General features: G+C 40.6%; 4 protein-coding genes and 2 long non-coding RNA genes across 21 annotated transcripts; 3 read left to right on the top strand and 3 right to left on the bottom strand.

Moving 5' to 3' along the window:
* The first annotated feature begins 13,613 nt into the window (after nt 1-13,613).
* Nucleotides 13,614-84,316, top strand: GFOD1 (Gfo/Idh/MocA-like oxidoreductase domain containing 1). Its single transcript, XM_021536494.3, has 2 exons — nt 13,614-14,177; nt 76,859-84,316. The coding sequence occupies exons 1-2, from the start codon at nt 13,925-13,927 to the stop codon at nt 77,776-77,778; spliced, it is 1,173 nt and encodes a 390-aa protein (XP_021392169.1). The 5' UTR covers nt 13,614-13,924; the 3' UTR covers nt 77,779-84,316.
* Nucleotides 84,317-94,871: 10,555 nt separating this feature from the next.
* TBC1D7 (TBC1 domain family member 7) lies at nt 94,872-112,202 on the top strand. 3 transcript variants are annotated; one of them, XR_014952710.1, is made up of 9 exons: nt 94,872-95,002; nt 95,964-96,163; nt 96,624-96,744; nt 97,420-97,500; nt 100,281-100,468; nt 102,069-102,206; nt 103,798-103,943; nt 111,001-111,305; nt 111,943-112,202. XR_014952710.1 is itself a non-coding variant. In XM_021536495.3 (9 exons), exons 3-9 carry the CDS (start codon nt 96,633-96,635, stop codon nt 112,027-112,029), a joined length of 882 nt encoding a protein of 293 aa, XP_021392170.1. In that variant the 5' UTR covers nt 94,872-95,002; nt 95,964-96,163; nt 96,624-96,632; the 3' UTR covers nt 112,030-112,202. The 3 variants fall into 3 exon arrangements, 2 of the variants coding, with proteins under 2 accessions (XP_021392170.1, XP_085427625.1); XM_021536495.3 differs by having other exon boundaries at nt 111,001-111,130; XM_085571499.1 differs by lacking the exon at nt 94,872-95,002 and adding an exon at nt 95,074-95,202 and having other exon boundaries at nt 111,001-111,130.
* Nucleotides 112,203-117,221: 5,019 nt separating this feature from the next.
* On the bottom strand, nt 117,222-416,875 carry PHACTR1 (phosphatase and actin regulator 1). Of its 11 annotated transcripts, none has more exons than XM_021536496.4 (16): nt 416,091-416,875; nt 413,914-414,025; nt 402,688-402,834; nt 400,943-401,089; nt 235,502-235,666; nt 191,979-192,059; nt 185,126-185,305; nt 183,898-184,104; nt 173,607-173,937; nt 166,090-166,298; nt 164,247-164,403; nt 138,937-138,992; nt 134,096-134,157; nt 127,478-127,618; nt 124,144-124,220; nt 117,222-122,047 (listed from the first exon to the last, which is right to left on the bottom strand). In XM_021536496.4, exons 2-16 carry the CDS (start codon nt 413,972-413,974, stop codon nt 122,032-122,034), a joined length of 2,037 nt encoding a protein of 678 aa, XP_021392171.1. In that variant the 5' UTR covers nt 413,975-414,025; nt 416,091-416,875; the 3' UTR covers nt 117,222-122,031. The 11 variants fall into 11 exon arrangements, with proteins under 11 accessions (XP_021392171.1, XP_021392173.1, XP_021392172.1 ...); XM_021536498.4 differs by having other exon boundaries at nt 416,104-416,875; XM_021536497.4 differs by lacking the exon at nt 416,091-416,875 and adding an exon at nt 415,231-415,469.
* On the top strand, nt 398,549-408,299 carry LOC116183229 (uncharacterized). Its single transcript, XR_004147796.3, has 2 exons — nt 398,549-400,752; nt 401,609-408,299. It is a non-coding gene; the product is annotated as an uncharacterized LOC116183229 (long non-coding RNA).
* Nucleotides 416,876-433,991: 17,116 nt separating the features above from the next.
* Nucleotides 433,992-499,850, bottom strand: LOC146768282 (uncharacterized). 4 transcript variants are annotated; one of them, XR_014952714.1, is made up of 3 exons: nt 493,619-499,841; nt 452,668-473,134; nt 433,992-448,956 (listed from the first exon to the last, which is right to left on the bottom strand). It is a non-coding gene; the product is annotated as an uncharacterized LOC146768282 (long non-coding RNA). The 4 variants fall into 4 exon arrangements; XR_014952713.1 differs by having other exon boundaries at nt 449,361-473,134; nt 493,619-499,837; XR_014952712.1 differs by lacking the exon at nt 433,992-448,956 and having other exon boundaries at nt 450,695-460,659; nt 461,629-473,134; nt 493,619-499,843.
* Nucleotides 499,851-550,335: 50,485 nt separating this feature from the next.
* On the bottom strand, nt 550,336-554,398 carry EDN1 (endothelin 1). The gene is made up of 5 exons (XM_021536490.4): nt 554,180-554,398; nt 553,860-553,998; nt 552,743-552,901; nt 552,368-552,475; nt 550,336-551,620 (listed from the first exon to the last, which is right to left on the bottom strand). The coding sequence occupies exons 1-5, from the start codon at nt 554,241-554,243 to the stop codon at nt 551,482-551,484; spliced, it is 609 nt and encodes a 202-aa protein (XP_021392165.4). The 5' UTR covers nt 554,244-554,398; the 3' UTR covers nt 550,336-551,481.
* Nucleotides 554,399-576,716: the final 22,318 nt, after the last annotated feature.

The raw sequence follows: 576,716 nt of genomic DNA, 5'->3' as shown, positions 1-576,716 counted from the left end.
AAAAAAAACAGAGAAAGCTCTTTTTTGAAAATGATGAACAAATGCCATCTGTGTGACAAGTCTTACTCAAGAGCAGTGAATTGGGAGTCAGTCAGCAGCATTGAGAATGCCTTGGAAGCTTCTTGGTGCTAATGAAGATTTTTTCTGGGAATTAAGTCTTTAAAACTGTGCTTTTCTAACAGGTGTAGGAATGCAAAATTAATGCAGATGCAGTAACCACGGCTCAATGGAGAGGCTGTGGGCTGAAACTCAGAAGATCTGGTTTCTGTTTTGGGATGTTCTAATTGTGACATGGAAAAATGCTTTATGTTAGATTTAGGAAAGTTTAATATTTTTGACAATCACAAATTCAGTTTTATCCTTCTGTGCTCTCAACCTTTCTGTGCAGTTAGTTTTCCAATTATTGAATCTCCAGGGTTAAAGCTTTTAACCTCCAGTCTGGAAGCTACTAACAGTCTGCAAGATATCAGAAGGTGATTTGTGGTGTCATAGTTTAAAAACAAAATTAAAATATTGCCAAAGGCATCATGAACAGTCAGAATGGGTAAAATACAAATACTGAACATCCCTAGTTCTATTTGTCTACAAAGAGAAGCTGCTATGATAGTGTCTGCACAGAAGAGACTCTTGATTTTTTTCCTAGAAGATGTAAGTTGCTCTGGATTTGAGGAGCATCACTTTCAATGCATGCCTTTGTCACCATTATTCCCAAATTTGCATTTCTCAACCTGTTCTGCATTTGGAGTCAAAGTTCATCTCACATTCCCTGACAGCAAATCTGGAAGTGTTCCCTTTTATGCATGAACTCTGAAGCTAAGACATTAGTTCAAGTTGTAGAAGAGTCAAATTCAAACCCCTTATCTGCCCTGAGGGAATGTGAAATCCCATCTCTGACTTTTTGGAAAGTTGTTCTTGCATTCAGGCTCCCAGCAGCTCTCAATCTCTCCCTCCCACTTCCTAGGGAGTATTTCCATCCCTCCTAAATCAGGTATGACCTTGCAGCTCACAAGAGATGGCCCTTGTTTGTGAGGAGGTGGGCACACCTGAGGCCCAGTGTTTGCTCAAATTAAAAGCTCAGCACTTCAGTAACACGTTTGCTAATAATGCTCTAAAGAAAGGCAGAGCATGGAAATGGGGAGCCAAGCCATGAAGTGAACTGGGACAACCACTTATCAAAGTGATAAACAAGCATTTTTCATTTGGAGCCTTTATTGCAAGTGAAGAACGTGTATTTCCTGTATTTCAATTTCTTCATTTTAGCTTGGTCAACAACTTGTTTATTAGAACTGAGAAATTTATTATAGATTAAAAGATTTGTAAATTTATTTTTCCTACCCACCAGTCTTTGAATCAACTGAGACATCAGGACTATTAGAGATCTACTCATTCCAGGCTGTTTAAGCACTAGTTAGCAGTTATTTCATAAGCATCAGTTTTCTTTGTATGATAATATAGTCAATTTTAAATACAAAATGTGTTTTGACATCTTCTTCTTTCGTATTCAAATAATTTGATATGACTTTATTTGATAACAGAAAGCAATGCTGCCTTTTGGTATGTTATTATAGCCTAATTTCTATCCAAATTCAGCAATTCAGCATAACTACTAAGAAAAAAAATTGAATTACCTAGTAAGTACAAAACATAATTTATTATTTTCTAATACAATAAAAGGTAAACATTAAACATTTTAAAAGGAGAAGCATAAGCATTTGAATAAAAATGTCATCTGTTTCAGTATTTGAACATATACATATCACAGTTTGAGTTAGCAAAACAAGAAAGTCTGAAATACAGCAAAAGTCTTCAGGTGCTGTGGAAGGAATCTCAGTGGTCACCAGCTACTAAGCACGAACTGCTCTTTGGAAAAATGATTAAATACAAATTCAAAACAGGAATAAAATCTGATAACATTAGCTGAGTTCACTTGCTTTCTCCTTTAAGTGACAGTTAAAATAGATTGTTTAAATCCCCCACACATGAATCACTCCACCCAAGCTCATTTTTCACAACAGGAGGTAGAGCGTTTTCGTGCCTCTGCAGTGCAGAAGGAGGAGGAGGGCTGCAGGCTGCCACCCGTGTCCCTGCTGGCTGCCCTTTCGCGTCCCCTCCTCTTGCTCCTGGCCCTCCCTCACAAGCAGCTGCCAGAAAATGCACTTGTCTCACCTTGCTCTCTATTGCCTTTCCCAGGAGCAAGGCGCTTGTGTTTTCTGCCTGGCCTTTCACACATCTCTCCAAACACACATCTCTACGCCCTTGTCCTGTTTATGCTTTCCACACATCTCTGGTGATGGAGAGGTACCTCTGTAACCATCAGATAGGTCTGACCACAAATGCTTGAAGGAACATCAGATTTCCATGGAGAGGCAGGTCGCAACAGGTCAGGCTTCTAGGACATGCAGGAAACTAGGACCTACTGCATCTGAAGGGAGAAAACCACAGAGATGGGGTTTGGCATCCTGGGAAGACAGGAGATGAATAAAAGCAGCCTTGATACATTGGTTCACCCCAGGGAAAGAGGCTGTGTACTATGCTGCTCCTTACCTGGGATTTATCAATTTCTTTCTTCCTTCTGTCTGACTCTCAGAGTCACTCTGTCATTGCACATCCTGCCCACATTTTGTACTAAACCAGCCCAGCCCAAATGCAGCATAACTCCCCTGGATGCCTGTGGGAGACTTTCAAAATCCCACCAAACCACTTACTGCAATTATACCTCCTTCCAGGGACAGGAAGTGAGCTCTTGGGCATTTCCAAGGGCAGCCACGTCTTTCTGCTGGTATGTTGCTGTGCATGCAGGTTACCAAATTCCCTTATGTCAGCTGTTGCCTCTGAATTATTCCAAGACTGTTTGCCATTCCTTTTGGGTTGTGTTGTTTTGTTTTGGTTTTGTGTTGTTTTTGTTTGTTTTTTAAAATAAACATTCTGAGTGTAGTGTGCTGGCAGCCATCAATATTCAGATCAAATATCGCTGTATGATGTGCTGCCTGGGGGATAAAGAGAAACAGGAGATGACATTGGGTGCTGCTAAAACTTGCTATCTACTGCTTAGCTCCACTGTAAGTCTGATGGCAGAGAACTGAATCAAGGCAGGTTTGTCTGCCTTGACTGAAAGGCATAACTGCAGGATTCTAAAGCCTTGTGACTGTGCATATTTTGGGAGTTTAATGCAGACAAGAGCAGGATTTGCACCCACGTGAAACTGCTTTGAATCTAGGCTTAGGGCATTTTCTATGAGAAAAGACTTGATATTTCCTCCTCCTTAATTGTCATGAAAATGAGTCACAACTTAATTCTGGACCATTTTCTATGCCAGATGAACAGCACAGCGATTCTTTGTTCAGATATCTGAAATGATAAAAACAATGCAAGGATGAGAACACCAAATTTCAGTGCTTAAATCACAGAGATTCTCCTTCCCTCAGTTGGTATCTGAAATGTCTGCATTTTTTCAAGTGTGAAATTAATGAAAGAAAATGTGAGCATCTCTCCTTTTGAGATGAGCATGATTTCATTGCAAGTGCTTCATGCATGTTTTTGACTTGCCTTTGAGCCTTGCCCAATCACAAAGTTCACTACACTGGAAACTATTTCTCTGTGCAATCAAACCTGGTTAAGTCTAAAGTCTGAGTGTAAAGGCTCTAACCTGGATTTCTAAAATAATTTGTAAATGTGATTAACATGAGCCTAGCTCTTCATGGTAAATTATAAAAATTATGCATCTGACATAGATATTAACCTGAGCACTGCCAGTGATTGCATTGCTGCATTCAGCACTCTCCTTTGTCTTTTGTTAGAACAATAGGAGCACAGTCACACATTTGACAGTGTCCCACATAGGGTATATGTGGGACACAGCCTGATGTGTACTGCATTAGATTCATGATTCCATACTGTCCTTAATAAAGTTGCCCTACTTTCCCTGTTGCTGTGATTTTTCTGATATTAGAAGTGTTGAATGCTATCTTGAAGCATTATTAATATTAAAAAATATATATTTTCGTATTACTGATAGATCCTCATTCATCCACTTTTGGTCATTTGTCCTACACTGAAAGATGGTGTGTTCTTAAGCATTAGAAGATGTACACAGCTGCAACATTATCCTGTGCACTATAGGTGAGACACAGCACAACTGGAAGTTCCCTGCCTAGCCTTCACTTGGATGAGAAATTATGAAGTCCTTTCATGAGGGTTTATTTAATAAACCACAGTTGCTGCACCAGTTTCTAAAATGCTTAGTATCAATTTTATTCCTAATGATTAATGCTTGAAGCATGATGATGATATATATAGTTATCTGAGATATTAAAATACTTTTGAAGAAACATTCTTCTATTAAATAAAGTTCCTTTGAAGGACATATTTTAATTGCAAAATGAAGATTAAGCCTTGCTTAAATATTAACAGGTAATTCTGATGTGGAAATTTTATCTGTTTATCTTGAGTTGGGAATCAGTCTCTAGCAGCTGTGATTTCAAAGACCATTTCAAAAGTATAATCTCATTAAAATAGGTGCCTGGTTTCCTGCCTCAGTTTGCAGATTTCATGAGAGTCATTCTCTCCTATTCATTTTGACATTGGTGATTTAGGCCTGGATACTAGAAATCATTTTACCGTTGTGTTCATTTGGGCACACGAGGACAGGACCTGTTCTGAACGAGGCAGACACAGGGCAAGGCAGAAAGAGGAAGAGGAAGCAATTAAGCCTAATTTCAAGAAGGAAGTCTCCAGCTTCGAAAAAGCCAAGAAATACCTTTGGGTCTTAGGAGAGAGAGAATAAAAAAACCATCTGATGGTTTCTTTGTTAACAGGAAACCAGTGCTCCAAGTTTCTGATCCCCTGAAATACTTGGCAGTGTGCTCCTCTCACCCCATTGTGGATGGGGACCGAGGGACCCCAGGAATGGGCAGGCTTTCCTCCTCTGACCAGCAGACATTGCTGCTTTCCTAAGAATGACAACACTCGGCTTTTTCACTGCAGACATTGCAAAGGTTCAATATTTGCCTGGATTAAAAAAAGAACCTCCAGAAATAACACAAAGTAATGGATTTAATATTGCACATAAAGGAGAAATAACAAAGAGCCAGGAGCCTAGAAATTGGACTGGACTGAATTTACCCTTTGTGTAATTAAACAAGACATGATTGACCATTATTGATTTAATGAAGCAAGGTCACCAGGCAGGTAATGCAGGCCAGACTTCAACACAATAACATCAGTACAGCTGGCAAATCTAAGGCCTGAGATTTAACAGTTTAACAGTCTTAAAGAGCAAGATTTTAAGGGAGTAATACCTGTGCAGATGCACACCAATATCTGAAAGTGTCTGAAAGCAAACTGCACTAACCTTGCTTGTGCTACAGTCTTAGCATGAACCTAGATAATGGGTTTTCTCTATTTTATTTTCTCAATTCATAAAAAAGAAGGTTAATGAACTTGCATTTTATTTCAGATTAAAAATAATCACAGTACCAATCCACAGCTCTGATTCCTTGTGCCACAAATTGAAAATTGAAATGGAAACAAATGGCAAAGGATGCCTAGGATCATAGGATCATACTTCAGGCTGGCAGGGAGCTCAGTAGGTAATGCAGTAAGTACCACTGCCTTAGTACATTTGCCTTCCTAGCAGGGAAAGAGGAGGCTGGCATTTCATTGTGTCCAGGAAGATAACAAATCCAGACCTTTGGACGGATTATAGGAAAACTGCAAGTTTCAGTACTGAATATTATTTTAAAAATATATGTAAAGACCAGCAGCAGGACACAAGCCTTCATAAGATGAGAGCACTCTCCAGAGGCCATTAGCTGCATTAATCTGTTTCCAAGAAAAAGACTGGGATTCAGTATCAACACCTGGGATTAAGTATCTTTCTAGTATGCTCAGGATATGGGCTTGTTTCAGCAGATAGACAGACATTCCTTCCTACTCTGCCCGAATAACTGAGCTTTTGTTAAACAAAAGCAGCAGGTTTTCCATTGTGAAATGGAACTGATTTGTAGCACCCAGGAAGGCTGTACATATCTGCAGTATTTAGCATACCTGACAATTAAAAATTATTCATGCAACAGATATATTTTCCATTAAAACCTGTTCCATAGCTCTTCCCATTACGGTTTCTTGCAAGTCACATTTAAATCCCAACTACTTTCTGAGACAGGTCAGTTGAGGAGGAGGGAGGTGACTGATTCCAGCATGGAATGAATTACACTTGAGTTACACTCCTTGGCCACTTTTCTTAGAGCACAAGAGCTCTTTCTCCTGGTGTGTAGGAAATTGAGCAAGGCAGGCTGGAAAATGGCATGGCTGAGCACAGATCTGCTCCTAAAACTGAGGAGTAAGAAAGAAATGCACGGGCAGTGGAAGCAGTGCCAGGTGACCTGGTGGAAGAGTACAGGGATATGGTTTGAACGTGTAGGGATGGGGTCAGGAAAGCCAAGGCAAAGCTGGAACAGGACTTGACAAGGGGTGTGAAGAATAACGAGAAAGGATTCAATAAGTACTTAGGTCAGAAGATAAAGGCTGAGAAGAGTGTACCCCCCCTTAGAAGCAAGAGGGGTGAACTGGTGGCAAGTAATATGGAGAAGGCTGAGGTAGTCAATGAATTCTTTACCTCAGCCTTCACTGGCAGTCAAGCTTCCTGATCCTCTAGGTGGGTGTGGAGGAAGTGGAGTCCCTTCCACTATAAGCAAAGAGCAGATTCAGGATCACTTGATGAAGCTGAATAATCAAAAGTCTATGGGATTGGATGAAATGCATCCCAGGGTCCTGAGGGAACTGACTGCTGTCACTCTCCATCATATCTGAAAGGTCACAGCAGTCAGATGAAGTTCCTAGTAACTGGATAAAGACAAACATCGGTCCAATTTCTAAAAAGGTGAGAAGGGAGGATCTAGGAAACACCAGAGTGGTGACTCTCACCCCTGTGCATTGGAAGACCAAGGAGCAGATTCTCCTAGAAAATATGCTAAGGCATATGGTGTGGGTTCAGAGGAGGCTATAAAGGTAATGAGAAGGCTGGAGCACCTGTCCTGTGAAGACAAGACTCAGAGAGCTGGAGTTGGTCAGCCTGGAGAAGAGAAGGCTTCAGTGAGACCTCTTTGCAGCCTTCTGTTGCTTTAAGGGGTTTATAAAAAAGAGGGAGAGGGACTTTCTGCATAGGCAGGTAGCGACAGCAAAAGGAGCAATGGTTTTAAATTTAAAGAGGGCAGGTTTAGATTAAGTATCGGGAAGAAATTCTTCACTATTAGGGTGGTGAAGCACTGGAACATGTTACCCAGGGAAGCTGTGGCTTCCCCATCCCTGGAAGTGTTTGAGGCTGGGTTGGATGGGGCTTTGAGCAACATGATCAGTGGAAGGTGTTCTTGTCCATGGCAGGGGTGTTGGAACTAAATGTCCTTTAAGGTGCCTTCCAAGCCAAACCATTTTATGAATCCATGACCTCATGATAAAAGAGGACTTTCTAGGAAAATGAACCCTTTCAAATCCCACCCTGCATGGCCAGGCTTAGACATCTAGAAATCACAACACATGCTTGCTTTCATCCACTACTGCATGAATTATAAAGTGATGATTCTCTGCGATTTTCATCCCAAAGCAACATCTCAGATGTCCGGCAAGCAATGTGCAATGTAATATTGCTAAAGTAGTAACCACTTTGGCTGCATATTACAGCTATTTGCACAGCACTTAACAAGTGTGATATGACACAAGCTACTGCTTAGGCTCCAAACTGCTTTTCAGAATTAAGAATTTCTATATCACTCATTCCCACTGTTGTTTTCATTTCCCCAGTTAAGTACTAATATGACAATCCCCTTCCCCGTGGATCTACTTACATAGTTCAACAACCACAGATTTGCTAAGGTAGCTTAGGGAGCTTTAGCTATTGCTGCCCAGTCCGTAGAGTTTGTCCAGGGTCTCTGGAGGTCTGGAAGAAGCCCAGGCAGGGCAGTAAACTGACCAGGCACATAAAGTTAAATATGTTGTGGGCAGGAGTCAAACCTCTTTGCAGGCCCAGTAGCTGGGGCTGTGCTCTAGGTCTGTCTCAGGAGTGGCTGGTTTGCTGAAGGCAGGGATTTCATACGCAGGTACGTAGCATGCAACACACCTGATGATGCAGTGCTTGCACGTTTGCTGGCTCCTGCATCAGCCCATGTTTCTGTCAGAAGGGAATGACTGATGTGAGCTTTAAGCACCTACTACACCATCATGGGTCCTGGCTGCACCCATGTAGCTGTGTGTCTATTCCCTGCTTTCACCGGGTGATCCCATGTACACCCCTGCTAACAGGTTCTCCACCTGCTTCCTCGTGTTATTGAGCTGTGATAGACAGGAGCTTAGGAAAGCCAGCCAGACCAAACTGTAAATGTACAACACCTGAGTGTCCCATTTGAGGCGCCTAGCTGTCCTTGAGCACCCAAAGAGACCCAACAGAGAACAACAGGGAACACTGCACTCATTTTCTCTGAGCCTTAATTTCTCCACGTGTAAAGTGAGAATACATGCACTTGTCTTCATAGGATGCTGCAGATTATCAAAGATTGGAAATTGTGCTTGTTTAGGTCCTCCTCTGTGCCTTAGTGAACAGAGGAGCAATGCATTCACAACTAGCTTGTTAGTGATGTGGTTTCTTGTGGCTTCCTCACAGCCCAACCACACTTGGCATACACATCTTCTAAAGAAAGGCTCTGGAAAGTGGGAAAGAATAAATGTAAAAATCATACTTTGGAAAAGGTTCAGAGACTCCAGGCATGGTCACAATTCTCACTGATCAGAACAGAAGAGGGATGAATGTATTATGAACTCTTTGTTAGCAATGTGGTCTACTCTAGTTTATTCTGTTGCATGTTGGACCATTTAATACTACAACTGTTAAAGCCATTTCTGCCTTCAGAACTCAGAGCGGGAACTTTTGTGGATTCTCAGTGGAAATGCATTCAAAGAGACACTAAAACAAACTTGCTCTTCACAAGAACAAATTCCTGTCAGCTTGGAAAACTGCCAGCTGTGTGGCATTAGATGTAAAAAAGGACTTGAGCAACTCATCTCAGACATCCTTTCTCATGCTGCACATTAAGGCTGTGGATGAGTCAGTACAGCTGAGTAGAAGAACCAGACAGGTTTGAATCACCACTTTTTCCCAATCTCTGAAGCAATACTATTTCCATGCAAATAATTTCAACCTCAGAGTTATAAAAGAAGCCCAGTAGTGGTGATTACTAACCTCATACCCCAGAAGGAATTGACTGGTTAATGAAAATTCACAGCTGTTTCGTGTTTAAAGACACTGATCTATGTAAAAGGAAATGAGCTAATTAATCTTAAAATCCTGGAAATTGAGACGTATCTGAAGAGAAAGCAAGCTCCATTTCAGGGTTTCTCTGAAGCTATGTCTTATTCAACTCTTTCCCTTCTTGTTCAGAAGGATGTACAAGAGGTTCAAGAAACACAGCTGAGGAGTCTGACTTGATAAATGTTTAAAAATCTGAAAAAGAACAGATCTTTAAATACAGAGAAGTAAAAAAAAAAAAAAAAAAAAAAAAAAAAAAAAAAAAAGCAGTGTGTGTTCCTGGTGTTCCATCAGGTGGATCTTATATTGGTTTTGAGTTGAGCAGGCTCTGGAATGGAAAGCTCTGCAATACTTGGAAAGTAAATTGAGAATGTTTATTGACCAAGTGCTATGTGTATGTGTGAGACCACCAATTTTCTGCATTTTACATATGCTAACAGATAATGCTTATTTAATGCTTGATTGATTTTTTACACCTTTTATTTATCCTCTTACATCTAGTACTTTCAACCTAAAACTACCTTAATAATAATAAAACTAAATGCAAAAGATAGATAAAATATTTTTTAGGTAGTTAAGGAAGACAGTTTTGAATTTTTGCAAACAACTGTATGAGAATTCTGTAGAAGTGCATTTGAGCTGGGATTTCTCACAAAAAGTTGGCAATATACCTATTACAAACACTGTACAGTATAATGACCTGGAGCCACAAAACTCAGCTGAAATAAGTAAAAGAAATATAATTGTGACTGCCATATTTTATTATTTTCCTGCAGGATTCATTACAGAACTTAGAAACAGACAAAGGATCTATGAGACATTTATGGTTTTGCTTCTTTTTCTATGTGCAATTTTATTCTGATAACTTACTTCTGTTTCCAGAAGAAAAAATCAAGAGTGAACAAAATTACTGTCTCTGTGTGAGAAATCTCTGAAGGAACCTTAAGAACACAATGCTGATGCCCTTGACAAGACTGACATGCTTAGAAGTGTGAAGGTATGAGATACAGAGTAGGAGAGGCTTTGTATTTCAATACACTCAACCCAGGGAGCCTTGGTTCTGGTTAGACAGAACCTTCAAGGTGAGGCCCTTAGTTGTTGTCTTAATCTCTTTTGTTTTGCACAAAAAAAAAAAGTCTTGCCCAGATTTCTGATTTCAATTCAGAAGTAACTGGCAGCATCAGTGATGTGGATTTGAGCAAAGATTCTGTTTTCACTCACATTTGCAGCTGCCTACAGCATAGTGAGGACGTGGTCTGTATCCTGAAAAGCCAGTTGTCCTTCATTGTCTTCCCTCAGTCCTTCTGGGTGCTCATGAAGACAGGCAAGTGTTGCAATAGATGGCCCTATTTCACACAATTAATTGAGAAAGATTTGACTCTGCTTAATACAATCAGTATGTCCCCAAATATCCCTGCAAAAAATGAGGGGGAACACAGGGCTGCTGCAGATGTGATAATTCAGGTTGCTCACAGGTTGACTTGGCTGCTGGAGTGCTGAGGGCTAGGTGCCATCTGCATCTGCCCAGTTTAACTCTTCAAAGTTATGTTAACTTAAATCAAGAAAAGAAATTGAAAAGCAAAGCAAGGAAAAAATTCTTTCTAGGGAAATAGTGTGTGGGTGAGGATCTGTAGCAGCATCACTGGTGACCAAGGCAGGTGCAAGGAAAGCTGATTTATTGCAAAAATCAGGCCTTTTTAAGCAGCCAGACCTTTATCAGTTACATAGCTTTAAACCATAACAAACATAATTTAACCAACCAACACACACCAGGATGATTATATAACTTGTTTTAATATCTCTAATTCAGCTGAGTCTCTTTCCCACAGTCCTTTTTGATTTAGCCACAGTAACTGGCCTGAGCCATGATTTTACAAGGCTTTCCTTTTGTAAAGTTTTATTTATTGGCAACAACATGAACATAGCAGAATGTAATAATTTCATTGCCTAATGTAATAATTTCATTGGCTAGTCCTTAATTCCCAGTTTGAATGCATTACTGAATATTTCCCAAAACAAGGACCTTATATAGAACTTCATAAACTGCCTGGTGCCTATTAAAAGAAAAGCTATATATTGAATATGCACATAGCATCTACTTCTCTTCAACCATCACATATTTAGTCTGTTTCTGTAACCTAGCTATTTTTCTGATTTTTTTTTACTATGCACAGACAAGCAATTAAGACAGATATTCCAAACTGTCATTCTGGGAACAACCCCTAACAGCAGGTTTGAATGTTTGATGGAGAGCCCAAAAGCAATCTTTGTATTTTAAAGAAAGTAAATATTCCTGTGGTTCTCTGACAAATAGATGTGGATTGTATTTCGATTGTCAGAAGCTGAAGAGTATCCACCTCCTTCACTTCAGTGCGCTAATAGTGCATGGAAAGCAAAACATGTTCAACTTTCATCAAGCCTTTAAGTGTCTCTGCTTTTTGTAATAAAAAAGTGCTTGCTGTGAGACGGTGGCAGAAAAAAAACCACTCCACCTCTGTAAAGAGTATGAGAGAAGAGTGGTGGCTTCCAAGCCTAGTTTTTTCCAGCATTTGTGGATTATATTTCCAACATTGTCCCTGGCACATTTCCAGGAGTCTAATATAGGAAAATTTGTAATTTAATTTATCTTACACTTTCCTTTTTCCTTTACTTTCTCCCTTTCCTCCCTCTTCTCTTCCTTTCTCCTAGGAACTTGTTAAGAAGATAATATATGGAAAAATATCTTTATTCTTATCCTCTAATTGGAGGCAGAATGTTTTGTAGCTTTTCTTTTAAAGACTCAGATAGGCAGCAAGGTAACTGTGGCACTCACAAGAGCTGCTCTGCTCTCATGCCGGCTGATCTGTGCGCAGAGGCAGGGCAGAGATCCACCTCTGTGGGAACAAAGTCTGCACACACCTGTGTGAGGCCAATGGGCACCACAGTCCTCACCTGCTCCCAGGCCCACCTGGCAGCCTCCAGGTTGGCCAGGAGGGTGGCTCTGGAGGCCCAGCATTCAGCCCAGACAGGGCAAAGGTGGGATGAGCAGGAGCTGGCACAGGGCACCGTGCTGGAAGGTTTCCTCTCCTGGAAAGGCAGTTGTTACAAGGGCATGTAGTCATAGGACAAGGTTAAATTGAGAGAAGGTGGGGTTAGATTCGACATTAGGAAGAAATTTTGCACTATGAGACTGGTAAAGCACTGGAACAAGTTGCCCAGAGAAGTTGTGGCTGTCCCCTCTCTGGAGGTGTTTAAGGTCGGGTTGGATGAGGGTTTGAGCAACCTGATGTAGTGGAAGGTGTCCCTGCCAATGGAACTAGATGCTCTTTAAAGTCCTTTCCCACCGAAGCCAGTCATGATTTTATGATTCTATGATCCGATGTGTTGCAAGCTCCGTACCTGCTTATGAAATCCCTGGCACGCCTTCAGCAAACCTGGCATTCCAGAGACAGACCTAGAGCACAGCACCAAGTGTTGGGTCTGCAAAGAGGCATGATTCCTGCCCAAAAGAAATTTAACTTTATGTGCCTGGTCAGTTTACTGCCCTGCTTGGGCTTCTTCCAGGCCTCCAGAGACCCTGGACAAATGCTGTGGACTGAGCAACAGTAGCTAAAGCTTCCTAAGCCGCCTTAGCAAATCTGTGGTTTTTGAGCAATGTAAGTAGACCCATGGAGAAGGGGATTGTCATATTGATGCTTTGCTAGGAAAAAAAGGGAGAACCTATGTCCCAGTAAAGCTGAAGAGCCTTGATATTTCTAGGGGAAGTGAATCAACAACAGTCGAGTGTGGGATGGGTTGTGGAGATATTGGCTGGGCATCCCGGCCGAGTGGATGTGGTGGGAAGCGCAGGTGGTGGAGCTGGATTCCGACCCCGTGCACGGCACTTTTCGGGGTTCAGAGCAGCTCCCCCGTGCTCTGGGACATCTCCGTTCTGGAGGACCGTCCCAGGAGGAGACGGACCGCAGGGCGATGGACACGACCAACACACGCCAGTCTGCCGCTGTTGCTCTTCCTGGGGCGTGACTCCGATGACTCCCCATCACCACGGCTCCTCGGAGGTTCTCCGGTGGGGGAAGGAGGGAAGTCCCCGGAGATGCCCCGAAACCAACCCGCCAGGAGGACGGCAGACCCCGGCGGTGCCGCGGAGCGCACCTGTGGGCGATATCTGCCCCGCGTCCCCGCCTCCCGGGCGGCTCCGCGGCAGCTCCCGGCGCTCCCGCCGCTCCCAGGACGCGGCGCCGGTGCCGGCAGCGGGGCGGTGCCGGGGCGGGCGGCCGCCAATGGTGCGGCGGGGGCGGCGCGGGCGGTGCAGGAACACCCGGGAGGTGACAGCGACGCGCCGCCCTCCCGGCGGCGAGCGGGCGCCGGCGAACATGGCAGAGGAGCGGCGCTGAGCCCGCCGGGGAAGGGCGGTCGCCCCTGCGCGCCCGCGTCCGCCGAAGGGAGCGCAGCGCCGGCGCCTCCGGGGGCTCTGTGTGATGGTGGGGGCATGGCGGGGCAGCCGGCTGCCGCGGCGCTGCTGAGGCGGGGGGCGGCTGGTCCCGGCCCCGGCGGCGGCAGCAGCGGTATCGAGCGGGAGCTGCCTCCCTCTCCGCGCTGAGAGAAGGAGGGAGCGCCTCGCCTCGCCGTGCCACCCGCCTCGCCGCCGCCATGCTGCCCGGGGTGGGGGTGTTCGGCACCGGGCTGACGGCGCGGGTGATCGTGCCGCTGCTGAAGGCGGAGGGCTTCGCCGTGAAGGCGCTGTGGGGCCGCACGCCCGAGGAGGCGGAGGAGCTGGCCAAGGAGATGAGCGTCCCCTTCTACACCAGCCGCATCGACGAGGTGCTGCTGCACCAGGATGTCGACCTGGTCTGCGTCAACCTGCCGCCGCCGCTCACCCGGCAGGTCGCCGTCAAGACCCTGGGTGAGTGCGGGCGGCCGAGGGGCGACCCCGCCTCGGGCTCGGGGATTCGCGCTCGCTTCGGGATGAATGGAATTGAACCTCCCCCCTCAGCGCGGAGTTTTCCCTTCGCTTTACTCTGCAGCCCTCTTCCCCGTTCCCCGTGTCTCCGGAGAGGGGCTGGCCGAGCCGTGGGTGCAGGCCGAGGACCGGCGGGGCGCGGGGGATGGTGCTGCGGCAGCTCGGTGTGACATCCCGTATCCCCGGTCCCCGCCGGCGAGGTCCCTCCACACCGGGGACCCGCCCCTCCGGGATGCTCGGGCAAGCCGGGGCAGGACCGGGCCTGACACCGAGGGTGCGGGAGGAGAGAGCAGGTGTCATCCGTGGTGTGGTAAAAAGGAGAAAGTCTCGGTAAAAGGGAGGAAATGACCATCCCTCCCGCCGGTTCCCATCCGCGCCTGGCGGGGAGCGGGGATCCGAGCGTCGCGCCCGCGCTGCTCGGGAGCGCGGCTGTCCGCGCTGCCCCCGGGACCCCAGCTGCGAGCCAGGGAGGGAGGCAGGAAGCGGTGACAGCAGAGGAAACGCTTAGCGAAGCTCACGTACAAAGGGAAGGAGGGACTGAAAAAGTAGACATGCACTGTGGTGAGCTGCTCTGGTTTCAGGCGTGCAAGAGCGGGCCGCATCTCGCTTTCTCTTGTGTGAGCGCAAGTCTGGGCTTCACTCTTGCAGCTTCGGCATCTCTAGTCCTTGAACCCTGGCTTTCCCATGGATTTAAGTGGAAGCACCCTCGGCAGTAAAGAAATCTTAATTTGCCCTCTCAAACGTAGGTGACAGAAGGTGAAAATGAGAGGAAAAAGCTGTGATGTGTCGTCGCAGAGAGCGTGGAGGTTTATCAGCTGGGGCGATTGCTAATCGCTCTCGGCCTCATGAATGTGTGTGGTGTGTCGTAGTGTTAAATTGCTACTAGCATACTCATTAGAATTAGTCACCATTCAAATGCTACTAATATCGCAGCCAGCTAATTTGAAATTATGCAATTAAGGAAATTAAGTCAGTACCTGAAGAAAAAAAATCCTGCCTCAAGTACAGTGTGGGCATTTGTCTGGAATCTTTGCTCAGTGTTACTTTCTGTACTTGGAAATGCTTGGTTTTTTTGAGTCAGAACATTAGCTTCTCTTTTAAAATATGCTTGACTTTTTCCTGAAGATGCTACACTTACACCAGAAGCCTGACTTGCTAGCCAGAATGATACGTGAATGAACTTGTAATGTAGAAGTAATATCTCACAAAATGCATATAAAGGACAGTATAAGGTAACAAGGTTCCCCGTTTGACGCACATTAATTTGGTGACAATTGTGTCAGTTTTCCTGTGACACTCTTCCTCCAGGTGTTGCTCATGGAAGTGTCCCAGCTTGCATTGTGCTCTTAGAGGTAGAGTCCCACGAGATTTCAGGCAGACACAAGGCATGTGTTAGGAGAACACAATTTCTGAAATAATAAAGAAGCACAATTGGTGTGCTTTCCCTCAGAGGGCCAGATACATGTCTAGCATAATAAAGTGATAATGTTTTGTCCTTCTCTGAATATTTGCTGATTAAAGAAGGGAAAAAAAAAGCCTGTTCTCAAACACGAGTTGGATTTATGAATGGTTCTATGAATTGATGTAGCTGAGATGTTAATGGTAACTTGCTGATGCAATCTGCTAGCAACAAATCACAGCAGGAAAAAAGGTGTTTTCTCCCTGTTTATTAGAACATCACTATTCTTGGTTCCCTTTCCTTAACCTCTAGTTAAAGGGTTTCCTCCCTTTCCCCAGCAGGCGTTATTTGTATGTTGTAGGGGTAACAAAGTTTGTGTAAAAATGCATGGAATGGTCATTAAACGGGAACTAAATAGGTTATGAGATGATAATGTGCAACATCTGATAACTTTTTTATAGTGTTTTACTTAAAAGAAATACGTCTTGAACTACAAATAACTCCCCTCACAGTTATCTCAGAGGTGGATTTTCCTATTTTTTTTTTTAATAGAGACATTGGGTGTAAAACAATGAAAGTTCTTGCATGTTCGTATAGGTACAAACAGGGATCTAGAGCAGCAGTTCCCAAACTGCCGAGAGGAATATCTCTCTGCTGGCAGCTCTGTCTCCTGGTCCTGCTTGCCCTTCATGGCTTGGGAACTGCTGTGCCCTGGAGTGATTATTTTGTTTTAATCAATGGATTTTCTAGTTTGTGGGAGAGACTGCAATTAAGTGGGAGGTTCAAAAGTCTATGGTAAACAGGGGCAATGTTGTATACAAATGATGGAAAAACATTCCTTACTCTTGAAATTTCACACAAAAAATATTATGCAGCAGCTAGTGATAGGATATAGATGGGGATACGAGAGGTTTTACAGATGGAGATGTCAGGAGGTCTAAACATGAGGTCCTGCATTGCAGTAGAAGAGGTTGAGAAATCATGAGTTCCTTGTTAATAACCTGCATATCTGGCTTTTCTATTACAGAAAGAATGTCTGGCCTGGGAGGAGACAGGGACCAACTTTTCTTTGGTACTCATGTTTTATTTTAAATGGTCTTGTTTCCCAAAGCTGTGTTCTCATTTGGTGAAGTTCCATTATTAAAAAGTAAAAGCCCAAGGAAGCAGTTGGTGGTGTTTCCATCACCCATCTTCTGATTCTTTGCACTGTGAATTTGCAGCACATTAAGTCCCCTCTGGCCCATTCCTGATGCAGACTCCAGAGGTGAAGGTGGGGTGAAATAGGTGTCCCCACAGCTGTGTTTAACTCTGGCTACTCGGCAGGAAGGACTTGGTTGTTTTGTTTTCACTGATACACCTGACATGTAGATGAGTTGCTGCTTGAAAAGTGTTTTGGCACAGTGGCCCATCAACTGCTGTTCAAACAGAAACGTATGAATACATGCCCCAGCTGAGGAAGTCCCCAAACTGTGGCTTCCTGGCAGCTGTTGTGGGGAGAAAATGGGAGAGAAAAAGCTTCAAACTTGCCCTGTTAGCTTTTCTTCTATACCTCTGCTGCCCATTGCTATTAGAAACAGGTTCCTGGGCTGCCTCTGACTCTGCAGTAGTTTTTTTTAGGAGTAGGGTCAATGCTGGGCAAGCATTTGGAACCAACTGAAAAGTCAAGAGAGAATTGGAAAGCAGGCTGGTTTGATCAGTGACCATAAGCACAAATAAAACCCGTGGTGTTTTATGTACAATACGCTGATGGCTTCTGTCGCTTCTGGATAAAAGGAATCAAACTCCTTGTTTGCTTCTACAAAATGGGCCTGATTGACCCTTTCCCTTTCTTGCCCCTGGTCTGTCCTGCTCACTTACAGGCTCTTTTTATTATTGTTTTATATTTTCTCCCTGCAAATACAAATGCATAATACAAATCTGATGTCCTGACTGACTTGCTGCTTGGTGGTCAAGAAAGATCAGTGGGTCAATATTAAGGTAAGCAATGAGAATAATCTTGCTGTTGAATAGGGGTGGTTTCCCTTCCCACTGAACTGAAACACTCAGTGTGTTTGCTGGAAATTGTCCTCTTCTCCCCTCCCTGCATGCTTCAGTAGTACAGTTGTATCCCAAGCCTGATCAGGTAGGGGAGGTATGTTTGCATAGAAGAATGAAATATGTCACCTATTGAGTGCCTATTTGTGCCCAGCATCAGAAGAGCTGCTAGTAGAGACAGTATGTATGAGCCTCCACCTAGTTCAAAACTGTCAGCACATGACTTTTCTCAGTGTAATCCCTCCTCAGTCAATCAGATATGACATTCTTCAGATCCTGACTGAAACACTTGCTTTGTGAGACTGAGTAGCTGCCACATCAGGTGAAGTGATTTACTGTTTGTGGTTCTGAGAAGACCTTGGTGACATTTAATCTTGAAGGCAAAGATGTTTCTATGTGCCTAGTCCTGTTGGTGTTTGCGTCAAGTCAGCTTGGCTAAAGAGAACTTATTCTTGAGCTCCACATAAGTGTTTCTGGGGAGCAAATGTTTTGCTTTTGAGAAGACTCAAGTACTAGATGTTTAGCATATCTCTGGAGATGTTATCCTTGATTCTATTTACAGTTGTTTTGCTTACTCCCTCATCCCAAGTTAAGGACAGGAACACTGAGCTGTGTGTTGAGTATTTACTGCATGTGTTTGCAACCATGTCTGTGCAGTATTAGTTTTTAAAATGTTTATGTTGTAGTAGTGCATGGTGGGAGTCCATTCTGCCTGGGGACTACACAGAGTATGACTTTCCCAGCCCTCCAGAAGCTGCTCCTCTTAAGGAGCACTTAAAGCTTTTTTGCTGATTGGTGGTTCTTCTATACTTGATTGTGGTCATGAGGGAGCATCTTTATTTAGAGAGGAACATAAATAGTACTGCTCAGATCCTTACCTTCCCACCCCTTCACAGGAAGTACTGGCACCACCCAGGCATGCAGTATAGGCCTGCTGTCCAAAATGTGTTTGTGAGAGCTCCTTGTTACAGCACTGACAATATTATTGCTGCATCTTGCTCTGAGGTGGAAGGAACATCAAGCTGCAATGAAGTAATTTACAGATCTGTTCCAATCTCTAATTAATTTCTACATTCCTCTGCACCCATGCAAATCAGGCAGAAGGTAAGGTGGTAGCAGTGGATAAAACTCAGTCCAGAGTTTATAAAGCATTAGGATTATTGGGGAAGAGATGCCCTATTAAGGGAAAACATTATAATGACTATTTATTATTAATAGCAATGTAATTTCTGTCCTGTAACACTGAGTTTAAATTTGACCTAACAGCGGTGACTTTCAGCAGAACACGCTCCTGTACTTGGAAGGCAGATGACTTTGTGGCATATTAAATGTGAATTATGGTCATCTTACTGCAAAGAAGTAAGATGAAGTGCTGTCTGTCTTTAATCAGCAGAACGAGCAAAAGCTGTGATGCCTTTTTTTTTTTTTTTACATTTATTATAAAGGCAGTCCAGAGAGCCTGCTGGCAGTTGGCTGCATGTCATCTTTCTACTTGAGTGACAAAGGTATACCACAGAAAATGGCATCTAACTCTTCCATTGACCTTTTTCTCTCAGTATGGCAGACCTTTAATGCCAATGTGTTTCCTGTAAAATTCCTTCAGAGATCTTCGGCCTCTGAGACAGTTGAGGAAAAGACCACTGTTCAGGATTAAAAACAAAACTAATAAAAAACCAGAAAACCCCCCACCTCTTGTTTCATTCATGACCTTCAAATCAAATATGTGTTTTCAGCTTCTCCCAATTACTCTCTTCTGTGTGAAAGTAGCCACCAGTTCTGTTGTTACACTGGTAGGTGGGTTGGGAGCCCAGAATGGACCAGGCTTGGAATACTGGGGCACTGAGGTCATGCTGTGATGACACACTCAAATTTGCCTAGCCTGAAAAACAGCCAGTTGTGATGGAAGAGGTTGTTTGAAACAGTGCTAGATATGAAGATCCTACTGCGATCCTGTGTCCAGACAGGTCAGTGTGTGTTGCTGCATTTTTTCCCTACTTAAACAGAGTGCTTGGCCTTGGGGGTCCCAAGATGCTGTCTCCAGAGCAGTGTGGGCAACTGAAGTGGGTTGGGCTGAATCTCCTCAGGTTGCTGCAGGTGTAGCCTTGGCCCATTCAGCTGGAGGAGGGCAGATGTGGAAAGCAGCATCTCTCAAGTTTGGTAGGTTACCCTGTCACATTTCGCTGTGCACACAGGTGAGTTGGTTGAAATAAATGGCAGCCCAAGCCCTCAGGAACACCCCTTCTCCCTGTGATTTAAATGGCAAAATGTGCCAGAGCACAGATGCCCTTCTTCCATCTGCTTTACTGCTGGGGGCTTGGACCTTTGGCATGATGAGGTGAAGAAAATGAGAGCAATGGTGACCTCTGCCAGTGTTTGATTTGATCTGTCACGCTTTGTTAGGCAGAGCCCATAGTCAGGGGTGATACTTGGAAGAGAAATCTTCCTTTTAATATATGTGTCAGGGCTGCTGCTGTCTGTTTTTCTTTTTTTGGTGAACCTTTAATAGGTAAGTCCTTATGACCTTTATCATTTTAGTGTGCTTTGAACACTATTTTTGTGCTATTCTGCTCTTACATTGTGTTAACAGTGGTGGTAAGTGCAGCCTTTTTTTTCTTTACCATCTCTGGTGCTGGAAAATCTAATCTGTTCAAAGACTGGCACACACCAGGGCTGTGTCCAGCACAGGTCCTCCCAGGGCAACCTTGTCAGTGCTAACAATGACAAACCAGCACAATAATATAAAATTTGGTGTTGCAAACAGGTAAGAGCTAAGTAGCTCTCTGGGGCGTGGCTTCTGGTATGGCTGGGGAACACTTGACTAGTGTGAGTAAGTAAAAAAGGGCTGGAAGTAGTAAAATATCTCCCAGGAGTGAAGTGTCATTGGTGCTGAAGGTGTAGACATGCATGTCTATCCTTGTGGCAGTGCTAGTGAGGATCTTTTCTGTTTTTGACTTGATGGCACAGTTTGTATGGTGAATATCACATCAGCAATATCTTGTGCAGCTGGTTTTTTTTTTGTGTTAAAATGGCACATCTGTGCTGTTGCACAAACCGATGTGCCACATAGCTTGATTCTATGAGAAGATGAGAGAAGGTATTGATAAAAGGTGTGTTTATACTGCCAGAGCTATGCCCAGGCTAAGTATTGTAATTATTTAACCTGTAGAGTAAATTATTGTGCTCCACTAACATGGGAAACATTAGAAGACAGATTTTATTATTGTTGTTGTTGTTATTCTTTCTTACATTGCTTTGTGCCTTCATTCTTGACAGACAGTGGCCACTGTGATGCCTGCTGTGGTACTGAGCTGTCTGATCCCTCTGTGACTTTGTCTTGTTGCTTGGTTTTAGGGAGCTGAGTTGCTGAGTGTTCAGTGGTGCAGGTGGGTAAAAGGAAGGACTTACAAGCTGCTTCTGTTGTTCCAGATTCTGAAAGAATATTAAATAATAAAGGAAGAATATGTAGATAAATGCAGAGAAAGGAAAATATATTGAACAAATAAAATTACTAGATTTTCAAGCTTCCCATAGTTGCCTCTTTTCTCTCTTTTGTTTATTTTCTTTTTTTTTTCTTAAAGCCCTCTCATGCCTGAGATTGACAGTACATGACTGAGGTTTGCTATATGCTCCAGACATGGACAGGTGAGCACAACCCCTGATGGAGGCAGGGTAAAAGCTCTGCAAGATACTAAACACATTGTTCTATCTGCTTTTGTTTGAAAACTAGGTAAATTGTGTTGGAGCATATTGCAGCTTACTGTCCTTCATATGTGCAGTAGATTTTGCCCATTGTGCAATAAAGTGATGGCAGAGTACCAAGAGTGAAAATGAAGTTAAATTTCCAGGATGGCCAAGATGGGTGTTTTTCACAGGCCACTGCAGTGCAACAACTCCCTCCACTGTTAATATTTGTTTGCCACAGCACTATTTCTAGTGGCTATGAATTGTTCTTGTTGCTTCAAACCACTGAAGCAGAAGTGTTTACCATACTGCTTTTTGTTTATTTTCCGTGTAACAACTCTGAGCTCCTAAGAGTGAGCTGTCAGAGTCTTCAACTGCAAGATCAGCATAAATGCAGGTAACAAAACCACACTCCTTAGAAAAATTATTTCAGGTCTTAAGTCTTGCTTTAAACAAATTTATTTAAATGGCTATATAATTAAAGAGGGACAATCCCTTGTGTAGGTTTCCTAAATTGATTTAAGGCCAGGTCTGCACGATTTTTGTACCAGTATAATTTTGACTGCAAGGGGTATGATTTCTTTAATGCAATGATTGCTGTGTAGTCATAAGAATTCCAGCTGGTATGACTTGGCATGAGCATTGTTCTGCCACCACAGTGGCACCTGTCTGTGGTACAGGTTATTCCTGCTCCTGTGCAGGCATAAATGGTCAGTTGCATACATCTTTCACATGTTCAGCTGGCATTGGTGTATCCCTGTTACAGGTATAGTCCAACTCTAGGTTTATGGGTATGGCTGTGCTCTGCATAAAGATAGGTCATGGACACTGTGAGGAATTAATTTCAGAACTGTGAGTTTGGAGACCTTTGAACAGAAGTGTACAAAAGGTCTCCAGACTTCTGTGCTTGTTCAGGATCTGGCTATGCTGAAAATGTGGTGAGGAGCAGAGGAGGATGACCCTTGCTGCCCCGCACAGCTGACCATGACCACCTGTGTCAGACTCATCCACCTGGCAAGTGTAAGTGTAATTGATACACAGGTGTGACTCACAGAGTAACAGGAGTTATAGAGAATTGTGGAGGCTGAGAGTTTATCCCCTTTTCTTCTTTGGAAATAGACCATAGCATCCTTTGTTTTAGCATAGCCAGGGCCAATGATAAAAGTTTGGTTTTTATCAGGTCTAACTCCTGAGTATGAGCATAGTGAAGAGCACAGAAAATGAGAACATGGTGTGAGGAACTTGTTCGGTAGTAATGTAGGAGTAAACATAGTGATTTAACACAGGGAGTAAAATTGCTTCTGTCATTTGCTACTGTGCTAGAGTTTATCTCAGGGTGAAAACTGGTGCCTTCAATTCCATCACAGCAGCGGTCACAGCTTTAGTGAAGCAGATGGAAGTGAAAAAAAGGCAGCACCTTTGTTTTGCATTCTGATGTTTCCATGTCTTTTATCAGCAATAAGACCCTTGTTTTGGCACTTTCTTGCAGTGAATGTTTGGCTGTCTTCAGCTATTCCAACTAGTATTTTTTTGCCAGGAAATGCTTAGAAGGGAGGGCATGGTTGAATTAAATACTGTTTCTAGGGTACTAGGCTTCACATGGCTAATGAGAAGCTTTAATATAGAGAGCTTTTCAAAATCCAAATGGAGTCAAGCAAGGAGGGAGAACTATAAAATAATAATTACCCTCGCTGTGCTGGAGTGATGTTGCTTAAAAATGTGAAACCAAGGGCTGGGCTCAGTACTCCCAATTATTTCTCTTGATGTCTGAACATACAGTTTCATATATGTATAAAAATATTAAAAAAAACTATTAAAGTGAAAAATATATAAATTAAAAATTCCTGGAAGTCCCTCCCCTTCCTTCACTTCCTCAGCCCATAAAAGACAATGCAACTGTTAGTGTTTCATGTGGGGATAGGAAAGGGGAGAGAAAATAGCTGGGAGAACATCTGAAACAATTGCAGCTAAGCTTGTGTGCATCAAAGTAAATTCCAGAAATGTGCCTGAAAGTTGTATGTAAAATCTTTGATTCTGATTGTGCTTGCTCCACTGTAAATGCAATTAAAGCTCTACTGGATCAAAGGAAATAGTTGACATTATTGAGAGCACATTGGGGCCCAAAAGGAAAACAAGTTGTGCCTCAGGGAGAGGGGCCTGGCCTTGCAGATCTGTGTCCTCTCAGCAAAGACACCTCTGTCAATTTAGGAAGTGATGGATGGGAGTCTTGGGACACAATTCTGCAAACCTTTGATTACAAGTAGTCTTCTTGAAGACAAAAATCACCGATTCCTTATAGAGAATATTTGTAAGGCACAGTAATTCATGTAGGTAGGAATTTGCTTGCAGACTGCTTTTGTACCAGTTCATCAAAAAATCTGAAGATATAGCTATGTCTGTGCAATTCCATAGCTTGTTATAGTTGTGTTTCTATAGCATATTATGGCAGCATGTCTGCAGGAATGAAAAATAAGATGGAAAATATTTGGAGCAGAGATGCATAGATACCTTAGCCATAGCCTACAAAAATCTATCACTAAATGAGCGTGACAGAGCTTGCAGAAGTCTTTTGTGACTTGCTGCTTGCCTTGAAGGAACTTGACAGTTTAGTGCTGGGAAAGATGCTTTGTGGTTAAACAGTATGAGATGCTTTGATAAAGACTTTCTTCTCAGGCAGAGTGCTAAGGAATACTCCCTGAGACTAGTTTGTGGATTTACAGTGTTATTTGAATGCATGAGAAGGTGTCTTGAGTTTTAAATTCATGTTGCTGAAGAATTCTGTTTCAAAATCTGTGTTATGAGATGCTTGTTTTGCAGGGGTGACATCTTTACTAAATTAACTAAAGTATTTGTGGACATGGCCTGTGACTATTGGTGTAGCTTGAAAGAACCATGGACCTGAAATGTTACTCTGAATATAATTTTTACTCCACCACATAGCCATTAGGAAAATATGCTTTGACGCATTGTATGCCTGAAATGAGGAAATTGTGTTCACAAGCCATCTTGCTTCTGTCTCATGAATGCTGTTCTGTTCGCTTGTGAGATTTGATGCTGTCTAGCAGACTTATTTATGCCTTTGATTATAGTGCTGTCTCTCAACTTGTCATATAAATTTAGTTGTGATGGTACTATGGTTGTCGTTGTTTGAAATTACAGATTTGTTCACGTAGGCGAAGGTGATCCTTCACAAGGCCTGATGATGGGCACAGAGCAGCTGAGACCACATTTGCTTCCATCTGTGTGCAGAGGGACCTGACCCTTTACATGTCAGGCGGGGATAAAATTGTTCCACTATTCCCTTGTTGTGTGTTTGATGAGACTCCTATTTGCTCTGAGCAAGAGTGGTCTGATGAGAATTAAGCCTCAGAATTGCTGTCCTGAGCTTCCGTTCTCTGTAACACAGGTTGTGTGTTTTAATTAGATCACACTTACCTGCCTTCCTGAAGGTGGTTTCATCTTTCAGGATGTCCAAAACTACAGACCAGGCATGAGGGAGCACAGGGAAATGAAGAAACTGGCTGAAGTGTATGTGGAAGCTGGTGGCAGGGGCAGAAGGTGAAGCCTCTGAGGTCTGCTCCTCTCTTTCCCTGTGGGACCTGCTGCAGCTGAATGCTGTTGAGTGGATGGTAATCACAGGAAGCACATCTGAGCTGCTGGAGGAGGAGCAGTCGCTGTCACTCTGGTTGGAGCATTTCCCTGGATGGTTGTGCAGGGACTTTAAAACCAGGGTAGGAGGAAAGGACTGGGCAGAGTGCAGAGTAACCTGGTTCACAGTGGAGAATAACCTCTACTGCTACTCTTGTTGGTGTCCCCTTTTTAATGTATACAGGGCAGCTCATCAAGGAATTGCATGGACTGTTTGAGACACTGAATATTTTGTGGGTTGTTAATGTCTGTAATCAGCTTTCCAGTGTTAGAGCTTTATCTAACAGATGCTATAAAAAAAAATCTTACTATGAGCAGTGATGGCTCAGCAGCTGGGAGACTTGTGTATTTATTTTTAAAGAAGTGTGGAGTTTCTCTTTAGTATTTGTTATGGCACTCTGCACACTGGGAAACCCCTTTCTTTAGCAAAAGGGCAGGGCCTTTTTGGGCTGACTGGAGCAACTGCTGTTTTGGAAGATAGTAGCATACACATCTGTAATGCTGGTTGCAGATACAACCTCAAGCATCAGGTCAAGTTGATATGAGCAAGTTCAGATTTGCAGCTGCTGTTAGGAGTGCTTGAATGAAATATCAAAAAAGATCTGAAATTTCATGTCTGGGCATTTTTTCAACCTATAGGGTGATTGTGTATGGTCTCTTGCATTGTGCAGAATCATTTGATGGTGCTGTGTGAAAGTGAGTAGGGTGCTGGTAGTTGCTGGAGCTGCATGTACTATTCCCTGTGCTTACAGGGAATTTGCACTAGATGGAATTGCACTGTACAGAATCATGAATGATGTCTTTCTAGTAGATAGGAGTGTTAGTGCTTTTCAGCAAGGTGGTAAATAAATAAATAGGCATTAGAAAACATTTCCTTTCTTTGGTGCCTGACAGAAAGTTGTGGGATGATGCTCTAACTGCTAAATCATGTTTTGGCAAGTAATTTAAGGCTTTCTTGAAGAGTCTTAAATGTAATGCAACAAGTGAGTTATTAATTGGCCTTGTGTGCACTTTGGGTTAATGACAAAGCACTGGATTTTGAGGCTTTGGCTTACTTTGGGGAGGAATTACTTTTACATTTCTTGATTGGAAAGGATGCATCAAAGAATTAACAGCATAGGAGTACAGGAAACTGTTTTTTTTACTCCTAGAGAATATTAGTTTCACTTGCACTGCAGCTCTGGACCAGGATGATGGATAAATCTAGGTTTATTTAACTGTCTTTCTGGTTGTAGTATGTTAGCCTGCATTCCATGTGTATTATGTGGTGCTTGCAGCTAGGAAGTCTGTAGGAAACAAGCAAATCATATGGTTTATACTGTCATGATTGTAATGTGATATAGTCTTCATCCCTGTATGATAAATATCTAGAAAAAACTTCAGTTAGGATTGTGCTGTAGCAATAGGCTCCTGAAATTGCTGCAACTGTTGCTGCAGGAAAAAAACAAGAGTGTCACATTCTTACAGTCCTGCCATAAAATAAAATACATTAATTTGTAATTTATTAGTGTTCATGGAATATATATCTGTACTTATAAGATCAACTTAGTGGTTTGTCTTTTTCTCATTATCTCTTCTTTTATTCCCATTGTGGTCTGGCACCATAAAGCCTGTCAGGGCCTGAAACTAGTTTTAGGGAAATTTGTGTGGGTAGTTATGCTGCTTCAATTTTCTTGCAGCAAACAGTGGGGGTAGTTTCTTCATTGTGAAAAAAAAAGTTTAAAATATGGTCAGAGAGGAAGACAAGTCAGAAAATCAGTCTTGGACTGGGTCAAACTCTGTAATTTTGGTAGGAAAATTGTGTAGCATGAGCCTCTGTTCTGTTTTAGTGCAGCTGTACTGTCCTAATCTCTAAACCTGTCATTTGCAGGATTATAAGAGATTAATTGATGAGGACAATAGGTAGGATATTAATTAAAATGCCGTGGATGATGTGGGGAACATCAAGCTGTACGTGCTTTTAATAGAGTAATTGGCGAATATATAATCCAAAATGCCTGGAATTTTCAGTTTTTTGGATCTTGTTTCTTCTTTTGGATGCTCAACTAACTGTAAATTGCTTCACAGGGCACAAGATAGTGAAAATTCAGGTATTTATGGTCAAATGTTCATTTTAGTAGGATTAAAGTGATTTCAACTGGCCTGTTGCTTTTTAGACGTGGAAACCAGAAAAAAAGGCCTGTGTGGAGCAATCTGCGATTTACCTCTACATTTTCCAGGAGAATTTAATCTTGTTGATATCCCCCTATGCTCATGTAACTCAAATTCCTTCCCACAAAAATATGGATCCAGTCATTCTTTATTCCTCCTTGGGATTAGAGGTGGAGCAGGTGAAGAACATTGAGTAGTTGGGGATGGGACTCCTGTGTCTCTGGTTCTCAGATTTGCAGATCCTGTAGCCTTTGACACATCTGTGGCATTCCTTTTTTCCTGTTCTTACTACATCTCCCATGAGAAGTTTTACAATGATGGGAAAACTCTCACCTCTCTTGGTAGCTGCAGGTGTTGGAGCCCATTCATCTGAAGCACATCAACAGCAGGGACTGATCACAGACAGTGAAAGCTTGCAGAGCTCTTATTCCAGACTGCCTCAGTACTGCAGTGAGTGTTTTGGGTTAACATGTGGGAGAAGGGAGTTATTCACCTGGGCAGGGTCAGACCCCTGGACAGCTTGTCCCTCTCTCCATTTGTGTAAAGTAGTGGAATAGATGCAGTTGTCCTCTAGGCAGTGGGTTTGTTAGGCATCAGTGAAGAAGTGTCTGTCACTTGGTGGGAGGCTAACTGTGAAAATTCAAGTGGAATTGCATTCAAGGTCAAATGCTAAAAGCTTCACAGCCCTGAAGATCTCACTGTCTCTAAAATCTTTGGCCTTTCAAAATCTTCCAGATTTCGCCTCTGAGAGCTTGATCAGGAGTGCATCAGGCATGACTCTAATGGAACTTCCACATGCCTGAAGCCCAAAGGCTCGAAAGCCTTCTGATCTGCTATTGGCAAAAAGTCATCTGTTTGAAGTCTCTTTCTGTTTAGCGGTTGTTGTTTTGTCCAAAATTCCAAAGAAACTGGTCTTCTACTGAAAACAGCATTACAAGAGATGGAAAGCCAAACCCAGTTGCTTGCATTGTTTCAGCATTTCCGTGAGATTGAAAGTGGCCAGACCAAGTTGTTTTTCTTTACAAACAAATACTTTTTTTTTTTTTCTCTAGTGCAAAGCTTGTTTTATGGCTGATGCCTTTTTGCTGTGTTTTATCTCAGAGGAGTAAAAATCTGTAAATCCTGGGAGTGGGATAAAGAGAATGGAATTTGTGATGGAAATATCCGGTGGGCCGTGCTGCCATTGCTGTTTTAAATACAATCTGTTTTTTATACAACACAATACAATATTCTCTGATCTGACTAAAATTTGCAGCAGCAAATTTTAGTCAAATTATAGAATATTGTATTTCTTTCTGTGTGCCTGGCTTTCTAAATTTGATGGCCTGTGTTTGGCTTGTTACCTTTGTTTAGAAACAGTGCCAAAAAAAGAAGAGACTTACATGGGCTGTTGAGGTTAAAGTCCTGTATTAGCAGTAGAAACCACCTAAGTTTTCCTTCTGTCCCTTTTGCAGGAGACAGACACTTGCTGCAGGTTCCCTGAATGTCACAGCAACGTGGCAAGCCATGCCCAGCATTGTGGGAAGTGGTGAAAAGGCTTAGCAGTATTCTTTGGCATTTCTTGTCTTTGAAAACGCAGTGCTTGAAAACTTCAGATAACGTTTGCCTGGAAGAGGAGGATGTGTTTCAGTCAAATGATAAGAGGGGAGGGGCTGCTCTCAGGGCAGAGTGTGACATACCTCCCTTGTTAGAAACGGGGAAAATAGATGAAAACACAAAATAGCAAAGCACCCTGTCATGCTGACAAATTTGGCCTGAGGAAGCCAGCTGAATAAAGGCTGGCAGGGGAGGGGATAGGAGGGTGTTTGAGCAGGAGGAGCAAGTGTCAATGCAGCAGGCTGTGCTTCTGGAACTAGGGTTGCAAAAAATGGAAGGGGAAAGAGGGTGTGGCTCTTGTTACTTTCAAATTCCCTTGTCTGCCCTCCCTCTTGCCTGGGAGCTGTTCCCTGTCTCCCTCCCTTCCACTTCAGACTGCTTACCTGGAAAGGGTTGTGTACTTGTTGGTCCTAGGATGTGCTGCAGGGTCTCACATGGTGATGGTGGTGGTGGTGGTCCTCTGACAGTGAGATGCAGCTGGGAGGAGAGGGCTGGGGCAGGACCTGAAGCAAGGTTTGCATCACTCTGGGAAAGGGTAAACTGAGAGGGAGGAAGACATCATTGACTTCAATGAGAACTGTCACACATCTCCAACACAAAGATGCAGTGAATTAATGAACCTTCCCTGGAAGTGAAAATGCTAGCCCTACGCTTTGGTGGTGAAAAAGGTTAAACAAAGTGTGTTATCTTTACTTTCTTTTCTTCAAGCTGTCTTGAACTTTCCAGAGAAAGACTCTGTAAAGGCTCTTTCCCTGTGGAGATGAACTTCAAGACTCCTGAGTGGAGGAATAAAGCAACCTGTCTGGCACTGAAAACTCCCCACTGAGGTACCAAGAGCTATTCTGGTCAGGCAGAAAATGCTTTGGGCACCAAGTGCAGCAGGTTAGTGATAGCATCACTGTGATGGTGAAGGATGGAAAGTTAGCCTTCCTTTAGAAGATTAGGAAGGCAAAGAGAAGTCAGGCACAGTTAGAAATTCTTGTTTATTAAACAGAGGTGATGAATAGATGTTTCAGCATCAATAAGCCATGAGACATTTGATAAGAGCTTGTTGACTAATTCCAGAAGTTTTTGCCAAACGTGGTAAGGTCTGTTTGAAGTGATCTGGCATGTGTTTGTGTGCACCTCAGCCTCCCATACTGTTTGGTGTATGAGTTGTCTTCCTAAGATAATTGCTGAAATGTGCTGTAAGCAGATGGCCTGCTAGTGTCACCTAGCCTGACCTCAACCTGTGTGCAGAAAATGAGTTAAAAGTCTGTAAAAATTTTAACTTAGATTTATTTTTTTTTTTTTTTTGAGGAGAGCCTCCAGATCAATGCTTTTCTTCATGTTCTCGAAGGGTAACAGCACTGGTCCAAGCTCCATCAGAGCTTGCTCTTGGTTGCTCCTTTAGCTCTGTTTAGTGGTTCCCATGCAGGGTATTTCAGGTGTTCAGCAAGCATTACAGTTAGGTGGGCTCAAAATTACTTGCTCTTGTTTGAATAGAATTAAATGCCCCCATGATGCTGTTACCCCTGCAGCCTTCTTCACTGAGACACTTTCCTAGTGCATGCAGTATTGAGTATTCTCCAGGCAGCTCCAACCAGTGGCTTGTAGGCAAGAAATTGCCTATGGGTGTCTTCAGACTGATCTGTGGTTCAGTCCCGCCCAGTGTAGAGGGAGAGCAAACAAAGTGTTGTCCATTTCTCACTAGATTCACAGCCTGTACTGTAGTGGCACATTTTTAAACACTGGGCTTGGAAAGGGGGGCTAAGGGAGCTGTTACTGTGACTTGCTTGAATTGGCCCCATGAGCGACTCAGCCTTTTCCTAACATGGGTATGTCTACAGTATGCATGACTTTGTATAGTTGAGTTATGTTTTTCTCCTCCTGGCTCCTTTTTATGCAAGTTTTTCTCATGTGAAATATTTTGGATTAGATGAGGTTTACAAGGAGGAGCTAACATTACATTTCAAGGTTTGCTTCTGCTATTGCATTGGCATCCTGACATCATATCCTCTGGGGTCAAACCTCTGGGATAAGAGCCAGTATTTTAAAAGATTTTTTTTTGCAGAGTGGAGGAATATTTTGTAATTTTACCCCCTATGAGTTCGACCTCTCCCTCTTACACTGCTTGTTCATTATTTCAGATTCCACCTCTACAACAAGTAAGAAAAGACTCTGTTAGCCCTTTTTGTGATAATTCATGCTTAACCATCTGCTTAGGAGGCACTGATGATGCTGCATGCAGCTTGATCTCCTCCTGACTCGTTTCTGAATTGCTGGTACATCCCTGTATGCTGTTAAGCCATCTTTGAAGCTCGCTGTGTCACAGCAGCATACATGAGGGGTAAACCTACTGAAGTCAGCCAAGCGGTACCAGCGTGAAACTGGAGTGACCAGGAAATCATGTCTCCTTTCTTCCGGATTATGTATAGCAGAGAGGGGTGAAAGCTTCAAGTGAGCAGAGAAAATTTTAAAAGCAGCTTTTTGATTTCCCTACCAAAGAGTCTGGCCAAGTATGCTGAAAGTAATTCCGGAGACCACAGGCTGATTTAAAGTGGATCCCTGGAGTTGCATAAACAGACAATGCATTATTCATGAGGTAACTGAGCCTTTGCCCTGCTCCAGCAGACTGGGACAAGCAGAATTGTGCTTGCTTCCTTCACCTGGTTGACTGGTCCTCTGGGAAGGCTCTTTGCAGAGTGGAGTGGAGAGCAGAGAAGGCTGCTGATACAATTAGGTTGATTTGCACTGTGACTTAAGAGCAGTTATGGGAAGCCAATATGAATTCACTTACTACTTGTTAGTGCTGTGTTTGTCAGACAGCAGTCAATGGGGATCAGAAGTCTGGGGTGCAGGAGGGAAAGGCTGCCTAGGTACCAGTGTGTCTGTGTGCTAGCCCCATGGGCTCAAGCACATCATCCTTGTTCCTCCTGCACTCATTGGCAGAAAACAAAAATAACAGTAATGTTCATTAGAAGCTGTTGAATGCGGCCTCCTTCAGTGTATTTCAGAATAATAATCTTTTAGAAAACATACCTCACCCAGCAGGAATTCAGCAAATCCAATAACAGGCTTATGATGCTGGATCTGGCATGAGAGGTTTTGGCTCAGCTGACCATAAACTAACTGGAGAACAGGAGGGGCTGCCTTTGTTTGTACCCATAGCTATGATGTTCATGTGGGATGTGTTTGTGGGAGAGCTGGGTGTTGTGTGTGGTTTCTCCTTGAAGCATCTTGTCACAGGGAAGTAAAGTAGACACAGAAACATTGATTTGGAGTAGTTGAAGTGGCCACAGAAAAAGGAATCTGGTTGGTGGCTATTGCCCTTTTTCTTCATGCTGTTTGTCAATCTTGCAAGTTCCACATCTGGCTACTACCTTAGTATTTCTTTCCTCTCTGGTTTTATTCTAGGAACAATGCTAAAATGACATTTTGCCTTGCTCCCATCCTCCACTGCTTACTTTGCCATCTAAGCTCTGACCTCCACCAGTTGTAATATTAATGTGCCATGAGCAAAACGTACTAAAATACCGTGATCTGACAGGGAGCAGATGAATGTTGTCATTCGAATGTATTCTGCCAAGTTTTACTTAGTGTTATGGGTGTAGTGGTGGATATTTTAGCTAGTACAGATGTGCCATAATGTTCTTAGTCCTAAGACTGCACTCTCTTCTAATAGTCACAGGCCATTGGAAAAAAAAAAGGTTCCGAGAGAGGGCTGGGATAATCATGACATTCCATAATCATACTGGAAGAACAGGTCTTATGTCTTTGTAATATGCTGCTGTGGATTCATCATGAAAACAACCACTTAGGTTTGGGTTTGTCTTTGACAGACCAGCTCTCTTATTGTGTCATATGTTCATAGCCATTTGAGACAGATAAAACTGTTGAGGTCACCTAACTAATCTCCTGGACAGAGAAGAGTTTTCCCTACAGCATATTTTTGTGATATATCTAATCTTAGATATTTTCCTTTATGGGGATTCCATCACAATGATCTCTCTGCTGAAAGAGGTACTTTGTAGTCAGGCTATACTGTCATTTATTAATTTAATCACAATATTTCCATGTAACTCCAGTTTTTAATACCTTAATAAGTTCTTTTCAATCTTTGCTGTTCTGTTCTTTGAATTCACAGATACCTGTACTTCTACATTGATGTCATATTGTCTGTTGGTGTGATTGAGGAAATGACCTCAGTTCAAATGCCATTAAAATGGGTTGGGGGTTAGACCTCTATGGCAGAAAAGTTTGGAGCTAAATTATCCCCCAGATCGGTTTCCAACTGAAACCATATCCCAGTGGTGTAGTAAAAAGCAAAAATAATGCTGTGGTCACAGTCCATCTTCTGGTATGTGGTCAGATGACCCATAAGAGCATCTAAACTACTTAAGGCCTGTGGAATCAATGCTGAATGTGTAAGCAGTCACTGTTGTAGAGCTATCTGGATCAGAGAAGCATGCACAAGAAAATTGTGTTTTCCCAGACCTTTTGCAATGGCTGTTACTAAGTGGTTGTGTTTTCTCTCCGTGCCCCTACGAGTGGTCTGCAGGGTGTGGTTGGCGTGCTTTCACACTGCTCCGCTCTCTGTGGAGGCAGGGTGTTGGGTCTGATGTGCCCATGGATCACGACCGTGTCAGATAGGTGGGTAGACAGAGACTCTGATTTTTCTTTTTCAACTCTTCAGTGAGCAGCTCAGTCTATTCATTGCAAGCCTGCCAGCAGCTCTTGCCATTCAAGTGGGTGATGTTCTAGCAGCATTTCAGAGCTGGCAGAAAAGGGTGATGATGAGATGCAGCCAGTTAAAAAAACTGAGCATATGCTTTACAGGAACGTTTGTTCTGTATGCCTGAGCTGAAGATGGAATTTCACAGCATCAAGGCAGAACAGTCTCACAGGGGAAATGGTGGTCTTTTGGGAAGCTCACTTAAATATTAGATGGACTGAGATGACATGTCAGCTCTGCATTAAGAAGGTTGAGGATTTTGCTGCATCAGGAAATACAGAGGTGTACACAGCCTGCTGAGCACAGAGGTCTTGTTAGTGAACATGCTGTGGGTGTTACAGAAGCATAGCTGGAGTAGGTGGGATTACATTAAATGCTAATATGGTAGTATTAGACCCTGAGGATTTGTAGGTTCATACAAACTCCCCAGATTGTATTGGCACATTATAAAATACATGTAAAGTCGCAGCTGAGGGTGATACCTCATGATGGGAGAGGTTCCCTCAAAAGAGTTCCCCCTTCCATGCTGAGTTTTGAGGGACAGTTTTCTTTCAGGTGCTATGGAGAAACCAGTCTCCTAACATAATGAAGTTGGGTTACCCACCTCAAGTCAGTGTCCTCAGTCGTCTTCTCAGAAGAATGGCTGAGAGCTGCATGAGGATGGAAGCTGAAACCCCCATTCTCTTGGGCATTTGGCCCATTCTGGGTTGGATGCACTGGTGTGAATGCTGTGGGAGAAATTGTAGCTGCTCTTCTGTTCAGGAGCACATACAAGTCTCTGGAGATGTCAGTCTCATGCTTTCACCAGCTTTAAATTTACAGAATGATAAAATGAGATTGTTGTATTAAGAGACCCAGCTGTAATACATGAAGAATGTATGGCACATTAAACCTGTCTGGTTCATATAGAAACTCGTGTATAATTCACAGTTTTGGTAAATATGTCAGTTTAATGCTTCTCTGCACCGATCAGCAAAGCTCTGTCTCCCTTGGGTTAGTCAGACCTGACAGCTTCTGAAACTGGACCCTGAACTGTGTAACAAATGTGATGAACTCTGAATATTGCTGAATAACAACTAATTTCAAATTCAGAAAAAAAAAAAATCCTACAGTCAAAGCCGTTTATTGAAGTTCCTTATTGTCTCCTTAGGGCCATTTTAAGACTGCATCATTCTTATGATGGAGGAACCCTTTATTCTCTCAGTAGAGCAAGATTATACCAGCAGTAACCAAGCTTTGGTTATTCTTTCGTGGACACATTCCACCAGCATCAAGAAGTGTAACATAATGCAGTTGTTGGTCATCTTAGAGTTTTTCAGACACTTATTTGTAGTTTAATTCATACAGTATTTCCTTGCAGACTGTAGCTCCTGAATAAGAATCACTTGCTAACCCATGACAGAAATGTGCCATGCCACAAGGCTCTTGGTGACTGGGATGATGTGTGCCTACTTCTTATTAACTGAATTGCCTGTATTCTATGGATAAATTGAGTTGTGCTTTTGTAAAGCCTGTGAGAATGCATGATTTTGTGTGTTTGGTGCTTGCAGGCCCTCCTTTTAAGTGAGAGCACTGGTCTCTTAGGTAGTCCATAGTAACAATTTGGTTTAGTCACTCCTCCTTGGAAAAAAAGTCCAAAATGCACTATATGCATTATGAAAATAATGTTAAATAACAATGTGTTTTATTGTAGCTCAGTCAGAGATGCTCAGAATTTTAAGAGCTGTTGGATGGTAAATTGTTAAAACACATTGTTCTGTGGGATGCTAATGTAGCCTGGGCTGAAGCCAAAGTCTGTACAAGTCTAAATGACTTGGTTGTCCAGGGAATTAGCCTGCTTTGGACTGGGTCCTTTGGATGAGATTTTCAGAAGCAGTCAGCAATGCTCGACTCCATGACCCTAACTTCAGTGGGAGTGGAGAACCCAATGCAGAGTTTTCCTGCTGTTAAATCCTACTGGATTTAGCATCATCTTTGAGTGACTCAAAGGCAATAAAGAGAGGAAAAATAGTCTGCATTTTCAAGTCAGATACAGTATAAATTCTCTCAAGAGCTGGTTTTACAAGAGACTGTACAAGTTACGAAGCTTGCTTTACCAAATGGTCCATATGAGTTATTTTCCTGCACAGAGATGAATCAAACCTGGGACAGTGAAAGGTGTGAGTCTACATTGCTACAAAGCTTTTTGGTGGGACCTGAGACCCCTCTTCGGGAAATGTAATGTGTATCCATGTGAAGGGAGCTAGAGCAAGAGGCCTTAACATCTGGAAGCCCTCTCAGGGCACATCTTCAATTATTTTCCCGAGCTCTGGTTTCTTATCCTTTCATGCTGTCAGTTATCACATTCCAACAACTAGTGGAAGTTGTGTGGCTACCTTCCTACTCTGTTGAAGGGTGTCATGGTAATTTTTTATTCTTTCTTGAATTACTGTAACTCCTCTCTTTGGGAAACAAAACAAAACCTATCTATAACAAAAACAAGAGCAAGTCTTCCTGCAAATACAACAGCACAAAAGCTGGCTGCTCTTTCCCACTGAGGCTATCTGACCCAAGCAGCCTTTCCCCTATCACCTTCAAAGCCCTTCATTTAAGGGAAGGGAGTGATTACTAAATCATTAAGGATAGTGGCTATTTACTTTTGGAAACAATGGACTTGATGAACCACAAAAAGTAGCCTGATTTTTAGAAGTACGTTTGTCTTGGAGAAAACTAGCTGGATTTTGGGGTGGAAATACTACATTTTAATGAGGTGGTAAAAACTGACCTTTCGTTCTGAGCTAAATAACTTTTTTTTTTTAATCCTGAGGACTGATGTCCTCAAGCACGCACTGAAGCTTGGAAATGTCAGGCTGAAAAACACTACTAACATTTAAAGTAAAGAGCACAGAATTTAAAACTTTATAGTAATTACAAGTGATCAGAATTACCTGGCACCTTGGTAGGATTTCCTGGTTTTACCTTGTGTGCTTTTGCCTCTGTAAAAAACATACAAATTTGCTCTGTCTGCAGTAGCATTTTGCCATGTAATCATCAACATGTGGAAAACTGCTCCTATTTGGTAGAATCACAGAATGGTTTTTTTTAAATCTCAGCTAGTCCTACCCTCCTGCCATGGCAGGCACACATTCCACTCTCAGATTGCTCAAAACACCTACCTGGCCTCAAACACTGCCATTGATGGCATACCCAAATTTAGGTGTTTAGTCATGTCTGCTTAGGTTACAGTGTAATTAAAATGTGCTGAGGCAAGGGTAATAGAGAGGGTATTACTGAGCTAATTAGCATATGACTGTAAAATAAGGGATACTGCTGGATTTGCTTTGTGAGCTGGGTTGAATTACAGACTGGAGGTAGTGGTGGTGGGATAGAATTATTTTTCCTTCCAATTTTTATCATAGTCCTTCCAGTTCATGTCACTCTGGAGCTTCAAAGATGTGTGTTAAATACAGCCTGGGTTGAAACAGTGACTCCTGCTCTGTTGTAAGTAATTTTGGCATTTATATGGATTTACTTCTCACAGCATGTAGTCTTTGATTCAGTCCTGACTTGAAGAGTGGGAATAAATGCCACAGCAGACACAGCTGAAGAAAGTGTTTGGCCTTTTGGAAGAGATCCTGACAGGGTGCTTGGCAGTGGTATAGATATGTGTGGTAGAGACTTTAAATGCAGGTTCCTGCTGCTGTTCATGATGATTGCTATGAAATAAGCACTAGCAGCTGCATCTTAACCTAATGAAGCAATACTGTTAAGAGTCTGCACAATGGCAAGGAGATAAATAAGACAGGAAGATCAAAACTGGGAGAAAAAACTCAACTGAGTTTTGAGCTTATGTAGATGGTTCTTCATAGACAAGTGACTTGTGAAAGTGCCCCAAAGGTGGAGGTAATCAGAGTAACCCAGGTCATATGTGCATTTGATAAATGGTGCTTGCTGTACCTTTGGCTTTGGCAATTGAGGTTTGCAGGTTTAATTACTTTGCATTTTATGAAACCCGAAGCGGACTTCTGATGCTCATGCATGCTTTCTTCCTGTGGAGAGCTCCAGGCGCATTTCTTGTCAGGGTCAGAACAGATGTGCTATCATTGTCTTCTGCTGAGCCTCTACTTGGTTACACAAATCCTAGCAAATGATAAAATGTGAAATTTGTGAACAGTGTTTGAAGATAAATTCTACACCAATCCCAATATTGAGCTCTGTAGGGCAGCTTGTATTTGGATATTTTATTATTAGAGTCCTTGCTTATTCAAAGTTTTTGCATAAAATACCCAATGATTTCACTGGTAGAATATGAGGATATGAATCGTAGGCTACTACATTTCATCCTATGGTAAAAATGCTTTAAAATGCTCCTGTAATAAGTATATAAATATTTTAGAGTGGTTTTAAACTTAAGGGAATGTAATGAAGTGACCTCTGTGCTCTTAAGAATCAGACTCTATTATGTCTGAAGGGGATTGTTCTATTGGCATTTGATAATATGTTCCAATTTATAGGGAATCTGTTTTTCAGTGAGCATGGCAGTCTTTACTCTGTCAGCTGGCTGAACTTTTGGTATAGGGACAAGTTCATCATTCAGTGCTTGTAGCCTGAGCAAGTAAAGCTTCCCCACTTCTGCTGCTGTCTTTGCCATCCAGGAGACACATTAAAGACTTTGGCAGAGCTTCTTTTTAAGTTTTCTTTTCAGTTCAAGTGTAGATCAGTTCAGCATTCGTTGCCCTTTCTGCTATTGCTTAGATCAAGTAGCATTATGTGTTCCAGCTTGTCTTTGTACAGTGGATGAACTTTAGTCACATGTGTGGTGTCTCCCACATTCTAATGACCTTCAGCAACTAAATGCTTATTATTTCCTGGTTAAACACAAGAATTAGATGCTTAATAGCATGTATATTGGCAGTTTCATTTCACACATAGGTTCCTAAGGACTTCATGCTAAATGAAAGGAGTGATAAAGTACAATATAGCTAATTTGTCTGGCAAAAAAAGCATTTTTATAACAAAGTAGTAACTTTGTGATCTTTCTTTAGAAAATACAAATAAGTATGTGTATATAAAAAGGAGGAGCATCACCCTTTAATAATTGCATGTGGCTTTTGGGTAAATTTTAAGCTGTTTTACTGCAAATGCTTTGTTTTATTGGCAATGTGCAGTCATGGTGCTTAAAGGGGATCTAAGGTATATAGAAATATGTTTTTAGGCACAATAGGCACAACATCTTTTATCTGATGAACAGATGAAGTTTGGGGAAAACTCCAAGCTTTCAAGCACACAAATATTTGCATTGTGGGTTGGGATTTTTGTTGTTTTTGTATTTTGTGGGGTTTCTGAGTGTTACAGGAACCTTAGTGAGACAGACATGCTAAACTTCAGCAGACTTTCTGTTCTTTAGTTTAATTTTGCGTTCTGGCAGTGAACCGTACTAAAGCTCTTTCCACTTCACTGGTGCATGCCGGAAAAGTGTAACTAAGAGCTTATGTAGTTTTGAGCAGACACTGCAGTAAAATTCCCTTCTGACCCTTTTTGCCTTTCAGGCTTTTGCCAATCCTGCCGAGTCGCGTAAAATGCTGGATTAAAAATATCTTGCATAGTCAGAACTGGTTTATCCGTGCTTGGTTTGTATGTCTGGACAAGCAAAAGGTTCTCATTGGCGATTTGGATATGCTTTTTGCCATTGCCTCATTTTAGGGCCTTCTTGTACCATAGATTTGACCACATGTGAGTTTGGTTCCATCCCTTCAACACACAAAGAAGACCAGATTTTTTTCCGGCAAGAGACATGGCTTTCCTGTCTCAAACATTCCAGACCACAGCAGCTGTGGGCTCAGGCTTTCAAGTAAGGAAGGTGGAAGCACAACAAGAACAAAACCAGGGCGTGAGTTGTATTTTCCTGCCCTGGAAACTCCAAACTGCCCCCAGATATGAAGATGTCTAGTTGGTGCCCTGCATGCCCTAACCCAGCCAGGCTGATGATCAGCAGCAGTGAAGCTGCAGTAGCACAGACACCAGCACACCCTGTGCAAAGTCACCAGGCATCCTGTGGTCTGTGAAACTCCATGCTGCTGTGGTTTCATTGCTTTTACTGCTAGAGAAAATCTCACTCAAGTGTGTCAGCACGTGCAGCAGTCACACTGTGCTTGCAATGTAGACATGAGCTTGGAGAGCAGTGTCTGATGCTGTCTCCACTGGTGTAAGGGAAACACCAAGTGTGACTCCCGTGACTTGGAGGGGGACTTTTTTCAAGGGCATGTAGTGACAGAACAAGGGGTAGTGCTTTAAACTGAAAAAGGATGGGTTATTAGATATTAATAAGAACTTCTTTACTGTGAGTGTGATGAGGCACTGGAACAGGTTACCCAGAGAAGTTGTGGATGCCCCATCCCTTGAAGTGTTCAAGGGCCAGATTTGTTGGGGCTTTGAGCAACCAATGTAATGTAAGGTGGTGTAATGGAAGGTGTCCCTGCCCATGGCAGAGAGGTTGCAACTAAATGGTCTTTAAGGTCCTTTGCAACCCAAATTGTTCTATGACTCCAGAATGTGTTACAACATCTGACCTTCAAAATGGGGAAGAAACTTAAAATAAGGTATATCACAAGTAGGAATATCCATGTAGGCTTTCTTGATTATTCTCAGGGTAGTGATTCCATATGATGATATTGTATATTACTTTATAACTGACTGAATTGGATAAACTCAGGCTTGGCTTTCACTTGTTAAGCCATGCTGAAACCTGAAATAGTTACAAGAACAGAAACAGTAGTGCTGCAGCTGTTTAGTTATAAAGGTGGTTTACACCAGTGTAGTTTCTTCCTTTAAGAGGAATGGAATAAGCTATCCTATAATAAAACGTGATGCAAATAAAACTGTTTCTACAACAGACAATCTAGAGAATCTGTGAGTACTTGGGAAACATTTTAAGAATTAAACAAGGATTTAGACCAATTGTTTCCCAATTCTGTGGGTGGCTACTAAACTAAAATAGCACTTCTCATCTAAAATATCTATCTTACTTTATAATTCCAGATTTACATTCAAATAGCAAAAGTAGTGGTGTGTTTCGTTCACTTACTTCTATCACTTGACTGTTTTGGTACACAGAGTACTTGCATCCAGAGCAAGTGAAGATGCATGCGACCATATATTAGATCTGCACATGGAACATACATACAACATATTGTCATTTTACATGTTATAATACTATAGAACATATTTGGCGCATGAGCAAGACTGTACTGTGCTAGGCTTTGTATCAACATAGAGCAGAAAGCTGATGCTGTTTGATGAGCTTTCCATCTTTACAGAAATCAGTATAGATGGTACATAGGGGAGTGCAGAGAAGACAAGGGTATAATATGTTTCCGAGGCCAGAATGTTAGTTCTGACACAGAAAAGTTGACACAGAAAATAAAATGCCGGAGAGAAGCACTAGCAATGGGAAAGGCAGGATGAAGGAGAGCATGAAAAGATTTGTTGGAAAACCAGATATTTGGGAGATAGTGGAAGCCTTCAGAGAGTGATCAGAAGCAGGAATCAATGGCTCAGCAGTGAGGAATGATAGAAAGGGTGAGGGTAGGAGATGGGAAGGGTTGAAACCAAACATAAGTTTGATGCAAGAATGCATATCTAAGAGAGAGCTGGTGATAGTGGCAGGTTTGGGCTGTGATATTTACCAAAGCCATTTGGGTGGAAGAGAGCAAGCTTTTCCTTATCAGGACTGGAGGAAATTATGTTGGAGTTGCTGAGATGTTTGGTACTGGATGCCTGAGAAAGGAAGAACTGTACAAACACTGTGCAAAAAATACATTTAGGATGTGCTTTCTATTCCTCTGTGTTAACATAGGTGAAAATAAGATGTGACTTTAAAGTGTGTTTTCTGTTATTAACCACACTGCTTGCAGGTAGCTCTGTTTGGGAACAGCAGACCCATTTTTCTATTTAGCTTAACCCTTTTCAAGTAAAACTGCAGAGGCATTTTTCTGGTCTGGAAGAAAAGTATCCTCCCGCAGAGAACTGAGGAAATAAGGAGAGGCTATTAGGATAAGCTCTGTCTCAGCAAGAGCTTCAGCATAATCCAGATCTGTAGACATAAATGCAGTGCATATCCAAGCTGACAGCTAATGGTACAGGGATGAGCGGTGTTGTCCTCAGGCAAGAGGAGGCAAAATAAGCATTCCTTTTTACTGGGTTGTACTTGAGCTAAAGGCTAGATATTGTGGATGTGCTGTCCAAAAGACAGGCCAAGCATTTACAGAGTGCTGAAAGGGAGTAGCCTGGAAGTAGTCATACATTAGTGTGTCATCAGTTTGGATATAGTTGAAACTGCAGATAAAATTTTCCAGGGATAAGATGTAGAAAAGAAAATCCAGTCAGAGAATTGTATATAACAGGAACACAGAACATGGGAGAGAGTGTTGAGGAGAGCATGAGTAAAGCAGGAGAAATAAGGTTTGGACAGAATCATAAAATTATGTCCTGAGTGATTGCAATTGTATTAGTACTGTTGTAGTATTGTAAGGTCACAGTAGTGATGCTGAATGCTATATGGTTAATACTGCTGTAATGTTTGTGTGATAAGGAATATCAGCAATCAGTGGTTATATTAGCACTCTAATCTTGGCAAACAATTGAATTAACATCGTGTGTGAGAGTAATGAGACAAGAACCTTAAGCAGTGATTGATTGCTCAGTGCCTGTACTACTGCTCAGTTAGGGAAAACTGCAGGTTTTTTTTTTCAGATTCTGTGAAAGATTTCAGCTGCAATCAATGGGAATTTCTGCCCTCGAGAGCCAAGCAATGTAACACTCTTTTGTTATGCTGTGATTACATTAAATATTAAACTTTCCAAGAAATGAATAATCTGTTAGTCAAATATAAACTGTAAACATGCCATGAATTTGCTATTCTGTTTGTCTGTTCAATTCAAAGCAGGTGTAAAGCTCGTGCCATTTTGGTGGGACATTAGTTTGTACTCTGCTTCATCTCTGTGCTGGTACACAGAGCAGCGTGGTGTTTGGTGTAGTCCAGGTTATTACAGATATGGTTGAGTTCCAGAAAAAAAAAAAGGCTGGAGCAGAAACAGAGGATCATGTATAAGGAGAGTCTCATCTTAGATGAATCTGTGTTTTCTATTGGTTTTGCCTTGACTTTGCAAGAGTGATCAAGATCTGGTGTATACCCAGTGAAGAATGCTAGTGCCTGGTTGCCTTACTGCTGTTTCTAATGGGCTTGGTGTAATTCAGTGCCATCACTAGCACTTGGAAGGCATGACAATTTCATTCTTATTTTCCTTCCTATTTTTAATAACCTTTGCCCTATTCTTCCTCAGCCTGCTACGTCAGATTGGTTGTAGTCATAAGGGCTTCTGGCTATGTTCTCCGAGAAAGTTGTTTTAGTTCGGTTTCTAAAGGTAAAAAGAAAGACATTCAACAACTTCCCTATTTCTTTAATAGAGAAGTGTTCTCTTTTCTGACAGAACGGTTTGTGGTCCTTTCTGGAAACTTGCTTCTGGGAGCTTTTTCAGCAGCTGGCTCTCCTGTGCCTTTGTACATTTCACAGAAAATAATCCTAGTCAACTGCTTATCCCAGAAATTCCTGAGCTGTCAAGAAGCAGAAGCGATTGGCTTTGGGAAAGCAGTTATTGATCTGAAAAAGCAGAATAATTGCAACAAGCAGTAATTAGTGAAATCAGATTTCACTCTACATTAATTACCCTTGCACATTTATTACACTGCTGTTGTTGGCTCTTTCCCATGTATATTTTTCACTGGTCTCCCATTAATAAAGCAGTTTTAAATCCATTGGTAACAAGCTGGTCAAGTCATTAAATTTCAGTATCCATTCCTCAGTCTCGCTTTGCAGAGCCATGGTAATTTGTTTTGCCAAAACTTTTGCAAAACTTTGGCAGTGATTCCCACAGACTATGGCAGTGGTACCATGCCACATCCCGAGATTTTCTGAGTCATGTTAAGATTCAGGAAACAACCATATAAATAGAGCTCTCCAAATAGTACCTTTACATCATCATCATGTGTTTCCAGTCGGAGGATAAATACTTCCTCATTCCAGTGGTGATATCACTTTTCCAGATCCTCTGTAAAACTAAATATAGTCATAGAAAGTGTCTCTGCTCTTACCAACTTAAGTGGTTGAGTCATTTAGGACCCTGGAGAATTAGAGGACGTGCTGTGTCATGTATCACTGACAGTAGTACAGGGTAGCTTCATTGTCATTAGTAAAAAAGGGTGGGGGGGTGGTCTTGAAGCCAAAATCTAAGTCTGGAGGTCAGTGCTTCATTACGTACAGATTGGCTTTGCACAGTGATTCTGTTCGTCCATCACTTGATCCTTAGACTTACTGGATGCTGCCCATCAATGGGACTTCTGGGTACCCAACACTTGGAGGAAGCTGCAGATCCCCAGGGAGCTTCTTGGCACTTTGGGTAATCAAGAAAAGCTAAAGTTACAAGCTAAGCTCCCCTGGCAGTAGCATTCCCTTTGAAGGGACTAGTGAGGAAGAAGAGGCATCCTTTGGGCCTGATTTTGAGGATTGCTGAGCCCGTACAGTCATGTCATCACTCAAAACTCCTGAAGTAACTGTGCTGCAGGCTTCTGTGGTCAGCTCTCAAAATCAGAATCATCAAAATTGGTGGCCAGTCCTGAAAGTGTTGACTTCAGATGTTCTCTTTCACTTAAAAAGAGACACTGGGTGAATGGTATTACAGAGAGAATAAAACAAAATCTGATCAAGAATTTAGGCCCTATGCAAAAGTCAGTAGCTTAAATTAGGTCAAAAGAGCTAATGAAGGGTCATGTCAGTGAGCAAATCTCCTAACACTTAACTCTTCCAGGGTTATAACTGCTCATTCCCCTGTCACCTTCTCTTACTGACTGGTGGCATCATGCTAGCTCAGCATCAGAAGGCAAGCAGTACTCACTCTACATAGACATCTCTTCAAACTTAAGGGATGGTTCCCTTCCAACCTTTGGATGCAGAAATACAGAAAGAACAGGATTGTTCAGGGCTGCCATTTGCCAGGTGGCCAAGAGAGCTGCTAATCTGGAGAGACCAAAATTCTGCACGACTGACTGCCACCAAAGCCTGGGCCGGAAAGCCTTGCTTCACAATTTTAATTGAGAAAGAATGTGAGGACAGTTTTTCACTCCTAAAAGGGAGGAGAGGGTTAGAAAGGACTTCCAATTTGGGCACAAAATCATCAGTCTAAACTAATCAGCATGCTTGGTTTTGTGTTGATATCCGGAATGCTTTTCTGCTCTGCTGCCTCTTCACAAAAATACTGCTGTTTGAGGCACTTGGGGAAAAAAAAAGGCATGCCAGGTGAGCAAAAAGCATGTTTCCTTGTCATATGCTTTCCAAATAGGAATGCCAAGATCTCTCTTTGTATCTGGCTTTCCACAGATTTCTAAATGGCACTTAACTGCAGTATTTTTGGTGGCATTTTGAGGTAATTAAATCCTTCTTTGGAAAAGGAAGAAGTCATATGAAGCTTCAGGAAGAAGACTTGGGAGAAAAGTACAGCTCTGTATCCACCTGTATGCCTCAAAAGGAGCACCTTTTCACTCTAGCATGCCTTGCAGTCCTTTGAGACAGTGGATTCCAAGTGAAGGCAGAGGCCCCAGATGTGTCTGGGAGGAGTGGTTATCTGGGAGTCTAGCTGACATTTGGGACAGTGAGCTGGGCAGAGTGTGATATAACACCAAATACAAATCTTCTAATCAGAAGAATTGGAGAAAACCACTGCCTTAAGGCTTTTTTTTTTTTTTTTAATGTCAGAGGATTGTATTATTTTAATCATATGGTCAGATAATCTGAATTTACAGAAATGAAAGGCTGCTTGTGAAGCTCTGCTCCTTAGCTTGCAAGGACAAATATTTGTGGGACAGGCAACTTGCAGGTGCTGCTTAAGTCTTCAGAATCATGGAATTGTTTTGTTTGGAAAAGATGTTTTAAGATCATTGATCCCAACCATTAACTAAGCACTGCCAATTTCACTACTAAACTGTGTCCCTAAGTGCCATGGTTACAAATCTTAAAAAATTCCAGGGATGGTGACTCAACCATATCTGTGGACAGCTTGTCCCAGTGCTTGAAACCCTTTTGGTGAAGAAATTTTATCCTAATTTCCAGTCTAAACTTATCCTGAGGCAATTTGATGCCATTTTCTTGTGTCCTTTCTAGCAAGAACCTATGCATCCTGAAGGTACAATTTGTGCTTTGGTGATTTCCATCCAGTTTAAATCCCTGTTATAATTCATTTGAATCTGGCAAATACATGATAGGTAAAGCATATTTCTGATTTATCATGGCTTTTCTGTTCTCTGATTATTTGTTTTCCACACACAGTGGGGGCTCAATCACCAATTTCCTAAATGTTTTGGCTTTTCAGTGCTGAAGAGCAGCACAAAGAAATGCTGCCTGTGCTAGTTGAGCCAAGGGAGGGAGTTATACTCTTGCTGTCATTATGAAGAAGTTTGTAGGTGGTAATTTTCCAAACCAGAATTTGGCACTGTAAAACTAATATATGTTTTCCCTGGAACAAAAAGACTGTAGCTGCTACTGGGCATAGTGATTTGATCTCTCTGAGACCCAGCAGGAAGCAAGTTGGGAAAAAGCAAACAGCAATGTCTGCCTATAGTTTGCTCTTGCTTACAGAAGCTTCACCAGTGTTTGTGTTATCTGGGTATTGCAGGGAGAGTGTCCTTCTCCCCAGCCTTGGGGTCACTCTCCTTCTGTCAGCAGCCAGTCTTTGTGCTGCGTGAAGAGATTTACTTTGTGAGGCATCAGCTGAACACTTCAGGTGCAGAGAGGCTGGAAAGCTTCCTGTGAATTGCCAAGAAATACTCTGCTATGGGAACAACAGAGGGAAGTTGGTGTAAATTCAGCATTGATGTGTTCTGCTCAGTCTCATAGGGAAGAAATGTTTATTGTTTCCTTGCTGGTGCCCTTGCCCTCTGACCCAGGGAACGTCGTAACTGAGGGCTGCTGTGATGTCTGATCTGTGTCCAGAAGGGATTTGAGGAGGATGGCATTAATTTCTTCTATCTCATTAAGCTAAATCAGGCTGTGCTTACAGCTTTTGCATTTCAGCATGTGGCATTCCCCTGGTATGTACCTGCTCTGTTTCCAAGACGCCCTCATAAAAGGAGACAGCATCTAGCATGAACTTGGGGAACAAGTATTTAAGATTCTCATAGGTAGCCCTGTTTTTTTTGGTGTTTGTTTGGAAGCTTTTGTAGGATACAGGGACTGGCAGGATGTGGAAGCATATGATGTGGTCAGCCCAGGATTACGCTGTCTTTTTTAAAGTGTTTTAGCCTTGAGTGACATTAATTCTCTTGCCTCCCTTGGCTGTAAGGAGCAGGGAGTTTGCCACAGACTAGATTCAGGTCATTGATCTAAACAAGACTGTAGCATCCATGGGCACCTTTCAAGGCCAAAACAAGGGTATTTGAAGAGTGTAAATACATATATATACACATATGTATACACACACATACCTTCCTCTGAGAGTTTATGACTATATTGAGCATGGAGACAGGCCAGGAGGAAATTGTGAGTTAAACAAAAGTGCTTAAATTTTAATAAAGAAACAAATATCTTGATGCTGGAAGAAGGAAATTTCAGGAAACTTCCAGCTATTTTTGTGGCAGAGTTTTAGCATTGGAGCATTTTTGGGGCAGTGCATTTGAGAGAGTTTATGGAGTGGAGCACTACTAAACTGCCTGCCACCTCATATCTATGCAGGCAGTATGTGTTAAATCATCAGGAAATATCTTTTGCCTGTATTTCCAACTGGAGCAGCATCAGCATGAGCCCTGCATGCTTCCAGCAAGAGACTGCTGCATGCAAACCGCAGAAGAAAACAGCTAAAGAGCCCTTTTCTCCTTGCAGTTTTTGGGGAGAATCTTGATTTAGACAAAGGGAACAGCTAGTAGTGCCTGGAAGGATTAAGGCTTCCTGCTGAGATGTAAATCACTTTTGATTCTGTCTGGAAGATACATTCAGGGAACAGAAATAAATGACTGAAGAAGGCGTGGGATGGGAAGAGTAATTGGTGACAACCTTTACCTGGTATAGAAGAATAGTGGTCTGAAGGGAAGAAGTTTCTTGTCCTCTCTCTGAAGGGTTGTGATCTCCTTGCACTTAAGTTAGAAAGAACAAGTTAAAAGCCTTGCCCTTGCCTGGCATTTTTGGGTTACCAGGTATTATACATGTACTGTGTTAGCACACAGGAGTCCAGTGTGAACTGGATGTACCCTGTTAATATGGAACAAGAGAGTAGCTCCCTTGTCACATGGCTCACAGCCTTATTTGTCATGTTTCTGTGTTGTTTTTAAGATTACTTTCTTGTCAGTGGTGTTGTATGAAAACCCTTCGCAAAACATTGGCGAGACAAGCATGCAGTGGGCTGAGATGCAGAAACAGCAAATGGGAGGAACAATGATGGGATAACATTTTCTGGTTTTTCTTGCTTTCTTTTCCTCCTATCCTAAGTAGAGCACAAAATGTTTCAGCTATGGATGATGATGACAGTAGTGAGTCACCACTTCTTCAGGCAGATGTGGGAACTTTCCATATGATGGAATTTCTAAAAGCAGCTGTCCTGACAGGGGTCCAGGTGGAAGCTGCCAGCTGGGGCAGGGTATTTTTGCTAAGCATGAGCACATGTGATGCTGGTTTCCTGGACAGGCTGGGCTGCTGCTGTGTGGCCATTCCTAATCCTTAATGTAGTCAGTGCAGGTAGTACCATCAGTAAAGTCAGAGTAGCATGGGCTTATTCCACTCAGGTGGCAGGGAGTTGATCCATATCCAGGTCCCTAAGGAGACTTGTACCCTTGCTGCTCCCTGTGATGGAATGTGCTGGAACTTCTTCAGCTTATGATTCCAAAGCCTGCATGGAGGTGGCCCTGTGCAGTCCAATTACACTTTTGCTGTGTAGATAGGCCAAGAGGATGGGACCTGCACAGGAGGGTGCAAGGGGGGTGGTGGTGGTAGAAAGAGGCTACAGCAGCAGGAATGGGAGAGGGAGTGGAAAGCCTCTTTGTTGTTCTGACTCAGTAGGCAGAGTGAAACTAACTTGAGAACACCTGTGTTTGGTGCAGAGACCTCCCATGGATATATTTTGGAAACCCTGATGTTTTTCTATCTGGAGCAGAGTGAAAAAGGCTTTGAACTGTAAAAGTCCCCTGTCCCCTCTTTTCACTTTATTATCTTTTAATAGTTGGCTAATTTTTTTACTGACTATATGAAGCTAGAGTAGGTCTGGACTCCTTAGTGTAAAAGGACGAGCAATCCCAAGGAAGTCATTGGCAGTTTCCTGGTGTCCAAGGATTCTAAAGAGCTAATTGCAAAAGGTGTTTGTATATAAAATTGCTCTTGAAGGGAATGGCCTAATTCTTGTCACGTTTTGCCAGGGAAGGTGCAGTTGTGTGACCAAGGAGACAGTAAAGAAAAGGGACTTTACCTTGGATTTGTACTGTGCGTGCCAGACTTCTTGAAACATCAGTGCTTTACAAAAAAATCTTACTGTCTTTACAAGTGGAATTGAGCAGCCTGCGGGATGTTTTAGCTATGCAGCAAGTTACAAACTTTCCTAACTTCAGGGCAGGACTCTGTCCTGGTTTTAGGAATGTTCCCACAGAACAGCTGCTGGCTCCACTTTAAATAACCTTCTCTATTCCCTAAAATGAGATGTTTCTTTGTTCATTTTTATCACAACCCATGAAAAAAAGCTGCAAGTCAATAAACCATGGAGGATTAAGATGCTTCAGACTAGGATGAATCAGAATTTTCAAGTTTCATAGATCATGCTCTTTTCACTGATTCAGGAGTCTGTCTCATCCTTTCCTGAGGCTCAGGATTTGGCAGTAAAGTTTGTCATTGTGATCAGTGTTTCACATGAATGTTCATGTGACCAAATGACATGTGGAGCTGAAGTTTCAAGATGAAAAACTTAAGAAGTAAGACTCAAAGTGATTTCCCCTTCCCCCCTAATATTTAACTTTACTTGGTCTTTTGCAGACAACTAGAGTCTTGTTGATCTATTTCTGTGCCCCTAACAGTGTGCTAAAAGATTAGATGCAGGTGAAAGTTAGTTAGAATAAGAGAAGAGCCAACTAAATTCTTTCTGTCACTGGTGTCAGTCATCACTAGATAACCACTAAACGTAAAGTAGTCCCTTTAAAGGATGGAAAATGCTGGGTTCATACAGTGCATGTACAAAGGCTTTGCGTGATAGATAATCATTACAATAGAAAAGCAACAGTGATGGAGTCAGCAAGGGAGTGACCCCTCCCCATCCTCTGACATCTGTTGAAGTCCCATCTCAATGCCCTTCTGCTCTTTTTGTTCAGAGCATGTGAGCTCCAGGCCTGGCAGGCATGTTTGTCATTACTGTTTCCAGCATCACCCTGATGCTGCCTGCTGTGCCATGCAGAATGTGTGTTCCCATGAAGCTGGGCTGCCATGTGGGCTGCTCAGGGGTAGTGCTGAACTTTCACCAGGCTGCTGCACTATAAGCTGGTCTCTGTGCAGAGTAATAAAACCAAGCCTTGCTAGAGAAATGGACGATCTGGGATTCTTAGGGTAAAAGTAGGTTTGAAGAGGGAAGGGCATCAGCTTGCCAGGTTGATCCATGAAGGCAGTTAGAAGGATTCTTAATGCTGTGAAAAGTGAAATAACTACAAATATATGGTTCTATAAAATAGTGTTTATGCACCAGAGTAGTATTTCCTCTGGGACAGGGTAAAGGAAGAAAATGTTTACAGCCTTTCTGTTTAGTAGGCTTCATGAATTTTGGCTGCTGCCTCTTTTGGATGCTCATTCATTACCAGAGCCTGCTAGAGCACTCAGATCTGCAAGTGAAGCAATGGACACTGGAAATCAATCCCAAGTTAAGTCCCTGAAACTAGCAGTCGCCTAGCAATCAGGTGTAAAAGGATTTGAGAACACCCATTGGGTCACAGCAATGTTCATATCTGGACCTGGATTCTTCTTTATCAGAGCCCAGAAGATGTACTGATCAGGTAGAGCCTGTCCTATAACTGCAGGCTGCTCTCTTGGACATTCCTGCATCCACCATTGTTGTAATGGGGGTGTTAGGAGGAGCATTATTGCCTGTTCCCTGTACTGCTATTGTCCCTGGATTTATCTAATCCCTTTTTGAACCTGCTGATACTGTCTGCTGTGGCAGATGATCCAGGTCATCACTGTGGCAACAAATTCCAGAAATTCACTTTTGTCTCACCAGAAATGTATCTTCTTTTATTATTTTTAAATTATTTCCTGCTAGTTTCAGTGAATGCCTCCCACAGCTAATAATATTTAATTTAGTTTAAAACAGTTCTATAAGTACCTTATAAGTCCACAGAGTTCATAATTTTGTAAACCTTGATCATATTTCCCATCATACTTATCCTTTTTTAAGCTGAAGACTCATGGACTTCCTGTTCTCTCTTGGTAAAGCAGCTCATCTGTCTCCTTAAACATTGCAGTTGCCTGTGTATGTACCTTTTCTATGTCTGCTTTGTTTTTTAAATGCAGAAACCAGAAATGCCCCCAGTGCTCGGGATGCCTTTGTGCAGATTGAACTTGGAAGATGGCACCACAGACCAGCAGCATTCACTGCACACAAGAACCATTAGATGCCAGTTTGAAAATTCACTGCACACAGAGATGGGAAATATGTTTGTAAAACACTGTTACAAATGTTGTTGTTATTTTATATTTTATGTTAAGTGCTGTAAATATTCATGGCACTTCTCAGAAAAACAGAGGTAGGGAGGGTCGGAAGCACACAGCACTACGTCATGCTTTGTGAACAGAGTGGTTTACCACATAGTCCCAGCCCTGCACGCATTTCCAGCTGTAGTATTGCCAAGAACAATCACATGAATTTGCAGGAACTGTTCATGGCAGCAAGCAGCACTGTGGCCTCTGAACCCATGATGCCTGGGTGTGTAGGTGCATACATATGTGCATATATAGGCAAGGGTCTTTTTTAAGCCCTTTTTGTTTTCCAGTATAAATGTCAGTTCCTTAAAAATGCAAAGTGAAGGTTGGCTGAATTGTATAAAGAGACTACAGGAATTTCCCCTTTGTCTACATAACTGATAGCTGACTGAGGCAATATTTTACACAGTCTGTTTAGTAATGGATCTGAAGGTCCCTAAAAATCCTTACCCATATGGTCAAGCTTAAATCTGGGGATCTGTTTTTTAGGGAGATTTTTTTTTTTTTTTTGTCAAGCTATATTGTGTGGTTGTTGCCTGCACATGAAGGGTTAACCCTGAGGAGGTGACTGTGTATAGTGAGTGCATTTTTTGGCATTGTCCACTGCAACAGTGAAGGAACATCCCATGTTCTTGCTGTGTTATCAGCTTCATTTGATTTTTAACCATTTTATACTCTAAATGTTGTTTTTATGCTTTCAGTCTGGTTAGTTGTGTCTTGGTTTTGGTAGATGCTTTCTTGAAAGCCTTAGAGACCACTGCTCTTGTCAGAGATCAGCTGAGAAGTTTTACCTTATTGCTCCTTGCTCCAAGGATATTCATGGGTATATTAGGTTTGATTTACTAATGGACAGGGAGAAAACTGAAAGAAGCATTACTTGGTAGCTTTCACAGTCCTTTGTGCATAAGGTGAAGTGACAATATACATAAATTTGAATTTCATTTTCTGTGATGGTAGTGGGGAAACTAATTTACAGTCAGAATTTTGTCTACTAAGCTTCGTCTTACGAATCTGATTTCCAGTGTTTTAAAAAAACTCCAAAACATTTTCTAGTGTAAATATGGTTTACTTTGGCATCTCTTTCCTTCATTTTTCTGCCTTTTCCCACTTCATTATGAATTATAATCCATCCAAAAAGCTAGAATGGCTTTATGGTACAGCTGTACTCCACATATAAGCAGTTTGGCTGCCTTCCCAAAATGGCACATTTCAACCATGACTGCCATAATAGCTGCTAGCAAAGATTCTAACCATACTGATCTGTTTTCAGTCAGCTTCATTATATTTTTAAGTCAGGTCACATTCAAGAATATTCCTGGCCCCTGGCTACACAGTACAGTAACACTTCGAAATTTCATCTTTGGGATATCAGCTGTCATTTTTGAGTCATTGATAAATGTGTTTGATGGTACCTACCCAGTCCTTGGTGAAACATTCGCTCCTAGGACCATCTGCCCCTTTAATAGAGTTGTCATTTCAGCATCTCTTCAATTTCTGCAGCAGCTGCCCATTGATAATAAGTCAGATGTAGGGATGTCACAGAGGAGAACAGCAGGGCCTGACTGCAGTGCTGTTGTTGCCTTCAGCTCACTCTGCCAGAACATCATTTCCCCAATTAATGAAATCCCCGTTGCATGTTCTGCCTGCTCCATCCTTCAGATTTCTTGATCCATCTCCAAGCAGAGAGCCAAGTCATGCGGTAGCTCAGACCAGATGCCTTTTTCATGGCCTCCACTTACAGTGAGCATCTTTCTGTGCCTGCTGAGTTGTGTTTTTAGCTTGGCTCAGCTAACTCAAATTAAAACATTGGCAAAGATACGGGAAATTGCTGTTTCACATGGATTAGCATTTTTAAGTTCTTTTTTTAGGCTTGAACTTGAACTGATAATCTCTGTTTATTCTTAGACTTGCCAGACATCTGCTTTCCAGCTGTCCAAATGAGCATCCTACAGAACCCCTGTGAATCTGAGCTGTCCGGTTTGTAGCACCCCAACACTACTGAGCCCTGCAGTGACTCCCACAGGGCACAAGGGACTGGCACAAATGCTGTGTGCTTTGGGACACAGGCATCTTGTTCAGCCTGAGTGAAAAACCTGTGCTTTTAAAAAAGCACACAGGCCCAGTGTGAGTGACTTCTGACAGTGTTTCTCTTAAAAGTGTCCTCTGTTAGCAGGGACAAATGTGCCAGGTAAGGTGTTACGAAATAATGTGGTGTAGGAAAGGTCATGCCAATAGTTTGCCCATTACTCTGAGATCTGAGAGAAGCAAATTAACTTTTCTGTTTTGCTACTGATTTTCTGACTCCCTTTTTGGTGGAGGCTTGTCTTTATTAACTTCAGACAGTCTCTGTTTAGATGTCTGGTCTAAAAGTTACTTGCCTAGTGTTGGCTGGTTACCAAGAAGCTCTGTAAATGATAGAAAGACAGGCACTATCTTAAAATGTGTGCCTAAGTTAGTTAAGGTAAATGGCCTTTATGTCTGCTGGGAAGTCCCAGGTTATTATTTTAGACTAGATTCTTAACTTTGTGATGATAGAAAGGAGCAGAAATGAATCCAGGGCTTGTAGTCTCTTTGTGCCTCTTTTCACAGGCTGTAGAAGTCATTAATGATTATCTGGTGTTTCACAGGATGTTGTGGTTGCTAAAGATGAAAGTGCCCAGAGATTTTATAAGTAACTAAGTTACGCAAAAGGGAAATGTGCCCCTGTGTAGGTAGAGGTGACCTAAATGAAGTGACAGTGGCTTCTTACGAATGGGAAATTAAAAAAGAGGACTTTTATCCCCTTCCTAAATAGCTAGCTTTATGAAATGTATAAAGCCAAAAGCATAAGCAGCTTTTGTGGCAATCTTGGATCCATTTTCTGCTCCTCTACACTTGAAGTCTTTCATAGATTTACATATTTCTGTATATATACTGTCTGTCACAAATCCTCTGCCTTCACACAGGTGTTGGGAGTGAATGAATTCCTTCTTTTTTCTTTTTTTTTTTTTTTTCTTCTGTTCTTTCCCTTCTCTGATGTGAGTGCTGGTTTTGGGGACTAAGAGGATAAATTTCAACAGCAGTGTCTCTTGATTCTCTGATGGGTGATTTAGTTGCAGACAGACTCCAGATACCACTTTCTTTGGTTTCTCTTTTTCTTTCTGTTCTTCTGTACAGGCACATGGAAGGCTCTGAGGAGATCTGTACACATTGTTGGGTTGCTTTGCTGAGGACTTCTGTCTGCTCTTTGGGCCTTTGGCTCATTTTCCAGGTAGAAAAAGGATACAACAAAATTCCTTTTGTTGTTGGACAGGTCATTGTGTATCATAGAACAGACTGCTAGGCAGAAGTGCCACATTCTTCTGACCCTTTTTGCATTGCAATAGTCCTTCCTGTGAGAGAATCTCACACCCCGGCTTTCTGGAGTTTGTGAAAAAGATACTGATGTCTGTTTTTCTTGTGGGAGCATGGTCAAGTTCATTGTGCCCAGCTGTCAGGGGAGTCTCCCTGGCTGGAGCTGGCCACACAAGCAGAGGATGAGTTGCTCCATGGGACACCGAGCACTGGGTGCATTCTGCACAGGGGTGGGAATCGTGAGGCTCTCAGGCTTTGTATTTGGTTTCCCTCAGCCCACCAAGGGAGCAATGAAGATAGCCCACCAGGTGGTTTAGCTCAGTACCCACCACTGAAAGGAGTATGAAGGCATTACAGCTTGGGTTGCTTCATGGATTACTTGGTTTTTCCTTCTAGATCAGATTCATGTTGGTTTAGCAGAAACTGACCCACTAGAGCCAGATGCTGTATTCATTAACACCCCCTGAGGAACTGTTTGAAAACAAATTAACCAGTCTGTTTCTTTTAGTGTGAGATACAGTTTGTAAATTATGAACGGGTTTTTTACTCACATTAACCACTTTCATCACAAAAATTATTTTGTTAAAAATTTCCTGATTGGCTATAGAAGCTATCAAAGACTTTAGAAGACACACAAAGCCTTGCACAGCTCTAACCCCAGCAAGCATGATTCATGGCTAATAGGAACTGCTGAAAACATTTTCCCACTCCTTTGGGCCTGCACTTAGTGAGAAAACTGGGGAGTAAAGACTTAAATGCTTTTCCTTGGAAGCCTGCTATGCTGGCTTTCAGTTGTGATAGCAGTGCATCACTTCCCAGCAGGCAGTTTGCACATGGTGCTGTCCCTGATCCCCTCAGCAGGACTGCCTTCCTCGCCGTGAGCAGGAGATGTGGCACTCCTGGTGGTACATCCCCACCATGTGCTGCGTGATGGGAAGAGCCTTTTCCTTTGTAGGTGCACATTGTGCTGGTGTTGCAAGAGCTGCCTTTAGGGAGGCTGGCAGATGTGGCACTTGCACAGCTGGGGTTGTTTTGAAGCTGTGTGCAGTGCATGTGCCACATTTGTGGGTGTCTGACTGTCAGGTGTTTTGCACTTCTTCCTCCTCTAGGGAGCTGCCCCTTGCAAAACAAAACGCTGTGGCACGCCGGGTGAGTTGACACTTGGTGTGAGTTGGAGAAAGTCTGATGTTTTTTAACTTGTTCCTCTTTGCATCTCACTCAGACCCACACAAATTTACTTTGAGCTCCTTTTGTCATTAAAGTTGCAGATGATGACCTGGTCTGATCTGAGACTGTGCATCTGTACCTCCACTATGTTTACCCATTTCACTCCATTTCATTATAGCAGTGCTGAGTCTTTATCTGGGGCACGGAGCTGGTGGATGTGGACTCTGAGCCCTGAGATATGCTCCCATTTCTCTGACTGCATGCTCACAGATCTCACATTTTAGCATCTCTCCACAGATTGAAACCCTGTCTGGCCTACTGTGACCCTGTAATTGCATAAATCAACCCTAGCATTTGGCTTCTGATTGTCAATTTTTTGTGTTATTGTGTATTGTATTCTCAAAACTGTGATGTGTAAGGAGACAAGAGTTCTTGAAAGAGGATTTAGGTCAAGCTGAAAAAAACAGCTGTTAAATAGCATTGATTTTTTTTTTCATATATATAACTTTTTTAAGTCCTTCTTTAATATGTAGTGACACTTCTTCTTCTTTAGCTCAAGGGTCACCGTCTCATGTCAGCCATTGGTATGGGCTCCCTTGCCAGCATACAGAGGTTGCCAGTTGTTTCTTTCCACCTTACCAGGCTTTCCACTGTGTCTGTAAGCAGGGCTTGACTATTGTATCCAGATGATGTTCGAGCTCCCTGCAGCTAGACACTGCTCACTGACTTCCTCTAACAAGCTTTGCTGGCTGGGATACTCTTAAGCCCTTCTTGCATTACTGAGGATGGGTCAGGGAAAGGCCATATGTTGGCAGTTTTTGGTTTCCTGCTTATATATCTTCTCTGCTCGCTAGCTTGTATATTGCTCAGCTTCTCTGCAATCTGAATTTAAATTCCTTCCCTGTCAGAACAACTGTGTTTTCTAGCAAAGAGTGTCTTAGGGAGAAAAATATGGAGCACTGAACCTTTGAAACTTTCTCCTGCTGAAAGTAGTTTGCAGGTTGTTCACAAGCTGTTATAAAATGGGAGCTTAATCCTCCCTTCTGTAGTAGTCTGTTAATTTCTTTAGTCTCTGATTCATGTTTTCAATGGCTAAACCTTAGGGATCTGAATTAATAAAACTTTACTGAAAAATTCACCATAGAACTCAATAATAGACTCAGAAATGTTTTATCCTAAATATTCTCAATATATGGCAAAAACCCCAAAACAACAAAAATCAACAAAACACCCTAAAATAAACAAAACTACCTTCCCTCTCAAAAAAAAAAAAACCAACAAAACAACACACTCAAAAATCTTATAGGATATACTGTAAATTTATTTAATTGTAAATTGAAATGATTTCTAGGATCTATGCTTTCAAGATGTTATGTCTTGTCTCCAGTGTCAGTCACAGAAGTGGAATACAGTTTTTGCAGTGTAGACATCAGCTTCACTGGTTTTAATGGTCCAACATGAGATTTGCGTTCCATGTAGTTAAAACCTGCCTAGAAACCCAGCATGATATCAGTGATAATTTACTGGATGCCAAGAGAGGATTTAATTGCATGTATTGACAGGATCTGGCTTCCAAGACAAACCAGTATTTGAAGCACCTTCCCCAGGTGGGCTAGGCACACTTGGGTGCTCATCTGCCTCCTCTGGGCTTCTCAGACATTCAGGTGGCAGAGGGTCAAGCTGCCCTTTCTCAGTGCTCTGCTCACTAAAGCAGGGGAAAAGCTTTGTCCCCTTTCTACAGCCACTCACATTTGTATGCGCTGTATGTGGTCAGCGAAGGCTTTAGCCCGTCTCGACTGGCTGCACAGAGCTGTGCACAGCCAAAATTCACATTTGTATGCGTCAGATTTCTCCTTACTGTCACTTCTTTTGATCCCACATGTGATGTGACAGTAGAGAGGGGCAAATGGGGACAAGCAGTAATTGCAGAGGGAAGTGAAGAGAAGAAGGTGGGAGTGATTTTGTGTGGAAAATTAAATTAAGCCCTAGTGAGGCAAGTGGAGCAGGGTCTTGTCCAAGGTGGAAGAAGGCATCCCCTCCTGCTCCCCTGATTCTGTGACACTTGGGAATCATGTTTTTCCTAAGGACATTTTGAGCATGTTATGCAGGGGTGATCTTCCTTGTGAGCTTCAGTGGAAATGTCAGATGAGTTGCAGTGGGAAATGAATAGCCACAGAGGAGAGAGGTCTGCCCAGCTCCCTTTGCTAAAACTGCCTGATCCTTTTGAAATGTTTATAGGGAGACAAAGCCCAGCATGACAGACAGGATTTAATTGCATAATTCCTTTGGGGGAAACAAGAAGTGCTTCCAGTGCAGGTCCACTCCCTTAAAGGGACTGCAGATTAATGGCTGAGAAGCCTTAGCCGAACTCAGCCAGTGGGAAGTCATCTCTGGTCATTCAGGGAGGCAGTCAAAGTCATTTCAGTTTTAATTGGATATGGCAATTCCTCTTCCTTTCCTAGACAGCATCAGAGGCTCCTGCTCTTGCAGCCTGGCTGTGTTGGTGTTTTGTGGTTGACAGAGCTGGCACTCAGACCCCAGTGTCATCCGCATGTGTGGAAGCATTCCTGCAGCAAAGCCATGCCAGGGTGCCTGTGGCTGCCCTACTAATGTGATCACCCTTTTGTAATCCAGGTGTACCCCATGCTCCTCCTGCTTCTCTATGGCGAGATCTTTCCAGCCAGTTACAGCAACTGGAGGTGAATTGCACATGCCCTTCACAAAGGAGTTGGAGGTTGGTTTGCTGCCTTTGCTGTTTTGGCTCAGGAGACAGTGGAGTTCAGACTCTAACCAGTGTCACCAGCTATTAATGTCCCACTGCATGCTTCCACACCTGAGTGAATGAATGTGGTTTTCTTGGCAGAGGGGGAGAGGTCGGAGATGGAAAGTGTTTGTAGTATGCAAGGGAAGTACCTGCAGCTGCCGCCTTGGACAGTCGAAGGCATGCTCAGCACTCTGGAGTTTTGACATCCTCCTGGGAGTAGTGGGGTATGCTGGACTCACACCTATTAGGTACCTGACCAAAAAAGCTTGTCCTGTTGTACTTCTGGAGAGCAGGGATAGCAGTGCCTTCACCTGTGCACAAGAGCATCTCTGTATAAAGCTGGCTGGAGATGAGTAGGACACAGCCCTAGCAGAGACTTTTTCTGTAACCACAGTCAAGAAAATTAATTTTTTTTTTTAGGCAGAAACCACCAACATACATGCTTGAATATTCACTGTAGAGAAAGCAGTAACATTCTGATCTATTTTAGCTGGAGGGAATAAACCAGTCTGTCTAGCAATTAGAAAAGAAAGCTGAAAGATTCTGTGCTTTCATACAGCTAGAGGGAATTGGACAGCAGAGCTATGTGCTCTTTGTTTCTGCAGCCACCCTCTGTCCTCTGAATGGGATCCCCTCCAAAAACCCTGTGCTTGGCAGGACAGCACAAGCAAGTGAATTCAAAAAATCACAGAACTGTAAAATTTTGCCAAGCTAAGGTAGCAGCAACTTGGCTGTTTACATATCTGTATGGGAGTAGTCATTAATCACAGTGTGCATGAGGTTCATTTGCTTCCTCCTAGGAAGGGCTGTTTTCACACTAATAATTGCTCCCATATGAGAGCTGGAGGTGTGTTGCTCTGATCATGTCACTGTGAAAGGATGTGCTGGAAAGTTGAGCCTATGGTGAATACTTGCGGTGAATTACAGGTCTTGCTTGCATGCTTTAGGTTTTTTCAGTGACCAATGAATATGTCCGAGGCTTTTCGGGAGAAAAAATTCCTATTAGGTTACAGGTGTTATTGAACTTCTATTTTTCTCTAGTCAATCCTTTCTTCACTTTCTCTATCTTGTGTAGTATTGTCATCTTTTTTCCTAGCTTTGTACAATAATGTCAGAAATCAGAAAGCCTTTCTTGCCTTCTTCCCTTCTTTGGAATCAGTGTTTTATTGCCTACTCTCAGATTTTCTGGGCAGCTGACTCAACTAAGGCCCAGATGTGGATGAATAAAGGCGTGTTGCGGCCCGATACTTTGTCTGGATGTGTTCACTGCTTGCAGTGCCTGGAAGGGTTATTTGCATGGCAGTGAAAACTCCTCAGTAACATAGTGAACACTGGGAATGCGCACTGGAATTCACACACACTGGGACTGCTGGCTTTCTGGAAATGAAGGGGTGCACTAAAGTATTTTCTGACACAAAGCAGAAGAGCGAGAGATGAACTGGGATATGGCATCGCTTCCCTTCAGCACAATATTGTGAACAGGTGACCAGATTTCTGTGTTTTGTCAATTCTCTCTGTGGAAAGGACAATTTTAGATGAGCCAAACCAAAGATGTCAACAACAGAAGCTATGAACCATACAGTTGGAGAACAAAATATTCTCTGTAGACTTAGGAGGGCTAGTTTTGTTGCAAACAAACAGCACAGATTTTTTCAAAAGGATAACCCGACTGGGTGTGACTCAGAAGGGAACCATCCAAATTTCTGTGAAGCCCAGAAATTTTCCTTTCTGGTGTCACTGAGCCAACTGAAACCTGCTGTGTTGTGAAAACACTGGCATCAGCACAGGCGTGTGCTTTGTTCACCCTTGAATATTGTGGCATTAAAAATAATTTTTGTAAAGGAAAGCCACACCTATAGCATAACAGTATTGTTAAGGCTTGTCCAAGGTAAAGCAATTTGTATTGCTGTGATGACATTCCCTACAATTGGAAAACTCCTCTGTCAAATGTGCTGCAGCAGTGCAAAACAGCTTGCAAGCAGTGAGGCTGTTCCAGCATGTTGCCACATTTTATGTCCTGTCAGGCCTCAAGGACAAATACACAGTTTAAAAAAAGCACTTTTGAAGCTAAACATATTTGTAGTGAACAAAAACCTCACGTAAGGAATCTAAATATGCAGGCAGCTTACAAAATTCACGCAGGATTTTTGCAGCACATACAAGAAATCTTTAAAGACTGAGCAATCTGTTGTCTCCTGGTACTCTGGAGTTTTTGGAGATGTGAGCAGCTTGCTACAGCCTCTGCTGTAGCACTCCCCAACCCTGGCAGCAGGACACTTTCAGATCCAGTAAGTCATGTCTCTTCCAAGGCAGCAGTGCTGTGCCAAGGTACGTCAGCTGTATTTCCCTGTGGTAAAGACTCATCCAGCTACAGATAGATCACAAGATCTGTTTGACCTTGCCCATGCATTCTTAAATTGTCCTTAAGAAAATAGGAGGCCTGTGTGCAGATGCTTCCTCAAAGAAAGGGAAGGAAGGGGTATGTATGTTCTGCGTACATCTTGTGTCGACGACGTGCCCTTGGAAGGTAAGGGTTGTATTCAGTAGAACAGCTGAGGCGTCCCTGCCATGGGAAACTAACTTGGACTTGTTTGGGTGCTTCCCTTGCCTTCTGCCTCAGGGCAGATCCAGCTGTTGTGATGTCCTTGACAGAAACACACAGGAGTGTGGGACAATGCAGCGTTTGGTAGGACATGCTTACTGCTGCAATAGAAACACCTCTTCAGCACGTGCTGCTACTTGTAAAAAGTTTGCTTATAGGCTGAATAAACTTGGGAAACTAAAATACTCGTGATGAGGACAGCCTCTAGTGTAGGGTATGGTGATGTGAACATCTAGCATGTGCCTGGAGTTTGAGGCTGGCTGCTGGCCTCTGCTTTTGCCCTGGTTAGCGTGATGGAAGAGCCCTGAGGGGAGTCAGTGGTCTTGTCAAGAATGGTTCGGATGACAGTAATGCTTCATGACTGGCATCTGGAGGCAGGGTAAGCCTCTCATTTCACCCAGGCCACCACATTTTTGTCGGGCCTAACAACATGCAGTTGGCCACTGCTGAGAAGAATTTGGGCTTGGAGGAGGAACACATTACTGCAGCAGTTCCTCTGAGCCAGCGAGTGCCCTGCGGTGCTGCAGTTGGACCAGGCTTACCTCCCGAGAAATCACAAATAGTTGTTTTGGCATCCCCCTCTTGCTGCACTGAGTCATGGGGGTGAGTCTCTGTGGGCAGTGAGTTGCCTGTGGAGAAATTATCCTTTCCTAGATTTGGCACTCTGTTCATTTCCAGTTAGGTGGGGTAAATATTAACCCTTAGCTTAGTGCTCTGCAGGACTTGTATGACTGAGTAGCATCTTTCCATGTGGGCCTATTGCTGCTGATGGGTATAACCACAGCCAGGTAGTGTTCCTGCCGTGATTTTAGGGAGTGCTTTTGTCTCAGCACCCTCCTCATATTTCTCTACCTGTTGGAAAATGCCCCAGGAGGAATCTAGCCTAAAGCTGGTATTTTCCCCTGCGTGCAAGGCACCCATTGTCAAGTGTGTGAAAGCAGGAAAACAAGAACCTGGCAGTTTTGCTGCACAAAAAATCTCTGTCCTCAGGCAGTCAAACCAACACTCCTACAGCTGAGGTTTGGTGTTTTCACTTTCAGCTGAAGTTAAGATATTCCAGCAATCTTTGAAGAGCAAATATGGTGCTTTTATTTAAAGAAAAGAGTAAATCATGGCAAAATTGAATGGAAAAGCTAAAAGGATGGTGTAATTTCTGCAGATGCAGAAAGGTTACTAATGAGGAAGAGGTTAAATAGGTATGTAAGATTACTGCTTTTGCCACTTGGGCAATATCTGGAGAAATTGTGAATCCTCTTGACTCCCCTTTCCTCTGTCTTTGCAGTGTGAGGGTAATTGGCTTTGGCTTTGTCAAGTGCTTTGAGATCTGTCAGTGAACCATAAGTGACCAGTGGCAACTTTCAATAATACTGTGATTACCTATTAGTTATCCTTGTTCCTTCAAAGGAATAATCTGATTCCCAGTGTCTTCTGTGGTGAGTACAGGTACAAACTCATAGTTTAGTTGAAAGGAGGTAATGACACTGAAGAGTCAAAAAGCTCATCTCCCAAATGTCCTAGGGAGCATATTTTTTTTGGCATGGGAATTCCCAGTTCAAGTTTAAGTAGACTGGTGTCATAAATGAAAGGGAAAATAAGAGGGTGGTTTTAATAAATTTCCCTCATTCCTAAGCAGCAACAAGCAGATGGATTTGGAATCAACTCCTCGCCACATCAGACATGTGTGGCACCCTTCTGAAGCTGTTCAGGAGGATCTTCTCCAGTGGCCCATGAGTGTGTGATCCTTGGCTGGATTCCAGAGCAAGGCTCTTGTCCAAATCCACCCACACTTGTGTTCAGGTGTCTGACTGGAAATGTCATCCAGACTGAAGCACATGGCAAATAATGCAGAGCTCCCAAGGAATTGTCTGCCCTGCTTGGAAGTTAGCCGTGGTGCAAGATGTGGGATATGATGTTGTATATACAGAGTTGTAGTAGTGCAGCTTAGTGTGGTTGTACTGGAATAAAGATGACCTATTGAAATGAACCAAAAAAAACTATAACATGCTTTTAATCAGGAAAACTATGTGTGTACTTGGGGGTGGGGATAGTATATTTCTTAATGAATAGTTATGAAATTATAATGAACTCTGTGTAGATGGGGCATAAAAACCCAGAGAATTCCAAGATAACTTTTGGTCTGTACTTACCATGTGTCTTTTGGACTATTAAAACCCTGGGCTATATTAAATGATTTTAAATATACAAGCTTGTTACTGTGAAGCCACTTGAGATATTGTACAATGTGACTGCAGATCTATGCAAATGGGCATAATTTCCATTTGACATATGCACTGTAATTATTGAAAGCTTTTTTCCATATTTATTTCTCATGTCTGCTGTAGTTAATTCACTATCTCCTTTTAACACTGGCAATTATAATTATTTGCCAAGAGCAAATCCTTGCTAACAAAAATCCAGTTTTCTTTAGCCTGCGGCTTTTCCTTTGAATTCATGATGAGGTACTGTTAATCAGGGGAACCAGTGCTGGCCTCTGAGTATCCAGCAGGGCAGGAAAACACTATACTCAGAAAAAGAAATGCAATTAATTAGCCTAAGCTTCTTTGTAGCATCCCAACCCAACACCTCCTGGGTTGCCATGTTTGAGTGAAGAGGTGCTCTGTGAGATCAGTTAGCATCTCAACAGAACTTAAATTGAAAACTGTCTGTGCCCACTGTGAGATTTATCCTCACAAGTTCTTGCTCATTCTTCTCTTGTAGAGGCTACAGGTAGAAAATAACATTTATTCAGGGAAAACAGTGTTATTGGGTTGAAAAATAAGCTTTGTAGAGTTGTTTTGCATAGGAATCTGAGCCAAATCTGTGACTGAAAAATAGAGCAGCTGAAGAGCTTTGGGATTCTAGCTGCATACTGGTATTCAGAAATAAAGCAATTCTTATTATCTTGAAAATGCCTCGTCCTTTGCGCTCTCCTTTTCCTTGGAGATCAGTGTGTTATGTGGTTTCTGAAAGGAGACACAAGTGCAAGTGCTGTCTAAGAATTGCTGACCTACTTTATAGGTGTTTTATTCTTCACTGAATCAGATATGTACCTGCAACAGTATAGGTGGATAAAAATTACATTTCTTTCACCCACTGCAGCACAGATCAAGTGCAGGAGAGCTCTACCCTTGAAGTTTCTACCCCTGGAATATTACTTCAGGTTCTCCTGGGGCTTCAAAGGGTTGAGGTCCGAACATAGCTTTGCAGTGAGCTCAGAACAGCATAAGGTAAGGCAACCTGGGCTGCACTTCTGCCACAGCAGTAGGTGGGCACAGTGAGAGGAACTGCCCATGTTGACTTGTCTTTCCAGCCCAGGTATCCAGGATGCAGATGGTGAAACAAAGTGTGCTGTGAATAGGGGCTAATTTTCCATTGTGTGTTTGTGGAACACTTGGCACAAGAGGGTCCTGGGATTACAATGTAAATACAACAAAATCAGGCATTAAGGCTGATGAAGAACACAGCAGCTTGGGCTGCCATAGTTAACTATATCCAGCATAATGAACATAATGGGTAAATGTTGCAGTGTTGATCTGTTTTCCAGCAGTTTTTCAGTCGTGGGGAAAGGTTCCCAGTGTCCTTCAGAGCAAGTGGAATAGCATAATAAAATATGATTTCAGCTGCTACTGTGCCGTAGCTGCATCTTGTCTGGTGCACACTTAGCCAGTGTGAGTGTGAATGGCATTTTCCAAAAACCCTTTTGGGAGGGTTAGTTTGCAGATTGACTGCAGGCAGGACAATCTGGCATCCAGGCAGATTGCACCCGATGAGTTACTGCTCTCTGAGTCAGCTGGTTGGGCTGCTGCTGAGTCCTTGGCTCTTGTGTAAGCTCTGCAGCCTGGGGAGTAATTAATCAGACCTCCATCATTCTTATGGACCCAGGGCTGGAGCCAGGGAAGCATGATGTCAGCGTCTCACACAGTCAGAATTGCTGATTCATTTGATTAATTCTCGCTGCTGCTTTTCAGAATGGGTTTATGGCTCCTCTTCAGCGGCACTTAGTGCTCGCTGACAGGAATATAAAATACTACCCAGGAAAGTACACCAATTCTAAGATGACTGCCTTGAGGGGAGCACTTAATAATTTATTTAGAAGTTTCTCTAAGAACCTGAGAATCATAAAATACTGTTGGATGAGAAGTTAACAAAAGTACTGTTAGTTTAAACCCCCATTTGCTCATCATCTGTTGACTGTTCTATTGATCACATTGCTTGAAGAGCCAGACCAATGGCCAGTGTGACTGCTTTAATTCATGGGATTACAGTCGAAATAATTTTGCCTTCAAGTTTGCTGAGGCCTGATGCCAGCTCTCTGGAGAATTCTGTTATCAGAATTCTCACAACTTCAGAGTGGGAGTGGGGCTGGACTAAAGGAACCCAGCATGGTTATGGGTAGGGTAGAGCTGCACTACTCAACACTGACTCTGAGAAGTGGGGGTCCTGTATAAGAATGTATTTTGGAATGAAAGGATCCCAACAAAGGGATTTAATTTTGATCAGGATTTTGATTGAACTGGCTTGATTTTTCTTATGTAGGCCAGACTATCTTATTTTCTTAGCCTGTGTATTCTATGGACCTGATGTTGTTGGCAAGACATAAAAACCATCTCTGTCTGGGCAGAGGACTAACTAACTAACAGAGGACTGTGAAGAGGAAATCAGAAGCCTTGAAGAATCCATGCCGTGGGCTCACCTGTAAATAGACTTAGGCAAAGTCTTATGAGCTAGTCATGTGGGAGAATATTGTCCTGCTGCAAATCCACTGTTTTGTGTATGGTTTTGTAGTCTCCCTGGTCCTGGGGAAAGGGCACACCGGAAATGAACAGATGGGAAAGGCAGCCTCGAGCCCTCTGGGTGAGGTTGGGGAGGTTGGACCAGCTCCCTGGTTTTGTCGTGACAGTTTTTGTGGCACAGCTTTTCCTCTCTGCTGCAGCCTTTCCTGAGGGCAGAGCAGTCATGCCAGCCTCTCCAGCTCTGCTGCTGTGCCCCTCAGAGAGAAGAGAGGGGACCTGATGACACAATGAGTAGGAAACCACTGACAGAACATTCTCTCCAAGATGCATTGTGAACCCAGTGTTTGTCCATTCCTGCCTTACATGCTGGAAAATCCAATTCTGCTGCCACACACAACCTTATGGGCTCTAGTAGGGTTTGCCTAGTGATTACAAATAGATGTTTTCAACTTTCATAGCTGTGTATGTGAAAGAGAAAATGTGAGCACAGGGTGCACACAGGGACACACAGGGTGTTTGTACACTCACTACTGAATGAACAGAATGGCACTGCTCACCTCCACCTGCCATGTCCTTGTGTCTGTGTGTGTGTGAAAGGGACTCTCCTGCTCCTTGGCACGTGTCTGTGTCTATGTGCTTCTGTACTGAAGTCAAAATTTTGTTTGTGGGCACAATCTTCAAATGAACCCAGTTATGTTAGTGCATCCCAGTCCATAGCTGGGTGCTTTGGTATCTGTAGTCAATAAAGTATTTGGGAACATGAGTAATTATCTTAGAATTTATTTTAACCACTCATATCAGAAAATTAGGTCAAGTGCATGCTCCAGTCATCCAGCACTGCAGGGGTGACACACATTTTCTTCAGCACAGCAGTCCTTCAGACTTCACTGGGCAGGAAAAGAAGTAGAAATACCCCAGCTGAAAATATTGCAGAGATAAGATTAGGAAAAACATTTGCAGTATGGTGTGGGCTAAGTGGGTAGTGAAGCTGATGCTTCATACAATCATTACATAGAAGGGATCATACTGGCAACTTCAGTGCTTCTCCTGCAAAGAGCTTGCATGGCTGGATGTTTACTGAAGAAAATCCTGAAGTAAAGTGCAGGGGGAGTACTGATGCTGCTCTGCATAGTGATGCCATGGGAGATGCAGATAGGGATCTGACACTATTACTTGTAGGGCCAATGGTTTTTTTTTTTTTTTCAGTGTCCCTGTCACTTGGCTGGCGAAATGTAATTTTTCAATGTTTATAAAGCTTCATGAATCCTGTACAAATGAGTGCATTAACTACTCACCAGCATTAGTCTGATGTTTATCTTTTGTCAGTTTTTTATTTAGTACCAGATTACAGCTTGCTAGTTTTAATAGAGTAGAATGGGTAGGCAAGAAAAATATAAATAAAATTAACTCTAATTAACAGTCATAAACTTCTCTGGCTCTGGAAGCATAAACAATTCTGTGATGGAAAAGCAAGCTGAAAAAAAATTGAACTGCCTGATTTCCTAATCCTCCCAAAGCCTTTATAACAGCTGGGCATTTAGTTGTTGTCAGCCAACACAAAAAGAAACATATTTTAATACAGATAACAATGTCTCAGGAGAATAGAGATTGATCATAGACTGTGATTGCTCTGTGACTTATTTTCTGAAGAAAAGAAAGGTATTATAATATACTGGACTGATGGCATGCATTTTGCTCTAGAAGTTGAATAAAAGAAATTAGAGTAGTTGGAAGAAATAAATGACCAAACACAGAGATTTTCACTGAGTTTTTAACTTAGTCCTAAAACAATTAAAATCCCCTTGAAATCAGTGAGTGTTTGCTTGAATAAGGTCTAAGTAGAATGTCTGAAGGATTTTTCTCCTCAGCCTATCTGAATGCTTTTGATTTTCTTTTTTGTACAGGAAAGTACTCAGCAGGGATGTGATCATGCTGTTTTGATGGGGATTTGAAGATAAAAAAATCAAACAGAAATTTGGGAAAGCCAGCACGGTTTTTCCCATATGCTTTTTCCCAAGCACGTATGAGAGCATGGAAAGCATCCAAGTAGGGCTCAGGAAATGTAGTCTGAGCATGTTTCAGATGCCTGAACAGATAATCTCAAGCTGAGACCCCTGAAGCATTTCCCTGTGGTGTGCACAAGTAGTTGGTTTGTCAAGGTGTATTTGCACCTTCTCTAGATTTCCCAGCAGTTAAAGGTTCTTAAGTAGTTAAAAAATTACTAAGTACTTAATTTGTTTCAGGCTCCAGTGCTGTTATTTGCATAAGTGCCTTCATAGAAGAGATGCGAATGACATGCCAAGTGGGCTAAAAACAAGGAATCAAGCTCTAGTCCGTGTTAGGAACAGGTTAGAGAATTTTGCCTTGCAAAGTATGCTGGCATACACAGGAATTCAGCTCTTGCTTGACTTGCTCTGAAGCACACTGCCCATGGATTAAGTGATGCAGAAACTTTATAGTGCCAAATCAAAGGCCCCAGCTTGCCAAAGTAACAGAATAAACACTCAGAAATTTGTAAGGCCTTACTAGGAAAGTTACCTTCAAGTAGCACATACGGTCTTTGCAGAAGTTCTATATTGTGGAATCCTAGAATATCTCAAGTTGAAAGAGACCTCTAAGGAACACTGAGTCCAAATCCCTGCTCCTTGCAGGGATACTACCTGAAACTTTCCTATGAAGCAAATGTGAGTCCAGTGTCAAGCATGGAAGAAATGCATCTATTTCAAATGCCATGAACACTGCTACAGCAACATTTATATCTGCTGTAATATATGCACAGACATGGCCCCAGTCCATAACCTAATGATTACCTCCATGCAAATAAAATTAATGTAATATTAGTACATAATGAAAATTGATATAATCATTACAGTCTTCTCTCATTCTGATTAACTGTCCTGGTTCTGCTTAGATGGCACTTCCTTACCTGCAGACATCATTATAATATTTTTGGAGTCAGCAGGGGTCTTTTCCCAGCCTAGGCACCACACCTCAGGAGCTATTTACAAAAGAACCCAGCATAGCTTTTTTTCCTTTCTTTTTTTTTTTTTATTTCAAGACAAAGCAGTTCCTTGTTTTTCTGTTTGTTTGAAGGGGTTTACAGTCTGCTATCCCTGCTGCCATCACTGCTGTGAGCTCCCAGCTCATAGTAACCCTCTTACCTCTTGAGCCTGACTGCAGCTGTGGCACTGCACATGTGAGCTGCATGTGCCTCGTTAGCTGAGTGACACCTAAACTGTCCCTGGAGATGATGCTCGTATGTCACCAGCAGCAAGGTGCCCTTGCAGGTTTTCATCTCATCATGCATACAGTTGTTGCTTGAGTGAAGTTTGGTTTAGCCTGCGATTACAGGGCAGCCAAGGCAGAGATGCTCACATACAGCTTTTCTTCCCCAGTGTATTTGAATGTTTAAGTTTTGTTTTCAAAGGAGTTGGTCAAAAAAATAAGTTATATCAGTGAGATAAACCAGCCTAAAAACTGGAATAAGTGTGATGGACCAGAGCCATAAATGGACTGAGGCCTTGGTTTTAGGGGTGTACAGTTCAGGTATGTATGTTTTTACTGTAAAGATATTACTCATCTAATATTTGTGAAGTGCAATTTGTCCCAGTTGATTGTAAAATTTAACAGTGCATATGTTCTTTAACTTGGTAATATTCTGATGCAGAGGAAGAGGTGTAGGGTTTGTAAAATCTCTGTAAGCCATTGGTTTGCTGGGGCCAAATGAGCTGTTGCTCATCAACAGGGCAGTGTATTACTGTCTGTGTGCTGTCGCTGTCTGTTCCAGTTGCAAAGGAAAACATGTTCCTTCAGTCACTGTTATTTTCCTTCACACTTACAGCAGACTAGGAATACACACATGGCCTGTTAATACAAATCAGATCGTGAGCTGTGATTCACTATGTTGTAGTAAATTGATGTTTTGCAGCAGATATGCATATCTGTGATTAACAAAGATTGTCTTGGCCAATGTTAGAGCTGTGACTAAAGCCAATCTTGTTAGGCATTCATCATCCAGATTTATTTCCTTGTCAAAAGTTTTCTTAAATAAGGTTTCTTCGAAGAAACATTGTCAAGCCATCAATTTTCCTTGGCAGATGTACTGATTGAAATAAATGTATTGTTTCATGCCACTCAAGAATTGAATGACAGATCATGCACTGAATACAATAAATGTAACTATTATTTTTATTGTTACTATAATCATTACTGTATCACAAGATCGATGGCAGCAGCAGCATCTCATAAGAGCAGAGACACACCTACATACTAATAAAAATCCTCCTCCCATGTGAAAAGGTTTTCAAATCATCTGAGTGATTGGTTTTTTGAGACGGCCCAGACATCATTCCTCATTGCCCAGAATAGAGCAGCCTTTTATCCAGTTTTCCACTCTTCCTGCATATCTATTTTATGAGGGATTCAAAAGCTTTTAGCCACTGTGCAGTATGTGATTCACACATCTCCACATATAATTAATCAGAAAATAGTATCAGCCCCATAAAATAGCCTGCTCCAGTATTGCATTTCTCTAGGCTAATGTACTGTTGGGCAACAGCTTAATTCATAAATATATATTTTAACACAGATACTTTTTCTTAATAGTCCCTCCTTCGTGTTCGGTCTCTGGGTAGAAAAGAGTGCTGATTTTGTCTGAAATATATTTCTTTCTCCTCCATTGTTTGTTTCTTTTGCAGAAAAGATGCTATCAAGGCTTACAAAAAATTAGACTGAAGGTGATCCTTTTAGGATGAGCCTCCAAACAGTGGGGATGTTTCTGATACCATTAGGGCTGGCTGCACAGCTCCTGGAGTGGCAGGAGCACCTCTGGGTTTTCGCGACACCCCTTGCAGTGCCTTTCTTTCCACCATGGGAGTGTTTTTACTTCCAGCTCCCTCTCCTTTCCCTATCCTTGTTTTCACAGCCACCTTCCTGTTTTTCTCTGCTGGACTTCTGCTGATGCTTGCTCATCTGGAGTGACTCCAGTGTCCACCTTGGATTCTCTAGGGAGCCCCAGGAGGGAAGGAGGACTATGGACTTCACCTGGGTCCTTCTGATGCCATTTGCCAGTCTCTGTCCACTGCTCCAATATGCAGATGAGCTTTGTATTAATGAGCACAATATCCCTCCTGTCCTTACAGCAGTTTTGTGTCAACAGAGCCCAATGAAGGCAGCATTTTGCAGAGATGCCTGTTTGGAAGCTGTGCCTGGGGTCAGGGCATTGCCTGCTCCTGACAGACAGGGACCAAGGTAATCTTGTAGTCATCAACTGCATCTAAGGGAGGAAGGAAGCCTTTGCAGAGCTGTAGTAAAGAGAGGCTACTGCTCACCAAATAATACTGCAGTGATTGAAGAGCAAATCAGAGAATTGTGATTTATAGTGCCAGAGGTTTATGGCTCGCTGTGCATGTAGCAGGCTAAACTGGCTGTATCGTTGCTTATCTTTGAGCCACCCCAGCTATCAAAACTTAAAATGAGTGGCTGTATGAGCTTCTGGTTTTGAATTCATATCTGTGTACAATTTCCAAAGAGACGATCTCAGTTTTATGTGTCTCTCAGATCTGTTAGAAATAACAAATAGTACCAAATGGTTGGCTCTAGCTTCATACAAAAGGGACCATGTCTGTGGTTATCATGAAGACACTTTTGAAACAGAAAAAATAATGTCACCTTCTTTTAGGTCTGTGTGTCTCCTTTGTAGTCAATGGTTTAGCATGGTTACAGCTCAGATGTCTTAAACAGTCTTCTGGGTTTTCCAGGGAGTGATGAACTTGGAAAGAAAAGAGAACTTCATTATTAGCCTCTGATTTTTTTCAGACTGTTTAAATATTGGAATGAGTTGATAACTGAGAAAGTTTTTTACAGGTCCTGGCAAAATTAAGCTGCCAAATGTTGTATTTTTTGCAAATTCCAAATAAAGGGATAGAAGGGAATGGTTCAAATAACTGAGGATTTCCGAGGTCATTGTTGTGTAAAATAGACAGCTCTCCCTATTGACAGTTTGTATCAAAGATCAGTTTTGCTGTAGAGAGCTACAGGCTGGCTCCAGGTGCCTTATGTAGTTTCTTAGATGGTTTCTGTGCACAGTCCCAGAGTTGACAATGTGTATACATATGTGCAGAAGAACAAACTGCTGGGTATCAATTATTTAAATGAAAAGTAGTGTATTTTAATTTAGGTCATTTATTTTGATCATAGTTTTTCATAAACACCCAGGCAAAGGTCTTCCTCTGATTGTGCATAGGCTCCAAAGGCAGCAAGAGCAGCTGCAATGGTGAAAATCTGAGAAGAAAAACCTGTCCATATTTATTTTTTGTATGTTTATTAATGATAATGTGGATTGTTACCATTTGGAATATAGTTTTGTATTAGTTTCTTTTTTTTAAGTGTTTGAAAAACATATTATAATAAGTTTAAGTCATCCATTTGAAATAATCTGGTAAGTGTGCTCTTTTCACCACTCCAGTATTTTCTGAAAGCCTCAGACTATCCTTTCAATGTTGACAGTTCCTCTTTGCTTTTATAATGATTTTACTGCTTTTTTTTCCTGCTGACAAATTTAATTCAGTTCACCAAAACCTTATTTTTTATTTCCCTCTGTCTCACTTCCCCATTCAGACAAAGAGCAATAGGTAGAAATTGCTAACTAATGAATCTTTCTGGTGCCAGTGAAGGATTTGATTATATGCCCAGACTCCAAATAGAGCCCTTTTTGATTTTCTTGTGAATAGGAGGAAGAGAAAATATTGTATTGGGGCCTCATATTTTAATCAGAACAGATAGAGGACTAGTCTTACTTCAGTTCAGAGACAGACGCTTGTCTTTTAAATTAGTGAAGGTTTTTTTATGTGAAAATATTTGTCTCCTTATTTGAAACAATCAAAGCAGATGGGGAAAAAAGCTGACGTTGAAGGTTTCAGAATTGATGATGCCTGTGCTGGTTACAGCTGTTCTACCTTCCCTGCGTTGTGAGCCCAGGAGTTCTGCTTGTTTTCAGCTGTGCAGCACAGGGATGATACAGGGACAAAGAAACTTGGGCTGCTAGTAGCCAAAGAGCTTAAAAGGAGCTTCATCTGTAAAATGAAAATATGCAAATTCCAGGAAATTCAGAGTGGTTAAATTTTTACTGTAGCTCCTCACTTTTTCCCTGCACTTACATGGAAAAAAATGTAAATACACTACCCTGGACTGTATCTACTCACCTCTCACTTCTGGGCTTATATCCAATTCACAAGGACTTCCCTTTTTTAAAATGAAGACTGAGGATTGCAAATAAATCACATGGCTTCCTGACAGAATTAAATACTGTTTGGTGGGTGAAAAGCCATTAGAGCATGGTTATGATTTGACTTTCCAGCATAAACTGCTAGAGATCTTCACTTGAATGGTAGCACCAATGACAGCACAGACAATTTTTTTCTAATTGCTTGGCTACTTCTATAGAGTTGGTTAGACATCTGCTTCTTCAGAGAAGATCACTGTTCTTCAATAACCTTCTTCAAAAAATGCAGACTGGTACCAAAGGTGTTAAGGTTTGGCTTGGGGGTTGCACTTTACGAGCATTGGTAGGAGATGCATTCCCCACCTTCAGCTTTGGACTTGGGCTGGCCAGGAGCGAGTCTTCCCCAGTGCTGGCACCACTCTCTATCTAGAGCAGAGCCAAGCAGGGAGACCGGGGTGGAGCCCTCAGAAAGACTGATATGTATTTAAAATATTTGTCTTCATCATTTTACCTGAGAAGTCAAGAAATCAATGCTCATAAGTTGCCTGGTTGAGAACTGTAACAGCACTGTATACCAGATTTCTTGATGCAGGTGAAAGGGGTGTATGTTCTTTCATTGGATGAGATTTATCCAACTGTGTTGCTTATCAGCATGGACAGATATATTTCACTTTCCTGCTGAAACAAGCTAGCTGCATTTCCCTGCTTTTATGTAACTAATGAAGTTTTTGCTGTCAGTTGTGGTGAGATTTTCAAAGACCTGTGAAACAGCAAAACACGCTGGTAGAATGACAAACAGTAACAATTTCTTAGAGTAACTCATTTCTTAGAGTCTTGTCTAAAAGTGGAGAGGATTAGACCACAGACCCAAACTAGAGGAGAAAAGGGTCAGTTCCCAGAGAAGCCCCCCACAGCACCTGCAGTCAGAGCATGCCAATGTCTTTCCATGAGACTTAGTGTTGGGAAGGGAGATTTTCCTTGCACACTGCTCTCTGCTCTGCCTGATGCTGCTATAGAGAATGGTTCAAAGGGAGGGTGCCTTTTCTTCCTTCCCCTTTTGAGAAGGGAGTGGAGGGGAGAGAGCAGAAAAATGGTGTTTTGATCCGCTTTTTTCTTATTCTGGTCGCATAAACACACAAGAGTATTGCTCTAAATTAAATTAAGCAAACCTTTCATGTTCTCTCCCTACTTCCAGAAAGCTAATGTGGCTGTTTGCAGATTTGCAGCTATGGAGGAGACAAAGATCTGTAGTGCACACAGACTCAAGTGCTGAGCAGTGTTATGCTGAAAGAACTGCACAAGCTTTAATAGCATATAAAAGCTTTCTGGGCATCGAGCAAAAATCTGTTTAAATCCCTGACAGGGATGAGAGAACAGCACATATCAGCATATGCACAGAGACAGAAAGTCTCTCAGAATATTTGCATTTGTGATTTTCTGAAATTAGAAAGTTTCAGCCTTTCTAAAAAAATTGAAATGGTGGAAGGAGTAATTTTAAGACTTCAATTTCTCCCTATCCCCATATAAATATTTAGGGCTCTTCCCTTTCCTCTGCACATGTGCCTGATCCCAATGGCAATTTTCTTTAATGTATGGAATGTAAAAACCCACAGGCTTCTCTTTCATATTAATAATCATAATTTCATACTCAGATGTTGCCAATCCCAAGTATTCCTTGCCCCACACGGTGCAGGACTGACCCCCACCATGCATGGCTTGGCACACTCAGCAAAAAGATTGTCCCCAGGCTGCAGTTCCTCATGAACACAGATTCTTCTCCTAGCAAGCACATGTGTAGAGCTGCGTATGCAGTGCCTGGACAGACCTCAGATAAAATGTGGCAGGCGTCTGTGAGGCAGAATGATGCAAACTGAACTGGAGCAGAACGTGATTCTTTTGTGGATCAGTGGTGAGCAGGTCAGATAATGAGGTAGCATATATTGGTTCTTTGGGGGTAAAATTGCTATGTCAGAAAGGTTTGACTCTAGGGATGTTTTGTCTAAGATTTCCCTTACTTTGATAACTAATTTGCCAGACTAAAATCTCTATGCCAAGAGTCTGTGTAACTCAAGGACTATTACATTAGTGATTTGTATCAAGTGGCATAGCTGGACTACCAATTTTAGGATGTAGGGCAGGTGGATGAATGCTTTCTCCAGTATCAAACAGATGCAGCAAAAAATTATTCAGGGGCAGAAAAAGAAGTGCTATTAGTTGACATTATTGAAAATGTCAACTCAGGTACAATCTGTAAAAATGAGAGAGAAAAGTAAGAAGAGAAGACCATGGCCACTGAATAGAAGATTCTTGCCTAATTTAAGAGGAAAATGGGTGTGTCTTTACTTACCTGATTAAGGAAAAGGTAAATAGGAGTGAGCTGAAGAAAGATCTTTCCCTTCTTCTCTGTTAACTGGATATGACTGCCACTTCAGCAATGACAGCCCTCTCTCCCTCCAGTTTCAGCTACTCAAATAGCAGCAGACAAAGACTGGGAATAGGCAGTGTGGATAAGCTGGTTATTGAATGTTTGGACTGTGCCCCCCTTCTTCCAGTCAGGCTGTTAAATATTCATGTAAGTGGGCTCAGATAGATCCCTACCATCTGTCTATATTTATATGACTTCATCCAAACAGCTCCAAAACATGTGAAATTTTATACTCTTCAAAGAAAAAGGGATTTTTTAAATTACCTGAAGGGAACAAGAATGAAAATACCATGTGATTTAGCAAGTAACCACATTTATTCATCTGGACTCCATCAGCAAGGACCCAAATTCAGCTCTTTTAAGTGCCAGGCCCAGCTGTAGCCCAAGGCTCTCCAGGCAAAAGTCTTAGTGTCATAGTTTATATCCAAAGTCTTCCACAGCTCACCTGATATTGATCATTAAACATAAAAAAAAGTCTATATGCAACTAAGAAAGAAACTGGAGATTCTGTTGCTTATATGTGTGTATGGGTACAGAATGAAAGTATTTGAGGAGGAGAAATCAGTAGTGAGCCCATTTTTTAGTTTGAAGTGCATTCAGTTGCACACCTTGATGACCAGATAAAAGGGGACTGTCATGCAAGCTTCAGTAAACAGTGTGTGCCATATGGACAATTCCATGAGGGAACAGATTGTCACAGCTACATTTGACCTGTTTTAGAGCAATCCTGACTCTCCTTTGGCACCATGGATGCACTGCTGACATTTCAGCAGAACTGCCTCAAAAACACTTGAGTGCCGTTGTCAGAATAGTGGGCGTTTTATAAGTGAGAAGTAATTTCTTAATTTTAAATTAAGCAGCAAGCCCAGTACTTTTCTCCTCAGAGCCTCTTAAAACAGTCTGAGCAGGAAAGAGGAAGAGACAAGAGTACCGAAAAGCCAGGGTTTTCAGTGTACCTGTGTTAAGTTACTGAATACATGCACTTGTGTTATTCATACCCTTCGGGGATTTGAATCTGAACCTCAGATTCAGCTCACAGAAGCCCCTGCATGGAGACAGGTTGTCACAGAAGAGGCATCTGTGAGATGGCTGAGGTGGGTGATTGGTTTCATATCTGCTCCCAGAAGGGAGCTTACTATTTTCTATTCAGGCTCTCACCTTTGAGCTCTTTTTAGACAGGAGTGCTTTTTGAAAATAAAAAGAAGCACATTTACAGTGTGGTGCTTAAGAAATTCTTACATGTATTTTGGAAGCACTGCTGGAGTGGGTCTTTGTGTCTTGAAAACATTTCAGCATGGTGTTATTCTTTTAAGATCTTTCTCCTTTGCTTGGTCTTTAAGAATAGCCTTGAGGCTTTCAGCTTACTCCATTGATAAAACTTTATTGATGATTTTTTTTTTTCATTGTTTCAGGCATTGGGAAAAACGTCATCTGTGACCGAACGGCGACTCCCCTGGATGCCTTTAGGATGATGACTGCAGCTCATTATTACCCAAAGCTCATGAGCATCATGGGGAATGTTTTGCGCTTCCTGCCTGCTTTCGTGAAGATGAAGCAGCTGATCCAGGAGGGTTATGTGGGGGAGCTGCTGGTGTGCGAGGTGCAGGTCCACAGCGGGAGCCTGCTGGGCAAGAAATACAACTGGAGCTGTGATGACCTGATGGGAGGCGGAGGCTTGCACTCAGTTGGCACCTACATCATCGACCTGCTGACCTTCCTCACCAGCCAGAAGGCCGTGAAGGTGCACGGGTTGCTCAAGACCTTCGTGAAGCAGACAGACCACATCAAGGGCATCCGACAGATCACCAGCGACGATTTCTGTACATTTCAGATGGTCCTGGAAGGGGGCGTGTGCTGCACCGTGACGCTCAACTTCAACATCCCGGGGGAGTTCAAGCAGGACATCATCGTGGTGGGCTCGGCGGGACGGCTCATTGTGATGGGCACTGATCTCTATGGACAGAGCAACAGTTCTCCTCAGCGGGAGCTCCTGCTGAAGGACTCCACGCCAGTCAGCAACTCCTTGCTTCCGGAGAAAGCCTTCAGTGACATCCCATCCCCCTACCTGCGGGGCACCATTAAGATGGTCCAGGCTGTCCGGCAGGCCTTTGAGGACCAGGACGACAGGAGGACCTGGGATGGGAGGCCCCTTACGATGGCTGCCACTTTTGACGACTGTCTGTACGCCCTGTGTGTGGTGGACACCATTAAAAAGTCAAACCAGCTGGGGGAGTGGCAGAACATTTCAATCATGACTGAGGAGCCAGAACTGAGCCCGGCATACTTGATCAGCGAAGCCATGCGGAAGAGCAGGATGTCTCTGTACTGCTAGCTCCTAGGAATGAATAGGAAACAGATAGCTCTTGAAGGAGATGGTAATTCAGCCCCTGTGAAGGGCTTGGGTGTCTTAGCTGAGCATTACAGGAGAAGGAAATACAGTGTCTGCATCAATTAAATCTGTTGGCAGCTAAATGCCAAATTGATATGGTCCTTTGAAATGCCCAAAACAGACAGGAGACGTAAGAGCTGATAAACTTAACTGTTTTAATAACAGTAGCTGGCTGATTGCAAAGATATATCACGGACTTGTCCCCTGCTTGCAGGTGCTTTAGATTATCCAATTGTGTTTACTGTGAAAGGTTGGGAAGATCCTTTTAGATTTTCCTTGCCTACCAGAGGGCTGTGAAGGTACTGTCATGTCGTTAAATTTTCTGTAGTGTCTGACATGAATGGTTCCCACCATGACAGCTGACACCACCGTGCTGTATTACTACACCTCCAACCAACACACAGAATAACAGGACTTGATGTGAAAGTGTTGCAGGATTCAGAAAATCTTGGCAGCTCACTTTTCATGAAGCCTTTTAGGAGCTTCTCTGTGTTGGTTTAGTAGTTGTTTTTTGTTTTGTTTGATTTTGGTTTTTTGTGCTTTTTATTTTTTTTTTCCAAAGCACAATTAAATAGGAAAATGTGTAGCTTTTAAAACAAAGCAGTCCTCAACCACAGTGCATATGCCCAGGTATTTGGGGAGGGAGGGTCTTCTGTAAGCTTCTGGTAAGTGTCAGTATTATGGGTTTTCGGATTAAAATGGGTGGTGGAAAACCTTCATGGATGGCAGGTGGCACAACACAGTAATGATAATGGGGTTAATTATACAGCCGAACTCAGGCTACTCTTACAAAGCTATGCACAAAATTTCCTGTGTTTGGGACTGACTTTTGAGTGACTTCACCATGCATTTTGGTTTTAGGTGGGAAACAGTAAGAATATAAACCAAAACCATACGATGTTTAGATGAGCAATGTTCTTTTAAACCACTGTGAACTCACACTTGAGAGATGCACACCAACAAGTAATTTCACATCCCTCAACCCAGAAATGCTCATCTCCACCAAGTGGTGAGTGTGAGTGAAAAACAAAAGGGATGAAAAAATTTCTCATCTATTTACAAGATAAAAAAATTGCATAGGATCCCCAGCCTTCTCACCTCCTTAAAGTGGCCAGCTACTGTTACTGTATTAATCATTCCCTGTCACCATTGCAGGGGTGGATGAATGCTTTTGCTGTGTTTGTCCTGTTCTTGTTTTTAATATTTTAGATTTCAGTCTTGAAATAATTATTCTTTTCAGAATATCTTCTTGAAAGAATATAGTGAAAGGCACATGATTTATCCCAGTAAACAGGAATACTGTTTTTCTGTGTAAAGCTGCTCCAGTGTTGATGTGTTTACAGTGCTAGGTCTTCAGATGGTAAGAAAGTAGAACACAAGCATAATAGCACTAAATCATATTAAACTTGAGAAAAACCTTTTTAGGGTTTTTTGTTAATTTTGACTAGGGGAAGTAAGATAACATTGGGATGAGCAGTAAATCTAAAGAGAAAATATGTTTTTGAACAGGAGGGCAACAATAGTGTTGTTCATCTTATCTGGCTTTAGTCAGCTCAGAGACAGATGTCTTGTTCTGATCAGCAAGAACACTGCAGTCAATACAGAGAGAACTCTCCAAAGGCTGATTCATGTCACTCTAGGATTAATATAGAAAGAGGTGCCCACTGGAAATGCTTGTCTTCCTCCTTTTGCAGAGAATTTTGGCTTCTGAATTTTGATGTGGTTGAAGTTAGGAAACTTGACTCCCAGCCCAAAATTATTCATGTGTACTTAATATTTCAAGAACATATATATGACCTTTTGTTAAATAGTCCCCAAAGTGTAGTAGTGTGACTGATGAAGGAATAATGTAATACTTCAAAACCACACCCTAGGGGAGAATTGTTTCTATCCATGTTGTTCTGCCAGGTCCAGCAACTCTCTCTGAGGCTGTTTCTGCTAAAACCTAGGGTAAGGCTTCATCATTCCTTCTTGGAAGCAGCCCTTGACAAGTTTGGTTGTTTTTCTTTAAAATGTGTTTCTCTGAGTTCCAGATGTAGTATCTGTGCCAACAGGAATCTCCCATTGCAACTGTCAAGGTATATACCATGCTATCCAGTTCCTGCCCTGAAAAGCAAGTAACACAGAAGAGAGGATTTGATCAAGAAATCACCTGTCTCCTGAAAAACAGAATTACCCTCAAGGGGATCAAGAAAGTTTTCATACAGTGAAGCAAAACCCGTTTACTGAAAAGAGTGGCTAGTTCAAGTTATGAATGCAAGCCTGATGGATAATTAACCATGCCTAGTTAAACATCATCCCAAAGTGGAACCAAACATGGACCAAAATGTTTGTGAATCTTGCTTCTCAGTAGTTTGGTGATTGTGCTGGACTTGCTGTTCATGTCTTTGCCCTTCTTTATGGTTCACAAATGTTGGCCGTGTTTCCTCTCTGTGTTTTCTTCTTTGCCTTGTCTTTCTGGGTTTTGTGATGCCAGTTAGAATCCTTTCCCCTGCCCCTGCAGTGAACAGGTGAGACACAGTAAGGACAGTACTACTGAGCTCAAACTTTCTGCCCCAGACACAAGGTTTAGGTGACAGGCATCATCTATCCTCTGTGCAGGCCTACTGATGCAGCAGAAAGAAATTCCAATGCTTTGGTTACACAGACATCTGATGCTGCTGTTTCTACTGACTTGTAAATGGGTCAAATCTTGTACAGCTCCCTGTGCTGGCCCAGAGAGAGCAGGGGCAGGGTGGGACCTCCTCTTCTAATGGTAACAGAGATGCTACTTCTATGCTACCTAACTGGGATGACAGCAGGAGCTGCATGCATTCAGGATTGTATGGTAGTTTTTCCATTCTCTAAGGAGATGAAGGTGCTGCAGTGTCAACTGTAAACATACTAAACTTCCACCTGGCTTGGAGGAGGAAAGAATTGGTGTATTTATTGAATGTGTATTGTTATTCTGACAAATAGTTTCTTTATAGTCTGGGATTTTTCTTGGCAGCATCCAGCCTCTGCTCCTTTGGTACAGTTAAAAGTACATTAAATGTGCCCTAAGTAGCCTCTGGAGTTCAAGTTTGGTTTAGGAATTTGGGCAGCAGATAGCATAGATGTACTTGATTGAACTCAGAAGTGGTACAATCCCAGGAAACGTGTATTTGGAATTGCACTCTTAATGCTGTGCCACAAGGTTTAAGATGAATGCTGCTAAATTGATGCAGGTCTAGGAGCCAAACTGCAGCTACTGCTGGAGTTTACAATAGTCCCCAAATGAACTTGTTCATACACTAGATAAGAAATTTCATTCCTCTTTTCCAGGGCTGCTGTTGGAGAGGCTCTTCCCTTTGCCATCAACCCGTGCACTTAGGATACTAATCATTACAGTCTGTTGCCAAAGACAGAAAGAGCCAAAGGATGAGCTTTGCTGCTCTGCAGGGCTCTGTTCCAGTGCTGGGACAGTCAGCTGGGAGAGGGGGTCTTATTTCCCAGTGGAATTGCATTGGGATTCATAGCAGGGGTAGGACAACCCTGTGCTGTGTGACAGCAGGGCACAGCTGAACTCCGTAAATGTGCCCAAAGAGAAGGTGGCGATTGCAGCAGGGAGCAGCAGGGAGGTGTCTGCAGGCTGGTACTTCTGTGCCTGCCCTGCAGGGAGAATATGCTGGCGGTGTGGAGGGTGAGGGCTGCACTTCCTGAGGGTGACAGCAACTGCCCTGCTCCACCTCAGTGTGTGGGAGCCCGAGAATGGACCCTGCCCTTGGGGAAGCAGAATCTGTCCCATACTCCTGCTGGATATGCACATCCTCAGTGCTGATCTCAGTGGAGTCCTACATGGAAGTGTATGAACTCTGTAAGAGCTTGGGGTTTCCTGCATCTAATACCATGCATGTGTCAAATCCGTAGTACTTCAGCTGTGTAGTTAGAAAATACCAAGTAGAGATGATGGGACGTTACCATGCAGCCAGCACAGCAGAGAATCGGGCCACACCTTGGTCAGTTTTGGCTAGGATGGGCTGCTCTGGAGCTCATCCTTTGCATTGGCTGGAAGCACAAGAAGTCCCTGCCCAGCCAGCATTGGGCAGTCAGAAGCACTATCCACTTTGTACTTACTAAGTGTTCCCTTCTTTTCCATAACTTTCAAAAAAGTGACTGTACAAGTGAACAGCTCTCCTGGAAGTTCAGCCATTCAAAAAAAGGAGGCTTTTCTGCTGCATGTGGTCACAGCACAGGGGCAGTTCAATTTCTTTTTTAGGTTTGTGTCCATACAAATCTGGAATAGACCCAGACAATTTAAAATTACTTGCTGATTTACCAAGAAAAGGCATATTTTATATACTGGGTAAAGGTAAACATAGTAGCTTGATGTTGTTCTTGCAGCAATTCAGAAATGAGCGATGACAGAACTTCTTGTTGCTGGGTATTTTTGTATTTGAGTTTTATTGATGTCCTTCAGCATAAAATATAACTCATTATGAAGTCTATTCACTGCTCAGCTCTGTATTTACAAGCCAGAGTTCTGGCTTTGTGCAGATACTCCACACTGGTTTGGTGTTCCAGTGGCCCAGTGATGTACCCTTAGTATGTATGAAACTCAGTACTGGACTTTTGACCTCTGCAGAGATCTCTGGGTATCTGGAACTAATTGTGAAATGGCAGGATTATTCAGGACAGCAGTTTTTGTTGTTGAAGTTGTACTTGTGGGGAGCAAAGTTTGTAAATTTTAGAGGTGAAGTGTGACTGAATAATATTTGGCAGTCTTATCTGCTTTAAAATTTCCTCTTTCTTGAGCTGCTGGGTGAAGTCTGTCCAATAAAAATAATTTCCCCTTAACTGCCCACTTCCATTTGCTCATGAAAAGAAGAAATTCTTAAGTAAATGGGACTACACATAATGCTGCATTCATGAACTGATGTCAAAACCTCATGACTTAATGAGTGTATGAAGCCACAATCCAAACAAATAATGTCTTTTTTGAAGCTGCCAGATCGAGGCCTTGGGGTTGGGGAAAGAAGGGTATCAGCACAGGTCAGACTGAAATAGCTTTTATTCAGCATTTGAATAAAATGAATAAACAGAATGGTTATGGTCAATCCAAAACTGATCCCATATTTGCATAAGGGTATTTATTTGTATTTTTTTATTTTGGGTTTGAGTTCTATTTTTAAATAATGCTGTTTTGAATGTAAAGGTTTTAAAAATCTTTTATTATGTTTTGGCATGTGTGAAATTAATTGTTTGGGGGTGGGTGTGGTTTTTTTTTGTTTTGTTTTGTTGTTTTTGTTTTTTGTGGTTTTTTGTTTGTTTGGGTTTTTTGAAATGCATACTTTTAAAATCTCATCAATTTGGTTTAAGGACATTCAGTGAATTCAGCTGCCCTTGGGCAGGTTCAGCTCTGAACCTGGACCCTCATGGTATTTTACAGTGACCCCATTTTTCACATCTGAATTTGGCCTTCTGAGTTTCCTTTGTGTCTTCTTGTGGCAGTGGGAAAACTGATTCATTCCATGGAGTTGGCAACAGATCATCAAGACACTTTTTGCAGCAATGCCAGACATTGTCTTTAAAAGCACTTAACTCTATTGACTTGTTTACCTTGGTTATTTATGACCTTCCAGCCATGTGCTGTCCATTATTTGATTTCCTTTTTTTTATATCAGCCATTGAACTCACTTCCCTGCCCTCTCTGTTTCTTATTCCATTGCAAACCTGGAGGCGAGCCTCCCTTGTTACCCACTGAGCTCCTGCTCAGTCTGTGTTACACATGGCATACAGGGTGGCTAGCTACAACTTGAAATGACTTGTAACACAAGTCTATTACAGGATAGGTGAACACCACAACTGCTTGAGTACGGGGCATTCTGAGTGCCCAGCCAGGGCAGGAATCAAAGCTCCCTGCTATGCTGTTCTTCACGAGCAGCACTCACTGTTTCTCTCCCACTGGTTTGCTTTTATTTGATTTTGAAAATGAGAAAATGTTCAGTTTGTTGCTGTGTCAATATTAAGTATATATTTATTGTTTTTCAGACATACATACATATATATAAATGCTATATATATATAATGTCAACGCATGGACATATGTACAGTAGATATTTTAAAGAGCTATTTATCAAGAAAAGTAAGTGTTATAAGTAAACAGAGTTTATATTTTATATATTATGTAGATAGCAAAAAAAGAAAGTGGTTAAATTATACTAGAACTTTTGGGGGTGGGGTTGGAGAAATGGGCAAGGACTGGTTCTAGCATTTTAAACAGCCAAACTACTTTGTACGGAAGCTGCCTGCTGTGCCTCTCGGCTGCAACATCTGTTTGTTTCTTCTTTTAGAAGATGATGTGCATTGTTACTTTTACATTGCTTGGGGAATGTAGTTAGTTTATTCTCAGCCAACTGGTATGTGCTACTTAAAACATGGTTTCCTGCTGTTTTGCATATTTGCATTGATGGAGTAAAAGGATCTTAACTGGCAAATAAAGACATAAAAGGTTGTGATCCCAGCTGTCCGTGGTCTTTCCCCACACTTGCATTATGTGTGTGTGTAATAACTATCACCCCAGCCTGGTTTCTGGCCTGCCTGTTAAGTTCAGCATATCCGAGTAAAATACATGGGCTTTGTGCTTGGAGGTGGGAATTTTGATGGAGGGAGAGGAAGAATGAAGTTTAACACTTATTTAACACTTATATTGAAGATGTATTGTATGGCAAAGACTGAACTAGTACCTCTTGGGGAGGATGTGTCTCGAGGGGACAGCTGCTTTTTGTTGCCAAAGGATACAAGTAAGTCCAATGTCACAGCAAAACTGGGACATCCCCCCCTGCCGCCTGGAGGTCCTTTCTCCTGAATTTTCTCTTTCTTCTGGATCCTTTCACTCCTTTTTCCAGCACAGCCTGGAGATACTCTTCCTAACTGACCACTGGTATTACGGAGTGTTTTTGCCTTCCCAGTCCCCAGCTCCCTCCAGTGACTTCCCCATGCTTACCTCCATCCTTGCTCCCATCTGCTAAGAGTTGTCTGCTTATCTGGTGCTCCTTTTCTCCCCTGTATGTGGAAGTATCTGAAGTCTTGTAAGGATCCTCTTATTTCAGCCCCTCTGTTGCTGAATAAAACCTCACTTAGGTATGAAGTAGAAGAAATTCTGGGATCTGAGGGAAGATTTACTGCCTCTCTGATTGATGCGTAAAAAGGATAGAGCATTTCTAACGTTGCCTTTTAGAGCAGAGCACACAGAAAGATGCTGAATTCTGCTTGTGTCAGTACACACTTCATACCCAAGCACTATGAAAGTATGTCAATCTGAGGTACCTATCTGTGAAGGGATGGGAAATCATCATCAACTTAAAATGCACGCTACCCTCAGATCACATAAACTTTAAACTGAATTTTTTTCATATAATTTCATATATATAAAAATTTACGGGGTTGGTATATTTTATATAACATTTACAGTGTGGTGTCATCACAGAAATGTACCATGTTAGCAACTTCTAATGTTACCACTGCAATTATCATACTGATACTTATATGCACATAAAATATTCTTTATCAGTTTTAATACACATTATTTTTTTAGTCTGAAGAAAAGAAAAGCACAAGACAAGGAAGCATCAGTGCCCAGGTCTTCAGGAATTACAGTTTAATGTTTGCCTTGTCCTCATGAGTAAATGTAGTATAACCTTGCTCAGGTTTCCAGATCACCGTCCCCAGCCAATCAATTAGGCACTGAATTAGAATAGGGCCAAATTTCATGGTATATCCTTTCCCATCAACTTCAGTGTAAAACAAGGCCTACTTGTCCTTCAAAGGCTAAAATGTAGAAATCTCTGGAAAACAGCACCTGGGGGAGCAACAACTGTGAAGCAGTGCTGGAGGTACAGTGCGGTTATTAATAAAGCGTTCCAGCGCACAATATATAACTGTACAGGTAAGTGGAAATGCAAGAGTGACTATAAACATTCCACACTAATGAGGCTGCACAAGTGCTAAGATAAACATTTCCAAACCTGTGTCAGCACACTGAGACACTTAAGTGTAGATTTATGAACCCAAGTAAAAGTTCTGCTTTTAAAACAAACTGCAAAAACATAGGTGAAGGGGAAGACCTCTTGCCATTTTCCCTAGTTTTTGAAGAACCAAGGCTTCCACAGTTTACCCTGGCTTGTCCTGCTTTTTTCTGGAGCCCCGACTGATTAGCAGCTATGCAGTAAAAACAATGGGTGGCTTGTAGCCATAAATACTGATCAGAAGAATGTTAAATGCATTGCATTGTTCTCTTTGGCAATGAAAAGTTTGCTGGGGCAGGGGTTATTAAAACATGCTGCTGTGCCAAAGAGAAGACGCACTTAATGCCTTTGCTATTTATTCCTCTTTGTGAGGCCAGTGGAAAGCCTGTGTTTCAGAGTTGACACAGGTGATGCCCAGCACAACAGGACTTTACCCCAGCACAGCTCCAATGGGGTGACACAGCACAGCTTTTTCAAGGGCAGCCTTTCCTGGTTTGGAAGCTGGGAGAAGGTGCCTCTCTGCTCAGTCTGCTCAGGCTCATGTGCCTGTGCTGGTCGCAGCTGCAGTTGCCATGTTCAACATGGAAGGAGGAAATTTCCACCAGGCATCCCCAGCAGGCTGCCCTTGGAGTCACCAGACTTGTCACCTGTACCACAGCACTGGCCTAGTCCAAGCTAAAATTCACGTCCTGCACATAATGCCTTTTCTAATGCGTTTTCCCTTTGGGAGTGTTCCAACTACTGCACCACAAACCTTGGTATGCACCACATCTTTGCTTTAAAATTAATCATTGCAGCTCCACAAACAGTTCCTGAGGGGTGAGGCAGAGCTGCTGCCAAGCCCAGGGCACCACTCCTGCTTGTTCCTGCCTTCTCTAGGTACAGGCACAGGAGAATGTGTGTGGCCACCTGGTTAATGCAGTCATGGATTTAGCTGAAAACTAAAATTGTGAGGGTTTTATTAGGTTAGTTTTCAGGCAAAACAATTCCCTGGTCTGAGTCATTGTCAACAGAAATTTATGCCAAATCACTCTAATATCAGAATGTAAATAGAAACCAGTTCTGCTGACTGCCAGAAATGTGCTTTTTTTCATCAGATCAAAGAGTTGGTAGAGTAACTACAGAATAATAAACAGGTCCAAAAGAAAAGCTAATAGAGGAAAACAATTTTAAATTCTGTATGTCCCTACAAAAGGACTTGCATGTAAGCAAGTGTTTCTGAAGAGGCGCCTCCAGACATGGAAGTGGTGTATATACAGGTTCTAGAGAAATGTTTCACAGCCTTCTCCAGTCTGTTTTAATAACTCTGCCTTTCACAGTTAATCACATCTTGCAGACTAAAGGCTTTTGCAGATTATCAGATCCCATCCAGGCAATGACAACAGCCTCTGAATGGAACCAGTGTTGTCACTTGTGCAAATAAGTTTTACATGGTGTTGCAGCCAAACCTGGAAAAGACGAGACCCACTTTTCAGACTTTGAGAAGGCAGAGATAGTTGGAAATTGAAATGGTGCTTGACAGGCTTCTTTATTTTCCCAGTGCTATCCCTAAATTGCTAGATTTTATATTTTAACACTCCTTTTCGGTGGTGCTAGCTATGCATCTTATGGAAGTACCTGTGACGAAAAATGGCTTCCATCACTAGTTGTGACAAGCTCTCCAGCTCAAGAAGGAAGGTAATCAGAATGTCAGATAAAGTAATCAGAATTGGGATAAAAAGCAGATTCAGAAGAACCCAAAACTTTACTGGACTCTGATGATTGACTCTATTCTGTTAATTATTAGAAACATCCCAAGCATGATATCTGGCTTAGATCAATTTATATTTGTCTAGATCCTTTCTGTGACACTGTTAGCAAGTTAGCACACAGCAGACATGATTCCCACTAAGCAAACTGCTTGAAACCACCCTCTTTTTTTGTGATTATGAAATTAATAATGGGCATTTTGTGTCAATAGGTCTTAGTGCTTAGAGGGCAGGCCTCTGCTGCTGAGGATGCAGCTGAGTGTTGAAGACTGATTGGCAGAGGGAATGGATGCTGGGATTATGAAGCTTGTGTGTTAAGAAATGAATCTGTCTTTGTTGCAGTGTGAGGAAATGCAGGTATAAACTGTGCTCTTTCAGCAAAACATTTTTTGTTAAAATGAATTAGTTTTCCCATTCACTTTTCTATGCCTTTCACATGCAGTTCCATGACAGCGTAAACAACTTTCTGGGAGATGTCCTGCCCTTTTGGCTAACACCTGGAATTAATTCTTGTGTAGGCCTACTGTAGGACCAGGGCCTCTGTGAAGAAGAAAGAACTAAGTCACTTGCTGAATTGACAAAGCTCCCAGCTATCCAACCATGTTTGGCAAACTTTGTCTGTACTGCTTCACACATATGAAGTGCCTTATTAACAAATCCCCTCAAAATGAGCTCTTATGATTATTCCTATTTTGCAGCTGTGCAACTGGCAAGGTGAAGGCAGAAGTGAAACTGGTGAGATCACTCTCTAATGTTTTGGGGTTTTTTTACTTGTAGCTTCTAACTTGTTTTTAAGGCAGATTTTGGTAGTATTTTCCTCCTTTCATGGATGAAGTGGTCAGAACTATTTAGCTTTATAAAATGATTTTTATATTCTTTAGTGGGCAGATGGTGAGACACTGCCTTGGGTTGGGCAGAGAAGCCCCATCCCTGTCACTATTCAAGGCTAGGTTGGATGGGATATGGAGAAACCTGGCCTAATGTAAGGTGTCCCTGCCCATGGCAGGGAGGCTGGAATGAGATGACCTTTAAGGTCCCTTCCAACCTAAACTATTCTATGATTTTATGAGTTTAACTCTAGTACTGGAAGATTTGAAATTACAGTTAATATTTCTGTTTATAACAGGATCTCATTGGCTTCACAAAGAAAGTAGATATCATTACCTTCACCTTGTCTTTTGAAAATTAGAGATGAATGGCAACCCATGCTGCTCAAGGCCATGCAGAACAAGTCTACAACAGCCAGATCCACATCTTGATGCTTTAATTTCTAGTTCCCTTTAAATAGTTCTCAAACCTAATGTAATTCTCATTCATTATAATTAATATAATAAGTCATATATAATTAATGCCTAATATGCTGTTGCAGTTTGTGAATACCAAATAAGCTGGGGTTGGCTGCACAGTCTGTGTTCAAATTAATCTATTTAGAACAGTGCTAGCAGCACCAAAGCCTATACCAGCAGCTTCACAGCTATGTGAATACACGCTGTGCAGTTCCATCTTTGGAGAGGAAGGTGAGACTGCACTCTCCATGAATTGATTTTAAAACCAAGCTGATAAAATAGCACCAGATCTATGTGCTGACCAGAAAATCACTAGAATAACCAATCAGGTAGCACAAAGCTGCACTTCTGTTGTGTTTTGAGAAAGGATGTTACAGCCTGCACCCTATAGCTCACAATGCTCAGCTTGACAAGGATTTCTGGCCTCAAATGCTTCAGGGAACATTGCTTTCAGTTCTCAACTGCAAGTTCTCTATGATAATGGCTGCAAATCATTGTTTTTAGAAGCAGATAACAATCTTCCTGGTGTAATTCAGAAATTGGTGGGGTAAACTGTCCTGTGATTTTTACAACTTTGCATTAAAGCAGGATATTGACAGTACATCTAAACAACACAGGAATGCAGACCTAGAAGGCTGACAGAAAATGACCATCAGTAGAGAGGGGGAGACTATGTCCGGTCACAAAATGAACAGCCATTCACCATTCCAGCTTTACAGCTTGTCTTCATATATTAAAACAAGCCTGCAAACCATGACTGATATAATTTTGAGTAATTAATTAGTTGCTGCTCAATCCTTTATGGATGCACTAGCAAAGCCCTCTGAGCTTCACTGAGATCAAAAGACTGCTTGTGCACAGGACTGCCCTCCCCCTGGGCAGGCAGGCTCCTTAAAGAAAACGATTAAGTGACAAATTATTCTTTGGAGGTACAAGTGCTCTGTCTGCTGGGTTGCTTTGGTTGGATCCAGTCCTTTCACCCTTCCATCAGTGGTCCCAGTGAAGCTGCTGGGTTGGGCTCCTGCCTTTGAGCCTAGGCATCAGGATGAGGCTATGAATTCATTTCCTTCGCCGAACCTGCCGGCAGCTACTTGGGTGCTGTTCTCTGCACAGGTTGTTGCCGAGGAGGGTAGAAATGGGGTGCAAAGCTTAATCATAAAATATTTTGGGTTGGAAGAGACCTGTAAAGCTCATCTAGACCAATTCGCCTACAAAGAGCAGTGATATCTTCAACTAGAATAGGTAACGCACCCCATCCAACCTGACAATCAGTGTTTTCAGGGATGGGGCATGCACCACTCCTGTAATCAGGGATACTTGGTTGAGTGAGGAAAATAGAATCTAATCATCATATGCAGCTTGTTACCTTGAACTGGCTTTTGGGCACATTTGTGTCTTTGGTACAAAGAGAAAAATTGCAACAACTGAAACCCGTTCCTTATTTCTATTTAGTTTTGCATTTTGTTGCAGATACCCGCATACTTTTGTCTCGCCTTTAACCCTATATAGGGATCACAATAACTATACCTTATCCAAATAGCACAACTCTTCACTGGAATGCTCAAGATGTTTTATTTAATTTTCCCACTGTCCTTAAACTGACCAACCTTTGTCTCATTGTCGCCTCATTTTCTGTTCTCAATGAAAGAGTAACAAACCCGAGATAATGTTATTTGGAACTGTTTATTAGTTACTGTGTGGTGCCCCAAATGTTCCATGCTCACTGACAGCACAAAGCATGTGTTTGGTGCTATTTAAAAACTTGCAAGCCTTTTTCAGGCAAAAATGGCAATCTTAACGCAGCTACTAATCAGGTTGGTAGAAGAATAATTAGGGCAGGCACAGCTGAGGTTACACAACAAATCAAAGTTATGACTAGAATCCAGAAGATGTCATTCTAAAAGAATTGCTAACATAATCTTTAAAAATACCCTTTATATTTGGAGCAAGCAACAGAAGTTGGATATTTCCTTCATAACTGTCTTGCAGTTTCTGTGTATTTTTGCAGACAAAACCATGTCATCTCTGAAGTACACTTTCTTTAGTAGACTGAGAAAACACAGAAGTAGGACACATTTGAACTCAGATTTCCAAGTTCAGCCGCTCCTCTTGCTATTTTCAGCCCGGTAAGCCTTTTCCTTGCTGTCATGTGGGGATGCCTGCTCATGATTACAGGGACAGTGTTTGGTCTGCTTGGAGACAGACTTGCCTGTCTCTATGCTAAAATGAAAGGCTGAATTTCCCTTTGATGCCAAACAGCTTTATCATTTTTTACCTTGGAGTATTATATTTTTTCCATCTGACCTCAACAAGGAATTAAGATGTGAATATTAATAGTGCCAACATTTGCATTCTTCTCTCAGGTAGAATGTAAACAGCAGGGTGATGCTGTTTTGGCCAGGAAACAGGGCCAGGCTTTTCCACATCTGCCGATCTTCATAATGAAAAGGTTATGTGAATGTATAAGTAAATTGTCCTTTCCATTAACACAGCCCTACCCTCCATCTGGAAATATTAATTCTTCTGAAAAAACACGATATGATATCTTAGAAAAGCTGAAATGACGCAGCTTTCAACTTCTTTCCTGAACATCAGTCATTTCCTATTATGACAAGGGATGGTGCATTAGCAAGCTGGAATCACTGAATCTGATACACTGTGAAGATATTATCAGACAAGTGTCTTTTTTTTTTTTTTTTTTTTTTAAAACGTACATCTTCCACCAGTTTACAGCAAATGAAACCCACATGAAAACTTCACTTATTCTTTGTATGTTATGTCCTTGTGTCATAATGCCATACAAATATGGACCTCCATGTTGTAAAATTGACATTTCATTGCTTTGCATTTTCTCCTTTTTTTGAGAAATTCACATAACAAGGTGTGCTTCCGATCTGTAATTCTGATCCACTGATAGGTAAGTCACACAGGACAGACTGACTGACTGTCCAAGAGCAGCACATGGTTCACAGAAAATTAGTGCACCTTTAACAGCAAAAGCATTCATGAAGAAACACAGGCACAACACAGTTCATATTTTGCAATAAAATACATTAACAATTCCTCATGTGACCCTTTATGTCAGTGAGTAATTCACTTGAGCAATATAAAGATAGTACAAAATGCAAGTACAGTAATACGCATAGTCACAGATAAAAACAAGAGAAGCAGTATGCTAGCAGGGTACTAATTCATTTGGCTCTGCTATTTTAGATAATCCCAAGCCAATTCCAAACCTGCTTCCCTTTTATCTTTTATGTGTGCTACCTTTTCTGATGTTATTGCAGTTTAAAAGAATTAAATGTTTAGGTTATCATGATTTGGATAAAATCCTAGTTATGTATTATTGATTAATAATGTATTAATCAATTTTATTATAAGCACAGTCCTCTACTTGGCTGACTGACACTAGCAGCTATAAATGATTAAATTCTGCTTTCATTTTCAGTGGCAAGAAAGAGATTCTGTCAATAAGAATGAAGATACTTTATGTCCCTAGATATAGGAAAATAAGGTTATTATTCGGTTTATGAAAATATAAAATGTTTTAAATTAAATATTTAAGTCATGAGCCACTTGTATGCTTTACAACACTGAGTTACAGCATATAACTGAGTCACTTGGCAAGTGCAGGTGGATGTAGAAGGGCAGTTAAAAGGTAAAAAGGCTGTTAGAGTAAGAAAGTCCAACTCAAAAAATAGGTTAGTCATCTTTGGTTTGCTGTGGATGTGTCACCACATAATAATTGTTGTAGTCAATAGCAGTTCATGCCCAACCTACGCTTTTAATTTAATTTGTGTTTTGAAAAATCTCAAATTAAACTCTTTAACTCATTTCCCACTGACTTAAATATTTATGTAATATTTACAACTGATCTCACTATAACCTATTACATTAGAAAGAGGCACCATTAAGAAAAACTCTGTGTATAAGAAGCTTTCTATATATGGGGTTTAGAAACTATACTAGGGGAAGAACATTCATTTTCCTGTTTTTCAGGACAGGTGTTGATTTTATGCTGTATTTTTATGCAGCTAAATATTTCAGAACCTAATTTTGTTTAGGCATTTTTAGCAATGGCATACCATTCTGTTAACAATTTGTATCTCCTCTACTATAAATTAATGCTAAAATAAATTGTGTTAGCTTCAGGCTTCCTCAGAGCACCACTATGTAATAAGTCTTGACAAAGCCAGCAATGAATGATTGAAAATTACACGAGATTTAATTTCGGTAGCTGCTTCCTGAGCCGTGTGGTACTGGTTAGCTCCCAAGACCACCGAACAGCTCTCATCCCGAGACAAGTGCCATCTATCGAGAAAAGATGTATTTGAGCTGAGGAAGTCCCAAGTGACCAAACGTGGAACCAGCCTGCCACCTGCTGCTGAGCGGAATTATTTCAAGATCACAATTATTTCAAGGCTTTGTACTAGCGCAACAACAACAACAAAAAAAACATACTCCTGTGTGAGCTGGGTTTGACAAAAGCCTTGCCCATTCTGCAAGAGCGTGCTTCCTCCATGGCTACTTCGAAAGTGTGGGGCAAGATGAAAATAATGGGATGTTCTGTGCATTTGAAAATAGGCCCCATAAACTCAGCAGCTCCTTGTCTTCTCTCTCTGCCACTGGGGAGGCCACAGCTTGAGGGCTGTGCCCAGCTCTGGGACCATCAATTCAATAATTGATGCTGAGGTGCTGGAGCAGGTCCAGAGAAAGGCAACGAAGCTGGGAAGGCTCTGGAGCACAAGTCCTGTCAGGAGCAGCTGAGGGAGCTGGGAGTGTTTAGCCTGGAGAAAAGGAGGCTCAGGGGGGACCTGATCGCTCTCTACAACTCCCTGCAAGGAGGCTGTGGACTCCTAGGTGGGGGTCAGCCTCCTCTCCCGAGTGTCATGTTGGACATAAGGAAGAATTTCTTCACAGAAAGGGTGTCTAAACATTAGAATGGGCAGCCCAGAGAGGTGGTGGAGTGTCTGGAAGTGTTTTAGGAAAGGCTGAACTTGGCACTCTGGTTTGACAAGATGGTGTCTGGTCAAAGGTTGGACTCAATGATCTCAAAGGTCTTTTCCAACCAAACTGACTCTGTGATTCCAGCACTTCAAAATCCTGCTGCAGCTAGATGAGGCGCTCGATGGCCTTGACCAGGTTTCTGCTCCTGGAAAGGGGCTCGGAGCTGACATCTCCGCTCCTGCTGCGAGCAGCCGCCCGGTCTGTGCCACCGCACAGAGAGGCTGCCAGGGTCCCAGAGATAAACATCACAACAACTACCAAAGTACCCGAACCCCGAATCATAATCACACCACTAGTTTGACGTCCCTCAGTTTTGGCAACACAGGTTGATTTTGGAGGCTTTCAGCAGCGAGATGTAGATCCTTATTTGTTTTGAGGGGCGGGATATTTAGCACCCAGTACTCTGATCACAAACGCCTCGCCTCGTGATTCACTCGCTCACAAGCGAGTAAATCTCGGTTTTGCGAAGTGCAGTTCGCTTCCCATAGGTCTCTCTAAGTAACTCGTCCTCGGAGTCACCGCGAACGGGGCAAACGCGCCGAGCACACCCACTATTACAGCACACAACGCGGTGCAGCCCTCGGCGCGCCATGCGGGCAGCCGGCTCTGAGGATGGATGCTCTTTGAGGGCAGAGGGATCGAGCCGCGGGGTGGCGGGGGGAACAGGCGCGGTGCGTGATCAACCGGGTGACCCCGACAGGCTGCGGGACGCCCACGGCACAAACCGCGACCGCCGCACCGCGACCGCGCACCGCGACCGCGCACCGCGACCCCCGCACCGCGACCCCGCACCGCGACCGCGCACCGCGACCGCGCACCGCGACCGCGCACCGCGACCGCGCACCGCGACCGCGCACCGCGACCGCGCACCGCGACCGCGCACCGCGACCGCGCACCGCGACCGCGCACGGCCGCCCCGGCGCTCCGCCCGCCGCCGGGGCGGGGCGGGCCCGCGCATGCGCCGCGGCCGCTGCCCGAGGTGCCGGGCGGGGCGGGCCCGCGCATGCGCCGCGGCCGCTGCCCGAGGTGCCGGGCGGGGCAGCGCGGCGCGGCCCGGGCTGCCGGGAGAGTCGGTGCCGTGCTCAAATGTGCCCTTGTTTGCCTCCGGGGCTGTGACGGAGGCCGGGAATTGAGCCCCGAGGTAGGGCCGGGTGCGGGGAGCCTGCGCAGGGCCTGCGAGGGAAGGGAGCTGGGTCGGGGCAGAGCGCGGTGGCTCCGCACCCCGGGCCTGTGCGGCGCTGCTGGTGCTGCGCCTGGAGTGACACTTCAGGGACCGGGAAAGCCACTGGGGAGGCCGAAAATGCTGTAATTGCAGATAGCACGAGTTAACTGCACACTTCTGTACGGCACACTTCCAATGAGCTGGCTAAGGATTTGTTTTCCCGTTTTCTTTTTCCACTCTATTGAAGACCGGTGTAAAGATTGGAATACTAATCATTTGAAAATACAAATCCTAATTTGTGAAGGAGGAGACAAACTATCTTTCTCCTTTTACCACTGAGTAAATAAAATGTACTGCTATTATAGTGCTAGTTTGAATTTATTAAAATAATATTCCTGGCTAATAGGTCCTGCTTTTATTTTTCAAATTGTGATTAATGTTCCTGTTCTATGTCTCTCCTGTCATTTTCCCTCAAGCGGTCTGGGCTAGACGTGTGTTTGGTTGGTTTTTTATTTTTTTTTTTTTTTAATTATTTTTGTAAATAACACTTACTGAACCTAGCTCTTGAAAATTTGAACTTATAAATGCAAATCTGAAAATTTTCAAAAGTAGTTCAGTGTCTATTGCATCTGAAGTCTGCTTTTAGACATGGCTCCAATGTAAATAGTGAGCACTGTGATCAGTGGACCCTTAAATACACCATACATGAATATCACTGTCATTCTCTTAAGGATAGTGCAGGACTGGAATGTGTTGCAAGTAATATTTATTTATTTTTTCTTTGGTTTCGAAATAATATTTGGCCTATCTTGGAAATCACTAATTCAGTCACAGAGGAGAGAGAATTGATTGATAGAGAATTGAACTGAATTGAAATGTCATTTGCAGTTGTTATGACACACAAAGCACTTACTGGAATTTACCTTTTTTTCCACTACAGGGATGAGACATTTGTTTGGTTTTAGCACTGGAATAGCAAGCTGAAGGCTGTGGCTGTTACAGTAGCTGGTAACAACATGAACACTCAGTTTGTATCTACAATTTAAGAAGAAATTTACACACCCAGCCTTATTCTTCCCTGTCACCCCTGTGCTGCTGAGGCCAACTCTGGCTTGTCCTTGCTTCTGATTACCTTGGCTGGTGAGTAAGAAACCTAATAAATTTACTTACATGGGCAATAGTTCTACTTGAGTAGGGTTTTCATAGTCAGAATTTTGTCAGACTTGTAACTGTATTTTTTTACGTTGGTTTTGAAGTACAGGGTATGGCATAAAATACTTAAGTGCTTCTCCCACAATTTTTTAAAAAGCTTTTTGAAATTTAGCATAATTTACTATGTGAATAATTTTTAAAAATCCCTGGATTTTGTTTGTAAAGTTGGTATCTTTAGACCTTGTTTAGAATAAATTAAATTTATAACTGCTTATGCTAGTATGTGACCAAAAAAAAAATCTTTGAAGATTTTGATATTCTGTAGGGTTTATTAATACTGTAGAGACATAGGCAGTAAATTTATATCAGTGTGCAAAATTACTTGATCTTAAAGCAATAGGAATATATTCTTATAAGTCTTCAGAGGAATTTATTATTTCTCCATAAGGAATCCGTCATGGCTGATGACTCTCAGAGAAACTTCCGCTCAGTGTATTATGAAAAAGTGGGATTTCGTGGAGTTGAAGAAAAGAAGTCACTGGAAATTCTGTTAAAGGATGATCGTTTGGGCAAGTTGATTTCCCTATTTGCTCTATTTTTGGGTGGTTAGGGACTGGGGAGGGAGTAATAAAAAATGTTTGCCTACTGTGCTTAGTATTTATTTAAGTTTTGCATCTTTTACCAATAATACTTCAGTTAGTGCTAGCAGACCTTTGATTTTCAAAGACCTGGAAATCTGATTTTAAAAACTATTAAAGGTTTGTGAGCTTGCTTGTTTTTTTCTTTTTTCTTTCTCTCATTCTTTGTGTCCAGAAACAGAAAGATGGAATTGACAGCATGAGATGTTGCATTCTCAGATTAAAATTGCTTTCCCTAAAAATCTAACTTCAAAGCAATGAAGATGTTATTGCTGTTGGTCCCTGAGGAGTGCCACATCTCTGACAGAACAGAAAGATAAATGTTGTCCCTTTAAAAATGGCCTTAATTGTTTTGACAGTGCCGTGCTTTACAAAATGCCTATAAAATTGGTCCGGTTTCCTCCTGATGAAACCTGGATTGGTTTTACTGTAAGTCAGGCCAACATGAAAGCAGTGAAAACATTTTTTGATAATATGTGGTGAAATAGGGAATTTCAATCTGCAACTAGAGTTTGTCATATTTAGCTGGGTCAGAGATACAAACCTATTTATAACCATATTTAAATTTGTCCATATTTAATATTTTTTCTTTTAATTTCTTTACAGATATTGAGAAGCTTTGCACATTTAGTCAAAGGTTTCCTCTTCCATCCATGTATCGTATACTGGTGTGGAAAGTGCTTCTAGGTATGAATCGTAATATGGAATGTAGAATGTAGGAAGGTGCAATTTTTTTTTTTCTTTTTGTCTTTGAAGAAGTAATGACAGGATTATTCTGTATTACCTTGCCTACTGGTATATATTTAGCCTACTTTTGTGTACACCTTGGATGCACAATGGCAATTATAAAACAAGTTTTTGAGAACTTTGCTGAAACATGCCTAGGAGAGTGTGTTTCTGTATTTAACTTTCTAACACTATCCAAGTACATTTATGAAATGGATTTTAAATGTGGGTTATAAGAAGTCTTCGATATCTGATAAGATATTCAGTTGGGCTCCTGAAATAACAGACAGTTAAGATGAAGTAAAATTGTGATTAATTTTAAACTGGGTGAAGCATGGAATACACGTTTATTCTAAAGAGAGGCTTTGTGTTCTGCAGAATATTGGTTTCTTATGGTTTTGCTGCTGGTTTGAATTGTATTTGCCAATAGATATTGCCAAGAAGATACAAGGCTGAAGACAAGTTAATGGTATCCCCAAAAACTGTAAAAACCATAAATAGATTATATTTTCCCAGAAATGCACTAGTCGGATGACTAATTCAAAAGTACTAATGACTTTGCACTAACTGTCAAGTACGTTTGTTGACTAGATGAAGATAATGTCTACTTGAAGACATTGAAGGAGGGGTTTAAAAAAAAATCTTATTTTTTAAATTAATTGCTTCCCCTTCAAATTTTTTATGTTTTGAAAGTTGTGGCTTCATATTCCTGATTATGTGGATTTGTAAGCCTTTTTTTGGCAAAAGTAGTAAATTAACAGTGCACAGAAGGGGCAATATCTAATTACCAAGCTTGAAGTTCTTGGTGTTGAACTTATAGTGTAGTCCTACTTGATAAAAGGCTCTGCCATTAAAAATATTACTGTACCCTGGGCACTCGTGAAGTAGTCAACGTCCTTTAAAATATTAGTAGTGAGAAATACAGCATAGCAGTTTTGGACAAGCAACTCAGTACAGAATCCTTCAGCCAACATTATAATAGCAAAATACTTCTTTTTACAAAATTATGGCTCACTGCAGAGCCAGGTCTTGGGCTGTTCTAGATAAAGGATCTGTGAATCATATGATAACACAAAACATCTTCTGAATCAACTGCATGGAAAATTATACTGGTTCTAAAAAGTATATTTTAAACCCGGAGTAATTCATTTCACAGCATGAAGTTGTTTCAGGGGAGGTTTAGGTTGCATATCAGAATAAGGAGCGGTTTGGCACTGGAACAGGCTCCGCAGGAAGTGGTCACAGCACCAAGTCTGACAGAGTCCAAGGAGTGAACTCTGGTCTTAGGCACATGGTGTGATTTTTTGGAGTGGTCTTGTTAAGGGCCAGGAGGGGGACTCAATGGCCCTTATGGGTCCCTTCAAACTCATGATATTCTGATTTCAAGTATTTGTACTGTCATTTTATGGCATGCCTTGGGTGAACAGATGTTCAGGGACTTTCCTTACACTGCATTTCAGTGTTAACAGTTGTTAGAAAATCTGGTATTGAGAAGGGCAGTGCAAAATATCTCTCCCTAAATGGTCAGAACCGCAGCCATTTCTGGTGGGAGGTGTTATGTGACCTCTAAATAATGTTAATAATGAAAGAAAAGGAAGTCTGTCCTGTCAACAAAACTCTCTCAGACATGTACCAAGGCTTGCTGATGTCCCAGGTGACATAGTGTGTCAGCAATACCTCTGTTACCTTCCTGTTCAAGGATGAATCATGATGGTTTCCAGGCACCCCTCTGTTGTTTCAGCTTCATTTTGGCTGCCTAAGGTTGTCCTCTGTGTTTGAGGAGAGCAGTTGGCAGTATGTACATACAGTTATGATGTTGACTCTCTTTTGGCATATTGTGAAAAATGTCTTGCTTTCTTCCAGCTTTTGAAATGCAGACAGGTTTGCAGCTGGAAAAGAAAAGATAATTTTCTGTCTGATGTTCTTGTTCCTCAACTCGGCCATTTCATGATGCAACACTTGGCAGGAATATTTTTTTTCTTTAAATGAGAGGTAAAAGGAGCAGGTAGCTTGTTTCAGCTGACTTTTGAAGAATACTTTGTTCTCATGGGTTTCTACTCTGGGAAAGATTCTGCTTCTGTAGCCATAGGGAAATGGCATTGTTTTGCCTAGGTGTATGTATGTATGTCTTTATTTCTGTTGAAGTCTGTAACAGTTTTGTTATAAAAATCAGTGCATGGCAAGACTCTTGAGTAAGGGGAAGGACTAAGTTAAATGGTGTCTCTTCTGGAAATGCTGTGTAATTTTACTTAGATACTTCAAATTTTTTTTTTCTCCCAGAAAACTAGAAAAGATATTTGTGTTCTGCTAAGAAAATTACAAATGCTACTTTACAAGTGGCAATGTAGCATTCTTAAGTTTTAGTCTTTAATTTACTCAACTGATTGATTTTGGGTTTTGAATGTCATTTTAGGGAGAATTAATCTCTGGTACAGTGAGTAAAGACTTTTCTGGCAGTAAAGTAATTAATACTGCAGTGAACAGTGTTTTTTCATTAGTTAATTGCATGTATATATTTTCTGTAAGTTCACACAAAGTGTAGAATTTGAGAAAATGAGCAGCTAATGTATATAAAAATCATTCTACACTGACTTTTGTTTTCAAAATAAATGGAAACTGGGCACAAATATACAGCTAGTACTGTACTGAAAACTAGACAGGTATAAAAATTAACAATTTTTTCCTCCTTACAAATGTTTATATTTTGTTCTTTTATATTTTTAATTACTTTTTTTTTTCAGGAATTATTCCTCCTCACCACGAATCTCATGCTTTGGTGATGAAGTACCGGAAGGAGCAATACTGGGATATTCACCACGCTCTTCGTGTGATTCGGTTTATTAATGATTCTACCCCACAGGTTGATGTTTTTCTCCGCATACATCAACTGGAATCGGGAAAATTGCCTCGAAACGTAGCTTTTCCATTGGTCAGTGGTGATTTTAACAGTCTTTTAAATACAGTACTTTTTTGAACTTGAAACTGTAAACCAGTGAGAAACTGAACTGCAGGTCACCTCACAAATGCTTGTTGATAGACCAAGTAAGGTGAATGGAAAACAGAGAATTACTAGTATAAAATAAATAATTTTAATCAAAGTCCTTTTTTCTTTCCCCTAAGTACTTACATAAGATTTTATGCCTTAAGATCTCTTCTGTGCATTTTTCCTGCTAGGTTTCAAGACTTTTGTACTTCAGGGCGCATCGGTTTCTTTATAGCACTGACATGGAAATAATCTCATTGTAGCTCATAGGTTTTTATGTTCCTGGAACAAGGGTAATTCAGAGCCTGTACAAGCAACGATTTAATGCAAGTTTCAGCAAATATTTAAATTATTTGTTTTTAAATCTAGACTTCAGTGTACTGTTCTCCTTTTTTTCTTAGTCTGAACTGACCTGGGCTTCTGTTAGGTAATGCACATACTCTGCTGTTGACAGTGTACACCTATTTGGTTAAACAAGGCTGTGTTGTGATGATAAAAACAATATGTGGCTCTTTCTTTTTTCCGTGAAATAGGAGATGAGGAAAGGAGCCACAGAGCTTTCTAAGTATATTTCGACCTGTAGTTAATTTATTTGTATTCACTCTAGCCCAGCTTAATTTGTAATTTTTCATCTGTAATCACAAATTTTGACATAAATACTTAAAGAAAAGTTCAAAATAAAAAAAAGGTTCAAGTCAATATGGAAAAATCAGTAATATTTAGAATTGGAGGATTACCTGCAGCATTCTTTTGTCAGAGGAGGGAATGTTTTCATACCCTTACCATTGCCTAGGAATATGGCCATCCTACCCTGCAAATTTCCAGTAGTGAAATTTCCTTGATCTTGACATGTGATGCAGTGGGCTGAAAATTCCTCCCTTCTAGAGCAGCATTGCCTTCTGAGTGATGTTTTGTCAGTGCATCCCAGAGCTGCTCTCAGGACTGCAGTGAGGTTTCATAGTGATGGTGTTTAGCAGAGCCCCAGTCATTAGTCTTGTAACTAAGTCAGGTTTGTTTGGCTGCTGCAGAAAGCATTTGTTCTCTTTTCAGTGCTGTCACTGACCCCTTAAACTTATGAGAGGTTACACTTGATGGTAATGCAGGTGTTTTATTTTAGAGGCAGAGGGAGATAAAGAGATGTCAGATTGATCTAAATATTTTGAAATGTTTGAGTAACAAAAGGAGTGGAAGTCTGATGAGTGCTTTGTACATGTGAACACAGAGAGTTCAAGTAAGGATATGTGTGCATTGGAGCAGTCTGTGTGGCAGAGACATAATCCCAGTAGTATTTAGGACTCTCTGTACACTGAAGTTTGTTTTGGTTTCAAAAGTGAGAAAAGTCTTACTTGCTTTGTTTTAATAGATATCTGTCATCATCGTGCAGCTGCTGCCCAGTGTCTTGTTTAGGAACATCAGAACAGCTTTTTGTGTATGTTGATTCCTGGCTTTTTCCCCAAATGGCAGAGAAAAGGAATATAAGAATAATTTAAAACAGAATAGTCCAATACTTTTTAGTAGATATCACTTTTTTCTCTTTGTTTTTCAGGAACCTGAAGATGAAGTGTTTCTTGCTATTGCTAAAGCAATGGAGGAAATGGTAGAGGATCCTATAGAATGCTATTGGCTTGTCAGTTGCTTTGTGAATCAGCTGAACAGCAAGCACAAAGATTCATTACAACAGCTGGTAAGGAAAAGGATTTTTTTTTTCTTTTTGCAAGGAGAAGCATTCATGGAAAACATTAATATGGGGAGACAACTGGAGAATCAGAAGTGACACCCTTGGACTCTATTCCACCAGCTACTTTGAGAATAAGGGAGGAGTGCTTTCTGCATTGTGATTGTGCTGCCTGGTCTAATGTAACATTAAAAATTGGTTTTGTTTGCTATGTGGTAATTTTCAATTGCCTTTTTTGTCTAAAGATTACATTGTATCCAATTGAATTACATGTCTCATAAATTGGTCACTTCAGAATTTTCTTTAAACAATTAAAAATGTCAAAAGTGAAGAACATCTTCATGTACGTCTGCTACTTTCTAGGCTGCATCTCTGGCATTCATGTGCTGCTCATTGGATGATAGACAAAGCGCAGTTTTGCTTTATAAATGGAGCAGAGTACTTTGTCTTCAGAAAAACAGTATGTTGCAAATCAAATTATAATAAAAAGTGGGGTAGATTTTTGTAGCACTGTCAATTTAAATTCTATCGTAGAATATTAATTTTGAATTTCTGTCTTACTGTTTTATAAAATTAAAGTTTGATTTTAATATGTACTTATGAAAATGATAGAAGTTCTTGTAATTCATCAAATGGCCTTAACAGATAAGGAGCTTTTAGTTAACAATATCCTAAAAAGTAAAAATATCGAGTACATGAGCACCAGCAATTGCTGAATAGAAATTCCCTTCTCTTGTTAGTTATTTTGGAACTAAGAAATAATTTTTAAACCTATCTCCTGTTTCTGTGGATGGTACATTCAACTATACCAGTTGAAATGAGAAAGGATTATTTTTAAAGTGTGTGTTCGTGTGATGTCATGTAGAGAGTGCCAAGCATCTCCCTCCCTAATTTTTTTTTTGTAACACAATCAATGTGCCAAGACTCAGTAGGTGAGAATATTGGCAAAGGAAATGTTTTCTGCCTTTGACAGTTGAGGTCCTTAACAGTTTGCCTAACTATGACAAAGCATATAGGTAGTCAAAAATTCATGAAAATATATACTGCGTTACGTTAAAATTTAAAAAAGATGAGCAAATTATCCACATGTTTATGCCTTAAATACTTCAGGTTTTTAAACAATAAATCAGTGTCCAGCTTTTAATGGGTTGCACAGGGAATTGCTCTCAGATTTGATTTCTTGGATTTTGCTGCATTATGTGTAGATATTTTTTGATGTGTACTAAGGCGATTAGGTTTGAGGTGCATGAAACTCATTTTTACTTGTGAAGGTAGCAGTAATTAGTGCATGTTTAATCTCTGCATTGCTGGAAGCTCTGAGCACGTCCTTGCACTAGGGAATGCTGCATATCTTGGAAGTTCTGGTAGTGGTCAGCAATTTCAGGAAGCTGCGGTTGTTTCTTTGGTTAAGTACAGAATTAGTTAATTGCAAAAGTCAGTAACACCTGTATTTTGGAACAACTAAAACAATGAAGATACATTATTTTACTATGTTACATTGCTCCAGTTGAATTGTTAAGACAGTGCTTGTCTTACAGTGTGCATTAACTATGAAAGTATTCTGATCTGAGTTACCTAAAACTTTCTAATTCTTTCTCAGCCAAAAATGCTGGAGCAGTATTTGAACATTGAAGATAACAGACTACTGATGCATCTGAAGACATGTGCTGCAATGAGCAAACTCCCCTATGATCTTTGGTTTAAAAAGTGTTTTGCAGGATGTTTACCTGAGTCCAGTTTACAGAGGCAAGTTCTTTTTCTTTTCTTTCTGTTTGTAACTGCATAGTAATTTCAGCTTTCGGTCATCACTAGCAGGCAAAGAGCTTTCCATACTTTATCTTTAAGATTATGGTGTTAGCTTTGTTGCTAACTTGGGAATGATAAAATTAGAATGATAAAATTTGATTTAATTTCCCTTGTTACTGGTGCAAGATAATCAATCTCTGTATGATGGTTTTGCCCACTAAAAATAAAAAGAATGGAGCTAAGTATACCAGCTGATTCTGTAGGACACTTAGTGCTTCCAAACCCTCTGTCAGTGTTACATAGCTGGATGGTAGTCAGCTTTTGGGCTTTTTGACAAAAATCTGTATGTAGGGAGTGACTGTAATACTGTATTAGTGTTAGATGAAAAAGATTTTGGGAATGTGTATGGGTTTTTGCTGGGATAGAGTTATATTTCTTCAGAGTAGCTGGTATAGGGCTGTGTTTTGGAACACAGGGATGTTTTAGTTCCTGCAGTGCAGTGGTTACACAGCATCATCTGCTCCTCACCAGCAAGAACATGGCTGGGAGGAGGCACAGCCAGGACAGCTAGCTCCAGCTGAGCCAAGGGATATCCCATTCTGAGTGGAGTCATGCTCAGCAGTTAAGCTGAGGAGGAGGTTGGCAGGTAGGAGCATTTGCCTGGGGACTTGCTGGCCATCAGTCGGGGTAGTGGGCGACTATTCTCAGTTGCATCACATGTCTCAGGTTTTATTTTCCTCTTTGTTATGTTTTTCTTCTCTTCTTACACTTTTTAAAAATTATTACTTATTTTTAATTATGAAATTTTTTTTTCTCCACCCACAAATTTGTTTCTTTCTTACACCCTTCTAATTTTTCCCCCATCCCACAGGTGGAGGTAGTAGTTGAGTGGCTGTCTGCTGCTCAGTTGCTGGCTGGGGTTAAACCATGACAGAGTGTTTATTATAAAAAGTACTAGGGCAAGTTGAATTTTATAAAATTAATGCAATTATGGATTATATCAGGATTCTATGGTTACAAATAGGTTGTTGAGCTTTTAAAAAGGAAAAATTCTTGTGCATGACACTTCACTGAAGGGCTTTTGAAATGAAGTTAGTGTGATTTCCCTAATTCTGCTGCCTGAGAACTCTTAGAAAAGCAGGAAATTCAAGCTCAATGTAGAGAAACATCTTTCTGCATTGATAAGAGTTGCTGATAGCTGAACAGGATGTGGCACAGAGAAAACAATGGTGTCATATTCAGCTGTCTGAAAACTTTGAGAAGTAACAATGTTCAAGAGAAACTTTACTTAAAGGTAATTACAGGACTTAAATGGCTAGAATAGGAACCTAGTATGAAAACGGTGCTTTGTAAATTGCTTTGTAGAAAATGCTTTTATGGTGGTAAAATTTGTAATAATCTGAATAGTGGATGCAGTGTTTATCTGGGACTTCATGTTCCATGGAGGAAAGTGGAAAATGGCTGTTTAAAAAAAATGTTCTATTTACCTTTACAAGAATAAGAAGATTTTAGGGAACAAGCTGTAAAATTAGAAATCATGCTCTCTGCTCTTGTTGGACCATGGTCTTTGAGGTTCTGTAGGTTTTTTTGTTGCCAAGGGTTATGTTTGAGAGAAGCATACATTTTGTGAAGGATTGAAACATTTAGGTGCAACAAGGTTATTGTTACATGGCAAGTTCTTCTGATCAAGCACCTATAAGGCTACAGAATATTCTTGTCTGCTTGCTAATTGTGTATGATCTGGTGATTAAAAGTTTTTACTACTTCTGTGACAGCAGAAATTATGTAATCATGCACAGTATAGGATGTTTGTTACAGTTTAGAGCTTAGAGCTCATGTGATTCAATTTTGCTACTGGATCTTATGGCTGTAGACAAGAGCTAAGGGAGGAATTTGTATCAGAGGAGATTTGCTCTTGGAAGATGAAGGGTTTTTTTTAAAATTTCTGTTGAAAATTGAAACTTGTAAAAGGAAAAATCTAGATGAAGAATTTGGTCGAATATTTCATCTTGCACGAATATTTGGCTTCAATTGTCTACCATTTTGAATTAGTTTTATTTACATGAAATATTTTGTCTAGTCAGTATGCATCTTTAACATTTCCACATGCTGTTTTACCATACTGAGATAGAATATTTTGATTACCTGAAATTTGTTAATACTTTTTTCCCCCTGGAAAAGGTCAAAAAACTGGCTTTTTGTATCACACTGGAATAAAAACAAATTTCAGTGTAGGTACTTCTGATGGCAGAACAATCCCTTTTCCCAGCAGTTCTTGTGGGAACATGATGAAATTGCACTTTTTCTTGGCAGTTTAGGTTTGTGAATTATTCAGTTGTAATCATAACGGCCTTATTCGCTGAGGAAATGACATACTTCATGGGTGGTATGTGACAGATGAACTTAATTAATGCTTGGAGATTCAGTTTGGATTAGGATCTAGCAGCCCCAGTGCTTATCTGAAATGCATCCAAATGTCAGTGTTGAAACTGCTGAGGTTTGAAGGTCTCCAGTTCTCCCGTGAATTTTACTTACTTTCTTGTCAAGTGAGAGATTATCTGAACACAGTCTTTTATGATTTATTTTCACTTATGATTTAGCACTGCATTTCTTACAGAGGCTGCTTGCTTTCTGTGAACTGTAGTCTTCTCTGTCAAGCAGATAAATCTAAAATTCATGGGTTTGTTTGTTTTCTGAGGTGTACAAGACTTGTATGTGCTATGCAGAAATTTTACCTGATAATGGTGATGAGATGAAGTTGCACAATATCAGTACCTGACAGGCACTGGCACTCGGTATAAATACTGGTTTATAGCACACTTCAAGTTACACCATAGGTAAAATTTATGCATCAGTTTAATTTAAGTGGGCTTGGAAAATACATACAGACAGGTTTCACGTGGAAACCTTTGCTTTGAGCTTATGCAGTGTTTAATCTACTTGGCATATTATGTGATGAGCGTCTTAACAAACTTCTTAAAGGTGGCACATGGGTAAAAGGGAGGAGCAGACTGTTCCAGAGACTCTGTATCCCACCTGGAATATAGACAGGATGCTTTCTGGAATATGAACCAGCCTGTAAGCAGAGGTTTGAGAGGCACAGAAAGGTGTGCTTCTATCTGAGACAGGGAGAGAACTGGATCACATCATTATTTTCCTACTCATTGCCCTGTTTGATTTGTGCAGCAGCATATCTGCTTACCTCTTTGATAAGCCCATGTGTGGAAAGCTTTCCAATGGTGTTGTGATGGCCCTCAGCTGGAAGATCCCTGCTCTTAAACCTTGGGCTCCTGTTTGTGGCTTCATCTCTACAGGCAAAATGGCACTTTGGCTTCCAGTTTAATCTGGCACTGTCAGCCCAGATGATCCAGCAGAAGCAGTGCAGCTTTGCAGTTGTCATTGTGAATGAGCCTGACGTTTTTTATGGCCTAATGATGCCACTCATGTATCAGGCCCCTGCCTAATGTTGTTTGTACTCTGCACTGAAGGCTTGGCATTGGCTGGCTTGTGTTAGATTATTAGTCTCTGGCGACTTGCTAGTGGCAAAGTATTTGGTCATTCTCCTGAAATCTTATGACTTTCAAACTGGCACTACCTCATATATTAATATAATTCTGTAGTTGTACATCTGTGATTTCCATGCCCTGTATAAATTACATTTAGTTGTAAAAATGTAAGTTATTTGTTAATAGAAACAACAGAAATATGGAAAATGCCTTAATTTTACTGTGGAGCAGGAGGGCATGAGAATGTGCATGTGGGCTGCTACTACAGAGAAACTGAATTCAGTTTGCCTTTGTCTCACTGAGCTGCTTCTCAGGTTTGCAAATGAATGGGCAGAAGATCATGATAGATCAGGGTGAGATTTGTGTGAGCTTCATTGTGTCCCTCCATGCCCAGTTACCTCTGGAAGGACACCAGAACTGCAGGCAGAGGATAAAGCATTTGAATTTTTTAGATATCTCTTGCCTGGATGGCTGGAGGACCAGAGCCAGGAAATAAGGTTGAGTGTCTATACCCTGCAGCATAGGGAAAAACGGTGAGGTAAATGACAGTACATCAGAAAAAGAGAGAGCAGCAGTTCTGTGATGCCTCTTGTGTATTCCTGCACTGTAGTGTGGTGCAGGAACCTCAGAGAGTGCCTGGAGAATGCCATCCCTTCACACACAGGTGCACACAGAGTGTTGTATCTTGTCTATAGGAGAGGATCAGTGAAAAGTAAATGGTTTCATTTGCATAATCCTTGGCATGCTCTTTGCCTTTACAGCTTCCCATTTCTTTTTATTTTTCCTGTGCTTGTCAATACTGCTTTGCTCTTCAAGAAACACCTGCAAAAGTGTTCCTGTGGTTAATTGAACAGCTGTATTTTACAGAGGATGACAGTCACACAAAACAGTGAATTTCATTCAGAATATGTATTTCTTTTTCTTCATTCCTGTGTAGGGCTGTAGGCACAGTTTCATGATGTTTCTCTTATACTTTCCCCCTCTCCAGCAGTATCAAAGAACAGGTAAAAAGTTGCAGTAAAGTTGACCTTATATGATTGCTACGAAAAAAATGAAAGCATGGCACCTGTGTAAACGCAACGTATAAAGATTACTGTATTAGAAGAGGATCAGAAAATGTATTTCATTGAAACTGCTGTGGTTTTTTCCTACTTTTGGCAGTTTATGTTGTTGTTCCTGGCTCTGCTGGTACAGACAAGGTGCTGACTGTTCACCACAGTGTTGCACAATCATTCTCGATTACTGTCACTGGTTGAGAGGCACTGAGAGTAACAATAGCTGAAGTGTTAAGGGAAAAATATTGCAGCAGACACAGCTGGTTAGTGCTGACATCTCACTCAGTTTTCTGTGTATCATCTTCCAAAATTTGTTAAGACACTGGTGATTTAGATACTGCATCTGTTTTGCCATTGTTAAAACATTTGTATGGGAATCAGACTAAATAATGCAGGAAAACAATAAAGTGTTTTCTGAACATAGCACGTAACCTAGTGTAATTATGGAGACTGAAGTCAGAAGAATTGGAAGCAAAATAATGAAAGAAGACTGGGTATTTTATAAAAGGATTAGTAAATTTGTTTTCAAATTAACATGAGCTTTAATATGAAGTTTAATATTTTTTTTCCTGTTTTTGAGATCTGCCACTTGCAGTAATTTCACTCGCAATTATAGTTCTGATGCACATGGAACACACAGGGAAGTTTTTCTTGTGTTCTAAACAGATGTGTTTGTGTAGGAAAATGCTGTAGAAGTAAACAGGGGTGACCTCTATAGTGTGGAACAGAGCTGTTGTCTCAGTTCTCTCATATCCTTGCTTAAAGCTTCCTAGACCTGACTTCAACAGCAATGTAATATTTGCAGTGATCATTTGTCCTGGAATGCTTGAACCACAAATATAGCAGTAAGATTTTGATCTTGGATTGTGTGTTGCTCCTGTCCCTGTGGGGATTGTACTAATTATTTAATCATAGGAAGACAGGGAATTAAAACTAAATTGCAAAGGGGAAAGAAATTGGCTGTACTTTTTCTTTTCCCCTTATCTGTCCATGTGGGTTTTTTGTTTCTTCTACTTTCAGAACAGTCCTGAGGATCTACACATTTGTTTTTCTCCTTTCTTTGTTATAAGTTAAAATCTAGTGTTTGAGTTTGTGCCTGTTGCTTCAGATCCCTTCACCTGGCATGATTGGAAAGTGCCTGGATCCACTCTTTTTGCACTCTCCCTTCCAGTTTACGTTGATGAGATTCCCCAGATCCCTCTCTTCTCCAGGCTGAGCAGTCCAAGCTCTCTCACCTTTCCCCTCTCTTCATCACCTTAATTGCTCTTGGCTGGGCTCTCCCCTCTTTAATTCCTTCTGTAAAAGTGTGATCCTGTGCTTCAGCTCAGCTGTCAAAGTTCATGTCATGCCTGCGTTGTGCTCTCCTGGCTCTCTGGGCTGAAAGGCAAATTCTTCTGAGAGAGGTCATACAAAAGTTGAGTTGTCCCTGGAAGGAGTATACCCATAGATCTACATTTGTAGATGGGCTGCAGAAGATATTTTTCAGTTGCTGCTACTATATTCAGAAATTATGGAGCATAGTGTGTGATCTTTGTTCCTCCTTATTTTTATTTGGAAGGAGAAATACTTTGAAGAAGTGCCCAGAAGGAGCAAGAACTGTAATCCTTAGAAACTCTTTCTGACATAGCTCTTAAAATTCAAGAACTAAAAATAATGTGAGCCCTAAAAGCTGTCATCTGACAGACGGTTTCACACTGTTTTGTGCAATCTTTTATCTTGAGTCTCTTGAACTGGGCCTGAGAGGGAGCTGCTGGATGAAGGATGGTTTCAAATTGTTGCAAGCTAATAGTAGGTTTTGGTAGTGATGATCCATTTTAATATTCATCCAAGTTCTGTTGCTGAAGCCTTTGAAAACCTGCCCAAGGAGGTCCAGGTGTGATTTCACATGAGAGGTAGGAGTGCCTAGGTATTTCTGAGAATGTCTGTGCACAGTGAGATGAATTGGAAGACTTAGCAGTTGTTCCTTGTGCCTGATTTAAACAGGACTCTATCCTGCTGATCATATTTGTATCTCATACAGCAATGACCTGCTTGAGATGTAGTAGTTCAATATTACATCTCTTTGAATTTTTAGCAACTTAGCTGATTGAAGAGTATCTTTATTAGTCATGCTAATGGAGTTAATTCCTTTTTTCTTGTTGCACTAGGAAGAATTCTCATCTTTACCACATGCTCTGGTAGCTGTGTAGTCCGGTAGAGTAATTGTTACAGTCCAGGCTATTATGCCAAGATTTGCTTTTTGTACTTGAGCTTGTAAACAGTTAAATTTCTAAACAGCAACACACCATATCAGTACATTCCAATTGCTGCTTGCTATCCCTCTGCTCTGTACAGATTGAGGAGTTGATAAAATGATGTCTATTTATCCTGACCCAAATAATTCAATACATTGCTGTTGTTCAGAAAAGTATTCTGGATAGAGATGATTATACAAAGGCTGTTCTAGCAGAGAAATAAGCAGATAGTGTTTAGTGATTCCTTTTCACTTTCTTGTAGAGTTTGGGACAAAGTTATAAGTGGATCCTGCAAGATTCTTGTGTTTGTTGCTGTGGAGATATTATTAACCTTTAAAATGAAGATAATAGCACTGAATTCTGCAGAAAAGATCACACAGTTTTTGGAAAATGTAAGTACTCTAATTATGCTTTTTATTACCTTTTATAGCTTATAACTGTTTCAGCCTGAGTTGCTTGCCTGCTGCAGATGTACCAAAAGATATTACATTACTGAGAACAGTGTAACAGTACCAAGGAGAAGGGACTATGCTCAGCATTGAGTGCAATAACTTCTTCTATGAGGAGGTAAGGCTTCCGTAGAACTAAGTGATTTTTAGGCTTGGGGAATGTATTTATGTAAAGAATTAACATTTGTGATACTAAAGGGTTTTTCTGTGAAAGTGCAGGTCAGGTTAGCTTAATTTTTCTGGAGGCTTCTTAGAAGGGCTGGTTTCTGGCACCTTTTTTTACATCTTGCCTGAGTGCAGATTTGTAGACTAAATGTGTGTTTTCTGTTGATGTGAGGATGGGATCATGAACCTGACCCTGAACCTTCCTGACCCTGAATAGTAATGAGGCATCTCAGCAGGGCTGTAGGGTCTCAGTGTAACCCAGGTGAGTTATATGAGATACAGCTGTGGTCATGGATAGGCAGTGTGAGTCATGCCTGGTGTCAGGGATGTGTGAAGTGTGAGGTGTTCGACTGCTTACCAGCATTTTGGAAATAAAAACTTTTTGTCCAAAACCTGGATGTAATATGGTGTGTGCAGGACAGAGGGATGGTGGGATGAGAGGATAGGGAGATGGGATTCTACTTTTGTTTTCTTTTTTATAAAGAGATAAAATCTGGACTGGAAATCCAAAACTTTTATTTTAAAGAAAACAGAAAATAGAAGTGAAAATAGAGTGCTCTGACCAGGCACTTTGGCATGATCTTTTGCAGATTCCTCAGGACAACACCGATGCCATTGTCAGCAAAGCTGTGGATCTGTGGCGCACACACTGTGGTACTCCAGCACACTCAGTCTGAGAACTCTCTTGGCTTGTGACAGCTTGGGGAAAAAACCTAACTTTTGAAAAGACATTTTGCCAGCCTGTCTCCATCCTAGTGTGATGTGCTTTGTTAACCCTTTTGTGTAAAGATGCTGTTAAAGCATAGTGACCAATGTGTAAATATTTTTCAATAAAAACAGAGGTAATGGAGATACTTAGTGGTGGGGTGATGATGTCCAAAGTGTTACTTGTTCACCCAGCTACAGTATTTTGATTGCACAGTGTGCTCTCTTGCTTTTGCAGAAGTAAACCTAACTCAAAGCAAGGTAAGTAGATTTACTTGTGATATAAAAATGTTTCAGTATGCCATCTTGTACTTGATATTACAAGTAACTACTTGGAGGTATTTGTACAGTGAATTTACTGAATGTCAAACTGCTGGGTGGTGAACAAGCATGCTTTTGCTAGGAATGTAATTGTACTCTTTTAACACTGTGAAATTTCAGGTAAATGAAGCTTCCCAAATCTGAGGTACAGGACATCACAATGACCAGGGGTGAAATCCTTTTCTGAAGTGTTTTAAAATATTTTTTTTTTATCTGTCAGACAGCTCTCTATGGCTGTATCTCCTTTGTTCTTCATGGAAGATATTCTAGAGAAGTGGATCTGTGCAGGTATGGAGAAAATCAGTGGGATAAGCCAATATAATTCAGAATTATAGCCCAGTAATAACCAATGGCTCTGCTGAGTGCTTGGCTCAAAGCTGCTGTAATTTGATTCTTGCTTGGTTTAGATTTCAGAATTAATTCAATGTAGAATTGTAATTCATGGTGTAAGTAAAAGTAAAGTGATTAGCCATAGATAGAGATTTACTGGGGAACTGATTTTTTCCTTGCAAAAATATAAAATTCTATTTCTACCTCTTGCATAGTCCAGAGAATTGTACATAGGAATGTGTTGCTTAGCTGTTACTTGACTCATATTGGTGCTTAGTGTGCTGAGTGCCAAAGATGCTTGTTGCACTTGAGAAAGTGTGTTTAGCTTGCACTCAGTGTTGTGCAGACTTGAAATGCTTTAGAAGCTTTTGTTTTAAACTGGGTCAGGTTTATCTTGCAGCACATTAAATGGTGAAGCCTGGGACTTTGCTGGGGTTACCCCTAAAATCCTGGGGAGATGATCTCTGCTGGATGCTGAGACCTTGCAGTTGGTGCTGCTGGAATGCCCCAGTTCAGCCAGTTCAGGAAGAGTGTGTTTGCATCTGCTTTGGAGTCCATTGTTGTTCCTGTACTGTGGTGTAATCCATGGAGCTCACTTTGGATGGATGCATGTTTTCCTAGTGCAGGGTAAGGTGCACGGGAAAGACACAAGTTCTGTTAACAGCAGCCCTGCATCCTGTAACATGCAGTGCACAAGTGTTTCAAATAATGGCCACAGGTGCAGTCTGAGAGGTTGCCTGTGTGAAGGATTCCCCCTGGCTGCACAGCCAATTCACACCACCCCAAAGGAGCAGGGGCGTTACTGTGGCCTTCACACGGCAGATTACTTGGTCATTTAAAAACAAGCAGCGATGACACTGAAGGTGTTCAGCTGTTTCAGTCCTGAAAGGGAATCAATAACTCATATTCTGTGAAGAGAGGTGCACTGAATCAGGATTAGAAATGCCAGTCAGTGTTACTGCTTCCAGGCGTGCCAGTGAGTGTTCCTCCAATTACTGTTTGACTGAAGGCTCCAGAAGTCCTTTTTTTTTTTTTTTTAAAGAAGCCTTTCTTTATCATTAGGCAGGCCTGGAGCTGCACAGAAGAGAGACATCAACTTTTACAGAGCCTTAGAAAGGTTCCACAGAAGGTTTTACAGAACCTTAGAAAAGTTGGCAGGGACCTCTGGAGTCCACATGGTCTGATCCCCCTGCCCAAGCAGGGCCACCTAGAGCTGGTTGCCCATGACCATGCATGTCTGTGTGGCTTCTGACCATCATCAAGGAGAGGGAGTCTAATACCTCTTTGGGAAACATGTACTTGGTCATCCTCACAGTAAAAAGCTTTGTATTTCTACATAAACAACAGCAATTTTACTTAAGCATCCCATTTTATGTGGGATGGATCCCCAAATGCTGCTCCACTGTCATGTCCAGCTGAAGTTTTTGCATAGCTTTTTTAGTTGCACGTACCCAGAAGGATCAGGAGTGTTTCTTTATTGCAGAGGTCATTATTTATTGTGGGCTGTGCTGAAGAAGGCGCTATGCTGAAGAGAGTGCATGGTGGTTTAATGCCATGCTTCCTTAACTGCTGGTGAGAGGCATTTGTGTGTCTCATAATGGATCCACTCACAAATTTAAGCTGTGGATTTATGAAGGAATTAGTTTATGCAGAAGATACCCTGAATTCCCAGTAGACCAGAAGTATCAGTCAATTTTCAGTGATCGCTCAGTTGCTCATCACCCAGTGGAGCATAAAGCTTTAGCACACCACCCTGCTTCCCAAGGGAGCAGAATGGCACAATGGGAGCTTCCACTGTCCCCAGCATGCGATGGTCAGGGGAAAGTTCAGGCAAGGTACCTCTAATGTCCCAGCCTGGAGCAGAGTCCAGTGTTAGGGAAGCCTGGGTCTGTCCCTCCAGACATTGTCACCAGCCAGGGGTTGGTAGTGACCATTCTTGGATCTCTTGAACTAAACCAGTGCAGTAGTTGTGGTGTTCAACTTGCCACTTCTAATGGGAAGTCCAAGTTTGGTCATTTATCTACTATGGACTAGTAGTGCCTAACACAGAATGTTTTGAAGTTGCACATAGTTGAACCTCCCACTGAAACCTTTGGCTAAGTAAGGTGCTATTTGTTTTCTGCTAACCTCTATGACATCCAAAAGGAACACAAGAATTATCTGATGTTCATTTTTCCTGAGAATCTTGAAAATGAGGTATTTTTTCTTTATTTACATAATTTCTCCTTGAATGTCTGAGTATTTAGCTGCTTGCTGCATACTTGCTTGTTCATTTAGAAACCAACAAGTGTTAGGTTTTGTGTTTCCTTTATGCTTTTTTCCCCCAGAGATGGCACCAAAGCATTCACTTTGGACATTGGAGAGTAAAAGCTCTCCCCCTCAAGCTTCACCCTGCCAAATATCTTCATGGGCTTTGCAAACAAGAAAAATAAGCTTAATTTGATCAATTTCTCCCCTCAAGCCATACTTTCTCTCCAGAGGGGTTTAGAGTGGTGCTACATGTGTGTACTCTCCTGTGCTGCATGCGCCAGTTCTTTTCCAGCTGATGTCCAAATGTTATGGAAACTCCAGATAAGCAAAGTAATGACAGATGACAGAGGATGATGCTTGAAAAGTGATGAGTGATTTGGATTTTACTAAGGGCCCTGACTGCATGGAAAGGAAAGCAGGAGAGCATGGATACAAAAGTAGCTCCAGTATAGTCATTCAAAGGCTCATAAAGTAACAGTGATCCAGAGCAGCGTTCTGTGGACAGATCAGTTGTCATCTTCACATGGGACAGCTTCAGCCAAAGATGTGGCTTCTGAACGCCACAGCTCCTGTGGCACAAATTTACCTAAAAGCCAAGCTTTTGTTCATCCTGCCACTCAGGGAATAATTCTGTAGGCAGCTTTGTACCATTTGAAGGCACTGCTGGCCCATGTGGCCTGAGGGTGCTGCTGCACTTTGCCCTGACAGCTGCACCAGAAGCTCCCACTGCTCAGGAGTAGGGCAGCTGCTTTGTTCCACACAGACCAGGGCATGGCCATGCTGTTGTTTTTGGGCTTGGTTGTCTAGGAACCTTGATCTGAGGAGCAAGGGGGAGAAATGGAGGTGAGGAAGACAATGGCAAAGCAGCCCAGCCCTATGCTGGGCTACGAGCACTGAGCTCTCAGCCAAGCACTGCCAAGCAGGAGAGTGTGTTTGTGCAGGTGTGCCTGTTAAAAGGAGCATTGATTTTTTTCCAGGCTGCTCCGTTTCCTGCCTACAGATGGCATTGGATTGCAGTTTGATTACCAGTAATTACATGGAGTTCAATGAAGACACACACATCCCTTTACTTATTCTGGTTGTATGAAATGCTTCCATTAAAACATAACCCATCCCTTTTGTAGAGGTCTCAATGCAAGAGATTGGACTGTGATCTCACATTCCCTGTACAACATATTCTCACCAATAATTTTCTTGTTAAGGCTTCTTTTATTTTCTTTTCTATCTGTAAAGAAACCACTACATACTGCTGCTATGGAAGCCATGGCTCGATGGGAGGGAAGGGGATATTTAGTCACAACCTACAATTCTGATGATTTATCCACATCTCACAGGATAGCCACAAAACTCATTGTCTGTCAGAATGGAAAGACAAACACACACAAACAAGGTAGGTGAAAAGTTGCCCAGATGGAAGCAAACCAAAAAAAGCCCAATAGCAGAGTTTTGATCATGTGTTTACCTACCAGCAAGGGAAAGGAACATAAATTGGTCAGTTAAAGTAGATGAATCTTTAATTTTTGTGTAATTAGAAGCCTCTGTGTGTCAGGGAAGGGGAGCTGCTCCCAGCTGCCACTTAGAGTGACAATGCTGGGTGTCACTCATCTCCTTAGAGTCAGAATGTTTGCACCAACATTTCCAAACACTGAAGAGCCTCAGCAGAGCTGCCACCCTTGCAGGAGGCCAGTGAGCTGGTTTGAAGTTACGTAGTTATTCTTGTGAAAGCTTTTTCTCCTCTTTTCACTATGCAGAGGCTTCAGCTTGTCGCCCACTGAAGCTACTTGGGGAAGAAGGGTAACAAAAAATAGGAATACATGATATGGATGTGCAGGAATGGCTCTTCTGCTGAACAGCAGCAGCACTTGCTGGTGCTGCTTGGTGGCTGCACATTGACTCTGGCAGCTGGCCCAGACAGAGCACAGCCTGCACCAGCAGCATTGTGGTGACAGATGGGGTTTGGTTGTGGGATTTTTGGATGCCTGTGTGTGTCTAGTGCAGACTGTTGGATTTACTCTTCACTATGGGGGTGCCAGGTACCCCTTCAGCAGCTGAGGTACCACTTGTCCTTCTTTGCTGAGCTGCACCGGCCCAGCCACAGTGCTTGGGGCTCATCTGATCTGTCCCATCCATCTGCTCTGAGAAGTCTCCCTTTCCTGCTTTGCTCCCATGGAGGTGTGGGTGAGCCTGACTGGTATCCTTGACTACCTCCATGTGTTACATAGTCACTGGGACAGAGGGTGATAAAATACACAGGCACCAGAAAGCTTTTTTTAAATGAATTTTTTTTAAGAAACTGCATACATCAGAGACAAACAATAATTTAAATAGCATGCAGTTTCAGTATGTACAAAAACTAGGACATAGAGATCCAGTTTAATTTTTTCTAGTTATTTACACCATTTTCATACAGCCATAATCTGTTAAATTACAATACTGGAAGATCACGATTGACAGCCACCACATTCACTCCTATACAAAGACAATCTATATACATACACTTGGATATCAACTGGAAAATGCAACTGGTGCAGGAGTAACTGGGACACACAGGAACACAGGGTATGTGCCCGTCACCTCCTCTTTGTTTACAGAAGTTGTTCCAAGCTTGAGCAGACTGAACACCTGGGAAAAATAATTTGTCCCCTTTTTCTTTCCTGATTTTTTTATTAGCCTAGTCATCTCCCATGGCTATTTATACAAAGTTATTTGCAGGCACATTAGGGAGCCCCCATTCATGTATAACTATGGGTTTCCACCTTGCCCATCTATTTTTATGAGTGCAAGCTTCACTAGGCATGTTGGAAGTGCTCCCCCCTCTCTGAGTTTATAGTGTTTGCACTGCACATGTGGTGCTGTAGAAATAAGGAAGGGTGAATTTGGTGAGTAGTTGCAGTGATGACAGAATGCAGTGGTTACACATGTATTAGGATGAAATTTGTGTAATGGCCTCATGAAATGGTTTCAATTAACATAAAATAGCTAAAAGTCTATTATGTTCTTTGCCCCACCTCTTCCTTTTCTTCAGATAATGCCCATTGTGTTCACTAGGAATTGCCTAGACCCAAAAGTTGGCCTGAGCCCCTTCCCAGCAAACCTGCTGCCTGAAACTTCTTCAGCCTGCAAGTACCCAACCAGTGGGGTGTAGGGTGGGCAAAAGCCACAATGCCTATGTTCCCTCTGAGTCAGAATGGTGTCACCAGGTCCCTGCAACTCTCTGGGTGGTGAAGGTGTGCCACTATTGGGCTTCCTCATCATTGCTTTTCCCCATCAAGCCTTCTTGTCTAGATGTTTTGAAGCTGCTTTTTCAACCTCCACCACTGCCCCAGCCACCCTAGTCCCCATTTCTACTTCATTATTCTGCAGGCTGCTGAACAGATGTCAAAATACTTGCACACTTGAAGTATTCAGAATTTGGTAGATATAAAAAAAATGCTTCTATTCCTTGATTATTACATCTGGGAATGGATTACCTCTGGAACAGTAATTTTTGTGCCGTGTTGACTTTTCCAGTCTCTAAACCTGGTGTAATTTATTTATTACCACTATTAATCTCCTTCCAATCAGAACGAGGATGACTGTTAATACAGTCTTAGCAGGAATGCCATCATTATGTTCTACACATAATCCAGGTCAAAGGAGAGAAATCATGAAAGTTGTTTTTTTTCCTTTACTGCCAACAGAATCACAGCTCCTTTGCCATGATAGAGATGACTTTCACGGATCAGAAAACAATTCTCAATAAACCAGATTTATAAAAAAAGGGACCAGCAGTTTCCCAGTCTGTGTGCAACTTCCCAGGGATGCCAGAGGTGGGCGTGCACACTGAGGATGCAGTGCTGTGCTCAGGCCCTGAAGGAACAGTCCTGCTGTGGAATGCCTTGACAAAGGTTAACTTTGCAAACTACCCAGACCCACTGAAGCTAAAAGCAGATGAAGGGTCAGTTTGGTGATACTTATTGCAGTGCCAAACACCTTGTATGGCTTCTTTTTACTCCCCTTCCCCCTTTTCAGGAATAAGCTCTATTTCCATCTGGGGAGAAATATGGCAATTCTTCCACTTCTGTCTGGTGTCTGCTCATCTAGGAGTTAAGTAAAAAAAAACAAAAACAAAAACAAAACAAAACAAAAAAAAGGATGGCTGCATGGAGCTGCCCTGGGGACAGCACAAAATCATGGGGGCAAGGCTGAGTATGGCAACTTGCTGAGTGGTCAGCAGGGACCTGCTATGGTCTCATCCAGATGAAGGTACTGAAGAATGTTTGGCCATCACCCAGGACTTGGCTGTTATGTGTCTCAGCTAGTGCTCAAAGGTTTATTTTGGGTGCCAGACTGGCAGTGTGGGCATTGCTTGTGGCTGTGCCAGTGAGGGACAGTGGCAATGCCCAATCTGATCATTCCCCTGGGGACTCCAGCAGCAGCCTGTAACTTTCACCTGCCTCCTCTTAATTTTGTTAATAAAAATGAAACAAACCCTCACCTTTCCCTCCCACTAGCCTACCAAGTCCTGTGATTCCTATCACCACTGCTCCTTAAACAGTGTCCCTTACATTTCACAGTGATCCTCTAAGCTAGAGATGCCAGGGCAGGTGTGAGATCCATGCTGGGAACACAAGGATTTGTTGTTCTTCAGAACAGCTCTATTGCAGAACCCTTTGCTAATGCAGTTTCCTTGCAGTCAAAAGCATAAGGGCTTTTTCCTTGTTTTAAAGCTCTGATGCAGTCTTGTAACTTGTGTGCATATGTATGTGAATGAATTTATAATCATGAACTGAGGTTTTCATGACAATAACCCCAAAGCAGTGTGTTCTGGCTGGTAGTGCTCTGCCTCTGCTGCACTGAGCTGATAACATTGCACATTGAAGGCTTTCACTACTGATGCACTTCTATCTAAAGCAAGTGTGAGTTGGTGATATAGGGATCAAGGTGTTTTTCCTCAGAAATCATCACCCAGTCTGGGAAGCACCAGAAACCACCTGGTTTTCAGTTTCCTTTGATGTTCCATTCTACAACAGCAAATCCTCATTTAATAATTAATAATCCACAGCATTGCAAGGATGGCCATGGATGAGAATTAAAAGCTTTTGCTTCTCTCTGCTGGAGAGCCAATCTACGAGGTGCTGAGTGCCACCACCAAGTGCAAATGGAGGGTGTCACCCTCACTGCTAGGGTTGTTGGGGCAGGCTGGGTGCTAAAGCCACTCCATGGGCTGCATGCAGGTCCTTTGGCTGTATTCCCACATCCAGAGGAGTGAGGTGAGGCCTGAGAAGAGGCAAGAGTGTTGGCACTACACTGCACTGCACTTGAGCATTAAATGCTCAAGTGTGAGAGCCATCTTGGCTGCAATCAGTGAAGGGCGATGTTAGCATGGAACAGGAGCTGGACAGGGAGCACAGAAGAGAGGATAGATACATGGAAGACAGTGAGAAAGGAAAAATTAGTAAAAGAATAACAGAAATAACTATTCTGTAGTAAAAAACTTTGGCCTCTCTGTTCAGACTGTCAAAGGAAAATAGCTATTGTGGAAGAAAAGGTGTCCTGGAATAATAATCTGGAACTTCTTACAGTAATGTTGCTACAGTGCTTTCAGCCACTGTCTCAAAACATAGCATAGTAGTATCTTGTAAGAACTTGAAAGAAATCCTGACAATGTTGCCCCATCTTGCTGGCATTATACTAGTTAAGGACTTAATTCTGGAAGGTGATGGCCTAAGTTCAGAAAAGCACTTAATTGTGTTCAGGTTCAATTAAGCCTCTCAGACATATTCTTGAAAGCACTGAGGCTGTGTGTGCTTTCTTACTGTAGAGCACACGCTTAAGTTGGCAAGTAAACCAGGCCCAGAGTGACCAGCTCTCTGAGCTCTGCTTGGTCAGTTTGTGTGTTAAACCACTATAATAAAAATAAATTAAAACCAAAATTAGAACCTATAAATTCAGAACACCTCTGAATTGCTGTCCTTATGCCTCAGCTGTGGGTACCAGTGACAAGTCCCACCATCCATAAGAGTGCCCCAGGGTCCTTTTGTCAGGCCAGGCAACACACTTTGTCATGCTTTGCTCAGTGTGAGTTTAGGATCAGTTCTTGAGACACCTGACAGAGAGACGAGAGATATCCTTTGTGGAACCTCCCGCCCCTCCTGGTGCATGTCCCTCTGCAGAGCCGGAGGGGAATCCCAGCCTTTGCTGCTGCCGGGGGCACGTTGGCTCTCACACAGTCACAAGGTTTGGGTGTAAGACAAACTACAAGCGGAGCAGATGCCATGCAGTGACCAGGAAGAGATGGGCTTTTGCTTGCTGGTTCTCAGCGTTCTTGTAGCTTACTGCTAATGGGCTCACAAGCGGGTTTAGAAAATGATACTTGAAAGAGGTGGAAAACAAACAGTTGCTAGAAGTGAAGCAGCCTTCAGTAGGGAGTCCTGTTCTTCAGAGGATTTTTCTGTTTGGAAGCTGAATAATGTCTACTGACTGGCTGTAAACTTCTCAAGGGAAAGAAATGCCTTTCTAGTCAGATGATATTCACAGATGGGCCGGCCCACAGAGAGTTTCGCTCCTTCACTGTCCTCATAAGGTGCTCTCAGCTTGAAAGGAGTGTTTGGTGTAAGTGCTTTAATGCCACATGGGCTCATCTTTTGGAGGCTTCGCCCAGGCCAAGTGATTCCCTGAACACTGTCTCAGGGCTCCTTAGGGTTGATGACAGAGGCTTGTCAGGATGAGGGGTGCCTGAAGACAACAATGGTTGCACCACCAGCTGGGCTTGAACACATATGGCAAATCCACATGCCGGGAAAGTCCTATACATAGTTGCCAAGTCTTGGCACGATTTCCCACCAGGGGTATTTTCTGTTACTGAAGCTTGAACCAGAAGGTCTGATGATGCTGCAGTACTCATCACATGTAAATACAATTCTCCTGTTTTTTAATATTTATTTTTCTACTTTTTTTTTTTTTTTTTTTTTTTAAAAAGGCAGTTCAGAAGATTTACATTGTACGTAACAGGGAAATGAATAATACCAGCACTTATGGTTCCTTTTAGTTATGTTTCGAAGATGGCATAGTTGTCAGGTAGAATTGATCTGCTACGGTCTATGAAACCTAAAACCCAAGAGAAAAAAAAGAGAACCAGTAAGACAATAGTCTCACATGTATATTGCACATTAAAAAAAATAGAACTAATTGCTACAGTGACACCATTAGGCAGTTCAATTCCTGCAGCACTGACATCAGCCATGCTGGCAAGAGGACCCAAAACAGACAGACACTCACACTTCCTTGGCCCTTGCCCGACTCCTAGGCATAAGCTGTTTGCACCAAAATCTACCAGAAACATTAATACACTTTGGGTCCATCCTATGGGATCCCTGAGTGGGCGATAGCAGATCAGCTCGCCCTCTTCCAGGCCATACAAGGCTGGACTCCACAAAAATTGTCTGGTTTAGACAAACCTTATGCTATTCTGCCAAAAAGATTTACATACTGTTTAACCGTGATTATTCCTTAATGTTGGAGGCTAAAGAGACAAATGGAGCTAAAATGGCCACCTTTTCCGCAAGGCACCTTGTATCAGAGGGCCTGGGTCTGTCAGATCTGCAAATACACATTTTTCAAGCTTTGATTTTTCACTCTATTATGAATTAATTAATGTGTCCCACTAGTAAAGTGACACATTCTTTGCTCTTGCCATTGCTTAATGACATAAAGATCTCATTACCTTGCTAATGACTTTATAATGGTGATTTATCTAAGTTTATTTAAGGGAATTTGTTTAAGCATCTTTTGTTTAAGTGTGTTTTCCCAAAGCACTTGTTGAACCAGTAAGTCCTGCTGGTCTTCAGGCAAAGCCTTATTCCAGTGTCTGTTATATGAGCTGTGGCTCTCTGCCTGCTCCAAAGCTACTGAGTCCAAGCTGCTCAGTGGCTTTTGTATACAAACTTTAAAGGGTCACTGCTTACTCTAACACTGGAAAAGAAGGAAAATACTGTGCAGAAACTTGTGAAAGCCAAGCAGCCAGAGAGACTTCTGGAAAACTAAACCAGCCTGTATGTTGTGGGATGCTAAAGGCTTCATGGAATTCAAAGGAGCTCTCAATGGAGCTTGACTACTTGTAGCAACACTCCCTTTAAAACAGCATCGTCCTTTCTACATTTGTCACCTTGCCCTGGAGGAGCCAAATGTCCCTCAAAGGCTCAGTCACTGAGGTCAACAGATCTAGGCTAATTGTACATCTAAGGCTTCTCCCAGATCTTGTGGCTCAGGAGCAGCTGGCTTATCTCTAGCAGCACTCTATCACTACAAACCCCAGTGCAACCAGCCTAGCACATGCTAGGATGGAGAAGGGAGACAGTTTCTGCAAAGTAATATATGCATAATACATGTGGTGAATTTTAATATAATTATTAATTTATACACATAAAAATTTCCTAATACAAAATTAATTTTGCCTTAAGCTTTTCTGTATTTTTCCTAAAAGTACCACCTGCATTTTTCATGGGCACTGAACTGATGAACACATTAATACCAGGGCAGCTCCAGTTTGGCACCAGATCTCACTGTTTTCAGAACCCAGCGCTTGCCTTTAAAGTCTAAAATGTTGATTTGCAAAGACCTGACTCCAGCCCTAGTCTGTCAGAGAGGAAAGTGGCTTGTTTGGGCTCATGGATAATTAATGTAGTCTCTACTTTTAAAACTAAAAAGAAGCCCAAAGTGTAAATAACAGTGCCTCTCTTACAGACTGGATCTTGCCATGCCCCATTGCCTCATGCGTGGTCAGGCATGGAAGGACTGAGAGATCTGTGGGTGGGACCTGCGTGGTGTGGAACAGCTGCACACACAGCAGGGCTTAGTGTGCACTCACTCGGACTTTGCTACGTGCTGTACAAGGCTTCCCTGTCCTCCTTCTGACACCAACTCTTTTTTTAAAATTTTTGGCCTCAGAAGAACAGATATGCAGCATGATGATTTAAAAAGAAACCAGGTTATACTTCATTAAGTGGCACGTGACTGTATAACTCTACATAATGGGGCAGCACGTGTTTGTCTGTGTGAGCTGCATTTACAGCCTGTAATTCTAAATGTTGGCTAGACCTCATGGTGTGTTCAGTGCATGTTGGAGAAACAGCTGCCAGCTTTGATTTTCTTTTGAAAACAACAGTATTCATTTATAGTCTTAAAAAATTAATCTCTCAGCTTACCTTGTTAGATGCCTACTTAATTCATGAACTTCCATTTCAGAGCTTTTAAATTCATTAAGCTCTTTTCGAATGGCTGCCTGCAAAGGACAAAGAAACTCATAAATGTATAAATGAGAGAGATGAAAATATATTCACTTTGCTCTCAAAACAGTATATTAAAAGTAAAGCAGTGAGATAACATTATCAGAGAGACAAAGACTTTAAAATGTGAAAAGGAACAGAGATAAACATGTTTTAAATCACATAAAGGGAAGAGAGAAATGCTTTGGTGGAATGTCTCAATTTCAAAACATATCACAGACAATGCAGGTACAGAACCCAATTCTGGCTTATTATGTAAACATTTACATGTACAAAATCCAAATTAGCACAAGCATGAGAAAAAAAATGTGCACTGCAGTTTGTGAAACACTGTGATCTGTTCCAGAGCTGGACTGTGACTAGACTGGGCCCAGATCCTGACAGACTTGTGTTTGAGATGTCTTCTGCCTTTATTGTCCTGAATTTCCTCAGGTGCTCTTGAAGTGGCTGATTTACTTGGGAAGGAAAGAGGCTCCCTGCACTCTACTCTGCCTCGGGCTGTGCCCCTCTGACTTGCTCCTTCATTCTGACCCAGCTGTGCTGTTTATTGAAGTGATTTGACAAATTAACCAAGCAGAAAACTTGCCATGGCATGGTGGTATTCAGCCTCTGTGGCTTGTCTGTGAGGGAAAAGAAAACCAGGGGGCACTGGCAGGAAGAAAAATACTGAAGAATAAAAACACAGAGGAGGTGACATGGGGGAACTCAGCTGCATGGTAGAGATGGTGCTCAGCAGAAATGGCTCAAGTCCCAAGCTCAGAATTAAGACCTCTGAGAGCTCTGTGGTATTTGTTGCTCACGAGTGGTTTCACTGTGAGCATTTGGAGGGGATGTACAGGGTGTTAGCTGTGGCCAAAGGCTCCCATGGGTCTGAGGTGTGTGCACTGCTTTTCTGTGTGATGCTGAAACATCGGCATCAGATACGGGAAGGGGGTGCTCCCGTAACTGGCACTTGTGTCTGTCAGCAATTTTTCTCAGCCAAATAAATCAAAACCAGTATGAGTAGCACAAGCCCAAAACAGGACTTTTACAATTGCTACTGCTCCAGTCAGCAACTACCTTTGCTTTGACAAACCCTAAGTGATAGATTTTGCAAGTGTTTTTGTACATGAAAGGCCCATTCTGCTCCTTCTCCACAGCTTTGATTTCTTAATTCCCTTAGAAGTGCCTGTCAGGCACTGCCTCATCCATCAGGACAGAGTGATGGCTATGCAGCAGCTCCTGGGCTGCCCTCAGCAGACCAATCTGCTACTGAAGTGGCAGGGGCCACAGGGGTGGTTGACTCCTACAGGGATTGAGATCTATTCCCACCTCCATCCCTCATCTGTTGGAGAGATGCAAAATTCCCTTGTCATTCCCCTAAGAGTCAGGCCTGCTAAACACAAACTCTGACTGAAGGCAGTTCCCTCCACACAGCACACAGAGCAAGATTTACTGGCAAACAGAAAAGCCCATTGCTAAAATCTGTTTTTGCAGTAAATCTAGTCTGTGCTGAGCAGTGAAGACAGCTACTGAATCACAGCTCTGCAAGAAAATAATCCTATCTAGGATGATGCAGCTTTGTTTCAATTTGTCTGGTTATTTTTTCCAACTATGCCAGTGGGCATAGTGTTGAGGAAAAACACGTCACCTGAATGACAGAAATCAGAATACTGCCCACAAGACCCAACAAACCTCAATCTATCTGCTTCCTTATGTCATAAAAGGCATTAATATTGAAATGACAAACATCTCTTCTTCTGATGGTGCTTTGCTGAGAAAAGGTTAATTTTTCTCTGACTACTGAACTTGCACATGCATTATAAAAAAAAGAAAAAAGGGACAAGTACTCTGCCTTAATACTAAACTCCTTACTAGGTTACATTTAATAGTGGTATTTAATGCTTGGTCTTTTCAGAGACATAGGATGAGGGATCAAATCTCCATCCCCAGCTGAAGTTTCTCAATGTCTTTCATCCCAGACAGGGATCTCTCAAAGGCTGTAGAACCAGTTGGGAGATTTATTCCCTCCCTCATCTAATAATTAAGAGAATAAAGCTAAGTAAGTTGATTAATATCTTGTCAGACATGGTGAGGTAAAATGAGAAAAGCTAATTTAACCCAGTATATATTATGGTCTATGGACAATCCTGAGGAAGTTTTTCTTTTTTTTTCAGATCAGTTTATTCTACATTAACATAACCAAAACTAAACTCAAAAAGTCCCTGTATCAAGGAGGAGAACAATGTCACAAAATTATAAAAGTCCTTTGGCTGAATTATACAAGTATAACAGGCCATCCTTTGCAAATAAAACCAGTAACTCCATAGATGAGTGGTATGGTTGGAAATTCTGTTAAAGCTCTAAACATTGGACATAATGCTCTCCATTGCAGAATGAGTGAGTTCCATGGCAAAGAAGTAGTCAAGGCTTGAATTCAGGTATCTGAAAGCCTTTAAAATTAAAAGGGCATCATAGAGTGACTATAAGATTCAATACTGAATCACTGAGCCTCATAGTCCTTGCTTCTTACAATGTCCATAAAATCTTTTAAATATTTTTCCTGAGGTCCCATTAAGACCCTCAGAATGTGACTGATATAATTTGCCAGGAACTTAATCCCTCTGCCATCAATGTCAACGCCAGAGACACTATTAAGTGGAATTTCCACTAGCTCTCAGAAGGCAGTGCCATCAATGCCAAAGTGTGCCTTCTTTTTATCTGCAGGTCTTTTGTGATTTCAGTTCAGGGCTTAAAATACTCTGTGGCAGAAATCCTGAGCAAATATCCCTGTTGTAACACAATAGATAAAAGTGACTCTGGCTTTGGAGGGATAAAGGTACCTTTGCCAAATTGACCTGCTGGCATTTTCACACCCAAACCTGTCCTGTCTTGGCACAGCCATTCTGGCACACATTCCCGTCTCACTGCTCTGCTAAGTCTTGCCAGAACTCTTAGCTGGCAGCATAATGTAGTAAGACCAAAACCAACAAACAAATATTAGGGCTGTCATCAAGACCTTTCCTCAAGGGGCTTGGGATTCCTTCCCTCCTGGTTTCCATGCATATTGAAACCTTCTTGCCAAAGATTTATGCCTCAAACAAATAAACAAACCTTGTGAATGGAAAAAAAAAAAAAACACAGGTGTGTTGGAAAGGGATGTCAGGTAGATATTTAGTCCTTACAGCCATGGGACCTGTGTGACCCAAGGGATGTTTGCCATGACATACTCTGGCTGTTTAGGCCATGGCTCTCCCAGAGTTGCTCCACTTACTTTGTCAGCGGCTGTGAGTCGTGTCCACGGTTTGTCCGCTCTCCTGTCGTAGTCCTGCGCGTCTGCCACTTCCACGTAGTCACTGAAGCGGATGAGGATCTTCCTCTCACGTAGCTCTTCTACTGTGGGCCTTTGACTCAGCTGCAGGTTTGAGGAAGGAGTGGAAAAAGACATCAGGACTTTGCTTTTTGCAGAGTGCTGCTTGGGGATTTATTTTACTGCAACCGCTGTTACAGTAAAAAGAGGGTTTGGACATTCCCAGTGCTTTGTTTTTATCTGCATTTCATGGAATTGCTATCTGGGAAATGTCCTCTTGTTACTCTTGACCTTGAATATCATCTCACCTTGCTGCAAGAGCAGCCCACTGTTCTTTGTGAAGCTGCTGTGGATGGAGAACCCAATTCCCAACTGAGGTTGATCACCCTTGGCAGAAATGAGATTTCTGAAAGTCTCCTAGTGCACTGATGTCCCAGGAAGAGACAAAGACCACAACACTACTCTAAAATGACCTCCACACGCTGTACACTTTTCAGCCTTCTAAAAAGACAACACCTGCTGTTGTCTGTACTTTTGTACTGCCTGGGAAGAGTCAGACCAAGGCATGGAGTGGCTTCTGCCCTGAATTACATGCAAAAGGTGAAAACCAACTTTATTTACCATTCTTATATTCTGCAGACCTGTCCTTACCTCCAGAAAAGGCAGGCAGGATGATTAGTGCTCACTGAACTTTTATCTATTGACAGCTGTGGTTTGTATCACAGCATATTTGATTATCAAAATTTTATGTTGCATACTACAAGCCAAAAGAAATGGCAGTGGTGGACTTTATCATGTTAGGAAAGCATCTTCATTGTTTCAAGCATTTCTTTCAGATTCCACAGCAGAATAGGCAGCCACAGTGAAAAACTCTTCTTAAATTAGACAGTGCACGAGTCGCACAGCCATTTATATGGGCAGGGACAGCAGCTGGCTTTCAGGGATCAATTCTCCTTGGATGCACAGCATGCTGGTGAATGTCAAAAGCAATTACACAATTGTTTCTGAAGGTGCTACATAAATGTGTGCATGTGGCTGTGGATTAGCTGGGAAGTTTCACTATTAGAGTAGAACACTTGTGACCAGGATACATCAGGAAAAGTAATATCCTGATAACAATTTCCTACAGTGTATTATGCTCTTCCCACTCACTAGAAATGGATGTGTTTGAAATACTTTACCCTTGTGAAGGGTAAAGGATCTAAATATTTAATAAAATGCTTGAGATTCTATTCTGCAACATTATTTATGCCCCTGAATCCACCTTTCTTCCAAATAAAGTATCTCAGTTCCCTCCATTTCATCTTCCAGAGAGAATAAAGACTTAAAACAGCCAAGTTACTAAGTGAAGGGTGAAAAATCCCTCCTTTCTTCAGCACTTGGGTGGAGCTCAACTATTCTATTCCGCATCAGGATGTAAGCCTGTGTGCTTGTTCTTGGCATGGTTGGTTGTCTTTCTCTTTTCTGTTTAGAAAAGATGATTGTGATGGGAGGTGGCAGTGGGGCTGCTCTCCTTACACCAGCATCCCGGAGCATGCACACTCAAATTGGGTTCAAACACCTCATGTGGAGAGTCTGCAGAGCTGCACTAATGTCCTGCCTGTGAGATGCTCTGGAGAAGGGGAATGAGGATGGAAAAAAGATGCACTGACTTTTGTGCCAGCACTCCGGCTGTGAAAGAGTCCTGAAATCCATGGCTTGGTATCACATAGTTAATGTGTAGCCATAAATCTACATATATTTCCATATATAAATATATGCACACAAAATATATTCAGTATATTAAACCAAAGTGCCAATCTGATCATGCTAAGTGTAATGGGAGAGACAACCACGCTAAGTAATTTTATAAAAGCCATTAATTAAGGGCTACATTGTTTGAATGGTTAACAACTTTCTCTGCCTTCTTCTCATAGCATTGCAGAGATTTCTTGTAACCTTCTAGGTGTGAGAGTCTTGCAGTATGTTCGGGCTGCCAGAGCTCCCTTAACTCTTGAATAGCTGGGAAACCAGCTTTGCAGGACAGACTGTAAGCAGCCCCACTGCAGGTGTCAGTTCGGTGTGTGTCCGTGCTGAGGCACAGCTCATCTGAGATCTCACATTGCAGTTTATTTTCATGACCTGTGAGCTGTGGTCTCTTGGGTCTAAACAGCTTAATGCTACAGAGTCCTTATTGAGCAACACCTGAGAACAAGCTCTTCTAACAGGCAGAAAGAATAGGGCACATTCAAAAATTACAGGACAAGGACATGGCCAAGGGCACCATGCAATTGTCTGCACAAGGTGTGGTGCTCCAAGCAGGGAGAAGGGGTTCTTAATGACCCTTTTTAATTTGCTTCAGCTAATGTCAAAGGGATGTACATGCATGAGTGTGTCTGGACTTTTTCTGTGCACACTACCTTGGCATTTGCATTTCTATTTATCTATTTGTGAAGATCTGGAAGCTGAGGGAGCAGGGTAATTCTATGGTGAGTGATTAATTATGAGTGTGAACCAGGGTAAAATTTCCTTTCAAAATAAATGGATTTGTATTAATGCAAGAGCAGTAAATGAGGACAGGACCTCTCATGCCTTGTCACAGGAGGTCAGATATTCTGGAGTGCTGTAGATACAAATGGGCATTTATTTCCCAGGCTTTTACTAAGGCAATTGAAAGGGAAGGTTTAACACACCCCCTTTTGTCTGTGGCAAAGGGACATAAAATAAAGCAAACATGTGAAATGAAGCAAACATGTGAAATGAAGGAAACCCAAGCACCCCCACTAGGTAAAGTGGACTGGCTCTTGCCAGTCTGATCTTGGGATTTAGTCAAATGCAAAATGCTGAGTTTGCCCCACTTCAGTCACAAGGAAGCTTATCTTTCATGTCATCACTGCCTGCTCTGCTTCCTCATTAAAATGTTACAGTTGTTATTTAAAGAAGAAAACAAGATAAAAAATTACAAACCCTACCCAGCAGCAGCCCTCCCCCTCCTTTGCTCCCCACCTTCTGCAGTAAAGACTTAGGAGCAGAATGTGATGAAAATGCCCTGAGGACCTTTCCCTCTGAGTATAAATGCAGTTTATCCAAATTAGCCACTAACCTTTTCCTCTTCTGTGACCTTTCTCCTCCCTGCTGCCTCTCTCTCACCTCTCTCTGATGAGTCCCACCTCTCTCAAGAGTTCATTATTTTCAACAGCCTTTGCTGATGCAAGCCAGTGAAGGTCAGTTAAAGAAAAGCTTGAACATCTTCAAGCAGGGGAGACATTTCCCAGAGAGGTACCAGTGAACAGAGCATTTAAATTGGACAGGGGCAAGAATTTAACAGGAGCAAAGATTTCAGATTATTGCATGGATTTTAAGAAACAGCCACACCTCTCCAATTTGATAGTCAGTATTATAGCTCTGAGAGATTTCCTTTTGGAACTAGACCTCTGAGAAAAACAAGTTATTGGCAGTGGGGGGATAGGAAGCAGTAAACAGCTCTAGGGATTGGGAAGCATGGTGCCACTTAAGAGGAGAGAAGATAGGAAAAGTTCTCTTCCACTTTGCAAGTGATTTGTAACATGTTCTGTTAATCCAGGCTACGATTCTCTCTCCATAATTGAAGTCCTCAGGGGACGTTCAGGTTTGTGTTAATTGCCTTGGTCCTTGGCCAAGTTTGTCATGGTTCAGAGAAGATCCATTCTTGGTAGTAATTCATGGGGGCCCGGATCTCCCTGTGGATGTGACCCAACTGCAACACTTCCAGAGGGCTTCTGCACATTAATATTCTTTGAATGGGCTGAAGGTCAAGACCAGTGCTCAGAGAAAAAACCTTCTTAATGCATGTCCTTCCACTCAAATGATGCACATCCGCGTGCCTAAAGGTGCTCGGTGGGCCTGAGGGCAGGGAGAGAGGACAGAGGGGCTGGACATCTCAGGTGACAGGCAAACATGCTTCCACTCTCCTTCCTTGGGCAGGAGGGACACAAACTGCTGAGAAACTTAGCCAACAGTATGTCCTTAATTTTGTTATTTGAATGGTAGCTATTCCTCATCCCAGTTAATGTGGAACTAGATGAGTTGGAGAGGATGGAAAATGCTAAAAGAGGCAGCTCACTATAGGTCGCCTGATTTCTTTATAATATTTTTGTTTTTTTAGAAATTGCCTGTCCAGATGATGAATTCAACTGGATATTTATTGCTGACTTTAATAAGGCATCTAGAACTAGCAAGGTAATCTTACTTATTACAGCAGGTTGTGTTACAACTTATCATTATAACACTGTAACAAAATGTCAATGCTGACAGAATTTAAAGAATGGCTTTTTTATGGATGGAGTGGGTTCCTCCCTTGGAATTGGAATGTTGCCACAAAAAAAAAAAAAACAACCAACTGGGGACAGTAGCAGTTTCTGCAGTGCAAGGTCAAAAGTCTCATCAGTGGCTTCTACAGAACCCACTTCCCTTCTCATATCCCAACTTCACACGTTTCCAAAAGAGGCAACATGGCAGAGTTTCCTCATGTTGGATTTACTCTGTGGGCACGTGTGCTTGAAAACTCACTGCAAACAGAAAGGGCTCCTGGGCAACACACTTGCTGTGCTCAATTAAACTTCTGCTTGATCTGGGGTTTAAAATCCTTTGGTACTAAGACTTCAGTACAAATGGACAGAAGGAGGTTACCACTCTGCTGTAAACACAAAGACACATCTGGGACAGGCTCATGAAAGATACAGCTGCGGAATAACAACTATTTTTGCAGGATTCACTCAGTGGCTGACATTTCTAGTTGTTATCTAAAACACCTTCACACTTTATTCACTTCTTTTCTCTAGTGATTTCTAAGCTTTTATGATGGTATGTTTGGTAGGTGAGAACAAAATCTATTGTTAGATCAGCCCTGCAGTTCTTTCATTAAAATTATATGTGTCACTAGAACAATTTACAACAGTTTAGAAAGATGATCCAAATCAAACAATGTTAAGTCATGTTGCTGTCAACCTCAGAAATGTGGGGGAGAAAAATCTTTACTAGAGTGGAAGCCAAGAAAAATGACTAAAGGGTATGTGATCAAGAACAGGGTTATGAACCTTGAAGAGCCAAAGGCCAGGGCCTTGGTCTGATGCTGCTTTCCCTGTTGTTCCTACATAAAAGTGCAAACAAGACAAAGCAAGAAATTTCCCCAAAAACTGCTGAGGTTTTAGGGAGCAGACACTGATGTGAAGCAGAGGCAGCCTGGGTGCTTTTGCTGAGCTGTGGCCTCTGCCTGTGACAGATGATTCCTGTGCTCTGCACCTTTCCTACAGGACAGTGAAGGATGGGAACTGAGTGGCGATGGCGCCGGCTCAGCCAGCAAGCCCTCGCTTCTTGGGTGGCACACTGGGAGTGGGGAGCTTTGCTCTGTATCTATTACAGCTGCTCCTCAAATGGCATCAAGCTCTGCACTGGATTCCTGTACATGTTTACCCTTCAATGTACAGGGAAACTGAAAGCCTGGTAAAATGGTATTTCCAGCCCTTGAGCAGAGCCTCAATCCCATGAAACATCTGCAATGCAGTTAGGATCTTTTCTTTCAGGCAGTGCTGAGAGGAAATGCAAACTCATCCCTGTCATTGTGGCGAGGAATATAAGTGTTTTACAAACAACATTATGGCTCTCTATCTCCTGAAGAAAACAGCAGTATCCCCCCACTGCTGACCAAGAATTCTACCTATTTACATGAAGTGAGAATAAAGCATGAGACTTTTAACCAGGGTAGAAAGCAATTCAGTTCTCAGAATGTAACTTTTCCACATATATTTAGAGACCTTTCCTTGTTATTATTTATACCATGAAAGCTGTGATCACATAGGTCAAAAAAACTAAGCCAAAACCAGAAAGGGAATGGTGCTGCTTCACAAATGAGTTTTTAGAGGGCTTTCTTTACCCTTGGAGATAGGAAATATGTCAGTGCAGAAAGAAAGTTAATCTGCAATAGCAAGATGGTTTGTTCACTGTGTATATTTGGGCATCCATAGACATTTATGCCAGCTGCAAAACTGAATGTGTACATCTGAAATGACTGTTCTTCAGTTTTAAGAGTAAATGACTTTTGAATCATGTGATGCTGTTTTGTTTGTCCTTCCCTGCCAATGCAAGATTGTTTTCTGCACTATATGCTTTTTCCTAAATGCTTGTCTCTATTTAGTTTAAATGCCTCAATTGACAATCTCCCTTTGCAGATAATGTTTAGCTTCCAGTTTTATGAGGGTTTTTTGGGTGGAATTTTCAAATCAGCATTGCTTTAACTTTGCTCTCTGTAACGGCTAAAGAAGCCATTACATTTACAAGAAGCATTGGTCCTTGTAAATGCTGATCTCTATCCTTCACTTTTCAAAACTCCTTCAGTTATGAAGACTAGATCTTCTTTTTTCCTGTTTGAAATGTTACCAAAGTGGTTTCCTTTGCTCTCTGTGGACTTACACCCTACAACATTGCTGATTTCTTTTAAATATTTTTGTAAGACTTGTTTCACGCTTTACATTTGAAAATGGTGCTGAAGAAAAGGAAAAAGGCAAACGCTGTGGAGTAGGGAGAAAGTTGCAGTAGTGATATAATAAGATCAAAATTGCTTCTCACCTTACGTGTTAATCTTCTCTTAATCTCTCGTTTTTCCTCCTGCTCCTCTTGCTCATTCCGGGCTGTAAAAGATTTACAAGGATCTCAGCCTGTGGACTCATCAGGTATGCACCGTTTGCAACAAAATAAGCCTTTCCATCAGTAAGTGTATTAATGTTTCAGGACCTCTCTGATGCACAGTATGTCCCTCTGGGGCTGGTGAACGTCCTCGATCGGTAGCTACTGCACTTCTTCACACACTTCATAAAACATCTACAGCTTCCTTCCTTTCCCTATGTTGGCATCTCCTCATGTGTGTCACTTTCTAGAAGGGCTGGGCAGCAAGCCAGCTCTTCAAAAAATGTTATCTCCCTGCCCACAGGCCTGGCGGCCTCAGCTACGATAGGGCTGGATTCTGCAAGCTTAATGGCTGGAAAAGAAACGTGCATTTTTTTCCCATCTGCAGAATAATTTCTTGCAGCTACTTTTTGGAGATAATAGAAAAAAAAAAACTTTGGAATAGAGGAGCCAGGCAAATTTTGCAACTTCCCATGGCATGAGCAGAGTTAAGGAGAGTGTGTCCTTCCATCATGAACCTTCAAAGTGTCATACTGGAGCATAAAAGCTCATCCTAGGTAAACTAACTTTCAACATTAAGCCAAAAGATCACGTGCTACAAGTTCTTACCAGGGCATGCCTCAACTTTCTCCCTCAAGAGCTCAGTCACATTTGAGTACACTAACTCTTCTTCAATTTATGAGCAGGCTGTCATGCATTGTCTTTGCATTGACCTTTACAAAAAGCCACTAAAATCCCAGGCTTCCAGGTACCCAGCTTCTCGATCAGTTAGGATATGTCTCCACTGCTTCACTGATGGCTGAAATATTCTTCACTCCAATCATGCCAGCACATAACTGGTGAGAGCAAACACAACTCATCAGCTTTTCCAGTAAGCACTCTGTGCCCCTGCTGGAATCCAGTTTTTGCTCAGCTAGGACTAGCTCAGGCAGGAATAACTCTCTGCAGGGGACACTATGGACCTCAGAGGCCAGCTGAGGATAGGTGCCTCAATTTAAATCATTAAACTTTGGACTGCACTAAACTCAAGGGGGCATTCCACGTTCCTCTCTGCTGATCCTGCAGATGGAACAGGCATGTCCTGCAGAGCAGCAGTGAAAATCCACCAGCAATAACTTCTTCATCTGTGAGAGCACAAGCCAGCACTCTCACTAGACAGCTGGGGCTTTCCCCACACAGAAATGAGACCTAAGGTTTAGAGCCCACAGAAGCCTCTGAGCAGCTGAGGAGGGCTAGGCTGCAAACCAGGTTTCTCTCTGCTCAGGACAGTAGAGCTGACAGTGCTATCACAACTGCTCACTGACTTCATCAAGACTGGGGAATCTCCACTGAGGTGGACAAAGAACCTGTCAATGTTATGATGTTTCACACTAAAGTTCTGATCTTTAAGTGCCATTTTATTAAAAATACTGCTTATCTTTTCAGAAGGAAGGAAACCAGTAGGGGGCTAAAAAGAATACAAGACAACAGAGAGTCACAACTGTCTTTTTAAGCAGTCACTGGAGTACCTACACCGATAAATGTAATTTTTCTTTTTCAATGTTTTTTGTCCCTACTGGGCTGGATAGTCTTCTAGCAATTGACCCTCTAGCAATTTTTTTCTTCCCTTTGTGTCTCAAATTTGGAGGAGCTGGTCCTACAAATTCTTGCTTTCAGACACAGCACTAACTAAAGAGAATCCACACAGAGTCAGGGTAAAACTGCAAGCAGCCAAGGAGTTATGTATAAAACTTAGTAATGGCTATTCATTTTTGCCCTTGGCATCTAATAATTTTCTCTTCTCCTTACTCTCAGCCCAGCCATCCACTTTCAGAGACAGCCAGGCAGGCTTATGACTTAAGACAGGTAAAAGCAGAAAAATAGGAATACATTCTCCTTAAAAACTAGAAAGTGACTTTGTTTTAGCCTATGTCTTTGAAGTTAAGTCATGACAATCTTGTGAAGCTACAGAACTGACACTTTAGTTTATCTTATGTGTTCAGGACATTCTTTGTTTCTCTAAACCTGTGTGTCAGGGTGATGTAGGTGCAATTTTCATACCTGATTTCTGTGCTGATGTGAAATGTCCCCCCAATACAGTTTGAGGCATTCAGAACCCACCTAACCATAATTTTTGGCACACCTGAATGTGCCAGACTGACAACTGGATTACTTTTATCCACCTGTGAAGTGGCACAGGAGTGGTGCATGATGGGGGATCGAGGCATCTTTCCCTATACATTTGGACAGCAAGTATAACTGCAAAGTGTTCTTTAGGCTTCAAACTAACCCTGCAGGCCTGGACTCTTCCCACTCCATGCCCTTGACCTAAATATGAGTCTGTGAATGGGATATACTTCAATGAAGGAGCCCCTACAAGAACCAGTTGTCTCTGCTCTGTTTCCTTGCTGTGGTGCTGTGATTTCACTGTTGCTATCAGCAAGAAGCAGAACTTGGCAATGGATGCTTTGCCCTTGTAAAGATAACTCATAATTATTGCAGTAGAACAGACCTAGGAAGCATTCAATTCGTGTATAAAGACTGGCTGTCCAACTATGTTTTGCCTCATTTTTTCCCCATCAGCATGAGCAGTAATGCAGTTACTCATGTAATAGGAACATCATGGTACCAGACACAAAATTTTCATCAGGAGATTTCAACTTTAACTGCAGAGAAAATCCTGTTTAGTCTACCTGACCGCTTGGTAGGTTTTCTTTTGTGTTTGTGTGTGCTCTGGGCTGGGCTTTGGCAAATTGCTTGACCTGCTTATGCAGAGAATTTGTACTCTTTTTATTAGCTCTTCCTGAGTCTCTCTTTCCCTACACTCCATTATATTTATTATCATGCTTCTTCTCAGAAGTCTAGGGAAATGACACAAAATGATGTACAAACCAGAAAATATTTATATTTACTGGTTCAGGGGTAGAGCATGTTTAAAAAATTTAATTTCTTTTCTTTCCTGCTGTGGTTCACCAAAAGTTGGAATACCTTGGAAATACCACATTACTCTTCCCTGTAATTAGGAAGCTGTTTGTTTAACAAGACACACGTTTTGGGGCAGATCTGTGCTAAAGCAAGCTACAAAAATTCCATGTAGAAAATACAATATTGTTCTGATTCAGGGTAATATTTTCAAACATCCATGTCATTTAAGAGCCTTTATTCAATTCAAAAAAACCCTGATGTTACTCTAGGGGTAATTCCTGTAAAATGTAAGACACCATTAGGGCTCTCTGTGACTGCCGTGCTTGGCAACACGACCATAAGGAATGGCTGCAAGGCACCCAGCATTGGAGATGGTGGTCTCTGCTGATGCTGGTTCAAAGCCCAAGAGCCCACCTCCCCCAGTGCCAGGGCAGTGTTTGCTGGTCATACACCAGTGCCAGGTGGTGCCTGACATGTGTTTGTTCAGAGGTCCCAGGATGACAACATGAGCTGCCAGAAAATTGGCCTCTGTGGCTCTGTGCCTGAGCCTGACATCAGTCACGTCACAGGTCCTCCCTTCTCCAGCTGTTCTGCTACACCCTGGTGAGACAATCACAGCTGGATGTGCCAAATATTTTCCCAGGTTCTGTCCCTGACTTCCTCCAGCAGCCAGTCACTGGAGTTAGGAGTAGACAGTAGGAGCACAGTTATTGAGAGAGGGCTGGTCCCAAACAAGTGGCTTGTGCAGCAGCCCCAGGCTTGCCCATGCCGCTCTGCTGTCCAGCCTTTTCTCCTCTTTGCATTCCTAGTGGTGTTTCTCTTTCTCTGACTGCCATGTGTAATAATATCAACAGATGAAAAGACCCTGCTGGGCATTAACATTATCATTAATCAGTTAAGAATTTGATTTTGAAGTATTTGAAAAATGAATTCTGCTGATTTTCAGAGAATTAATCTTCTGCTACCACGTTTTTATGGTTATATACAATGCAGCTATTCAAACAAGAGAATGTGAATTATGGACCTGCCTAAGGAGACATTATGTATAAGGTACCATTTTGGAATACTTTTTTATGTAGTAATTTTTTTAAATTTTCCTGGAAATATGCATTTACTAACTTAAAGGGGGAAGAACTTTTTTGTTTGTTTCCAAAGTAACAACAACAATTAGATAAACAGCTTTTTTTTTTTTTGTTTTGTTTTAAATATTCAAAACACTTCCATGGAAGTGTTTTGTTTTAAATATTTTTGTTTTAAATATTCAAAACACTTCCATGGAAGTAAAGAAACTGTTCATTCATGAGGTTATGAAAGTTGGACTCAGTCCAGCTTCCCTTAAAGTCAGTGGCAATGTATCTACTAACTTGGTTCAGGATTTCTGAGTGGTATTTTGTTCCTTTAAAATAACATAGGCTGAGGATCTACCAGCAAATTTTTTGCTGATTTAAAGGGGGAGTTTCAGGGGAATAATCCTGAGTCACACTGGATTCTTTTTTAAATTGAATAAAGGCTCCAGCTAGCACAGATTGCTGTGGAGATTTTTAGGAAAGCTAATTGAGCTATGCCCTAATGTCTTTACTAACTTACAATGGGATAATCATCTCAAAGGAAGCTTTTCAGGATGACTGACCCCCTGTCTGGAATGCCATTCAAGACCTGGGATTTTTTCTCCATCTAATTTTAAGGAACTTTTTCTCCAGATCTAGATGTTGTTACAGACTTTCACTCTTATTTGCACTTACAATGCCCTTTATTAGTTTTAATTATTATCAGTGATGCTTACAGAGAATAGTTGATGTTTATAAAAACCACCAAATGTGTATAAAATCTAACTCAAACTATCTGGCTTCAGGTTAAATGTCAGCAGAATCAGGACTTACGTTTCAGTATGTTCCTCTGCTCCAATTCTTCAGCAGTTGGCCTCTGGCTCAGTCGCCTGCGAAAAAAGTCCAAGATCAGTTTCTGAACCATATCATATTCTCCTCAGTTCTCTGCCTTGAAGAGTCACTTTGGGGTGTGAAAGGCAGAACAGAAAGCACTGACACTGCTCCATTATGTACTTGGTATGCCTGGACCATGCGTGACACACACCACGCTTCGCTTTCGCAGTTTCCGCCGTTTCCAACCCACGAAAGACAAAACACGTTATGTCATCTTAGGCATGACTCTCCCACCTCTACCCCAGGCAGAGCTGCTGAAAGCTAAGCCACACAGATGTCTCCACTTAATTTCCTTCCCTCCATGCCTGCTTCCTGACTTGCACAAGTATTTCTAGCTAGGATCCAGCTAACCCTGTCGCTGCCCTCTCGCCAGCCTCCTGACTGCGCCCCATTGGTTCACACAGAGTTTGAACACACAGACACAGAAAAAACAAGGGACTGTTTGGCAGCACTGAGGGCAGAACAATAGCAACCCTCCTCCTCCTCTTGTGGCTTTTATTAAATCCTATATTGAAGGATCAGTGTGACTTGCTAAGAAACCTGTACATAATAGGATCAACAAAACCCACAATCTAATTACAAATGGGGGTTCTATACATAGGAATGACCTGAATATTCAGAATACAGAGCAAGCACAAAAGGGTCTTTGCAAAACAAAGTAAACCAGAGAGATGACATCAGAAGTCAGCACTGTTGGGCATCCTCATACTCTCATCCAAGTCAATGGGTGTTTTGTCAAGGATACCAATGACACAACAGAGTCTTCTCTTCCTTCAGACTTGGTCACTCAGAGACGTTTCCAGCTTGGGGGCCCCAGCCTCTGTCAACTGGACCAGTTTCCCTGTGAGTAACTGGTTACTGGGCTCTGATAGGAAATGATAAGAATGCTGCATGGCTTCACCTTCTGCAATGAATGTTTCCCCAACCCAGGGCACAGCAGCTCCCTGAAATGGAGCTGGCTCTTCAAGGCTGGACAAGAGATGTCTGACAATGGCTCCTCACCACAGAGGGGCTAAGCTGCTGGTGCATATGCACCCCCAGCTTTCTCCAGAGCCAGGAGCTCACGTGTATGCCAGTTCAAGATCACTGCCCCTCACACTGTGTGCAGAGAACAGGGCTGAACAAGCACTGGGTAGGAGCCCACCTCCTACAACAGCTGTTTGAAGACAGAAGTTTTACAGGCACCTGATTTTACAGTCTGAAGATTGCCATCAGCAGAGGTGATACCAGCCATATGTCATTTGGGGGCACTTTACACCATGAAAACAAACCAGCAGAACACAGCCCTATTTCAGTGTAGAATTTTTAGTCAGGAGCTTTGTCCCTTTCTCACAGCTGACTGAACATTTATCTCATTAGAAAAGTGTTAAAAGGGACAGAAACTGATCCTTAATTCAGAAGTAAAGAATGTCTGCAAAGTACTTTGAAGACAAAAATGCTATTCAAGTGCTTGCTATTAACATCTTTAAGCTATAGTAGCTATGGCTAATAGGAGACTTTGCCTTAGGACTGTGAAGCAATTAAAACGACTTCATTTCTAGAATCACATGAGAACCAAAAAAGAAAAAGTTGCCACTTTTAGCCCCATGCACATGTCTGCAGGAACTGTATTATAAATGCTTTTAATCCCCCATGTCATGATGCTTTTCAAGAGGATGTATCGGAGGGATGTTCAGGATGAACTTCAGCCATCCAGCACGTGGATGGCTTCTACAGAAACAAATATCATAGTAAAAGGAGAAAGAAAAAAACCCTCCCCAAAAGTCATCCAGTTTCCAAGAAAACAGGGACTGAAGGACACTGTTCTGTCATGAACAGTTCACACTAGGACATGTCTAATGGAAGGCAGAAGTTTTATCTACCTACAGAAGTGATTTGCAGCAAGGATCACATCTTCCATTGGCTTAGTGAGGTACCTGCCATGAAGTAGATGCAGTTAAACTAAGCTTTCACTGCATGTTACCATGTCATTGCTTTCACACAAGAGGACAGATTTTCTCCAAGTATGCCCTTGTTATCTGTGCCTGCTACTCCTGTGCTGCTCAGGACCTACAGACCATGGGATTCTTCCCCACACTGTCTGGTAGGGCCCCAAGTGAACGCCATCTAAGGATACCTGTGTTCTCCATCAAGAGTCAAATTACTTTGTGGATCCCATTATCCACCCTTTTCAGTCTGCAGAGAACTCCTGCCTAAATGGTGACTGCCACTTTTAAGTGATGCACAGCAGAAAAAGCCATGCCACTTTGGATAGATTCATTCATGGATCAGCAATCACTTCTGGAGTTTTATAATCCCAAGTTTCTAATAATGTGACTTAGGCAGTAGGAAAAACCAAGGTATTCTTGTAGTAGAACAAAATCTTAATTAGTCCTTACAGTGCAAATAGTAAAGCAGCATTGGAGGATGAACAAAGTCATGAATAGAAGCCATGAATAGAAGTTCCTGGGCTCCAGTACCAGTGTCTGCTTTCATCTCCATGAACTGCTCTTACATTCCAATTTCCATCATCCTTTGGGACTGTCTGAGCCTGCTCCTGCTCCTTCAAGTCCCTCCTTGATGAGTTCTTCAAATAAACCCAGCCCCTTCCACAGACCTTCCTTTCCAAGCTCTCAGATTATCTCTTCTCATGGCCTCTTGCTCATTTATTTTAATTCTGTCTCATGCTGTTACAGTTCTGCCCCCAAACTATTGGGGCTTACAAACACCTCCACCAGCTCCTCAGAACAGCACCATCTAAGCTCTTGTTTCTTGCTGCCTACTTTCTAGGCTTGCCAGATGTTGAAAGCTGTTGACATCTCTGTTAATCTTTGAAAATCTTGATACCAGTTACAGATAATGTAAATCAAGAAACGCTAGCAGCTCTTGCTTTATTACTATGGCTGCAAAGACACAGGTTTTTTCTTCCACACTTACTTTCAGTAAACCATCTCTAGCATATAGCTCTGACCTTGGCAAACATCAGTGGTGATAGCTCCCCTCTTCTGCCTTCCTTCCTGTCCTGCCCAGAATAAAAAGTTGTTAATAAAGCCCACCTAGCTTGCACAGGTTGATTTCAGTAGTTTGATTGCTGGCTTACTGCTGTGCCTTATTTCATTTAACATCACACAGGCTGCATGAGGCAGTCAGGAGGCCACAGGTTAGGAAAAAAGTGTCTCATTAGCAGCACAATTGGAATAAATGGGAGAAAATGGAGGTGAGGAAGGAACCTGGTGCCACAGCAAAGAATGGATCTGCTGGTGCAAACTGTAAGGATGGAGGGAGATGTGTGGTGCTGCTGTTGATCAGAAAGGTAACTCTGGCTGTTCCATCAAACTGAGTGCAGGTGTCTGACCAAGGAACAGGGGAGACAGACCTCAACAAGTAACCACCTCTGACAGCACTTTCTGTATTTAGAATGTTCACGTGTGAACATGCCTGACCTTCACTGTGCCATCCATACAGTTTTGCAATATGCTTCAGGCGGCATTCAATAAGATGGGAAAAGTTTTTGTAATTTGTGCTTTACAATGTATTGCTTGGTTTATACTCCATACATTTCTGCAATATTGATTGCAACAGTTTTGCAAATACTCTGCGACAAAGGTTTTACTACAAAGGAAACTGTCCTAAGATTTATGGTGACATATGGAAAGCTTTGCTGAGATTTCACTGAAAAAATAATATCCAAATGAGATTGTCAGTAAAAAAAAAAAGTTTGCTCACATTTAAAAAGATAAACTTGACAGCAAACCAATTTTCTGAATAAATTCTTTGCATGATCAAATGCATCACACTCCTTGTGTTAGACAATAAGAGCTGAGCAGTTCTTCATAAGGACAGTGTATAGTGAGGCTTATTTTGTTGTGTGTTTTTATTTTTTTTTGTTTGTTTTCTTGTTCTTTTGAATTTGCTCTGGGCTGGGCTGGTCACATTCTGGCAGATAAGTAGGAGTTTGGGGCCAGAAGGGACCATCATGCAAAATTAACTGCTGTAGATCTCAAATATTGGCTGGTCTGGGTGTAATCTCCTCAGGGACCAACAGGAAAGAAAGGCAGCATTTTCACTGATTGATGCTACTGTTGGAGCCTCCCCAGCAAAATGAGAACTCAGAATGAAAAGTTTCTGCTCCATGTGTCAGTGTTCTGCAGGAACAATAAAAGGAAAAACATCTCCTTGGGCATGACAAAACACTCAAATGAAGTACACAGTGACACTCACCCTGCTCTGCAGTGTGGCCACTCCCCAAGGGCTCTCAGGACAGCAGCCAACCCGTTGTGGGGCCTTGGCTCAGATTTTTGCAGCCCTTTTGTCTGGCAGCACCTTTGAAGTGAGATGCTCCTGGCCGCCTAGGGTGTCCCCTACCAGGAGTCCTGGGTTTTCTCTCCTTGATCTCTTCTTTTGCTGTGGATGAGCTCCAAGAAAAAGCTGGTTCATGCCATCCAGCTTGTTGTGTGAACAGGATGATGTGGGGTATGTGTTTTCTGTGTACCAGGAATTCATCTTTGCCTCTGTCCAGAGGACAAGAGAATTTAAGAGCCTAGTGTGGGGTCACATGCAAGTATAATGGCTGGATATAACACAGGGCTTGCTGGAAAATGATTCCCCACACACTTGGCAGACATATTAACTGTGAATGTTTGCAGACACGAAAGGCAGAATTTAGCAGCAATCCAGTGCTTGAATGGCGACATCTGGTGTGTGGGAACCATGAACAGGACTGGTGGACATGACAAGGCACACAGCAGGATGTTGAGATGTCCAGAATATCCCCAAGGCACCTCTGAGCCAAGTCATGCTCACACAGTTGTTCCTCATGACTTAAGTCAACCTGATGTAAAATAACTTCTGAGCACAGTGGGGCATAACCTCTGGAGCAACTTCTGAATTAATTCTGTATGTGCAAATATCTTTAATCAGTTGCAACTGCATTCATACTACCCTAGACATTGCTCTAACAGAGCAGTAAATCTGAGCTGGGCACATGAGAAGCCAGCTGCTACAAAGAACTACTTGTCATGTTGCTCTTCAGTTGATATAAATGAGCATGAATGAAGCCAGTAGAACTGTGCTGATTTACATCAGCAAAATAATTCCACATGAGGAAAATTCAATGGGAGTAATGAGTCTTAATTTACCTTGCCTTTCTCCAAAAGATAGCAGATAGCAAAGCAGAACTGATGAAGTAAAGGCTGTCAGGGGCTTTTTGCACTCCCATGCCATGTACAGAAAATTCAGGGAAAAATAGAAGAGAAGAATATCTTGTATTTGTTTCTACCAGTTAACTGTTAGCAGAAGGTAGGAATTAATTACCTCCTTTCCTCACATCACTGCACAATGAGCAAAAAATAATTGTAAGCCTGGAAGTTCACTTTCTCTGAAGTGTCAACACAGATTTTGCCAGACAGACTGTAGCGTCTACAGAGGACTATCATTCTCCTAAACAGGATGTATAAAATGGGATTAAATGCAGTTTTATCAATGAGTGAATAAACTGAAGGCATATTAAATAGAAAATCTCTACCCAAAGAAGCAAGTGTAACAGTTTTATACCAATAAAATTCTTGTACTACACTCCATTAAGATGTTTGTTAATCTGTAGGATTATTACATTCTTTAAGTTCACAGGTAAACTGACAAGTCTCCTGGTAGCAGTCATGATAATACACTTTATAACTCCTTTTTCTGAGAAATTAGGGCAATAAAACCATAAGGAGTGTTTGCCACGATTCAGTTATCATGTAATGACTGCTCTCCACTTCCCTGTTGATTTAAAATATTTAGCCTCTGGGAGATGGTGATGCTTCTGCAGCTATAAAGGAAGCCTGTGGCAATGACTAAAGCAGACCAACGTGGGCAGAGATGCCTGTTCATCCCTAGGAAAATGGGTGAAACACCATTGGGATGGTTTAGCAGAGAACCAGTTAGACAATTTTGGTAGGAAGTGTTTGCTTTTGGTGGAAGTCTAAAAAGCTGCTAAGTATCAGTTGAAGATAAAAATACTTTCTGATGGTGCCTTACTGGCAATGTACTACTTCTGCCTTAGTATACCAGTGTCTTCCCTGGATTTTTGATCGTGTTCCCTTGATATTTGATCCAGGATAGCTACAACAGTCCCATAACCCTGAGGAGAGAGGCAATACTTTTGCTCAGCATTAGTGCACTGCAAGAAGTACAGAACAGTCTGGAATACGAGCCAACCAAATTATATTTCCCATAACACATCTGCAGTTGTGTTTCCAGCTGGGCTCTACAGGAAAATCAGATTTACAACTGAAATTATTCAGACTTTAATTCAGGCTCTAAGCAATCATTTACTACCCCCCAAAATTATCCTTATCCCAGACTTGATTTTGTGTTGAGAAACAGCTTCAATGTAGACTTTAAAGCTCCGATTAATCTAGATTGCAGTGAGGATTTTTGGGAAAACTAATCAGCAAATTTTCTGCTTGCTCAAGCATCTGTGTATAGTGAGAAATATAACCAAGCTGGCTCTTTGTTTAAAACTCTTACAACTGACCAATTTGTTTTCCCATTCTTTAGATCATGCGAATCTATTCTTGAGTCATGGCTCAAATGATGCCATTTTTTCTGGTTCAGCTCACTGAGGGATTGAATTATTATGATTTTGATTTATTCTTTGGAAAGTTACAAACTTCCTGAGAAAGAACTGTCTGGCCAGAGTAGGTCTCCTGGGAAGATAAAATCATATTCAAAATGTTGATTTTGACAATTCATTATGTTTGCATAAGGTTAAAATCTTGTTCATCATATATGGAACAAATTTCTTTAAAATACCCAAATAAAGCAGAGTTATTTTGGGCCATGAACTCTGTATTTTGCCAAAAGAAATGAAGCAATGAGTAGATAGCCCTATAACTCTAACTAGAAACACTGTGAATAATGACATACCCAGGTAATCAGTCTTCCATTAGACCACTATAACAATGCAGACACCTGCATTTTCCCAAGGAATTACTTCTGTTCTTTTCTAAAGATAATGCCAAGCAGTGATAGACATACAAATCTAGATTTTTCCCCTGTGTTCAATAACTGGGAGATTCCTACTGGTTTGTGGAACATTGCAAGACCATGCCTCACACCTCAAGCTCTAAAATGGAGCCTGCTCCATTTCATTACTGTGCTATTCCATTAACGTCAAAGCTCTCAGCCAAATGCTAGCTGTTCACATAAAATATGTTCATGTAAGTTTAAATTATTAAAAAAAAAAAGGCATGGCTAAATTAAGATAGCTATACCACACAAGCTTTGCAGCATTACTTTTCAAATCTCTAACCCATAGTTGCAAGAACAAAATATCCAACAACTGCACTAGGAAACAAAGAACAATCCTTTTTAGAAGAGGGAATTTATTATGTATCTAATTCAAGAATGTATTTTTGGAACAATAAAAACGGGATATTTTTGAGTACTAGATATCCAGAGTGAAAAATGCTGGTTGAAAATCTAAAGCATGCCAGAAAAAACAGATGGATGTTAGGACCCATTGTAATAGAGAAAGAAAATGTTCTAAAATGTTAGTGATTGTCCTTCTGTTGTCTATACAGCATTGTGAGAAGACACTTGCTTCACCAAATGTGATAATATTGAATTAAAAGCTGATTTTACAAAGCTACAGATATCCTAATTCACAGTTCAAGGTCAATCTGTGAATGACTTGAGTAAAATGGCACCAAAAATAATCAATTTACGCTGAACAGATATGCTTGCTGTCTTCACCTACAGGAATTATTGAATGGTTGTTTTAAAATCTCTCTAAGTATTATTGCTTAGTCTCTGTGAACAAACATACATATGGCAGTAAATAAAAGTTAGCTACACTCTTAAAAGAAAAACCATCTTCAAGTATGAGCCAGAAGAGCAGAATCCCCTTTCTCTATTGGAATTTTCCTCACCCTGGCTTCTGATGCTCAGGGAAGCTTGGATGTTAGAACATATTTGATATAGGATTAAACCAGTTATTCCTCTGTGTATGTGGCATGGCCTTGGGATGGAGACAAAAAGCAATGCTTTAGGTGGGAAGATATTCTGGGGGACCAGGGAAGAAAACATGGAGGGAGGCTGAGGGGGTGACAATGAAAGTACAGCCCCACTCTCCAAAACTTTTAAAGCCCCAGTATCTTCCCCAGCAACACTCTTCTAAGGATCCTCTTCTGAGAAATCTGCTGCCACAAACTTTAATGCAACCTACCCTGAGAAGCAGCTGCTGGCTCTGAGGAAGGGTTGAGGGCTGAAACACATCATGGAGGAACCATCTTCCCTAAGTTTACTTACCTTCAAGATCCCCGATGGGCCTCTGTGGACCACAGTGACTGACACGACCTGTGCATTAGCAGGTATGTTACACTTCTAGCACTGCCAATAAGGAATTTGCTTAATGAAAAAAGCAGCACCTTATCTTCTTATTCACATATGCACTAACACAATATTAACCCTAAAACATCAAGCCAGGAATATTTTAAACATGTAAACAAATAAACCAACTTTGCCTGGCAGTCCAAGTAATCTGTGACCATCATGGAAAATCTCTATCCAAAATGCAAAAAGCTGTTCATTTTAAGAAGGAAATCTAGGTGGGGAACTTCACCAGCAAGCTGATGTCAATCTCAACATATACACAGCCAACTTAATAAAGTCTCCTCTGTTACCATAGCAGCTACATACCACTCAAAGTACAGAGAGAGGAATTACCATAGAATGGTTTGGGTTGGAAAGGACCTTAATGATTATCTAGTTCCAACCCTCCTGCCACAGGACCAGGCTGCTCAAAGCCCCACCCAACCTGGCCTTGAACATTTCCAGGGACGAGAGTACCTCGCTTCTCTGGGCAACCTGTTCCAGTGTCTCGTTAGCCTCACAGAAAAGAATTTCTTACTCATATTTAATCCAAATCCACTGTTTTTCAGTGTAAAGCCATTCCTCCTAGTCCACACTTTTTACATGCCCTTGTAAAAAGTCCCTCTCTATCTCTATTAAGAAACCCATTTAGGCACTGTAAAGTCTCCCTGGAGCCTTCTTTTCTCCAGGCTGAACAACCCCAGCTCTCTTGGCCTGTATCACATACACCCCCTCAGCATATTAGTTTGTTGTAGACCATGTTACCAGTGCGAGCATGAAGAAAGGCAAATGAACAATAGTGCAAGTATAAAATTCATCTCCAAGAAGGCACTTTACACTGGTAATGTAAAAAAAAAAAAAAAAAAAAAGCAGCTCACACTCTTTCTGCTAAATGAATCAAAAGCTAAAATACTCAGTGACTTGGAACAGCCACAATATAGGAACTCTAAATAAAAGCTTTTATAACAGAAGTTGGCAGTTCAAAATCACAATAATTCCGTTTCTAATAGAAAAGATGCATAGGAAATAGCATGGTGCCCATACTATGTCTTGTTACTGAAGTGGAAAATTCCTGGAAGTAAACAGATTTGAGAGCTTTAAGAGCAATTAACTATTTTGTGACAGAGGGATTTCAGTTCCTCAGATTGTGGGATTTCAGATCCCCAGACTTCATGAAAGGCAGGTGATAAATAGTAGTAACTTTTTGCAAAGGGCTGTGCCTAAAATTTTCACTTGAAGATTAAGAATTAGGACTGGCGGAAATGTTTGTGACAAACTAAAATTGCTGGAAAACTGAGTTCTAGAAAGTCAGAAACTATCTGCAAGGTGAGGTCAAACTTAGTGAGTAGTTTCAGCTGAAAAAAAAACAATTCACTAGATACACTTTTCTCAAACCCAATACAATTTAAAAAGCATTAAAAATGCACTAGACATATTTAATTCTGACCTGAAATGCTAGTTTTCCATGTGTAATAAAAAAATTAATGATGCTTGCTATTTTTAGTTAGTTTTCTCTACTCCACTTGTTAATTATTTTGTTCCATTTGAGTACCAAATGCAAAAAAAATCCATTATTCAGCCAAGTCCAGTAGACACAACTCTCCTTCCAATAACTGTTATAGTGATTCCAAGCACAAATCTACTGAGGTGGATTACAAGGAGAACTCTCCCCAGCACTTGCATTGCAAACTTTGGTGCAGGTGCCCCAGTTATTCCTCCTATTTAATGGGATACCTGCTGGTCAGACCAGGTCTTTGCACATGTTTTACAACATTGATTCTTATGTATCTGCATCACCAGCTGCAGAAGAATTTCTTATCTTTCTAGAGAATGTAATGTTTCACCACCCTATTCAGAGATTTGCCCATTATACAAATTCCCAGCCAGTGTGTATTTAACACCTTCACTGCCAGAGCCAACTTCTGATTCTATGCGTTAGCAAAAGTCAGAAACAATTTTTTAAAAAATTCTGGCATCTCGTGGAACATCAGTGAAAACATGCAGCACTAGAGACAGAAAACAGCAAAAATGTCTAGCTTTAAAAACAAAACCAGATCAAATTATTTACCTGGTTAAAATCAAAAAAACCTCATGCCTTAGGAAACTGCATATTTGTTATTTTGAAAAGATATTACATATGATTATTCCACAATTATACAATCACCTTTAGGTTCAAATCTAGTGGCCTAAAAGCATGACAAAATTTTTTTTACTCAGGAGAATTCTTGTCCCATCTGCCTTTTCTTCTCTTGAAGTTACCAAGATATACATAATTACCTGGAGGTTAAATTTGGACTACAAAGTGATAAGCTTTCTTTCTGTTGTTCCTTTGTACATATTTCCACAGCAAAACAAATGGAATGCTATAAAGAGGCTTATCACATCAAATAGGGAATTAGCAGCAGGAATCAATAATCTCCGAAGTAACAAATATCCTATTTCCAGGCAAATACACTTAACTTCAAAATAAACAACTCCCCCTTTGTGAAACAAAAGACTTCCAGAGGGACATTCAAACCCTCTGTGCAATGTTGAGCAGGTTGTAGCCTTTCTCTTTGACCCCTACATAGTGTGACATCGGCTTTTTACATTTTCTCCCTGAAATTTTGAGAACTCAGTTCAGCCCCCACTGAAGTTTCTCCACACTCAGTTTTCTGACTACTATCAGGTGCCTGCACACCCCCCTGTTCCACCTGACACTTCATCAATGTGAAAACTTGCTTCATTACCACAGTCTAACTGCTGGGGTGATACCAGTATTCTTTACATTATTTTTCCACTAACTAGAGGTGATATTGAACTGTGGAGGGGGAGAAATGCCCAATGACATCTTCCTTGTATAAAATAGGAGAGAAAACTATTCCTGGCTCTGTTGGCCTAAAGAAAAATTTTTCCTTTACACTTCAGACACTTCACTTCTTAAATCTCATTGGGAAAGTGTTGTAGATATCTTCCCTGTTACAGTTCAAGTGAGGGTGCTATCAAAGTCCACATTTTTTGCAATTGTTTGCTCTCTAAAGAAAGACTTACATTGGTGACTGTTTTTTGAGCTCCTGACTGAATAGCTTTGCAGCTGGTATTCCAGCAGAAAGGCTGAAGAGAATTAATATTTAAAATACTTTGTACTCAAGCTGAGCACAGTATGTTTGTTCATGGCTGCTGACATGCCATAGGAGAAGCCTGGATTTCCCTGCAGGGCACATTCAAATGCCAATACTGAAATACCTCTGTCCTGGGCATTTAGTGCCCTGGTTTTGTTGCATACACTTTTTTCTGCATATCTAGCTGCAGTGATGACAAGGTCAGGGGACTTGGAAAAAAGCAGCAAAGGAAATCATCACAATTGCCAGGACAAAAATCCCTTCTGAGTATTTACTGATGATGCACAAAATGGTCATAAGGCTGGAAACTACACCTACTGCTATGAGAAGCTGCAAATTGGACTAAAACATGCTGGCTAGGATGGCCTGGGCAAACAGACCTAGTGTCTGCTTCCCAGTTTTGCTCATCTTCTTTATTACTTTAAAACATGCAATTTCTCATTCATCCACATTGAGCAGAAGTAAAAGGATATACCCTCTCAGGCCCTCCTTCCAGCCCCAATAGCCACAGCCGTGTGGACTTGTGTTTTGCTTTACAAGCAGATTGAATTTACATCTGGACCCTATAGTTTATTGGGTGGTAAGCCTACTCTTATGACTGGAGATTATCTAATGCTAATAACAACTCTGCTCTGCTGAGACTGGCTAATGAACACCAGCTGCTAAGGAGCACGGGTGGGAGGGATATTCACAACTGCTACACTCTGACAGCTTTTCAAACACCTCTGAGCAGTGGTTTTAGCAAAATGTACATTAAATACACACTTCCACTCCATTGTACAGAACACTCCTGTACAATGTATTACTGCAGATCCCTGCTGAAGGAAGTTGGGTGTCTGGGGTTGATTTCCTTGTGCATGCAGCATGTCTGTGAGATGTTCTTGTTTAAAAACTGAGTCCTGGTAACTTTTTCCGTAGAGCAGAACACAGGAGTTTTGTTGCAAGAGCTAATCCCACACTCTCTTGGGATTGAAGTAAGATAGAGACTCTTACAGTCTACATGGCATAGCATGTAGACTGTAAGAGTCAAAGCATTTGTCAAAGTTTGTGACCTGGCTAAATTGTCTGTGCTGGCATAGCCACTGTGCAATAAGCCAAATCAGTAGAAACTACTCAAGAATTGCAGCAGAATAGCTTTATGAAATATATTCATGGAAACCTTAGGCTACAGAGAGTGAAGGGAATCAGGATTTGGGGAAGTCTAAGACAGAATCTGGCCAAAGGCACACAAAAAAAATCAGCCAACAATGTCATACACTTCAAAACCCAAAGACATTGCTAAGACACATTGACACTGTCGGTTCTTTTGATACCTCGTGTTATCACAGAATGGTGAGTTTAGCAGGGATCTCTGAAGCCCATCTGATCCAACCCCACTGCTCAAGCAGGGCTGCCTAGAGCTGGGACTGTGTCCAAATGACTTTTGAATATGTCTGCAGAGAGAAATTTCACAATCCCCCATGCCAACCTGTGGCAGTGTTTGGTCACCCTCAGAGCAGAAATAGTTACTGATGTTCAGAGGAAACCTACTTGTTTTGTTTGTGCTTGTTGTCTCTGGTCCTGTCACCAGGCCCCACTGAGGAGTGCCTGGCTCTGTCCCCACTGTACTCTTCCTTCAGGTATTTATACACATTGATAAGATCTCCTGAGCCTTTTATCTGGACTCAACAGTCTCAGCTCTCTCAGATGCTCTCCACAGGGAGGATGCTCCAGTTCATCATCTCCATCATCTTTGTGACCCTTCGTTGGACTCATTCTCATATGCCCATATCTCTTTTCTACAGAGGAGTTTTGATGATCCTTGCAGATCCCTTTCAGCTCAGAATATGCTGTGATTCTGAGCCAGAAGTCGACACATCACTCCAGATGTGGCCTCACCAGTGCTCAGTAGAGTGGAAAGACAACATTCCTTGGTCTTCTGGCAATAATTTTTCTAATGCAGCCCAGTATACTATTAGGCATTTTCCTCCCCCTCCCACCAAGTTGCTGGCTGATGTCCAACTTCATGTCCATCAGGACCTCCAGATCCTTTTCTGCCAAGCTGCTCTCCAGCTAGGTAGCTCCCCACATTACTGGTGCATGGGGTTCCTTCCTAGGTCAGCAAGTAGCACCTGCATTTGATGAACTTTATGAGATTTTTGCCAGCCCATTTCTCCAGTTTGTCAAGGTCCCTCTGGATGGCAGTGCTATCCTGCAGTGCATCACCTACACCCCCCAGTTTGGTGTCACCAGCAAGTTTGCTGAGGATATGCTGTGCCTGTCATCCAGATCATTAATGAAGGTTGTTAAAGAGGACTGCTAGGTACTGGAGTCCAACTAGACTTTGTGCCACAGAACACCAGCCTCTGCACTGGATGCGTAAATGGATTGAAAAGTCTGAGTGGCTGGGCCTGTTATTGGAGACGGTGTTGAAAGCCTTACTGAAATCTACACAGACATTACATACTACTCCTTGGTTGTCCACCAGGTCAGTAATTTCACAAATTCATCACATTGATCAAGCATGACTTGCCCTTGTGAATTCACGTTGACTACTGCTGACTTTTTTGTCCTTTACATGCCTGAATATGGTTTCCAGGATTAATTTCTCCATCACCTTCCTAGTGATGAATGCGAGGTCAACTGGCCTATAATTCCCTGACTTCTCTTTGAATATAGGACTGACATTTGCTTTCCTTCTTGTCTTTGAGCACTTCTCCCAGCTGACATGATCAGCCAAAGGAATGTTAAAGAAAATAAGGATAGCACTGAATCTTCAGTAATGCTGGGTCAAATCCATCCTTTCATTTATACTTTTATGCTGAATAGTGAGGCAGCACTGGTCTCTGGAAGATTTTAACACATGCCCTAATTGTTAAAACATGACATGACAAGTGCACAGAACTGAGAGAAAGGCAAGGTACAGTGATGGGCAGGTGGGAGAATCAATTCTGAGGCAGTAAAGTGTGCAACCATGAGGAAGGATGCTGAGACAAGGATGCTGAAATGTCATGCCTGGTATTCATCCACTGATGCTTTGCATTTCCCCATCACTGTTTTGATATCTGCTCCAAAATCCTTCAGACTGAGGTGAAGTGCTGCATGATATCTTGAACCATGGTGGGGTGGTGGGGGCTACTAGCATTACTGAAATGCAGTGAGAAATAAGACAGAATAAAGACTCTCAAGAGAATTAGTCAAGACAGAGAGAAATAAAAGTGCCTCCCAAGAAAGTGTTATGTGTTGGTTTTCAGAGGCAAAAATCATATTTCCATCACTGAGCCTTTTTAATGTCATATCACATTAGAAAACATGATGGAGCCCTTTTCTGGCACTAAACACTGAAGTGCAAAATATTGGCAGCTCTTTTAACTGCAGTAGAGTATTAGATTTTCTTTTCTAGTGTAGTCTGAAGGGGAAGATGAAATGGATGGTTGAATATCACATGGCTCTATAATGCTTGCAATTGCCCAGGTGCCTATCTTATAATTTATGTCTGCTCGAACAAGGGAAGGGTGAATGGATCTATCACAACCTGAGGGTAAAGGATATCAGGCGTTTGCACTCGGCTGTTAACCAGGAAACAGTAGAGTCACAGGGGATGCTCTGGCTTTGGAACATCAGCCACTCCTTTCCCTAAAAGTAGCAGAGGGAGGTTTTGGGATCAGTTGGGAAATCCCACGATGAGGAGATGTAAAGGCACCAAACTCTTGTCAGAGAAGTTTCTCCCCACTTTGAGACTGATATCCAGATCCAAACAAACAACTTCCTTTCAGAGGGGCTGCCTGCCCTCTTTCTTTTATAGCTGAACCTTGGATATTAAAGCTTCCCCAGGGCAGAGAAGTCCCTGTATAGGGGCACAGGGTGCTCTGGGAAAGCCAGAATTGGAGCACAGTTTGGGTAATCCAAGTTCCCAGTGCAGCCAGAGGCTGAAGGAGCTTGTTTCCCATGCTGATTACAGGTTTAACTGGAGGTGGGCCAGCTGATGGGGCTATGAAAATACCTTCATGGCAGATGACCAGGGACCTTTCTCTGTACCTTCTATGAAGGGCTCCCAAGGAGGGAGTTTACTCACATTTTACAAATAGCAGCCTTCCAGTACCTTAAGGGGGTCCACAAGAGAGACGGAGAGGGACTTTTCACAAGGGCATTGTCACAGGACAATGGGAATGGCTTTAAACTGACAGAGGGAGGGTTTAGATATGGTATTAGGAAAAAAAGTATTTGCTGTGGGGATAGTGAGGCACTGAAACAAATTCTCCGTAAAAGTGGTGCATACCCCATCCCTGGAAGTGTTCAAGGTCAGGCTGGATGGGGCTTTGAGCACCCTGGTCTAGTGGGAGATGTCTCTGTCTATGGCAGGGAAGTTAAAATCAGGTGGTCTTTAAGGTCCCTTCCAAACCAAAGCATTCTATGATGCCATGAATCTGTGACCTCCCTGCATGCTCCCCTAATGGGTCTGGGTGCACCCAAGCTGCCATCTGCCACCCCACCAGGTAAATGATGTCCCTGATCATGTAGAAGAGACAGGTCTCTGGTCCAGGAGCCATGCCTGCTCCCCAGTGAAGAAGTAGGCTGGTGCCTCTGCAGCCCCTGATGTTTGAGATCAGGGTCCCTGCTTGCAAGGCTTTTAAATCAAAGCCAGCTGATTGCAGGGAGGCAGGAAGACTGTTTCTGTCTCAATCACTACAATAAAGGAAATCTTGAAGGCTTTTTCAGCATGCTGAAAAACTCCAATATTCTGCAGGATAAATAGTCTAGCCTGACATTATAGGTGCTTGCTCATTGAGCAAATACAATATATTGAATCCTTATTTTATTAATTATTCATTAACCAGTAGTGTTGCTGCCTCCTGAATTCAGAGATGTCAGTGAAGAACCAGGTTACTGAATTAATCTTGATGCTAATGTGCTTTCCCTGTAGTTTGCTGGTTTGTTATTTATTATCAGAAAGGCAAGTAATGAATATTACTGGCTGCACACTTAGAGACACATTGATGTGGTCTACCACACATGAGAACACTGAAGTTATTAACACAAATGGTAATTTGACATGGTCAGGTCTGGGGCTAAGGACTTAGTTTAATTCCCACATATGGTCTGTGCAGTGCTTGTGAATCCCAATGCATTGAAACAGGAGCCCAATTCTTATCCAAACCTGCCTCTAAAATACTAGTTGTTATTTTTCTGCAAAGGAAGGACTCCATCTCTCAGGACACTTAGTCCTACACAAAAATAACCATTAAATTTTATTGACTCTTCTTCAGAAAGTCACCTCTGTTTACTCACATACAACAGCCTGCACATGAAACTCCAGAGTTTCTAGGTATAGATGGATGACTGTGCACACAAGCCAGACTTACTCCTCAAACAGTTCTCCTTGTACTCACAGTGATAGCCACAGGGGACACATGAGCACATATATAAACACAACTTTTAAATCCTGACTTGGATCAGCTTTTAAATACGTTTGACAGTTTTACAAGGCTTGCCTCTGTTAAATCTCATGCACATATGTTGCTAAATAGGCCATAATACACTGAAGTGCAGGGGAAATGCAAACTTTAACTTCTGAGAGAGGTTAAATATTTTGCTCAAAGAGCAATTTCTCCATTTTACAATCAGCAGACTATAAAAAGTGTACTATAAAGACTACACTGCCAGTCTGCTTCTTTTATCTTGTACTCCCACCTGATTTGTTTACAGAAATTACAAGGTCATCCAAGCTAAGCAGCTGTTGTGCTTGTGATTAACTACCTACAATCAGGAGGTACAAAATATGAAGATTTATGGTTAGATTTTTTAGAGATGGAAATCTATGAGCTAGTTGTTAATGGAGCTGCCCTAAATTTGTCAGTATTGACCAGTAAAAAAAGACAAACCCATCAAATAAACCACCTTTGTTTTTAAAGCCAGAATATAACATTTTGAAGCAGCTACCTACTTGCTTGTGTTTGTTTCACCTGTTTTTATTAATGCCATTCTTTTACTCAAAAAAGAATACTGCACAGACTCCATGTGGTCTCTTGTTTACTGGAGAAATAACACTATTTCTATTACTGAAATATGCTATTCTGTTACTGCCACAAGCTTTATATATACATCACCATGAATTATTTTGCACAGCAGAGAAATGTGGCTTCCTCTTACATAAAAGCTGGTAGTAGTTTGACAACTAAAAGCAAGATGCAATCAATTTGGGGCAGAAAATGAATGATACCACACCCCACTGAAACTACAAAGGAAATTAAGGTAGATTTAATATATTTGTCTCAGCTGTGTTGACAGCCTGAAATAGACCTCAAATACAGGCTGTGTCAGGGGGCTGAAGAGCATGGGAAGCATGAAGGGGAAATTGTAACCCCGTTAATGCATTTTGCTTCAACTTCTGCAGAGAAAGGATGGGAGAAATGGATGTTGCAATGACAGGACAGCGTGACTTGCCCTGCTTCCATGAGAGCAGAAACAGGAACAGTAACAGATCCCAGCATTAACAAATTCCTTTCTGGACTGGTGACCTTTCTGATTGAAATGAACTTTGGACATGATGAAAACACTTGCCATTTCATCAGTGGTCACACAGGTGCCTCTGGGGAGACCTTGGCCTCTCTGCTGCCTACCATTAAAATCATTCCTCTCCTCAGAACAACATTTCTCCTCCTTTATAGTAGCATAAATAAATGTTTCTGTAAATTTGGAGCTCCATTGTCTAACATGGAGAGACACATCTGCCCAAGGACAGACTATACCTACTCTGCAAGGCTTTGCTTCCATAAATAACAAAACATCTACTGGCCCTAGCTGAGCAAAATTGATGGGGGCAGGGTTTCATCCCATCCCAAGGTGGAGCTGCAAAGGTTAAGGACATTGTTCATTCCCCAGACCAAGGAATACGTAGAGGTGATGTGTTTTGTGGTGACGCTGTCATCCCTTGATTGCTCCACTGACCTTTTGCCATAGCAAATTACTCTGACAAAGCAAACTCATGCTGCCAGCTATGAAATGCAAAACAACCATCAACTATCAAAATAATAGTAATAGCATCATGTTAGACATGCCTTTTTCTGTTATGAATGATGATGTTATCCATGGAAATTCCTCTTACAAAGAGGTAAATGCAAACTGTGCTCAGAAATGAGGATCCCTATTCTACTGAAAGACAGAGTTAGATGTCTAAAGAGATCTTGGTATTGGCGTGGCCTTTTGAAAGCACACAAATGTTGCTGTCAATGAGAGTTTGTCAACTAATGCAATGTTCCAAAGTTCATAGGCATGGATGTACTTTTTGAGACCCCAACACACTTTAAATAAATAGACAAACAAGCAAACAAACAAATAAACATGCGTGTGCATCTCTTTCAGTGGCTTGCCTGAGGTTGGAAAGCTGGTAGAAGATGCAGCTTTCTTGGAGTACTGTAGCTACAAAGCCACAATTCCTTTCAGCAGAGCAGAGCTCACCAGGACATTGATCACAGAAAAGAGGGCTGACAAGGGCCTTGAACACCCATCTCCCATCTGCACCCATGCTCAGAGTATTTATTCCCAGATGTGTAATGGTAGCTCTGTTTGAGCTCACCACCCATAAATAATCACCTTCTTTTCCTGCCTTCTTCCTGATGCTAAGGGCAATTTCAATAGCTCCCTTGGGGTTTCTGCAGACAAATAGCTAAACTAAAAGGGGAAAAAATGCCATTTTCCCTAGGTACCATTGCAGCTAAAACTGAGGCTCAGCCCTTTGCAGCTTTTATCTATCACCCCCATTCATGTACCTAGTGCTGTTGCATCGTCCCTAATCCAGGATTTAGATGAGCTCGTTTACCACAATCCCATTTTGGTGTGATTTATCCCTGCATGCAAAGAGGCAAGCTTCATGCACATCCGAGCGTGCGTGCTGCCGTCAGGATGAGCTCTTGCTTTAGGCACTTGCTTTTCTCTCATTAGTGGAAGCTAACAATAAGTGTGAGAATTGCAGACGTCAAACGTAATTAGGAAGAAATTATGTCACGTTACCCAACAAAATGAGGTCTTTGAATAAAGCCTAATCCTGCTGTCTGCCCATTCTTTTTATCCCTAAATGACTCGGAGATAGGGAGGGTGCAAACTGCCCTCCACAGCACCGGATGGGGAGCAGCCACGAGGAGATTCAGCCATGCTCAACGGGATCCATCATGCTGCCATCCGCTGGCTAAATAAACCCTTCCCTAGTGAGACTGCAACATTGCTTAAAGAATTAACTATTTCAAAAAGCTGAATCTCTTCACAGCCTAAATACTAATAAATAAAAATGATTGTTTCAAACTATTCAGTCCCCTTAGACTTCTGAAGGAATGCTGTGCATTTCAGTGACTGTGCAAGTTTGCAGACTGACCCTTCCTCAGAACTGTTAGTATTTGTCACCTCCATGGTGATGCTGACAGCCCAATCCTCTTCTCAAACTGTCCAATTTTTTACTCTTCTTTCATCTTCTTTCTAGTATCTGATATGAATGAGTCCAAAAACCTCGCAGCAGCCTCATGACATTTTAAAAATCAATGACAATTTTTTATACTTGTGGGAATTCACTAACTTCATTCAATCACAGGATTTCTGTTTCTAAGCACAGCTAAGAACAGCTGAGGGATATGTGGTATTGACCAGGGAATGTGTAGATTACCTTTCTCAACAAGGTGGTAGGTGAGCACCATCTGTCAAACCTGCCATTCCATAAAATTTTATGACTTCTCATGCTGTGTTTCTCAGCCACAGACATCTTGGTACTATTTCCAAAACATCAATGGGACTATAAAAACACATCTAGCAGGTGTGCATGCCCAAATCTCAAGTGTACTTATTTACAGCCATATGCACACAGACAGCATCTCTGTGATCTACTGCCTGATGATCCTTGCAATATACCATTTATATTGCTTCAGATTATGATTTTCCACTTGCTGGTGTAAGGACAGTACCCCGTAAGGCATTGTAGTGAATAAATCTAGGACTATACAAGAAACAGTGCAGAGCACTACTGTATATCTGGCAGAGGAACTTGCCTCTAATTCACTGCTTTAAAGCTAGCAGAACATATATAGTGACACACACAGGATTCAGTTGCGCAATTGGAAGAGTGTCTCTCAAAGTCAGGAGGCAACAGGTAGTTTGTTACTTTCTTAATTTGTTTCTCATTTTACTAGGTAGCTAATGTGCAGAAGGCTGCTCCCCCACCTCATCTCTTTTGCTTTCACACTGGGCAACATAAATATAACCCCTACAGCTAACAGCTTTAGGCAGCAGCACAGCACAAACTCTTTTTGTATTGCAAAATCTTACTGGGTTGCCTGTGGCACCTTCCAGTGAAGGGCAGAAGTCCCCTCACAAGCACTACTGCCAGTGGACAGCTTTTATGTGTCTCCTCTGCCTCCACATCTGCAGACACTGGGTAGGAGTGTGCTGATGAGACAGACATTATGCTGACCAGCAATAATACAGTGAATATCAAGAAGTTCCCTTGACATTGATTATTAACAATATGATGATAGCACACTGGATTACCAGACATTTTGTGTTATTAGATCATCCAATTCCAGCAGGTGGGAGAAGTCAGGATGGAAACAATCAGGGAAAACAAATAAATACACTTTGTTCTTGAAAAGCAGCTGACTAAAATCTCAGCTTTGATACTCCTGTATCTAATTGCTAATGAGCACTTTCATCAGAGTTGGTGGGTTATGATATTCAAAAATAATTGAATGCTTTAGAAAGCCTCCCTTGTAGGATGTGTGACAGATCAGTCGGTCTAAAGAGAAACGTCTCAGAACACACAAAGAAACCAGACTCCTCAGGTCTTCCCATTCTGAGACTACAAAGTCTGGTGTTTGTAACAGTGATTACAGAGATGCTGTAACAAGAGCCCCTGTAAAGGACTCTTGTGTTTACTAAACATGTTGATTGAGAAAGTCTGTGAGGCCTCTTATGACCACCATTATGATTATGTGGTGAAAGGGAAATGTGAGGACTGGCACTGAAGCACCTGTCTCAGTACCAGGGAACATTCCTGCAGTCTCTGGGAGATGTGCAGCTCTGCTGTCCACCCAGCACTGCTGGCCCTCCTTTTCACCAGGGCTTCCTGACAGGCCTTAATAATTTCCCAAGAAAACCTCCAAGCTCACTGTCACAGCCTGGATATGTCCCATTCCTCTCACCCTGACAGCCACTGAAAACTAAATCCAAGTCTTCCTGGCTGCTTCTCTAACTGGAATAACAGGGAACCTGTGCTTCCCCTGTTCCCTGGAGGTTCAGAGGTTTCAACACAGCCAGTGAGACAGGCAGAAGAGAGACATCTGTCTTTTCCTTCCCTCCCCCTGTTAACTTTCAGAGTGCTGTTTTTTGTCCTGTGTTCTCCTCTCTGTCTTACAGTCACACATGTACACTTCTTGAGCAGCTGTGAAGCTGAGCAGACACCAGAAGCTGAACAGTAAAAAAAAAAAAAGAAAGAAAGAAAAAAAAGGAACACCATACTCACTTAAAGATTTATTTAGCACTGAAGGTTTGCATTTCAGAGTAGAAGATAATGGAGTAGTGAGTGTTTTTAGCAGCCAAGAACATGGTTCCCAGCATCCATTTCCCAACCCCATGCCACATGTGGTTTTGAGCTGAGAGTTCTGCATCTTAATTCACTATTTTTGCTCCTTGTTTCAAAGGAGATGTCACATTTTGGAGCAATCCATTCTGGTTTGATTAGGGGAAGAGGTCTTCTAATTAATCACTGTAATCAATTGCCATAATTGCTATGTAAGGACTCCTCAGAAATGGTTTATGGTGCAGTGGCCTGTTCATGTGGCTGGAATTCATATGATGTGGAATCTCCTACCTTTGCTAGGACATGTTTTGTCACCCTGGGCAAGAAGTTCCATTTTTGCTGGGGTCTGCTTGTGCTGAGCCATGATACAGGACACAGACCAGGGAGTGTGACATTCATGTGAAGTGTTTTATGACAGGCACAAAGAATTTGTCTTGTGGCTGAGTGAACACCAAGGTGGGCCAGGTCCTGCTATAAGATACAGTCCCTGCAGCCTCACCCTTTACAACTGGCCAGGTGTAAGTCAAGGCACTATTCTCCCAGCATGGGAAACAGTAAATTCTGCTCTGGAGTCTCTCTTCCATTTGGCTGATGTAACACTGAAGTCATAACAATTTTCTGGGAATAACAGGAGGTTCAGAGGTTCCAAGCTACATTTAAACAGGATTTGAACAGACCTTTCTAAGCCAAACTGACTCCCAGTGCAACTCTAATAAGGCTGGAGGAACTGCACCTGGGATGATTTTGGTCCCACACAATATGTCAATAGCTAATCTTAATATGCCTGGATAGAGGCATCTTTGAAAAAGATATTCTCTTTATAGTACTAAATTCTGATCTGCCAAATGTGGCAGCCAATGAGCTCTTCCAAACTAAATACTGTGAGGATTATGCATAAATACTGAAGTATCCTAATCAGCCTCTTGGTAAAAATTAATTGATCCATTACAGACAATAACTATATGCTGAAGTTTTTATTCTGCATTTTTTACTTCTGTAAGTAGCATATGTGATTTGATTGGCTGGATATTTTAAACCCTAGGGGACCATTGGTGGAGCAGTACAAATTCCTCTGAAATCCAAAATTGCCAGCTGCAATTATAGTCTGCATCTAGCATCTTCTCTAAGGACTATAAATGCTTCCCCACTTTAATTTTGCTTAGCATTTGCATCACTGTGTGACAATTACCAAGCAACAGCAAAGGATGAATTCAGTAATAAAGTCTGGACAGTAAGGAAATACTGTCCAAATTGAAATATTATATTTTAATCTAATATTCATCAGTTTGTGCACATGGATATATCATATTTAGATACAGAGCATTGGTAAGACAGGCACCTTTTTTTTTTTTTGCTGCTGAAATGCCTGTGGCTTCTTACGAAATAGATATGAGCAAAATTGTTTTCTCCTCATATTTCTTTCTTGTTTTCAACTACTCAAAAGAATGATATACTAAGTTGTAAATAGTAGTAATTAAAAGGTCAGACTGGCAGCTATATCATTCCAGTTAAGGCTTGTGAAATTCTACCATTTTCAGTGATGTTACACTGATATAAAGCAGGAATGAAACAGCACCTTCATTCAGCTCAGCTATTTTTTTAACTCATACATAAACAGTTTTAGTTATTTGAACTATTAGTGATTGCCCCTAAGTCCTAGCTATATTAGAAGACAGGATCAGGAAGTGTAGCTCAAACTATTAAACTCAGATTAGCAGAGATACAATTGGGAAAACAAAAAAACAACATTATAAGAATATGGGTCTTTGTATATGGCCAAAAATAGTTTCCCTTGTTAAAAAGGCATTTGCTGAAAAAATACTGTTTAGCAAGGAAAAAAGCAGGTTTTGGAGAGGTGAAAAATAAAATACTTATAATGAAAAAGATCTGGTGCACAGTGAGCTGTGCAGAATCAGTATTTGTAAATGACACTACTTTCCTTCATCAGCCATAGCTGGAAAACTTCAGAAGGACATAAGTAATTTAGGCAAATGGGTAACACAGTGGAAATGCTGTTCAATGTCATTGCAAGGTCAAGCAGTGAGAGATAAAAATTCTTCAGCTGCTTCAAAAGGGTTCAAATTTAATCATATAAGCACTGAGACCTTGCTGTCCTGTGCTGTTCTTTGGGACCCACAGCTCCAGTGCAGCTATAGTCTAACAAGGTTAGAATAAAGCTGAATAAAGACTGATTGAAAAATCACAGTACCAGCAACAGTGCAGCACCACCTTACGTATTTTGGGTATGTTTGCTGAAGCCCCTCAACAAGAATACTGAAAAATTAGACAAGTTTAGAGTAGGCTGAGCATGATCCAGTACTAAACTTTCAAAGACAGTTTGGAAAGGTGTGGTTAGTTTATTCCAAGGAGGTGATAAACAAGGCCATAAAAGAAAAGTAAATAAAATGCTGAAAGTGGTCTTTACCAGGAGCTCCTATTCTTCCTGTCTCCACAACATGGTAGCAGTGTTTCCCCATTATCCATCCACCCCCAAAATAAAAAATGAAAATGTGCAAGAAAATGCCCAACAACTGGCTGCTCATCTCTTTGTGGTTTTCTCACTGGAGAGCAAGTAAGAGCATTCAGCAGCTCTGTGTACACCAAGTTGACAACATAAGAGGATTCAATTTTTTACAGAAATCATGGCATGCATAGAAGGTTCTTAGACAGTTCTGTCTGACCTCAGTTTAGTAATTCTTGTCAGAAATCTTCCACATTTAATGGCCACCCCTTTATACCCCATGCAATACAGAAAACCCGAACATCTGGTGAGTCACAATGTTATGAAGAAGAAAGTGTCTAGACAGAGTAAATCTGTCCAGGCTGACCCAATGAAGGCAAGTACTGAAGGACTTAAACTATTTTGCATCAGGAAAAGTCTCAGCTACTCACAGGTGATGCAGTCAGAAGAGAAAATTATACCTGTGACCTTTGGCCAAACTAACAGCTGATAACATGGCACCTACAGCTACAGTCTGAAATGTTATCAAAGCTGAACATTTTCCAATGATGTGCCAAAAAGAACCAAATTCATGTAGCTCATGCTGATACTTAAACAAAGTTTCCATAGAATATGCCAGGAAAATGAAATGGGAGTTACACGGGAAGCTTTATTGGACCAGAAATAAGGAATAGAACATTTTTTTCCCTCTCCATGGCTTTTCCTCTTGAACATTGTAACCAAAATCATCTCAAATGTTTAAAGACTAAAGAAAAAAACTACATCCCACCATATATTTCCAAAAGCAAGAGTTAAAAAAATGTTTGTCTCTTACCTTGTTAGCTTTGTCCCAATCTGCTGCCTAAGTTCAAGCCTCTCTTCATCAGTCTGCATGGGGAGGATGTTCTTTTCCTCCAGCTCTCGCTTGGAAGGCCTGTTGCTTAGTTTGATTGCTAAAGAGTCCTTTCTGCAGAGTTTCCTTGCCAGGGGGCCTGTGGGAGAGAGGAGAGGCTCTGCCAAAAGAGGTGTCATCATTTCATTACAGCATGCACCTGGCAAAGAAGTACTAGCCAGGAGAGGATAGCAGGCTCTCCTTTACACTGGTATGGACTATGGGAAAAGGGATGTCATTAACTTCATGTGCTCAATTAACCTCAATTCCTATCAATAAGAAAAAAGCTGAAATTGGTAGGTATACAGGAAATAGAAATTAATATATTGCTCTATAGAAGGGAATGAAGAAGAAGAGCTTGTTTCAGAATTGCTAGTAGCAATTGTAGCTTTCTCTAGCACAGTATTTCCCCATAATGGGATGAAAAATTCAACCTCAGAATCTGGGCAGGCAGCAGAGCTATAGCATGTGAAAAGAAAGGGGTATCTGAATGTCTCATGTAATGTAATATCAAGACATCCAAGCCAGCACTAGAAGGAATCAGAAGCAGCACAAATATCTATGCACATTACTTAACTGCTTCCAGGGCAGTGGCAGTGGCAAAGACACTAAAAACCAGTGGTGTTTTATGGCTCAAATTTGCTTTCTTAGGCTTGTGTCCAAAGCAGTTTGAGCAAGGAAGACAGACACAGGGAGACACAAACACATGAGAGTTTGTCAGGAGAGTGTGAGATAGTGCAGTTCTGTTCTGTTTTTAGTATAAGAGCAAACACTGCTTAATTTCACTTGCAGGGTAAGGTGGGGTGCTGAGGAGATGAAATATGCCTGTTTTAGAATCTTCTTTTTGTGTGTTTTAAAAGGGATGTTGTTTGATTGTACTGCTTCCAGTTTTCAGAAGAAAAGAAAGGTAAGGGCATGGAACTTCAATGTCTAGGATGACAAGCAGTTGTCATACATAAAGTACTGTATCTTTTCTTCATGGGACAGTCCTATGATACCACACTAAGGCAGGAATTGGGTTTTCTTACAGAATTCAGGAAGGCCACAGGTCCTTTCCCAGTCTGTAATTGTGATATGGCATCCTGGGTTGGCTACATGATTCTTGTATCCCCAAATATCTGTTCTGTTTATGCTGGATAATAAATTTTGCACCTTTAAGACTTGTTCTGAGAGCGAAGGGGGGAGAGAAGAAGCATAGAGTTTGCTGGGGGAGGGGCCACTTGAATATTTCTAGAGGAAACCCCTTTAGAGGTTTTTCTCTCAAAATTGACGTAAACCAGGACATATGTTTATCAATTAACCTCTTCTTATCTGAGCCAAATCCTCAGATTGTGACCCCTTTCAAAGCATGTACCCATTTATGATTCCAAAATGATGCAATATTGGCTATACATAAAAGCTCTGATTCTCTACGTGTGGCACTTATTTCATCCTCCTTAAGTAACTATTGAGATGATCTTGACTTAAAGGCAGGGCTTCTCTTCACCATGGGCATTTGGGAAAGTGAATCCAAAAACCAATTTGTAACTGAACCAATATAAGCCCAAACCTGTCATTTGAATTTAGTCTGAGCACTACTGAGACAAGTATTCATGACTATTAACAAAATATTTATAAATTCAGACTGTTTGTTATTTCAAATTAGCACCCCTATGTAGTCAAGCCCTGAGAGATCCAAAAGCCACAGCTAAGAAAGAAAACACACAGGTCTTATGTTTCCTTTGTGTATTGAGAGTTAGGGGTAAAACTTAAATAAGTGAAAAAGGAAAAATGGAATGAATGTTACTTGTAAATAATGAGTTATCCTCCTCTTCATCTTCCTCTTCTTCCTCTTCCTGCCTTGGATAAAGGCAGGAAGAATCTTCATAGTCAGTTTCATGAGGCACATTTTCTTTATTGTCATCGCATTCGATCACAACAGTTGGCACTTGTCTCATGTCTGGAAGGCCCCCAGGTCCTGTTTTTGTAACACTGTCACTTGTGTGTAAACCAGAGCTGTTGGGGAAGAAAAGCAAATAAATAAGCTAAAGGAAGCAGCTCTATTGAAAGACAGAGTTGCTTCTCTCACTGTATACAGGAAACCAGTGCTCTTTCATCCCTTCTTAAGAAGAAATGAGAACAGAAAGATTTTCAAGACCAGCAAGACATCTAATGGGTCTTAACTGAATACTTATTAGATTTAGGGTACAACATTTATTAGGGAGTGGTAGGACAGCATACAAGCAGAAATACTGTCAGCCAGGACAAAACACTAAAGATCTGTTGCAAATTAATAGTGATCTGCTACTCAGAGTGGTAAGCACCAGCTACTCGGTGGTAAGCACACCTTCAGCCTGGTGTCTGTGTGACTTTTATGCTGGTGTGCAGGCAGCAAGGAGAAAATGTCTCACCTGAGTGCAACAAGTGGAGTAAGACTGGGAGGAAGTAAGGATGGACTGTAGGAATAATTGTAGAAAGGCAGAGGGAAAACTAGTGGCTTGCACTAGTGATGAGTGACTTGAGGGATGGCAAGCACACAACTCTTTGATGTGCAGGGGAGTGAGCATGTGAAACTGGGCTTGGAGAAAAGAGACTTTGGGAGGAGGTGAGAGTAACCAGGGAAGAAGCTAAAACCTGAGAGGTTTGTTTGCTAATGGCACAGTTATATATTGGGGGGTGGCCATGATGATATCCCTTGTCCTGCCATAGGTGCTGAAGATCTATCAGAATTGGTGCTAACATTATATTTATTTTGTCACAGGTGTGATTGATTATTTTCAGCATCTTATGAGATTAAGACCTGTAGTGAGGACTCTTACCATCTAGCCATGTCTATGTGTTGAATTCAAAGCCCTTTACCAAATAACATATCAAGTAGGGAAATAGGAACATGAGGAGGTGAAGATCAAAGTCAAACAAAAAGTGAAAGGAAAAGTCAGGAACAGAACCATGTTTCCTAACCAGTTTTTATCTAAATAGTTTATGTTGCTTTTCCAGTATGAAATCAGAATGAGAGACTGGCAGGCAAAAATTGTGGCAGCTCAGGATTATTTGTGAGATAGCAAAAACTGCCCTTTCTCTGAAGTCCTGCCTGATGCAACAGCTCTGTGAAAAATGGGCAACATTTCCCTATGGGACACCCTCTCTATGTCAAACTCCAATTTACTTTTCAAAAGAAGACAGGTGTGAAAGCAGACGTGCTGGCCAAGCTGACTTTGAGGCACACAAACTTGTATCTGACAAGTACTGAGAACCCTCAATTCCCTTGAATATTTTAGCCTGAATACCAGAGGTGTTCTGCATCTTGAATAAAATTTATTCTCTTTAAAAGATTTTTACAGAAATCTACTGAATCTACTATCTTTAACTTGGAACATTTTGCTTTCTTCTAATCCAAAAGTTAGAATGGGCTCTAAAATGGCTGCCAGATAACATTCCAGGGAGTCTTTTAAGAATGTAGTTATAGGGATATAATGCTACTCCAAATATGCTTAGGGATTAAAAAAGAAGAAAAGTCTTCAGATCCTGTGAACAAACCATACCATGCTGTTATCATCATCTTCAGCTTCAAAGAAATATTTTTTTTAAATTCCAACATGTATTATTGCAGGCTAATCAATAATGAGATGCAGAGCTTTACTAGATGCCTTGAAGAGAGAAACTCAATTTTCTTAGTGATAGCCCATGTTTTGTATCACAAAGAAAGAAAGATTAATGAAGAACTGGCTTGCAAATTTTAGTATTGGACTTTTCATCAGCTGAATTCTCATAATGAGACATCAACACACTACAGTCTTTAAAAACTTTGAACTAACTTTTCATTTGCTGAAATGCTTTCAGAAGTTTTATATTATGAACTTCATTAAATCTGTTTTCTCTGTAAGCTATTTTTTGAGTAAGTCTTTAAAAGAGGGAAGGAAAAGTCTGGAATCAAAGTTATGAGAAAAAAACATAATATTGTGAAATTCTGTTCACTTTGCTAAAAAAATAGCCAAAACCTTCTAATTGCGCCCACTGGATCATTAATTTAAAACCATACATACACAGAGAGTATGTACAAATGAAAGGAGCAAGCAGTAGTTTAGCATCCAGGACTATTTGGTGCTTCCCTGTTCTGTGAAGGATGGATGTAGCTTATGGATGCATCCTTATGGGTGTGTCCTCTTATGGGTAGCAGATATCAAAGTGATCCATCAATTTAGGTTATCAAGCAGATATAGGATGGCAACAGGATTTACAAGTTACCACAGAGGGTTTTTATTTGAACTAGTGATCAAGAAATAGGCAGCTTCTCATCTCATTGTAAGTTTTCTGAATCATCCACTTTCTTGATAATACTACTTTCTATTTTCAGCCCCTCATTTTTCCTAGTGTTTTGTGTTGTTCTTGATTAAAATCAGCCCTTTCCACAGCAATTTGGCTAAGTCAGCTGTCTAAGCAAAGTGCTTATGAAATACATGCAGTACTGCAGTATACTTAAAAATACAAATCAAGGTCATGGGATTTGTCCATTGTGGGTCATTAGCAAAACTCCTACATGGTCAGGTGATACACCACAAAATTTTTTAGCATTATTTACCAAAAAGCACACTATTGTTTCAAAAAGCCCATTTTAAACCAGTTATGTGTTTTGCAACAGAATTAGAGAAAAAAGCTACAGCTAAGCAAGTACTTGTTTTACAAAGAAGATCTTAATGCATGGAGCTGAACAATTCATAGCTCCCTAGAACTTGCAATTACTGCTGCATCACCTGTACATGACCAATACAAAAAAAAAATTTACACCACTATACCTTACAATGGTTCTAGTGATAAAATACTTCAATGAAAAATCACAATTTAAGCATATGAGTAACTCATGGTACAGACAAAATAAAGAAAAAGAAAAAAAGTTAAATACTTCCTCTGAAATCTAGTGGGAAAAACCTGCACACTTTTTGTCTGTTATGCCAGGCCCTTTGATTTTGAAATAGAGGATTACATTTTTATCAGAATGTTTTCAGATTCACAGCACACTTTTCTGTACTTAACACCTAAAACAAAAGATCTGAAAAAACTTCAAACCACCTTATATACGTTTCTACTACAGGAATGTGTGTGAGAAACAGAGAGAAGGCAGGCCTATAAATATTAAGTGTTTCTATCCTTAGGCAACACTTAAGTTTAGACAAGATGCAATTCTGTTGACAAGTCTTATAGAAGATAAATGTTTTCTGACTCAAATATGTTGCGTAAGATTTACAAGACACTGGTGGTAATGTCTAATGCATTTAATTTCATAAATCTACAATCTGCAGCTGAGTTGGGTGTCCCAGAGGAACTGGTCTCACACACAGTCTTTCTGGACACAGTGATTTTTCACTGCTCTGCCACAGAGGCAATTCTAGCCTGGAGTGAGATATTGCCACTTAACAGCTCTTTAGTACTTAGACTGAACAAACTGAGGCCTGGATTCATCTGTGCCCGCTCCTGTACATGATCCCACAGAGTAAATGAAATTAATTGTCACCTTTCCAGACAGGCTGAGAATTATACAGGCAAGGCAGAAAATCAGGCTGTTTCAGATAAAGAAACTGCCTCACTAAGTTAAAATTAAAGACACATTTTGGTGTCACAAGAGAGTCTCTAAAGCTTTATAGCCACTGTTTGTGATGCACATCTTTCTTCTCAAATTAATTTCAATTATGAGGATGAAATCTGCGTATTTTGGTGGCAGGGCTTAACAGATTTTCATCAACTCCTAAAAAAAAAATATGTCCAAATCTAGAGTTTTGCTTATACTTGACAAACACTCTTTCACCCTTCGGAATGAAGTGGAAAGTCATTTGCAGTAAGACACAAATTAGCAACAGAGGTTGCATAAAAAAGGTTACATGGAAATTACATATTTCTCTGTTTCAACCTTATCTACCATAAAACTGGTAATTTATCAGGAAAAATTGAGGCAAATTGGCAGCACAAATGACATGTCATAATAGTCATACTATGACAAGGGGCAGATTGCCCTTCTGAGAATAGGTTATGAATAGACATTATGAGTACCAGAAAATGTTTGCAATCAAAAGCGTTAAGTGCACAAATGAACTTAATGTTCTATAATGTCTGCAATAAAATTGAATAAAAAAATCCAGGAATTAACTGCCATTTAAAGTCATAAGAACAACTGGGACTTGAATAGCTATTGCAAGCCTTTTAATGTACCTTAAGACATTAAATTATTAATATGCACTAGATCTAGGTGAGGCAGTTACATGCAATCTCACTCCTGCAGAGGGGAAAACAGAGATAGAGAGACTCACTAACTTTCTCAAGGTCAAAGACAGAAAAATCTGGCTTCCAGGTCTGTACAGAGGGAAATCTCATTTTTCTCTGGCAAGCCTGTGGCTCATTGGCAAAGCACTGATTTCAACTATCATTCTTCAGATGTTGTTAGACTATCTGAATTTCAGAGATCTTATCTGTGTAAGCAAAAGGTCCAGCTTGGTAGAAGGGAAGGTTTTAGCCTTTCATTTTTTGTTCATGTCAGCACTCAAACACCTGGTGAACTGGAGAGTTGTAAGGTCTAAGAAAAGTTTACTGGACAAAATGTGAATTTGATACAGAGTAACTCACCAAATTTAAATGACCTTGAGGAGCTTCTACTTCACCAGGACCAAAGGAAGAAAAGGAAAAATTCCACAAGGAAAATAAAAAATTTAGAGCTGAAACCTGATCTGTGCTTGTCTATATGATCATCTCTTATTAAAACCAAAACCCTTTTTAAAATATTCGCCCAAATTACCAGACTTGGCAGCATTATTACTGCAGCACCATGGCAATTATTCTGTAAAGTTGTAGGATACTTTTGAGATAATGTCTGAGATCAGAAGATAAAAACCCGTAGTATTCACCAGAAGCTGCCTCAGACGCTTACCAGGCTCTCACATCTCCTCAGGATTGTTGACCCAACAGTAGTGGCCCAGTACTTTGCTAACTTGCAAGGAACAGCAAAGTGCAGGATGTCTCTCCATATCCTATGCAGGCTACAGATGTGAGCACATTACCAAGCTCCAAACAGAGGAAAGGGATCTAGGATCTTTGCTGTGTTAACAGGCCCTCGAGAGTTTTGGGCTGAAGTGCGCAATGACAAATGCTGCAGTATAATTTAATGCAGATTTTTACAATAAGGGAAAGTAAGTACTGTCAAAAATAGTAGAAAACAGTGGCATTCAGTGCAAATAATTGTCTCACAAGTTAAATAAATATATTTTAAAAATCTGCACAAATCTTCAAGCAAACTCGGCAAATTTATCTAGATCACAATGTGGCTTGAAAAAAGCAAATGAAGAATTTAAGAGCAAGATCAGCTCCACAGAACTGTATATACCTCAATATACTACAAAAATAACAATTGCTGTTGCAGAGGAAATGATCATGACCTATTTTCTCCCTTGTGAATGCAGAAGTTATTGATTTGCTTTGACAAGGAGCGTAAACAAAGTACTCAACACATTAATCCATGATTTAACTAACAGTTAATCAACATAATATTGGCTATTAAATATCTCTCTGCAATATCATGAACTAGGTTTCATTCATTCATTTTAAATGTGAAATATCAGTACACAACCTTTTCTTATTTTCTTCTTATTAATTGCAAAGGAAGCATTTGTTTCACATTGGGACATGAATGTTTGCTTATTCAGTTTTTAACAAGCAGCACAGCTTCAGCTTCAAATTAATAGTTAAGCCCAAACAGCATCACCTTCTTTAAATCAATTAAACATATTTGTAGACATAAACATGATGGATGACTAGAAACTGGAGCATTCATTGCTGTGGGGCAACAGATGCCACAATGAAGTCCTATTCTGAGAGACGTCACTGGGCTCAGGATAACAAAGGGCCTTCTGCACACAGTGTGAGCCAGACATTAAGACATCCAACCTAAGCTGGGGATGGCATGGCCAGTGCAGCCCCAAAGGAGCCTTTGGGAGACAACAGCTACGCACTGTGCCTGGTGCATTGAATTTTGGGATGGTGTAAAAACACCAGACCAGCCATGCTGGCAATGTGAGAAGTAAATGAGTAGTCCCTGGGTGGGGCAGTAGGGAACAATGTGGATGCTCTTTCTATCCTACCTCCACAGCTCTTTCACTGATAGGAATAAGAATCTCCTTCATAGCCGTAGTAGTTTTCCTCAGCTGAGAATTCCTCCATGCTGTAGAAACATTAGCCCCAAGATGTAATCACAGATGTGTCACTATTCTGGTACTAAAATAAGCTGGCAGTGTGAGACAGCCTCTGGTCTCCTGACTCTTTTTCAGGCAGTAAGGAGAAAATGCCATCAATAATCCAGTTGTTTCCAATGGTGGAATATAATGAAGGTAGTATTATCAGACAGAAATACTGGAGTAAATCATTAAGCATTTTGTCTGTTAAACCAAATATTTTGACTTCCTGTATAACAGGATGATCTGATGCTTCTAGAACAAGCTGGCTACAAAACTGTCCTTGGTACTAAATAAAACATGTAATTTTTCATCCATCTTCCCTGTTCTGGGACTTTTTCAGTTTTCCTCTGCAAGGTGAAATAAATTTTCCAAAGCTTGCTGCTGTTGCAGTCTATGAGGGCAACTTGCATTTATACAACATGCCTTCGCTTATTCAGACTACTTGGAGAAACACTCAGAGATACTCATAAGTGACAATAACAAAAAACAGGCATTTCTGATCAAATGTTCTACTTCTTGCCAGATACAAATGGCTAAAAAGGTAGTTGCTATGGAATATTTATTTTAAGATCAAACACATAATTTATTTTAAATTAACTTACATAATCTAAATACTGCATTAAAACCCTTCTAAGTGACTTGTAGGAAGCCCACATAGATTATTTCAAGCTAATTGGTAATACTAATCAGATGTCCTGCTGGAGTGGCACATTGGATTCTAGTTGCTCTTTTATGAATCTTCCTCCCCTTGCATTTAGAAATCCTCCACACAACTGGAGCTCTGCAGTTATGCCTCAGCAGAACATACTGCAAGCCAGGCATGTCTCATTAAAATCTCCATTGGCTGTATTATCTACTGCCTTGAACAGGACAGTGGGATTCAGGAAATTTGGTCTTTATTCCTTTCTGCCAGAAACTTCTATCAAACAAGTCTGGAAAGGCTCTTCCTCTGCCTCTGTTTCTCCAGAAATAACTCTGCCCTGAAGTTGTTAGACTCCAGAGGAGACACCTCATTCAAGTCCTATGAATGTAACTCAAGCGGCGATATCGATGCTGAGGTTAGCAGGAAACAGCGCACGCCAGTACGGAATGCTAAAAGTTGACCCATTACCTTTCTAGCCTGTGCATGGTCATGGCTAGCGTTTTGTTCAGTTCCTCGATCATCCGGCACCCTGAAGGGTGAATGGGCAGCGTGCTGGACCCAGAAGGAATGTGCTGGCTGTGGCTGCTGTACTGGAGCTGGTGCTGGTGAGCTGCTAACTGGGATGGCAGGACAGTGTGATGCTGCTGGGTCAAAGGCTGCTGGGAGCTCTTCTGCGTGGAATAGGATGAGAGAGAGAGGTCTGGCCCCCCTAAAGGCATGCAAATCATGACTTTCTTTGGAGGTAGTGGAGGTGACAATTTAACTGGCATACAAGGCAGTTTCACAGGAGCGCCAGGATCTAAAAGAAAGAAAGAGAGAACTGGTGTTAATTTTCGTATCAGTAAGGAGATGAGAGTATCTGCCTGGGTGAGCAGGTACTGAGGCTGCTACTTAACATGGGAGAGAGCACACCTTCCCTGTTGTGACAGACAACACCTACTGTATGCTCAGCATGGTTTCCAGAAAAAACACTGTTGTTTTGCAGCACTCCTGAGTCCCACAAAAAAACATCCCAGGGCTGTGCATGTCCCTTAATAAACACATTAAGCAATTCTTAACAAGGCTTGTGGCACACTTTAAAGCCCTAATCCTCCAACATAACCCTGTGAGGTAGGTGCAACTTCTTCCACTCAACAGGAACACAAATCGGGGGAGAGCAATTAGGGTGAGAGCAATTCAGTGTCTGAAGTTACAGGATGACTCACCACCATCACTGCCAGAGTAAAAGCTCAGGGATTCCTGATCCACCTCAGCCACTGGAGTACAATTACTAAAAGTCATACTTCTTATAGCTTTGTAATATGCAAAACATCTTGTGTAAAAACTACATTATAGGGCAAAGGAGAAAAGAAATAAGGTTTGAATACTAAACAGGACATGTTTGGAAAAATGGAGGGTACATGAGGAGAAAAGTTAAAGGGCACTAGATTGTTAGGACTAATGTATTCTTTTACAGAAGTGACAGGCATTTTTCTCTGGACTCAAGCACTGAATTTTACCTTTTTAACTCTATTTAAAATATTCACTGAAACCCATAGTTGATCAGCCAGGAAATGACTTCACTGACTTCAACGAGAAATCAGTGAGAGGTCTACAAGCAAACCCCTCTTCCAGAACTCAACTGCAGAATGCAGATTTTTGAAGTTGCACTGTGAAATATTTTTAGAAGGGAAAAGAAATAACATGAGGGCTAGTAGTTGCCAAGACAGATGAGGGAAATGGTCACAAACCATACTAAGAGTGAAAGAGAGAGAAAATATATACACTGTAAGCAACACAACAACTCTGAGTTTGTCTCTAGGGGGATGGCCAGGCCCTTTCCAGCCTGAAATACTGCATATATTTGTCTCTGCAATGTAACTCTGTGGGTGAGGCTTGCATGACCTTTGGTCTCTTGCTGCTTCTGTCCACTCCTCTTGCTACAGCATGGTAGGGGAATTGAGGGTCAGAATCTTCTTTTGACCTGAATTCCAAAGGTCATCACTATTCTGAGTGTTATCAGATTTCTGTAGTCCTTTTCCTGACTATACAAACTGGTTCATTTTAGTTTAAACTATCCTTCCCAACATTCTTTCCTTAATTCTTTCCTTCTTCCTGGCCTGTTCTGAATATTGCCTGTTCTTCTAACCTTCTATCCTTCTTCTATAGCCAGGGGACAAAAGGGTGATATCAGAACTAGCAAGCAGTAACACTTCTGGCAAATGATTACAGATAGTAAGGTGAAAAAAGACCATGAGCCAAGTTCAGATATGTCTCTTGAGTTATTTTAGTGCCAGTCACATCTTCCACAGAATCCACTTCATATTAGTGGTTTTGCTATGCTAGGAACAACACATCGACAGTGCAAGCCTTCCCCCTCTTCAGAGTGTTTATAGGCTAACAACAGAGGGGTCCAAGGGAGTGCAAATGTGCTGGTTTTGGCTGGGGTAGTTAATTTTCTTCATGGTGTCTCGTATGGGGCTGTTTTGTATTTGTGCACAGAGCCAAGGCCTTCTCTGCCTTTTGAACTGCAACACTATTGAAAAACCTGGGATTCGTGGGAAGCCAGGACAGGTGATCCCAAGTGACCAAAGGGGTATTCCAGACCATATGGCATCATGCTCAGCATGTCAAGCTGGGGAGAAGGAGGAAGGGGGGGATGTTTGAAGTGATGGTGTTTGTCTTCCCAAGTAGCCATTACAGGTGATGGGGCCCTGCCCTCCTGGAGATGGGTGAACACCTGCCTGCTCATGGGAAGCAAATGAACAAATTCTTTGTTTCACTTTGCTTGTGTGCATGGCTTTTGCTTTCCCTATTGAACTGTCTTTATCTCAACTCATTCATTTTCTCACTTTTACCCTTCTGATTCTCTTCCCAATCCCACTGGTGGGGGAGTGAGTGGCTGAGTGGGACTTGGCTGCTGGCTGGGGTTACATCACCATGTAGGGACATGGAGAGAAAGTGGCCTTTCCACACTGCAGAGATGAAGAGCAATAGAGAATAGAATCCAAGTCTTTTGCCTTTCAATATAACATTAAATCCACTTAACGTGTTGTCTCTTCCACGCAAAAAAAAGAGCCATTCTTCTGATGGCTCTACCAAGGCTGAAATTTAACTGATTTTGCCAAAGCAGTAAAAGAAAAAAAGAAAACAAAACAACCACATTTGGGATTTTCTATTCAAGCACACAAAGGTCTTACAGTCACCTTGTTTTTCTTACAAACATGTTATTTGCATACATTTCCTCTGTGTATCCTGCATAAAAGAACATACTCTTCAATTAATGGTAAATAAAAGAAAGAGTAAAGATTAAATTGTATAGAGCCCTGAGAATAAAGCTCCTATGGGATTTGTAGTAAAAAAAGTGTATTTTTCACACATTTATGCTTCAGGCAATTTTACTTCTAGAGTTTGTTTTGAATTACAAAGACTACACTAAGATCTGCACTTCCATTTTGACAAATACAGGTTGGTTTTCTTTTCCTTTTCTCAGGCTCATGGCCTGAGCAACCACGTCAATTAAAGTCTTCATTTAACAGTGCCTGTGCCTGGATGCTCCATCACACTGTGACAGCCATCCTTAATGGTGAATTCAAAGAGATCCCAACTGCAAGCATCTCTGTCTTTTGACAAAAGGATAACTGCAAGTATAATTTTTCTGCTTTTTGTGATCCTGAAGATCAGAGCAATGTAGTTTAGGTATAAAGCAAACAGGAATCCTTCCTTCTTTCTTCTAAATACAGAGAAAATTTATTTTCTCATGCAAGTGTTCATGCAGTAGAGTTGTGGTGCAGGCACTGCAGCTCTGGAATTGCACAAGAGAAGAAGTCTGGCTTAATTATCCTGAGTAGCCACATATTCTTTCCATCATGAATCAGACATGCACACACTGGTTTGACTCTGCACAACAAAGGTCCATAGACCTTCAGTTTCCACTTTAATTTAAACAAATGCTTCACATCAACATGTTTTCAATGGTGCCAGTGCTGGGTGACTCCACTGGACACCTGCCAAAAATTTTGCCCATTATTTTTAATGTCCTCATTCAGGATGACTGTGTTACACCCAGGTTCTTGAGCTTGTCTGAATATGATCCTAATATCAAAACAGACTCTTGGAAATGGATCAGAGACATTTAGTCTACTTGTCTGCTCTTCATCTTCAGGAGAATTCTATTTGTTTAAATAAAAAGGTTAAAAGGAGAATGACTACAATGGGAAGAGAGTTCAATCCATTTGCTGGGAAATGTGACTGTTATCTTCACTGACACCAGTAATGGAGACCCTGGTACAGCAAGTTTTAATGTGTGGTCTGATCAGTGACTACACCGAACAAGTGAGGCCTTGCCCAAATCCATGTGCTCTGGGCACGCTGTTGGAGACCGTGCTACCATCACCTACACTAAAGGACAGAACAACTTCTCCCTGCATGTAAGAGTGAGGTGACTGAGTTTTACAGTTCTTTCCTCTGTTTGTTTTAATTTCACAATGTACATGATTTATGAACCAGGGGTGGTAACAATTATGGTCTCCCACATGGAATATACATCAGACATGGGCATCTGTAGATGAGTAAGAAGTTGGTCAAGGGAAATAAGAACAAGGAATCTATGATAAGTGTCTTCTCAGTGAAACACTACCAGAGTATTAAATCATTGCACAAAGCACTCGTAACTAAAAATAAGAAAACTGTGTGGAGCCAGGTGAGCAAGTCTGATTAATCTCTTCTGGCTGAGGTTTTTCATGCTCAAGAGAATAATGAGCAATTTTGCAAGATGTTGTTTCCCAGTGGGGTTGTGACCACTCAGTGCTGTGTAATAACTTTGATGTTAGAGTTGATGAAAAAGACATCAACCTCTCCACTCCTGATAACAATCAATTGCTTAAAAGACAGTTGTGGATGCCACAATATTTGCTACACATCAGACCTTTGACAAGCAGGCCATCCCTTACCCTTTACATACAGATCATTTTGCTAACATCTATAATTACTGTATTTCTTTTGGGGCTTTCATGAGATAAATATATGTTTATTTGTTGCACAGATTTGTTACTATATGGTGCTTCTGAAGTGTTACTGGTACACTGGAGCTGTGCACCATATACACCAAGTCTGATACTTCTTAGTCACTGAACATGGCTGGAGAATTGGTCGGCACACATCGAAGACACAGCTGCTGCAGATTGGTGCTAGGAACTTCTGGTTGTATGGAAGCAAATCTTGCTGCAGCAGGGGTTGTAGAAAGGCTTATTAAAATCTTCAAATTCTGCCCCAGCTCAACTACTGCATGGAGAAAGAGGACATGCCTGGGGATCCTGGGCTTGTGGCAGAGCTGGCTGTGTTTGCCATACTGCCAGTGGCAGAAATGCTCTTTCTTGACTCCTTGCCAAATATAAGCCACCGCTGTACCCTGACAGCAAGAAAGGACAGCAGACTCCTGGGTGGTGCAAGAAGAAATACAGCCAGGAGATCTAAGGATTCTTCTATTGATAGAAGGATCCCCTTCTATTCACCAGTCCTTAGACTGTATCTAGACTACTGTGCAAGTTTAGTATCCACCAGAAGAGATATCAAAAAACCAGAATGACTCAAGCACAGGGTCACTGCAGTGGCTGAGGGCTAGGGCACCTGAAGTGTGTTCAGCTTGTAGGGGGAACACTTAAGAGCAGCCTCTCAGTACCTACAAGTTATCAATAAGGTTATACTCTTCAGTTGTGTGTGGTGGGAGGAGGAAAGACAGTGGACAAAAGCGAAGAGGTTCAAGACTGGATTATAAGGAAAGTGTCTTCACTGCCATGAGAAGACGCAGTTAGGCAGGTTGTACAGCTGGTATTCTCTGAAGTTTTCAAGACTGAGTTAGTCAAAGGCCTGAGCAACCTGGTCTGATCCCATACTTGGCTCTGCCTTGAGCAGGAGGTTGGATTAAAGACCTGCTGAGGTTTTTTCCTCACCTGAATGACTTATACTGTGACCTTTGCTGTACTATATACAACTACAAGTAATGCAATTGTCATAAAATTAATGAGATACTCTTTAAATGCCTTCCAAATAATTAGTTCTGTAAAATAATGTGCAAAAAACTCCCCAAAACCAACAAACAGGGCAAAAACCAGTGTGGCCTGTTGAGGAAGTTCCATGGAATGATGTGCCTGATATTTACCATTTGGACAAGTAGGTTTTGCTTTTTCAGGTCTTCTCTCCTGTAATCACTTGTGCCTAAGTGGTGAGAGTCTCTTTTCTTGTTTCAATGAGTTTTTGACAAGTCATAAACTGTTTTCAAAGGTTTGCCATGCATCTCCTGCTGACTGCAGCAAGATCTGCAGTCATGTCTTTTGGGGAAGATTTGAGACAGAAATTCTTTGCTGTTCTTCTGTACCACATATAGATTCAAGATTCAGGTTGAATTTGGAGAACAAAAGCAAGGCATGATTAGCCCTAAAGGTTGAAAAGTACAGCTCTGCAGGAATTCCTGTGCAGGGCCTTTAAAAGGGTTTCACAGATGAGAAGATTTCCTGATGCCTGTATGTGATAGGTACTCCTCTCCAGGAAGAAGCACAGAGACGAATTACAGAGAGAAAAACTGCACCAGGGTCCAGTTTCCATGAGAACCTGGTGAAGAACTTATTTTTCTCTGCTGCTTCTCCCTTGACACACAGTGAGAGAACTGTCCATTTTCTCCATGTGAATGTAACCTCCCTTCATGAATGTAGCCTGCCAGAGCAGGCAGCTGGAGGTAACATCACTGTGGAGGAAGCTTCTGGATATGTCTTGAGCTCATCTACACAGGAGTCTTCTGATACATATGTTACTACTGCATTCTAAAATACTCCAGAGTATTTATTGGATAAATCGTAGCTGCAAAAGCTTTTACAAAGGTCACAAATAGCCAGCTGTGTTGTGCCAAGGCACTAGGACCCCAGGCATTCATGTTCTCAAACCTCATTCTTGTCTTGTCTGCATTGTCAGAAGCAACTTTTGAGGACTTTTAAAATTTCCTACCCTGTTAAATGTTTGCCTCTAATTATAAATTAGTTCTGACTCTACACAGACATAACTATTAAATAGAATAGGTAAGTGGCTAGATATAACCAAAGCTATACCCTCTTCTAATATTAGGCTAAAGTTTGGCTCAAACAGACTCAGGTGCTCCTGAGATCCCATCTTAATGGCACATATTTTGTTCTCTGGTGTTTTAGGAGCTTTATGGGTTACTGGTGATTCAGTAGGAAAATGTCTAATTAATTTCAGAAAACATTATCTGCACTGGTGAAAATTAACAGCTTATTGAATCAAGATCAAAGGGAACTTTACAACACTGGAGTCTATCAAATCAGACATGCCTAGTCTTCCTGTCACTTGACCATTAAAGATTTTCTGATAAGCTGGGGACTTGAACACCAGAACCCAAATTAAATTTGGTCCCAGGTGATTATTTCAACTCTTCCTAAATCTTCAGTGGAGGAGGCTAGAAGTATCCTAAATGCATGGGTTCTGCACATGAATATCAGAGAAATGAAACAATGAAAGAAATTCTAATGAACATTGCCTAATACTAATCAGTTTAATCCTAATCATGTTTGAAAACCAGTAGAAGGCTCACCAGGAGGTCACTGGCCAACAACATATGCAGTGAAACAGCAGTAACAAAACAGTTAAGGCTCATGTTTTTCTTCTAGAGTTGCTTGTCTTCCAGGGCTACACAAGCACTTCCACACCCTGTGCTGTGACAAGGATGTTCCCTGTGGAAGCAGCACCATAAAGACCACAGGACATGGCATGAGGAAAGGCTTGGAGCATCTTCTGTAGTGGCATTGGTACCACTCCCAGTGGCTGCCCTGCAGTCTGCTCTTGGCTCTGGCCCTGTTTCTATATTGTCCCTTCCCTACAGAGCCTCAGCCTTGAGAAGAAGCATGCCAAGGCTGTGTGATTTATATTTGCTAGAGGCAATTCTGTCTTCCTTCCACCTTTAAAACTGATTTTTTTTCTCTTTTTATTCTCCACAAAATTAAATGTACTCTTATGTGTTTATTTAGGTATGCTCTTTTATGTGCATTTCTTATCAATTGAAAGGCCAATCTTTGTCTTGGCACAGGTGGATAGATATTTGAGATGGTTCAAAATGCTTTCAGAGGAAAGGAATGTTTCCTTTCCATTTCTAAAACCTGTAATAGGTTCTTTGTCTAGCCCTGCAAGTCAGTCTGCCTAACTTTTTGAAGAACTTTGGAATATTTTCACAGCAAGAGGTGGTCTGACTTTTATCCCTCAAGGTTTGTATTTAAAATATTTTTTACTTTTTTTTTTTTGCCTCTATGTCTGTATGCATTTTTTAAATATGTCTGTAGAAAACATGTTTCTATTAAATAGATACACTTATGTACACATGTACATCTATCTACTTATAGATATATATATGTAGACAGAAGTTGAGTTGCTTCTGCCTTTTCACATGTGTACCTGAACCCTTCACAGGATCATATCTCCTCTCATAGTCTCTTGAACAGAGCTACCAGACCATTAAACCTCTGTCACTGTCCACTAGCCATGCCTGGTATATCTTAATTTTCCCTTCAATCTTCTCAAAAAGTCTTCAGTAGAAGAATGTGTATGCAGCAAAAAATGCAAAGCTTTCATTTTGAATGCCAAAATTCAGATTTTGCTTGTTTTCTCACTCACAAGTGGAGGATGTCTCTGGAGTAATTAGAAAAAGAATAGCATTAATTCTGCTTCTCACTGAGGAGAATGCTTCATTAGGATTGATTGCTCATTTCCAAAGATTGTACATGGCTAATATAATTACCACTGGAGAACACAAGGCACTGAGCAACACTTATATGCTTCGGACCACCAAAGTAAATGGACCCTTAAGAACAAGCTGAATACTTTTATTTATAAGGAATGTATAAGTGAGGGTTTTGGTTCCAGCAGGAATACTGTCAAATAAATTATGGCTGTATGACTAAATTTGAGTCAATGTTCCTTTACCCTGAATGTGCATGTATATGTATGTACAAGAGTCTATCTAGATGCACATACCAAGACTTTATATAGGACTAGATGAGACATCACTGAAGGCCACCACAAAGTTAGAGGAGTCACAGTTCTGTTCCACTTTCATTAGAAAGTCATCACCATCAAGCAACTCACTTATGTTGATAATATGAACCTGATTCTACTTCATGCAGAAGAAACAAAACTACTCCAGAAGCCCTCATCCTTTGATTCTTCTGTTATCTCTTACAAAAGAATGGCTTATGAATCAAGGACCTTTCTCCTATACTATTCCTATATTTTTATTTCTTCTATGTTGGCCTCATTTCTGAACAACTTCTTATAATTGGGACAGAGTTTTATGGGAGATCATAGGAAGCTGGTTTTGTCCTTAGGCGAAGCCATGAATACTGCTACCTGGCCTTGCAGGCTGCAAGACTGCCCATTCAGTTTGTAGCAAAGGCCAAAACATTAACCATTATGTGCAGATTTTAACAGGTAAGAAAGTAAAGAGATTTCACAGAAAATGTACAAAACAGGACAAAAAAGTGTGGTCATCCAAACAGAAACATGAAGAGACTACGTAGAGATGAGAGAAAACCGGAACATATTCTTTCCTAATGAGCTCTTTCCTGATATAGATAATAGATCTGAATAAAATGGGTATTAACCGTCTGGAAAAAAAAAATCTACAATACATAAATGTGGGCAGAGCATTTCTCACATCAATTCTGAAAATATCAGGGCAGGATTAACACAAGATCAACCCAGGCGGAAGACTGGTAGCTGCCCCATTACAAAGATGAACCACATCTCATATTCAGCACAGGATTTTGAGGTGCTGCCTGCTGTGCAGCAGCTGCAATTATGAGCAGACTGCTCAAAAGAAAAGGTGCAGGCAAGCGTTTAGGGAATCTATTTTGGTCAGCATTAATATAGCCATCCTTTGCTTCAGCAGTCAAAATGAGAGAGTGGGAGGAGAAGACACACCCACCCTCCTTCCACATCCACCTAGAACTTTGGATCCCAAAGAGCTTGGACACTTGTGAAAACATGTGGAACACAAAACAGTCTGTGTTGTTTACTGTTGCTACCTTCCATGTAGTGAGAGATAAACTGCAGCATAAAGCACAGGACATCAAAATCCTGGTCAATGGGAATTGGAGCTGTACTCACCAGTGGGAGGGGATTAGTCAGAGCAGGGGTGGAAAGGGGGAACAGTTTAGCAGAGAATGTAAGTACTGAAGCAAAATGGCAAGAAGTCATGGAACAGAATTACCTGTGTAAGGATCGGGGGTGTAAGTAAAAGACAAACATGGAAAGATACAAGGTGTGTGAAGGGGGACCTGTCCATATGGCAGTTGAGGGGACAAGCAACAAATGGCAAAAGGAGAAATCAAAACTCTCCCTTTCCCCTCAACTCTCATGCCTTTCCTCATTAAGGGCATTTAAAGATATCCTTGTATTTTCCTGATACTTCCTTTCCTATCAAAGCACATCCTGCAATTTCAGTGGTGATGGTAAATCTTGATGAATGAGGAGGGTTAGGAAATGCCACAGCAGTCTTAGGCAATTACAGCTGAGAGGGGAAGTGCCCCTGGAGCAACCTTGATGAAGGTGCAGTCTGAAGATTTCATGATCCCTGCCCTAGGTACAGCACATACATCACCAGCACACACAACAAGTGCAAACAGCATTACAGAAAGAGGAAGAACACTGAGAACCTTGCTACAAAGGAGGCTTTTCCTATAAGGGAAACGGTGGGGCTGAGGGTCCAGGAATACCTACTTACCAGTTAAGTGGCTGGCAATCCTGGCAATAGGTTTAGGAGGCAGGGCAGGGGGCTGTTTGAGGAGGGACAACTGTTTCACTGGGGTGTCCTCATGGTCTCCAGGGAAAGCAGCAGATTTTTTGGGGGGAAGTAGCAGGACTGGCTTAGCTGTAGGATCTTGGGACAGGAGGACGCCGGATTCATTGGATGTGGGGCTCTCTTCAGACACTGGAGGACACAACCACATCATAGACGCAACAATGTTACGAGCAAAGCAGCAGCAGATACAGCCGAAGTCACACAAGAAAAGCAGCACAGCAATGCAGATTAGGAATGACTCATAGATTTCACTCAAACATTGTATAACGTAGAAAAGAGGAAAGAAGAAATAAAGTAAAAGAGAAAGAGTAACACACAACAGCCAAAATTTCTGTTATTTCTGACAGAAGCCAGCTCCCCCATGTCAGGCTGGGATGGACTCCCACATCTGGAACACAAATTAGGTTTTATAATGTCATGTCTCTGATGGTCTGTCACCACAGCTTGCCTAGGACCAGATATGTTAGCAGCTGGTCTGTAAACTTACCCTGTTAAAAGTAAAAAGCACCTCACGGGGCCTATTCTCTTTCGAAAAGTGCTGCATAGCTGCACAAGATCATGGATGACAACTTCTACTGCTCCCTTTTCCTCACTTGACCTTTGTCCACAACTCTCAGCAGCACAACCTGATGCAGAAAGAGCAGCTAACCTAGATGCAGAGCATTGCAGTCTCTCTGCACAGGCTGGGGAAGAAGAGCAGCCAGCCTTACCCAGGGTAGGGCAGCTGACTGTACCAGTTACTGACAGATGTGTGGTGTGAACACTACAGAGCACCACGTGGCACATAGAGGGCATAGTGCTGTACCCCAGGGCTCAAAACCATTGCAAGCTTTCTGCTCTAGAGCTCATTAGTACATCTGAGATGTAGACAGAGAGCTGGAAACCTACTTTTACATGTTCACAAAGTGCAGGGGTTTTGCCTCACTCTGAGAGAGGTTACTTGCTTAGAAGTAGAGGTTACTTCTACATCAAGTTGATCAAAATTTCTCATGGAGCATTCAGTGACAATCTCTACACTGTCACTTCCTTCTACACCAGAAGACCTTCATTTAGCCCAGGATTTCTCAGGGCTAAACATCAAATACTAGAAGTAAAAAACTGGTTTCAAACAGCTTAGAGGAGCTACACCATAACATAAACAAGAAGTTACCTGTCCCATCCATGATCTCTGTGGTTGGGAGCACCTCATACGAGCAGGATTCCACAGATGCTGGGACTGACTCCAGTTCTGCCAGGGCTGGCAGGGACACCTGGCTGGAGCTCAGCCCAGAGCCCAGAGGCTGCCCATTCTCCAAAGCTCCTTCTTCATTTGGTATGGAAAGTTCCCCATCTGTTCATAGTCGGAAGAAAGAATAGCAAAAAAAGAGACATAAATAACATGCAGAATTTAAAATGAAATCTATCTCCATTAGATTGTTTTCAAATGAGGAATCTGGACTGAGATCTTCTATATACACACACACTGGGTTTATGTGGAAAGATTTTGATAGCAGGGGTCCACATGGGTGACTTCTGTCAGTGGCTGTCAGAAGTTTTCCCAATGTCTGATGGAACCAGTTCCAAGCTGGACCCACTGCTGGCCAAGGCTGACCTTATCAGTGATGGTGGCAGCACCTCTGGGGTAACATATAATTTAAGTCAAATATCTGTATTGAGCTTTTGCTCTACCCTGGGATGAGCATTATGAACCAGGGTCTAAATTGGTTGATTCCTGACTACCCTTGACCAACACGGATATGCAGTCCCATCCAATGCAAAAAAAAAAAAAAAAAAATCTTTTTTCCCTCTCTCTGTTGAATCTGGGCAGTCAGGAATGGTAGTAGACAGGAACTAAAAAATATTAGTACATACTGTATATAATACTTTAATATTATTAACAAGAATTATTATCTTTCCCTACACAAACTTTTATGCTATAAGGGACACAAGCTAAATCACAGGGATATGTCCCTATTTTACATACAAATAACTACATTTTATGTAAGGAAGAGAATAGTTTTTGTATTTGCTTCATGTAAGGCCTTGATACTGGGATAGATCAGGTTCCATTTAGAAAGCCTGTTTTTATAGTTACTAATAATATCTCCTCTATCTGAGCAAAATTTCTGTGACAGCAGCTGGCATTTACTTTCCTATCAAATACCACTTCACATTAGAAATAATAAAGAGCAGAAGAAAGGATTTAGATTATTCTCTATAGTGTCAACCTGCATGAGTTTTATCTCCGAACTTGTTAAGCACAGCACTCTGGTACCTGGAGGCAATGACTACATGGACATCACAATTAGAGCTTTATAAAGCAAAGTGTTCAGCCCCTATGGTTACAAATGGAAGCCTGAAAATATAACTGAAATGTGACCTGTAAAACTAAAAACCAGCAGGCAAATATGCAGAACTTGATTTTACTAACCTTTTAAATTACTTCTAAAAATGAAACTCAGGATTTCAGAATATGCTTTTAGATTTTTGGGCACCACTGATTAGTCATATTACTGCTCAATATACTGAGTGGAGAAGTACATCAGTCAAATAAGTGCACATTTTCCCCTCATAGGGATAACAAACCACTTTGGAAAACAATACTGAAAAGATAAAAAGGTCTCATTTTGGTGCTAGTATACAACAATTAACAAGTCTGAAAATACATTAGCTGATAAGTACTCAGAATTATGTTTCTGCCATTTAAAGCTTCTCTACAGCAAGAAAAGATGATCTCCTGTTTATTTTAGAATTATTATAAATACCAAGGTCTTGACTTTCTTGGTTTCGTTGGAGGATTTTTGGAGACCAGAGAGCTATTATGGTAGTGCAGTCACATCATACAAGACTGAAACCTGACCCATGGCTTTGAGAAATCAACTGAGCTGGCTAAAAGGTGGCAACATGAATTAAAGCTAAAGGCTCGGGCCAAGTGTTTGTAGCACAGCCTCCTTTCTAACTGCTGTGGCCATTCTATACAAAGCTGTTTACTTCCCTAGGAAGCAAAAATCAAAAAACAATACAGCCAGTATTTAAGCTGCACATTTTTTACTTAGCTATCTAGATAGAAATGCTATGTTTTCTGTGTTGGCTCTGTCTCCTTTTTTTTTTTTTTAATGCACATGTTTACACATGTTTGGGATAAGGATTAATGTTCTCTCAGTCACCTAGTTTCATGAAAGAGTGTAAATGTTATGTAGAGCATCTGCTTCTTGAATGACAGGCAGTGACTGTGTCCAGCAATATATTCCTTAATTCAATGCATTAATTCAGACTAAATTTGACTGTAACTATGAGAAAAGTATGCATGACAAACCCAGTAATGTTTGCTTTTTTGAGGGACAACTACACATTCTTCATGAAATGAGATGCCTATTGTAATATGTTGAACATCCTGAAATCCTACTGTCTTAAGTGTGCTATGTACTTTTCAAGGTATATTAGCATGATTTAAAAAACAGCATTTGAATTACCCATGAAGACTTACAATTGCAAAAAAAGTAAAATGTAAGATAAAATTTTGGCTTTTACCTTTTGTCTAATACTAAAGCATGGCATCTTTCTGTACTGTCAGTGTAACCTTTTTTAATCTTACATCTGAATATCTTTAATCTTGATTTAGAGTCTAAAGCTTGTCCTTAGATTTGAATGAAAACATCAGACATGGGACAGTATCATGACTAAAATATACACCCTAAATCAGGTATTGCTTAAAGAAGAGCTACATGGAGGGTTGCTCAAGTACAGCAAACAGATCAAAGATGTGGAAAAAACAATTTGTCTGAGCAGTGTGAATTAATCCTGCATCAGTGATATGCTTGACAACCAGATACAAATGGCAAATTACTTATTATTTTCAAAGTATTAAAGCTATTCCAGTTGGCTGATATACAAATGAAAAGAATCCCAGTAATGCAATTATTACATATACATGGATGAACTTACCTGTTTTCAGGAACTGGCTAGGAGTTTAAAGTTAACTTTGCACAGCAATAACATATGTAATCTTTTGTTCTCAGACTTGCAAAATCTTTTCCTGTTTTTACAGTGTCTGGTGCTACTTAGTGGAAAATGACTCCCCCTAAGTCCACGACCTTTAATAACATCAGCTGAGTGTGAAACTGAGGGAGTAGCTTGACCTCTGCAGCAAGAGAGCACATCAAAGTTGATCTTCTCTTACTCAGGAGACTCTGCACACCTGAAGTCACTGAAGAAACAGGACCTCAGAGGAAACTCTCTTATACAGAGGACTCTGCCCAGACACTTTGATTCACTTCAGCATGTGAAAACAACAGCATAGGATGAAGGCCCAGAGATACATAGATGACGTCTACAAAACCTGTGGCTCCTAATCATGTTTGTAGTCCTGAACACACCTGCAATTTCCACTCTCAGGTAGTTCTGAAACATTGCCTGGTGTGAAGTAGCCCACAATGCATCACATTGACTGACACAAACCAGACCTGTTGTGTTCCCCCTCTTGTAGTTCTGCCTACCCTCTCACTGTGTCTTTTACTCTGAACTACTTTGGACTATGCAACTTTTTTGCATATCTGAAAAGTGCCATGCTCTCACATTCCTTCTACAGAAGACTGGATATGGAAGTCAAAATAGACAAGTTGAAATCCTAGGTTAATTTTTGGACTGGGTTATCCCCTTCAATACTTGTCTGTCTCAAGTAGACTCAAGCAGTCCAAGCAAGAAATTCTTGATGAAAAAAGCTGGGAGGAGCAGAGTAAAATTCATTGTCATTCTCTGCCATGATCCCAAGGGTGGGGAATGGAGAATTGAGTGTTCTTGCATGTGGTCAAGACCTGACCCTGGAAGTGTTTCCTAGCCTTGGTGGCTACCTTAGAACAAGAGCTGGGATCCTGCACAACTTCAGCCCCTAAGCCAACCTCTGATTTTGTGGGATCCCATGGAGTTTGAGACAGGCTTCTTCTGGAGGAGTTCAAAACTTTTCAATTTCACTGCAGCACAACTGGCTCTCCAGTGGTTGCCATGCCTTCCTGCTGCTTTACCAAAACCACTTTTTCAAGTTTGTCCTAACATACTGTCACAAAATCTCCTTTAGTGCATAAGTGCAACTTGTCCAAATCCTGTAAGGACTTGGGCTATCTGAAATTTAAGTCTAAATCCATCATTTTAATTAGAAAGAGCATATTAAAATACGAGAATATAAAAGATGAAGACTGCCCATGTTTCCTTGAAAAACCACTGCACCATTGCCTTTGGAGTAAGTAACTGGTACACACTCCTATTCAGAAATTTCCCACTACATGCAATCTTATCTACATTCAGAAAGAAGAGGGATCAAAATACTACAGGAGATTTAGTTCTTTGATAAGCAGCATGAATCAGTGGGCAATTCTAATGACAGATGTTTTTAGGACGGTTACACGTCCATGTGGAAATCAAGGTCTGTACCTATGTGTAGGAGCGATGGCAAAAATATGAGTTCTTCTAAATATTGAGGAATATTCTGTGATGCAGGTGGAAGAAGTGTTTTTAGCCTCTCAGGACTATCTGTCCACAAACCATAAGAACAGCAGGAGCTTCATCAGATACTTCTTCAACTTACTATTTACCAAAAGTATAGAGTATTTTAAAAAATTATAGCCTTTGCCTACATTTTCAGAATAGTCAAGTCACAGAGCCCTGGAAATGGAAGATAACAGAAACTGATTCTGTCAGGAGTTTGGCCCTTAGCAAGGAAAAAGCTCTCTGCATTTCAGTCAGGAGCAGCTTCACCTAACTAATTTAAATGTGGGGGTCACTGAAATGGTAACAGCATTTCTTGTTTTCCAAATATAGCAGCTGGACTTCATGACCCTCCTGTGTGTGACTACTGTTACTTTCTGCACTCCGATAATTTTCACCTGCTGGGTGACACAAAGTCCTCTGAAAAGCCAGCAAATCCTGAAGCAAACAGGTCAGAGCATCACTTTAAACAGCAGGCAAACAAACCAGCTAATTATGCTTTTCTTCAATGTAGAAGATATGACAAAACCAACACTAAGCACAAGAAAAATTATTGTTCTTGGGTCATTCTGCCTACACTGTTTCCTTTGATCAGTATGGGTTTTTAAAGAAATAAAAAGACAAAATTACTTACAGGCCTGCTTTGCCCACCTCTTAGGAAAGGGAGATAAAAAGATTTACACCTACTGTCTCTGTGCAAGATGCCTCTTGGCATGAAAGGTGCTACCACAATCTAAAGGATTCTGCTAGGAAATGCTAAAGGTCTGTTGTTTTCTTGAAGGATTAGAGATTACCTAACAGGAATTAATTACAAAGAAAATGTAACTTCCACTTAAGGTTGTTAATAAAATAAAACCTTCAATAGAATTACTCTCAGATTATTACACCACTGAAGGAAATAATGCTTTTGCTCTACACATCTTGCCTTGTTCATATCCTTGTATTATCATAGTTGTTTGAGTACTGCTGCTGTTCTTGTGTATTACCACTTTATTCTCTGCCCTACCTCCTTTTCATATCAGTTTTGTTAAGGTGATAAATTGCTATAAGGAGGAATTAGTTTATTTCTTTCAAATACCTACAGATAAATTAGAATCTACTTCACAAGATGACACAGAAGCTTAAAACCGACATCATTATTTGATCGATAGAAAAAATTGTAGTGCTTTGGTAGCAATACAAGGGGAATCTCCCCAAGTTTCAACACGGAAGGCAGAGTCAGATGTCACAGAAAAGATTTTTCCTGGGGAGGCCTTTAGGTTTTTGTAGGGATGGTTCAGAGGGTGGCTATATGTGGGATATGAAGCAGGGAAGAAGGAGGTCACACCTGGGAGAGAGGCGTGACTGAAGGCTGCTGTCTGAGCTGGCTGAAGCACTGATCACCTGGCGTGGCAACCTGGACCACGCCTCACTGGCTGTGGGTCTGATCTGAGTCACACTACAAAATGTGGACAGCACAAAGCAATAAGAAGGGCAAACCTATTGACAGGACTTGTTTTTACTCTCAAGTTGCATCTAGGATGGTTGCATCTAGCTGGTCATAGTGAGAGAACACTACAACACATAACTGGTAGAAACTGTAAAATTTAAAGCACATTTTTGCTGCTGTTTGTTTTTAAGTTTAAAAAATTAGCAGCCTTGGTTAGGAAATTTTTTATTTTCTAATAAGCTAGAGTAAAAAGTAGGTAGCAGATTTAAATGCTCCTGAATTTATGAAGTAGGCTATACTTCTAGTATCTGTGAAAACTTCTAATTTCTATTGATTTCTACCAGATTTTGTACTGCTATTGTAAAAAACCTTTAGACTTCAAATTAACGAGCTTTAAAGCATATGAATAAGTTCTATTGTGATTAAGAAGTAACCTTATTATGTCTTTATATAATTTGTTGAATTAATTGCCTTAGTAATTGACAAGGGAAGCAGCAAAACAAATGGAAGATGCACTCAATGACTGACATATATGTAACAGATGTCAACTATGTATTGTATTACCGGTGTAAAACAATGATGTTTGTAAAACAATGGCATTTTGCATAAACAAGACATTACAAACTCAACAAATTAATTATCCTGAACAAGGAATTATTAGCTCTTCTGAACTGTTTCAAGGGAAAGTACATTGTTCTGTGCTCATCAGGATACAAACCCTTTAAATGTTTCCCGTTTTCCACAACAGTTAATCCCAAAGTGACACAACCAGACAATGGCAACATACACAGGCACAAACCCACTACATTTCTCCACAGTCTAGATGCTTTGCTCCTTTGCAGTCAGTGACTACTGCCTATTGCTCTGATTTTTATTTCTATTGCTTTATATTTCTGATTAGTTTTCATGTTTATTTGCTAATTAACTACCACATATATCCAACAAAGAGGGCTAGACCATGGCAAAGTCAAGAGAAGTGTTTAGAGATCTTATTTTGCACAGTCTTGCAATTCAGAATTCTCTATTCCCAGTTCCTAGGGTTACAATTATGTAATGTCTGGCCATAAAGCTATATGGGATATCAATTTACTGTTGTGAAAAGAAGAACACTTACCTTTATCAAAAATTTCTTTCAGCACTCCTCGTTTTATAAGCTCCTCTCTGCTTTGCCTCATTGACATTTTTCTTTCCAAAGCTGTAAGCAAAAGATGAGGGTCAATGTAAATAGAAAAGATGGGAAATTATTGTTTTAAAGGGTCCTATGCCTTTAAAGGTATTTAAAAAAATGCTCTTTCTCTTCTTCAAGTCAGTGGCAGTTTAGCATCTTGAAATAAAGGCTACTGGTAGTCCAGAGAATCTGTCTGCTACTGTAGTGTGGCTGTTATTGACAGAAATGGTGGTAGACTGACTGATTTGAGGGCATGTCTGTATACCCATTGCTTGATTTTGACACATAATCCAAACATTTCTGATTTCTGTGGAGAATTGGAGACAGCAAAGGGAGAAAAAGGAAATCATTGCAGAAGCTGGAGAGGGAAAGGTAAGAAGAAGGCAACACAAATGCTCAAACCAAGGAAAGATGCGGCCACACAACATGGCCAAGGACTGTGTCCAGGCTGTGGAAGAGAATGAAAGCCAAGGCTTCTTTGCCACCTGTTCCAGTGAGGGCAGATGAAGATGTTTGGGACAGTACAAAAAATAAGCTGTTTAATAGAGCCTTCTCTTCCTTAGAGGAGTGTTTTCCCCTAAAGAGATGTAAAGGAGGGAAACTCCAAGAGAGCCACTGCAATTTACACCATATCTGAACAGCTCAACTTCTGCATTGGCTGCTTGGAGACCGTGGCCACTGAGGCAGCAAAATGACAGATAGAAAATACATGTTTCTTCAGTGCAGTAGTAATTAAACCAATGTCCAATTAACCAAAACACCACAAAGGACACACACAGAGGCAAAGAGCTGAAAGCCAGCAAACCAGGGGTTCAAGAAGTGATGTGAAGGAGTGGCTGTGACTGAACCTGCTCTGTGAGAAACAAGCCTGTGCCTGCCAAAAAAGAGGCACAGTCAAGGGCAAATGGCTTCTGCCATATGCTCCTCTATCAGACCCAGCACTGATGCACGCACACACAAATGAACTGGGACTTAGCATCCTCAGCCAGCCCAAGTCATATTTAAAGCAAAAGAGGCTTGGAAACCCCCTCTTCTCCCCAGAAAACAGGAGGGTGCAACCTTTCTTGGTACTGCTGTGTGTTGACTGCTCCCACAGGGACCCATATATTTGGTGAATTAGCTATGCTTATACCAGTAACACGGTGCTCACTGCAACTTACTTGCTGCCAGATACTTAGGACTCAGTATGAACACCAGCTCTGCTTTATTCTTCTCTGTAGGATAGACTTCCCTGTTCTTAAAATCAGTTTTGAGTGTGTATTCTTCAGGACAAAGATGATCAATATGTACAGTCAGAAGCTAATTAAAAAGCCTGGTCTCCCCAGGGAGAGGCATGCTCTCTGAACTTCAGTGTGGATCAGAATTAAGGGCAGGTCCCTTTGGTGAAGCACAAGACCCCATACCCATGAGCCAGCCCCATGGTGCAGTTTGATTTTGGAAGTTGTTAACATAACAGCCACACCATTTTCCAGAGTGCTTTACACCCATTTGAAGAAGCACTTTAGGCACCTCAACTGGCTTGCAATGAAACACTGATTTGTAAGTTTCTAATATGCTTTTGATAAGAAAGGCTCAATGATAAAACTCTGGAGTCAAACTGCTGACTCCCCAACCTGCCTTTTCCCTGTGCTGAAAAAGTCTTGTTCTGGTACAGCATTTAAAACTTTTTCCTCTTCCTCCTTAAGAATAGCTGCTCTCAGACCTTCCAAGAAAAGCCAGAACAAGCTGAAACGAATTCCTGAGCCTTCTCCCACCAAAGAAATTGTTAAAACTCTGAGTTTAAAGATCAATTTGGTGGCACCCAGCACCTTTTCCAATAGGTTTCAAAAAGTGTAATTTTCTATTAGAATAAGCAGCAAACTGAACTTGCTCTTCAGTGGGAAACCAAGATAGGTGAATCAGCAGCAAAGCAGCAGGTTCTGCATATAGCCAGCAGCACTGCCCACAGAACAAAGACAAAGGCAAATTAAATTTCTGTACTTGATCACAGATAGCTGAGTAACAGATCCAATTTTGCGCACAAATTCACCTGGGTGCTCCGTCTCACCCTCCTTCCCAGTCAAGAGCTGATTATGCAAGGTAGCAGCATTATGACCAACTTCATGGCTAGGGGGTCCCACCCCATTATCATAGTACTGGTGTGAAACACAGTTTCATACCAGTTTCTTACTGGTAAGAAACACAGTAATTTTGCAGAATGGAAAATAAGGCTTTTGGGGAATCAGGTACTAAAAAGGGCCAGCAGGACATTTAGAAGAAGTGTAGGAGAGTCTCTTCCAAACCAGTTGCTGAGGAAGACCCTCCAGCAGTGACTAAGACTTCTCAAAGTATTAGACTATTTTTGCAGCTGCAGAATGTCAAAGATAGAATATATATATTTGGAAGACTGTATATGAATAAATTTCTCAGATACACCTTATTGTAATCTGCTTGTGTTCAAGAATGAAAAAACTCACAATCCTCGAGCTGAAGCTCAGACAAAACCAATTTTTTCAGTTTCTAAATCCTTTCTAAGTAGGTACAGGACTTATAGTATTAATTATTTTCCTACTAAGCCAGTTTAATTAATAAGATATTTAGAGGAAGGGCATTCTGGGCTAAGAGCAGCACTGAATGATAACAGATGTTATATTAAAACTGTGGAACATGCTGCCTTTCTTCAATACAAATCTTCCTCCCAAACAAGCGTCATATATTTAACTGCATAACCTGCTATGCTATTGCTGATCAGATGGGAAAAAAAAAAAGCATTTAGACATAGAACTCATTAGGGTCTAACATCCTGAACAATGAAATGCTTTACTTGGTCTGGATTTCTCTGGCTAAGATTGCCAGTTCTTTTATGACGGATTTTCTTTTCAAGCAGAAAGCTGGTACAAAATTAATTCATTCACTCTCCACTGAGAAGGAATCCATTCACAGCAGAGGATAAATGTAAACCTTTGAATTAATCCTTGATTCATGAGAACCGTGTAAATTCTGTGATGGGAAAAAATGAATTATAATTAATATTTAGGAAAGGATGTATTACTTCATTAGTGATTTTCCTTGGTGATTAACCTAATTTTTTTTTCATTTATACAACCTTCCAGGAGATTAGAAATAAGCATTAAGCCCTCTTTATGGGATCTACTTTTGCCAGAAACTAGTTACTGTAACACATTAATCCATTCTACAAGAAACTCTCAGCTACTAGTTTATAGAAATGTGTATTTTATGGTAGAAGCATACAGATTTTACCAGTGTGCTCTGCAGCACGCTGTTTCTTTTATGCTTTGATGAAGAAACAGTGGGAAATATTTTTATCAATATTTCTGAGCTGGTATTTTTTTGAACTTGTCCCTCAGGAGCAGCCCCCCTCTGCTGTTCAAGCAGAGTTTTTCTTTGTGGCAGACCCATTAAGATGAGTAAAGCCTTGACAGGGTCAGGAGAAGTTCCTGCCTGTCCATTCTGGAAATCAAGCAGAGTTTTGTCTTTATTCCTTTAACAGGCTGCTGTGCCCCGTGGTGGCAGTGATTAGGGTTAGGGTTAGGGTTAGGTGGCAGTGGTTGTGGGCTGCTCCCCCAGCTGAGAAGGCGAAGCTCTGTGCTGCCTCTGAGCCAAGCGCTTCTGCTGCTCCATTAACCAGCCAAAGAGGCGTTTGTGCAGTCACGACACACAACCTCTCCGTCCTCCCATCCTTCCCTCCAAGACTAAAACATCTTAGATTAACTACTCCAACCTGCATCTGTATGAGGCAATAATAAATTAATATTAAATATTACTATACAAGATAATAATAAAGTGTCCTCCTTTGCAGCAATTGTCATGTTGCTGCTTAACCAAGGGTGGACTAAATAAACAAGTCCTGCCCTTTTCATCTGATAACTGAAACTAAATCCCCATCTGTGCTGGCCAGTTGGATCTTAACCTTGCTTTTTTCTGAGGCTGTCCTTGGCTTTTGTTTCATAAAGCATTGGGGGATGCTTTGCTTGAATTCTTCCTTTCAAAGGCCCCTATTATTTTAATTATGATATTAGAAAGCAAAGGTTGTTATAGTATGAAGCTGAGAGCAAAAGCTTTCTGGTGCATCAATTATAGGAATCTGCTTTGCTAATAATTCAGATCTGAATAATTAGAAACAAGCAAACCAATTGCTTTTCACAATGTTTAGATAAACAACCATCACTGTTTTCTTTGGATTTATAAAGCAGATGAGATTTTCAAATGTGATGGATTATGTATTAAAAAATGTTGCATCATCTTGAAATTTTCCCAACTGTGTAGAGTTTCTTGGCAATCAAATGGACCAGGATTCAGCTGACACAAATTTTTATGGTGTGGGTTTCTGCCTCTGAGTTGGCCTCCTTATATATTAAGAGCAAGTGTTGGGCATTATTAACCTCAGACTACTGTAAGAATCTAAACAAGATTCAGCTGCAGCTTGGAAGTGCCTGTTAGGCTTCACTTACTGTAAAGGAAGCTAAGGGTGAGTAGCTGAGATAAAGACACATAAAAATAGGGCTGAATATACTTCTGAAATCAAAATTGACCAAAGAGAGTAGTTATAAGAAAAGATACGCTGCTATAGATGCAAGTCTTAGACATCACTGAGGAAAATGTAGATGTGTCAGCTCACAGAGAGCTCCATTAATTTTGGGGTTGTTTTAATAGCTGTAGCATGACACTCAGCACTGCTGCTGTGGGCTTGGGGTATGACCAATACCAAAACATAGCTGGGTTGAAAAAACTGTATTGCTCTGCTCATTGATAAATATGAATTTTGCTTAGCTTCAAACATGCATAGGTCTCTTGAAGCCTGAGGAAAGTAAAAATATTCCAACACGTTTCTGAATCTCTGAGATTTAAAATTCCTCACAGAAGTTTTGAGCATCTCTAATATCAACCTAGGTTTTCCTGCAACAGTACCAACTACAAAACCTAATTCAGACAGATTACTACTTAGAAAAGATTGGTAGCCTCTTTTTGCCTGTGTGTCTGCCCAACAGACACAACATTCCTTGTTGTTACTGTAGCCTAGCACTCCCATTCTATGAAATAAAGTAAGTGAACATTTGAAGAAGAAAAATAGGCTGGTATAAAAGATTAAGCTTGATTTTGAAAAGTGTATTGAAGTACCTCTCCAAATCAGCTGACCAAATAAACCCCCTTCAGTATGTGAATCACTTGGAAAACTTCTGTGGTATGTGCTATGAGACAAACTAATAACACAGAAAAACTCCAGAGCATTGATGCCACACTAAAGAGTAATTAAAACATTCTTCAAGCAAACCTGGATCATCACTACAGAAGTGGAAAAGTGAGGTACAGACAAACTGCAGCAACTTGGCATGTCACCTGCTACATCAGTAGCAAAGCATTAACAGCACCTGTTCTGTGACCATGGGCCAACACTCTAGGTTAGGAAATGACCCTTCTACACTTATGATTTGCTACTGTAATCAAGGCAAACAAAATAACAGGAAAAAGAGGCAAAAATAAAATTAACATTTCCCTCCCACCTAATTAATTTAATTTTATTTCATTTCCAGTCTTGAAAGTACAACTGGATTTATTTTAGATTGTGACTGTGTAAAAGCATAGAGAAGATGATGTGAAGGTGTCTTGCTTCCACTCAAATTCAGACCAACTCAAGACAATGGTCCATTTCCAGTTAGAAGCACTGGACCGGGAGCATGATAAATCTTCATTTGTGACAGGTAAGCCTTTGAAATAACAAAATAAAAATATACACATTCCTTTGAGAGTGCAGGATCAAATCTAAAATTCCTGGTTACACATTGGAAATGTTTAGGAGGTGTAACAGTTGGCACACCTGGTAACTACAGATAAAAATTCAATCTTCTCTTCCTTACTTATTGAGCCAGAAGGTAAAACTGGGGAAGAAGTGAAAGCAGCCTTAAGAAAACACTAGACTTGTACTGACCATTACTACATGTAAACTGCCAGAGGACAGACTGGGGAGGAAAGTGGATGCAAAGTCAAATCTGCAAATACAGAACTGCAGAAGCTAATCAAAATACTGCAAACCATAGTAAGTGAGATCACAATACAGTAACACAACTCTGAAAAAGAGCATACAACCAGAAATTCAGCAAACACAAGGAAAGGCAAAGAAATTATATCTGAACAACTCTACCACAATAGTTCTTAATTTTTTCTGAACCAAAAAAATCAGAAACCTAATCCAAGAACAGATGGACCATATTTTTTCATTCAGAAAGACTTAAAAAAAATCAGTCAAAGAAGGTGTCTTCCTAAGGAAAGAACTACACTTCAAGTTAGATCTAAAGAAACTCAACATAATGGATTTCACAGGCCAAGCTGAGCAAGCCTGGCAGAAGATGAATGCATGAAAACAGGAGATAAAACAAGAAATCTTGATGAACATAACAAAAGCTGTGTGTTTGAAAAAAAAAACAAACCACAAAACCCTAAGAAAGAAGGCTTGAAAAGAAAACAAAATTGTAGACACCTTAAGAAAAATGTTATCCTCAGCTGCCCAGCTAATAAAGAGCAAAACAGAACTCCACTGTGTCAGTGAACTGTGATAATCTATCAAAAGGATTTTTGAAAGACTCACATTTTTATACCTTTTATACATAACTGCTTTTCTAGTCAAACTTGAGAAGTTAGGGGGAAATTCAGAAAGAAGATCAGAATATTGAAAAAATGAAGAAAATACATTTCTTCTGTTCTTCCCTCTGAAATGCTGCACAGTGTTTTCATGAGTTCCTAGGCAGTACTAGGTCAAGAACTGGAAAGCTGAGCCAATAACAGGTATTGCTTTCCACAGCTTAATGAAAAAAGAGATTCTGTATCTTAATTAAAGAAATGTGCAGCAAGGCAACATAGCATAACTTAATGTATACCTGCTCTGCAAATACAATGTGAGTGCATAGTGGAATGCCATAACCTGTCACTCATAGACTTCTTAATTTAGGCATCAAAAACAGTAGTGAAGGGGTGGTACTGACTTATTAGAAGGCTTTCATTCAAGCAAGAAACCTGACAGGCTAGAACAGCCCCTGCTTACGTCCATAATTCTACCAGCATCCTATGTAGCTATAGCTGTGTTAAAGCTAAATTGACTGTAGTGATTGCCACCACAGTTCTTACTGCAATGAGGTTATCTCCTAAGCACCAGCAAAATACAGCAACTTATGGTAGGAGATCCATTTACATTTTCACAAATGATGGTTTCCCCTACAGGCTTCTGTATGACAACATGCAGAGGTTGTAGTATCAAAGAAAAACTAAGAATATGGGTTCTATATTTCAAACCTTTGCAAATGGACAAGATGAGTGATGCTGTCTGACAAAAATGTGTGGCAACATCAGAAGTGGCTGTACATCCCAAGGAATGGCTGCTTTTTATAAGTGACTCAACTTGCTTTAGGTACCTTGCAGTCTCAGATTCTTGTATGTACAACAGACAAAAACTATGCTAAAAGTAAGTGGATGAAGAGCTGGGTGGGATATCTGCAAGGTGTTTCCTTTACCCTGAGAACTGTGGTTCTCAGAATGATGATACTGCAGAAGGGATCTGCAATGCCATCTGTAACAGCAGAAATGTCTATTTGCAATATTCTGCAGCATAATAGTTCAAGGGACCTTCCTCAAAGCAAAAAACACAGTGGGCATTGCTTCAATAAGATAATGACTCCTGTGACACTCTTGAGAGCTCTCCATGACAGAGTTTACACATGGCATATAACTACCAGGGCAAGCTGCTGCTTTTGGATTTGCTCCTCATCAGACAACACTTGCAGATGGCAAAATACAGAGCACAGTTTACATAAGGAAGTCTAGCAGATGTCAGGAAACTGGATTTTCCAGGGTAACTTTTAAAGATGAAAGGGTCAGCTTTTCTGGGATGGAAAAATGGGGGAAAATTTAGAGATAAAATCAAAACAGTGGCAGGCTGACGATAAGATGGCAGAAATAATGCTTGGACAGACCACCTGGAGATGACAACCAAGCTACTGGCCAGTATTTGGTCCCCTCATTTGCCAGCTGGGAGGATCACCTTGCTGACAGAAAAGAGACCTGTGTTCAGTAAGACAAGCAGCACAACTCTGAGTAGTTTTACAGCTTGAGTTCACCTTACAGCTGTAACTTTACCAACATATATTGCCTGGTATCCACTTCCAGACAGATATGTAAATCCAGTGTTTTACTCTGTAACAACATCCTATTTTGGCTACAATGAAAAAGCCTGCTCTGGTGGATGCTCCTATTTCACCAGAAAGGGATTTGAGATAATTTAAAATATATTCACACATGACTTAAACACTGTTGAAGTAAATTACAGTTTTCCACTTACACTGGAATGATTAGTACACTGTAGCCTCCCAAACTGACAGCAAAATATATGGGGACTTGTTTATCTTTGTCCACATGTACCCTTACTAAAAATAAATACAAAGCACAGCTTGTGACTAAGAAATACCTACTTAAATCTGAAGTTGGCTTAGCACTATTTTGAGAGAGATGTTATGAATATTCCATATACTTCTCAGAAACCATCACTACTGTTGTACACCCAGAAAATCTTGACTAAGCACACACAAATTAAAAATGCATTTGTTATTGAAATGAACTGGCATCAGCCGTTCAACACAGACCTCTGTTAGGAGCCAAACAGGAAATCATTCATTTAATGCTTGATTATAGGAATGACTGAATCACAAAGCAACCAACACTTCCTCCAAAATAAGAAGATTCTTGAATTGCAGCTGTCACGCCATCCAGCAATTATATTTGGATAATATTTCCAGCTTGTGCAATGGCACTAGCTGTCTGGTACATAATGCTGAAAAAAACCCAAAGTGTCTTTAACACCAGTGTCTTATCTCCCAAAATAGTGCAGTCTGCTTTTTGGCTTGGTAGCAGATAACAGTTCAAGCTACAGTAAAGGCCCACCATGCAATTTCAGCATGTTTTACACATTCTGAGCCTTGGTCTGACTTTCTTTTGCTTCTTTGGGGTGAAAAAATAACATTCCGAGATGGAGAGAAACTTTCCATTATACATGGCAGCCCTCTGGAATCAACAGACTGAAAAGTGACCAGATTTTGATTTCAGTTACAGTAACATGAATGCATAACAGCTTCATGACAATTTGGCATGCACCATCCTGCTTTTAATATGAATTATTCCATTATTTTAATGGGAGATATTTTTTTAAAGCCATCAATGATGACATTGTTTTATACTCCTCTCCGGCAAATGTTGAAGTTACCTGAGATAAAAAAGGCATTTTTTTCCCTCTTATTTTACCTTAATGCTTTTTGTGTGTATGTGCGAAAACATAGTTCTGATGCTTGTCTGGGATGGGGAGACAGAAATGAAGATACGAAACATAATTAGATAGTAACAGTTTTGACTGGAAGTACTGGTATAAGAAGCAAATTTAAAAAATAATAGGTAGGAAGGACAGTGAAGTGAAGGAGATGTGATTAATACTCTGGACATTTCTTTCAGTGTAATCACATTATAAATATAGATAATATTGTCAGTCTCATATCTAGTATTCCAGTGAAAGAGTCCCTGCTTTCTAGAACCTAATACAGTTTTTCTATTTATTTGGTAGAAAACCAAACAGAAAATTGGTAGAATCATAGATGATCTAACATTATAAGCAATGGTACTGAAGGATAAAGGCCAAGGGTAAACAAATAAAATATTTTTCACAGCAGTGCTAATCCCGAAGAGCTTCAGCAGAATTGTGAAGTGAAACTCTTCTTTACAAGGAGCTGTGGAAGTCTTTATAAGTGAAGTATCACTTGGAGGACTTTTAGAAGAAATCAATAAAATGGAGAGCAGCAAACTGCCAAGACAAGACAGTTTTCTTCCTTGAGTTCCTCAGGAAATCAAATATGAACATAGTAAGTGTGACATGTAAACTAGGTAAGATAGAAAACTGAGAGATGGCAAATAGAAGGTTGCTATTCTTTAGAGTCTGAACGTTTTCTGGGAATTACAGATCAGTAAGCCTTGTTCCCATCTACCAGTCTAGGAACAGTTATATAGAATAAAGATAGAAATTGGAGACCTGGAATAGAAAAGAGATGAGAGAAGAATCATCCTGAGTTTGAAATCAACGAATGAAGACACTTGTTCCAAGTTGGTGTCTTTAGAGTTCCCTAACTCCTAAGTTAAGGTCATTGGAAGAATTAAAATTGAATTAGATAATTAGAGGTGATTATACTCTAGTGGAATAACAACATGTAGAAATCAAAAAGGAACACCCTGTATATAAACAGAGGGATGTAGCACTAGCTGCTGTCTTCTTCACAAAAACATAGTTAAAAAATGTTAACCACAGGAAAATGACAAAATTTGCTGACTGCAGACAAAACTAAAGCTGACTGCAAAGAGCTACAAGAATTCTTACTATACTAATTGATGTGTGACAAAATTCAACATTGATAAGAGTAAAAAAGACATTCAGGAAAAAGCAGTGCTAAGTCTACACACTTAACAGCTGTATTAGTCATTCTGACTCAGATCATAGTGCTTGGAAACTCTGCAGAGAATTATCTGAAAACATCATCCTAATACTTGGGGCAGTAAAAAAAGGCAAACAGAAATCTGAAATTACTAGCAAATAGATATAGTCCCTTTGTGCTAGTGTAATAGTCTACAGCTAACACAAGTTTGGGTACCCATCTCCAAAGAGATACATCAGAACTAAAAAAGTTACGAAAAAATGAAAAAAGAATGACTAAAGGGATGGGGTTTGAAGAGAAATAAAGAATAACAGCAGAACTTCTTTTTTTTTTTTTTTTTTGGTCATCTGTTCTTTTACAGCAAGGTCCTGGTTCCCCTGATATTCACAAAAACACACGGTAACTGTCATCTAGGCTGTGCACTGTGTAAACCAGACCGTTCCCTCGGAGGAGAATCAAGGCACAAAGCAGGACAGACAATAGCAGTACACGTATTCTACATGTCCTCTGCTGGGAGCTACACCACACAGGGCTTCCTTGGCCTGGCATAGCCCTTCAAAGAATCCCCACAGCCCTGTCATGCTTCCAGACCCAGAGATGAGAGGAAACTCATGGCACAAGGGTTTTTGCCCTCTGAATGCTGGAGGCGGCCTTTGGCAGCGCTGAGCTCCTGCTCTCTGCAGTGCGGTCAGGACCCGTTGCTCCAGGTGGGGACCATTACCAGCACAGAGAGATGCAGCACCTGCCCCACACTGCAGCAAGCGCTGCTACAGCAAGGACAGAAACCACCGGGGAACACAACACAGGTCTGCCAGACCGTGAACAGTCATTGACTCATTCACAAAATGCCAAAGATAGATGGCACCCAACAAAATGGTCAGGGTGCAACTGGAAAAACAGGTGCTTTTTGTGCACAATGTCTTTTTTCATTGTGGAATTGTCTGCATGAGATATACATTAAAGCTAAATTTGGTTCCAACAACACAAAGGATAAATCCATATGGTTTGATTTGGATGCAGCTTTTAGCTTATGAATTTCTGAGTGCTGCAATCTGATTTCTTAAGTTAGGAGTAAGATAAATAGTTTCTTACCTTACTTCTTGCATGTAACACAAACGTTGAGTACAAGAAAAGATACTGGACTACCACGGACCTTGGTTTGATCTACTTTGTCTGCCCTGGAGCATATTTATTTTTAAAACATGTGTTTAATGAATCAGGAGAAAACACCCTTGATCCCAACACACAAAACTAGACCATTAGCTAATTGTCAGGAAATGTGCAAAGGCAGCTGATTTGCCTTTGAAAGAAACTTGATTTTTATCTCCTTATCATGCATGTCAGGGGATTTTTCTTGCATGATTAAATTAGACCTGTTAAGTAATACAGAGTTCAACACTGACATCTAAAATTAAGAAAATTGATTCACGTTTCATGGCCTGTGTAGTGCTGGTTGCAAAAGTAGCTTATTAGTTAGTGTGGCATCCAGGCTTAGAACCCTTTTTCAACACAGGCTTCAGGAATTTTCACTCATTAATTTCAGAGAATACTAAGACTTCTTTTACTTTGTTTCTTTCTGTTCTAAGAAGTATAAGAGTATGTGCTGTATTTCATGTTGGACAAATGCTAATTACTATTAATCGTTTTTTGGCAATACAGTATGTTAAGTGACAGTGGCATGTGAACCTGAAATCTGAAATTCTGCCCAGTGTTGGGTTGTGACCTGACTGTAGATGGTTTTTAACAGAATAAAGTCAACTTGTTCTGCAGATTTTGACAAATACTTCACAAAAGAACCACAGAGATAATGCAAATCACTGCTCTGTGGCAATTACAAGTTTATTCAAAGATGATACTACCTTGAAATATTTTTCTGAAGATTATAACAATTCTGTTATGTTGTTATAAATACATTTATTAAAATATTATTGCTGTAGCTTAATATTTCAGATATAAGTCAGGGGAAAAAATTATTTAGTGGATAACTCTACCTAAATATTCTTCTGTTCCAACTTTATCCTGGCCTTTTTTAACATCAGTAAGATTTGTATGATTTATTTTTGTGAACTTTCACTTATTTCTGTTGCATAATAGCAATAGATGTCAGTCTATTTCTACCATCATAATTAGTTGCTGTGGAGATGGCTGAAATATCATGAATTATTATAATTGCAAATGAGGAATAAGCAGCAGGAAAAGATGACATTGATAATGTGCAAATATTGCAAGGTTCCTTGAAACTAGTTGACAACAAAGTATTTGAATTTGCCATAATAATGAGGAGGCTTACAGAATAAGGGGGTGGTGTACATTTCAGACAAATACACTATGAAGGAACACAACGGTTACATATGATGGCATCTTAAATTTAGCTTAACATTACAGCAAAATTATCATACAACCCACACATCTTCTGATTTTGTTATATATAATTTTGCTGAAGGCCTATAGAAAAGCCATTTGTGGTATTCACCTTTATTACTATGAGGCAAAATCACCACAGCAGTAATCCATAAAATCAGTAGGTGTTATCCTGAACTAATCTTCTTTGGCAGATAAATGAAGGAGAAACAGGTGTTCAAGTATCTGCATGAAAAGCAGTTAGAATTATTCCTTTGACATTGTTCTTTAAAAGGCAGGAATCATACTCTATCTTCCACTGGAGACTAATGAACCTCTCAGAGGGAGAAAGGACTAAGTAGACAAAAATAAAATTCCTGATGTACTTTTTAATAGCAGAAGTCCTTTAGATCATGTTGTCTTTTGTTGCAGGGCCGCCTGGCAGTCCGATCTCACCTCAGAGCTGCATTAAGTGACTGAGTGTAATGATAATACTGCCTTCATACAGATAGTGTGCACTCCCAAAATGACAGCATTATTAAATCTTCACCTTTTCTGCCTCAGTAGCATGAAACAATTGTCCTAAATCGAAAAAAAAAATCCCCAAATGATGTTTTTATGAAGAAACAAATTTAAAAGCTTGATTGAGCTAAATACTGAGTTAAATACTCTCTTTTGTGTTGCTGTTCAGAGCTAAGAAGCACTAAGGGAACGTGAGAAGCAGCTCTCTGTAAAACAGTATTTCTTATTCTTTCTGAGCACGATTGAGTGACTGATATAAAGATTATATCCCCAAGATTTCCATGACATTATTTGGATAGCTTTTTAAACATCAAACCAGTCTCCTGGCAGCTTATGAAGATGATATGGGTTGACCTATAGAAGGTTGGGCTCCAGAATATCAATGTATTTTTACTGATTAAGCAACCAAACACCAACTGGTTTTGGCATCAACAAAACTCCTCAATTCAAAGACATTGAAATGGATTCTGTGAGGGTGACAGCATATTTCAATCTGACCCACCCTATGTTCAGAAAGTTCTTCCACTGCTATCTTATCCATCTATTGCACCTTTTCAAGGCACCGTTGCTGATGCAATAGTCTGGTAATTAGGCTAATTTGATGTGAAAACTTCTGCCTTTTAACTCAGCAGTTAATTAAACAAATAAATATAAAACTGAAAAGGCATCTGGTTTGGAAATTTTCTTCTCTGTGTTGGTCAAAATAAAGACTGCCCATCTCCCATCCTTTCATAAAGGATGGGTAGGATGTTCAGTGTCTGCTTTTTACTTCTACATCACAAATAAAACCATAACAAACAGCTGCATAGTGCAGTACTACACATTGATATAACTCTGAGGGATTATCTTAAATATTTTGGACCTCAAATACCCTTTTTTATGTTGTTTGTTAGACCTCAAGGAGGAGTCAGGAAAGTGTGTTTGCTAATCACAGAACTTTAGAATGGTTTGGGTTGGAAGGGACCTTAAAGATCATCTAGTTCCAGCTCCCTTGCCATGGGCAGGGACACCTGTCACTACATCAGGTTACTCAGAGCCCCAGGTACCACTGAAGGAAAAAATTCAGTCAGCATTATATATGCAGTGGAATTGGACATATTTAGAACAGGTTTACTGCCTTGGCAAGGGACAGAAGATAAATAAATAATTATGATTTTATATTCAATGACTCTGCATTTATTTAGTCAATTGATAGATAGGGATATGCCAGCTGGCTTCCCCCATCTCAACATATTATAGTGAGTTCTGACTTTGTTTCAAGAAAAAAAATAAAGGCCTGACTTAGGTAATTAATTACTACAATCACAGAACCAAATCCTGCTCTCATTACCTTTTTAAATCTTAGATGAAATTATTCACTAGAGCTCATGTGCTTACTGCAGATATAAATTGATGCAGCAGGGTGCCCATATTTTTGCATTACTTAATTTACTCTAAACAATAGTGTCAGTTAACAGTTTAAAAAACAATTTAAAGAACAAGAGCCTCTTATTTAAAAAAAAAAAATCAGTTGCTTATCCTATTTGAATTTTTTTCTTAGTACATAAAAAGGTCTAAGAAGAGATAGAGGCAATCAATAGTTTCTTACTGTTGTTTTCATTCTATCTCAGAAATCAGCTAAAAAGGTGTTTGTTTGCCTCTGTTTTTGTTAATGACCTTTTAAGGGATTGAAATTATATTTGTTGTGTAATGTAACTGGACTTCCTAAATTTGTTCTCTTTCCCCAAAGAGCTTATCACATCTTTATGTGACAGAAGCTATGAAAACCAAACTTTTGCACAGATTGGGTAACATTTTTTGCCACTTTTTTCTGGAGAGGATAAGTTGAACTACTTGGTATAACTGTCTATCCAGAGCAGATAAGAACTGGTAGATTTTATATGCATGAGAAAATGCAAACATAAATACATAATAACCTCCATCTTCCTTGTAAATGTAAGAAAATGGAAACAGAAGTCCTTTTCCCAATGAAAGTCACTTTTACCAAAGATCAGACACCAGAGCTCAAAGGAAAATCTACGATTCATTCGATTTCCCACATTCTTTATAAAGAAGAGGCTTTATTTTTTTCAAGTGACTTTTTGATTATGTTCTGCTCTATCCCTTTCTTTGGGCCTGACATGTTGCAAGAAGAGCAATCACAGTAACATAAGCATTAGGCACAGGCTCTGACAACCAAATCAAACTTTAAAAAAAAAAAAATCAACTGACACATTAAAATTGCTTTTGGTATTATCTTTCATCAGAAGGACAGTAATACATCCTGAGCCTATATAAACAGATTACTCAGCCACTCCTGAAGTAGCCAGTACTGGGGTGGGAAGCAATAATTGTGATGTGGTAGCAAACACAGCACTGCGACTCTTGAGGGAAGGAAAAAACCCATCATCAGTTGAAATTTCAGGGGCAAAGTATGAATGGGGAAGGCTGAAATAATTGCCCCAGGTGGAACTTGATCTAAAGGCTAAGTTAGTGTTCTTATTTTTGAGGAAATTTCAAAGTTATATACATTGACTCAAGTAGTTCTTGAAGCCTGCCTTCCTCTGAAACATAATCCTCAGGAGAATGATTTTCCTTAGTTCATAGTTTAACTTAGAGAGTACACTGGATCCTCTAGCCAGTCACTAACACTTTCCAGAGCTCTGCAGGTTTCCCTAGAAAGAATGTAAATCCCGAGGGAGAAAGAAACAAGAAGAACCTAGTCTTCACTATGCAGTAAGAGCAAAACCTTTCAGAGAAGCACAGACCCTGCATTGCAATATCCCTGTGCTGAAGTAGGAGACCACGCTCCTCCTCCCTATGGCTTGGACCTGAACCAAACCAGTCCAGGACTGGACATGTACACTGGTAGTGGCTGCAAAGGGAGTCTTTACTTTCATGATGTGCAAAGGTAAGTGCACAGAACAGGTACCAGAAGTTGGAAGAAAAGAAGGACCAGAGCTTTAAGAGCTTTCTAAAATAAAAGCTGTATATGAATTTTGATGGAGAAAAGAGATGAAGAAAGCCTGTCTGGTGAAATCTTGATTATTTATGAATTTGCCCTTGACAGAATCCATCAGCTTACCATGCTTGGAAAGCAAACGTCTTGATAATGCAAGAAAGATTTCCAAGCTTTTCCCAAAGTGTGTGTGTAGGAAAATATGATAAGAGTCCAGCTTTCTAGAAACTATGAATAAATAAATATATAAATATGGGAATTTTCCTTCTGGCCAATTTTGCTAATAGACTATTCTGCTTTGCATACTGCTGTAGTCCTTTAAAGGTATCCTCATATTCACATGCAACCTTGTACTGTTGCTTTACTCAAAGTGATTAATGAAGAGCACCAGTCAATAGAGTTCATTGGCTGTGGACTGATTTTTTATAGGAGGAACATGAGTCTGCTTATATTTCAGGGTGCAAAATGAATATGAAAGAGTTGCTCATTAACTTAGTAACAAAGGTATGTCACAGGACCAGCCTTTCCTATACCACCAACACTGGCAGACTTTTAACCACACTTCCCAGAGTGGATAAGTGATGTTTTTCACAGTATCACTATAGTTATTATAGCTCTTAAAAAAATTAGAATTATTTCAACATTTTGCTGAAGAATAGTTCCTCAAGCCAGTTTTTATGAATAAAATAAAATAAATACTTCCTTTAAACTGTAAAATCTTGAAGCTTTGGAACCTGACAAAAGGATGAGTCTGTCTTAAAGGTGGATTGTAGCCAAAGAAATTTTCAAATCCCTGGTGAGCTATGGTTTTCTTAGCAGGAAGACCACAATCAAGAAGAATCAAGAAGGTATTCAGGAAGGCGTTCCTTTCTCATTCTTTGATTCTTTTCCTCTCCTTCAGTTCCTGAAAATATGCAGTAACTACATACAGGATGACTGGAAAAGAGGGAAGGAAATTGCCTTACCAGGCTGATAAAAGTAGTTGTTTATTATCCTTCTTAAATCTGGGTTTGAGTACTCATTTTATTTTTTCCCCAGACTCCCTAGTTTTTGTAAAGTTCCATGGGGTTGTTTTACTGGACTCATAAATTACAGCACAACCCAGTTCTCTTACTCTGTAAGGTGCTGTACTGTAATTAATAAATCATTTGAATTTCAACAGCAGCTTCTGTCATGGAAGATCAAAGAGCCCAAAAATTAGAGTAGTGTGTTAACATCCTCTCTCTCACATACGATTCCTATGGGAAATCTAAGGCAAACTCCACATCTGTGCTTGATCCACAGAGGAAGCTCCCTCACCACTCTTCAGCAGTTAATGCCACAGGATGGAGAAGCCTGCCCATCTACCCCATAGGTCTTCTAGGATGGAGATCATTGCTCTCTGCCCCATAGATCTTGTAGCAATAAGTACCAGGATGACAACACAGTAAGTCTGCCACCCACAAATGCCTCTGTTCCTTAGAAAGTGGGAATACAGCTTGTATTTTTACTACTACTGCCAGCTGATAATCTGAGTTGTGACTCCCATAATTTCCTGTGGAGGAAGGAAAGACTTGTACTGGTGGAGTGGTTGCCATCACTATCTGATCACTTTGTTGGTTGGATCCATAAAGCTGGCCAATAATTAAAAAAAAAAAAAAGACCTACATCTCCAACTAAACTAATTTAATACACACCCCAGAAAGTATGGGTTTGCAGGAGTTACTATTTTGAACTGAAAGCCCTGTTTCGCTTGAAATTAATTGAACTTGGGTAAGTAAAAATATCAGGCTCACTCTGAAAATATTACAAGTGCCATCTCCAAATGTACACATAAACCACAAATCTTGCTGGGAAAACTCAAACGTTTTTTTTTCACATGAGTACTCATTTAAGGGAGGAAAATAAGCCTTTAGCCTTAATAAGTTCTGTTGCAGCGAGTTGAAAACTATCATCTTCCCTACAGACTTTAACATTTGTGATGACTTTGCTTTCTCCAGTAGAATTTAAATGAGGAAGAGATAGCTTCAATATAAATAAATAAAAAGTTTAAAATGTCTAAGAAGCTCTAATCATCAAAGAGTTGATTTAAGAAATACCATAGCAAGCCTCTTTTTAATTAGAAATATTAACCTTTCTGCTTGGAAATAAGCAAGCATATTACAGTGATACCGTCAGACAGGTTTGTGATGAGAGGTTCACTTAAGAGGAACCCAGTTTAAATGAGACAAGAGATAAGGTATTGTCATAATATGAATTGCTTCCTTTAAGATTACATTGCCTTCACCTAACATTTTTATTTAAAAAGGCCCTATCATGTATCCCTGTCTGAGTATGAATGCTCAGGGCAAATGCTCCCGCAGTGTAATTTACTATTGAATTTAAGGAACCAAATAATGGCAGATTTTATTAGTCCAGCAGAACAACCTTTAGACGGGTTTAGTTAGCTGAACCCTGTTCATCAAGGACATTTTGTAAAGTGGTAGAAGGTCAAACTCCTTAAAGGCAACTTCCTTTCACTGGGAAGAAAGCACTGATTATTTCCCTGTCTGTAGCACTGTTATTGGGGTGGTTAACAGAAACAGTCGGAAGCATTATAACCATGTTCAACTGGACCAGGATCCAAATCCACAAAGACAAAAATAACTAAGCCCAGCTTTCATCTAATGTCACCTATGATTTTTTTCACTTAGAAACAGCACATCCTGCTGACTATTAGCTACAGGTCCTTGCCTTGCTTTAGTACCTATTAGAAAAAATACTTGAAATATATTATAAACTTAAACCCATGCTATCTTAAATAAATTTATAATTATTCTTTCTGATAGAATGAAGCCACACAATTCACATCAACACAACTGTTGCAATCCCTTTCTATATTGAAATAAAATAATTCAGGAAAACAGAATGTTTTGAAATCCAGAGAGAATGCTTCCCAAAATTCTTAACAAAACATCTCTGGAATAAAGTAATTTTTCAATTTTTTTCTGTGGATTTTGAGGAAAACAGGATAAGCTAGGGATGAAAGGGGGTAGCCACTTACAAAGCTACTTTAGAGGCAATGTGTACTTTTATGAGACTGTACATACATGTGAGACCCTCCCCCCCCCGTCCGTCTTGGTACACTTTCCTGAAAAAATCTGTCTTTAAAATGTGACAAATAGCTAAGCAAGCATTACATAAAAAGATGTTGGCAGACTGCTTTTCTTTTTCCCTGTAAACTTTTGCCACATAATATTAAATACAATTATAAAGCATTCTACAGATTAAATGTTAAAGAGGTCTAATGCTCCATCTCTTACTTCTGGCAATGAAGAGTTTAATCTAATTAAAGCCTTGAGCTGAATGTGTCTGCTGGTTCTAATCCTCAGCAATTTTATTGTTAGGTTATGCAATCCTAATTAAAGATAATTTTAAACAACAGGAAATTTTAATGAGAGAAAAATATACACAGTGTCCTTGTGGGTCTGTTTAAGAATTTTTTTAAGGTTTATTTTTAGCCAATAGTTTTCCATAGATAAGATACAACTACACTCCCTCAGAGAAATCTCATTTTAATATTTCCTACTGTAGTTCTGTCACTACAGTCTGAATGCAGTCTGAATGCTACTTCCTAAAATCAAGACTTCAGTGCTGTTAAGTGCATTAAAATACAGTGATATAACACAGAGCCTCTGCTTCTTGATTCTAGAGTTCAACTTAAAAGGTCTTAATTTTTAAAAAGTATTAAATATCTACAGTCTTATTCTCTGATAAGCCATCTCACAGCTATGAGTGTTGAAAAAAAGTGTTTCAGAAAACCTACATCACAACACTCCAGAGAAAATACGTTTCAGTTTTATTTTTAGGAAGTGAAGAAAAATGTCAAGGAATTTCATCCAAAGCTAGTTCTCAACACCACGCTCTCCCTGTGGGGTGCTGCAGAAACAGTAATTTTGGTAAGAGTGACAGAATTATTGTAACTGTCAGGGAAACACTTTAGTCCCCTACAGATGCCTTAGGGCACTCAGGAAGACCTAGCTGTTTGCCTGTAATGATCTAAGACCACAGACAGAACAGAACCAGAGGAAATGAAACAGGAGATGTACAATTTTTCTTCCAGTATGCCAACTTTTTATTTATAAACTTCTATTTATAAATTATTTATAAACACTTTTATTTATAAACTAAACAGGAGTTCAAAAAAAAGTATTGACAAAAGTTGAGCTTGATGTTATTATTTGTAAATGACAATCACAGTTGGAGATACGGATCTACCAAAAGAGACTCTGCAGCAGGTCTGCAGGGGATATTTGCCTCGTTTTATTGTCCATTGTAGTGAGTGCATTATTGCCCAGAAAAGTAGCTGCAGGGGCTGTGTCCAGCACTTTGAATTCAAAATATAAGCATCACTGGCCTTAAGGGCATGAAAGTGGTCTAAGAGGACAAAACTGTCCTCTTGAATTCACTTTGTCCTTCTATGGATGCACGACAAAAACTGTCTGCTAAGAGCATGCCTAAAGCAGTCAAGTTTGCTGCTCTCTAAACTTAGCTTGCATGGAGAATATCATATTCCTATTAGCCTACACCTCTGAGTACTGGGCTCAGCTGTGAGAGAACCAATTCAGGATGTGCCTCTAGGGCACAGGCACAGAGGGATGACCCAGCTGCATGCCCGCATCCAGGCTGGCACTCCCCTGCTGGTTTAATGCCATTGGCAGCACAGGAGTGATGAGGGTTGCAGGCATTCTTGTGGATAAGGAAGGAAAGGGAGGGGAAAACTGCTTGAGAAAGCATGTATACATGAAGAAAACAAGAAAGATCAAGAGCCAAAGGGAAATTCATGGTCCTGTGTGAAATGGTGAAGCAATGTGCAGTTAACTTGCTCACTGGCACAAGACCCTGTCCAAAACATTATTCTGCTCTAAACTCACACAAAGGTTCCACAAGAAACCTCTAGGCTTGCACAGACTTTAAATGTAATTTTTTTAAGGCCAGTTAGGTTTAATACGAAATGAAGGAAAAGCTTTCTCAGGTTAGATTTAGCAACATGCACATGAATTTTTGTGTACAAATTTCTAATTCTATGATGTCTGCATTAAGGAAGAACACACATCGCTGCCATGCTGTGATGAATAAAGAGCTGAAGAGCTGATGAATAAAGCAACAGAAATAGGTGAGATGCCTACAGTAAATAATTTGTGTGCCTTCCTGGTTCTCTAGTCAGGCAGATAAGAAATCTGAGCTATTAAATGGAAGAATTAAAGCATTTCAAAATATTATTTTTTTTACCATGGATTTCTACAAGTAACATCCTTGTAGGTGTTTTGTCACAACCAATGCCAATAATAATAATAATGTTCTTGTTAGAGAAAGGAAAGCCTCAAGTTATAGCAAACACAACATAGCTATTAAAGACTAATATTGTAAAAGAAATGTTCTAATATATTTTTCTTCTTCGAGCTGGTCATCTTCTTTATAACTATGTCTTATTGCCAACCTCAGGATGGGGGAGTCAATTGCCTGGCTTGAATTTGAAATCAAAATAAAATTGGAGGCTAATTCTTGTCAGATGCTAGACAAGAATTGAGTCTAAAAATCTGAATTTGGAAGTCAAGTCTGTTTTATATTGCAAACATATTGAACAGTGGGCTTTATCACAGGTTTTACTTTATCTTTTGTGTCACCTTTTCTGACTACCCGTTTATTAGTCTCTTATGGGAACACAGCAAATAAAAGTTCTCTCTGTAAGACAGCAGACAAATGACAACATAGAGGTGGGTTACAGATAATTGTCTGTCTGCATTTAATCACACTACAACTACTTTAATGATAGAGAACAGACTCCTAAGATAAACAGAATAACTAGGCTGTTATGATAAATCTGTTTGACTTTTCGTATGCCTTACTAATAAAACTAGGCTGGAGGAAGCTAACCAAGGTTTTTGCTGACAGGGGTCCCAGAGTCTGCGTGCTTCTCTTTCTTTCTGTCTAGGGCTCAAGCACTGAATATCGTCATGTCAAATATTTGAGCCTTAATTCATTTTCTATTCATGTTTTGATAAAAATTTTCAGTTAAAAAAAAAAATCTCAATTTCAATTAGTTACTAATGGGACCAGGTAGAAATAGCTTTTGATTAAACAGGCATGTTCTTCGTATTTCTTATATCCAGCTGCCTATAGCTAGTTTCTTGGCCAATAATAATTCCATTACAGAGAGGGCCTTGGGCTTTCAAAGACCTTTTCAGTGACTGAGCAACTTGACCATCACTTAAACAGCTTCAACAGAGGCTGCCCAGGTTTTGCCTTTTTGACAGAGGAGGTCACATGGCTATTTTCAGCTCTAGAGCATGCTGAAATCACTAGGTGAAGGCTTACATTAATGTTCAGGGCAGCAAGGCTGAGGATCAAGATTTACTGAACAAGTCCTGAAAGGTTGGAAAGGCTAAGGTGAATGCTGGGGTGAAGGTCTTTGCAGAGAGGCGTGGTGATCTACAAGCAGACACAGAACATGTCACTGGCAGCAGCAAGTGAGCATTCCCAGGATAACACCCCACTGAACACCACTGTGGCAAAGGCCCTGCCTGCCTCGGGCAGGCTGCACATGTGGAGATCTGCAGAATGAAGAGCCACTCTGCACTGCCTGGCAGGTTGGCAGCAGAGCTCACAGCATAACGTGGTTTTCTGACTCCCAGCCCAGCTGCTTAGTCATCACTCTGACTTTAATCAACTTCAAAGTACAATGGTGAACAAAACTCAGAAATAAGTCCCACCCTTTCTGCAATTTCTGCCAAAAATGACCTTCTGCTACAAATTTAAGCAGTTGTGTAAGTGTGGTGAAAAGCCTTTGGAGCAGACAGTGCAAACTCTGCAGAAAGAGGAGGGAATGACTGGGGAAAGAGCCATCTTAGTGATTTGTGTGGGTGTGGGTAGCACTTACTGACCAGAGACCAGACTGGTAGCAAACAAATATGCTTTAGATCATCACCTTAAACTTATGCATGAAAATAATTGAGCTCAGCTGCAGAGGAAGGACATGTCAGACAACACAGGAGGTGTCTTGACTACCGTCCATTTGCCACTAGCAGGGTTCCAACATTGGCTTTGACTGCTCTTCTTGTCTACTGGTCTCCTGGGCTCCCTTTAGAACTAGCAATATTAATGACTATTGTAGCCACCTGAGGGGGATTTCCTTGCTGAATTTCATCTGCACAAAATTTGTCCGGTTAAGATGAATGGTTTCTCAAGAGCTATAGTCTGTACTGAGCACTTTGATACAGAAAGCTGTACACTTATCATGCACTGCCTAGGTAAAACTTGCAAAAAGAAAATTAATCTTGGAAATGGAAATAAAAATATCTCCAGTGATTTAGAAAGTCTTGCCTGTCACTGTTATTTCTACAGCTTACATATATTTCCTAGATATTCCAACAGAGCAAACAAAATAAGCACACTGATTTTTTAATACATTTGTTGAAGCAGACTAACATTCTTGAACTTGTGTGACTGAAGCTCAACAAATCTTTCCTCTTCCCCCACTGTCTTAGTTCTCCATTGAGGTAAATTATGGAGGAGTTCACCCAGAGCAGTGCACATGTGTGTGTTGAAGAATCTGTGCTGGGTAGTAGTCAGCTGTGATTGATCCTATCACCCAAAACCTGGTGAGTCACACAATCATTAGCAGAGGGGCTGTTACAAAAATTAGGCTGAGATATGAATTAGTTCAGTAACAGTTTAGACTTAATATTTCAAATGGCTTGCATTATATTAGTTGTGAATCAGATCTGTGTGCAATGAGGCTAAGGCTCTGATGACAGGATTTGGAAATCCTGTTCATTTATGTTACATCAAATATCTCTTCTCATATAAAATTATGGACATATTATCCAGCCAGCTAACTGCTTTTTTATAGGTAATCATGTGAGTGAAACTTGACTGTCCAAATATTTATATAGAGAAAATACCACTAGTTAGATATGCATGACTGAAATATATGAAAATTCAAATAAAGAGATGTTTTTTCAGACTAATATTTATGAAAGCCAGGTATGCAAAATTTTAATGTTAAAGTAACATATCTATGCTTCTGCTTTGGGAAAATATGATAGTAGGAAAATATGAGTATCTCAAGTCTATGACATGGGGAGCTCTTTAATTTTCTGTTCATTATAAATTACTTAAAGATACAGGAGAGTATTACCATTTGTAACACCAAAACAATGTCAAAGTCTCTTGATAAGTTTGGATCAAAAATTTTTCCCAGTACAGAAATGCTTCTCCCCTCTCCCTCCAACTTTGCTTCATTTATGCCTCTCAAATCTCCCAAAAGCTTTGCTCTAAATTATTTTGTTTGAGAAATGTCTAATACTTTGAAACTATTACGTGTAAAAGATTAACTCATACCCAAACAGAGCACATTTTAACACTATTCTTTATGCTTCAGCCATAGCAGCTGTTTGTGGGACAGCTGCTACAAAACATGGCTTGTCCAAGCTCCCACCAGGATTCTCTGAGAAAAGCAGTGAGCCAAGGTGCCCATCCCAGACAACAACTTATATGGAGAAAAGACAGTTAAAGCATGAGACTTCAGTAATGAAAAGTCCTTGCAGAGGACTTATATTTGAAAGTGAAAAGCAAGAGGGAGCAGTGTCCACTGATTGTAACCTTTTTTCTCAGTTTATTCTTTGAGAAAGGCAAGTTCTGCAGGGCTGTTCTCCTGGCTCTGAATCTCATGTAGATTTCTCCACAAAAGATTCAGAGCAGTTTTAATATGCAAATGCACATTAGCTTCCAGAATCTTAGATGAAGATATTACAATGTACAATCATGGCATTGCTGCTAGGTTTTCAGTCCCCAGATTATAACACTTTTATCTGAGAATGTGCTTAAATGGATAATGCTTAGTGTATGAATTTATGATTCTTTGTTTTTCAGGTCTCTTCAATACCAATTCTGCACTGTCATGAGCTACACATTGAAGAAGAACAATAGGACTAGAGTTTTCTTTGCAGTATTTGCATTATTCTGACTATACATCAGAATAAATGAACGATGGGCATAGTTGGAATACAAACATGAGATTTTCCAGTAGTATTCAATCAAGTATGAAAACTTAATGGTAACTCAATACCCAGCATTTTTGTACATACCTAGTTGAAATGTTGCATGCATTTCATTGCTATGGATGTAGATGTGAACTTCACCAGAGTTCAAGGAATATTTAGGTACCAAAACATGTGACCTAGGCACATTTGTAGCCAACAGCATTATTAAAAATTAATCTTTATAAATACATAATCATATTTGTGTCAGGGCAACTTAAGTACTTTCTGATCTTTTGCTGTTCTTCATAAAATGCTGCAATGTATTTTGTCCTTTTCTCAACAGACTTATTGATGGTGCTGTGCATAACTATTGACTATTTTAAAAAATACAGTTAACAAGCGAGAGTTATGAAGTGTGTACATACAGATGGGTAGAGAGAAAGATGTGGAAAGAACCATGTTTTCTAGGTGAGAAGTGTTGCATTTTTTTGTTTTTAAAGAATAGTGTTTTTTATCTTTCCAGTGACAGTCTATTTTGTTACTAAGTGGTTATTTGCCTGTCCTGATGCAAGCACTCTATATATTGCCCAAGCTGAAGAAGAAGTACAGATTCTATTGAGTATTTTTCTAATTTAAGTCAAAAATTGCAATTATTTTGCCAAATCCTTTAATTAGCAGATGGTATTACAGCCATTGTCAGTCAGATACTGTTCTCAGTACACTAGAGCAATCCCTTTAGTCTCAAGCGAGTCACGGAGTTGTAATCAATGACAGTATTTCCTCTTTACTCTCCTTTAATTAAGTAGAACAGAGTGGGGAAACCACATGACAACTATAAGACCACCATTAAAACGTTTGAAACCTTGAAACTGTTTTGCTAGCATTGTGATAAAATCAACTCAGAAAAAGCATTATGGATTTTTTGATGGAGCATCCAGTTTGCCTATTCTTATCTCACATACATTTGCCTGAGGTTTGGTACACCTGGAACATGGCTTTCATGAGAAATGTCGTATGTAAAGCTCTCCAAGAATCTCATTAATACCAAAGTGATCTAATTAACTATATTAACTCTAGCTACATTATATACCTCTAAAAACTGATGCCACAAGACCACACTTACAGTATGTTTTTAAAGACCTGCTATTTTCAAACAAGAAGGCAGTCCAAATATTAATATTGCCAAAGGCTTGTTAGCTCCTTAAATCCTACTGTTGTGCTCACTGAGGGAAAAGCACACTGTTAGTTTATTCCCCTGCCTTGGAATCACAAGGAACAGGTCCAGATAACCATACCTTCACTAGAAACAGAATTTCTTCAAACTGGCCCATGGCTGTAAGCAGCATACAGGAGCCAGCAGAAGTGGGATAGGTAAACACACATACATCAACAAGACAGCTGAGGTGCACTAAAAGAGTTTCATCAGGATGTACATTTCCCAGGAATTCACTATTTAAGAGTTTCTTTACTGTGTCTGTAAAATAGATTGGTGCCTGACTTGTTTTTTATATTGACTCTTCTCAAAGAATTTACTCCATTTCCACCATGCTGCTCCACATTTTGTAGCCTCCTTGAACTTAATGCACTCTGTGCAAGGCTGACAAGCTATTTTAGATCCTGTTTGTGCAGTTTCACCTGGCTGAATGTTCCCACCAAGGTCTGAAGTTGTTCACAATCCAATTCCTTTGCATTGCCCTGGAACTTCACTCAGTGATGCTCAAGAATGCCCAAGAGTGTCCCGAGCCCCACTGAACACTGTGGTGTGAAGCAACATCCAGGTACACAAAACACTGGAAATCGGGGTGAAAATTTTCACTTCTCCTAAGCTTCCTGGACACTAAGCTTTTCAGTTGCAACTAAGTCCGGTAGGAATTGTTCATCTGAAACTCCTGATGGGCTTTGACAATCCTAGAAAGGAGGAAAGAGCATATGCCTGTGTGTGTTAATGTACTGCTGAAGGAAACATGGTATCCCTCCCGGATCTCACACTGAAATAAGTGGAGATGGAAAAATTAGGCACCTTCTTATACAGGTCCAGACACTACACATTCACTTTACATCTTACTGGTATTATCACAACTATATCACTGAGAGCCCTGCAAATCAAGTAAAATATTTTACTTTAAGAGACTTCTCAGTGTCTGTGTTTTTGAGAAGTATTAATCACATAAGGAAAAAAGAGTCTAAATTACACATGACTCATTTCAAAGCTAGAAGAAGCTGAAAACAGAAACCTACTATTTTTATGTGTTCCACTGCTTTTACTTCTGCTCAGGGTCATCCAATCCATAAATTCAATTCAAAAGTAACATAAACTATGCATATGTTTATGTTATACAAATGGCAAGAATGGGAAAGGCTTTTAAATTATATAGCAAAAGTAATAAATTCAAATAAAACATGAATAGTAAGAACTAGAACATCATATACCACTTTATGCCTCTCCAACTCGTTCCAGCTTACTGAGTTATGCAATATCTTTTATTTATACATTTCTACATATCTATATATACTGCACCTGAATAAGCTGCTCTGGAAGGTTCAGTCCCTAAGTTGAGTCATTACATGTTTCTTAATACACTTAATCTCACAGAACAGATGCTCACATCAATCCATACCTAGCACATGCTGCAAAAACATAATTTATGAGCTAAATCTCTTCAGTATCTGGATTTTGACTAGGTTTTTAAGACTAGCAAGAGGAAAGTAAGAATGAATGACTGCAAACGTGTAAATGTGCAATAATTACAGTTACTCATGCTTGCTTGTCCTCCTGCCATTTAGATTCAGCCTCTACTTTGTTCCTCAGGTATTGTCTGCCTCACACTTTTAATCTTCAGTTCTCTTCAAATTAGGAATCAGCCTGATAATTAAAAGACCTGTACCTACACAGAATAAAATGGACTGGTAGAACAACACAGTTTAGGGCAAAATTTATGCTTGTCTTTACAATGCCAGAGTTATCTAACCTGATGGATTTAATAGGAAATATCCAGATATAACTGCAAGGAAAATTTGACCTGGAATATCTGAAACAGAGGTGTAAAGCAAAGTACAACATTATCTTATGTAAGCAAAAGTCAATTGTTATTTGCTGCTTTGTGTTATACAACTGACATTGGTGGTAGCTATTAAAAAAAATAATTGGGAAAGATCACAGTCCAAAATAAAATGAAGTGAAATCTTAGCCTAGCACTCATCTGTGGCTAGCATGACTTTAAGGCAATCTGCGCTTTGTTTATCCTCTCCTTGCCTGCCCAGTGGGCTGCAGGACAGAAGACAAGCTGAGAAAATACTGTGAGCCAAGGAGATGGCCTAGATGCCTGGCTGAGATATCTAAAGGCAAGCTTAGCTTTGGACAAGGTCCTGCTGGTTGTCCCTTGCAGTTTCTCTGTGGGACTTATTGTCTGGGCAGATCCAGGACTTATGCAGGCATTCTACCTGATGTAAAAGGGCAGAAACGGGAGTGATGAGTCACACCACGCCTCTTGTGCATGCTCTGTTCCAACCATGGGTAAGGTCTTCTGCTCTCAATTCCTGCAGTGAACATGATACTGTCAACATCTGTTTGGGACACATCTGGCAGAAAGAACTGGAGCCACAATTTACATTGTATTGAGGAAGCTGCCATCTCATTTAAGGATTTTCCCATGATATGAATTATGGAGAAATTAAACAAAATTCTCCAGAGGTGCACTCTGAGCAATCTCAAAGCAGACAGTATTAAAAGGATGGAAAACAGCTCAGGCTTTAGTAAAATGCAGTGGCCCATAGGCTGCAGAGGATATCCTGTGGCACAAAAATGATTGCAGGCAGTTGGCAAGAAGAGACAGGTCAGTATGCTCACGTTAGCTCAGGGCTGATTCCAATTTTTAAAAATCTTATCAATTTCCTAGCATAATACTGAGGGAAATTTAATTAAAGTGGTGTTTGAATTAAAGTATTTCACCATAATATCAGCTACCCACTCAGCACAACACCGCTCTCGTCACAGACATACTGACTGTGGTTTACACAGCACTTCTTGCTTCTCCACAGAGGGCTGATTGGTCCCATGATGATCATGCTCCTCCTGATTTCCAGCTGTTACATTTCATTATGAGACAGCTAAAACTGCCTCAGTGGTTTCCTCATATTACTTTTCCACATAAGCAGTTGGTTCGACTGCCAAGGGGATGCTAAGGAGTCTGGATGAGAGGGTAGCTTTTGAGAGTTTCTTCCTACATAGAGATAGTCCCACTTCAAAAAGCCTTGGGTAACATTCCCTTGAGCAACTGAAAATGCCTAAAGATCTCCTGGAGACTAATGGGACCAATGCATTTACATTATTCAAGCAAAATGAAACTGCAAAAATTAAGTAAACAATGAGCCAGAAATCAGCATCTTGTAAACAATCACCTATTTGTTATTCATCAACACAATTTTGTTCCACAGTTATCTCCTCTAATAAATGTGCGTACATTTTTTGTGCTGTTCTTTCCTTGAGAACATTACTTAAAATAGTATTCTCGCTATTTGGAGCGCCTTAGATACACAGCAGAAAGTGTCCTGCAGAAAGCCGTCACTACATTTTTGCAGAGGGTCAGGCCTGTTGTCACTGAAGGTGATGATATTTTACAACCACGTTTAACAGACAAAAGGATGGCCTATATCATCTGCTGCAGGCAGGCAATGTAGTGAGCTCGAACATGTGTATAAATTCCAGGGGAAAAAAGTAGGACATAAGCATATATACATAAAGGTTTACAGAAATAGCAGGTGTTAGATGAATAGGGAGACTCTTCCCTACCAGCTGAAAATCAACTATAATATGGATCTAGGGCTCCTGAATGTTAGCCTTCTTTTTATCCAGCTTCTTAGCAGCACAAAAGGCATCATTAGACCTGCAGCAGAAGAAGTTTGCTTAGCCCATGCCTTGCCACATATGCTTGAAAAAGCTATTGCTTTGCTCATCTTAACCTACAGGGAGTTTCAGACCAAGGACACACACCAATTTATTCACAATATGCATACTGGTACCATGTTTGCTCTGACAGTGGCTATGAGAGAGCTCTGCTCTTCTGGAGATACTGCTGGGTTTATTAGATAATGCAATCCTCAAAGCCTCTCTTCTGTTTCTCTCATTTATCTGTACAGTGAACTATGATTTGGCCTACTTTCAAATAGAACAGAAGGGGAGCGTCTCAGCTCTCTTCCCCTGTGGCTTTTCTATCATGTGTATTTGCAATGTTCACTTTTATAGCCTTTCCTTCTAGGGATGCAGGAAAGAAAACAAACCAATATAACTCATTTTGCAGTATAGGGCAACGAGGTTACTCCAATATACATGGTATTTCCTGGATGAAATGATGTTGCCAAGACAACAGATATCACAGATAAAAGCCACTCTTCCTCAGGGCACATAATTCCATAGATAAATTCTGAAGATCCTGGTCAAATGCAAGTTCTTTCTCTCAGTGGTCATTTTGCTGATAAGGACAGTAGGAGAAAGATGCCATGACTATGCTGAAGAGCTCACAAACAGCTCAATTCAATAAATGAATCAGTGCCAGAAGACAACTAAATTATAAAACAGCTATGTCTTCACTAGCAACAGGAGATACAGGCCTCTGGAAACCAGTGTTCAGGTGTCTGCACATGGGATCAGCAATGGGATGTTGTTAATGATTCCTGACTGATGGAAGGTAGTGGCCAGGGGCTGGCTCACAGCCTTTTACAAGAGCAGCTCAGGTAACTCCTACTAAAAATAATACCCTGACCAAAATGTGAATCAGCACTAATTTTGTTAAATCAGTGGCACCAATTCAAGCCTCAGCTGTCTGCAGAAGGTGTAACAGTATGAATGACACAGCTGAGGCTTGGCTTGATCGAAGTGCAGTCACTCAAACGAGGGCAGCTGAGTTAAGCCAGTCTCACGATCCTTGCAGTGAAATCAGAAAATGGACTAATCTGCTAGACTAACAAATGGGGGGATTTTGATTGGTTTTGTCAGCTTCTTGCGGTGCATTTTAGCCTGCAGGAATGTCGTCTGCACATTAATGCCAGAAATACCACAGCGTCACTGACCTCTCATTTCAGCACAATGCCTTTGCAGATTCAGATGCAAAAAGCCAACATCAATATTTAGAGGTAGCCATTCTGAACTGGAAGTTTTCTGGGGCGTAAACATCACATCTAAATAAAAGATAGTGCATGGACTCAGTTACTAGCAGAGACGAGTCCATGTGCCAGAGCTCCTGCATTGCTGCTGCCAGCATGAGAGTTCTGTGTTATGGAGATTAACAGTGGATGCCTGGCTGACTGTGTGGTCAGTTCAGATCCATCACTAATTAAGAGCAGCTGTTGCTGATTTCATTATTTTAATTTATAAACCAATACACATGGATTTTCTGTAATAATCTTCCCACAACAGTTCTGCATTTTTCTGCCTGCAGAGGAACCTCCTGATCTCTCCCAGAGGTCTGATCAAAGCCCTGTAAATGCCTTCACACCCTGGCTCTTTTCAAAGCAAAGGGAAACAGGGGGACACACAAGGATTCTCCACTGATCATAAAATCCTAAATCATTTCCATAAACAATTACTCAGAAGCTTCTTATTGTGATGCTTATCTTCCTTACAGAAGTACATTTGATGAGAGATGTTGCAGATATTTTGAAGTTAATACTGAGGTTGTAAAAGGATGCCATATGTGCTACCACTCTTCTAAACTCATTGGCCAGCCTAAAAGAAGAAGAGACAAAGTATTCTTTTGTATAGCAGCCAGCTATACAAACAGCTAACAGTCTTGTTTTCTCCCATCCCTTCCTGCATATTTTTAGCAGCAGCAGTGGCTTCCTTGTCTTTATATGCCTTCATTGGAATTCCACTACCTAATTTTGGCAAACCTTGGTCAGGACAAAATATCATAAATTTGTAGTATTTCTAAAGTTCTGGAAGGATTGAGATGGTGTACAAGAAGCCACTAGCTGGTGAGAAAAAACATTACCACTCAGGTATGCAAACTGCAGCCCAAATGTCATCTAATATTTCACTCACAGTCAACCACACCTTTTTTTTAACTGATGTTTTATCTACCTGTAGCATATTTTCTTATTAGATAGGAAATTGGGAGGAATGCTACTATGACTATTTAATACAGACTTGATCCTATGACTACAAAAACCAGAGATAATCAAATTATAATTTTTATGGGGCTTTCAATCAGGTCCATGAAGCACACAGGCTATTAAATGTACATGTACAGTTTGGAAAATGTAAGTGTATAGAAGTGTAAATGCAGTATTGATTCTTGAGGATAGTGATAGAAATTCATGGGCTTCAAATGGTCTTGAGGCAGAACTTTACTATAAAAGGTTGCAAGGGTGCTTTCTAAATATATGTGCAAACCCTGGAAACATTCTGCCTGCAGATATTGTTTATTACCGCAAAGATCTGAGCACCCACCAAGTCCCACAGTCTTCTTTTGGGAACAGAGCACCTCAGAATGGTGATTGTGCAGCTGGCAGAAGCCTTTCTGGTCAATCTGTATGAGCAAAAGCTTTTGGTATTCAGCAACTGCCTTCCAGGCACCCTGTGCTCAGTGAAGACAGGAGCAGAATTCATCAGCTTCAGCAGGAAGAAAATCAAACTCGCTTCCAACCATTTTCAGCACAAATATATGTCACTGCCTTCAGGTAGAAGCGTATCTGGACCTTCTTTGGTCTTTTCTCAGAGCACTGTTTATCTGTGCACATTCAGCTGTCAGCCCCATGCTACTTTTAACTAAGGAATTAATGAAGAGCACATGGAGACCAAAAGCTTCCTGTAAAACACAGGGAAGCAAGCAACTGATGTTTTCACATTCAAGTGGTAGCTAGTGGCAGTCAAATTCCCTGTAACTTTTCTTTTAGAATAGGCAAACAATGTTGTTGGTTAAATTTAAAAAGTATGATTCACCTGATTTTTACTGCCTGTTTTGATAAATAGAATTGTTTGGGATTGCCAGATTAACTTGAAGAGATGAAAATAGAACTCTGAGGATATAAAGGACCAATAGTGTTAATTAACAAATTAAAACCTTTTAAAGAGGAACTAAGGTCTGTCCTTCAAAAATGCACATACACATACTTATCTGCAAAACAAGAGACTGAGAAACTAATTTTTCTACCTAGAAACATATACCTGCTACTCCAGAAAGAACAAAAAGAATAGTGAGTCATGTTCAGCATCATGGATCTATTCTACCACTACTATTATCTAGAAGTGTGGAACATCCTGTAGATAATAAGCAATTCAGATGCGGTTAACAGCAGATAGTATTATGTCTTCAGCCTACACAAACAAATAGTAAGCAAATTAATTCTTATTTTTAATTACTTTATACAGACATCATACTGTGGAATTGAAACATTCATCTGAAAGTGTATCAATAAAGCAAATTGTTAATATTCAGAAAATCTGTATGTTTCTCCAAATAGGGATTTAACTTCTAAAAGAAATAAGTATGGTTCCTCCATGCTTTTGGTTTCCAAGATTTTCTTCTACATTTTAGAAATCATTTTTATTACCGTAATTCAAAAGTCTCTCTCAATTACTTGACTTTGTGAGCTGCAGGTCTGAAGAAACCCTACACATGGAGAAATTGACCAAAAAAGGAAAAAAATAAAGGAGACCTGTTCAAATTGCAGTCAAGTCCTGCAATACTTAAGAGTCCAATACCTTCAGGTGTGTTTGCAACAAGATTGGGATGAGTTAGCAGCAGAATTTGGAAGAGAACACAACAGCTTTCTCTCTTCATTAAATGCTATAATCACCACCTTGGACTTCCTTTGCCCAGTCCCTCAGGCAGTCCAAGTAGCCAGGTGCAGTTTTCACCAAATAGAGCCTCTAGAACCCATATCTTTTGACACCTCAAGTTGTCTCATCTACTCTTTCCTGCACATTAGCTCTTATGATGACTTACATGCGTGCTCAGGAAGAGCAATCTAAATTGGATATTCAAAGAGGATCACCAATGCCACATTAAACACTTATGTGGACACTTTAATTCAGAGCAAAATTTGCCTTAATGAATTAAAATAAAATGAATGAGTTTATGAACTGCATAAACATTTGCCCAAGGGTTTATGATATTATAACTAATCTGTTTCATATTTATGGTTTAAATAATTCAAGTTACAATGTATAAACAAGCCCTAGAATAAAAAATACTTAGACCAAGGTTTCTATGAAACTGTTCTTCATCAAGCCATCTTTAATTTCCAATTCATAATCTGTGTTTTCCTATTGAACCTCTGTATATAGGGCAATTGAGTTTCTCTTTCTAGCAACTATTTATTATTCCTCAACATACTAGCCCCAGCATCCCTGGAAAGAGTTCATGAAGTTAATGGTTTTGTCTGGGTGATTGCCATCCATGCTTCAGATCCCTGCAGACCTGGAATTCTCATCTCTGCTGCCAATACCCTATACATCTAACTGTATGTGCCTTTTTAATGCAGCTCATGGACATGGAAATAAAGGGCAACGACCGTGATTAAAAAGCCCCATCAGACTAGACCCACTGGGCTGCATGCTCACATGACCAAACCAACCCATTTCCCAATCACAACACGGGCCACATGTCACAGCAGGATTCGCTCGAGGTACTGCCATGCTGGCCTCAGGGATTCCTGCTTCATTTCCCTCCTGCGGGAAACACCGAGCGAGAGCAAAACAGTATTCCAGGAATAAAACTTCCTCAACAGCACTTCTCAGTGAAACCACCATTGTGAAGACAAATTTCCTCATGGCTTCATGTCATTGTGCAATGTTGTGATTTTCTCCTGTGCCTATATAAAGGCAATGAAAACCCAAAGAACAAAAGCCAGCGGTCTGAGAAATACTAATTAATATCCATGCGCCACATGCAATCTAAACATAAAATGCAGCTTCAGCACATTTTGTTGTTAAACAAAATAATTCTAAAATAACCTGTAAGGACATAGGCTGATGAAGACCCTCCATTCATGAATCATGGTAATAGAAGCTGAGGATGTACAACAACTTTTTACACAAGTAGGAGCTTACTCCAAACATATGTTCTCTCTCACCACAGCCAGATATTCCATTATTGCTGATTTGTTGCTAAAACACTTAAAACATTTCCAATGGACGTTGTTCTCTAATCCTTATGCCATGAAAAAGCTTATGCTATGAACAGCATCTATTTTCAATCATTATAATTTGTACTTTTGCAAATGGATTAATTGTATTATATTATTTTAACATTAATGCAGTGCTGTAGAATTATGTTGTAGCATTACAGTTTGGGTGGCCTCATATAATATTCACACAGCAGCTGGAAATGTAATTAGCATAAAAACCAAACAGCTTCATTAAACATCTCTTTCCTGTAAGACGGGACACATTTAGAGGCCTCATTTCACACATTCCATTACAGCTGGCACGGGGGTAGAACAATCCCTGAATGCATTTTTCAGCCCAGCTAAGCAAAGCCCACTTCTTAAACCTTGGAAATGTTCTGCAGCACATCTCAGGAAGACACAGTGACGCTGCTCAGTAGTGGAATACATACTCCAGGGGGAGTGATTGTTTCCTCCATTTTTGAACTAGGAGCTTCCAGTTGGCAGTTCAAGTATAAAAATAGACAACTGCTTTCACTACCTTCCTTGTACAAATCAGATCTGCAACTTCCAAATGCATTTCCATTCTTTTAGTCTCCTTAAAATGACAAATCTGAAAACGCTGACAATTTAAAATACCAGCAATAGAGGCAAACATCAGCCATCACTTCCCCTTGCTATTAAGTTTCTTCTGCCACCCTAGCTTTGGGCTATTTATCTAATAGTGAGGCTGAAAATGACCACTGGCTTTAAAAATCTTTGTGAATCATTGGTTCCACAGCAGTAAGCAGATACACAAGATAGTTCTTCTCCCCCTGCAGAATGGCAAAAGATGAACTTTTTTAAAAGTTGTCTACAGATTTGCATGAATTCTGGTACATTTTGCAGGCCAATTTCTCAAAAGACATTAAGAAAATGTCAGTGCTTAGGAAAAGAAGTTATATGCAATCATATAATTTTTTTCATTTTCAAAATTCAGAATACATCAAGTGTGCAGTTTTGGATCAAAGCAAAAAATCGAACTGCATAGGGATTTTAGTTTTTATTCAGTTCTTGAACACAAGCAGTGTACTACTTCAACAGACCTAAGATATGAATGTTTTTTTGTCTACCAGGCCATTTTATATTTAAAATTCAGGCTTTTAACTATACTAAATAATATCTTGTTCCAATTTCAAACAGAAATGTAAATTTCCAAAAAAACTATTTTTAAGATTAATCTAGAAAACAATGAAATATAATGATCTTATTTTTTAAAATTTTTCTTCATGTAAAAATATTTGCTTCATTCAATGTGCATTCAAAACCAGCCCAAGTTCTTGCAAAACGCTGCTTTTCTTCAGACAATGTCAGCTTGTGTTTCATTCAAATAATCACAACACAGTGAACATAGCAGCCCTTTCTAACTCTGAAAAGTGGTTTTACTGCTGCTTTTTAATAAAATCAGAGCTCTTTTTTTGCAAGTCTGGACTTAGTTTTACCACAGTGACATTTTTCTCTCTTCTCCCAAAATCTTGGAAATGATCAGTTATTTTTAGCAATGCCTATATGAGCTGCTCCAGAACAGCAAAAATACCTGGACCAGAATCTATATCACCTGCTCGCTCTTTCCCTTAAAAGGGGCCCCTGGGGGTTTTACACAGAAATATTAACAGGCTTTGTCATGGAGAAGAACAGGAAGGACTCAGGTATTTCAGACTTCAGGGTGGTCTCAGACCCAGCTAGCCTGGAGGGGACATCCTGCTCTCTCTCTGAGCACTGATTCAGAATTCAGAATTATATTTCAAAGTCATCAGAATATGAGTATCAGGGAAGAAAAAAACGTAATTACTTCTGTTCTCCATATCTAAACCTAGACACATTCTGGCTTGAAAGTATAAGAGGAATTGTAACTGAAATATTAATAGCTTTCACATGGGATCACAGGAGATATTAAATAAAATTCAGAAGAACAGAATGGAACTATAAAGTGCTTTAAAACAGTTATCCTTGTTTGATAATAATCCAAACAAAACCACAATTTTCAATGAAAATGGAACGTCTGCAGATAGATGCCAATAACCTGGCACTTGGGAAAACCACACCATATGGGAAAAACACATGGGAAAAACACCCCACAGACCACCTCTCCAGAAGCATGAGCAGGGGTGAGGCTGGCATGTCTGCAGTCTGTGCTTCTCCTTCATTTCCCCAGGCAAAGGTCTCACCTAAATTGCATGACCAGTTTAATACCCTAAGGGTTTTACATGAAAAAACAGGCAATTACTGGCAAAGCAGAAGGTTTAAGAGAAGCACTGGAAACATAATTGAATGTCTCCCAGCTGGGATATTCTGGAAAGAAAAGTTTAAAATATCTATATGTTGTAGTTAGAAATAATCAGCAGTAGGAATCAAATTATTTGGGTATGGTTTATGAATAAGTTTCTTTAATTGAACAGCTTTACCACATTTTGTTTTCTTCTTGTTTTTTATCAGAAACACTGCAAAATCCTTGCCCTTGAGTGCTGCCAATTTAAGCAATTTCTCTGCTGACTGGGAGACTTAACTTACATAAACACACTGACATACGATTTTTTTATAGAGTATCTTTTACAAAAATATGTTTGGAAAACCAAAGCACCAAGGATTAACAAGTGGGGAAAAAAGATTCAGGCACTAAATTAATATCTGCTTTAAAGCAGATTTTGGGAGTGAGGCAGCTAAAGGTTGGATGAGTCAACTTTGCTGTGGTACACTTATTAGCATTAAATGGCTTGAGTGAGAGTGAAAGCAAATGGAAAAGCATGTTATGCCCTCCCCAGAAAGTAAGCTGAAAAAATCCACATGCTCCCTTTTGTGGCACTGTCTACACTATTTGACTTAAATCTTTAGATCCAGAGGGCAGACCTCATCTATTATTATTAACAGAAATAACTGCTAGCAAGAGAAGATTGTCATCCTCTGGACAGATAACTACTAAAAGAGTCTTAAGGCCCTTAGGCAGCCAATCAATCCACAAACCTGTCCTGAATGTCCTTTTTCCCCAAGCCAACTGATGATGCTTGGCTCACAATCATTTGCCTTTTGTCTCTTCTGATATTCTGGTCTACTTCAGCTCCAGTCTTTATCCTTTCCAACTCCCTAGTCCTATACCTTGAGACAGGTTCTTGAACATCAATCTCTACATTGTAACCTAAGCCAATGAAGCCTTAAATGAAACAGGAGCAGATCCTTCCTATTCTCAGGAGGGTACCCCAAGCATGAGGCTAGAAAGTCACAGTCATGTCTTCCTGCAGTCACAGAGCAGGATGTGGCTTACTAGCTCACCCATGGGATTTGGGATGGGAACTGTGACACCAGAGGACTGACATGTGCCCTGTGGAGGAGGATCATAAGTATTTCTAGGAAGGGAAACTGGGACACAAATAGAAGGAGGTTTCAACATACCCAGCAGGAAAGGCTGAGTTAGAAAGATTTCCTTTTCTCTCTCTTTAGTATTACTGGTTGTCTCAGACAACAATCTACTTGGCAACAGAGCTGCTGAGGAGCTTTCTTCTGACACAGGTCTTTCTCTGCCCATTGTACAGGCTAGCAGTGGACCTAACCCAAACATTGCTGAATCCTTTGCTCTCCTACTTACAGCTGAGTTTTCTTTACACTCCTTATTTTCACACAATTTCCTGCTTTTCTCTTGTCATTCCAACTAGTATCCTTCAAGTTACATGCTTCCTTCTCCCTTTTGCCTGAGCACTGTGATTCAGGAAGCAAGGATGGTGGAAGACAGATGCACCAATTCTTAAAATGAAGGTCACCAGAAACTGGATATGACAAAACAAGACATTTTTCTCTACTCAAAATCCTTCAAGCAGCTGAAACACTTTTTTTTCTTTTTGAAAGGTTTCAAACAGTTGGCTTTTGATGAAAGTAGTGATAGAAACCCTTCAATAATATTTCAAGTAAGCACAGAATCTATTTCCCCTCAAACTTCTTTATTTCAGAAGCAGTTCCTTGTCCAAAACATCTCCAGGAAATGACATTTCAGCATGTGTACAGCACTGCAATAAAACAGCAACACACCCAGGAACATTTTCCAAGTTAACAGCAAGGCAAGCAGAAGATCAAGGTATTAAAAAAAAATGACAAAGGTCTGGTAGAGGAGACAGTCAGCTTGCTCTCTTGCTGATTCTCAGAGAGCCCTGTTAGGCTTCTAAGACCTTGACCAGTCTTCTAGAGCATCCCAGCTGCATCCAGACAAAGAAATGTGCTTGGGAATAGAAAATTATATTTCTTCTTGGCTTCTTCTGCCATGAAACTGCTCCTTGCCAGCTGTAAGAAACCATCCTCTCAACAGACAGAATCTTGCCGTTTAGAAGTTTGCCTGTTCTCCCAGCTTTATAATACTTCACATTTTGCTGAGGGGGCATGGGCCCTGCATGGAAATAAAGGTTTCCACACTTCATGTAAAAATCTTCACTAAGTTTAAAAACATACAGCATACCTTTGACTGTAGCATGAAAAACAGTGTGGCAGAGTTTGGTTTCTTTATCTAAGTCCCTGTATATGGAACTTCAGTGTCTGGAGAGTTTATGTTGTACTGTGGGAGTCTCATCACCCATCAAGGAACTTTCAATAGGATGTTCTGTGATGAACTAATTTGCAGACCCGACATTGAAAACCACTTTGTGCTGGTGGGAACTTCATGTCTGTCCAGGAGGAGAATTACTGAGAGAATTAGTATTAGTAGAATTAGAATTACTGAGAATTACTGTGAGAATTAACTTGTTTCTCTTCCTGCTGTGGTACACTGGTATCCCCCCCAGAGTGTAATCCCTCTGTTTTTCTGAGATTATGCCTAGCCAAAGCCCATGTTTCATGTTTCACAGTGCACATTCTTTACACCTCCTTAACACACCACCTTCCAGCAGAACAGGTCACTCAGATCAAACCCAATGGCTCATCTGGTGCTTCCCATCTGCAAACAGATCATCCTACCTGTAATCTTCTCTACCTACTCTGGCTGCTTTACGAAATACCTAATGATGATATCATAGAAACCAGCTGCAAGGCAAAGGCATGAGATGTCTGCATCAAACCCACGACCCTTACCTTTGTTACCAAGTCAGCACCAAGGCAATGTCAGACTTTGGACCCTTCTGCAACCTCACTACAGGGATACCAAAACCAATGTAACCTATAAACATATAAACTCTACGAAACATTAACATCCTTTTGATCCTCTGCTTGTCAGTGACAATGCAGTAACCAAGATGGAGGACGGGGGACTTACGCTCAAATATCACAATTTGAGTATTGATGTGCTGAGAGCAGTCATATATAGTAAGCATAACACTGAGGTCCTCTATCAATCGAATTACATAGTCTCACCTTGTGCAATTACCAGGTGTCAGGAAATAACTTTTCCTATTACCTAAAAGGTTTTTTTGGTCATTGACTACTGAACTGTATTTTAAAACATTCATGTCTGAATAAATAAGTAGAGCTCTTAGTCTGATAAAGATATAGATACAAAATGTTAACACTTGGAAATAAGGCAACCTTTCAACCTTATATGTCAGCTCAACTCTCTCTTTCTTCCTGTCCTCTCCCAGAGAAGAATCTCCCATTAATTTCAGAGGAAATTCCATCAGATTAGGCCATGTGTTTTGACCTTTACCACTTTTGACATTAAAAATAATTGAATGCATTGTTGCAGCAAATAAGGGCCTAATAAAATACTTGTATTCATATCTATTTTTTTATAATTACTGATGTTCTGTGCAGGTGGGAAAGCTTGGGTGCGTGCCTGCAGGACACTAATGGGAATGTTTTTTTACCAAGTGCCACATTTATCAGTGCACTAGAAGAAAATAAGCCAGTATTATGAAGTTTCATGCTGACTCTCATTATGCCATCTCACAAGCTTGTCCTTTGATTTATTATAAAGATTAAATATATTTTCTCAATGAGATCAGAGGTACTAGACAAGAGATCATGGAAATGCTGTCAGAAAAATGATAGTTTTCCATGTGTCAAATCTTTTGTACTACACATCCAAGGTTCAACCAATGCTTCTAAATTGCTGGAAGGTCTTATAGGGTGCTGGTGGATTCCTGTTCCCCAGGATTGGGGATGATGGAAACTGTGAGGTCCCAGCTCTCACACAGTCCAGAAGAAAATCTTTATCCCTGCCTTCTACAGAGTGCTCAGCAAATTTGACATCCTTGTCAATTTTGCTGCAGTTAGTAGCAGGGGAGCTGACAGGAATACCAATTTTGCAGAGCAGCTGCAAGATACTGTTAACTTACTAGAAATAAAAAAAAAAACATTCTTAAAAAAAAAGAGAAAGGTTTTAGATTCAACTGAGATCAAACCTGGTACTGTGACTGACAAATGTTCCTGTAGACTCAGCTTTTAAATTGGTCTTTTGGACACTGAACTCACTCTTAATAGGGGATATATGCTGTCATGTCTGGTAAAACTTCCTACTCCTCTGACAAGAGAAAATACATGCTTTAAGTTTGGTTTTAATCACTGTGCACTTTCCTAATATTTTGGTAATGGGGCAAATCTTAGCAAAACTTCTTTTAATGCCCAGAGTGGACTATGGAGCCATATTCTATCCAGGTTCAAACCAGTCAGTCTAACCACAGCAGTATGCAGCTCAGCCTCATCAGCTGGAGCTGCAGAAACCATAAAAATCAGCAGTAGGCAAGCTTTGGCAACCTGTGGTGCCTGCTGAACAGTCATGTTTATTCTCCTAGCTGTAACCAACCAAGGCAGCATGCTGAAACTAGATTCAAAGCAGCTGTCACCACAGTGTCCACATACCCCTAAGAGCTAGATGGTTTTCATGGAAATCCTACTACACTACACTATGGTTATGACTGATGCAGAACATGAAAGACAAGTCTTTTGTTTTGCAGAAAGATGCCATTTTTGGTGACAATAGTTTTTCAGGTGTCAAGTCAAAAAATATGATCATCACTCAGAGTGATACAGCCATCTATTCCAGTTCATTAGTTTTTGTCTGATGAATCAGAAAGCAGCCTAATCAGCACACAGTAAAGAACTCATTCAGGTACAAACTCTGAAAACACTTATTCTGCATTTAAAATCATTCAAGAATTCACTTAGTAAACTGAGATGGCTCACCCCATTATGGGCCACTTTCAGAATACAGGATTTGTAGTGACACAGGTACACCCAAGTAGTGCTTAAAACCTTCCACTGTGCAATACACAGGGCAGAAAAGCAACTGGATTGTTAACTCAAGTCTCTTCTGACACTTGAAGGGGCAAGATACTCAATGCTTCCCTTCTAGTTTTAGTGAAAACAATAAGAATCTGGAGAAACTCCATATTTTTTCTCAGATAATCCAGGCTAAAGACCTGCAGAACCAAATGTCGTAATTATTTGCCATCATGAAAGAACAAAGAAAATAAACCTTCTAAATAGATTGCAGAGTTTTCACCATATGCATTAATGCCTGCATCTGGGATTCTTGCTCAGACCAACTTACATTATAAGCCCACATTTTTTCAGTTTTCCATATTTTTTTAAATAAAAAAGGGTATTGTACTAGAAGTGCAAGAAAGCAATGGCAAAAGGAGGGTTTCGAAAGCCGAAAGATTCGGTTTTCTCAAAAACACAAGGGACACATAATTCCTGTCCAAGGGAATGAATAATTTCTGGTTATGCAAGTTACTCAACACAATGTCAACTTCTTTATCTTGTATTTTTCTCACTCCTTCATTAGCACTCAGAGGAGCTTAAATGTGGCTAAATTGACCACTAGCATTATCTTTTCATACTGCTTTTTCCTTTGTTCATTATCTGCTGAATCAATGTTCAAAAATTTCTTCTTGGTTAGGCTCTAGCTCTAGTAGCAGAACCTGAAAATACAGCTTTGGTGAGCTGCTGATTTAATTGTAGTGCACTCAATGTGTCACTTTGGGGTTTTTAAAGAAAAAGTTTGTAAAAAAGTTAAAGATCTTCTCTTAGAATCTGATTAATCTCTCTAAGCCAAGCTTCAAGAGTTGAAATACATATAAACTGAGGCTGTATTACAAATTTTCAGCCTTAATGAACAAAAGTTCCAGATTAATAAACTGACCCCAACGCAACTGTTACCTGCTGAAGTGTGCTTAAATTTTTCACTCTTCTTCTTCCTCCATTTCCATGGCTTAAAAAGTCTCCCGAGAGTGGCAAATTTGCTCCTTCTTCTGATTGGAGGCGTGTGAGTCCCAGGTACTAGAGAATCTGAACGCATTGCAGCCAGTCTTTCCACCTCTTCAGCTGTAATTTCAGCAAGAAAAACAGAAAAACACAAGAAGGTGGGAAGTGAAATAAATGCTTTAATAAGTTATCAGAAAACCACACAGATGGCCAATATTTTTCATGGACACAGAGAAGAGTAACAAAGGGAAAAAGTTGTAGTCCTTCTTATTTTAACATCCTTTTCTTTTCTTTTAGTGAAATCATTGATCTACTGTAAAGAACAGTAGTAACAACAAGATTCAATGAGAATATGGGTTATTATGTTATAAAAGTTATGGCTTTTAACAAATTGTTCCACATTGCTCTAGACAGCTGGCAGTTCAGCCATCAGCCATTCCTGGGGAAGTGTGGCAGAGAACAGGGAAGAGAAGGCTCAAAAAAAAAGATGCAATATAATGTAAAAGAAATATTACATTTTTTTATTGCAATGGAAAGGGACATTTCATTTAACTAATATTTACTAAGAGCAAGGACCCTGATAAATAATAACCCTTTGGTCATTACTATATCCATTAAAATTGCTTGGGTTACAAAAAGGGGCTACCTTGGAACTTCCTAGTGAGAGAGAAGATGCTGGAAAAAAAAAATCACAGAATCATAGAATTGTTCGGGATGAAAAAGACCTCTAAGATCAGGTCCAGCTGTTATCCCAGTGCTGCCAAGTCTACCCCTAAACCACATCCTCAAATGCCAGATTTACACATCTTTTAAATCCTTCCAAAGATGGCAACTGCACCACTTCCCTGGCAGCCTTTTCCAATGCTTTATAACCGTTTCCATGAAGAAATTTGTCCTAATATGCAACCTAAAAGCTCCCTGGTGCTACTTGAGACCATTTCCTACCACTGGTTACTTGGGAGAACTTGGGAGAAAAGGATGACTCCCAGCTGGCTACACCCTCCTTTTAGGTTGTTCTAGAGACCTATAAGGTTCACCTGAGCCTCCTTTTCTCCTCAGAATCTCTCCTGCCTGAGATACTCATGATAAGACCTATACTCCAGAAGCTTTACCAGCCCTTCTCCAGCACCCCAGTATCCTTCTTGTAGTCTGGGGCCCAAGTCTTGTCCCATTTTTCTGCCCACTCACTGCCCTCCAATTCTTATGCTTAACTTTTAACATTTAAACTTTTAATTTGGATTTTAATACAGTTCCCACTTAGGGCAAAATTCCCTTGAAGGGGATAGAGATTTTTCACTCAGCTTCTGTTCTTAAGATTTCAGTTATCTGCAACCTTTACCCGGTAATGCTCATGATAGTCTCATGTAATAGTTTATCATTACATGATAGTTTATCATGTATTAATTATGATTATCTCAATACTGAAAAAAGACCCAAACAAATCCTAAAGAACTTAAATTACCCTTCCTACCTGATGAGAACAAGAGACGTCTAGAGATGATCACTTGATGTAATTATATTGCATGGTCCCCCTGTCTCATATTTGCAGGGCAAAATTTATGCTGATAGTTTTGGGAAATAACATCTCTGTTATTAGAGGCACAGAGATTGGAAAGCCAGGACCACAATGAAAGCACCAGCAAAGGGAAGATACCAGCAACACAAGAGGTTGTCTCTGTGCCACAGCTTCATAGTTCAGTCAGCATATAAGCAGGGGTTTTGTGTGTTGTTTTTTTGGATTTTTTTTGGGTTTGTTTTGTTTAGGTTTGGTTTTTGGTTTTTTGGGTTTTTTTTTAAAGGATACCATTTCCCAGACTTGTGTTGTAATGTAACACTGACACTTTCACTGATTTGAGTGGTCTGCACACACAGTCCAGATCCATAAAGACAGGATGCAGACTGTCACCTCTCCTGCTCTGAAGACAACATCCCAGTGTTTCTATTCACCTCTAGTATTTTAAATATTAACCTCAGGCATGAGCTTGAGCTCATACCACTTTGAAGAGATGAGCACGCCCACTCCACACTGACAGAATCACCAGAGATTTTGGCTGGCAAATTCTTATGTATCTCAATGGAAATTTTTTCAAGGCTTTAAGTGAGCCAAATTTAGGTTGGTTTTCATGGGAACAGCCAGAGACGCATTTCTAACACAAAGGAGGTTTCATTATCAGAACTCCAACTGAACTACTATTTGAGTCCCTCATGTTTTTGCAAGAAGGTTGGTTATTTTGTAATTGCTCTCTTGTCTGTTTTGAATGTTAACATGCAACATAATCCTTTTTCCTGTAAAATATCAATGCCAGATACAGCTGCCTGTAACTTTCCAAAGAAGAAGCTACCCATCAAGATAGAGTGCACCCAGATATTTCAGTGGAAATGTTTAAAAACTGCTATTATTTGGGGTAATAAAGAGAAAGACAGACCTTTCTGAGAACATTGCTTTTTAATTTAAAGCAGAGGGAATAAAAGACAATCCGGCCAAAGCATTTCATTCTGTTCCAGCTCTTTGTGCCTGACTGCCTGGAGAAATACCTTCCTATCCAAAGAACCCATTAGAAGGCTCTGTCCTGTACAGGGGCTTGATACATCAAGGCTGGGAATTGCCTGGTTTGCTGAATAAACCATATGGGTAAAAAGAAGAGGAAATTTCCTTATACTTTCTGATTTCACTGGAACCTGCTGAGCCTTGAAGACCAGCACAGGGTACAGACCACTGCCCTCTATATGCAGATCCAAAGGAACCACTCCTTTCCACTTCCTCCATTTTTGAGATGCCTCTAGTTCAAGCACGTAAGATCCCACTGTGTTCCACCACTGTGATTTTTAGAGATGCTGCTAAAACTAATGGGCTGGTATTGTCTTTGGTGTCTTATTTAGGGGATGCAGGAAGTGGCCTGTTTAGCAAACTAGGAATGACACACTACTGTCACTGCTGAATTAGGCTTCCTGCGAATAAACCTACAGCCGAAACATATTGAAATTCCTCTTGCTGCTCACCCTCTCTCCTTTTCACCATTACTGAGCCAAGATCTCTACTACTCAAGTGCCTTTGTTATGAAATCTCAGAGCTGCAATAACTTCTCTTTGCTACCTGGTCCTAACTGGTATTGCTGAAGCCATTTCCTGGAGAACTGACACCCCTTAAAGACACTCTCCTTTCACAACACAACTCTGTCTCACACCAGCTGTTCTCTCACTGCCCCTGGGGAAGCTTTTCCCACTCAGAGTAAATGAGTATGGATTTACAGTCAGGCAAAACTAACAGTGGAGTCACAAAGATTTTACCCAGAGGGGTGGGTTCACTGAAAGCCAAACACAGTGTCAAAACCATTTCCATATTTTGACTTCTCTTCCCTGAATTTCAGCATTTTCTTACACGCAAATCTGTGGCCACAGAGTCCTGCAGTGCCTGGCATCAGTCATGAAAGTGTCCCTTCTCCTTCATCCTCTCCAAACATACACAGTTCCAAGCTAATGCAAGTAACAGCTCTTTTTCCTTCTCATTCGCATTTCTCAGAAAGACATGATTTTTTTCATGAGAAATGCTCTCAAGAGCACTGCTAATTCAAAGCATAATAATCACTGGCTAGGAATAAACCACATTAGCATAAAGCCATGACAGTTTTAATACAGCAAGAATAAAAGCAGACCATGATGCAAGAAGCAAATGCCAGAATTCTGCGCTCTTCTCTGCTGCTGCATCTTTTGCTCAAGTTGGCCAGGTTTCTCTGCCTTTTTGGCTCATAATAACTATTGACTGGCTGTGGGCTGCGACACCCACTGCTGACAGCAGGCTCCGTAGGCTGATTTCACACCTTTGCTGTTCCCAAAAAAGCTGGTACTTGCAGGAATGGAAAGTAACCCAGACCTTGCACTCTTTTTTTTTTTTTTTTTTTTTTTTTGTCTTCAAAGAGGAAAGCAGCCCCAGCAAACCCAGCCTGATCAAGATCAATCTGCTGAACTGGGAGAGGGAATTGCCGTGTGCATTAGTACCTGTAGTCACACTGCAGAGATGTCATCTTGGTGCTGGCACTACAAATGTGATGTTTATGGGTCACAGGTGCTGCTGATACTCAGTGCTTTTCGGAACTTGTTCTGATTTTTTTCTAGGATATGAGAGATCTTTCCAAGACACAAAGAAATACTGGGACCTGCACTTATGGCAAGAGGGTGATGCACTCCCCTCCCACTTTCTTCTGTCCAAGCTATCATTTCAGAGCTAGCGATGTGGAAACTAAACCTGAGAGTTTTTCATAGGCTGTTTGGCTGTGAGACAGCTCTCAAGATTTTACTGTAGTTCTTGACACTCCTGAAGTTCATATAGATTTTATATAGGGCTTAAGAAAGACTTGGGTTTTTAATGAAAAAAACCCCACCACAATCTGAAGTACTTTGCATCCAAGTAACATAAAAAAAAAACCAAAAAACATGTTTGAAATATATAAGAAAGAAAAGAAGAGGCCAGGCCATCTTGAACTGTTCTGTATGTTCTTATGATTTTCCCACATCTTTTAGTAGGGTGTTGATTTCCAGAAAGTCCGGGAAGAGACAATATAGGGGTTGTCTACTTTTTGGATTTGAGAAGCAAAGCATGCAGATCAAAAGCCCTCCCACAGACAATTTAACTTATGAAGTTTTCCTGGAGAATGACAGACAGTTTTGTCATTCCCACCAATGTTTGGGAATTACTTTATTATAGCATTTGGGTACAAAGAGCAATTTCATTGCTGAAGGCCAAAGCCCACCCATCCCACTGGTGGTCTTTAATATTACCTTCCTTACTGGTAATCACACCAAGTTCTTTCTTAGACTTTTTCTTAACACTCATTTTTCATAATCAGACACATGATTATCTTAATCAAAAGGCAATGTACTTCACAAAGTTATATTTTAATTCTTCCTAGGAAGATCCAGTGGCTACTTTGTGCTTTCTGTTACATTTGCATTACTACATCTGTAGTAACAGGCTGAAAATTATCTTGGCCCTAAAGATACAATTAACTAAATGTGTCACATTATTCAATGACAAGAACTCTATATATATAAAACCACCTAACATAATGCTCCTCATTGCTAATCCACAGCCAACCAATCTTTATTCTAAATATAAGTTTCCAACAAACTCCTTTTGCAAGGTTCCTTTTGAATTTGCACCACAAATATCCTTCACTTCAGACTGCATGGACCTTATTCTAGCAGCTTTGTTCAACACAAGATGCAGACACACCATATGTCTTTTTGAAATGACAGGAAACCTGAACAACTCTTCTAATTGCTGAGCACTTATGTCTACTCTTTACCTGAACGGGAACATTTTCAATTAAAAAAACCACCCTGTTTTTCTTTCAGGAAATGGTTTCTTTTCTGCTATTCTATTGTCTTATGTTCAGTTGTTTCCCTTTAATTTCCTTTTGCACCTGGAATTAATTTCCATCAGCCTTGTCTTTACTATGTGAATTACCCATTTAAAGTTTTCCTAACTTCACAAAGGTCTGTTTTCCAATGAAAGACAAAGCATGCCACACTTCAGTCTAAACGCAGTCTTGCCAAATGAGGATGATTACCTATCTGGTGGAGAACAGCTCCCACTGGACTTATGCATTTGCAGTGGCAGTGAGCTGGCACAGTGATTTTATGAACCATGAAGAGCCTGTCACTAGCTTTCCTCTGCATGCTAAGCAGCATTCACATGTTCCAAACCCCTGCCAATTATTCCAGCTCCCCAGGTGTGCAGCACTCCGCACTGTGTCCATGAATGGAGCCTCTCATCTCTGAACCTTGCCTGTTTCAGCACAGGTACCACACCATGGTACAGCTCCACTCTCAGCTACAATCTCTCTATCACAGACTATTTATTTCTCTTGTTGGCACAGAAGTGCAGATAATAGTTTTGGAAGTCTAATCCCTGTAGGACCCGCTTTTGACTCATCTCCATTTTGACGTAAAACGTAAATTATTCATGCTGATTGCTGATCTGAAAGCCACTTTTTTAACCTCTGCAAACTACACTGCACTGAATGCATCACTCTAAACATGTCTTTATAGAAATGAATTCTCCCAAAACACCAAGTATTTTCTGTATACTTGGCAGTATATAAGATAGCACATAAGATTTTCACTTGCAACAAAAGCACTTTATCAGGTTATGTCACCAATAGCTATATAATCTCTTCCTATAAACATGTAACTACAGAAAATAAGAATTTTTAGATTTCTTTGATATCAACGGTTTTGTGTATCCTTTATTGCTCTTATTACTCACTAGGCTTTCCATTTTTTATGCATTTATTTCATATAGAGTCAAGATTAAATCAAATAAATAGTACTGTAGCTCATCACTGTCATGTGCCCAGACACTGGAGCAGACACCACAGCTCTATCCTGGGCATCACACACAATGTCTGGAGACTCAGCAGCTCCAAAATAGGACTCAGAGCAGTCACTATAAGTGGAAAACATCCAAAAACCAACCAAGAGAAAAACAGGGCCAGCAAAAGCAGAAGAGATATCATGCTGTTCTTGGGGATACAGTTCCATAGGTACCAGGAATTGCTACAGTAAAAAACTTCAGCTTGAAAGGAATGGATATTTTACCTTCCTAATTAACAAGCAGGGAGGAGATGCACAGTTTGCACTTTTAAGAAAGCAGAGAAAGTAAAATGAGTTGCAAGGACTTTTCTGTTAGAGCAGGCAGAGAACTTATTTGGGAGAAAGGAGAATCATGGGGTCACTTTCATCTTCTCCTTGAAAAGGCTTAAGCCCATATCTCTGATTTTCCTGGGGAACATTACTACTCTTCGTACCATGATGGATGAAGGAGCACATCTATCCTACTAAAACTGTTATTTTAAAGAATTCAAGACCTACTGGGTTTGAAAGAAAGCATTAGTGATAGTTAGGGCACTGATCTTCCAGCACAAATACTCTTCTAGCACTATTCCTGGGCTTTACTGCTTCACTTATGTACTGAAAGAAACTACTGTTCACAGCTGTGATTTGTTGAGAGCCTGGTCCTGTCCAGTTCTGTACAAAGGAGAATAAAGAGGAGGGAAGACACTGCTTCTCACTGCCCCTTTTTTTTTTTTTTTTCTTCTGGTAGGGGATCTTCTGTTTGAAGCATGAGGGGAGAGATGAAAGAGGTGTGGTGCTGTCTCCTATATCCTTTCCCCAGAAAGCAAAAGCAGGAGAGTATGGATGAGTAGATGGAGCCCTGTTAGCAGAGCTTGCTGGGCATCCAGGTAGAGGGATCCATGTTTCAGCCTGTGAAGATCTGCCATAAAAATCTCATGTTCTGGTGTAAATGTCAGCTACAAGCAGAATTTCCCATCTATGGCATTGACTCCAAGGTATTCACACTGCCACACTAAAATCTCACCTGGCAGAGAGCATCAGAAGAGTACTACTCTTCAAACCTCCTTTAAAGATATTTTGCCAAGAAGGAGATTAAATCTCACATCACCAAAAAATTTAGAGGAGAAAGCTGAGCACAAGTAATACTCACAGAACAACTGCAGTTCCAGGCCCTAACTTTATGTAAAACAAATGAAATGCTATGAGGCAGAACAGTTGCAGTGGGGTTTGTGACTCTACCTCATAAGTGGGCATCAACCACTGGAACATCAGTAACTCCTCCAATACATGTTGAATTGGTTTGGGCTGGGATAGAGTTAATTTTCTTCATAGAAGCTAGGTTTTAGATTTCTTATCAACACTGAAAACAGTGTTGATAACACAGGGTTGCTTTTGCTGTTGCTGAGCAGGGCTTGTATAGTGTCAAGGCCTTTTCTGTCCTCACATGGTTGCAGCAGCAAGGAGGCTGGGGATACACGGGGCCCTGGGAGGGGACGTAGCAGGGACAGCAACCCTTGACTGACCCAAGGGGTGTTCCAGACCATAGAGTGTCATGCTCAGCATATAAAGATGAGAGAAGAGGAAGAAAGGGGGAGATGTTTGGAGTGGTGGTGTTTGTCTTCCCAAGTCATCGTGACAGGGCTCCCTTTTCTGGGAATTGCTGAACACTTTCCTGTCCATGGGAAGTAGCAAAGGAATTCTTTATTCTGCTGTGCTTGCGCACACAGCTTCTGCTTTACCCATTTAACTGTCTTGATCTCAAATCACAAGTTTTCTCACTCTTCTCTCTCCCTCATCCTGCTGGGGAAGAGTGAGTGAGTGACTGTCTGGGGCTTAGTTGCTGACTGGGGTGAAACCATGACACATGTGGACAGGACTAGGCACCATGGCTCAGGAATTCTAGATGGATCCCTGCAGACTCCTGGGTTGTTAATCTATCTGATTTATCTTTCAGTCATACCCAAGCTTATCAACTAGAGTTAAGTCCCATCCATCATAGCTCAAGTTCTTCCTGAAAGCCAAAGCTAAAGGCAACAGAGAACATATCTGCCTTCCAGCAAATCTTTAACCCATTCAACAAGAAAAAATGGAAATTGAAGCCCAGGTACCTTCAATTCCTAAATATACCCTGATGAAGAAAGAATGCACTACATTTTTTCCTATGCTTGTTTCAGCTTGGTAGTGATTGAAACTGTCTTCTTGAAGGAGCTGGTAATGATTACATTTTCATGGTTGGATTTCTCTCTTAAACCAGACTGAATTACAAATTCTACTCAGTTGCAAAACACAAAGTAATCCAAGAAAAGGATCAAGTCCATGAAAGCCCATGGGTTGCTCACAGTTTGCTAAGTTTCTCTCAGTGGGTGACAATTTTCCTAATCACCATGTGGACAGAGGAAGACACAGTTGCGCACATAGCAGAGCACCTTGGCTCTATCAGCCCTCACTGGGAATCCGGGAAGTTCTCCATCCTTCTAAAAATATACCACTAGTGCAAAAGGCTAGCTGTTTATTTTGAGAAATTGTGGAAAAAAAATTTAAATACTTTTAAATTTCTTAAGGGATTTCTGGTGGACTAAACAATTTCTGATCTTTTTCTTTTGGTGTTCTTGGAAGTAGGCATATCCAATATTTTATTTTCCAAAAAATGTGTGCTTTAGAAGGCACTTCTTTATATTTTTTGGAAACTTGAGAGAGGCATGTCCTCTTATTAAAAGTAATCCTATTCAGAAAATGGCATTGCAAACATTAAACTTCCTAAATACAATGGTACCATCTCTACACTATCATCATAAATATAAAAAAATGAGTTTTTATTACTGCAATGGCTGGGAGAAGATGAAAAAAACGCCTTACTTAAGAGCTAGAAAGTTCAAACCATTCCCTTGTAAACTTTATATTCCTTCCCTTAGGAAAAAAACAAAAAAAAACCTCTCTGCTCTTTAAAGTAGTTGATACGAAGTTGGCCAAGAGGAAAGGAGTAATTATACCAAATGGCACATTGATAATGAGCCTAAATATGAGATTTAAAACCTCCCTCAGTAACAGCCGAGCAACAAAATGTGTTTCATATGTTCTCTAAAAGGAGACAGCCTGTATCCATGTTCAGGAATTTACAATAAGTACTAAATACTTTTGCTTTGAGTACCTAAGTGCAGCAGTACCTATGGTTATAATGAGAACATTTTTGTTTATTTTTTTTTGGCATGTGACTGAGTGTTTTCCACTGTATTGATGGGAATGGCGCCTTTCTGTGATGTTTGAGAGAGGAACCGGTGGCATGTTGTGAGCTGCAAATGGAAGCAGAGCATTCAGCAGTACACTGGGATATGCCTATATAGAGTCACTTGGCCATGAAATTGGCAGCAAAGTTCATTTTCCACATCATGAAGGTAACTCTGATAGGCACCTGCAGAATGTTTCATTTCAATCCAGAAGGATGAAATTCAACCAAACCCTGACATTTCTTACAATTTAAACAAAGGGATCCCTTTTCACCCCTTAACTGCTGGTACTGGACAAAGCAACAAACTAATGAAATCTGTTTTGCCTACATGCTCAAAGTTTCCTTTCAAAATCATCAAGATTCTGCTGCCAAGCAGATGATTAAAAAACCCAAAAACCACCAAACCAAAACAACAAACCACAACAGGTACAACATAAGTATTTCTGAACATTTCTTGGCAATATAAACTTCCTTTTCCTATATAACCTATGGGGAACATGTTCTCTTTTAGGAGAAGTATCTACATGATGTCCTACAAGAATCACAAATCCCTTTCTGTCAAGTCAAATGTTATATGCTCTTCCAATTGAGCTGGAATATTTGCCCCACAAACCTAATGTTCTAAAATTTCGTTAGTTAAACAGCATTTTTATTTGAATTCACAAGTCAGAGACTGTCTTGAACCATGACATCTGGCTGAGTACACCAAGTTTTAGAAGGCTTATGGTGGTGTTCAGATTGAAAAAATTCACAAGCATTTAGTTAAAAAGGGAGGAAACAAGAAAAAACAGGTATGTGACCGCAGGTACTAACACACAAACATATAAAAATGGAACCTCGTCTACATGTCATAATAATGCAAAAATCTGAAATAAATGAATCATAGCAATTGAAGAACACCATTTTCTTGGTAAGCACAGGGAACAGGTGCACTAGCTCAGAGCTGCTGCATTCTACAAGTAATGCCTATCTTGACACAGGTCTGTATTTTTAAAAAATTAATTTATCTCACTGGGTCCAATGGCCAAATAAAGCTGACAGAATGAAAACCAAATGAAAATAACCTCAAAGAAAAATATAACCAAAAAGTGTCCTTCTTGAGCCTCTATGCAATGCCAGAAAATGTATTAATAAACTGATGCCTGTCTTGCTGTTTAGTGAACTGCCTGTTCTGCCAACTTGAGATGAATAAGAGAAAGAAGCATCAGTTCACTGGAACTACACAATCTCCCTATTTTCTCTTAGGCTCATGGATTTTTATGCTCAGCACGAGCACATTGAGTTCACAAGGAAAATGGCATTTGACTCAGATGACAAAAACACATAGAAAAGCAAATGCACGTTAGTAACAAGAGTCAAATAATGCAGGAAAAAGGCTGTCCTTATTTAAATGAGACACACAAGAAAGAAAGAAGAAAGCACCTCAAGAGTTCCAGCTTCCTAATGCATGTGACTTAGGGGGTGGACTTTGAAGGAGAAGAAGCTGGGTCTCATGAGAGTCCCTCCTTTCTTTACCATTTAGGTATCATGTCTAATTCTCTTCAATGCATGCTAGAGGAGCCCAGATTTGCCAGCTGCAGGGAGCAGACAGTCAGAAACTGCTCTTCTCTATTCAGATGCTGGAGCAGGCAGCACATTCTGTCTTAAGTGCCACAGCAGATCCCTGGAAGACAGCTTCTCATCCTCATGACTATAAACCTACAGACAATTATTTTGGGGCTGTGAATATTAATGAAAGCTTTGCTTATCTCACTCTTCTACATCTCAACAGGGTGCAATTCAGATTCAAATAGGCAAAGTTCCACACAAGTCACTGCACCTGGCTTTCCCTTCAGGGTGAACCCAAATTTCAAAACTATTCATCCAATAACACCAGTGTGCTAGCATTAGGAAAGCATCCTGTTTCGCTGGCGTATAGGAGGAGAGGGATGAGGTTTTTCAAATTCTGGTTTCACTTCTGGTTCAAATAGTTTCCACTGTCCATTCATCCGTCTGTCCATCTCTCTGTCCATCCACATGTCTGTGCACCTACACTGCTGACTGTTCAGTCTGTGCATCTGAATTTTTATCAGTGTTGACATTTTAAGCAGCTTGGAAAGTAAAATGGGAAAGATAAGATTCTATAAAGCACTAGAGCAGCATGACATACATACCCTTTATATGAGTTCAATTTCAGATGATACAGAAGAAATAACATTTCTATTTATTTTATTTATTTACTTTTTTTTACCAAAAGCATGGTTGATAGATTCTCCATGTTAAAAATAACATTGGAGCTGTATACATACAGTTTCAGATGGTATCGGGATATTGGAAACGTCAAAGTAGCAGCAGCCAATGCATGGGGTAAAGAGAGATAAAGCTGGTGCCATAATCCTTATTACATGGACTGCTGAGATTAGAGACCATGTCTACAGTCCCTATGGATGTGAATATATGGATCATCAATACTTTGGAGACACTTGCTAACACATAGACTGTGGATGCAATAGACCACAGTGACATTTCCAGGCCTGGCTCATTTGTCAGAATGTAGTTAATGAGTATTCTAATTGTTTATCCTAAGATCTCCAATGCATTCAAGTCTGCTTTCCAACATTTCCATCTGTTTATTCTTGAATCTGTACTAAAAGGATAACTAACACCAAGATAACACTAACTGTGTTGCAGATGAACTCTCCTTAGCCTACAACTGAAGATAAAAAGTAGTTATCAAAATTTCTAAAAAAACTTACATGTGGCAATAGCTTTCTGGCCACAGAGAGAAATAGAAAACTTTCCCAAGCATCGTTCTGGGAAAGGCTGTGAGAAGATCAGAGAAAAGAATGAGAAACAATTCTTATCTTAACTTGCTGCACCTGGTATTATGAAGATGTGGAATGTATTATGGAGATTTGTTTATCAAAGGGTGGTTTCTTAATTAGCCAATGATGATGGTGTTTTGATTGGAGGACCAATTAGGTCCACCTGTAGCAAACTAGGGCATAAAAGTATGGGTTTCTTAATAAAAATTATCAGCCTTCTGTAGATGTCTTGAGAGTCTTTGTAACTTATTACCTGGCTGGGGACCCACTATGCTGACACTTAGATTCCTGTTTCTTGCCGTGACTTGATAGTCTCAGTATTTCCATCATTACACTTCTGTGCTTCCAGAAGATTTAAAATACCAGTAGTCTCTGTTTTTTTTCAAACAGATAATCAACTTCTCTTAGGAGGAAATGTGAAATAAAAATCATTCTCTGTTACCTAAATCTCCCAAGATAAATTAAACAATTGGATCCATTTTAAATTTATTCCCTTCATTTTTATTGCATGAAGCCATTAGACTAATGGCCTGAAAGATGCAATGCAAAAGATAACAGAGGGCAAGATTCTTCTCCTAAGTAGTGATAGGGGAGGGTGTCTACTGAGCTGCAGCACTAAACCTGTCATCCTAGCCTTGGGCTGCACAGCTCAGGGCAGGAGGAAGGAAAGTGAAGATTTGAAGAACACCTTACATCCTTTTCAAAATGACCCAATCAATATATACACTGGGCTCTCCCTACACAAGAGGCTGTACATCCTAAATTGCAACCCTTGGGATTTGGAGATTCAGTAAGTCACAGAGACTGAACATTTCTCCTGGTTAGGGGCAAAGTAATGGGCACAGTAATAACAAACAAAGTTACACAAACCAAGTGTTTGGAGCCTGCAGGTCTCTTGCCCCAGTTTATGCCCTGACTAGCACACTATAAATCATAAGTATGCAGAAACCTGCCCTCCTCTTCTCTTAGGACATTTTAGACATTATTTTATTTTTGGGGAAGGGGTACTGGGGAAGGGCTGGGGAAATGTTTGTCTTTTATTCCTGAGTTGTATCTTTAGACCTTAAAAACTTCCACTGTCTATGCAGGGGAAATATGCAGAGGCTGTCAGTCAGGTCTGGCCATCTCTCATTTGTGGCTTCTCTCACTTGGGAAGCAGAGCTTCCTTTCAGGAAGGAACACTGCTTGTCCATGAGAGCTCTTTCAACAGCACAGCTTAATGTTGGCTATAGGCACTGTGATTTTGGGCATGTTTCAGGCAGAGTAGCCTGCACATTACCGAGCCAGAACGCTATGTCTAGTGGTTCCAAAGAAGATGCAGCAGGTGATTTTATACTGGCTGATTTTATCTTTGATTTAAATTATACCATGTGCTCATTGTTTCTCAGAGCAACAGAAATAACTCATCCTTTGAATCTGAGTCTCCTCCAAAGGCAAAGGCTCTGCCAGATTTGCCTCATCTTCAGTAAGCTTGACCCAAAGCCAGAAAAGTCAGTGAGAGATGACAGTGACATGATCAAACATTATCTTATTTCTCTCTACCCAATCCTTTCTGAGACAATGAGACTAAAAGCAATAGACCAGTGAAGATTCATGTCACTTCACAAGAGCAAAAACCCAGCAAGAGGACAGTTTCCACCTCATAGGGATGACAAGAACATCATTATTTTCTGAGAAGCATGCAAATCAAAGTCACAAAGGAGAAACAGGGCCTCCAAGTGTGTCCCAGCTTCACCCCTTTGCAGCTTTTCTGCATTCATTTTGATAATGGCAAACATCACAGTACCCTCCAGTTTTTCAGAAAGCCACTGGAACACACAAAACTGACTTAACCACTGCACACTTGGGTACTGTCCTTCAGTTATACCAGTTCCCTGATGGTATGGCCAATGGATTTGGGATGGTGTGTGAGACCTGGTGTGATGCATTAAAGAGACTACAAATATATCCAATTAATCTTAGACATCCTGGCAGACTGTTAGCAAGATGGTAATGCAAATGCTTATACTGTGCTCTTGAAATTAGATTCTGGCCAATTGTGGGCTGAGTAAGGTGTCAACAACAGGAATTTGGTATTTGATTACAAACAAGAAGATCTTAGAGGATAAAAAGGAATAGCCATGTATTTACTACCAGTCACTGAAACAGATCAAGACATAAAATCTTACAATACAAAAACTGATTTAGAAAGCCTACCTCCTCTGCTGAGGGAGCAGAAATGAATGAAAATACCATAAATACAACAGTATACTCAAAGGATAGGTTTTGCTCATCAGTCAAGGAGCCCATAAATGAACTCTGCTGCTTTTAATGATATGATATAAAAAGAAAAACCAAAAATAACAGAGAAGAAAGGAAGGGACATCACATGGCAGAATACTGAGTCTTCTGATCTCTTTCCCCCATACCCAGTTGATAAACTCTGCTGTTTAGTTTTGACAGGCAGTGACAATATTAATGAATAAAATTCCAATAATGGTTGTAAAGTGAAGTACTTCCATATATCTTATTTTCTTCTAAAGAATTAGAAGTTTCAAAACACTAAGAAAATAAATGAGCAAATCACCATCTAAGAGAAACATCTCTAAGCAAGTAAGAGAAGAAAAGACAGAACACAGAAATGGAATCCAGCGGCCCACCTGGGCAGGGATCGAAAAACAGAATAGGACATAGGGGAGGTGAATGTAAAAAAAGACACAGAAAGCCAAACTTATTCAGCCAGGTTGATACTAGGCGGTTTGAAGTGCTCTGGTAGTAACAGTGTGCAACAAGAACATGCTCCTCCATGACCTATGCCACCATCCACATCTTGCCCCTTTTCTACAAACTGCCTTCATACTTTACACATGGAAATTCTGTGGCCTTTTATGGTTTATCAAATAGCTCTGTATTACATTTCTGATGTATGCAACCTGATACAGAAGAATCAAAACCAGGCATATTATTCAGGATGGCAACAAATACTCAGAGCATATCATTACTGTTAAATACAGGAAAATTACTGTATTGCTTTTATCATACTTGATGGCATTTTAACTGCTTTTTTGAAATTCCCACAGGGAAATTATTTTTTATTGTGTGCTTGGTGTTGCCCCAGTCTTTGCATTTAAGAAGCTTACATATACCTAGACTATAAACTTGGTTCTCAGTTAGAAAGCAGGGTGGTAAAATGCTATCAAAAGATGACAACTGACAGCATTGGAAAAGGGAGAACACAATAAAAGGAGACAGAACTGAAACAGACAAACTATCTGCTCTCTAAAGACCCAAAGAATTGAGGTATCCTCTTATCTGTGTCATTATGTGAGCAATGTGCAATAAAAATTAGGGGGTGCTGAGCCAGCATGACCAATTCCATTAATCTTTGCTGGTTTTGTTCCTAAAACTCCTCAAATCAATGACACAGATATACAGAGTTCCCAGAAAAGGTAGCAAACATTTCCCCCATAAGGACACAGGAGTTTTCACTGGAAAACAAAGAACTTAGTCATCTGCTTGCATAAGCTTGACCCAAACTTGTGTACACTTTCTCTCCTCATACTATCTAATTTACCAAAGTGAAGAACTTGCTTACTGCCTATAGTTTTCCTACAGTTTCTGTTAATAATTAAAATTATATTGCAATTTTGGACAGAACATCTTCCAAGGCACTTCAAAGTAAGCCTCGAGCTCTGCTGGGTGACAGAAACTTCAGAAACTTGGGTTGTGAATTTCCTGTGTCACCTGGAATGGTACACAACTGGCTTATTTTGTGGCCGGCATCTTTTGCTACAGGCAGTTTAACAGGATGAGAGTTAGTCACTACAGAGATGCATGTGAGCAGTTAATGACTGTTCCAGGTTTCATGATATTTCTTCAGCTTTATTTTGGGACATAAATGTCACTTCCTCTCTTCCCTCATCTCTTTTCTTCAGCTGCAGACTAGTCAGCTGAAAGAATTGCCAGTGTTTAAGGCAAGTCTCATATCTCACAGGTCAGCCAATTGCATTTGCTAGCCTTGGCAAATGTGTAAGCCAGGGGGACAGCCTCTTGCAGCCTAAATGGACCTTTTTGTTCTTCTCTTCCTTCCCACTCTCCTCCCTGCCTGCAGACCATACCCATCTCCAGCACCACTAAGAGATCTGTGTTAGTTTCTGATCTCAGGTCAAACCCACAGGTTACTGATGAGTTTTTGTTAGTCCCCAGTGTGCAAGACAAAGTGATGGGAGCAGAGGATTGGGAATTTGCCCCCTCTGCTCCTTGGTAAAGGAAAGGCAAAAGATCATGTCCTGGCAGCCTTGGGCTTTTGCTGTCTGGAAGTTACCATGAGTAGGCATCACACCTTCCTCCCAGAAGGCACATTTATTCTCATCTTGCAAAACACCAAGGGCTTGTATCTTCCAGAGCAGAAAGTAATGCTGGTGGAAACAGAGTGGGCCATCCAGCTCACCAGCAACCTGTTGGGATGTGGAGCATCTTTCCTTGATCTCATCAACTTTCTCTAGCAAAGCACCATATTCACCATATTCAGCCAAATGAAATACTACAGAGTTCAACTAACAAAAATAAACCAATTTGGTTCTATGATCTGTTCTGCAAAGGAGACATATTTCATTCTGCAGTGAAAAGAAACCCATGCCTTTCCTCCTCTGCCCCCTTCTTTAGGGTAACTATCCCTCAGGGACTAAAGGCACACATTGCATAATTGTATCAGCTGTCCAAACCTTAAACATGTTTTTCAGCTTCCCATGCTTCACAACAGGACCAGGTACACAGGTTTTTACCTACTTTTCCATTCTATGTAGTCTAATTTTTCACTCCAAAATATTTTATGATTTTTGACAGGTACCACTGTAAAAGACTGCAATGCCTCATAGCAACATACCTTGCTCACTCTGCACATGGTAATGGAAAAGCAGTTACCATTTGAAATAATGTGAGAATTAGTGAAGTAAAACTTATTTCTATACATAGCTCTTGCACGGCTTACAGTTTGTCTAGAAGATAACTATTTAATTTAGTAATTACTTTTGTGGGAAGCAGTACAATCACCTCAGAGATTATCTCTTAAGTGATACTAAAGTAAATGTTCTAAAAGGTCCCAGTTAAAAGAAATGAATCTTCAGTTCCAGGTGGGAATCACACATGCATGCATACATGCACACACACATGCACAAGCACCATACAAACCCCTCCCCTTTTCTATTTGGAAAAGATCTGTAAGCTCTCGAAGATGGGCAGTGTCAGAAAAACAAGCATCAGAATTCCTACAGCAACAGTATCTCAGTCCACACTGATTTTCATGCATATATAAGATTTTAGAATAATTTCTGCTTAAATAGCAAAACCATGAAGTATAGGAGCACATAATAAATAAACTGAATATCAGCTCTGAATGAAACCTTTTGGGTATGTTCATTCTTAAAATTATTTGTACTTCTACTACACTTGAACATAAAGACCCTAAAAACCTCATGCTCCACAGTCCTCGGCACTAGGAATGCAAATGGCAAGAGACAGTCCTTTCCTCACCCTCTCCACTAAAGGACTCATGATCTATTTACAGACCAGCAGGCAAGTGGAAGGAAATCCCACTATCTCAATTTTACAGACAAGGAGCTTGAGTACAGAGTGATACATGATGGACATGCCTGAAGTTGCCCAGAGATACTATGCAGAGAACCCTTGAGTTGAGAACCCTCATCTGTCAATAACAAAAAAATCACTTTGCTCTGTGAATTCCTTCTCTTCCAGTACACTCTTAAGTTAACTTCTTTCCACTTAAGTTTTCATGTCAGCTCCTCTGCATAAAAATTGAAAGTATCCCACTTTAGTTGTTCCACTCACTCTTTCTCTTAGGTCACCTCTATGTGTCTTTGAAGTCTCTACAGTTCTTTCTAGCCACACTGAGGCAGAGATGTTCCAGAAAAAGCGTGTTCCAGATCCAGGCTCAGAATTCACTAGGACACTGAGATTTGCAGCCAGTTTTCAGTATAAAATAAATAAAAACCAGCCAAGACTCTTCCTTTACTTATTTCTCTGACTACTATTGTTCATCAGTCAGTCATCTGCTATGACCCAGCACTATCACAGCCCTTACAGAGACCACCAAAACCAGATATTTAGCATTGCAGCACACCTTGAACTCTTGTAGTTCTAGCTCCTGCTCTACTGGATTATCAGTCACTTCTTCACACTTACATTCAGAAAGCATTTTTATTACTCTTCATGATTCTGGAGCAACCTGTGTTGTCTCCTCAATTCTTGTATGTTTTTTGTTGGGACTTTTGCAACTCTTCACCATTCTGCTTCTCCCAACACCTCCCTCACAGCCCTTAGCATTCAGAGCTCAGCCCTGATTGCAACTGTGTTCCTGGAGGTGACTCATATCTCTCTTCACTTGATCTCTCCCTCTCGGTTCAGTCCACCATGTCTGATTGCCTCTTTGGCATCCTGTCCTGAATATCTCATTCTTCACTCGTGTACAGTTCCACCACTCTGTTTTCAACACAATTTCTCTTATTCTGTCACCAACCTTTCAGTATTATAGTGCTTTTATAGACCTCTCTCATTGTTTCCTATTTTGCAACTAAATTAGCATTAAATTTATCCATTATTTTCAGTCTAATGGTTGAAGCATCTCCCATGGCCATCTTATTACTGTAGTCTCCTGCTTCTTTTTGAGCTCCTCACTTTTTTTTACCTCATCAAAATGATGCACCCTCACCACCTCCTTTTGCCCCTAATTCAGTGTGCTCATCTGCATAGCCAAATTCCTTCACTGACTTCTCTCCAAATTACATGACCTCCCTTCCACGATATTGTATAACTCAGTACCTGCTTCATATTTTCCTTCAGTTTCATGGCTATGTCTTTTAGTATTTTCCTACTCATGACTTTTGCTAGATTAGCTGGTGGTCTGTGAAGGATTTCCCTCAGTTTCAGCATAAATTTTTCTTCTCCTAGAGTAGTAGAACAATGAAAATATACAGTAAGACAATTACTAGAATCCAGGACTCATAATTGGACTTGGAGGATATTTCATCATTAAATTAATGTATCCAGCTGACCTGCCTATGCCATAGGGACTGAATCCTAGTCTTTGTACATCGCTCCAACAAATACAATTGTTGCTCAGGTCACAGGATCCACACAAGACATTTGGGTACACTATAACAGCTGCAGGCCTGCAAGACCATATATAAACTATACATAATTTGAATACGAGGTTGGGATGATCACATTGCAAAGTGCTGTGCATTTCCCTTAAAAAAGGTAGTAAGTGGTCCCCTTTCTAAGTGCTCTTTGGCTGTGCAACTGTTGAGGATGCACGGACATCTTGAGATCCTGACAGGTTTCTCTGTATATGACCTGGTCACAGATTTTTACCTGATCTGTCTGATATGATCATCATGTAATTTCAGTTCATTATATCATATTTTCCCTCCAAACACCAAAAGGTCTAGAATCAGTATTTACCAGAAAAACAACCTCTGGTATTTTTCAGTGCTGAGAAATGTGTTAGAGTCAAATCAGTGAGTGTCCCCAGGCAGCATAGCTGGGGCTACAGTTTCTTTACTTTCTGAAAGAAACTCATAGCTGTGCATGCTGTGGGAAAGAAAAGATTAAGGCTGTACTGGTATTAGTTACTTTTTAAATGATGATCTTAAAAAAGTCATTTGCACAACACAGAATGAAATCCTACCCCACAGAAAGAAGGGGCAAAACCAGACCGATGACATGCTCTGGAAGCCTGCTGGCTGCAAGCCTCTCTGCTCTATCCTTTGCCTCTCTAGGGTTACTAGATTATCTCCTGCCAAGAGGCATCGCCTGCCCTCGGAGTATATAATGGTTTGAAGCTAAATAACCAAACATAGAAAAGGAAGAAAAGCCCTAGAACATAAACCTATTAGTCTGCTAAGAAGTACAAGTAACTGGTGCTATACATTCATATGCATCCATGTGTACATGTGTGCCTTAAAAGGGAGGAAAGCATATTCTTTTCTTACTGTGCTAAGATTTCAAGTACAGAGTTCCAAAAAAACCTCAGCAGAAGATGTTGATGCAATTGAGTTTTAGGTCAATTCAATTAAACTATGAAAACATATTTTTATAAATGGCTTCATTTGCTTCTAAGGATAAATAAACTACACTAGTAGTGTAAAGTAATTACTACTGCTGGATAAAGCCCTTCCTTTAATATCTGTGGGGCTTGCTGTCAGTAGCAGCAAATAACAAGAAAGGAAACACTCAACAATTTACATAGCATTCATCAGATTCTTCCCTCAGCTGTAGTGGCATAAACAGAAAGAGTGCTTAACCCACTGTGCGTTTCCAGGCTTCTCAGGCTATCTTCTCCCTATTCACCAAAAGCAATTCTGTTCAGCTTTAGCTGCTTTTTAATCAAAGAAACGATAATCACACTAGCAGGATGCTTATTCTGAAGAGACATTAGCAAATGCACAGTTACTTTGTTAGATTGCAGACCTGTGGTTGAAAAAGACCATGAGATCCCAAATAATATTTTGTTCTTTTGCATAGAGCTAATTAAACCAGAGTTAGTTAATTAAAATATTATTATTAATAATAGTAATCATACTAATATTAATGTCAAAAGGTGAAAAATGAAGTGCCAACAACTACTAAGAACCTCAGCTCAGAAAATGATAACAATTTCAAATTCACATTTATCATCAAAAAGAAGTCTTTCTCTGACCTTCAGAAAATGAGATCTGTATACCACAACAGTTAATAGGGACCTAAGTCGAGTGCCTTCAGTCCTAAGTAACATGCAAATCCACACAGCAAAGCAAAGTAATACAACATTGAGCAAGAATGTGGGGTAACATCTGTGAGGCTATTTTTTGCCTGAATGCTTGTATGCTGCTCCTAGTTCTCAGCTTCTCCTAATAGCTGACTTTGGCAAAATCCAGAGAATTTGTCATTGTTGCCTTCAAATATTTGCATTCCTAGAAACAACAACAAAAAAGCATATACTTACCTGTAGCAACACCTGTGATTGATAACACCATCATTCTGAATACCCTCTAGAGGTTTTGCTTAGTCCCATAAGGAGAGGGGGAAGGGATGAGAACAGTTGTCTGAAGAGCACTGTATTAATTCCAATAAAAATACAATTTCCCTCATGCATTTGACAGCACGATGAAAATCATACTAGTGGTATTCCTTATAAACCAGACCTTCCAGATACTCAGTTGAGTCAGGCAAACTCTATTGCAGCATGACAGGAAAAAGTTGATGTATCAAGGCAAAAAACCCTGATCGAAAATTCATAGGAATGGGAACAAAACACAATCAATACAAACAGCAATTTCTACAGCAACTGGGGAAAAAAAAGGGAATGGAAAAGAAGGAGAAGAGTTGGTGCCTTAACTGTTAGCACAAAGCTTTTGTGGCAAATGAAGGGACCCGTCCCTTTTGGCATCTCCCTGACCGACAGGCTGAATCAATGCCCAGCGTATTCCTCCCGCGTCTCCTTTCCTCTTTCCTTGGGATCTGTGGAGGAGCAAGCCGAGCATCCCAGGCTCCGACGGGAGCGCACACATGTCCGCGCACCCCCAAGCAAGCACACGCGCTCCCCTGCCTCGCTCCTACACCCACAGCATCTCAGCACTCACCGTCACGGGCTTCCTCCCCGCGACTGCAGTTGCTGCAAATGTGTTTGATCTCCTTGCCTATGTGATACTGTATCACAAACGAGACGTTGTTAGTGGTGCTGGTGGGCTCCTTCAGTGGCTTCATCCTCACTAGATAGAAAGCTTTCTTTTTAGGCTTCTCTCCACTCATGTCTGAAACCGAGCCCTGCCTGCAGCCAGCAGAAGGAAAAGCCAGCATCCCAGTCTGCCTGGCGTGCGTGCAATCCGCCATCCGCTCCCGCTCGCTTCGGTGTTTAGCTGCCACACACAACAGGGATGAAGGGGAGGGCTGGGGGAGAGGGAGAGGCGGGAGGCAGAGCAGGCAGAAGCGCTGCCTGAGCCTTGCTGCCTGCCCTCCGCGACCCCGCTCCTTAACCAATCCCCCGGGCAGGGCTGGAGGATGCTCGGCGCGTCCCCGCTCCGAGCCTCTCCCTTAGCCGCGGGAGCCGGACACATTTGGCGGAGCCTGCCACACCTTTGGCTACCTTGCCGCCTGCGAGCACTAAGGAGAAAGAGCCTCCCTTCGCTTCCCGCTCCCGCTGCATCCCCTTCTCCATGGCCTCCCCCGTCCCCGCAGGCCCCCGAGCGCCCCGGGCTGCGGCCCTGCGGGACGGCGGGCACAGCCCGGCTCTGCCAGCGCCGCCGTCCCCCGGCCTGGAGAGCACGGCAACAGGGCGGCAGCGCAGCCCGTCCCGCGGAATTAATGATGTACACACAAAGAACTGTCCGGCAGCGGGCTGCAAACCCTCCTCCCCGGCTCTCCATCGTCGGCTGCGGCTCAAGGGGGCACAGGGGCACTCCGCTTCAGCTGCCCAAGCTAAACCAAACCCCACCCGCTTTTCATTCTTGACTTTTTCCTCTTTTGCTTCTTATAAAAGCCAGATAAGGTGCTTGGTCCAGCTCGTGAAGAGATTAAGAGGGCAGCCACGGACAATGGCTGGCACCGCCTGGTGACTTCGGCACGAGTCCCTGCAGGAGCACTGCTCCTCAGCCGCAAAGGCTGAGCCACAGTTTGTGACTGCTTATCTAGGGGTGAACTTCTTTGTCTCCCTTGCCTCCTGCACATGGTTGCAGCTGCTCCAGAGAACAGCCTAATCATTCCAGGCTGGCCGCATTTCCAAAACTCCCCGTGTCTGAAAGGGATTATAATCCCCGGCCAGACACACTGTCAATCCCTTACTGCCCAGCTGCCCCCAAAATGTTGTGTGTTTTCATGGCATGGTAAACAACTCAAGCTGCCCAACCTGCCAAAGCAGCAGCTCAGGACAGTGCCTGTGACATAAACAATTTGAGGAGTGGGGGTGAAGATGCTTTCTTCTTGCAGGTTCTGGGAAGGAAAGCCTGAAGAAGAGTTGATAACCTCAGCTATTTTGGCTGCTATTACAGGAATGTGAGTGCTGGTTCTTTAAATGTTCAGTAAGCTATCAGTTTGGCAGGCACAAGCACAGAGAGTGCAACTGGGGCAGATGAAACATGGCAAAGAATAACACCATTCTCCTTATTTTTAACCAAAGCCCTCACCCACTGTTAGAAGAAATCCACTCATTCTGCAATTCTTTACCATTTCCACATATTGTTGCCCCATGTTTTACTGAAACATGAAGACAAAACAGCCTTGATTCTCTTCAACTACACATGAAACAGTGAGCAAGACTTTTGCCTAAAGAAGACAGAGCAGAAACTTAAGGACTCAGTGCCTTGGTTTTCCATTTTTTTTCCAGTTCATGCATGCACATGCACACACACACACAGAGACACACAGAAGATGCATACAATGAAACTGCTGACCTACTTGCTTTGCATCATTCTGATGCAGGTCTGACTTCTCACCTGGCACTCCTGGGAGTTGAAACCAAATGCAAGGCTTTACTTTTCTCAGCAGAGTTCACAAATCAGCCTAGGTGCTATCAGATCTCACAGAAATACAGACTGAAGCAGCCATTCAGCAGAATTATGTTGATCACCAAGCCACACAAGCATACTACATGCTGGGCTATGTATGTGGGTTTATGCTGAATAGAGTCGGTCACCTCAGGTGACGTATTGCCCCAAAGGACTTGATTTTGCATGTGTTGCTCATCTAAAATTCCTACCCATTTCATATAAGTGGTAGGAGAACAGAGAATGCACAATTATTCAGGAACAAGCAGGTGAATTCCCCAAATGTGTGTAGTGTGTAGTTCTGAGTTAATGCACTGAAAAGCCATCCCTTTGAAGACCTGATTCTGAGATGCTGTTTGCTATTTTATGCATTTGAAAAGTAAAGGCTGAGAAGAGTTTGATTCCCCCAGCAGTCAGACAACAGTTGAGACACTCACAGTGGAATTTCTTCTAACTTATTCATTGCCTTTGAGAGCACCTTCAGTCTGGTTGTGATTCAGAAAATAATTAGGCAACTGGAAGACATGATCATAATTCACCTTCTGAACTTGCTTAGAGTTCACACTGTCACTGGTACTCGGTACTGCTGCATTATAGAAATGGGTCAGGAGAAGAAAATACATTCAAATGTCAGCTTCCCTGAATCTGGGAAATATGAGTGTTAATGAAATTCAGGGTGAACTCAAAACTGGAATATCATATCTGTTGTCTTAGGGCACTTTTGGGGTCTTATGCCTCACCTCTCTCAAGAAAGAAAACTAGAGTCATACATTCAGCAGAGCTGGTCTTGTAAGGCAAATGGTCTTGTAGTTCTGGAATTGGGTGAGACTTAGAACATGAAAAATTGGGTCAAGTCATCAGTGTTTTGCAATCTCCCTCTGTGACCTCAGACAAATTATTTACAACCTCTTGATATCTCAGCTCCTTGCCTAAAGAACGGTGATGTTGATATTTCTGTTTTTCAGACAAATTTTATGAAATCATAATCTAAGGTTCTCTGAAGGTGTTTGTATATTACAGAGAGAAAACCAACAGACTTTTCAAATACAGAGATTTACTGTTTATAGCAAAATGAGAGGGGGAACAGGAAAAGCATGTTGCATCAGGCTTAGCCCAAACAATTCACTCACTTCAGACTCAATTTTTTTGTTTTACTTGATTTTATTTTGAAAGTATTTATCCATCCTCTTGCTACTCATTTGATTCTAAAGCTATAAAATTCAACGTGGATCTGAAAATAGACTTCATATCCAAACACTGCATTTTTACTGACTCTGGTATTATCTCCCCAACCCAAACAACTTTTAGAGAGGGACAGAAGCAACTTCTTTCTCAGGCAGAGACTAGAAGATTATCACCTGCATTCTAGTCCAGCCTCACGTGTACTCCATTTTGTGAAAGAACCAGGAATACTACCAGAGCGGACTGAGTTTTACAAGCAGATCCCAGGAGACTGCAGAAGCCCAGCTGTTCTGACGTGTTTGTGGACAATTGGGAATTAAATAACTGGTGAATAAGAGCCCCAAATTTTCATGGAGAAAGCCCAGCATATTTTTGCTTCCAGGTGCTATGTATTTTGAATGCAAACAAGCCCTGAAGCTATCTGCTAGTATGTCTCCTGTAACATGCTCTTTGCTATAACATGCAGATTGCCTTCACTCCTAAGAGCTGCCTTACAGAGAATCTGAATTTGCCACAGCTCATAAAACAAAAATAAGTTTGATTATGATCTCTTTAATTATGGTGAAAACTGCCACTGCTAATCAGTTCCAGGACAAATAATGTAAAATTAATGTACTACAGTAGTCCTGCAAAAAAGGACTTGCTTTGCCTTTTTAAAGATAAGTGAAAAAAAAAGGTTTAATAACTCTTTCACTGCCTCAGTACACAGCTACAAACCTTGGCATAATTTAATTGTACAGTGGACAACAAAAATCAATGAACAGGATGTCAGATAATGCGTTATTTGACAGTGAATCAACAAACTTGCATCCTATTCCCAGGCCACATTTGCTCCTTCTAGAAACTTGGGAAACCATTTGTACCTTCAGTTCTTTCACCCCTGCAGCCTTTGCCATCAAAGAGAGTGCCAGTTCCATTGTCCATAAAGAAGACATGGAAGCAGCACCCCCTTTAAACAGATGACTACTGAGATATTGGTTCTTACCTGCATCAAAATCTCTGAGGGTCAACACTGTCATACCATTTTTTTCTCCCTTTCACCATGTCTTCCCATGTCAGAGATCACTTGGCTAAGAGTCTTTTTTGGGATACTGTGCCCTCAAAGAGCAGGCAAGTTTTCAGCTGTTGTATTTTTCAGTTTTCTTCACTCCACAGAAAATAAGATTCTCTCTTACTTCTTTCTCTAAGTTGTGGCACCATGCAAAATGTGAGTCAGGACACCCCTGAAGTGTGCCTTACAGCCCTCAGCTGAACAACATGGAGGTTTCTGTGTGGGCTGGATAGGCTCTCTCTTCCAGCACAAATAGGTGGACAACAGAAACTCTGTGGAAGCCTCTGATCCTTGTTCTTTCAATAAAAATGTTTTCTTGGAGAGCTGTAGTGTTCCCCTGAACAAGTCATGGCTCTGTTCACGTAAAAATGCTAGACAAATGGAAGCCTAACAAGGCAGCACCACTTCTTCTCAGCAGTTTAGTCTTTCTAACCAAAACACGATGATTCATGTTTTACAGTCTATTTAGGCAGTGATGTTTTCACAGGGATGCCCTGGTACTTGGCAGTTTTTTATAAATATTTTGCTTTCCTTCCTATTTTCTCTGCTCATGGTACTAAACATCACAGTGAGAATAAAAAAGAGATAAAAGATAAATAAATTAATTACCAGCTGCTCTGGTGATTAATGCATACATCAATGTTGTGCTACAATAGTGATACAAACTGATCAGCTTAGAGTAAAGAGGGAAATATGTACAATTTGATCACTGACTACAGCACAGGAATCAGCCTCTAGCACAGTACTTCTTTTGGTAACATCTTCAATTTACTATAAAAATTGCCCTCAAAACCAACTCAGGACAGCTGACATTTGTCAACAAACAAAGGAGTTTGTTGCCAGGTGGAGAATCTTTCTAGTTGCAGGGCACAACTCAAACCAGGCTACCCAAATACTTTCTGTTTGCCAGGCAGTTACTGCAGCTGGAAGACTCTGCAAGTCCATGGCAGGGGCTCCAGGGTGCTAGGCTGACAGTATTTCTGCTTACTACGTGGCACATCAGCAAAAATGGGAGGGCAAGGAGGAGGGAGAATCAGCCTGAGACTCCAGCAGGCCAAAATAGAAAATGACCTTTTTAGTTTTGCAGCTGTAAACACATTCTTAAGCAACAATCCCAGCTACTCCTGGCAGTCTTTGGCCCAAGAGAGCCAGGTGATGAGTGCTGCACAAACAAGCACAAACTGAAGGAAGAAGAAAGGAAAGAAAATGCCCCTTCCTGGCTTTCCTACACTCATCGATACTGCTGAAGCATCACACATCTCATTCTTGCACTACCTGCAGGGCTCTCCACATCCTGTGTACATGCTTTGCCATGATGGAGTCCTCTCCTTATTTAGGAGAAGCCCTGCTTTATTTCAGTGTGATGCCATATGGTGTGATGAAAGTGAACAGAAAAGGTTACACATAAAAAACCCATAAGCCTAGGAACACTTGTTTGCTGCAAAAGTGAAGAACTACTGATGGCAAAGGCCTTCTAAGGATAAAAAGGAAGATGTCATCCTACCTAGCAGGACAGATGGAAAGCTGCTGAGCTGCCATTTGAATGCCCAAACATCTATGTGCAATTAATGCCCAAAAGCCTGATTGGTAAGGGTAAACATCAGCAATGTACCAGTGTGGAGTCTGGAGCTCTAAAACAGCTGTGCTAGCAACCACTAGCACTAGATGATGCTGAAAGGAACACAATCTTTATGGTGAAATCATAGCTGAAGCTCTTGCTGTAGCAGAGCTTACTGCAAGTCCTAGCACCAGAGTCATTAGTCACTACAGCACTAACAAGGTCATTACCTCCCATCTTAGAAAATCCACTCTCAGTTTTCATATCTAATTTTGATGTGGCAGGCTCTGAAGTTTTATGATTGGTTTGGAGCACTTTGTATATTCTGCATAACTTTCAGAGGAATGGAAACCTTTTTTGCCTTGACGATAGACAAAGGATAGAGCAGAGGCATGAATCAGGTCTTGGTGGTACCCCTTCATGATCTAAACTGAGAGTTTAGTTGCCATCTTGAAGTTAACAAAAAGGAGTTCCAAAAATCTCATTGCAATTGAAAGATTGAAACCAAGGAGGAATCTGAATTAAGTCCTGCATGGCCAATTTAATAATTTCATTTAGGAAGGATCATATTTAGCATTGCTGTGAGTATATAGACTGCAGCCTGACACTGGTAATTGCTTTGCCCCATATGTTTGGAAGAGTGGGAATACATTCCACTAGAAAGATTCACTACAAAGTATGGGCCTGATCCAGTGCTTATTCAAGTTAATTGGAATTTTTCCATGACATTAGCTGCACACCTTAAAATATACCAAAATTCAACAGCAGTAGTGACTTGAAGACTCACATCATTGCAGCTACCTTCTTGCTAGTTCTCCGTGCTTGACACTGAGAGAATAAAGTACAATATACCCTGGAATTTCACACACCACACCACCCCAAAATACATTTTTCTTTCTGTACATAAATAAAGAAACAGCTCTCCACCCTCTGCTTTCCTTCCATCAAATCCAGAGCTGCCTTACATATACATGCAGAAAAATATTTTTAAAAACCTCACAAAACGAAACCCAAAGTCAGGTATCAGGCTGCATCTATAATTTCTCACAAGGTTCTGTTCCCCCACAGCCTGCTAAAAAAAGCACAGCAGGGGGAGAAGTCAGTGTGCTTGTGTGTACCTGTATGTCTAGCAAGCCCTTGGGGGGAAAAATCTGAATATGACTTATTCTTGTCACAAATGCTCCTAGACAGCAAAAAGGGAGGGGGAAGGTCCAGAGGAGGAGTCCAAGCCTCTAGAGTAAATAAAGTCAAGCACTGGTCATCTCTGGCTGACAAAGAGGCAGTACTGCTCCCACATCATGGGTTAGTTTTATACTGCTTCCTAAGGATATAGAAAACCAGGCACTAAAGTTTTTGTTGGCTCCAAGTAAAACTACAAGCTTGAAAAGTAATGCCAAGAAGGAAATAGGAGGGTTTCAGAGCTGTGCATTACAGTTGTTTCATAAGAAAAAACATTAATTTGGACAAAATCAAGTGTTTCACTTAAAATAACAAGGAAAATACAGCAGAAGCCCTGGATTTACAATATACAGTAGAGAAACTTGAAACTTGGTAGAACCTAGCAAGATTCTACTGTGATAAACTTATGACTTGGAACAGCCTTTTCTGGACACTCTTGAATGCAAAGAAAACTCAGTAAAGTAGATCACAGTCATTGCTTTTCAAGATGCCACTATGGTTTTCTCCATGTTTTCTCAAGAATTACATGTCTCAAGACAAGAATAAAACAAAATGCTCAGAAAAAAAAAAAAATCTACTTTTCATTTCTAGTGCCTGGAAATCCTGACAGCTGAGAAAACATCAATCTTTCTAGAACTGCCACTTGGGATATCCTGAATATCTATCCCTTTGAGAGTGTGTGGGACAGACATGAATATCACAAAATCACAGAAGTCTAGGACTTCCTGTCACAACCCCTCAAGGACTGAGCCATACACGGTGCTCTGTCTGCCCTGGCTCCAGAAAGGTCTGAGTCATATGGCTTTAAGGAAAATTTAAGAAAATAGGTCAAACTGAACTTCCCATCACAGGCAATTGCAGTGAAGTCAATCATCTTGCAAAAGCATTGCTCTCAGCACAAACTGCCCTCATATTTCTGTCTACATAACTAATTAAATTAATTCCTGATCATATCAAATAGCATGGCTTCCCCAAGAATGTACACTAGAGACTACCACTCTCTGCTGATAATCCTTACTTATAAAAGTTGCTTCTCAGGTAAAGCTATGGAGAAGGATCACACTGCAGGAATCTTTGTTGAAGTAATACATCCCACATAATTAAGAGCATGGCTTGAAATTGCTAGACAATCCAAAAGATTTATTTCCAAGCAATTAAATAGATAGTTATCATCTCAGAAACTCTCTACTGGCTACTGAGCTCACCAGCCTACAGCAGACAAAGTTACAACCAGCACATAATAGGGATGACTGGATTTTTTGCCTTTATAAATTACTCATATTAAGTCTGTTGCTTGTAGTTCAGAACAGTTTACTTGAAGGTCAGGGATATGACTGTGCATGAAGCACATTAATTTAGGGAGCAGCAAAGGGAAACAGCAAATGAAGAAGAATACATTTGACAGACTTAGCCCCAAAGAGCTCATTTGCAGTAACACAGTTATAGACTCTTAACCAAAGTTTCCAGGTCAATGGCCTGGGACTTGCCATGTCTCCTGTGTGCCACTGGGGCAGCCACACAAAACTAACAGGTTTTCATTTCAGTTTTTCAGCTCACTATGGTTCCTGTGATTTCCAGTACTAGTGTGTTTAAAGCAATCTGAGAAAATCACAAAGTGCAAAAGCTGTGGAGGCTGGAGACATGGGTAAAGCTACACAGGAAGTCCAGTAAAGTCAAACTCTGACCAAGTTCAGAGGATGAGAGGCTGAGCTGTGAGGACAAGCATGAGGTCTAACAGAGGTACAAATGAACAGGCAAGCAGGCAGAATCAAGCAGGAACATGAGATGAGGGGAAGCAACATTCAACCACAAGAGAAAGAAGATAAAGGGAAGGAGAAGGAAAAGAGAGAAGATCAGGAAACCTTAACACCTCCCTAAACTTCCAGGGTGACTTCGAAACAACAGACACTCCCAACCTTCAGAGGTTTCTCCCACCACTGAAAAGCACTTTGCAATAAGACATGAACAGTGCAGGAACCAAGAGTACTGAGGTAGCTGCAAAGGCTGATTAAGGTAGGAATGCTGGCAAAGCTGTAGGGGGAAGCTTTCATAAGCAACTGCCTCCACTGGGCCTAACAGCAGCACACACTGTCAATCACCTCGCTTCAATAAGCACTCACAGTTTTCTCAAATTAGAAATTAAGACAACACAAATCCCTAGGAATAGCATATGGTTTCTATACATATCACCCAGTGAGCTAGCAGCACTGAAGTGAAGCAAGAAGCTTCTGACATTATCATGAGCATCTTTTTCAGTCTTTCCTCCTTCATGGGGTCCTCTGAATGGTACAGAAATCTGCATGAGGACCTTTTTATTTTCTCCAAAAAGAAGCAGAAAAAAAAGGTTCTTACTTTCCTCTTTTTAGCCCCTGTTTACCATGGGCCAGTGGTTTTTCATCGTCAGACCCCTATCCCTCAGTTGCTGCTTGTACTTTCGCTGTGGACTGGTGTGAAGCACAAGCATGGAGGAAGAAGTTTGGCTTTTCATCAGTCCCACCTCATCATTAACCTAGCATCCCCAGAGTTTAACACAACCAGGCTTTACAACACCAACAGACAATACAAGCACCATCAACAGTCTTGCTGATAAAAAGCCATGTTAAGCATTTTTTACCTCTTTCAAACCTTGAATAGCAGTCAATACAAAGAAGCTGCAGTGTGCTGAAGGATCCGAAGAAATAGCTGCATAATCAGTTTTTGCTGAAATCCTAGAACAAATTTTAATGTGAATCTTGCCAAGCTCTTTAATGTCTGCCCATTGGTTAAAGCCTCAATATCCAGGCTAGATTTTAGTAATTTCTTAGGGGCTTTTATAAAAGCAGGAAATATTAACAGCTAAAATCCAATTCAGCTTTTTTGGTGATGCATTGCCATAATACATAACAACACACCTATAGTACTTCTCACAATTTTAGCCATCATGTGTGTAAATTACTCACAAGAAATAAAAATTTACTCCAAATATATGCTAATTTTTGGAGGTTTTATAGATTCAGCTTCTTCACCTATATGATCCATGATGTCTATCTGTCAAAACCTTAGTCTCCAGGGAACATAGTAGCACAAAGGGCAGGATTTTGCTTTCCCAGAGTTTTAAACCAGAGAAGAATGTGACTGAAGGCTGAACTAGAAGGACTGCAGTACAATACACATTTCATTCACAATGGAGTGAATGTAGCAAAATAGTGGTAAAACCCACTGCAGATCTTTTTTATTACTTTGTATTACAAAAATTCCAAGGGGCCCCAGCAGAGCTTAGGACTGCAGTATACAAATGTACTCTGACATTTTAACAGACTTTTTGTCCTAATGATCTTCGAGTTTCCTCTAGAGCAGTCATCCTCTGGGCTTAAAATATCACAACTTCAAGATTTTGTTGGTTCAAGACTTTGGGAAAGCTCTGAGTGCATCATGAGGCCAATAGCAGATGGAAATTTTCAATCACTTTATGGGTTATTGCTGGGTTTTTATGGGTTACCACCACAATGTATACAGTGTCAAACACATCTGTGTTCCTTACATCACCATGAATAACTTAGCGTTCATAGGCAGTACTTGAAGACCACGCTGAGAAAAGATTCACAAGAGAACACAGTTTGCATTCTTATGATGCTTGCACTGAAGCACGTTTCTGCAAAAAAAAGTATCTTCCCCTCCCCACAACAGTTTAAGGTTTAAAGGTGAGACTACTAATTACTTATAGCCAAGCATAAGACCAAGCTGCCCAGGAAGATTGTCTATCTCTGTTGGTTTTCAAGGCTGGAAGGGGTAAGTCCCCAAGCAACCTCATCTAAACTAGATCTGCTTCGAGTTCTTCATGTCCCATCCAATGGAAATTATTCTATGATTCTAAAACATTCAATCAGTATTGTCTTCCTTCCTCCTTACACCTTTGAGGTAACAACCAAAGGCAGTCTCAGGGGTGTGTGAGTGTACTCCTGCACACTGCAACTGCAAGTTACAAGCTTTCTTGTCAAGGTAACAGTTTTCAGCCACTCAGACAAGATATTTGAGTGGGATGTGACCATGTTACAGCCCTTTGGTAAGAAATTGGTGAGTTGTGCTCATAGGAATACACACAGCTTTTCAGTTTTCTCCAGAGAAGCCGTTTGGCCTTCTTCCTAGGGAGCCTGCAGCTTTCATTCTTGAGAGATCTAATGCATTATAAGCTGCAATAAGCTTTTCATACCAAGGCACTATTTTTTTTTTCTCCCTGGCCATACTTTGTCATTTTTCTAGCTGTTTTGAGAAATCCAGAATTATGCGTATTTTGTAATTATGCCTTGTAATCTTTCTGATAAAGGTTCCTTCACCACTTCCTAGCTACCTCCATCTGAGGGAATGCCACCTTCACAAGCTGGTTGCCAGAAAACAGCTATCCTAGGAAATGCAAGGTGTTAAATGACAAAGGACTGCTCTGCCTGCCCGAGGCATCACTCTTTTGATGTCTGCACAGAAACATGCTGAGGGGGAAATGAAAAGGCTACCATCTCTGACAATGTAGGGCACTGGCTGCAGCTGCACATGGAAGAGGAATAGGAATTCTGTGAGGGCAATCTGGCCTTCAAGTGAAAATGCAGGGACTGTTAATTGGGAACAAGTGTTTGCTTTGCTCTTTCTCTTGTTCTTCTGACCAAAACAGGACTTAGAAGGGAGACAAGGTGAGAAAACAAAGAATATGGGTTCTAGAGAATGAAGCAGCTTATTAGAAAGCTATTATGAATAGCTGGCATGATGCTTAGCTAGGGGATAATGAAGTTAGCAATTAGGGATGATGAATGGTTGAAGGGGCATTATAAATATATGGAATGATTTTCATCTTTATATCAGACAGGTTGAATTCAGGTCAAGTCAGTACCGACAGAACATGAATGCCATCTGATTTATTTCATCAGGTTTTGTGGAATGAGCTTGGTCCCTTGTAAGCTGTTTGGGACAAAGGCTTATTCATAAGTAATTATCTGCAATAAGCACCTCCCCTTGCATGAGGCAGGGCTTTAAACAAGGTACTGTTCAGTCAGGCTTTGAAAAGGTTGCAATTCAAGTACATAAAACTGTAAAAGTATTACTTAAATATGACAAAGAGAGAGATAGCATTGTTTGTCCAATGCTTTACAGAAATGATGGGCTGGAGCTTTATTTGAATCTATATTCAATTATGAGCCAGTTCTTCCTGCCTGGGCATTTAGAAATTGCACAGTGCCTGTTGGGCAAAACTGCAGTCTATATAAAGAAGCAAAGAACATAAGGTGCCCTTTACTAGCCACCACATTCATCAGCATCTTTCAGGAGTCTGCTTCTGCTCTCACAAATCTCCTCAGTGAGAAAGAGAAGGTATGTCAGTTAGTACCAAGGAATGGCATCAGCTTCTGGCCTGCTAGCAAGGGCTATTAACAACATTATATTTACCCAATGGACATCTCTTCTTCTACTGGGTCACTGTCAGAGCAGCACTGGGGTTTGCAGATCACAACTTGTAGTTCAGATGCCCTCCTGAAATTTTTGGCAATTCAGAATTATGAATCCTGGATTTTTTACATTTGGGAATAGTAAATAAATACATGACAAGAGATTAGAGGTATTGGTCAGTGGAGACTTAGTTAAGGGACAAAAAGAGAGAAGTAGGAGGAATCTGAGAAATTTAGTTGATCCTGGAAGGAGAAAAAAAATAAAACAAGGACGAATAGCTAATACACAGAGACCCCAGAGAAACTGCAGTGATCTGACCCATCAGTGGGGTTATACAGATGTAGTCCCTTGTCATTGTCACTGATTTAGCATGGATTTAAAATTCCAAAAACATAGTGCTTAATCTAGAACACTGCTAAGCAATGATACCCTGCAAATGAGACCACATTTGGCATTTACAGCAGTACAATCATGTTGAATAACTGGACTGTGCAAACTTTTTAAACATCAATTTCCTCAAGTCCATAGAAGGACTAGTACAAAACTAACGGTGTGGCAGAGAGTGAACAGGAGGTTAACCAGTCATCAGCTCCCCATTTTAGGCTGCACTGTCCATACAATTAGATTTTGTATTTTGGCAATTGTACCAGAGTTAAATAATTACAGTTATAGGAAGTTTGAAGTGTGGAGTTTAGGACTAGGACTTCTGGAGCCGTGAATGCCTCCAAGGCAGAAATGTGCTTATTGAGGTACAATAAAGTAATACTAAATTGAGGCATCTTAGAGAGGAGGTGGAAGGCAGTGTCTTCATGGCTAGGAAGAAAAAAGTACAGCTTTGTAAGGAGAGACAAACGGGCTCTAGCTTTGGATGGCACAGGAGGTAATCTCTTCCCTTCATTTCTTTCTGTGCCTTCTCCCCATCCTCAGGGAACAGATAGAAGCAGGCATTTTGGACAACAACGGAAGGGGGAAGGACTGCAGATTGATTCAGAATAAAAAAATTAGGAGCTAGCTTAGGAGCTAGATCAATCAAGAAAATTCTTTACTCTTACTTAAACTACTGTCTACTATTACTTTTTCTTATGATGTTTTCTTTCATTGTTGAAAGTCCACAGATTGAATAAATCTATTATCTTTACATGCTGTCTCCTGGCACATTTGACTCTGAACATGTAAAACAGCATTTTTGCTGCACAGTAATGGTGACACTGGGATAATTTTACAGACATTGAGATTTCCAGTGCATAGCCCCAGATATCCAAAGGCTTACAGGTGTCCAGTGTCAGAACTGGTCATGCTAGGTTTGACATCATTCAGGGACACTTACCAAAGGAATGCTAGCTTTTAGGAAAATATTAGGAAAGACTCATGGTCCTGAGGGTCCTGAGGCATGAAGGACAATGCCCATAATGTTTGTTTTTTCTTCACGTTTTGAAATTGAGGGTGTTTATTCAGATATAGAACACAAGTCTCAACCGCATCACAGAAGCAATTTAGAAAATACACTTTGCCTCTGCATAATAGATACATGTAAAGATTATGGTGGTTCTTCCATGTCTCAGTAGACAGGTGCTGCAAGCCTGACTCATTCACCTCTGTTGACAAGAAGCATGGCACTTTTTGAGATGAGAGGCACTGTAATATCACTCTCTTTTAGTTCTAAGGTCTAAAACTGTAGCCAACATTCTGTAAAGTAGTACCTTCCAATGGTCTACTCTGCTTGGGAGGATGGGTAGTTGTCTAACTATAATTTCAATGAAGATTACAGAGGTTTTTTTTGTAATTTTTCATTATTTTGGGTGTCACCTTTGGCTATAAAAAGTGTCTGGAATGACAGGTCAGATAAGACACAGGCCTTTTAAAAATGTGAAAACATGTTTCAAATACAATTGTGCTGATAAAGATTTTTGATGATGCAAGCCTTGCAAAAACAGGTTCCCAGTGAACAATGGATCTACACTTAGTTAAAGCCAAAATAGAATAAAGAGATGTCACAATGCAAAGCTTTGTGTTTGGATGGTTGGTATACCTTTATAAATTTAATCTCTGTACATTAATCATTCTATGTAATTTACTGTGCTCGCAAAATTAAATACACTGAAATTCAAACCAAGGATCCTGAAACAAACCAAGCCAGAGGCATTAACAATGCTCCAGTGAGTACGCTGGCACACTTTGATATTCCACGTCAATGAAGCTTGTTCTAAGAAAACATCTGGAGCACTCTAAATCCAGCATGCTTTAAAATCTAAATCTATTGCTGAGCTTCTCTTCATTTCTTTAAGATGCCTTTTCATTACAGCCCTGAACAATGGCATTTTGCAAAAGCCATTTCCTGTGCAACTTTCCCCATTAATGATTAAAATTATTTTCTCTCAGTCTACTCAGGATAGCTTCTCAGAGCAGAGCATTAAAATCTTAATTTCTGTTCATTAGCACCAATTTTCAATCCAAATACAGAATTCTAATATTGGGACATGGTCTGAAGGTTTTATAATTTAGACATACCTTGCCCTGCTTTTTTTTCTTCTTAGAGCTGGATTGAAAGAAACACTTAGGGTATTTAAGGCTAGATACATATCTAAGCTAAGAAAATGAATCTTTATTGCATCTTAAGACTTTTAAAAGGGAGTCATTGGTATCAGAATTGAAATGCAAGGAGTACTTCCAACCCACCAAACTGATAAAGAGTTATTTAAATAAGCATTCAACAGATTTTGTCTCTTATATATATGTATTCAACCAAGTAAATCGGGGCAAATTTGGAAAAAGCACTTTCTTGGTAAAAACCTAATGCAACCTGTTTCCGGCCACAGGATATTGTTCAAAGATTCCACACCCTTTCCCTTCTCCCCCTTTTCTCATGGAAAAAACAAAACCAAATAATATTTCTCCTGGGCCAAATAGACCCCACCTGCAGCTGCATTCTCAGCCTAAAGGTTCGAAAACATCTACGTCTCTGAGGCTACTCTGTGAGCCCATTCACTCTGAAAAGCAGACAAACAAGCTGAGCATCTTCATTTCTCAGAAATGTGTTTTTTTTTTTTTTTTAATTTATCACAATACTTCGAGACCTTTCCTAAAACAGAAATTCCATACCAATTTCTGCTTGATAACTCTCCTCCTGTATACACTGAAATTTCATTTTTGCCTTGTCTTATGGGAAGAACATCCCACTGAATCTGTGTCAACTCTTCAGCAGCTTTATCTTCCCCCATAAAGCTATTAAAAACTCCTATAAAATCAATGCACAGATTAATGTGGAATTAAACTCCCCCGCCATGTTAAACTGAATGCAAATACATGCAAATATAGCTGTAAAATGTCTTTTGCATTGCTCAGTATAAGGCAAGTGAACCTATGACTACAGATGTAATTTTCAAAGGAAAAACCACACTTAGAACCTCTCTGGCCACACTATGGAAAGTTCTCTTCAAGAGAATGATTTCTTTGCAGTCTATATTGCAAAAAGGCCTCTTATATGTCTTACTTTAGATATGAATATTGTTTTATGGACACACAGTGAGGAAAATCTACTACTGAATACTAGTAAGTCTAGAATTCAGCCCTTATGCACATAAGCCCATTACAGTGGTGACTATTAGGGCATCACTGACATAGCAAGATCTTCCCAGATATACCAATAGCTAAAGCAGAGCTAAACTTCATAAAAAAACACAGAGCACCAGAAGAAAATCCTAGTTTGTAATTGTACCACACTGAGTTCTGGAAGCCTCTGTAAAGATATGAGGCTTAGTCACTAAAGAAAAGACTCAGAAGGAGCTCCTGTTCCACTACATGCAAATGTACTTATCCTGTAGATAAGTAACTGAGATACAGCAATGTCATGCACAAATTCACTGCATGTCTGAAGTAGGGCTGCAAGAGACACATCAGAAGAGAGGAGCTTACTTTTAATGATGGGTCCAGTCAGACCTTGTAGACACATTTGCTTAAAAATCTCCCAATAACTTGGTAAGAAGTGGCTGCCTAGGTGCCTGGGACTGGCATTTACTTCAGAAGAGATATATCCACAGAGAGCAATGCATTGCCGCAAAAGGATGCATGGAGCATGACATATTATCTGGAAGAAGCACTGTGCCAACACACTGTGCCATGCAGATGCTCTGTTAACTGGCTGTGAGAAGAAGAACAGGGAAGAGCTGGCATTTTTCAGTTTCCCCAGGATTTGTGGTAAAAGCTAGCAACTGCACTGCTCATTGAAAAGAAATACCGAATGTGCGTGGGCAGTGTGCAGGCTCTTATGCCAAGATGCAGAAGCAGGATCTCAGAGGTGGCTTTACATGCTATTTGTTTTCCTTTTTTGTTTCCTCTTCTAAAACAAGAACTACTGAACCATATTCTGACACTTAGAGGCCTCCCAAAGGTAATGCTTCCAATGGTATATAGACTTTTTTGCTATTGCACAGACCTTTGTTTTTACGTGTTTACAGTAGCATACATGCATTATATATAAGAATGAATACTTTGTTTACCTAGAGTGTCCCTAAGGGGGCCGAATTATTGAGGTCTGAAATATCTCCATCCTTTTTCCTGCCCTGGGGCTGATTGCTAGCCTGCATCTGTCAGTCATGGGAACTGAAAGCTAGGTCACCAAAAATAAAAGCTACTGCAAAGAAAACATGTTTTACAGAAAAAAAATGTGAAAAAAAAAATCTATAATTATCTAGTCACATTAGTGACAGTGAGATCGTCCCAGCTTTCCAACCATGTACAATTAGCAATTGTTTTAAACAATCAATGACTTAATTACAGCAGTAAGTTCCCATTACATTTCACAGGGAATGTATTATTTGACGGAGTGCACAAGAAACTATAAAGTACTTTCATTTTAAAGACAAGCAGAAAGAATATCAGGGTAAGCAGCGTATGCCTGAGACCTACACGACTTCCCAGCAGCATTCATCTCTGCACTGCCAGTGGCTCTTTTCCTTTTGGGGTACACTATTTCTCCACCAAATGACACCTGAAGCCCCAGTCTGGTCTCTTCCTGCATGCAGAATCTCACCTACCCACCCAAAAAGCACACTCAGTGGTACAGCACAAACAATCTAGCAGTACAACTGCCACCTACCACTCTTACTCTAGGTGACACATTCATATGTGGCTTAAATAAGACAGGACTTCTGTCAGTAACCACTCTTCTCTTTGAACACTAAATTGTTGATATGTTCCTAAGCCTTTTTGTCTCTTTTTAAAAAAGCTTCTTACTAGCAAAGATTAATGACTTTACTGTCCCTGTGAAAAATGGTGAGGGAAGCACTGCTAAGCATAGCTACAATTTATCTATCTATATATAAATCCTACTGCTTAGCTTTGATTTGCTGCAGAAACATAATTTTAGCTTGGTATGAGATACTCATTTGCATCAAAGCAATTGATAAATTGATGCCTACCATAAGGGCTGGCATCATAATCTAGTACCTTGGGCTTCTGTGGTTCATTATCATCTCAAGAGTGCCCAGGTCTGCATTTAATTACATGTTTCCAGAATGCAGTTTCAGTTTCATGTAGTGATTGTAGACTTCTAGATTCTGCCCAATAAAGCCAACAAAAATATTCCTATTGAGTTTCAACTAGTGCCTGGTTCCCTGTCATGCTGGCAATTGGGCATTTCATCACAAGTGGCAGAAATCTGCATTGCTGGGACACATGTGTAAGGTTCTACTTACTGCTTTCAGAAAATCACTGCTGCTTTAATAAAAAACCAACTGCTTACATGCATTCTGGACTCTTATTTTCCAGGCTGGAAGGAGCAAGGGCCTTCACCAAGGGAAGAGCCACCTCATTCAGATGCAGGGAATACATTCTATTTTTGGAACACCAAACGGCAAGCCTGTTGCTCAGAGAACACGTATTCTCAGAGTCTCTCAAGAAAAGGCAAGCCAGCACAGGAAACAGCTAGGGCATGCATTAGGAAAGCTAGAACTGTAGTGTTTCTCTCTTCCTAGCACTAAACGAGGCTGAAAAATGGCATGTCATTGCTCTGCTCTAGAGGTCGCCTTCAGGTATGCTACTACTTGGAAAGAATGAGACGAAAGCAAGCCAGGAGCAACCTGTCCCCTCCCTTCAAACTCACTGAGCATCAGCCACACTCACTACATCTTTGCCAACCTTCAGTGCCAAACTTGGTATCCCACTCCTCTGAGCTACTGCTTCAGTTTCCAAGATTAGTTGGAATGAGTTCTCTTCCCCAGGGCTTTGCCAACTACAACCTACAGATGCTGGGAGGTAAGGAAGGCACCGAGAGAATGTCCTTATGCAAACATAGACATTCACCTAATGCACAAAGCTGGCCTGAGAAACAAAGACACACACCTAACACAGTACTCCATTCTAGATAATTTGCCTCTCTTTTAAAGATGATAAAGTATATCAGAAACTGGTTCACAGAACAAATTTAATATTTTATTGCATTCTCGAAGTGGGTATTGTTTTTCATTGTCTTATCGCATTTAATCTCTGAGATTATGACACAATGGAAGTTTCCTTGTAATAATTGCATAGAGACTTCAAAAAGAATTTTGTTTTCCTAATGGAGTGTCACCAGATGATTAATTTGTCTCTCCCTTTCTCAAAGAAAGAAGATTTAAAAATAACCCCAACCAAATAAAAAAGGCCAATCTGAAGGTTCATGTTTTCAAATATGACTAGTGACTACAGGGGCCTAGCTTAATGTGCACTGAAGACTTTTAAAAGCAAGGTGTGAGAATTTTCTAAAAGGCAGTCCTCTTTAAAATGTGTCTAGCCAACCACATTTGCAAACAAACAGAAGCACAATTGTTTGGGAAACGTAAGCCTAAATACCACCAATTTAAATATCATCTTTAAATACAATTTCTGAAATGACAGTATGGACTTTACAAGCAGAGAGCAGAGAAACAGCAGAGAATGTCTCCTGCAGACACAGTCACACATGCGACAAAAGCAGTGTTGCAAGTGCAGCAATTGTAACAGCACTTCTTCAGGGAAAACCAGCTTGTAAGCAAGAAAACTCAGGCACAAAGCATGTCAAAACCATTCCAAAATTACTCAGAGGTCTCAAAGGCTGAAAACAACAGGTCAATTTTAATGGCTACAAAAAAATCCAGTGCTGTTCTTCTGAGAAGTTATGCATCAGAAACAAAAGGATGAACGCAAGCATGGCTGATTTCCAATTAATCACTGCTACAAAAACTTCCTGGGTAACCTACACTGTGGATGGACACAAGCCCGATCTAACAAGGAGAGAGTATGGCATCCTGCACAGACTGTGTCCCATTTAAACATGAATTTTCAGCTTCTGATTTGCAGTCCATTCCTTAGGACATTTTGGGTCAGTCTGTGGACTTGATAATTAGTGCTGGTGCCTACAGTGAAAGCCATCAGAGACTCAGCCATGGTTTCTTTGGTTTGGTCCCTACAAGAAATATCTGTGTTCAGCCACTGCTGATTTGATTTTATCAGATGGTTTCCCCTCACCCTCCTCAGCCTGCCAGTTTTCCAAGACCAGACATTTTAGTGGCCATTCTAGATTGGTGGTGCTGGGCTCATTTTGTTAATGCCCTTTTTCTTTGACCAAAAATCCCAATAAATCACTGTTCAACACCATGGCATCCAGTCTAAATGCCTCTACTTGCTTCTGCTGTTTAAGGCATCTGTAAATAACTGATAAGGATTACTTATCTCTGTAGATGGCTTATGTTTTGGCAGAAGAGGGAAAACCCATCACCTCCAGCCTAAAGGAGGATTCTTAAGTGGAGGCTAGTCACTCCTGCAGCTCATGACTATGCTTAAGCCTTGGAGCTACTGCATCTCCATCACTTGTGAATGAGCCAAAGCTTCTTTCTCACTGAGATAAATATGCAGAGCACCACATTAATTAGCTCAGTACACTGCTAATGTAAGATAGCATAAGTCTTATCAAGTTCAACATGGCTAAATCTCACTTGTGATGTGACTTACAAATAGGAGCAATAAATAAAAGTCACCCGAATGCTAAATCTGTCTTTGCCCTCAAAGAAGTACACTTGCTCCACACCATGTACAGATTAAATATCCTTGGGTCATCTCCTCCATGCGAGGTGAAAACTGAATCATAAAAGCATTAAGGTTTGAAAAGACCTCCAAGACCAAGTCCAACCTTTGACTGAACACCACCATAGCAATTAATCCATAGCACTCAGTGGCATGTCCAGTCATTTCTCAAACACTTCCAGGGATGGTGATTCCACCACTTTTCTGGCCAGTCTGTTCCAATGCTTTATCAGCATTTTAGTGAAGACACTCTTCTTGATGTTCAACCTAAATCTCCCCTGGCACAATGTGAGGCCATATCTTCTTCTTCTGTTCCTGGCTGCCCCCCACCTGGCTGCACCCTCCTTTCAGGCAGTTGTAGAGAGTCGTAAAGTCTTCTCTGAGTCTTCTTTTCTTGAGGCTAAACACCAGCTCCCTCAGCTGCTCTGCATATGACTCACTCTCCAGACCCTCCAACCATCTTGTACTGGTCATACAGTATAAGTAATTATACCATATCCTTAAAGAATTAGAACAAAAGAGGTACATTCAAAGTGTGTGTGTTCACAGCTTGGGCACAGCAGCAGAGTGGACTGGCTTCTCAATGCTAATGATCCCACCAACTTTCTTTCAATGCTCATTTCAAGAACCAAAGTTTTCCCCAGGAGATATAACTCTCATCTGGGTCAGGTCTCCAATGAGTAGATTTGCTTTGCCTTTGGGAAACAGAAAAAGTACATTTGGCTAGTTAGATCATTGAGATCTTTTCACTCTACTCTGTAACTGCTTAGAATTGCAGAAATGAAAAGAGAAAAGCCATTGCTTCTTTTTTTTTAATTCCTTCCTCCCTCCACTTCCCATGCTTTTTCTCAGTATTTTTTTATTTTGGGTATTTAACAAAGATACAGCACTACTTTCAGGTTCTGTTTGGTTTTAAAAAATTAAAATAAAGATGGCTTAGAAGCCTCATATGCTTAAGCACACATTTATTCACTTGTTTCAGATAGAGACAAAATACTTAGCAGAGAAGTAATCTACTGTTCCCTCTGCCCCTCCACACTGGAAAAAAAAAAGGCAAAAAAGCCAGTAAGGCATAGGTCAACATAAAATAATACAAAATTCTTAGCTGTCTAGATCAGCAGCATACAGGCAGTAAAACTAAAAGAAATCCCATTAGCATGACATAACAGTAAATTATAGTAAGCAAGATTTAATGTTAAGTACTGCAGCCTGATTAATCAGCAGATATTCCTATCAGTGAAAATGGTGCTCTACAAGTTTCAAGTTTTAGTTCACTGCACCACATTAAGCAAAAGGTGGGAAAGGTTCAAAGGGAGACAGATTCATCTTTTGTGTATTTGTGCTGACTCCAAAAGCAGACTCCTTTCATTCTTGAAAAGTCTCTGACTTGCTATTGAATCCATGCACACTCAGAGGGATTCTCCTGATCATCATTTCCTGGTAGGATATTGAAGCATTTTTGCTTTTCAAATGTTTTCCCAATACATTTCTAAATGTATATAAATTGACAAAATGAAAAGACAAATGCTTCAAAACATTTTGGTTAGGTTCACATCTGAAGAATCACAGCTGAGGGCAAAACACACCACAGAAAGTATGTGGTGGGCTTGAAGCCCAGACTGCCATCACATCTGGAAAGGTGCAGTATTTGGGGGATTGTTTTCAGGAATGCCTGGCCTTGCTATGCTCAGCAAAACTGAGTTTCCCATGCCATAATTTTAAAAAAACTATCCCAAACCAGAAAACCAAAACTTTTACATACTTTTACATTCACATTGAATCTCCCAAATCTCTTCTACAGCTTAAAAGGCTGACAATATGAATATTTTAAAATTTTGCCTACTCTTATTCTGAACTGCTACAGAATGAAGGACCATTTTAACATTATACCACTGAAATGACTGCCCTGACATCCTGAAATCCCTTCTGATCTAAGTTATCCTCTAAAGCTAAGCAGCATCGATTTTGGTAAGCTGGAAAATAAATTTGGGAAAAGTTGTCTAACTCAAATTCAGATCCCTAAAAAACCAAAACTTTAAAAAGTAGCATGAAAATTTGAGATTTGAGAATAATGCTACAATCTATTTTGGTAGTGATTAAATTCTGAGCAATCACATGGGAGTTTTTTTTCTGTTTCACTTCTCTGAAACAATTCAAACTGTGACAAAAATTATTTTCAAGCAAGAATATGGTTTACTTCATAGTTTGAGTTTCTTGTTCTCTGCATCTGTCATGAGGAAGAGAAAACAACTCTTAAACAACTCTTAAACTCTTTTAGAGAATCTTTTCACTCTAAAAAATGTTCTCTCTTTCTGAAAACAGAACAACTTTTTCACTACAGCTGCACTTCCAAAAGTTTACAGCATTTTCTTAGTTTGCCTACATTGTGAATCAATGTGGATCTGACAACTGGTTAAGAGAAGTAGAAAACCAAACATTTTGCCATTTCTCACAGACATTTTCCATGGGTCTATCAGACCAAGATTGTGTGAAACAAGAATTACTTAGAGGCAGAAATACTGCAATGGTGGTCAAAGTCACATCTGCAGTTTCAGTTTGCTCTGCACTTCACTTGTAGGTGGATTCTGTGTTTCCCCTATTCATTGTATTTCAGGAATACAACCTTGCACAGATTTTTTTCATGTTGGATTTGGGTTTTTTTGTTTGTTTGTGGTTTGGGTTTTTTGTGGTGGTTCTTTTTGGTTGTCTTTTTTTGTTTGTGTTTTTTTTTTTTTTTTTTTTTTTTTTGTTGTTTGTTTGAGTTTTATTTGGTTTTGTTTGTTGTGGGTTTTTTTGCTTGTTTTACCCTCTCAGGTTAATAAACCACAGAATTTCTAACAGACACATTTGCTCCTTTATCAGTATGATAAGCTGTTAAAAATGCCAGACAGCTTCAGTTCTACTATCTGAGTGGTAGGCTTAGAAAGTTTGAGGCATCTGGACTTTACTCACATACCTATTGTAATCAATTGCTTGAAAGTCAAGGCAAAAATAACAAAGTTTGAGACTGTTTCTCAATTTGATAAATCAAATCCTAGTTTCACTGCTGAGCTGGAATTTTTCTTCTAATCAACATATGAAAGATTGTGTAGGACCATTTTCTTTTTTTGTCACCCATCACATACAGTTTCCTCAGAGATGTTCTCATTTGCAGATCATTTATCCAATAAAGCATGATGACTCCTTCAGAGATTAAAAGTCTAATCTTCAGTAAGGCTGCCCACCCCTTATGAAAATTAATAGGCTTTCCTCCTTATCTAATCCCCACTCTTATTGCCCTCGTGGAGGTAATGCATAGAAATAAGTGACTATGCTGAAAGAAGTTTCAGTTCATTCAACTTCTGATCTCCTGAGATTGCAGAGCACAGAGAAAGATTTTGTAGGAAGTCATCTGAATTATATATTTTTTTCTTCAATATCTTTGAAGGATACTGTACTGATATACTGTGATACAGGACTATCTAGTGAGCTTTCTTGATAGCTATGAATGTATTTGACTACACAGATGTCCCCTATAATATCACGGAGCAATGACATTACAGAAATGATGCCTATAACCTTTTAGTGCCTATCTGGGGAGATTGCCCTGCAGAGAGATGACATTTAGTGGTCTAGGTTCCAGGAGAAGAGACATTCTCCTGTAGCTGTACCCCAGGACAAGATAAACTGCTTCTTAATTTCAACTGGCCATGGATCTGTATTTTGGGAGCAGAACAAGCAGGGCTGCAGCCTCAATAACATAAATGAGTTACAAAGATCCAGCTCTGCTTCTTAGGAAGGCCAGTGCAGGAAGTGTAGCTCTGCTAACATATCAGCAAGGGCAGTGGATTTCGATCACTGCTAGTTAAAGTCACAATACTGTATCTGTTGTATGATTCCAGTGACAACTACAGACATGAAAGATGCCTTATATTTATTAATGTTTTACCTGAAATCTTTTTACTGTGGATACTTCCATTGAGAAATAAACTCAGGAAGTATATTTGACAAATGCTGTTAGCACTGACAAACCTTTGAACATGCAGCACAGTTAGCCATACTACTAATAAGGAGGACCAATAATCATATACCATATTTTACAAACTTATAACACAGATTACATTGCCACCACTAAAATCTTCCCCTCTTAGATGTAAGGTTTATACAAACAACACTATAAAATAAACATTATAAACACTTCTTAAATAGAAACTAGAACAGCACAGGACAGTGCAACTATCTAGACTAACCTAAGGTCAAGGTCATGCCCTGCCAGGAAAAAAAAGAAACAATAAAAAGAGAAAAGCTATAATTTTGCTTTACTGGAATGTGTTAGTAGATAAAATTCTGGAGGTTGGGTTTGCATTTCCCATTCTTTCCCAAACGTCTACAACATCGGCAGAGTTGCTTAGCCTTTGTAGTCTCCATATGTTACTATTTTCCTACTTAGATGTCTTTAGAGTTCTAGCTTCATCATGGATGGCTATTTGTATCCCATTTAAAAGACAGCTGAAAATATGCAGAGCAGAATACCCATTTTGTTCCATGCCATGAACATATCTATTCACCTGACTGTGATGCAGGTCTATAATCACAGCACCCCATGCCAGCAAACAGCTTCCTTCTCCCAGTTTAGAATAGCTTAATCAGAAGCCCACAGGTCACTTTCCATACTTCAATTTTCTTTGTGCTAAGTAAGCCAGGCAAATATCCCTGCTAATAAATTAAAGACCAATTCCATACTTAAATTCCATGCTAAAAACTACTAGAGAAATGCATGGTTTCTTCACTTACAGTAGAAGTTTCTGAACATTTTCTTTCCACTCTCAGGTCTCCTCTCTGCAGCCTGATAGCTGCTGTACTTCTGCATAACCACAGAGTGCAGAATAAGCATAAAACTGGCTCAAAGTCTGAACTCCATTTCCAAGTGCATTCTCTGGCATTTTTCTGAACAAGCCTTTTCTTTTGTCTCCACCTTTTTCTCCCCCTCTCTCGCTTGGTTACAGGCTTATCCTGTTTCCATGCAGATGTACAGACACTGATTTTGGTAGCCATCAGATATTGTTAAAATACAGCTGCATTTTCTATCACCTTCCAGTACCTTCAAAATCACAACAGGGTTAAAAAAAAAATAGCAGCAGAACATATTTTCCCCCTACCTTAGCATTTTCTTACCCTTTCCTGAGCTTCTTGGTGACCAAGGGCTGAGAAAAGTACCACTAAGTCATTTCAGGTCTTCTAGATAACTTTCTATACCACCTCCACTACTTGTGCTGTTATGCAGCAGTTACTGCAGATCTCAGTTTCAGGAGGATTTGCAAGTCAATTCTCTATCTGTAAATCCCAGATGGTTCAGTGATTTTTAGCACAGCTATTGATCTCTTCATCCATAGATACCAGCTTCTGGGCAAACACACCCAGCTGCTCTCATCAGCCTCGCCTGACTGCCACCAGCAGAAAAGAGGACTTGGTGAACCCAGACACTAATAATACTGCCACTTTGAGCAATAAAATTAGGCAGGAATAAACATATGGTTTGCACGTTTGCCTACCTGATTACAAGGCTGCTTCCAGGCTCCCTCCCTTGCTCTGTAACAGCTGTGCTTTTGGCAGCTGAGCAACAGCCTTCCTAAGTGTCATGCTCTGAAAACACACACGCTCTACACACACCCATTCAGCCTTGCCGTGCCAGACAGCCCCTTCTCTGCCATCAGCCAGCCGAAAAACAAGTTGCAATTCAATGACCAGCTCCCATATGAAAGGAAGATACAGAGGTCGGAACAATCAATGCAATTAACCGTTCTGAAAACAGCGCAAGGCTTTTTGTAAAATGGGAACAATTGGGTTTTATCTGCCCTTTCCCCTCCTCTCACATATTACCTATAAATCAAGAAGAACTTCAGCAGATCGCTGCATATTTGATGCCAACTGCTCTGTGTTTCTCATTCTATCTTGCACCACTGCAGAACAGCCAGAATACATTTGGGCTCCCTGGTAGTGTAGAAGGCAACTGCTCTTTACCTCTTTGAGGTAGGGAATCCTGTCTCCTCACTGAGATGTCTGAGGAAGTTGATAAGGAAACAAGCCAAAGGTCTAGCTAGCCTTCCCCCTCCACCCATGCTCTTCCCAGCAGATCAGTAAGCCTGCTACCATACATCCAGCCTCCAAACAGCTGTGGTATCAGAGGAGATTTCAGGCAAAGAGGCATGGTATTTTATACTACTGTGACTCGTTCACATTTTGAATGCTGTTTGTTGAGCTTTGTTTCATGCAGTTTTGTCTCCTTCTGCAGGGAATTACTCAGGCAGTCACATGGCTGCAGCAGCATAATTAGAGAATTCAAAGTGTGCTAAGCTCATCTGGAAATCATATAAGGTGGGAAGAGAAACAAACTCAAATGATGACAAGGAACTACTATCTCTGTGAAGTAGCATCTTGTAACTTCCCCAGTGTGCACTCTCCCAGGGCTTTCTGTCACAGAAAAACTCTATGAGTTATGGAGTAATGTAAACCCCACCTAAGTTTGAATCAGTACATGGAGTTCAAAATAAGCAGGCAAACAGGCTACAACATGCCTTCAAGAAGGTAATGGGCACAGGGAAGGGGAGGATATGTATGAATGTGAATGTATCAGATTTTGAGGGCCAACAGTTTCAATAGTAACAAAATAGTGGAAAAATTTAACTTCAAATTCAGGTCCAATACAAGTCTTCTCCAAGGGTCAAAGGAGAACATTTCAGAGTTTCATAAAATTTAATAGAATTTAATACAAATATTTTGTATATGAGATTTTGGGTTAGACCAACTCCATTATAATGTTTGGGAAAGTATCATGCAAGACACAAGAAAATCAGAATAGTGTTATTTATAAATGCAAGTGAAGCACAGAGACCTCTCGGACTATGTCATGGTGTGATCAACAATGGAATTTGCACTTGATTTAAAACCTAGTCCAAGATGGTTCTTTGTCTGCTGTGACTAAGCTTAAGGAGCATTTCATTCATTGCTGTGGTGCATATGCGTGATGCATAGTGAGAGACTGCAGCTAATGGCTTGGACGTCCCACCTGCATGGCCAGGTGTGATGCTAGGATGTAAGGCCCAAGGAAAAATTCCCCATTTTTGGTGGATGCTGCCCATGTGTTTAGGCATATTCCTTAGGGCCCCCTAAATCCTCAGGAACAGATATGCTTTCTTGCTTCAGTTGGTAAACTGCTTCTAGATTACTTTCAACTTCTTTCACAAATTGCTTGTCATATTTCTTTCCTGATCACACTTTTGCTTCTTATTTCTTTCTATTTAAGTTGTGTTGTGAGGCAGCCAGTTTCATTCTTACCACTTCACTGATTTTACAGTGTAACATAACCAATTTGCATAATTGTTACTTCTTTTTTCCCAGCATTTCCCTTCTCTCATGCCCCACACCAAGTATGTATAGCTACCAGCAGCCTTGTCTCTGCAGTCAAGTTCCTGCATAGCACAGCTCTTGTTTGTAATTCTCCTTATGGTCAGGGCTACCACTGATGGTTCCAAAATGCATGCAAAGAGCCAGCCAAAGACCAGAATCTTGATGGCAGAGGCCCTGACAGAGATGTGCAGACCCACAGTGGGAATGGGCAGCTCCTCAGATCTGTGGTATGTGTCCTTCTGAAACTTTTGTTCTGATCCAATCCAGCCTGAAGCACTTCCAAATACAAATCTTTCAGCTTTCCACAGTGTTTGCCTAATCACTATATACTGCCACCCTCGCTGAGGAGAGAGCTGAGGGGTGGCTGACAGGTGTGACCATAGAATCACAGAATCTGCTGAGCTGGAAGGGATCCACAAGGAACATCAACTCCAATTCCTGGCCCTGCACAAGAAGCCCCAAGAATCATACCATGTGCCCAAGGGCACTGTCCAAAAGCTTCTTGAACTCTGTCAGGCTTGGTGCTGTGACCACTTTCCCTGGGGAGCCTGTTCCAGTACCCATCCACCCTCTGCGTGAAGAACCTTTTCCTGATATTCAGCCCAAACCTCCTCTGACACAACTTCAGGCCATTTCCTTGGGTCCTGTCACCACAGGGAAGAGCTCAGTGTCTGTCCCTCCTCTTCCCCTCACGAAGTTTCCCCTTTTCCAGGCTAAACAGACCAAGTGACCTCAGCTGCTCCTCATATGGCTTTACCCTCCTTGTTGCCTTCCTTTGGATGCTCTCTAATAGTTTCAAATCATGCACTGGAAAATAAACTCAGGAAAAAAGAGCTACTGGAAGCACAGGTGCATACCTGGCCCTGTCATTTATATGAGTTTTTTGCTCATTCTGAGCTGGTGATCTATGTGGACACAGTGATACAAATATGGATTGATCTCCCAGCACACAGCAATTAAACAGGGGCCTGTGTGTCCCTAGAGATTGCTGCATCTTTTCTTCCCTCTGAAAACCTTTCCACTTTGGCTATGACACCATGCTGACACACTTGTCTCTCTAGCAAGCTGCCCTTTCCTTAACTCATTCCACTTATCCCCTGCAAAGCACATTCAGGGAACCCTACAGGAAATTATTATTCACAAAAAAAAAAAAAAAAAAAAATAAAAAAAAAGAAAAAAAATGCTGCTGAAGTCCACTTGGGTTGCTGAATATTTTAATGTGTGAGTCTCCAAACTCAGGGGATATTCAGTTATGAGATGAATTTGGTATTGAACTTTAATCTGAATGAAAACTGACATGTATGAAAATGCATAAGGCAGAAAGCTGACAGAATATACTGATTTAAGTGATTTTACTGTCCTAAAACTATTAGCCTCTGGAAGGGACACATAGTACTTGTTTAACTTTGTATCTCATTTTTCAACTGAAACCTTTACAATAAAGAGAAAAAGGGGAACTTAAAACCAGAATAATGGTGATAACCAGATCCAATGGAGATCTGGATCAAAATCTGTTATCTGTCTTGTGAAAAACACAGCAGTGTGTACCACAGTTACACCCTATAAATCATTAGCTAATGGGAAGCAGCAAGTCAAGTGGACTGCTGATACTGAGTACTCTCTGAACAGTTTAGGAAAGCAACACCTTGGTAATCTCATAAACATCCTTGGTAACCTGACACAAAGTATCTCACAGTTTCATCTTGAACTGTCTGTGCTTGTCTGCTCCAGTAAAGAGTTCTCCCCTCAACTGAATTTTTCAGTCTCCAGCCTCATCTAGGTTGTGACCCGGATTAGTTGCTTATAACAACAGCTGAGAAATGCATGGTGGACACTCATTACGGGGATTGACATTTACTGGAGAATCAGGCGCTTTCTCTTGCTAGTTTCATTACATGCAGTGTAAAAAACCAAAAAAACCCAGATCTTAGATTTTAGTATTTTAAACACAGTAATAAATGTGCAAGAGCATTGTGTGCAACTGTTCTTTGATTTGCTATGTATGGTCGGTCTATTTTTTAATTTTTTATGTTTTAAAAGTAAACCTTATCAAACAGGTGTGATTCTGGCATGTTCACATGATGTGGGGAGCTGGGATTCCATGAGAAACCATGAAGTTGTGGTGCTGTGCTGCACACACAAAGTCTGAACATTTTGGGTAGCCATCAATCCTTGGTGCAGCTCCACCAGGTACACTGAACTCAGTACAGTGTTTCCAAACCAACTGCCTTTGGTATCTGCATGGCAGAGATAATGATGAAAAAAAAATCTCATTTCATCAAAAATGTAAAAAAGCTTTAAGACTTATCGAAGTGGGAAATGGGCAAAGCTATCTTGTCTCAAGCACAATGTAAATGTAAAGATATCACAAAGCTATCTTGTGTCAAGCACAATGAAAGAGACAGCAAACATTATTCTAGTTTTGCTAGACAGACTTATTTTTAAATGCTGTATCTGTGAAAAATGTCTATTGAATTATTTTTTCTTTCCTCAGTATAACATATAAAAAATGCCAAAACACCAACAAATCCAAAACCTTGTCTACTTCAAAGTCCCTAGAAATAATGTGAATGCCTAGCAGAATTTTAATGACACAGAGAGAGTTACTGCAGATTAGTTTAAGTATCACTAAATAATGAGGCATTTCAGGGGCTGTAAGATACTGAGGGTTTCTGAATTCAGTCTTTTGTCTCTAATATGTTGAGCAATTTATTAATAAAATTCATATTATGTACGACTTCACAGAGGCAAATTAAATTTATGTTGTTTTAAAACTAGAAATATTCCTAGCATAAAATGTGATATTTTTGAGAAAATTCACAAAACAAAAATGCTTTAGAAACAATAATAATACTTTCTTAGCATCTGTAATTTTCCAAAACATTCAACAGAAAGTGTAGCAAATTAATCCTTCCAACACTCCTTTGAAATTCAGAGATAACTAATTCTTCTTTTACAGATAAGGCCCACTCAGGCAGGGTAGTAAAATTGTTTGGATAAAGACATAGGGAAAGCTAAGGCTAAAAGTTAAAGGAGTATTGACAGATAGCATATTTCCAGACCCACACCTTACATTCTTCTTAATTAATAACCCATCATTTTAAAAAATAAGGAGGGTAGTATCTCTCCCTATATCAAAAGGCTACATAATTCTAGGAGATGCAAAATAACTCTGTGCCTATGTGAAGAATAAGTACATAGTTCATACCATAAAAACGCATTAACTTTTTAACACAGAGACAGCTGTACTAGGGGAAAAACACAGTCAGAAAAGCTTGGCTTGACAAGGTATGTGTCTCCCCCACCCAATCAATCTGGACATTGTAGCCAGAGGCACAACAAAAGCAGTAGAATGAAAATTGCTGGTTCTCAGGATTCTTTCAGAGAAGGGCAACAAATGTGACCAACAGCTCTGTCAACCACTATAAAAAGAAAGGCTCTAGACTCACAAGGGCCAAGCAGGTGGCATTCATTAAAAACAGGAGGAAGAAAAAAATATTATGAGATTTGGTTTTAAAGTCAAATCTAAATGCAGTGGTAGAAAAGCAGTTCAAGCCACAGAGAGAATTCATTACTCCATGGGTATCTCCATAACTTTGCAAGGAATTCTGGCCAGTGCCTGAAGTCAAATTTAACCCTTTGTAGATCTACTGACTTGTGTGGAATCTTTACTGGAAAAATTTCTTAAAAAGCTCTGGGATGGCTACCTTAAAGCTCTTTGTAGTGAGAGGAATTTAAAGAAAATCCACATTACCCTTACAGTGAATCTAAATATAGACTAGATTAATTTCTTCTTATCTCATTGAAGGTCTGGAACTGCCTGTGCAAAAACCCGTATTAAACTTTCTTGCCTTAGCTGGCAAGTAGTTCCGCAGGATTTTGGGCTGCCAAGGTTGTAAACTAGTGAGTAAGAGAATGGTTAAGCAGGATTATTATGACACAGTAACATGAAGGTGAATGTAGTGGTCATCTGAAGCATCTTAAAGGACAGTACTGGTGGTTTTCACACCCTTATCTCCCACATCCTTTCAAAGTATTTGTATTTTTAGAACTTGCTGCATGTCAAAGAAGAAAGGTTTTAAATGGGATCAAGGGTAAAACAAAGCAGCTGAAGAGGTGCTTATACTTTTGAATTGTGGCAATCCAACCCCATGAAAATTATCTACTTCAAAAGGTAACGGTAACAGGTGAGAATGGGAAATGAAATGGTCAATACAGCCTAGAGATAATACCATGAAGGGCTCACATTTTGCCTAATACAGCTTCCCTGAAGTCAAACAGAATAGAATTTCATGCTATTCCTAGGAAAAGAATAGAACAGACTATTTGAGTTGGAAGGGACCTAAAATGATCATCAATAATCCAATTGCTTGACCATTTGAGGGCTGACTAAAAGTTAAAGAATGCTGTTAAGGACACTGACCAAATGACTCTTAAGCACTGACAGGCTGGGAGCATCAGCCAGCTCTCTAGGAATCTTTTTCCAGGGTTTCACCACCCTCTCAGTAAGGAATTTCTTCCTAATACCTAGTCTAAATCTCTCTTGATGCAGCTTGGAATCTTTCCCAGACATCCTATCATTGCATCCCAGGAAGTAGAGCTCAGCACCTCCCTCCTCCTTCCCGTTCTGTCCTCAGGAAGCTGTAGAGAACAATGAGGTCACCCCTCTCATTCTCTCCAAGTCAGACAAGCCCAAAGTCCCCAGTAGCTCCTCACAGGACCTGCTTCCAGCCCTGTCACCACATTTGTTGCCCTCCTGGTACATTCAAGGATCTCCACAACCTTCTTAAATGGTGGGTCCAGACCTGCACACAGTGCTCAGGGGGAGGCTGATGCAGTGGGATAATCCTCTCCCCTGGCTGGTTGTGCTGTGCTCGATGCACCCTGGGATGAGGTTTGTCCTTGGGGCTGCCAGGGCACACAATGGATCACAGGGAGCTGCTGCCCACCTGCACTCCCACATCCCCTTCCACAGGGCTGCTCTCCAGCCATTCCTGCCCCAGTTCATACCTGTGCCCATGACATTCCATCTCAAGAGCCAGATCCAGCATTTGGATTTGTTACAATTCATCCCACTGATGACTCTCCAATGCTCCACTCTACCTCTCTGCAAGGACTCTTGTCCCTCAAGAGTCAGCAGCACCTCCCTGTTTCACACCATCACCAAACCTGCTAATGGGGCATTCAATTCGTGCCTCCAGATCACTGAGAAGTATCTGGAACAGCACTGGCCCTAGAACTGATCCTGAGGAACACCACTGGTGACTGGTCACCAGCCAGATGTAGCCTTATTAATGAAAACTCTTTGCATCCTGCTGCTCAGCCAGTTCTTCAGTGTGTACCCACCAATCCCAGAGATGGGAAACTTGTCCAGAAGGATGTTGTAAGGGATAGTATCAAAAGCCTTACAAAAATGCAGAAAACTACATCTGCCACCTTCCTTCCACACACCAGGCAGGTGACCTTATTGTAGAAGGATATTCAAAGTAGTGAAATGGGACTTTCCTTTTATGAACTCATGTTGTGTCTGATTTCTGCACTGGTCTTTAAATGCCCTTCAGTACAATCCAGTTTAATCTTCTCCATAGTTCTTCCAGAACTGAGGTTTGACAGCAGGTTTGTAGTTGCCTGGGTCTTCCCTCATGCCCTTATTGCATATAGGGCAACTTCTATTCTATGCAAGACTGTGGAGAGCAGCTGCAATAATGCACCTGTGTGCAAAGCACACAGCCTCGTGTGTTAGGGAAAGCTCTTTCATGAGGGCTTAGGAAGTCACAGAGACAAGTAAGACTCCAATACAGGTTTTAGTTTCTGTGCTCAGTGTGGCACTCAAGCAACCTTAATATTTGGTACCTTCATACATCTCATGCCCCTGAGGGGAACTGCTTGTGAACCGTGGCCTAAGCAACCTGACAAAGAGCTGCTGGCATTGAAAGGATCGGTGTTTCACAGAGCTGGAATCAGGTAGATGCACAGCAAAATAACTGTTCTCTAAAGTTTTTTTGCTAAAGAACTGACAGAAACCAAGTGAATAATTTTTTAGCCACACATTTAAGAAGACTGTCAGAAGACATATGCAGAAGATGCTTCACTTCAACCACTCTGAGCTTCTTAAACATAAAAGGTACCTGGGAACATCTAGGTTGTTCATGAAAAATGTTTGTGCAAACGATTTTTTTATTCCTTCTAGCTAATTAATGAAAAGAAGCTATCAAAAGCTAAAACCCAATCATTAATTGGACAAAAATAGGTATCTGAGCATAGAAATGGGAGATTTTGGTGAGCCAGTCTGTGTTCCTGCTTTTGGAACAGATAGAACAAATGGAAATGTATTTGAGCGTTTGAGTGTTGTACTGGCTGAGTTTGTTGTCACAAACAAACCCAAAGAGCTGGATCTAAACTCCTGTTTCAGAAGGTGTGGATTTCACTAATACATTAGAGTATTATATCCAGAGCCTGCATCTTATCATATAAATATGTATGCAGAGGGGGAAGCATAAGCATGTAGGTGGGGTTTTGAAAAAAGCCTGCAGGCTCCTCTACCATTTTGCTCAGTTGGATTCAACTCCCTAGAGTAAAATCTATATCCTAGTACACTTGCTATTTCCATTGTATGTACATTTGAAACTGTCTTAAACTATCGGAAATGGTCATAAGTAATCTCCACTATAGTCAGAGTAACATCAAGCAGATACTTTTCGTCATCCTGCCAAAGAGCCATCTGAAAGACTCATCTCTGAAATGAATAACCACACTGCCACTTAAAATAATTTACCATATCAGCAAAGAAGTGGGAAACTACCAATATTAATAATAATTACAAAAATCCTGTCCAGCTATGTGAAAAAGATCTAAAAATGTTAAAAAAAGAGTAAGCCTTGAGACACTAGGTAGAAGAAGCTGAACTAGCAATAGACACTACCAAGCAGAAAATGAAAATATTTATCTTTTAGAACCAAGATCTATAAACTGAATTCTTACTGTAGCATTTTTAATATATCTTGGCTTTCTAACTTTTCAGAGAAATGCTTTTATTCTCTTATTCAACATGTAAGAGAGCACAGACTAAGTACTTGCAAAGGGTTAATGAAAAATACCCTCAACATTTTTATATTTCAAAAGTGATGCTTAAAATAACCCAATTTTTTTCTCACAGTAAATACAAAAAAACTGTTGCAATACCAACAGCTCACCTAAGATAAATACAATATAGAGGATCCAATTCATGTTAGAGGCACAAACTTCATAAATATCTTTCTCTTATGTGTTTATGGAACCACCTGAAGAACACAAATACTGCCTTTGGGTCTGAATAAAGGGAGATGAGGTTCCTCTTTTGTGCTGCTCTACCATGTTCTTTGGTCCATACACCTTTGACATGCACTCACACTGTTAAAGTTGCATGAAGCCACACTATCAATACAGGCTAGGGGATGAGTAGATTGAGAGAAGGACTGCAGACTTAGAGGTGCTGGTAACTAAGATACTGGATATGAACTGGCAATATGTGCTCACAGCCCAGAAAGCATTAAACAACATCCTGGACTGAATCAAAAGCAGCGTGGCCAGGAGGTCAAGGGAGGGAATTCTGTCCCTCTACTCTGCTCTGGTAAGACTTGGAGTGCTGCATCCAGCTCTGGAGCCCCCAACACAAGAAAATCCTGGACCTGCTGGAGCAAATCCAGAGGCCACAAAGATGATCAGAGGGTTCAAGCACATCTCCTGTAAAGACAGGCTGAGAGAGCTGTGCTTGCTCATCCTGGAAAAGAGAAGGCCTTGGGGAGACCTAAAAGGGGCTTATAAGAAAGATAGGGGCAGACATTTTGGTAGGGCCTGTAGTGATAGTACAAGGAGTAATGGTTTTAAACTAAGTGGGTAGATTTAGGCTACATATAAGGAAGAAATTTTTATAGCAAGGGTGATAAAGCACTCAAACAGGTTGTCTAGAGAGATTGTAGATACCACTTCCCTGGAAAGATTCATGGTTTAGTGGTACACCTGTAGTATCATGTTGAATGGCTGGACTTGATGACCTTAGAGGCCTTTTTGCAACCTTAAATCCAATGCTATTCCCATCTTCAAAAAGGACAAGAAGGAGTCAGTCAGCCTCACCTCTATCCCTGAAAAGGTGATGGAACAGATCATTCTGAAGGTCATCACCATGCATATCAAACAAAAGAAGGTCATTTGGAATAGTCAGTATGGATTCACCAAGGATCCGGGGGCCTTGATGGGTGACAAGCTGATCATGAGCTGACAGTGTGCCATTGTGGCCAGGAGGACCAATGGTATTCGGGGGTGCATCAGTAAAAGTGTGGCCAGCAGGCTAAGGAGCTGATCCTCCTCCTCTGCTTGGCTAGTGAGGCCACATCTGGAATGCTGTGTCTGCTTCTGGGCTCCTCAGTGCAAGAGAGACAAAGAACTACTGGAGACAATCCAGTGGAGGGACACAAAGATGTTTTGGGGTCTGGAGCATCTCTCTTGTGAGGAGAGACTGAGGGAACTGGGGATTTTAGTCCAGAGAAGAGAAAACTGAGACGGGATCTCATTAATGAATAGAAATATCTCACAGGCAGGTGCCAAGAGGATGGTGCCAGAGTCTTTTCAGTGGTGCCCAGTGACAGGATGAGGAGCAATGGCCATAAACTGAAACAAAAGAAGTTCCACCTCAACATGAAGAAGAGCTTCTTTACATTGAGGGTAGCAGAACACTGGAACACGCTGCCCAGGGAGGTTATAGAGTCTCCTTCTCTTGAGACATTCAAAACCCACTTGGATGTGTTCCTGTGTCCAACCATTCTGTGATTCTGTGAATCTATGGACAGGTTTGATGGCAATCTGGGTGACCTAATCTAGTTGAAGATGTCCCTGCTTATTGCAGGGTGGTTAGACTAGATGTGCTTTAAATGTTCCTTCCAACCCAAAGCATTCTATCATTCTATGGGCCCTTGTTTAGGTGTTGAAAGCCATCCAATCTCCCTTATCTGCTATGTAAAATCAGACAGAGCACAATCCAGAAACTACTGCTGTAATTATTTTGAAATACTGTGTCAAAAAGCATTTATTGCTCCAGTGTCAGTGGGACTGTACTCATCACAGCAAGGATCCCTCTTAGGAATGGTAAAGCACTTTGGAAAATGTCAAAGCTGACTAGCTTGACCTATACTCAGACATCATAAAATTGTCCATAAAGCTACCTTTGCAATGCAATGAGACCATCTTGTCTTCTGTATCCTAGCAATTAGCAGCATTTTTGCTTTTGGTTGCTTTAGCTTATTCAAAGAAATCAAATTAAAAATCCAAAACAAAACTGAAATCACACAAAAAAGGGCCAGTCAGCTAAATTCAACTTCAGAGCTGATGTCTAATATGTCACAATATAATGACAGCACATATGAACAATTCTGGAAGCGTCAATGAAAAGAAGTCACATCTCTACAGGAGGTGCAAGAAGGTGCTCTAGAAACCTCCCTGCAGGGATTTCCACAGGATTTTATTCTGCTCTGAAGGGGGATTTCATATGATGCAGAAGTGTGTGATGCAACAGTAGCTGCTATAGAACAAACCAAAGCTCCTTGTGCACCAACCCTCCCAAGTTACATCCCAATCTGGAACTAAAGAAAGAAGTTAAAATTATTAAGGACAAGAGAGAATGCAAATGATAAATCAAATGCAACCAGATAAATCAAATGAAACAAGAATTTGAGATGTACCAAATTTCTGTTTTAATAAACAGCAACAGTAAGGACTTTGGCCTTTGAAGCCTTGTCTTAAAAAAGTTTATTCCCTGGCAACCTTGCCATACATTTGCACATCCAGACACGGGAGTAATATGGACTCTCAAATCCTTTAGAGAAGTCCTCAGGAACACTGGAGTCAAGGAAGAGGAGTAAGTTATTTGGGTCTTTTGGCAAAGCCAAAAGATAACCTCAGCTCCCAACCTCCATTCTCTTGTATTCATGACTGAGAGCTTCTGTACTCAATGAGATTGATTCTGCAGCCACGTCAACCTAAAGAATCACCTTCTTTCCCTCGCAGCAAAACTTCTGCTTTATGAATTCCTGTACTCATCTTATTGCCACAGGATCCCTTTGTTTCTCATAAAACAGACTTGGGTTTTTTTAGCAGCAGAAGCGATGCATAATCCAAGGTGGTTGCCAAAACTGGGTAATAGAAAATTATCATACCACAGCACCTGGAGGAAGAAAAGCATATCAAGAAAAGAAAAGCCACTCCTTTTCCATTCAGAGAGAAATAAAATTAAGGAACTACAAAGGAAACCACATCAAAAAGCATCAGAAAGGTTTCAGGTTCTGCACTATGCTTTAAAGGGGCATAGGGTGATTGCCCAGTCAAGCTAGGGAGAAGTTAAAATACCTCCATAGCACTGAATGGAGAGCTCATAGCAACAAAAACATGTTTTTTTAAGTCTTGAAATCTCTACAGCACTGCAAGCTGTAGTCTTGGTCTCAGCAATCCTTTGTGTTCTTTTGGTCAGCACTTCAGACAGCCTCATGAGGACATAATTCTCTATATCTGCGCTCCATAGTGCCTGCATTTCAGGAAAACCTCTTTCTGCAGCTAGCATGAAACATCTAGGCTCTATCCTGGAGAATCTGGGTTTTTTTGGAAGTCTGAATTATTCTGTGGTTGACAGCAAGTCCCAGACCTTCCTGCTGCAGAGCATCTTTTACAGGGAAATGCTTCCCCTAGCCAGCACTTAGCAGAACTGCATCTGTGTGAAGAATATTGGAGCATAATTTCTTCTCCATATCTAATGTGTAACTTATCACTGAGTGCAGCCCAGGGGTTATGGAGGGAGAGCTAATTTCACCCTGAGGAGGTTTCTCACTATGCTTTTGTTGTGCCACAGAAGACAAAACCACTATTCTATTTATCAAACTGCAATTCTATGTTAAAAAAAGGTGGTTTGCATTAATGAAACCAGGCAATTCAGGGAAAAAAAAAATGGATTGTGGACCAGAATTTTTCTGTGCACATCTGTGTCTCCTTGTTTACAGACATATTTAAGGCAAGTGATGCCCTTCTTCCCTCAGTCAGGAGGGCCAGGGGGTCCTCCTCTTCTCCATCCTCACACTCAACTGAAAGGATAAATTGTTGCCTAAACAAGAGGTACTCACTGAGGATGTGCCTGCTGAGATCTGGGGAACCAGTACTGCCAGTACTCCAGACTCTAAGCTCCTTTAAAAGGCAGACAACAGGATGCTGATAAACCAGGCAAAAGAAGTTTGAGAGATTTCCAGCAAAAGTTCACTTGCTTTCTTTTCTGTTTTGAATTCTGTCCAAAGAACATTGTAATTTCTTGTCTGCTTTGAATTCTTTCCAAAGAACATTGTAATCATTGTCATTCTGATGCATCAGCATTTGCAGGTAGGAAAAAAGAAACCATTTTGCTGGAGAGCTTCTCACTAGTCCATCATGAGGTCATGAACTTGGGATGCTTCCAGTTGGTATTACTTTTAACAAAAGTCAGCAAAACATTTTGCCCTCGGGCTAAATTGTGTATTGGATATTTCACTTATATAGAAAACCCAGAGTAGTGTAAGAGTTTTTTGGGGGAATTACTCATCCTATTTTATGTACAAGGTAAAAGATTGACTGATACAATTTTAGAAGCATGTAAAAGTGATCCAGTACAACTTTCCCATATATAAGGCTCCTGCAGTTATCAGATCTGATACCTCACATTTTGCTATAAATTTTACTGCGATGTTGTAAATCCTGGGACTAGATCAGAAGAACTGTGAGACAGCAAACCTTTAATCTGTCACCAGCAAGAAAAACTGCCACCTAAGTTCTAAGGACACAGAGAAGTAAAGTATTAGCTCCTTTATAAATTAATTGGGTGACTTTGTGTAAGTCACTTTACCTTTCTCTCAGCAAGCACTTCCCTTCATCTCCTTGGCAATCTCGTCTATTTAGATTACAAACTTTTTAGGGGAAGGACTTTGTTTGCACTAGGGATACCTAAAGAGGCTCCAGTTTGCCAGAACTTCTATGTTTTATTGTACTATTACCAGTGCAATTAATGAAGACTGGAGTATCATAACTGTATGCTTTTCCAAAGCACTTAGGCACAGCGGTGCCATCTATCAGGTAAAGAAAAACACTTGTCCTTGTTTTCTCTAACAGAATGTGCAGAGTCTTAAAACCTAATTCTCTATTTACAATTGTAATAAATATCAGGATAAAAAAAAAAATAGGACCATAAGAGTCCATGCTCCAAAATCTCATGGCAATCATTAGGGAGAAATTTCCCTGGGAAAGTCACAGGGAGAAATTTCCCTGAAAGACTTTTTCTGGAATCTAGTATACAAACTTTTGTGAAAAATGCAAATGAAGTGATCTTTAATATTAACTCTACAATGTAGAAAAAGTATGCAGTTTCATAGAAAAATATCAAAACCAACCTCATTTGCCCAACACATTTTTGCAAATCTGTGAACAGCACAACAGTGGCATTAAGTTATGATATGTCCATATCATATCAATAAAGGAACTTACTTCCAGGACCCAGCTGGAAGCCCCCAAGGGATGCTGCACACAGGTACACATCTAACAAAGGAAGCTGGCAAGGCTGCAGGAGCAATGGGCTACCTTTCCTCACACAGCTGCAGCCTAATCTCGGGCACAGAACCTGCTCCTGATCCTCTCAACATCTTGTGGGGAGCTTCTAGCAGAGTCCATATCCAAGTAAGAATCGGACTTTGTCCCACTTGTTCTGTAGTATCAGCAGAGCTCAAACCTACTTAAACACAGCAAAAAACTCCCCTAAAAATCCTCAGTACAAGCCAGCTTCTTTGTTTGCATGCATATTTCCACACAGAAAGTTAATGGAACTGTAATTTCTGTACTTTCATTTTAATCCAATCAAAAATCACAACATAACAAGAGCTTTTATCCTCTTTTTTTTCTCCTTCACTTAAATTAACTAAAGCTTATTTAGTACAGTGAGAGGTTAAGATGTCATTATCTTGCTTTGATATTTGTTTGATGAGTGAAGCTTATAAAAATGCAAGCCAAACATTTCAGTTGTCCCACAGCAGCTCTGATTGAAACATTTGTTCAGCAAAATGAAATTAAATGTTATGGATATATTCCCTTTATTTCTGGTCCACTATCCTATCATGTATGCCTTTTGGAATGTCTTATCATAGGAATAAATAGAATGAACTCTGGCTGCTTTGCAGATGAATGATATCCAATTAAAATTTTAGCTTAGAAATGTCTAATGGCTCTTCCTTCTTATAACCTGAGTGTATGTTTAAGGTTTCACTTTGAGGATAATCATTCAGTTTTACAGCACAGTGATGTCAATTAAAGAGATTTGCTTCACACTGAATATAGAGCTCCAAAGTCCCATAAACTACTAATGATAAAAAGATCTCTAGGTCTTCCTAGAAGTGGAATGAATGTAGCCTTTTGAAAATGCACAGTACTTGATTAAATATGATGGTTTAAAATTAATTAAACCACTCATCACACTCCAGAGGGCTTGTATATCCTGTAAAGAATTAAACTGGACTACTTGGGTAAGAAGAACTCACTTGGTTTTGCCTGTGCCTGTTTTATGTTTTACCAAATTCATGCTCTGCTAAATGCATCCACCCTTTTATATTAGTTTTAAAAGGATTCAGGAGTTTTTAATAAAAATCAACTGAATTATTCCTACAATTTCTCTCTTGAATTACTTATCTGTTGAATTATTTCCATGATTAATTTCTTTATTTGTTGCAAATCCAGTTTAGTATTCACAAAATATATGCCCCCATGGGTATATTAACCATCTGCCAGCATGTAGGCCTGTCCTAGAACAAATACATGAATATGTGTTCCTGAATTTCACAAACAATCAAATTATATAAAAGCAGTGCTATCTGACTAACCACTTCAAAAAACCTTATCATCTCTGAGTTTATTGTGAGTGACATGCACCAGAGTTCAGCATGAGCAGGAATGTAATACAGTAACTGCTGCCATCACCCAAACATGAGGATAGGCTTGCCATAAGGAAATGGTCAAAGATGCTAATAAACATTGAAAAGATGTACATTACCTAACATGCACTGGTTGCATAAAGTTTATGAATTGTGAAGACTTGCAGTCTTTTTTCATTTTTTGATCTTGAATTTGTGATCAGGCCTATATTTGTGCTAAACCTGGGAACAAGTTCTCTTTCTCTCTTTCTCTCTTTCTCTCTTTCTCTCATTCTCTTGGTCAATTAATAAGAAACACATTTTTACCTGCAGTGTTTTGTGGTGTCAAACTGAAATCCTTAGAACCATTTACCATGAATTATTTTATGCCTTCAAATGACTACAAGACAGAGTGCAAGGAGACTAAATTTCTGCAAAAGCCTTAGCTAGTCACCAGACTTCACCGAGCAGCAGCAGTACAGCAGTGCTCACAGCAATGCCTATGGAGTGGACACTACATTTGTGCAGAATGTGACTTACCTGCTTGGGCTGTTCACAGCTGGCATGTGGAAGTCAAATACTGGTCTGTGCTTATACCTACCAGAGTAATACTTATCTACATGAACCTATAATCTACAGTCTTCCCATTTAAATAGAATCAGGACCTCTGGCCATTGTTGTTCTTTTGCTTTCTTTGCAAAATAAAGTATTATTTATTATTTAACACTTCCAAGAACAGAAATTCTGTATGTAATTATTATGTGCATCCTCTTCACTGTATTGCTGTTACATATCTTGGCATTAATCACACGGAACAGGATAATATTACTTAACAGATGTTGCCCCCTAGCAAATAACAAATAATTACAAGTGCTGCCTGTCAGGAAACAGCTTTTATCTTATAAAAATTTGGTGAGCTAACTGAGAATTTCAGCTATTGCTTATTGATACTACTAATAAAAAACATTATGATTTCTCTACAGATCTGATTGCAAATACTTAAGAAAAGAGAGATGCTATTAATGGTCAGTGTTACCTTGGGCCATGAGGGATGTGACTGCCTGCCTCCTAGGGGAATCCAAGGTCTGGTTAAGTACAGAGATACAGACATGGACAGGCTTTGGCTGTGTGGAGACTTACAGTTCCACAGATGCTTGCTGCAGCTGAGCTGCAGTTCTCCTGTGATTCTCCCAGAGGCTGCGAGCTCTCCGGAGGTCCGAGCTCATGGAAACAGGACCAGATTGTATTGAGGGAAAAAAAAAAAAGAAAGAAAGTACACAAAACAAACCTTCAGTCCTAAGAATTGTAAGGATAGTCCTGCAAATGTGACCCCTTATATATCTCAAGTTCCAGAACACAAGTACAAAGCATTGCAAATTTAATTAAAAAATATCTCATGAAGTTTTACTGTCTTTCAGTGCATGTCTCATGACTTCGAGCTCATGCTTCTGGCACTGCTATTGGAATCATCACAGGGCTCTGATCACAGCCAGATGCAAGCCTGAAACTCACTGGAGGCAATGCGGCAGAAAAGAGGAGGGGACAAACATAGATGGAAAAGAAAAATTATGATCTGCTTAACACTTTTGAATCCCAACAAGAAAGAGAGATCAGGAGAGAATTTTTCTTTGCAGCCCTTCCAAATTTATATCGGTAACTGTTTAATAACATTATTAGGCCAAACAAAATATTTTTTTCTCAAAATGAAAGGAATACCTTGAGTTTGCATCTTCATCTTTTTATTTTTCCATATCTTCAACTTTAATTACCACTTAACAGCAGCTAGTTAATTTTTGTAATCATCAGCTTTTGATTATTACTTAATATTATACTGTAGCAGTGTTAGTAAGACCCAAATCTTTCACAATCATTTAGTTTAGGCAAGTACTGCGTTGACTGGAAAATGCATGAAAACAATAGGGATGAGAAGACTGTGTGGACCACTGGAGCCCTGTTTGCCAGGCTGTCACCTGGCGTTCATGTTGCCTCCTGCCGCCAGATGTCAGTGCTACAAAATCCATGTACGTTTGTCACACCAACACGTAGTGGCACTTCCAAACCACGCAGAGCTGAGCAACAACATATCTAGGCTTGAAACCTCAGCATAGACAAAAACCAGCCATGGATTGCACTGCAAGAAAATTTCCTTTCATGTGCTCAGGTGGTGGTGCAATGCTTGCCCATGTCCTTGAGGTTTTGTTGAGTTTGGCTCACTTTGCTCCTTTCAACTTTGACTTCAGAGTTAGTAAAAAATGCTATTGATCCCAGAAAATTTGCTTCATTTTAAGAACTTATTGCTTTTATGTTGAGATAAGAGAAATAAAACGTAAACAAAGTTGATGTAAAGAAAATGGTTTCTTTTGTGATGAGAATAACAAGAAATTCTATGAAGTACTTTGTTTTCAACTACTACCACCTGGAGGTGGAAATTACAGAACCCACCATTTTTTCAAACAGTTTTGTAACCTGGTCCTAGATACCCATCTCCTGTGATCAGAGACATTTGTGAGATCCCCAAAATAAGCACCTGGCTTGAGTTTTTATGGAGAGAGACAAAAATGCTACAAGCACTCTGAAGACCTAACTACTATACGTGTCAGTGACAGCCAAGATGATCTGTCCCTGAATGTTGAGCTTATTTTCCCGTCTGGACCCAATGAATCTAGGCAGGTCTCTTTCCCCTGATCCTCATCAGGAGAAATGAGCTGATCACCAGTCTACCATAACGGACAAAAATCCTTTTGGAGCGATGCATGAAAACACCTGAACACTCACACAACTCACTCAGGGTGGCACTGGCATAGCTCCTGCCTGCCTTTCACAGCTCAGCAGAGGACACCACCTCTCCCTTCATCCCTGCATTCAGCAGCAGGGAAGGCGAAATCAGCCCTGGGTGAAATTCCTTTCTACAGCCAAAATTAGCACCAGTGGCTGGCAGCTGTGGAACCCTGGAGATAACACTGTGGAAGTCCTGTGGGGAGCAAGACCCACCAGCACACCTTTCTGACAAACTCAATTCTGCTGGTGCTGACCCTTCTGGCCCTGCTCAAAATTCAGAGCATTTGCTCTCTTTGGAGACAGAAAATCAATCCAGCAGCCTCATCTGAGACCATTTAAGTGTCTGTACTCTCACACACATGTATTTTTTGATACATCTGTGAAGAATGGTTGTTTCCCTTTGCACCCAGCTTTTCAGCAAGTTTGCAATCACTAAGAAGCTCTATTCTATCCACAGTGAACACTGAGAAATGACATATGCTTACTTTATATTTAATAGGCCCCTCATTTGTTTAGAAATAAAATGTATTGTAAATAAATTTAATGATGCTATTAATAATGCCTGCATTCACAACAATGGATACAATCCATAAAATATTAGTGGGCAAATTTACTGTGCTAATTTATTAACACATTAGACCAACACAAAATCATTCTGAATGTGCACATATGTAAGTAACTTTGAAAATCTGACTATCCCTTGTAAGCAAGGAAAGCTGCTGCTGAACTTGTGAAGTGTTTTTTTAATTTATATTCAAATTGCTATGAAATTATGAAGCTCTTTCTTAACTGATGATCATCCCTCTAATCTACTAATTATTCCAATTCCACAATAGACAGAGTACTTTATAGTAATTTCTAAATTGCTTTCATGTTCAATTACTTATAATTATCCAAACAAGTCTAAAATTGATGATCCGTGCATATAATTATAGATTCTGCAACTCAGCATAAGCAAATAAAGGAAACTACCCTTATTATGACAACACAGTTTCTAGTAGTCAGCCACTGCAAGTTTAATTGCAGTAAAGGGTGGATGAAGTTATTATGTAATTAGTAACAAAATTGTTATTTCAGGATAATTAAATGATAATGTTGTCACTGGAGCTCAGTCTTAGAGTAATCTTCTAAGTTTAAGGTGAAGGAGCCCTACCAGATTCAAAAACTGAGTATATTAAGTTGAACAGTGTTTTCTTCTGTAAGTACTGTTAAAAATATCATGACAAAATGATGGACAAAACAGTCCTGATCAGGTGATTACCTGTGGCCTCTGTACTACACATCATAAGTTTCAAAAACTCCTTTCAGGTTGTTTCCTCTTGGTTCATCCATTTTACCACAGTAACAGAGTGGTCCATTTTTTGGAACTTTGTTACTACAAGCCTGGCCTTTCTCAGAAATAGAAATGCCTCTTAGAAGGGAGACAATCACCTCAAATTTGTGACAAACAAGAAAGAATAAAGGAATTTAAACCATGACTAGTGAAAGCATAGAATAGTTAACTGCAGAAGGCACATGCAGATGATAGCAGAAGGTTAAATCACACGCTGCAATGAGAAGATAAATCCTGTTTCAATACAACCACTCATAGGCATCTTCACACTGTTTCTCTTAGAGTTTATTTTCTAGGATATAAACTGAGCTATCAGGCCATGACTTGCAATCCTTCAATTAAGAAAACAGTCAAAATGGAAAAGTTTAACAATTGTGACTTGACTTGGTGTGAGTTGTCCACAAATTTAATATCTAAGTGTCATGGTTTGACACTGGTACAATGCCAGTGCCCCCATGAAAATGTAATCTCTCCCTTGAATGCTGTGAAGTGGAATCGAGAACAGAGCAAAGCAGGCTCAAGCTTAATAACAGGGAAAAAAAACTTTATTAAGCTACTACTACAAAAGAAAAAAAAAAGAAAGGAAAAAGGGAAAAAAAAAAAGCACACAAAGATCAAAATGAAAACTTTGCAAAGCATTCCTCCTCCCACCACCCAACTCCAACAAACCACAGTGAGACACAATCTGGACCCCAGTCAGGTTTCCACCCCCCAGACAATCAATACTCAGTCTATCGAGGGAACAGAGTCTCTCCTGTGCCACAGACCCCCCAAGAAAACACAGCTCCTCATCCTGTGTTTGCATGTCACACATGGCACCGCCCGGAGAAAAGTTTGCCATAGTGACCCTTCTCCTTTCCATGCACAGTGCTCTCACTACTAATGCATGGATGGACAGACTGCTTTTAGGATTTTTTTTTTCAAGGATGCCCTGCCAAGAGGAGAGAAAACAACAGTTCAGTTTTTCATTTTTTGGGACCACAGTCCACCCCATTTTCCCATTTCCCATGGGGCCAAGGGTCCAAGAACAGAGATCTTCTTCTCTTCTCCTTCTCTGAGACATGGGGCACCACCACAAACCCCCTAACTTTTCCTCTGTTCACTCCACTTCTGTCTTTTCCCAGCTGAAGCAGGTCTCTTGACTTTACTCTGGCATCCTCCTAAAATACAATCTCTCATGGAGGAGAAGATTGGTTCAGGTTGTGGCTAACATGGAAAAGTCCAGCCAAAAAAGCCACTACTTGTCCCCCTCCCATCTAGAATTCCTCCTTCTAACATCCCAGGGTCTAAAGTGTCCTCTTCCTCTCTTTCAAACCGAAGAGGGGAAAAAAAAATTCACAAAGCTTTCATTTCTCAAGGAAGGGTTAAAAGTCTGAACTCCCCAGGGATGGCTCGATGCTCAGACTCTGGCTCCTATGTGTCTGGGCACCTTGCGGCTCCCCCTGCTCCTCCTTCCTCGCGGTGGAATTGCTGACAGAACTGACGCAGTCTCTTTCTCTCTCCCTCTCGGGAGAGAAACTCTGGGGGCGGGGGGAACGGAGACATCCCAGATTTCTCCACCCTTCCATCTGCAGGAGGTTCCAGTCCCTCCACCCTTGGGCCCACCTCAGTCAGGCCATGGGCCTTCCCCTCCCCACCCAGCCACGGCCGGGCAGGGGAGAGGCTGCACTGTGTGCTGACCGGAGCCAAAGAGAGCGAGTTCCCCTGGGAATTCTGCTTTTAACCCCTCTGTGTTCTCAGAGGCATGTCCACCTTCAATTGGTCAATATCCAAATTGACCTCTTCCTTCCAGAAAAATTCTTTTTCCGTGTCAAACCATGACAATAAGGCATCCTTTCATATTTACATTTTAACTTGCACATCTTTAAGTTAGTAACAAGACTCATTTGCTTTAATGGTGCAGGATTAGGTCTCATGGACAAGACAAACTGATCTGATTACATTTTATTTTCTGGATCATTAAAGCATCAGGAGACTAACTGATCTTTTAGTTTCCTACATTATTAAGCCTTCTGATGAGAAATAAAACTTCTTAAAATTTGAGTCACAAATTACTGACTACACCATCTTACTATAGGGAAAGGCACACTTTTATTTTAATCAAACAGAAAGGTAGCAGAAATTGGATTCTCATTGACACAGTAACTCATCTCCTAATGGAAAAAAGATGTCTCTTTGTAGATTTTCATGACTGCCTTGAAAGTAGCTTTCTAATATGAAGGCTCTCTAGTCATAAAATTTGTTTAATTTTTTTACTCTTTTTTTCCCTGCGATATTTCTTAACCCATAGTTAAGGCATGAATTATTGTAGAACAGGGATAGATGCTTTTAAGTGTGTGAAAGTGAGTTTCCCTCTGCCTTCAGAAACCCTTAGAAGGCAGAGAGGCCTTAAGATGAGGAGAGCTGTGCTGGAGGAAAGGAAACACTGGACAGTGGTGACCCAAGGAGTTATGGTTTGAAAAGGAGATCTCCTTTAATAGTTGAATTAGTACAATATCTTTTTACTGCCTAAGAAAGCATCCATCTCTTTCCTCCTCTCTCCCTCTGATGTCAGCTCACTTGTGCTGCTTCCCTTACATGGATCATTAATCTGAAAAAGAAATACTACTACAATCACAAAAATTAATAATGTACAAATAGCCAAGGGATCACAAATGAACAGGGCAGGATGTCCTGTCTTAGAGCTGCAAATAAGAAAGACTGTGATTGCTGCTTGGGTGGGAAAAAATCATTAGGTTAGCTGTGCTGCACCACAAGATCTCTGCCTGCTGTGTGACGGTTTACTTCATTTTATGGGAAAAAAAGACAACAAAACAAAACCCCCAAATAAGCAAACAAACAAACCAACCCCCAAAAACCATAAAACAACCAATCAATATTCAAACAACTGCCTCACAAAACAGAACAAAACAACAAAACCAGATTTGTTGAAAGATGCTGTATCACATTGGGACAATCTTTGATCTAAACTAGTCCCATACAGCCACCTCTAGAAAAAGAAGGAAAAACTCAAACCCAATGATATGCATTTACAATAGATACAGTTACACCACGACACAAGCTGCCTTGTAAGAAGGCCTGAAAAATTAGGGTTTAAAAAGTGCCAAGACAGCAAGCAATCCCTCTTGCATGCAATGCCTGACCTGGCCACGAGATGGAAGTGAAGTTTAAAAATTAAACTAAAATCTGACCAGAATGGAATTGTCTGACTGTGGCAGCCACCGCTAATGCCATCTAATTGACAAGTGAGGGTTATTATCAGCATGGGGATTTCTTAGCTCCTTGCTCTCTGCTCGGCAGCCTGGGATGAAATCAGTACAAAGTAAATATTGTGCTGACATGTCACAGTGGGATTTCATTTGGGGTAGAATAAAACACAGCCTTTGATTCTTGCCTTGGATTCTCGACCAATTCAGCACCACAAGCTGTGATTGATTATTTGCCCCCTCTCAGCTCCAGCAGATGATTATGCCTGAAATAATTAATTGGTAGACAAGAAAAGCAAAGATCTCCTTATTCCTGAATGTTTTAAATTGTGCACTAGAAATGTCAAACTAGTTCAGGAGTAATTAGTCAACAAGTTGCTGTGCACAGAACAGGAGTTGAACACAATGAAGATTATTGCTGTGCAAAATCCCGCAGAGCTGCGGATGCTGATGCACCTCTAGCAAACAGAAAGGATCTGCAGGGGAAACAGGTTTCCCCTATTTTGTATCCTTTTTGTGAAAGATAAAAGCTTAGTGTTAGAGCAGGAATGGCCCACAGTGCCCTGGGTAGTTCTTTCAGAAACACTGCAAGATTTTCTTCTTGGATGGAGAACTAAGGACTCCACAATCTAAACAGCTCCCTCACACACAAGGAAGAGGTGGTAGGGCACATACTGAACAGGGAGAAAAACTGAGACATAGAAGGGTTAAGACTCAGGTCCTTTAATGCATTAATGTGATTTTCCAAGATACAGGCTGTGTCTAAAATCATACACCCTGAAAGTTCCTTTGTGTCAGGTTTGCACTTGCACATACCCTAGTTCCATGGTGGGAGCCTAGTCTGTGATGGGCTTCTACCACACAATTAAATACCAGCAGAAAGATAAAGAACTAAGAGATGACTTCAAGGCCTTTCCTAGGCATTGACCTACACTTGGAGCAGCTGGGGATTACAAGTACTGTATGGTATTTTGAATCTGAAAATAACCCCAAAACAACAACAACCCCTGGTTTTTTACTATAGTATCCTTTATATTCAGCTCAGAACTGCAGCTGAATCATATTTATTATATGCAGTGAAGACTGAGGCTATCAGACCACAAAACATGGGCATAAATAGGCAGAGGTATGAAAAGTATTAAACAGCCTTAGGCTGTTTACAGAGTGTTCAAACAAAACAACAATGTAACTGCAAGTTTTTGCAGATGGAGGACCACATAGTGATTCATTATGTACCTGAGCCCAAGCTACTTTTCAGAGGTATCCTTCTAGGGATCCTCATTGACGTGTTCTCATTGTAATGTACAAGAACTAGGATGCACGAATGGAAATGTGGACTCAGTAATAGAGAAAGGTGTGAAATAGGGAATTTCTTGAGGACATGACAAATCCTTCTCTGGTATAGGAAGGCAGGGAACAAAGTGGAAACTCTCCCTGCACAATACATAAAAGTTGTTCTTCACAGGTACATGTTTACAATTACCTGCTAAGACCAAGATTACTTTGGTCCATGATGTGTAAATATACAAGGCTGGACACAACCCAGAGCAGGGAACCACAAGAAGCCTGTTGCTCACACTTTAAAAACTTTGTACACAATAAACTGGTTACATTTATCAAAACTCTGACCAAAATTGCAATATGCTTTGGAAACCACACAGAGAATTGTCTTCCTCATTATAGGTGAAGCTGGGTGGAACAATGATCAGATAAAGTTGCTTTTGGACCGACATAATTTTTCCTCTCAGAACTGCTGAGTTGTTGCTCTAAATATTTCTCTAAGCTGGCAGGTGATAAAGATGCTAACAGAAAGTTGGTAAATAATTTCCTCATATAATTTCATTCCTGCTCTAGCTAGAAATAAACATAATGAGCAAATAGCTGGCAAGCCATAAAGGTGGACAATCCTTTTTCATATTAAACACTCAGTCTGCATTTTTTTCCCTAATAAATATGGCCCGAGATAGCTACTAGCACAATAAACAGAGCATTTCCAGAATGCTCTGGAATAATTTCAGCTCCTGAAGGCAGAGAGGGAATGTCATTTTACGCTACCACTGATCAAGTATGCAAGTCATAAGTAGTTCTAAGTAAGAAACAGAGGTGCCAACACTGGAAAACAGGTATCAAACCCTCAGGTGGCTTAGATACATACACTTAGAGACCAAAGGGAGCTAATTTTTACTGGTGAGAGATGACAACAGCTCCTTGGTTACTTTCATCACAGATAGGTCTTGGCAATCAAGGAAAAAAAAAAAAAAACAGGTGATCTTGAGGATCACTTTTGAATTCAGAACTGATCCTGGATCCTCCATCAGCACTTTCTGCTGCCTTATCTCCAGCCAGGAATGCTGATTCTTCTGCAAGCCTTTGGCAAACACTAAAGTTTTTAAAACCTACTTCTACCTATGTGCAGACCTACACTCAAATTGTTTGCAAGCTTATGTGTCTTGTGTCCTTCCTTATAAGAAGAAGGACACCACAGAACTGCCATCAACTGAAGCTCTCGCCAAAGAAATCTCTTGGCTGCTATGTGACATTAAAACACTAATGCATACTCTCTCTTTTTGAGAGAAATATTACTTTAAAAGCCTCACACAGCTGCATCATTCGATTAAAATCATGCTTCCTGTGAAAATGCAGGCTCTCCTTTGCTATTTAAAGCAAAATACATGTTTCTGCATATAAGTGCAGATAATCATAGAGACCAACACACATCAATCATACTTCACAATTACCTGACGTGTCTGAATCAACCATCACTCAGAATTGGGGAAAAAAAGGTGCCACATTTCCTCCCCACCCCAGACCCTAACTGAATGCCTAATTAATGCAATTCAGTCACTCGAACACATAACTATGCCTTGACTTTAAGAAGGCTTTAAGTCTGAAGGTGTCTCAGGTAATAAAATACAAAGCTCTGAAATGTTCCATGGTGAGCAAGTACCTGAAAGCCTGGGCCTGAATCATCTGAACCTCAAGCGTGCAAAAAATAGACCACAGGCTGTTTCCTTCTTCTTTTACTTTTTTTTTTTTTTTTTTTTTTTTTTTTTTTTCTTTTAACCAAAATCACAGTCTTCAAATCTTGGCTAAAGCTTTGAGTCTTCTGTAACTCATTTTTCTATTCATTATGCAGGAACTAAGAGTTGATCATCATTATAGCTGTTCTAATTGTAACTTACAATCTTTAATCTCTGAGCCCTTCAAAAGATGTTTGATACACTGCATTTAAGAGCCAGGTGCTGTAACAGACACAAGCGAAGTGGAAGGGCAGGGGAAGATGGCAGTGGAGGAGAGAAGGGAAGAAGAAGATAAATTTAACCTTTTTTAACCAAAAGATGAGTCTGAAAATTATGCTGGATTTGATCTACAAGTTATATGTAGAATCAAAATCATCAGAATTCTCTTTGCATTCTGTTTATCTCCCTGTCAGATTACAGTTCATGTTTTGCATGCAAGTTGTGTTTCTCTATGAGAGATGAGGCCAGCTCACACTCATACAACAGGGATACTTTAATGGATAAAAAAGAGATGTTAAATGCAGCCACTATAGAACTGAAAGTCTAGAGAAAAGAAGCACATGAGGTTTTCATTAAGGCAAGCCAGGAATATGTGCAATTTATAAAATTGTTAGCATGAAGAATTTTGTGAATTTTTATAAGTAGTTAATGAGAAAAAGCAGAATTCCCTAAATACAGTAGTCCAGGTTTTACAAACAACATAAAAGTGTAGAAGCTTTTCTGAACTAAAAGTGTTGTATATCTTCAAAGCTAACATGAGATCTAATTTGGTGGCAATGAGCCTGAGCTTGAAGGCTCCTATTCAGCTGTGAACATCTTCAAATTTCAAGAATTTTCAAATACAGTTTCTTACACTGAATCTAGGAATACATCTTTAACTTCACAGGAGAGGTCACTGAAAAAAAAAAACCCAAGCAAGCAACAAACCCCCCCAAAAACAACAAAACACTTAAAAGAAAAATACTTAATGCAAAGTTTTATAGTTTAGGAATGGTATTCTCCAATTTAGTGTTCCCACTGGAGCCACTCCAAATCATGCCCCACTCCCTCCCTTCCCCTCCCACTTCGCTGTGGTGGGCTGGAAAAGAGAATTGGAGGTCAAAAGGTAAAGATCATAGGTTGAGATAAGAACTGGAAACAGCGATAAGATAAAGAAATGAACAGTAAGAGCAAAAATTTTAATAACAAAAGCATATGAGAGGGGAATGATTCACATACAGAGAGCATTTACTCTGAGTTTGACAAGACCGGACTGCTCCCACTGCCACGCTACCCCAGCACCCTGAAGAGAGGCCTTTCCCCATCCCTGGAAAATTATCTGATAGAATAATCACCGAGTCCTAGCCAAGCCTCCTCCTGGCAACTGCAAATATAAGCCTGTCCTGGTCAGAAGCAGGACACAAAGTTAATCTGATCAGGATGTACTGTATACTGTTAAATATGCAAATTGAAGTAATATGTAGTATACGCTAAGACTCCTTTTATTTATCATAATCCCACAGAAATATTTATTGTAACTCAGAGGATGAACAGTGTGGCTTGATGTGACCTCTCACTGACTATGAGTACTGAAGGAATGCATATAAATCAAGTCTTGATAATTTAGATCTTTCTCTGCATTTCTTTCAATGTAAAACAAATATAGAGCATTATTAGATACAGATATCATAGTTCATTACAGACAGCTTAGTGCCCTGGGTCTTCTCCCTTTCCCTGGAGCTTCAATTTCAGTAATTTCAGTCCTTGTGTCAGGAAGGTCTTTTTTTTTTCTTGTTTTTTTTTTGGTGAAGGTATTTGAAGCTAGAGAAAGAATTTGTGCAGGGGAGATTCAACACTGAATCTGTGCATTTTGATGGACTGTTTGACCTGGTTTTATTTCTCAGTAAAAAAAATCCAACACATAATTGCTGTACACTGCATTCAAAATAAAATAAAGCTGTCCTCAAATTCCATATTAAAGCAACCTAATAACCAAGAACAGACTCACTTGGTCACCTCAGATTTCTGGTTCATTTTGCTTGGTCAAGAATACAACCTAATTGATGCAGTTATTTATCCCCTTCTCCCATAAAATGGGTCACATTGTGTGAAAGCAGCAGAATTATGGTAATATGAAATTGCAAGGAGGGCAAATCTGGCTTTGCGTGGGAGTAATGAAGAATAGAGAACTCAGGCATGTACAAAGGCTTGCAGTACATGCTGTCCACCTGTTTTGTGAACTTCCACTGTCAACTCACTGTTCAATAGGGATGAAATCAAAGGAACCAGGAGAATTCTCAGTAGTCACTGAATTTCCTTTATTCTTGCCATAAGCAGGGAGGGCTTGTTTACTTAATTTTTGCAAGATGTGAGTGACATCTGCTAACCAGTGAGGAAAGATTTATAGAAACAACTTTTGAATTCAAACAATGTGATTTAATGGCAAGATTTCATATAATGCTGACTTTTTTATCATGGAAAGATACATGGATTAATGCTGAGCAATGCACCTAGTTAAAATGAAAACAGCATGGAATGATGGCCTAAGCAAATAACATTCATTATCAATTGAGGAATTTGAAAGAGATTTTCGCAGAGAGTAAAAAATCCACAGGGGAATTCTCATACAAAGCCCTTAAAACCCAACACATACATCTGAAAGGCTTTACTAGTGTGGGATGAGTAGATTATTCAGTTATCCTCCTCCTCTAGATGTAAAAGATGCTATGGAAGGTAGTCCCTGTTTAATGAGTGCAGGCTGAAGAGAGCACTACACCCAACACTGTAGCATCAGTTATACAGAGGTACCAACAAAATGGGCCTCAATGTAATGATGGAGCCCTGTGACACTGCAGGCAGGGGTGGTGTGAATGGAAGAGTTAAAATGAAGACAAACACAACAGATTTATCGTAGAAGAGCCTCCTAACCACTTTAAAAAGACCTCTTTCTCAAATCCATAAGGCTGCAGTGAGGGAAAAGAAGGTAAAGGCATGAAGTGGGAGAAATATTAGAGACAATGAGGAGAAGGAAAAAGAGAAAAAGCAGTGTAGTAAAATTAGGAAAGTGAGGGATTATTTGCTTCTGCATAGAATAAAAAAGGAGCTCAATCTACATCATGCAGGGATTATCTGCCCTGTGTAATATATTAGAACTATAAAAGCATTGGAGATCTTTCTTAGTTGTTTTACTAGAGACAAAAATCATTGTAATTATTAGCCTTTAAAGGTACAGCAGTATGTTGGTGACTAGCGAGACATTTTGAAAATTAAATGAAATGCTTTGAAAGAAGTGCTTTATAACACTGTACATGCACACAGGTGTTCAAAGTACAACTGCAAAGCTCAGACACAAGCAGATAAACAAAGCAATTGCAGATAATATACCCAAAATAAACACCATAAATTGCATATTAAGAAGAGACCCTGTTCCTTCAATGCACATACGTGGGTGCACACATGCCCACCCCCAAAGCCCTGATAATCAATAAGAATTTTACTGGCCCCAAGCAAAAGCTAAGTTTGAGAAAGAAGTCTGAAAGAGAGCACTAATAGTTTTGCAAAGCTTTGTGGAAAGCATTCCTTAGCACAAAGAAGAGAGGAGAAAGCAGGGAGGTGAGTTAATAGGAGAAGGGAGAGATGAGAGAAAGTCTGGCTGCAGATAACAGCTAAGGGAAGCACAGTTGCAAAAGCAACCAGGAAGGAAGGGTGAAAATTCCAGGTGCTCCCCCGAGGTTAGCCTACTTTGCTTCGGTGGGTGCTTTGGTGGGTGCTTCCCTCCTGCCTCCTTGTTCCTCTCCATTTCACTTCCTTCTGTTACCCACCTTTCCTTGCTTCTTCAAAGCAGGAGAGCTGACTACTAAATCTAAGCAGTTCTGCTTCAAACAAAACACATCAAAACCGTTTCCATTAGTGCCATCACATTGTTCACTACACTCACCCACTCCTCCTCTCAGCATCCATATTACCATTTAATTTGGATGCTCCTTGGGTTATTCTGTGTTGCAAGTCCTGACCATACTTAAGGCTACATTTCCATGGCTTCTGGACTCATGTAATAAGCATGGCTAATAGCACATGTTCTGAGAGAGGTCAGTCACTTAACAGAACACAAAAAGTAGATCCAAAAATAATGTATAACTTGCTGAGCAGAAAGGATCCAAAGAGTTCAGTGGCAGCACTGGAAACCTCATCTAGAAAAAAAGCTTTGTTTCTTTGTTACAAGAAAGATGGCCAAGACAGTATTTTAAAGGATAAAGGTGGAATAGCAAAGATGAGAGAGAAGACAAAATAGAATTTTATTGGTGCAAAAATTAAAAGCCCCGTAGAAGAACTACTCTTGGGTCATTGTCATCATGACACAGACAAAGTAATAATTCTTTCTGTGCATGTCTGTAAAAAAATATATATTTTCTGGGATAAATTTAAAAGCCGATTTTTCAATTTTCTCTTTTCTTTCAAGAGAAGACAATTGTTCTGTATACCACATCATATGAAAATTTGCAGGTTTGTTCCCTATCTCTGGACTGGGGAGAAAATAACAGAGATTATTTATATCAGTATTTAAATAATTAATCAGAGACTTGAGCAGAGACAGACAAGTTTAAGTAATTTTAAACTTGTGGCATAAAACCATGGTGACCTGTCAGGGTATTTGTTATGATGAGTGCTGGCAGGCTTCCCAGGCCCACAAGAGGCCATTACATCTGCCACAAGCCAACTTAATCTTTTAAATACTTTTTTAAAGATTTTTTTTGCCAACACTGCAGAACTTCTGTATGATTATTGCAATTTTGTCTGGTCTGAACTGAACTCTATAGTAAGCATGCTTTGTCAGGTCTAATGAATTAAACATACTTAAAAACAAAATAACTACAATAAAACACAAAGTAGAGGAAAAAATCTTGTACAACTAACCAGAAAAAGCAGTGGATACTCTGTCTTCTGAGTCACTTTGATGATTCTTGTGTTATGGAAGGACAGCAGGGTGGACAAGTGAGTGTTGTCATTAAAGAAAAAGAATTGATCAGACAGAGTTTTGCAATTGTTCCTGCTTTAAACCAGACACTGCACGTACTTCAGCTTCCTCTGTAAACTGGAACTTCTAAAAACCTGTAATGTTTAAAGAGGAAAAAGCCCAGTCCTAATGACTGTGGATAAGTCCAAAATGTCTTTGCCTGTACCCAGAGCGTCCCAGCCCTGCTGTATGGCTGATCACCATGCAAGGCATGGCATGGGAGGAAACTAAACAGGCTTTGAATGTCATGCATGGGAGATAAAAATAGAAGCCTTTCACACTTTAAGATATGTCTGATCTTTACACACTTCCAGCTCTCATCAATAGCCATTCTGCCATACAGGCTTCCTAAGAAAACAAATAAGATCCAATCATTAAATTTTTCAGCTTTGGAATTTCATTTTTCACATATACAATACACTTGACAGTCCTGCTAGACATTAAACTGAGTAATGCCATGGTTAGAAAGGCATTATTTTAATAGGAAAATGTATATGATGCTATAATTTACAAGGTGATGGTGTGCTCTGAACCACAGAAGCATGGTTAATGTGTAGTTATGGGATTTTTTATTAGTTTTAACTATGCCATTGTATTTCTTTCCTTGCCCGTAATTTTCAACTCTCTATTTACTCTCTGTTACTATTTCAATTCTGATTTTCACATCATCCTTATTTATAAATACAAATATGCACTTATCTAAATCACTCATGTACTCAATAGCTGTAGAAATGCCAGCCCTCTCCTACCCCTTTCCTCTTCTTATGAAAAGCTCCAAACCACCATGAAAATGGGTTGTTTATCATGATTTAGTAGCAGTTTCAGTAAGAAGTTAAAACTCAGAACCAGGAAGAATCAGCTTTTACCTTCAGGAAATCCTTCACTTGAGCAACTCAGAAATTCCAAAGTCTGTTCTCTGTTTCCCACAGAGGCTTTTCATTTCCAGAACTGGGACTCCATTAACTTTTCCACAGGCTACAATTCACTCAAAAATTATTAGTGATTTTGATAAAAACATTATCAATTGTTACACAGGAGAAAGTTCCGCAGCTTTCCACACATTTTGAAGATTCTGTACAAGCTATATACATTTTCTTTTTAGAAAGGAACACATCCATTTTGTTTGTCAAGGCTCAGTGCAAGCCCTACTTTTATTTAACCAGGTATCCTCAAATTTGCACAGTACTTGCAGTAAGTTACTGTATTTGCAGTAAGAACAGAATGGTTGAGGTCCCCATGACTGATGAAGAGTGGGCGTAATAAGGAAGATGAAGTGAAACCTCAGATGTTATAGGTAATATACAAATTAGACTTCAGACTGAAAAATAGCAGCAAGTAGGAGGAAACCTCAGAAACACTACCAGTGTTTTCCAGAGCTAGGAGGCCACAGAAGTCTAACAATTATGCTTTCTGTGAAAATATTGCCTTTTAAGCTGTTTATGTACGCACAGACTGCTCATTCATGTTTTCCTTGGGTCGGCATAAGACTTGACAGCCAAATATATGTTGAGCTGATTTAACTCTCTAGTAAATGGATAGCTACATTTATAAAAGTTGCCTGAGACTGCCAGGCAAACGTGAAGGCAAGCAAGTTTCTGCTGTGACAATCAGTATGACAGGCACTTGCAGATAATGGAAGAATGAGCAGATTCTCTGCTAGGAGGCTACAGCAAGGTGGTGTTTCTTTCAAAGACTATGAGAAGAATAAATTTCTGATTACCTATCCTGAAGTGCTCTGGGCATTTCCTTACACCTGTCAGTGTTGGCCATGCCCTGCACTGGATTAGATAGAGAGCAAAAGACTGCTGGAGATGTAATAAGGTATTTAGGACATGTATCTGGTAATCCATCACTGAGAAAGAAATTCTCAAAATTCTGCAGAAGCAACTGTCATGCAGAATGCTAATTTTGGTGTCTCACAGTTGCTCTAGTTCCTTGTGATGGCATCAAAGAGACAACAGTGCTAGCGAAGTATTAAGTCCTATGCTGACGGTCTTAAATAGACCCATATTACAAAGTGCTGAAAAGTTCTGATAAGGTAAGAGAAAGCTCTCACCTTGCTGTATTTCAAACTTTAAGATAACTGCTAAGCCTGCATTACCTGAGAGTAAACATACTAACCAGAGTGAGAAAATCTCCATACCTCGTCAGTTTTGAGAGGAATTTGAAAGGCTTCATAATACAAAGAAAACAGATTAGTATTATTGCAGAAGGATTATTGCATTCCTTTACCAGATAAGGCCTGATTATTTGATGAAGCTATTCAGAAAAGGACAGTTTGAAAAAAAGAGATGTGTACACAAGCACATGCTGTACAGACAATGATGAAATGATTAAGCAGTGGGGAAGCAAATTCTTGAAAGATTCAGCTCTTTAGGCCAGATGAGCATCAAGCAGCTTATTTCAGCCCACCCACTCTTCTTGGTGCAAGAGCATTATGCAAGAATGAAGGAGGAGTGTGCGCACAAGGCATGAGAGGGAAAGCATGGATGTGGGTGTGTGCATGTGAGAGATTTGCTAGTTCTTCCTAGTTTTACTTAGGTGTGAAGTTACACAAAAATAGGTTTTTTTCTCTTGACATGTTCACACATTTGCACTCTAGCTCAAAACTTGAAAGAAAAGAGAAGAAATTAAGTACTTGGAGAACTTCACCAAACAGTGGTTGGTTGAGAGCCTGGACTTCTCATCATATGGCAAACAGGAAAGGAACTTTGCACTACCAGCCATGGCACACAGACCATGCAGAATGCAGGTATGGAAAGTGAAATGTAACTAGTGCAATATCTGGTGCAGCTCACAACTGCCTAAGGAATCATGGTAAAACATCCATCACTTATGCACAAGTACAGTGTGTGCTATATGCACCAAATCCTTCACAAGTAAACATCTGTCCAGCTTGTGACCACATCTTAACCCAAAATTTAAAGCTCTCTTATGACCAAAATATGAATAAATGTTCCCAGAAGAAAAGGAGAGTGAAGAGTTGTTATCTATGTTTACTTAGTTTGGCTTCTCTGGTAAAATTACCAGCAGGAGTGACAATTAAAATACAAAATTGTAAGGAGTTAACATAGGTGTGTTGAAAGGGACCAAAAATTAACTTTTGAGTGTGGCTGTGTGCCATACTGACAAATGACAACTACCATTCTCAGTAACCTCCAGAGCTACTGAGTCAGGGGAGAAAGACCCTTAAACTACAACATCACCAGCTGCCATTGATGGGGTTTTTCAGGTGAATTCTTTATCTCTGCAATCTGCTTGACTTCTCTAGTTCTGCTAAATCCACACTTTCCTGAGTTTTACAGTGGTCTAATTTACTTCCTTAGCTGCATGAAAAATGTGCATTTTGGGGAAAAAAAATAATACACAAACCTATGGATGTATCCTTTTTAGGATGTGAGAGGTTGTATGTATCTTCTGACTTTGCAAGTTTATCGCCTCTCTGTGGTACTGCTTTTCAAGACTGTGCAAGATTCAGAAAGACTGCAGTTTGAACTAAACCTGAAATATAGCCTTGTAAATATTTCACTAAATCTCCCCCTTGTAGCCAACAAACTGCATCCTTAGGCTTCTGGTGGCTCCTTTTCTTCACACACTCTTGCAAAGAGGATATGAGAAAACTCCACATTTTAATCAAAGTCCTTTTACAGTGGGACTCTGCAACCTGTTGTTACTGCCTGTCATAATAGGTTAATAATGCTGTCATAACAGGTTAATACTGCTCAGCTGAACAAAAAAAAAAAAAAAAAAAGGAGGCAAAATTTAGATTCATGTAGAATACCTTGTGCAACAGGAAACACAGATTTTATATCCTGGATTTAATATAACTGCATTGAGATGAACAGACTGACAGTTTTCCTATCCAACTGATACAAACTGTGTGAAGTCACCTTGAACATGTTATCATATTCATTATGGTCTGGAAACCAGAGTGAAAGCATCTACCAATTAAATTGTATAAAGTACTAAATTTATTTTTTTTTTAAATAGGAAGAATGATAAAGCAACATTTCAAATGAAATTTTAGCAGATAGAAACAGTAGGAAATAACAGCACATGATCTGTCTTGGACAAAGAGCACACTACATTCTGCAATAGCATTACTGAACTGCAATTCATACTGTCCCACTTAAATGCCATCATTAGATATCTATTGAGGAAATAGAAGAATGAGAAGATCACCCCACAGCCACAGCACTCACTTTGCTAAGCTTTAAGCATGTTATGTGAAATATATAATAAAACAAGAACTTTGGTGCATCTCATTTTCAGGTGCCAAAGAAGCGCCTGGTAACAGAGCAGATGGAAAAGAGACACCTAAGCTGGGGCTGTGATTTCTGCCTGGCAGCATAACACATAACATAATGCATGATGCAGTAGCAAGTCCAGACTCCTATTACATATTTTTCCTAAAAAACTTGACTGAGAGTGAACTCCATCTTCAAAGACCCGCATTCACACTGAGACCTGTTACTGCATCACAACTTTTATATTTTGTACATGCAAACTCAAAATTCTTTTGCAGCTCTTTAATCGTACACTGTGACAGTCCCTCTCATTTAGCATCATCACTTTGTTTTGGAAGCCTTGAAGGTGCTAGCCAAAATTATAAATCCTTAGTACTCAACTTTCTGACAACAGTGACTGTTCAGGTACTTAATTAATATGGTCCTTCCCTCTCATTTTTCTTTTCACTTTAAAGGCACAAGCTTGTTAATTACTGACATCCTTTGTGCGGGCTGTCTCAGTACCTGCTAATGATTCTTTGACTGATGTAAGGAGAAGAAAACGCCATGAAATGGCTAGAAGTAGATACATTTGCAGCCCCTGTGCAACAGCTGATGACTTTAAATGCAAGCAAAGGGTTGAGTTCATTCCCCCTGAGCCCAGAGGAACAGCTGGGATCAATCTGACCCACTGAGTAGCTTGAAGCATGTTACTGCTCACTCATTTCCCATATTGTGTAACAAATGGATTAACCTCTCTGGCTAAAGCAGCACCCTGGTCGTGGGACAGGATTCCAAAGTGGCCAGAAGTGCCGCATCTTCTTGGGAAACAGTGTTCAAAGTTTGAGTGGGAAGGTGCAGAACAGGTATGGTGATGGAAAACATTCTCACTGATATTAAATACATAACCATTCTCTCCATCCTGCTGATTATGTTCCCTAGGCTATGAAGAAGAATGGGAAAAATCTAAGGAGGAAGGACTACCAAAAGGAGATTTATATTTCTGGCGGCTTTGGACAATAACGTAACACCTATTTGGACCACTAAGATTCATGTAACTCTCTCTAATGATCAGACCCTTACTTCAACAGAGTAGTCTTGAAATGTGGTTCATTACAGCAAGTTTGACAAGTCTGAGATGTTTCTGCAAGATTCTTCAAAGCAGATGTCTATAGATTTCAGAATCAAATGGTTATAGCTTTTTTTTACTTAGCTGTGCCTTCCATTCTTGACAACTGTAAGCAGTCATACTGTTCAAAATTTCTACCTCTATATTATTATTAATATCCATCTCTTATGCCATACCAAGTTTCACTATTATGCTTAAAAAGATGTATCAGTTTGTTCTGAAAATGGGCATCTTCTCCCACACAAAGCCCAGGGTTCTAATTACAAAGACCAGAATGGGAAATGACTGAAACAAGAGCAAATCTGTCATTACATCCGCAGTCTTTGCCCTTAAAACCTTTTCATTGGGATATATAACACTTCATGTTCTTACAATAACATTTCTTAAGAAAACAACTGTAAACATTTGATATTTATTTGCCATCTGATTCAATAGGTTAGTGAAGCTGTTCTCTATTGTTCCCCTTGCCTATTCACCCTCCAGCTAAATGCCCTCATTACACAGGGTGACCTAGAGCTGATGAAATGTAGATCCCAGTTCACTCCACAGTTACAAAGCTCAAATCCCCAGCTGAGGCTAACATCCACAACACAGCCTAAACAGGAAGAAAGGCCAGCATTCAAAGAGAAACTATTAGTTAAATACAGTACAGTGAAGGTTTGCCACAGGGATGGAAATTCATCATCAGGCTTGACAAAGTTTTTGCCTTGGAAAGGAAATGCATGACTAAAATTTTCTTTCAGAAAACACAAGATTTCTTGGTTTTCATTTTAAACATGCCTATTGTAACATAGCTTGTAATATGTCCTGGATAAGGCTTTTGGAGCAATAGGTTCCTATATTGAAAATGGAGGTGAGAAGACTGCGGGCCTCAGAGATTTCCTGTTTCTTCCAACTATTTTTATTCAACTAATAAAAAATATTTACCCTCTTGCTTATAGTCAAAACTGAGTGTTGATTTTATGCTTTCTACTGTAGCAAATTCATGTTTGAATTGTTGTGTTTAAAGGAATGGATGTACTCCTAAGAAACCAGGTATCTGGGCTGTTAACTGTGCATGATGGGATACTGCAGCAAAAATCCAGAAACTATGTAAATTACACAGTTTTAAAGAAATAAACTATTATACCTATAACTCAAGTGTCAGTTAAGCCTTAGGCTGCTATCAGCGGTGCAAACCCATCATTGAAATGTTTTGGATAAAAGATTTGTATCCTTATCATAGCTTGATCATGGCTATCATTACTAAGCCACAGCAATAACTTGAAAAACAATACATCTGGCACTAATTTCTCTAGATGAAGAGACTATCACACCATCCCTGATTATACCACTTTGAGCCACGATTGCCTTAAGGAAACAAAGCAGAAAGTGTCAGATCCGTAAGTACTGCACCACTCAGCATGCCAGAGATCAGCTGCTCTTAGTGACAGATCATATACTAGCCACAGCTCTGTCAGTCCAAACTCCTGCCAAAATTAATGCCATTGCTAAGCCAAAAACATTAAGAAAATAAGATGACGGAACCTATTGTGAGCCTCTGCAAAATATTTAATGGCAGTACGGATGAATCAAACTTCTTTGCCAAAGGGGAACATTGTTATGCCACTTCCCGCACCCCTCCCCCCCCACTTCAATAAGACTGAATATTAGAGCAAAAAATAATATTTCATGTATCTACTGTTATATTTAAAGAATGTCCATGCAATGATGATTTCTGTAAATGAAAAAAGTAAAAACTAATGATGTGGGACACTAGGAATATTGACATGTGTATCAGACTTTAATGGTTTGAAGAATAAATTAAAAGGAGCTAAATTAATAGAATATATGTTAACCATGTTCTGTCAAGAAAGTCTATAGAGACTCACCAGGGTTGAGCTAGAATAAACTGTCACACTATAAACCTTTATGAAAAATGTATCCAAATAGGCATGTAAAAAAAGTGCAATTTTATTTTATAGTAAGATTCTTACTAGCCTGGCATCTTCCCTCCAATGGTATTTGACATAATTTTTTTCCCAGATCCAACACTAATCCAGACACAAATAAAATCGTATCTACCTTTACTGGTGTCAAGCTAAAGTCATTCTGCTATGAACAAAATCAACCAGGATTTGAGGAAATTTAAAACCCCTAACTATATAAAAACAACATAGCATACATTTAATTTCTAGAACTTTTATTTCTAAAAATATGAGCAGTGCATGACCAAAACCTGTTCACTAACTACAAGAACTCACTGAGTTCTTGAATGGATCAGTTAGTTTTGAACACAAAATGTGTTTTGGCAAACTAATTTTTCTCCTCTGTGTGTAAAGCACTGCACTATTTCTAGCACTCTAATATTAAATAAAGCTATCTTTAGCAAAGAAGAGACAACTAGAAAGAATGCTTTCTATATTAATACATGCTACACGCACATCTTGAACAAGGGCCAAACTGGTTCCCTCTACATGTTAACAGATTCAGGACAATCACAATGTTCCCATAGAGAAAAAGACAAAGAGACAATCAAATACACAGAGCAGATTGAACATAAAGTGCATTTAAACAGAGCAGGACTCTTCAGGATCTAGAGAAATGAGTGATTACTAAAATCCTCATTAGCTTGCAGAAAGTGAGTAGGAAATGACTATTCACTGTTTCTGCTAATAGAAATAAAATGCAATCGATAAGATCAGCACGTGGCAGGATAAAAACAGCAAAAGGAGGCTTTTTTTTATGCAATACAGTTCAGCAGTGGAGCTACATGCTGAGGGAAAACATGCTAAAAATCCTACCAGCTTCATAAAGCATTCAGTCAAATAAATGTAAGGGGAGTAAAGTATCTATCAGGAGCTAATAAACATGGAGATTATTTGGCTTACATAGACCATAAGCCACAGATCTCCAGAGACCACTACAGTGCACTGTGGAAGTATTATTTTATACTTACCTCATTGTGTTCTTTCCTAGCCATCAGCTATCAGGTGATATTAAAAACTAGGCTAAATGGACTTTGTAGCAGAATGCATTTTATTAAGTTTATAAAACAAAACCAATTCAAAATGCTGACATGAATTTCAACTGCACTCTAATTACTTTCCATTCACAGATTGACTGACATGAAAAGGCTAAAAAATACAAAAATAATCCAGTACGCAATTATGAAAAATACTAAAAGCTAAGAATACTTAGTATGTATTAATTTGGAATTAAAGTATGTAGACAATTATATACTGTGCCTCTGCCAGTTTAGCAAAGTAACACTGGCTTTTAGTGCAAAAGCTTTATCATGTTGTAAATCAGCATGTTTTGAATGGTCATGCATGCCCTAAGAATGCATGCTGCTCCTGGAAAATAACTAGCAAGTACAAATGAAATAGAAAACAAAATTGAACGATCTATGTCAAGGATTTCTGCTGGGTGATTAAAAAAATCTATTTTAATCACGATTTTAAATCCATCAACTCTGGCTGTAAATACATTCCTTCAGCTTAGAAGCTATTTGCAAGAAATATCAATTCAAGAACTTAATCAGACTGTCAAAAATAATACAATGTTCTTAGGTACTAATCAATTATAGACAAAAAAACAGAAGTTGTCAGCACATTTTCACCAGCAACTGTTATTGGAGCTTTTAAAAGATGAATCTGCTGTTTTTACCAGTGGCCTGAGAAAATGAAGTTTATGCAATATACTCTTTATGTTGTCTTCTCCCTGTCCTTCCCAGTACCTTAAAAATCTGGTGGCCAAATCTGCCACTGGTAACAATTTTGGTAGCAGTAGCGCTTGTAGAGGGAAGGAAAAAATACTAGGATAATTTGTTTGTGTTCAGCTTTTGATTGGCCTTGAGGCATCACTATGAGCAGCTGCTGTCATACCTGTTGTACTGGACAACACAGACCTGTGGCTGAAGTTCATCTAACCTGACCAGACCCCTTCCCTTCCTGCAACATTGGTGAAGGGAGAAAAGCTTTGGCTCTAGTACAGAGACATATTGAATGGGCTCTCTAGAAAAAGAGAGCAGGCTGCCCTCCACGGCCACCATTGGCAAGAACTGCCTGGGTCTCTTCTCCAACCCTGTGGGCACAGGACAGCCTTCATTTGCTCTGTTTAGCTCCCTTATAAATGGTACCCACAAGTGAACAGCCCAGTGGGAACAATCCCTGCACTGCATTATAAACAAAATTCAGAGGTTTTCTGGGAGAGCTTCTGTCAGCCATAGTGATGAACACAAAAGGGAATTCCTTCAAGGACCATTGGGGTCAAGTGCTCCAAAATAAGACCTTTTCTCTATAGATACAGCCACAGAGAGCACAAGGAGTGAGAGAACTGTGAGGAAAGATTCCACTCTATATTCCTCCTTCAAGAGTGAAGACTTCAGTGACAGGGAGCAAGTCTAGAGAAAACTTAACTTCACCATTTTTCTGCTGTGGGACCACACAGAATGTTTAACACGGGATCCATTCAGCCCCTATTCCATGCCCTGATCCATTGCTATCATCTTTAGGAAAATCCAGTACAACTTACAACCTACCAGAAAGAATAAAGAGGAGAGACAACAAGATGTAATATTTACAAGCTAAAAAGGAGGCAAAATGGGCAAATGAGCAAAGAGCTCTGTCTGGTGCTCAGTAAAAACTAAGAAATTAAATCTCACTTAAGACTGTGACCCAACCATTAGCTACCGAGCACCAGCACCCCAGTGCAGACAGCAGTAAATTCCTCTCTGAAGAATATTTGTTGAACAAAATAGGCAAACAGTGACACTCCTGCCTGATGAACTACTGGTGTTTTCCTGCAGCAAAAGGGTATGAGGCTGCTGCTTTGAAGGGACAGTATCATAATGAGACTGACACTCGGAGTGTTTACAAAGAGTGTTACTTGGGGAACACACAAGGGACTGGCCTTGTATTTTCAGTCATTACCATTATTTTTCTCCTAGTCTCATTACCACCATTATTTAGAACAGCATCTGCACACAATCACAAAAATAGAGTCAAGCGTGCTACCCTCTTTTCCCATGTGTGCTGTTAACTCCAATTTTTCAAACAAGCATTCTGTGTGCATGCAGCCCCACCAGCATGAAGAAATCTATTTTGGGACTGCTCTAATCACTGGGCACAAAAGGGAGGCAGTCAATCGCCTATGCACTTGCAAGCAGCAACATTTGCACAAAGTGGGAACACAGCAAAACAAGCATAAATATAGTCACAAAGATTTCTAACTCAAAAGAAAAAAAAAAAAAGAAAGAAAAGCTACTCTTCACTGTGGGAGCTTTTTCAAATCAGGGAGGGATGTGATGAAGAAGGTTCAGAGTGATGTTAGCAAGGTGTTAAGTAATATGGATGTGGAAAGGAAAAAGGGAAATGTAAGTGCAGTGAACCATTTTCTAGAACACTAAGTGACAAAGCAACCAGAGAAAACATTAAAATATAGATGAATGATTGTGTTTTTTCAGTACCTTGGAGAAGAAAATGAAACATTTGGTCATAAGGAGCGCAGGGGACAAAAGCTCTCCAAAAGTATTATCTATTTTCTCAGCCACTCTGCAAAGTGTAAAGACTACACTTTAATCTGGAAGGAGCCTCCTCCAAGCTATCAGGGAGATGTTCCAGTGTGCTTTGACCAAATCAGTACCTGACTGAGCTTTGGTAGTGCTGTGACAGGCAGTTGCCCTCTTATGATGATGGGACATCAGTACAGCCCCATCCACTCCAGTGCAAGCATACTAATTAAGGTCAGCACAGACCTTGCTTACTCAAACTGTTCTCTTTCTTGTCTCATGATTGGCTGCCCAGCACTCCTGTATCACCTAGGAACAAAGCTGGGCTCTCCTTCAGTGATGTCTTTGCTTGAGCAACAGAAGGACTGTTCAGGGACTGGACTTAAAGTAAATTTCAACTGGCTGCACACCACAGACTTACGTAATTTATGCTAGCTTCTATTTTCAATAGGGTGTCCATCAATCTTTCAAATCAAGTTAATAGAAAACCCTGGGTAAGTCTATTTCAAGAAATCTATTTGAAATTAACTGTCTCCCATAACAGCAAAAAATCAGAAGATGAGAACCAAAGCTAGTAGCAATAAATGTATTTTCAGTATTTCCTTCATCTCTACATTTTCTACTGAAATGCCACCAGAAGAACATAAAGTTTCCCTGTCTAGCATGATCCAAGTCTCCTGACTGTGTATCTGTCCCTGCTGACCCTCTGTTGTACCTCCAAATAACTATTAGATGTACTAAGCTTATGGAGGGAGGATGCTGGGGTGAGGGGGAGGAAATCACGCCTTGTTGGTAAATCAGTAGCCACACATTTAATGAAGCAAGCTGTCAGAATGGCATAAATTGTGCCTGCTACTGAAACAGAAGCTCCTGAAGGATGAGATATTCACCCCTGGCATCAGAAGGACTCCTGACCACAGTTTCTCATGACTAGAGTGCCTCAGGAGATAATTAGCTAGCAAATAATGCCTACTCATGTCTTCACCTTGGTCATTATTGTTGTTTGGATTTACAGTTTGGGACCATTCTGGCCAGTCACTTCTACTGTTGGCTAATACAGAATACAGAAGAACATGTAATATTTTTTTGTGCGTGTGTTCATAACCAAAAAGCATCAAAAAGGAACTTACTTGTGGGTGTTTCAATGAAAAAAGTGTTGCGTGGCAAGAAAATGCTTCAGTTGTACCTTCATCTTCTGCAGATTGGGCTGATACAACTGTGCTGATGTAAACTAGTGATGCACCTGACCTTTTATCTTCAGTAGATCACAGTATACCCAATTTCACATCAAACAGTGGCAACACTTCTTGTTGGATAACAGAAATCATCAGATAACACATATTTAAATATAAATGTGTCACAAAACAAAATCCCAAACTACCTTCCCTGATTAGTGCTGATAAACAACTTCTAGAGAGATTTCAACAGAAGAAATAATTCTGCTAAAAAATTCTGATAAGATTTCTCAATGAGATGAATAAAAGTTGCTTTATCACTGGAAGTCTTTTGATTGACTCCTCTTGTTATCCTGGGTTTGATATCAGCCTAAGTGAAGAAAGACAAGTGACAGTTTTAATTCTGCTTGAAAACTGCAGCTTGGTATGCCATTTGGTCAACTGCATATCCTTTAATACAAACTTCAGAAGAAAAAATACAGTATGGAAAAAATAGCAGAATATGTTGTAGTCATCAAATTTGCCTGCCATAAATGACACAGCTGAATCTCAGAACTCCTTACAGTCTTCTGATCAAGCAAGACCACTAGTAACTTCCAAGGTATAAGAAATAATTTCATATTCTCCCCTCCTTGAAGAAAGTAGGAAAATAAATAATCAAGCTGGTTTTGAGTTACAGCTGAGTAATGAATACTGTACAATACTGCACTACTCCATCATTCATTCATTCAGGCACTTCGGGATTTCTAAGTGCTCTTAAGAACCACAGAAGCTAATCATCTTCCATTTGAAAATCAGAAATAATAGCAGCATCTCAGCATATAAACTAGGATTCATGATCTATCTGAAACTTACTTCACAACAAGTTATTCCAGCCATTTATTCTTCAAATATTTTATTAACTTCTATGACATGCTTTCTTTGGCTGGAGAAAGGAGTTGGTTGGGCTAAAGAACTCAGAAAGAAATCTTAACATCAGGTGTTTAAATGTCACTGGTATCATGTACCTAAAATAAGCATTCTCTTAAGAACACACAAGGATAAAAATCTGGCCCTACAGAAGTTAGTGGAAGAAACTTAGCCTTTGATTTCAATATGTCTAGAAATTCACCCAGAATCTGTGGATCGGTCTGGCACATTTAAGATGAACCGATTTGTTTGCTGAAGAAAGGGTGTGAATTAATTGCTCACCACAGATGCATGCTCTGAGGAGTGTGATTTCTTGCAGGGCTCCCTCTGACTGCATCAGGTTTTATGGTAAGGGTCCTCTCCAAGTAAAGGTCATGCAGATCTTCACAGGAATAAACAGAAACAGCTTAAAATAGTCCTCCAAGATAGCAGTTTGCTTATAAGAATGGTATTTAACTGAAGTTTCATTACAGTGAATTATGGTTTGCAGGCACCTTGTCATTTAATAATGTAGACGAAACAACTTAGATGAAAATGCAATAGATTCTCATTAGATTTTTATATGCAGGACATGGAATCAAAACATGCTGTACAGGCGGAGATGCTGAAGAAATGACTACTTGAGATATCATTACTTGAGTGTATTGATGAAGTGGAAAATAGAGAATGAGGAAAAGATGCATGGGAGACGTAATTACTATTTACTGTGTCTGACTTTAATGCTACACAATAGTAATGTGAATAAATCTACATCTTAAGCACTCAGGTGTCCACAGTGAAGAGGCTCTCCTGAAACCATTGTGCACATACCCAATACACACACATCTGCAAGGATCTGCCTACACATAACTGAATCCACTGATTGCCAGATCATTGCAGCACCTCTTCTGTGCTAATCCACATAGCTCAGAGATGAGTATACATTGGAACAATATTCATCCACCTTCAAGTATCATCATCTGCTCACCTCACTAGGACATCAGGTTAAATATGTGTATAACACCCAACAAATCCTTATCCACCATAACCTACAAGCAAGTGAAATTGGAAACAAGAGGTACAACAGTTTCTAACTGAGATGACCCTGGATGTACATCTTTGTCTCTAACACACAGTTGGGCACGCATTTAATTCTCACACTCTGTTTACACCCATAAAAGCCATCTCTTCAGACATAAACTGCTACAGGGCTGTGCTTTAGCATTTGCTGTTTCTATGTATTTGCTCAAATTTTAGTGAAGTACTTACTGAATGAAAATACCTTTTGATATTCAGAAAGACTAAAAACTATTTTTGCCTTCTAATTTCTCCAGGTTGCAAAATAGGCCTTTCTCCAATAGGCAGAATGAAAGATGTGGTCACATAGTGTGTTTAGCCACTCAGAACAGGATCTTCCTCTACCCTTGCATCAACCACTTAAGACCTCAAAATTTTTTACCCATTTCCTCAGGAAAGCTTTGACTTACAAGAATTTGCAGTGGTATTTCATAGGCTCCTCTCCTGGAGTATTTGAAATGTGAGTCTTCATAACTGTCAGAGCAGAACAACACTTAATTCTGGTCTGAGAACACATTTTAAAGAATACAATGAAACTGTGTTTTATTTCCAACTTTGAAACAGAGAATTGTTTTAAAAGATGGTATCAAGTAAACAAACACAAACACACATTTTGCTTCATTAAAACAGTGCTCACTAGGGAACAGAAGAAAAACACCGTATCTAATAATTCATGCATCATACAAGCACTGAACAAAAGTGCGAAGTCCACAAGAAAGACAAAACCATGATTAAACCTCTCTTTTTTGTTTTCCGTCTTCAGATTTTGACATTTACAAGGGGGAGAAGCACCCTGCAATTCAGCTGAGGGCTGATAGTCTCTCTTTTCGTCCCAGGGACATATGCAGCTGCTTGGGTGTCTGAATGAAGTAAAAATGGGACTTTAATCAAGCACTTCATTAGCAGCCTGAACTCTGACACCCACTTTTTTTTTCCTTTTATTACCTTTAAAATAGAAGGTTAGAATTTGATTCAAAACAAAGACCTAAGAAAACCAAGACAGACATCCTCAGAAGTTTCTTGTTGGAACTAAGAAAGAAAAAATGCCATTTAATTCTGTAGTCTCTTATTCTAACTATTATAAAAATCCAAAATTTTCTTTTTGTTTCAAAAAATCACAAACCCCAAAGCACTGAGTATATTCAGTAGCTCATCCACCCTTTTCCATATTAATCATAATATGGAAAATGTATTTCTCTTTTAAAGCCTTGAAGTGTCTCTTTAGTTCTTTTGTCTGAATATGGGGCCTAAGAGGATTAGGTCAGATTTAGATACCTCCCTTGAAAATGCTCTTCGTTAAGGGACATGAATCCTACCCAAACTGTCTTTTTGTTATGCATCCAGATTTTCTGGGCCTTCCTTCCCATGTTATCCCATGAGCTGCTGCAAAACAAATGCAAATCCTAATAAGCAGAACCAAGGGTTCTGCACTTCTGCTAGGCTATTTTACAGAAATATTTGATCTGGAGGATTTCATCCTATTCCCTGTTACAGAAATATTAAATCAGGATTAAGTCCTGGGCCTGCAAACACAATGTGTTAAAGAAAAAGAGGGGGAGAAGATTCAAGTTGTAGAATAAAAACAATTTGAGCTAAACCAATGTTGGTTTAGATCATCTGGTCTCAGTTTTTCTGGTTGTTTCAGTCATTGCAGCACAGGTCCTGCTGTACATGGTGGCCTCAAGGGGAGAGGCAATTCCACCCAAGTGTACAGAAGGCCCCTCACCAGTCCCCACTGAGGTAGGAAAGCTACTTGTGGATTTCTTGTTTGGGACAAACATTGCAGGGATAAAATAATGTAGAGAAAGAATCACTGCAAAGAGGTTCACATCACTAAAAAGATAATTAAATTTTAAGAACTGTAGGGTTTGTACTAGTTAGAGACTTCAGCAAGTGCCAAATATTTTCAGAGAAGGAAACAAATATTTCCTATTAGCTTTCTTTGCCTAAAACATGCAGCAGGAAGACAACCAGGTATCCTGAGTGTCGATGGGTTGTCTCAAAAATTCATAACAACAAGCAAGCTATTGAACCTCCCCCTGATCTATCTGCCTGTTGCTGCAAACCTCTTCTCACCCTCCCTAGGCAGTCAAAATATCTACATAGAGAACAGCTCCCCAAAGTCCACCCAAAGATTCTGGCCACATGCCAGGCATGTGAGATACTGCACAAATGCAGTTTTGGGAAGGAAGGGAAGCCTGGCACAGTTTTCTTTTGTTGTTTTGTTTTTCCATTCTGTTGATCCTTTAGGAATAACATCCTAATGTAAGCAGTGGCTCAGACTGTCATGATTTCTCTGTGATACTTTTCAACAGGTACAAACCTGAAGGACTCATTGCCCAGTGTATTTTCCACTGCAACTCATGGTATCTGAACACAAGTCACTGAAGATAATCAGCTGCTCTGCAAAGACTGAAATTCAAGGATTCAACCTCTGCTGAGGATGCTCCAGCACTCTACAGCTAAGAAGGAAGAAAAGTCCATCCACACCTCATGGAAGAAGTACTCAAAATATTGATTTAAAAAACTGATGGTATTTTATGAGTGTTACAGAAGCCCTCCAGAGTTCATTCCAACCCATTACTACTGTCCTGGTGGGAATTTGTAAAACCTATCTCAGCAAATTATTCATCCCAATGCCATGTCACCATAGGGAGGAATCTTTACAACTGAGAAAAATAGAATTAAGCACAGTATTACAACAACATTCTTCACATTTCAAAAGGAAACTGTTAGTGAACTTGATTCATAACACACTTAATGTGCATGGTACTAGCAAAACCAATTTCCTGTGATTGGTTTCTGCCATAAATTTAAGAGGCCAATTTCTCCAAAAAGTGTTCTAGGTTTTACCTGGCAGGATTTGACAAAAGTGAGGGTTTAATAGATTTTGCTATTTCACAAGTGCACCACTGAAAAACTAAGACCTGTTCCCTGTGAGAATGACTGAAATGTTAATAAAAGCATTGGATTTATATTTCACCAATTTTGCAGCTTTGTGATAACTACCACAGGAGATTCTTAACAACTCATTAAACTTATGCCAATCTGTCATGCTGTTTTCTTCTTTTGGTCAGACTGATAATGTCCCTGCTCTTTTATTGCTTTTACTTTTTACCACTTAAGATGAATTTCTGCAGAATCACTGAAATGCAGACAGCATACTTATCACACAAGCTTGGAAGACTTATAAGAGATTTGTGTCCATCCCTTTTGCTCCCAAAATTCACATATCTGGTTGTTTGGGTAGTGCTACTCTCATGCCCACCTGTCAACTTATTTCTAAAATAAAATGGGATTATTTTTATTCTCCACAATTAACTATTCCCTGCCAGTTTTCCCCAACCTTCAAGTAATTTCTAATAATGTTTTGAACTTCCTTTTTTCTTTTTAAACCAAGGGCACCTAAAACATCTTTACCTTCTATTACTTGTGACAGTCATGACATTTACTCTTTATAGAGATGGAGCCAGCATGCTGGCCACCTGGATTTTTTAAGAAAGTGAAGAGTATGTTCCTCCTTTCCTTCACCACCTGCAGTGAATTCATGTAACAGAGGATGGAGGAAAAACCCCCAGTAATCTGCTCACCAAAGATTTTATGGGTCTATGGATAGAAGGTTTTTAAAGATAATATCCTTTGCATGTTTGGACTCTGTTATGAGCAGCCAGATTGGGGTGGAATACTTGTCAGCAAATGCAATGGTGAAGATGAAAAACACCCAAACAGTTCTGCTAAAAGCAATCAGAACTGTGAAACAGCAGAACCTCTGCTACAGACTTACTTGAGTTATTTTTACAGAGGAGCAGGATGGACGGGAAGGCTGTGGGAACAGTTTGTGTGGTGTGATGCCCCACTCAGGCCCTACTGTTATTTACCACTCCACAGTATAAGAAGGAGCACCAGGACTCTGGCCTGGACTGCTGGATCAGCATTTCCAGGTGAGAGAGACCGAGGTCTGAACTCTACTTACAATCATTCTAGGGGCTTACATAATGACAGAAAGGCTAAAAACACACCAAAAGGAAAGCAACAAGAGTACTTTAAACCATTTCTTCAAGTGTGACCGGGACATTTTCTAATGGTCTAAATTCATAGTTACAGTCAGAAAACAAGGCCCTATTGCCCCTATTCCTTTTTCACCCAGGCAAGTCCTTCTTTCTCCTCTTCTTCAAAAGGTGAATTATTACTCAGATTCTCCTCAGTCTTTGAAAAACAGCTCATAAGTGGTGATGAATACACAACAGGCTTTATATTCTCACTTGGGTATTCCTCTAGGAACCAAAAGAAAACTCTTGCATTCATACAGGCCACCTTTCAAGGCTTTGGCAGGTCTGCAATAAACACAGCACAATCAAGGAGAATTGATTTTTATTAGTTTTATTGCAGACTCAGTTCCCTCGTGCTCAGAACACATAAGCATATGTACAGCTGGCAAGGCTGAGTAGAAAGCTTGTCTCCATGAGTCTAGGTTAACATTAGATCTTACATATTCAAGCATCTGTATTGCTCTTTTTTGTATAGTTATTTAATGCTGTGCTAAGGTACAACAGTTTTCCCTGAATGCAGGAAGGGGTGGAACTTAGCCTCGTACTTTCTTCCATAGGGTGAGAAAATCTTTGCTTTGGGGTTCATGATGCTAAAACCATTTTACATCCAACTAGTACAACATGCTGCTGCTTCTCATTTTATCTACAGATAAGAAGAAACAATATTCATTTCTCAAACACATGTAGTTTTTGCTGTTACATGAAAATAACTAATCTCACTTCACTTCATCAGACAAGAACCTAAATGAGTAAAGATTAAAAAATCCATACAGAAAAAAAATTGATGTCCTTTTCTTATAAACAGCAATATTTCAAAATTACTTCATATTGAGACTCAGAAATGAACCCAGCAAAGCAGGCTCACACTACAATACACTCTTGTAAATCCTTTGACATGATTAACTTTTAATTGGTTTAGAGGAAATTCCATGAACATTCCCTAAATTAGGGTACAACATGAAGAAAACACCACCAAAGCTTCTATTATTGCAATGCTGCAGGAAATGAGCTCTGTCCAGTACATTTAACTAGCATTAAGAAAAAGTCCCTTGCTAAATGTCACACTGAGACCAATACTTCTAGTAAGATTATGCTATTTCCTTCAGTCTGAAAAACAAATACATTTTCTCAGTAAAAAGTCCAGTTTAGCATAAATTTAATCGTCTCCAGAGATTTATCCCTCTTCAGGACATGCTTTAGATATATGCATGGGAAGGAGAACTCTAGAAAACCTTCATTAAATATGTGATAGAGACACTGCCAGGCAGGACACTGGATGAGGTGGACCTCTGGTGCAAAGCAAGTCTAACACTTACCTCATTTTAAATATGAAAGTTTCCTAAACTACTAAGAAGAAAAATCTAGACTAAATGCTTCAGGGGCAATTTAAATCATAATCTCTTTTCAGAGGCTGAAACTTCAAGTGCATCTCAACAAAACAACTTGTTTTAAAACAGTTTTTCCACTTCTGTAAAAATGACAAAGCCAACTGAAGTAAATTCCAGATTTCTTAAGCCATGTCAATGGAAGAACACATTTGCACGAAACAATGATTTCCTACCAAAAGAAGAATGGGAAATTGAGGCAGATCATTTATCAAACAAAACACCAATGCAAACCAGAAATGCTTCTGTTGACATTTGGACATATTCCAGGTAAATTTGTTTCTTTCCCACACTGAGATAGCATTCAATGACTTACTGCCCTGGATATCAAAATCCCTAAAAGATACAGTGTGTCAAAACAGGTTGAGGTTTTTTTGTTGTTTTGTTTTTGGGGTTTTTTGGGTTGTGTGGTTGGGTTTTTTTAAATGGGAAATCAAAGGCTCAACAAAGTTGAATTAACTTACATAAAAGTGAATTAGTTGAATCAGTGCATCACCTCTGTGTAAACAGTTTTGTTGCAGTTTTGGATTGTTCCCCACCCATTGAGCTTAAGTGGTGAGGAACAACCCTGAGCTAAACTCTGCAAAATCTCCATTACCACTTAAAAAACCCTTCTGCTAAGACAGCTACACACATTGAACTGTTCTGTACCTACACAGTAGTGAGCTCTAACAGGCTCTGGTTTGAGACCATAGATCTGCACAAACAAGTAATAAAAGAGTAGCTATTCATATTTTGAAGCAGCAAACAGAAGATGCTCCTATAATCTCACACTTTTCTGGGCCAGGTTTTACCAGGACCATGCAAACAAGCCCAACCTCCCTGCTCACCATCAAAGAGAAGCTTACAGAAGACACAAAAGGAACACAGGAGGCAGGACCAAGGTTTGGAAGACCACACACGGGACTTAGGAGATTAGGCATTTACGAGTGCAGAATTTGTTCTAGTTATGCAGACAAGTACAGAATCTGATTTCAGTTTTTAGACTTTGTATACACTTCTGGTGGGAGTGCTGCAGATTGATGCAACACTTTTGGGCTCTGCCCTGTACTCAGTGTAAATCCACTCCCTGAAAGGAACTGAAAGCTGACAGCAATAGTTAGTGAGAGTAGCATTATCAGAACTAATTTAAGAAAAACAAGCTTTCCTGCTTCAAAATTACTTTGCATCTCTAAGCCTTAATTCTTAATTGAGGTTAGAACTGTACAAGTGAAGATAACAGAACTCACTAATTAACCATATCTTTTGATCAAGTGTTTTGACTGACCTCTGATTACTAATTTTCCAGAAATCTGTGAAGCAAAGATTTCTTCACTTTCAAGAGAAGTGAAGCACAATTTAAAAATTGTGTATCTTTCAAGGTCAATTTATGACTGAGCAAAGTCAATACAGCAATATCTGCTTTATTTGGCATCTCATTATTTGTTTTATCATGGGTCTAAAAAAAATTTAAATAATATTAAGTTTCAGGGACAACATATATGCAACCACTGGTTCTCAAGGTTCTCACTAAATAATTAAAACAGATTTATGAGAAACAGAGCCAGTAATTTCTAAATGTCTAGCAGATTCTTATGCTATTTTCCCTCCTCAATAATCTGCAAGCTACATTCTAGTGTTTCTTTAAATCAAGTTCTGAATAAAGTAAGTTTTGAGTGGCTCAGAATGCTGAAATTGTACGTTTGGTAAATCCGATGAGAGCTGCAGAGCTCAGAACTTCTAGAAAGCAGCCCACAAGATATAGCTCTTAAACCTAACCTCAGACAACATAAATGGAAAATATTTGCAGAATTGACCACCATCTTAGGTATAAAATTTAGGCTTAATGAAAATACCACTGATTTATTTATACAGACAGACTTCATATCTGAAGATAATTCTACATATAAAGATGCTTTGTTCTTCTTGAGTTACTCTGTAATTCATATGTTATGTTCTCCTATCACTTGTTATTTTGTATTTCACAGATAAAAAGTTCCAGTAGGCAGGGATAGAAACCACTGTTAGGTCTGGTGTAGGATTTTTGGGTCTTTCGTTTTTATTTCATTTTATAATTAAACACTACAGACAACTGTGCTCATTTACCCTCCCCAGGCATGGGTGCTAAATTTTTCCTCCCTCTTGTCATACAAGATGCTGACAGGACCATTTTTGACACAGCTCTCTGCCAAGGCACGAACAACCCATGGAGAGACTCCCCACAGAAATCTCCACACTGGAAACACATCTCACCTGACAGTTTCCAGCCTGTGGAGGACATTATCTTCCCAGCTGTCAAGGACTTCAACTCTACTGTTTATGCTGTATTTAAACACTTGGTATGTGGGAAATTGTAGCCTTTCTAAATGTTCAAGATTAGGGATATTAAAAATCCTCATGTTCATTATAGTACCTATTGTTTAGGATTATCAGATTTCACTTCTCAATCCCACATAATATCCAGATGGGAGATGGAGTTACTATTTTCAGGTCTTCAGACTTCAAAATTAAACTTAAGATTTGCCAGCAACTTTCATACAAGTGTGTGTATAGAAAGTTTCTTATAAAGAATGGACAAAATATGCTGTTATATACTGGGTCAAACACAGAGCAGCAATATTCTGTTTGAGATGGTCATAATTCAAGGCTGGCATGATTTAAAAGAAAAAGCATCTTAAAAGTATTACTTTCAATAGTTATTATGGCATTTAGGTTTTCCTTTCAATATTTAAAGTGTTAAAAAAAAAATACCTGCTTCCATTGTACACAACTCAAGAGGACATGACAACATGGCTCTGACAGTTCCTTCCAGTGAATGTCAAATAAGGGAACTAAACCAGTATGCTGATTATCGTTCTTGTCAGCTTATTGCCTAATAGGCAATCCAACCAAGAGAAAGCAGGATACTCACTTATGGTCGTGGTAAGTAATGGCTAAAAAAGAATTCTGCACTGCAGCTATTATAATTCTTCTACTGTTTCAGACAACACTCTCTTCAGTGATGCTAGGCAACTATTAGCCTTACATTATATTCTTGGGAATAGAATACTTTCTTGGGCAGTAGAATTGTTCAGCTGAAATACCATTAATCTTCAACTCTATGCTGAATATGCATCTTCTCTCATTCTCATGTCATAATTTAACTCTGAAGAAACTTTTGATAAGAGCAAAGGCAGTGAAGCAACACATGAAACATCATGTTTGATTCTTTGAATATTTATGGGTTATCTCCTAAACTGGAAAATTATTGTGTTCATTTATGTGATGTGATTACAGTATGATTATGAATGAAATTCACTGCAAAGATGATGCATTAACTCTTTTCTACTGTATCAGTATGTAAATATTTCCTCTAGTGGAACCTCAACTCTTCTTAGGTTCTAGCTATGATCCTCAATATGGAATAGAGATGTAGAATAAAAAGGAGACAGTTGGGTATAAATTTTGAAAATACATGTCACAAATCTTCTTATGTCACCTGATTATCAGCATTAATATTGGAGAATTTCTGGCAGAATGACAAATCAAGCACTGGCTAGTTGAGTTGGTGTGTTTTGCTACACTTACCAGCACTACAGCTGATTTCTTCTGCCACATCTTGGTTTGACTTTGAACTTGGAAAATAAGTTATGGGCATTTTGCAAATGTATGACTTGGAATTAGTTAAACCCTAAGGAAAAAAGGCATAGATTTCCAAATATTTCCAATGGAAATTAGTTGGCTTCGGACAAGTCTTTTACTTGGACAAAGTAATTTACTGAGCAACATGCATACACATATTCTTTTTTACCTTCTGTGCTTCTAAAGTTTTTCTTTTAACAATACTAGGCAGAACAAAAGGAGTGTATCAGCAAGTTTGGTAAAAGAGAGCAGTATAAAAGAGGACAATTATTTCCAGAATGAAACTTGCAACTAATGTTTCAAAATACCTATGTTACAATCTGCCATGACACTCTTAGGCTTGTTTCCAGCAATTTAAATTATGTCTATTTTGGATAGTAGTGCAGGAATGTAGGAATTCAAGATCCATCATCATAATAGTTCACCTTTGCACACTTTCACTGAGTAAAAAGAATAAAAATTCCCCACTTGTATGCCAAACATTTGTGCTCTCAGATTTAGTATGACTAAAAAAAATGTATTAATAGAGATCTTAAGAAATCATATAAGTGACTAGAATTCTCTGCAATAGAATCTGTATTTTTCATCTTAGTGCAATTTCACATCTACAAATTTTAGTATGGAATAACAGCTGTATCATTGCACCTTTTCTACAGAGGCACATTTTATTTTCCAGAATAATTATTAGTCATCTTAAAAATTTCTTTTAAAAAAAGCCTCCCAGTGAGCGATGGATTACAGTGGCTAAAGTCAATTAGGTATTTAATTAATACACATTAAAAGAAGGAAAATGTGCCCAGTTTAGTGGGGTTATAGTAAAAACAGGTAGCCAAACTTCATCTCTTTCCATTTCTTCTTATGTGTATTTTCTTTTCTTCACATGCAAAGGTTTTAGAATTGTAGACTAGACACCATCAAAAACTATAGATGAAATTATTCTGTCTTTGGACTATATAGTGAAGATACAGCACCATTAAAACTGGATAGTTCAAATTATCCTGATAATTTTCTGGAAGAAGGAAAATGTATGACATATTCAAAACAAGCAGGAATGCTTCAAATAGATTTCTCATTGCAGAAAAAAAGTAAAATTCCTAAGTCTTATAATAGCCACAGAACAAAATTGCTGTCTTCTGATCAGCTCCAATTAAAAGAGTGAAAAGAAAAAAACAAATCTCACAAAACCCCTCCAAACTAACCAACAAACCCCCAGTGAAAAGGAAAACCCAACAAACACACACCAAAAATCATCAAGCCCCTCAAGACTCCCCAAACCATCTTTTTTGAAGATGCTACTTCAGTCATTATAATCTATGTCACTAGTGCCAAAATAAGCAATTTTCATCCTTTCAACTGATACATTCAGATTATAAGTCAACAAGTATTCCATCTTATTTAAAAACATACTGATCCCTGCTGGAAAGTACCTAACTTCAGAAACTGTGGACTAGTCTATCAGTACTGTTTAAGAGACACAAAGTGCAGTACCAGTGGAGCAATGGAGATTCTGCAAAACCAGGTAGCTTTACAGACATCACAAGGAAGGGATCAAAAAAGGGATTCAGTAAACCTTGGGTTAATGACAAGCTTCTTAAGGCATTTGGATTATTACAACACTTGGATTTTTTACTTTTTGTTTTGTTTTGAGGCATGGCTTGTTTCCTGTTTTCTAGGCTTATCTGGAAGCAAACACAACAGCCCTGCAATTTGTTTAGCACCTATGACACAGTGGCAGGCAAATGACTCCTTGTAACTGTACCAGGTGAAATTTGTGGAGGCAGGATTCCTGACTGACACCATGTTGCAAGGTATATAATGAACAGGTTATACATAAATGACCTCTGCAGTCCTTTTCTGTGCCTGCCATTTTAAAATGCTAAGACACAGAAGAGCATATTCACATGAAGTGCATAGATGGATATGCCATATTAAAACCTCAGCTGTATTACTGTTCAAGATAGTATTTTAAAAGAGCACTCTGAATTTGACTGAAGAATTTAAATATCCTAAATGAGAATAATCTCCCAAGATATTTATGAATGATTATAACTTCCATGATATATATAAAAAATTACCTCACAATATCATTTGCCAACTGCCATGTAGAAAGCCATCTCCTATAAAAGAATTTGCTTCAAATTTCAATCCTTTGACATTTTCTAAAATTAAAGTATTTCTTTATGGCAGGAAGTTCTAGATTATGAATGAACAGTTAAATAGCTAGCAATAAAATAATAATTTGAGACAACTCTAATGGTTTCTCTAACTTGTCATAAAGGAACACTGCAAAATGACAAGTAGTATGTTAACATAAGTTCTATCGCCTGAAATTGATCTTAAGTGGATATCATCTACACCAAAGTATTTATAATAGTCAATGGTTCACATTTGTCTCATGGAACACATTTTTCCTTTTTTTTTTTCCTCCATACTTAGCTCATATTGACCTTTTTGGCTAGCAGGACAGTGGCTGATATTCAAAAAGTAACATCATAACTTATACAACTAACTGAAAAATTCTGTTCTGAATATAAGTAGAAAACTTCCATCAGATAGTAGAAAATTTCCATCAGATTTCAAAGCAGTTTTACAAACACTGAAAAACTGCAATTGAGCTAAAATAATTGTACCAAATATGTATAAGAGTGCAGATAAAATGGGATTAGGAGAAATGAACAGCTAGACAAAACTAAATGCAAGTTAAGTATGGAAACAGACCAATTATGTTAATGGAACTATATGAAGAAAGTAAAAAATGAGTGTAGATTCAGCTGTCACTGGGACTGAACAAGAACTTAACACCTGTTTTTGAACCTTAACCTTCTGGTATGAACTGCACACCCAGGCCACATCTCTCCACTCTTACTGAACTGACACTTGATTGTAAGCATTTTTTCCCCAAAGCTTCCCATCTGGCAGGTTCTTCTTGAACAAGCTAGTAGAATATTGTAATATTTAACCTCTTAAAAAAAAAAAAAAAAAAAGAAAAAAAAGAAAAAAGAGACAGTGATGCCCACCTTTCATGTAGTACAGAAATGGGAAGACTGTTGAGAGATTTGGGTTTGCTCCCCTTGCTAGTGTGAAGGATTCCACATCTATCAAGACAATACACAACCCAGTGGAGTTTTATTTAAGATACTAAAACACTATATACTTAACTATACCACACATGCATTTGTCATGATTCTGTAAAATATGCCCCAATTATTTTCTTTGTTTTATATTCCTGAATATCATTGCTGAGATGGTTTACAACATAGAAGCTCAACAAGATAAAACTAAGAGCAATCTCACCCAATATCCTGGCTTTGGTAACTGACAAAAATAGAAGCCTACAGGACAGCGCAAGAATAGAGCAAAAAAGAAATGAGTCTTTTCCAGCGTATTCTTCAAGGCTTGAATACACTTAAAGTAAAGTGAACTTTACTTAAATCCCCAGCCCTCATGTTAGAAATGGTGCTGGACAACTGATCACTAATTCTGCTTTGCACCCAACCCCTTTTATATGTCTGAATTGTACCTCCTCTCACCTGTATAATTTTCAGGCTGAAAACTCCTAGTAAGCATTTCTTTCTCAGAATTATTTCCCTAGTTTTCATCACCCTAACCACTCCTGTGACATTTTCATTGTACTATATTTCTTCCAATACAGGGCCACTAGAATTACAAAGAGCATTTATAAGGCAAGTACAACATACATCAGAGGCACACTGATGTCCTCAGCATCTTCAAAATGATGGGAGGTTTGGCTGCAGAAAGACTTCAGGACAAGACTCAAGGAGGAGAGGAGTGGTACATGCCAAAATCTGTCTTTGGAAAACAGTCATGTGAGAACCAAGTCAGTCTTCAATCTTGCAAACATGCAACTTAAGGAGATTCCAGCCAACAAGGAACTTTGTCACTATATTATGAACAAGCTTCTAAGGATGAAGAGTCAAGAAAACATCAGTAAAACAAAGATGTGTGTAAGGTCAAAATCACTTAAGCAAAGCATTCAAATCAGTAACAATAAGAAATAAAAGAGGCCTCCCTAGTAGGCTTTTCCTATGTAGCATAAACCTAGATGGATCACAAGGTTACTTTTTTGGCAAAGCCAGAGTGCTGTCTTAAAAGGTGTTACCTGATTAGTGCCACTTCTGGTCTGTGGTTGTAAGCTCAGATGCTGTCAGAGGAACCAAAGCCGGATATATCAATAAAGAACAGCTTCTGAAAGTGACAGAGCACTTCCTGCAGGGAGAACAATCACTCCTGCCCAGAGGTACAATTGCCACACAGTAGGTCAATTTTACTGAACAGTATTAGGACCTCTAAAGCAAATACTCCCTTCCTTAAGAGAAAGGGACTGTACAATTTCAAGGCTACAATAATCCCTTTAAAACCCAGTAAGGACCATGTATTCACAAAAGGCAGGTATTGATGAAAAAATAACTATTATCCCTCAAAAAAAAAAAAAAAAAAAAAAAAGAAAGAAAATAGAAAATTGTATTTTGCTTTTGCTTTGCCTCTACACAAATGAAAAAGGGACAGACACCAGGCACAGACTGAAGGTCTCAGGAGAAGGGACTCTGAAGGAGGCTGGAAACAAGCCAGAGAAAGCAACACTAAGTCAGCAGATATTTTGAAGCAGGAGGGACAGTGGACATCAGTGGGAGTTGGGCAGGACTTGCCTCAGACTTCAGAGGTTACAGGGTGACTAAGAAACCTTGCCTAGCACAGTTAAATATTGCTGAAAAAGCAAGCATCTAACAGGAAGGAGCAAGTTGCTCCCTATCTCCCTGAACTTCAAGATACTTCTGCCAATAAAAGGTTTGAAAGTAACAGATGTCATGGCTAATTTACTGGCACACTATTAATTGACTTTATTCCAAGATGCTCTATTATAAAGTACAAAGATAAACTGAGTGGAGAGAGGAATGCAACACATTATTTTATAAACTAGTATCAAAACAGAAAGCAATGGAAGTGCTGAAATGCAGGGCATTATGTCTTTTGATAAAAAGCCTTCTGATGAATAGGTTTTAATGGAAAATTTTTAGAAAGCAAATAAACTCTCAGGTTCAGCACATTTCTGAAAAGAATGAACTTCACTCATTCTCACATCTGCCTGTTTTTCAGGAAACTATTGAGCAGGTTTAAGGAGGACAAAAGCAAAGTAAACTAGGAAAATAACAGTATTACTACCTGGTGGCTATAGCTGTTACTGTGATTGTGGCTAGCTGTTGACTATTCTTGAAACTCTCAATTTTCTAATTAAAAAATTATGTTAGTAATCCCATTGATGGTGTTATATGGTTCAGATAGCTACCTAGTCTTTTTAATGAATGGAACTATGTGATAAATTCAAGTGAAGGGAAGTGTGAAATATAATTATCACTGTTCTATCTGGTTTTGCAGAGTACCTTGATATTCTGATTCAAATAAACTGATTAGTCTTTATTGATTCAGTCTACCCACTTGGGAACCAGAGTCTCTGAGGCAGACTGTTTTCTAATTTTATGTTAAATATTGAGAGTAAAAATGGATTTTTCATGGTTACATAGCTGCTACACATATTTTCTTACACTGCAAGAATTTCCTTCTCTTATCTCTGAGCCCATAAAAGTCATGAGTCAAATCCCATCCCTCTGTAAAGTCAAACCTCCAGGGACAAAAACTTTCACTACAAAGAAAGAACTGTGGCAAAGAATTGTGTCAACCCAAGTTAACTTCTGTTTCTCTTAAGAGCATGTATAAGCAAATGCTCTGCAATACCATCTTCTCTCCTCATGCTGATCAAGCAGAATTCAGGTTGCTTAAGAGATGAAATCATCAGGTGAAATGAATTTTCATGACATGGTAGAAAAATACTGCCTCTTGCAGAACTGTGGAGGGAGGAAAATGCTGCCAAGAAACATTTTAGCTACGCTGTTGATCATTTGTCCTGCAGGTACTTTTCCATATGGATAAGATCAACAAAATAAAATGAAAGAAAGGGACAGAGTAAAACTACTATAGAGAAAATGAAAAATTACTCTAAAAATTCACTTGTTTGAATGACGATTGATGGTCTAATAGTATAGCTGAACATAAATTCAGCTTATGCCTTGAAAAACCCAAATAAATAAAACCACAACATCTGACCAAAAAACCCCAAAAACAATAAAACAAATAGTTACCTACTCAGATAACTTAATATAAAAGACTAACTGAACTCTCAACTTCCCACATTTGTTAGAGGGATTACTACTTTGCACTCAGCTGTACTGGTTTAAAAAACAAGAACTACAACAGCATAATCCTATAGAAATGTTTCCCCAATCCTGAATTTTCTGAGAGTTTTATTAGCAAAGAATGCCACACATAATTTTCCTGCAGTCTCCCTTATCACTGCTCATACAGATTGGTGGATGCACATTTGGCCTCCAGACAGCACCTGCTAAAGCCCACAGTTATCTTAGGTGTTCCACATCCAAAATAAGTTCATACCCAGAGTTGAACTCCATATAAAGACGTGGTCGGCTCGTGTTGCTTACTTGAAATACAATTGCATCGGCAAATTTCCATTTGAACTTTGAAAGTCAAGCACAGCATTTGTCACCAGCTGCTGACAAATAAAGTTCTCCTGTGCCTCGGCCACAGTTCCGTCACGTCTGGTTGCAGGTGCCAGGGAGCTGCTTTGGCACCTGCGGCCCACTCAGCCCACTGCGATTGGAGAGGTTTAGTTAAGTAACCCCAACCCACAGCTCCCTCTTTGTACAGATAATTCTAGCTCTGAATAAACTGTCAATCACATCCGGCAAATGTTCCTGTTTCAGAAGGAGAGGAAAATTAATGGCTGCTGAACCAAGAGAGGTGAATAACATTAACTGATGCATGTGAGGTACTTGAATGCTGAAAAGCATAGCAAAAATGCCAACTATTGTTCCCACTGGTGATGGCGGTGATGGCTTGTCAATGCCCTGATGCCATCAAAAAGCAGCCCTTCTTCCCTTTCCAGTTGTGAAGGACTACAAAAAAATAATAAGTCACCAAATTCTACACCATCATACTTTAGGATAAAATTATTTTCACTTTTAAGTTGACATATCTTTACAGAGGTCAGGCAGGCTGTGGCAGGATATAATTCCTGATGATGCTTGGACTCAGACAAGCAGCAGCTAACTGTTGCCTCCTGGCCTTTAATTCCAAGGGCCTTGTGATAAAATTAAATAGCTTTAGAGATGTCTCGGCAGTGAGTGTGCTTGTTCAACAGCCCTTCTGCTAAGGGTATCAAGCTGGATCAGCCACTGCATGGAGGATTTATTTCGCGTGAATGAAAAAAATCCCCGTTAAGCCTTTCTTCCCTGATATTAACTCTCAATTTAATGCCTTTAAGTCTAGAGCTGGATTTGCATTTGCAGATTCCACATAAGGGATTAGGTGCATTGGAACAGCCCATCCAGGAGGGAAAGACTCCCACTCACACTGATATGTATCCTGATCCAGGCAGCCCACTCCAGCTTTTAAATACCTCATTTTATGGTGCCCGAGTGGTTATAGCACTCAAATAACTGCACTGGGAAACCCAGTTCTTTTACAAAAGCCTAAAAGCCCTGGATGAATAGTGAGAACAATTTATATATTATTGTTATCTTATTGCCCTTAAAGGCAGGCCAGTGCCAAACAGCTTTTAAAAAGAATCTGGTTGTGATTGGAAAATGGGAAGATAACATATCAATGCTCATGAGATATAAGAACATGTTGGTAACAGACATGGCTATAGATTAAAAAATGAAAGGTATTCTTGCAGTGTTTAGATTCCTGCATTTAGTTCCCAAATATATTGGTTTTATACAACTTGAAATTACATAGCACTTGGAGAGCTATCAGTTTCACTGTGGTTACCTAAAAACATATTATTAAGAAACATGCCTATCTGTTATGCAAAGACATCTGATTTTGAAAAAAATGCGTAAAATTGAATATTCACTCTTTCCAACAAATCCAATAATCTAAGGAAAATAATCTGCTACACTGGGAACCCAATAGACAAGTTCATTTACACAAATGTTATGCAAGAAAAAAAAATACCTATTTGTTATACCATTTGTAATTCTTTCTAAATGGAACAATTATATATATCTTGCTTGAACAAAACAATTTATAAACCAAATCCAAACAACAGCCTCCAGGTTAAGTCAAAATCCAGATGATTTTTTTTTTTTGTTTTGGCATTATGGAACTCAGTATGGCTTGACTACAAAGAAGTAAAAAAGAATTAAAAGCACCAAAGTAAACCAGTCTCTTGTCATATCAAGAAGGGACACTCAAGTGAGAATGTGCCAATACAGAGGAGGTTGAAGGGAAAGAGCTGTTTAATATTGATGTAGACAGTAGTCAGGTGTCCCAAATGAGTTTCTTAAGGTTCCTTCAACCTTAAAACACTCACTTAGGACATCAGGTGAGCCATATAGTTAGCAACAGAACTGACTAATATAATCAGGATATCAGATGGTATCCATCAGGTCAGAGTGCAGGATTTATATTACATTGCTACTTTTTTCAAATTTTGCTTAAGAATTCTAAGTATAAGATGCTAGTTTGCAGTCTGTAGGGGTAACAAAACATCATAACTGTAATGGGTAAAAACGCACAGGGAATATTTAGAAAATAAAATATGATGGGGGTAGCAATATCTGTTAACCATCAAGATAGAAGTTTCAGGATCCATTATAGACCCAGGTCAAGTCAATAATGTCACTGGGCAGAGAAGTACTACTGCCTTCAGAGTAACAGCAGACACTTCTGTTGGCTTTCTAAGAATTTGCTAGCAGAAGGGAAGAGAAAACAGCTGCTAGTCAATATTTTCCTTCATAATCTTGAGTTATTAATATTGTATTTTCAAAATGTAAATTATTTTTCAGTTGTAAGAGAGAGTTGTACTAAAAATGCAATCATTCAATTTGTTCCTTCCTAAAGTGATTTCCATCTGTCAGAGAGGCCACACAAAGAGTCAGTTTGACAGCACTGGCAAAAAAAAAGGAAGAATGAGCAACAGAGCTCTCTTTGTGGCAGAGAAATTCTCTCAAGTATCAGCGTTTCAGCTAGATTACAAAGTTCCTGCTGGAAGCAAGCCCAAAATTTTTATGCCCCTGCTGGGCATTCCACAAAATTGGTAGTTACTGGGCTTGACCTTACTATATAGTATTTGCATAATTTTACTATTCTGAAAATGGAAGTTCAAAACCATAAAGGTTGGCACTCACATTCACTGCAAAAATCATCTCTTGCTCATCACTTTATCCAATAAAGAGTTTTGGCCTAAATAGCAAATTAAAAGAGAGAAATTCCTTTATTCCTCATTCTTTTGTTTGAGAATATACCTACTCTCAGTGATTTAGATCTGCCTCAAACCAGGGAAATCATGTGCACAGAGACCTATGACAAAACATGGAGAGTACACGGCAACTGTAGACATGAATGGGAACAAGATATTGGCCCATTAAGGAGCTGTTAAGTAGTTCCCACATGCTGTTATACAAGGTATTAAGATCTGATGGCCAACAATCACTTGGACTGTATGTGCTCAGACTCAAAATTTCTTCTTATTACACTTTAAATACAACTATTTTTAAATCAGAACAAATGAACAGCTGGCAGATAGTTTTAATTGGTTGTCTTCCCTGTGGCTGTTTAGTTTTATTTTCTTATAGATTTTGCTATTCACAAAGTTCTGTTTGTGACTGTATTAATCATTTATCAAATTAAATAATTCTCTGCCATTGGACAAAGCTCAAAGTTCACTGCTCATGCTTAGGTCTGAAACCTTCTAGAAGGGGCTTGAACACTTTACTCAATCTGTCATTGCCATCTAGCTGCTACAAACAAAAACCAGAGTGTGCTTTACCTACTACACCATGCAAATAGTGCCAACCCTCCAACAGCTACAAGCTGTAGGACAACTTTACACAGGAAATTCCTGAGCCCCCCAGATTAAGCTGGGTGTTTTATAAACTCTACCTGCTTACAATGCCAGTTTCTCTTAGAGCATTTCAAGTTTCCTACTTTATTAAATTAAAACGAAAAAAAAAATACAGGGACACCAATAATAAGGCTTCAGGAATGCTAAGAACTGTAACAGCAATGAAGCACGTTTTTCATTCCTTTATATGAAGCATTTGCTCACCATGAAAACCCCAGTGGCTGTCTTAAACTTGTTTTCATAACAGACTAAATTTGAACAACCTCGCAGAGAGACAGGATAACACCTTTTCTGTTACAGAGCCAAGGAGGGTGTAAATAAATGTATCTAACATAGAAGAAACTTTTTTAACATCTCCTTACTTGTATAACATGAATGACTGGGGATATTAATAGATACACCAGGGAACTTGACACATGAAACATTATTTTTACTCACACCATAGAACAGAGAGTTAATTCTGCTAATATTGACCACAGATAAGAACCTGACAAGGAGCCAAGTAAAAACAAGCCTACACCTGGGGTTGTTTGGGGGATGGAGTGTTTGCCTTTTTTTTTTTTTTTTTTTTTTGACATAAAAACTCCACCACAATGAAAATTATCTATTCTCTACATCAAGCCTTAGGTTTAATACATCTTTCATTATGAACCTGAAGATGCCCTCTTCCATTGCACAAATTGTGCTAATAGACCTAGGAGAGTAACTTGGGGTTCACCAGCTTGCAGATTTAATAAACAAGAAAGGCAAGGCAACTCTTACTCCAATTATTTTTTTTCAGGTACAGAAGGAAAAGAAGAAAAAAAACCCCTGTTGTCAGAAACCTTAGCTGGCAAAGATAGCAGCCAAGCACATGACTCAAGGAAAAGACTAAGCTCATTAGAACCAGTGGAAAACAAATGAGACTATAGAATAAGAGAGGATAAGAAAACACTCCTAAGGAAATGATCTTAGAAATATGCATGAATGGGAACTATTTCTTGCTCTGCAAAATACTTCCTCAATGGCCTCCAAGAAGTCACTCAAGACAATAGGGTTCAAAATATCAAATAGCCATGCTGTGATTCAGAGACTTGGTTTTACTTTTTGCCCTGCCATTAACCCAATGTATCATCTTGGAAACCCATGCTGCTTCTCTAAACCTTAGCCATCTTGGCACTAAAGCTAGGTGATTGATACTTTTTATCATTAAATATTTAGATGAAATGTCCATTGTTTTCTTAAAATAGGGATTTCTTCTATTAGCTTTGACAGAGGCTTCACTCATTTAAGAGCAGATTTTGTTTCAGTGCCCCTCTAGAGTGGAGACAATCTCATGTGGCAAATACAGTGTGGGAGAAAACACTCATGACAGTCTATTGCATAGGAATTCTTCAAGGAGAGATAAGGTAGATTATAGAGGCCATCTATTAAGATTCAATCAACCACTTCTTGAATCATCAACTCGCAATTGTTAAAGCCCTTGCAAAAATTATCTGCTCCTGAATAGACATTTTCTCTCAGTTTTCAAACTTTCCAAGATAGATGGCTGAGAAATGAGAAGTTTTAGGCTTGCTTACTCTTCAATACACCCTCAAGCAGTTCCATGCAGTTCAGGCTAATGTGATATACTGCTGGTCCAGAACACCTACTGTGGCAAGCAGTGTGGGCTGCTCACCCATGCAAAAAAAACAAGAGCTGTAGACCTCGTTAGTTAAACTTTGAAAGCAGGAAAAAAAAAATAAATAGGGATTAAAACCTAAAATAAGCTCTTTCTGAGCAGAATGGATGACCTAAAACTTTACTGCAATGTAGTCCCTGAAGTCCCTAGCTGTGTCATTTGTTCTGCATGCTTGGAACTACCTGAAAATACAACTCAACAAATATCTCTCAGTGGAAAAGAAAGCCACTCATACATGCACACAATACATTAAGTCCAAACACGCAAATTTAATTCCAAAATATGTCAGCAAGTCTGTATATTATTGTGGTCCAGTGGGAGGCCTGGAGCCAGATCAGCAGGCAGCTTGCTTCCATACAGTCCATTGCCTTTGTCCCAGAAGCAGGCAACCATGCCTGAGGAGGAAATAACCCAAACAGCTGAATGCTTCCTCCTTTCTGGAGGAGGATGTGGCTTGGAGCATCTGCAGCTGAGCTGAAAATGCTCCTCTCTTGATGGTAAGCAAGGAGTTTATTTCTCACCCCTCTCCTGCAGAAACGTGGATCCTATCCCAAGCTGCAGCAGATGAGATGTCCATCCCTCTCCACAGAGCCAGCAGGGTCTGCCCCACTCTGTGTCAGACCACAACAAGGGCCTTCATCAGGGTACACAGTGATGGAAAGAGGAAAAAGAAAAAACTAATTGCTACATTAGGGCAAAAGTGGGGAATACCCCTCCTGGGAAGGTGGCAATGTAGGGCCTTTGGTGTAGGTTTCCAACTGTAGCTATCGATGTTTGGACATCTTGAGCAAGTAATACAACAGCAACACACACCTTACAGCAATATTGGGCACAAAACCATTTGCACTCTTCAACTTAAGTTGATTAAAATCTGTGCAAGCCTATGATAACTTTCTATTTATCTTAAAATATTTTTACTGTGCTACAGCTGAGCAATAATATTTCTGTTTACTCAGTTTTTTTCTTTAACAGAGGTAGGCTTCCAGGTTTATTCAGTGATCCTTGAAATGTTCAAGGTATGCAGGCTCCCCTCCCCTCAACAGATGCATTATTTCTTTTTTTAAATAAAGGAACAAGTTTATACACACACAATAGAAATAGTTCAACATTTTTTTGCAGTATAGGAGATGTTCTGCCCTAAGTATTGAATGACTTTATCTACAAAAATAAGAAAAGCTAAAAACTAATTAAGAAAATGTAACCTGTTTATATTACAATAGATAAAGTAGTCATATTTCACATCCAGTGTTGTCAAAATACCTTCATAATGGGAAGCTTTGTGTTTCCTAAACTTGTGTTTTATGACAGGCTACAGTAATGTCACATTAAGGAGATATTTCTCACTGTCTCCTTGCAACTCTTCTACACATGGAACAAAAAAATGAAATTAAAAAAAATAAACTCTTGAAACTGCATAGAAGGACAACAGCTGACAACGGAATAAAAAAGGCAGTGTTCACACCAAAGAGAATCCTAAAGTTGAAAGAGTGGAGAAGAGCACAGATGTACTGAGGTCACGACAGCAAAAACCTTCTCACATGCTGACCTAAGCACTACAGTATAATCACGAGAAGGTAGATGGCACAGAAGCATAGGTATTTTTCAGGTCCTCAACTGAGGAGGTCTCACCCAGTAATTCACTGCTTCATCCAAAACAAGATAAAGATAATGGTAAATATACCGTGGAGCTTCTTGAAATGCCATCAGGCAGAGCTTCCCCCATCACAATGGCCTGCATTTTCAAGGGTATTATGGATTGCCTAAGAAAACATTAATAGGTTTAAAAGGAAAATTAAATACAAGTTGTTTGAAGACGATTTGAGCTTTGTTTCTACAAACACATGAACAGAACTATAAAATCATGTCTGCTAGAGGGGTGCTCTGAAAACCACAATAGGCCATCTAAGCTACCTACAAAACCCCATGTTTTCAGTGTGCATGATTAGTGTCTAAATCAATTCAGTTGAAACAGATTTACAAAGAAAGAAACTATTGACCTAATGTCAGCCTTCCAAGTTGTTGCCAGTTCATCAGAAAACAGAAAATACCTGTTCCCTGAGCAATTTAGCCTAAAGTCCTGAAAAGCAAGATATTTCTGGGACTTACAATGAAGTTTCTGTGATTGACTGTCAATTGGATAAACCAAAAAAGATAAACCAAATTAATCCTAGGACCCCTGAGGTAAGAAATGGACAGTTACCTGACAACACACTACATTTAGAAGGAATATCAGCAAAAAGCAGCATTACATATTGGGATGCCGCATATAACAAGTAAAGGAGGAAAGAAAATAGGTCTTGGGACTGTGCTACACAAAAATTCTCACTAATGACAGTCACATTTAATACCACTCCAAGTGACTTATTTTGATCTTCTATAAATAACTGAAGTTAGAGTAAACCAGGAACGCTGTCACTAATAGTCGTCAGTGAAACAGTTGCCTGATGCTTCTCTCTCCAACTGAAAGGATATAGTGAGAAGATGACTGCTTAGTAGGAGAGATCTTGGGATCTTGGATGTGATGTCCATGACAGTGGTTGGAATTGATGAACAAAAGCACCCTTTTAAGCCTGTGTTTCTGACACAAGTCTGACCCAGTGTGCTGAACTTAGACCCAAACCATGCAGGTATTTTTTGTGACAATTAAAAAAAAAAAAAAATGAACAAAGAATAACATATAAACAACAAAAAACAAAATCACAAAACACCAACAACTCAACAAGATGCTCTAAAGAAAAAAAAAGTGAAAACATAATCTTTTAGGTGGCAGTATCAGTACATCCCATCATCTCATCTCTACCTAAAATATGCCTTGTAATCTCCAAAATTACTGTAGTTTAATCATTTATTAGCCTCTGAAATATTATACTAAGCTGTAGTTCACAAAGCCAACACTTCAGAAGTGTTTGCAGTTACAGCCTTAAGAGAACAAGAACATGCTACAATCATGATGTGTCGAGCCATCACAGAATTGCAGAAGGACTGAGGTTAGAAAGGACCTCTGGAGTCCTTCTGGTCCAACATCCCATAACAAACAGGGTCACCTAGAGCTGGCTGTCTAGGACCATGACTCGCTGGATTTTGAACATCTCCATGGATGGAGACGTCACAACCCTTCTGGTCATCTTCACAGAGAAAAATTGTTTACTGATGTTCAGAGGGAACCTCCTATGTTTCAGTCTGTGCAATTGCCTTTGGTCCTGTTCCTAGGCACCACAGAAAACAGCCAGGCACCATCTTCTTTATGCCCTCCATTCAGGTATTTAGACATTGATGCAATTCCCTCTGAGCTCTCTTTTTCTAGCTCAAGAGACCTTTCCCAGCTGTTTCAGCCTTTCCTCGGTGGAGGGATGCTCAAGGCTTTTAACCACCTGCAAGGCCCTTCACTGGCCTGCCTCCAGTATGTCCATGTCTCTTTCATAGTCATTCATCTTTAATGCACTTGTCCTTTGATGCCTTTAATGCATTGTCCATCAGGAAAACATCTGTAAAGCTAGAAACCAAGTATCATCCTAAAAGGAAGCATGAGCAGGTGCTCCAGGATTTATCAGCAAGAAAATAAATACAAAATAGGGACAAATATATTTTATTATTTTAAAAGCTGTAGCAAACTAACAACTACACTAATTAGGAGCAATGAGACACTTCAGAGACTTAGAAAGCAGGAGGAACTAATAGAAAACATGGAGTAAAAAAACCCATATAGCACACCATCCATATGAAGGAAAAAAAATCAGGTAAAATCATAAAGGTAAAGAGACAAAACAGTTTACAAGTATCAAAGACTCTCTAAGTACACCAGGAACAAGAGGAAGTCTATTATTTCAGTTAATTAACAAGGCCATTAATCAAGGGGGAAGGAGAACCTACAATGAGACTGAAGTGTTTAAAGCCTCCTCATAAAAAAAAAAGTTAATTTTTAATAATACAACTAAGTACCTAAATTAGCTTTAACAATGAAGGAGGAATACAGGTCAAAATAGAGAAAGAACAGGTCAAGAAATATTTAGTTAAGTTAGTTTTATTCACATCAATGAGATGATAATATTTATGCCACTATTATTTAGGAACAAGGTGGAAAAAAGTTGTGGGAAAAAATGCAAGTGTTATTTCTGGGTATAAACAACATAGTGTTTAGTGTTCAAAAAAAGGAGGGAAGAAAAAGAATTACAGGCAAGTCAGCTTGATTGTCTGCAGGAATGATATTAAATTATTAAACAAACAGTTGTATGACACCTGCCTTCACCCCAACCCCCAAATGCCAACGACTTTTCAAGAACAAGGTTAAGTCTAATCAATTTAGTTTCCATCTTGACCTCATGGGTTGGAGGGAATGGCAGAATGAAAGGAGAATAGAAGCAGAAGACGTGATTGTCTAGTGTTGTATTTCATTAGGCCTGTTGACTTTGTTCCTTAAATCATTGTTGAATTGACCAATTTGTTGGGAACATCTGTCTACATAAGTAACTACTAATCACACAGTACAGACCAATAACATGTTTTAAGTAGGATCCCTAGGGAGAAGTGCTTCCTGGGCTTGGGTGCATGTGATATTTTCAGCAGTTACTCTGATATCAGAATTGGAGAAGCCACCTAAAATTTGTGGATTGCTTTGGATTGGAAGATAAGCAAGCAGTTTACAAAATGAGATTAGAAAAAGTCTGATAAATTTATGAGACAGCTCCATATCAATAACATAAAATGAAAACCAGCAAAAGCACTGCACTGCAAAAAAAGAAACCCAAATGCAGAAAATGATCACTAGAGTAACTGGCTGAATTGCAAAAAATAAATACCTAATAGATACTTGGAATAATATTTATATTTGAATATGTTATATATTTGTGAGCATGAGCTACACAAAAATGCATGACAAATCTGGGACAGTGTTCTTCAACGAATTCTTTTAATGAAAGGAACAAGCTCCTGATAAAAGAAAGATCTCACTTTGATCACTCTTTCTGTAAGGTCCCACTGAAATCTAGCAAGTGGCCACTAATAAATAAAATGTAGGTATCGAATGTATAAAAAAGCTTTAGCATTTATTTAAAAATATTAAAAACACATATTCAAATGATAAACAAATCTCAGAGACTGTTTTCATTTTCCTTTGTGTTTTCAATGCTCAAGACTGTTTATCATTACTGAAACAACGAAGCTTTACAATATATTGGGGAAATAAACAATTCCTGTGCATTAATTATTAAATCCATTTCTGCTGCAGCTCCTTAGCAATACTCATGCATATTCCAAATAGTTTTATCATCAATAAACTTAATGGTGAAGAGATGGGGGAGATAGAGGTGGGGGGTATTGAAAAGAGGCTTTTTTCTTTTCACAGCAATTCTCAGCATATATATTGCTTTTGCTTATAAAGTGGAAATAATTTAAAACAGAACAGCAAACGTAAGAGAAGTCCCTTGGTTTTATATCTTTATCTTAATGTTTTATGTAAATAACTGCTGTGCTATCTTGTAGAACAAGTTGCAATGCCTATTAATATTATGTGAAAGATTCACATTGCAATGATATTAAAATAAACCACATAATTTGAAGTCTATTTTAAACTAACTTCATTCAATTAAAATCTTGCAAAATTCTACATCTTCTTTTCTCTAAACACTGATAGTTGAATCAAATGGCTCCTTTTATATGAATATTGAAGTGATTGAAATTGAAATAGTCTTTGAATCATGTAGGTTTTTGTAATGTTGGTATCAATGTATTGATACCAACATTACAAAAACCTACAAAATGATATTTTCATTTTCAGTTCATAGAAACACAACATCTTTGCATAGCTATAGAAATGTGTACTGGCTTGGGTCTTCGCCCTTATCTTTGGACAAGTCCTCTTGTATTATACCAGAACAAAGCAATCTAATTTGTTAAGAAAATATATAACTGATACAAATCAGTCTGTGTAACTAAATATTCAAGTGGTGAGTTAGATGTAAATTCAACAACTAAATCAAAATGACAAAAGAAAGCACAATGGCATTAAATCAACTTGTTTGTGTGCAACATTGATTCCAGATCCTGACAATGTAATTAATGATGTACCACCAAGAACTCTTAAACACAAACCAAAAGAACTGACTTTCCTACCAACCAAATATTCCCACTCAGCTTGGAGTGTATTAAAAAAAACCCCAATCCCCCCAGTCCCTCTAATCCTCCAACTCAAAGCCAACTCAACAGAAATCTTCAGGCCACTTTGGTAAAACCTGTAAGGAAACAAACCTGTGTTGTACAAATACTTGGAAGTAGGGTGGAAAATTTTCTTATGCCACACGAAGGCAAAGCCAAACTTTTTAAAGGCTTTAATAGAGGAAAAGAATAATAACTTTAAAAATTAGACTCTTCTCACCATATAATGATATATACTTCAGGATAGAGATCATAGCTTAAAAATTTGTTACTGTGCACTCAGAACCAACCTGAATGCTCATCTCCCTATCTCAGGAATGGTTTTGCTAATTGTGTGGAATTGACCCACACAATGAAAAAAAAAATCAGTAACAATTTCCTGTCTACAGATAATCCCCTTCTCTTGCACATGCTCCCTCATCCCATCCCCTGAATCTTTTTTCCTTCCTTGTATATCCAAACAGGTATTTCTAAACAGGCCCCAAATTTTGCTTCATGCATTTTTTTTTTCTCAAAGTGTTTTCCTACAGATCTGTGAAAGAAAAATTGTCACTCATGCCTCAGTGTAAATGAGGCACTGCACCTTAGTTTCAGATGTTTTCTTCTCTTCACATTTCAGCACTATGGCTAAACCTGACATAGAGAAAAGTCAATTAAGCATGCTAATAACATTAGCTAAAGCCACTGCATAAGAAATTGCTCACAATTTATTTAAAGTATTTGTACAACCATTACTCATGAGATACTGCACTTAGTTGGGATTTCCTGTTCAACTTGATCTGATTACAAGAAGTATTTTGTAATCAGGGCAATTCGAAAGCATTTCACAGATGTAATGATGTGTACATGTAAAATCTAATTTGGAAACCTGAAAAGCTAGATTTGTTAACTGTCTCTTGGACTAGAAATCTTGTATATAGGGCAGCTGTTTTGAGAAAAGGAGAGTTCCCACCATGTTCCTCTCAAAACACTGGCACTGTAGTTGCAAAATCTAATTATGCTCCTCCATGAAGAACAGTAATTATTTTTTTTAGCCCTCAATATTTATCTGCTCCAGAAAATGCTGAAGTGTGAGTATACTATGGGGAAAAACCCACCAAGGACACTATTGGTCAGTGAAATGGAAAAAGCACATGGCTAGAAATTCAGCTGTTATTTTGGGAACAAGCTTGATAATACCAGATGACATACCTCATCCCATATAATAACTGGAAGCTTTTCTGTAATATGAATGACTTGTGCTAAATGTCATTCAGATGTCAGAGTCAGCATGTTTTGCACAGATGTTCTGCATTCAAAATCTTCATAATGTGACTACAAAAGGTACCAATGCAGAACTCTCAGACAAGCACCACAGAAGTCTGTACCACAGAAATACATATACTAGCTCTTCCTCTAACCATTCACACTAAATCCAGGACAGGACCATGACAGGCGTAGCATGTGCTCCTGAAAGCAAACAAAAATTCCATACTATCAGCAGCCAGAAGGGAGAGGTCAGATGAATCCGACTAAACATGCTTTTGTTGTGAAGAACTGCTTGCTGAGAAAGTATTCTGCACACCCAAGCGTTTCCCTTTAAGTAAAGCAGATCATATAAGATGATAACTTTTCTAATTTTGGAGACAGGTGGCCAACATATTTAAGTGGGCATGAGAAGGAAGGCGATGAAGGAGAAATTTTAAGAGTTCTATTAATGTGTTTGAGTACAAGTGGTCAGTTCAGCAAAGCAGTATATCCTGGTGATCAAATAGTGTCACAGGCATGAAGTATAAAGTGTCCTTCACTGTGTTACCCTTCAGTGATCTCTGTGTCTGCCCTTCACAAGTAAGTTAGCACTCTCTCCTGTTCTGCTCTCCATAACCTGACAACTTTCAGTGCCCCCATACTCCATCCATGCTCCTCTGATCTCTTTCAAATCTCCTCTAAAGACCCCAGTAAGAAAAAAAAGCCCCTAGTGGGTAGTGCATATTAGTTACTCATAGACTACACCATTAGGTTTAATTTAATCTGAGATGAGCCCAGGACGTAGGATCACACACTAGAGTGCTCAGAGTTCTGTACAGCTGGGTATTGAAAGCCTCCAACAATGGAGGCTGCATGGCTTTTCTAGGCAGGCTGGTCCAGGCCTTATTGCTGTCATGGTGACAGCAATTTTTTTAAAATTTTTTTTTTAACTTCCCTTTGGCAAATCAGGCTCTTTCCTGCTCATTTCAAGACAATTGTCACTAGTCTTGCTTCTGTGCTCCTTCACACAAAGTCTGGCTCTGCCTTCTCAAGAACCTCCCGTCTGGACTTCCCAAGGCTCCCACAAGACACCACCACGGAAAACACGGACCAGAAAGAGATCTGTTTCAAAACTGCCTGAGTTATCTACACCATCATTAGAACACCTGCTAATTACAGCCTAATTATGGGTGTGATTTTACACCTGTGTAGACATTACACTGGAGGAATCAAATGGTATAATTTTGTATCAACAGAATTAAACTAGTCTAAATCCTGCTGGGGTACCCAGTTGAGTTCAGATAGATACATTTTTTCAGATTAGCCTATGTTTGCTAGTTTACAGGACACACCCTGTTCTAAAATGAGATTATATATCCATGCAGGAAGATTTACAGGTTTAAATAAGATCACTTTTGTGTGACCTAAAGAGCTCTTTAGAAAAAAAGAGGTTATGCTTTGAGGGAAATATGGGAAAAACCAGCAGGTGTGGCTGGCTCTGTCCCCCTCCAACCTGAGGCTGAAGAATGCCCTGAGACCCTGTCTTGTGCTTGTAGGGGCTTGTCCTGGTGAGCTTCCAAGAACAAGCAGTCCCCTGCTTCACATAAACCACAGGTATGCACTAGAGAAAGGAATAGGAAACACTGATTGAATTATGAAAGGTACAAATTTCAAGCTAGACAGTTAGATGGTGAAATACAACAGTAAGAGCCATGTGCTTCAAAGCGCTCATATCCACTGAGTTTATCCCTTTGCTTCACATCATACTGCTTTAAAACAAGCCTTCTACAAGTAAAACTGGCAAAATTTGAGCAATACAGTTTCCAGACACAATTTTTCTTTATGTTTTGGAGAATTCAACTGAAAAAAAAAATCAGTTTTCTTTGTGTTTAGATGGACTGAATACAAATCAGGGAAATCCTGTTATTTTTTGGGTTTTTTTTTACTTCCAAGGGACTATCCTTAAACTGAACAAGAAACAAAAGACTGATATCTTGCCTACTTGCACCAATTTAGCTACTGCTGATTCCTGGAAAGTCGCCAGTGTTCAATGCCACCTCAGATCCTGAGCATTCAATATGATATGATTTATTATGTGGAATGAATGCAGAGTACTGTGATTTCTTGTTTTTCCAGTTTAAAGGAAATTGCTTTTATATCTTATGCTGACTTAAATACTTTTTTTAAAATGTTCCCCAATTGTTTCATTTACAAAACAAACCCTAGCAATTCTTGTGTAATTAGATCACAAAGGACCATATTACATTAAATTCAGTATCTTTATCTAATTTCTATAGCATCTTTTCACAGTGTTATCTAAGAATCAGGCAGCTTTCCCCCCCCCCCCCCTCTTTTTTTTTTAAGTTAATTTTGCCATGCTTTCTCCTTATTTAACAAAACAAATGTGCGCGTTTGAATTAGTAATGCTCTGGGAAATACATCTTATCTAACTTCTGATATTACCAGTGCATACATGGCTTATCACAAAATCTAAACATGGTCTACTTGCTTCCATTCAGATTACAGAGCCACACAGGTCTAGAGGCCCCCTTGACGGCAGCCAAATTTCAGCTGTATCTAGATCTCATTTATGCACAAGAGCAACCAGGTGGAGCATCAACAGCTATCTGAGATGTGGACCAGCACATTCAGGTCTCAGGGCAAATAAACTTGGGTGGAGGTAGCAATGGTAAGCTGCCCAGTACACAGCTCTCACACTTCCATTTCATTTATGGCATATCAGGTAGCAGGAAAAGAAATAGCAAGAAAAGCTGGTACAGTATTTTATTTGCTCAAAATAGTTGTTTTACAGCTAATGGCAAATTTTTTGAGCGACAGACCAAGTCCTTTGCTCCCAAGCATTTGTTCCCAGGCCATGCCCACTGTGACAGCAGTACAAGGAAGGCTTTTGCAAGTGTTGTATTAAACCAGAAACATCTGTAACGGAACACTGGAAAATGGGCTTAAAAATCTGCTCACATTTTTCACATTTAAGGTTACTCGTGAGTTGGAGAGTTATGGGAGGTAGAATTAAGAAACCAGAATGTTTATTAATTGTTAAAAACAAACAAAAAAGGTACTTCCACTGAGTAAGAAGAAGCTTTCAGAAGTGAAATTTCAGAGAACTCAACATTTGTACATGCATAACACAACCCCAACCCTACACCAGGCCAGTCCTCCCTCTGTGTGTGACTTACAAGGCAGTTTTTCACCACTACAAATTAAGATTAGCACTTTGGTGGCTATCCGTATTGGCAAAAAAACAATTAAACTAGAAAACTAAAAGTGAACATAAAGTGCATCTTCCCAAAGAGGAGAGTATGTAGGGAGACAAGATTTTTTAAATGAAATAGAACACATATTACAGTTCACTTGAGCAGGCTGAGAATGAACTCCAAGCAGTAGCTGCTCACAAAAATGCTGGAAGACACCAAATAACAGAAAAAACCCATAGAATTTTACCCAAACTAAGCTCTATTAATTCCTTCTTTTTTCCCCATGAAGAAAAAAATTCCATTCATTGACAAGGATAAAAATTAAGAGAAGCAGCTATCAAATACCAAACTGTACCTTCTGAACCTGCCTACCTGCCACCACAGGCAAATGACCTTGCTAGGCTGACCTAGAAGACATTTGTAGAAGGTTTCTAGAAAAAAGAGAAAACTAGTAATATACAAATTATTCTTTTTCAGCTAATCTAGTGGCACCTTCGTTGCTGCAATGGGGAATTACAGAACTAAATGACATCTTGTTCTTACTTTAACTGGAAAAAAATGGGAAGCCGGTACCCCTTACTAGCTACATGGGCAGGATTATTAGAACAAGTTCAGAAGAGTGTTTTCTTTCTTCCCTCTTTCACATATCAGGCAGGATAGAGGGCACATTCTTACCCATTAAGAAAAATTATGTCACGCTCTCTGCTCAGAGCGTGACACTTCCTCCACACGGCCCTAGTTTGGCTCTATCCCACACAGACATGCTGCATCTTCACAGTTTTCTCCCACTCTGACTATGCCACTCTCTGGCATAGGGGGTCCCCCCTAGCAAAAGCAGTAAGACCACCATCATGATGGGACTTCCTGCCAGAAGGTACATTTTTAGAGACACAGGAACTGTGGCACACCTAAGGATCCTTCTGGCATATGACCTTGAGTGCAAGGCAATTTGCTTCTTGCTGTGCATTACCTCAGGCAGTAGTAATGAAATGAACTGTAGTGTAAATATCACCTCCCATTGCCCTGCTCATGGGGATTGTGGTCAAATGGCAATATGATCTTGGAAAAGGTAAGTAGACATACTAAAATCTTACAATAAGTTAAATTATGTATTGTGTTTCCAGAAAACATTTCATACCAAATTCATAGAATCAGTTATTTCAACTGAGCCCACTGATCTCAGCTTTGGTCTGTGCACATCAATCAATAATGGTGGCACACAAAACCAAATTTTGTGACTGACAATCACACACCTCAATCAGCAGCAATTACAATGCTGTTGATGCACTGCTATCAAGAAACCTAGAGTTCCTCAAACTGTTCAAGAATGGGTTTTATGGTAAGGTCACTTGAAAGTTTTCTAACCCTAGTGGAATAACTATGCAACATTTATTAAACTAGGGTGCAGATATACTTCACCATTAAATTCAGACTTGGATGCAAACTGCTGTAACTAAAAAGACCTACATTGAATTCAGTTGCTGTGTAATCAAATTAAAGTTCCAAATTATTCACGTTATTATTCTGATTATAATTTCATCCACATTCTTATCATTCCTAGCAGGACTGCTGTTTTTTTACAGCTGCAAGAGAGGAGAAATATTGTAAATTATGACAGCAGAGACAACCATTCAACTGACCCCAACCCTTTCTTCACCACCTCCTGCAGCTTTGCCTTAGGCTGCCTTAAGGCCAGTTAGTAGCTCTATGTGGATAATATTCTTGCCCACTCCACTATACAATGAGTCCGTGCACCGAGGTTCAAGTATTAGGGCTCCTGCTCAAAGCAGATTGCACAAAACATGTATTTGGAAAGGTTTCAGCAAGAGCTCCAATGGCAGTACTAAATGGCTGTACCAATACATAATTCTACTCTTATTTCTGTGAACTTTCCCCTGTATATTGCTGAAGTGTAAAACTTTTTGCCTTTCATACTAAAAGCCTCAAAGTTTATCTGGGAGCATGCTGTAATTCTTTGTAGATCTGAACTAGATGCTTTCTGTTTCACTCTGAATTAAATTGTTAAAGAAAGTTATCATGGAACTTGAAAACTGTGAACTGCTTCAAGAAATTGAGCCAGTTGTCCTTCCCTGTTTTCCAAGGTAGTGGCAAAATACTTAGGATAAAGAAGAGAACCAAAGTTCAGAGATGACTGTCAAGTCTTGCGGATGCAGGGTGCACTCACTTTAGCAATACAATTATTAAAAATAAAATTTTCCTGAGTATGTTTAAAGACACTTAAAAAACACTACCAAGTCCTGCCACAGGGCAATTTACCTATAAGTTACTCTAAATGCACTGTTAAGCCTCTCTCTCAACAAACAAGATTTACTCAAACACAATGTCTTCACAGAATTGAGAACTCACATTTCGTTTTGCTTGTTTTATGTGGAGTAGCACTTATTTCGTTTGGTCCCCCTCCAGTCTTACTAAGTGCAGGTAGGGTACTGACATCAGAAATACACTGTCCCTCCTAGGTAGGGCCCCCCAATATCACATCCAAAATGCACTGCTTGGTAAACAGGCACCTTACCCTCCATTTCCATACATAACATCAAATTAGAGGGAAGGAAAAAAAAAATAAAAGAAGAAAAATCAACCAACCAAACCCCACATACAACTTCAAGACAAGGAAAAAAATCCCAAATAACTGACAAAGTAATAGGAATAAATGAATAAATGAAGAAACTGCCAGCCATTGAAATAGTTAGTCAAAAGACTGTAGTTATGCTTTACAGTACCTAGGGAGGCTTAGTGTGCTATTATGTCTCTGTAGAGGCTGATGTGTCAGAACAGCAGCTGCAGAGATTAAAATGCATGCTCTCTCTCTCTTCCCCCTCCCAAAACACTGTAGGGGGATAAGCCCAAAACCACAGCAACAGGCCCTCTTGGTGTACCCTAAAGAGAAATATTATTAGGAGGGAGCATTAGAATCCCCTAGTCACTTGATGGCTTGCAGCCTCAGCTACATACCCTGCACCTGACGATGATTGCTTCCTGAGCAGATGCAGTTAAGAGAAAAAAGGCTTTTTCCTGTCCTCCTACACCTGCCTACAAACCCAAGTGAACTGCCACTTAGCCTCTCCCTCTTGGCTGTATGAACCTAGCCTCTTCATCTATTTGTAACCAACATTTTTATCATTTGTGTGGTGTTAAAGGAAATAAGAGGTGGTTTCCCTGTACAAAAAAACAACCAAAAAAAAAACCCAACCAAACAAAAACCCACCAAAAAACCCCAGGAGAGAAATAATTATTTTCATATATTATCATATCCTTATGAAAACCTGAAATGAATGTTAATGGAGGGCAGGGGTACTTGTGCTAACAGCTTGAGGATAATTTTTTACTTTCACTTGAAAGGACTCTTATAAATCTAACACAAATTAAGAAAAAGGGGAAAATTGTTAGTTATCGATTCTACTCTATAAGACTTTAAACCAAGTTTATCTGTGCAATTATAAATGGCATAAATTACAAGTTTTCCTCAGTGAAGGTTCATTTTCCAAGATGTACCCTGTCAAAATTAGATGTAATTAAACAGCATTTTTTCATATTCCAGAGAGAAAGAAATTAAAATTTGGCATGAAATTACAACTTTCCTTGTGAAAAAAATGACAGTGTTTGAGCCTCTAACCTTTCCCTAATGAAAGCTGTATTACATCATCCTTAAATCTATATAGAGGCAATCACATATTTCCCTGGCATTTTTAATGGCATTCATATAATGTTTCAGTTTTCCCATATTATTTAAGACATGCAGAGAATGTTTCAGTCTCTGAGAGGGGCCAGGCTGGCATTTCTGCTCTGGTATTTTGGTTCAAGTGATCATTTTCCTTTTGGTAAAACACATATTAATGAGGTTTTTTTCCACATTTCACAGATTCACAGAATATGCTCAGTTGGAAGAGACCCACAAGGATCACTGAGTACAACTCTTAGCCCTGCACAGCACCACCCCCAAGAATCACACCATGTGATTCTCACATGTGGACAATGTGAAAGCATTGTCCAAAAGTTTCTTGAACTCTGTCAGGCTTCATGCTGTGACCACTTTCCTGCGGAGCCTGTTCCACTGCCCAACCACCCTCTCTGGGTGAAAAACCTTTTCCTAATACCCAAACCTAAACCTTCCCTGACACAACTTGTAGCAGACTTCAAAGCAGTAAAGAACTGGTCCCAGAAAAAATAGGCTGGTGTCCAAATCTGGCTACTTCTTTGTAAATAACTCAAACTTCCTCTTCAAGGACAGACCTTGGGGCAGCACTTGAACTCTTCAGAAAATGCAGCACAGATAATTGTCATGACATCCAGACAGAACTGCCCATCTCTGGGACAAGGGGTGCATGGAAATGTCCTCTCAACTACTCATCTGTGTGTAACACCCATCAAAAATCAACACGCTAATGAGAAGTTTGAGACCATCAGTATTTCTCAAGCAACAGTGGCAACAAGGTACAAAATTAAGTGACAGAAACGACAGCTATCCAAGAGGATGTCCTGCTAGAGGGCAGCACATACACACACTCCTAAAAGCTGCCAAGAAAATGATATGGAAAAGGTAAACCACCTTGGTTATTAAATAGCATCTGAGCTTTATTTAGTTTTTAATCACCTTTGATGGAGATTGCACCAGGAATATAAACGTTTTCTTCACGATACACCATATGTTCCTGGACTGTACTAAGACCCTGATATGGTGGATCAGGATGAGAATCCGAGATGAGCAGATGAATGCTGAAAGGAAGACAGATTATAGCAGCCAGCTCTCTCAGACCATGACATTATGAGGAGAAAGTAATTTTTGTCACAGGTAGCAAAAACATTAACTCTCAGGGGTAGTGTAATGGAAGATTGAAATATTAATATATTAAAAATGAACACATCATAAATTAAACCACAGAGATATTGCCAAGAAGTTCTTTTCACTTTACTGTGATATTTCCTAATTTGCTTAAGTTTATCCAATATCCTGAGCAAACAACTTTCATCATACACATTGTGCAAAAGCTGCTTACCTATGTGATTTAATTTTTTGGGTATTTCTCTGCTTTGCTGCTGAAACATTTTATAAAACCAGATGGAAAGTCTAAAGATTTGTTTATATTATAAATTGTTATAATATTGAAAAGATTATTGAAGAATTACCAGAGAAGTTGGAATTCTGCGAACATTCTGGCTAAGAAAACATTGCTTCTGTCACTGCTCTTGAAAAGTGAATGAAAAAGTTCATGAATACCATCAAAGTGTTTTGGCTACTGTTTTCATAATGATTTTTTACATGTTCCATTCCAGATTCAACCTTGTTTCCCCAAATCTTTTCTGACTGATAGCAGCCTGTACAGTTTAAGAGATACAATTTTTTTTTTCTCAAAAAAAGTGAATATATTTAGATAGCTCTGCTGGAAAACAAAACTTAAATATCCAGAACATCCAGGTGACTCAAGCCAATAATCAATGATGCAAAATAATACTTCAAGTAATTTACTTGAAATAATTAGAACTATTAGTATAGTCTGTTTGGTCTTCTAAGAAAAGTCATAGAATAGATATTGTGACTTTGTGAAATATCAAGGAAACAGTTTCTGAAATAGATTTTTATCTCTTTTTTTTGGTATGCATCTAGAATAAGAATGACTACAGAGCTTTGAAAGAAAAAGCAGAGAACATGAGCCCAGGGGATGACCTCATTGATGGGAAAAGCATGGATAGGTGTGGATGCACATTGAGAATTAACAATGAACTCTGCAGCCAGTGTTGCAAGCTGTGCTTTGGCTTTCACAGCCTAGGATCCCTCTTTAAGGAAGAAGAGCTGAGAGACAGAATCCATTTGGTGAAGCAGGGTAAAAGCACCTCTGCCGAAAGGCTTGTAGATCCAGTGTAGAGGATTTTAAGCTGGATACATGTGGGGACACTGAGAATAGCTTGCAGGTCAGTGAGAGACTGTAAGTAAAGGGGAGTTAAGTACACAGGGCAGGGTGATGGGAGCCAAAGAGCCCTCAGTTGGGATAAAACATGTTGAAAGGGGGCCGTCTCACATGCTGGTACACAACTGCACGCTGCTTGTGTGCCACAGCTCTGCAAAGGATGGCTGTAGGCAACTGAATACAGCAAATGAATCCCAACCTCCTGAAGTCTCATTGCATATTCAAGGAGAAAATCTCAGTTTTTAAGTATCAAAATGCATAAAGTAGAAAGTGCACCTAGGTTGTACTTTTGCACTATATTCAAGTTAGCACTTTTCTATCTTGATATAGGCTCTCCCTTAAGATGCAGATATTTACAGCCAAATATTCTTCAAATATTTCCCCCTATCTAATTCACCTTAGCAGTCATGAAACCTCATCCCTAAGCTTGACTTCATGCTGCACTGTTATCTTTTCCCCACTACTTAGTAGATTTTTGCCTTTAAGAAGAGTGGGCTAATGTACATGAATTTGCAAAGGCGTGCTATCCCCAGCCTCTGATTCAGACTAAGGAGGTGTTACTTCTGTGTTCATTAAACCACTTTTTTAAAAATTAATTTTAATTTATGTACACATGGACTTCTGCTGTGGATTCCAACTGCCAGAATATAGATTTACCAAAATTTTGTTTCAAGTTCTTCTGGTAATGAAACACAAACAAAATCAAATGCAGAAGAAAAAAAAAAAAAATCTGACATTTTGCCATGAACAGATCCAAGCAAAGTAAGAGAGAATGAGTTTATGAGAGAACTCTGTATTCTTTCTTCTTGGAGAATACAATTCTCTGCACACTTTGATGAATTAGGGAGAGTTTATACATGGTGAATGTATGGAGATGAACATGGAAACAGGATTAATGAATCTTCTGCTAAGGGAAAGCACAGAGATCCCGAAAGCTTTACTATGTTAGTCAGGGAAGATGGACAAAATCACACTGTACTTATAATTCACACCCTTCTATGCTCAAACCCATTCTGGCAGTCGCAACAGGAAACTTTCCTGGCAGGTAATATATATGAGCTCTGAGATGGCACCTGAGACTCTCTGGAGACTTTTGCTCTTTTGCTCTCCTTAATGGAAATGCAAGCCTTTTTTTTTTTTTTCTTTTTTTTTTTTTCCCAAAAGAATACTGGAAGCACGAGAGCAAGGATGACTCCAAATGAGAAGAGATCACTTCCAATGACCACAGAAGATAATGCCAAAACATTAAGAAATATTTAACTTTTCAAGGTGCTTTCTGGGGGTGTAGGGGGTGAAGCAGGAGAAGAAAGGGGATGAGGAATATGCTTACGTTTCAAGCTTAAAAATTACTGATTCAATCAAATATCTAAATTTGGGGATTCTGAAGCATACTGTACAGACATATGTGCTGTCAGCTGCAAAATACTCCTACAGCACTAGGAGTTGAATGCAGCACCATATGTTATGCCAAGATTACTGATTTTCATTAGATATGAAAGAATATTTCCAGTTTTAATCTTAATTTTCAAGTATTATTTTATTTGGCAGTCTAAACATAATGATGACAGCCAGTATCTTGATTCTATCTTTGCACGTGCTGCAGGTACATTCACTCTCACATCCACCCTCTTCCTTTCAAATCTAAAGGGGAATAGAAGAGAAACCCTGAGACTGAGCAAGCCCTAAGAATTTTGCTAGGCACGAACACTGAGGTCATAAATCCCTCTGCTTCCCTACAAGAAGTTATGATGGATAGTAGGCTGTGACTTGGGGACTTTAAAGAAGGAAGTCAGTCTTTAAAGTAAAAGTTGTGAGTAAAGTCGTGACTCTGTCAGCAGAGGTTATTTATTACCTGTATAAAGCAGGGCAGCTTTGAGCTCTATGAAAGAGTTGGATTACCCACCTCTTCTCACATTCTAACTAGCAACAGGATGAGAGGGGAATGGGAAATCTGTGAATATTCATTGTCCTTCTTGTATCTCCCCAGGGATGGGTAAACAGGCAAGGTGAAAAATGTAGAAGATTGCAGTGTCTCAGCTCCAGGTCCATGCTGGCTGAATAAAGTAACATCCTGTGTGCCAGCACCATAAAACATGATGGAAATGACTTAACCCCATCCCTGAACAAATAGTAGATGTGAAACAATGGTGTGAAAAAAGAGGAGAGCTCCCTTGCTCCCAATGTAGTGCAGTCGGATTGTTACCTTTGGTTGGAGCAGTGTGAGAAGTTGCAATTCCTGGTAATTTTAAGAGACCAGACTAGTGCTACCAATCATATTTTATACTTTATTACTAAAGGGAAACTGGATTTCCTAAAGTGTTAAAATAAGGAACAAAAATTATTGCAGCAGATGAAGGCTTCACAAGGACATACTTACCAGTAAGTATTTACAATGACAAAGCAAACACACAAGAGAAGCACCTAAGGCCACAGCAAATGGTCACCCCCTTCAAAATGAGTCATCTGTATAGAGACTAAGCAACAATGGGATTTCAATGGAAGCAAAGAAAGTCATGTTCCACTAAGAAACAATTATGAAACACAGATGTAAAAGTTAACATGACTTTTCCTGTAAGGTGGAGGCTGATGCTTGTCTCCTGGTTGCTTTGACCTGTACAAACAAAGAGGACATCATTCCCCAGGGGTGCCTGTACAGCAGGTCTATGGTCACTACACCTTCTCCCACAGCAAAATGCCAAGCCACTCGTTACTTGTCCACACATACAAATTCTGTATTTGCATGAATCTTTTTGGATCTATTTCCAAATCTTCTGTGAGTGTCACTGTGAGATTAGGCTCCTGTACGGTGCGGGTGGAGGGAGGCAAAGATTTCAGAAGCTTGCTCTTGGGGAAAGAGATTTATACATGTCACACTATTTTTTTCCCTAAGAGAAAGACCCCAAAAGCTTTTAGTTTTCATCACAAATAACAACTCCTAGGTGCACAGGAAACAGCTGAGAATGGCTGTGTACATAGCAGAGCAGCTGGCAGCACAGTGTACAGAATGCCAAGGCAATGCTCATGTAGTCACTGGTTCTGAGGAAGCTCCTCCTCATCCCTACTTCAGTCCTCATCCCTACTCTGTCCTTCCCATTTCCCTTGTCTTTGATGTCTAAAGTAACCCCAAATGACCAACCATATATTTTGGTTTGTAACCAGCCTAGATAATTCATGTAGTCTACCAGATTAATGGCTTTCACTCTCTTTCACTCTGAGGTGAATAGTTTCTACAGTTGGATGATCTGTCTCCCTAATATAACTTTTACTTCGTTTAGCAGAAGATTTAAGACATCTTTCATCTACAATTTCTTATGGAACCTTCTCTCAATTTACATGTAATAGCCTGCATTTCAGAATGTCAAGATCAGCAGATAAAGAGTACATTTTTCTATTGGAAATTATGTAACATCTGCTAGTAACAATGAAGGCAAAGAAAGGGATGCATGTATCTAAAAATTTATTGTTTCTTTTCTTTCCAGCTCCTCAGGATTCTTCAGGTAATAACACCTTGACAGAGCAGCACCAGGTTATGAAACATCACTGTGCATCCCAGCCTACCATTCAAAACAACACTCACTTTTTAATACAGCTGGGTCATTAGCCTACTGTAACTAGAGTCACTATCAGGGTCCTGTTGATAGTATAGCCAGGGTACTGCTAGCCAACATACAACAGCTGGCAGTGCAAGGTCAAATGCAGTAAGCACTGAGCTGTGAAGAGCCATTTATTCTATTTGCTTAATGACATGCTGAGCCTCTGATACATACTGGAAAGTGGCATCCCTTTTCAGTACAGTTTGTGCTAACTCTACCACTGTGCAACTTAATTAGAGAGCAATTTTGCATGAAATAGCTCATGGCTTAGGCAGGGCTGGAGCACAGGTAGGTCAGTAGCTGCTGTGCCACTTGGAAAACCAGCGATGACAGTTACCATCAACCCAAAAATAGTGCTGCTGGCCCAGCACCATGCCTTCTGGTAGTAGTTGATTTATTCCACACTCTTCTTTTACTTGTCATAAAGCAAAGCAGGCAAGTATTTCTATCCAATGTGTCTCAGACTGTTAGACCATGAAGGTGCCTGCACACACTCGACATCTCAGTCAGATGTCATTTCCAAGACAGGTGTCATTTTACACACGAATATAAGACATCTGTGTGTGTTTGTACACAGACAAAATGTAACTTAAGATGCAAGTGGCCATCTCCTCCTGCTTTTTCAGTGCAGTAAGAAAACTCAATGTTTTATCAAAGCCTGACTAGACCAGAGCTAGGAGCCAGGAGACAGCTCAGTTTTAAAACTGCTAATCTAGCTGGACTTTTAATGTTGTATTCTTGATGGCAAGGTTGTGTGAAGAGATGAACTTCTTGTTCAGTGCAGACTGATTGGAGCTTTTGAGCTCTGCATGCCCAAATCACATACAGGGCACTCAGGTGGTGGTGACTAACAGGTATTACTTTGCCTGAGGGATGCTGCATCATAAAATCCACAAGAGAGATGCCATAAACTGAACAGGCAAAGACATAAAATAACACTACAGGCAATTTCTTCTGGTTGGAACTGAGGAATCCCACCAAGGAATTAGACCATCACTTCTCTGGTCTGCTGAGAAAGAACACCTCCTTTTCTAGGCCTTTGTTTGAACAACCACTCTGGTTTGAGTTGGGTTTTTCTTTTGTTTGAAATCCAGTACATGCTGTATGCTGCTTCCTGATTTCTTCCAGGCATAAAAGTTGCCCAGTGGGATCAGATGCAGTAATTTTAAGTATACAAAAATTTTCTGAGAAGAACATGACTGGAATATTAATTTTAAGTAACAATTATATGCACATTTTCTAGCAGAGGTCACTGTGGGAGCAGACAACAAAAGCATTCCCGATTCTCTGAAGTTTCTGTCTGTTGAGTCACACATGGAGGGGGAAGGCTCTCAGATGTGTTTTTAAGTAAACTATCACTGTCATATTCCCTGTGAGAAGGATTAAAAATATGATTATAATAATAATGAAGATAATAGCAAAGACAACAAAAACAACAGTCTGACCCACAGTTATTTATGCCTGGCTGTAGTCAGAGGCTCGAGCTCTGAAGGGTCTGGTGGGTGATATACCAAATATTTGTGCAGTACAGATGTGATAATTTGGTTTCCATTCCGAAGCACTGAGTCCTTTGATTTTAGCAGCTGGAAACAAATCGCTAAGCACACTCACACGCACTGTATCTTTGTAGTAAGATCTTCAAAGGACTCCAGCAGGTTAGTCTGGCTTTTTTCCTCTCAGCTTAATTCTAGCATTTTTGTAATCAGTCTGTGTTTTTCCGCATGGCTTCCCAGCAGATCAGTTAAAGACAGATGCAAAGATGATTTTCAAAGAGCTGACCTACATGCAGTACGCAGGCTATGGCTCTAGACAGGGCTCCTTAGTTAAGCTTTATAACACTTTGAGGAGAACAGAGACTTATCCCAAACTTTCAATTATCCCTCAAAACTACAGAAGTATGTTGAATAAATCCAAAGGATGAATCTACTCTCTTTCCACCACTGCATTTCCTTAATTTTCTACTGACAGTCTCAGATGATGGTTATCCAGTTGAAAGGCTTCTGCTCTCTACACAACTGAAAATTTTAATCATCAACTGGGGTATTGTCCTACCAGACAACTCATTTTCACAGAATGTGTTTACTCTGTAGCATCAGATGGATGACACCCACATTTCCTCATTCCTATTTTTAATCCTATTTACTAACACTTCAAGGTAAAACAGCAATCCAGGAGGACACACTTAGACTGTCAGGATCATAGCAAATGTTATGCTTGTACTCGGTGTTTCCTGTGCAACACTTTGCAAAAAGTCAAAATTAATAGAATCATAAAATATCCTGCATTGAAAGGGACCCAATCAACTCCAGCAACAATTTTTTCTATGGCTTCCCCATTATCATGGCAGTCTGCTGTTTCTTGCTAATTAACTTTTCAATTAAAGCAGGTGATTTTCACTTACCATTCTTCCTCCACTTTGAGTTCCGAGACAGTTGTTCCCCCCTTGGTTCAAGCAAAAGCAGCCTCAGGGGTGTCCTGTCTTGGTCTGCTGGTAGTTATGCATGATCTTCTACCCTTCATCTAGAAGTCATTTTAGCAGTCTTTGTTTTGCTAATGCAGGGAGAGCATCAGCATAAATACCTTGAAAATATGCACTAACTGGGACTTGGCACAGCAAAATTTTGTCTTCTATAGGTGAAAATTTTGGTTGAACATTTGAAGGGATTGGCTGCTTCTCTGCACTATCCCAGCAGCACTGAATCACTGAGTTGGAAGGGACCTCTAAAGGTCAAGAAGGAATCTTTAAAGGCACTGAGGTCAGCACATATTTCTAAACTGATCCTTTAATATATATATATATAATACTTTTACCACTATTTCTTAGTGAGAAGGAAGAAGGAAAAAAGAGAGTGAGGGACTCTGTCATCTGTCAGCTCCTTGACAAATATGATGCATTGAACTACCACTATTGCTGTCCCCATACAAAAACTCCTCTGTGATTCATCTATCTGAGTAACCATTACTACTTCTCAAGAGTTCAAAAACTATTCTGCTGCTGCAAAAACTAAAACACAAGCTCATTAAGTGATTCCTTCCTCAGGGTCTATGGTATTCTCTAGCTACTATTCAAATCACAAGCTCTTTATATCTTGTTCAGTAATGACCACACACTAACCAATAATAAATGTCATTGTACTCTCTTCAGACCTTCTCTGGATGCTGAGGAAAGGGAACTTGGAAGTCAGCAGCACTTCTTTTATTCAGGCAGGATCAAATTTCCTGGGGTTCCCTTGTTCAACTCTCTTCTTCTTTCATCTTCTGCTCATACATGCAGTTCTTTTTCTGTCCTACACAGGATCACTCTGTGCTAGTACTTTACATGAGTGTAATCACCAGTTATAACAAAAAAACAAACAGCATTTATGAAATGAGCAAAGTTAATTTCCTTAAACAGCATGTTACTGACTCTGCAATCTACTGCATTTATTCACATGTCCATTGATGAATATTTCATTACTTCAGAACAGGATTCCTAGTCATTGTATCAGATTAAGCTTCAGGCCATTAAAACATTTAAGCAAGTGCAGGACAGAATTTTAGGAGTGTGAATGATGCTATTGAAAGAACTGAAGCAGAATCAGCTGCACTATCAACATCTGCCCACAATGCAGAATAAGAATGTAAGAAAAAGTTAATTTCTACCCTTGAACATCCGCAAAACACGGTCTGTTTTCACAGTACTTAACAAACACATTCCTCCCCAGGAAAAGAGGTTGCACATTAATTGCCAGGAACTGTATGCCTAAAAATAAAGACACAAAAAAGGAGTCTTACGATACTGATGAAGTGAGAAGAATTTCAGAGCTTTAAGCTAGATTCTTGACGGCAATAGAGAGTGCACTAAGAATAGCTAAAGAGTAGGAGTAGTCAAGGCTGAAAAGTTTCTAAAGTGTTTTGATTGCAAATTTCTTCATGAAGCTCTTAATCAGGCTACCTCTTATGTGAGAAGGTTAAATTTGCTGTGGAGCTTCAGTGTCTTGAAAGGTAGCTGGGAAACATCTAGTTCTGGCTTGCACAGCATTCAGTGGAGAGCCAAAACATCAGTAATAACAGTAAGTGTCTTGCACTGGTCAACAAAGAGTTCCTCTGGCTATAGGAATTCTTTATACAGAGACATGGTGAAATGTTAGAGCCAAGGCCATCTCTCTCCCCATGCTGCATAGTTTGAGAGATGCATAACAGAAGGATTAAAGAAACGCCAGTTCCACAAAAAACTCAACATTTACTAGGCAGGTAAAAAACAGAATGCTTGGTTAGATGAGTCAAAAACTATTCTGACACAGCTGAACCAGAATCTCTCTTCTCCAGAAGAATATACATATTATTCCAGAAACTGCATTGCATAGTCAGTCAAATCCTTGACATAAGAAAGTTACCAATAAAACTTTTGATGAAACTCTGGAGCATACAACTACAGCAGAGCTTCAAACTCTGAGCTTTTTCAAAGACAAACCAACACTAATACCATGGGCACCAGGACTCTGACACTACCTAAAGACCAGTGCTTATCTTTTTGAGAAGGCACATTTTTACCTGACCTGTTTATAAGACTTGTTTTTGAACAGATAAAAGGGAGCTGGGATTCTATATTCACAGGAGATTTAGAGGGAAAGCAAACAAACAAAGTGGACTTGACATAAAGACCACAGCAACGAAATAGGTAAGAATATTAGGGAATCATGTGATCTTTGGAAGAAAAGGGTGTTTGTATATGCAAGTACTGCAAAAGTAAACTCACAAGGGCAGTTTATGTAGCTGTATTAACACTGTGGTCTTGAAAGGCTCTTAGATTGCTGAGAGTAATCACTTGAAAGCCATTAACTTTATAAAAGCAGTAAAATTGTCTTCTTTAAAGACTGTTACCTTTGTTCTCAACACCACTGATTTTCCATCTGGAATAGATATCTTCCTCTTACATACTTTTCTGTGGAAAAAATCTGCACTTGGAGCTAAATATATTACAACATTATGTCTACAACTTGAAGACCTCTGTGAAGCTGCAGCATCCTATGACTGTCACACAATACCACCACCCTGAAGACAAGCAAATACATTTTCTACATAATCCCGTTTCACAAAATCCAGGAATGAAGGCACCCACAATACCACATGAATGGACCCTGAACCTGCATGCCATACAGCTGACTGCTGAACAAAACCTGTTCACCTGTTCAGAAATGTCAACAGAACATAAGAAAGGTAATTTTGTGAGGATTATTATTTTAGACCAGCAATAATAAAAGCTGGAGTAGGTGGGGATTTCACTTTCTTTTCATTCTGGGTCACCAGTTTACAGCTTTCTGCAGCTTCGCTTTTGTACACTAGTCCAAATTGCCTTCTGGTATTCCATTAAAAATGCTGTGTCAGAAGGGCTGGCTTTTTTTCCTTTCATACCCTCACCTTTCCTTTACTTAAACAACTGATTCACCTGTCCATGATAAAATACTGCAAGAACTCAACAGGCTTGTAGACTTTCCAGCTGTATTTCTGCTCTGAATTGTAGTTACTTGAAAGCATGATAGTACCATGGATAATGCTCAGATCTTCAGCTCCCAAAACATAAAAGGATTTTTAGGTGCAGGAACCATGGTGCTCCTCTGAGCAGCTCTCATTTCATGCCCTCAGTAACCTGAGTTCCAGGCTAGTTTTCCAATATACTCATAAAAGTTTTCATTGTAGAAAGGCTGATGTTTAAAGATAGTTAAATCATTTATATAATTAACTAACTACAACCAAAAGTACTGCATTAAACATCACTCTCCTTATCCTTACTGACAGCATTACATGAGAAGATATAGTAACATTCCTAGATGATGTTCCAAGGCAATGAAACCGGACAAATGGCAAAGGTCTTATTGTTTTCAGTGTATCACAATGTAATTTCAAATTTAATTTTGTCTTACTGCTTATATTTAAACTCCTTTCTTGTCACCTAGAGGCTTAAGCACTGCCACTGTGGGAGCCCATCATTTACCATTCCTCAGAGAATTCATAGCAACAACTTGAGTCATTGCCATTCCGGTGACTCACTCCTGCCACTCGATATACACCACTTTAATTTTAAGTCACACAAAATCATTTGAGTGACAGCCAGCAGCAGCCCTATGATTTTCTGGCTTCTGCATCATTACATTTATCTTCTTAGCACGTCTTAGTGCTCGCATGTCTTCACTATACAAAAAAAAAGGAATTTTAAAAAGTAATGTCTATTAACATAACAAAAAAATCCAGATCCTTTACATACATACAGAAAAAAAAAGTGTGTTTCCATCTGACTGTTTCAAATCACTGAAGAAATGGTCATGAGAAGTTCTCATTGGCACCATAAGGGATCTAAAGCTGCTGCTTGCAAACTGCTTTCAGAGACTGACAATAACTTAAGCCCTAGAAGGGCACTTTAAAATGACAAGGCCTACTGCCTCCTTGTTTCATATCTTCAGGGCAAAAGAGGGAAAGAAGTAAATATACAGAAATTACATCTACGCTCCTTTGCTTTCACACCAGGTATATGGTAGTCTCCTCCCAAATTTAAGCACAAATTTAACACCAAAGGTTTGTCTTTGGTGACACTGTCTGAGACCAAGTTAAGCACATTAATAAATGGCAGAAACATTCTTTAACCTGTAGAAGCTGAAAGTTGCATCAAAGTAGCTGGGAGGTGGAGCCAGGCATCTGTCTGCTTCCATCTACCTCTTTTTGAGGAAAGCATGAGTACACATGCCAGATGTAATGGCAGCAGTGGGGGTTTAGGTCAGCCCAGATGGTCTGGGGAGCCAGTTGACAGGCTTGAGATGGGCACCTGGAAAAAAGCAGTGAATGAAGTAGGCAGAGGGGCAGCTATAAATATTCAGGAGATGCATGTGCTTTTAGCATCCTGAAAGCTACTGCTATGCATCTTTGTGGTTACTTGATAATACACCTACAAGAGGTTGTGGTCTCCATGCACAGAGTGGTTCAAATGCCAACTTGACAAAGCCCTGAGCAACCTGCTGCAGTTGACTGTCCTTTGAACAAGGCGAGATGATCTCCAGAGGGCCCTTCCCACCTCAACTCTTCTCTGAGAATAACTTACATAGTGCACAAAAGTAGATCATTGCCCCTTGCATACAACACCTCAAGAATACAACATACAAATGCACTACATAGTCTTCTGGAGCAGTACTTAATTGTCAAGGTATCAGTAACTGCTGTCAGCAACTCAGCAGGAGTCTTCCAGCTCCTAACAGATGGCCAGTGTCACTCCCCAGTTACATATTTTCCAATAAATCAAAATTTTCAGCTTCTATAATCCCTTGGTTTGACTCAGGTTTTCTTGAATTTCAAAAAAAACACACAAATACTTAAATGAAACCCTGAGGAACCACTTGGTTTGGTTTGGCAGCTGGCACTGCAGACTATATTCCAATCCTATTGGGCATATTTTGTGACATATTTCAAAAACTTTCAGTAGATGGAGGATGTGTCTGCCTTTTGTCCTGTGGTCTTCCCCCTAGACAAAAAATGAACAAGCACTGATTTCAACAGACAGTTTATCCTTTCCAGGGATAAACTGGATAAATTTAAAATAGCTAAGTATTGTCATAAGAACACAGTAACCCTAACTTTTTCCTTTGTTTTGCTGCTCACATCTAAATAGTGATGGTCATATATAGAGACCAGAGAGATAATGGTTCTTATTTTTAAGTTATCAACCTTATTAAACAGCGAGAAGGTCTCAAAAGTTTCCCATAATCCTCTCATGGTTGTTTTCAGTATGGTGTTAAAAGAAAAATTTAAGTGCAACCTGGACCATTATGCAAGGCTAACATTTGCATGTGCAAGCAACAAAAAACATACAAACAGTGTTTGGCTTTATAACCAAAAAGAGTGCAGGATATTATCCCTCTCAAATACTGGCAAGGTTCAGGACATACCTGTGCGCATGTGTTAGAATGAAGAGAAGGGTCCAGAGAAAGAAAAAGGGCAGTGTGGAAGGAGGAGAGAGAGATAATTTATAGAAACAATTATCAAAATAACAGTTCCCATATCATTAACAGAACACTAATTATTTCACAGCACCACTTCAGTGGTTGTAAAATTGCAGAATATTGCTATGTTGCATGGATAGTCAGAAGCCATTGCTCTCATCACTGGCAAAAACTGAGCAAACTGAGTTTCAGGAACAAGAGTGATGGGAGCAGATCTCTCTTATCCTTTTCTTTTCAAGAATGATTTGTGTTGTAATAGACTTTAAAGATCATTCAGTTCCAACTCCCCTTCACTGCAGGAGCAATTTGCACTAGACCAAGTTGCTAAAAGTCTCATCCAACCCAGCCATGAACACTTCCAGGGATGGAGCATCCACAGCTTCTCTGTTCCAGTGCTTCTCTCTTCCAGTGAAGGATTTCTTCCTTATATCTCATCTAAACCCACTGACAGTTTTAAGCCATTTCTCCATGTCTTATCACTATACACCCTCATAAAAAGTCCCTCTCTAGCTATCCTGAAGGATCTTTTTTGGTTGGATTTAATCCAACAGGTCCATGTCCTCATTATGCTGGGGATCCCAGAATTGAACATGGTAGTCTAGATGGGGTCTGATGAGAGTCAAGAAGAGAGAGAGAGTCGTCTGTACCCCTTTGTTGTACAGAGCATTGTAGGAGGGCCCTTTGTACACACAAGCACAATCTTTGGTCTTCTACTCAGTCTCCACACCACAAAAAGCACCACATCATCTTTTAAGTACCAAAGCTTCACTACCAGTTAAATTCTCCATGCTGAGCCGCATGTGAAAACAAAGTAGAAAACCTCTTTGTCTTCAGCTTCCTGAAGTTGAAACCTGAGTAAAGTCTGGCTTGTTAACAATTATTAAAAATTGCTGCAAAAGTTTATACCATGATCTTTTTCTCTACAGGTTTTCCAGTTAAATAACTTTGCAGGTCAGGGAACGTATAGAGACAAAAACAATCTTGAAGTTCAATCAGGCAAGTGACCTGTCTTCAGGAGACACCTTGTGAGCACTGTTTGTGAAAACAACAGTGCTCACAGACACATATTTTAGAAACACTGAGAGCACATGAAAAGGAGCCAGGCTGATCAATTCTATTCTGAACAGCATGTCTGCAGCATATTTTCTAAACAACATCACATCAACTTTATAATTACACAAGTTTCTTTCACAGGTGAGAATAGTCACAATTAACTGAAGCGAGGACTGTTCTAAGAGCATTCCTTGGGTCACAGTTCAATGAAATACTTAAGTACAGACAAGCTTAAAAGCTTACATTTATGACTTTAATTGCTCTAACTGGGACAGAGTCAATGGATAAAAGCAACAAAATTCTCTTGAGTGGGTATATGGATGTGCAAAAAAAGTGTTAAAGCTGCAAGTACAGCTTCAGTTTTGAGAAACAATGTTTGTACATCAATAACAGTGTCCTGCTGCATGAGTCATGTTTTTACATATGTTTGAGAAAACAAATGCAATACAAACAAAAAACCACAAACACCTTTATCCACTATAATGCTGCCAGTAGCACTTCTGAAGTATAGAAGAGCTCAGTGTTCTTGAACTAAGCAGAGAATGAATAGGTGAAACATCAGACAGGCTACATGAGCACTCTGGCTTTCAAGCCCCTCCCAATCCTGAATAATGATCCTTTGTTGATGAAAACAAGTATGAACTTTGTTGATGCTGACAACTCTTCGAAATTAGATGTCAGAGCAGCCATCCTCATGTTGCCCTTGCTGTGGCTTTAGGTGTGGTTCCACAGTAAGGCAATCCAATTTAAATACAGGATGATACAGGATTTTTCCCTCCTAGCTGCAAACATGTGTTCACTCCCTAGGTGGTCCAGAAAACTGATGTGGCAAAACCAGTTGGGACCTATTATTTTACTAGATGGTTTTCTGTGCAAGCTCTAGATCCAGCTAGAGTGAGGAAATAGGTGGACTTCATGCATGAAACAAATGATGTCTGACCATAGAAGGCAATCATATTCTTGAAACCTTCTTTCCACAATCTAGAAGGCTCTCTTCTACAGCCATCACCCTCTCTTAAATAACAGCCTTTATCAGATACAAGTTCTTGGTCAGAGTACAAATAGCATGTATTTTCAGTTCATTAACACTCTAAGTCAAAAACTTTTCATTACAGCCTCCTCCTATTTTGGCTGTTCTGCTTCCACCCCCCCCCATGTTCTGAAAGGTCTTACAGTTCTAAAATTTTCATAAATTTAATCAAACTGCAAAAGAGCAAAATAGTGTTTTCCCAGATTTAGAAGCAGTATGGCAAACCAACTTCAAAGAAGATAATTTCCTGCAAGTATAGAAAAAATAATGTTTAAAGCTAGCCAACTTAGCCAATGTCAATTAAACTAACAGATGTCTCATGCCCAGTGATAGAGTGCAGCAAAGTACTTGTATAACACCATAATGAAAAAAGACAATGCAAGAGTAGGTACTTTCATCACCAAGAAGCTTTCAAAATATCTGGAATTCAGACTGTAGTAGAGGAAGAAGAGATAATGTCTAGAAACTGATAACATTGAACTGAAAAGCATATTGTTTTGATGAATCCAGGGCTGCAAAACACAAGTTGACTGAAGATATTTAACAGCATTAACTGTCTAAGCAATCTCCTTTGATCAAGTACATTTCCAAAGCACAAAGTCCCTGCCACTTCAACAGAAGATTAAGGAATTTCTCTGCACAAAGGCTGGGATTCTGCAGGAAGAAGTCCAGTGGACTGTTTGGGAAAAAGTGAGCTCTCCACTGACCATGGAAGAAGCTTCAGTATTGTTTTATAGCATTCATTACTGAATAATTCCCTTAGATATCAGTAACACTACTTTATTCCTATTTGTTCATTTAAGAAAGAATTGATTTCACTTTTGCATCTAGAAATGTCCTGTCTGACAGGTAAGACCTAAATGCACATAGTAATAATTCCACATTTGTGCAAAGAAAAAAAAAGAAAAAGAAAGTAAAAAAGAGCTGCTTGTGAACCTCGAGATTACTCATATCCAGAATTACCTTGAAAACTAAACTCTAAAAGCCACTTGAAAGGAAAAAAAGTGAGGGATGCATGGAAACCAGCTGTATTCTGTATTCTTTTAGATTAAGAAAAAAAACCAATGAAAGGATTCAAAGACAACCTTGGAGGCTCAATACACACTAAAAAAATATATACATAGAAATGTAAGTATATGGAAGGTATTCAACACTCATTTCACAGAGATGCATCTATTTTTTCTTTAGATGACTGGCTCATAAATCAGCACTATGCTTCAGGAAACCACTCCAGGACACCACATCAATTTTTAAATGACTACAGGCAAATATATGCTTTGCCACATGGCAATTTTTGTCAGAAAATATTCAGGTTGATATTTTCAGAGCTTACTGTCAGTATGAATTATCAGCAATACACATTACCACAAATGTTCAATTACACTAAATATATTAGTAATTTCTTATTTGATGGAATGGCCACACAGACATTCCTTAATACAGGATCTACTACACTGACAGCAGATGGTGGTACCTAACTTGTTTGCATTTGGTAACAGGAAAGTGTTTCTTTTCTAAAAAGAGGGTTTGTGAAGAGAAGCATGTTTCCCCTTTCCATCTCTAGAATGGTTCTCCAGAAATTACACTCTCTTCCACTGCAGTCACATCTAATGACTAAATCTGGTTAAATCCACACATTGAAATAATGAAATAGAGGGTACTCAGCTGAGTACTAATTTCCAAAATCTCTCCCTCAGAAAGAAAAATAATTTCCTGGAAGTTCATGTTCTTATAGCAGTCTCATGAACCAAACCCCAGAATAACAAACAGGGAGGAAACCCCTCCCCACTTCACACAGGTACTTGAGCTTCAGATGCAATGCAAGGTTGAAATACTGCAGCAAGCTAAAATGAACCCTTACCTAGCAAGGGTCTTTCATCAGACATTGCTGGAGCAATGTCTCAAAGACTATCTCTCTTAAAAACTACAATTAAGGCTAGAAATGGCATTTCAAAAACAGGGTCATAGATTGGGAAGGGTTTGGGGATACGTATGTGAATGTATGAATGACAGCATGTTTTTTCAAGATACACTGGTACAACAAATCAGCAGATTAAATCCCAGGTCTAAGAGATTCTTTCTGTGTTTCTTTTGTCTGGTTGAATACAACTTTTCCATGGCGATGGAGTGGAATCCAACATTAGACATCTTATAAAGCAGCATCAAAAGAAGAGCATGACATTAAGAAAGGACAAGCATCATTAGATGACACTTTACTAAGTTGTGAAGACCCATAGGAAACAGCACAATGTTTCTGTTTTAGCTGAACCATACACCACCAAGACCAAAAGAAACCCTAAAAGCCAACATTATTTTGCCTACAAATGAATTAATCATAAAGCCTAATCCTTTGAGGATTTTTAAGGTTATCCTTAGGGTGAATACTTATATTTCATTCATAAGGCTGTGGAAATATAAATAACAATACCTCTCTTAACTGGCAACCCTACTGGCTTGAGAGAAGGTGAACTATGACTGGCCTGAAACTCCATTTTCTCTCTCTTCACTTCAGATTATCCTTGACTAAGTAATCAAAACTCAATTCTGTGTGTGCACACTAGGGCTCTCCTAGGAGATCTCATTTCTGCAGTAAGGATAATGAACATGTTGTTCTGACCCTGTTGTTTGCACTGACCTCTTCCAGCAGAGCAGTAGTTGAGTAGCTGTGATTGGGCTCTTCATTGCTTCAGCTTTCAGCCTCCAGCCAAAGAAGTTGAAAAGGGGCAGAGCAACATGAAACTATGAATGCACTAGCTAAGAACGAGGAAGTAGAAAGAACAGCACAGGTCTAGCCAAGGATTGGTATTCAAATACAATACAGAGAATTTAAATGATGCTCATAAAAATCACTTACTGGATTTTCAGTCACTTTACTTGCCAAGATTAAACATCTCCCTGGAGACAGCTTAAAAACTGCACTCAGAAGAAAGCCAGAGCAGGCTCCTGTGGATGCCAAAGTCCGTGGGGTTCAGGACCACTGATATTTATTAGACTAATAAGACTAGCAGGCTGAAAAATTCATGAACTTCATTCTGTTTCAGCTTTGAGAAGAATTGACACATTACTATCGCCCATTCTGGATTATTCAGTAAAAGACCAACCAGATCTATCAACACCTCACCACTAAGAAATCTTACCTACAGACCAGCAAGGCAAAGGGTGCAAAAAACCAGGTAATTTTAACTTGAGGGCTTGCATTGTTTACATCTCCTTCACACTGGGTTTACAATCACTAAGCTTATAGGCATTCCTTTTCACTGACACAGATCTAAAAAGGAAAGGAAGTATCTGTGCTTTTCAGACAAATACTGAGGGACACATTCTTGTGCCTTCAAGGGATAGCTCCACATTGGCAGCAGCACAGAATGGCATCAGAGCAGGGAAGCCCTGAAGGGCAGATTTCTTCCCTGACACATGAGTAGAGCAGGGCTGGCGTGGAGACATATAAGTGACCTCAATGCTCCTTGGACTAAACATCTATCCCAGCTGGACATACATCCCAGCAGGAGCACAACTGCTCAGCAAGGTCAGGACTGACCACATGGGCAAAACAGGTCTTCTCATCCTGTGAAGCAGAAAGGTGAAACAGTGACCTTCTGCTCTGGGAGGGATGTTGCTGAGTGCCTTTCCCTCCCACCTTCCCCAAGACAGATCAGCAGCACAATAGAGCTGCGCTTTGAGGCAGAGCTCATTTCTGGAGCCCCTCCTCATTTGTGCAGTCTCAACGCCATAAACAGGACTGCTCCTGCCACTACCTGCTACTTGGAGTGTGTTACCTTTGGACTCCGCATAAAGTCTCTGATTTCGAGGATTACCATTTGTGATGATTCATATAATAACCAGTCTGTTCAGTAGAGATATAAAAATTCTGCTTTAGCTCTGCTAAAATTCTGCTTTAGCTTCAGTATTAAAGAAAAAAGCCAAAGGCCCTCAGCATATGTCCTCAGCTTTAGGTGAGACCTTGCTTCCCTATCTTTCTCCTTACAAATGGTTTTGTTATTTTTTAAATGCTTACATTGTATTAAATGAAAATAACTGTAAATACAAATCTGATTATTAGAGGTGGTTATTTTTTTCTTCTTCTCATTACTGTTCTGGGTCTTTTGATCTGTTATGGTCTGACACTGGCACAATGCCAGTGCCTTTATGAAAATGTACCCTTTCAATTGAATGTTGTGAAACGCGATTGAGAACAGAGCAAAGCAGGCTTAAGCTTAATAACAATGAAAAAAAAAACTTTATTATGCTACTACTACTATATTACTATAAAAGGAAAAAGAAGGAAAAAAATTTGAAATTAAAACATTTTAAAGCATTCCTCTTCTTACTACTTAACTTCAAATTATAGCATGACATAATTTGGACCCTAATCAGATTTTTACCTTTTAGACAATTGATACTCAGTCTATTGAGGGAGAGAGGAGTTCTTCTTGTGCTACAGACTCCCTAAGAAATATAGTTGCTATATTTTGTGTTTTTATGTTACATATGGCACTGTTTGGAGAAAAAGTTTGTTATGGTGGCCTTTTCTTTTCTATGCACATTGCTCTTATTACTAATGTAAGAATGGACAGACTGTTTTTAGGATTTTTCTTTTCAAGGATGCCCTGCCAAGAGGGGAAAAAAACAATAGTTCAGTTTTTTATTTTTGGGACCACAGTCCCCCTTATTTTGTCCTGGGGCCGAGGGTCTAAGAACAGAGATTTTTTTTTCTTTTTTTTCTTTGAAGACAGGGGGCACTACTACAAACCTCTTTAACTTTTTTTTTTGTTTGCTCTACTTTTGTTTTTTCTTAGCTGAAGTATGTTTTTTTTGGCTCACTGGCATCTTTTTAAAATATAGTCTTTCTTGGAGGAGATCCGTTTAGTTTGTGGCTACTAAGAAAAAGTCTAGGTAAAAGCTATTATCTCTTCTCACTTAGAATTTTTCTTTCTAACATTTTAGGGTCTAAGTTGTCTTTTGTTTCTCTTTTAAACTGAGGAGGAGAAAAATTTTACAAAGCTTTTATTTTTCAGGAAGGGTTAAAAGTCCTGACTCCCAAGGATGGCTCGCTGCCCAGGCTCTAGCTCCCACGGGCGGCTGGGCACCTTGCGGCCCCTCTGCTCTTCTCCTTCCCCATGGTGAACTGCTGACAAAATTACTGCTGTCTCTTTTTCTAGAGAGAGAGACTCTGGTGGGGGGAATGGAGACATCTCAGATTTTTTTTACTTTTCTATCTGCAGAGAGCTAGCCTAGTTCCAGTTTCTCTACGTTTTGGCTTACTTGAGTTAGGCTACATGGCTTTTCCCCTCCCCCATGGCTGGGCAGGGGAGAACTTGCACTGCACGCTGACCGGAACTAAAGAGAGTGAGTTCTCTTGGGAATTCTGCTTTTAACTCTTCTGTGTTCTCAAAGGCATGTCTACTTTTAATTGGTCAATATCTAAATTTACCTCTTCCTTCTGAGAAAAATTATTTTCCTGTGTCAAACCACGACAAGTTGTTTTATGCAACACCAGAGCAGGAGCATATTAAAAATTTTAAAAGTAGACAAAAAGAAACAATGAACTAAAATTATTACTCATAGTTACTTAAGATTAGTATCTGTCATTCTTCTTTAGATAGAACAGTACTTTACCCTTCACATTCCACCACAAACTCTAGTCTCTCTGTGAAAAAGGAGATCCTGAGTACAAAGGAAAAGCTTGGATCTCCAGTTTCACCTTCATCCTTTACCAGCGTGCAGTATTTATTACAACATTGGGCTTTTTCATTTCTTGGCATTTAAGATTCTAGTACTAGGCCCCCTGCTGCTCTATTAACTGCCAGATAATGCATCATCTGAAAGTCATTACTATTTTGAAGGAATCCTGCTGGAATTCTGACCTCCACTATTATTTTTTTAATAATAAATATCATTTGGAATGTGCATTAATATTTGGGGCTTAAAAACTTTTAGCATGTGTCTTCAAAAGTGAAGGGGCTTAAGACAGAAGATATTCAATATTTCATAGACTGGCTTTTCCATTCAATACTTCGGTGACAAACCATTTGTGCTAGATTCCTCCCTCATCCCTCCAAGTCCTTCTACCCATAAAGTCCACGTCCCAGTAGCCATCCCAGTTCAGATCCATGGCACCAAACAGAAACAATCACATGTGAAAAAGCCTGTCATACTTTCTGCTGATTTTCTATCAAATTCTGCCAAACAAACCAACAGTGGCCATGCTAAACCCCCCCAAGACATTAGTATGCTTCCATGAAGGCATGCAATTAGTAAAACTACATGCAAGTCACCCAGTGAAGAGCAGTGTTGAATTAAGGAGCAGGATACACTCTTTCATAAGATTTTAAAAAGCCACCATATACCAAAGTAAGCTCTCTGCCATGCTAAGGCTACAATGGAGTTTCTAAGTATTGGGCACCAAGCCCATATTGGAGCAACCAACCATCTATCAGGAGAAAAAAAACACCTTTGCATGTATTTCAAATAAGCTTCTTGCTAGGGGCTTTTGGATTTTTTTACATCATGTGGGCCACATTATTCCAAAAAATACAGAAACAATGAAAACTGAATCCATCACTACCACCACTCACTGGTAAGACTGATCTAGGAGAATCCAAACCCAATTCTCACAGCTATACAAGTTTAAACTTCCAGGCTCTTGATTTGCGCAATGAAACAGAACCACTGCTAGCTGTTACATCCTTTTCTTTTGCTCCTCTCCACAAATTCATAAGACCCAATTTTTTAAAGTTGTTGATCAGCAATTAAGTAATCCTGAACTCCAAAAGACCACAAGGAACTGTTTCAATGACCCACAGAGATCATGTTGCTCTATCATTTTGCAGACTTTCCAATGAGTATGACCAATATTTTTTGCAACAACTAAGAATTGCAACAGTAACAACACTCTGAATTGTCTGTCCCTAAAACACTGACAGTACAAAAAAGAACAAGAACTCAATGCTTCAGAACAATACCTCAGAACTCATTCAGTGCATCATTTGTCAGTTTCAACAGAGGATCCATCTAATGCTGCAGCATTGACTAGTATTTCAATATAGTAAATTATTATAAGCTAGCACTTCTAAGATGAGAAACAATAGAAACACACACATCTATTACCCTAGTTTCCAATAAGTTGGTTTAGTAAACCAAATTTGACCCACCTGTAACTAATTGTGCAAGCAGGGAAAGCATAAATATTCTGAAGAATATTTATGAGTAAGAGCAGGAAGCACTATTTGACTTGGTGTGATGAAGTCTTCCCCTTTCTCTCCAATGTCTGATCCCTATAGGCTTCTGTGCATGGACACAGCATGGCTCTAAACATTATACTTTGTAGAATCACAAACAGTTCTGAAGGAGTGTGCCAGCACCTCAGGGTCTGTGCCTCGCAAGGCAACACAGAAGTCCTAACAGCAAGGTATTAGAAGAACCTCATCTACACCACATCCTGCCAACACTTTTACTGAGACTGGTGCTGATTTACTGTTCTCTGAAATATAAAGACAAGGCAAGAAGGTGCTGAAATTATTAGGCACCTGGACAAGCTTGTAAAGTGGATTCATGGGAACCTTATGAGGTCCAACAAGGCCCAGTGCAAAGTGCTGCACCTGGGTCAGGGCAACCCCAAATCAATAGAGGCTGGGGGATGCAGGGAGGAGGACTTGGGGGTACAGGTGGGTGAAATCTACACATGACCCAACAATGTGAACTTGCAGATGAGAAAGCTAACTGCATCCTGAGCTGCATCAAAGCAGCGTGGCCAGCAGGTCAAGAAGGTGATTCTCCCACTCTACACTACTCTCATGAGACCCCACCTGGAATACTGCATCCAGCTCTGGGGCCCTCAGTACAAGAAAGACACGGACCTTTTATAGTGTGTCCAGAGGTGGCCCACAAAATTAGTCAGAGGGATGAACAGCTCTCCTATGAGGAAAGGAAGAAACAAATGGGGTTGTTCAGCCTGGGGAAGAGAAAGCTATGGGAAGATCTAATGGCAACCTCTTGGTACTTAAAGAGGGGTTAGAAGAAAGGTGGGACAGGTTTTTTAGTAGGGCCTGTTGTGATAGGACAAGGAGTAATGCTTTTATACTAAAAGAGGGTTGATTTAAAAGGAAGAAATAAAAGGAAGATAAAAGGAAGAAATTCTTTACAATAAGGGTGGTGAAACATTGGAACAGGTTGACCAGAAAAGTGGTAGATGGATGCCCTGTCCCTCAAAACATTCAAGGTGAGACTGGATGGGGCTCTGGGCAACCTGATCTAGTTTAAGATTTCCCTGTTCTTTGCAGAGGCATTAGACTAATTGTTATTTAAAGGTCCCTTCCAATTCAAATAATTCTATGATTCTGTGCTGGCCTCCAGAGAGCAGATTTTGCTCTGCAACTTAGAGAAGAATTCAGAACATACTTCTAATGTTTATTAATGACAAATCTTGATGCATCAGTGTTTTCCTGAACTGGGTCCTTCCAGAGTCACAGTAAGCCATTTGTGAGGCAGAAGTTCTTTCCCATGGCTACAGAACTGTAATAGAGTATGTATCTATTTGAACAAGGATGCTGTAATGTTGACCTATCAGAAGCTATATTATCTGTGCAATAGAAGCTCAATTTGCAGATAATTTAAATACTAAATACACTGATCATCAAGCTAAAGTTCCTGTAAGACATTTCACTAATATCATCAAAGAGTATTTCAAATATGATGCAGCAACTCAACTTTACAGAGAGACTAATTAAACATAGAATCTAGCTATTGTTGTAGACCAATTAAATATAGAATCTAGCTATTGTTGTATCAGTGAACCTTAATTACCCTGCAACCATTTAAGGGTTGTTTTGGGAGACTTATAGAGTGTAAAAAGAAAGTAGAGGTGCAGATAACTACTCTCTACCCATCTGGGACTAAAAATCTTATTATATAAGAGGGCCATAGGATAGACACATTATTTAAAAGAATAGGAAAACAGTCAGACATTTTTTCTGAACATTTTTCATTTGTTTTCAAGCCACTGTGAACTACTCGAAAACTTCTTTAAAAGGAAACTTACCTGCTCATATTTTGTAATCTTTTTTGAGGGAAGAGAGTGAAGAAAGAAGCCTGAAAAAACTTTCAAATACATAGTTTTTACTTAATTTTGAAGATACCAGAAAAGGTTTCTAAGGCACGGTGCATGTAATAGCAAACACAACACAAATCCTCACATGAAAAATCATTTAAGCGCAGCAACAAGATATGGCAATGACATAAGAAACTGCTGTGCACAAAATGTATGCTCCATCCTTTGCTCTGAGGCCAATGTAGTTTCAAGGTACCATTGAGCCAGTACACAAAGGCTTGAAAAAGAACCTCTACTGGATTTTGTAGTCACTTCTCCATCCAGGATGAATACCAATACAGAGAAACTCTGTTACAAATGTGTTAGTTCTCCAATTTCTAAAGAAAGATGACTGTGACACAGACTTCAGAAGGGAAGATAAGCCTTTCAGAGAGAGCATCCCTCTTACCACACCGAATGGCACAGAATTAAGGAAGGGGATTCCTAAGGGAAAAGCATCAGAGGATTTTTTAAGAAGAAAGAGATTAGCACTCAAGGTTTTCATTCACAAATGAGAATAAAAACTTCTAAGGATATATATAAATACCCATGCAGCTAGATAGCAAGGTGCAAAAAATATATCAAGAAAAAATATCTTTGTCTCGCATAAAACACTCTGTTCACAGAGATTTATAGAAACTGGCTTGATAATGTCCTATGGGAAGCAATGTGAGATATTACATTTAAAAAATACCGTGCTCTAGGCAGAAAAACCAAAAAACAGCACAGTGGATTCTAGCACAGAGGAACATCTTTCTTCAGTCCAAAAATCCTTTGCAGGAAAAAAAAGTGTATCTGAATGATTGAAACCACTTTGGCCATTTCCCCCCTTACATGGCAAATACCTGTTCTTCCCAGAAAATGTCTCAATAAAAATTTGGAAAGGAAAAATCATCAGCAAATACAATTATTAAGCTTACTTATCAAAGTGCCTGTGACTGAAGAAAGACACAATTCAAGTCATCTTCACCATCCTAATACTTTCCTTCTGTATCCTTTCTAGGTCTTCTCAGCTTCCCGTCCATGGAAAGGATGTACATGGAGGTTGGAAATGACTTATCCTGGAGTCTTCAAGGCACAATTGAAGAAAGGGGAAAGACAACAGATACATTCTTGTATTCACTGAATGATGGGTTCATGCTAAGGGGTCATGCTGTAAGCAGCAGGAATATTATTCCTCCCACCTAATAAAACAAATAGATGAGGGCCACCTTTATATATAGTCCTGGATCTTCTTCTAAGATAGCAAACCAACTAAACCAAAACATGAAAGTTGGTCTAAACTACTGAGAAGACCTTCTTTAAGATCCAACCTACATTTCCTTGCTTAATCTACTTTCAAATTCTGTCTTAAATTCAGTGTAAAATCCTAAAAGGGGTAATACAGCCAGTTCCCACAAGCAAACCACCCACAACGTGCCATTTAACAATGGAAATTGGCCACACACGAGTGACTGCAATACACTAAAGCTCGCTTGCACACATACACATAGTCCTGTGTAAGGGAACCAACAGGACCAAATGTTTTCTAACACAGTAACAGAAAGTTGCATGGGAGTCAGATGTTTTGGATGATGTTCTGCTAAAACAGCTCTGGATTTTATGTATGGCTAATACTGTCACCACATCCACTTCCTCAGTATATCCCTCTACCTCTTGCTGATAACAATCTTCTTCATTCTGTTGGGAGCAGTAATGAAAGCTAAATTCTGACTTTATTAAACACACGGATATATAGCTGATACAATGTTTTATTTTAGCCACAGAGGAAAGAATGAGATTTAAAAGCAGAATCTATCTCCAAAATTATAAAGAAGCAGGCCCTGCATTTTCCTCCCTCTCAACACTAGGTGCTTCTTTAAATCACAATTGTCTACAAATGTTAGTAAGCCTTGCCAAAAGCCACGGAAGAAACATATCCTGAAACAGCTACAATGCAGAAATGAACACCTATCACTGCTTGGGACCTGTCTACTTGCCACTGACTTGGGTAATTGAGAGAGTAAGTTTCACAAATTCTAGAGCGATCCCTCTGCTGCCCACTTTAAGCCTTTTAGACTCCTGCTGGTTAACAGATGGTCCCTGCACGCTCCTTGGGCTGCTGACACACACCTCTAGGTATATATACAGCCACTTTGGTGGGTACCTGCTAACATCATGTTTCTGCTGCCTAGGGCAGCACTAACCACAAGCAGTTAAGTTTAGCAAGTCCTGACATGTTTTATTGACAACACATGTCCTGCGTTGCCTTAATTCTGGTGATTCTTTCCCCTGGTTTCCTACCATTATGTCATGAAGCATTTTAACAAAAAGCTGTATTCCATCTGTGTAATGATACTTCTCAACCAAATATTTTCACCGCTCTCCCCTTGGGTCTCCTTTAATATTGACAAAGCTGTTAGACCAACTGCTTCCAGAGGGGAAAGCTTGCAAGGTTAAACCCCAAGGTTATTCAGTAATGCATATCTTGTTTTCTTTAAAAAATAAATAACATTTATCAACTAATTAGCTCAAAAAATATTATTTGAAGCAATCTTATAAAATTTATCTTACAGAATGGTTTGTTCTTCTGAGCCTTGAGATAAGACTAAATTACAAACTGAGCTTTATTGATTTCTTCTTGCCTTATAATTATAGGCTATCATTTTACATGTAATTAGTTAGCCCCAGCTAATTTTTTAATATTAGCTTTGAAAGATTTTGCTGTTCTTCCACACAGAGAAAATTAAAACAATAATTTACTTTTCTTTTTATTTCTTTGCTATTTCAACCTAGTAAGTCATTGTGAAAAAAAATAATATTGAAAAAAGTAAGTTTTGAAAAAATCTTTTAATGATTTTTGGAAAAAAACATTCAGCACATCTAAAAAGTAGTGTAAGCAATGAAGGATGATGAACAAATAAAGTATTAAGACAAAATTAAATTTTTCATAAATGGATAAACATGCTAAACTGTTTTAAATATAAACAATGACTACTCATTAGCGGCTTCATGCAGTTTATTCCTAGCTCTCCACCTCTACCCAAAACCAGAAGAGCAGTCTCTATGCAGAGAGCAGGGGTGATCATTGCTCTGGGGCATGATTGCTTTAATTGGGTTCGTGGAAGCACCATGTGGATTAATAGCTCTTTATCAGAGCTCCTAAGGATGCACGGTGACCTTTCAAAGTCATAGTTCCCAACTTACAGTTTTAAATGCTGGTATGGCATCTCTGCCAAGACAGAAGGCACAGCCTTCAAGAAGCTGCAGGCCAACATATTGCTGCTACCTACATACATAGCCCTGATAAACCCCAGAGAATGGAAAAGGCAACAGGAAAAGAGAGATGCCAACAACAACAAAACCCCACAGAAGCCAGGAGCTGAGAGTTCACATGAGAGAGTCAGCTACAGACCTCTTCACCAGCACAATGCACAACATGACCTTTACACCCATGTACTCCTGCAACTGAGGCTGGGCATGGGGAAGAGCCATTCTCCTCCAAACCTTACAGATGCCTCATGCATCAAGCACAGCCTTGTCAAGGTCTCCATATTTGTTCCTAGCACTTCTCTAGTGCAAGAAAACAAAGAAAACAGGATAAAAAATGATGTATGAAAACTGCACTATCAGTGATCTCAGCAAGAAAAACAAAGGACCATTACAGATGTCTGATGGGAGTAATCTCTTTCTCAAGGAATATTGCAATATAACTAATAATTTCCCATTTCTTCTTAACTGGGGATATTTTCTGTTCTGAGAGAGATTCCTATTGCTTAGTGGAAAGGTGTAGGAAAATGGGACTAGCTTTAAGGGAGTCTTTTAATGCTGTTTCTGATGGCTTAACACCATTGCAACACTTGACTCACTAGAACATTCTTCCCAAAGACATGCATTCTAGTCAGTTCTCAAATCTGTCAGTAGACTCCTTGTCCTTTTACCCATAGAAAAGAAATAAGCACACACTGATAGGTAGACAAGTGCCACAGTCAAAACAGCTCCTCCCAAATTTGGGGCATCAAGCTTGAGTCAGGCTATAAACAATTTTCCAACATTCTAGCATAGAATTAGATTTAGCCCTGATGAAATTTCTCTTTCATTTTAATAATACATCAAGTATTTAATTTGCTTATAAACTATAACCAGATGTCTGTCTGTCCAAGTACTGTATCCACTAACCATAAAAATGATATTGCAGCATAAATTATGCATAGCAAGAATGTTCTGATTAACCAAAATATGCACTGCAGATCTTATCAATCACAGTTAAAATGGCATGTGTTCATACAGTATATAAAAACACAAGTATATGCAAACTCTTGTCACATGCTTCCCTAGTCTTATGTACTTCATAACTAGAATGAAACCACAGTGAATCTGGAATGCAGAAGAAACACGAGCACTTAATTTTTCAACCGTGCCTCCCTGTTTTCTTGCTGAATTTGCCACTCATTAAATACTTGTTTGGATGTCATCTTCACATTCTTATACACTGAACTGGAATTTCAAGATAAGAAAATTATTACAAAGTTTGCAGTGAAGGCACTAATGATCCTATTTTCAATATTAAGGAACATTGTCTCTACAATGAAACCTAGGGACAGTGACCATATACTGAGGGCCTAGCTATGGTTTCAGCATATCAATATAAAATAAGACCACTAATGCATTATAAATGAAGGCAATAGCATTGCATGATTAAAAATGGTTATTGCATGATTATAAATAATTTTACCCTAATAGTATTCTGAATAAAGAAAACATTTTAGTGGACTATATCAAGAAGTTGTATTACTATGTAAAATACATCACATTAATATGATTAAAATGTTAAAAGTGACATTTTTTGCACCTTATCCACAAGAGATACAGTGTCACGAATATTCATCACCAAGAAAGCATGAAGGCAGCCAAATTTTATTTCACTATGGAAATATAACATTTCACACTGACTCTATGGCCTAAAGCAGAAGCACAAGAAATAACTACTAATAACATAATATTTCATTAACGTTGACATTTTATATTTGAAAACAGACAGCCCAAGACATTCTTTCTCGACTAATGACTTTTGTCAATTGCAAAAACTTACAAACAACTTTAAGACTGATTCTGAAGACACTTACATGCCTAGCTCTGAGAATTACTCTGAGTAGTCCCAATGAAACCAATTAGTTGACTCAGAGTAATTAAGCATTAATTATACCTGTTATTGAGGATTAGGCCTTTTCTTTTTACTAGATTTTACAGCTAATAATTCTGAACAGGCTGTCAGTTTTGAAGTTTTGGAAAAATGCAGTTTCCTTAAAGACCTAGTTCCAAGAAGAAAATTATGGCTCCTGAAGAAACACAAAAATATAAGGATTTTGCATCATCCCAGCTTGCAGGAAAATACTTGGTTGTGTTAACCCAAAAAGCTCATCAAGCCAAACACAAAGAAAGAGATGACTTCCTATCCAGGCAAATTCTGCAACATCTATTTTCTTGAAGGACCAGATTAATAACAAATCACTACAGCAGCCCTAAAGTCACCCATACTGCAAAGTTTTACAAGGCATCAGCTCTGCATATTCTGATTCCAAAGCACATATCTTCCTTCCATCCATCTCCTGTCACAGCTGTTTCACAGCAATGTCAATGCCATCGACTGCATGTGTATCAGCTGCCCCCTGACACAGAAAGGTGATGCATATGTACAGTGCCACAAGAAAATCATAACATGAGAACATCTCCAGAATTCAGAGAAATGGAACTTCTATTATTTTACTCTTGCCAGTTTCATCAATTTGACCGACTTTGCCCTTCCCTTCAAACTGTCTCAGTCATATTTGTTCATTCAAGTCTGCATCAAAAATTCCTGTTAGATGACAGCAGGTGAAGCCGGGATATCTCTCCTCTTTAACAGGACTTTGAGAACATGTAAACTTATTCCTATCTGGCACACAGTGAAGGTCACAGTCTTAAGTCTCCAAAGTCAAGCACAAGAGTTAAAACCTCAGTCACTGATAAGATCTCTTCCCCTCTAAACTGCCTGTTGATAGAGAAGTGCTTTCAGCCACTGCACTTAGCCCTGGGAAGGGCAGGCTATCTCAAATGGCCTATCCTTGCCATATGAAGAGCGGCTTTCAGCTTGGATGTTCATTCTTCCTGGTATGTGTAGTCATGCTCCCAGGGCTGGAAAATGGCCAGGAAATTAATTACAGGCACACTATCTGATATTCAGCTATACTCCAAATAAAGCAGCAGTAAGACTATCAGTCATCAGTCAGTTAAAATGCAGGCACAAAGTTTTGTAAGGTAACACCTGATGGCAAAGAAGGTCAGTTTTTCAGGCCCTTTTATAAAGGTATTAAGAAATGCTTTGCCAAAACTTGTGATTTTGCTTCCTAAGTATGACAGGATCTCCATGACAATAATCTGAGGGAGTGATTAGAGCAGAGCAAAAAGTGGAAATTTTCCAGGCATGCATTTTTACTAATCTTTCTCCAAAAAGAAATAAAACCTCCCACACATATAAGAAAGCCTACTACTGCCTATTTCTCTCTCCTCTGTTCTGCTGAGACCAGTCTTTTCTACCTGAAATCCTAAAGCCACCATAATTTAAAAATATTTTTAAAGACACTATTATATCCTTCCGATTAACCTTTCCACATTACTTCTAATCTGTGAGGTCCATAAATTCAAAGCTGTTGAAATTTGTATATAGTTTTAGGAAGCATTTATTCATATATCGTAAAACCTTGTAGAGTCTTTTTTTATTAATATATTTAAACATACACTGGATAAACAGGGAAGAAATAACACAACTTCAAATGTGGTAGCACTTCAAATGACTGCAGAGATGATTAACTGTGTTAAACCATTTGTAAGGATGACCAGGGGCAAACTCAGAAACTTCAAAACAGATTTTAAAATAAAATTATGGGATTTAGAGAAAATTAAAAATTAATGGGATGGAGATTTCCTGCAGAAAATCCAGTCAAGTAATTTTACTTTATTTTCACCTATTTACAATTTACCCACCTCAGTGAGCTATATAAATATTCTTTCTTTTACAAAGTAACAAAATTAATTTCACAAGCTCCTCCTTATTCACTGCAGCAAAATGTATCATAGCCTTCCAGACAAATCAACATATATGAGGCTAATACACAAATAACATTATCTTTCCATTAGAAAGCAAAATCATACATCATTTTGATCCCTGAAAAGTATTCTGCATAGCTCTAGAGCTATATAAATGCAGTGAATACAGCAGTACAAACAGTAACAGTGAGGCAGCCTACCATGAAGGCTGTAGGGCCCTAGGGCCCAAACAGAGTATGGAAGGTGCCAGGACACTGAAAATGTAAGACACTTTTGATTTCAACTTTGTGCCTGGTCCAGAACAAAAAAACTCACACATTTAAAACCAACAGTCACCCTTTGTGTCCTGGCTTTCCCCCACCAGCTCTGCATGACAGAAACAGCCGACCATGAACATTTCCCAGCTTGCGAACATTTGTCTCAGCCATTCAGCAGTTTTTGCCAGGATCCTCCTCCCTCTTTACACCCTGTGAATTAATTCTGCTTGCAGCAGCACTAACACAGACTGCTGTAGATTTTTTCTTCTCCCCAGTGTGATTTATTTGTCACTGCTTAAGAACAGTATATGGTACTAAGTTCACTTGCCTTTCGAGATACAAGGACCCTTCTTCTGTACCCATGGCAAAATTATGCACAACCACTAAGACCTTTCCCTCTCAGCTTTGCTTTCCCAGAACACATTCCAAGACAACATGTGGCTCCACACCAGAAAGAGATAAAACAGATCTTTCATCATTGAAGGGGAGCAGAGATGTATATTTCTACAGTCTGGCTCAGATCCCTGGCTGAAGTCAACAAATGACTTAAATCACTTGAGGATCCAGCTACTTCAGTGAGAGTGACTTCAGTGCACTAAAAATCTGTGCTACGCTCCAGGGCCGAGCGAGCCAGCTGGGGTCCATAGCTTGCACAGGCTGCAACATCTCTATCGAGCTCTGTCACTACCTCTTTCCCCCCTCCTTCCTCTTTCTTCAGAGGCCAGCTCCTGCACTCCTCCTGCTGCTCCTCTGGCTTCTGTTTGGTTGCACCACTGGTACACACTTTGAAGTCAGTGTGGGAGGAATATATTCACATTCAAAATCCCCCCTCTTCCCATTTCACAGCATGGAAGCTAACTTTTTCAGAAGGAACATCCCCTCTTTGCTGACCCCTAGTACAGCTACTCTAGTCATTCTGGCCTTACACCTTCTCCAAGGCATTGGCTTGCTTTCTCCCTGAGTCTCCATTCCCAGGTTAAATAAGTAGACAATCAGCCTTGCTGAAACAAAAGCTGACATTTGGTGACTTCCCTGAATGATTGAGGAGCTGAGACAAAGACAACTTCTTGCACCACTTAACAAGAAGTCAGTCTGCTAGAATTAGCTTTGCAGAGGATTGCAGTGCAAAGCTTACTATTTTTTTGGCTAGAGAGGAGTAAGAGTATGTGTCTGTATATAGAAATAGCTTCAATAATGACTAACACTTGAAAGGCTAAGAGAACCTGACCAGATCAACTCAGTGCAGTAGTCCCCTCCTTCCCTAAGAAACATCAATAAAATTCTGACAGGGATTCCCCCAGCAGTTGCATGAAGGGAGAAGGAGGAGAAAAGCTCATACATCTTGGATCTTTTAGTGACTTTTAAGCAGTCTATTTCTTTATCAGTAGTCACCTGTGCCAATTTATCAAGCTTGAAAACTACCTACCATGCATTGCTATTTAAAAAGTATAATATTTTGCAACAGGAAGAATAGAAATCGGCCAAAACCTGTAACAGGTCAAAACTGATAAAAACCACTTGAACTTATCAGCTGGCAGAGGACCAGGAAAGTGATTATGCTACTGGGCAACTGTCACAGCTGAACAAGTTTTCAGAAGTAATTTGGGATTAGCCTTTAGATGCCTGAAAGAAAGTTAGAAAGGAAATTTGAAAACTGCTTTTAAGGAGATGTGTAGAAAGATGAATGTTAAGAGATGGTGCAATGCCAGATTGCTAATCATAATAAAGAAAACAAAAGACCACCAGCCAAAAGTGAGAGCACATTCCATACTCCTCTAGTATTGCACTGGAGGAAGTTGTTGAGAAAATTAAAAATTAATTTCTGTATGGAACTGATTTAGTATCAAATATGGAAAAAGAATTTATAGCTGCCTATAGCTTTATGATGTTATGTAGCTACATTAATTTTGGCAGAAGAGGTAATTTTAATCCTTTGGGAAATATTATCCTCTTGATATGAGCACATAACTCAGATTAATAGGATTTGCATATGTATAATAATAGAAAGAATAACCCTGGGTTTGGAAAACAATGCGGTATTTTAATCAGTTTGGGAACACCAAAAAAAAAAAACCATACCAGGCACAACTAATCGAACAGCATTTGTCAACTCATGCTAGGTAATAATTCTGAGTTAATTGATCAATATTTAGAAACAAACATAATAAACTAGTATGTTTTGGAAAATCAAGCAAAGCAGAGCTGTTAATATAATCAAAAGACAAGGGGAGATGGAAGCTGCACTTTAATCACTTTCAAATTGTGTTTTTTAAAGACCCAAACCAAATACATGCTACAACCAAACTGTATAATTGACTCTGTATATGCAATCTCAGTTGTTCGACAGTACAAATAACAGCAGTAATGGTATAATTATAACTCACAGCTGAAGTAGATTAAAAACCTGATAGTTCTTAACTACTGGTTGCAATTAAGGGTGGAGAAGAGCAGTATTCACTGTATCTGTTTGTGGTTCTTTAATAAAATGGATTTGAAGTTCCAATACTGCAAAGCAGATCCTGCACGCTGCAGCCAAACTTTGACCACCTCCTGACAGAAGACAATGACTGGGGAATGCAGCTTGACTCATAACAGCTGTAGGAAAAATAGCTCTGTAAGCAGTGGTTGAGCAGCAAGTGCAGATATGGAATGCAATAAATGGAAAGCAAACAATAAGCACAGAAGGAAGAGGTTCTTTCCTGTGCCCCGAGCATCACTTTAGCTTTGACTGCATCCGTGGGTTGAAGAAACAGCTTTACTTCCTTCCTACCACCCTCCCCTTGCACAGGCAAATAGATACACACAACCCTGTGCACACACATGCGCTGCCAGCCCACGGACAGACAAGCAGAACGAGGCAAGGCAGGACACGCGTCTTCCAGCCCCGGCGGAGCGGCTTCAGCACCGGGGGCGGCGGACAGCGCCCAGGCTCCTGGGCAGGAGGTCGGGCCCCTCCACCTGCAGGGCACCGGGACACCAAGGGCGACCTGGTACCCTCTGTGCCACAGTAGCAGAGACACCAGCAACGGGACTGCAAATGGAAACCTGGGCGGCTTAGAAACAGGGTGTTTTCACCCCCCCTCCCCACACACAGAGCCAAAAATATAAAGGCACCGCACCTCACAAACATAAGTTTCAAAAGGAAAGCCTGAACTGCGTGGCATTATCAAGCATGAGCAAAAGTGGCCAAACACATTTTCTAGTGGCTTTTTCCTCAGACTAGACGGTTCTCATACCCAGGCAGCTTGGTTTGTGCTTTCTGAGCAAACAGAAGAGTAAACCCAACAGCTCAGAAATGAAGTGGGTATCAGCGGCATGTTTCACTTGCTTTTTGGCTCACTCACTCCATACTGGTTGCTAAGCAATTTTATTTTTTTTTACTACTCACTGCCAGATGGATTAATGAAAACACACACTTGCACTACTTACAACATTTTTCATTTATATTTCTTGATACACCAGTACTGTTTCTTTTAATTATTTATTTTTTAAGGAATTCCATTCCCAGGTTTGCAAGTAAAGACCCAAATTATAGAGAGCCAGGGGGAGGGGAGGAACAGAAAGAAGCTAAGTGTAATTACCAAATTCTTTGGTGGATTGCAGGAAAGAGGTACCTTGAGACTTGCACATCCTCTGGGACTTGTAGCAAAGACAGCATGTCTAGCTCAGCATAGAAATGTGAGGCACTAGGTGACCGGAAGGTGCCTTGCTCTTAGCTGGTTTATCTATTTATAACTACATGTCATAACATTACCTGAGAGAACACAAGTCAGCACAGTGTTATTTCAGCAGTCAAATAACCATACACAGCCTTTTTTTATTTACACCTCACACACAGCGATGCTCTTTCTGTTTTCACTTCCAGTTCTTTATAGAGCTGAAACTTGGCACGGTCTTCCACCCTGTGCCCTGGAATGCTACCCAACTTACCCATGGTTTGGTAATTTTTTAGAAGACATGATCAGGGAGAAATAATGACATGCCATTACAATGTAACCAACTGTTCTGCCAGTGGTAAAACCAAACTGTGGATCAGCCATTACCAAGGGTGTAAATGCAGCAGGGATAACAGGAGGGGGAAGGGAAATCTGTTCCATCCCCAAATGGAAAAGAAAATGCATCTCTGCCATCTCCAACTTTCTGCCAGCTGAAAAGGGGGAGGAGGGATGGGAGAGACTGCAGCAGGGCAAGCAGCAACTCCAAGGCAGCTCTTTTCCCTTTACAGCTGGCAGTGAGCTCACAGGCTCAGCATCAAAGAATGTTACACAGTTGGGTCATTTTGTGTGCTACTGCTGGGACATGAGGGAGGCTGCAGTACTGCTGGCTACAGATCCTCCCTCATGCTGTCCCCCTTCCCAAATAGAGGAAGTCTGGTTTGGTGCAGAGAACCAGCAGAAAGAACTTTCTTTTCTTTTGTTTCTTTTGTTTCTGAGAGCAAGTAACCTCTGGTGTAGTTAGTTTGCTGTTGACAAGAGCTCATAAGGAAAGGTCAAGAAAGGAGGGAAAACCACAGGCCTAGTAGGAAAGAAACAGGATAGTTTCATCATGTGCAGGATGAACTGAAGGGGACAGCTTAATTCTCAAGGGAGTTGTGAGGAAGAGGTGGCAAAGAGGAAGGCACAGTAGTGGAGAAAGGGGAAGGAAGGTCAGGTGGAGAACAACAGGAGGTTCATCCCAACAGGCAGGAGGAGGTGAATGCGGGGAGCTGGAGTTGTGTTGGTAGAAACCATCAGACTGTAAACCCATCAAGAGTCCCAACAGGCAACGCTGAGACAATCATGAAACTAAGTGGACAACGCAGGTGCAAGTTTCCTTGCACTTCTGAGGCACAAACCCATGAAAGAAGAAGGCAAAGAGCGAGCCAGGGAGAGACTTGCAAAACACCAAGGGCAGCATCTCCGGGAGGGATGCCAGCACCTGGCGAGGAGGGACAGCGCAGAAGCCTTGAGGGGATGCGCCACGCCGCTGTGCAGGGCGAGAGGGCGGCGCTCTGGGCGAGGGGAAGCTCGAGGGGCTGAACGGAGAAGGGCAGCCGATCGCGGCTCACCCAGGTGAGAGGCGCGGGGAGGGGGAGCCGGCCTGCGGGCCAGGGCCAGGGGCGGCCGGCGAGGTGCGAAGGCGCGGGCAGCGGGGCAGGGCCGGGCGGCGGCGCCCGGGGCCGCTGGCAGGGGCGGAGGGCGGGGGCGGCCCCTTCCCTCCCTGCCTTCCCCGCCGGCCGCGCCGGGCCGGGCCGCCTCTCACCTGTGTCGAGGTTTAAGGAGATGCGGGCCTCGGCGAGGTAGGGGGTGTCGCTCTTGGAGCGGACGCGGCGGATGGGTCTGCGGTCGATGTCCTCCTCGGAAGATGCCGCCATTAATGTGGGCACGGTGAGCAGCGTGGCCCGGCGAGCTGGCGAGGGCGAGCGGAGGCGCGGGGCGGCCGGGCGAGGAGGGGGCGGAGGGGGAGAGAGGGGAAGGGAGGAGGGAGAGAGGCGCGGGAGGGGGAGGGGAGGACGGGGAAGGAGAGAGGGAAAGGGAGAAAGGAGCGCGGGGAGGGAGGGGGAGAGACAGGGAAAACCCGTCAAGGATCTGCGGACGGGAGCGGCCGCGGCGGCCCTGCCCGCTGCCCCTGCCGAGTCCCGCCCGCCTCCGCTGCGGGGGACCGAGCGGTGTCCCCGGCCCCGCGCCGCGGACCCGCCCGGGCACGGTCCGCCCGAGCGCCTTTCCCGCCCGCAGGGAGCTCCCGGCTGCGGGGACAAACGCTGCCGATGGGCCTGGCCGCAGAGGTGCCGCCCCGCAGCCAGCCCGGCGCCCCGAATTGCTCCCTTCTAGCCCAGCGCGTTCGGAACTCACAGCACAGCTGCATCGGGACTCGGTGGGATGTCTAACGGTGCATCCCTTCACCTCCTTGCCCTCTTTCCTTGGGCAGCCCCATTACGTAAAGCGGGATGGTGCCACACCTTGACAGTTTAAAATGCCAAGGGGAGTGAGGAGCCTGCACTCAACGTTTGAAACTGACCATCGCTCAAAGCCCGTGCTCGCCTTCTTAAGTCGCTTCGGCAGGTCTTTGAGAAAACTGTGACCACCTGCAAAAGCCGGACGCTCACTCGGTTCTCTGGCTGCAAACTGGACTTGGTGTTTTGTGGCAACTCTGTTTAGCAATCAGCTCTTTATGTAGACGTTCTTACCCTGTGGTTTATAGGCTGCCTGCCACATTAGGGGTCCAATTTGTGTTGGTTAGTGTAATATAAATAATTAAAAATGCTATTTTAAAAAAGTGGGTAGCACAAAATTACTCTGTAAAGTAAGAGTTAGACAGTTAAAATACGTGCCTAAGAGTGTACTAGCTCATGTCATTTAATTCAGGGCTTTTTAGAAAAAAAAATCAAAAGTCACTAAGTTGTCAGTACTTCCAAATTCTCTTGTGATGGTCAACTTCAATGAGAAGAAAAGACCAGGGAAGGAATGTTGGGGCTCACTAACTCTGAAGGCAGTGATAATAACACTAGTTGGTCTGCATTTTGAAGGCAGCTCTCTTACTTATTCCTGCAGAGTCAAGAGTTTTCTGTTACGTGTTTGCCAATTAGTCCTATTGCAGTTTTGGGTTGTGCTGCATGTTCTTCAGTGGTGGTAACTTGAGTTTAACTCAAGTCTGCTGTTAGCTGTAATCCCTTCATAAATGTTCTCAAGAACTTTTCATGTTTCTGGATGCCTGGAATGGATAAGATATATTTTATTTGCAAATCAATTCTGTTTTGGTGCGATCTCACTAGCTCACCCTGGCTAAAACAGAAAAAAAGTTTTAGTTAGCACTTGCAGGAGAAGTTTGAAAATGATCCCTGTTCATACATATGCAGGTGTTTGTAGTTAGACAGCCTTGGCATCTTTGGATGTCTGGTGAACCACCACATCACTTGTGAATGAGGAGGTACCATCTGGTCCATCTGCATCTCAAAAAGAAGTTTTTAATTGACAGCGTATGCTGTTTGGGGAAGGTGTTGGTCTTACCATTATCAAGGTTGAAGCAGATCCGAGCCTCTTCCAAGTAAGGGGTGTCACTCTTAGACCGGAGTCTTCTGATGGGTCTCCGGTCTATGTCGTCCTCAGAAGTTGCTGTCACCAGAGTGGGCACAGTGAGAAGAGTTGCCCGACGAGCTGGTAAGAAGAAATAAGTGAGGATGAGAATAGGAGGAGAACAGATAAATAGAAAGGGGGAGAAGGAGGTAGAAAAAGAATAACAATAATTGAAAAAAAAAGACTAGAAAAGAGAAAGAAAATCACTCAATAGAAGAGATGATCTATAGTAGGTAGTAGAACAGGCTGTTTGCTTTAAGGTCCTTGCCTTATATTCTACATGTTGCAGAATTTAATGGCTGGACTGAATGATACCAAGAAAAGATTGCTGTCTTGTGTGTCCCAAAGACACAGGTTACAGCTCTGTTGCTGCCACAGGTTGCTTATTCTAAGTTCTAGTTTTGCCACAAAAACAATTATTTTCTCAGCTTCTCAATAGCTGCAGTCTCTCTTTTCCTGAATACTGTTTTTTGAGGCTGTGATACCTGAGTAGCGGAAATATTTAAGTGGTTGGTTAATTTGCAGATGTCACTGGAAGCTGTACTTGGAACATTATCCTTGACAAGATGCGAACTATTCCAAAAATCAGTTTCTTGCTGTCCTGTCTTGAGCATTTAAAATTAACAGCTACTTTTTTTGCTCTTGATCACATTATGTCTTAATTTCTTAGTTGTGGAGCAGGGAGAAACATAATTTTCATTCAGTATTAATTTTGTGAACATATAAATCCATTAATATTGTAAAGTATTCATATATTTTAGTGAAGCACCAGTGAAAAACCATGAGGAGAGTATCTTCTGAACAGGATTTAAATGGCTTGGGGCCATGCATTCAAGGAGGAAAAAGCAAAATATTTAATACTGGCTCTGCCAGTGAGCACTGCCCACTCCATGCACTGATGAAGCAAATGGTAAGATGGTAAAAAATTGCTGTTATCATGCAATTAGAAGTCCTACTGTAATCCATATATATGTATAAGAAGACAATGTTGAAGAAGCAACCTTCATTTGCGCATTGCCTAGGTATTTTGCTCTAGACCTTATAGCCTTGATAAGGCCCCTATATGTAGGTGTTTTATAAGTGAAATGTAATTATGAGTGGCTGTTGAATGCTTTGTGCACTGAGCCTATAAGTTACAAATCACAAGGAGAAGAGCCTCTATAAATATAACCACCTAACCTCTCTCTCTCTGAGTAGATAAAGATTATTACAAATGCTAGCTGGGATGTGGCTGATCATTGAAATCTTGAGGACCATGCACAAGTACTTTCTCCTCCACCTCATATGTAATTAGAAAGAGAATTTCTCCTTGAAAGCCTGTCCTTACCTGTAATGTGGGCCTATTAACATTAACTACCATGTGGGACCCTGTAAGAGCCTATGAGCCTAAACCCTAAATGTTTCTTGCTGAAACATTATCTAGCATAGGAATCTTTATCTCAGGGCTTTTGTAAAGCATTACACTTCAAATAACTAACAATGAACTATATTCTCCCATTGGGACTGGAGAGCATGACTGATAGTGACTAAGAGCATATTCTGCAACCTACTAACTGTGATTCTTTATTTTAAAATAAAGTCTTTTAGAGTTTCAAATGAGACCTGTCAATCACTAGCTTTCAGATGCCTAAGATCTGACTAAGGTGTTAGGTATGATAGCATATAATTAGTATGAGTTAACAAAAGCTGTCATGCTCTATTTTTCAATTTGCAGTATTACGTAGCTTACTAAACAAGTAAATCTGTGCTGCTGGAGGTAGAGGTTATTTCTGGTCTAACTTACTTATTTTCTGTTTTTAAATAGATTTCTTTCAAGTTTTTGCTCATTTCTAACATAGCATTTGAATTTGAAGTAAAAGCAAAGGGCAGGAGTTGAAATTGATTTAATGGGGTCAACTATTTAGATTAAACTAAAGTAAACACTGCAAGTGGGCTGTAAACCATTCCTCCCTTCTAATAGGGAAGTACAGTAATGAAGATAAAAGAGAATGGAAAATTTCTGTTATGGAAAATTTTGTGTACTGCATCTTCAAATTTACAGTTAAGGAAGATTTCTCTATACAAGAAGTCAGCATTGTAAAAGTCATCTCATAAAACAACCATGTAAAAGATTTGTCTGTTAAAACTGGCATGATCTAGCTGTAGTTAAAGTCAGTGAAAGAGCACTCATGCATTTCAGGGCTAGCTGGATCTCAGGACAGAAATATATCTGAAAAAAATCCCAACACCAAACTAGATATAAATTTATAGTAAACAGAGAATAAGAATCAGCTTTTCTATATAATTGTTTATAAATCATTTTTACCTTTTGGGTCAAAATATTGGGATCTGGCTTGTATTCATTTTGACTGCAGGTAGGTGTATGCTAGAAAATATCTCTTGGAGTAATCATTATGTATTACTTTGACAACCGTCATTATCTACCCTTTGTGTATATTACCAAAAGGAGTTTTCAAGAATGACTGGAAATTTTAAGTAAACATTGAAAACATTACAGAGTAGGCTAATAAGTATTAAAACATTTTGCAATAAAAACCTAAGATCAATTCCAGAACTGAAAAGTATAGCTGATCACATCCTGGTATCTACAGAGTGACACTGAGTGTTTATGCCTGCCATGAATATAACTGTATGCATTCTTTTCCAAATCCACGGCAGTCTATTTCAAGAATGACGTGCCATACATTTTTTAGTAAAGCTGTCAGTGTATTCCCAGTGTGACTCTTGGGTCCATCACAGATAACCCACAAGTATCTCCAGCTTCAGCTGCTCTCCACAAACCAGCTCAGTCTCTGGGACATACTTTTAGGAGATAGTTTTCCAGGAAAATTAGGAAGTATCCTTTTGAAGGTCTTGGAGCAATGGAATGACATTACTATATACATTAAAGGACCCACTTACTCTGTGAATGGATTTGAGATCAGTGTTGAAAAGCTCAGTTTAAGGAGCCACTGTAACAGCATGCAGAAGAAAAATAACTAATTTTGATCAAATCTTTCCTTCTATTTTCATTGTTCCTCATAGGCTTACATTCCAATTGGCACACTGTGGCAATGTCTTCTCTGGTATTTGTTAGAAAAGGGAAAAAGTTGCTTATGAAGAGAAAAATTCCTTAAATCTATAAATGCTGTAATGCACATCATTGACATATTAGAATTGATTATATATAATCTCCCATTTGTTTGTCTTAAAATATCATACATTACTGAAGAGCAACACAAGTATGTATGTGGGAGAAGGGAAATAAAATATGTAAATTTTTGTATTACAAGTTCAGAGGCATTTTTAACATATAATTTCAATATGTTTAGTTAGATCTATAGCTTGTCCCAATTTTTGAATACTCCTTAAAATTACTGAAAACATGAAGGGTCGTTTGCAAAAAATTTTTGATGCTTCCCATTTTTTCCATTAAGATACTTTTCCACATATTTTAATAAAAATGTTAGTAGCAATTTTTGTTTGCCAAGAGCTACCTTTATGTTTTGAAGAGTTATAGTATTGATTTTTAGGAGTTGTGTTATTTAGGGAACAAAGTTAATTTAAAAAATTTTAGAGGTGAAATGGGATCTTCCTAACAATTAATTGGAGAAAACATGGAAGATTTGTTTAGATTTTTCCATCCACTTTTACCAATCAGCCTTTATTAAAATAGCTCATTGGTGACACAATTGGTGACACAAGTACCCTGGTCATTTTTTACTCAATAGGGTCTTCACCTAGAAACCCTAATTTGCAGAGTACATTTTGAACTCAAAATCGAAAATCTTTGAAATATGATTATTTTTATCTTTGTACAAATAAAGTGCTAAAACGTTTCTTGCAGATGTCTAGATGTAGAAAGGTTTGCTGCTGATGCATAGAATCACAAGAAGCTTCAGATAACACTGAAATGGCCACAAGGGGGATGCTGGTTTACATCAGAAATCTTAAAGGCTTTTCTGAGGAATACCTTGTTTCTCAGGATAAGTTTTTTAATTACTTTGTAAAATACCTATAAAAATATTTGAATTGCAGTCCTACTCTTGCTGATTGAATAGGATCCTTCCTCCTTGCTGCTTTTTTTCGCTAGAGAAACATATGAGATCTTACTCAGTTCTTCATGCTTCTGTAGAGAGGGCTCACCATGGCATAAAATATCTGCATGTAGATAATGCATGCAGAAATGTATTTTTGGCTGAATGGAAGCTTTAAAAATATGAGTTCGGGTACATTTTGATTCATCCAGCACATGATACTCCTTTTGTGCTAAAGAAACATTATTAGGCTGTGAATATTTTACCTTAAAGACAAAGCAGGCAGTGGGTTCAATTGAATGTTTACCAGGAAAAAAGACCTTTTGGTCTGGTTTAATGCCATTTCACTTTATCAGTTGCATTTAAAAGAAGATGAAAGGACAACATTTGAAGTATTAGATTTGGGAAACAGAGTATGAGTGGCAGGAGAGGCAGAGAGTGGAACATGTGGAGGGGACATAATTTGTCATTTATGAAGAAAGATTTATAGGCTTGTCTCCCACATAAACACTTGCATATGGATTGCTACGTGTCTCTAAAGCAAAGCTGTTGAAATCTCTCTTGATGGACATCAGTAATCTGAAACAAAGTACATGGATACATCGTATTCAACCACAGGCCCAAGGGTTACAAACAACAGTACCCATGCAAAAGGATATCCACATATATGCGCACATTTGTTCTGCTGGTTTGTGGAATTTGGATAAAAAGTATACACCTAACTAGCAGGTTTTGTACATTTTAGGTGAAACTTGCTTGTTTCTCTCTGTCCAAAGGAATAGGCTGTTCTGAAATTCTCAATAATGGGGATATGCCAGAAGATGAAGTGGGAAAAGAATTCTAAAAAGGATGAGGAAAAGGTTGATGTTGATCAGTTTCTTTATGTTATTTAAAGATAGGGACATTTTATTAAGAATGCACATTTGATGTTACTAATTCTTATGATATTGATGTCTAGAACTAAGAACTAGCGATAGCACATAAATAAAATAGACCTGGAAGCTACCATAACTTTGAAAATATGTTAACATATTGGATGGATTAATCATAACATTTTGTGGATAGAGGGACATCCAGAGTGGAATAATTCTGGATTAGGATCTGGGGATTCTGCAGCAATATGTTTTTATAAAATACTGGACCCAATTTAATATGCAAAAGCAGAAGGAAAGTAGCAATGAAGAGTCAGCAGTGATTAAATCAAACATCTAGAATGAATCAGCACTCATTGAATTAAAATAAATGAGCAAAAAATGAAGCAGAGTGAAATAAATATTGTGGAAACATAGAAAAAGAGAAAAATGTGGAATTAAAACTATACCTGAGAGTACTTTATTAAACCTATCAAGAAGAATGATTTCCTGGTCTATGTGTCTATACAAACTTGTTACCCTTGGCTGTATGCACCATGTTTTTATTTGCATATTTTTGTTACTTTCCATTTTTTATTCATTCATGATCCCGATGAATGTAAGTTATTCAAGTAAATTACTTGAATGTTGCAACCAGTAAAAGCATACCTAATGTAAATGTGTCTGTAACTTATTTATAGGTAAAACTGATAGCTTAAGATAAACCTGCAAGAGGGTTTTGTTCAGTTATTTAAATAGGTGCAGTGTATCTTACCAAATGACCTAGCAAGCAACTTAAAGGAATGCAGCAGAATCTTCAAAATAATTAACACAGTTAATTTTAAGTTGGTGTGCCCTGCTGGTGCAAAAGGATATAAGATATAAGGATATAGGATATAAGTGGATACACAGCTCTACAGGAAATTAGAAACTGTTTTATTGAATCAGAAGTCATTTGAGAGCTGAACTTGAACTCCCTGTTTGAGAGACCTGAGAGTCCCACTGTGGTGCAAAGGTGGATGCCTGCAGCCCAGACTGGCATCCTGACACTGCACTGTGCAGCCCATGCTGTTAGACTGGTGTGCTGTTGCTAGAGGCAGCAAGAGAGGGTGAGTCTTGGACCCCATTCCATCAGATCATGGCTGCAGAAAAGTGCTATGTGCTGTCTGTGATGGGCAAATCCCCTTTTATGGTGGTACCTAAAGCCTTCACTTACAATGTACTGGGCAGGAATTATTCTTCTCTCAGAATTCATCCAGGTGCTCAACCCCTTTGTATACAATGGGAGGGAGGGAGGGGTTCCTCAGTTCTTAATCCTGATGGAGCCTAGGTGAAAGCCAGGTGTCAACATCTATGTGTGCACTCTCTGCACAGAGTTTAGGCTGTGCTCAAGGCAGGCTCTTTGACATGGTAAAGCTGTTGGAGAGAGTGGTTTAAGAGGCCCTGACCAGCTTTAGAGCTTCTTGAGAAAGAAGCAAGAAGCCTCAACATCTGCTTTCTCCCTGATCTTGGAGCTACACTTACGCTGTGGCCACTGCCCATTTGCTGAGCCAGGCTTCAGCTATGCCTGTGGCTGGCTACATTCCTCACTGATCCACATCCAGACTGCTGACTTCATGTCCCGCTTAGTCTCATGCCTGCCTCATCATCCATGGACTTGTCTGATGGTCTGCACTCCTGACAACTTGGTGATTGTCACCAGACCTGCTTGGCTTATGTGCTGCCATGCTTTACCTCTCGTAGGTGAGGCTGCTGCCTCTGCCTTTTTTTAGTGACTGGGTATTTTTTTCCTTACACAGCTGCTCACTTCTGCTGCTCCTCAGTGCCTGCCTGCTCAGCTCTGTCAAATGTGAATTCTTTCTTTGCATGCCCAAAAGCATAATTTTCTTCAAGAACTTCAAGATTAATGATGTCTCTCCAAAGCAGGCTACAGCCGAGATGAGATCTGCATTTACAGCTTTGGATTACAGCTTTACCCATTTTTGGGGAAGTTACTCCCTTTTCTGAATTAGATGCTATCTTGACATTCCTGTATGCAAACAAATGCCATTAGCACAGGCATCTTTCACTCAAGTTCACTGTCTAGGCTTTCATAATCAGTATAATGGCAAGACTTATATTAACCTAAGGAAGATATCCAAGATTAATTGAACCCTGCTTTTAAAATTATGTTCTTTTCTGATATATGCTAAGCTAGTTAGAACTCTTAGGTGGAAGCATTTTCACTGAAGTCACCTAAGGAATAAGTGAGCTAAATACTATTCCCGGCCACATTACATCCTTTCAGCCCTTGCAGCTGAAAGCCATGGTAGATTTGTATTTAGAAGACATTTGCAGTGAAGAATAACCAGTATCTTCCAGACACTTCAGAAGGAGAAGGCTTTTTTAAAAATTAAAGTCCAACTTCATGCTTAGATTTCAGATTCAGGCTTTCCAAGGGCAAGAGGCTGGATCCAAGGGATCACAGTCCTTTCTTTCCTGTTTCTGATTTGCAGATGCGTCACCAGGCATTACGCACTTGGCAAGGACATCCCACCAGCTCCTAGATTCCAACATACAGTACAGAAGAGACAGTCAGGAGGGCTGCAGAGCTTAGGATATTTCTGGCTTGTGTTTGAAGACTACAGCCAGCTGGCTTCATTTACCAAGTTTTCTAAATCTAGCTAATCCTACTAGCAGATACAGCTTTTGTGACTTTTCCATCCCTCCTGCTTCACTTTCCTTGAAGGAAACAGGGAACAGCTGTTTGAACAGCAGATACAGCCTGAACGGGCAAGCATTTCTCTGCTCGGTGCTCAGCCCATGGAAGTGAGGTGATGGCTGCTCCTGCAGAGAGGATGGGCGAGGTGGCAGCTTCTAAAGTAACACCTCTCTCCTCCTACCCTAAAACAGCAAAGGCAGTTTGCATCTTTCTGCAGGAGTGGGGGCAAGGCGTGGGTGTTAGTGCAGGCAGCAAGGCATAGAGAAGTTGCTGGAGGATGAAGTTCAGTCTCAGTCTATTTGTTGAGGTCAGAGTATCACACATTCAACTACACAAGACCCCAGGCGAGGTAGAATTTGATTTCATCAGTTGTCAATGTCATCACTGCTCTTTGAGTTCCTTCCCAACATTGTGCACTCCTATTCCTTCCCTTCTCTTCCACCTGCAAGGAATGACTAGAAATGAGAATAAGTGCTTTACAGCTTCCATTTGTAACATTGTCATGTCATTAATGTGGAAACACTGCAAAGATTTTTTTTTTTTTTTGTGATCTGGAGTACTAAAGGGCAGAGTTCTTCAAGTCTCACAGAAGAGTTGAGTGGGTCATAAACCCCCATTCTACATTTTGTAAACAGAGCACTTTGTAATGCTAACAGTATAACTACACTACTAATAATACATGTACTGTTTTCTGGTGTTGTTTCTAATTAAATGGCAGAATACTGTAGTCTTTCACTCAGTTCTTATTGCAGTTTTAATGCATATACACATGCTGTTTGATAGTGTGATTTGCTAATAGCATCATGCAATTATAACAACATCATATAGTTACTTGCAATCCCATTATGTAGATATGTCAGCAATGCTTTCTTGCAGACCTTTTATTCAGTTCCATACTAGCTACTTGAGCTATGCTATTTATTGCGGATGAGTGCCTCACATTCTGTGTGTTTTGGGGGCGGTTTCAGAAAGTTAAAGCTAAAGCAGTTGTCCTGTTTCTCAGAAGGTTGAGAAGGAAAGAAATATGTTGGTTTTGCCCATGTTTGGAGATATCATGCTGTTATCTCATATAAAAGTGCTTGATTTTTGGAAGACAACCTTAAAATTTGGCATAAGGTACAAGGGCAACAGGAGTTAGCAGAGCTGTATAGGCAGCATGAATGCACACTCAATAGGTTTGAGTTCCTTGTTCTGTACTGGGGATAAAGCAACTGAAAGGAAGGGGATATTTAGAAGTTTGGGGATAAAGATAGTGATAAAGGCATTTACTGCAGAAAAGCTTGATGATTATTATTATTCCAGAGGCTTATTGTTTGGCCTGCTGAAGCTGTCTGTGGCACCTCAGAGAGTCTCAGAGAAAGCCTCCTGAAACTTCTTTCTGCACAGGCCACATTTCGTCTCACATCCTATTGCCACTGCAGTTGTTCATCTTTCTTCCGCTCAAGCACCTCTCCTGTTGCCAGAGGGCTGCTGTGTTGCAGCATTTGAGAATGTTAATCAGAAGCACTGTCTCTTCTATGCTCAGAGCAATTTCCCTTCTGGAACTCAGTTTGTTGGAGAGCAGCTGACCTCAAGCACAGAAATAGGAAGAGAAGGGAGGTTACTCGAGTTTGGGGAAGAGACTTCACCTCAAGCATGTAGAGGTAAGAGATGCAAAGGGCAGGAACTGTGGGAAATGCAGTAAAAAGAGCAATGAGAAAGGTTGAAAAGTGTAAAGAGATAGAGCCTAAGTGCAGCATGGCTTTTCTGTCAATGTTTCTAAGTTGTGGAGGTAGGTAGGGTGTGGGACAGTGGTGCACAGGGGAAGCATGTAATTGGTGACTTTCACGAAACATTCCCCAGCAGGGAAACAAAAAATCTCCAAATGTCAGTGCTAGTCCCTAATTGTTTTGGCCAAGGGATAGAAGTCCACATGACAGATCGAGAGGTCAACCCCTTGCTGATGACATTTGTATCAAGGAGTGCAGTTCTGCATAATGAACTTTTTTCCTTGTTTTGGATTTAATAACTGATCAGTATAAGCATTTCCATATGTTCTAACAATATAATTTCTCCAAGTATGGATAAGATAATGTTTTTTTCAATCTTTCCTGCTTGGATATAGTTACAGTGAAGGTGACCTGCACAACCCTTACTAGTCACATGTGCATATGACCATAATAGACTTTCATTGCATGATCACATGTTCTTTCTTCCACAGCTGCCTCTGTATGTTGCAGGCATTGGGATGCTGTTGATAATTTGCTATAGTTTGTAAAGCAGTGAAATGTATATTCCTGAACTTTAGTTTCAATGGAATAGAAATGGTATGTTCCCCACAGAGATATCAGAGAATAGTTATGCTTGGAAGGGACCACAGGAGGTCATTTAGTTCAACCATTCTACTCAAAGAGGGTTGAAGAACATATTTCAAAATTACTTCTGTAGCAATGCCCAGGTGTTTGTTGCATTTTAGAGATAGAGAAAAAACTATCAAAATCAGTCATTGCCCTCAGCGTTTTTTTTTCTCCTGATTTTGTGGTGTTTAGTATTTGCTTCTCTTGTTCAATGCAGGAAGCTGTGTTGTGACAAGAAAGGCTTTCTGCAACTGGTACAGGTGAAAACGTATCAGAACTGAGACAGCAGCTAAGTAACACATCATGTGTTAGGGAGCGGCACCTTAGGTGAGCCAAAGGTCAGAGATGGTACTGCTCCCCATTATCCTTGGATGGTGGCATCTTGTGGGTGGATTACATCTTGCTCTGGAAGAATAGTCTCCAGAGGGAGGGCCAAACTCTGTTGTCCAGACTTTGGATTTGATTAGCAATCAGTGAAATTAGTAGTGGAAGAAAAATTGATCCCATTTTAAAAAACAGTATGTAGGAACAAAAATGGCTGATAGAGCTATTTGGCTCTTACAGTTTCTTTGAATTTAATATGGTGTTTAAAGTTTAAGGAAAAAAAAAACTCTCTGAAATTGCAAGTTTTCTCCAAATATAGAGCTGGTGAGAAAAATGTGAACTGACTACCAAAAATATCATCTATGTCGTGAACAAGTCTCAACTATGTTAAAGCAGTGGATCTTGGTTACCCTTCCCCTCTCACCCTGCTGGTGCTCTGTGGAGGACAGCATTTCACAGGGGAGGATAAAGACCAATGAGAACTGCTGTTTGCAAACTCTGTGGGGGACTGCCTCAGGGCTTTCCCAAACCAGTTTTTCCTGAATAACATCACCTTATCATCCCCTCAGCGCTGAGAAGAAAAAGGAGGAAGGGAAAGGACACCACAGGCTTACTCCAAAAGCTGTGGGCCATTGCTGTCTCCTCTGTCTTGTCCATTTGGGTTCTGCAACAGCAGAACCTGTATCTTGGCAGCTCTTTTTCCTCCCACAGCACATTTAACAACTCTCACAGCTCTTCCTTATCCTCTGAGAGGGCAGATCAACCCCACCATTACTCTTGTAGTCCCATTTAAAGGCCAGGCATTTTGAAGGCCTTACCCCGTGACCTCTCAACACTTAAAGTATGTTGGTCACTGGCCCCTATCTGGCTATATACATTTTAACTATACAGTAAAACCAGTGATTTTCTGAGTCAGTGCCAGAGTTTCTTACCTTGGGCTCCTTGACTGTAAAACAGTCTGTGAGCAGACTCAACATCCAAAAAGTAGTCCATTTTGAAGGTACTTTGTGTACAATACTCCGGTATGAACGATCAGTCAGATTCCTAGAAAAGATTACAAATATGTCAGAGAAAAAAGCTGGTGGGTTTCTTTGTGGAAAGAATTGTATAGGCAGTACTTCATCTGGCATATTCGGGTCAAAGTATTTTCAAAGTCACTATTCATAGAACTTCATAAGCATCCTTCTCTATTTTAGAAAGTTTAGTTCAAAACCTTGTCTAAAGACAAAAAAGAAAAGTGCTACTGCAGTATTAGCAAGATTCTTAGTATCTTCCTAGTACAATCACCTGTATTCTAGTCACAGTCTTTATTTCTTAAGACACATACTTGGATTCGTCTGCCTGTTACATTTGCTTTCAAAGAGAAAATCAGAAAAGCTCAGGACAGGGACCTCCTTCAGCCAGATTCACAGCCACTGCCTCCGAGTAGGCACTACTGTAACACACTATGCTAAGGACTGCATTCTTGCCACTTACACCAAAACTGCACTAGAAAGGAAGACACAATATTCTGGATATTTCACTCCACCTAAACGGATCAGAAACCAACATTGCCTTTCCCCTCTTCTCCTCCTGACCAGAAGTAGCAACAGAACATTTCACCATCAATTTTAAAATATGTGGTAAGAGCAATCATTAAGAAATAGAAGGCTACTCCTAGCACTGTTTTGTAGCTAAGGTTCATATTTTTGGCATCCTTTTGAATCGTAAATCTGCCAAGATCCTAGATTACAACTCTCCAAGCTGTACACTGAATTGTGTTTGCCTATGCCCGGCAGAGTTCCTGGAAAGATATTGTGACCCTTCTCCAGCTTCAGTACTACCTTCTGCATTTTATTACACTCTTTAAAATTCACATAGAAAAAACAAGATTTGCAGAAAATACACAACCCCATTCTCTCACCCACATCACAGTTCACCCCAGCATATAATCATAAGCATGCAAACAACCCTGAACAACATGTATTTTAAGACAGACAGACAAAAATACCTCTAGTCCTTTTCCGTGCAAATCTAACAAAAAGGTTTGAGGCAAGGAGTCTAATTCTTGCTTCAAGTAATTCCTTCAATTTTGCTGTGAAAAGTCAGGAAACTAGGTTTCCAAAGCTTTACCTTTTTCCTTTGATTCAGTTCTCATCAATCAACATGCAGTCCTTTTAAAATTCAGAAGTCTGTCCTGATGAGAAAACTTTTACGTTCCAGAGCAATTCACTTTACTGTAGCACTCCCAAACCAGAAATGATACTTACTGCAAAGCCCTTACTGCAAGGGCTGTCTGGCATTGGTGTAAGCTCCAGTAGTTTCAAGGAGGGTTTCTTTGATCTTACTAAATGTCCTCAGTGTAAGCAAACAATTTTGATTGTTTGATTGGAACTCTGATGAATAATGCATAACGTCAACTGGACTTCCTTTATCAGATAAAAATGGCCAGGAGATGTTGTTACTTAGCAACAGGGGGTGACACTACGTTCATCTCCCCCACTCCCCCTCGCCCTTCGTACTAAAAAATTAAGCCCCTGGTTTTGATTTGATAAAAACTTTCCCAAGGAAAAAAAAATCTGTATCAAGTTTCCTTAACAATTTGTTTTAAATGTCGATCTTCCTTGTTGCATCTTGTATTCTGAGATATTTTTAACATTTCATAATGGTTACATTTAAACATAACATTATGTTTTATCTAATAGTTTGCTTTCACTAAGTAAAATACCTGCTTACTCTATCATTTACCATAAGGGTAATGAGATTGTTTTGCTATGAGTATAAAGCAAATAACATCTTGAGAAGAGATTAATTTCTTATCTGGTACTGCTTGTTGGACAAGGCAGACAGAAAAAGCAACACAAAATGTTCCAGTGATGCTGTGAAATATATAGGATATTGAGAAACCTTTGCTATTACAGAATTCCTACTGCAAGTAGTTAATTCATTCTTGAAGGAGATCTAACATCTCATACAAGAATTCTCAAAGAATCGTTGCATTTCTGCTTAAGGTACAGCCTTTTACAAAATACACAATGTAGCTTTTTTTAGGAAATGCACATTGACAAAAAGCCAAAGCACTGAAAGATTTAAAAAATAAATAAATAAAATCAGATGCAGAAGTACTTACCAGTGTTACTGACCTCTTTCCATCCTACTGTCATGGAATAAGACTAAGAAATGCAACCCAGTCTGTGAGCCAGAAAGAACAGCTTCTAATTTTCACTTCAGCCTCGAAATCAAGAGTAGTGAATAGAGAAAGGTGACGGATCTGCTGTTTTATATTATGATGAAATGAAAGCTCTTAGCACAGATCTGAGTAGAACTGCTTTTTTTTGTACTACATTAGCCTGCTAATTTGAGGAAAGTGAAAGGCTTTGTTTTACTGTCTTTTATCTGTTCTCTTTGCTACCCCCACAATTTAATTTGCATTTAAAATTATTCTTATGTCTCCACTGCACTCTAAGGTATGGAGCATTTTCTAATCACAATGAATGTTCAGTGTGGTTTTTTTGTGCAATGCCACTTTTATTCTGAGCCAGAAACATGGTGAGTAATTATAATTGCCAGCTATTTTCTAGAATGAAATACGGAGTGGTTGTCTGATGCAGTTTTTGATTTTTCCTTCATTTAGCAGTACATTGCAACAAACTACTCAGTCAAAGCATCAGTAAAAATATAAATCAAAGAGCACAGTATCACGGCATGATAGCTTAAACATGCATATCCATAGACCATGAAAGCAGAATATGTTTCTACTGAGATATTTTCAATTATAATTTGCCTTTTAAAAGTTTAAAAGTGAGCTTGAAAAGCTAATAAACTGAAATATAGCAGTTATCTCTTTGTGGCTTACAGCTGATCTAATTTAGTATTACTGAAGCTGCACATAGTTTGGAATCCTGATCCAGCCAGGCACTAGGGACTAAGAAGGGCCATGCTATTAAGTTGCATGGGCATACCTCACAAGAGGATCATGATCCTGCTTTTTCCAGCAGGTCCTTTAGAAGTTCCCCAAAGCCTTTTTGGAAGTGAGTAAGAAATTGAAGAAGGCGATGATAAAATGATCCTTTGATAAATTTAAACTCAGGAGTGCTGGTCAAGAGAAGTGTCAATAAGTAGTCAGACCTAGTTTTCCCATTTTTGCAGATATTTTGCTCAAAAGGTCAGATATAAATGCCTTCTGACATCCATTTTCACCAAACATTACTGATGCTCAAAACTGTGAGTTCTCAGAAATTGGATTTTCTTTTCAGTATCAGAAAACGCTATATGAAGTAACATAGGGTTTGTTTTTTAGAAGAAACCCAAGAAAATTAATAAACCCTCAGAGTACAGAGGGCTTTTTTGAGCAAGTTAGAAAGTAAGAATCCCCATGAAGAGATTACTACATGGCTTCCCATTCCTAAGACTTCTTATATTCTTTTCCAGAGCATCCAGACAGCAACAAAGATAAGGAGAAGCCACATTATCTCCAAGTAGAGTCTGGTATGGCTGTTCCTACACTGGCACTCCACTAAATATAGTTGGATTGAGTAGGTGTCTGCCTTGTCACCTTAGTGGTAGATGTGGTTTACCAAACTGTGTTCCTGTTTTCAGAGATGTGACAAACGTGTTCCTTCCTAAGGACAAATTAAAGCAAAAGCAATCCGCAAGAACACTGTAAGCTGCTTTCTTTGCATTTTGGAGAGTTGCTAGCACCTCCATCTTTGCATTTTGGAGGGTTTGTATTTGCTGTGGTGACTACTGAACAGTAGCTGTATAGCTATATAGTTATATAGCTGTACAGCTGTCCCTCCAAGCTGGCCTCCGATAATAATTAGATCCATTATCCTATGGAACAGGGGCCAGTTGCCTGTTTAGCCCAGCTGGCTTTCTTTAACATAAAACCAGGAAAAAAAGAAAGGCTGGCACGACAGAGATTCAGGAGGAAAATGGAAGATAGGAACATCACTCACTCCAAGGATTATACCTGTTTGCAAGCAATATGGAATACTTTTGGTGTTTCCTCGGGACACAATATATCAGAAGAATCAGTCAGAAGGAAACTGAAAAAACTGTAAGCTTGCAGGCTGGAGAATGCTTAATAGCACCTATCCTTTTGCCTTTGATGTATCCTTCTGATCCTCTTTTCTGTGTCCCTTTCAATATGCATGATCATCTTTAATCATGACTAGCAAGCGAAGTCATTGAAATCACCAGCAACCTCTCTCCTGACCATTGCAAGATCATCCATCTTGATACTTTCATCCATCTCAGGGATTTACAGTTTATTTTATAGTGCAGCATTTCTGACAACTGCTAAGAGCTCTTTCTGACTAGGGAGCACTTAGCAACAAGAAAGGTAACAGCGCTTATGTATTTATATGCTTCTGTAGCATTATTCATCATCATGAGGGAAATCCTTGCCTGCCTTATTAGAAAATCTCTAGGATGGTAGTGTGGGCTCAGATTTGACCCACAGTCCAGGAAGAGCTCAACCCTCAGAAACAGAAATCCAGTACATCCAGTTCAGTTGAAAAGCCTAGAGGAATGTGCAGGTGAAACAGATCTGTTTCAAGCATGATCCCCAGATCAGGCTTCACACACCCCTGAGGCTCAGTGGGAAAGTTCTGCACAACTCTTGTGTTAAAGCACAGTCCGCTGAGATGTGTACTCTGACTTGGTTTCCAAAGAACAGCAGAGCATTTCAGGGGATAGGACAGGGAAGGGCAGCAGTAGCCAGAACCAGAAACTGCACTCTCTAGCTCTCTGTTTTTCTTGTGTTCTGTCAAGGACTGAAGCCAAACTTGCAAAATGTGTGCAATTGACTGGACTTCTTATCAGCATAGATCCCTGTTTAGGATAACGGGTGAAGTGATTTTGTAACATACACAGGTATCTGTATAGGACTAGACAGAGACTGAATGCTTTGTGAGCTAGACCATAATACCAACCAATCAAACTCTGCTAAAGAAATACTTGGAAAAAACATATCACACTTAGGAAAAGTCTGAAGCCAAGATTCCTTGCTGTGAGCTTTAGTAACCTACTACATCACATTTGACTTTTTCCCAAATTAAAAAAAGAAAGCCAACAAAAAACCCTCCCAAATCTCAAGAGGAACGTAATTGAACACTTGGCATTTAAAAGGACTGAGAAAGGAGTGAGTAGCCTTCTGGTTCTCTAACAGTCAGATACATGTAGGCATTGGGCTGAGGTTTTTTCCTACCCTGAACTCTCTATTGAGAACATAACTGTTACTGTAATGACTCAGAGCCTTGAAAAAAGAGTCTGCTGCTGACAAACACTAATATTAACCTGAAAGAAAGTGGGAGAGAGAATGTAATGTGTGACTGAAGAAGTGTAGGCAAGGTGATTATTACAGAGAGTTGTTTCCTGAGGGATACATTCAGAATAAAGGAAGAATATAAAAGTTTAAGCCCCTAAGCTGTGAAGAATGGTCTTTTTTAAATTATAATGATTAGTCTTTTACTTGGATATGTTAAAAAGGGAGGATTGCTACCAAAATTAGGACACAAATGTGTTCTCTATTTCTTATTTGTAATGCAAGACAGATATTATGATGCACATAACAGACAGCAAAAGACAAAAATATTCAAATGAAGTTTACAGATTCTTTACGCGGATAGAGACTAACATTGATGCTTTCAGAAGTTTCTACAAATTTTGTACGACTCCATTTTGGGATTTTTAGGCTGAAACCACATAGGAATTTAAAGAGAGATGTCCAGAAGAAGGTGCTTCCAGTGCCACACTATTTACTTTTAATGCTTCTGCCGTGAGTTATCAATATCCAGAAACATTAAAGAGAATGTAAAGGTAGCTCTGGCTCTTCAGATCAGTGGAAGGTTTGGGCAGTGCTTTCATAGCATCAGGGTCACGATCTTGTTATTTAGGTCCAGAGCAAGAAGTGCACGGATTCCAATGCAGAAGAGATGAGCTTGAAAGGAGGCACCTCCAGCATCATGCATCATGAACAAGAAGTTCAAGAAGTTGCAAGTTGAGAAAATCTTTAAAGTGCTGTCATTGAGAACAAAGTTTAGCTATCCTGCATAGTAAAAATGTATTCTAAGATGATGTATGGCAGTTTGATACGCCTTCATTTGAGGGAGGAGAAGTTGAAGTCATAATTATATGATAAGCAGAGAAGAGAGATTTTGGGAGAGCATGTATGTTAAAGCCTAATGCTCTAGTCCTTATACAGGCAGAAATTCTTCTGCTTTAATAGACCTTCATCATTTTCCTCAATTACATGACTGGATTTTTTTTTCCCTATAACAAACTACACAGGAATGGAAGAGAACTTTCTCTAGTTTTCTCCTACAGGCAACTTAGTGGAAGTAGTGAAACACAGAGCCATCTGTGGCAAGGATAGTGAAGGAAACTAGTAAAATAGATGATTTGTATAAGCTTGCCTTCACTGTCTGACCAGCATTCAGCAGTTAAGAAGGCAGAGGCATTACTTTTGAATTCCTGCTCACTTTCCAAGGAGTTCTGGCAAAGGAACTTTAAAAGGATCTGAATCGGCTGCTGGAAACAAAGAAAACAAAATCATCCATCCTGATGGGACTGAGCAGTCAAAAAAGCTTGAGCTATCCCCTTGCACAAGATAGTGTGGCTGACCAAATATGTAAGAGGAAATGCCTTTATTTTGCACTAATACAGGTACTATCTCAGTCTTAACCTTCCTGGAAGAAAGGGAAAACTAGCTCTGGGAAACTGGAAACAACTGCATGCTTAGAGTCTCCTGGTGGCATTTGCGAAATTGCACTGAAAGCAGATTGTTTATAAGCCTGGTTTTAGTTGTCTAGTGGTTTAAATGGGATAAACAATTCCAAAGTCACTGAGCAGCTGGACATAAATACAGTAACATGATTACATTCAGTAAAAATTTGAGACTTTCATTCTGGCAAGAACAAAATCAAGTAACTTTATTCCAACTGCCTTTATGTAAGGCAAAGACAGAAGTATGAAGTATTAATGAATCTACAAGGTGTAGTTCTCAAATAACATGATTTGATTTAATATTCATAGGGCACTGTGCATACATAGATAAATAATACATATCAACGCCAGTCCCTGAATAATTTGCTGTAAAATCATAGAATGGTTTGGTTGGAAGGGACTTAAAGATCATTTAGATCCAATCCCCCTGCCATGAGCAGGGCACCTTTCAACAAATCAGGTTGCTCAGAGTTGCATCCAACCTGGCTTTGAAGATTTCCAGAGATAGGTCATCCACATCCAGTGCTTCATCACCCTCACAATAAAGATTTTTTTCCTACTATCTAATCTAAACCTTCCTTCTTTAAGTCAAAAGCCAATTCCCCCTGTCCTATCACTACATGCCCTTGTAAAAAGTCACTTTCCATCTCTCCTGCAGGCACCCTTCAGGTACTGGAATGTTCGGAATTCTCCATGGACTCTTCTCTTCTCCAGGCTGAACAATCCCAACTCTCTCAGCCTGTCTTCATAGGATAGGTGCTCCAGCCCTCTCAGCATCTGTGTAGCTGTCCTCTGGGCTGACTCCAACAAGTCTGTGTCCTTCTTATGTGGGGTGCTCCCAATCTCCTTTCTTGTTTCTATACTGTGTTATCCTCCTAAAAAATTGCATCATTTTCTCTTATGGTTTGGTCTGTGCTTTTTAAGATTAACCTCCCTGGTAAGACAGATCAACAATGAGAGTTCCAGGGAAAACAGCAACCTGTCTTATATTTCTTACCTTATGTTGCTCTGGAGCTACTGAGGAGCTGTATCTTTCACAATAGGAATATTTACAGGAATTGTAATGAAACAGGTGAATACAACTGAAAAAATTGTCCAGATATTTTGAGAACTCCTGGACGAATTTTACTGTACCTCACTATTAAAGTTATTCCAAAGCTTACCTGTATTTGTAACTTAGTTTGGATGCAATTTTTTTAATGTGCACAAGTTGAGTATTTTATAGATGTAAGTATATGCAACTACATATTGCAGTGTTCTCTGTGCTTTTTTGAAGAAGTTGATTCTGCATGATGCAGGTCAAAAATGAAAAGTAAGATAACAAGCCAGAGGAACCTAATTCTTTCTTTCTTATAGTGCAACTGTAGTGCTGTCAAGTTAGTTCTATCTGATATCAAAAGTATGGCTCAAAAGAGGAATATGTATTGCAGGTACATGTTCCATTAGCATGATGGGGGCTACACGAGTTCTCCTGTCTCTTCAGACATGCCTTTCTGCCCACATCCTCCTCCTCCTTAACCATACATGACAGGCTCAGGAGAGTACTTAAAACTTAATGTTGTTCATTTTAAATAATTTCTTCTTGCCTTTGAGCAATCCTTTACACCTTCAGCAGGAATTTGTAGGACTAACACCAAATTTGCATTCCATTATGGAACAGTTATTGTAGATCCTCTTCTCCAGCTTCTTCAGCTTGATGAAAGAGGAGATCTTTTAATGGAACATGAGACTGTAGATTGTTTCAGAAACACTACAGGCAAGGTGTTTCATGTTGGTTGCACTTGTTGTCAACCCTGTTGCAAAGAAAAATTGAGCATTTTTTCTGTTGCCCAGGTTTTACTAATTATTAGAGACACTGGAGCCACATCAGTGAGATGTATCCCCATGAACTGACACAACAGTATGTCATGCAGACTACAAAGAACAGCCCTGACAAATGACATTTCACCATCTATGAGTGGTCTCCTCAAAGTAACATTCAGTCTCTGCTCAGTGCTCCACAGGGTGATGAATAATATCAATAAAACATTGCCCTTGGGAGAATTAAAAATAAGGCACTTGGTGGTGCTTCTTTCAAAACTTATTAAAATTCAATGGAAAGTGAACTTGGATTACCGTCAGTAAGTACGCTTCCTCAGTTTCAATCCTTATGAAGCAGATTCTTCTCTTGTGGACTACCTTCTGAAACACAAAGTTGTATTATTTAGCCTCTTGATTGACTCTCATCTGCATATTGTGCAGTAGTAATTTCTAAAGCATTTTCATTTTTCAGTTAGCAAAATCAGCAAGTGTCCCTTGTATGACACACACACCATCCATACAGAATTTCCAGGGACCTGAATGCTGGCTAACTGCACATCCTGCTTCTGGTCATGCTTGGCATGAACAACAGCTATAACATTGGATGGCTGCAGGCTTAAAATACATGCTGAGATATGTGACTTGCACCTCTGAGTTTTTTGACACCATCACATGGAAGTTCAAATCATAATTATAAATCCAGGTCTTGCTTTCAGTTGATTTCCAGTAGTTGAGCTAAGTGGATGTTAGAGTGAGCAGATCAGAAAGCCTGGTCTGACAACACCAGTCCTATTATAACAGGAGTGTGCGCAGCAGTAATTGTGGGACGGGTTGCGATTGCAGCAGATTTGCAGACACTGCTCAGGAGGAGGGGTTGTGGTTATAGCTGCTGTGCTGCAAAAGGAAATGAGAAGCTCTGAGCAGCTGTGGAATTACAGCCCTGAGGCTAAAAAGATGCATGTTTTGTAGAGGTCAGTGTCTCTGCAGAGGTGAAGGTGATGCTTGGTCTGTTAGTGTAGGCACCAAACATCTTTTTGAGAAATACGACCTTAATATTCCTCCCCCCCCCATAAAAGTATCCCAGGGTAATAATAATAATAAAACCCCCTCCCCCCAGTGTTTTTCTTTTAAACACATCAAGCATCAGAAAAGCTGTCATTTCAGACCAACTTCTGCCCATCCCTATGGCAACTAATGGAAGCATTTAATACTATATATACAAAATGTAATTTGCTCCCCCGCCATCTCTAGTTATACCCTTCTTTTTATGCTAAAATTGCTCCATGACGCCTACAATGTTTGGAAAATGCTTTTGAAGTGACATGCATCAGAGGTTCAACGTCACTGAAAAAAGCTCAAGTGACCAATTAAAAAAATATTGATTTTGAAAAAGCAATTGTGGAAATTAGCAAAGGCCAAAAATATCTTTTCTGAACAGTCATATTTGTAGTCTTGGAATGCCCAGTATTAAAACTTACAATATCTTTGGAAAAGAAGGAGGGAGAGAAGAAATCAAGCATTGATTATCAAACCAGAAAAAGTGACAGTATTTAATATTTTCACAGGCTCCAATCCTTTTCACAGAAATAGTTTTTAAAGTTATGAAGCAGACTCTGGAAATCCTCCCTCTGCCTAGCCCCTTAACAGCTTTAGAAGTTACTTAAAGTCAGCTTGAACTCGGGGTTTAAAATAAAAATAATGAAAATATAGAAATAATGTGGATTTCTTTAATCTCCTTTTCAGAAGGGAAGGATGTATCCATTACTTACAGCTCTGTGTTATGAACAGAACATGGTATGCTTCTGTTACGTAACAGAAAACATGCTTACAGTTATTTGGTTGTCCAGATCATCTGACTTGTTCTCTGTTTCTTACAGCTTTTTATCTATACCTGTTTCAGAACTGAACACCATACAGTAAAATCATTATTAAATGCAAGGATACTAGATAATAACTTCATTCTGTTACCTCCTTTGAAATAGTCAGACATGCACAAAAAAAAATCCCAAGTAGGCCAGCTTTAAAGAAATATATAAAGCTATTTTTGTAATATGTAAACACATAGATCCACATCTAAATTTATAAATACTTAGGCAAGAAGAGAGCTATTGTGTGCTAATACACTGTCTCTGTCATTGTTACAACAATAACAGAAACTCCCAGGTTATCAAAATGTCTCCCAGGTATCTCAAGTATTGATTTCATGTGTGTAGAGGATCCACTTCATTAAACTCAAGAGATGGGTAGCTCTGCTGTGGCCTGGGTTCTTATGCCCTTTATAATAGTGCTCTGCAAGCAAGAGGTCTTGCAACAACTACCAGTTGGCAAGGAGAGGTTTCACCTACAGGCTAGGCTGAGTATCTTTATAGAAAGTAGTAAATTTAGAGAAAACATTAAAAGTTATGCAGAATTTTATGCCTCTTAAAGATACCCAGCATGAAGAAGAAAGTGAGAAGTACCAAATTACTTAAGATAATGCTTTTTACAGTATTTCTTCTGAAATTATAGAATCATTAACATTGGAAAAGACCTCCAAGGTCTTTGAGCTCAACCTTTGACTGAACACCACCACTCGAACTAAACCATAGCATTAAGTTCCATGTCCAGATGTTTCTTGAACATCTCCAGGGATGGTGACCAACAGAATGTAAACTCAGAAGGCTTTAGAAAATCTTAAGAATCAGGGTGACGCAAAGGCATGGCCAATTCCTTTTAACTTTATTTTCTATCTGGAACTACAAGTGGTGGGTAGGTAGAAAGAGCAATGTGCCAAAAAGGAATAGGATAGAGTTTAGAGAAAGGAGGAGACAATTAGTATATCAAGTGAATATTGCAGCATACTATAAAACCCTGCCTGTAAATGGGTTTTTCCATGTATTTCTTATTTTGCTTGTATTTTTCAGCTGTGTAGCTACAGGAATATGAGAAGTTCAGTCCAAGATGTAAAATGCACAGATAAAATGAATCTCTGTTTTGAAACATGTTCTAAACTGAAATTTACCATCTGTGGAAAGTATTTGGTAATAAAGTTTTTCTAGTATTAGGACAAAAGGGGCTTCTGCACATGAACCATGTAAGGAACACACTTTGTCACAGAGTTCTATGAACAACTTTCCACAAAATCATCTGACAATAAATTTCTTATCAGGACTTGACCAGGGAGACAGGTGCAGTTTGAATTGAGCCACCACCACTCCTTCTCCAGCTCCAGTTTCTCACACCTGAGGAGGTACTTCAGCTGGGAAGCTATTCTCCCTGAGCTCTTAATGCAGTCAGTGGCCAACAAACAGTAATTACTCTGAGGTTACTTCAGAGTAATCCTGTCTTCCATTCCTCACTTCTTTTACTAAAAGCCCACAGAACCAAAGCCTTTAGTGAGAATCTTTGTGGTGGTTCAACATCTGCAACTCACAGGGAGGCTTCAGTGAGTCTTGTAACAAACAAGAATGAGTTGTCTGGCTGTAGAAATAAGGGAGAATCAATCCTAGCATGGTTTGGGCTTAAGGGACCTTAAAATCATCTAGTTCCAACTCCCCTGCCATAGGAGTGACACTGTCCTGTAGACTAGGGTGTTCAAAGTCCCATCCAGTCTGTCGTTGAACACTTCCAGGGATGAAGCATACACAGCTATTCTGGGCAACCTGTTCCAGTGCTTCACCACCCTAAAAGCATAGCATTTCTTCCTACTATTGTGTCTAAACCCACACTCTTTTGATTTAAAGCCACTCTCCTTTGTCCTAGAACTACATGGCCTTGTAAAGTTGCTCTGTACATGGCTTAGCATGAAAATAGGATATGAAATATAACTGAATTAGAGCATGCCTAAGGAAAGGGACTAGTTGAACAGTATCAATAGCATATAACATCTCTAATGTGTATCATGGGCTCCTCTAGGCAAATGCTGGCACTACTGAAATCAATATGGCTTTTATGCCCATCTTCTACAAGCCCCATGTGAATACTGCATATTGGGAGACATTAACATTTTTTTAGTTATGCAAACTTTTGCTTCTAGGCTGTAGTTTTTCTCTCAATGCCTGGAGCCTAGGAGAAAACACAACTTGCTGGAAACAACTCTAAAAGCCTGAGGAAGTGAGGACTGGAACATACAGATAGTGTGTGTTTAATAAAAGAGAGATGTACTGTGCTCTTCAGGAAAAAGAGTACTGAAAACGGAAAAGGGCTTTGAAGGCAGTACTTCATGCAGAATTGCAGTTTAAATGGGAAAGAGTATAGTGGGATAGATCAATAAATGCATAGCGAACAACAACAAAAGCCCAGGTTCACAGAAATGCAAGGCAGAAGGAGACTCAAAAAATTCTCTAATCCCTGTGTACCACATCAGAAATAACTTTACCAAGCTCATTCTTCACTGGTGTTTCTCTAACCTACAGTTTAAATCTTCCCTTGAAAGATAGCACAACCTCTGTTGTAGGTCTTCCTAATGTTCCAAGATCCTTATGATTAGAATTTCTTTTCTTAAAATCTCCCAATTATTCTGCTGCAAATTGTAATTTCCCCCCTTTTTTTCCTCTGATGCATATCATGAATAATTGAGGAAAATGACGTAACTAGAATGTGTCATGTAGAAATAATGTATTCAGTTACTTCACTGTAGTGAGAATTCTAGTCCTCTGTAGGTGACTAGAAAGCCACCATGAGACTAAAATGTGAGAACATTTGAAGAACACAGTTGATCACTGTCTTCACAATGAAGAAATTCATTTAGAAGCTTAAAATAACTATTTGTCTAGCCCCTCAAGCACTCTGCTATTTAAGCTCTGTCTGTCTTCTGCAAAGATTTTTCACTAAGTAATAATCCACTGGATTTCCCAGTCCTCTGGAGAATTGTGATAAAGCCATATATTGTCATTATTTGTACAAAAAGAAAAGCCTACTTGTGTCACCAAATCTCATCCAAACTCCTGGTTGGAGCAGTTTGCACAGGATCATGTCCAGGCAGGTTTTGAATATCTCCAGAGAAGGAGATTCAACAGCTGCTCTGGGAAGTCTGTTCTAGTGCTCTATCACCTTCAAAGTAAAGAGTTTTTTTCTCATATTGAAGTGAAACTTTCCCATCTGGAGTAATCTCTTCTCCTAGATAAACAGGGCCCAGCTCTCTCAGCATTTCTTCATAGAAGAGGTGCTCCAGTCCCCTAAACATCTTCACAGCTCTCCACTGGATTCACTCCAGGAGTTCCAAGTCTTTCTTGCCCAGAACTGGACATAGTACTCCAGATGTGGCCTCACTAGTGCTGAGTAAGGTGGGAGGATCACCTCTGTTGACCTGCTGGCAATGCTCTTCCTAATGTACCCCAGGATACCAATGGTCTTCTTGGCCACAAGGACACACTGCTGGCTCATGGACAGCTTGTTGTCCACTAGGAACTCATGATTCTTCTCTGCAGAGCTGCTTTCCAGTAGATCAATCCTTAACCTGTATTGATGCATGGGGTTATTCCTCCCTTGGTGCAAGACAGAATTATTGCAATTATTATTCCAATAAGGTGTCCTTATATTTTCATACCCATTAATTTTTTCACTCTTATAGCTCACAAGTATTTCTACTTGTATTGTAATAAATAAATTCCCACATCTAGGTATAGACTTCTTGTCATGTTTGCGCTCTGAAAAAATGACCACTTAGGTTTGTCCCTTTAAATCACATTCACCAAATGAAGCTGGTGAATGGTGGAAGAAATGGTGAGTCCAAGATTCAGCACTAGACTCCGAAGGGATAAGATAGGACTGAAAGAGGACAGCCAATCACAGTGGAAAGATCCACCCTTCCCCCTTAGAAAAAGATTATTTATTCAAGAGTAACCAGATAAATGTCTGTTCAGATTGGAGTGACTAATAAATACTCTGAATCTGTTAAAAGCTAAAACTTGGCTAGTGAAATAGAGTGGCTTGAATTGCCCCCTTGCAAGGCAACAGCAAATGCTACTGCTCCCAAAAGTGTCAGTGAAAAGCCCCATGGGCACTGGGTTTTCTTCTGCCCCAGAAGCTGAACTTGTGTCTCCACTGCTTCTGGGGGAATTAGAGAGGCAGCAACTGCTGCTTCTGGAAGGAACTGAAATTCCCTGGCAGCAGCATGTTGGCAAAGCAAACAACTGAAACAGCTCTGGCAAAGAGTTCTGCAGCCACTGCTGTTTTACAGGCTCCCTTCCTCCCAGCAGTTTGCTATGCTGTGAAACTCTGCCCTGTCTAAACCTAGAGCTGGCTGGGAGAAGGAGCCCAATCATGACCTGAGATTGAGAAAATCATACATCCAAGATGTAATTAACTGAATGCATTCCTTCTGCTGTGGTTAGAAGGGACAGCTCCATCCCAGCTGCATTTCATTCCTCTATTCATTGCAGATCTGGATTTTGCTGAGAGATTCAACTAAGCATTGTGTACATCTGCTTTAAACAATCTTCAGGAAATAAATAATTTACAATTTGCACTATTCCATTACTATTCTTCCTCGTAATTTGCCTGATTCCCTAATGTCTGCAGTCATGACTCAAAAGTCCTGCTGTGTCAGGCAATAAAGAAATAATCCCTGCCTGAAAGAATTTACCATTTAAATATTTTTTTCATTTAAATCAGTAGCAAAAAGTGATAGAAGAAGAGCTTCCTTGGTCCATGGAAGCAAACAGGGGAATAACAGACAACATAATGAAAGGACAGACCATGTTGTTTCAACTCACTGGCACAATACCTAAGTGCTCCATACATTTTAGTAAGGTATATCCACACAAACTTCCACCCCCTTCTCAAGACTTACTTAATTGTTAGTGCTCTTCTGAGATTAATATTTTTACATTTCATCCTTTCTGCAATTTTTCAGTTTCTGTTGTTCCTTCATGCACAAAGAACCAACAACATGAGATTCAGGACTCTAACTTGTGATGATGATAAGGGAAAAAACAAGCAAACAAATCCATCAAGCTAAAGGCCAGCAGCATAAATGCACAGAGAGCTATTTCCTCCAGGACATAGCTGTTCTGGCTCCAGCACACAGAATGGAACCCAAATTACAGGTAGGACAATGTGTTTGAAGTCTTGATCTCTGCCACATATCAACCTCCGCTTTACAGCAGGGGTTAGCAGCTATGACATAAGTGCAATGGTACATTAGGAAGAAGCCAGCATTGGCATCTGACTCCCCAACCAGATGTTGTTGATGTGCTGCACAGCATTTAAATGTCTTGGATCTCCACTAGCAAATATACAATCAATTTGAAAAATAAAAACAGAAATGAGACATTTCGTTGTCTGATCTATGTCTTACAGGTCACTGAATAAGGCTAGGAAATATTGGGAGAGATCCTGAAGTATAGGATCCTGAGAGATCATCCGTTAAATATATAAAGCAGAACTGCTCCTATCTGAAATACTTGTAGCTTAAAACTTCTACAGAGAGAAGATACATACATACACAGAGATGCATACACAACAAAGGTATTAAAACAAAATTTAGTGATAGCTTGAAAACTTTTCTTCTACCTGCATGGTTTATTCCTCTCCAAAGCGTTAGGGTGCAATAGCTGCCCTGACACACATGGTCTTGCTAAGGCTGCAGAAGTGGTTTTTTTAACTTGGCTAGCTTTGGAAAAAAGTGTTCCATCTCTAGTCATTCTCTGGCAAAGTGCAGTATATCTAAATTTGTTAAATTCCAAAACATACTGTACACCAAAGTACTTGTAGGTGTGAAAGAGAATGTCAGGGATGAGTCAAAGATTAATACCTAAATGATAAAATGTGAAATGGGAATTGGAATCTTAAATAGCATGTTAAGAACCAGGAAGTATTTACCTAGTCTAAAGCACCACTTGTATTGTAATAGGCAAAATGCTTCTTCTTTTAGTTACAAGGGAATCTTTAATAGTTCCAGGCTTGAGCAGCAAGATGCATAGGATGGAGTGGCAATTTGATGAGACCTTTACAAACTTTATCAGAACTCTTATTCATTGCAGCACTCACTTCAGTCATACCTACTTTCACTGTTCTGCAGAACAAGGAGGAGCTTAGGACAGTACTTAGAAAAATAGATGCTTGACCAGTTTATTTCCTTCAAACATACCACTGCTTCCACTATTGCACTGCAAGATTGTCAGATAAAGTTTTCCACTTTCACTAATCTGCCCCTTAAGTTACCTTATTGTTCTGTTTTTCATCTATCATTACCAAATTCTCTTTTGCTTTCTTATACAAACAAACAAACAGACATGTCTACCTTAGCACTAATCTTAACAAACAAAAAAATTCTCTCTGTGTAATGCTGTCAGTGCTTCCTTTCTCATTTTTACATTTTGCCTCTTACATTCAATTATCAACTCTGTGTCAGGATCACTTCTTTCCTGTGTGCATGGAGTCCTAAAATCATACATGGAGCTTTTAAATGCTTGGTTAAAAACCCCCAATAAACAGAGCATAAAAGACTAGAGTTTTAATCAGCTTGTTATTTTCTCACTGTCACTAAGCACAACACCTGGCAAAGGCCCAAGGGTATTTTTTTAAAACTTAGTTGAAGAGACAGTAATGATGTCTCCTTTGAATCATAGGCTAACATGTGGAAGTGGTTCTAACAACACTCACAACCAAGTTTCAGCTGATTCTTGGAGCTTTATTAAAACAGAAGTTAGTTGGTAATCAGTGCCCAGTGAGTCCAGTGCTGCTCGAACCACATGCTTCAGCAACTGATACTTTGCACTGCTCATTAGCTGGTGACAAATAGGATACAAAAATAAAACTTTGGGAAGCAGACTTAAATAGACTTGTCAACTGGTTATAGAGAACCCTGCCAAAAAGTGACTTTATTTTTATTAAAAGAAAAATAGGTTCATTGGAGAAATAGTTCCAGAGATCAGACTTCTTAACCCCTGATTTTTAATCAGTTAAAAATACTGAATAGCTACACACATATTTTTAGTAGAATGTACTAAATATCACTCCTTGACATAAGCCAGCTCAGACTCACTGTACACCAAAGTAACCATTTCATGTTTAACATCTTCAACAAGTCTTAAGATGACTTTAGCTGTGCTTAGTCCTCTGCTTATCAGAAAAAAATTACTAAAGAAGATAACCAGAAACAACAGGCATGAGAAATCTGCAGGTAAGTTACTGTCCTTGTGATTCCCCTAAATCCTTGATAAAGTCAAACTATGTTTATGGCCAAAGGCTCAAGGTCTCCTTCATGCAGCTTTTCCTCTCTAGTTTGTCATGTTTTCCTTCTAGATATTTGTTATATTATGGAGACTCAGGTACTTATTTTGCCATCTCTTAGTGCAACTTCCTTCATATAATATGTGGTTGGGTCAGATAAATTTTCCTCTAGATAGAACGCTATTTACCAAATCTCTGCTATAAAGACTGGCATATAAAGAAAATACAGAGAATTTCTTTCTATAAAGAAAAGTGACTAAACAAACTGAATTGATACTCAGAACATGTAAATGAAACTCAAAAAGTAAAGCTAACTGAATGCCTGTAAGGATGCAGACTGCTGCACTTTTAATATACTAAAATACAGTATATGTACAAGAGCCCTGGCAGAGGAAGGTGTTGCAACTCTATAAACTTCAAGATCTAAAAGTCTGTATGTTTAGCTGTGATTTTACTAAACAACCTAGCCTATCTATCCATAACTGCACTTAGTGTTGAGTATGAAAGTCAGTTCTATAAAACCTGGTAGAACAAACACTGTATTATAGAACAGAATCACTATGGTTGAATAATCAAATGGTAGCAACAGAGATGGTCAAAATCCTTAATTTTTGGGATTTTCCTTTAAGCCTATGCCATCTAAGCATCTCACAAACAAGCCAGTTCACAGTACAATATTATGAGCACCTATGAGTTAGCACCTATATAATGTCAAGAGCTCAAAGATTTCCTTTTTTTTTTTTTGCAACTGTGCCAACTTCAAGCTCATAAATGCTGTCAAAACCTGTCAGCCTCTTACTGAGGGGGCAATCCACAGTGAGAACTAAAGAAAAGCAAGGTATTCAAGGTTTATTCAGGTACTAAAATAAATTGTAGCAACCAATATGAACAATCATGTTAAAGGAAAATTTTTCAAAATCTCTGTGGCCAATTTCAATCTTCTTTGTTTTCAGATACAGGAAGAGGCTTGAAACCCCAAGTAGTTAGAAAGAACAACATGGACTGGAATCTAATGGACTGGCTGGATGGCTGGGCCCAGAGAGCGGTGGTGAATGGTGCTGCATCCAGCTGGGGACAGTCACCATGGTGTCCCTCAGGGGTCTGTGCTGGGGCCAGTTCTGTTCAGTATATTTATTGATGACATGGATGAGGGGATTGAGTCTTTCCTTAGTAAAATTGCAGATGACACTAAGCTGGGAGCATGTGTCGATCTGCTGGAAGGAAGGAGGGCTCTGCAGAGAGACTTGGAACCATTGGATGGATGGGCAGAGTCCAATAAGATGAAGTTTAATAACTCCAAGTGCCAAGCCCTGTATTTTGGCCACAATAACCCCCTGTGGCTGGGGACAGGATGACTGGACAGTGCCCAGGCAGAAAGGGACCTGGGGGTTCTGGTCGACAGCGGCTGAATGTGAGCCAGCAGTGTGCCCTGGTGGCCAAGAAGGCCAGTGGCATCCTGGCCTGTGTCAGGAATGTTGTGGCCAGCAGGAGCAGGGAGGTCATTCTTCCCCTGTCCTGGCACCTTGAATGCTGTGTCCAGTTCTGGCCCCTCAGTTTGGGAAGGATGCTGAGATGCTTGAGCACTCTGGAGGAGGCAACGAGGCTGGTGAGGGGCTTGGAGCACAAACCCTGTGGGGAACGACTGAGGGAACTGGGGGTGTTTAGCCTGGAGAAAAGGAGACTCAGAGGTCTCAGACCTTCTCACTCTCTACAACTCCCTGAAAGGCGGCTGTAGTCAGGTGGGGTTGATCTCTTTCTCCAGGCAGCAATGAGACAGAACAAGAGGTCACAGTCTCAGTCTGCATCAGGGGAAATATAGGTTGGATATTAGGAAGAAGTTTTTTATGGAAAGAATGATAAAGTACTGGAATGGCCTGCCCAGGGAGGCGGTGGAGTCACCATCCCTGGATGTGTTAAAAAGAAGACTGGATGTGGCACTCAGTACTATGGTTTAGTTGAGGTGTTAGGGCATGGGTTAGACTTGATGATCTTGAAGGTCTCTTCCAACCTTGTGATTCTGTGATGTTAGTAGTGACATTCCTACAGCAGTGTCAAGGGAATCTTGCATCTCTGAAAGAGGTCAAAGTCACTAAGATAAAAATTTCAGCCTGTGAGAAATTCTTACATAGAGAGTGACAGAAATTACTCTTGGAGACATTTTCTCAAATAGGAAGGCATTATGTGAAACAGGTTGATAAACTTTATGTTAAATGTGGCTTCTAGTAATATTTGATGACAATACGTACCTGTATCATAAAAAATGCTCATAATAAAGAACCAGACAGAAGATCTTTAACTCTCTGTTTCTAGTAGGAAATGCAAGAGATCTCCATGTAGAGAACTGCAAGAGAAACCACAGACCACTTCAAGTATAGGCTATAACAAATATCTGATTATTAGCCAGACCCATAGTGAAGTAGGTGCAGACCCACTCTAGTTAAGTAACAATTCACCCTACTTTTCTTCTTTAGCCATGACTTCTAGAAAATTTGTCATTCACCTACAGCAAACATATTTGTAAATGAGTCCTATCATTTTTAGTAAAAGGGGGGAAAAGAGCAGACTGGGATTTTATACCTGAGAATGATGTGTGACTGATATGCCTCCTTCCTTCTCAGCCTCAAAACACCAAGATTGGCAAACTGGGACAAAAATTCAGGCAAGTATTCAGAGTGTCATGTGAAAACCCATTTTAGCATTTAAAAAATTATGCCTTACAACCACTAGCAAAAGGTTTCCTCTGCTGGCAATTCTCAATATATGTTTGGAGTAGTTAAATTAACCTTCAGGACAGAACTTCTGGACCTGACAACTGAATATCTAATTTTCCCTGCCTCTTCTTTTTGCCCTTCTGCTTTCTTTTTAGCATGGTCTCATCAAGTTTTCTGCTCCCTGTCAGAAATAAAAGAGTTCCAGAGGAGCAAAGCTCTGCTTCTAATGATTTGCCATGTTAATAAAAAACAAGAATGTGCTACTAAACTGTTTCTAGGAATGGAAAAACTGATTTTTTTTTTTTTTTTTTACAAATGAAAACCAAAAGCAAGTATTAAAAGAGAAGAAACAAAATTCAGAGAAACAAAGTTCAGAGAATGCTAGTTATGGCCAGCTTAAAATAAACAACAATGAGAAATAAAAATTAAAGTGGATAGATTTCATATTAGTCACAATAGAAACCTGAAAAAATTAATAGTCTAAGTGCATCTCAGATTTTGTATTTAGTTATAGAAACCGAGTTTTTGCTGGAATAGCACTCTTTCCTTGCTTCAAATTAACAGAGGAGGAACAGAAACAGAGAGAATTAAATGCATTTCACTTCTCTGATTCTGAGTTTGGGCTACATGCTGCATAATTTCATTTTGGCCTGAAAAATATATTAATATCTGGAAACATATGCCTTCTTTGCTTTTATCATCAGCAAAGTAGGTTATCACTAGTTTTTAGATAACAAGTATTTTTATTGCATGAAGTATGCTGAAACTTTAGTTAAAATTTGTTCTCTTTTCCATTCTATTATCCTGGCCCGTGACAGCTCTCTGCTAAGCATTTCTGTTTCATAGACTTCATCTTGATAATACCACCATGCAAGGGAGATTTAGATAGCCAAGTGGATTCATTGACTCTTATTATTAAAACAGCCTATTTCAACTGAAGTTTTAGGCATTTATTTCAGTATTTGCTACATTATTGATATGGTAACAGCTAAGGACACATTCAACCACTCCACTGTTTGACAAACACAGCATTTTAAATTGAATGTTGCTTTTCTTTAAAAAGATACCATAAAATATGCATACATTGTCTCTATAAACAGTATTACTGTAGCATACCTCTTCTGGTTCTCCCTTTCTTATTCTAAATTCTTGCTTGATATTACTGAGAAGCATCAATACTTCTGCAAAGGCTGATTAGCATGCAGTGACTTGATAGACATGTTGGAAGGTAGAAATAAAATTTCCAGCATACTGCTAGATTATGCATTTCTCTCTGTGCATGTAAAAAGACATCGCTGTTCACGTACCTCTGATACTTCTGTTGATACTTCTGTCAACATCTGTTCACAGAAGTGGCTATTGGCATGCACTTATCTGAGAATCACTATGCAAATATATGCAACTGCAGTGAAAGAAGTCCCTATAAGATTTGAACAAACCCATTTTATCAGAATAAAAATGTTGAGGTGACTGACAGGTCCATTGTTACAGCCCTTATGGAAAGGGCTGCCTGCTTTTTCCACTGTTAAAGCAGAACATTATTTGAGTACAAGAAGCATTACTGTGAACATCGCAATTGCCAATTCTGGTAACATTTTGCTTGATCCTGTGTCATTGTAGAGCAGGGATGTATATCCTCAGTGGAATCAGCTTGGACAATTAAGGTGATATGAAGCTAAAGTGATAGTGCTATTCACCAGAAAGGACAGGCCCATTATTGTTAGACAGTGTTTGGGACACCAAAGAAGAATCCTAATACGACAATCTTAAGTAAAATTGACTCTCCATTTATACTCATGGAGGTATGGAAAAAAAAAAAGCGTGATCTAATGGTTGCTTTCTTGGCTACTTGTTAAGGGTGGTGGTTCAGATGCTTGTGATGAAGGATAGCTGAGGAAATGCAGTACTCTCCAATGTCTGAGCAGCCTGAGCTAGACTGCTTAGAACAACAAGCATTGCCCAAAATGTTGGTTGCAACAATGACCACCTCAGCTATTATTCCCTTCCTGCAGCTGTTCCAAGAGCCACACATTAGCACATGAGTTGAGGCTAGACTGAAGGCTTTATTTGCTATTCTATATCATCACTTAATATTGGAGGAGAAAGAACTGGTGTTCTATATTCTACAGCTGTCTACCTCCAAGATTTTGGTAGCTCATACAGGTACACAGGCAAAAGGTTGACAGACACATGGTTTTTACGTCTTCCTTCCACTTAACAGTACATGCAACATAAAACACACTTTTCCCCACACTTCATCATTACCATGGCTGCAGAATACAAAGTAAAGAGGGAAATTGTACTGTTTACTTTGAGAAGGAAAGCATGTACTCAGTCCAGCAACACAGAGAATTCTATGTCATAAAATGCGGTATGACAATTGCAGACCAAAGAGAGCAATTCCTTAATCCCCACCTCTGCTCTATCTTTAAAAACATGAAGGGCTGCTACTGTGGATCCTAGTTTTTCAGTCCCAACATTAAAACAACTTGTTTAGAGATCCTGCTTGATAGTGAGTCAGCTGCTTCTATACTGCATATTGTACATGCAAGCATAAGTAATCTTGCCTTCCCATCACACACTCTCAAACAACCAGGGACTAAAGCAGTAGCTTAAGACACAAGCTTAAGCAAAGGCAGCACCCCACTTTAAAAAGCAGATTAAGCATGTGACAGATGCTTTGTGATAATTTATGAATAGTGTACGTTGACCTGATTTTTGTGATGTTGATTCTATGATTATGTTGGCTTGATTTAATTAGAAGGCACAGACAAAGCCTGAAATACTTGATAAACACAAGCTACCCACTGCTAAATACCCTCTGGTCAGTTTGAAGTAAAACCTGAATTCTCGGCTGTGGAGAGCTTATTTCTGGGCTCCAGGCAAACTGTTGGAACATCTTTGGTCAGTTTGAATGCTGAGATTAAAACAGTTGCAGTGACTATGGAAAAGATCCATAAGTAATGTGCTGTAAAGTCAAGTGGGTTATCACAGAGGGTCAGCTGTTGAAGGGAACTTATATCACCCTGCCCCCTTGACACCTTGGAGAAAAAAAAAAAAATCTGTCAAGACAAAATACCTAAACTCAATTTTCCCTACTTGTTTTCCTCTCTACTGCTGATATTGTTTTAGGACATCTGCATGCTCAGGCACTCTGTAGGTGCCTGCAGTCTGGGGGACTCACAAGGTACTACAGCCTTTGGCTTGGAGGATATGGAAATACTAATATTCTGCAGCAAGTAAAGACACAAACCCTTGCATGAAAGGACTGAGCTCAGAGGCACCAGATGTAGCTAGCTCTAGTTGTTATAAATAGCAGCTTAAAGTTTCATGATTAAAATAATCTGCCCCTCACATATGGAAACTTTGAATGCATTCATAAATGTGAGATAATCAAAAGGAGTTCAGTTCCACACTGTTGACCTGGGATTGTAGAAGATTTGCCTCTGGGGCAAGACCGCCTGTGCAAGCCTGCACAGGGGCAGGAAGGAGAGACTCATGTTCCACAGTTCCTAGCCACTAGGGAGATGACATTCTACTATAGTATGTCAGAATATTTTATTTCTTTGTGACCCTGACAGGGACCTTTTACTATATGATGAGGTTTGGCATCCCTCATAGTTAAGCTTCTGTGTGAAAAAGCCTCTGCTTGGGCAGGGGAGTGAACTCGGGCAAAGAAGAAGACAGAACAGATGCCCGGGCAAGTTCCTATTCAGTTTACAACTGTGAGGCACATTTTGACATGCAAACCCTGAGGTACCCTGGATCTTGTAACACAGACAAAGGAGTGGAGTACATCATGTGGCAAAGTTCCCAGCCAGTTCAATGAGGTCAGTAGTTCCCCTGAGAACTTTTGATATTTCTGTCATTGCTTCTTCTAATTTACCTCATCACAAGACCCTTTTGCCTGCATAGTGATGTAATATCTCCCACAGTCAGTGAACATGTACCCCTTGTACATATCAGAAATTTGACCTTCAGCCTTATCCAGACTTCTGTGTTCATCACCACATTAGAACATGACACACGGCTCCATTCAAACATTCCCTTGATCCACCATCACAGACTGATGCCTTACTGCTGACAGTGACACACTGCCTCTCTTGCTACTCTGGTCACTCACAGTTATCTATTTGCTGGAATAACCTTTCTAAGTCAGCATATACCCTGACATTTGAAGGAATGTGCAGGGCAGTAGGTTATGGAGGTAAAGTGCTCCTGCAATATACAGATCATAGCTGGATAAAATTTTTCTTTGAAATGAGAAAGATTCTATATGGAGTTACAGAAATATTTTTTTTAGAATTTGGGTCAATTTTACTAAAATATTTATTCTTAATAATAGCTGCCATTGAGCTCAGGGGCGTATGACATACATGCAAAAAAGGTAAAAACATTGTACTTTGATATTTTTTATAGTCTGGTTAGTTTGCTTTTCAGGCACAAAACAACTTATCAGTTAAAATTACTATCAAAATATGTTTTAAAATTCTTCATAAAACTCAAATTGAAAATATCACCTTGTTTCAGACCAATCGAGACAACTCAACCACAAGTGGTTCTTTTTAGTCCTTAATTCTATGATTTTCTATTTAAATATTCATAATCTCAAATTAAAATTACTTCTTCTTCCAATGCCTGTTAGAAAACCTTTTTTACATTCATTTGTAATCCTGGACCCAGTTTAAAAGATTATTTAAACATGCCTTTAATTCTGAGGCTAAGTTAAATACCTGCTCAAATTCTCCACTGAATAACTATGAACTGCTAAACCTCTCCAACCCTTTCTTCTCTTCAAATTTTCTATGTAGGACTTCACTGTTCAATAGGGAAAAGAATGACAGCATGTTAGAAATGGAGAAGAAGCTTCATACACTCAAAGATGCTGCTCCCGGCCTTTTGTTCAGGAAAGAGAGAAAATAAAGCAACATCTAGCAAAACTCAAGCAACATAAATTCTCTTGGTTCTTCCCCTGCTATCTTCCTAAACAGGTATTATTTTTCATCTAAGACACAGAAACAAGGACTGCATAAAAAACAACAGAACAAACATTTTTAAATGGGCTATCATCCTCAAAGAAAGCATCTGATCAATTAAATTACCATTATTTTCCCGTTCCCCTCCAGTCTTACTGTATACAAATAAAATAAACAATTAAATTCACACTGAAGTCCAGGGGTTCATTTTTCTCTAGTTCAAACACATTTCAGAACAGACTAGACTCCATTTGTATACACATATATTAACAAAAGAACACATTTCAATTAAAAACCCCCTCCATGTTTCAAGCTGCTTATATCTTATACATACACATACGTTTCACACATCGGGGGAACAGGAACACACAGCAAAGCCCAAGCAGTTAACTCCTAGCACCCTTCCATTGTTCAGCTCCCACAAATTTCTGCTGCTGGTGGGTGTAAGTCTTTTGAACTTCTTGAAAGAAAGAGAAAAGTGTAGCATAGTGTGTTTAACCATGTGCTTTCCAGGGCTGCAGCTGAGAAGGAGCAATATGAATGTGTGGTGAGCAGCTCACAGCATTCCTTGGGGCTTTTCTGTTGTTTCATCAATTTTAATAGGACACACAATGGGATCACAAGTATCCGTGTGCCTCAGACATCACTCAGTTAACTTTACTCAGCAACAGGAGGAAGAGGAGTACTTTGAGCTTTGCTCTCTGGGACGAAAGTTGAAATGAGCTGGTTCAAACAGAATGCTGGAGAATGTGCCCACTGTCCTGCATGAGGAAAAATGCCTTTCTGTTAGAGGTGCTCCTCATACCTACCCTAGCTTTTAAACACAATTAAATATACCTCTTTCATTAGCTTGTAAGGGCATGCCTTCTACAACTAATTCTACAGCCTTGTAACAATATTGACAGGCACAGTCATAACAACTATGGTATAGCTAGAGAAAGAAAGGAGACTACTGCTGACCTGACTGCAGTATAGAAGTTTCCAAATATGTTATGCAGCTAAAAGTAAAAAAAAATAGTTTGAAGAATAAATGAAATTTAAGAAATGTGGTAGGGAAATCTTAGGAGGTCCCAGCCAAGAATCTGTAAACAGGAAGGGCTCTTTAGAAGAGAATACAGAAACAGATAACTACGCAGAAGAGTAGAAGAGATCTTTAACTCATACTAACACCCAGATATAACACTAAAATAAATGCCTACCTCATTAAATCAGATTCATAGTGCACCCAAGAAATGGTATGCCTGCTTGGTCAGAAGGGAACACACAAAATCTGTCACACATTTGCCTAACCAAAGATCAAGCTGCCAAAGTCATGAGCAAACAGAAGAAGCAAGATCTTCAAAACTCCTTTTCACCCTGCTCCTGTAACAAGCTAGGTAAGGATGATCCATTCTGACCGGGTGGAAACCATTGCCTCTTTCCTTTGGAAATTAGCACCTGGGCATCCTCCTTTAAGCTGAGGTTGTGCTACTTCATGGCAGGTGTAAGCCTGTGAAAGGCCAGGGATTGCTGAAAGGTCAACTAAGGGAGAAAGAAAAAACAACATGTGCAATAAGCATCTTCCCATTATACCCCAAGGTCATGCGTTTGGTTTTCTCAAGTTGGGAAGAGAAGGGAGGTTGGGCCCTGCACTGCTCCCCGGGGAAAGGCTGCTCTGCCAGCCTGCCTCTGACTCACTGTTGTGACACCTGGTATTAAAGCTGAGGCAGTTTGAAGATCTAGAAAAGAGCATTTAAAAACCCGTTATTTCACCTGTTCATTTGATTTTTAAATAACTGTGTTAATTCTTATTTATCACATCAGGCTCCTGAATATACTGAGCATTGTTCCAAGTTATTGTAACCTTCCCTCTTAAAGTAGATTGAAGCCATTACAATCTATCATATAAATCCTTCTTAGTCTGTGGATTATTGACCTGATAGGCCCAAACAGCTCCATCTGTCCTTTTAAATGGGCATGAATGCTTTGAGTGTTTATTGCTTTCAATCCTATTATTTGCAAAATGCTTTCTTTCTCTGTCTCTGTGTGTGTGTGTGTGTGTGTGTGTGTGTGTGTGTGTGCTTGTGCTTCGTATTCAGGGACAATTTATTGTCAAATTATTGTCTACACCCTTTTAAACATAGAGCTTCCCAGTGCAAACTGCCCCCATAGAGTAGTGTAAATAAATGTACTGCTACTTGACTTGGGAAATTAAGCTGTTGACTTAGAGCCAGCCTTTGAGAATGATGTAAAAGTTGATAGACTGGAAGAACATTTGAAAGTGAAAAGGGACTCCCTGTTAAAATGTTGGTGTGAATCAAGTCTGAGTTAATAAAGCTTTTATAGTCGTAAAGTTACTTACAGATATCTACTCTAAGTGGTTCTTTTGAAAGAGCTAAAATGATGCTCTAAGAGACATTTGTTGAAGTGAAAACAGGAATAAAAATGCTTATTACCTATTGGTATGTGTCAGGGTGAAAATATGCAGAGAAAAACAGACAATTTTTATTGGTTGATATTTGTAGGTCAAATAATTTACCAAGACTGAGTTAATAATTTTGATGTGTTAAGTCAAATATTTCTGATGGAAGTTTTAAAGTGCTATGAAAAGGTTCCCTGTGCAAGCATGCCTGTTCTTTCCTGTCCCAAGGGTATTCTATACACAGAGACATTCCTTTTAGGCAGTATACTGAAAAGCCTGGAGACCAAAGATGAAGGCAAAAATCTGCAAAATGTGGCTGCAGCCTTGGCCTGATGGATGTCATTGCTGCACTTTTGTCCTCTTCCTATGGCTGAGCCACCCCACCTGGCACCAGGAGGCCAGGCCATGCAGAACATGTGGATGTGGCTTCCCAGTATGCAGAATGCTTTGTCTCTTTGTCTCTGACCTGGCTTGGTTCTCTTTGCAACAAAGATTAGTGAAAAAGAGACAGTCTAGCAAGTCTGTTCTGAATAATACTTTAAAGTCTTACAGAAACTAAAAAAGCACTTTGCAGATGGTCTGTAATAGCTTTTGTACACAAAAATAGGGATGTCTTAGGTCTGACTCTTGCTAAAGAGTGGTTTACAACTGGCTTATACTCTTTTACAACATATGTATGCAAGGGACACATGGTTGTTTTTTCAGGGATGGGGAAACTCAGCAAAGTGGGAGGATATTTTTGGCAAGCTATTTTTGCAGAAGAAATGCCAGGTGCCATCACCTTCTCAAATGCAGAGCTATGCCCAAAATTCGACTGAAGTTGTGAAACACCTTTGATCATACTGTTTTGTATAAGATGGTATTATTCAAGTATACTTGTGTTAATACTCAGAGCTCAGTCCATTTACTGCTTTTTTCCTCCTTTTTTTCCCATCTAAGTGATTTATTAGTGTTTTTTAAGGCATAAGGACCCTCTGACCCATCCATGGTTGGACCATTGACTCACTGTAGGGTTTACCAGTGACTAAATGTTTTTCAAAGCAGAGAGCTTGCATAAAACACTTCTTCCTTGAAGTGGAAATAATTGTATCCTGGGTGCTCACACTTTATTTTGGCAGGGAGAAAAGTAGTGGCCTCTGGAGACAACCCACCAAGCAGTTTTTGGGAGAGGGCATCAGCTTCCCTGGCTGAAGCAACTGGAAATTCTGCCCTGTTATACAAATTCAGTGCAAAATTTTGAAGTGTTTAGGAAACTTTCACTTCCCTTTTAGCATCAAATAGAACATTTATTTTTGGGAATAAGCACATTTAATTCTGCCATGATGTATACTTAGCCTAATGGAAAAAGAGAGTGATCCAGATGTTCAACAGCACCTCAGGCAACTGTTTTAGCAACATGTATGAAATGCTGATATGCTTGAAGATATGGAAGACAGTGATAAAGAGCACTTCTGCAGCATTAAAAATTAAAGCTCTGTTCTCTGCAATGTAAGCAGAACACTACCTAGCATTTTGCATGTATCATATCCATAAGCTTTAGGGTAATGTCTAGAATTCCAACTGAATATGGTTTCCTTATTTTGTAATCTTAATTAACATCTTAATCCTACAGAAATGGAAGCTAAGCATCTGATAGAAGAGCATCTAAGACATAAATTTGTTCATATATGTTTTATTTATATATATATAATATATACATACACTAAAACTGTATATAACAAATTTTACCTACGGTCACCCTAGGTACCAATGGATATATTTAACACTGAGGCATTTCTAGGAAAAATCAGTAAATGTATGTTTTTTCCAACTTAGGCTTATTGAAATACTGAGATTAAATTACCCAAACCCCTTTTATCAAGTGGTTTCTCTGCACCAAACACGGGTTTCCATCAGAGAAAGGGAACTGGGCTTGCTACAGAAAGCTTAACTCCATCACCCTGAATGAATGTGAGGCCAGAAGGGAACTTTTTCAATGTTCACTGTTTCTGTTTTAACATTTCAGTCACCAGGAGGAGGGAGAAGGCTTTAGTTAGTATTACTGGAAGCTATTTATTTTATGAACTGTACCAATAATGTGGCTTATATTCTATTTGGTGACTAAATTGGTTTCTGAGTTTATATTCGCAGTAATGAAGTTTATCTAGTTAGGCTATAAAACTGAACTTATTAATCAGGCATGTGAGGATGGGTTTTGAAGAAGCTTTTTTAGCTATTTTAGTAGCTAGAACACTGTTTTGATGGTGACTTTAATACAGTCTTAAAAGCTGATCCAAATTTTGAAGGCTGAAGGAACAAAATCACTGCTGTAGTATTTTATTAAAGCAGCTCACATTATACTGAAAGCTTGTAAACTGACATGTTTCTGCAAAAGCCACTCTTCTGCATCTTGTTTTGATAGGTTAATAAAAAGAAGGGACATTCTGTAGACACTTGCAAGCTTTAGGACCAGGAGACTGAAATGTAAGGGGTAAGACAATACACATTCTTTGATAGGAAACTGGTCCATACATGGACTCATGCATTCTTCTTACAACAAAGGGTATGCAACAAAACAAATTGTTATTCATAGATCTTTCATCTTGAAACAGAGCAATGAAAACTCAGCTGATGGTTATAATCTCAAAGCCCACCAATAGCCGGGAACATAATGTAGCACAGGCCTCATTACTGCCTGGATTTCTTTTAAGCTATAGTGTATTTACCTGATGTAATTTAAAGGGGAAAAAATGATGAATGCTCAATTAATTGTAAAATCAAAAGCACACGGAAGAAACATCTGACTATTTTGGTATGAATATATGAATGATCTTCATGGCTGCATAATTCATTTTAACATGAAATAGCCAGTTTTGCAATAAATCGGTTCTCCAGGATGGGCCAACTCTACTAGGACTTCATTAAAAATTTCATCCTGAGCCAGGTGGGAAGACTGAGGCCAGTCAAATTGATTGAAAGCTGTGGGATGTGATCACAGCATTTAAATCTTGAAGCAATTCAAAGTGGAAGTGACTGTGAATAAGCACTGGGGTATGTGGGTAACCCTATGCCAAGTTGGTAGAGGGTTTCATATACTGGAAGGAATTCTGCAGCACCTGGCTCCAGAATCCTTGAGCTCAGTGAATCCTGATGGGTTTGCTGGCTTGGCAGGTTTGGCAGCCAGGGATGTGTTCTCAGGTCAGGGCTCTCTCTCCTCTTTTCTGTTGAATTTGGCTTTCATCACAGAGTAAGGGAACTTCAAGGGTAGTTGAAGGGTGCAGCCCTAGTCCTCCACACACCACTGGAAAGGTACAAAAACTCTGCAGGGTCACATCTGACCCCAAATCACAAACACAAAGCCATGCTCTGGCCAGATCTCTGCTTGTACTCTGCAGGCAGAATGTGATGGAGAACGAAGCAGGCAGAGGAGTTTTAGCAGGAGGACTTCAACTGTCCTTGTACCATCTTTGTTCCAGGCAGTTGCAGTGAGCTGTCCTGGAACATAGTGATGAGTCTGTGGAAGCCAAAACTGGCCCTTTTTATCCAAAGAACTTTGTTCTTCTTTTTTTTTTTTTTTTTTTTTTTTCATTCACTAGAGCCTTTATAAGAAAACTTACCATGACTGAGAAGAGCTTTTTTTTCAAGTAGTGAAAGTCAACACAATGTTCTAAAATCACAGTGAATATCACATTCCTGACAGCTTGATGGCATCTGCAGATGCTGAGATGAAATGATGCAGAGGAGCATAGATTATCTGATAAATATCTACACTGATCCCAAATGGTCCCAAAGGAGGAGGGTGTTCTATCTTATGAGGACTTTACAGTGTTGCTCTCTACTCCCTCAAGAGATGTGTCTGCCTGTGAGCACTGTGCAAATAAAAAGCACCATTTACAGAAAGGATCCTTCTTTTAGCTCTGCAGCAGCTGAAACTCCTGAGTGATTTTGTTCACATCTTAGACACCAGAAAAACCATTGTAGCATAAAGCTTTATGTTCATATAGCACCTCTAGGACAGCTTTTCAGGAGAGGCCTGTGTGTGATTCCCTTATAAAAATAATTAGTGATAATCATTGGCAGTATACATGCAAATTGACTTTCCAAAGCATGGAGCCACAAGACAAAGTTTATCAATCAAGGCCACCAAAGCAATTGTGAGCAGTCCCCAGAGAATTTATCCTTCAAGAATGCATGAAATCAATCTGGCAGCCTCTTAAATACACAATCCATTTGTTTATGCCCATACAAATATTCACCTTCTCACCACAGAGGCACTGAGAAGTACAGATTAAAAGGACTGTTTCAGGACTGAAACAATCATTCTGCAGAAAGAAGCCAAGTAAAGACTGATAATTATTTTATCTGTGCTGAACAACATTGTAAGCAAATTGCACATAATTATGACAAAATACCATCAACAATATGACAGTCTCCTGTTGTTTTCTGGGGCATCTGGCACACAGCACTGCCGAGTCAAATGTTTGTTCCCTTTCTGATGATTGGTGTCTGGTTTTTTGTCTGTTGCTTTGATTCACACTCTTCCTTCAATAAAGACTTTCTACTGTCATTGTGTACAGTGTTCACTGATTTACACCAGAGAATTGAACTTCAGCAGCCACAGTCTCATCTTCATTCCTCACTGCAGAGACTGTTCCCTGTCAGAAGCTCTTCCCATTCCTCGGAAAGAGGTTACAAATGAGCCCAACCAGTGATATCCCCGAGGGAATGGGGTATACATCCTGGGATGAAGGTGGACGTCTCTCCTCACAGAAGTGGAAGGTCAGTTTGCTATAAGGCCATACTGGCAAACTTGTGCTATCAGACCCAGCTTTTGACACTCATGGCCTGGACTTGCTTGGGATTTTTGCACCACTGCTAAACCATGTGGCCTTTCAGGGGACTGATGGCCTGTTCCCGTTTTGACCTTGCCAACAAGACCCCTTTTGTTGCCTTTGGCAGCAGATGGCAAAAGCTCCTTGTAAGGTGCTAGACAGTGAGATGATCTCATTTCATTTGACTAGTCTAAACCAAATGCAGACAAACTCCAGAGGCTTTTGAAGCTTACAGAATTTAGGCAAAACAAAGGGCTTCAGATTTTAAGTTGCTTGCTTTGCAAAGTTATCCTGCAGTAAGATAAAGCTAAAAAAACGGGCAACACAACTGCAGATGAAATCTAAAACTGACAAATACAGTGTAGTTCACAAAGAATGTCACAAGAATGACTAAACAGAGCTAACAGTGTTAAAGCAGCATATTCACAATTTTCCTTGCAGGTGTAGTGCCTGCCCACAGGAAAAAAAATCCAAAAAACCAAAAAACTTTGAAAATATGCAGTATATACTTAGCAACTGATCCTTGACAAGCAAGCCAGTCCCTAATATCTTCCACATGTTTGGAAATAGAGTTCCTTCAGTTGAGGAAGCCGTTAGAAAGCAGGGGATTAATTAATTACAAATTATGTCTGGGCTTCTCCTTTTTCTGATCAGAAATTTTGTTCAGATGTGAGATCTGGTTGTGGCATTTGTCTTGGAACCCTATGTTTTTGTGTCAGCCCATCTCGAGGAGCAGAACAAAAATCACAGCACACACTTGCCTTAGCTCTGCAGAAGAAGCACTGGTATGAGCAGATGTTCGGCAGGCTTCAAGTGCACTGGAACGCAGCATTTAAGGCCTTAAACTTTCGGAGAGCTGAAGGATGAAAAGAGGAGGCAGGAGGTGGACAGGGAGCACATCCCTTTTGCCTCCCCGATGGGGAGTGCCTGCTGTACGCCGGTGATGGCAGTGAGGGCATACAGACCCCTCACACACCACGCCTCTGCTTTTGAGGTCAAGCCACCGGAGAGCTGAGTGGAAATAAAGGGGAGATTGAAAAGCAATGTGATGCATGGAGTATTTTTCAGAGGCGAGAACAAAGGCGGCTGTTTCTCCGGCAAGGCAATGAGCCCTCTAGAGGCAGCTGCAACCAGAGCAACCCCTACCATGATGGTGCGCCATGGAGGGAGAGCCAGCCTGGAGTCCTTTGCACCTTCTCCAAGCCCTGCTCCCTCTCCCACAGCCCTTCTCTCTATCCCAGCTCGCCGGTGCCCACCCCTGTCCCCTGGCAGTCACTCTCACTTTACAGAAGGCTGGAGAAGTCCTGGGGAAAGGAGCTGCAGCTTGGCACAGAGACAGCAGCATCTAAGCCACTTTAAAAAGTTTGCAAAAAAGTTTGCCTGCTAGTACATTATGTATAGACCTTTGACCAGTCTTCATCCTACTGGTGGTCTTTCTTTACAGATGTGACAGGAACTTAGGAAAACATCTTCTCAGCTACACAGTAATTCTTTCAGAGTCAAACTGTGCTCAGAATGAATCTAATCACAGTCCAGCCAGTCTCTAGTAAGAGTTGTTGAGTGCAGCAAGCACAATCACCCCGCCATACCTACAGGAATGGCCAGGGCATTCTCACCCCCTTAGTGCTTCCCCCTGAAGAGTGAAAAGGGAGTGAATAACAGCAGAAAACTGCTGGGGAACAGTAGTGAGAGTACAGGGTGTCAAGCAGGCTACAGGGTAGCTTCGAACATAAAAGGTGATTAATTCCTTACTGTCAACGGTTTAATTGAAGTCACAGACTCCTGCATGTTCTATCCTGGAAAAGAAAGAGAATACTGTGGGAAGGCAGTGATTTTAACCAGGCTGGTTTTCCAAGGGCTTCTGAAGCTGTGAAGCTGACTCATCTCTGGCTCCTCTGTGCTGTTCGTGAAGCAGTAGGCGGCGAGGCTCGATGTGCAGCCTCCCTGGAGCAGGGGCTGTGACTGGGGTCGTGACCGTATGCCAGTTGTGTTTTATCACCCTTGCTTCATTTTCAACGATTTGGAACTTGTCAAAAGCAGCAGTTCAGTATATAGGAGAAGTTGTTCAGGCTTTGAAAAAACTCTCTAGGCACCTCTGTACACTTGTCTTTACAAGACAGCATAAAACCTTTCTGCAACCCCCCTGAGGAATGTGTTATGCACCAGTTGTGGGCATTCAGCTTGGCCTGGAGAAGTGCCCTGCATTTTTGCTCTGCTTTCTCTTTAAAGCTCCGAGTGATACCTATCTATTTAACTATCAAACCACAATTTCTCCAAAATGAGAATTTTCTTTTTTTATCCCTGTTTTCTCAAAAGACTTATGCTGTAAGGTCAGCATTAAAGGGCTTAACACCTTAAGCCCCTTGTGATGATATCTGTGGTATTAATTACTGCATGAACTTGTTCCAGTGATCTGCAAGACACAACAGCAAAATGGTTCTGATGATTTCTCTTCTGAAATATCTGTCTACTATTAGCATTTCCTATGTTCTTACTTTTATTGACAAAATCTTAATTAAAAACCTAATAAAATGCCATAATTTGATTAAGAGACAGTGATAATTTAAAACATGCAGTTAATTTTTTTGCACCACTCTCAGGTTCATCCATCCTTCTCAGGCAGAGGAAAAAAGCTGCTCCAATGTTATACAGAATTACCCCTTATTATATAAGCCTCTCACATGATATTTGTGGGATAATATGAAAAATAGCATGTATAAAGCTCTTATTTACAGTTTTAATTTCTTGTGCACATTATTTTTAAAGGTGTCATAGCTGATTTAATTCAATTAAGAATATATGTTAGCTAGCTCTTACCTGACTGCTTTTGGAGGAAATTCAAGGAAGATGTTCTTGATTTGGTTTTTTTCCCTTTCCAAGTGGGGGCAAGAATTAGATGCATATGTTCTCAAAAAGATTGCAAACATATAGTCCAATTTAATCTCTTTGTTGGTTTTTTTTTTTTGTTTTGGGGTTTTTTTTTTTGTTGGTTTTTTTTGGGTTTTTTTGTAAACTAATAAACATTTTGGAATCAGCATTTTTAAGTGACTTAAGCCTACAGATTGATGCTTGGGCTGACATGTTAGCAAGGCAGGGGAGGGACGATTTATTCTTGGAAGTCTGTGACAGAATTGATGTAAAGCCTAAAAAAGATGTTTCTTTTATAAAGATGTTGGTGCTCTATAGGCAACAGTCCACACATTTCATCTGCTTGTTATGTTGTTGGTCTCTCACAAGCTACAAACCCCCACTGCTGTAAGCAGTAGTAACAGCAATCCCTAGCCCACTTAGCATTAATTGCCTAAACACTTGTAATGCAGCTTAGTCCTAGACTGGAAAGCAAATAGCTAGCTGATTTTTTCCCCCCTTGGTTTTGAACTTTTGACCAACAAAAACCTTGTTTTTCTGCATGTGTTTTTGGTGTGAGGGGAGAAAGTTCCAGTTAGGCCAATGCCATCTTAAAGGAACAAAAAATTTACTTTTTACTCTTGACTTTGTCTTTCAGGCTACAAAACTCTGAAGATCACGATGAAATTTTATCTCAGCAATGAGTAGAAAATAATAACTTGTGTCTTGTTAAGCCATTCTCCCGTCTCTTTTGACAGCTCACCCTTTGGTGGCTGCAGTGGGTTGGACACGTGTTACGCGTGATGGGCTTTTGGAACAGCCCATCAGGAGGAAAGGAACACAGACTTGGAAGCATCCCCTGTCTTTCTCTGAAAGCCTCTGGGCATTTTAACCTGTCTTTGGGTACTATTTTGCAGTCAGATGAAGAGCTCTTGCCCTTCCTCTTTGTAATTAGGGAGAGATTATGTCTGATGCCTTTCTGGTGGTTGTTTGGGATTCAGGGAAGGAATTTTACTCTTGTCATGGCTGTCTGATCAGTACTGAAGTTTCATTGGCTTTTTCCTGAATCCAGATATCAGGTAAGTAAATTTATAATTCATTACAGCTGGCTGGTGCCTAAGAGAAAGGACTGGTTTCCCAGCAGGTTGGCTGAGGAAAAAGGTAGAGTTGCACAGCCACAAAATGTTTTCCTAAAATAAGTTAAAATTTCCCATGTTTCAGATTGTGTTTGTCACCTCCTGTCCTTACAGCAATCAGTTCCAAGAAGAGCCTTGTTCTGTATTTGCAGATAGCAGGTCTCTCCCTTACCCTCTCCCCTTCTGGCTGAATGTGCCCAGCTCTCTCAGGTTCTCCTCCTACACCACGTGCTCCAGCCTCGTGGTGGCTCGCTGCTAGACTGGCTCCAGATTGTCAATGTTTTTCTTGTATTGTAGAGGACAAAAGTGGATATAACACCTCAGCTGTGGTCTCTCAATTGCAGAGGACAGGGAAACAAGCATATCATCGTTCTTGTTAATGCGGCCTGCCATGCAGTTGGCTTTCCTTGCTGCAAAGATGCATTGATGTTCAACTTGATGTTCACCAGGACTTCCAGGTCTTACCTGCAAAACTGCTTTCCTGTCAGAGCTCAGCCTGTCCTGTGCATGGGGTTATTTCTCACCAGGGCAGGGCTTGGTGCTTCCCTTGGTTGAACTTCATGAGGTTCACCTTGGCCCATTTCTCCAGCCTGATTTCCAGCATACTGGCTGCCCCCCTGTTCTGACACTGCCTGAAAACCTGCAGAGAGACACTCATTCCCTGCTGGCATTGATGCTTGGCACCAATTGACAGTGGATTGGAACTGTCACTGTTAGTTTGTTATCCTACTGTAAAACTTTCATACCGTCTCTGTGAGCTCCCACGGGCAGCTTCTCACAACACCGACTCTTTTTCTTCCACACAGCTGGTGACTTCTTCCTGACTCTATCATGACCCTTTCTGTCCCTAGCAGTGCATACTAACCCTTACTGTTCCTAGCACAGCCACCTGGCCCTTGCTCCTTGCTGAAGCATAGCCAACTGACTCTAGCTCTCATCTTGACCAGCTAACCCACTCTTTTATAACACCCATCCTTATTGGACACAGCCAGGCAAGGCTGTTCCTGCTCTTTGGTAATTAGTACAGCTCCAGCTCCTCAGGGGCAAGGTTGCCTTCAGCACTATCTCTATTCTCTCACAATCCATCCTCCCACAATTCCCCTTATCCAGTTTCTTATACAGACACTACACAATACTGGCACTGGTAGGGACCTCTGAGGTACTCTACAAAGGGGCTGCCATTTGCACTTCAGACCCATGATCACCAACCTTGGAGCCTGAGGGCTTCTTGTCCCCACATTCACTCCATCTCTCACAAATTTCCTTGCAAATTTGATTTCTAGACGAAGGTGTAGACTAAGTTAGGACTTAAAATAAACATTTGGGTTCATAACAAAATATTTCTATTGCTTATGCAATAAATAAATTAACTGTGGTGCCACCTTATGCCAAAAACTTGTTTTGTGGACAGTAAAATTGCTGCCATTTCACACAGAGATATGCCAAATAACCCATGGAAAAAAACATATGGAGAAGTAGAAAGCACTTCATATAGGCTGGCTGTTGAAAGAAGACTTACATAACTCTTATGTCAGACTGAGGATCGACCTAATAATTTAAAAATTATTAGATTCATTCAAAGGATAATGAATCCATGAGCTAATCTCTGGATGTCAAGCTATCACTACTATTTGATATACACTTGCCAAATATGTATAGACAGAGTTGTTATTGTCTTTAGTTACTGTTTGTGGAATATTCCCTGCAGCGTATATGCATTACTTTTTAATTTTTTGAAATATGCCATCTTGTTCTTTCGATGTGATTTGTAATAATTAGTTTCATTGTTCCTTTTCTAAGAATACCTGCTGTAATTATCTCTCCATGGTAAGGTGGGGGAAAGAATGACCACAGAAATCAAGTGATATTAAGGAAAGATATAAACATTAAAAATTACAAAACCATAAAGAACAGTTCCTCATAGCTAATTTCTTCCAGAATATTTCAGAATTATTTTTAGCTCCCTTTGGGTGTTACTCTTTTTGATGTCACTGTGTTATGTATAAAATCAACACTTTCAGAATAGGGACCTGTGAATTTACATGGCATTATTTCGAGTGCTGAAATGGAATAATTTTGCTGGAAGCTGGATTTAAAATGGTGATGATCGTTATCATTCTCTAGCAACTGTTTGTACTCACAGATTCCATGGACATTTTGAAAATAGTGGTTACAGATTCCTTGTGGTTCATGGAGTCCAAGCTACGAAGGTCATGAAGGGAGCTGTTACCCTCTCTCCACACATCAAGCACCTACAGTGGCACTGAGCATGTTCAGTAAACACACATCCGACTCTCACTCTTTGGCTGAAGTGTTTCCAGACACTGAAGGAACCAGACTCTGAATTTCAGAGGTCATTGAATGAGAATCAGAGAATGTCCTTTGTGTGCTCGGGTTCATGGGCTGTAAATAGAATAAGAAATTCCAGGCTCTAAGGCTCACTGTACCCTTCAAAGGCCACATGGCGGAAGTCTCCAAACTGCTCAGCTTGTGAAGACTAGTGTGGCACACTGCATCTTCAAGGACAGGCTGGATGAGCTTCTGAGCAACCTGATCTGGTGAAAAGTGCTCCTACTTACAGCAGGCAGGTGGAACAAGATGATCTTTAAGGTTGCTTCAAACCCAAAATGTTCTATAATCTCTGCTTGCCCACCTGCATCTTCAGGCAGAGGGCATCTGCTGCCCAGTGAAGACACAGCTGGAAAAAAATTAACTTGTTAAGTCTGGAGCAGGCTAAAAACATATGAACAACTGGAAATGCACTAAAATCTAAACATAAAAAAAGAATGAAAATTAGTTTAGTCATGGGATTTCAAATTTCAAAGCCATCATCTCTACCTCACTGGCAGTAGATGGGTGAATTCCCCCCAAACTAGATGCAGAGATACATGCTAATTTTCTACAGCAAAAAAGATAGGTCAATAACAGACCCAGAACCTAAATATAGATGCTTCTACACTTAGTTACTATGTAATGCAGCTTGTGATGGTTGCCAGAGAAACCCATTTATACTCTTGAATAAGGTTGTGCTCTCCTTGCTTTATCCTCTCCCACATAATGAACATTTTAAAGTGGTTTGGTAAAGAATTGAACTATGGTGAATGCACTGCATACATAGGCAGTAAGTGTTTAGATGTCAGTTGTGCATGTGTATTTTTCTATTTTGGGACACAGTGAAACAGCTCAAGGTAGCTCTTTATAGTGCTGGAGAACAGGAGTGTTCCTAGCTCGGACTGAGTTCTCCATCTCAGATCTGGGAGTAGGTGAGGAAAGGCAGTTTCATAAGACACTCAGCAAAACTTTTGTCCGTCTCTTAGTTTCAGCAAGGACTGAACTTTTTAACAGCTATAAGGTGTTGGATTCCTTAATGACTGCAAATCTTTTCATAGTCGTGGGTTCTTTCCTGCTGAGGACAAGCCAGTGATCTATGTGAACTTCAAGCACCACCTATGGCCTTGGACTGTCCCTCCTTCCAGAAGCTCAACCTAGACTGACCAGGTTGAAAGCCAGATAGCAATGTCTGTATTAAACAGTGGCACGTATGCATTATGATACAATAAGACTGACAAGGGCATGAGGGAAATGGGCTAGTACTAGCCTATGGATAGGCAGGGCCTCTGCAGCCTGAGAAGCATGGTAGATGTAACTTTAGGGCTAAAAAACTCATGAACCTTGAAGAGTAGTCATACAGGGGTTGAATAACTTTTGAGTATCCTCATGTGAGAAGTAGCAACCATGAGTAATTCTGTTTTCCTGGTCTCAGCTAGATCTCCTCCTCTGCACCACATCTTGTCTAAAGGAATTCAGACAACTGAATCTTCATAATCCTTTTCTGATGACTGATTGTCTTGATTTCTGCAAAGGTTGTGCTTCACCTGTGCAGTTATTTGGCCACAGGACTCAACATCCTCTACCTCATAGCCTTGTCTGCAAGGAATGGATTTTCATGTTGGGTTGTGAGCTGAGTAATGTCTGTTACTCATGATCAAGGCAAAGAGCAAAAATACAATCCTCAGACACTTGCTCTTTGGAAAGTCCTTTAATTGGCCCTGTGCACTTTTATGAGGCTGAGGGCCTTAAGAGACTTAAAAAGAAGCATGCTGAATATTTCTCTTGGGATTTCCCCCTTATCTCTGGAAGCAGCTCAGCGTTATTACTTATTGATTAATCAGGGTATTAGTTTTGTGACAAAGGTTTCAGCAAAGCACTGAGCAGGAAAAGAGCTACACTGAAAATATGACAACAAAAAAAATTATTGATTTCCAGAAATATTTGCCCTGGCTGGGGAAGAGCAGAGCCATGGAAAAAATTATGTGGCTTCAGCTCACCACCAAAGTTTCTCTTTGGTAAGATGGGAAAAGTAAGTCAGAGGGGCGACTGATGGTGAACCACTGAAAGCACTAGGGTAAAAACCAAATAAAATTAGGAAATATCTTGAAGCCAAATAGAGATTGCAAAGTCCCCTAGATTATTTGTATGCTGTGCTTAGTACCCACACACTGCTAGGCAGGAGATCAATAGTACAGTGACAATTAGATATTAAGTAGAAGGAAAATGGCATGGATACACATGTCCAGATTGCTAGAAATATATGAACATGAGGAATGGAGGTGGAAATAATACTTTCAGTGCTTGATACTAGAATTTTCTCCCCCCAGTAAAATTTGCCTTATTTCTTCTGAAAGATGTTTTCAAGGATTTTTAAAATAGCCTCAGACATTTCCCTTGCTGCTGGTCTAATGCTTCCTAATATCTTTTTCCTTGCTTAGGATCTTCTCTTGACTCCTCTTATTAGTTAAATATATGAAAGCTAACCTTTGGTTTTCACATATTTTATTTCTCACAGGACTTGTATTTTAAAACTTGCTGACACACTGCCAATCTGGGTGCTCATTTCATACTCTTTCCTGCCTGAAATGCCTAAGACAGTCAATTTTTTTTTATTCTTCCTTCACACAATGATTTCTGCAGTAAGACCCTGATACTTTGTTAGAGTTGCTAGGCACTGCTGCAGCACCAGTAATTATAATAAAGAACAACACATAATCCCAGAACAGTTTCAAAGTCCTTCTTACCTCAGCAAACACACGCAGACACGCAGAAATACATGAAGAGGTTTATCCCTACCCAGTGCAGTTCCCTTGCTTAGGAAAATCATGCATTCAGCCTCCTTGATTACCTTGGACTTTATTGTCTGATTTCTTTCATCAGGGTTTCAGAAGTCAGAGGTTAAGAGTACTTTTCTCATAACTTTCTGGCTCTCATCTTTCTGTGTTGTTCTCTTTCAATTTACAAAAGGTTTCCACATGCTTGCTGCTTTATCTACATACTTGGGAAATGTAGCAGGGAGAGAGATGCTGCTAAAGCACAAGATAAATTAGCAATTGTTTCCCTTGCAAGGGCATGAGAAAATGTGATTCTCTACATGATGTTGATCAAAATTCCAGGTTTGCCTTTGGCAAAGAGAAGAGAAATTGTATGACTCTCAGCTTTGCAGCCATAGTTTTTCTTGCTATCACTGCAATTGGATTTAACTACTGCCAAGTTTTAGACAAATCTTTCAGCAAGTGCCAGCAAAAGGTATTGGTTGTAACAAGGGCCCTAATTCTGTTTTCACAATGATGTGAAATTAAAGAGAAGCATGTCTTAGCCTAGGAAGCCTCTAAGAGCAATCAATACCCATGGCTTTACTTTAAACTCCAGGCAAGGAGTTATGAGGTTTGGGTCAGACAACATTTGACTGTGGTATGACAGAGGGGTTATGGTCCCTGTCTCCTCTAGAAAATAAATGGGGCTCTTGTCCTGTGCCAATTAAATAACAAACACAGATTTCTTCCCCTCTGTGCCAGCACAACCCCATTGGCTGTGTTTCATAGACAGGGTTGGAGTACCTCTGTATGATCAGCTGGAACTGGTCCAGACTTGCTGGTGCTGGCACTGCAGGGGATGTTGAAGGACTCTGTGTAATGCCCAGGGAGCCACAGGGCACACGCAGTGAGCCGTGCACACCCAGAGCAGGAACAGCTCACCTTTCCCTGTCCTGTGCTGAGGCAGAGCAGCCTCACAGCCCTTGGTGTGGGATGTGCTAGGTGCAGCTGCAGGTTTTATGCCCACAAGACGTGGGTGTATGCTTGTGATAATGTGAAGGGCTGGGAAATGCAACCCCTCTGCCATCAGTGCGATTACTTCAAGTTGTTCTTCAAACCTTAATGACTGAAGTGGGGGAAATAAGAGAAAGAGAAGAAGGTAATAGACTTCACCACAAGAGAAGCCATGTCCCTGCAATTCTTGGGGTTCAAACAATAGATGAGACAGAAGAAAGAAAGTGTGATGCCAATCACTGTTTTCAATATTCTCCCACGTAGCAACTGCTTCTATTGAGCCTTTCTATTGTGAAAACCTTTCTTTCACTGCAAACAGAGTGGGAGCTCTCAGTGAGTCTTGGCTCCTAGTGGAGAAAAATACTGTGCTTTGGTCAACAACAGTGAAAACTTGTTTATACCTTGAATTTGCTGGAGTGCTGCACTGGTCTGGGGCTTGGCCCTGCAGAGAGAGAGCACTGCAGCTTGGCTCCTTGCCATAAGAGACACCCCATTATTCCTCTGAACTTAACCAGCCCTTCAGTCTTACTGCCTGCAGGGCTCGAACTCTCAGAGGAGATAGGCTGGTTGAGAAAAAGTGGCCACTGACTATGAGGCCAAACACTCTTCTCTGTCGCCTCAACACGAGTGAACTCCTGACAGGCTGGTTGCAGCTACCTTGTAATTTCCAAGAGACATCTGGTCATCTCTGCAACCAAAGCTATTGGAATGAGCCTCCAACTGCACCCCATCTGGACTTGACAAAGTTTGTACCTACAGCTGAGCTTTGCTTCTTGAACTCACTTTTCAAATTAATTTTTGTTGGCTTCAAAGTAGAACAAAAGAGAATTTACATTCTCTAGGAAATGTGATGAGAATGACATTACAGAAACCTGAATTTAACTTGAAAAATATGATGACAGTGTATGAGCAATTTGCAAGGGAATCCCTGTGAAAAACATGTTGCTAAAACTGATGTTGTAAAAATATGAATTCATTAAAAGCAGAGCTAAGCAGGTCCAAAGAATATGTATTGAAGATCCTTAACAGAATTTTCCAGTTTTCCATAATAATTTGGAAAGGTCTTCAGTGCAGGAGAAAAGAGAGAGCAAAAGACCTGCTAATACTCCAGCAGAAAACTTTGCTGACAAATTGACAAATTATTACACGTATTTTCAACTCATGAATAAAACAGCAGAAAAAATGTTAGCATCTGTGAGAACCCCGGCCTTGCTCTGGGATCTCATGTGGTGGTGAAATTCCTCCTCCAACCCGTGCTTCCAAAGAAAAACTCCGCAGGCTTTTGCTGTTCGGTCTCAAGGCAGTTTATTGCTAGTTATCTAACAGATTATGTTCTTGGACTGTGGCTGTTTGATCAGCAGCCTGGGTAGAGGCACACACACACCCTGACATTCTCTCTATCTGCTGTCTTCTTCGTCTCCCCCTCCGCCCAGGGCTGCTGCTATCTTTTATATGATATATTACGTATAACATGTTTACAATTATTCCCCAATACCTACTACCTACGTTGCCAAGTGTTTTTCTACTCTAAACCAATCTGTGAGTGCCAACATCACCAAGAACATGGAGGTAAGGAAGAAGAAGGAGGAAGAACAGGATCAGCCCACTTTCCTCCATCTTAGAACTTCTGACCCCCATGTACAAAGTGAAAACCCCCCTGTACATGTGTTAAAACCCCCCTGTACAGTACTAAAAAAAATTTCCCCTCTACTTTGTAACTACTTTTACTATACTATCTAACCTTTTGTGATTGCTTGTTCCACCTCCAAAGTTGGTAATTCATTCCATGGCTCAAACTCAAAATCACAGCTGTTTTTCAGCTGTCTGCCAGGGTCTAGAATGCTTCTGACCAAGGCCTGGAACCTCTAAAAATGTCTGAAAGACATTTTGAGTTCCCACAAGCATCAGTAAAGCCACTGGAATATCAGAAACTAAAGTAATGCTTGAAGGTATACCTTTCCTCCAGCTAAATGGTTGACAAAGTATTTTGAAAGATTGACACATATATACACATGTATAGACCAACAGCAGTAACAGCTGTGCTGTAGTATCACTGCTTTGTTATTTCTTTGTGAGAATATTGTTATAAAGCAAAATCACAAAAAAGTAGTACAACTGCAACTGCAAATTGGATTGCATTTTCAGTTTTCATTATTGGTCAGGAAGCTGGTAATTGAAGGATCATTAAGATGTGAAAATGCATCTTAAAATAACTTGTTCAGCAAAGAGGCCCTTTTATTGGATTTCTTTCCCTGAGGACCACCTCCAATATTTCTCAGAGCTGCAATATGCTGCAATGTGCAAGTGCTTCTGGCTCTGCTAGAATTTACTGAGTGAGCAAAACAGCTTCTTGATAGATTGAATTTAATGAACTTGCATGGAAGGACCTAATACAGGCCTAAAACAGAGCTCTCTGTGGCCAAAATTACCTCTGTACAGCTGCCAAAGGCATGACAGCTTTAAAGAAAGGTCTTTAAGAGCTACTGTCCTTTAAATTTAGTGGTAAATCCACACAAAATCCCCTAAAAGGGAAAAGCTGGAACTTTCCATGTCTTTATTTAAAACTTTCCAGCTTCTCTCTTCTCCCTTGACAGGAAGCATGCCTTGAACATGAAGCACCTTCTAGGTGTTGAGGTGTCACTGTAGTTTTTTTTTGGTTTTACCCTACTCTCCAGCATCTTCAGAGCTGTGAGACATCCATGAAGTCCCATTTGCCTCTTTGTACAAGGGTCAGAGAGGCAAACATCGTCCAGGCCAGTCTGGGGCCACGTGGGGGAAGCACAGCAGGGCACACAGCAGCCCCACAGTGATTTACTGTGCTCCTCTTGGGTAGGTGTGGTACCCTCCTCCAACACCAATGCACTCAGAGACCTTCATATGTGTGGTGTAATGATGCTGACCACTCATGGTCTCTGCATGAATAGCATGGGGTTATGTTATGGCTGCAGGGGGATTGCAGAAAGCCCTCGTGCTGTGGAGTGGATGCCTCTGGGTGCAGGAGAGCACATCAAGAGGGAAGTCTGCTCTCTATAGACCTTCATGTCAGCAATGTGAGCTCAAATCTTTCCCATCTTCGGTGCAGGTAATTATACCCTCCCACTGCTTTAAACAAAAATACATTCTTCTCTTTCAAAGAGTCAGGTTTTGATAACTTTTTTCTGCCCACCTTAGCTCATATCAATCAGCCTTTACGTAACTGTGGTATTTTAAGAAGTAACACCTACTCTGCAAAAGAGCTATTGGGAAAGGCCAACTAAAAAGGAAAAAAGGAACACGGACTGTTATGTTCTGTCTAAGGACAATGTTTTTACAAATAGAAATAAGAAGAAAAATCTGACCTGAAGGGAAAAAATGCCTTCATACTAAATAAGATTTAGTTTCATAGAGCCATTCCTGGCCTTAATTCTATTTTCACTTTCAATGTATTACAGAAGAGGGCAGTATAAACCCAGTGTTTGCATGTAGTAACAAGACTACTTCTGTGGTCATATCAACAGCATTGAACCTTAAATTAATATCTGTCCTAATACACCGGGGAAGAATTAATTCAAGAACAGAACTAGCTAGCTCCTCCTGTGGTTCACACTGTGGAGGATTTTCTAGTCTGAGTCTTAAGAAAGACAAAACTGGGAGTCTTCTTTCACTCTGCATCTTCTGTGCATATGATCTGTAAATCCAGCATATAATACTGCATATGAAGTATGCACATCATAAATGCCGAACAAGCAAAATCAGGGTCAAACTTCAGGAAAGAATAAGGTAGGCAATTTCAGGACAGTGGTTTTACTTATTTGCATGTAAGGAAGAGAATGATTGTCCAGGAGTCCTGCTTCACCTGGTTTTGACCAAGTGGAACATTCAGCTGAAGGGATGGGTAGAGCAGCTGGAGGACTCCTGGTGAAAGAGCTCTAGATACTGCTAAAATTGTCTGCTAAAATTACCTCACAACCACAGCGCCGCAGAGCTGTAACACCTTCCAGCCATAATACAAGCCACAGCTGCAGTGGCAGCATCACTGTGTCTCACCAGCATCTGAGGAAACAAATGCAGGCAAAGATACTTTTAATCAACTTGGTACTCTTAGGAAAACCAGACAAGCTCAAGGATATAATCATCTGTCAGGCCTTTGAGGAGTTAAGTTTGCAGAACACTTTGCACTTCTTCCTTTCCACAGCACTCCTTCTCTTACATAATAGTTCAGCTTCCCTTATATAATAGTAACTTTCTAAAATTTCCTTTTATTGCTGATTTTTTAAAATGGTTTGCATTTCTCAAAAGCCAAATTTCTCTGTGAACTATGACAGGAAACATCAGACAGCTTGTGGAGGTTGTGTGTGCAGAAGGAAGGAAAAGTTTCCTCCAAAAGCTGGAAGGAAGGGGATGAAATTACTATTTATACTATCACAGGCTTAAAGTTATAATTTGACATTTAAAATGTACTCACTGAGAAACTTGTATAAAATCAACTTTGGAAATCTAACAGGATACCACAGGGACTGTAGGTGGTTACAAATAGACAATTTCATAGAGGCGCTTAGCAGGGATAGTGCTCTAATAAAGAGAGTCTATAAAAAGAAGTTTCTGTGAAAATCTATAGGATTTAACAGAAGAAGCGGGGAGAAGGGGGGGAGGCAGGGGAACAGGGAGACAGAAGATGTGACTTAAGAAATGTCTGCTGAAAATTGCATGTTTTACAATTTTGTGTAGGTGGACTCTAAACATTCTAATGATGCAAACGTCAGACTTGGATGTCAAGTGCCCCAAAGCATGAAATGTGGAGATGAAGGGCTGGAGTTTCTGCCCATCTGTAGCAAAATTGTGTTGCTATTTATAGGCGTGCTTTTCTCAAATATTTGAAATGCTTTCATTGCTTTGCACAAACAGGCATGCCTATTGCTGAATGCAACTGAGTCATCTGAGTACTGCAGTTTTCCTTAAATTAACAGGACTTGAAAATCCTACCTTTTCACTATGAAAGAAGCCATGTAGGTAGATACCTACCTTGCCTTTTGAAAAATATTGCAACTCCTGTATAAAAGGCGTTTTTGTAATTATTGAACTTGAAGATTTTGCCAGTTCAGTGTTGGGTTTGAAATTTTCCCAAGCTCTGCCAAAATTCTCCTCCTCCACTTGCAGACTCCGCTTGCTTGTATTTTGACAGGGAGGATCATGACTGGATTTGTTGAGGCGATCCATATTCAGAGGAGGCAGTTTTTAACCCAACCACTCAGTTAACCTGAGCACATTGTAGAAAACATGGTAGTTTAAATGCATTATGCACATTTACTTTGTCAGCTGTTTTTCATGGATGTCACGTCAACAGTCACTGCATAAGCAGTCTCCCGTTGATTTAGGTTTGTTCTAGTTTGAAATCCCTGTCAAAACCAAACAGTGTCTGTGAGTAAGTAAATGTGACCATCAGCCAGGCTCAGTGTAGAACAAAACATCCTGACATTGCAGGGATTACAGTACAATACCTGGAATAGCCGGAATTTTGTATTATTCTCATCATCTTAGACAAATAGGTCATGAAATTATTCAGAAGGCAGGTTTGTTACTTTTGTTGTCCCAGGAATTTTTTAGGATGTCTAAGAATCAGGGTGTCACAAAATTGAGACTAAAACAGTTAGGCACTAGGAAGTGCTGATTAAAACGAACAAGCAAATCTCTCTCTGCCTTGTTAATGCCACTTTCTGTGTGCAATACAGACCGTCGCTAGGAGGCAGCTGTGCCTTGGGTTACATAGTCCTCCCCATTTCTCTGTTGATTTTTCTCACAAACCTCACATCCTAGGGCCTGGGAGCTGTGAGACCAGCTTCATCCATCTCAGAGTTACCTGTAAATATGACTTGTCCAGATGATACACAAGATAACTAATCTTAGCCTTATCCACTAGCATTTTGGCCAATTTGAGGTTAAAAAGCTCCTGCTTTTTGTGCAATATCCCACTCACATGGACCAGCAGTTCTCTGGGGACCCTCACTGTGCCACACACATTATCCACAGCAGCACACTTCATCCAAAACTGCAGCGAAGTGCATCTCTAACCTACTCCTATCAGTGTTTCCTTGCCTGTGTTTGGCAGGGCAGTGAAGTCCTTGGGTGTGTTTTATGCTTTACACTGCACAATGCAGCATGAATACCAAATTCCTCAGAGTCCTGACAGACCCCAGCCACAACAACCTCAAATATAAACAAACTGGTCAACTTTTTCCTGCCTAAATGGTAAGTGAGCATGCCATTAATTCAAGTGATTGCAAATATAAGTGCCTTAAGCTCTCCAGGAAGAACTCTCAGAAGACAATCCAGTCCTTCAGGAAAACACAGCAGACATCCATTTCTTAGCAGGTAGATTTCCCATAGAGGATTAAAATTGTGATGTACTGGTGACAAAGGTGACATTTTACTAACAAGGAAGTGGAAAAACTCTCTACATCATGATGGATAGCACAAAGGATCAAAGCCTGGCTGGCTGTACACATCTAGACCTCAATGTACTTAAAAGTTTTGGTTAGGTCTCTAAGAAAAGGGGCCTGGCTGGGGCAGTGCTGCTGTGAGGAAATGCAGACACACTGAAGTTTGCACACAGAATGAAACCAGGCAGGGAAAGAGGACAAAGCAGGGAAAGAGTACCTGCTGGGCAATAGGTGAGCCTACAACATCTGGTGACACTACTAATGCAAATAAGCACTGCAAATAAAAGCAATGCAAGCAACTTGCACTTAGGTAATGTGAGTTTAAAATATATACCCACCTATAGTCCTAACCAATACACTGTGAATTGGTAGCTCTGCTTCACTGACAATGGTCCTGAGTCAGAGGTGCAGGCCCATGTTTCTTAATTCTTCAAACTTGGTAAAAATGTAAAAAGAGATTGCAAGCTCGAGAGGATGATGGTCACAGCAGCAATGAACCGCTGAAACATACACTTTTTTCTTGACATTCAGCATCGCTCAGTAGAGGGCACCAGCCCCTCAGCTTAGTGCCAGACTGTACCCAACACAGCAAGAATTCCTGGGAAAAAAATCCCCTTGTTCACAGCTGGGAACTAGTACATAAGAAAATATAAAATTTTGAATAATAACAATAAGCAAAGTTGCTCTGGTGAAAAGAAAAGCATTCAGGTCAAAGATTGTTTCCAAGTTTGTGAGCAACCAGAAAAACTGGACACCTTCCTAGCTTCAACTGCAAATGCACTCTGCTGGAAAAATAAATTGAAGAACATAAAATAAACAAAGCAAATAAATTTTTAAATATAGTTTATCTAATTATAATTCAGTATACACATCTTGATGCAACAGAAAAAGTTAAGTCATTACTGAACAATAAGTTAACAAAATATTGCTGTTGTTCAGGGCACTTTAGAAGTGAAGCTGGGAGAATATTGCAGGTGCTTGTTTCTCACACTTATGAGACTTGCTTCGCTTAATGCCTAGAAAAAACACTTTTACACTTTTCATCAATGTCAGGCCCACAGCCCCATCCCCATGAATGTGGAGCTGCACCCCACGGTGTGACTGGCAGGTCATGCAGGTACCCTGGTACCTCCTGGTTTGGGATTTAGCACTGCGGGGACATGGGTTGTGCTGCCACCAGGATGCCCCCTTCCTGGCATGCTGCAGTGATCTCTGCCAGGCCCCAGGCCAGCCTGGCCTGTTCAATCCAGGGCTCCCTGTTGGTCCAGCCTCCTGACACTGACCTCGACTTTAAATCCTAAAAAGTCCGCACCACCCTGAACCACTGCTCAAAACAGAGTGCCTAGGAACAGGCTTTCCTGAAGTCAACAAGATAACAAGGCCATTTAATCATCCAAAACTATGTGGCCTCAGCTTTGTCCCTCAAGGATATAAACATCTCTTTTTAACCACACTTGGCAGCAATAGTCTTTCTCCTGGATTTCAGCTTTCTAAAACATTCATAGGAAAGCTGATCCTTGCATGACTTGACTGAATGTTGGATGGTACATGGGGAGCCAACATTTTGTAGTGACAGAAGTTAAACCCATGTCTGGGGCAATGTATTTCAGTACACTTCACACTGCTATGTCCTTCTTTGTCGAAAGGGTACATTTTGGAGAGAGGAATCTCTCTGTACTCACATGTCTTGACAAGAAATGATTAAAAAATAGGAGGAAAAAAGACAAAAAGTGTAGATAAAAAAGATACAATTCAGAGGACACCTGAAAACAGCCTTTCAGCTTGTAAAATGAGACAGGGCAGTGCTTGTTCTACAAGTCTTGGCATGGCTGAGGTGCGAGATCTGCTTGGAGAAGACCTGTGTTGTCAGGCCCAGGTGGATGTGAACAAAACCCAGATTTCTCCAATGGAAGCTCAAGCATAAAACCCCTAAACCAACTAGATTCTTATGAGGTTAGCTGGCATTTTATAAGTACTAGTGATTTGCCATAGTCTTCTAGACAAGCATGCTGATGCCTACATCTCTGCATGTTTAATAAGCCAGGAGGATTTTTCTCCAAAGCATCAGTACCAAGGGGGGAAGGGGCAGTAACAGAATCCCAGGGGATCCCTTGGATCCAGCTTCCCACAGCACTCATATTGATCTCCTCAAAGCTAATCCCCACCAAATGCTGCTGAGGCCTCAGCCTGAACATTAGGTCTGGTCCTGGAAGCTGTACTTCAGGGAGGATAGAATTTGAGGTGGTCTGGAAGCAAAGCTGAACAAGAAGTATGACAAAAGTCTGGGAAATATAGTTTGTAAGAAGCCACCTCAGCACTGCTTACTGAATAAAAACCACTGAAGAGTACTGAAAACAGACCTAGAAAAATACCCATATCAGAGGAATGCTGTAGAAGATCTCCCAAGGCCATTTTCCATGGTAACATTATACAATTCTATGACATATCAGGTTTAGAGATCAGTCTAGAGTAACAAGTGCAGCAAAGAAAACAGTCTAATAGTTTTATCTGGTTTTTACAGTCAGGGAAATTGGAAGCAAGGACCTAATCCCTTGACTCGGAGGTATTGCAGTTTTCAAATGGAAAATTCTCACAAAACCCCCTGCAACAAAGGCATGTTGTATTTTAGCCTGGGTACCAGTAAATACATTTAAGTTGCCACTCTTATGTTTCTCAATGTATGGGATGCAATTTTCTCTTCCTCCCTCCAATGCCATCCCTGTGTCACCCAACTACAGCCCCTGCTCTGTTTGCACAGTGCAAACCCAGACTCTAGCAGCAAGAGACTTTAATGAGTGACATGGGAAAATATGCTAAAGCAAGACCAAAGCCCTGGGGTAAGAATAATCATCAGCCTGGTCTTCAGCTTGCCTTGTAACCCTTTAAAGGTGTTAGCAAAACTAACCTGAGCATCAACATGCACAGACCAGCCCTCAGGTTATCAGGATCCTCTCTGTTTGTATTAGTCCTATCACAATGATGTCCGAGTTACATTGGGTTGTTAAAAATAAAGAATTGGGATGTTAAAAAGAAAGAATTCAGTCAGTAAACTTCAGGAAAGAGGGAAGATATCTCACCAAAAATCAAGGCTCCATACTCCAGCAAGACAAGCAAGCCTAGACTACGAAGAGGACAAATGCTCTACTTCTACTCCATGGTTGAGTAGCAATGCCTAGAAGGAAGGAAAACATCAGCAAAGCCAAGGAAAATGGGCACACTGTGGGCACACAATGCAAAAGCACAAAGTCACTCCCTTTCTCTCTGTGCCTGTTTGTTTCTGTTGTGCAGTTAATTCTTCACACTGACCTTCTAAGGACAGGCACATTCGGGAATTTCAGATGGTGCTGTAATGTCTTGGCCATTGAAAACTCTTCCTTATTTTGTCTGAAATGTTCTGTGGGTGCTTTCTTTAGCAGCTTTATTGGCTCTACTGCAGACTGTTTTTGTGCTGGCTTGTGGGAACATCAGGTAGTTTTGGGGGGAGATGATTATTTTTGTTATTTTTTATGTAAGAATCACTAATTTAATAATAGAAACTAATTTGTCAGTTTTTATATTCCTAGTGATCCCCCATTCTCTTATTTTCTTAGTCCCACGGTTCATACTGAGTGAGCACTATATAAAGGTGGAAGCAGAACACATGCTGAGAAATAGATGAGGTGAGAGTTTTGCCATTCCTAAAACCATCACCAGTTACTAAAAGAGGAAAATAACCTTGCAGGGATGTTGCAGAACTCTCCAAAAGGTCCATGTGGTGCTGCTGAGAATCTGAATGTGAACCCAGCTCCAAGGATGAATAGCTCCCAGAGTATTGGAGTGAGGAAAATTGCCTTCTTCCCTTGCTCTGAAAGGTTCTGTAGCATTAGTGTCCTTCCTGGGGCTTCCTTCCCCTAACTGAACAGCTGCCATGATTATCCCAGACACTTGACACTGGACATTAAATCTGTGTTTGTGCACGAATCTGTGACCTCCGATGACAATCTCTCAGCCTTGTGTGCAAATCATAGCAGCAATTTTTCATTCAGGTGAAGCAGACCAAGGAGCATGCTAAGGACACACTAATCCATGAGTATTGATGGGTGTTAGCCATGACTACCACCTCTTCAGGGTCTTCCTTTCCAGTTAAATGAGCGTGCTGCTCCAGCACCTACCTCTGGTTTAGCCACAGATGGAGGAAATGTCATGTTTTGTGTCAGGTGGGAGCTCATTAGCCCTCCTGCTGTGTCTCCTGCTCTCTATTGGGGTTTGTCAACCCTTTTTCTGTGAGGCTTTGCCCTCCAAGGAAGTCTGAACTCTGCTGTGCTGGAGTGGCTAGCTGCTGTCTGCCCTCCGAGCCCCTGCTTTACACACTTCACATGTCACCTAACCTTACCACCTCCAGTTTTCAGAACTGTTGGAACTGCTTTACTATTTGCACTGCATTTTGGGCTTAAAAGTGGCCATTTAAGACCAGGCCTGTCCTCCTTGAAAAGCAGCCAGAGTCCATACTGCTCTTGCCTGCCAGCATTCCCCAAATCTGCTGCTTATTCTTCCACCCAGACCTCATTTTTATTTCTCTTCCGTTTTAAAACTTTGTAAAACTTAAAAATAGCTCACTGCAAGTTCAGAGAAAAAGCTCAAGCCAAAAAAAAAAAAAAAAAAGCAACAACAAATCAGATAAGATGAAAACAGAAAGGGAAAGGGGGGAGGGCATGCCACAAATTATATCACTGTCAACATGGAAATGCTTAAAGAATGCATATTGAGAAACAACAGGAATTAAGAGGCCACAGCTGTGTGATGAAAAGTGATAAGAAACTGCCATCCTTTAATAAGGAGTCCTAGGAGACATGCTTCAAATGCCCCTTTTCTCCAGCGCCCCCAATCTCCAAACAAACAGTACCTGCAAAAAAACCCCAAAAAACTCAAAAAAAAACAAACAAAAAAAAAACCTGAAAAACCAACAAAACCAAACAAAATAACCCCTCCAAAAACAACTAAAACCCAAACAACACCCCACATCATCATAATAAAAGAGAAACCCTTCATTTACCCTTGTTTGGGATTAAACAAGAATTGAGGTGAATCAATGAGCAAATAAAATACATATGGTAAAAGCTTTTAAGACCATCAATGGAAAAAGGAGGAAGAAAAGAAAAAGGGGGGAGGGTGGTGGTGGTGGCAAATAACAGTGCAAACTCTGCAATTGTTACTAGTCTGTCAACAAACATACTTTAGGGATTTTCTTGTTGAGCCATGTTTATTTAAAGCCATCCACACACTTTGATTAAAAACACACACAAACTTTCATGTTGGAGGAATCTTAGGTAAATGTCTGTTTTAGCAGCCATTTCTTTACTTGACTTTTTTTTGGGTTTTTTTTTTTTGTTTGTTTGTTTGATTTTGTTTTTGGTGGGTTTTTCTTTTTTTTGTCTGTCGTGCAAACTTTTCACATAAAAGACAGAGAAAAGCACTTTCACTCCTGCCAGGTCTTAGAAATACCACCCTTCTGGTTATTTATTTATTTTAAGAGCTGTGTTGGGGACCTGAGAAATTTGCAGAGCAACTTAAGTGCAAATACATCTCAACTGTACAGGATGTTTTTTCAATTGTACCTTGGTCTGATCTTTTCTGGCTTTTATACAATGTTGCCAGCTTTAACTGTGAGTGGGGAAATAGTTCATGGCCTAATTAAAAGCCCAGCTTCTGGGCTCTTGGGACTGTGTGCTATTTAGTTTCCCTTTAGAGAAAGAATGCCTGCACAAATATAGGGAAAAGCCTGGAAGTGTCACATGAATGCATCCAAGCACCTCGAAAGTCAGAACATAAGTTAAAAAGCATTTCAAATTCTTTATAATATTTAAAATAACACCACGGAAGATTTGTGAAATGCCAGGGTTGGCAGGAATGAGATTGCATAACACCCTAGAGGTTTAAGTGTTGATTGAAATCAAACAATTAACAATAAGAAATGATAAAAAAATTAAAAACAGTAGAAAATAAATATTTGGCAAGAGATTAAAACTGTAAACATACTACTTTGAATTTTGCAAAATTTAATTTTAAAATTAAAATTGCTTTAATTACTCTAAATACTGCAAGAGAAGAAAACAAGAGCTTTGAAAGAATGAAGCTCTTTAATTAGGTAAATATCTCGTTAGCACAGGCTGATTCTCCTTAGCACAGGCTGACAGAGGCAACCAGCTCTGTCTGTGATAGTAACAAAGTGCATTGCACTGGAAAACTGAGCCTTGTAAGTTAGGGGTGTCAGCACAGGCTCTGGTACTGGTGTTAACCACTTGTTATAAACAAACAAACAAACAAACAAACAAACGTCTTTTGGTGGAAGTTAATCTCCTTCCCCAGTCACACCAGCTGTGCTCAGGTTATGTAGGCAAATATTTACCATTTGATAAGGGGTTATGATCTGCTGACCTTGGTATTAGTCTTGATTGCCAGTAAAGCAGAGTTCTTAAAAGCTGTTGTTATAAGCAGGGAGCCAAACTAGTCAAAAGTTTCCTGTGTAATTTATGTCAGGTTGTTCTGAGGTTGTCTTTTTTTTTTTTTTAAACTTTATGTTCTCCAGAGAGCCATGCTCTGGTGGCTCGTAGGAACTACAGATCAGCCAGCAAGATCTACTCATCAGCTACAGCTTCAGATGTCCCTGCGCTGACTTCCTGGGAGGGTGATGGGGAAGTGTGGTGAAAAGGGTGCCCTGAATTTTCTCACCCTGTGGACAGGACAAAGGTGACGAGCAGAGCAAAAGATCAGACCTTTGTATGAACAGACAACCAGACAGGCAATCATGATTGTCATGATTGCTGGCTCCTAGTCTGCATCCACTACTGTGCTCCTGAGACTTCAGATGTATCGTAACGACAGTGGTGCGCTGTCTGTAGGTCAGTTTGCAAACTCCTGCACAGGACCAAGCCATTAAACACCGGCTGCAGAATGCTCTTAGGGTGGGAGTGTGCCATGTTCTAGCACATGTATGTCCTATGTGCCTGTGTGACTTAAAATAAAGGCAAAAGCAATCAAGTGAAAAAGAGAACATCTGAGACCCAAGTTTTGAATAAAGACAGTTGCTCTGCTGCTTTCTGGAAGTCACTCTCCTCATTACTCACTTGTACAGCATGCTCAGAAGCATTTCTCAACCTCAGAAGTTTTGTATATTCACTCTAGGAATGCAGTCATCATCTTCCTGGGTACATGCTTCTAGTTTTCCAGGAAGAAAACCAATAGGAAATAGAGCAAGTGATCATATCTGATAAACCCGAAAGCTGCTGTAATAAACAATGCTGAGGTGTCAAAACTCTTCAATGCCTGCCAAAAAGACGGCCAGTGGCTAAGTAGAAATGGGCTCTACCAGCAAGGAGCTGAGCATTTCTCCCTCATACAGCAGAGCTCACTCCTGACCAAACTTGTACATTTGAGTGAACCCAGAAAAGTAGATTTTTTTTCTTCTTTCTAAAGATTTGCTTTGTCCACCTCTTCATTGTCTGATTTACAAGGCCTGGAGGGCATGGTGTGCTGTGTCCAAACTGTATCTAATACTTAACCACAACTAGCTGTTAAAAAATAAAAATAAGCTCAAACCCCTATGCTTGCTCACACTAGATGTATACATGCCAAGATTTTTTTTAAATGAGTAATACTTTGCAGAATCTTTGGTTTCCAGTTGTTTTAATGTGTGCCACCACTCTTTAATCCCATTCCCAAACTGTGAGGTATCTATCCCTTAGGTATCTTAGAAGCTCATATCTCCCAGCACTTGGGGTTATCATAGTCCAATGGTGTCCAGATCTGTAGTACCTCCTCCTCAATATACACAGACTGCTGGTGAGGTTCCTTAAAAGTGTCAGTGCCACAGAGTACTAGAATTGGGAAAAAGACAGGAATGAAAAAATCAGATAAATTTTTCTGGACATGAAGAGCCATACAGAAGGTCTTGGAGAGGGTGGATGCAAGGAGATATGCAACGAGTGCAGCAGATGCCAAGATCCTTCTCTCCTTAGGGAATACTGCCTGCACCAAAGATTTTGCCAAACTAGTATGTGAAGTGCTGGTGCCTGGGATAGGTGCATTCCTGTGCCTGGGATAGGTGCATTCCTCTGCCTATCCCTTTCTCGGGGGCAGGAGCTATTAGTGATCTTGCAATGATGACAGTGAAGCCTAGCTAGAGCCCTACAAGCACACTCCTGTGCAAAGCACTCTGTCCAAACTAAGCTTCTGCTCTGGATGGTGTTAATTCATGTTGAGATTCAACAGGTGGAGAAAATGAGTAAAATTTATCATAAAAGCAGTAGGAGGGAATGTGAAAGTTGTCTATCAAAGACAAGCATTATATCCCTCAGCATCTTCTTCAAATGTTAATTTTGTGTTCCCTTAACTTCTCGAGTTTTATTTATTTGAAAATGACACTGTACTTCAGGATGCCCGATTGTCTTCTTACTGCTTGGAGGGAGAATATATTTTGTTTACCTGAGCAAAATATTTCCCTTTTTCTGAGGCCAGGAGATCTTCCCCTGGAAGGCAGAAACAGCAAATTGAACTGCACCAAGAGCAGACAGCTTAGTTTAGGACACTAAACATTTCAAGCAATTTACCTACTCTAGAGCTCAGCCATATCTTAGGAAGGGGAGAAATTCTTTCTCATCATCATGATCATGGGGAAGGAGTGGGTGAACCAGAGAAAGACCATGCTAAAGCTTTTCATAAGCTCCTGCAGGGGCTGGTTTCATGCCCCCCATGCAGTGTTATGGGAGTCTATACACGCACAGCCCAGACTCCTGCCACCAAAACGCCAACCCCTTGAAGGATTTCAGCTGTGTCTCCCATCTTCCTCTTCCAACACCTGCTGGATGCTCCCTCCCTCTCATGAGCATATCACATCTTGACTGCAAAGTCCTCCAAGACCCCTCCTTACTGATAAAGTCAAACCTGAATGTAAGGCACACTCTGCAGAATCACATTGTTCCCAGCACTGTTGCATGGACCTGCCTGGGTACTCATGCAATTTAAAGGATCAGGGAATTAGGAGAGAACAGACCCTGAATTAATGGCTGCTTCCCAGAACATTCCCACTTAGCTGGCAGGGGTGATGACTGCCCTGTATCACTGGTCTGTTCTGCACGGGTTGAGCACATCCATTGTGTAGCTCGTGCCACTCCCCGCTTCAAGGGGGCAGCTGGGCTGCTGTGGGAAGTGCCTGGAGCAATGTCCCAGGTCCCTGACAGACCCTCCTGATTTCCCCCGGCTCTTTTGTTGGCTTTACGTGGCGGCAGGCGGCCGCGCGTGCTGCGTGACTTTCTACATGCTGGGGGATTCTTCAGATGACATGATGGACATTCCTCCTTTGAACCCAGCCCAAGCCCATGCCAGAAAGGCCCATGATAGATTCCCCGTGCCATCCTGCAAAACAGGCTGAATTATAGCACCTTTTAACCACAGCCCAGGGTAAACAATACAGCCTGTACCACGGCTCATAAACAGTCCTCATTATTACAAAGGGCATTTCAAACGCGGTGTGCTATGGCTTGACCTTAAAAGCTATAGACAATCTAGCGGAGCACAGACGGTTTCATAAAGTACAATCACTTCCTGCAATTCTTGGGGCAGTGCAGCCGGAGCCGTGCAAATCCTGTTTTCCCTGCATTGTTTCCTGCATGTGAATATCATCAGTCTAATGGTGCTCGTAACCATGGCACTGGTTAAACAGGAGCAGGGAGACTTGTGATAAAGCCATCCAGGACTCCAAGGATTTGCATGGGGCCAGCAACCTTGGTTGGACAAGGTAGAATTGCCAGCATTCATTTCAGAAGATCAAACAAGCAAAGTATGCAAAAGAGAAGTGCTTTAAGAACAGCTACTGGGTAAAACTGCAGTCAGACCCCAGTTTAGGGGCATGGGAGCACAGCAATCCCCCTCCCTGCTCTGGGGGGAGCACTGCTTGTCTTTGGAGAAAGCCTTTGCTCCTGCCTGAGGGTCCACATGCCTGCAAGAACATAGAGATACTCACAGCAGCATCTGCACAAGGCAAGAGCAGATCTGTGGGAGGTGCAGAGGTCAGGGAGGATCCCACCTCTCTCCACCTTAGTCACATCTCCATTTCCCTGCATTTAGGGAAAAAAAAAAAACATTGGACAAAAGTACTACTGCAGAAGATGTAACTGAAGGTAGATCCTTGGCACTTTAATCAGTTTATGCTCTGGATGAGATTATTAATGACTCTCTGATTTATTTAATACCTGCAGAGGGGTTTCATGTTTCCAGACAACACCAGGATAGTACCTGCCTGATGTATTCAGGACAGCCAAACACTTCAAACATTATGTTTTTACAGGGAAGTCCATGTAAGTGAGTGCACACAATTGCACATTTGACAAAGAAAAAGCTGATGGGCTGCTCAGTAGGCATCTGACCATCATCAGATGCCTCAGTGCTTTGCAGTATTTGCCACAACTGGGAACTAAAGCATCAGCAATACCCTGCTTCATACTTAAAGGTACCTGATCAACAAGATGTTGGAGGTGTAATTGCCCCATAAAAGGTTTAATTTACAGACTACTGCATCCCATAATGAAACCAAGAGCGCCAAGCCTGACCTTGGTGTACAAGGCAGCACCCGCAGAGACAGAACTAGGCAGAGGTTACTGCAAATCTCAAAGCAAGTACAGACTTGATGATGGGGAACTTCTGTATGAGTAATTAGTCAAAGAGTGCTGGACATAGTTCATCGTGTTCTTTAAATACTATAGAGAAAAGCCTGTTTCCAAGTAAGGAAGGTGATTGTCTGGAGCAGCTGCACATACTTTAGTCCTGGTGCTACTGAGCAGGCAGGAATTGAATTCAACCTTTAAAATGTAAGGCTAAGGGGATGATGATGGTCACAAAATGCTTACATTCTTGAAAAGAGTAAAAACCACTATATGGATACCTGTAGAAATGGAAAGTCAGGTCTCACAGGAAGGAATTCTTGGAGACAGTATCAAAGCCTACATTTGGACAACCACAAAGCAGTATGAGTTGCAGAGGAGAAGAGGAGGTATAGTTGAAGAGAATAGGACAGCACCAACACCTTGTGGAAGATTATCACAAGAAGGAAAGAAGTTAATGTAGAAGTGGAAGCATGGACTTGTGCTGGCAAATGAATAGCACAAGCATGTAAATACAAAATTAACAGCAACTAGCAAGTGGTATGAAAGCCTCCCAGATACCCAGAAGCAGCCAGACAACACAGGAAAACTTATCACTTATTGGATAAAGAGGAGAAATTACAGCTGAAAGAAAGAAGGATGTTTAAATATTTGTAAAAATGTTAACTGTGAAATTGATTTAGCAGATGATAAAGGCCAAAGCCAAAAAAAAAGAAAAAAGAAAAAAGAAAAAAGAAAAAAGAAAAAAGAAAAAAGAAAAAAGAAAAAAGAAAAAAGAAAAAAGAAAAAAGAAAAAAGAAAAAAGAAAAAAGAAAGAAAAAAGGAAAAAGGAAAAAGGAAGAAAGAAGAAAGAAAAAAGAAAAAAGAAAAAGGAAAAAAGAAAAAAGAAAAAGGAAAAAGAAAAAAGGAAATAGGAAAAGGAAAAAAGAAAAAAGAAAAAAGAAAAAGGAAAAAGAAAAAAGGAAATAGGAAAAGGAAAAAAGAAAAAAGAAAAAAGAAAAAGGAAAAAGAAAAAAGGAAATAGGAAAAGGAAAAAAGAAAAAAGAAAAAAGAAAAAAGAAAAAAGAAAAAAGAAAAAAGAAAAAGGAAAAAAAGAAAAAAAAGAGGTTGCCCAAACAAGTTTTAGAAAGATAATGTTTGAGTTCTGATGAAACTCACACTAGTGTAATTAAGGAACTCACCAGAGCTGACTGAGCTATTAGTGATTATCTGCAAGAATTCTGGATTTAAGGGGAATGTCCCAGAGGGCTGGGAGATGGCAGAGACAGGACCTGTCTTTACTGAAAGGAAAAAGGAGGAGCCAGGGAATTCAAAACTAATCTGCCTAACTTTGATAAATGGAAAGATAAAAGAATGAATAATTAAATAACCGAGTTATTACCCCAAGAGAACAATATGTTGACAAATATCAGCCAGTGCAGAGTTTTTGACTATTTTTTTATTTCTAATAACATGGCAAGTCAGAGCAATTTACTTGGTAAGTAGCCCAGTAATTAGAAAAGAGGCAGGATGCTATTTTTCAACACAATGTTCTGAGAAGTAAAAAAGGAAAATATCATCTTGGAGAAATCACGTTCACTTGAGCATGCTCTTGTGTCAAAAACTGCACTTGGAGATCAGGTGTCAATCATTCACTCTCAGTGCAGGATGACATTTAAGGAAGTCCTTCTTGCAATAATCCTAGTCTCTTCTCTCTTCACCTTTTTCATCAGAGGCTGTGACTGACAGTGAGCTCAGCTCTTGCAGAACTAGCTGTAAAGCTAGAGAATGATCCAAATTGATGAGGGAGATCAAATCTGCAGCTGAAATTCAGCAAAGGTGAAGTATTTTTGAATGCCAAATAAAGTTGACCAAATAAGCAAAGAAGTGGCAGCACACCAAGAAGTGATCTTGGGGATACAGAGGACCAGAAGCTCAGTGTACACACAGATAAGAAGATTAATCTTTTTTTCCAAGTTATCAGTAAAAGGGCTGGGTGTGAAACATGGGGAAATTTTCTTCCTCTGTGTATATAAAAAAATAAAAAAGTAAGAGAAAAACTAAAGACAAAGGTAGGACATCAGCTTGGCTCCCTGCTTAAAATGAGATCAATTCCCCAATGAGTTCAGAAGAGAGCAATGATGATGATATGTGATGTGAAAAACATTTTAACCAATCAAAGAATGGAGAAACCATCTTTGTTCAGTACAGAAACAGGACTGGGGGAGAACAAGAAAGATGCTGTCAGTCCTGCAGCATGCAAGAAGGGTGTTACAGGAAGAAAAGACCTTAGTTGTTCTCTGTGTTGAGGAGAGTCTTGTTTATTTTGCACAAAGATATTTTGAGCTAGCAGCCTGGGGGGAAAAGGAAAAATAAAAAAAGGATGAAAACCAAAACCCAAATCCCAAAATAAAATTCAAAACTTTCTCATTTGATGGATAGTTGGAACAAGGTACCAGAGGAGGCTGTACAAACCCTGTCATTGGAGGACTGCTAGTGAAACAGCTGTCGGGGCTGCAGTAGATCATCTCTTGAGGTCCTTTCCAGTTCTGCTTTTGTATGATCTTGCAGAGTAATTAAGCCTCTGTTTAACATTATGCACATAAGTGACTTGCAAAATAGGCAGTGTTCCAACCTGAGCACATGTTTAATTGCTTTGCTGGTCTGAGGCCCAAGGTATTTCTGGAAGGTGTTAATTTATTCCAAAAATTCTTGCTAACAACTATTCCCCTATGCACACTGACACCTGCAAAAAAATAAAAGCAGCATTCTTCTGTTTCCAGCCTGCTGCATTCCTTCCAAACCATCCTACCCTCCTCTGATAATACTAAGAGAATAAAAGATTCTGTGTTTGCAGCCTTATTTACTGGGCAAAATTATTTCCTCATGTGTTGTAGTTACAAGAGAAACATGAAGTCACTGAAACAATGAGATTAATTATATCAATAAAGCATTAGGGATGCAAAATATGTACATGTAAGTATTCAGAATTCACTCAAAACCATATATAACACATACAGACCCCACACACACTAACAGACTCCCCTGAGCCTTCAATGGCTGGAAAATCTTGTCTTACAGTAGCAGGACCATTACGTTTAGTTGCTAGTATATATCTATGTTTAACCTCACCGTGCCTTGTCTCTGAGGCAGCTGGCACATGGTGCCTCCACTGCCACAAACAGGAAAACAGTTCATAAAGCACACTTAAAACATCTTTGGGGAGCTGAGACATACTGAGATTTAACTGACTTTCCCAAGTTAGATAACCTCTTCCCAGGCCTATAGGGCCAAACCCCATCAGCACACAGCTGATGACTGCATGGGGAGGCTGGGGATGCCAAGTGCAGCTCAAACACCAACAAATCCTCATTTTTCTGTTGGTGGGGGTTTGTGTGTGTGCATAATGAATTGTCTTTCAGGAGTATCATAGCATCAGTCATGATTCTGGTCTTCCCAGTCTGTGTGAGGTGTGCAAACACACAACAAAGGAAGGAGCTCTGCCTAAAGCTTTCCAAGCTGAGTGCTAGACAAAATACCAGAGTCAGAAGGCAAGGAGGAACAAAAGGAAACTGTAAGCCTGGCTGCACTATTATCTGAGAATTGCTGTTGCTTATAGAGCTGAATTTTAGCTCTTGAGAGGTTGCTCTTGGAATGGGATGAGAAATGGCCATCCTTGCCTAAAGATTTTGATGGGAAAGGGAACTGCCAGGAGAAGCTCCCATACCCAGAAAGTCAATTAATTGAGTGTTTATACTTCAGTCAAAAAGTCTTCTTCCAGCCCTTCACTGCAAAGCTCGCAGTGAAGAGACTTAAATCAGGTGCTAAAAGAGACCATGAGATTCAACTGGATCTGGCAGGGCTTGGACATTCCAGAAAACCCCAATAAATGAGGTGGAGGTGATAGACTGGAGGGAGATCTTCAATTCAGCCACCATCACTACTGCTAAGTTTCTTCCAGGCCCAGATCTGTCAGAAGCTCCTGCCCCACATTACTTTGGCCACCAGAGATGATAGTGGATGCCAATAGCCTCACACTGGGCTAGGTCCTCTCCTTGGTTCTCCCCCTTTGGCTGGGAAATTGGGAAAAGGGAAAGGAAAGATATATTGCAAAGAGGGTCCTTTTCCAACTGCAAGCTGGCCCCTGTGAAAAACTTGATGGCCATGAGTGGGACTCGCCACTTTATTTCTTTGATAGAACCAAAACTGACCAATTTTCTTGAGAACATTTTAACACCACCACCAAAGTACTGTGTTTGAGTTCAATTTCTAAGAAACTTTAAACCGAATTTAATTTTTTTTTGGCTTCTTGTTGATATAACAAAAATATAAGGGTTTTTTAGCAGTTGCCCTTTCACTGTGAACTTTCAGATATTCAACTTCACTAATGAGATTTCTCTTTGTGAAGCTGTAGTATTTTAATTCTGATAAAATGAAAATCCTGTCATTAATTTTAAATCTGCAGAGCATATGAATGACTGTTTTCCTAAAAATACACATTTCTGCCAAGTAATTCATTTTTTATTTTGAGATACTTATGTTTTCCAGCTTTCCTGCTGACACATAAATTGGTATTTCCCAGCAGCTCCCCTCTGAACAAAGTTTCTCATGCACCATTCAGTCAGGCAGTTTCAGTTTATAAGGTCTAATACTTTAATTGGTTCACGGGTGAAAATTCTAATAGCATGTGATTAAATCTCTGGCATGTATTAGTTATTATTTCCTTATCAGTAATATTTACTATTTATTCTAGAGCAAATACATTCCCAGAGCACCCAGACTACAATACATTAACCCATTGAAAGTTGCCTTGCAGACCACTTGCTAACTTTGACTCTCAAAAAGGCCCACCAAAACCTTGGGTAAACTTGAAAATTACCTCCCTGATGAACCCTGCTTGTCTATGAGCTTTCCAGAAAAGGTAATTTGCTTGAAGCTCATTACTAATCATCTGCAGGATTAGGAGAAATTTAACATTCACAGGCATAGCACTACTTACAGGGAAGCGGAACACCAAAACATCCTTAGTATACTTTTGAAATTCTGATTATTTTTTCCCCTACTGGGGAAAAAAAAAAAAAAAAAAAAAAAGGAATTTCAAGAGCACCAGACCTGCTGTGATTCTTTGCATGGTGGAGAACAGGCAAAAAGAATGTTATAACTGGAGATGGCAAGGGAGATTAAGAAAAGGAGGGGGAGTTTTCTTGGAAAAGGCAGTAGACTAAAACCAAGGCTTTCCTTAGGGACCTATTGTTTTTTGCTTGCTTTTGATGAAGAACACAGAAAGCATTTTTTCTCCTTGGGTGCAGTAAAGAACCTCTAGCCTAGGGAGGCACACCCTAGGATGGTAAGTGGGCTGGTGGAAGGAGTGCTCTTCCTCTTCCAGATTAATGACCACTTCTCAAATGAAGTCGGAGCTGTTGGCTATTGTGCAGTGTGTACTTCTATTTTTTTCCTTTCTTTCCCCATATTATTATTTTTATTTTATTCTTGGCAAAAGCAATTGAGAGAGTCTTGGTTTTATTGCACTTTGACACGAGTGTCAACACCTTGAAATATTTCACAAAATGGAATTCCTGCTGCCCGCCAAGCCCTATAATCAACACCCCAAAGTTTCTTCAGACACCTATCTCTGCAGAAAGTCTGCAAATCCTTAGGTTAAGTGATGAGCTAATATACATGGGCTTGCAGAGGAAAGTTGGCACATAGTGGCTCAAAGCCCAGTTTTGAGGGGAAACAACTCTTCAGGCAGTGAAGCTGTGAGTGCCTGGTGAATCCATGGTCCTAGAGGTCTTGTCCTCTGAATTCAGCCCAGTAACTGTTTAAGCAAATAGCAACCCTGCACCACAGAGCATATGGGAGGGTAACTGAGTGAGTGTGATGAGTGAGGGGCAGCAAGGGCAAAGAAATCCCATTTGTAGTTATACAATCAGAGACTCATTTTGGTCAGGGAAGACCTCTAGGATTACTGAGTCCAACCACAGCACTGTCAAGTCCACTACTAAACCCCAAGTGCCAGATCCACAGGCCCTTTACAGACTATGCAGGGATGGTGACTCCCTCACTTCCTTGGGCAGTCTGTTCCAATGCTGGACTATCCTCTCCATGAAAAGATTTTTCCTAATATTGAATCTAAGCCTCTCCAGGTGCAACTTGAAGCCATTTCTGGTCCTTTCATTTGTTACCTGGGAGAAGAGACCAACCCGCACCTGGCTACAGCCTCCTTTCAGGTGGTTGTAGACAGCGATCAGGTCCCCCCTGAGCCTCTTCTTCTCCAGGCTAAACACCCCCAACTCCAACAGCTACTCCTTATAGGACTTGTGCTCCAGGCCCTTCCCCAGCTTTGTTGCCCTTCTCTGGACCTTCTCCAGCACCTCAGTGTTGTTCTTGTAGTGAGGGGCCCAAAACTGAACCCAGGATTCGAGGTGTGGCCTCACCAGTGCTGAGTACTAGTGAGGAGGATGATCACTGTCTTGGTCCTGCTGGCCACACTGGTTCTGATCCAGGCCATTGGCCTTCCTGGCCACCTGGGCACATGTTGGCTCCTGTTCAGACACTGTTCTGACCTGCACCCCCAAGTCCTTTTCCTCCTGGCAGCTTTCAAGACACTCTGCCCAAGATTCAAGTGCAGGGGGTGGTTGTGACCTTACTGAACCTCATACCATTGGCCTTAGCCCATCAATCCAGCCTGTCCAGACCCTTCCATAGAGCCTTCCTGCCCTCCAGCAGATCAACACTCCTGCCTGACTTGGTGTTACCTGCGAACTGACTGAGGGTGCACTTGATCTCCTCATCCAGATCATTGTTAAATTATTAAACAGGTCTGGCCCCTACACTGAGTCTTGGGGGTTACCAATTGTTTCAGCCACCCACTGGATGTAATTCCATTCACCACCACCCTCTGGGGCTAACCATCCAGCCAGTTTTTTACCCAGCGAACAGTACATCCATCTAAACCATGAACATCCAGAGTCTCCAGGAGAATGTTGTGGGAAACTTTGTGTCAGAGAATAAATTCCAGGTAGACAAATTCCACAGCTCTTTACTCATCTGCTAAGGTTAGTGGTTGTTCTCCAGCAAAAGCCATGATGAGCTGCAACCAACCTGTTTGAAGGCACAGCCTTTCTGCCTTGCCTCAAGGACATTTTTAGGGGAAGGGCACATCTACATACACAACTTTTCATCAAAAGCTGCATCTATTCAACTTTTTGGGTTCTGAAGGCCTGAATGGGAGCCCTCACCTCTGCCCCTTGCCGTGATGATGGGCTTTCATTCCTGGTATTGGGATGCAGCCCCATCCAGCGAGGCTGATGGACACCCAGGGACACATGAACTCTCCTCTGAAGGATTTCTTTTATTGTTGTTCTCCCCTTTTTTTTTCTTGTTTTGTTATTCTTAGCACATAAAGGAGAAGTCCTTCAGAGAGAGCCTGCCGGAAGAGCCAAGACACATTCAAATGCTCTCTTTTCATTGTTCCCAGAAGATTAATGACACGTAGGCCAATGGGCCCGTAGCCCTGTTCCCGTAGCCTGCATGCCAAGGGGGAACAAATGAAAGCATGTAACTGGAATTTCCACTCAGCTTGTCTCAACAGCACACGAAAAACTAGGACAAATCAAATTACAGCTACAGAATACAACAAAGAAGTTGCCCTCTCAAAATAAACAAACAAGTAAATGAATAGGAGAGTGCCCCAAATTTAATTGGTGAAGTCAGGCAATGATAGCTGTTTCACATCTGGGCTGTACTTTCATTTGGCTGGAGGCGTTTTCATGCCTGTGCTGAACTCCAGCCACCAGTGAAGATCTGGTGGACTTGGAATGTTATTCAAGCTGGGCAGCCTGCTGCTGGCTTCCCATGGCCAGCTCCCCATGGCTGCTCGCTGCTTCCATAACCCAGTCACATGAGGCCCCCTCTGTCCCATCCCTGCTAAGAGCAGGTGTCCCTTGTGTTTGTCCCAAAGTGCTGTGACCAAAGCCGGCTGGCGGATAAACTGCTGTGTGGAAGCCTGTCAGTCAGAGCCATGGGTGTCCCCCTCAGGCAAGGTGGCTTCTTCATTCCAGGCTGCCAGCCAGCACAGGGGAAAGACAGTCACTCACTCTGAAGGGTGTCAGCAGGCTGCATGCCTCAAAAGCAAGTGTTAAATAAATGTACAGGTCTGGGGTCAGTGTTTTGTTGTCCAACTATTTCTCCCAAAACTCTCACCATAGTTTGTCAAGTTGCTGGTTTGGGGAGTTTGGAAAAAGAAAGATCAACAGAGACATAAAGTAGAACCAGCAGAGTAAGATGAAACTCCAAAAACCTGGGGAATGAAGGAAGGCAGGGTGCAGTCCCTGAAGAGAACCACGGAGCCTGACTACCCTTGTCAATGCAGCTGTGCTGGTGCCAAATCCTCTCCTTACCAGTTGCTGAGAGGGCCCCACTAAGCCCCTGCTCCCTCCACAGCCACAGGTGAGCTAGAGCCAGAAATGAAAAAGCAAATTTCTGTCTGTAGCTGAGCTGTCAGACACTTTGCTTCTAAAAGGACGAAATTTTGAGTGCTATTTCCCCATGTTTTCTGACTAACCCATCTCATCTTTTTCCTGGCATGCAATTCAACCTCCAGTTGGGAAACAACAAAAACAACCCTAAACCCACCAAAAACAAATTCCACCACAACTGAACTCTGCTTCTACCAAGCAGACTCAGGTAGTCCCCAATATGAAAAACAGCTGCTGGCACCTAAAATGTGCCCTGGAAATCCCTCCTACATACTATTATTAGGCTTTGTAACCTGACCTAATGCAGCAGAAGTGGTGTTTTTGGCTCATTTCTACATTAAATAACACTTACTAGATATGGTGAGTGAAATGCCCCAATCTTGGGCACAGTTAATAATTCTCCCTCCACTCCTCCCAGCAAATCCAGCCAACCAGCCAGAGGTTCAGCACACAAGAGGATGTGTTGATCCCTGGTACCAAAAAATATCACTCTTTACCCTATATTTACAGCAGTACAACAGTTATAAATAAATGTAGTAACAAGCTATCTTTGTCTGTATTCCAGTCTATTTTTTCAATTATTTTTTTCTTCCTTTAAACATAACTTTTCAGATGTACCATTTAGAACAAGCCTCTACATTACTAGCTTTCTTTTAAATCAAATGTAAACTGAAGTCATACCTGTGATACAACTTTCTTTGAGTCTCATTAAGAAGTGGTAGTTAAGATCTATACTGAAAAATGGCTTTATTCACACTGCATTTGCTTAAATCTGACTCACAGACCCAGAGCTACAGGAAACCAGTTTAGTTGCTTCCACTGAATTTTCTCCTGGGGAAACCAGAGAAGAAACCATAAAGCAATGTCTGTTTATTGTGGCTGAGCGACATCTGTCAAAAGCCAAATGTTTTTCAGACATGGCTGCCCACAGGCAAATGTTATCAACAGCTCAATGACTGCACTGATTTTTCCAAGGTTGCAGCATTGGCAATCACTGCAGTCAGGCAGTGCCTGAAAATATCAAACCCACTCCTTGTGTCCATTACCAAGCAGTGACGTGAGGCGCAAGAGTCAGGCAAACCATGCTTAAAATAACAGTTAGCATCACTGCCCAACTCCTACACCAACAGATCCTTTCTGGTGACCTACTTTTCCTCCTTTCTTCTGCCTCTGATAAGATCCCATGGATCAAACCAGTTGATGTTTCGCCTGTCACTGCAGTCCTGGCTGTCAGAGCACACTGTCCATATCCAGCAGTTGTGCCACATGGAACACAGTACTGGTCCAATTCTCACAGATGCCAAAGGGTGGGTTAGTGCAGTGGTCAGTCTGCAAGGGCTGTCTGGCCCTGAATTATTGTTTTTGAGAGGAGGAAGGCCCATGTGTTAAGAAAACATCCAGTCCTGTGTTAGTCAAGAAGCTATCGCAGGAGAGGTTTGTTCCAAATCAGCGTGGGGAACACACGCACACCTCCCTGTGTGTGGGGCGCACGCATGCCACACACAGCAAGGAAACATGCCACAGCACTTAACTGCTTTGGTACGCGTGAAGTTTGAGCAAGAGGTCCAGCAAAACAGAGAGATGGAGCAGCAGGCACATGGATATTATGAGATGTTATTGAGCTTCAGCCACTGCTGATTTCTCAGTCTCTCCACCACATATTCTCTAAAAAAGATGTGCTTCCAGCCCTCCACAGCTCAAGGAGCTGAGCCCATCAAGACAGGTCAGAGGGAGGACATTCACCCTCGGGAGGCACCCGAGTCCCCATGGTTTTTGTGATTTATGATCTCTCTGCTTGCTGTAGCCAGTGTTCAGAGCAAGTGAGTGAATGTCGCCTGTGTCCCTATCCCCACGTGCCTTTGTTCTCCAGAAATAGCACTGAACAACACATTGGAAGATTGCAGTCTGTGCTAAGATTTATTTAACTTTTTCCCCCTCTTCTTTTTTCCCTTTTTTCCTCCTCAAAGGAGGTCTCTCGGCGTGTTCCGGTGGTTATTGTTCTCGGGCCATGCAAGGGCAGTGCCCCAGAGGGGCCGGGTCAGAGTCTGATGTGTTCCACACCCACATTCCCCGCTCGTGGGAGATGGATGTCTCCTCATGGCCTATGTTTGCACAACTTACTGTATATTTCCATAGAAGGACAATGAGCATCTACCTAAGCATAAGAAGCCTCCCAGATGACAAACATTGTTACATTCGCACCCAAAACAAGGGATTTGCGAAATACAGAAATTCCCTTCATGCTTCTCCTCTGAGGTTTTGCTGGGACTTTTTTTCCCTGCTTTAAGCAACAAAGTCATTGTATGAGTAATATTGTCCCATACTTTTTTTTTTGTTGTCATTCATTTCTGCTTCCTATGATTTTCTTATCAGACAAGCTTCCAGAGTTCTGGAAAAGGATTTGCATACAAATTGCCTCTTCCACATGTGCGTAATCTCTTCAGTTTTCAAATGAAAAAGCAACAAGTTTTCAATTTCAGATTAAATTGAAATTTATGAGCTGCTTAAGCACATTCTAATTTTACAAGATACAAGCAGTCCTACAGGCTTGAGGGGCCAGTAGACAAGTGTCTGTGTAAAAAACACAAGTTTATCTCATTACACACCTAGCACGAATTCTTCAGCCAGGATCATCTGGGAGCAAGGTAACAGTGTCTTTGTAACTGCCTCTATGGTTTGAGGATAAGAAACAGGGAAAGTTTATAGGCAGACCCAATCGCTTTTATTTGGCTAACAGATACAGCAGGAAAAAAAAAAAAAGCAAAAAGAACTTTGGGGCACACTGTCTGATGCTACTTGGTTTTCTAAAAAGAGAAGTAGACAAGGCCTTCACAGGTACAGGTTGAAGTCCAAGAGCTGAAATGGAGAGGAATACAGGTGTAGGAGCTTACTGACTTCAGCTGAGTAACTTTGAAGGCAACCTCCTCCCACTGGTACATCAGAAATTTATTTTGTTGATTAAAACCAGATTTATTTAGGCTTTTGTTGTTGCTAGCATGAGTACAGCTACCCAGGGAGGGAGATTTATCTCACTTTACAGGAGCTATCTCAGCAATAGGCAACTGGCATGATCTGATGTGTCTGGGCTCCCACTGCAGTCAGTGGAAAAGGATGAGCTCTTCTGGGGATGATTCAATCCATTTTATGACAGATATCAGGGACATGAGGGATGAATTGCCCTATAGACAGACTTCGTTCTCTCTACTGAGAATACCGGGACTCTGGATGACTAGACCTAGACTTAAACAGCTAAAATTAGATGAGATGAATCATACCCAAAGGTGATTTTTTTTTTTTAAACGCTAGAAGCACAGACACTACCCACCCCGCAAAATTAGCAAGGCAGCAGTATCTGTCAGCATAAAACCCAGACCATGTCTTTGCAGTTCAGGAATTTGAAGAGTCATCTCCCAAACATCCAGCTCATCCTACAGACTCCCCTCCCTTCCTGGGACTTATTGTACCCACAAATGCCCTATGCAGATTTGACACCCCAAAAACCTTTGCTGACCATTCTCTATCTCCTTTGTGCCAACAAAATGGGCCCAAACCACTACAAAGAGAATGATCTTTGCTTCCTACACATTTCCAAAGGGAGCCAAGGCAACTTGGAACATCGATAAAGTAGGCTCTAGTATTTAACACCTTCAGTGATTCAAAGATGAGGCTTAACATTTTATAAGGAGGCTTAATTTAAACCTCTCCCATCAAATCAGGATAAGATTCCAGTAAAATGGTATAGTTGCACTTGTAATAACCAGCACCAAAACTTGTTGGATGTGTATGTGGGGGACCCTTGAGAAATTGCCTCTGCAGTACATACCTGTATGTTACACAATTACAATTCTTCCCATTGTAAGACCACGTATCAATAAAGGTCTCATCCTAAACAGCCCTTCCCACACCTACTTTTGTAGGATTATATAAGAGAATTACAAATATGCTCAGCAGCAGTATGCATTCCCAGCCCTTTCTGAATCTTTATGAACTCCTGACCTCCGTGACAGCCTGCAGGAATGAGACCCATAGTTGAATTATATCATGCAGGTGAAAATAGTCCCTTTTTCAGCTTTGAACTTGCTACCTTTTTGTTTCTTCCAATGTCCTTGGATAGCAGCTAGGGCATGTTAGGAATTTTCCAGTGAAACAAATTGGAAAACAGCAATTCAGAGTGAAAACGTCTTCAGGAAATGGTTTTGTTTGACAAACTTCACAGGCAGGATTGGGTCCCAGAGGTGTTTCCTGCTGGGTGAGCAACATAACACAGGGGAGCTGAAGGCTGAAGGGATCCCTGCCCCAGGGCAGGTCATTACTGGTCTGGTCACTACTAAGAGACCAGACACCCTAGGATCCCTGGCTCAACTAGATGTCTTGGAGTTTAGATACAACTGTTCAAAGGATGTTTAAAATTTTCCTGGATATCCTGTTTCAGTTGTGAAATTTTTGTGGAATTCTCGTTTTTCAGGAATTTGCAAAATTTATTTCCCTGCCCTTGGCTCTCAGCCAAAGACTGCAGCATTTCCTCCCTCATTACCCAAACCCAGCAACTTTTGACCTGGTGTTGTGACATCCAGTCCTTTTAATTTCTGATTTTAAGGAAGCATTTGTCACCTTTTCAACTTCTTCCCTCCTCAGAGTTTTCAGACAGGCCTCAGTTGTAAACCAGAAACTCTCAATGCCTTTATTAAGGGGACAGGGTCAATGTTTCCCATTCATGCAAATAAAAGGTGGCCACCACCTGAACGTTTGCACACCCAAGGTGTGTGCAGGGAGCGTCTCGGTGCGTAACAACGCACAGTATTTGGCAGGACTTCAAAATCTTCCTTCCTCCCTTTTGGTATGCCTCTGGCATGTAACTGCAGCTCTCCCAAGTGCTCATCGAATGCCAAGTAAGGGAAAAGTGACTCGCTGGCTTAGAAATGCAGACCCCTTTCTTTGCAAGAAAGAGAATTTCAGGATCTGTCTTCCTGTCTGGGCTGAGAGAACAGACCTGAAGGCACATTTAGGGACACTTCCTTTAAAGGTTTGTTTCAGCCAAGTATGGGCCTATCATTACAAAATTAAACAAAAAATTCCCATGCAGAACAAACAGAAAGGGCCAATAGATCTTTTAAGGGACATTTTCCTTTGATGTCCTTCTTCTGAAGCACATTGAGATTGCATTGATGCATATTTCAGGGTACAAAAAAAAAATAGAAAAACAATTCCCAAACACTGACATCATGAGTAAACCAGAAAAAGAAGCATGGCAAATTCATGCTCCTCATAGCCTTCATTTTCTCATATTATTCTTTCTCATTCCACTGTAGGGAGTATAAAGCAAAACAGAAAAAGTTGCAGATGTGATTTTTTGGTGTGAAAATTATATTAAGGAGCATGAAGCTGCTGCATAAGTATCACAATCCATGTTATCATCCTGGAGATGGAGAGAGATGAAAAGATTTGAAAGGCACGAGACAAACAAATAATGAACTTGGTCCAAGGATGATGAACCTGTTAATAGCACACTTAGGCAGTTCAAGGCAACCTAGGCCTCCAAGACAATTCTTCCAGTTATAGTTCAAAACTTCCAAAAGCCTGGAAGATTTGAGAGCCACAGCTTTGGCTGATAGATCATATCTTTTCCATTTCATTGAACTTTGTGCAGCCTGGCCTACGACAAGTGTAGGGTTGGTGATGCTCCCTCACAGCCACATCTCCATGAAACTCCTCTCCAGGCAGAGGCATAGGAAGCTTAACCTTGTGTGCCATCATAGCCAACCACCACTGACCGGTGCACGAGCTTTGTTTACTGCCTCCCTTCAACTATATATAGCCAGCCAGACCTGGAAAAACACAAATTGGGTCATCCACTCCAATTGCTCACACCAAAAGGGTTGTTTCCTTGCTTTATTATTCCTATTGTCTTATCCTATCTGGTCTCACCCACCCATGTCATTGCCTCTGTTGGTCTGGCAATCTATTCTAGGCATGCTCAAGGTTGTGAATTTTTTTCCTTCTGTCTAGCCTCATTCTTTTTCCATTTTTAATTTTAGGCTAAAATCTGTACAGCCACTTTCTAGATAATCCAGATAACCCTCTTCCTTTCTTTTATGCAATTTCCTTTCACTTATTTATATTGCTATCATCATGTCATCACTCCCTAGCCTAACTTTTTCCAAGAGTTTTTGGCTGATGCACTCTCTTTTCCAGCACACTCATGTGCTCTTCCAAGGCTTTCCAGTCTACTTTTCTATCACAATAGCTTTTGGCTGTTGCGCAGCATTTGGGAAGCAGAGTTTTCTGCTCCCATCCAGCATGTCAGTACTGAAGGCTAGTAAATTTACTCACTCTGTTAGCATCATGTTAGTCTTTTAGGCCTTTATGGCATTTCTTTGCCCTCAGCATCTTGTTTGTCATCTCCATTGTGAGATCACCAAATGCACAGGTCAAGATTACACCTGATACTTGAGCAAATCTATGAGCTTGAAGGGCCCATGGCCTTGCTTTGTGTAAGGTCTCATCAATGGTCTGTTGTCACCACAGGGTTGAAGACCCGGTGTCAGACTGAGTAATGAGAGAAATATCAGATTCTGGGAATAGAAGCAGAATATAGGCACGAGGTCCAATTTTAGATAAAGAACATCACCATACAGAAAATTTTATGAGTAGTAAAAGAAAGCCAGAAAGTTTAGATTATTTCACATGTAGCCAAAAGTACTCTTTACATGGGGACAGTTAAAAATTCACTATTGCAAAAGGGACCATCACCTTTCCAGCACATTCTATTGGAGCTTAACTCTGCCTCTCACTAGCAACTGACTTAATACTAGTTCCTTGCCAGTCAACTTCACACATTTGTATCTTAGTCTTTAGAGATAACGCATTGTATTTTTTTAAAGGGAAAGCCAGTATGTGATTGTTGCCGAAAGGTCTGTTTCAAAAATTGTTACTTCCATAGTGTTTCCTTTTTCTAATCTTCAAATATATAATTCACATCTTTGAAAATAATAATTTCCCTTCTTTCCGCCTACCATTTGAATGTTGCCTACCTGTGTCTGGAATTTGAGCCTTGATTTCAAGGCGCTACATATTGTAGTTATTGAAACACTGAGCTTGCTGCCATCACTGAGGCCACATGAAAAAAGTTTTAAAAATCATAAGTGCTAGTTAGACCATGATTTTATTGAATATCACAGGAAGGCAAGGTATGTAATTATGGTTTTATTTTCGAAAGCCTACCCTCTCACTTATCATTGTATCAAGCAACTAGAACCTAATGGGCAGGCTATAGATGTCTCCACAGTTTTCAACATCCAATATGACAAATGAGAAAAAAACCCTTTTATGTTAAAGAGCAGCATCTTCTAGTGACATAGGTAAAGGTATCACTGTGCTCCTGCAAATGCTAATTTTTGGCATTTCTGAATTGAGAGAGATACTTTAGATGGTCCTGACTGTAATCTGGTAGTGTCCCAACCCCTCAAACCAAGGGGAGCATGCTCATCCCCTGGCTAGGTCATTCCAGCTTACTCAATGCTTTGGAGCTGACTGAAAACTGCACTTTTTTCAGTACTTTAGAAATGGCTTCACAGCCACTAGAGCTGGTGCAAAGGATGGAACAAAAGTCCAGTGAGGCATTGGTATGGGAGAGCAAGCAGGAGCCTTGTACCATACGGTGAATTTACAGCATCAAGAAGCAGGATTACCATAGTTGTCAAAATAAAATTGAAGGAATCAGATGCAGACCTAATTTCTCTCCCTACCACTTCTGCAGTGTTTAAGCAGACAGCTTCTGAATGCAATCTCTCTATCAGTTTATACAATGCTAAAGTGTGGCTACTAATTACCTTATTTAAAAAGTGACTATTGCAGGTCTAAGTCAGAACAGCAAAATTAAAGAGATCAGGCTGCTGAGAATGTAATTAAAGAGTGTTTGCAAAATGCTATCATTATTATTAGATAAATGGCAAGCTTGGGGACACTAATTACTATGGTAAAACTGCTTTTGGTGGTGTTTTATTTAGATAATTAGTGTGATGAGCCTTGAGATAGGGATTGGATACCCTTTCACCCCTATGGTCCCTAAGACTTCAGCAAAATTAAGTAATCTCTCCATAGGTATGTTTTAGTTCTTATAGCAGCTGTGATGACTAAAGAATTAAAGTCAGTAAAAAAAGAAAGAATAGGACATGGTTTCCAGAGTCTTAGGAATGAAAGATTTTGTCTAGTTACAATCAGAAGCATCTTCGAAGGGTTAGCCAGCAAACAGAGCTGAAAAACTTCAGCCCAGGGATACAGACACCAGGATAAGAAATATGAGGCTTTCCATGTAACTATTATTGCAGGAAAATGGGTCAGAGAGTCAAGAAACCTATTAATGAATGGGGAATACTATGCAAGGCAAAAAACAAATATCAGCATTTTTCTCCCTTGAAGCTGTTGATAACTTGAAGCTGTTTCAATAATGATATCCCAAACTGATGGCAATGTTTCCTCCCACCATCCAACACTATCCTGTTGCTTTGTGTTTTGAAAGGCTGTCAGTCACGTGCAAAACACGGAAGAAAGGTCAAGCAGAGAGTACAGGATACGAAGGAATGTCCTGCAATCAAGTCCTGGTTTTCAAGTTCACAGAAGCCCCATACAGGCATTTGCAGCTTGGTCCTGAAAGCCTTTCCTGACAGCAGCTCCCAGTGTTTGTGCAAGCACCTGAGGGAAGCAAAAAGGCTGATGTGCATCACTGGTGTTCCTGGAGTCAGGAGCACAGCAGTGTCCACATGTGATTCCAGTGCAGGACATGATCAAGAGCTAATGCCTTGGTCCACACTTTTGGAGTCTAGATACAGTGGGAAAACTTTTTACTATGTGACCCTTTCTCTTTTTCCCTCTCTGACTCCTCTCCTTCCCCCCCAACCCCCCCCCTTTGTTTTCCTGTGTTTGTGTGTTTGGGTTTTTGTTTGTTGGATTCAAGTGGTTTTGCAAGCTGACATCTTAGCCACTTGTCCAGAGAGTGAACATTCTTGTGTTGCTTGATGGTTGTTGTTGAAGTGGGAAAGAGTAAAAAAACCCCTAGGCAAGCTGGGGTTTATGTTATAAGCCCAGTTTTCAGCTCAGGGTGAAAAGTATTCTGCGTTACTGAGCTCTCACACACAGCAGGCCAGAAAAATCTTTGTATGCCACAGAAATACTCACATACATCTTAGAGCCACAGGAAAGGGACAAATTCAGAACCTTAAATATCAGTATTGTGCATGTTCTCTGAATCGGCCCAGGTTCACGACCATGCCCACAATTCTCAATGCTTAAAGCCCAGAGAACAAGTGCTCCACAGAAACAGGGACAGTGCCATGTGAAACTGTGGTGGAACTCTACTATCCCTGGGGAAGAAAAAAAACAAAACCCAACAGAGAGCACCAGCCCAACTGCTCTTTCTCGCTGAAAATCACTGATTTTGCTACAAAATATGCTTTCTCTGGGTCCAGTCTTGACACCTGTGCAGATTACAGAAACACAGTCCCTGAAGCCACATGTCAAGACAGGGTTTCCTCATATCACTTGCATGACACTTTCTGTCAGTTCAGAGTAAAGATACAAGAGACATTCTCTTGAGCAAGAGCACTCCTTGGCCAGCATATTTAGTCTGGGATGCACATCCAAGGATCCTGAACATTTTGTCCCTTAGGCAGCAATCTGCTATTAACATGTTGTTTGAGAGAGCCCAGGCCAAGAGGAGAGCAAAGCATGCAGGAGTAATGAAAGCCCCAAGACAAATCTAGCAATTTATATTAATTTTACTGTTATCATCAGCTAGATAAAAGAATGGAAGTGACCAGCAAACAAAGGTGGGCTTCCAAAAATCAGGGAAAGCCACAATCAAAGGGCCACATTCTGCAGCAGCTCTGGCTCCTTTGAAGACAGGAGATTAGGACTGAGCCTCTTAAAGTTCATAACTACTAAACTGTTAAGGGTCAGTGAGGAGAGTAGCTCTGTAAGTAATGTGGGCTATTTAACAGACTAAAGCTATCCCAGCTGTCCTTTTTTTTTTTTTTTTTTTTTTTGGCTAAAGGAGTCAGAACAAAAGGGCAACCTCAGAAAGGGAAGAGACCACACACACCTGGTAGATCAGAGTAACTGCCAGGAAGAAGCAAATTCCTTCTTAACAACTACTAGAAGTATCTCTTAGAATTCCAGAAGTGTAAAAACTAAAGGCTTAATGGAACCCACAAACCTGCCTGTCCTACATTTCCTACAAACCTTCAGAACTGGCCTGGCAGTCAGCATGTTTAATCTTCTATTTTGTCTCATTTTTATATGTAAGGCCCAGATACATTGCTCATATGACAAAGGGTTGGACTATTTTGAGCAACAAAACAAAAAGCTTTTCATTTTTATTTCTTAATGGTTTGCAGATCCTTCAGTGGTCACAAGGTCCAACCCGTAACAACAATAAAGTACATAAATATGAAATTGTTACAAGCCACTGTAACAAGAAAGATCTTGACGTTCACCTTACAGCAAACCTAAATTATTGCAAATTTTTGGCATATTTAAATTCAAGAACTTGTTTCCTTCTGCTGTGACAGTATTTCATAATGGTAACGATTACTTTGTTTAGAGGACAAGTGGAAAAATTTTTTTCTGCTTGAAAATTAAGTATCAAACTGACTTCAGGAGGAGATCTGACTACATCGATACCACTTTCAGCTGAGACGTGATGAACCTCAGTGTTGTCCTGCAGTTAAATCAAGCTTTTCAAGCTGGCAATACTTCCATTTACTAACAGTAGACATAGAGTGATCAAAACTGGATAAACATGTTTTGTTGCATTGAAATGACACTTCAGGTATGCTCCTCCTGTGCCTCTAATTGCATTTTCACCCAACCCTTAATTTCTTTTCACAGGGATGATGCAAGAATTGCAGAATTACACTGTAAGGAGCAACCTGCTCCACACAATAACAGTATCCCAGGACTGCAACAACAAGCAGGAGTCACTCTGGATGCTATTTAACAGTCTCAAAGATGACAAAAAAAATAGAGCAAACCTATTGCCCTAAGGAAAACTCCAGGGTGAGCTTTTACATCCAGAGATAGAGGTTTGTACCGCCCCATACCAAACTCTACCATTATTAGACCCTTACTAAACTTCCAAGATCACCCTCACCCTGACTCGTTCCAAAAACTTCTCAAATAATGAATGCCTGCCCTTATATTCTGTATATTAATTACCTTCACTACTAACTGAAGTATGGCAATGCCACCTCACTTCTTTATTCTTTTGCATAGCCATGAAATTCAGTAGCATTAATACATGAAAAGTAACATAATCAAAAGAACACCTATCTGAGCACAGCAACACTTCTCCCTTGCTCCTAAACAGAAAGTCTTTGATACAAGGCCAGTATACAACTGTGCTGCTGCATGGCAGCAGGTTGACACCTTTCTACCTCCCTTAATCTTGAAAAACAATAAACCAAATTTTGAATTTTTTTATACTCACATAACCCCAAATGAAGTCGTTCTGGCTGCAAGCAGACAGACAAATAATTGTCTGTAGCTCTTGTTGCTAACTACATGGCAAGTGGAAGCAAAGGAACAAAAGGAAGGGGAGTAAACCACACTCACCTGACAGGAAATGGCACTAGCTACTCCCGTTGAATCCAGTATTGAAGAGTTACCAGGTGTGCAAAGTTTCAGCAAGCACCCCTAGTTCCAGCATTGAGGAATTTGGTAAATAACCCTTCTACCTTTGCCCAAACCACCTTTGTGATTGTGTAAGTTTTTACCATCTCCTCCCTCACACCCTGACCTTTCTTCTTCTGGACTGAAGAAACTCCATCTTTTTAATCTCTCTTCATAATCTGTCATTCAATCAGCAGTATCTGAACTTGTTTTCCTTGCCCTTCTCTGGATCTTATCTAGCTCTGCTATAACCTCCTCATGATGCAGAACTCCTTAACATACTCCAGGTAATGTCACTACAGCAGTTTTCTGTGGCAGGAAAATAATGCTTCTTCTCTCATTATCCATACCCCTCCTTGTGATGGCCAGTGCTTTGCTGGCTCTTCTGGACCCCCACTACACACTGAGCAGATGATCTCCAAGAGCTGTCACTGATGATGTTGAGGTCTCTTTCCTGCACTGGAACTGCAAGAATTTAGCCTCATAGTTTAGATTATTTCTAAGGATGCATCAAATTTCATTTAGTTATTTGGATTTATCCTGCCCTTTTTTTTGTATACTTATGCGGTCTTTTCAAGCCTGGCACAACGTTTGTTTGTTGAGAAATGCTTACTATTTCCTGAAAACTTACACATTTTATTGTTCAGTTCCTTGTCTCCTCATTATTCTCAATAAAGACAGCACCCATTCCTGGGGACTGTTCACTGCTGACTGTGATCCTCTGGCCAGTGAATTTCTTCAACAGCCTTTAGGGTAGCATCTTGTAAAAGACTTTTCAAAATTCAGGTGTTTTGAAAATTATACAGATAGGATTCCTTTCACCCTCCTGCTACCAATACCCTCCTAAAGATGCAGAGATGTGTTCCCTTCTCTAAAGGTGACTTTCCCTTTGTGGATGTGGGGCCATGTACCACCTTCCCAGGACTGGAAGTCAGACCTCCCTGATTTACCAGTTCTAGTCTGTAGTTCCCAATTCTAAAGACAAATTAAAATAAAGGAAACATTTTAAGTCAAGATCATTTCCTTATCCACTTAAGAATAAGGCAGGTCTGTCCTCTATCCAATTAATATAATGCTACCATTAAGCTTAGCTCGGTATATATAAAGACCACAAAAACAGTATTTTGTCTGTTTATTCAGTAGGCTTTAGGTTGTCATAGACTGTAGAAAAAAGTGCAATGAAGTAATTTTGGAGACTTGAAAAAAACAATTCAGACAATCCCATGGGTCCTTGGTCTTGCACTCCAAATTCTTCAGTTGTAAGGCCATTTTCTAATTCAGAACAACTTCCTTAGAGGCCATTCTTTCACTCTTTTCTGCAAGAGGGCACAAGCATCCTGCATGTTTAATTGCAAGCATACAATGTTATCTGCTCCTTCTCTCTTATGTAAGTTTGCAGGAATGCTGAAAGACTTTCCGGGCTCTGAGAGGTTAGGGGTTGGAATCAGGTCCCTTGTATATCACTGCATTGACTTTTTGGGACGTGAAGTTATTGCAATTAAGATACTGGCCGGATGTGTGGGCTAAAGAGCCCGACTGATATCACAGGCATTTATTGATAATGCAACTTCTGGGGAAGAAATCTGGGGAATTGTTGTTCTTCATGTTTTTCTCTTCAAGCAAGCAAACCATATGGATTTATCAGAAACACACAATGCTTTATCTAGCACAAGAGAAAAAAGAATAGTGTTTATTTTACTGTGGAGGAATGTTCTCTATTCAGTTTGGAGAGCCAATTGCCTGAGCTGGCACTGTGTACCTTTTGGCCTTCAGCAGGAGTATTGCTCTGGTTTAATTCAGTGCTATCTTTAACATGATTACTATTTACTATTTATGTTGTGATAATATTTCCAAGCTGCAGTCGAGGAGAAGGGCTTCATTGTGTTAGGTGCTGTACAAACACACAACTGAAAGATAACTCTTGCCTTCAACCATGCAACTAAGCAGCTTCTAAGCTGAGTGCTGGCACACAGAGAGGAAAACACCAGCAGCAGGCTGGGCTGAGGGCTTGGGTTTGCTTCGCTTTCCCAACTGTGAAATCTCAAGCAATTGGCTTTCCCCCATGTCATTTAACCTGTGCCCTGCTGTACAGAAAGCCTGGCTGAAAGACAATGAAGGGTGGCAGGGAGAGCTTCCTATCTCCCACTTCTTTCCTCTTGTGGCACCAGATATTTAAGAAGATCATCTGCATCTGCCTTCTCCACATGCCAGTGGGCACACAGGAAGAAAATGGTGAAAAACCTGAAAATTAAAACAGTGCCCTGCCTGACAGTCATTCTGCAAAGTGTTAAGAAGACGTTCCTGTAAAGAGAAAAATCCTTTCCCAGAAGTCTTACCAGAGTCCTAAGAACATTTTGTTTGGCAACAATAGAGTAGCCTCCTGATCCAACAATATTTTGGGCCATTTTTTAATGGTTGAAGGCAGTATCCAAAAGCCATTAGGAAGAGTAGTGTTTGGTTTAGTCTCACCATTTACTTCACCAAACCTGAGATCTCAGTGGTCTTGCAGGATGGAGCTTTTTGCTCAAAGAAGTTTGGTTGGGTTAACGTCCACCTGTCTGGGTCTGGCAGGAGGAATCCAAGTCTTTCCTCAAGCTGCTGATTGCAAGACCACCCTCAAGAAATGGACTTTGAGTGAGGCCAGAGGGCTGGTAAAAGTGTTACTTTCTTCTGTGCATTGGAATGAGTCATGGCTCCATAAACCATTCTCACTTTCCAGTCAGTGCATGAACTTAAATTCCAGGAGTCTAAAATAAGTGAACAACCATGCTCAATGTGGGTTTCAGACAAGCCAGGGGAGGGTAAAGGAGAAGGAAGAAGACAGAAATACTCCTTTCCAGCACTGGATGGATTTTGCAGATTTTATGTTAACACACTCTCTCTCTCAGCAATATTTCAACTCTGTCTAGATTTTGATACTCCTCAAGTAGACATTTGCTGAGTTATCCCCAGCTGCATAGCAAGGATGTGCATTAGATGGTGCTGCCAAGGAAATAGGAGTGAAATAACAAACTAGGGAGAGCACAGTTCTTTGGGCTCTCCAAGTGGAGTTTGGATTCTTTCATTAAAATACAGCAGCATCTTGCACTTCTTGAACTATTTGCCTATCTTATGCTAAAACCTACTACTGCAAATATCCTTGTAAACAATCCTGTGGGGAAAAAAAAGAGATTTATGTCACTTGGTACCTTTTATAACAAACTAAAAAAAATCTGTAATGTGGCACATAAAGTCCATCTTTGCAGGGGCTGCAGGCGCAGCCCACATGAACACTACATGTAAAACTCAAGAAAGACTTTATAAAGATCTTCTTTCTATAGAAAGAAATAGAAATAGCTGTAAAGCTGTTTCTGTTGTTTAGGGGAATATGTCAAAATGACATATTTTTCAACCTGGAAGATGAGGTGACAAACCAGCAATTAACGTTTGCTTTTTCACTTACATTAATGTCACTTAAGAACAGAATACATACAGTAGACAGGATAATTCTATCATTTCTTTATATAGACCCTAATAAATTCTATTCAAGACTGTGTCTGTGTTTTCTCAAAGCCCCACTGGTCTCCCAGCTCCTGCATGTTTCTTTAATTCCGTGCTGGCTTTGTCTCTGGATTGTAAGCTCTCTTGTCAGAACTGGGTGTAGGATGGAGAGGTCTTTCTTTTGTACTTCTGAAGTGCATAACATGTTTTTAGCAGTATTCTAATCTTAATATATATAAAAAAAATGAAAATTATTTATCTCCTAATAGGACTTTCATAAGTAGCTTATGGCACACTGCCCTTATTGTAGAAAAGTATGTCCTTGTAAATAGGAAATGTCAATTAAAATGTAATCTTTGTGGAGGGCAGTTTTATATGCAAAATTAAAAAAAATAATCAGTACATTTCTGGGTTTTGTTGTTTGGGTGGTTTTTTTTATGCACAGACATAAGTGGTAAAGGAAAAGTAATGTGCAGGAACTGAACAAGCTTATTGTATCAGTACGGTAATAAATAACATCAAAATGACTATGTTATCTTATCACAATAGTGCATAGTTTTGTATGCAAATGTTACCTCAAATACAGTCAGCTATCTGCAATAAAGACCATTTATTGTAGGAAATGTAAGAATAATTTTATATTCTTTTGTTATTACAAGTGATTTTCAAAATAACATCATAGATTTACACAAATCCAAGTTAATGGACAGCTTACTGCTTGCTGCTTATCTATTGGATGTCACACAAGGTTTTCTAAAGTATGACAGGAACATGGGCTGAATGAGATGGAGACACAATTACACACTTCCTCATGCCAATGTCATTGGCTAGTAACAGAGGGCAAGAGGGAGCTCATGCAGCTGACCTGGTGACATACTTCACAGCCAGATAGTTTTACAATAGTTTGATTTCTGGGCCAGCCAGGGAAACACCTTCCTAAGATTGCCACTCTCTTGGGCACTCTGGGAAGTTAAACTCTGAATCTATATAGATGCAGGAGAACAGAACTGAAAATTATTTTCACAACCTTTAAACTCTAAAATAAGTAGTATTTGCTATTAAAGTAATCTAAAAAACTCTACAATTGAATAGCTTTCTTGGTAACAGCATGATAGTGTGGCTGAAAATGAAAATATTTGTATTGGCTGTATAAAAGTAAAATGCTAAAATGCTTAAAGCAAGGAAAAATTTGTCTTCCCATCACAATTCCATTTGAAAAAATTACTTCTTTAAACTCCTTAATTTAGCAGAACTTCTGCCTGAGATGTGCTGCTATTCCCCTTTCTGAATTCCTGACACAATATGAATCAAACAAATTCAAGATAGCAAAGCCGGGAAAATCATTATAATTGCAAAACCACCAAAAAGGTCAACAAGAAGGAGAACAACAATAGGATTCTGGTAACTGTTTGGGAAGAAACTATTCTTGCTGCAGTGAAACTGACTGTTTTCATAACAACAAATTAAATACCAAGGTAATTCCCTGGAGCCTTCAGCAGCGTGGCTGTGTGGCAGCAGCAGCAGCAACTCCAGCACAATACACAGTGTCATTTAGGAAAACCCGCTGGCTGCCAGGCCACTGCGCAGCTCTGAGATGTTGGAAGTTACACCGGAGCCCAGCCTACCTTTTCAAAGCACTGCATTGTTGCTTTTCCCTTCCTCCCAATTCCTGTCCATTTCCCTATTCTCCTCTCTTCCTGTCCCTTGTGAGGCAGACATGTTTTGGAATCCTTTCATAATATGAGGAGCTGAGTGTTGTTGGACTGGTGCAGGTGGCTGGCTTCAACAGTAAGAAACGAGGGAGTTACAGCTGCACCTCATTTTCAGGATTTTTTTGCTTCTTGTTGCCTTATAAGCACCCTAAAAATGTGTAATTGGCCAAGTGTAAGCTGCTCTCTTACGCTCAAATGGCACAGGAGATGGGTCAGCAAGGTAAGTGCGCTGCAAACATCCATTCTGAAATAGACTGGCATTTGTATTTGGTTTGGCTGTTCAGCCTTGGAAAATAAAAAATCAAGACTGGCCTTTCTGAGATTCCTGTTACTCATCTACAGAGTGTGATGCTCTATATATCAAGTGTTTCAATTATGGTTGCCAAGGAACTGCAGGTATCAAAGCAACTTTCTTAATACTTTACACTGGGAAGCTTAGATTTTCCTGACTAGTGTGCAAAAATTAGTATAGTTTATAAATTATGGGTGAATAGAAATGTTTACATTACTATGCCTGTCCTTGTCTGAGCAACAGCTAGTAACATAATTTATAAATAGCCAGAGTGAAAGAAAAAGAAAAATCACATTTACTAAAAAGTCCCCTCAATTAAATGCCAGATAAAGAACATGCTGAAGCAATGCAATCATCGGGGTGCTTGGTCTCTGCCAACTGACAGGTCTAAAATAACCATTCTTATGCAATGAACAGCTATAGAAGTTTCACTGGGTAATAAATACCCATGTGACAACAATAGTCAACTTTATCCTCCAAACCTGTTCACCACATAGCCTGAGGCTTGGTTTGTAAAGTCTAAAATATGTTTGCTGTGTTTTTTCATGGCATTTTCAGGTAAATTCCTGCTACCTTACCTTGCAGACCAGGCCCAGTATCTCCAGTCTTTTCACCGAGGCACCTGGCTGATGTAACTTCATGATTTCATGAGATTCATAGCACATAGTCAGAGAGGTGGTAAGGAGGAAGTTGCTCCTTCTCCTTCTCTGGACTCATCAGTTTCTCTTCCTTGCTTTTCCATACTGTAATCTCAGGCTGACTGTCCTTGTCCTGGAGTCAGGCACTGCAGGGGCATTTTGACCCACAGTTAACTCTTCTGCAAATGAAAATAAATGGAATTGATGGGAATTTGATAAAGATTCTTGTCTTCAAAATAAATCATCACACCAACATCAAAATTATAAATCATGATTCCAAAAAGAAGAAACTTTCCTGAAAAATGGAACTTAATCTACATTAAATTTTAAACCCAGACATCTGGTCTGAGTCCTATATACTCAAGCTCTTCCCTCAGATCAGGTAGCTTCTGCATCTAGTTCAGAACTTCTGAGTTAAAGAAACTTTAAAATTTTTCTCTGGATTTTCCTGGAAATATCAAGTAATGTATCAAATGCATAAATAATTGTTCAGTGAATTTACTATTAATAACACTGTCTACTTCAAACTGGATTTGAAAAGGGGTAATAAAAAATTAAATTTTCTACCAATGTAGGAAAAATTAAAATTCCTACAAATTAATTCCCTAAAAATTAAATTTCTTACCAATGCTTTTCCATTGGAGACCACTGTCATGGTCCAACCATAATTTTCTGAGACTGCATATTTTATTCCTTTCAGTAGTAAAATAAGATATTGCAGACTTAAATATCTGTCAGATTCAAGAAAGTGTTCTGGCTCCATTTGTGTCCTGTTTTGTAGCATAGCCTCTAAAACCCACTTTAGAATAGTTCCCTCTTTTATCACAAGGCTTTCAGCTACAATTGCAAATGGAAATAAGCAAGAGGCAAGACTTCACTCAGTTTCTGAAAGGAGAGATGTGAATGGTTGAATATAAAGTTCTCTGGACATTTGCATGCTTCAAATGGCACACACAGGATTTTACTTCACTTGACATTAAATTGTAGAGTGTAAAAGGCTGGTGAGAATATCACTGAGATATGGAATACATTCACTGAAGAAACTGAAAAATCTGCTGGGAACCCTTAGCTGCATTTTGGTTGCCTAGAATGGAATATAATGGAAGCAGCATTTCTGTTCATGAAGCAGCTTCTGCCCTTACATCTGCTGAATTCCTACCAGGAAGAAGATTTCTTAGAATGGTGGGGAAATAAACAATGAACCGGAGATGCAAACAGTATGTATTCTGTGATGTCAACAATAATGTGCATGAAAATAATCCACAGACCATTATCTTTACCTTTTGGTGCAAGGTATCTTAATTTTTCCTAAGTTCTAACACATACATTTGCAGAGGTCTGCTTGCCAGTGGCCAGATCTACATAGTTACAAAAGAACAGTTCTATTTAAAAGGAAAAACAAGTTTGTTCTCTCCAGGAAAACATCCTCCTCCACTTCCAGGGATTTACAACACATTAAGGAGACCATAATCACAAGAACTCTGTTAAAAACATTTGTCTGAAATTACCAAACAGTAGGATGCACAACAGGGCAGAGAGAAGCTTCTATTTCAGGCTGATCCAGATAGGGGTGGCAGAGGAAAGCAAACCAAATCTGTTCTTGTTTTCATTATTGATAAAGTTCTCTGAAACTTACCTCACCATGATTGTCAAATGAAATCTGTAGAGAAATGTGTGTGAAAATGAAGGGTTGAAAGTCTAGTCTTGTTGAATGCAACCACAAGATCACAACAGGCTTTTCTTTTGTCCTTTGTCTTTGCATATGCCATAGGACATTGTTAATTAATCTTTCAAATGTCCCTTGAGTTTACAGAAAACATTTACACCTGATATTAGTTTTGCTTTGTGGAAGTGAAATGCTAAACTTAGAATCACCATTTAATCATATGTTTCCTGTGCATTCCACCTGAGCAATGTTGAGGCAAGTTTTCCTTCTAATTACAGAGGTGAGCTGAAGAACCAGTGATTAAAATAAGATCAGCTTTTCCTTAAATACTGCTGTACTTCAGGAGAGTGATCAAAGTCAGTAGTTGCTTTCAGAGATATGCTAATTTACAGCACACCAACTTCTTAAATGAAGAAGAGTGGCCCTCATTTTCTTGCTTAGATTTAGAAAAAGAGAAAAACCCAAACAAAACAGTTCAGTGTACTGAGCAATCCTTCTATTAAAAAAAAACCTGTCTTTCTTTCAGGTTAACAAGGAACTCAGCCTGAATAAGGCTAAAGCATTTGCCAAAAAGCCTCAGGGAAGATTGTGTTCTGTCTATAATTTTGTTGTCACAACAACACCCATTGATTTTTTCTGTATTTTTAAAATTTGCTTTTCAGTAATGAGAAGGAGATTTTTGTGGCATTCTGAGTTAGTGCTTGCAAAACACTTTTCGATCCATGGTGAAATAATGTGTGACACACATGTATACATGGTGCATACGCACAGGTATGTATAAAGTGTTACACATCATTATTTTTGTTTCCTCCCAGTTCCTGGTGGCTTGAGAAGCATGATTACAGCATCTGAAGCTGAAACCAAACCCAGGATAATTTGTCAGATTTGCAAAGAGTTCTAGTAACTCTGAAAAGTTACGTGTCATTTAGGAGAAACCTGAATGAAGCACTAAGTTCAATTGCTGCTGAGGGCACCTGGACAAGCTGATGCCTGGGAAGAAGAGGAGTACACAGCCTATCCTGCTGTGGGCTCTGCTCTGTGTGAATGCTGGAGCTGCATCAAAAAAGGCTCCCTCTAAGTACATCAAACACACAGCAGGAAATGGCCACTCGTGAGATAGTTTGTTCTTTATCTGGGAGGAGGTTATACCTCTGTATCCCTGTACAGGCACATCTCTGCATCTGCAGGACCAGTCACACTAACCTACAGTGGAGCTTTGCTGTGTGCCAACATGAGCACATTTCCACCAGAACTGCAAGAGAGGGCAGCAAAGCCCTCCTCCAAAGCAGAATGCTGACAGAAAAGCAGCTCATTAAAATATCTGTTAAGCTGTGAGGTATTTAGGCTTCTGATTAAATGTAAAAATATTCAGGGTGTATCTGCTCTGTAGGCCACAGAAGTAGAGTGTCACCAGAGTTTTTCTTTGGCAATAAGTGATCAAATAATCCTAATGATGACTATATGGAGGTATCCAGTCATTTAAAATCATAGTGTCCAACAACACTATATGTGTATATATATATATATATATATATATATATGTGTGTGTGTGTGTGTGTGTGTGTGTGTATATATATCAGACTGTTTTAACTATCCAAAACAAATGGTAGGATGGGGGCTTGAACCATTTCTTGTGGCCAGGACACTCTGAACTCACTTTGACTCAGTACAGGTGTTGAAATCACTACAGGATTATCCCTGGAGGTGGGTAATCCTTTAAAGGTTCAGAGCTTCGGGTTAGATAAAAATCTAAACATTTGGATGTTTATCTGAAACCTTATCTCAGTCATCTAAACTCCTGGAGGCTGAACACCCATCAGTTGCAGATCTACAAGTAAAAAAGTGGTAGGGTCTCTTGTGTCTGCAGACTTATAGCCTGATCCTGACATCTCTGAATAAACAAAACCTCACATTGATATCAACTTGCCTTTGAGCTGGGGTATTGGGAGTGGGAAGTCCACTTCAGCTAAAAGTGACCACAAACATTATCTGATGGGGGTGGAGGAGGAAATTTTGGCTACAAAATATAGGATTTTTTTTCTCATGAAAGCCACTCATATCAAGTTTTTTTTCACTAAAAATCTGTACACTTGAAAATTGTTAAAAAAGCTTTGGAAATTTTCCTTTATTTTCTCACCCCTTCCCCACCCTCAAAGAAAAAAAGGTATCTTCATAATGAAAATAATGAAGTGCTATGACTTTAAGTCTATGACTTTAAGTCTCTACTGGCATTTTGACTAAGGTCACCTTAACTGAGGCTGTATGCTGTGGTGCCTCACAAGAAGCATAAGAAAGACTGTGAGTGTGAAACATGGACACTGCAGTTCACAGCACTGGATTATGTCAGTGCAGAGATATTTTGCTTTTCTACTACAGTACCTGAAATTTTTCCATTTTGCACCAAATGTTTTGTTCCTTTCTGTCATTTCAATCAACAAAACAATTTTGCTAGGTGGAGAAAAACTAACTGATGTCGATTAAAATGTGTGAGAGTATTATATTTTTGAAGAGGGGGGAGGGTAAGGGGAGAGTTTGAGTAATTACTCCTATCCTTTGCTGACATTCCCATGTTATTTTGTTGTGACATGCATCCCAGGTTGTATCAGAGGTATATGTGTGAAGGAACTTAGCACGTCCTGGATATTGAGTGTGCCCAGACCCATTTCACAGAGTTAAGACCATTGCTTTCTCCTCAAGGCTTGCTGAAACTTGTGCTGCTAGCTCCCAGTTCTCACCACCCCATGGAAAGAAAAGCTGCTGAAAGAAAAGAAGAAATGCAGAAAGGAGAGAGGAAGTTTGTCAGGTGAGACAGTGGCTGGAAACATGGTAGATATGGGTTCAGTTTTCTACTCTACCACAACTTCTCTCCTTCACTTTAGGGGACTTCTTTTGTCTGTGTTTTCCCTGTTGACTGTGGAGACTAACACTATCTTAAGGGTTATTTCAAAGATAAACACTAAAAATCCCCAGAAAATCGCTCAGTTTAACAAAGTAATAAGGACTACAGGTGCTCAGGAACAGACAAGAAATTAGACTGCACTACTTTTTGGCAAACACAGGCATTTTAGCAAGTTCTGGCCCACTTGTCTATGCTGCTGTTCTTAAGCTGAGCCTTTTCCATGCCCCTAACACATTAGTATAATAGAGAATTAACATTGTTTTCCAGTATTTTAGAAGCTGGGAAGAGAATTCAAACACTTCCCCTTTCCTTTTCCTACTGATATGCCAGTTACAGTCCCAAGTTCACAAGGCTCATTCCTGTACTTTTGGAACCATGTCTATAGCTGCCACACCACTTTTGTAATAGCACTCTCGCTTTGGGAACTTAAAAAAAAATGCACTTATTTGTTTGTTTTGGGACTACAGTTGGGTCACAAGATTAATGGTCATTAATTGGAAGGATGTTAGTACGACTCTTCTTTGATACAGCGATTTCAAGTTGATATCTAGAGACAAAGTGCTGTTCAGAGTTTCACAGAATAATTATTTTCTCCTGTCCATGGCACAGTTGTCTGTTTTTGGCAGTGAAAAGAGCTTGTATGAAAAGGGAGGGAATGATTTACTTTGTATTATTACATTCTGTGGCTCAGGAGAATAATAATTCCACTTCTGTTGAATAAAACTATTTTCATTCTCCTGGCATGCTTCAAGCATCATTGTGCTTTGATAACTTATTCTCTGTCAAGCTTCCCTATTTAAGCAATACACTTGTTTTCGCTGTTAACTACCTTTTATATGTACAGATGTTGTTTCTCATCAATGTTTTATGCTTCAAATAAAAATGCTAATTTGGCTCACGCAGAAAGATGTGGCTTCAATATTTTTTTTCTTTCTGGGTGGCTGTGCTGTCACCAAGATGTTTTCAAGTAGGTCAGTAAAATGTTTTATTTTATAAAAGACATTTCTTTTTCAGTTCTGTTGCTTGTGACAATTGCTCTGAAAATTCTACCCCTTGCAGAGGCTATCAAGAAATCAGGGCCTTTCTTTCAGAGTTGCAGAGGAGAGTTTTTTTGCAGGGGGTGGAGAGGGGAAAAGAATGACATAAGAGAAAATGCATCCCAGTGACTCATGAATCCAAGGCAATCTGCCCACCTGCTCCTCAGTGTGCCCTGGGTTCTCCCAGCAGTGCAGTGTGTGTTGCAGGAGTGGGAGAGGGATGGGGAGCGTGCACCATCCCTCAGAGGCACACATTCCACAACTGCAAACACATCTGGGCTCCCTCTCTCACTTCATTCCCTCGCCCACATCGCTCTGAGGGAAATTCTTGCAGGATGCTTCCTGTTTTTCACTTAATCCCCTCTCATCTTTAAATTCTATTATACTGGGCACTATGAAAGCTTACAATGATTTATTAATTGAGAATTTTTTTTGTGGAACTACTCAATACTTGCAACAAGCCTTCTCCAGCTTTGTCAACACCTGAATTTTTTGGCTGAGGTTTCTCAGCATGGTGGTAAGAGGTGCTGGGTCTTGCCACCTTATGTATCACCACAGAAGCACTGACTCAGTTCCAGGCAGGTTTTAGCCTCCCAGGCCTGTAAAAGTCAGTTGCACTTGTCTCAGTGAAGGTGTCATTTGAAGCTTACAGTCAGCTGCCACACAGCAAGGAGCATGTACCTTGTTACTCTGCCCAGCTCTGAGGCCTCCAGCACAAGAAGGACTGGATCTGCAGGAACAAGCCCATCCGAGGGCCACAAAGATGTTGAGAGGGCTGGAGCATCTCTCCTACGAAGACAGACTGAGAGAGCTGGCATTGTACAAGAGGTTCAGTTTAGCTGATGTATTCAAAAGAAATTCTTTACTTGCATGATGGTGATGCACTCTAACAGATTGTCCAGAGGAGCTGCAGATGCCCCATCCCTCGAAGTGTTCAAGGCCAGATTGGATAGAGCCCTGAGCAATCTGATCAGACAGGGAAGATGTCACTCCCATGGCAGGGAGTTGGAATCTGTGAGGTGCCTTCAGCCCAAATCATTCTATCGTTCTATGGGTAAAAACTAGTTACTCTAGAAGAACAATTCACTAGCAGACAGGTATTGCTCTGAAATTGTGTCCTGAGCCCTTGGGTAAGGATTTGTGTTCATTTCATATTTTTCTTGTTTTTTTGCAGGAGATATCTAGAGAGTCAACTGTTTGAAAATCTATATAAACCTGTATGTTCCCAGAAGCCATTAGGGGCACATATTGCTGTGCTTCAATTTGCTACAGCAACTTGTACATACACCTCTCACATTCCGTACACAAGCAATACAAATGAAAATTGGAAATGCCAAACATTTGCAGTGGCTGCCTTCCACAAACAATACTACCAACTCAGACACTTCCTAGAGATTATTTAAAGATGACATATTTTCCAGTTAACTCAAAAAAGAAAGCAACAGCAAATAAATGTCCTGGCTGTAGATATTTCCCTGATAAGATGTGGTAAGTATTGCTCAGCTGAACCATGGCACTGTTTGTGCCATGACAACAAACAGCTTTCTGAGCTACAATCCACCTGATAGAAATTCAGATGACCCAGGTATTGAGCAGAGTATTGGCCATCATTTCACAAGTGGTTGAAGATGTACTGCACTCCTAACTTCAGTAATGAAGCTGCTTGTGACATAATTTTTACATTTAAATGGAGCTTGTTTCTGTGGTTCAGGAGGGAGAAAAAACATTTTATCCCTTGGTGGTGAATGAAGAGAAAGTAAAAGATGTATTCCCAGGTAAGAAACAAATCAAACAGAAGACACTGAGAGAAAACTGGAAGTACAAAGGGTAAATGGATAGAACAGAACAGAGAGTCAGGGCCAGTAACAGAGATTTGCCAGTCTATGTATACATACATATATATATATATATATATGCACACACACAGCCTGTTCTAAATACAGACAAATTTTCTACCTTATGCAATTCATCTGAACAGGAATCCCAGCTCAGTGGATGTTATTCAAAGTATTCAAACACCCCCTGAAAAAAAAGTAGTTGTTTTTTTCTGCTGTGTCAAGACAGGCAAACTGGTTCAAAGCACTTAAGCCAGCAAACATGTCTGCAATGCAGCCCAGCCTAAAGGCAGCAACAGACTAATTATTTAATAAGGCTGCTCCATCAGGCTTAATTTCAGCCCTTAAAATATCTTGTGTGATTGGACCGTTGGGTGAGACATATACATTATAGAAGTACATTATTTCTTAAATAGTAAATTCTTTGGGGCAGGATCCCCGAGTTCCTACAGGTCTCTATTTACAGAGGACTTGCTCAAGGATTCCTCCACTATTACAGCCTCAGAAGGCACAGTTGTCAGAGTGCATTTCAGTTGTTTAAAATGCTTTGGTTTTTACTGCTAAAGATGCAATCTCGCATTTCTTTTACTGACATGTTATCATACACATACAGCAAATGGTACCAGCCAGCAAGCAAGCCCTGACTCAGAAGTGTATACTTCAGTGGTGCCAGCATCAGCTGACAATAACGGGCTGTCAGAAACTAGGATTAGCCCTCAGACTAGGTGAAAAGAAAGGATTAAATGAAATCCACTGATAGTATTCCAGGCTCTGAGAATGGGAATGTGGAACAAAACATTGTATACAAACTTAAGAAACGAGATAGAAAATGAAATAAACTGACAAGACACAGCAGCCTGGAGGAAAACTGCCAGGCATTATGCAGTCCCTTAAAGGGAGAGTTGAGGAACAAAATGGTGTACTTAAACTCTAATTTTTCTCATCCAGAATTTATACATATAACCCAGGAACAGGGCACCTTTGTTCTAACTCTGCAGATAGCCTGAAACCACCTGAGAGGTGTGAGTCTTCTAATAGGGACAACATACTCTGAACCCCCCAAAGATATGTAAGTGATCAAGTCTATTAATTACTTAGCTGCTAACAGCATTGGTAGAACCATACAGCTTCTGCATTTGTCCCAAAAACCCAAACTACAGCATTGCCCTCAGCTACTCCCTGCACTGCTGCTGCAAAAACCTTCATCTCTCAGCTGAGGCTGTTTACCTGTGGGATGCCAGTTGCAGAAATGGAGGTACTGCTGGGTTTTGCCACATGAGGGGAGAAAACCATCTTGGCTGACCTTCCTACTGAGGCAATTTGCAGACAGGCTACTAGGATTGCAACTTTTCCTGCAGCCACTCAGATAAAAATTCCCCTCCTGGGATTTTGTGACTTTTTGTCAGAAAAGCAAGAGATAATAAGATGGAGGAGCCCCTGAGTGAGGCACATGCAGCTGCTCAGAGCCACTCTTGCCTTCCCTCTGTGAGTGCCTAGGTCACCCTATGTGGGTGTTACTACCAGCCACCAACCATGATCATGAGCTGTTTGTCTCAGAGCTGTCTTGCCAGTCTTGCCAGAGAGGTCTCCTGCAGCTCTTATCTCTAGGTAGATCCACCCTGCTGTCTGCACGAGTCCCAGAAGACTCAGAGCTCAGTTCGCTGTGAATTAGAAGGGCACAAGATTTGATTTTTTTGTTTGGATTCCTTGCCACCAGCTATAAAAAACAAACTGCCATTCAGCTCTTATCTGCCAAGCTCTGTATATGTGAATTTTGCTTCCTGTTATTGCAGCAACAGTAGGGATGGAGAAATGCTCTTGATTTCCTTTTTGAGAAGAATTTTCTTTTCTAAACAATTGGTATTAACCAGAACAAAACAACCAAGAAACAGCATGCTTGTTTCACAGATTTCCAGTAATGTTAGAGCTCTGTACATTGTTTCAGCTCTTGCTGAGATGAAGCTTGATTATGTTAATGTTAGCCAGCCATTTAATTTGTTTTACTCAGGGACACTTTCACTACAGGCTTCCTGAACCCTGAAAAACTGGCTCTGCTTGCAATAGCAATGATGGGCAAAGAATGATGACAGGGTTTCTCCCTGACTTCTAGGAAAATACCTGTCTGTGTTCACAGTGTGCACAATGTTCACATGCATTTTTGTATGGGTGTGTGACTGTATTCGCTGGTAGAGACTTAGGTGTGCCCTCCACTAGTGGCTTTGACCAGTCTCCACCAGCCTGAGAGGAGCATTGCTTACAAGAATAACTAAGGGACTGCAAATATAACAGTCAAACAAAAGAGACTCTTCAGAAAAGGGCTACTCAAGGGTAAAGCTGCTGGGTGAACTTCCCAGAGAAGGCACCTGACAGTACAACAAAAATTTCATTTGGAGACTGTTGCAAAGTGGCCACAAACCAAGAAGCTCGCAAGTAGACCCCAACTACCCCAGCAGGTTTCCCAGTGTACCCATGCTTTGCTGCAGCACAGTGGAGCTGAGCAAACCAATGGTACAATCAGTACCACCTGTGCTCCCTTGTCCCTGTGGTCAGAACCTGGCTTACCCAGGAGATCACATAACCATGCAGCCCATACAACATCTGATGTAGATCCATATGGAATATTGGTCCAAAAACATAGGTCTGACTGAGAGAATCACACTAATTCAAAGGTTCTCAAAATTAGTACTTGTGAAGAACGTCCCAATCCTGTCTTAGATGAATCCGTCAGCGCAGGACACTGGGTGACCATGGGCTACTGGGTGAATGCAATGCACTTGCTTAAATGCAAAAGCTTGAGGGCTTTCCCTTATCTCATTACTCAATTTGTAACAAATTAGATAAGCAGAGCCAGTAAACACCACTTCCTTGCACAGTAGACAGTACACACTTTGGGCAAGCCCAGCCTTACGTGTCTCCCAAGACCTTGGGAGGTAGGAGTAGAACATCCACGTGTTTCCTATGGTATCCTTATTGCAACTCAGCTTCCTGGTGCACACACTGTTACTGGAGCAGAGGATAGACAGGACCATTGACATTACTCCCAAAAGACCAGATCCTGCCTTCTTTTTCCCTAAAGGAGACTGGATCAGCATACATGAATCATTTTCTGCAACTACAGGTCAACGAGGGACACAAGCTCTAGAGCCAGACTACCCAGCAACAGCCCAGTCTTTACAGCAGGATGATGAATTATTGGAGGCCTAAGTACATTGTGATGAGGTGGCATAACCATTATCTATTCTACAATGAAACAGCTTGCACTTCTCATGGAGAGTTCATCAGAACTGTAACTTTTCAGTTTAAATCTTATCATGCTGTATGAGCAGCTGGTTTACGTTTTGCATTGTCCATTTCAAGGAATTATTCTCCTCTGTTTGTTTCTTAAAAATTAATATCTTGCATCTTGCTTTACTTTGATGGTTTGTTTTACGTTTCAGGAATGCAAAACAATTGCACAATAAATCACTGGAGGAATGTACATGGGGGTTATTTGTCACGGTTATAAATAAATGAACTTTAGCAATAGTTGATAAACAGAAGATTATGGACAATTTGGGCAGGCTCTCAAAAAGATCCAAGCATGACTTTAGCCTTTTAATAACAAGCTTCATTTTATTGTCCCATAACCCACTAGAAACACTGCATGCAGGGTGGCCAGGTGACTCTCCAAGCTGACAGCTGATTGCCAGCTGATTCTTTTAAAGACTGCCTGTGCCACACAGCTCTGCCAGCAGCAGACACCCAGCACCTGTGGAGATTTTACTGTCTTTGAAAATTGTGAAGGAAGTTCATCCCACAGATGCTTAAGTTTTAGAAACTTAGCTTTTACTGTTAATATTAAACGAGAATCAAAATTGGACTTGGAATCAAGCATGAATTCAGTTCATTACAGAAGAGATTCCAAACTGCAAATCATAGTGTTCTCAAACACCTTAGAGCTCTTCACAGGGTAAAGTCTTTTTCATTTGGCACTACTGAAAATAAATGTCCTGCTGAATAGAATAAGATTACCCATTTATTATATTCCCTGAACCAAGGACAGAGAGAAGGAGAGAGAATATCCAGCCTTGAACTTGCCAATGAAAGTATTGGATGCGCCAATTTTTATGGACTCTAAAAAAGTCACTGCAGTTCACACATCTTTGTAGGAACTGGCCACTTCTGTGGCAACTCAAAAACCTAGGCAGACTTAAGTTTTCTGTTAACTATAATCCCATTTACTGCTATGTTCACTTACAGAAGTTTAGTTGAATCTTGCTTAAACTTTTACATCTGAAAGTCTAGATTCAGTCCAGCTCAGTGAGGAAGGAAGAGGCCAAAAGGATAAACTGAGTTTTTACTAGGAAATCTTATTCCTTAAAGATACATCTCTAAGAACATGCATCTCTTTGAATAGAAGGCCAAGGCTCAAAAATACAGCAATTAATCTGATTTCAAACCCCAATTTGAATATATACACATGTATTTTTGAAATGCAATGATGGAAGGAGCTGTAATTGTAACAGATGTGCCAATCTTTCAGAAGCATATTTCAAAAGGGTAATTACCAGCAGTTACGAAGTAACCACCTTTATGATAATAGGATGCAATTAATTCAGACAGTTCCCTATCCATCAAGGTAAAGTGCAACAGAAAGAAAAGGGTGGGGGAAAAAGGCACTTAGGTATGCATGCCTCTGTGTCGGTGGGTTTGCAATTGCAGTCAGACTTAGCACTGCTCTTCAGACACCAATATCCGAATTGCTGCTCTCTGCCAAAAATGCTTGTGTGCAGTACACAGCTCTTATTGTCTATTGTTGTTATCACTCCAGACATCTATCTTGGAAATAGCTGAAGTGTCCTTTGCTTTTCTGTCTGAGGGTGTGGTGAGATGGCAAGGCTGGGCCGATACCAAGGTTTGCAGACGCCACGGGACTGGGGGGGATGCACCCCACCTCCCCTCCCCTCCCCTCTCCTTTGGCACTGGTGTGCAGCTGACAGGCCAATAAACCAATGCAAGCCAGTAAACCAGCAGGAAACTTACCCCAGGAGTGGGGGAAACAACCCACAGCCAGTCTAGCGGGCTGAGTAAGTCTGTGCAGAGACACACGTGCCGAAGCTGGAGCAGAGAAGGAGTGAAATAACATTGCTGGGAGGGAGAGAGACAGGGACACAGCCCCTGCACTGATGTTGCATGATGTTTGCTTTGCCCTGCTGTTCGACCTCACCCTCAGCTTCTAGGAACAGTGACCTACAGTGTCCTAGGAACAACAGTTTCTTCTTCCAGTCTTTGGTGGACCAGCATGTATGGATGTCAGTGTGCTGGAATACAGGAGGTGTACTGTGCCTGGGGAAAGCATCAGCCCTGGAGCAGGAGATTACATCTGAGCAAAGACAAGTTATGTAAGGAAATTTGCCAGAAGACAGGACTACTATAGCTATGCAATCAACCAAATCCAGACTCAGCATCAGCTTCTTTCCTTACTCTTTCTTACCCATGCCTCAGCACCTTGGGGCAAACAGAGCTGATGGGAAGTTTGCAGGAATAGAAGGGGGAAAACTCTACGACAAGTGTCAAAAGTGCTTAGAATTTGGTAGGCAGAAATCAGTACCTGAAAGAAAGGACACTTGTGTATAATCAGAAAGATTAATTTCCTGAATGTGGAGGACATTTGGAGACAAATATGCTCCTGAACTGAAGCCACAGTGACTCCTAAAGACCTTCTGGTAGCACCAGCTGCAGGGCAGTGCTCCCACCACAACTCAGTGCTTGAGGAGCCCCCCAAACCAAGGCCCACGTGCCTGCTCCCCTCAGAAGCTCAGCTCACGCGCTGGCCTCAGAGAGAGAGGCACACTTTCTGTGGGAGAGCTGAGACCAGGCCAAGGTACAGCAGGCATACTCAGGTTTTTGGAGAGCTGGCCCAGATCCAGGTTTCCTGAGTCCTTGGTACCAGGGAGTGTGGGGTGGGCAGGGGGGACCCCTATGCAGATTCCTGCCCGTGCACATCCCTTGCACAGCCCCAGATGTCCACCAGATCCCCAGTGAAAGCTGACGAGGAGCGCTCCTGCATTTGTACAAACAGGAAAATATGACAACTATCTGCCCAAAGGGGTTTCTGGTTCCATGACAACATACCAAACATTAAATACTCCCACCTTTCTCAGAGAGAATTTTCAAGGCAGGAGGCAGGTTGGTGGGGAGGAGAGCACCTAGGTGCTACAGAAACAACATGGGCAGGTGCAGATCATACTACTGCAGAACACCTGGCAATTGTCAAAACTACAGAAACTAGTCAGTTGGTGTTGATACTTCATTACAGAGCATATTTTCCTTTATGATTATTAAATCTTTAATCCTTTACTGGCACATTTTTTTTCTCCCCTAGCATAAACAGCTTTTGGTTTCCTGGAACAGAGTGAGGCTCCTTCACACAGCCAGCCACAGCCCAGAAGAGCCACAGAGAGGAGAGTAAGCGCTGAGGCATCCTCTTTGCTTTGTTGTTCTTATTTCAACTAGATAGACCTTGAGTTTTCATTACTAGGAGGCTCCAACAGCCTCTGTGGACAGAAAGGGAAGAGCCCAGGAGGCAGGGGGAATTCTCAGGGTGGGGTATGGGCTACAGATACCTTCACCCCCCCAGCCATCATTAGAGACACGTCACGGTGGGTAACCAGAGCTGTCCCTGGAAAATCATTGCTCAGTGCAAATCCAGCCTCTTCCTCACATTGCACTTCAGCCAGACTGCACAGGGTTGTTAGGCTCTGTGCATCTTTATGCTCTCCTCCACACATTCATCAGCCTTGGAACATGCTCTCTCATTGTCAGTGCTTGACTTGACCCATGGGACAATTTGAAATGATGGGGAAGTAACCCTGTACCTGCAGCGCCACTGAGGTTGTTCTTCTGCTGAGGTTTGGTCATTGCTCCCCATCACCTCACATCCAGCTTCCCCAGCCTGCAGTTCCTTCCCAGATAGCTCAGGCACCTGGAACAATTCACCTGCTGCCATTTCAGTGGATGTGTTCTGTTACTGTAAATATTGTTGCAGCATACAGATAGCATTAATTTGTACATACCTTAAGAGTAACCCTAAAAGCAGAGCTGAAAGCTGACCCCCTCTTGGATCCAGCCACAACCATCCATACCCAACAGAAAGGAGGAAGGCACATAGTTTGTGCAAGAGTGAACACTGAGGATTTTCCATGGCAGACTTGTATTATTGGATAAGAACAGAGCAACCGTTTCTGATGGAAGCTGTGTCAACTCTCTCAGTGCATATGAGGTACCTGCTTTGTATCATGCTGGAAACACAGTGGAGCTTCAAAATGGGACTAAATGATGTTGGTGTCCTACTACTACTGGATTCAAAAACACCAGTAAAACCCTATACATAACATTCTTACTCATGTGCTTTGCCTTTTAATGGTCTGTTGGACTCTCCACAGCTCTCTATGGCTGAAAATGCCAGAAACCAACCAGCTCATCAGTGCAGGTTTCTAGCCTCCTATGTTTGTGTATATCCAGTAAACACAGCTATTTGGCTCTAGCCAAGCCCTTGTGGTTTCTCCATGGAGACTTTGTTGCCTAAAGAGCAAAAGACTTAAAATATGTGACTAATTATGATATTTTACCCTGTTTGCATGTGCAGGACTAGAAATGCTTTGCTGAACAGACAGGGATCCTCTTTCCTAGTTATGCAAAGCACAAAGCACGATGGAGAGCTGAGGCAGCTCATAGGAGCTGTGCTCCAAGGACAACAGCCACAGCCCATCACTGGGGCAGTCTAACAAATATTGGCAAGCAAAGCTTGCCCAGCTTTAATCTAGGAGAGGCTCTTGGGTTTGTTTCTAACTGGAAAGCTCACCAGATAAGTGACATCCCTGTTTGTTAGCTACTTCATCACTGTGTAAAGACCAATCTTCCTGTCCTCTGTCACACTTTGCATGATGTTGTTGCTGTTTTCTGGCCATGCAACTTAGTCACTTCAACTACTGGACTTACAAAGCAAATGCCTGCAGAACTCAGACTTCAAATGTATACTCTGCAAACTTACCAATCAGCAAAAGTTTTGAAAGCAAGCTTGAAAGAAATACAAGTTGGCTAGAACGGCCTGTTTAAAGTCCAGATTCAAATGAGTACTCATAGAAAATATGTTGTAGTATACACCCAGATTTTATGACACAACAATAATAATTGTAATACCACCTAACTTTCATCTGTAGATCTCGAAGGCAGTCCACAAGATATTAAGCATCCTTAGAGCAGCTACTTTGAATAGGCACTTTTTCAGCTGCTGACAATATTTAAATTACTGAAGCAGATTAAATGATAGTATTAACTAATCACCTGCCAAGCCTTTTTGCGTCAAGTTGCTACCTGGAGCAAAGTATTATGCTTAATTTTGGAACAACTGACACCTATGGTTTATCAGGGCAACTGTAAGCATAAACAATAAACCTAACTGCACAAAGGCTCATTTGCATGGCCTATTTTAGTTTTTTTTCCAGTTGCATACAGCATTGTTTCAGCCATGCAGATGCTATTCTGCTGAAATCAGTTGACATCTAAGGGAATACAAGTGACTTGGGGAAAACAAAGCCGTAGCTTTCCAGAGATGATGCAAAGCATATCAGAGTGGATCAGTCCAGGAATCACAAGTATAAATCAACAAGAAGTGAGCACCTCAAATCTGGCAGAGAAATCGGTGCTTAAGTGGATGTGCCTGACAGAGGGAGGGGAGAGACTGAGGCCTACTTATGAGATGAGAAGTTATTTTTCTTTTCCCAAATTGCTGTTAAATTTTGTTATTGTGCAATATCAGGCTCTACTAAGTGGTAGATAGTGCATTAGATAGGCACAGTGGGTGGTAGATGTGTATTAAGATATTGCATGAAGCAATAATGTTTCCTAAACTTTCTCTGTCTTCTACCCGGCACACAATGCAAAAAGCATGAAAACTACCCACATGTTAGTGGTGGGTAGATTTGAAGGGCCCATACTGCACTTGAAGTTATTTTGACTGTGTTACAAATAGCCAGTCTCACAGGCTGCAATGATTCTATGAAGTTGCACAATACTTGTAGAGCTATTTTTCATTAAAACTTGGGGTCATGTTGTTTGGACCATGCTCTCGTCCACATGGTGCAATTCTTGGGGTTGTCCACTGCAGGGTCAGGAGCTGGAGTTGATGATCCTGGTTCTCAGCTTATTCTGTGATGCTATTTTTCAAATGCTAATTGAACTTCAAAATGAAAATTGAGTGTTTTGCCTTCACTGTGAGGCTCAAAACCTGAAAATGCAACCAAAGGGTGTTTTAATGGCTGACATACTAAGATACAAATTACATCTCAAGCTGCACTAAAGAGACAAAATATCATTTACTGCACATAATGTTTTCTGTGCAACATACCTACATCTTATTTATCACAATTTGGAACATGAAAGAAGAGAGATTTTTGGATTTTCTGAGAACCAGGGGGATGCCCTACTAAGGCTCCAAGTATGCTGATAGGTTAGTCAAGATCCACTTTTTTTTTTTGTGGGCAGCAGGTAGCACCTCAAGTATTGAACCCGGAGAAGGGAAAACAGGTATTCACTAGAAGTAAAGGGAAAAACCCTGAAAAATGGAGTCTCTAGGCTGCTTGTCTGCCACAAAATACACTTGCAGTCTATGGCTGTGTGAAGTCAAGTTGATTTTCAGTTTTTAATTCATTGTGAGATGACTTTAGGTGTGCCAAAATGAGAATATAAGTTTTTCCTTGTGAGTAATAAGAGAATATAGAGAACATAGAGCAATATAGTGCTCTCCCTCTGTCTCCCTCTGAAGCCTTTCCCTATATAATTCTAAAAAAGAGGCAAAAGACAAGACTTTTCTACTCATGTAGCTCATGTTTTGCCAAAGCTTGCAAAAAGGCAGCAGTACCATTTTCATATGAGCCCATTGCAATGGAATTAGGAATTACTGTATTTTGCCTCATACCTCAGCCAGAGGTGGGGCCTTTGTGTCAGTGCCAGGACAAGTCAAGCAACAATTGTCAGGTAACCTCAGACTGCAATTAAAATGAACTCTGAAATAAAGGATTTCTGAACAGAAAGTTGTAAAAGAGAGACGGGCAGAGAAGAAATGTCTGAAGTTCAACAAAGGCAAAATCAAGCTCCTATACCTGGGGAGGAATAACCCTGGGTACCAGTGTGGGCCAGGGACAGGGTACCAAGCACTGGCACTGGGTGCCCAAATGGGTTCTGGGGTGTCCCTTATTGGAGAGACTCCAGAACTGTTGGGACACAATCCTGTGCTATGTGCTTTAGGATGATCCTGCTTGAGTGGGGAGGTTGGGCCACATGATCCCTCTGAGGTCCCTTCCAACCTGACCCATTCTGTGATTCTGCAGAAATTTAAACTGATGGTAGGTACTAGCAGCTATATTTTAACAAGAGAATCAAAATCTTACCATGGTACTCAGTAAGACAATGAGAATCTAGAAGAAAAATTTCAGATTAACTCTGTGATGAAATATAGGGGGGGGTTCATTATTTTTAAGTCATAGTTTAATGACATAATTACCTTGCAGCATACTTTAGCCAATCACATAGGGGATGGGAAAGAAAAGAATTCCCAATATTAATTTGAATGGACCAGAGGAAATGCTTATAGAAAGTAGGAAATTATGCAGTTTTATATGGTCTCTGTATCTTAGGGTTCTCGCAGTCTTTCCAGTACACAGAAATCACAGCTTTGCTCAGGCAAAACCTGCATTTTCAGCTTAGGAAGAGCCAAGTAACTGCATCAATTCTCTGTAAATCAGAGCTGACTGTGGTCATTAGCTCCAACACGCAGATGCAGGCCTGCAGACATGCAGGTAAAACCACAAATTGAGCCATGCTATGTACAAGGCTTCCAGCCATCACTTCCATTATTGGAGCACCAGGATGACTCCCATCTTTACATCTCCCATTCTTGAGTACATCCCCTCAAGCCTTGTGTTTCCATCCATAGCAGAAGAACAGCAACCACCATCTCCTCCCTCCCAGCCTATGTCAAGTAGCACCCTCTAGTCAGTAGAAATGCACTTCCAACCTTTATGGTTCTTCAGAGACCGTGGCAAAGCTTTCATGTACCTGAAAACTGCAGCACACAGCCCACCATGGTGCTGTGCAGGGCCAGGAGTTGGACTTAATGATCCTTGTGGGTCCCCTCCAACTCATCCTATTCTGTGATCAGAGAGCTGAGGGGGGAGGAACTGCCTCTAACAGGCTCCACTTTTTAGGCAAAGCTACTGTCTACAAACTTGACTGGTTGGTCTCCTACTAGCAGCCACACTTATCCGAAGATTCACTGTGGCATGGCACAATGTGATTCACCTGGTCTGGGTGCTGCTCAGGGCCCACTCAAGGACTATATTTACTGCTCCATCATCATTATTTTGTATCTGGAGTTAAGCCTTGTAATGTACCTTGTAATTAAGAGCCTACTTAATTGATTTTTACCTTGCTCTCTCCAGAAAAGTTTGATCAGGTTGCTGGGCTCTCTAATGTACTCCTTCCTTGAATTTTACTGGGGTTGTTTGCTTTGTAACTTCTGAGATGACAGATCATTTGAAAGTACTTGTGGGCACTTGAACTATTTGTTATTTAGTCATCCAAACATTTTGATCTGAAATATGGGACATATCACATTTTTTTTGTTTCCCAGGGCATCGGCTCAAGTCCTGCCCTCAGATTACTGTATAATCATAATCTCCTTTAGCATTTAGGTATTGTCCTCCTCAGCAAATTTCCATGCCCATTCTATAAGGGAACAGTTTGGTTGTATACATTTTTAAAATAGCACCTGTTTGGTGCACAGAAGTATAATGACTCCCCTTTGTGTTAGGTCAAGAACAGAGAAAGCAGAATTTTGATTTCCTCTTGCCAAGTCAGTGTCCTAGTTACAAGTACCATCATTTTCTTCTACCTTAAAATTTTGTACATAGTTATGTTTGCTGGTTCCACTTTTCCAGCAAAATCAAGATGGAGCTTTGGTGGCTGGTACATGGTATTCACTTAGGATTTTGCGACTGCATCTGCCTGCAAGCCCAGTCTCAGAACAATTACACACCCAGTCCAGGTGCATGGAAACAACTGACTTTAGTGGAAATTGCGGATTTTCTGGATTGATCCACTTTTCTAAGGAGCAGGCAGGGCTAGGATGTGATCTGTCCTTGAAATTTGAATCGTATGTATGCCATTTGAAAGAAGAAAAAAATTCAACCCTCAGCAAAGTTCTCTAGTGCACATGGCAGATGCCTCACATGCCTTCCCTGCTGAGCTATTTCTGCCACACTGGCTCCACAACTGGACTTCCTGTGTGCAAAACAACTGGTGTTGATTGTGGCAGAAATTTTGTCCTCAGGTCTGTTTCTACATTATGTCCTTTTTGGGGATTGCTTTAATGTTTCTATTGATATTTCAGTGTTGTCCTTTTCATAAAAATATCTAAGGGTGACCTCCAAGAGCAGAAACTTCTCAGAAAATGTGAGAAGGAAAAGAAGGAAACTCTCTGTGAAAGAAAAATCACCAGAGATTTCACTTTGATCTTACTCTATTGTTTTGGTTTTTCTTCTTTTCACAAAGTTCAAGTATTTTCTCGCCTGTAGCAATGCTAACAAATGTAACGTGCTAACACACCCTCCTGCTTATTGCTGATTACTATATTAAGATAGGTGTCAGATCAAAAAGCAGATGGAACAACAGAGGTCTAATTTACAAACTTTATTTAAGCAGCTACATTAACTTAGGAATACCTTGCAGACTTCTATCACTGCTGTTAATTGTTAAAATACACAGACTGATTTTGCCTCTGCTACTGGAAGGAGTTGATAGGGCCAGCTCTGAAAAGCTTTGAAGGCCATGCCTATGTGCAAATTTTGAGTACATCTTCCCTGGATGGTTTGGGTTTTTTATGCAGTTAAGATGCCCAGCATGCAGGACCAAGCCGGGCTGGATATGCCTTTGCACACAAGTGCAACCCAGAGAGGAGCAGATTTCACTGAGAATGTTTCTTGCCCCCGAAATGCTAATTTGCTGGCATAAGATGGAAATCAGAGCTGTACAAAATCCAAGGAGAATTGCTGCAAGGTAAATGACACAAGGGGGTGTAGGAGTAAATTCCATGGCTGGACACATTCAAATGCAGCCCACAGCATTTCCCACTCTTGCCCTCCTCTTTCCAGTTGGTGAGTTTAACCCTCCTCTATGAGAAATCACATTCCAAAAAATTTAATGACTGCAAGCATGAAATGAATTATTAAAAATCACTGTAAGCCAGCTAAAACTTCTTTAAGCAAGACCGAGCCCTATACCCTCTTCATGGTGCCTTCAATGAGGTGGCCGAACCAGCACTGGCCTCTGGCTACCTCTCCCTCACTTTGCTCCATGGGCCTCTGGGACCACAGAGGGTTCCCAAGGATGCGCTCCTGCAGCAGGAAGGACCAGCAGAGGGCATTCAAAACACAGTTTCCCAAAGGGTTGGGTGCCCATAGCACCCAATAAAATCAATTAACTGGTGTTATGTGGACATAGTAAGTTGGAGAACACCTACATTTCTCAATTCATGTTTGTTCAAGACCTAATGGAGGTAATATTTGTCCTGACGCTACCACAAATGCTGTTCCTATGTAATTACTGCCAGAATTACACCACAGGAGGCTCAAATCCTATAGTAACAGGTTACTTCGGGGTATGGAAATTCAGATTGGCATCTCTTGTTTGTTTTGCTTTTTGTTCAGGGTTCCAGTAGACATCAAAGTAAATGGCCCTCACCACTGTTCACATTACTCCTCCATATATGTGTGCAAACATGTTCATCCAATTCTCCTAACTCCAATGTAGCCACTCACGGGTCTCCTTCTTTGTTTGACAAGGTATTATTTAGCAGCCACCTTTTCTTCTGCTACCTTTACCCTGTTATCACTTCTTTCTGCAGTTTGATTACTCAGTTAAAGAGAAGGAGGTTTATTTGGTTTGCCTATTTGTTCAGATAAAGGTTTACATGGTCTATAATTTTCTTGCTCTTGAGTTGCAGTTGGATTGTTAGGCATAATTCTCCTAAAACACAGCTTTTATATAAAATAGAAGAGTATCTCACTAGCTCAACAGATGTGAGGTTTAGCACACTGCCATCTTTAGATGAAAAGTAAGACTAACCAACAACTGGCTGGTAACACTACAAGTAGCGCACTGAGTATTTATTGATGGTTACATAAAATACAATCCCTGTATTTAGTAAGGTTAGTCGTGGCAGTGCAGTCATCACTAGGACAGCATTTAAAGTCTGTATCAGTGTTGGAATCATCGGTGGGATCTGCAGTGAGTTCTTCCAGCACAGGCTGCATTTGCTGAAGGAAGGTCTGTGACTAGGTAGTGGTTGTGCACTCTGCCTCCTGCTCACAGCAAGCAGTTATTGCCTGAGCCTTTTATTCATGAAACAGTAATGTCCTGCCACAGATTTGTAAGCCAAAATCTGAAGGAAAGAACACAACCATTGTTTGGAAAAATACAGTCTATGATAATATTCATAGATCTTAAAGCCATCACATTGCAATCACACTTTTATTGTGGTGGGATTTTAGCTACTCATTTCCACATCAGTTGCTATCTTTGTCTGAGATTAATTATTTTTCCTGGACAGGATGACTCTTCTTCTCATGGATAAAGAGTTTTCTAGACATTGAATGTGACAACTCAAATGGCTTAGTGGAAGTTTTTAGGGTTATCTGGCCCTGAGACTTAAGTTTTCCAGGAACAGCGAGGTATTTTGTTATCTCTTGTCCTTCTGATCATAACTCACTTGCATAATAAGTTTGCCACTTATTTGGCATATTGAAATTTAATATGTGGGAGGGGAAACTAAGGGAAGAAGTTCCATTCCCCTGCTTGCTCTTCAATTGGAAACTCCCTAAATTCTGGAGTCCTATTCTGAAAAATACAATAATGTTCCTGTTTCTTCTATCTAAACCTCCCTGTCAGCATTAGCTGGGGAGAAGAGCAAAAAGGAGAGGAAGGAGCAGAGGCTAGAGGAACAAGCAATGAAACACTATTTGATAATCCTCCTGTGAACTTGCAGATCACCTGCTCTATAGGCTTGCTGAAGGCCCAGAAGCATTTTCCTTGCTGATGTTCACTCTTTTGTGATGGGATATTTCAAGAGGTATCATCTTGAGGGAAGATCTGTGACTGAGGAGGAGCTTTGTCCTGTGTACCACATTCTTTCCAAGGATAGATGCTCTTTGAACTACTCCCAGTGCAAGGTACAGGGCAAAGCTCTAGAGGTTGGGCTTGCAGTACACAAAGCTGTTTAATTCTTTGATTTTTGTAATCCATCACGAATTGCCCCTCAGAATACTAATCTCCATTTGTGCCTCATGCCCCCATCTATAAATGCCAATAACAAGTCCTTTCTCCGGTCTTATTTGTCTTGTAGTCACACTATGGACAGTTTGGAGGATGGACTATCCATGATGGATTCATTGGTCTAAATTATAACCAATAGTAACACAGCACCAGGAAAAAGTGTGGTTAATCCAGTAAGTGAAGCTCAAGGAATTAGTTCTGAGAACATTTTTTTGGGGTCATTTCCACTGACTGATGCAAATGGACACTGATGGAATCTGCATTCCTTTCAAAGCAGCCTGAACAGCTCATCCTAGTTTTTTGGGGTTTTTTTTTCTATCTCCAAGCATTTGAAAATGTAATTGTGAAGGTCAAGGATTGCTCAGGGTGATATGGTTGGAGCTTTTTTAAGTTTCTGAGTTGATTCAACAGAGCAAGATTATACTGCAGTGAAAAATCTGGTGTATGTGCCTAGTTCTGTCAGGAACAGCTGGACTGTGTAGCAAAATCTCTACGCTAGGCTTCCCATAATATTCCCAGTAAAAAAATTAACAACTGACAAGGTTTTCCTATTTTATTTTTGATTGTGAAGACTAATTTGAAAAATATTGCATTACTTTTGTGTGATCTGTTTAACTTTTAATAGGGAACTGTCAGTATAAGAATTAGAATGAAGCAATGTCTCTTAATCTTTTACCATAATTAAGATCAATGAACTTTAGACAAAGCACATTTTGCTACTGACATCCCTGCCAGCCCTGTTTCTTTTAGTCTGCTCTCCTAATTTCCTCCTGCCCCTCACTTGGAATGGCAAACCAAAGATATTGTCAAATTTAGCAACAAAAATGAGTGTGGGTAACAGGGACAAATTAATTTCAACTATGTTAAAAACAAAGAATCACTTCAGTTTCTCTTAATTTCTGTACCATTTAAGCCTTCAGATAGGACTGTTGACTTGGATTTATCTGCTTATTTGAATAACAGCTTCAGCAACTTGTTTGAGATAAATTTTATGTAATCTCAGGGACAAAAAATTCTCTGGTCACTGCTGAGTCAAAACTTCACTGAAGATAATGTTCTTGCTGGGAGAGTCTAAGAATACCAGCAAGATTTGCAGGAGGGGTAATATTTGTTTCATACTAGCTGATACATTTGAAAAAGCAAACAAGTGTCTGGGTACAAAAGTCCTTCTTCAAGTCAAAAACAGAAGCTGAAAAGATAGATATAAATTTGGAACTCTTGCTCTAATTTTAGCCTGATTATTCTGTTCTCTTAGTCTATGAGAAAGAAATTACATTCCCAGCTGGTACCTACAAAACAGACAGATGAAAATGCACAATTTGCTCTCAGACAATATTGATACTGAAAATGTTAACTTTGAAACTGGGCCTGCTTTGATCAAGGGACGGGGCAGATGACCTTCAGAGGTCCCTTGCAGTCTCAATTATTCTTGGGGACCTGTGATTTTATGCCACCTCTTCCCCTAAATCCTACCTTTTAAATGACAGACTCTCTTGTTTGAGTAAGAGCAGCACCCAGAGAGAAGGGAACTGGCCAGCTCCTTTCCCTCCTTCTGGCACAGGCCTGGGGGTGATATGGATATTTTGCAAGTTTTCATTCAGATGCTGGCTGTTGCTGATGAATTCTTGTTGAGGAAAAGGCCAGACCAAAATGGAAGAAAGAAAAAAAACAAAATACAGGGCAGACAGGAGCAGGGGTCATTGAGCTACAGCAAGAGGGGTGCAGGAGGGTATTTTACATGTACCCACAAGAATGGTCATGCACACATCCACTGACACATTTGACATTGAGGTCAATCATGTCTTTCAGCTATTTGGAGAGCGACATTGCTGCGGGTTTCGAAAGGATGATCTGCAAGTGCAGCCAAAGCCATCTCATTAGAGCACCTGCCAGTCTTTATCAGTTGTCAAATAAAGCAGATGGGTTTGGTCAGCAAACCTGCAGATAAAACATTAAAGGTTTTGTTGTGCTTTTCTTCTTTACTTTGGGCCCCACTTCAAAGCTAGTTTCTGCTTTAAAGTTCTGACTCAGTCCAGTAAATAAAAGAAGTCTAAGTTTTCAGTTAACGATGTTTATTACAAAAAACCAACACAGCTGACCCTTGCAATTGTTAACATAGGCAGACTTCATCTTCATTTTTTTGTTGTAAAAGGAAGGGAAATAGTTTAGAAGTTACTGCAGACTATTTCTATAAATAAAATAACAAGCATTAATTATAATAATTCAGTAACAATAATTCTTTACTTATTATCTTAGGAGTTTAAAATAATTATGCCTCACAGAACCTGAAACAAGATAATATAAGAAAAAGGACATAATTCCCATATGGCTGTAAAATTAAGGTGTTCCTTTTAGCATCAACTCCACAAGAATGGACACAGTGGTGAAAACAGGAGATCTGCATCTCACCTGTTGGGGCGGTTGCCCAAACAATTGTCCCCTGTACTTCAGAGTAGCCTCAAAGACTAGGAAACTATACATAACTCACTGCTGTGTCTTTTCCAGAGCTGGCACTGGCCACCAAAGTGGCTGGAAGCCCAGTGCCCTGCAGCAGGATAGATCACTGAGGGGCAGATACTTTCTTTGCCTCCCCTTATGCATCTTTGGACAAGAGGAGCAATGCCGAGGCTTGTACACCAAACCTTGGACTGTGTGAGTACAAAAATCTTTGTCACTCAGGTGTTTGTGCAACACAAACACTAGAAAGAAGCACACATACCTTCAGAGGGGATTCATTAAAAAAATGTAAATTCATCTTCTCAGCAAGCTACTCATAATTTCCTTTAAACTCTGAGTATTGTTACAGAAAGCAACTCTACATATTCATTACTTTCCAGCAGCTACTTCCTACCTGATTCCACTGCTGATGGGATTGGATGTTGCTTTAGAAGTATTTCTGAAGCTGAGATTAAGAGGTGAGCATCTTTCTGAGATTACCACTCAGGACATAAATCTCAGAGCAATGTCATGAATGGAGAGGTGTGAGGGAGGTACTTGGAGAGCAGACCTTACCTTGCACCAACGATTTCAGGGAGGTAGGGGTCTCTGGGAGAAGTGAAGGAATTACAAGCACTTGTCAATGAATATTTTAATATTAAAATTGGCATAATTCAGCAAATGATTTCTGGTGGTGAATTAGAAAACTCAGTTTCCTTCCTGGCAAAGCCCTCATTTATCACCTGGAAGCAAAACTAATAGAATGATTCAAATGAGAATTATGAAGTGATGCTGTTAATAATCTCTTCTGTGTAATAATTCTTTGCCATGCAGACATGCAAATGATTTGTAGCTACCAAGACAGTGTGTTTGTGATTAATGAGAAGAAAACAGGCCAGATTTTACCTTCAGCAGCAAAGCCTACATCCACTGTAAAATCATCAAAGGTGTTGGAATAACATATTATTAAATGTGTAATTGAGAGTAATCCTAGCTTCCAATTATATTAGTTTATCACAATGTATATTTCTTGATGCCTCGTGAATTATATTCCTTAAATCTCATGAAGAGAGGTTCTCATCCACTGAGGAACTCCTGCAGCTGGTACAGTGGCAGACTGGCATCATTTTAATATTCCAAGCAAATCCGTACGGGTCAAAGCAAACCACAGAGCCTGCAATCTCTGCATCTGGCATTTCAGCTGAATTTCCCTGGCAGGGAGGAGAAGAAATGGCAGGAGGGAGAGGGAGGAGCAGCCCTGGCTTTCAGGTGGAATTGTAATAATTCCTTTATGGCAGGGTATCAGCATAGAGCCTGTGCCAGTGAAATTAGCCCACCATTGTACTGGATAAACAGCGCCTAGGTTGAGACAACAAACCTGTTGATCTTATCTGTCAACACCTAGATCATCATCCGGGCTTTGACTTATCAGCTGCTCTGTCAACAGTTCCCCCATAAAGAAAAGAAATTGCAATAGTGAGGGTAAAAGCAGCCTCCAGCACACAAGAAGCTTTTTGCTTTAGCAACCTGCCAGGCCACAAAAACGTGCCACTTTAAAGAAGAAGGCACATTGTTGCCGGAGAAGATCGCCTCTGGGCAATGCTCAGCAATGGGATTACAGTGAATTCCATCTTGGACAACAGCTTGATGATATAGATGGGGAAGAGTTCAGTGTTTGCAATGGCACTCTTACCAGAAACCTCAGAAGTTTAGTGAAACCTTGTCTTTAATTTTCCTTGGTTTTCCTTTATGCATTTGTGACTATATCTAAAATTAATGGAGAAATGTAACAAAACAAACAAACAAAACCCAACTCACAATGCTTGGAATATTTTGTTTGAAAATTTTATCAGCCAAACCAGGCGACTTAACACTTTTTCCCTCCCTTGCAGCTCCTTTTTCATCTGGTGTTTCTCTTTCCTTGTCCATCAAGCTGACATGAGAAGATGGCTTTTCATTATGTGAGAAGTGGGAAGTACCCCTGGATGAGCATTAGCTCCTTAGCCAACATAAGCTGCCATTGCCTAATATTAGCTTGGAATAAAAAATGAAGGAAAGATTTATCAGGGTGCCTAGGTGACCTACGTTTTTCCCCTGTTTGTATTCCATTTCCTGCTGAGCCAAGAGGGTGGACAGAAAGAGGCAAAGCAAGCCCAAGAGTATGAAGAAAGCTATACCTTGGAGAAGGAAGATCAATTCAGGGGTGACTGCCTAGACATGTTCTGGTCTCTGAAACGTATTGTAAGGGTTCAAATTCCTATTAAAAGGATCAGCCTGTCCCTTTCTGAAACGATTTGTGCAGCTATGAAGCCTGTAGCATCCTCATGTCTTTAACAAGAAAAAGAGAAAACTACTTAAATTAAATGGCTTTGGTACAAAGAGGATCTGGCAGTGGCCAGCTTTATATTATTAACATTTCCCAGGAGTGATGTTCCACAGTGGCAGGCTGATGTAATTACCAGAAGTGAAGTTGTAAGTACTATTGAAAAGACCAAGAGATTTGCTAGCAACTTCAAAGAGGTAAAGATTTGTGTGGATTTGCACAGGGATAGAAAATGCAATGGGTTAGAAAATCAGGCCCTCCAGTGTCTTTAATCTTTTGTGGGCTTTATCCAGACATTTTGGTCTACAGGGGATTTAAATTAAGTTGCAAAAGAGACTTCCTAAACTTTTTATCTGAATGTTATATTATGTGGGTTTTATACTATTAGCTTAAAAACTGACCTTTTCTGAGCTTTTTGGATTAATGGCTTGTGGGCAACTAATGCTGGCATTGGCAAGGAATTTACTTTCATGATGTGGAGACAGATGATGATCTAATAGTGATTTGCCTTTATTCGGGAAATTCGCATATATATTAAAAGATGAAAGAAAAGTCTTGGAATGAACCAGTAAATTTTCAAAAAAATGACAAGGCACACTGGATAAAGTACACTAGAAAATGCATTTGAGAGAAATTGTAGTACAAGAAATGCTACAGAGAGTCATAGAATATGATCAGACATTTAAACCTTTTTTGGTCCTATTTTTGTTTGAGGAGTAATTGCTTTAGTATATTGTGCAGATTTGTTCTGAATTATTTATAACAGGTCGTGTGCCAGTTTTTGTGGTTTGATTTCTTTTTTGTATTTTTCCTTCCTTAATGTAGGTCAGTCTAAAATGTGAAAAAACAGTCAACTGAGGGAAAAAATTAACTTGCACTTTAACATAACCTATTGTCTATATGGATATGGAGCAAAGGGATACCTTCTCTCAGACTGTGCACTGTGATGAGATGTCCCAGGGGATTTGGTTCTAAGGAACCTCCCTGTTGTTTTACACCAAAGGTGGGAGTGTCACTTCTGTAACACAGCATGACATTTTCAAAAATGCTCAGCCATGTGAAAGCACTATAAATTGTCTGAAACAAAGATTGCTGCAAAGATCCCTTCAAAGACAGAAAAGCATCCTTTAGAAGATTTCCAGCTTCCATTCAGACCTTGCCACTGGTCAGCTTTTTTTCCCTCTGGCCTCTAGATTGCAGCATACTTTGAAAACCCACCATTATATTAATTGTATGCAGGTCAAACCTGGACTAAGTTAAGGCATGTTTCACTAGGCAAACAGACATCCATTAAAAGAAATGTTTCCACTGTGCCTTGGTTTTCCTCTGTTCAACTGGAATAAAGATGCTTATTCCACAGCAACATTGCATGGTATAAGCTCGTTTGCTTTTTAGAACCCCATGGTTTTAAAACCCCATGGTTTTAAAAACATGGTGGGCTAGGGATGACTGACTACTCACCCTTGAGCAGAAGTGGTTATAATTTCCAGTATCTTCAAAAAGGCAGGCAGAGAACTCAGTAGGAGCTGAATGAAGCATATGTTGAACACCAGCTATGGGAGGTGATGTCAATTCCCTGCCTTCTGTCTCCAAGCCTTTTGCTGGACCATCAGTGTGGTCTGGGAGTGCTGTAGCCAAGGCTGAAGTTAACAGGCAAGACCTACAGGGTAATCTAGATGGACTATGAGTGCGGGAAAAATGGAAATGCTTGTTCTCTTTCTTCACACCCAAAAAGATGAAAAGTACTACTTGTGACTTTCCCCCAGCTCAGGCATTTTGTAGATAACACTGCAAAATGCTTATTCTTTTTGATTATTCTTAAAAAGAAATGTATCAACTCTGTGGCTGTGTCTCTCTTCCTCATAGGTGTTGCATTAGTGTGAGGTGTTGATGAAGAAAGGGGCTGTGGTTGGGCATAGGGCGCATCCCATTCCTAGGCCCTGGCTGGCTGAGAAATAGATTGAACACAGAAATAAGACAGAGGTCACAGGAGTCAAGGGAAGACCTTTCTCGTTATTCACTTGTTCCAACACAAGATTGCCCCTGCAGATGAGGGGAGCCCTGTAGGAATGCTGTTTTAGCTAACATGGGAGAGGTTCTTTATAATCTGGAACCAGTCTGATGGAGAAATGCCTCCTGCTGCAGTGTGCAGGTCCCCAGCTGCTGCTCTGCAGTCAAGGTCCTGAGGGTGTGTAGAGAGGTGCTGAACCAAGCCCCAGGAAGATCCTTTAGGCAGTGCTTTGCTCTAAGTGCCACCTGTTGATAGACACCCTTTTGAAAGAAAGACCAGTATTTTGCATATTGCTCATGATGTCTGGATTGAGCCAAATACTTTATTGAGGGCCGAGGAAGACTGTGCTGGGAGAGGAACATTGCTTTCTTCTGTAGTTTGCAAGCTATGACCTGCTTCCTAGGGTTCTTTCAGATTTTTAAGTAACACTTTCCTACTGCATCATTGTTTCTGGACATGGGCTTCCCATGGGTCTCCTCCCTTTACATTGTTTGCACAGCCTTTCAGTCTTTACTGTATGTCTTAGTTTGTCAGAGGGTATTAGGAAACTATTTTGAAGCTTGTAACAATCAGTGGCATGTGGAGGTGATGCTCTAGGGCCCTGTTGAGATTAAACATTTACTGCTTGACTTGTTTGTGATGACAGGGACCTGGCTGGTCTTCTCTTCCTATGCAAACTGGCAGAGCTCTGCATTTCAGCAGCTGGGAAACCTGCCCTGTCAGCACCACTCCTCCTTTGTAGTGAGGAGCAGCTTAGCCTGAGAGCACAGAGTCTCAAGGGAGTGCTCCCTGTCCTCCAGCATAAAACTGTCCAGCATAAAACTGTTTGATGAGCTCTGCTGCAGGAGACCCTGGAAATACTAGTGAGGGGATTGGTGACTACAAGTGTTGTCGTTTTGGGCCATGGAATTGACATTTAAGGAACGTGGGCACTTCTTCCCTCTCTCCAGAGAGGTAAGTGTTGCATGGGCAGCACAAATAAAAGATATAAATTTAGGCACTCAGAATAATATCTGACAAGATAGGAACATACGAATCAGTTGTCACTCTCCACTCTTTTCCTAGCACTATGCATGAGGCACTGGCAGTTTTCAAAGTGAGGACAGACACCATCCAAGTCACAAGTGCCACTGCATTAATGTTAATGACAATATTTGTCTCTCTGCCTGGGCACAAGGGTCCCCTCCATCTGCTACAAATATTTTTGCTGTTCTATGCTTTCAATGGACTCCCTAACCTAGCTATTTAAAGTTTCTAGTGCATAGTGGTTAATGCAGCTGTCTCAGTTACTTTTGTATTTTGTAACTTTTCTTATCAACTATGACTAGCTGGTTGCATCTATCTGGTATTTGACAAGTTATCAGCCAGTGTGCTTAGTGCCAGTGATGTCTCTGTACAAGGAGCAGTACTTTTTCAGAGCTCAGCACTCACTTCAGCAAAGTTGCCTTTGCTCAACTTTTCAAAACCTTTCAGGTGTAGACTCTAACCTGTTTTTTGCCATTCCCAGGAAAAGAAATTCATTTCAACGTGTCCAGGCTCCAAAGCACAGTGAAAGAGCAGCTCAGAGAAGGAATTCATGCAAGGAATTACTTCGGACAAGGGACTGTCTGTGATCACCTCAGCTTTACACTATGTTTAATATACAATGTTTTGTTTGTTCTTTCACCTGTGAGTGTAGCAAATATAGTTGTGTGTGTGCACACTAACAGGTTGAGTTCGTGCACTCTGTTGATGACAAAACCGCATGAGGAATTTGCAGATCTTAGGGTAAAACTTGGAAAAATGATCTATGATGTTTCAACCACCATAAAAGACTTCCTGACAAGGTTATATCTGGCACACTACCAGATATTACACCAATTTACCAAGCAGAAGTTTTAAGAGAAATAAAAGAATGTATTTCTTTTGCACAATTATAACCAAGCTCTAGAGCTTTTTACCACTCTAGAATTTGTGAAAGAAAAAGGGATAAAGTAATTCACCAAGAAATTTTTTTTAAAAGATCAAAATGAATCCTGCTATGTCACTATAAAGTGAATTGATGGAAAGTAGAAGTATCCCAGCATAGGAGGCAGACAGCTGTGTGCTTGCCTAGTTCTACACACTTTCCCTGAACATTTGCTGCTGGCCACATGAGTGATTTAAGTAACTACACAGGACAAGTTGATGTCCATATTTTATAGCCATCTTTCAGGTAAAATACAACCCAGAATGGATCCTCACTGCTTCTTGCTGTTGCTGATGTCTCTTTACTTGCCTTAAGGGTAATCTATGTGTGAAGTCAGCAGAACTGCAGTGCTACTCAAGGATGCCTTAGGATTGTGTTGGGGTTTAGGCTAAACATCAAATCAACTCAAGCAATCACGTTTTTCCCATATATACCAAGTTTCCCCTAGAAAGTTCAGCTGGAAAAGGTCCTTCCTGTTACTCTGTTAAGCAGGTAGGCTATTTAGCTACCACGTCCTGTTCAGCATAAATCACCATGTGCAATGATAGGCAGTCAGCCTGTACCCACACGTAATCTGTGTCACCTTGGAAGCAGCACAGAAAAACCCAGAAAATCAGAGACTTTTTATCATGGGTGTAGGCTCACCTCAAATTCAGGCTGTCCCAGCTAATAACATTTGCTCCCATTGCTCTGAGGGTACCTGCGTGTCTTTCTGGATTCAGCTGTCCAAGTGGAACTTGATCTGAGTGACAGCAGGGAGGTGGAGGCAAGCAGGGCGCTTTCTGCTCCTCCTCAAGGCTATTGCATCACGATTTTGAGTCAACACATTTCAGACCTCCCACAGAGAGCAGAGATGGCTCTTTACTTGTGCAAGACCCAGCATAATAACTTCAGGTAGCTCTCCCCAAGGCAATTTGCTGAGGTCATACATGACAATCACAAATATTTCCCAGATTACCAAATCATGTGTGTCAGACAAAATAATTTCATTTTTATTTAAATTACTGTAAGATAAAGGTTAGCTGAGAGACTAAAAATCATACAAATAAATATCATACAAGGTGATACAAATAAAAATTTAAAAAACAAATTTAAAAATAATACAAAGTGATGTCTGTAACATTACCTATGACCTCTTGCATTAAAATCCAGAAACAGAGAAGAATCTCACCCCCTTCCCTTCCCTTCCCTTCCCTTCCCTTCCCTTCCCTTCCCTTCCCTTCCCTTCCCTTCCCTTCCCTTCCCTTCCCTTCCCTTCCCTTCCCTCTCCTTTCCTCTCCTTTCCTTTCCTTTCCTCTCCTTTCCTTTCCTTTCCTTTCCTTTCCTTTCCTTTCCTTTCCTTTCCTTTCCTTTCCTTTCCTTTCCTTTCCTTTCCTTTCCTTTCCTTTCCTTTCCTTTCCTTTCCTTTCCTTTCCTTTCCTTTCCTTTCCTTTCCTTTCCTTTCCTTTCCTTTCCTTTCCTTTCCTTTCCTTTCCTTTCCTTTCCTTTCCTTTCCTTTCCTTTCCTTTCCTTTCCTTTCCTTTCCTTTCCTTTCCTTTCCTTTCCTTTCCCTTTCCCTTTCCCTTTCCCTTTCCCTTTCCCTTTCCCTTTCCCTTTCCCTTTCCCTTTCCCTTTCCCTTTCCCTTTCCCTTTCCCTTTCCCTTTCCCTTTCCCTTTCCCTTTCCCTTTCCTTTCTTTTTTTTTTTACCATAAACTCTTGCGACACCAGCTTAGAAAGCAGTTTTCTGGGAACCTTCTTGAAATGAGGGAGTCCCCAGAGGAGGTGGTAAAAATTTCTATGCCATGAGGGGATTGCTTATGCACCACGGGAAAGAAAGGATGTGTTTTTGGAAGTGTCAAAATACCTGGAAAAGTCACAGCAGAGGGATTGGCTAACTGGCATAGTTTAGAATAGGATTGAGAATACTCAGGGGGTGAAACAGAGAACTAGAAAGCTTTGACTAGTTCCCTGATTTTATGTAGGAGCTATCCACAAGGAAATTGAGGCTGACATTTCTTGGGAGGGACTGTTAGCTGGTGAAAAATCTCAGTTTCTGGCAAAGTAGCAAAAAAAACCACTCAACACATGTTCTGCTTTCTTGCAGAAGACCACATACAGCAGCTGTTTCAGCCACACAGGTGAGGCCAACAAAGCAGCTGAGGTACCTCTTGATAGATAACAGTTTTCTCAGGAGCAACACAAAGGATCAGAATGACAACAAAGCTCTGACGATGTGCAAGGCTCTCATATTTGCCATTCACACTGGATAACACTCCCACCTCCATTTGTTGAAACTTGTATCCTTGATCAAGGGTGACTTTTTGCCATTTCTGCAAAAGAGCGAAATTCCTCTGGTGAAGAATTTGAAGTTCAAGCAGAGCCAAAATTGCTCAATGTCATTAATAGGGCTCAGACTGAGCTTTTGTGCTGAAATAGCAACAATTTAGGGGGAAAAAATTAGGAGGTTAAAAAAGCAGTCATGAGGCCCCAGAAGGGTGCCAACCATGCAAATCCCCATTCTCCCAATTAGCATCTTGTTTCTATTCTTTCATATTTCTTCTCTGCCTCTGTTTTTCATGTCTGTATTTTCTGAAAGGATAAACCCAGCTTGGACACAGGAAGGTGGAAGCATTCTTACCATGTTTGTGGTGCAGAACACAAGTGGCCTCTTTGATTGTGGGCCGGGTGTGAGCTTAGCTGATGCTGAAATGTTGCCAGGTTTTCTACAGAGCAGAAATACACACACACACACACACACACACACACTCATATATATATATATGTGTGTGTGTGTGTGTGTGTGTGTGTGTGTGTGTGCATGTATGTATGTATATATATGTATGTATATATATGTGTGTATATATATATATATATATATGCATCCAAGTAAGTATCTATAAATGCAAATGTATTTATGCATGTGTTTGTCCTTAGGTATAGGCTTCTTGGCAGTGCTGGTTTCGACTTCACAGCAGCATTTCAACAAATTAAAATTGAGTTTTTTTAGTGGAGAATCAGATCTCTGTTGCATAATAAAGGAAATAAACCCAAAAGCTACATCTCCTCACTTCCTAAACTGGAAGATTTTTGGGTTTGAGGCTCCTGATAGGAGGAAGAGCTCTCTTCCCAGCACATCCCAAACTTGTGCTTGGCTGTCCTGACAGTAAGCAGCCTCGCATTTCCCCTGATTGGCACAGTGAGTTTGCCAGCTTCACTTCAGACAGCAAGAGGCAAGGAAATAGTTGGGCCTTCAACCAGCACCAGTGTTTCAGTAGAAACACATCTGGGACATGATCATCAACACATTCTGGAGAAACTGTGAAGAGAAACACGTCTGAGTCTCCCTTGTTGGGACCCTTAGGTTTTTGTGGTACCATCCGTCTGAGCCAGTTGTGTAGGAACTTGTGTAAGTAAAACTTTATTTTTTCACCCTGCCAGTTCAGACCTCTGTCAGTATACAATGTGTAAAACTGGAGTGTCGTGTAGTTCACAGTTCTGGCATATGCCCTTGAATAAAGATTTTAGCAATGTAAGAAACACTGACTGCTAGAAACAAAGCAGTAGATGTTGTTTGTTTTGCTCAGTAACTACAAGGATCCTGTTTTGCCTTCATGAGTCTCTGAACTCTTTTTCCTACCAATTTCAGGTGCATCAAAACAGTGTATTTCATTCTAGAAAAAGAGCTTACTTCCTATTTGTTGAGGGTTTTGGTTTTTTATTGATCAGTGCATGATTTTCAGAAATGTAGTAAATAGCATCAATGAATCCCCCTGCCTGTAAAATTCGAGCCGTGTTGAGCTGTAGACTTGCACTGTAATAAAGTCATTTTAGTTTTCTGTATCCTACAGTTTTGCATGTAGACTCCCTGGATTTAGAGGCTTATTAAAGGGTCCACAGGCAAGCTCATAGTCAAAGAGTCACAGAATGGGGAAGGTTGGAAGTGACCACTGGAAGTCACCTAGACCAACCTCCCTGCTTTGGCAGACTCTCCTAGAGCATGATATTAAGGATTGTGTCCACATAGCTTTTGACTATGTCCAGGAAAGGAGACTAGAATTTTACCAGTGAAGACTTGTGCTGTTTTCCAAAAAACTGATTATCTTTACACAGGAATTTTTGCCTGTACATCCAGAAAAGCTCTCTTTTGTCAGGAAAATACAATGGAAACCCAGGAGTGGCATTAGAAATAATTTCCTTACATGATGCTCCGTTGGTTCCCAACTGAACTGAGAAAGAGTTAAACTGTTGCCCTAAGAGCTCTTTGTCAGACTATGTAGACAGGGTTGATGATCTCAGGCAAGACCGATTTCCTACAGATTACAGAGGCATATCTGAACACTGAGTCAGTTCTTGTCCAAAAATTATGGGTAGCCTGAAGATAGTACCCTGCAGTAGCAGGCAACCTGCCATAGGGATGCCAAAGGCTGGCCAGATTTTGAGCAGCACCCAATAGGGCCAGCATTATGTGAGTCCCAGTATTTTGCAGGTGGTGTCCATAAGAGGTGGTAGGGGTGGAGGGGTTTATTTCCCAGCCTCTGGTCAGCTTTGGATTTGGTGGGACCCAGGAGCTGCTGCACACAGACAGATAGAGCATGGTAGCTGCTGTATCTCAGCCTGCGCTGTGTTTGGTGGGATTTTTCCTCTGGGTAAGACAGAATCTCCTGCAGCACAGGTATGCTGGACTTACAGCTGGGAAGGAAATCTACAGTCCTGAGTATCACTTTGCAGAAACTGCTGATTGTGTTCTTATCTGTTATCTCTCTTCATCATTTCCAGATTAAGTCTTGCACAGGCAACATGATTTATAAAACTCAGTGGAATGAGTCATAGAAATTAAATGCCCTGTTATCCTGATTTCTTAATGGGTAGTCTCATCCTGGTCATTCTTTAAAAGAAGAAATTTTCTAATATATCTTCAATTATAGGAAATGACTCCTTGGTTTCTCTTTGTTGCTCACATAGACACATTTATTTGCCTGTTGACCATTCACATGATCATCTCCTCTTCTCTCTTTGTCTCTCTCTGTCTCTCTCTGTGCCATGTTCCTGTATCTTCCTGGAGGTCCTGCTTTCTTATACATACATTGGTACACAAAACACAACCAAGATAAAAGACTTGCACATCCTAATTAGCCTGGTTGATTTTTACTTGTTCTGGAGAGCCTTAAAATCTGAAAAGGCATTGAATATCAACAGTGTGGCAGTTTATCCAACAAGAGAATATTTGTTTTCATAGGTGAGCTACCCAGTACTAGCAGTCCTGACCTGCCTAGATATGGGGTGAATTAAGATGGAAGAAAACACTCTACTTTCCCAAGAATAGACACAGGTTATCTTTTCTTTAACCTTCCAGTTTGTTTCCCCTACTTGTTTGTTTGGGTTGTTTTACCCTCTACCCATTTGGTGTGTTTCTGGTTCAATGCCCCTGCAAAGGCCAGAGGAATTAGCACTGTTGAAAGAAATCCAGTACTGAATTGCCCTTGTGTTGTCTGGACTTTGTTATGGCTTCAGTTCATTAAAACCAAGAGATGGATAGCTGGAAGAGAGAGAGAGGGGGAGAGAGAGAGGGAGAGAGAGAGAGAGAGGGAAGGAGAGAGAGAGACACCAGCTAGAGGGGAGCACTTGCGGTTGGACTCCTTGAGGGGAGTCTCCTTGAGGGGCCAGACCTGTTTTCTTTTGAAAAGAACATTATGAAAAAGTCACAACTGTGAAATGGCAGGCTGAGTAGGAAATTACATATTCCAGGCAAGCTGGAGAATGTTAAATGCTCTGTGCCCTAATTTTCCAAGTTCCTCATCTCCAGTTCCCATCAGTGCTGCAGCTCGATGTGTAGATGAGTGTATTGTGTCCCTGCCTCACTTCTCCAGTTCTCTGAGCTCTGTCAGTATATTCCAACACACTTCCCATTCTTCTGATGTCCCTAAATGGATCTGGGCAGGTCCCATCCCTGGTGTGATGGGCTACCTGCAGCTCCTGCTGATTGTCAGTGTCCCTGAGGGCCTGAGGGCAAGGAATTTCCCTCCATGTGGAATCTCTGTGTGGAATCCAGCTGCCATGTATTTGCTGACTCTATCCTGAACAGATGGACAAGGCACAAGATGAAGGATGCAGTAGGGGAGCAGTTGTGCCTTCCCAAAGACAAGAGAGAGATGCAGCCAGATGAGAAAAAGACTGAATCCTTAGTTTGTCTAATTTTATTTGAAAATTGAATTCTTCAAAAAGCTGAATTTTACTTAGCTATTTCAACTCAAACTTACCTATTTAGGTAAAATTATCAAGGCAGCCTAAAATGGGAGTAGAGTCCTTGAGGCACGGTAGCAATACAGTGCCTTGTTCTTATCAGTTCTCTAAAAACTTGCTGTTGCTACACCAGTAATTGCAACAAGGGCGATGATAATTGTAACAAGCTATCCTATTTTTAACAACAAACCAAGAATGAAAATTTTCTCCCTTCTCTATTCTCAACTTTTCTTCCTCTTTTCTTCTCCCCACATTTAACCATTTAATGACTGGAAACAAAGAGGAAAATAAGAACAAAAGAATGTACAGCAAATGAATGACATGGGAGAGCGATCTGGGTAGACAAAGGCCTTTTTTTTCCATTTCATTAAAAAAATCAGAAAAATGTTTTAAAACCCAAATTTTGAGGCATCCTTTTATAAAAAAAATTAATTTCCTAGAAGATCAAATACCAAATAGAAATATTTTATTTGAAATCATGCACCAGTTCTGTTAAATAAACCACTGAAAATGAATTCTGTGCTTTGTAAAAGTGTCAATATCTGCTAAACAACACACAATTATGAATAAATCAATGTGACTGAATACTCCTGTATTTGGAGAGAAACATGCATCAATGCTCTTTTGAAGTTATTTCTGTCTGATGTGTTAGAATTTACTAAGCTGTTTCATAGACTCTCCATCAAAGGACAGCAGAAACCATACAAAATATAATTTAAAAATAGCTTCTTATTAGGAAGAACAGATGGTGCATTCATATACCACAAAATCACAAAATTTTAGAAGCCTTGAATATCAAGTCCTTGAGTTGTAACTCATTTGCACTGGAAACTTAGTTAGCAAGTCAGAAAAAACACACTCAGAATTCTGCAGAGCTGTAAAAGAAGTGAGAGTTGACACATTAAATAAAACACGTCTATTTTTATGTCAAGTCCTGATAAGAGTACATTTTTTAATTTTTAAACATAAAGAGATAAATAATTCAATTCTTTCCAGACTTGGCCAAGGCACCTGATTCACAGTGGAAAATATTTTTATGTCTTATGTCAGCATTACTTAGTTCCAAATTAAGGGCTGTGGTACTGAAATCTTTCTTTTATGATAGTGCCCATTTCTCACCAGTTCTCTCTTTCACTTAACAGTGCTGCATGTTGGAGATGCAACACAAAGATGTTTCAGTCTGCTCAACTTTGCACATCAGTTTTCACTTACTTCTGAATGCAAGATGATATAGTGAAGTGTGTTTTTTCTGATGCAACCCAGGGAAACCATGGAGGAAGAATGAGAACTTGAAACCAGATTTTTCAAGCAAATTAGTCCAAATCAGACTTTTTAACTGAAATATTACCAGAAAAAAAAATGGTTATATGCATCTAAGATGTCACATTTAGGGGCCAAGGCTGAAGACTGAAATCTCCTTTTCAATTTATCTAACTATCCGTCTCACTTGTTAGTATCTGGAATTGAATGGCAAACTGAATGTGTTTGCAGAATTAGGTTCTTGAAAGATAAATCAATAAACTTGGAAACAGATATGTATCAACACTGAAAAAATGCTGGCATTACTCAGACAAGTACGTAAGGCTTAGTACCAGCAGCTGGAAAAAAGTGACATAAATTCTTAGCAATTTTTCATTTAACTGGGACCTATGAATGGTGGGACTGGATCTGTCTACCTCTCCCCATGATTTTGTACCCTAGTTTAATAAATTCTTGAAGGCCATATTATTTTGAACAGGCCTAAGTCCTGCTGTCAAATGGGCTTGAAGAATACAACGGGGCAGATGTTTTGTTCTATCATCTACTGCCAGCACGTACCTCAAGTACCTTGGATATGTCATAACACATCTGGAATCACAGTCTGTAACTCCCACACCATCCCTGTCTACTTTTTTCTTCTGCTCTTTGCTATGGTATCAAACATTACAGAAGATGTTTGGTTGGACATGAATGCTGACTGTGTCTTTTATCCCTCGAACCACCTTCTGCTGCTTTTAGTTGCCACCACTTATGCTGGACCAATAAAGTCTATTCCAGCCAGTGCCATCCTTACTGTCACTCTTCATTCAAGTCCACAGACGCTGCCTCAGCTTTTCCAACAAAAACTACCAACAAGGAGTAGCAGAATTCCCTGTACCTCAGCAGAGCTTTTTGTGCCATTGCAATGCTGTGAAACATGAACATGAGTGAACTTGAGAGCAGCATCTCTACCAGGTAAATCTGCTCATTAATCAAAGAGAAGATAAGCTACGCTTGCTCCATCTTTGCAGCTGTATACAGGTCTCTGGATTAGGAGACAAGTCAACAAAAGTCTGGGTGTAGTTGTTCATAAGAGCACAAAAGAGAGATTGTTTTTCTTTCCCTTGTTTTAATTTGCAGTGAAAGGTCAAAATCAATTTAGAAGACACCTATATCTTGATTCGGTGAAGAGAAAAACAGTATTTCAGCTTACCCAAAGGAACAGTAGAGACACATCTCACATATGATTGGCTGTGAATATTAGAAACCCAAAGAGAACACATTTTTTGCCATTATAGTAAGTGTTTTTTTTGCATCAGGCAGTACCCTCTGCTCTCAAACATTTCTGAGAAATCAATGCAAGTCAGGGTAGCCCCATTTCATGACTTTGTTTTCTCTCTTCAGCACAGAAAACCATTTCATTAGGTTTGACTTCATTAGGCTCAAGGAGAGCATAGCTATTCACTGATGTCACCTATGGATTTCAGGGTAGAGCACTGTGGGCTGGGACCTGTTCCTTTCTATATGTTTGATATAACATAAAGAAACTTCAACTGACCCCTCCTGACTTTCTCAACAGTCAAACTCAAATTGAGAAATAGTCTTAAACCAGCTCTGTCAAGGAATGCCACTGCTGTCTAAATGATCCAGCTTTCTGATGGGAGTCACACATGGAATGCATTCACGTTTCTTCAAAATGAGAGTACATACAGGGAGAACTGATCTGCAGTGAGATCCTGGCATGCACTCCAAAGCTATTGAAACCAATAGCCTCAGTGCTGTTTCTACATTCTTTTTAACCACACTAGAATTACTCTTTTCTGATAATTCTATTCTTGACATTTTTCCTTGAGTTTGTTTACTCTTCCCCTTTCTTTTTTTTTTTTTCAGAGGAGATTTCCCAATGAAAAATTGTCCTGGAAGAGATATAAATAATATCTGGGTGTGAAAAATTCTTTAAACAGCTGACTAATTCAGAAAAGAGCATGAAGAATTATTTTTTTTTTCTTTTGTCAGCATAAGAGTTGAAACTGGTAATATCTTCCTCTTGAGTCAGCCCAGCTATGTGAGGGTAGTAGGCCAGGCTGCAGGACCTAGCCTCATTCAACATTTCATAGGAATCAAATTCTCCTTAGCCGAGCTTCCATCCTGCTTCTTTCTTCCCTCTGACTTGCTACCTCCTCAGGATAACCTAGAGCTGATTCATGGCCTGTTCTAGAAACTCAGTTTAAGATTATGAATTTCTCCTCCCAAGAGCTCCCTTTATGCTATTTTCTTTACCACACCTTCAGTTTATTGTACAGCTGTCCATCTTGTTCCTGCTTGTCTCAAGGAACATATCAGAAGTTTGTTATTTATCTATAGGAAAACAATTGGTAAATAGCTCTCCTGCTATTATTCTGTGAGAATTTAGTATTCTCTTGAGCAAATTAGATACTGAATACATTTCCCTCTGTTTAGTATGACTTCATCCCTCAAATGCTACTCCATGAGGATTACCAGTAGATGCTTTCTGCATATTTTTCTCACCATCCTATTTCTGGCCTTTCCATTTCAACCTGTCCTCTTAGCTCACACACACCTCTTTTATCATTTACACAATGGCATAATGTCTTGGGAACAAACTCATTTCCTTAGAGAAACATCCCCTACTCTTTTGCACTTAACCATTTCTCATAAAATTAGACTGCCTGTACATGTCTTTTGCTCCACCCTCCTTTGCTCCAGCCTCATTGCATCTTAGTGGATGCTAATCTGAGCATATATCTGCTTCTAAACCCTTTACTTGGCTGAGAAGCATAATGGTACTTCAGGGTGAATAGCATCCTGAGAACAATTTGCTCACTATTGAATTGCCACTAAAATAATACTAGGTTGAGAACTCTGAACTGACCATCCTGCTCTGCTCATCTTGGTGCATTACTGTGGCACTTTCCCTTTTGGAAAGCAGCTCCTTGATGGGAGCTTCATGGGGCCCTCAGTGTCAGAAAGGCACTTGCTGCAAGAGGTTGTACAGATTGAGCCTCTTCCCTCTTATTTCCTTCTTGCACCATTCTCACCTCTGTCTTGTTCCCTCTTCCAGATGTAGTTCTCTAGAATACACAGCGATTAGAGAGGTCCTCTAGACCAAGTTTCCTGGCCCTGAGGCCTTGTGGCCTGGAGAGGGGACTCCCTATGGATCACCTGCATGCTACTACAGGCAGAAGGTCTGGAGAACTTCCACGGTTGGTAAGACGGTGAAAAATTTGTGTGTACAAGAGCAGGATTTCACTATATAAGCAATTTCATTCATTCAATAACATCTAATTAAATCTAATAATGTCACAATTATTCCTTTCCGTAACTGATCTGTGACCCAAGTCTTCCTCAGTCTGGAGAACACCAGAGGGGAATTTTACTCTTGGGAAGAAACTCTTCTGCCTGTGGTGACCAGGCTACAGATGGCTTTGGAGTAACCACACAGAGCCTCAGAACAAAACCTCATATTTGTGTACAAGCTTCCAGGGAAGAATGGAAAATGAAACATCAGCCAACACTTCCTGTAGATCCAGCCTTGTGCTTGTGTTTGGGTAATGGTGTTTCATTTTTCTGGTTAGCGGGTCTCATCAGAAATCAAAAAGAAGCTGTCAAATGGTTGTACAAGAGAAATGTGACCTCTGAAGCATCCTGACTGCTCTGTAAAGGGGTCTGCTGTAAAAGCATCATCAACCTGCTCTAACAGCCCAAGGATGAGATTTCATAGGATTCTCCATCATGTGGAGGTCATGACATGCTCTTGTAGAACAGGTCTAGGACCAAATTCTGTACATGAGATCCTGAATATAGGGATCCTGTTTGGGTAAATACTGACTTATTCCTTCTGATCAGCAGAGCCAGCTTTGCACTGAACACAACCATAAAGTAAAATCATTGCTGAGTATGGTGGACTCTGGCCATTTTTGGCCACATGCAGCTGAGGCCATAGAAGAATTTTGTACCCCAGCTCTCTGCTGTGCTGCAACCAGATGGCAGCAGGTGAAGAACATGTGTGCTGGCAGTCAGGAGCTCTGTCTCTGGCAGAGGTAGCATATCCTAAGAAACAGACCAGCTGGGCTCCCTGTAGAGGTTGGACACTTGGAGCCATAAGTGTGATTTCTATTCCACTGTCGCCTTTAAGATGCTGACATTTCCTACTATGCTGCTTATCATCCAGAAGTTTCCCACCTTGCCTTTCTGCCCTAGTTTTTAACAATTTTCTCTTCCTGGAGATACTATCTCAAGGGGCTGAGAGTAAGATCTGGGGACTGTCCTGCTTCCTACTCAGTGTTCATCTAGACTGACCTGCTTCTCAGATGCTTTTGTCTCCCCTTCCCAAGCCTCATTTCTTCAGCAATGCCCAGTGTTCTCTGGGTAGGCTGCTGGGAAGAGACGGAAATGAGCATTTGCAGACACTTTTAACTGTCTCCTGAATAAATGGAAGAAAACTAAAGGATACCCAGACAGCAGGGATTATTCATTTTATAGCTATTTCAACAGCTTCATCAGCAGTGGCATGTAAAAAGAGCTCATCATTTATAAATTGACTCTTCCAGGGATCAAAGACTTGTCAGGCAACAATTAGTTCTGGTAATTTATCAGTTGTTTGAGCTTGTCAGGTGGAGAGAGAAGGCTAGTTCTGCATCAGCTCCCTTGCAAAGTTGTGGCTGTAGCCACTGCCAGGTAGGATATGCAGGTCACTAATTTGCTAAATATTTCATGTCCTCCAGTGTTCCATCAGTCTTTCTGATACCTGATCCAATTTGGTTGGGCTGTCAGCTGAAAAGGAGGCATCTCTTAGCACACTAATGTCAGCTCAGCCACAGGTTCTTTGTCTCCTTAACAATGTCCCTGTCAAATCACTGCTGAGCAGCTAAATGAACTGGAATGCAGCAAAAAGAAAGAAAAAAAGGAAAAAAAAAACCCACCAAAACCTGTGGTCTGTCTTTAATTAGCCCATAAACAATTCAGATCTTCCCAACTGTGTTGTCCATCCAGAGAGGGAAAACTGAGGGCAAATATATTCTCTCCTTGCAGACCTCATGGTAAAAAAAATTCCAGCAAGAGCTGATTTGAACAGATGAGAAGCCTGAGCAAAAGCAACCTTTCTGTGTAGCAGTGCCTGGTGCAGGTGCTAAGAGCAGCTGCACTTTTCCAAAGCATCCTTTGCCAGGGCACCTACAGAATTTGGCTATATTGATGACAACTCTGATAGTTTAAGTGGCAATAAAAAAAGACATATACCAAGGCAGAGAGCCCCTTGATTCTGGACTTTTCTGACAATGGGGAGTAGATCTAAAATGTGTTGTACAACATTGAAAAGACCTTCATTGCAATACCTACATTGCATGTGCACACATTTCCATGCCTACAGGTACACATGCCAGGTTGGAAAATGACTTGAATTTCCTCTGATATACCTGATTGTGTACACCTGATAATGTATTTATACAATCACATTCTTTTAAGAACAATACCTTTTTTATTTGCTATGTGGTGGGACTCAATCCTGAACTTTCCTATGCTGACAGCTTCATTTTGCAACCTTTTTTCCAATCTACTTTCTAGGTACTTCAGTTAATTTGTAATGTGGGCCACCAAAGAATATCCAGTGGAAGTGCAAACTGTTCCAGGAATTTCACTATGTAGGTTTCTTTAAAAGCACATATGAACTTGCATCCATTAATCACATTTCATGGCTCTTCAGATGTTCACGGAACACAGGCTAAAGAAACAGCTACTACCAGAACTTCATACAGAAGCAGCTCACAAAAGTTGTGTTTGGTAACAGGGACAGTACAGAAATTCTTGTGTAAACAAAAATAAAGAGAAGACTGTAGTTTGCTTAGAAAGTTGAACCTTGTGCATGTATAGACACTTATAGAAACATCGTTGGAGAAAAATAATTACTCGGCAGAAGGTGGTTAGTTCAAAGAATAAATTTTTTTACTGTATAGTACTATCTAGCCAACTTTCTGACTTGCCTAAAGGATCAACACCAGAACCAGCAATCTATAATCTATTGCCAATTCAGGGTAAAGGACAGCACTCATGAACAATTTGCTTTTCAGCCAGGTGAAAGACGTCCTTGTGCTCATGATGAAGCAGACTAAGGGTGAAGTAAAATTAAATTAACAGCTTTAATGCACATTTGGAAGCCACTGGAAAGCACATAGCTGCAAAGTGTCCAGCTGGATGTGTACCGAGAATGACATAATGGTTAGCAGAGACCCAGAAGGAAAAACAGCAGGCCAAGTCTTCAGGAAAAGCCATAAGATTTCAGAAAGATAGTGGATTAAAATTTCTGGGAAAACTAAGAAAATGTTCTTCTTATGAAAACATGGAAGAAATGTGGACGCCTGCTGAGGCATCTGTGGATTTCATAGCTGTAGGCTATTGCTGCACCACAGATACAATAAAACCTTTCAACTGGTGAAATCAGTGGTGTTCCTCCAAACTCTCCTGAATAAGGCCAGTTTAGTCCATCCATAGAGAAGCTGGGATGACTGTGCAGCACTCCCAGCTGAGATGCTTTCTCAGAAAAATCTGCTGCCGTAAGGTCCTGATAAGGCCTGTGGGGTCATTTTGAGATGGTGCCTGTGGAAAGAGCAGCTGGCACAGTCAAGCAGCCCCATGGTAAACCTGCAGCCACGTGGGACAGGAGGTTTACATTTCCAGAGGACTGATCGGGGCTGCTGGTGTGGCTTGTGATTTGCAGCCACCCTGTCTCCTGTTCCCCAAAAGGCACACTGTCAGCAGCATTGAGCACGGCAAGCTCTGAACAGCCCAGCAATGATCCCTCCTTTCAGCAGCATGGGCTCTTTCATTCCTGCTTGCCTTGCTTCATAATTAAGTTAACTGCCTGATGGATGTGCTGAGCAGCCTATGTGCAAGGAAAGAGAGACTCCTTTGAGGTGACATGAGAGGTACAATCATAAGGGGAAAACACCCAGGGCACTCTGGAGACACCTCTCCAGCTTATAATGTCATGCTTCTGGTTCTGTGCTTATTTATGCTGCTCGAGGGAAATCCTCCCACAGGCAGATACACACCTTGAAGGCCTGCATGCTTCTGATAAGAATAAGACAGGCACCATTTGTCCAATTTCTCTGTCCACTTTAGTTTGCTGTCTAGTTTGTGAATATCACTGCTTTATACTCCTGTTAGAAATAAGAGGATATTAAAATAAAAAAAAAAAAGACAATGTCTTGCAACAATAGGATTGAAAAGAAGATAAGATGACAAGAGGAGGAGCTCTTGCCCATCAGAATGTTCAATACACATGTGCAAGAAGTCCTTAGAGCACTCCTTTTTTTTTTATGATGGATACTTCATCAAGTCCTGGGTTAAATTTGTGAAAAGAGATGGAGAAAGCAGAGGAGAATGTAAATCAAACCTATATGGCAAAAAATACAGTGCTGCTTTCTTCTTGACAGATTAGAAGTTGGATTTGTTTCTGGTGGCTGGCACAAATGTACATTTTTCCTTTAGCTAGGAAGAAAGTTTGTTTTAGGGTTGTTTTTTTTACTTTCTTTCCTTGGAGGGAAAAACACAACAACAACAGTGTGGGCTTGAATTACAGTTGATGAACTCAAATAATTTCTGTAGCCCCCAAAATAGCTGGAGAAGTCAATGAAACCACAAACTCCATGGGGCTCATCCATTTCTGAATGCAGCTGTTTTGAGCCAGCGGCAAACTGCCCTATCACTTACCAAAGTGATATTTATCTAATTTATTACTATCAAATGCTTGCAGGGAGGAAAAAAACCCAACCAAACAATAACAAAACTCCTCCAAACCCAGACCAAGAAAACCAAGAGACACTAAAGGCCTGTGCTAGCATCAGCAAACCAGTCTGTTTGTTCCCAGCATGGCAATGCCAGAAAGAAGGAAGCCTTTCTGGGTCAAATTCTGCTCTCATTTGCAATGCCAGAATGATGCCTCTAAAGCTGAGGGAATTGTTGGCTGGCTGGCCAGCCCAGTGGACTTCATGTAGAACTCAGGTCTCCTTGACCTGATCAGAGCAGAGAAGCCTGTCCCAGGCACTGAGACATACCAACTGATTGTTTAACCATATTGAGCAAAATAGGCTTCCCTACCATTTTTCACCTAGCTCAGATTTGATCAGAGATATAAAATAAAGAAAGACATGAACACTCATTCTGGCTACAGTTCTGAAATGTTTTTTGCACTATGTTTACCTCAGGAAAAACGATCTTGCCACTATCTTTGTACTTTATCTGTAGCTTTCAGTCTCTTTGCATACTTACACTTAGCGCCACAGCTTCCAAGCATTCTCCTCTAATTAATCAAAAAGGCGGTCCTTTTGTTTCCTAGGTCACGAAGGAAGAACAGTACATTAAATAAAGATATTGGCTGAGGATGGAAACTGGATTTCTACCCAAGGAGCCTAATAATAGTGCCTTGATGCAGGCCAAGTAAAAATTGATATGGTTTTATATACACAGAGGCAAACAGTTGAGTGTGAAAAGAGTAAACACCAGATAGCATTCAAGCAGTGGTTAATCCAGCTCATTCTGTGTTTGTAAATAGAGAAATGTGTTGTGGTGGCTAAATTTATCCTAATGTAAGGAAACATGAACAAAGATGTTGGTATTTGGTAACTTCTATAGGCAAAATTAGGACATCCTGCAGGAATTATTTGGGGGCAGTTCATGATAAAGTGGTACAGATTAGGGTTGCCATTTCTGGAAAAATTAGGTCAGAATTATGTAGATAAGATGGAAAGAATTTCAGTAGCATTGTAGTATTTTCCTGACTTGAAGCCTGACTCACACGTCAAAGCTTTGTTTTATTGTATACCTTGTTTTGATCTATAGTCAAAACAGCCTTTATCCAGAGAAAATGAAAATAAACCAGCTGAGAAACAAAGAATTACAGTCAGCATTGAATAAAAATAAGTACAGCAAGCCTAATTTTGGAGAATAGTTGTCTTTTCCTGTGAAACGTTTTCCAATTCCAGAAATGGCCATGCTGAACACAGGAAAAATCAGAGGAGGAAGATACAATTTGATAACTCAGGAATGGAGCTTTTTCTTGCTCTCAGTGTGAGATGGAATTTCAGTCATATATCTGGTGTATTTTGGGCCACACTAGAAAGTGGTGTCCCTCTTCCCTATACACTTCCATTTATGCCTCTCAAATTTCATCCTGGACTACAAGAATCTCTCATTTAAAAAGGAGATAGATCATGGTCATGAAAAGTTCCCTTTTTCAGAGCAGTGAGATTAGTTCTAGTTAGAAGACCCAGAGCTTTGACTCTGCAGCCTTGCCTCTGCAGTCCGCACAATGTTTCCTTTGGCTTCAGGTAGAATATTTTTTCACTCAGGTCGTTTATTAAAAGTAAGAATGTACTTTTACACAGCTCTGTATTCGGTGCCATAAATCTCAGCACATATTATGCCTCTCTTTTCTCACCAGGGGCTCTAGCCTAAGTTACTGAATCTCTCTCTCCCACAGAGCTTTGAGAAGGAGCAAACCTCTGGGACAGACCCTGGTGCTTGTATGTGAGCCAGAGTTAAGATAAAATGCTTCATGTTCCCTCTTGCTTATTCAATGAGACAAACAGACTGCTGAACTCTGCTTTTTCAGTCTAGCTTATTAATGCAAATCGCGGTAAGTTGCAGTTTCTGCTCCAATGCCACAAGGCAAATGTCAGGGAGGGTGGCATGCAGAAGCAGCAGTGCATCCCCTTCCACCCTTGCTGCACACCAGCAGTCCCTGAAGCCAGCTGGGCAGCATGAAACAGCTCCTGCCACTCTTCCCAAAGATGCAAGCCCCTGACATCAGGGCATCTTACACTCCTCGTACTTTTTGCATTGAGGCTCAGGCTCTTTGCACGAGCCTGGGAACCAAGCTGCACCCATGGCAAGCCAAAAGGCCAGTGAGTGCCCATCACTATACAAAGCTGCAGCATGAGCAAGCAGCAGATGCAGTTTACTGGGAAGGAAAGGAGAATGGAAGCCTGAGTCCAGGCATGAACATAGTAAACCTTAGAGGGAACAGGTTTATTTTTAGGATGGTCTCTCAAGAATCTCTTAAGCAGATAGCCAGGAATTCGGGCTACTAAAGCCCACCCACATCATCATTTAGGCCAGCCACACACAAAACCCAAATAACCAGCCCTAGTAACAGCACAGGCACTGCTGCAATGCTCTTCCACTCGCAGAACTGATCCCCTCCTCACATTCTTTCCTGGGAGACAAAACAGGAGCAACTGGGATGGGGATGCTGATGTGCAGCCCCTTCACTATCAGGAGCATCCCACACCAGCTGCTTGCCTGCCACTTTGGCTGAGTGAGAGGCAGCATCTCAACTACTTGCTTGTTTATTTTCCCTGCCAAAGGCAACCGCTGGTAGGGCAAGAAATGGAAAACCACAAAGTATTAGTAAGGTCTCTTCATGCCTGACAGAGGTCACTGATCCAGGCACATCCCGAGCAGTCAGTGCTGGTGATGCAGAGATCAAAGGATAGCTCTGGGGGCTGCAGCCTGCCCTGCAGAAGAACAGGGGCTCCCAGTTCCTTCCCACTGCCTGGTCCAGGCATTCCTGTCAGTACAGGATTGCTAGCAATGTCATTTCCCCACCAAATTACTGCTCCAAAACATAGTAGAGCAGTGTGAAGGAAACATTATATGAACCTGACTGTCAATATTATGAAAGTTGACAAGAAATCCAGAACAATTTCAGAAATTTTCAGTGGTGATTACATCTGTGTTTGGGTCACACTCCTTGTATTGTACTTCTTTGTTAAGTTCCGTTTTTAAGAAAACCCAAACCACTCAGTTTTATCCTTGGATTAACTCTTGTGCTTTTTTTTTTCCCTATAGGATAAGAGATGATTAAATCAATTTATTTGCTTTAAGCATCCTTCTAGGTATAACCATTTAAAGCCAATATTTTGAAACGTGTGAAAAAATTAATGATTTATCTAGATTTTTCCTGAGCTTGGTCCTCATTGAGGTTCCATTGAGATCTCAGTCCTCACTTTGCATGGAATGGGCTGAAAATTTTTATTATAGCATGCTAATAAGTAACATTGCCTAGTTCAATACAGCCCACAAGTTTTCCAGTGTGTGCATTTCCCCCTCTAGTTTGTCCATACCCACATCCTTAATGCCCTTATTTTAATGCTCTAGTACATCATACATGTGAGAAGAGTGCTCCAGGATAAATTCAGTTGTCCAATTTAGAGTTTGCCATGAAGACTTGATGAGCAACCTTGCCGCTAGAACTAGTGTCAACTGCTGTCTCACAGCTGCCACAAATTTTGATTCCTGTGATCTGGCTTTTCTAACAGAAGAGCAGCCATGTGCACACACCTCACCTTTGTACATGGGGCAATCTACCACCACCGTGATCACAGAGCCACAGACTAAGGAAAAACAAGCCAATACAGTAATTAAAAATATTTATTTCTGAAGATATTTACCTTGATAGGCATAAAGCATTTTCCAATTTCATACAGAAATACATAAAACATGCATAGACCAATATGGCCTACTTCAATGTGTATTCAACATGGTAAATATAATGAAGAACTTGTGTGAATATAAATACATGACAAAAATAAGCACATAAGATTCAACTTTTCTGCAAATTCAACAATGTGAACAAATTCACTGCTATAAACATTCACCCAATATTAGCCTTTTGACTCTAATTCAAAACAACCCTTTGTCTCAATGTATTTCCACCAAACAAGGCCCTGAATAAATCTTGCAACAGCCTCTGGTAGATCCCCACTTCAGTGCATTATTGGTAGCATGTAAGACACAACAACCTCTATTATTAGAACTTCAGTTGACCAAATATCCTTGTTATGGGAAACTTAGTAGTGTCCTCGATAACTTTTATTTTATGTTGAAGGGTCCCTTTGGTATCCAAAGCCAAAGGACTTTGACTATGCAAACAATCAGAGTGCCTAACCCACATTCAGATAACTCTGGTTGTACAAGTAAACTATACTTCTGAAAAAAGGCAAAGGGTTGCAGCTGATTAGTAAAGGCAATAACAAGGTGTAAAAGTACTCTAGCAGGAGTGCAACAAACAGTACGCGAGGTAGACATGTATATATGCAGTCAGTCCTGATTAAAGTAGAACTGTGGCTTTCATTTTTGCATTTTAATCAAAAGGTAGTGTTCTTTGAAGTTTATACACTCAGATCTTGCTTTCTGTCCTTGCTAAGCACATCTGTGAGGTCTTCCTTGCGAGATGCTTTTGATGTAGACCCCAAAAGCTGCTCAATCGATGGGTAACATTCCAGAAGCAGTATTCAAATGTTTCTTCAGACAGATGGCTTTTCTTGTATGTTACTGCAGATTTCCCTTCAGCCCTTCTACCCATCCACCTGAATTCCAAGATGATAAAATCCTTTGTCACTATATCTCCAAATACAGGACTTCTTTAGCACTTTGATCCACTGTGCAAACACTTGGACAGAGGGGGCCTTTGCCATCATGGAATGTTGGAGTCAAGACAGAGTTTTCGCGATGCTTTGTCAGCAAGCGTTGTGGAGAAAGATTCAGGTGATCTCACCACTAGGATGCTTTCAGGCTTTCCCGGACGCTTTGCCTTTTGTTCGCCCTGTTGTGTTTGAGCTTTCGCCCTTTCTGGAGCTCAGCCTTCAGCTTTGCGATACTGAAGGAAGCTTTGATGCTGTTACCAATGGCTTCCAGCCTGAAAAATCAGGAAATGTACATTTAATATTGTGATAATGAAGATGCATCTCCAGTGTGAAAGAACTTAGTTTTTGCTTAAATAAACCTCAGTCTAGATTTCTACCATGGGATCCTAATAACCTGCTGTTCGCTATACCTCAGAATTAGGATAACTTAAGATACTTGAAATGTTGTATTCATAATTTCAATACAAACATTAAATTAAAATATTCACTCAAACATAGATGCCCTAGACTTCTTTAAGTAACCAGTCAGGAGGTCTCCAGTGTTTCTTTTATGTTTCGTCTGTGCTGTTTCTTTTAGGTAAACCTGATCCTACTTCCAATGAATAGGTGCATTTTTCAAGTAAGCAAGCTCCACTTTCAAAAAATTATTTAAGACTTCCAGGCCCTAAGTCTCATTCAATATCATCAGGTTGCCTGCTCCCATAAGTCCTGTTCTGTTTGTGAAAGGAGCACTAAAGAATCTTCTTTAGTACAGGCAAACTTCTATATTCCATACTTTTCCATGGGAATATGGCTGAGCACTGGATGCAAGCAGAGGACAGATGGGTGCTTAGCTCAGCGCCTGTGTCCTCACAAGCTAGAAACCCAGAGCATGAAGAAAAGCCTCAAAATATCCTCACTGATTCCTCCATAACTCTCAAGCTGAAACCACCAGCTAAGCTCAGGATGACCCGAAGGCAGGTGAACTGTGCTCTCTATTGCTGCTCTAGGGAACTACAACAGGATGAGAAGAAACTCACCGCTTCATTTTCTTGCTGTCAACAAGCTGTTGGTTCATGCATTTGGGTCCAAAGCAATTGCCGGCTTTGATGCGGTGCCGTGAGGTTTTCTCCACTGTGGACTGAGCCCTGTTAAAAGGGAAAAGGTTCTGCTGTTAAAAAAAGCCAAGTCTGCAGTCTGCAAGGTGAGGCATCTCATCAACCACTTCTCAAGGCATGTAATAAGCAATCTTTCTGGGCCAAGCCATAGTATGGATCATAAAAGTATGAGCACTCGGGTAGGAGGCAAGGCTTTGGGGAGAGTATTCGCTCAGCAAGTGCCAAAATGAGTAAGTGCACCACAATCCATCCCTTTCACATGCATTGCCTTTTAAAGAGTAGCAACAAGAGACACACCAGAGATCTTTGCCTGCCTGGCAGAAGTTCAGACATTTCTTGTCTTTCTGGTTGGCACATTGGCATCTGCTGCTTGGTTCAGTGACCATCTCCGGCACCATGTCCTTCAGTGATCTTCTGGGTCGAGAAGGGCCTCCCAGACCATATGGAACAGTCTTCCTATGATCAAAGAGACAACATGAAAGTCATTTAAATAATTCTGTGCCTTCAAAACACTGTGGGGTATTTTGGGCAATCTTATCAACAACATTGATTGCACGAGTAAAGGCTGTGGGATTGGGAATGCCTCATTAGTCACAGTTTCCATGCAAATGCCTCTGATGATCCTGCAACATATTCATTAGCATGGCTACTGACAAGGATAATGACCTTTTAATTGCGATTTCACAAGGCTGTTGTGCCTCCCTATGCAATAGAAAGCAATAAAACCTCATCTCTTTGAACTTTGGCTACTGCCAACACTGAAAGAAGCAGTGAAAGTGAAGAACAGATTCTCTCAGAGGAAACCCAGCAGCAGAAGAAATCACTAGTCAAGTGTTTGCAGCCTTAGGTGAGCCTCTGGCTCACTACTTTTTGGTGAGGAGAGTACAGAAATGGATACTGTGCATAATCCTATTAACACGTGGGATGCATTAATTTGCAGCAGAGAGCAGTGAAAGGCAGCTAGAGCCACCCGGTGTCAAAATATTCCTTGTCAGAAAGAAAACTGCTCAAATGCAGGCTGGCAAAATCAAGCCTTTGGCATTTTGTCTGATTCTGATTCATAGTGAAAAGTATCCTTCAGCCTTTGCTGAGCAGCGCCCAAAGGAAATACCGCTGCCCAGATTTTAGGTAGGCAGGTGTGCTAGGGCTATTAGGAGCTATCTGCCCGATCTGTGTGGCCAAATCCTGCTCGCTTTCTTCTGGTGCAGTCTCGTTGCTAAGTGTGTTAGAAAAGTAGGAGCAGGAAAGTAAAGCAGTAGGAGAAACTGTGCAAACAACTATTTCTTCCTCCCCTTCCCATCTCTGCAGGGGGGTTGTGGTTCTTAATTTTCGCCTTCACACCTCCCTCTCTTTCTTCCTAACCAAAGGGGAACCCGGCACCGGGGAACTGCTGAAACCCCTCCACTCCACTCACTCGGGGGTGTTGATCCAGATGATGTCGAGGTGGCAGAAGTAGACGCACTCCTCGTCCATCAGCGAGGAGCAGGAGCAGCGCCGGGCGCGGCGGTGCGCGGCGGCGGGGGGCGGCGCGGCGTCCGCTTCGGCTCCGGGGGCTGCGGGAGGGAGCGGCAGAGCTCAGCACCCGCGGCAAGGCAAGGCAAGGCAAGGCAAGGCACCCGCGCATCCCCTCCCGCTGCATCCCTCGGGCAGCCCTCCCCGGAGCCCGGCTGCGACCCCGCAGCCCCCGCGGGGCCGGCCCCGGGCGAAGGCGAGCGGCAGCGGACCGGCACCTACCTGCCGGCAGCAGCCCCGGGCAGAGCACGAAGAGCAGCGAGACGATCATGTGGCAATAATCCATAGCAGGCGGCGGAGGGCGGATGGAAGAAGTGAGGGGAAACGGGGTAAAAATTAATAAAAGGCGAGAGAAAAGCGGATAAAGTGTCTCCCGGCGTGGGGACGGAGCGCCGTGGCGGGTGCCCTGCGTGGCGCGGCTCGGTGCGCCCCGGCGCGTCTGGCTGGCGCGGCGGTCCCCGGCGCCCTTTTATAGCGAACCCCCATGGAGCGGGTAAACAGCCCCGGCGCTATTTTATCCCGAGACAATGTTATTCTCCTATTAGTCACCGCGCGGCAACGTGCGGGCCGAGATAAGGCCGGGGCTGGAAAGGAAATCGCCTGCAAACTTCAAGAGCGGGGGGCGGCGGCGGCGGGAGGGGGCCGGGGGCGCCCCGGGGGCGGGGAGGGGCGCCAGGGGGCCGCCAGGGGGCGCCCTGCCCGCGCGTCGCACCTGAGGGCGGCTCTGGGCTCCGGGATTCGGGAATTCGGGGAGCCCGAGATCCGGAGGTTCAGGGGTTCAAGACTCAGGGCTGCGGGGCTTCAAGGTTCACCGATTCAAGGCTCCAGGGCTCCAGGACTCGAGGCTCTGGGCTCCACCTGCTGCTCCTGCCTTGGGGAGAACTCAGCAGTGGGACACGGGGGTCCCTTATGCGGGATGATGGATGCCTGCCTGCGCTGGACCCTGCCCTGCTCCCCTCAGACCCTCCCAGGTGGGCTCTGGGGTCTCAGGAGCTTGGCAGCAGCGGTGGCTCATTGGGGTATAACCTATCTCCCTTTTCTGCCGTGGTAGGGCGAGGTGCTAAACGTAGCATGTTTTGGGTGTGAGCAGGTGTGTAAAGCCAGGTAGGGAGGGAAGGAGGGAAGATCTGTGCCTACTCTTCGCCTTTGGCTCTCACCACTAATTCTGGCAAAGTCTTTTTCCTGGCATATTCGTGTGTATTCAGCCTTCTGTCAAAGAGCAGAGTCAGTGTGGAAGCTGGACGCTTGAGGAGTGGCTGCAGCAGGGCCATCGCAGATAGAGATATGCATGGAATCCACTGAGGTCCCAACCGAGGGAGCCAGCCCCTGACTATAAACTTAATTAAGTGAACTCAAAATGCCTGTGATCCGCCGTGGAGCCGTCGCACTGCGAAGCGTGCCAGTTTCACCTATGATAAATAGATAAGACTCTCTTGGTATTTGTGGTATTTCCGTGCACTGTGCTGTAATAATAGAGATGACCTTGGATATCACAAAGAGCGGGATTGTTAAGTGCAAGTTGCATTGTGGTCTGGCAGGTGAATGGCCAGTTTTTTAAAGTCTCAGATTATACTGTGCCCCTGTATCATAGCGGACAGACTGTCTGCAGCCGTGCTGAGTCAGAATAAAGGTCCATTTAGCTGGTATCCTCTCTGCCACAATGGATGTTAGCAGATGGTATGAGAAGGAGTACAAGAATGGAATGCAAGTGGAGACTAATCCTTTCCTCGGTGTAACCTCCCTGCTTCTAACAGGATGAAGTGTAGGGGCTTTCCAAGCAATAATGAACATTTAGACCATTATGCCGAATAAACACCAGTGGCCCCATCCTGAGATGGTCATATCTATTTATCAAAGGTATTCTAAAAACTGCCCTGTAAAACATCTGTGAGTGGAGAAAGCTAGGTTATACAATTTTTTTTTCACAACTTTCCAGCGTGGGAGTTTATTTTCCAGAGCAGGGATCATATTGTTTTGTGTATTATGTCTCTTTGTGTATGTAGGGCAGGACTTCCCAGAACGCCAATGTATCCGTACATGTGTGTTTGAATTGCTGCAGTCATGATAAGAATCTGCCAGCAGGGGTCACACAGCTACATACAAAAAGTAATCACAGCCCTCTGAAGTAATGAACTTTATCAGTGTCCAAAAGTTAGGGAAGAAACTTAGTGACTCTTTTTTTCTTTCTTGACACTAACAATAAAATAAAAAAAAAATTAAAAAATAAAAAAAAGGGAAAAGGAAAAAAAATGAAGCAGTTGTGTGGGTTGAAAGATAGCAATCGTTCTGTATTTAATACAAATATGCATAGCCTTTCCAGGCCTGGCACTTAAAGACCATCTTTCATGCCAGTGCTTATTTAGATTTTTTTTCCTGAGATTCCTTTTTCTAAGATGTGCACTTGGAGCCAAAATGACTCACATTGGTGTAAGATATTTTCAGCCTTGTCAGAATACCTTGTTAGAAAGTATTTTGTTAGCTGGCAAAAACAGCATGTATGCTTCCTCTGAGTAACAAGGAACAAACATATTGCAGGCACTTCTGAAGATGGTGTTCTTTTCTACTTTTCTTTTATTAACAAAAACATCTTCAGCAATTTTTAATAAGAAATCATAAATATTATTGTTGTCAGAGATCCATTTCCTCTGATTCAGCAGTTTTTGTTAGCTTCACTTTCAGATCTTGAGACTAACCAGAATCAAGCTATTCCCGTTGCTTGAGTAATGCAAAAACAAACTTATGTTCCATTTGTTAGCAGTGGCCCAGCTAGGTCATTTCAGGCCGCCGGGATTGCCAGGCCTGGAGGTGGGTTTCCCCAGGAAGGGGTAATCCTGACCCTTGCTTGGATACTGGGAGGTACCAGGATCAGCTTTGTGCTACACAGAAATCCCCTTTGGGAATTAAAAAAGGAAAATTTTCCCACTTTAAAGCTGTTTAAAGGAGGAGTCCAACAATAGGAGTCACAATAGGGGCCTTATAATATCTGCTGAAGAGGACCAAGCTTTGGGTAGCAGTCAGTGTTTGCAGGATGGAAACACAAAGTCAGGTACTACATGAGTCGTCCCAGTACCCAGTACACGCCAAGCCAGATCGCCCCAAGAGCTGGGAAGTTTGCACCATTATTTGCACTGCTGCCCATGTGGACAAGGGGTGGAACAGGAGCTGAAGCTGGCTGCTCCTGCAGCAGGCTTTGTCCCTTTCTAGCTGAAGCACCTTGGGCAGCCACCTCTGAGACATTGTGTTAAGGAGCAGAAACTCAGCTGACCAGCCAGGCTGTGGTTGTAATGTTCCAGCTGGAAAAGGCCATGGCACCGACTTTTCTAAAGGACATTTTGTTTAGTGTCAGAAAGAAATGCCTGCTTATCAGCAAAACAATAAAAGGAGACTGTAGAACTGTGCCTTTCTGTCTAGGGAACAAGGGGAGCAACATGCTGCTTTCTGCAAATTTGAAACACTATTCTCAATTAAGTGAAAGTTGCGTAACTCGTCCCCTTACTTTCCTCACTGCCCCTCTTTCGCCTTACTTTCCACTTAGGGGCTGTCCCATCTGCCTGTACCCCTTTTTATACCAGACACAAATTTTTTACACAACATGAAAGTCAAAGAGTTGGCTATGCCATGCAGAAGGGACCTGGACAGGCTTGGGAGGTGGGTCCATGCAAACCTCAGGAAGTTCAGACAGGCCAAGCATAAGATCCTGTACAGGGGTCATGGCAATCCCAAGCCCAGATACATGCTGAGAGATTAATGGATTCAGAGCAGCACTGAGGAGAAGGACTTGGGATTTTTTTCATCCAGAGGGTGGTTAGGCACTGGAACAGGCTCCCCAGGGAAGTGGTCACAGGACCAAGCCTGACAGGGTTCAAGAAGCATTTGGACAATGCTTTCAGGCACACAGTGTGATTCTTGGTGTGTCCCGTGCAGGGCCAGGAGTTGGACTCAATGATCCTGATGGGTCTTTTCCAGCTCAGCATATTCTGTCTTTCTGTGATTCTATGACTGGGGGTTTTGGTGGATAAGAATCTTCATGTGAGCTGGCAACATATGCTTCCAGCCCCTAAATTCAACTGTATTCTGGGCTGCATGAAAAGCAGTGTGGGCAGCTGGTCCAGGGAGGTGATTCTGCCCCCCTACTCTGCTCTGGTGAGACCTCACCTGGAATGCTGCATCCAGCTCTGGGATCCCTAGCACAGGAAGGACACGGACTTGTTGGAGCAAATACAGAGGAGGCCATGAAAATGCTCAGAGGGCTGGAGCACCTCTCCTGTGAAGACAGGCTGAGAGAGTTCTTCAGCCTGAAGAAGAGAAGGTTTCAGGGAGTCCTTAGAACAGCCCTTCAATATCTCAAGGGGGGCAAAAAGCTGGAGAAGGACTTTTTACAAGGGCATATAGAGATTAAACAAGGGGAATAGCTGTACGCTGAAAAGAGGGTGGGTTTAGAATAGGAAGAAATTCTTTACTGTGTGGGTGGTAAGGCACTGTAACAGATTACTCAGGGAAACTGTGGATGCCCATCTCTGGAAGTGTTGAAGGCCAGATTGGATGGGGATTGAGCAAACTGGTCTAGTGGGAGAGGGCTTGGAATGAATGATCTTAAAGGTCTCGTCCAACCCAAACCATTCTAGGATTCCATGATAATTTGAGCTCTTGAAAATTACCTTATCTGTCACTACCCAGCTCTATAATGTATTTGATTCTCCTTACAGCTGTGAGAGTCCTTAGGCAGAAGTCTATTTTCTTGCAAACCAACTTTCTTCATTGTCCCCATCTCCAGTTAGTGAGGTTTAGCATGGGTGCCTGTCTCACAATATACCTGTGGACTTATTAAAGTGATGAGGAGAGGAATAAGGACAGCCAGTGATCCAGCAACCTCAGCCCTACATGTTAGTAATATGTGGCCCAAATGGACCATATCCAATACCACCAATGATAATTTTCTTTCCAAACTTCACTCCACATACAAAATTGCATTTAAGCTAGGGAGGAAAGTTGCAGCTATATGACCCTTGATGGAGGAAAGCCTATATCAGAAAGCACATCCAGACCATGCACTTCCTGACATCATGTGGCAATGACTAAATACCATTTAAAATACAAAAATCAAACTCCACTTAAAGCTGAATTTTACTGAGCAAAGTTCACAGTTTTTCCCAGGGCTAAAATTGTTATTGTCAGAAAAAAAAGTAAGATGGTTTGCAGAGATTCAGGTTTCAGAGGATGAAACCTGTTGTGAAACCTTCCTCCTACTTATACTTTCCACAACAAAGGACTGTAAACAACAGGAAAATATTTCCCTGGAAGTAAAGTCATCTTTAAAATGAGGGAAACATCAGGGGGGAAAAGGGAAAGGCTTAAATAGCCTGGGAATAAAGAATCCATATAACTTTTGGGTGAGAGTTAACAGGAACTTCTCCCTTACTTCAGTGTCTATCTCTGCCATGATATTGTAGGAGAAAGAGTGTCCACTTCCCACTGAAGTGAAGCACAGTGGCACTGGTGGCACTTGGCTGCCCCCTGCCCCAGCAAGCTGTAGCAGTTCCTCCTGTTTCCATCTTTCACCCTGCATCTGCTTGTGCAGGGGCAGCAAGCAAACAGAATCCCAGGAGCATGGCAAAAGGTTCCGCTCTGTGGGTGGAATATGGGCAGGTGACCTGAGCCCTCCCACCCAGGCCGTGTGAAGGTGACAGAGGTGCCTGGTACTGCCAAGGGTGTGTCATGTGAGGTGTCAGGGTGGCTTGGGTGGGTGATCATTTCTGCTGTGGTAGCTCAGGATCCTGCACACAGAGGCCCCAAAGGAATTAAATCCATAGCCCTTTGTGCTACAAGCAATTTGTATGGTGGTGCTTAATTTGGATTTATTTTTTTAATTGACCCAATTCTCATGTTATTCTCAACATTAGTAGAAGTTAAAAGAAAAAGACCTTACTTCTGGCCCAGAAAATCTTAGAGTGGGAAATACTCCAAAGAATGATCTCTCTGTCTTATGTCTGGTCTCTTGCAGACACATCCACCTTCAGCCATGTCAGACACAAAATGCTGGATTGATTCCACAAGCCTGTGATATATTCTCATAGATATGCTTGGACTCCTGAGTTTGCTTTAGAAAAAAATAAATATATCTTCAGCTCCTTTCCATAACTCGAGTTCAAAATACAGACAGCATGAACTATGTCTTCTAAAAGTGTGAAAAGATGGTAAGAGGTTACATGTATCTATAATCAGACTCTTAGGAAAGAGTTACGCAAGTAAGAGTTTAACTACATAAAGATTAGCATCATTAAGTACAAGAGATTAGTGGAAGGACTGCAATAGAAGGCTCTAGCAAAGGAAAGGAAAATACTAACCAGAAAACCAGATCTAGTTTTGTATACAACCTCTTATGTGAATACAGCAGCATATGACAGAACACTTATTTGCAAATAACTGTTAGTAGAAAATGTGCTTTATCAGGTTTGTTTACTCACTTCTTGGCAAGTCTGGCTTGCAAGGAACTCAAAGCCCATGCTTGCAATTAGAAAATCTTCTGAAGAAAAACACTAAGAGCAGTTGTTCTAACTGATACTGCTCTCCTTTCAATTGGGCATTTCAGAGTTTCATGTTCTTTAATAATAGTCACTTTCCCATGGCCTTGTCAAAAAATCAGTGATGCTGTCCCTGTGTCCAGAGCTGGGAGTTGAAGCATGGAGGACAGTACTTATGCCATCAGACAGCAGATATGGTTTCTAAACCAGATTAACATCTTGGTTCACCTGGTGTCTGAATTGTCCTCTGGAGTATGGAAAAGGTCCTAAGGTGCTGACTGTCCTAAATTTAGGCACTATCCTCTTCTTAATGTCTAGAGATAGCTTGGGATGAATCCAAGTTGGTGACTGGTCCAGAGGCCCCTCAGAAATTGATGAGGGAGTGGAGAAATGAGTTGAGTTCCTCAAACCCATGGCCTGTATCCTGCCTGCTACATTGTCAGCCTTTCCAGTACCTAGAGGTTTGTTTATCAAAACTGATTTTTTTTCTAATTTGATTTGTCCACCACTTGGATTTTATATTGCTTTGCTCAGAAAAGGTAGTTGTGAGGTCTTCCTGTAGTTTGCTCAGAGGTCCTTCTTGAAATTAATTAATATAATTGACTTTTGATGCCTAATTTTTCCACCTGCCATGTGGACTGCTCCACCTTTGAATGAGTCTCCAAAGACTCAGATCAGTAGATTTCTGAGACTTGTTTGGCTCTACCCTTTCCTGAGTGCATAAAAGCCTTGCAGAAATGAAGGTACTTAGAAAAATGCATTGTTCCAAGAATGGTGTTGAACTTTCTTTACAGCAGAGTCCTTTGGCCAAGAGCATGTAGCCCCTCTGAGACTGTTTTGTCCCCTCTGTTTTGAGCCTGGGGTTTGATGAGTGGGTTTGCTTTTTCCATTATTTACTTCCTGGGAGAAATGAGTACTGGCTAGGAAACACCACAGGTTTAAGTGTGGCCTGAGCCACACATGGGTGTGGGCTTGTTTTTCTCCTGTTCCAGGTACTTGCTTTGTTCCCAAACCCTTTGGCAATACACTTCTGTGCATGACTGCCTGGAAAATGGACAGGAAAGTAGCTATATTACAAGCCCGTGCTTCTAGCACTAAAGATCTTCTTGTCCATTTGGGCATATGCTTGTCTGGTTTTTTTTTGACCAAAGTATATTTTGTGTGTAGACGAAGTGTTGATCATCTCTCTCCAGCTGCAGTTTCAAATCTTCATTGCCTTTGTTTCTCCCAGGAGAAGGCCGCTTTGTGAGGAAACATTGCACTAAACATGCTCCAGCTCTTTCTTGCACCTGATCTCAGCTTGAACAAATCACACTGAGAGCAGATAGAGGAGAGAAACTCTAGACTAACTACAGTTATTTTAAAAAGAAAGAAACTCTCCTTATTTATAAAGGGACAATAAGAGGGACACCCTCTTCTTTTACATGGAACATATACACAGTAAAATATCGACATCTGAGGCAAAATATGGAACACACAGATCCAGAGTTTGTTATGGCAATTACTCATTGGTGACACTGGCAAGGAGATTTTGTGACCTGTTAAGGCCAAGAAAACAGGAACAGCAGCTTGAGGATAGATGATGCCCCAGCACTGAGCTAAGATTACCTTACAGACTCCACCCCTTGCCTTTAGTTGCAAGAGCGAGCCTGTTCTGAAGTGTGCATGCCACCCGCGGCATCAGCACTCCCCCAGCACACCACCAAGTGCCTGGGAAAGGTGTGGGGATGAGGCACCACAGCAAAGGAAGGGGCTATAAATGTCTCCAGGTTCCCATGAGCAACTAAAATGCTAAGATGCCTGACAGGGCTGTATGTCAATATTTGACATATATGACAAATAGCATATAGGAATGAGGGCAGCATTTCTGGGTGCTTTCACTAAGTGTCCTTGAGGCATGTCTCTATTACAAATTTTTCACCAGTCATTTCCATTTTGACTTCTTGTCACAGCCTGAGCTGGTGCCCCCGGTAACTCCACTGCAGTCTTGGTGCCTGCAGCCAGACCTCTCTGTTCTTACTGTTTTCAAGCAGGTTTACTTGGCATGTCAAAAAAAGGCACTGCAGTTTCCTCAGTTTTCTCTAAGCATTTAGCATTGTAGTTGTAAGCATTCAGCTGAAGTGGAGGAAGCCTCTGTAGGAGAGGTGTCCCCTGGGACTTTACTCTGATGGTGTAGTGTGGTGCAGAGCAAATGGCAGTCTGTGCTCTGACACAGTTTGTGGATGGTTGAAGACTTTTCTGCCATTGCTACCAGCCCTGTCTGTATGTGCGATGTCCTTTGACTAATCCTGTTCTGATTAGCTGAGTTGGAGTTACTCTGTTACCACTGGCATAACTGTTGTGAGCCTTATAATTGCTTCCCAGGGTCAATTCTCCCCAACATTTACCATCTTTTCACAGTTTCTAATGAAGTCTTCTTATTATTAAAGACAAACATATTCTACCTTTCTTAACAGGATTATGATAAAAAACTGTAGCACTGGTTTCAATTTCAACAGAAACAATCAGCTTCTTACAATGGGTCTACGATAAATCTTTTGAAAATAGGAACTGCATATATCACACAATATAGGTCAAACCATCAGCTGACAGAACAGCTCAGCTTTCTTCGAATTCTTGCAGAGAATTTTCAAGTGAAAAGCATCTTTCTGAAAAGCTAAGTTGGTTTCACGTAATCTGAAAAAATGAAAGCAGTTTCATTTTAGTTTTAGGAGGACAGAATAGTAAGGAAGGTTCAAATCTGACTGCAACAAAGTTTAGCATTGTGTTTTGAACACATTTCAATGATTAGCTATCCATATAGTTTTATAGATAGTTTTTAAAAAGACTTTTAAATCACACTTTTCTCTAGGACAATGAAAACCTTAATTGGGAAGATATCCAGGCCAAATGCAAAGAAGAGAAAGGCCTCCTTTCTCAAGGATTTTGATCCAGACACCAAGTTTTTTAACTTCGCTTCAGCCACTGGTTACCAGAACTGCCTCTTTTCCCAGAAGAATTGGAACGACAGTAAATTTTGAAAGATTGTTATTTTGTACAATGGAAAAGAGAAGTAAACCCCTTGCTTCCTTTGATGATTTAAAGAGCTTCCCTCTTTGAATTGGGCCACATGACACAGTTCAAATCTTTGTCTGTTTCTTTGCAGCTTGCTTGTTTCCCTGGCAAAGTGGAAATCAAAAGCTTCAAGACAAAGTGATCCTCTCAAAACCCACTTATCTTGACAGGAAAATGGTTTAAAGTCAGACAAAAAAAGAAATCCTCACTTCCCTTCTCTGGAGAAATTACGCCATGTTCATTAGCAGATCTGTGTTTCATTTCCATCCACTTACCCTTCTTATAAGAATAGGAAAAAGCAGGCCACCTAAGGGCACCTACCCTTTGCTGCCATTAGTATTCGCAATTTTCCACTCTTTCATTTAATAGAAATATAGGTTGTGACACTTGAATGAAAGAGCATCCTGTTTTCGTGAAGTTTGCTTGTGATTGTGTAAGATATTCCTTGCAATGAGAAGGTGGGATTTCCAACACTGGTAGAAAAGAGAGACTTTTACTGGAAACAATCATCCTTGCATCTCTGGGGAAACCATACCATGTGTTTTCAGTTTATAAGGGAGGCTTGCAAGAAAGATGAAGAGAGGCTTTTTATGAAGACCTATAGTGACAAGGAAAGCGGCAACAATTATGTACTGCAAGGGTAGAATTAGATTGGACATAAGGAAGAAATTATTTATGATAAGGGTGGTGAGGCATTGGAACAGGTTGCCTGGAGAAATGGTGGATGTCCCAGACCTGGAAGTGACATGGAAATGGATGGTCTTAAAGGTCCCTTTAAACCCCGAACATTCTGTGTTTCTTTGTGTTTCTATCTTCAGCCAAGACCTTGCTTGCTGTGTCCATGGCACCATTGCCATGTGTGCTGTACAGGACATAAATGGGTGAAAGCTCAATTGCAGTAAAGGGGCTGGTTCTTGGACCTTGCAAATGGCTCTGTGATGTGAGAAATGCTGGGAAATCAGCAAGCGGGGCCAGCACTGCCCACCTCCAAAGCTTCAGCCAGGAGGGCAGGGACCCTGTGGCAGGCTGCAGTGGGACATCTTCCAAGAAGAGACCAGTTCACAGGGTCCGTGGAGCTGGAGCTCTGTCTCCTCATCCTTCTCCTGAGGAACACTTACAGCAGGTGAGCTGCTGCCTTGAGATAGCAAACCTGCCAGGCACTTCCTTGTATCAAAGTACACTGTAGCAACAGGAGGCACTGATTATTGTGTGCAATAGAAACTGCTCTGACAAAACCTTTTTTTTTTCCCAGTTTTCATTTCTTTGGTCTTATCAGCAAGGGCATGGTTTTCCCAAAGGTTATTTGACAGCCCAGAGTCATGGAGCAAACACATTGGCCCACAGTATGGGAAATACAGCTAAGCAATGAAGGAATTACAAAGTGCTGCATCCTCTCTGCAATGTAACATTAACACCTGAGTTAGTCCCAGAGCACCACAAACTGTAAAGTGGTATGAAGGACAAAAAAATTAGAGAGTTAAGCCCTAGAACTGGGCACATGGAAGAAATATACATTCATGAAGGGCCACTCATGAGAGACTGTTCCAAAAAAAGATCCCTGTAGCTGCTGGAACTGCAAGGCCCCTGCTGCAGTGCTCATTTGAACAGATAACCTGTGCTCAGTGGTGCTAACTGCATGACAAGCTCCCCTGGCTTTGAGAATGTCTTTAAGCACATGCTCTGTGTCTGCAGCATCAGGCCTCGATGTGTGTCCTTTCATGGGATGCCAGTACATGACAAAGTGCAGGTGACAGAAGGATTTCAAACATCTCTTGAGGTATTGCATTCTGGAGAATTCTGAGAAAGGAAATTCATGTTTCTGAGCTCACAGGTGCATATGGTCACCCTGCTGAGGCCACTTACCTCTTGTGGAGTGTGCCTCTGTCATATAAAATCCAAAGCTCAGGAGCAGATGACATTTCCCCTTTTTCAGGTTTGATCTTAGTCTAATGGAAATATTGAGGAATATTTCCTTCAATAAATATTTTTTTCTTCTCTCCGTTCAGATCTGTCAGAGGTGTGGTTCTCTCTCCACTAAGGTTTAGTGATGTTTTTTGCATGTCTGAGGATGTTAGAAATGCTGTTCTGAATCTTAAAAGTGGCTGTTGGCATTTCTTAGAAAGTTTCTTCCTGGTCAGGGAGACCAAGTGTAGGAAAATAGAAACTTGGAGGTGCAAATCGATCCAGGGCTAGTCTCCAGTTCCTAGTATGGAGAGGTACTTCATTATAATAACGACTTTCAGTGATGCAATAAACTTCATGTCACAGACCCTGTGGCATAAAACAAATAAAACCACCTCTGCCTTTGTAGATCTAGCAATTATTTTTTAAGTTCCTACTTGGGAGGGGCCAGCAACAGGTTTATAGAGGAAAAACTGGTTGCAAAAAAAAAAAAATAAATAAATGGAAAAAAAAAAAAGAAAAAAAACCAGGAAGAACAATCTAGAAAGAAGAAAATGAGAGGGTGGTAGGAAGTTAAGATATGAATGTTTTCTGAAAGCACTAGTTCACCAGGTTCTGGAGAGGTAATCTGAATGCAAGGAGAAGAGTGCAGATGGTTCATTGCAGTCAATCAATACCACAACTCAGTATCAAGTTCCCAAAAGAAGTGACATCAGAGGAAAAAAGATAAATAGATTTTCCCTGAGTAGTGATAAAATCTTGGTCTGTTCTGGCCTGGAGAGGCTGCTTAGCTATTCAAGACTAAAAAGCTGTGATGCTGTGGATGACCACAACAAGCAATTACTGAAATCTGCTTTTGTTTAATAACTAAGAATCGAGGCTGAGACTTTCACCAAAAAAGTGCCTAAAACAAGTCACTGGTAAACTGAGCACCTCTTGCATGGTTTCTGGAGGTACTCCAATTAAACTGTTCCACAGGATCCTTTTTGCTGTGGGCTGCATTTCTCCTCCCAGAACTTTTGCCCACAGCTTTCTCTCCCTGAGGGTTTCCAGGCTTGCATTTACTGTTCAAACGAATCAGCTTGTTTTGATAAAATAAGGAACAGGAAAATGGGAATGCTGACGCTCTTAACTTCAGTGATAGGCGTCGTACTACATTGTTATCGCGGCGGAAAAGAGCCGGAGCTGGCCGCGCTTTCCCCTCCAGGCTTTTACAGCCCGAGCGCCTCTAGGTGGTGCCTGGATCTGCCGCGGGAGCCGGGAGCAGCAGTCCCGGGCTGGGCTTTGCTGGAGATGCCCCCAGTCCCTCCCCGTCACACATCAGGGCCCTCCCGGCTCCTCTCTCTGAGAGAGGGAGACAGCTAGAACTGGAAAGAGCCCTGCACAGCAATAGGCACGTCTGCAGTTCATCTAGACCTCATAGACAGGCTTCATCCAACCCTGACTGAGACACGTTCTCTCAAAGCTGTATCCCATAGAAAACCACGAGTTCTGCTTTGAGGATGCTGAAAAGCCCTGTCTTCTAGAGAATTTGTGTCTATTAGGAAATGCAACCAAGTTTATACCCTTCAGACTGAAGTGTTAGAAGAGAAAAATTAAGTGGGCAGGCTCATGGGTCATCAGCAGGAACAGGTACCTATTTCTTTTCTGCTCTGCAGCCTATTTTGCTTGCCTGAGCAGTGTGAAAAGTGTGCTGTGTTTGGCAGGAACAACTGTAAGAGACACCTGTGGAGCAGAAGATGCCATGGAGGGTATAGAGCTGTCTCCTATCCTTGACTGTAAGGACATTATTAAGAGCAATACTGTGTGAGAGCAGTATTAAGGATTTAAATTGAAAATCTCCACTGAAATTGTTAGGTGTGGAGCAAGCGGTTCTTTGGTGTTTCTCTTTATATCTTTGAGGTGAGGCACATTCACCAGGGAGGTTCACAGCCTTGGGGTGGTCACACAACTCTTCAAACTGCACCATGCAGCTAGGAAGCAGAGCAAATTATTAATTGAGAAGACAGGAGCTGCCTTAGAAGGCTCGCTATTTTCTTCCCTGATACACCATCCTTTTGAATGGAGTGACAGTGCCTGTATTTAGTATAGGGATAAAGAATTCACCCTTGGGCTTCCTACTTGTCCCTACAAGTTTCCATTTGCTTGCATGTAGGGTGTGAGCAAACCTGGGACAAAGGATGAGGTGGTGTCACAGATGGATGGACATCTGAGAAGGGTCATCTCACATGTTCAGCCAGAAGCAGGACATGCCCAGCTGGAGGAAGGGGTACATCTTTGACATGCACTGCTCTCCTGAGCAGTCTGAGGGATTAACCCCTGGATTTGTTTTTCAGATGATCCCATACTAACAGCTTTGGGTGGATTTGGTCTGGCTTCTCCACACTGAGTCCTTTGACCTTTTAATCCTTCTGAAATAACCTATTCCTTCCTCACCTCTGTCAACTCCCAATCCCACCAGATTTCCTTTTGTTATTTTTCTCCTTGGACATGTTTTAGGAGCTTGTCGCAGCTTTCCTAGTGGGCTGGGTAATTAACTGGTGGCAGGTCTGACTCCTTCCTCCCACTGGACTGTACCTATAGCTGTGCTTATTTAAGAGTGCTGCTGGACAAGGGTGTTAGATTTCCAGGTTTTTCTGGGCTAAACCAAAAGTCTGGCTTTTATGATAAATAAACAGGCATATCTCTGACTTCTTTTCCCTTATTTTAACGTCTTCATCCCTCAATCCAACTGGCAGGCCAAAGGGTTATGCAGTTCTAAAAGAGAAAGAAAATAAGCTTGTGGAAAAGAAAATTACAGCTGGTAAGTGAGGCCAGATATAGCCATGATGTGGATGGGAAAGGGAGGAAAAGAAGAAAGCTGGAGAGAGCTCTGGAAGGAGAAGGCTGCAGAGCTGGTCACATAGCTGAGGTGAAATATTTTAAGGACCTGGAATGTGGGGGAGGTGCAGAACTTCCTAAAGCCACTGCACACATGGTCACTAAAAGCTGTGTAAGAATGTCTTTTACAGGCCCAGATTCAGCTCACGTTGTTGTGAGGCTCTGAAAGAAGCAACCCAGCTAATGGCACCTCCATAGGGAGGTCCAGTCAGCTTTAGCCAGAGGATGGATGCATGCTGTGTTTTTTCCCTAAGGTGTATAAGACACTCTGTCTCCAGCCATGTCCTGCTGTCTCCTTGGCTTCCTCTGCCATCAGTGGCTGAAATAAGAGGATCACAAGCGGCTCTTTAAAAGCATTTCACACTGGTGCAGGAGAGGAATAATTAGTCCATAGTTATTCTTCTGGGCTTAGGTCTTTAGGCAGACAGGCAGACAGGTCAATACACTTCCTTCTGCTGTTCTTCTTCAAACTCGTGTGTAGAGGAAATGCAGGGACTGCTGAGAAAATTGTGCCCTGCAAGGCTTGTAGGTATCTGAGATCCGTGGGAACTAACATTGCCTTTAAAATTAGATATATGCTCAAGATTTTCCCTCAAGAAAGATAGGTTAAGTATGTTGGAATTGGAAAAGTCCTTTTCCTTCATCATTCACGATAACCTTGTACAAAACTGAGGGAGTTCATGGTAGGGTGAGTACTAGGTGGCAAAATATGCAGGTGTTTCCTTGGCTCTGGACAAGAAAAGGCAACATTTTGGGGACTCTCAGCTTTCTCCCCTTCTCTTCCAGGGAGAGTTAGTTGGAGAGGGAATGCACATAAAGGAAGTTGGAAAGCTGAGGACAGCAGCTACTGTCAGTGTCTGATGCTGCAAAAGCTGAATGCAGAGGAGGAATTCAGCAATGCCTGATCCGACCCAATACAGGGACATTCACTCAAGGGATCAGAGAGGAGCAGAGTTATCTCAGTAACTCATCCCATACCTCTGCAGAATGGCAGCACTACCAGACTTGAAAATATGTGGATTTTCCCCACACAGCCCAGCAAGTTTGTTCACTTTCCTTCTACAAATAAAACTCTGCCAGGGTCACAGTTTCTGAACAGTTTACACTCACTTTCCTTGTGAGCAAAGGAAGTAACTAGTTCTCACACTCCTTTGCAAACCTGTGAAGGATGATGGAATAGATCTATAGGCATTATACTGCAGAGACCTGCTGTAAGACCAATGTTTTGGGCTTAATTGTGTGTGATACGTAGGGAAATATATTCCATTTGAACATACAAGACAAAGGAAGCAGCCTTTTCTCACCTGTCATGATGTCCAGTTTACATGGATGACATGTTTAACTGAAAAACAAAACAAAGGACAACGTGAAAAAATCTTCACAAAACTGTCCTAAGACAGGATGCTTTTTACTTTTTCCAGGCAGTAGCATAAATAGTCTGATTCTTAAGGGGCATCTGTGTATGCAATTACACAGAAACTTCTACAGTCTCTGCACCAAATACTGTTAAAGTAAGCATGGTAAATATAACCCTGAGCACTGTTTGTATTTAAAAAAACCAACAAATCCAAACCACTGAAATCTTGGCAAGTCTTTGTCAAAACCCAAGAACAGCTGAGATGCCACAAGGGTTTTCAGTGGGATTACGGAGAGCTTTTGTCAACCAGTGGCTGAAAAAACAAAAAAAATATTCATTCTCCTAGTAGTTTTCTCACCTTGCTCACCCTCATCCAGGGCCCAGGTGCTACACTGCATCCCCTTCAAATCCTTGGGCTTCCATTCAAATCCCTTGTGCATTCTGCATGCCTTGTTATGACCACAATCCCTTTCCACATGCATGGACACCTGTGCTGTGTCAAACCAAAAGCCACCAGTATCAGTCCAAGGCAGATTCCTAGGAAGGCGTAGGAGAATCGAGAAGGAAATAGCGTGAGACACCCCCATGAGTCCTGGGAGACTTCCTGAGGGAGAGGTGGTGCTTTTGAAAGTAGTAGCTCTCCTAGGTAGCTGAGTTACCTAGTTTTCAGAAAACAGAGGAGCTTTATTGTTCACAGAATGGCACAGCCAGTTGCTGTGGCTCATTTGTATTTGGTGTGAAGAAAATACATCCTTTAGTTAATTTTAATTCTGCTTTATGACCCTTAATTCCTATAATGAAGGATCCTTACATCCCTCCCTCCCTCCCAAATACGCAAGGTTTTACAGATTCCTGTCATCACCCTGCACTCCTTCCTGCCCTTCAGGGTTTCCCATTTTTCCTGTGCCGGTGTAAGTCAGAAGTAGCACAGTGAAGTCTGCAGAGGCTGTGTAGGAGACACAGAAGAGAATATGTGTGTGTGGTTTCCTAATGCGAACTCTGGTGTACCTCTGCAATTTGGCCCTGTCTAACACAAGAGATTTCCTTATCTTACATCTAAAGCTATTTGGTGCCATAAGTTACAGAGCAATAAACAAGTGATCTTTTCTGTCCTGTCCAGAGGAAAAAAAAACAGGGACTTGAATGCTAAATTCAGTTTTCAGCTTCATCAAGATATTGTTTCTGGTTTGAATTGTTTTGGTTTTAGAAACATTTAGAAACATTTAGAAACATTCAAATTTATATCCTATAAGTCCATGCTCACCTAGAAATTCAGTGAATTCAGGGAAAACAACTGGTCTCTGAACAGCTGTTAGTTTGGTTTTGAGTGCTCCAGAGGATCTTATTAAAATAATAAATTTCCATAGGAACTGCTACTGCAGCATTTTTTATTTTTTTTTCCCCAAGAGGAAAGTTATGCAAGGCCCTGGATGATATCAGCACATCTGGACAGCTCAGAGACTCTGGGGGGTTGGTGGAAAGAGGAGATAGATGATAAACAGCAAAGAAACTCATGGTTTTCTCAGCTTGGGGCAAGTGGTGGGATCTTGGAGAAAGAACTATAAACTCTGCCAGCAGCAGGAGGGCCCTGCCTGGCTCTTTGCTCTCCAAAAGGGTGCTGGGTTTGGCAGCCATCACAGACAGCAAACAGCTGCTGATTGCGGCAGTGGGAAGTGCAAGGCCAAGCAATTCGTTCACGATTCCAGCACTAAACACTCACTCCATAGCTACGGTTTGTATTTTTGCTCTCAGGGATCTCTGCAGGGAAGGTTTGTTCTCCCTCTTGCCTAAGTAAGAAGTATTGCACAACAGGCAGGTGCTGGATGCCTTACAGCAACTTCAGCTTAGTCCTGCTGATAGGAAAACCATGGGATGTGCATGCAGGTGGAGGGGAGCCTGCAGCAGCTCTTGCACCTCACAGCTACCACTGTGCAATTACAGCCTTTCAGTGCCTTCAGATGCAAGCCAGGGCAGCAGCTACTTGCATTTTAGTTTATACACTCATAACCACAACTCCTATATCAGGTTCACAAGCCTTCAGGACATGACTGATGGTGCAGAGCAGGGCCCTCTGGCCTGCTGGTAAAAAATAGATCTGCTCATTCAAGAGAAAATGTTGCATAGTTTCTTTAAAAAAATTGCTTTCATTTAAGTTTCTGCACACATCTTCACAATATAACTGTTTTTCAATAGAGACACCTCTTAAAAATATAATTAGAGGTCAAATATTAATGGACAATCCATGTCTTCAAATAGAATTAAAAGCACTGATACAAAACTGCCTCTGTCCAGAAAGTTCCTGTGCTTGGCTAAACTTTCAAGGGCTGGTCATTACTCTCAGAAGTAGAGTTGCTTAAATCACATTGATTCATAATCCTCAACAAGAGAAAAATCAATGCTGGAGTGCTTTGCTTGTGTAACAGCACGTTTTAGTGAGACTGGAGTGTCTCTTCAGTGAGATAATATCAGGCAGTTAAAATATGTAGAGAGAGCCTCCCAAATTATTATGAATCGACTTTTATCCTTTTGATATTCTTGATTACAAAGGAGTTCCTGTATAACACATAGTCTTTTTCTCTGGCAGTTCACCTCTTTCTTGTTCCTTGGTGCTCTCCCAGAGCAGGCTGGTGGTGAGAATTACAGCAGGAACAGGCTGTTGATGAGCTCTGCATAAACTGAGACACATAAACTCAACATTAAAGTATCCACAGATCGAGTGAAGAAGAGAGCAGATGGAAATGACAAATAGCCCTTGCAATTACAAAAATAAGAACTTGTTATGAGTCTTTATCTGTAGCTTCAGGTGGCCTGGCCAGAGTGAATGGGAGCTGGTTTTCCAGACAGCTTTCCAGGGATAAAGTGATTTGACAGGATTTGGTAAAATAAACAATTTCATTTACTACCTTGCAAGACATGAAGAGTTTAGGACTGAGTGATGATAAATCATGGCTTCTCTTCAATGGGTTAACCACATCACTTGCGCTGTGGCAGTATGTGTTAGGTCTCCTCAGTCTGGACTGTCTCTGGAAAAAAGAACAAGTTTTGGGGGTTTTTGCCTTTCCTCAGCAGGATAACCTGTACCTACCTGTAGGCTGAGCCCACGCTCTATAGCTGTGTCTACACGAGGTGATTTTTCCAGTGTAGTGGCATCATTCACCAGCCACGTCTCCTTGCAAACTCTATCCTTCATAAATCCATCAGGAAAAGGACATAAATAGTCCTGACCTCCTGTTCTGTTTTTCATAGGCCACTGTAACTCTACTCTGCCTCAGCCCAATGAACTAACCAGGGCTTAGGAGGCTTAGTCTGCTCAATTTTTTTTGGACAAATTGAGTACATGCTGAAAATTAGTACCTGATGTATGCATGGCTTGCTTGTGCACTATTTGACTATGTCTTAGTTTGCTTATTTATAGATGATTAAATACAAAAATAGATTAAGGCATTTGTATGCCAGAAAATATGTTTTGGATGGGGCTGATAAGCATCTTTGCATATGTTTTTTAATAGCAGTAAATATGTAGAGATATGCAAAAATCAAGGGTTCTAGTGGAAAATGTTACAACAACAGATGCTGAACACTGCTAAAGCAGGGTTTATGCTTAAAATTATAATTAAAATTATTTAAAGCAAAGCTCCTAATATTCTGATGATACCATTATTCTTCTCTGAGACTTCTAGATGTTTTAGTGTCACTTGAACTGCAAATGTATCTGTTTATTTGATAAATATTTTGTTGCATTTTCTTCTCTCCTCCCAGACATGCCTTTTTACATCCAGCCATATCCTCCCTCTCCTTGACCTGGGCTATCATCCTGTAGCTTTGCATTTGCTGCACAGAAACTTCCCTTGCCCTGAGCTCTCAGTGTGGCTGAGAATCCTACCGAAGGCTCTGCTTCTCCTCAGGAGCTGAACTGCCACTGAGACATGCATCCATCAGTGTGCTGTCATAAGCAATGGTGTTAGATAAAGTGTCCAGCTGGAAGGGGAGGAATGCTGCTTTTCCCATCAGAAAATGCCTACCCACTCCAGGGGCTAAATTGTGTCTCAGTCCCGTTTGTGCTGATGTTTTCTATCATAGCAGTGCTCTCACAGGATGCAGGTGGAGGAAGCATTTTGAGGCTTGGGGCTGTCCTGCACTCACAGGCAATGCTTGGAAAAGGCCCCAAACCTTGGAAATTATACACATACTTCTCAAAATGTGATGTTTGATCTAGGATCAGTTCTTTGCACAGGAAGCAATGTTCTTCTCTGCAGTTATCCCTAAGTGAAAGTTGTTACTCATGCAAACCTGTCCTTTCCTCAGCCAATTTAATGCAGCAGAAGTGATGACAACTTATGCAAGCAGTATTCCTGGGACAGGGAATTTTAGCTGAGTAAGAAATAGAGATGCATCATTTTGGGGCTCTGACCTTTGGAAACTGCTCATGTACTCCATTTTTAATGAGCAGGCTAGGGAGGTTTTCCCCACCTCTACCTTAATATAAAGAAAATGTTTAAAATAGCCTTTTTGTTCTCAGCGATCCATAAAGAAGCATATTTTCAAATTTGTGCCTGTGTTAGATTATTTATATCATTACAATTGGTCTCCCCATGGAATTTGTTAACATGTTGTTGGCTATTTTCATCCTCCACATGAAAATTAATCTACTGGGTATCCCAGTGCTCAGATATTATGAGGTTTTTTGATGAAAGACTTAAATTGCATCTGAGAAATACGAATTAGAGGGTCTAATGTCCCCCCAGAGGTTTAATTTAATACACAAAAGGAGCTGATCACTCCCTACTGAGGTCATTACACAGGAATATTTTTTCTAGCAAACAGAGTAATTGGGACCAGTGGAGATTGTTTCCCCTGCCCCTCTCAAGAAAAAAGGATGGGTCAATTCTGGCTGCCTCCAAAGGTTCATAAGTTTTGTGAGCGATCATGCCTGAGATGAATTTTGTTGTTGTTTCTCTAAGACAGAAAGAACTCATGAGAGCCCCTGTTCACACACAGGTATTGCTTGGCCTGGTGGCCTCTCCTTTCACCATTACAACATGGCACTGCAGGAAACCACTGAGATCCAGGTCCCCAGAAACCTGGGTACTCAAACCCGAGTGCCAACACCAGCTTCTTTCACTGTGAAACCCTTTGGAATGCAAAAAGCCCTCACAACATGTAGTGAGACAGTGAGAAAAATGGTGATCTCCCCAGAGGCTGCCCATATCCTGGATGCCTGAAGGAGTTCATGGCCAGTGTAGCTGGCTGCCACTGGACAGCATCATGGAGCCGATCCCACCCCATCTGCTGTCCCTTTGTGACTGCTCTGTGGATATCTGAACTTAAGGGCTGGGCAGTGTAAGGCAGATCCAGTAAAGTCCCCACATACCCATTTAATTCCAGGATAAACAAACATGTGCTGAGGTCACCCCCAAGTTATGGCAGCGTGGGAGCCAGAGGGATGTCAGCAGGTCAGGCTGCAGGGTCAGGGAAGATGATCCCACTGCAGTCCCTGGTACAGTACCATTAACCTCAGCAGCTTCTGGGCAGTTAAATTTTAAACCCTTGCATAAGTGGTTTGTTGAACTGGTGCCAGAAAGATCAGTGTCTTGCAGGACTGAGCCCATTAATTCTCGCTCTCTGAGAAGTAGCGGGGGGAACAGATGAGCCAGAAAACTGAACAGCTTTGGGTTGTTCGATCCAAGCAGAAGGACAAATTCCAGTCAAGGGAACCTCACAGGCCTTGTAAAAAAAGACAAAGGCACTTCAGGGTTTTCATGTCACAACCATGCTTGGGGCTGTGGCAGCAATAACTTTGCATTGATGCAGGATATTTTTTGCGCAGCAAAATAAGCCAAGACATTATTCATCATGCTGATTTGTAGGCACAAATTAAGTGTATCACTGGTGTGAAATTCAGCCTCTTATTACTAACTTGAGAAAAACTTCCCTAATGCTAATTTTTTTTTCCTAATCTCTTACTGAAGAACAAAGCACTCAGGAGAACAGGCAGCCAGGAGGCACACTCCCTGAGTGCCACTAAACTTCTTTAATGGATACAGATTATAACAAATATACTAAAAACAATAATATAATTATGACTCAAACAGATGTAATATACTTCCAAAACAAGGCTCTCAACCACACGGGTTTCTCCCAGTGGGAAGAGGCTGTGAGAACTAACAGGTGACACTTTTTAGTCACGTCACTTAACTGCATGCCTGGAAAGCACTCAGAGCTGCTGGTGGTGGGGATGATGCTGTAAGACCCTCTGCAGAACATAAACACTGCGCTTCAGTAAAGGCTTTCACGGTGGTGTAGATGGAGCCATTATTTTTCCCTGGGGTTTTAGGCACTGGATTCTTTCAGGAGCCATTTAATTATTTCGTTTTATTTCTGCTCAATCTATATAGGAAAGCTTAGTAAAAGGACTGTTCATTTTGACAAGATTCCTCAGGGAAACCTCAAGACATAATAGCAGTAATTTCGTCTACGTATAACTCACCAAGAAAAATAGCAGTGGAAATAAAGGCCTAATAACAGAAAGGGGAAGATTATCTTTTAAAAGCAATTGCTTAATACCAATACACAGCAAATATATTTAATGTCATAAACATTGGTTTACTTGGGAAAGACATGAGGAAATGTCAGGAGCAAAGAGACTCTTACAGCTAAAATGAAATTAAAATTTGCAAATGTAAGAGGAGAGGGGAGGGAGGGGCAAAGAGAATCCCACTGGTTGCAGTCCCATGGTCCTGATGAAGACTTGATAGCTGTATCCCAACTGTGTGCTTCCTGCTGGTTGGACTGCCAAAGCACCTGCTAACTTGGTGGCCTTACTGGTTTTCTTTCTCCTTAGAGGGAGACAGCTGAGGCAGAGACCTACAGATAAATACACACATCTATCCCTGGTGTGTAAACTTGCTTGCAAAGAGGAGACAAGTCATGATGTTCTGTTCCCTGAACTTGTGAGTGCTTTATTTCCTCTGCTCTGAAACATCCAGTATTGCTAATCCCCAGTCTCTTGACCCATGCATCCTCTGGCTACACTCCTGACTGATGA

Source organism: Lonchura striata, chromosome 2, assembly GCF_050655825.1.
Source record: "Lonchura striata isolate lonStrDom1 chromosome 2, ASM5065582v1, whole genome shotgun sequence".
NCBI classification, from domain to species: Eukaryota; Metazoa; Chordata; class Aves; order Passeriformes; family Estrildidae; genus Lonchura; species Lonchura striata.
The sequence above is the reverse complement of the archived record's forward strand: the minus strand, read 5'-3'. Positions and strand labels throughout refer to the sequence as shown.

Coding starts and splice junctions, on each gene's coding strand:
- GFOD1 (XM_021536494.3), top strand. CDS start 13,925: ATGCTGCCCGGGGTGGGGGTGTTCGGCACCGGGCTGACGGCGCGGGTG. Junction 14,178..76,858: donor GGTCGCCGTCAAGACCCTGG/GTGAGTGCGGGC, acceptor TCATTGTTTCAG/GCATTGGGAAAAACGTCATC.
- TBC1D7 (XM_021536495.3), top strand. CDS start 96,633: ATGGCTGATGACTCTCAGAGAAACTTCCGCTCAGTGTATTATGAAAAA. Junction 102,207..103,797: donor AAGATTCATTACAACAGCTG/GTAAGGAAAAGG, acceptor ATTCTTTCTCAG/CCAAAAATGCTGGAGCAGTA. Junction 103,944..111,000: donor CCTGAGTCCAGTTTACAGAG/GCAAGTTCTTTT, acceptor ACTTTCTTGTAG/AGTTTGGGACAAAGTTATAA.
- PHACTR1 (XM_021536496.4), bottom strand. CDS start 413,974: ATGGACTACTTTTTGGATGTTGAGTCTGCTCACAGACTGTTTTACAGT. Junction 401,090..402,687: donor CTGCTTCAACCTTGATAATG/GTAAGACCAACA, acceptor CGCCCTCGCCAG/CTCGCCGGGCCACGCTGCTC. Junction 166,299..173,606: donor ACCATGCACAGGCTAGAAAG/GTAATGGGTCAA, acceptor CTTCCCCAACAG/CTCTGGTTTACACACAAGTG.
- EDN1 (XM_021536490.4), bottom strand. CDS start 554,243: ATGGATTATTGCCACATGATCGTCTCGCTGCTCTTCGTGCTCTGCCCG. Junction 552,902..553,859: donor ATCTGGATCAACACCCCCGA/GTGAGTGGAGTG, acceptor CTTTGATCATAG/GAAGACTGTTCCATATGGTC. Junction 552,476..552,742: donor CAGGCAGGCAAAGATCTCTG/GTGTGTCTCTTG, acceptor CCCTTTTAACAG/GGCTCAGTCCACAGTGGAGA.